The sequence below is a fragment of the Bos taurus genome, chromosome 9, assembly GCF_002263795.3.
Source record: "Bos taurus isolate L1 Dominette 01449 registration number 42190680 breed Hereford chromosome 9, ARS-UCD2.0, whole genome shotgun sequence".
NCBI classification, from domain to species: Eukaryota; Metazoa; Chordata; class Mammalia; order Artiodactyla; family Bovidae; genus Bos; species Bos taurus.
In genome coordinates, this window is record NC_037336.1 from 18068952 (window position 1) to 18513969 (window position 445018).

Genomic DNA, 445018 nt, shown 5'->3' on the forward strand with positions numbered 1-445018 from the left:
GTAGGAAAATTCAGTGGAGAAAAGAGGCTGAGTAGCTTAGTTTACGTGGGAGACCAATAAAACTTCAAGACAAGAAGTTTGCACCACTTACGTAGGCCGCAGGTGTCCTTCCATTCTCCGGAAGGAGAGGAGACCCTGAGGCCTCCCGGGTCGGATCTTAGAAGCCCAGGCAAAATTAGTAAGCTTGGTGGGTTCCACGCTCCAGATGGAGACTCAGCCAGAGTTTGAGAGAGAGAGAGAGACATGGGGAGACCAGTATTTCGAGAAACTGATCCCAATTCTTTATTTTCCATGGTCTAATTTTATACACTGAGATGTTATGCAAAAGTCACACAGGGTCAGCAGTCCTGACTTTTATCAAAGTCAGGTGCTTCATACAAATGTATACAGAGGTCTTAGGGGTGTTACATCATCTTCTGGCCAGGGGGCCTGCTGACAATTTATGACCCTCTCCTTGTGACAGAGGTCAGTCAACCAGGACACTTATTTCTCCAGGGGTGATTATTCTTAAAATAGACACCACCCAAATAAAGTTACATTCCCTATAGGGTGAGGGTGTAGTGGGTTTTAGTTAAGGAAAGAATTTACTTAGCCTAAGGTCTAACATGATTAATATCAAAGGTTAATACTTATTTCTTCTATATATTCATTAATGTGTGTAAGGGCAGGGGATGTGGAGACTTAGCAACAAACATTGGCTCAACAAATGAAAAACCCTTCACCAATACAATTTCTAATCAGCCCACTATACTTATACTAATGGTTTTCTAACTTTTCTAAGGAACCTGTTTTTAGAAGGTTTAAAGCATCTCGTGCCTCTCACAGTTGGGAGGCTGTGAGCAATCACATGTGGCCAGACAAGCCTGTCAGGCAGGCTAGAGAACCTTCAGAGGAGTTTGTAGGTTAAAACACTCTTGTCACGCCCAGGAGTTTTTATTAACTGGAGCTCTAGGTTAACTCCTTCTCCGAAAGAGGTGGTGGGAGACAGCCCCCTGTAAACTCAGAGATGTAGGTGAGAGCACAAAGTAGTAAAGTAGGCAGACTCTGGTTATGGGGGTAGATGCTCGAGGATTTCCAGGGGGACTCCTGAGGCTCGATCCCACCTTTGCATATGTCGAGCCTCCTTCCTCATGACCTTTGCCATGGGCGGAGCGCTTCCCGCTGGCCCCCAACAGGTGGGGGAAGCATATATATTAAGATGACAGTCTTCGTCACAATGACATTTCAGTAATTTTACTAGGTGAAAATATAAGAATCCCATAGATTATTTTCCTTTACCTGCATTATAAACTGTTCAGGGTTTCAGGGGTCAACCTGCAAATACAACAAATGATGATCACAAGTCTTGGTATTCTTCAGCATTGAGGGAGCAGGTAGCCATTCCCTTCTCCAGGGGATCTTACTCCCCAAGGGATCAAAGCCATGTGTGCTGTTTTGCAGACAGAGTCTTTACTGTCTGAGCCACCAGGAAAACCCAGAGAGATATCAGACCACATAATAACAGTAAGAAGGCTGAAGATAGTGGATCTTAGTAAGTAAAACATTTGGGAAATAAGTCAGGCCAGAAATGCCTCAAATATTGAAAGCACTCTACATTTCAGAAACTGATAAACCTAAAGACCATACTATAAACTGAGTCATATCTTGGTACTTATGTTGGTAGCTGCCATCATTGCTTATTGATAGTGTTTCTACACCAAAGTTTTCCACTGGACTGATCCTGCATACTAGTACCATTAAATGCTCAATGAAAAGAAGTTCTAGGTCAAATGTGATTGTGAAATATATCATTCCAAAATTCCCACTGAGGTTTGCGGTGCTTGTTTAGGATGTTAAAAACCTTAAGAGGCCAATCTGATCTAAAAAGCAGTCACCATTAACACTTCCAAAAAGAATAAAATACCTATTAATAAATTTAACCAAGTGTGTGAAAACCCTGTACACTGTAAGACATTATTGAAAGAAATTGAAGAAGAAACAAATAAATGGAAAAATACTTTGTGCTCATGGACTGGAAAAATTAACATTGTAAAAATGGTAATATTCCCTAAAGCAATTTGCAGATTCAATGCAATCCTTACCAAAATCCCAATAATATTTGTCATAGAAATAGAACAAAAGAATCCTAAAATTTGGATGCAGCCACAAAAGACCTTGAAAGCCAAACAGCCTTGAGAAAGAAAAACAAATTTAAAGATATCATACACCTTGATTTCAAACTATACTACAAAGCTACAATAATCAAAGCAGTATAGTATTGCACAAAAACAGACACACCAATCAATGGAAATTATCAAAGAGTCCTTTTAATGGCAATTCAACTGCAGATCCTGAAATCGTCCTGTAACTAGGCTCCAATAACTCTCAGCCAAGGATTAAGGACACTCTTGCAAATAAGGAGTCCACCTGGAGATATGCCTGTCTGTGTCCCCCAAGTAGGCTTGGTGAACTTGTTCTGATTATAGATTTTCCGAAACCTTCTAGTCATGGCCCAAGAGTGGTCCTGTCCACTTTGGACCCAGAAGGATAAATTCCCACTCACACCCCTGGAGGCATTCCACTGGCCTTATTCCAAATATGGACCCTGAAACAAATCTGTGAACCATCCTGACTCAGCTATGGTTCGAAGGCAGTCCTGCCCACTGAGGAACCCAGCAGAAGACATGCCCATCCATGCTTCCATTGGCAGAAATGCAGACCTCAATCACAGCTACAGAACCTGAAGCAGCTTTCTGGGTTACTTCCAGCCACTCTCAGCTATGTTCCAGTGCTGATTCCTTATACTGGGCACCTGTCCACGGACCTGTTAAAAGCCCTCCAGGAATACAAAGGGCACCACACCCATCTGAGCATCTGTTAATAATCTACCACATGGGGACCCTAAAGTGAACTCTTGTTCCAGCACCAACCCTACTGATGCAGATGCTAGAGGTAGTCCTGTCTACACAGGGAGCAGACAGGATTCATCCCATCTAAGCAACAGGCCCACGAACTGTGAACTCCACTGTAGACCTAGCACTGTCACCTGACCCAGCTCCAACCTTGCTCAACTGTGATCCCTAAGATAATATCTGTTAGTAGAAAATCTTTACTGCCAAAATCAGTCTATAAAAAATTGGAAGAGGTGTTTGCTTCTTCAAATGGACAGACATCAATGAAACACTACACATATCATGAAGAATCTGGCAAATATATTAACATCAAGAAAAACTAACAAAGCTCTAGTAATTTATCTCAAAGAAATGGAGATCTATGATATGATATGCCTGATAAAGAATTCAAAACAATCATATGAAAGACACTACACAAGATACAAGAGAATACAGATAGACAACTAAATGAAATCAGGAGCCAATTCATGAATAGAATAAGAAGTTCAATAAAGAAACAGGAACCCACACAAAAGAGCCAAATAGAAATTCTGGAGCTGAAGATTATAACAGAACTAAAATAAATAAATAAATAAGTAAAATAATAAAAAATAAATCAGTAGAAATCTTCCACAACAGACTTGATCATGCAGAATGATCAAAGTGAACTTGAAAACAGGGTATTTTACATTAGTCAGATGAACAAAAAGGGGGGAAATGATAAAGAAGAAACCATATGGGACCTGTAGAACACAAACAAATAAATAAGTATACGCATTATGAGAGTTCCAGAAAGTGAAGAGAGAGAGAGAAGAGGGGAAGAAAGCTTATTTAAAGATATAAAGGTTGAAAATTTCCCAAATCTTAGATGAGATATGGACATCTAGGTATATGAAGCTCAAGGGACCCAAAGAAATATCTACCAAGAGATTTCCCAGAGATAGCTTATATTCAAATTTGTAGAAGTCAAAGGAGAATTTTGAAAACTACAAGAGAAAAGAGATTAATCATATACACAGAAACTCCAATAGGCTATCAGTGTACTCAGGAGAAAACTTAGAAGCCAGGAGGGAATGAACAATGCCTTCAAAGTGCTCAAACAAGAAAATACAACAAATAATACTATATCTGGAAAAGCTGTCCTTCAAAAATTAAGGATAAAACAGACATCCAAGACAAGCAGAAGCTGAAAGTGTTCACAGCACTAGATTAGACTTAGAAGAAATGCTAAAGAGAATTCCTCAAGTTGAGACAAAATGAAGTAACAACATGAAAACATACAAAATTATAAAACTCACTGGTAAATTTAAATATATAGTCAAATTCAAAATATTTTAATACCAAAATTATGGTATGTAAATCATATTTAGCTGTAGTATAAAAGTTAAAAGATGAAAGTATTAGAAATAACTAGAGCCTAAATATATATATGTGTGTGTGTGTGTGTATATATGTATATGTATATATATATATATATATATATATATACATACACCTATATGTTTTCTGTTGGTCAACCTCTAAGTCATGTCTGACTCTTTGCAGCCACATGGACTGTAGCACACTAGGCTCTTCTGTCCTTCAGGATTACCCGGAGTTTGTTAAAATTCATGTCGACTGAGTCAGTGATGCTATCTAACCGTTTCACCCTCTACTGCTGTCTTCTTCTTTGGCCTTCAATTTTTCCCAGGATCAGGGTCTTTCCCAATGAATCAGTTCTTTGCATCAGGTGGCCAAAGTATTGGAGTTTCAGCTTAAGCATCAGTCCTTCCAATGAATATTCAGGACTGATTTCCTTTAGGATTGACTGGTTTGATCTTCTTGCAGTCCAAGGGACTCTCAAGAGTCTTCTCCAGCACCACACTTTGAAAGTATCAGTTCTTTGGTGCTCAGCTTTCTTTATGGTCTAACTCTACCATCCATATATAACTACTGATAAAATATCTCTGACTATACAGAACTTTGTCCGCAAAGTGATGTCTCTGCTTTTTAATATGCTGTCTAGGTTTGTCATAGCTTTTCTTCCAAAGCTCAAGCATCTTTTAGTTTCATAGCTGTGGTCACCATTTGCAGTGATTTTTGAGTCCAGGAAAACAAAAACTGTCACTGCTTCCATTTTTTCCCCTTCTATTTTCCATGAAGTGATGGGACCAGATGTCATGATCTTAGTTCTTTGAATGTTAAGTTTTAAGCCAGATTTTTCACTCTCCTCTTACCTTCATCAAGAGGCTCATTAGTTCCTCTTTGCTTTTTTCCATTAGAGTGGTATCATTTGCATATCTGAAGTTGTTGATATTTCTCCTGGCAATCTTGATTTCAGCCTGTAATTCATCCAGCCTGGCATTTCACATGATATATTCTACATATAAGTTAAATAAGAAGGGTAACATTATGCAGCCTTGTTTTACTCTTTTCCCAATTGTGAAAAAATCAGTTTTTCATGTTTGGTTCCAACTGTTGTTTCTTGATCCGCATACAAGTTTCCCAGGAGACAGGTAAGGTGCTCTGGCATTCCCATCTCTTTAAGAATTTTCCACAGATTTTGTGATCCACACAGTCAAAGGTTTGAGAAAACCCAATGAAGCAGAAGTAAATGTTTTTCTGGAATTTCTTTGTTTTCCCCATGATCCAACAAATGTTGGAAATTTGAACTCTGATTCCTCTGCCTCTTCAAAACCTAGTTAGTACATCTTGGAAGTTCATGCTTCATGTACTGCTGAAGCCTAGCTTGAAGGATTTTAAGCATAACCTTGCTAACATGTGAAATTAGTGCAATTTTACAGTAGTTTGAATATTCTTTGGCATTGACCTTCTTTGGAATTGGAATGAAAACTGACCTTTTCCAATTCTATGGACACTGCTGAGTTTTCCAAATTGACAGACATTGAATACAGCACTTTCATAGCATCATCTTTTAGGATTTTTAATAGCTCAGCTGGAAGTCCACCCTTTCTATTAGCTTCATTCATAGTAATGCTTTCTAAGGCCCACTTGAAGGCTCACAATCCAGGATGTCCCCCTCTAGGTGAGTGACTATACCATCGTGGTTATCTGGGTCATTAAGACCTTTTTTGTACAGTTCTTCTGTGTATTCTTGCCACCTCTTCTTCATCTCTTCTGCTTCTGTTAGGTCCTTGCCATTTCTGTCCTTTATTGTGTTCATCTTTGCATGAAATGTTCCCTTGATATCTCCAATTTTCTTGAACAGATCTCTAATCTTTCCCATTATATTTTCCCCTCTATTTCTTTGCACTGTTCATTTAAAAGTACCTTCTTATTCTGCCTTGCTATTCTCTGGAATTCTGCATTAATTTGGGTATAGCTTTCCCTTTCTCCCTTGTTTGCTTCTCTTCTGTCCATTATTTACAATGCCTCCTTAGGCAACCACTTTGCCTTATTGCATTTCTTTTTCTTTGGGATGGTTTTGGTCACTTCCTCCTGTACAATGTAACCAACTTGTCCATAGTTCTTCAGGTACTCTATCTTCCAGATCTAATGCCTTGAATCCATTCACCACTTGCACTGTATACTCATAAGGGATTTGATTTAAGTCATACCTTAATGGCCTAGTGGTTTTTCATACTTTCTTCAATTTAAGCCAGAATTTTGCAATAAAGAGCTCATGATCTAAGCCATAGTCAGCTCCAGGTCTTATTTTTACTGACTGTATAGAGCTCCTCCCTCTCTGGCTGCAAAGAACATAATCAACCTGATTTTGGTATTGCTCATCTGGTGATGTCCATGTGTAGAGTCAATTCTTGTATCTTTGGGAAAATGTGTTTGGTAAGGTCACCATGTTCTCTTGACAAATTCTGTTAGCTTTTGCCTTGCTTCATTTTGTACTCCAAGGCGACACTTGCCTGTTATTGTGAGTATCTCTTGACTTCTGACTTTTGATTCCCAATCCCCTATGATGAAAAGGACATCTTTTTTTGGTGTTATTTTAGAAGGTGTTTTAGGTCTTCAAAGAACTGGTCGACTTCAGCTTCTCTGGAGTCAATGGTTGAGGCATAAACTTTGATTACTGTGTTGTTGAATAGTCTTCCTTGGAAATGGACCAAGATCATTCTGTTGTTTTTGAGATTGCACCTAAGTACTGCGTTTTAGACTCTTTTGTAGACTATGAAGGCTACTCCATTTATTCTAAGGGATTCTTGCCCACAGCAGTAGATATAATGGTCATCTGAATTGAATTTGCCCATTACCATCCATTTTAGTTCACTGATTCCTAAGATATCAATGTTTACTCTTGCCATCTCTTGTTTGACCACATCCAATTTACTTTGATTCATGGACCTAACATTCCAGTTCCTATGTAATGCTGTTCTTTGCAGCATTGAACTTTACTTTCACCACTAGATATATCCACAGCTGAGCATCATTCCCATTTTGGCCCAGCCACTTCATCCTTACTGGAGCTGTTAGTAATTGTCCTCTGCTTTTCCTCGGTGCCATACTGGATACCTTCCAACCTGGGGAGCTCATCTTTCAGTGTCATATCTTTTTGCCTTTTCATACAATCCATCGAGTGAGTTACCATTTCCTTGTCCCATGAACTATGTTTTCTTAGGACTCTTCACTATGACCCATCCATTTTGGGCGGCCCTTCATGGCATGGCTCATAGCTTTATTGAGTTACACAAGCCCCTTTGCCACAACAAGGCTGTGATCCTTGAAAGGATACTGTATAATGATATAGGAGCTAATTCTTCAAGATGATAAGACAAATGTAAATATACATGCGCACAACATTGGAGCACTAAACATATATAGCATATAGGGAAAAACAGATAGAAATGCAATAATAGTAAGGGATTTTAATACTACTTGCCTCAATGGATCTATTATCCAGACAGAAAATTAATAAGGAAACAGCAGACTTGAATTACACTATAAACCAAATGAACTCAACAGACATATACAAATCAATCCACCCAAAAGCAATAGAATAAACATTTCTCTCAGGTTCTATCCATGATAAATTGTGTATTGGGCCACAAAACAGGTAAATAAATTTTAAAATACTGAAATCAGATCAGGTATATTTTCCAACCACAGTGGTATGAAGCTAGAAATCAACTGCAAGAAGAAAACTGGAAAATTCACAAACATGAAGATTAAACAATATGTTCCTGAACAACCAAAGGGTCAAAAAGGAAATCAAAAGAGAATCAAAAAATATTTTGAGACAAATGAAAATGGAAATACAACATACCACAACTTATGAGATGCAGGAAAAGAAGTTCTAAGAGGGAAGTTCATAGCAATAAACACCTATGTTAAGAAAAAGTTATTTCAAAACCCTGTTTAGAGGGATTTGGTGTTTTTGTTTTCTGGAGCTCACAACTCTTGCTCACTCTTGTGTCTGTGATACTGCAGGTTCTCTGTAGCTGCCTCAAACCACTCTGCTCTCTTCTGTCTTCAGCAGCCAGATTCCATACAGCTCTCCAAGTCAGGCAGGACAGAAACCAATCCCCTAGACAGACCACTGAGAACCTTGAAAGTTTAATGTTTGCACCATTCTTCAATCCCTTTCTGAGTGGGACACTGCCAAGGTATATCATCCACTATAGTAACAGCAAAATATTCAGCCAGCTTTCTTTCTCAGCAGCTCTTAAGCATCTAGATTATGCCAAGTTCCATCAGGATTCCAACACAGGGAGTCATAAACCAGTCCTTTTGGGGTAGCCCCCTCAAAAAACTCCCTGTGTTGGGAAGATCCCCTGGAGAAGGGAAAGGCTACCCACTCCAGTATTCTGGCCTGGAGAATTCCATGGACTGTATAGTCCATGGGGTCACAAAGAGTCGGATACAACTGAGCAACTTTCATTTTCACTTTTGTCAAAAAATTAAAACATTAAATATATGATCCAACACTTTCCCTCCCCAGGGAGAAGCTGCGAGTTTAGAATTTCTTCTACTTGCTCCATGCTGCACTGTGGGAGATGACTATGGCAAGAGAGTGTGTGTTTGTCCAAACCTGTTCTCTGTGACCCAAAATTTGTTGCCCTTTCCTGTCAGCATTTAGATTCAGGCAAAGTAAAAACCAGTCCCTCAGGCAACCCCTTAAAATGTTTGCAAACTTGATGTATATTTCAATCTTCCCCTTCCCTATACAACAAGATGCAAGAAACTGAGACTTTTCTCGTGACCACACTCCATTGAGTGGGGGAGAGGTAGTATGGTAAGCGATTGCGACACATTTTCCTATTGCCTTTGATCTGGCTGGTTTTGCACTCAAATGTGGTGTAGCTGCTGGAGTCTATTTACTGGTATCTGAATTTCTCACAAAAGGAATTGCTCTGTGTATTGCTGGATCCATGCCTTCCTGGGGAACAGAGAGTCTGGAGCCTTCTTGTGGACATCAATACTCTAGTAAATTCTGTTAGTATCTCAACTTTTAGGTGTGTTAACTGAATATAGAAGTCAGGGGACTTTCTACAGGCATCTGGGTTAACTGGTAGAGCAGAAACTAAATCTAGGGCTCTGACTCACAAGCCTTGACTCTCAAACCACTATGAGCCAAAATCACCATGCACAGAGATGTGTAAGAAACAAAGACATGATAATAATTTTTTTTTAATGGTTCAAATCATATCAAGGATGGAAAGGGAGGCAACATCTGAGATTTCTCTAGCCCTCTTTCATGGCTTAGTATCCCCTTACTTAGACTTGCCCCTTACCAAAATTATGATAACTACAGGTCTATATTTTAACCACTTTCCTTGTAAGCACAGCTCCAAGAAAGTAATGTCTTAATATTATTTGCATATTTGAGGTCAAAGGTTATTTTAAGATATCACACATTTTTTTATGTGGACCATTTTTAAAGTTTTTATTGAATTTTTTACAATATTGTTTCTGTTTTATGCTTTGTTTTTGACCACAAGACATGTGGGATCATAGCTCCCCACCTAGGATTGAACTCACACCCCTGCACTGGAAGGCAAAATCTTAACCACTGGACCACCAGGGAGGTAACACTCATATATTCTTAAGAAGGCTTTCTAGATTTGGAGACTTTTTTCTCTTATTCAAATAGTTTTTCAATTTGAACTTATAATATTTCTAATAAAAATAAAGATAAAGCTTATAAAAAGTAGAACAATAAAAAAAGTATGTAAATGCACGGAGTGATAGGAGATGGAACTTCTTTTTTTCTGCATTTGGTCTTTCAGTGAAATAACAAAGTTATTAAGTGAGAGACAGGGAGTAGAAGTGGACTTGGAGATTTGAGGACAGAGGAGAAAGTGTGAATTAATTGTCAAGAAAAGTGGAAAAGTGAGCTGATTAGGGGAAAGTAATAGGATGGATGGGTAGCACTAAGGACCTCTCTACATTTCATCATGAACGTAGGAGTTCATCTGTATGCAACAAGTGATTTTCCCAGTCATGTTGAGCTGTTTATGTGAAGAAACAAAGAATACCAGTTGGAGACAGTCTGACATTGTAGTGATGCAACTATAAGTCAAAGAACTCCAAAGACTGCTGGCCCACACAAGACACTAGGAGAAAGGTCTGGAACCAGTTCTCTCTCAGAAGCCTCAGAATGAACCAACTCTACTGAAATCTTGGTCCTGGACTTCTGGCTTTCAGAAAATTAATTTCTGTTCTTTTAAGCTAGCCAGCTTGTAATACTTTGCTACAGCAGCCTTGGAAAACTAATGAAGATGGTAAGCACAGACACCAGAGAATTCCTCATGTGTTTGGATTGGATCGTTCTCCAAACATATGCATTTTTACTGGCATAAAACATTGTCCATCAGGACTCTGGTGGTCAGTGGCTGAGCCAATGCATGGGACATGGGTTCACTGCCTGGTCTGGGGGGATTTCATATGCCACAGAGCAACTAACCCTGCATGCCACACTACTGAAGTCCATGTGCCTAGAGCCCATGCTCTGCAACAAAAGAAGCCACCCATGCACAACAAAGAGTAGCCCCCACTCACCACAACTAGAGAAAGCCCACGTGCAGCAGTGAAGGCCCAGCCCAGCCAAAAATTAAAAATTAACTAGTTAAAGCCTTTCTCCATCAAATGCTTATCTTATATTCACCCTAGTGTATGCCCCAATCATCTTGAACAGTTATTTACAAATTTAAGTTTTCACTGTGTGCTTTCTCTTTTGGCCCTTTCTATAACAATGTATTATAGAGCATCATTCCCATCCCTGAAGTATCTCACTGCAAACACGTAAATTCTTCTTATCCCAGCTGCATGATTCCTGTCTTTAAATCTGTTCTCTGGACTTGCCTAAGCATTTCTTTACGTGATTTATCAAAAAACCAAAATGATTAAATTAATAAAAATTGTTAGCATTAATGTATACAAGAACATTAAACATCTGTGTGGCACTACCAAGCAATTTATCTGTTATTAAATAAAAGTTACTGAGGCTAATAATCTAATAAGGATTAAAATTTTGTATTAACACCACATAATTCAAACTGATAGTCTAAAATTCAGACTGAAAATTCTAATTAACAACTTGTGGATTTTCCAGACTCATTGACTTATAAAGTTCAGATATCAGCTTCATTCTGTTAAAAATTCATGCTATAAATTTTTGGAGGCAGGATGTCTAAATTCAGATGGATATATCCCCCCATTTTTCTAGAAAATATATATAACACAAAATGAACATACATGAAAGTTTCAGCAGATAACAATTTTCATATTGTAAACAAATGCATTAGAGGCATCACATCTAAAACTTGACTTTGATGACTGTGTTCTATATTTGATATTATTAAAATAAAGGAAGACTGAGCATACACACTAATTATATTCAACACATTGAAAAGAACCCAACTTCTGATATGCTCTGAAGTGAAAGTGAAAGTTGCTCAGAAGCGTCCAGCTCTTTGCAACCCTATGGACTGTATAGTCCATGGAAGTCTCCAGGCCTGAATACTGGAGTGGGCAGCCTTTCCCTTATTCCAGGGGATCTTCCCAATCCAGGGATCAAAGCCAGATCTCCCACATTGCAGGCGAAATCTTTACCAGCTGAGCCACAAGGGAAGCCCAAGAATACTGGAATGGGTAGCCTATCCCTTCTCCAGCAAATCTTGCCACCCCAGGAATCGACTAGAGTCTCCTGCATTGCAGGCAGATTCTTTACCAACTGAGCTATCAGGAAAGCCCCTGATATGCTCTAACGGCCATACTTCAGTAAGTACTATTTTTAGTTTATAAATACTAAGGTCTCTTTTTTTCCTGTCAGTCAGTCAGTCAGTTCAGTCACTCAGTCGTGTCCGACTCTTTGTGACCCCATGAATCGCAGCACGCCAGGCTTCCCTGTCCATCACTAACACCCAGAGTTCACCCAAACTCATGGCCATCGAGTCGGTGATGCCATCCAGCCATCTCATCCTCTGTCGTCCCCTTCTCCTCCTGCCCCCAATCCCTCCGTGCATCGAAGTCTTTTCCAGTGAGTCAACTTTTCGCATCAGGTGGCCAAAGTATTGGAGTTTCAGCTTTAGCATACATCCTTCCAAAGAACACCCAGGACTGATCTCCTTTAGGATGGACTGCTTGGATCTCCTTGCAGTCCAAGGGACTCTCAAGAGTCTTCTCCAACACCACAGTTCAAAAGCATCAATTCTTCGGTACTCAGCTCTCTTCACAGTTCAACTCTCACTTCCATACATGACCACTGGAAAAACCATAGCCTTGACTAGATGGACCTTTGTTAGCAAAGTAATGTCTCTGCTTTTGAATATGCTATCTAGGTTGAACATAACTTTCCTTCCAAGGAGTAAGCGTCTTTTAATTTCATGGCTGCAATGCAGGATTTTACTTATTTTGAGAGGCTAATACTATTCTGTAATAGTTTTATTTGTTTGTTTGTTTTTTGACTTAGTCAATGAACTCTAAGTTAATCATGGGGATTTTTTTTCAAAGGATGAGAAAAGTATCTTAATTTAAATTGAGATTAAGCAGATAATGACAATAAATAACAAAATCTTTCTACATGAAGTGAATATTTGACAACTTAAAATGTTAATTAATATTCACAACAATACATCCTTATCCAGCTTCTATAAAAAGGACTTTACGAGCAGGGGGTCAGAGGTGGAGAGGACAAAGGATTAATTTGAAGATTCATTATTTCAATGAAGAACAGCCCTTGAGCAATTCAAACTAATAACCAGTTAAAATTACTTCTTTAGCTGTATTCAGCAAATGGATGTAACTGAATCCAACATTTCCTTTTATTAAGTTCTTCCTGAAAAATTTATCTTAAACCTTGCTCTCCATACATAATTAGCAAAACAAACACTATTCTGAAAATCTTTCAATACTTTCTATATTATGATCCTGAAAACAATAAAGTGTAAGGTTAGGAATACCTTTCAATAAAGGCATGAATTTTTAGCAAGGGGGCATCTCCACTCCAAGTCCAGAGGGCAGTTTAAGACCATGTATATTCTTGTGCCTCATTGGAGAGTGAAAGTCCAAAAGATTTTACATGACCTTTTAAGATTTTCTTTCATTTTTAATAATCTTCCAATCATTTTTACCTATATTCTCATATGGGGCTTCCCTGGTGGCTCAGACAGTAATAATCTTCCTGCAATGCAGGAGACCTGGGTTCAATCCTTGGGTCAGGAAGATCCCCTGAGGAAGGGAATGTCTACGCAATCCAGTATTCTTGCCTGGAAAGTTGCATGGACAGAGGAGCCTGACAGGCTAGAGTTCATGGAGTCCCAAAGAGTCAGACATGACTGAGCAAGTAACACTTACTTACAGTCTCATATAAAGGACAGATAATGTTTTATCATTTAATAGCTCATTGAACCTGGAGAAGGAAATGGCAACCCACTCCAGTATTCCTGCCTAGAGAATCCTGTGGACAGAGGAGCCTGGTGGGCTGCTGTCCATGGGATCGCACAGAGTCGGACACGACTGAAGCGACTTAGCATGTGTGCATGCATTGGAGAAGGAAATGGCAACCCACTCCAGTATTCTTTCCTGGAGAATTCCAGGGATGGAGGAACCTGGTGGGCAGCCATCTATGGGGTCACACAGAGTTGGACACCACTGAAGTGACTTAGCAGCAGCAGCAGCAGCAGCTCATTGAATGTATAGTTTGAGCATTTAAACTAACCTATGTAAGAAGCAGGGCTTCCCTAGTGGCTCAGCATCAAAGAATCCACCTGCAATGCAGGAGTCACAGAAGATGCAGGTTCTGTCCCTGGGCTGGTAAGATCCCTTGGAGGAGGGCATGGCAACCTACTCCAGGATTCTTGCCTGGAGAATCCCATAGAAAGAGGAGCCTGGCAAGCTACAGTCCATAGGGTCACAGAGATTTGGACACGACTGAAGCAACTTACCACCTACACATGCATGTAAGAAGCATGCCAATCTTCAAAAAAATACAATTAATTATGCCACTTATTTAGGCAAATAACCCTTTCTTTCCAAGCATTTGAAACTTCCCTTGACCTTTTCTCCCCTACCCCCAGCTTTATTGAAATATACTAAAAACTGCATATAATTAATATACTCAATTTGGTGAAAGTGAAAATTGCTCAATTGTGTCCGACTCTTTGCAACCCCATGGACTATAGAGTCCATGGAATTCTCTAGGCCAGAATACTGGAGTGGGTAGCCTTTCCCTTCTCCAGGGGATTCTTTACCCACTGAGCCACAAGGGAAGCTCTTTTGGTGAGTTTGGGCATATAGACAGAGGAGCCTGGTGGGCTACAGTCCATGCGGTCGCTAAGAGTTGGACACGACTGAGCCAACTTCACTTTGACTTTTCACTTTCATGCATTGGAGAAGGAAATGGCAACCCACTCCAGTGTTCTTGCCTGGAGAATCACAGGGATGGGGGAGCCTGATGGGCTGCCATCTATGGGGTCGCACAGAGTCGGACATGACTGAATCGACTTAGCAGCAGCATGCACTTGTGTTACCATAATCAAGGTAACAAACATATGTATCAACTTCAAGTTTCCTCCAAGTTTATTTGTTCTGTTTTAGTAAGGACATTTAAAACAATATCCATCCTCTTAAAAGTTCAACCTTATTGCTAACTACAAGCACTATATTGTACAGCAGATTTCAAGAACTTACTCTCTTGTATCCTATAACTTTACACCCACTGAAAAACAATTCCCCTACCCCTCTCCCTCCATTTTCTGTTAACCACCACTCTATTGTCTATTTCTATAGGTCTGACCATTTTAGATGCCTCCTATAGGCAGAATCATTCAGTACTTGCCCTTCTGTGACTGATTTAATTCATTTAGTAAATGTCTTCCAGGTCAATCCATATTATTATAAATGCCATGATTTCCTTCTCCTTTAAGGTTAAATAAATTCCATTTTCCTTATCCAAGCATTTGTCAATGGACATTTGGATTATTTCCATATCTTGGCCATTGTGAATAATGCTACAATAAACATAGCCTCTTCAAGATCTTGACTTCAATTTTTTTGAGTATATACCCAGAAGTGGCATTGCTGGATCACATGGTAATTTTATTTCTAATTTTTTTTTAGAACCTCCACACTGTTCTTCAGGTGGCTGCACCATTTCACATTCTTATTGATAATGCACAAAAATTCTAACTTCTCTATAACCTCATCAGTATTTCTTTCATTTTGCTTTCTTGATAATAGCTATCTTAACAGGGTGTGAGACGATACCTCACTTGGTCTTGATTTGCATTTCACTGATGTTTAGTGAAAAAGTTGGCTTAAAGCTCAACATTCAGAAAACTAAGATCATGGCATCTGGTCCCACCACTTCATGGCAAATAGATGGGGAAACAGCGGAAACTGTGACAGACGTTATTTTGGGGGGCTCCAAAATCACTGCAGATGATGACTACAGCCATGAAATTAAAAGATGCTTGCTCCTTGGAAGGAAAGTTATGACCATCCTAGACAGCATATTAAAAAGCAGATACATTACTTTGCCAACAAAGGTGTATCTAGTCAAGGCTATGGTTTTTCCAGTGGTCGTGTATGGATGTGAGAGTTGGACTGTGAAGAAGGCTGAGTGCCGAAGAATTAATGCTTTTGAACTGTGGTGTTGGAGAAGACTCTTGAGAGTCCTTTGGACTGCAAGGAGATCCAAGCAATCTATCCTAAAGGAAATCAGTTCTGAATATTCATTGGAAAGACTGATGCTGAAGCTGAAACTCCAATCCTTTGGCCACCTGATGTGAAGAACTGACTCATTTGAAAAGACCCTGATGATGGGAAAGATTGAGGGTGGGAGGAGTAGGGGACGACAGAGAATGAGATGGTTGGATGGCATCACCAACTCGATGGACGTGAGTTTGAGTAAACTCCACAGGTTCATGATGGACAGGGAGGCCCGGTGTGCTGCAGTCCGTGGGGTCACAAAGAGTTGGACACAACTGAGTGACTAAACTGAACTGAACTGAACTGACATTTAGTGATGTTCTCTACTATCTGTGGGTTTGGTATGTCTTCTTTGGAAAAAATATCTATTTAAGTCCTTTTCCTTTTTATTTTAGATCAGGTTATTTGTTTTTTATTTTGTTTTGTTTTGCTTTTGAGCTGCACGAGGTCCTTATGTATTTTGAAAAATAATTCGTAGCCAGTTATATGATTTGCAAATTTATTTCCCCCATTTATAGATTGTCATTTCATGTATTTATTTCTTTTGCTGTGTGGAATCTTTACATCTGAAGTAGTCCTTTTCATCTAGTTTTGCATTGGTGTCATATCCAAGAAACCATTGTTAAGATCAGTATTAAGAAGTTTTCCATGTTTTCTTCAAGGTTTTATGATTTCCAATTTTAAGTCTTTAATCCATTTTGAGTTAATATTTCCTTGACCATTAACCCTTGATCAGAACTTTCAGCTGGACACAAAATAAAATTTTTACTTTTGTTATGGCAATGAAATTAACATTTGCCAAAACACCACAGAGAACATAGAAATCTATTTTTTTCTTTATTCTCTACTTGCTGAATTAACTAGTAAATAGGCAGAATTAGCGATTAAGTTGTATGTTTAATAGCAAAATAAGGTTCTTGTCTTCAGGGTAGATTTGCATCACTTTCATGAATTTTCAAGCTGTCAAACGACCATATCCAGCTTCCAGGGTGATAAAAATATAGTGTTTTCAACTTTTGTTTGTCCTCAAGTTGGTTTATAAACACAGTATGTGTAGAAGACAAATAGTACACAATTTTCTGTGACACTTTAACCAACATTTAACAAGAATACCAATTAGTTGAAATTTGTATTTTCTTGCGTTTACTCCCATTAACTGAGAAATTATACTTGCACATTCAACTAGTCCTTGTACAAACAAATTATGTTAAATGTCGGTTACAGAAACATCATATGGAAATAGAAATTCTAAATTTCATAAATCCTATTTGTAATACATCTTGAAAAATAGTTTAGTGAGCTCACCATGCTCTATTGAACCATATCATTATTGAAATTTGGTAGAATGAAGGTTTAGAACTTGAGTTAGAAAGTTTATATATTTTAAGCCAATAGGATATTTATGTAAAGATTTTTCTCATTCCAGCTGCTAGATTATTTTTATACTCTAGGTATAACTTTGCATTTATGCTTCAGATAAAACCATGCTTTCAAAGCTCATCTCAAAAATTCAGTTATAGTTTTCATTGTAACAAAACTCAGATAATAGTTCTATTGTCTGGGAGAGGAGTATTTACTTGTTGGTTGGGTAGAGGTTGAGAGAGCTGTATGTAAAAACACCAGCATTTATGTTTATTTATGGGAGGAGTTAGAAATAAAACTGGCCATCAAATATCTGTACTCACTGAATATCTCATATCTCATACTTTAAGAGTATTCTCTTAGTACTGCATGTTCGTGAAGGAAACAAAACGGAGAAAATCTGCATGAGGGATCAAGGAAAGCATGCTAATAATGCAGGCAAAGAAGCTAAAGAAGGCATGATGGCTGGATACAAATTCTGACCCTCGTTTTTTACTCATAGGAGACAATTTTTAATTCTAGCCGACCTAAACGATATGAGGTTGAAAAATATTCAATCTAGAATCCTAAAAAGTATTTCAAAAAGAAATAAAGCAGACAGGAAGAAAACTGAAATTTGGGGGAGTAATTATGAAAGCCAAGGAATATACCAAGGACAGGGGGGCATTCAGAAAGAGTTGCTCACATCCTTCTCTTTGTACAAGTCCCAGGACCTTGAGTAGGTGAGCTAAGACCAAGTGGGATTAGAAATATGACATGGAGTGTTGAAGGCAGGATAGGTCAATAGATGTAAATAATCATGCTCATTGACCCACAGTGAACATCAAAATGAGAGGGAGTTCTACAAGCGCATGTGTACATGTGCTAAGTTGTTTCAGTCCTGTCTGACTCTTTGTGACTCTATGGACTGTAGCCCACCAGGCTCCTCTGTCCATGGGATTCTCCATGCAAGACTACTGGAATGGGTTGTCATGCCCTTCTCCAGGGGATCTTCCCAATCCAGGGATCAAACCCATGTCTCTTACGTCTCCTGCATTGGCAAGCAGGTTCTTTACCACTAGTGCCATCTAAGTAGAATCCTTTTATTCTTAGTTCGGACAACTGTATTCTCTAAGGATAACTAAAAAATATAACAAAGGTGATAAACTAAATTTTAGCTTAAATAAACATACAGTAGAAGACTTTGGAAAATGAGACCCACTAAGAAAGCTTTACAAGAAAAAAGGCTGTAGGCTTTTAAAGAAGACTTGAAATTACCAGGGAAATGATTCATTTAAGACAAACATCGCGCAAACACTCCCACATTTTAAGTAAAAATGAAGCCCTGAATGGCACACTGTCAGAGTCATTTTAAAAGATGCCTCAAGTATAACATGACTTCTAGCCAAAGACCATGAAAATTGCCATCTGTTTTGCATTTGTTTTCATCTCTGGGACCAAATTCTGGACTATTGACTCTGATTTCAGATAGAGTTTTGGTTTTCTATGTCTTCAACACTCCCCTGTTGACTCTATGTATCTTAGCTTTCCTGTACAATTTTAGTTCTTTTTTCTTCATTTCTCGCTTCACTGGTTGCCTTGGCTGAGGACTCTCCAATTTAACTCTCAGGCCTAAGAAACTCCAACTTCAGTGTATCTGGCTCCCAGCTTCTGACAAAGAGAAGGAACAGATTTTTAAAACAATACATTTGAAAGAAGACAACACAAGAGATGTGCTTTGGGAAGAGGAGAATTCAGCAAGGGTTCTGTCTTCACCTACTCAGCTACCAATAGAGTGACCATATATATCTTATTACCCAAGCAGGGACACTTTTGAGAAGAAAAAAAAAGAAAAGCACTAACTAAACAGGACTCCAGACAGGACATATATGGAGAGACTTCTAGAAAAAACTGGGAACCTATGGTCACCCGATTTCTAAATGAATTCTAAGACCACACCAATCATTCCAGAAACAAAAGCCAGGTTGGTGGGAAGGAATTGCAGAGAATAACCTACTGCTATTGCCAAGGATTTACATAGAGATCAATATAATCTTGGACTTTAAAACTTCCTTGGTAGAAATAGGGGGTAGGTGGAATGAATTAGGAGATTGGGATTGACATATATACACTGTTGGTACTATGTATAAAATAAAAAACTAATGAGAACCTACTGTAGAGCTCAAGGAACTCTATTCAATGCTTCATGGTGACCAAAATGGGAAAGAAATCCCAAAAAGAGGGGATATATGTATACATATAGCTGGTTAATTTTGCTGTACAGTAGAAACTAATACAACATTGTAAAGAAACTATACTTCAATCAACACTTTAAAAAATGAAATTACAAAAAAACAAAGTTTCTTGGCGATTTGGTCTTCAAATACTTGCAAAGAGAATGTACACAATTGCCAAAAGTTTAGGGCTTAAGTTAAGAGAAATGTAAAAAATCCCAAGAATGGAATCCAAGTCACTTGAGACACAGAGATCTTTGAGACATGAGTTAATCTCTGAATTCAACTGTAGATTACACATAATAAAAATGCATTTTATGACAACATAAGCATATCTCACATGAATCTGCATGTTTCATACAATAAAGCATAAAAGAAAAGTTGCGTTTAGTAGTTATGACAGACATTATTGAAAGTGGAAGACCCTTGTGATATTTCAAAATTTCTCCTTCACTAGTTTTAAATTACTGATGGGCTGTGTCTACTGGCAGCACTGATAAATCATGATGGTTCCTGTAGGCCAGATGTTGAAGTAATACAGAGAAATGGAAATGTCAGTGCTAATTCCTAAAGCTACAATAACGAGAGAAACTCGTTTCTCATGATTTGAGCTTCCTGCCATTGCTGCTAATATCAGTAGACTATTTTTCAGTTTTTTTATGACATTCAGCTAAATCTAAAAACTAGATTATAACACTCCAACAAGAAAGGCTTTTCACATTTTGTCAAATAGCTTTGTTTTTAAGTTTTTCCCCTAAAGCACATATTTAGTGAAACTCAATTTTCATTAAGATAAGCCACATGATATCATTGCATTTAGTAAATATCCATGGCAAGTGGAATTTGTCTTTGCAAGGATATCCAACCAGTCCATCCTAAAAGAGATCAGTCCTGGGTATTCATTGGAAGGATTGATGTTGAAGCTGAAACTCCAATACTTTGGCCACCTGATGTGAAGAGCTGACTCATTGGAAAAGACCCTGATGCTGGGAAAGATTGGGGGCAGGAGGAGAAGGGGATGACAGAGGATGAGATGGCTGGATGGCATCACCGACTCAATGGACATGGGTTTGAGTGCACTCTGGGAGTTGGTGATGGACAGGGAGGCCTGGCGTGCTGCAGTTCATGGGGTCGCAAAGAGTCAGACACGACTGAGTGACTGAACTGAACTGAACTAAATTTTGTCTCCATGAATGTAATTTTGATGTGGTGTCTAAAGCAGGAAAATTTTCCTCTGTCCTGACACTCAGGCTCATTTTTGCTTCCTACATTAAGATTCATTTTGGGCACCACCATTTACATCCCTGGCTTTCCTTCCCCATGTAACAACTAGAGAAGTATACAGCATCACCTTAGTAAAACAAAGGGCTTCCCTTGCAGCTCGGCTGGTGAAGAATCTGCCTGCAATGTGGGAGACCTGGGTTCCACCCCTGGGTTGAGAAGATCCCTTGGAGAAAGAGAGGCTTCCCACTCCAGTATTCTGGCCTGGAGAATCCTATGGACTGTATCGTCCATGGAGTTGCAGAGTTGGACACGTCTGAGCAACTTTCACTTCATTTAGTAAAACTATAGCACATGCAATCAAAGGTCTATATTAAGTATACATTCGGCATTCAGCACTAGGTTCCTACAGTCCTGTGTTTCAGCCTCTATGACATTCTCTTAGTGGCTCAAGTTTGAAGAGTTAGACTCATGATTACCATTCTCTCTCCTTTAGCTTTTATACCTAATGAATCTCCAAGTCTCTTCAAAATAATATTCAAATGTGTTTTCTATCATTTTTTCTCCTCTCTTAATGAAATCCTCCTTGTTCTAAATCACACATCAGAAATGTCTTGTAAATGTAGACATCCTGTTTTCATTCTCTATAAGGAATATAGTACCTTTAGACAGGCACCTGCTCAAATGTGGACTCTATTTGAGTTTCTGACTGAAGCAGAGTATAACAGAGTATAACACCATACTCTACTGTTATAAACAATGGAAGAGTGTTTCTTTGCCTCAGCTAGATTTGAGAAAAGAAGAAAACAGTGGGAAGGAGAAGGGAACAAAGAAGGATTACTCTTACATATGCCCTACTAATCTTGGCCCTATTTTTAGAGGCCAGAGGAAGTAGTCTTCAGTACAAAGTAGTCTTTGCTCATTTATTATCTATAACAGATGGCTAGGAGAACAGAGTAACTCTGGAAATAATTCATCAAACTGCTATTAATGGTGTCTGAAATGTATGTCTTGATTTTCTTCCTCTATGCTTTTCAAGGGATTATATTTTGTCAATTGAATGACAGTTTTTATAAAAGGCATTAAATAGCTATTCTAATGAAGCACTCTTTTTGCAAAACAATGGAAATATTTCATAGATATGTGATACTTCTCCCAAATACCGTTAACTGTCTCATCTTACATTCATCAATCAATAAACACTTGTTGGCCATCTGCTTTGGGTGAGACACTATGTCTGACACTATGTAGATAGTGATATTGGAGAAGGAAATGGCAACCCACTCGATATTCTTGCCTGGGAGATCCCATGGACAGAGGAGCCTGGAGGGTCACTGTCCTTGAGGTTGCAAAGGGTCAGACACTACTTAGCAACTGATCACTCATGCAGGTAGGAATATATGATACAAACACAGATCTTAAGTCTAGGGAGGGAAAGAGTTAATAATCATCTAAGCATGTGAGTACAAACTAAGAAGAATGCTAAATGTAAAATTAGTAAGGGAGAACAGAACAAATGGTACTTTGAGGATGTGATATTTAAAGTCAGCCTGAACTCATGAGAAGTCTTGTGAGGATTTGACGGGAGAGCATACCCGGGAAAAGGAACACTGCGTGCTTCTAAAATGGGAAAGGACGTGTGTGATGAACTGCAATGAGGCCGGTTAAGCTTGTGTACAGTGATCAGGGTAGACAAGGGAGATTAAGTGGAAGAAACACTCAGGATGTTTAGGTCACCCTAAAGGTTAGATATTGTTCTCAGTACAGTGGGAACCAAGGAAGAACTTTAAGCAGGGGTAATATGATCTGATTTCATCTTCAAAGGGCTTCCCTGGTGGATCAGATGGTATTCAATCTGCCTGCAATGCAAGAGACCTGGGTTGGATCCCTGAGTTGGAAGATCCCCTGGAGAAGGGAATGGCAACCTGCTCCAGTATTCTTGCCTGGAGAATCCCATGGACAGAGGGGCCTGGAGGGCTACAGTTACATGGGGTCACAAAGAATAGAACATGACTGAGGCACTAACACTCAGCTTCAAAAGATTACTTAAGCTGCTATTTGGAAAACCGACTTGAGACAGAGAAGTAGGAAACCAACTGGGAGGCTCTATGAGTGTTCCTTATGAGACTAGATGCCTATCTAGTTTTGTGTAGTGGCAGAGACAGAGAAAAATTCCTAGCACTGAGGTAGAATCAAGGAATACCTCTGGCTTCTCACTTGAATAACACAATGGATGACCTTCTGATTCCCCGGATATATAATACTGGAATAGATGTTTGGGGGAGGAAGTGGAAAGATAAGACTTTAATCGTAAGTACTTGTGTGTGAAGTAGCTTTGACAGCAATGGCTTTGAAGTGGTTTTGAAGTTGTCCAGTGCTAAGGTGACCTCAATAATAAAGTTCTGTACTGGAGTTCCAAATTTAGGATACATGAGCCCATGAATATTACTTAGAAGAACTGGGGATAGACAAAATTTACCAGGGAGAGTATATACAGAATAAATAGCAGCTCAAAAAACTGAGGACCAAGGAATTAAGCAACAAAGCACTTTAACACTTAAGTATCAGATGAGAAAAGATAAACTGGCAAAGGGATAAAAAAGGATTTTTAAAGAAAGGAAAAGAAAACCAATATAATATCATGTATGAAATGAGTCGCCAGTCCAGGTTTGATGCACGATACTGGATGCTTGGGGCTGGTGCACTGGGACGACCCAGAGGGATGGTATGAGGAGGGAGGAGGGAGGAGGGTTCAGGATGGGGAACACATGTATACCTGTGGTGGATTCATTTTGATATTTGGCAAAACTAATACAATATTTTAAAGTTTAAAAATAAAATTAAAAAAAAAAGAAAACCAATAGAAAAAGGATGTATTTCAAGGAGAATGAAGTGGTGAACTCTATCAGATGTTGCTAAATAGTCAAGAAAGATGAGGACAGTATGACTTAACTCATATATGAAACATAAAAATGTACAAACAAAAACAGATCAAATGAACACATGAAACAAAAGCCAATTTTCTGTTTAGCTAACAAACAAAAAACTAACAGACACCAATAACAGATTGGTGGTTACCAGAGTGATAATAGAAGAAGCCAAAAGTAGGCAAGTTGAGAAGTGAATTCAGGTTGGCAACTTAGAAATATATGAATAGACAATACTTCCAAGAAGCTTAACTATAAAACTTACTGAAGAAATGGAGGAAAGAGCTGGAGGGTGATGAAGAAGCTGAGATCCTTCTATAAGATGGTATGTATTGATCATACATGTGTAATGAAAATAATCCAGTCAAGAAAATATGATAATTCAAAAGTGAGAGGAAATAGATGAAAGAGAAAAGTATTTTTGAAGGCAGGACTGGATCAGACTGATCCAGGGCATAAATGTAAGGACTAGTATTGGGCAGGAGGAAGGGCTTCCCTGTAATTAGGGGAGCAGAAAGGAGTGGGAGGCACATGACTTGGGGTTTGCTGATAGAATGCCTTTTGAGGTCCCACTGGGTGGGCTCACCTTTCTTAAGGACACTGAAATAGTCATCTCCTGAAGTTGGGGCAAGTGAGAAAGAGTATAAGGAGCAAAGAAAGGTTGTAAAATCACCGTGAAAACCTATGAAGATTGGCCTTTCAACAAAAACAGAAACTAGGAATTCAATAAACTATCCCTGTGCCTCTTGCTGTTTTGAAAAGTAAATAGGTTTAAATAGTAGCTGTGGAAAATTCAGAATGAAGTGTATGATTTTTGTTCAAAATCAATTAAGGGATTCAGAGAGCATTTCTAGAAGCCTACAATGCAAGAGTCAGGCTATCCATCATCCTCAGTCCCTTGGTCAGAGTCAATATTTACCTTAAAGGATCACAGTGAGAATGGAACTGCGCTGCTGCCGTCTCCCCCACCTGCAAGGAGAGTTCAATAGGCAATTCTCTTTCAACATGTCTAAACTGCGCTCATAGAATGTCATTCTTATCTGATTTTTAAGAAGAATTTTACATATTATTAAAACTATAAAAGAATTCATAACTGTTACAACATTTCCATAGATAAAGAAGTTCAAGTCATAAAAAATAAATATTTTTACCTTACTCCAATGTCATTTTCCTGAGAAATCAATATTATCAGCTAGGTATGAAACCATTCACATTATCTTTTATGTTTATCCAAGCATACACAAGTTTCGTTGGTTTGTTTTTATTTTTGAGCTTACAGTAATGCAATCATACTAATTATTGGTTCTACAAGTTTTGTCAATAACCATGTGATCTTTCCAAGTCAATATTTATAAACATAAAATTATTTACAATGATTGTGTAGTATCCTATAGCATATGCCTTCTACATGTTACTTTAACATTGCTTCTTTAGTGGCAAATTAGATTATATAATAAAACAGTCTGCAAAAAATTTGATCAAACCTACATCATTACATACTGGTCCTCCTCTAACATTTGTTGGCATGGGAAAAGAGTACAAGTAGAAGGTCATACATCCTATGTCTAAATATTTAAAGTTATTAATTAAGCTAATATAAAAGCTGCTTGCTCCTTCAAAGTAAAGCATTGACAAACCTAGACAGCATATTAAAAAGTAGAGACATCCATCACTTTGCCAACAAAGGTCCATATATTTCCAGTCGTCATGTACAGATGTGAGAGTTGGACCATAAAAAAGTCTGAGTGCCAAAGAATTGATGCTTTCAAACTGTGATGTTGGAGAAGACTCTTGAGAGTCTCTCAGACAGCAAGGAGATCAAACTTGTCAATCCTAAAGGAAATAAACCCTGAATATTCATTAGAAGGACTACTGTTGAAGCTGAAGCCCTAATACTGTGGCCACCTGATACAAAGATCTGACTCTTTGGAAAAAACCCTGATGCTGGGAAAGATTGAAGGCGGGAGGAGAAGGGGACAACAGGGGATGAGATGGTTGGACGGCATCATCGACTCAATGGACATGAGTTTGAGCAAACTCCGGAAGATAGTGAAGGACAGGGAAGTCTGGTGTGCTGCAGCCCATGCAATCACAAAGAGTCAGACATGACTAAGTGACTGAACAATAAAAATTAAGCTAAGAAATTGTTATATAAGATAAATTCTATCTTCCTACTTTGACAAATATACACTCAAAATGATCTGGAAGTCCAGCCTGAAATTTCCAATTCTTAGATGGAAATTTGCCATCTGGCCATTTGCCCACCACCTGCCCCAGTTCTCAGTCCACTCTGGAGACAGCCCTATAACACAAGACCTACTGTTCCCTGTGGACACTTCTGTCCTAACATCGCACCCCACTTGCACTCTTCTTACAGATTCTCCTCCTGTATACGGTCTCCAGTTGACTACTCCTTGTGCTTAGAAATGCTGAGAGAAAACAAACTGGGGGAAAAGCCCATTCCAAACCTGGGAGCTGACTTGGGTCATTTGGCAGGGAATTCTGAGCTGTGGGAATATGGAACATGATCTAGGCTGGGGGCAAAGGATCAAAGGCTTCCGGACACCATGACTTATTGACCCCAGCAATTTTCTACCCCTTGGGAAAAACAGGGAGGCCTGAGACCTCTGAAGAACAGAACCAGAAAAGGGGGCCCTGTGACCCACACCGAAGGACAATACTGACTACATAGTCATGCACTCATTTCTGTAAGATGGATCCCTAGAAGTAGAATTGATAGATAAAAGAATATGATCATGTTTTATTTGGAAAAAAAACTCTATGTGATGCACCAAATATTGCTATTTGTATTCAACTGAAAATGCCTTTCAACCTCATAAAAGATGCTTTTTTTCCTAACATTTTACTGAATTAATAGTTGAAAAACAACATTTCATTTGCATTCATATTTGCCTGAGCATTGGTGAGATTTATATTTACATTTATAATACTCTCTTTTATAAATTTCCTATTAGTATTCTTTGTCTGTCTTGAGAGAAGTATTTTTATAGTTTAGCCAACAGTACTTACTCTTTCACCTTATATTTGATTAATCCCAGCATTTATCTTTACTGATTCTCCAAAATTTTTTAGTTGTATCAATTCTAGTATCTTCTAGTTTTCTAAGATGACCATTGACTTGTTTCTAAACTTTGTTTTTTAACTAAAGCTTTTTAAAAATATTTTTTAAATTTTAATTGGAGGCTAATTACTTTACAATATTGTGGTGGTTTTGCCATACATTCACATGAATCAGCCATGGGTATACATGTGTTCCCCATCTTGAACCCCCCTCCCACCTCCCCACCATCCCATCCCTCAGGGTCTTCCCAGTACACCAGCCCTGAGCACCCTGCCTCTTGCCTCGAACCTGGACTGGTGATCTATTTCACATATGGTCATATACATGTTTCAATGCTATTCTCTCAAATCATCCCACCCTCGCCTTCTCCCACAGAGTCCAACAATCTGTTCTTTACATCTGTGTCTCTTTTGCTGTCTCGCATATAGGGTCATCATTACCATCTTTCTAAATTCCATATATATGCATTAGTATACTGTACTGGTGTTTCTTTCTGACTTACTTCACTCTGTACAATAGGCTCCAGTTTCATCCACTTCATTAGAACTGATTCAAATGCATTCTTTATAATAGCTGAGTAATACTCCATTGTGTACATGTACCACAACTTTCTTATCCAATCATCTGCCAATGGACATCTAGGTTGCTTCCATGTCCTGGCTATTGTAAACAGTGCTGTGATGAACACTGGGGTACATGTGTCTCTTTTAATTCTGATTTCCTCAGTGTGTATGCCCAGCAGTGGGATTGTTGGGTCATATGGCAGTTCTATTTCCAGCTTTTTAAGGAATCTCCACACTGTTCTCCATAGTGGCTGTACTAGTGTGCATTCCCACCAACAATGTAAGAGGGTTCCTTTTTCTCTGCACCCTCTCCAGCACTTATTGTTTGTAGACTTTTGGATCGCAGCCATTCTGACTGGCGTGACATGGTACGTCATTGTGGTTTTGATTTGCATTTCTCTGATAATGAGTGATGTTGAGCATCTTTTCATGTGTTTGTTAGCCAAACTGTATGTCTTCTTTGGAGAAATGTCTGTTTAGTTCTTTGGCCCATTTTTGATTGAGTCGCTTATTTTTCTGGAATTGAGCTGCAGGAGCTGCTTGTGTATTTTTGAGATTAGTTGTTTGTCAGTTGCTTCATTTGCTATTATTTTCTCACATTTTGAAGGCTGTCTTTTTACCTTGCTTGGCTAAAGCTTTTAAAGTCATATATTTAGTCTGAGTACAAGCTTTAACTGTGTCACACTGGTACTCATCAAATTATTCATATTTTTATATATAAATTTCAGTATAACTTAAAATTCAATGTTCAACTCATTTTTCATTCAGAAATTTAATTTCAAATGGGTTAATCTTTTCTAAACTGTTCACTTTTAATTGAATTATTGTGATAAACTATTGTGACCAGAGACTATAGCTTGCAAAATCTTACTTTTTGGAATTTATCATGATTTTTTGTGTGTGTGACAGAGTCCTTGATAATTTTAGCAAATACTCTACCAACAGAAGATCCAGTGCAGATTATGGATAAGAAATGTATGCTTTTGTGCACAAGATATTAAATGTGTATATAGCATAAAAATGTAGGAAGCTTGTTGTTTCAAGAAAATTCTACTTAAGATGTAAATATAAAAATTGGGTTTGTGACAGAAAAATCAGCTTAAGAAGATAAAGACAGGAACAAATAAGCAGAGATCAAAGCAGCATCTGATTTTAGCATGTAAATCCAGAAGCTTATAGTCAATATTCACAAATAAGCAGCATTCAGGCATTAGAGAGATTGAGCTTAGGGATATAGAATTCTCCCAGTGAGAAAATTAGATTTCAGAGACAGGCAACATAGTTGCCAAAATGCTAGGAGTATGAGCCAGTACAGCTCCAAACAGAAAGACAGACTTGATTCTGAGTTAGTAGCTGGAAACTTCTGATATTGTCCCAATTTATACCATAATTGCTCCCAGAAAAGATAGCAGAAGTAGCATGATCTTATTCACGTTTCCTTGTTTGAAACCATTTTTATCTTTTAAAAGTATTGCTATATTTACTTCTACTCTGATACTTCCAGTATGCTATTTTCCACATTTGTGCAGCATACAACTTGATAGTGAACCTCTTTCACAGAAAATCTGTTAATCTTGAGTTGTGGTTTTAAACTGAGAGATGAAAATAAAGACTTGGAAAATTATTCAATCACTTATATGCAGAGAACACTCCTAAATGAAAGCATTCAAAAATAGACTATAGCAACAGGAATTTCCAAAGTGCATGGTCTTAGTTCCACACAGACCTAGATTTCAACATCATTCTGCCAGTTTGGATGTTTTTGTCTACCCAGAAATCTCCTGTGCATATTTGGCACAGGAGATCATCAGCTATGGCATGGATGAGAAAACACCCTCCCCTCTCCCATTAAAATACACTCCTATTGAATAGTTTCTTAGTTCAATATATCACTTCAATTTAAATCAACAGAGCTTATAAACAGCTATCAGTAGTTCAGAGGTCTTCAGTTTGCTCAACATAATGCTAAAGAAGCCAGAAGGGGACTTTCCAACATTGGCACTAAGAGTGTGGGTTGGGGGCTGACCAGTGCCTTATACAATGTTTAACAGCATCCCTGGTCTCTAATCTCTGATTAGCCCCTCAACACACTTGTGACAACTAAAAATGTCTTCAGTCATCACAAATTGTACTCTGGGTAGTATAAAATTACCCATGTTTGAGAAACACTATCCTAGAGAAAAAACAGAAATGACTCTCCAGTTCTCCTTCATTGATGGAAAAGAATTAAGTTTCTGTGCTATTGGGAAGTAAACACCTTTGAAATATATGTATCAGTGGCTATATGCACAATTAATCTCACTCAGAGAAGAGAGTCTCCTGTATTTTTCCATATATTTTTCACAAAGGAAATTCAAACACACCTTGAATTTGAGAAAGTACAATAAAGAGCAAAATAAGGTATTTTTTTCTAAAATCATCATAGACCACCCAGACAAAATAGTAACTTAAACTTAACCCAAACTTTAATTTCACATGTTTGTTGAAATTCATTCTAATTTCAGAGCTTGAGAGACATACTTTGATTCTTCTTTGAACTACTTGAGATATGCCTTGGTGCCATCTTACCATTGTTGGGAATTGCTATCCTCCTCATCTTACAGTGGCTTCAACAAAAGACACCTGTGTATAGTGAATTAAAAGATAGTTGCTCCTTGGAAGGAAAGCTATGACAAACATAGACAACATATTAAAAAGCCAAGACATCTCTTTGCCAACAAATGTCTGTATAGTCAAAGCTGTGGTTTATACAGTAGTTTATATGTATATATACACATATATACATGTGGTTTATATGGATGTGAGAGCTAAACCATAAAGAAGGCTGAGTGTTTAAGAATTGATGCTTTTGAAATGCGGTGTTGGAGAAGACTCTTGAGAGTCCCTTGGATAGCAAGATCAAACCAGTCAATTCTAAAGGAAGTCAACCCTGAATATTCATTGGGAGTGAAAGTGAAAGTGAAGTTGCTCAGTCATGTCTGATTCTTAGCGACCCCATGGACTGCAGCCTACCAGGCTCCTCCGTGGGATTTTCTAGGCAAGAGTACTGGAGTGGGGTGCCATTGAGCCAATGCTAAAGCTGAAACTCCAATACTTTGGCCACCTAATGTGAAGAGTTGACTCATTGGAAAAGATGCTGATGCTGGGAAAGATTGATATCAAAATAAGACGGGGATGACAGAGCATGACATGTTTAGATAGCATCACTCACTCAATAGACATGAATAAGCAAACTCCAGGAGATCGTGGAGGACCATGGGGTCACAAACAGTCGGACACAACTTAGTGACTGAACAATAAAACAACTATAATGTATACATACTTTGAGGAAATTTAGGGAGAAAATACAGCCAATCCAATCCATTTATGATTCCAGCTAACCCTTCTTTGAGTGCTGTGTGCTTAGTTGCTCAGTGTCCAACTCTCTGCCACCCTTGGACTGTAGCCCACCTGGTACTTTACATCACAGTTAATTTGGAGAGCAAATATCAATGGCACCAAACCAGTTGCTGTTCACTGATACTGAAAATTCAGCTAGAGCTGATGAAATTTCAATCATAAAGAAGCAAATTGAGCTATAATTTGGTATTTTAGTAAGAAGTAAATAAATTAATAAAATTATTTAGTGCTCACTCAATCGTGTCCAGCTCTGCAAACTCATGGACTCTACTTCTCTGTCCATAGGAATATCCTGGCAAGAATACTGGGGTGGGTTGCCATTTCCTCCTCCAGGGGATCTTCCCAACCCAGGAATCAAACCATATCTCCTGTAGCTCCTGAATTAGCAGGTGGATCCTTTACCATTGAGCCTTTACCTAAAAAGTAAAAGAAAAGTTTACATACTGAAATTGCACCAGAAAGTCTAAAAGGGAAGACTTTTATGAAATAAAAGATTAAATTAATCACATTAAGGAATAGAACTGAAAGGCTAAAAGAAACATAACAAACAATTGATGATAGCAGGGTAATGATATCCAACACTGTATGCTTGTGATATTCTATACAAAATCATTAATGTTGCTCTTCAGAGATGACTCAATCTAACAATCTTTCAAACAAGAAAAACTCTTCTCTAAAGAACTGAAGGTATTTAGAGGGTACTTTTTTATAACACATTCTATTCTTTAGATAAAATGTATTCTCTCCTCTCTACGGGATGTTATTACTTCTAATTCAGAAGCTTCGGTAAATGATCACAGCTAGTCCATCATCTCTCATAATGTCAATGTCAAGTCTTATGTGAGAATGGATTAATATTAATAACAAGCCAAAGAGAGGATATGTCAGAACTCTTGTTAACTTAAGAATTATTGTACTTTCTGAATTTGTCATAATGTATAGCTTTGACAGGTCTTTTTAATGCTAGCTATGATGGTAATAGTAAGTGAACTGTACTTGCCTTATTTTAGCACTTCATGAAGGTATACATAATACTTTTAATATAAACTTTAATCAAAATGAAATTTTCTTAAATATTTCTTGATAGTGCATTGCTCTTGATCTCAATTTCTTGAGATAATGTAAAGATCTCAGGTGTATGACAAAATGACATTGAGGGATTGCTGATACATCTCATGAGATAAGCTAAAGGGATAAAATGTCAAAAATATATCAGGACAAAAAAATGTATCAGTATTAAATGTAAGTGAAACAGGAGAATTAAAAGATTGATATGGAAGCAATATAAAATTCAATAGGGCTTTTCAACCAATGGATAAGGGTGTATCTGTGACTTTTATTAGGTTCAGTGGTAGTTCAGAAAATAATATCTTTACAACTGTCTCAATTATTGGTATTTCTCAAATATAATATATATTCTAAGATCAGAACCATAGATTGATACCATGCAAATTGAGAGATTAAGAAGAGACAAATGGAAGCAGAAAGGAACACAGAAAAACAAACAAACAAAAGGCCAGTAAAATAGGATGGCATAATGCTCTGTTAAAAGCATGTTCTATTCTACTCAATAAAAAAATAGAATTTGAGCTGATAAGAGACTGTTGATGCTTCTATACTCCTCCAAATAGAAAGGAAAATGGAATTTCTGAATAAGACTAAGTCACCAAGCATTTACAGTTCATAAAATGTTACTTAAATATCAGTAATGTCATTTCCAATAAAGGCAGACTAGGTCATTGAAATAAATCTGATCAATACAAACTACCTCAACAAAAAGTAGTTAATCTGTTTTTGTATTTTACATCACATCAATAGTATTAAACAGCTATAAAGATATGTAAACAATTTAAATTAATTGAAGAGCTTTTTAAATCTTCTAAAATTTTAATCTGAAGAACTCAAAATTTCAGTAAACTGCTAGAATTACCAGGCTCCTCCATCCATGGGATTTTCTAGGCAAGAGTACTGGAGTGGGTTGCCATTTCCTTCTCCACATATAGCAAGTTTACTGGATACAAAATAAATATTAAAATCAATTACATCTCTGTATACAAATAACAAATGAAAAATATTTTTAAAAGATATTTTAAACTGCATCAAAAATTTAAAGTATATACAAGTAAACTTAACAATATGTTAATCAAAATGTCAACCTCTCTTCTTGAGGACTGGAAAGTGGACTTAAAATTTTATATAAAAATGTAAAGGCCTAAGAACCAAAACACTCCTGAGGTAAAACTAGATAGGGGGTCTTAAGAAAATATCATGATGTATTTTTAAGACAAAACAACTGAGCAGAAATAGGAAAATGTACAAATGGAACCAAATAGAGAACCCAAACAGGTCCATCCGTATATGAACCCAGTGTGGGGCCGTGGTGGTGCAGCAGGGCCGTGGGTAAGAGATAATCCTTCAATAAGTGGTAATGGAGCCCGGGCATCCGTGTGAATGCGAAGCAGTATCTACTGTCTCTCACCTACACTCTCTGTGAACAGAAACCCTCTTGTCAATTTTCTTCCTTTGAGATGCTCCCAGTGAGAAGCACTGAAGGAAACTAGAACTTTCTTTCTTCTTCTGCATCTCCTATCGCAATGACATAAATACAGTGGCAGGAGACCAGGAGATCTGTAGCTGCTGCAGGACTCAGCAGCATCGGAAGGAGGGTGTGTGTGTAGTGTCTTGCGCTATTCCAACATCAGCTGTTGGCAGCATAACCTTCTATTGGCTCACTGATGCTAGACTGGAAGCTTCAGCCGTAAGGGTGTTAGGCAGCTTCCTGATCTTTGGGTAGCAATTCCTCCTCACTTCTGCTTCACTAGAGACTTCCTCCTTCTTCCTTTGGCTCCTTCAGTCCTTCCGCCATTTTTCTAATCGATTCTTGAAGCAATGCTTTACTGAAGTACCTGGAATGATTTCTGTTATCCAGAATGGACACTGACACAATATTCTACAACTGAAATAAAAATCAATTACGGGTGAATTAATTTCCAAAATGTAAAAGGCAAACCTATAAAGCTTTTAGGATGTAATATAGAATAATATTTTACAATCTTTGAGAGAGTAGGATTTTTCAAAAAAGACAGAAAGAGTCTTAACCACAAAGGAAACTACTGCTAAATTCTACCTCGGTTAATTCAGAACTTCCATTTATCAAGATACCAGAAAGGAGATAAAAGGCAGAGTAAGAAAAGAGATTTCCAACACAAAACTAAAATAAAAAGCTGGCATAAGACATTAAGAACTTCTATGTTCCAGTAAGTCGATTTGAAAGGGCAGAATCTCAATAGGAAATGGGCAAATTATTTGGATGGCATTTTATATCTACAAAAAGAAAATCCAAAGTGATACATGAATATATGGAAAGACACTCATTCACAGTTTCTAATCTCTGAGATTTTCTCCTCCTCTTCCTTCTCCCTTCATCCTTTCTCTCACTCTCATCTGGCTCCCCCTTCTTCCTCTTCTCACACCTCAAGTCACTCTCTTTTTCCCTTTGCTCTTCTAAACCTTCTAACTTCTCTGTAATCAATCTCCTATTTGAATTACTGAGAGAGGTTTTGTTCTCAAAATTGTTCTCACAAGTTGAATTGCTTTGAAATGAATTCTAATCATATAGGGGACCAATATTAAACATGTAAGCTTGTTAAATTATAACTTTTTTAAAAAACGATATTTCTGAGAAGGAGTTTGAGATCATGGAGTAGGAGGACACTGAGCCCATTTTCCTCCGTGAACACATCAAAAGTCCAGCTACATATGGAGTAATTCTCAATGAAAACAAAATGGAGACTGGAAGAAAGATTTTCCTACAACCACGCCTGTCAAGAAAGATCTACATGGGATTGAGTAGAAAGGAAGAAGTGGTCATGCTGGGACCCATGCTCCCAGGAGGGGACACGGAAGAGGAGGGTGATATCATGAACTCAGGGATCCTCCTTGGGGAAGGAGGAGTTCACCTACATATTAGGCACCCCAACCCTGGGTCCAGTGCTGAGAACACAAGTCCCCTTAACTGGTTTGAAATCCATGGAACTTACAGAAGGCCTGTAAGGAACCAAGACTACACTCCTGAAGAGAGTGCACATGTGTGCTTACTCCCAGGAATACGGTGGGCTTCCCTGGTGGCTCAGACAGTAAAGAATCTGCCCGCAATGCAGGAGCCCTGTGTTCGATCCCTGGGCCAGGAAGATCGTCTGGAGAAGGGAATGGCTACCCACTCTAGTATTCTTGCCTGGAGAATACCACAGGCTGGCAGGCTAGAGTCCATGGGGTCACAAAGAGTCAGGCGCAACTGTGAGGTGGACGAAACAGGTTGACATTGCCTGGGGCTCTAGCCAATGCCCCATGATTGCCCCACTGTAGACTTGGACCCCCACCGAGCCACAGCTCTGGCCTCTTTGGCTGCAATTCATTTTCTCACTAGGGCAAAAACTACCATGACCAAGGAGAGTGCACCCTTAAGGGATTCAAGCCAGCTCACCTGCAGCATTGCATCTGAACCATCCAGGGGCCTGTCATTGCTGGCATTTGTGGAGATGGTAGGTCAGGAGCCATCTGGAACTCTAGTTTTGAGTTTTGAAAAACTTAGGACACCATGAAGTCTATCTGGATTTAGTTACAGCCCTTGTTCTAATATCAGGTACCCTAAATATCAAATCTTGTATTGGACAAAGTATAATTTTTCTTTGCTAACCTTACATCCCTTTAAGGCGAAAAGCTTTAGCAAATGGATGTTGTCTTTATTGGAGAAGGCTTGAGGAGAGAAAACAAGCAAGTCGTCCACATATTGTAACAAAGTAGAACCTCTAAAGGAACTTTTTAATCACTCAGATCAACGTTTAGAGTTTGAGAAAAATAAGGACCTTCAGTAAAACCCTGATGCATTAGTGCCCAGGAGAATTGTTTTTCTTCCTAAGTGAAGGCAGAAAAGCTTTAGCTAGCTTGAACAGCTGGAATACTAAACAATGTACCACATAAACCAATTACAGTAAAGAATTTACTTCTGGTGGGAATGTATATTAATAACACATGAGAGTTAGGAACAACAGGGTGCTGAGAGATAATAATGCTGTTTGTTGCTCAGATATCCTGGATTTCCCCCCTCAACTCTTAGATTTTCTCACTGGTAAAGGGAAATATTACAGAAGCTGTGCTGTGTGTGTGTGCTCAGTCCAAGTCTGACTTTTTGCAACCCCATGGACTGCAGCCCCTTCATTCTTTCTGGAGCTCTTTCTCCACTCTTCTCCAGTAGCATATTGGGCACCTACCAACCTAGGGAGTTCAACTTTAAGTGTTATACCTTTTTGCTTTTTCATACTGTTCATGGGTTCTCATGGCAAGAATACTGAAGTGGTTTGCCATTTCCTTCTCCAGTGGACTTCCCTGATGGCTCAGATAATAAAAAGTCTGCCTACAATGCAGGAGACCCAGGTTCAATCCCTGGGTCAGAAGATTCCCTGGAGAAGGAAATGGCAACCCACTCCAATATTCTTGTCTGAAAAATCCCATGGAGAGAGGAATCTGGTGGGCTGCAGTCCACAGGGTTGCAAAGAGTTGGGCAAAACTAAGCAAACTTCACTCATTCACTCACTCTCCAGTGAATCACATTTCATCAGAACTTTCCACCATGACCTATCCATCTTGGGTGGCCCTACATGACATGGCTCACAGTTTCACTGAGTTCAACAAGGCTGTGATCCATGTAATCAGTTTGGTTAGTTTTGTGTGATTGTGGTTTTCATTCTGTCTGTCCTCTGATGGATAAGGATAAGAGGCTTGTGGAAACTTCCTGATGGGAGGGACTGGCTACAGGTAAATATGGGTCTTGCTCTGATGGGTGGGGTCATGCTCAGTAAATTTTTAATCCAATTTTCTGTTGATGAGTGGGGCTGTGTTCCCTTCCTGTAGATTTGTCTGGGACTTGATGAAAGTGAAAGAGGAGAGTTAAAAAGTTGGCTTAAAGCTCAACATTCAGAAAACTAAGATCATGGCATCTGGTCCCATCACTCATGGGAAATAGATGGGGAAACAATGGAAACATGTCAGACTTTATTTTGGGGGGCTCCAAAATCACTGCAGATGGTGACTGCAGCCATGAAATTAAAAGACTTTTGCTCCTTGAAAGAAAAGCTATGACAAACATAGACAGCATATTAAAAACTAGTGACATTACTTTGCCAACAAAGTGTCTAGTCAAAGGTATGGTTTTTCCAGTAGTCATGTATGGATGAAAGAGTTGGATCATAAAGAAAGCTGAGTGCTAAAGAATTAATGCTTCTGAACTGTGCTGTTGGAGAAGACTCCTGAGAGTCCCTCAGACAGCAAGGAGATCAAACCAGTCAAACCTGAAAGAAATCACTCCTGGATGTTCATTGGAAGGACTGATGCTGAAGCTGAAGCTCCAATACTTTTGCTACCTCATGCAAAGTACTGACTCATTGGAAAAGACCCTGATGCTGGGAAAGATTGAAGGCGGGAGGAGAAGGGGACAACAGAGGATAAAATGGCTGGATGGCATCATTGACCCAATGGACACGAGTTTAAGCAAGCTCCAGGAGATAGTGATGGACAGGGAAGCCTGGCATGCTGCTGGCCATGGGGTCTCAAAGAGTTGGACATGACTGAGCAACTGAACTGAACTAAACTGGGCCCCACCAGGTCTTCTGTCCTTCGAATTTTGCAAGAATACTGGAGTGGGTTGACATTTCCTTCTCCAGGGTATCTTCCTGACCCAGGGATCGAACCCATGTCTCCTGCATCTCCCACACTGGAGGCATATTCTTTATCACTGCTCCACCTGTGTGCATTACAGAAGCTAGTACATGGATAATAAGGCAATAAACCTTGCATTTTTCTATTATGGGCTTTGTTTCTTAAATGGTTTCTTTACTTATGGGTATTGATTAATTCTGGGAAGAGGCTTTGAGGGATCTATTTGAATTGTAATAAGAGATGTGCTGCAAATTTTGCCAAAATCAGTTGAATATTTTTCCCCTAAGGAAAGTGGTAGCCAAAACAAAAGGGACATATGATCAATGTTCTCAGAATTTGTTCTAGTACCATCATCAAAGACAAAACAAATAAAATATATCTAAGAGTCATTTAATTCTCCTGGTGGTTACTTCGCTGATTACTGTCAAATTCTAGAATTGTTTCCTTTTTTTTTTTTTGAGAGAGAAAGAAAATCTGGCATGATACTCCTCTTAGAATTCTCAAATTAATAAATTGATATTAGTAGAGGAAGAAGAAAAGGATATATATCTCTCAAAGGGCCTAAACAAAAAGGAATATGTTCAGAGAGGATTCTCTTGAGGTTCATTAGGGATCCCACTATTTAAACTATTTGACTACTCTGAGGCAGGAGCTGCTTATAGCAGTGGGACTGAGCACCAAGAGTGTAGCTGCTCTGTCAATTAGGGCTGGATGAGATTCACCTACAATCTGGAGAAATGTGCTCCAAGCCAATTAAGAAGGAGGATTGGAAAGAGCCCCTGTAGTTCTTCAGAACCCCATTATTAAGAATTGGAAGGACATGTGAAAGGCTAGTTAGAGGGTTGAAAGCACTAAAGTGCTTAAATTTGTAACAATCTCTTTTCCAATGTTCTGGATTTTTATAATGATAGCAGAAACTAAGAGAGTTTTTGTTTCATTTATAGCCTTCATTTGTTGAAGATTAAGAATTTAGGTGGTCTTCCTTTGAGGCAACTTATCAAGAGTGTGAGAGAGATGCTTTGCCAGGGAAATCAGGAATGAACCTAGTTTCCCATCTCATCCTGGTCCTTTTTGTCCCTGTTCAGTCCATTAATGGGCCTCCCTGGTGGTCTCGCAGTAAAGAATACACCTGCAACACAGGAGAAGCAGGTTCAATCCCTGGGTTGGGAAGAGCCCCTGGAGGAGGACATGGCTATCCACTCCAGTATTCTCGCCTGGTGAATCCTATGGACAGAGGAGCCTGGTGGGCTACAGTCCATGGGGTCACAAAGAGTTGGACACGACTGAAGTGACTTAGCATGCATGCACACAGACTATTAATAAACACAGACTTAAAGCTACCTGAGTGAAATCAACATCTTAAGAAAGATCAGGATTTTCTTTAAAATCTATCTGAAGTTAAACGTAATAATCATGAACAGGGTCATTAGATTTTTGTGTGCAATCCTGAATTTTGTTCCAGTCAATAGGCTCTGGAAAGGTCCTAGGAATTGCTCAGGGAAGTCACCTAGCAATTTCTTGAGCCTGATCATGTAATAAGTTAGCAGACTGCTCTCCTAGTTATAACTTTAGAAACCTTTTTAGGATTTTCCTAATTAGCAATTTTTATCCAGTGTTGGACCTGGCTGTCACCAACAACATATGAAGTAACTGATATAAGTGAGAGAATCCAAGGTGAAAAGTTTAAAGGACTATATTAAATTCCTCAGCAAATTTGTGAGGATCTTCAGCTACTTTCCTGAGGATTTCCCTGGTGGCTCAGATGGTTAAGCGTCTGTCTACAATGCAGGAGACCGGGGTTCGATCCCTGGGTCAGGAAGATCCCCCGGAGAAGGAAATGGCAATCCACTCCAGTACTATTGCCTGGAAAATCCCGTGGACAGAGGAGCCTGGTAGGCTACAGTCCATGGGGTCGCAAAGAGTCAGACACAACTGAGCAACTTCACTTTGGCTACTTTGGGAAAATCTTTGATTATGGCTTGGAGTTCAGCTTTAGTCTAGCGAATATAAGAAATTAAGGGTTTAGCTTCTGGATCTTCAGACAGCTTGGCTTTAAAGGGACCGTTTCTGAAACTGGGAAGAGTTTCAGAGAAAAAGAGTTTGGCAAGAGAATTAGTATGGGGGATTGACTGTATAGAGGTGGCATAGGCAGCATAGAAGGGAAGGAAGAAGATGGTGCAGGAGGTGAAGTCTGATCATGAGGAGCTGACGGAGAGAGACAAGATGGCGCCAGGGGTGGATCCTGAGACAATGAAGCCAAGGAAGAGGAACCTGAGGCTTTGAGGCCATTCTATCTTTCTTTAATCATCTGTTTGCCTCAGTTAATCTTAAAGCCTTATTTTGCAGAGAGGCAAGTTCAGAATTTTTATAACATTGGGAACCAACTAAAATAAGCATTCCATTCAATTCTGGAAATTTTTCAGCTACTGTTGTCCAATCTAGTTTTCAGAAATTAGGACAGCCTTCAGAATGGGAGAAAATAATAGCAAATGAAGCAACTGACAAAGAACTAATCTAAAAAATATACAAGCAACTCCTGCAGCTCAATTCCAGAAAAATAAACTACCCAATCAAAAAATGAGCCAAAGAACTAAACAGGCATTTCTCCAAAGAAGACATACAGATGGCTAACAAACACATGAAAAGATGCTCAACATCACTCATTATCAGAGAAATGCAAATCAAAACCACAATGAGGCACCATTTCACGACAGTCAGAATGGCTTCGATCCAAAAGTCTACAAGCAATAAATGCTGGAGAGGGTGTGGAGAAAAGGGAACCCTCTTACACTGTCAGTGGGAATGCAAACTAGTACAGCCACTATGGAGAACAGTGTGGAGATTCCTTAAAAAACTGGAAATAGAACTGCCTTATGACCCAGCAATCCCACTGCTGGGCATACACACTGAAGAAACCAGAATTGAAAGAGACACGTGTACCCCAATGTTCATCGCAGCACTGTTTATAATAGCCAGGACATGGAAGCAACCTAGATGTCCATCAGCAGATGAATGGATAAGAAAGTTGTGGTACGTGTACACAATGGAGTATTACTCAGCTATTACAAAGAATGCATTTGAATCAGTTCTAATGAGGTGGATGAAACTGGAGCCTATTATACAGAGTGAAGTAAGCGAGAAAGAAAAACACCAATACAGTATACTAACACATATATATGGAATTTAGAAAGATGGTAACAATAACCCTGTATGCGAGACAGCAAAAGAGACACAGATGTATAGAACAGTCTTTTGGACTCTGTGGGAGAGGGCGAGGGTGGGATGATTTGGGAGAATGGCATTGAAACATGTATAATATCATATATGAAATGAATCGCCAGTCCAGGTTCGATGCATGATACAGGATGCTTGGGGCTGGTGCACTGGGATGACCCAGAGGGATGGTATGGGGAGGGAGGTGGGAAAGGGGTTCAGGATGGGGAACATGTATATACCCATGGCAGATTCACGTTGATGTATGGCAAAACCAATACAACATTGTAAAGTAATTAGCCTCCAATTAAAATAAATAAATTTATAATAAAAAAAAAAAAAAGAAATTAAAATTTTGGAATTTCAGAATTCCCCATAATGGCCACTAATATTCTAAATTGCCTTTAGTCAGTTAGTCCGTTTCATTAGAAACGTGCATAAAGAAAGACTGGTTTTTAAATATAAAATCAGCTAGAGTCCTTGCAGGAGCTGCACCCTCCAAAAACTTAGGTAACTGGGATCCTGTCTCTCAGAGCTTTTTCTCTGGAGTAAAGAACACTTTCAAACAGCTTAAACAACTTTCAGCACAAACTGTTCAGTTCAAACAACTTGCAAGCTAATCCCAGTCAGCCCTGTGGAGACAGCTTGGTCCCAGAAAAGGCCACTCTCCAGAGCTTAGCCTGGAAAGAAATAAACTGAAGGCTGAAAACCTGGCACAGTTTCAAAGAAATAGTCTCTGTTCCCAAAGGAATGAGTTGAAAGTCTGATCCTCAAATCAGACTGAAATGCCAAAGGAGTCCTTGCTCACAAAACAAGGCCTTAACAGGAAAGACAAAACTTTAAAATAGATCCTGAATAAAACCCGGAGAACTTCAAACACAAAGAGGACGTGGATTCAGATTCAGAAAAAAAGATGCACCTTCAAACCTCACGGCCAGCAAGAGAATAGTCAGTGACTTTGGACTCAAGGTGGCTACTGCATCTGTTTCCTCACCAGTTCCAGAACTAGCTCTGGAATCTTCTCTGGCCCCCTTGAAGGCCACCAAAATGTTCACCTAAAACAAAGAGGCTGCCATATATTTCTCCAGCAAAGATGGGTTTATTTGGAATGCACAGAGAATTACAATTCAGGGTCTGCCACTCTGGAGAGTCTCATGCGAGTCCGCTCGCTGCACAGTAAGGGAAGGAGAAGGCTTTTAAGATAGGGAAACACAGGTGGGAGGCCTGCAGAAAACCAAGAGCCCATGGGTTTTCATTGGCTGAGTCCTAGAGTCTCTTTCTTCTTCTTATTGGGCTCTATCATTTCAGAGTGTGGGAGCTCCCCCTTCTGGCCTCTCGAATATTTAATCGGGGTTTTCTGTTTATTAATTTTTACAGATATTATACCTAAAGCACATATGACAAAAAAAAAGAACAAGTAGGACTACATCGAACTAAAAGGCTCTGCAAAGCAAAAGAACCCACAAAGTAAAAAGATAACCTATGGAATGGGGAAAAAGTATTTGCAAACCACGTCTGACAGGGTAATATCCAAAAGATATAAGCAATTCATACAACTCAATAGCTAACACACAAATAGTCCCATTAAAAATGGGCAAACTTCCTGAATAGACATTTTCGCAAAGAAGACATACAAATGGCCTGCAGTCACGTGAGAAGATCCTCAACATCACTTAGTCATTTGGTTGTTGTTGTTCAGTTGCTCTGTCGTATCCAACTCTTTGAACCCCGTGGGATGCAGCACGCCAGGCTTCCCAGTTCTTCACTACCTCCCACAGTTTGCTTAAACTCACGTCCATTGAGCCCATGATGCCATTCAACCATCTCATCCTCTGTCACCCCCTCCTCCTCCTGCCCTCAACCTTTCCCAACACCAGGGTCTTTTCCAATGAGTCAGATCTTTGCATCAGGTGTCAAAATATTAGAGCTTTAGCATCAGTCCTTCCAATGAATATTCTGCATTGATTTCCTTTAGGATTGACTGGTTTGATCTCCTTGCTGTCCAAGGGACTCTCAAGAGTCTTCTCCAGCACCACAGTTTGAAGGCATCAATTCTTTGGTGCTCAGCCTTTTTTATTATCCAGCTCTCATGTCCATACATGACTACTGGAAAAACCACAGGTTTGACTATCCAGAGCTTTGTCAGCAAAGTAATGTCTCTGCTTTTTAATATGCTGTCTAGGTTTGTCATTGCTTTTCTTCCAAGAAGCAAGCATCTTTTAATTTCATGGCTATAGTCACCAACCACAGTGATTTTGGAGCCAAAGAAAATAAAGTCTGTCATTGTATCACCACTCATTAGAGAAATATAATCTACACCACAATAAGATATCACTTCAGATCTGTTAAAATAGGCATCATCAAAATAACAAATGATAGTGAGGATATTGGAGAAAAGGGAAGCCTTGTGTACTGTTGGTGAGATGATAAACTGGTGCAGCTGCTACTGAAAGCAGTAGAAAGGATCCTCAGAAATTACAAATAGATCTACCATATGATCCAGCAATCCCATTGGGAATACATCCAAAGGAAACAAAAAACTAACTTGAAAAGATGTCTCTACCCCGCCCATGCTCACTGCATCATCATGATAGTGAAGACATGAAAACAATCTGAGTGTCCATCGATGAATGAATGGGTAAAGAGGCTGTGGTATATAGTCACACTGGAATATATTCAGCCATAAAAATGAGGAAATCCTGACATTAGAAACAACACAGATAGACCTTGAGGTCTATCTGTGTTAAGTGAAATAAGTCAGACAGTGAGAGACAAATACTGTATGACCTCGTTTATGTATGATATTTTTCAAAAAAAAAAAAAAGCTCATAAAAAAAGAGAACTGATTTTTGGTTACCAGAGCTAAGGGGTGGGGAGAGGGGGAATTGGTAGAAGGTGACCTAAAGGTACAAAGTTCCAGTTATAAGAGAAATAAGTACTAGTGACATAGTGTACAACATGGTAACTATAGTTAATACTGTATGAAATACATGGAAGTTAAGAGAGCAAATACTGCAAGTTCTCATTACAAGAAAAAAATTTTTTTTCTTTTCATTGAATCTATAAGAGATTATGGATGCTAACTCAATATATATTTCACAATATATATGTAATTCAAACCATTATGCTGCACACCTTAAACTTACATAGTGACGTGTCAATTATACCCCTATTAAACTGGAAAAAAGTACTCCGCTGTTTTCCTATCTCTTTATCATATGTGATCCCAATTCTTTTCTATGCTTGGTTGTCTTTATGGTCTTAGATTGACTGCCAAAAGCAAGAGACCACTGATCCTTGCTCAGGTCAAGTAGGCAGAGAGTACTAGAGAAGTCAGTGGACTGATTCCAGGAACCCAAGCAATCCTCTCCTCTCATGTCCCTCTGTATCCTTTCTTTCCTTTCCTCCCTTTCTTCCTTCCTAAATCTATTGTCTTTCCTCCCTTTTTCTCTCCCTCCCGTTCTCCCTTCTTTCTATCCTTCCTTTTCCCCTTGTCTCTTTTTCTATGTGTCCCTCATTTTTCTTTCATTATTTATTGAGTATCTGCCATAGGCATGTCACTGTTCTAAGTTTTAGGGGTACATCAGCGCATAAGACAGTGAACAAAAAAATAAATAAATAACCTCCTGTCTTCATACAGCTTACATTCTAGCGGAGCCAAGCTGCTTCCTCCACTACACAAATCACTGGTCAGAAGAATGAGATCACAATGGTTAGAGACTGCCCCTGTGGGACTGTTACTAGGGTGTCTACTGTTGATACATTCTGCCCAATATATTTCATATATTCTTGAGATCAGTCATAGGTATCAAATCTTCAAGCATCTCCCAGTCTATGGCAAGGAGGAATCCTGCCCTGTTTCTAAATATCTTATGTTTTCCTTCTCAGACAAAAGAAAGCAAAGGAGCTTAAATTTTACTAACAACATATTGTTGTCATTTTAAAATCCCAGACCTTGCATCCATCCTGGTTTATTATAGTTTAATGTAAAAATAATGTAATGTTTGAATCATAGACTACATGATATACTATAATGGTAATCCTTAAATGCCCATTTCATTAAAATTTTATATGTACCCAAGATCTAAAAGTCCCTATTGCTACAGCAAATCATTTCACAACTGTATCTAATAACAATGTCTGGTGGTGATCTTCAATTAAATTAGCCATTTGTAATCAGAGCAAATGGATCTGAGCCAAGGCTGCTGATTTCACTTAGAGTGTGGTTTTACAAATCCTACCAATTCTCACCTCGATTCTCACCAAATTCTAACTCCACTGGGGAAGAATCGGGATGAAACCCTGCTTTTGTTTATTTTATTGTGTAGCTTTAAATTTTGGGAAATTACGTGTAATTTGGGATTCACGTTACTAACTTGATGAGCTATTGAAACTATGGATCCGAGCAGAGGTAACTGATGCAAAGCAGGGGAAGTATGGGTATTTACACCTACACTGATGGAATGCTCAAGAATCCGCATTGTGAATGTATGGGGTTTATGCTTTTGACAAAGTGTCTGGTAAAGCCTTGTATAATAACACTAGGGGCCCCTGGATTTAATATGACTATGGAATTGCATCACAGCAGGGCATATTCCTGCACCAGAATTGCTGTCCTTATAAGCAAACATAGTAAAGTCCTACTATAAAATAAAATAAAGTTATGCATTTCCATCCTAAGAGTCCAACTTATGCTTAGGGGTGAGAGTCATAGCTACTGCAGAAAGTTGGAAATATTTTTTCACTGACCAGGACATTTCAGTTTCAGCAACCAATAAATAATGAATGAATCAATAAGGCATGTATTATTAAAAAGATCATTTACATTAGGACCTTGTTGTTTACCCATTCTTAATGTAATAGCTTGCATCTAGCATCCTCAAACTCCCAGTCCGTCCCTCTCCCTCCCACCCCCACTTGGCAACCACAAGTCGATTCTCTATGTCTATGAGTCTGTTTCTGCTTTGAATTATATTCAGCATCCTGTGATAAACTATAATGTAAAAGAATATTTTGAAAAGAATGTATATATGTGTAGAGCTGAGTCACTTTGCTGTACAGCAGAGGGCAAGGAATCTGCCTGCAGTGCAGGAGACCCAGGTTAGGAAGATCCCCTGGAGAAGAGAATGACAACCTACTCCACTATTCTTGCCTGGAGAATTCCAAGGACAGAGGAGACTGGTGGGCTACAATCCATGGGGTTGCAAAGAGTCGGCCACGACTGAGCGACTAACACACATACACAGAAATTGGCACAATGTTATTAACCAACTCTACTTCAATAAAGAAAAAGATAGTTTATACTTATTTTTCAATCATAAACAAAATCATAACAGAAAGGCTTACTCATGGGGAAAACAATTTAAATGATGCTTCAAATTAGTGAAGTTTTTAAACATAATTTCATAGACATAAGGGAAGAGCAAGTTTTCAAGAAGAAGGTGCTTTGTTTAGTTGCTCAGTCGTGTCCGACTCTCTGAGACCCCATGGACTGCAGCCCACCCCTGCCATGCCCTCCTCCAAGAAGAAGCATATTAGAAGCTATTTCCATTTCAATAGAACCCGTATTCACTGGATGTCGTGGAATTCCACTGTCTTCTGTACAGACCTCACACAGATGCCAGAAGCCAGGACCCTGTCGATGGCCCCACAGGTGTGTGGCTATGTGCCCACAGGAGTCTTACCACTCATGCACCTGTGCGTAGGCTTCACACTACCCATCAGGATAGGCACCTTGACTCTCAGTCCTTGTGGGCATGATCCACAAGAACCATCTTCCTGTCATCTCATCATCACTCTTTTTCCCTATAATGTTCCGATCCTCCCATTTTCTCCTGCAAACACCAGCATCTTACCACTTGTAACAGTCTGCCTTTTCTTACTCATCACCCCTTGCCTAGTTTCCTCTTTAATTCCCCTCTCTATCATCCTCACCAACAGCCTCCAGCCTCAGTGTCTGGACGGTATCTCTTCACCTATTTTGGTAAATTCCTCTTTTTTATTTTTCAAAAAAAAAGTTTTTATTTCTCTTTATTTCCTTAAAATCACTGAACTTAGGACTTGATGGTCCATAACCCCAAGCCCTCTCACACGATAGTTACTTTCTTCAACCCACCCCTCCATTTAGCAGAACTCTACTACCACTGCTGCTGCTGCTGCTGCTAAGTCGCTTCAGTCGTGTCCGACTCTGTGTGACCCCATAGACGGCAGCCCACCAGGCTCCCCCATCCCTGGGATTCTCCAGGCAAGAACACTACAGACCATTAATTCATCATCTGCTTAGTGTCCTAAGCTTCTGCTCATTTTATACATATGAGTGCTTGCATAGTTACTCAGTCATGTCCGAATCTTTGCAGCCCCATGGACTGTAGCCCATCAGGCTCCTCTATCCATGGGATTCTCCCCACAAGAATACTGGAGTGGGTTGCCATTTCCTTCCCAAGGGACTCAAGGATCAAGGATCGAGCCCAAGTCTCCTGCATTGCAGACAGATTCTTTATGAATGGAGCCACCAGGGAAGCCCCATTTTATACAGATATTGTCCCACAGAACTTCACACCTTCTCAGCTAAAGTACCCAGCTCGTGGGCTCCTTTGCAAAGTTCTCTGCCCTCAACAGAGTGATTTCATCAGCCACAGCAGTAACCCCTCAGACTTATTTACTGTCACCAGTCCCAGACATCAGTACTCCTTACTTAACCCAGAAATTACTTATACTATTCTTATATTTAAATATACTTTGACCAAGTTAGGAAGCTTCAAATGTGCATTCATTTTTCTGTTGTTGCTGTGACACAAAACCACAAAATTGGTGCCAACAATGGAAATTTATTCTCTTGCAGCTATGGAGGCCAGAAGTCTGAAATGGCCTCATCGGTACTTGATTCCTTCTGGAGGCAACAGGAAAGAATCCATTCCTTGTCTCTTCCAGCTTCTAGTGGTGGCCACACAGCTTCAATTGCAGATTTTGTCAACACATTGCCTTCTCTTCTGTCATCAAGTCTGTTTCTGCCTTCTTCTTATAACTACACTGGTGATTACGTGTATCTTCCACTCAATCAAATATAAACTCCTTTTCTGAAGATGCTTAACTTAATTACATATACAAAGTCAATCTTGTCATATAAAGTAATATTCACAGGTTCCAAGGATTAAAATGTTCATATCTCTGGAAGCAATTATTCAGCCTACCACAGGCCACCTGATGGGAAGAGCCAACTCATTGGAAAAGATCCTGATGCTGGGAAAGATTGAGGGCAGGAAGAGAAGGGGGTGACTGAGAATGAGATGGTTGAATGGCATCATCAACTCAATGGACATGAGTTTGAGCAAAGTCCAGGAGATAGTGAAGGACAGGGAAGCCTGGCGTGCTGCAGTCCATGGGGTCCCAAACAGTTGGACATGACTTAGTGACTCAACAATGACAACCACAATCTAAGTGCCCCAAGCAAACCATGGTCATTCAGAAGAATCATCATCAAACACCTCCAAAGTCAACAGCAGTAACAGCAAAGTCAGGTGGGCAGCTTCTACATGATGCCAGCATGGTGGGGCATCACTAGGCACCAAAAGGAGGGACCAGGGTCAATGTCAAGGCATTAGCCTTGTCTGACCATCCATGTCATGGTTACTCTATGTGATCTGGTGTGTCCGAGTTCAACACAGGATTAACAATTTTATCTTCTTCAACTTTTCTTTGTCTTGGTGACTGAGAATTATGTGCCCTTCACCCTCCATTCTCAACTTCTGACACTCTCTTTCCTGCATTTCTTCTCTCTACCTGAAACACCTTTTTAAAACCTTTCACCTATTCCTGTGCTAGATACTCAAACTCCCAGCCTTTCTTTGGATCTTTCCCCACCTTTTCCCTTACATGCCAATCTTCCTTCTCTGAATTTAGCTTTTGGAATTATAAACCCACAGTTTAGCCTTTTTTTTAAAACCAGTTTTAATTTTTGCTTTTTTTAATCATATTTCTCTGTTGGATTGTGTCCTTTTCTTTATAGAACCAGGTAGAATGTTGTATACATAAGGGGGATACAACAAATACTGCATCATTCATCGACTGATTCAAATTGCTTATGAAGTTAATTGGAGAAACGTGGAAACTTGTAGAATTCCAGATCCATTCAATATTTGTGGTGAAAGTGGCTGAGCGTCCAGGATAATAAGGCAAGATCCTATGTATGTGGGCTACTGTTATTGTAATATTAGTTGCTCAGTCACATCTATCTTTTTGTGACCCCATGGGCTGTAGCTCACTAGGATCCCCTCTGACCATAAAATTCTCCAGGCAAGAATACTGGAGTGGGTAGCCATTACCTTCTCCAGGGGACTGAACCCTAGTCTCCTGCATTGCAGACAGATTCTTTACCATCTGAGCCACCAAGGAAGTGCGCTATAAATAATAACAGTAATAATGAGAGCAATAACTGCTTTAAAAAGAGTTCCCATTTTAATAAGAGAGGTCAATAAAGAGGCATTTTATATGCTTCTGTTAATATCCATCTTTTCACATAGTAGCTATAACCACCACAAAGGTTTTATACTAATTTAGGACTCAAACTACTTGTTAATGAAAGTAAACATATTACAGAAGCTGAGAAAGCAGTTCCACCAGCAGCCTAATCCATATGGTTCAGAAAGACAGCCTCCGTCCAGAAAGCACCTGACAGCCAAATGCTTGAAGCTGTCTTTGGAGAAATCGTTTCTTTCTGGACCACACAGAGGTTCGGTTATATCCTGAGCCATGAAATTTTATTGTTCTTATCCTAATATTCTAAAACAAGATTTTGTTCTTCTGGGCATGAGCTTCATTTGTTTGGAATAATTATTTCTGCATGAAAACAGCATCATGTACATGTATAGGAACAACACTGCATAACTGCAAAAAGAGATTGCTGAGTGAATATCATTCAACTTTTTACATACTCAGTGGAGACTTTGTCTCAATTACAACTGAATAGTAGTGAATTCCAAATATGAATTTTGTGTCACAATCAAAGCAACTTTCCATTATCTGTGTGAAGTATGTAAAATCCATTCTACAAAGAGACTTTGTTCCTTTATTATAGTACATATAAAAAGAATCCTGGCCATCCCCTCTATGACCCTAACATACAAATAATCACTTATTCTTAATTTTACCACTTTATCTTACGGACATTTCAATAATAATCTTTCCTAAACATAATAAAACTACTTTGTGATTCTTTCTAAAAGAAACTACTTAAGCTTGCATCCATTTTTCTATTTGATATGGTTCCCTCAAATTCAACTTTGGTATAACTATTTAAATTATCTAATACATTTTGAGGAAGGAAATTGAGAATTTTAGCTCTTACCAACGTTTCTATTTGATTCTAAAATAAGGCAATTCTGAAATATTTGAACTATGACTGATAAAAAAATACATAGATGGCAATACCAATGTGTGTATAAATATCAAGAATTGAGAAGATTGTATGATGAACCGGGCGGGGGGGGAAACATTTTGAGATGAAATATTCACAAAATTAGGGGAACACAGATAGAAACGTGATTTGGATACTTATCTTCGTCTCCTCTCCAGTGCACATCTCACAAACTGAGACAAGGAAAACTCTCAAGCCTGAGAACATAAAAAGAAAGTTCTAAAATTTATACCCAGTCTTTTCAGATATAAACAGGAGGATTTATACACAATACATTGCAAGTCAGAATAGAAAATATTACCACAGATATTTAAGAAAGAAGAATTTTAGTGCTAGTCAGAGGAAATGAGCACTTGAAATCAAAAACTAATGATTCAGTATCCAAATTTATTAATATGTGCATTAATGTGGCTTGCTAGGATTTTTCAAGTTATTTAAAACAATTTTAAGTGTTTTTACTTAATCATTTTAGTAGATTAGGAAATAATTCAGTAAGTTAGCTAATAGTTTATATATTTTTATGTTAACCTTCAAACAACAAAATTGGAATACATCCAGTTGTACTCAGTTTTAGTATAATTGTTGAGCCATATATCAATAAAAAGAGGAAACAACTTTAAAAATGCCGCTAACCTATGTTGCCTAGCTGCTTTTCTTATAAACTCCCAGCGCCACAAATGACAGTTGAACATATATCAGAATATTCCCAGATACGAAAGCATATTAATGTTAAGAATTCAAACCTCCTTTTAATATGAGTTTTAAAATCAAACTAATGGAGCCTATTGACCTCCAGATAAAGTTTATTGAGTGAACATATGTGTTATCTTTACTTCCTCCTAAAATTTGATTAAATTTCAGTGAAGAGTCTTTTAAGATATAAACCCATTACAATAAACAGAATAACAGAAGGAAACAGACGAACTATTTTAGAAGCTGGAAGGCAGATGAGAAAATGGTAACTAACTTGGCACATTGAAAAAGCCAAATCTGAAACTCTTGGTATGATAAGTTTAAGAAGCAATCTCATTTAAACAGAGATCCCTAAACACATGAATAGCTTGCAGAAAAAAATATTTTTTGGAAATGAGTTAAATGAGCACTAAAAGCATAAGAACTGGTTGAAAACTTGCTTCAAAATCATTGACTCAGATCTCATCTATTACAGTGTCTTGAAGTTACAAGTTTTCTCTTATGCTGACAGAAAACTATAGTTACATTTTGTGACAGCTTTACTGTGAATTCATATATCACACTACTCACTCACTTAAAGTATATAATTCAATAGTTTATCATATATTCATAAAATTGTGCAACTGTCATCACAATTTTAGAAGATATTCATTACCTCAAAAGACACACCATACCCATTAACTATATCCAACCCCACATTCCTTCCAGCTCTAAGAAATCATTAATCAAATTAATTAAATGTATAAAATGTTAATTAATTAAATTGTAATTAATTAAGCTTTCAGTCCCTATGTTTTTGCCTAATTGTGTGTGTGTGTGTGTGCGCGTGCTGGCATGTCTGACTGTGACCCCATGGACTGTAGCCTCCAAGACTCCTCTGTCTATGGTATTTTCCAGGCAAGACTACTAGAGCAGGTTGACATTTCCTTCTCCAGGGGATCTACCTTACCCAGAGATTAAACCCACATCTCATGTCTCCTGCATTTGCTGGCACGTTCTTTACCAGCTGAGCGACCAGGAAAGGCCAACATTTAATATAAATTGACTAACCCAATATATGCCCTTTTATGAAGATTCTTTCACTTAGCATAGCATTTTTAACTTATCTATGTTGCAGTATGTAGCAGTATTTGTTTTGCAAAATAGCACTCCAGTGTTAATATACACATTTTGTTTACCCATTTTTCCACTGATGGACATTTATTTCCACTTTGGAGCAATTTTGAACACAGAAGTACTGCTGTGAGTATTTGTGTACTTGCTTTTGTGCACGTATATGTTTTATTTCTTTCCTTTTCTTTTATTCTTAATTTATTAATATTTATATATTTTATTTCCTTTAGTTTATTTCTTTTGTGCAAATATATGCTTTATTTATTTTATAAAGAGGAGAGTGAAAAAGCTGGTTTAAAACTCAACATTCAAAAAAGGAAGATCATGGCATCCGCTCCCCTCACTTTATGGCAAATAGATGACAAAACAAAGGAAGCAGTCATAGACGTTCCACTGCAGATGGAGACTGCAGCCATGAAATTAAAAGATGCTTTCTTCTTGGAAGAAAAGCTATGACAAGACTAGACAGCATATTAAAACACAGAGTCATTACTTTGCTGACTAAGGTCCATCTAGGCAAAGCTATGGTTTTCCCAGTAGTCATGTATGGATGTGAGAATTGGACCATAAAGCAAGCTGAGAGCCAAAGAACTGATGCTTTTGAAGTGTGGTGTCGGAAAAGACTCTTGAAAGTCCCTTGGACTGCAGGATCAAACCAGTCAATCCTAAAGGAAATCAATTCTGAAGTTCATTAGAAGTACTGATGCTGAAGCTGAAGCTCCAATACTTTGGCCACCTGATGCAAAGAGATGACTCATTGGAAAAGAACCCTGATGCTGGGAAAGATTGAAGGCAGGAGGAGAAGGGGACAGCAGAGGATGAGATGGTGGAAGGCATCTCCAACTCAATGGACATGAGTTTGAGCAAGCTCTGGGTGTTGGTAATGGACAGGGAAGCCTGGCGTGCTGCAGTCCAAGGGGTCGCAAACAGTTGGATGTGACTGAGCGACTGAACTGAACTCAACTGATGCCTTATTTCCCTTTGGTGTGAAATGCCTATGACATGGTAATTCTATTGCTATCATTTTTAAAAACAGATTATTTTCAAAAGTGGCTGACCATTTTACATCCTACCAGCAATGCATGATATTCCTAACTATTATTCCCATGATATTATCACAAAAACTTGCTATTGTCTGTCTTGTTCATTTAGCCATCCTATGGGTATGAAGTAGTATCTCATTATGGTTTTTATTTGCACTTTAGAGGTATATATTTTTGGAGATAGTATCAAAAATGCCCTCTGAGATTCCACACATACACAGAAATTAAGTTAAAAGCAGTGAACTGAACATGGAAAGCTTTATTCTCTCATTCTGCCCCTAAACTCTAGCAGCTATATAGAGGTGAATGGAAAAAAATCTACAGGCACTCTGAATAGCTCAGGTGGAAGTGTCTGCAATACAGACAGCAAATAATCCTCAGACAAAATCCCATTAAAAAGTTCAAAATTGATAAGCTCCACCTATACAACTCAGAGTTTCCAATCAACTTTTCACTGCTTTAATTTTAAATATAAGCTCTGAGTCAAGGATTACCAGACATTTTTCAAGCCTGTAAAATCAAAGGCAAAGACCAACAAAAACAGGAAAGAAGTAATTAGAGCTAAAAGAAAAACAAGAGCTATGTAAGGAGGAGAAGACTTTGAAAATATAATAAATCTTAACATCACTATTCTGAGAGGATAAGTTATTGCATCCATGAACCCACATCCTATTTACAGAGTGCTATATTAAGAAACTGTAGTGGGTAGCCATTCCCTTCTCCAGGGGAATTTTTCCGACCCAGGGATCAAACCTGGATCTCCCGCATTACATGCAGATTCTTTACCATCTGAGCCACAGGGGAAGCCTGAATAAAGAAACATTCAGAAAACAAAAAGCAATAGCTTTCAGAGTTTACAAAAAGAGTATTAGACATGAAAACCTCAATGGATAGTTTAGAATAAGGAAATCTTCTAGAAAGTATTCCAAAAAACAAAAAAGAAAATGGAAAAAAAGAATAAAGTAAAAAATGCCAGAAAATTTTCAGTATCCAAATAATAAATGTTTCAGAAATAAAAGCTGAGAAAATAGAGGGAAGAAACCAATAAAAGCATTCAAGTCATTTTCAAGATGTAAAAGGACCTGAATTACCAGTTTAAGAGTTCACAAAGTACCATAGTGAAATTATATAAGACTAGAAGCAAAGAGAAACTCTTTCAAACATCTAGAAAAGAATATGCAAAGACAGGCTTCTAAATGCTGTGAAAGGAGTGTAATAAATTTCTAGAGCCATAGGAAATTAATCCACCCCTCTTGAATGCAGTCACCTACTTCCACCCAGGCCACCCAGTCTCACCTCAGTCCTAGAAGACTGTAGTACCTGGCTTAATATCTTACCCACCAACACTGTGCTTCTAATGATTTTTATGATTTCAATGCCCATGAATATTTCACTGACACTTCCCAAATCTTGGCCTCTTAATTCCTTGACCACTTCACCTCCAATAATCCTGCCCTTCCTCCATCTCCTCAAAAACGTCATTTCTTGTCATTACCATTAACTAGACTGTTCTCACCATCCATAATCTTAGTTTCTAGGATCTCTTTCACTGACTGCCAGCTCCTATCTTTCCCTCTCATTCCTGCTCTCTCTCCAACAATCCTACAATCCACCATTACTTCCAATCTGTTAACCCTACCATGTTTCACTGCTGTCAATTTCCTCATGCCCATTCTTCCTCACCTGGTTGGGATTCCAAGACCATTCATTATAATCAGTCTCCCATATACACTCTCAATCCTCTTGCCACATTCTTCCTGAAACATACTTTCTCGGTGTAATTTTTACCTGTTAAATCAAATGTCTAACCAGTCTACAATCTAGGCTGACATATACACAGCTGAATAAAGCTGGAGAAGAGGCATAAAACTTTGCTGACTGCTCTCAATTTAAATGCATAACCACTATCCCCAGGTGGGGCTTTAGAGTTGCCTGCAATTCCAATTTCATTTCCTTTTACTTTAATTACCTGTTTTCCTACATATCTATTTTAATATACTGAAACAAAAATCCTATGAGGGCAGATCTGTTGTTTTGCTTACCAATGTATCCACAGAAATTAAAATGGTGTCTGGTACACAATAGATATATTTATAATTTGTTGATTTAATTGTACATCTTCTTTCTTCTCAAACTCCAACAATTCTACCCTCCTAATTTGCAGATGATGGTTTTGCCTATTTTACAAAAAAAAATAAATGTAATCAGAAAGACCCAAATAAGTGTAATAAATTATTTTTACAAATTGTTTTTTTTAAAGGTATAATGACAATTTAGTGGGAAAAAGGAAATCTTCTAAACAAATGATGCTGGAAAAATTGGACATGCATATGCAAAAAAAAAAAAACCCAACTTATGTCTCACACTATAAAATAATTAACACGAAATGAATCATAGATCTAGTGAAAAGATGAAACAAAAAACTTCTAGAAGAAAATATAGAACAGTGTTTTGACAAATATTTTACATCATCGAAAGCATAATCCATGAATAAAAGTCAATAAGTTGGACTTCTTCAAAATCAATAACCTTGGCTTTGTGAAGATTCTGTTAACAGAATGAAAAGACAAGTCTCAGACTGGGAAAAAATATTTTCAAATCACACATTCCTGACAAAGAACTTGTATCCAGAATATATAAAAAGACTTTTAAAACTCAACAATATTTTCTTTCATGAAACAACCTTTTTTAAAATTGAGCAAAGAAACTAGACACTTTACCAAAAAAAGATGTTTAAACAACAAATAAACATATTAAAAGATGTTTACCATCACTAGACAGTAAACAAATACAATTTAAAACACAATGAGAAATCACTGCATACCTATTTGGATGACAAAAAATGTTGACAATACCAAATGCTTATGAGAACGTGGAGCAACTGAAGTGCTCATACCTTGTTGGTTTTAGTTAAGAAAACAATTTGGCAGTTTCTTATTAAGTTAAACATACATCTACCATAAGGCCCAGCAACTCTATGCTTAGGAATTTATCAAAAAAGGTAAAGAAAATTTGTGTTCATGCTAAAATCTGTATGAGTTGTTTATAATAGCTTTATTTGGAATTGACAAGAAGTAGAACAACCTAGTGGAGAAGGCGATGGCACCCCACTCCAGTGCTCTTGCCTGGAAAATCCCATGGACGGAGGAGCCTGGTGGGCTGCAGTCCGTGGGGTCGCTAAGAGTCGGACATGACTGAGCGACTTCACTTTCACTTTTCACTTTCATGCATTGGAGAAGGAAATGGCAACCCACTCCAGTGTTCTTGCCTGGAGAATCCCAGGGATGGGGGAGCCTGGTGGGCTGCAGTCCGTGGGGTCACTAAGAGTCGGACATGACTGAGCGACTTCACTTTCACTTTTCACTTTCATGCATTGGAGAAGGAAATGGCAACCCACTCAAGTGTTCTTGCCTGGAGAATCCCAGGGATGGGGGAGCCTGGCGGGCTGCCATCCACGAGGTCACACAGAATCGGACATGACTGAAGTAACTTAGCAGCAGCAGCAGCAGCAGAACAAACTAGATGTCCTCCAGTCAATGAAAGGATAAGCAAAATCAGGTACATTCATACAATGAAATACTACTCAGCAATAAAAGGAGCAATGTGGATGAATCTCCTATGCATTTTTCTTTTTTTTTTTTTTATGCATTTTTCAAAGTGCAAGGAGTTGGACCTAAAATGCTACAAACTGTATGCTTCCACTTTTATGACTTCTTGGAAAAGGCGATACTATCGGAATGGAAACCAGATCAGTGACTGCCAGGGACTGGAAATAAGAGAGGCGGTGACTACAAAGGGGCAATACAAGAGAATTTTTGAAGTGTATCAGGATGGCAATGATAGACACAAGACTTTATGTCTTTGTTAAAGCCTTGGAATCGTGCATAACAAGGAGTCAATTTTAGTGAGCGCAAATTTAAAGATAAAAGAAAATGAGAAAAATATTACCTCACGCTCCCACCACTAAACTCAATTACTTATCCACATTAGGATACAAATACTCTCCCTTCTCTGACAATAAAATGAGTGAGCCCTTTCTTTACTGTTTCACTAGTTGAGCTGGAACAACTCATCTCAATAGCTCTTGTCCTTGGATTGAGATTTACGCCACTGTTCCCCTGATTCTCGGGTCTTCAGACAAACTAAATTACACTACTGGCTTTCCTGGATCCAGCTTACAGACAGCAGGTGGTGGGATTTCTCAGTCTCCATAACTACGCTTCAAAATGACTGAGTTTTAGAAAACAAGGGGCAGAATTATGATACCAGCAAATCACTCCTATCCCTCCTGCAATACCTATTTGGCATCCATCTATGGACAAAAGCCTGTGGGAGCTGTAGAATCCAGCCCCAAACACCTAGAAACCCAGGGGAGCCTCATTCACGAATCCATTGGGTAATAGGTATGCAGACCTCGGTCCTGGCTGTGGACCCTGCAGTGGCCCAGGGACCAGCTTCAGCTCCTCTCAGTTGTAGTCCGGGAGCTCCTGAAGAACGCTGTCTCAGACTATCACACAGAGATTGAAGGAGCCTTCGTGAAAGCCCAAGAACCAGGGAAGAAGCTCCAGCTCACCACTGGAGACTAGATACAGCAGACGGGGCAAGAGGAAGAGCTTAATTTTACCAGCATCACCCCGCTCCCAAGGCAGCACAGCTCAGTGCCAAGAGAGACTTTTTGGCCCATGATATCTCCTGCAGGGGACAGTGAGATGTGTGAGTGAGTGCCTGTGCAGGAGACTGCCCTTTCCTCTGACTCCATCCAGGCTGCTGAGTGGGCAGGAGGAGGATGGGAGGGTGACAGATAGGATTCACAGAGGGCATTAAAGGGATATGGGTCATCCTACTAACCAAGTCATGCATGCATGCTAAGTCACTTCAGTCCTGTCCAACTCTTTGCAACCCTATGGACTCTAGCCTGCCAGGTTCCTCTGGAATTCTCCAGGCAAGAATACTGGAATAAGTTGCCATTTCCCCCTCCAGGGGATCTTCCTGACCCAGGGGTTCAATCCATATTCCTTCTTATGTTTCCTGCATTGGCAGGCAAGTTCTTTACCACTCGTGCCACCTAGGAAGCCTTGCTGCTGCTGCTGCTGCTGCTGCTGCTGCTGCTGCTGCTGCTCCTAAGTCACATCAGTCGTGTCTGACTCTGTGGGACCCCATAGACGGCGGCCCACCAGGCTCCTGTTCCTGGGATTCTCCAGGCAAGCCCTGGACACCATCAAAAAGCCTTCCCACAAGCCTCTGGGTCACCTCACCCACAAATCCCCCCTACTGGCCATGGGCACCCCAATATCCTATGCCCTTCACCCACCCATCCCTCCCCCCTGCTCCCTGTGCAGGTTCCCAGTGGCAGCAAGAGAGAGCTTTGGCAAAAGGCTAGTGAGCAAGCAAAGAAAGCTGGCCCAAAACTGCAGGCTAGGAAGAGACAGCAAGCTTGAACTACAGCAGCAGGTACAGTGTACTTGGGAAAAGCAAAATGGAGCTGTCAGCACACATCCTGGTGCACTGCAGGACTGAGAGGAGGAATACCTGCTTAAGAATTCTGCCACGAGAGTGCTATTCTCCGTACTCATCTTATCCAACCTGTGAGCAGCATTTAAGAGTTTATCACAGCCTCCTTCACACTTTCTTCAACTGACCTCCAGGACAATTGCTCTGTTCTCCTCCTAACTTCCCTGGCTACTTTCCCAGTTTACTGGCTTGTCCATTTATTCATTCATTCACCAACTATTTATATGAAAGTGAAAGTCGCTCAGTTGTGTCTGACTCTTTGCAACTGTACGGACTATACAGTCCATGGAATCCTCCAGGTCAGAATACTGGAGTGGGTGGCTGTTCCATTCTCTAGGGGATCTTCCCAACCCAGGTCTCCCACATTGTGGGCAGATTCTTTACCAGCTGAGCCACCAGGGAAGCCCAAGAATACTGGAGTGGGTAGCCTACCCCTTCTCCAGCGGATCTTCCCAACCCAGAAATTGAACCAGGGTCTCCTGCATTGCAGGTGGATTCTTCACCAGTTGAGCTACCAGTGTACCTTGTCTGAATACCAGATACTATCCTAGGTGCTGGAAATACAGCAGTAAATAAAATAGGCAAAATTTTCTGATTTAGGGGAGCCACATGCTCCTGATGGGACTTCTTTGATGACTCAGCAGTAAAGAATTCACCTGCAATGCAGGAGACTCGGGTTTGATCCCTGGGTCAGCAGGATGCCCAGGAGAAGAAAATGGCAACCCACGCTATTACTCTTGCCTGGGAAAACCCATGGACAGAGGAGCCTGGTGCCTATAGTCTATGGGGTAGCAAAGAGTCAGAAAAGACTGAGCAACTAAACCACAACCACTATCATGCTTGCAACATAAAATTAGTTTACAGATAAACAGGGAAAGAATTCCCTCACTTATTTTCTTCCCTCAGTCTTTTCTCAAGTTGATTAAAGTTTCAGAGAAGGCATTTATGATATGAGTGGTTGTCATTATGCAAGTCTCCCACTCTCCCCACCCATGTCTCAATTATTTTTTCTCTCAAGGGTTTATCACCATCTAATGAACTATTTGTTGTTGCTCAGTTGCTAAGTTCATGTCCAACTCTTTGCAACCCCATGAATTACAGCATGCCAGCCTTCCCTTTCACTATCTCCCACAGTTTGCTCATTTGTTGTCCATTGAGTTGGCTGATGAACTATATATTTTACTTATTTATTTACATTTTGCATGTCTCTCTGGAATATAAATACCTCAAGGCCAGGGCCTTTATCTCTTTCATTCATTGCTCCAACCCCAGAATACAAGACCAAAGTAGAAGATCACAAACTACCCATTGAATCCATAATCCTGAGGAGCAGCAATATTACATTTTACAGATGAGATGTTATGCAATTGATCAGAATCACACAGGATGTACTGGCAAAACCCAGAAGCTGAATAAGGAAAGCTTCATCTTTTTTTCACTTTGCCTTTAACCAGCTCTGCAAAAAATTGTCATTGCAAAAGAACAGAGGGAAAATCACATGAACCACTGCCCTTCGGTTGCTTTTAATAATATACAAAGAGCAGAAGATATTGAAAGAACTGGGAATCTTTTCAAATATTAACAGTCTTTGGCCCATTTAAAGTTTATGTTGAGCATCTAAAAGGAAGTTCATACAAAGGCGGAGCCACCCATGCCAACTCATCTGTTTTTTCCCCTTCCCTTTCTTCACATGCCTTGTAGCTTGACTCACTCCAGTGGAAGACTACAAATATCCACTGAGCTATTTGGTGTGGGTAATGAACACCCAACCCATGGAGGCAGTCCGAGGTTGAAAAGTGAAAGGAAATGACTTAGAAGGAACAGGAGTCCAAGAAGCGCCCAGCAAACTGTGAGAATGCACAGAAATAGGAGTAACATTGAGAAGCAAGCCAAAGGTCATGCCAGGAAGTTGCCCTGGAAATCAGTGCTGGTATGGTCCCATTGAGCTGCTATACTGAGGAACACAGACCACTGGCTAAAACTGTAAAAATATCAAAGCTATATCAGTGGGCCTACTTACATGTTTATTTGATTCTATGCTGAAGAATTGATGCTTTTGAACTGTGGTGTTGGAGAAGACTCTTGAGAGTCCCTTGGACTGCAAGGACATCCAACCAGTCCATTCTGAAGGAGATCAGCCCTGGGATTTCTTTGGAGGGAATGGTGCTAAGCTGAAACTCCAGTACTTTGGCCACCTCATGCGAAGAGTTGACTCATTGGAAAAGACTCTGATGCTGGGAGGGATTGGGGGCAGGAGGAGAAGGGGACGACAGAGGATGAGACGGCTGGATGGCATCACTGGCTTGATGGACGTGAGTCTGAGTGAACTCCGGGAGTTGGAGATGGACAGGGAGGCCTGGCATGCTGCAGTTCATGGGGTCACAAAGAGTCGGACACGACTGAGTGACTGAACTGAACTGAACTGACACCATTTTGAATTTTTGTTAACAGTTTAGGTCTCAGAGTTATCCAAAAGAACTTTTATTTCTACAATATTTGCTAAAGAAGTTTTCCATCTGATATAGGAAGGCATTTCTGCACTCATCTATTTTAAATAGTCAATTCCTTAACTGCCAACACAAGCCAAATGAAGAATTAACATAAAGCTTGGAGACTACCGGGATGGTTGTCAACTACTTTATTTTTTTTAACTTTAAAACTTTTTATTTGGAAATAATTTCAAACTTACAAGAGGTTGCAAAAATAAAAATATTATGGTGAACACTCTGTACCCAGACACTGATGCCGGGAAAGACTGAAGGCAGGAGGAGAAGAGGACAATAGAGGATGAGATAGTTGGATGGCATCACTGACTCAATGGACATGAGTTTGAGCAAGCTCTGGGAGTTGGTGATGGAAAGGGAAGCCTGGTGTGCTACAGTCCATGGGGTCGCAGAGTCGGATGCAACTGAATTGAACTGAACCTTTCCTTAACATTTTGCCCCATTTTCTCGGTTTGTTTTTTTCTTGGATATAATTGCTTTATAATGTTGTGTTAGTTTCTGCTGTACAAAGAAGTGAATCAGCTATATGTATACATATATCCACTCCCTCTTGAGCCTCCCTTCCCAGCACATCCCCCACCCCCCAGGTCATCGCGGAGTACCAGGCTGAGCTCCCTGTGTGATACAGCAGCTGCCCACCAGCTATTTAACACATGGTAGTGTGTATATGTCAACTCTAATTTCAGAAATTGTCATGTTGTGCTTCTTCACTTCACTAGAACTCTGAGAGTGCTGACAGGACTGCAAACTTCCTTGTCCCAACTGGATAAATTTCCTTGGACAGTGAAGGGATGGAGAAACAGAGGGAGGGGTTAGATATTTCTCAGTCCTACAAGGGCACAGAGCTCTGAATCATTCCCACTAAAAAATATCCAGAAACCTGAAGAAAATAAGTAATGAAATTCCAGAATAAGCCATCAAATAAAGGAAAGAGTGGAAAAACAAATATAGCCGCATTGCTGGTTGAAGAATAACCTCCATGGCTGGTCTAAGATTCTGTCAACACAGCTTCTGGGGAGCTCTGGGGAAGCAGCCCTGGTTCCCATTCTGGAGCCTCAAGTTCAGGAGTTTATCTGGATGGGGCTTGCTCAGCCAGGAAAAGATGAGTGAAAAATGAGACATGTATTCATGCCCAAGGGTTCTGCTCTCTGCTTTTCAGCAATCACCTTATGTGTTGTCTAAATCTGAGGTTTGTGAGATAAATACACCTGTCTCAGAAGACAGGTCCCCTCAGCACACATCCTGATGACTTAGGTACGGTCTATAGACATGCCCCAGCCTCACACTCACAGTATGTAGAACGCTGACCTTGGGAATGGGGTTGACTGGTGTGCCTCCCGAGATTCTGACAGGCTCTCACTGACTCAGACATTGCCCTCCCCAATGCACTCCCTCAGATGTCTGCCCTGCTGACATCTGGAAGCTAATACCTCCATAAATGTCCTGAGGACAGCTGATGACTGTACCAACTTCCCTCTGTATTATTTGGAAAAGGAATCTTATCTGATTGACCCAACAAGTATATTTGTCTTTCTACTGGTACAAATCTACTGGGACAATAGACAGTTGTCAATACGGAGTTTGTGCATGGAATTCAGCATTTTGCAGTGGGGCTTCAGCTGACAGGAGAGCAAAAGTCCTGTTTTAATATCTTCTACACATGCACACAGTAAATCATACGTAGATATTTATACATTCATACATAAAATAGCATAATATATGTATAAAATTTATACATATATATATTTATGCATATATGTACATTACACATATGCATCAGATCAGATCAGTCGCTCACTCGTGTCCAACTCTTTGCGACCCCATGAATCACAGCACGCCAGGCCTCCCTGTCCATCACCAACTCTCGGAGTTCACTCAGACTCATGTCCATCAAGTCGGTGATGCCATCCAGCCATCTCATCCTCTGTTGTCCCCTTCTCCTCCTGCCCCCAATCCCTCCCAGCATCAGAGTCTTTTCCAATGAGTCAACTCTTCGCATGAGGTGGCCAAAGTACTGGAGTTTCAGCTTCAGCATCATTCCTTCCAAAGAAATCCCAGGGCTGATCTCCTTTAGAATGGACTGCTTGGATCTCCTTGCAGTCCAAGGGACTCTCAACAGTCTTCTCCAACACCACAGTTCAAAAACATCAATTCTTTGGCGCTCAGCCTTCTTCACAGTCCAACTCTCACATCCATACATGACCACAGGAAAAACCATAGCCTTGACTAGACGAACCTTTATTGACAAAGTAATGTCTCTGCTTTTGAATATGCTATCTAGGTTGGTCATAACTTTCCTTCCAAGGAGTAAGCATCTTTTAATTTCATGGCTGCAGTCACCATCTGCAGTGATTTTGGAGCCCAGAAAAATAAAGTCTGACACTGTTTCCACTGTTTCCCCATCTATTTCCCATCAAGTGATGGGAATGGATGCCATGATCTTAGTTTTCTGAATGTTGAGCTTTAAGCCAACTTTTTCACTCTCCACTTTCACCTTCATCAAGAGGCTTTTGAGTTCCTCTTCACTTTCTGCCATAAGGGTGGTGTCATCTGCATATCTGAGGTTATTGATATTTCTCCCGGCAATCTTGATTCCAGCTTGTGTTTCTTCCAGTCCAGCGTTTCTCATGATGTACTCTGCATATAAGTTAAATAAACAGGGTGACAATATACAGCCTTGACGTACTCCTTCTCCTATTTGGAACCAGTCTGTTGTTCCATGTCCAGTTCTAACTGTTGCTTCCTGACCTGCATACAAATTTCTCAAGAGGCAGATCAGGTGGTCTGGTATTCCCCTCTCTTGAAGAATTTTCCACAGTTTCTTGTGATCCACACAGTCAAAGGCTTTGGCATAGTCAATAAGGCAGAAATAGATGCTTTTCTGGAACTCTCTTGCTTTTTCCATGATCTAGCAGATGTTGGCAATTGCTCTCTGTTTCCTCTGCCTTTTCTAAAACCAGCTTGAACATCAGGAAGTTCACGGTTCACATATTGCTGAAGCCTGGCTTGGAGAATTTTGAGCATTACTTTACTAGCGTGTGAGATGAGTGCAATTGTGCGGTAGTTTGAGCATTCTTTGGCATTGCCTTTCTTTGGGATTGGAATGAAAACTGACCTTTTCCAGTCCTGCGGCCACTGCTGAGTTTTCCAAATTTGCTGGCATATTGAGTGCAGCACTTTCACAGCATCATCTTTCAGGATTTGGAATAGCTCAAGTGGAATTCTATCACCTCCACTAGCTTTGTTCGTAGTGATGCTTTCTAAGGCCCACTTGACTTCACATTCCAGGATGTCTGGCTCTAGGTCAGTGATCACACCATCGTGATTATCTGGGTCATGAAGATCTTTTTTGTACAGTTCTTCTGTGTATTCTTGCCATCTCTTCTTAATATCTTCTGCTTCTGTTAGGTCCATACCATTTCTGTCCTTTATCGAGCCTATCTTTGCATGAAATGTTCCTTTGGTATCTCTAATTTTCTTGAAGAGATCTCTAGTCTTTCCCATTCTGTTGTTTTCCTCTGTTATATACATTATAATACATTCAAGGAGGTTTCCTAACTGTTTTTAGAGTGAGACTGGTGTTACAGAAGAAAAGAATTATCGGCTTAAGTAGTCTATTAAACAAAGTTTTTTTTAAAAGAAATATAAACATACATGGTTTGAAGAAATTTGGCTTCATCTTTATAGTAAAAATATTTTCCCAAATTTAGTTACAGATTTTCACATTTTCAAACTCCCCCAGGAAGGCAACAAAGTACAAATTAATACAGCAGATGTAGGCGATGCCCCAACACTGTCTAGAAAGTTTATGTGAAATTGAGTCTGAAACTGAAAGCTTTGACTCCCAAAACCACTAATTTTAGAACTATATTGTCCATTCCCACAAAGACTGTGATTTCCCCCACATCTAACACCAGACTTACTCCGAATGAGATAAAAAACCCCAGTGCTCCTGAATTAGATGAATCCTAGAGAGTTCAGCATCTTTGCCAAAGGAATCATCCTCTCCATTTGGGGTGGTCTTACAGAAGAATACAAGCTGGAATCTTTTAACAGCAAATTAGAATCTTAGAAGTCAAATTATTCTCAAACATCCGCATTAAATCATCAAAAAAGAAACTAGCCATTTTGAAAATATATAGCGAGTAATATTTTTCAGCCACTGAACATAGCAGAAGATTATTTATTAAAAGAATTATAGTTTATAAATGTCATTATGATATTGTAGTATTTAAAAAGGCAGCTGATTACATCAGAAGGATGGAAAAAGCCTCACCAGAAAGCAGCATGTTTTCTAAATAAAACAAAGACCATTAGTTTTGACACTCTTTCTGCTACTGCTGTTGTTGCTAAGTCACTTCTATTGTGTCCAACTCTGTGCAACCCCGTAGACAGCAGCCCACCAGGCTCCGCCATCCCTGGGATTCTCCAGGCAAGAACACTGGAGTGGGTTGCCATTTCCTTCTCCAATGCATGAAAGTGAAAAGAGAAAGTGAAGTCGCTCAGTCGTGTCCAACTCTTAGCAACCCCATGGACTGCAGCCCACCAGGCTCCTCCATCCATGGGATTTTCCAGGCAAGAGTACTGGAGTGGGGTGCCCTTCACCTTCTCTGATCTTTCTGCTAGAGCACTAATTAATGTAGCATTTGCCTAACAGTAAAGAAACACTTCACTTAAAAAAAAAAAAAACTGTATGTATATACATATATATGTTCAGATGCTCAGTTGTGTCCGACTCTTTGCAACATGAATTGTAGCCCTCCAGGCTTCTCTGTCCATGGGATTTTTCAGGCAAGAATACTGGAGGGGTAGCCATTTCTTCCTCCAGGGGATCGTCCCCACTCAGGGATTGAACCCACATCTCTTACATCTCCTGTATTGGCAGATAGATTCTTTACCACGAGCGCCACCTGGAAAGCCCTGTGTGTGTGTGTGTGTGTGTGTGTGTGTGTGTGTATAATAAAATTATAATTGTTTACTCTTTAAATTTTATTAGTAAAACTAGTACTGTAAATAGCCTCTTCTTGGTTTGACAAGCAGTAGTGAAGAATCCCCTGACTTTCCTTCCACACGAATGTAAAAATGTACAAATAAACATTTATCTGTGCTTTTTCTTTTAAACCTTTTTAAGGCCTTTCCTGTTTCATTCCAGGTACTTGCATGTAATCGTAATGAAAGCCTATGAATCAGGCTTTATTATTCTCACTTTATTGATGAGAATAATGAAACTTGCAACATGTAGATAGACAACTTGCTGAAGGTCTCACATCTAGAGAGTTGCAGAACTGAGACCAAACCCAGGTCTTCTGGATCCAAATCCTAAGTTGGTTCCACCTTGCAAGGTTATTCAGTTACATACATGTGTATGTTTTATTTTGTAAAATGGCGTAGGAAGAGAAAATGGTTCCTGGGAAGTCCAAATATCGAGGTAAATTGAGGTGAATGTGTCTTTACTTTTTCCTTCTGTGTCCTTAACTCCCCTTTCTTGGCTACACATTCATTTGGCACTGAAGAATATTAGCACTGCCCAGGAAAATTCAAAAAAGTTGAAGGTGAGCAATGAGGATTCTTCTATATCATTAAATACTTTCACACTCACTGCATTTGACTAGCAGATACAAAGAGGCCTCTCTGTGATATCCATCACCCTGCCCAGGACTGTTCCAGGTTTGGTCTCGGTGACAAATACTTGAAGTTAATCATGCGTTTGTCTCCACATTTACCTTGAAGACATTGATCAAGCTGTGCTGACAGAGTTGTGATGAAATATCAGGCTCTGGGAAATGCTGAGCTGGCTTTGAATCTCCCATGGTTTGAGCACAAGGCCACAGCTCTGGGCGGGGACAGCTGTCAGTTTTCCTTGGCTTTAACTTCTCTCTCTTCAATTTGAGGCCACGTATGTTTTGGTCAAAGTTGCAAATTCTATAACTGTCCCAGATGTTTATCATGAAGTTCATGACTGGCAATGGGAAAAAACAGACTTTCATGCTAAAAATAGTATCATTTAAGTAACTGAAGGTCAAAGAATCATAATATAGCTTGGGGGATAGAATCTCATTTATGCTCTGTTGCCTAAACAATGGAACAGAACTTCTTTAAACTTCTTTATATAATATCTTTAAGAAAAAAAAATGAGAAAGAGAAATAATGAGAAGACATTTGTCTTATGTGGTATTAAACTTATTCTAAAATTTAAAAATAGATATACATACTCAAGGAAAAGGCAATGGCAACCCACTCCAGTACTCTTGCCTGGAAAAATCCCATGGACAGAGGAGCCTGGTAGGCTCCAGTCCATGGGATCGTGAAGAGTCAGACACTACTGAGCAACTTCACTTTCACTTTTCACTTTCATGCATTGGAGAAGGAAATCACAACCCACTCCAGTATTCTTGCCTGGAGAATCCCAGGGCCGGGGGAGCCTGGTGGGCTGCCATCTATGGGGTTGCACAGAGTCGGACACGACTGAAGCAACTTAGCATAGCATACATACTCAAATATACATTTTCTATTTTGTTTCTGTTTTGAAACAAATCATACTTGCTTATGTTACTCAATATTTTTTAGAGGTATTACATTTAAGTTTATAACCCTATACCACTCTTTACATGGTATACAGTTCAATTAATCACCTTTTACAGTAAATTTCATTTAAAAACAAATTTAAAAGTAGCAAGCATGAAAAATTATTATGCTACTATTCTAGATACAAAAACTAAAGTAAAGAATTTTGTCTCTTGTATGGCGATATAATCTCTGTTCAGATCAAGCCTCTGGTTTATGCTGGTAACAAATATATACTTTGGACAAATACAAAAAATTACTCAAGGGTTCTAAAGAATACACAAAGCAGGTATACCGTGAAAGGTAGACAAAACTGGAGAAGCAACCAGACTGTTCTTCCCCTTTTTTATAGCTTTGCCCTGAGGTGGAAGGGATGGTACAGGCAATTAAATTAGGGGGGAAAGTAGTGACATTCACTCTAGGTGCTCACTCTAGACACCTCAGTTCATTTCAGGAGAAATCTTAAGGATGGAAGTGCAAACACACAAGCATATTTCAGCTGATAACTCCCGCACACACATCACCTGCCTTTCTAGTGTTGACTCTAAGCTTGAAATATCCCTGGAATCGTTCCCTCTTTCTGCAGTAGCTTTCCCAATAGTTTTGAGCTATGGTTTTTTCTTCTCTCATTTCTCCAAGAGCCCAAAGGCATCTACTTTTTTTATTTTCAGGAACTTCTACCAAAATCTTATCTGCTGATGGTTTCCTTATTTTAACTTCAGTGCTGCTACAGGTTAATTTTTTTTAATAAATTTTCTGCAAGTTCAAGGATTTTAGGTAAGGAAGAATGCAAACACAGTACTTCAGTCTGTCCTTATTACTAGATACAATTAAATGAGTGATTTTTAAGGTTTATAAGATGTAGTGAAATGTGCATTTATATTCATTATTGTTAGGCATGAAAACAAATGAACATAAATTTTTTACAAACTGTATAGAAATGAGGCATATGAACATGCAATTTTATAATACATATAAATACATTTTAAACATTCATACTTTAAGTATAAACATTAAAGTATATTTTAAATATTCCTAGTATATTTTAAATATTCCTTTATAGGAATCTATACAAAAAAAATCACACCCTTTTGAGAGGCTGTTTACTCAAGCATTATTTATGAAGGCAAAAAAGAAAATAGCACATTTAAGATATCTAACAATAGGTAAATAATGCATAGCACTTCTACATGTTAAAGTACAGTAGGGTACAGAAATAAAAATTTTAATTCAATATTTAATATTATGTGCAAAAGTTCATAATATAACTTACAAAAATCTGAAATGTTATACACAGCACTGTGTCAGTTTTTTATATATTTAGTTATGTGTACACTGCTTTATTGACTATGCCAAAGCCTTTGACTGTGTGGATCACGATAAACTGTGGAAAATTCTGAAAGAAATGGGAATACCAGACCACCTGACCTGCCTCTTGAGAAATCTGTATGCAGGTCAGGAAGCAACAGTTAGAACTGGACATGGAACAACAGACTGGTTCCAAATAGGAAAAGGAGTTCGTCAAGGCTGTATATTATCACCCTGCTTATTTAACTACATGCAGAGTACATCATGAGAAACGCTGGGCTGGAAGAAGCACAAGCTGGAATCAACATTGCCGGGAGAAATATCAATAACCTCAGATATGCAGATGACACCACCCTTATGGCAGAAAGTGAAGAGGAACTAAAAAGCCTCTTGATGAAGGTGAAAGAGGAGAGTGAAAAAGTTGGCTTAAAGCTCAACATTCAGAAACCGAAGATCATGGCATCCATTCCCATCACTTGATGGGAAATAGATGGGGAAACAGTGGAAACGGTGTCAGACTTTATTTTTCTGGGCTCCAAAATCACTGCAGATGGTGACTGCAGCCATGAAATTAAAAGACGCTTACTCCTTGGAAGGAAAGTTATGACCAACCTAGATAGCATATTCAAAAGCAGAGACATTACTTTGCCAACAAAGGTCTGTCTAGTCAAGGCTATGGTTTTTCCTGTGGTCATGTATGGATGTGAGAGTTGGACTGTGAAGAAGGCTGAGCGCCAAAGAATTGATGCTTTTGAACTGTGGTGTTGGAGAAGACTCTTGAGAGTCCCTTGGACTGCAAGGAGATCCAACCAGTCCATTCTGAAGGAGATCAGCCCTGGGATTTCTTTAGAGGGAATGATGCTGAAGCTGAAACTCCAGTACTTTGGCCACCTCATGCAAAGAGTTGACTCTTTGGAAAACACTCTGATGCTGGGAGGGATTGGGGGCAGGAGAAGAAGGGGACGATAGAGGATGAGATGGCTGGATGGCATCACTGACTCAATGGACCTGAGTCTGAGTGAACTCCGGGAGTTGGTGATGGACAGGGAGGCCTGGCGCGCTGCGATTCATGGGGTTGCGAAGAGTCAGACAGGACTGAGCAACTGCACTGAACTGAACACATTCCTGATGGAGAAGGAAATGGCAACCCATAACAATATTCTTGCCCGGGAAATCCCATGGACAGAGGAGTCTGGCAGGCCACGGGGCCACAAAGAGTTAGACCCAACTGAAGCAACTTAGCACACATGCACACATTCTTAAAGGACTTGAAGGAAATATATTAAAATGTAATTGGTACCTAGTTGTTGAATTACTCTAACTTAATCACTAGCTACTATTGTTTCTTCCATGAAACCTAAAATATTTTGTTTTTGTTTTCCAACTTTCCAAAACAAGCACATATTATTATAATCAGAAAAGACATAGGCATAAAAATGTCTTTTTAAAAATGTAAGTTCATTTTTAAATATTTTTAATAATTGGCAAAAATAAATCTGTTCTCCAAGCTTCCAGTTAATCTAGGTCTAGGTTCTATTTATTGTTCTACTTATAATGAAAGCTGTTCAGTCTCCTATGGTCAAAAAATTTTTTTCAAAGTAATTTCTGGTTATTTCTGCATTATCTTGATGATACCTATTATTATCTCTGTATGAAGACTCCTTCAAAATATTTCTAATGCTATCAAGAAGGATTAATTCAAAGCAAATCTGTAAACATAGACTAACAATAACTGAGACCTCTAGAAAAAATAATTTTTCACTTTTCAACTTCCTCCTTTACTAATGAATTTTTGAGCACTTAAAGCTGAAGGTCTTAGAATTGTGGTCTTTTGTGGCTTCTCTTGTCTATCATGAATGATTAAGTGACTTATTAAGACAATTTTTTTAAAAAGACAATTGTGTTTGGACCTCTAACTAATCATTTTCACTGCAACACAATATCCTGTTAGACATCCCCAAATCTTGTGGAGCTTTCCTTATTCAAAGTCTCAGGTAAAAACTATGTTAATGAGAATCAAGAAACGATGGTAATTAATTATCAAGGATCAGCTTATTTAAATCACCATCTCTTTCCTTCTTTCTCCCATCTTATATCTTTCTCATGTCAGAATCTGGATATTGACAAAAGGTTATATAAGAATTAAATTGTCTCTGTTTTAATTTAAGAGAATTAAGTTAAACTTGGTATAGTTTCTGGATAGAAAGACTCCTTCCTCGCCCATGTCCTGCTGGCTAACTTTCTTTCCAACTGGTGTCAGCTTCAATGTCACTCCCAAGAGAAGTCTCAAGCCCACAGTCTGTTATCACAATCACACTTACACAGTCAATTGTTTGACCATGTGCATAATGACTGGCTTCCTCACTAAACCATTGGTTTGATGATAGCGGGAACCCTACTTGCCTTCTACCCCATTGAATCTCTAGTACTTACCTCAGTGATTGACACATGGCAGGCATATGATAAATATTTCATGAATGAGTTAGTTAAAAATCATTTTTTCCTCTCGTACTACACTTTAGTCAAATTTAAGGATTTTTTTAATGCATTTTATTCAATAAATATTTAGCTTCTAGTATCTGGTTTTTTTTTTTTTTTCTTTAATTCTATACACAAGGAAGAGTAAAACAATTGGAAGAGGGATAGTTTAGTGTTTGGAGGCATAACTGCTTGTGCTGGCTGCCATTTCTGAGTTGTGCGACCATAGCTAGTCAATTAAACTCTGAGTCACAGTTTCATAATCTACTGAAAATAATGATAATTTTCACATATCTTTTACACAGTGCTTAAAAGGATCAAGAGAAAATTAAAGTGAAATTACAAACTCTAAAATACAGACAAAAAGTTAGAAGATGTCATGCTAACAGTTTTTACATATGGAGTCTTCTCATTTTTATTAATTGCCTCTCAACATATATACAAAAAAAAATACTTGTAGATGAAAATGAAAACTTTCACAGTACTCTGTTATAGCCCATATCACTATAACGTCATTGAATATACCACTGATCTATCACATAGATAAAAGAATTGATTACAGCAAAAGCATAATAAACAGAGTTTAGACCAAATTTTGAGCAATGTTTCTTAAGCAAAAATGAGAAGTCCCACTGTGCCTTTATGTTTTATATAAAGAATTTTTGTTGCAGTGGTGAATGAGATTGATTCCTTAATTTATCTTTCTGATTTTTCATTGTTAGTATATAGAAATGTAAGTGATTTCTGTGTATTGATTTTGTACCCTGCAACTTTGCTAAATTCACTGATTAGCTCTAGAAATTTTCTGATACTATCTTTAGGGTTTTCTATGTACAGTATCATGTCATCTGCAAACAGTGAGAGTTTTACTTCTTATTTTCCAGTCTTGATTCCTTTTATTTCTTTTTTTCCCCTCTGATTGCTGTAGGTAGGACTTCCAGAACTATGTTGAATAATAGTGTGAAAGTGGACACCCTTGTCTTGTTCCTGATTTTAGGGGGAAGGCTTTCAGTTCCCCACCATTGAGAATAATGTTTGTGTACGCTTATCATATATGTCCTTTATTATGTTGAGGTAGGTTCCTTCTATGCCCATTTTTTGGAAGAGTTTTAATCATAAATGGGTGCTGAATTTTGTCAAAGGCCTTTTCTGCATCTATTTAGATTGTCATATGGTTTTTATCTTTCAATTCGTTTATTACCCACCTCCTAGAGTAACAGAAATAAAAACAAAAGTAAACAAGTGGGACCTGATTAAATTTAAAAGCTTTTGCACACCAAAGGAAATTATAAGTAAGGTGCAAAGACAGCCCTCAGAATGGGAGAAAATACTAGCAAATGAAACAACTGACAAAGGATTAATTTCCAAAATATACAAGCAACTCATACAACTCAATACCAGGAAAACAAACAACCCAATCAAAAAGTGGCAAAAAAGACCTAAACAGGCATTTCTCCAAAGAAGACATACAGATGGCTAAAAAACACATGAAAAGATGCTCAACATAGTTCATTATTTGAGAAGTGCAAATCAAAACCACAGTGAGACATCACCTCACACCGGTCAGAATGGCCATCATCAAAAAGTCTACAAACAATAAATGTTGGAGAGGGTGTGGAGAAAAGGGAAAACTCTTGCACTGTTGGTGGGAATGTAAATTGATACAGCCACTGTGGAAGACAGTATGGATTCCTTTAAAAACTAGGAATAAAACCACCATATGACCCTGCAATTCCACTCCTAGGCATATACCCTGAGGAAACTAGGGTTGAAAAAGACACATGTATCCCATTGTTCACCACAGCACTATGTACAATAGCTAGAACATGGAAGCAACATAGATGCCCATCAACAGATGAATAGATAAAGAAGTTGTGGTATGTAAACACAATGGAATATTACTCAGCCACAAAAAAGGAACACATTTGAGCCAATTCTGATGAGGTGGATGAACCTAGAACCTATTATGCAAAGTGAAGTAAGTCAGAAAGAGAAAGATAAATATCTTATTGTAATGCACATATACAGAATCTAGAAAAATGGTTCTGAAGAATTTACTTACAGGGCAGCAATGGGGAAACAGACATCGAGAAAATAGACTTGTGGCTATGGGGAGAGGGGAGTAGAGGGAGAGATGTATGAAAAGAGAAACATGGAAACTTACATTACCATATGTAAAATAGATAGCTAATGGGAATTTGCTGTACGGCTCAGGAAACTCAAACAGGGGTTCTGTATCAACCTAGAGGGGTGGGATGGGGAGGAAGGTGGGAGGGAGGTTCAAAAGGGAGATGATTCATGTTGAGGTTTGACGGAAAACAACGGAATTCTGTAAAGCAATTATCCTTCAATTAAAAAATTAATTAAAAAAAAGAATTTTCAAAGAAAATGGTGAAATCATTATTGTTGTTCAATGACTAAGTTGTGTCTGACTCTTTGGGACCCTACAGACTTCAGTATGCCAGATTCCTCTATCTTTCACTACCTTCTGGAGTTTGCTCCAGAATTCATGTCCATTGAGCCAGTGATCTCAATGGCTCAATGGACCAGCTCATCCTCTGCTGCCCCTTCTCCTTTTGCCTTCAATCTTTGCCAGCATCAGGGTCTTTTCCATTGAGTTGGCTCTTTAGATCGAGTGGCCAAAGTATTGGAGCTTCAGCATCAACAGTGAAATTGAGCCTCACTAAAAAGCATTCTCTCTTTCTCTATCCTTCTCCTCCTAGACATCTCAGAATTGAATTTATGGTGGTAAAATCATTAAGAAGTGAGTCTTGTCATCAGACATACAAACTAAAAACCAAAATGCCACTCGTAGCTAAACATGACATGATGTGAAAGTCATTCAGTCATGTCCAACTCTTTGTGACCCCATGGACTATACAGTCCATAGAATTCTCCAGGCCAGAGTATTGCAGTGGGTAGCCTTTCCCTTCTCCAGGGGATCTTCCCAACCCAGGGATTGATCCCAGGTCTCCTGCCTTGTGCAGCTAACACTATACTAAATGATTAAAAACTGAAAATTTCATTTTACCAAGAGCAGGAACAAGAGAAGATTCTTAGTCTTACCACTTCTATTTAACATAGTACTGAAAGTCCTAGCCAGAGTAATCAGACTAGAACAAAAAACAAAAAGCTCCAAAATTGGAAGGCAAGAAGTAAAATTGTTTGTTTGCAGATGGCTTTATCTTATACTTAGAAAACCTTAAACTTCATCAAAAAGCTATTATAAATAATAAACCAATTCAATAAAATTGCAGGTCACAAAATTAGCATACAAAATAAGCTTCAACAAACTATCTGAAAAAGAAATAAACATTCCCATTTACCATAGCATCAAACAGAGTGAAACACTTACAAATAAATTTAACCAAGAAGGCAAAAGATATATACACTAAAAAGCACAAAAACACTGTTGAAAGAAATGGAAGAAGCCACAAATAAGTGGCTCGTGTTCATGGATCAGATAAGTTAATATTATGAAAATCACCTTACAATCAAAAGTCATGATATCCCTCTCAAACTCCAATGACATTGTTTATAAAATTAGGAAAAATAAAAGCTTAATATTTGAATGGGACCACAAAACCCTGCATAGCCAAAGCAATCTTACAAAGAAAATAGTTGGTGTCATCACACTTCCTTGTTTCAAACTATACTACAAAGCTATAGTAATCAAAACTTTATAGTAAAAACCATTATGACATAAAAACAAACACACAGACCAGTGGAATAGAATTAAGAACTCAGAAAGAAAAATCCATGAATACAGTCAACTAATATTTGACAAGGGAACCAACAGCCCTCAATGGGGAAAAAACAAGTCTCTTCAAAAATTGGATGTTCGTATACAAAAAGTGAAATTACATGTAAAATTAAATTTATCTTAAACCACTCACAAAAATTAACTCAAAATTGATTAAAGATTTAAAAATAAGACCTGAAGACATAAAAGACCTGAAGCCATAAAACTCATAGAAGAAAACAGGAAAATCCCCTTGACAGTTTTGGCAATGAATTATTAGATATGACACCAAGAGCATGAACAACAAAAGCAAAAATATAATATGGGATTATACCAAATATAGCTTCTGCAAGGCAAAATAAACCATCAGCAAAAAGAAAAGGCAACCTATGAAAAGAAAGAAAATATTTTCAAATCATATCTAATGAATATGCAATGTATGCAAGGGAATTGTACAACTTAATAGCAGAAAAACAAATAATTTTAAAATGTGCAAAGTGTAAGAATAGACATTTTTTTTTCCAAAGATGACTATACAACTGGCCAACACACACACGAAAAAATGCTCACTGACCATCAGAGAAATGCAAATCAAAACTACGAGTCACCTGTTAGGATGACTATTATCAAAAAAATAAGAGATAACAAGTCCTAGTGAGAATGCAGAGAAAAGGGAACCCTTGCATACTGTTGCTTGAAATGTGAATATGTACAGCCTCTATGGAAAACAGTATAGCAGTTCCTTGAAAATTAAAAAAAGAACTACCATATGACCTAGCAATTCCACTTCTGGCTCCATACTCAAAGGAAATGAAATCAGAATCTGAAGAGACAACTGCACTCCCATGTCCATTGCCATTTGTAACAACATAGATGAATCTTGAAGGCATTATGCTAAGTAAAATAAGTCAAACAGAGAAGACCAAATACTGTATGATCTCACTTATATGTGTAATTAAAAAAAAAAAAACACCTTATAGCAATATAGAGTAGATTGGTGGTTCCTAGGGGCAAGGGGAGGGGAAGGGAACATGAGTAAAGGTGATTAAATAGTACAAGCTTCTGGTTATAAGAGGAATAGTCCTGAGGATCTATTGGTGACTGTGATTAACGGCATTACATTCAATACTTGGAAGTTGCTAGAGAAAAAAAATCTTAAAAGTTCTCAGCACACACACACCAAAAGTAGCAACTATTTGAGGTATTAAATGTGTTAACTAACTTTATCATGGTAATCATTTTGCATTATATATATGTCAAATCATCAGTTGTACACACTAAACTTATACAATGTTACATGTCAATTATATCAACAAAGTTGGGGAAAAATATTACATGTCAGCATTAAGTCAACCTATCTTTCAAGGAGTGGATTAAATTAACCTAAAAGAGAACAATGTATAAAATTAGAATTCTAATTTACAATTAGAAATAGGGTTGTCCTATCTCAAACACATCAGCAAAAGAAGTTCTCTCTCCCAAAGGCAGATCTTCAAGGAAAATCAAACTTTAATGGGAAGGGTCCTTAATGAAAATAGAATCACAACAGAAGTGAGTTATAAAATTTAAGTAATTCATGCCTGAAGCATGAATCTCCACAAGAAGTCCATTAGCCAGGATATTCTCTCTGTGTCTAGAATTGACACCATCTATGTCTGCTTCTCTGGGTCACTTTTTCTTGACTTTAGGCTGAATAATGTCTCCATTGATCATTATTTTTCCTTTAGATGTGCTTATGTGTTCAGTCAAGTCTTACACTGACCCTGCCAGTAAATTGGTTTTCTCTTCATTTGACTATATTTCTCTGCTCTGATACTCTATCTATTGATTTTATAATTTATTTCTCAAAGAACAATCTCATTACCTCTATTTACAAGCTCTCAGGGGTACTTCACAGCTGCCCCCAAGTACCAATCTCAATATAAACAAGAAAAAATCATTATCCAGATATAAGCTGAATCGTCTATTGCTCAAAAGACATTGAATTATTAAGCCAGATCTCAAATATAGAAAAAAAATCAATAAAAGTGGCATCTGGTCAAAATTATATTAAAACAAGACAAGGGAAGATCTAAAAAGATTTTTCATGGCCTGTTTTGACAAATGATTTAACAAGTTCTTAGGGAACATAAAATGGTTTTTCATTTAATGCATTAACGTGGGTAATGAAGTAGCAAAAGACATGAAAAATTAACTTCTTATACTTTATTAATTCATGTTAAGAAATTTATTTCCATTTATAATTCATCAGTATTACTCTTTTTCACTGATACCTGACTGTACATTTATAAAGCATCACCCTTGATAAGCAATTAATTTTAATAACAATAGAAAAATATTGAAAATATGCTTGGATTACCAGTCATCTCATGAATGAGACTTTTGATAGAGTAACATAGTGTATAAAAAAAAAAACTTGGGCAATGGTACAATTCATATATCTACAAATTTAATGACTGTGAGAAGATGTCAAAAAGAAGTTCTAGGAGCATTAAACAAGTTTTAATTTTGTCATGAATTTGCATAGATTATACTGTCTTAGTGGGAGGCTAAGATGACAGGCATTAGAATGTCACAGTAATGTATTTTGGGTTATTGCCATGGAAAATAAATTTGATGTGTATATTATAAATTTTTATTTTAGCAAAAAGCGATTATTTTTAATCAATGTCCCCAAAGAGAATAGGATCTTTTTTCAATGAAATATAAAAAAAGAGAAAAACCACAATGATACAGAAAAGATAAATTGATGTCATTCTGCTTCTGTCCTGGGTTATATAGAATTCTAATAACATTTCAATAATTTTTATCCAATACATTGTTGTAATAGGAGCACATGTCCAAGATAATCACCACTATCATGCTTGCCTTGAAGCTGTTTTATTTCAAGCTCATTTTGCTGTTCATTTATGCCGGCTCATCCCTCAAAAGATTTATGTTTGACATTTGTGCCATTTTGAATGTTTCAAAAGAAAGTACACAAACATCCAAAAAATGCACCTTAAAGGAAAACTATTTTGCAGCAACTTTGTAATATAGGTTTTAATCTCAGTGAAGCCAAAACTTTCAAACACTTAAATCTATAAGCTTTATTGGTGGAGAGTGGGCATTTGTATTTATCAAATATAAATTGCTAGTCCCTAGATGTTTTGTCCTTGAAATCAAGCATGTTACTGAACCAGTAACCTTGCTGCTGATGCTGCTGCTGCTAAGTCACTTCAGTCGTGTCCAACTCTGTGCGACCCCATAGACGGAAGCCCACCAAGCTCCCCTGTCCCTGGGATTCTCCAGGCAAGAACACTGGAGTGGGTTGCCATTTCCTTCTCCAATGCATGAAAGTGAAAAGTGGAAGCGAAGTCGCTCAGTCGTGTCGGACTCAGCGACCCCATGGACTGCAGCCTTCCAGGCTCCTCCATCCATGGGATTTTCCAAGCAAGAGTACTGGAGTGGGGTGCCATTGTCTTCTCTGGAACCAGTAACCTTACCACCCCTCAACAACTGATAATAGACTACAACCTCATTTTTTTAGTTATCCAAGTTGTCAGTATCATGGATTAAAAAGTCACATAGGATGATGTCAACATCTTGATAACAGAAGACTCTCCTTTTTCTCTCTCCTCTTCAATGTGCAGCTAGTAAAACACCCATAACTCAGCCAAGTGTCCTCTGTCCAACACACCAGGTTACCAGAGAGATCCATACATCTCCCTGTGTGACAAATGTAACAGTGCCTGTATCAGAACATATAGAAGTGGAACAAGGAGAACAGAGGTAGCTCCCACAGTTCCTGGCCTCCCGCAGTGGTGCTTTGAGCCCACAGCTCCAGAGAACCCAGCAGCAGCAGAGGAGGTGGCACACGTGGCTCTAGCCCAGTTACAGGGCTGCCTATGGCCACAGGGAGCGGGGCAGCAATGTGGGTAGGGCCCATAACCTCACTGCCATGGGGACACCCATGATTCTGCCCCCTCCACCACCCACAGTGACAGCACCATGAGCAAACCTGACAACCCAACAGGCAGAGGTGACCAGGGCCCCTTACACTCCCCTGTGCCCCGCCACAGTCACAGAGACTGCCACTTAGGTCACCCCAGACACATCAGGGGTACCGGATATTGTAGTACCCTGGCCATGATGTCAGTCACAGCAGCAACACCATCAGCACCATGGCACCAGAGACTCCAGAAGCACAGGCAGTAAAGAAGAGGACACTGGCAACACCTCTAGGAGAGGCAGTGCAGGGTAGAAAGTGCCAACATCAAATACAGCCACAGGCATACAGGTAAGAGAGACCCGAACCTTGAGTTAGAGTATCACCTACTGAAAAACAAGAGAATAGCATGGCCTCTAATTACCAACCTATTGAACTGCTAAAATCATGGTTTTAAAAAAAAAACCTTTACCTAAATAAGAAATGTGTTCACTGTCAAACGCAACAGCAGAGGAACAACTGATAAGCACCATGAAAAATCAAGCTAACATTGTATCACCAAAGGGAAAAAATCCTCCAGAAACCAAACTTAAAGCTACAGAAGATTATAGTCTAAGTGGTAAAGAAATCAAAATAGCTACCATGAAGAAACTTAAGCTATAAGAAAATTCAGAAAGGCAATTCAATGAGCTCAGAAATAAAAATTAATGAAGAGAAGAAATATTTTACTGAAGAGGTTGAAATTTTAAAAAAGAACCAACCATAAATTTGGGAGCTGAAGAACTCAATAAATTAGATGAATGCAGTAGAAAGAAGCAGAAAGAAAGTAGACCATATGGAAGAGAGAATTAGTGAGTTTGAAAACAAAAATCTAGAAACAATTCAGGTATAAGACAAGAGAGAACTGAGATTTTAAAAAGTGAAAAAAAAAATTTTTTTGAGAACTAACTGAGTCCATTAGAAAAGACAACATAAAGATAAAGGGATCCCAGAAAGAAAAGAGAGGGAGAAGGAAATAGATGATTTATTTAAAGAATTAATAGATGAGAACTTCCCAAACCTAGGAAAGGAACCAAATATTGAAGCCCGTGAGGCTAAGAGAACACCCAGTTATTTCAATGCAAAAAGACCTTCTTCAAGACACATATTAAAACTGTCAAAGTCAGTGATAAAGAAAGAATTTTAAAGGAAGGCAGCCAAAAATATACAGTAACCTACAAGGTACCAGCCTTATAAGCATATTTCTCAACAGAAACTCTACAGGCCAGGAGAGGGTAAAATGACATATTCAAAGTATTGAAAGATAAAAACTTTCAGCCATGAATATTTTATCCAGCATAGCTATCCTACAAATATGAAGAAGGAATAAAGGCTTTCCCAGACAAATAGAAGCCAAAGGAGTTCATCACCACTAGACATGCCTTACAAGAAATGGTGAAGGGAGTTTTTCTACTGAATTGAAAAGACAAAAGTACACAAAACTTTAAGTAAGGTCATAAATTGACAGACGGAACTAGAAAACTGCTACTCTATATCAGAAAAGGTTGTTAATTACAACATAAAGATTAAAAAGAAAGAAGGCAGGAAAAATAACTATAGCTACTTTGATTTGGCAATGAACCCACAACATGAAAAGGGGTCATTTGAGACAACAAAAACATAAAGCAGAAGAAGAAAAGGACAAAACAAATATAGTAGGCGAATGAAAAAATGAGATTCTATTAGCAGAAAAAGGACTATTTTATCTGAGACATTTTATACAAAACTCCTGGTAACCACAAACCATAAATCTGAAGCAAGGACACATAAAATTTTAAAAAATAGGAAACTGAGAGAACATTATAGGAAACCACTAAACTAAAATAGCACACAGGAACTCAGGGGGAAAACAATGAAGGTATAGAGCAATCAGAAAATAAGAGGTGAAGACAAAACCTAGTTTCTATTGTCAATAGTTATTCTAAATGTAAATGGATTGAATTCACCACTCAAAAGACAGAGTGGATAGAAGGATGAAAAACAAGATCCAACTATACACTGCCTCCAAGAGACTCATCTCATTTCTAAAGACAATACCCAGGAATAAATTTAAGCAAGAAAATGAAAGACCTGTATGCTTAAAACCGTGAGACATTGTTGAAAGAAACTGAAGACAAAAAGAAATAGAAAGATCGTCAGTGCTCATGGATCAGAAGAATTAACATTGTTAAAATGTACATGCTACCTAAAGCAATCTACATTCAAAGCAATCCCTATGAAAACCCCAATGGCATTTTTCAAAGAAACAGAACAAAAAAAATTCCAAACTTTTATGAAACTATAAAAGCCCCAAATAGTCAAAGTAATTCTGAAATTCTGAGAGAAAAGAACAAAGTTGGGGGTATCACACGCCCTGGTTTCAAATTATACAACCAAGTTACCATAATCAAAACACCATAGTATTGACAGAAAAACAGACACATAGATCAATGGAAAGTAATTGTGAACCTATAAATAAATCCACACATATGAAGACAATTGATTCATGACAAAAGAGCAAAGAACATGAAACAGAGAAAGGAGAGTCTCTTCAATTAATAGTGTTTGTGAAACTAGACAGCTACATGCAAAAGGATAAATCTAGACCACTGCTTATCACTATACACAAAAATTAACTCAAAATGGTAATTAAAGACTTGGAATGTAAGATCTGAAACCATAAAACTTCTAAAAGAAAAAATAGGCATTACATTTTTGTCATGGGTCTTACCGATATATTTTTGGATGTGTCTCCTCAGGAAAGCAAATTAAAGCAAATATAAACAAGTAGGACTACATCAAGCTAAAAAGCTTCTGCACGAGAAAGTAAGCCATCACAAAATTAAAAGACAACTACCAAATAGGAGAAAATATTTGCAAATCAAATATCTCATAAAAAGTTAATATATAAAATATATAAAGAATTCATACAATTTGACAGCAAAAAAAAAAAAAAAATACAATCTATGGGGAAGCACAGACGCTTACCTACTCAAGTGGCTATCATACAAAACATGAAGTGGGAGATTAGAATGATGATGATGATTATATAAACAGCATTGGTTGAACACTTTATGACCTAAACACTCCTCTAAAAGGGTTTTATATCACTCGGTCATGTCGGACTCTTTGCAATCCCATGGACTGTAGCCCACCAAGCCCTTCTGGCCATGAGATTCTCCAGGCAAGAATACTGGAGTGGGTTGTCATTTCCTACTCCAGGGGATCTTCTGGAACCAGGGATAGAACCTGGGTCTCCAGCATTGCAGGCAGATTCTTTACCATCTGAGTCACCAGGGAAGCCATTTTATATATGTTGCCTACTAATGAAGTAGATGTTAATAATCTCATCTTCACAGATCAAGGAACTTAAGAAAGATACTGATTTTCAAGAGGCCACACAGTAAGTCTGGCCCTTGAACCTGCTTTCTTTTTCTTTTTCTTTTTTTTTTCCTTTACTACTAAATGGAATACTCCTTTAATAAAAGCAATATGGCATCTAGACAAAGTAGTGATGTCATTGATAGTAATAAATCAGGGAATCCTCATGGAAGAAGCTGGTTTTAGAAAAGGCAGAGGAACCAGAGATCAAATTGCCAACATCCGCTGGATTATGAAAAAAGCAAGAGAGTTCCAGAAAAACATCTATTTCTGCTTTATTGACTATGCCAAAGCCTTTGACTGTGTGGATCACAATAAACAGTGGGAAATTCTGAAAGAGATGGGAATACCAGACCACCTGACCTGCCTCCTGAGAAACCTGTATACAGGTCAGGAAGCAACAGTTAGAACTGGACATGGAACAACAGACTGGTTTCAAATAGGAAAAGGAGTTCAAGGCTGTATATTGTCACCCTGCTTACTTAACTTTTATGCAGAGTACATCATGAGAAACACTGGGCTGGAAGAAGCACAAGCTGGAATCAAGATTGCTGGGAGAAATATCAATAACCTCAGATATGCAGATGACACCACCCTTATGGCAGAAAGTGAAGAAGAACAAAAGAGCCTCCTGATGAAAGTGAAAGAGGAGACTGAAAAAGTAGGCTTAAAGCTCAATATTCAGAAAACTAAGATCATGGCATCCAGTCCCATCACTTCATGGGAAATACATGGGGAAACAGTGGCTGACCATATTTTTCAGGGCTCCAAAATCACTGCAGATGGTGACTGCAGCCATGAAATTAAAAGATGCTTACTCCTTGGAAGGAAAGTTATGACCAACCTAGATAGCATATTCAAAAGCAGAGACATTACTTTGCCAACAAAGGTCTGTCTAGTCTAGGTCATGTATGGATGTGAGAGTTGGACTATAAAAAAGCTGAGTGCCGAAGAATTGATGCTTTTGAACTGTGGTGTTGGAGAAGACTCTTAAGAGTCCCTTGGACTGCAAGGAGATCCAACCAGTCCATCCTGAAGGAGATCAGTCCTGGGTGTTCATTGGAAGGACTGATGTTGAAGCTAAAACTCCAATACTTTGGCTACCTGATGCAAAGTGCTGACTCATTTGAAAAGACCCTGATGCTGGGAGAGATTGAGGGCAAGAGAAGAAGGGGACGATGGAGAATGAGATGGCTGGATGGCATCACGGACTCAATGGACATGGGTTTGGGTGGACTCCGGGAGTTGGTGATGGACAGGGAGGCCTGGCATGCTGCAGTTTATGGGGTCACAAAGAGTCAGACACGACTGAGGGTCTGAACTGACTGACTGACATGGAAGAAGTGATAATCAAATTGGGTTTGGAATAATATGCAATGAAATTTCATGGAGAAACTCTAGGAGAAATACAATAAAAGGAAACACAAGAGTACATGCTCAACTGAAGAAGAATATGGGGTATGTTAAAGACTATTTGTAGAATATGATTGTTGGAGAGTTCAAAAGGAAAGTCTAGAACAAAGAGGAAAAAATAAGCTTGTTTAAAAAAAGCCATTGAAAATTAACTTAAGATCCTGAATACAATGTTAAGTAATATTTATTTTATTTGGTAAGTAATGGAAAACATTTAAGACTCATATTTTGAAGAAAAATACCTCTGGTTTGTATGGAGGGGGTCAGAAATAACGGATTTCAAAGGGAAAACTTTGGAAAGAAGAGGATAATTTAGGAAGATAATGTAAAGATACAAAGTAGTCATCTTAAAAACAGAAGAAAAGAAATGTACATGGGAGATATTTCTAGGGGGACTCCAGGGATCTCAAAGACAGATTTAACAGGGAAGGAGAGAGAAGTCAAGAGTCATTCTGAGCCTTCATGTCCGACATGACCAAGAGAATCATCAACTGAAGGTAGGTAGGAGGAGCTGGCTTGGGAGATGGGAACATGAAAGTCAAGAGAAAAATGGACTTGGTTTTGGCTGTATTGAGTTTGAATTATTAGCAGGATATCCATAAAGAGATGTGTAGTGGTACCTGCAGCCAAGTCAATAGACTGCAGCATTATAAAAATCAAGGGAAGACTTTAAAAGTTTACAATCAACAAGATTTAGTGCTGTAGAGAGAGTCCATATGAAGATGATGGAAAAGAAGCAAATCATGAGGAAATTTTCTTATAATGTCCTAACTGAAACAATGGAATGTATCGTTTCAGTAGGGTAGTAAGGAATGAAGTCAAGCTAGAAAGTCAATGAGATGTGAGAAAACAATGAGTCAACCTCACTTGATCATTCTTCTCCCTGAAATATTCTCAAATAATATCAATTTATGATCAATTTATTGGTCCATTCCAAGGTTTTATTGTCTTCTTAACTCAAGATCCAGTCACTACAATTGTTTAAAGTCATCCTTGAGACTGACCCATTCACCTGATCCCTGTAGCATCTCACCAAATTTTGCCCTTGGTTATCTAAAATCTTGGGAAGAATTTTTTTCTCTACTCCAGCTTCTAGAATGTTTGAAATAAATGGAGAAAATTTATTTTATCATGCAAACTAAACCTTCATGTTTTTAACAAAACTGTGTTTAAAATATTGCTTAAAATCTGTATGATTTGAGAGAATAGCATTGAAACATATATATTATCAAATGTGAAACAAATCACCAGTCCAGGTTTGATGCATAAGACAGGGTGCTCAGGGCCCGTGCACTGGGATGACCCTGAGGGATGGGATGGGGAGGGAGCAGGGAGGGGGGTTCAGGATGGGGGACACATGTACACTCATGGCTGATTCATGTGAATGTATGGCAAACCCACCACAATATTATAAAGTAATGACGAGGCCTTACAAATAGCTGTGAAAAGAAGAGAAGCAAAAAGCAAAGGAGAAAAGAAAAGATATTCCCATTTGAATGCAGAGTTCCAAAGAATAGCAAGGAGAGATAAGAAAACCTTCCTCAGGACCAATGGAAAGAAATAGAGGAAAACAACAGAATGGGAAAGACGAGAGATCTCTTCAAGAAAATTAGAGATACCAAGGGAACATTTCATGCAAAGATGGGCTCAATAAAGGACAGAAATGGTATGGACCTAACAGAAGCAGAAGATATTAAGAAGAGGTGGCAAGAATACACAGAACTGTACAAAAAAGATCTTCACGACCCAGATAATCACAATGGTGTGATCACTCACCTAGAGCCAGACATCCTGGAATGCGAAGTCAAGTGGGATTTAGAAAGCATCATTATGAACAAAGCTAGTAGAGGTGATGGAATTCCAGTTGAGCTATTCCAAATCCTGAAAGATGATGCTGTGAAAGTGCTGCCCTCAATATGCCAGCAAATTTGGAAAACTCAGCAGTGGCCACAGGACTGGAAAAGGTCAGTTTTCATTCCAATCCCAAAGAAAGGCAATGCCAAAGAATGCTCAAACTACCACACACTTGCACTCGTCTCACACGCTAGTAAAGTAATGCTCAAAATTCTCCAAGCCAGGCTTCAGCAATACGTGAACTGTGAACTTCCAGATGTTCAAGCTGGTTTTCAAAAAGGCAGAGGAACCAGAGATCAAATTACCAACATATGCTGGATCATGGAAAAAGCAATAGAGTTCCAGAAAAACATCTATTTCTGCTTTATTGACTATGCCAAAGCCTTTGACAGTATGGATCACAATAAACTGTGGAAAATTCTTCAAGAGATGGGAATACCAGACCACCTGACCTGCCTCTTGAGAAACCTCTATGCAGGTCAGGAAGCAACAGTTAGAACTGGACATGGAACAACAGACTGGTTCCAAATAGGAAAAGGAATTCGTCAAGGCTGTATATTCTCACCCTGCCTATTTAACTTATATGCAGAGTACATCATGAGAAACGCTGGGCTGGAAGAAGCACAAGCTGGAATCAAGATTTCTGGGAGAAATATCAATAACCTCAGATATGCAGATGACACCACCCTTATGGCAGAAAGTGAAGAGGCACTAAAAAGCCTCTTGATGAAAGTGAAAGAGGAGACTGAAAAAGTAGGCTTAAAGCTCAACATTCAGAAAACTAAGATCATGGCATCCAGTCCCATCACTTCATGGGAAATAGATGGGCAAACAGTGGAAACAGTGTCAGACTTTATTTTTGGGGGCTCCATAATCACTGCAGATGGTAATTGCAGCCATGAAATTAAAAGATGCTTACTCCTTGGAAGGAAAGTTATGACTAACCTAGATAGCATATTCAAAAGCAGAGACATTACTTTGCCAACAAAGGTCCGGCTAGTCAAGGCTATGGTTTTTCTTGTGGTCATGTATGGATGTGAGAGTTGGACTGTGAAGAAGGCTGAGCACTGAAGAATTGATGCTTTTGAACTGTGGTGTTGGAGAAGACTCTTGAGAGTCCCATGGACTGCAAGGAGATCCAATCAGTCCATCCTAAAGGAGATTAGTCCTGGGTGTTCATTGGAAGGACTGGTGCTAAAGCTGAAACTGCAGTACTTTGGACCTCATACAAAGAATTGACTCATTGGAAAAGACTCTGATGCTGGGAGGAATTGGGGGCAGGAGGAGAAGGGGACGACAGAGGATGAGATGGCTGGATGGCATTACCAACTTGATGGACATGAGTTTGAGTAGATTCTGGGAGTTGGTGATGGACAGGGTGGCTTGGCGTGCTGCAATTCATGGGGTTGCAAAGAGTCAGACATGACTGAGCAACTGAACTGAACTGAATTAGCCTCCAATTAAAATAAATAAATTAATCAAACAAACAAAAAAAACTGTATACTTATCCATAGCTGAATAAAGATCAACACATGGACAAACTAATTACCAGCTTCCTAACTTCAAATGTATTTTTATGCTCTGGTTTCCTCATTCTAAGCTAGGCCTAGTAATACTTTTCTCTTAGGTTATTGTGAATATTAGACTTAGTATACACAAATTGCTTTGCCTAGTTCAGAACACATAATAGGTACTCAAAAAACTGGAGTTGTAGTGAATAACATGAATATTAGGTAAATTATTTAACAGTGTATGTTCCAGAGATTTTTGTTGTCCTAATGTACTCCTCCTTTGCTTTCATATGAAGGTTTATTGACAATGTCCATTCATTTAAATATCTGTCAACCACAGACACATGGTAGGTATGCATTACGAACAGGACAGACAAGTGTCCTTATCTCATAGATTCTACATACTAAACATGCTGGTGGATATTAAGCAACTAAATAAATACAGCAAAATAATTTTAAGTAGTAGTAAATGTTACAAAGCAAATAATCAGATTGATAGAGTAAGAATGATGGTTGCAGGGGGGAGAATGGATGATTATTAATAGATTCAGTTCAGTTCAGTTCAGTCACTCAGACATGTCCGACTCTTTGCAACCCCATGAACAGCAGCACACCAGGCCTCCCTGTCCATCACCAACTCCTGGGGTTCACCCAAACTCATGTGCATCAAGTCAGTGATGCTATCCAGCCATCTCACCCTCTGTCATCCCCTTCTCCTCCTGCCCCCAATCCCTTCCAGCATCAGGGTCTTTTCCAATGAGTCAACTCTTCGCATGAGGTGGCCAAAGTACTGGAGTTTCAGTTTTAGCATCAGTCCTTCCAAAGAACACCCAGGACTGATCTCCTTCAGGATGGAGTGGTTGGATCTCCTTGCAGTCCAAGGGACTCACAAGAGTCTTCTCCAGCACCACAGCTCAAAAGCATCAATTCTTTGGCACTCTTAACCAGCGTTAAATATAAAATTGTTCAATTCCATTCCTTTACACTTCAATTCTCTTTCTCCACAATCCTTGTTGAATTCATCTATCTCTGTCACCAAGTTTCCCTTATAATCTCTTCTTACACATTTACTTTCTCCTTCCAATAGTTTCTTTCACTGAATCTATGAGTATAATGTTACAGAAATTCCTGTGCATTTATTTTCATAAATTTTCAAAGTTGAAATTCATTCTCTTTTCTTTCATAATATACTAATTATGTTTTAAATATCTAGCAATCTAAACCAACTCTAAAGTTGACCACTTGTAGGAAGGTGTTAAAAATGGAAATATGACACTATCTGCACAAGTAACAAATACAATGAACAAATTAGGAAAATTTTTGAGAAAAAACTTCTGGAATGTACCAACATACCGAATTTGAAAAGCACAGAAAATTAGATGACCTAAACTATCTTCACTTAAAGATAAATGTTTGAGACAGTATAATGCATAGTCAACGGGAAAGTCAACATTCAAGTGGGCCCATCTCTTTATTTATAGGTAGAGACACAACATCCAGCCTCATACCACACCTCACATTGTACATAAATAAGTCATTTACAAACCCAACCTATGAAAAAAAAAAAACATGAAATTTCTTCTAAAAATATAGTCACACACAAAAAATTACAAATTTTCAACACTCAAAACTATTAACTCAGTTTTAACTTTGTGGCCATATTCATGAATACCCTTTAGCTATTTCTCATCTATTCTTCTACTGGCTTATGCCTTCTTGTACACTGTATACTCAGAAAAGTAAACACTAAAACTTAAACTCAGAAAAGTAAACACTAAAACTGCAAGCTGAGCCAGGTGGAAAGATAAGAAAAATTGAGTATAATTGAATAAGTCTTCTGAAGAGGACAACATTCATCCCTATTATTAATCTCTTTAATAGCCTGTTCCTTGAATGATAAAAAGAAGCAAGATTTGTCAGAGGACTCCAAATAACTGTTTAGCTGTTGACTCAGGGAGATTTACTCACATGAACCTCTTAAGTTTTGTTTCTTTACGAGATGGCACTCACTGGCTCAAAACTCACAATTTTGTGAGTGTTAATTTCCTTGCAGTTTTAGGTGAAGGAAAACTTTAGCTGAGCATCAAACATGGTGTACAGGCACCACAGAAGCTTAGACATACTCCAGGTGTTAAACCTGAAGAAAAAAAGAGAGAAGAGAGGGAAAGGAAAACAAGGATGTCGGGAGAGATGTGGAAGGAAAAGAATAAAAAGACTTCAGAATTCTTCCAGCCAGATGATGCCAAGGAATCAAACATAGCTCTGCCTGTTCTGAGGAGCTGGGGCTAGTGCAGGTCTGATACAAGTACCATGTCTCTTAAATGTCTAACTTTTTAAGTGTATGCAAGAAATAATCACTAACAGTTATTAATAATTCTCATATAATCAATTGAAATAGAGACAGTTACTATGTATAGTATTAGCATAGGGAGAACAGTTATTCAGGCTACATACCCATTGCTTTCAGCTTCCTACACTACCAACCAATTTCTTCAAAGTACTGGTATAAAAATACAGTGAAACGGAATAAACGGTTTCTTCTAAGTGATGTTCCCAAGTGGAAAGCTTATTGACAAAAATGTAGTAACTGGTACAATGTACTAAAGAACTGATTTATTTTCCTCTTCATTCAATATGAACTACAGAAGAATACATGCATATAAAAACAGGCTAACGACAGATCTGAGTACAATATTTGACAAAGTAATTGCTAATTTCCTTCTAAAACTATTTCTTTGATATGCAATAAAGTTGCTTGTTGCAACAAATTTTCCTCAACTGCTTCTCAGTATATATGTAGTATATAATTTGTACTCCTGGTTCTAAAGAAACGATGCAGAAATTTTTATGAAAGCATGAAATGTTCTGATAGCTTTGAGAATGTTTTATAATCTAAGTCTTCAAACTTTCCCATGAAGCTTTAATTCTATTTCTACTTGCCCAGGGGAAAACATATTATTCTGATTTTCATTCTGGCTCCTGAGGTTCTCAGTTGGCTTTCCTCATATTCTCCATCCAGCTGGGAGTTTCCCCCTGATTATCTCCCTAATGACTCTACTCTTAGGATCATCTCTTCACCATTCTGTCAATAACCACAGAACTCATTAAAGAGAGAGGATGCCCACAGTTATTTTGGACAAAAGGAATGGGCATTAAGAGTTGTAAACATCTACAAATTTCAGGTAATAGAATTTAAATCGTGGTACCAGTTTTCAAGTTAAAAATAAGAAAATGAGGAAGGAAAACAGAAAAGGAAATAAGTCATGCAGGCAGGCAGGAAGAAAGGATACCTTTCAAGAACTGGAATTCCTTCTTCTGGGTTCCATGTTGTCATTAATCTTCATGCTTTCTCTCATTTTATTAAAGCTTATTCTGCAGTAACTAACGTATATGTATATTAAATCATCACCCTGTACATCTTAAATCACATTGTTCAACCTAGATATGGAAAAATTTGATCTGTCAATCATACACCTTTATAAAGTTGGAGAAAAAAGAGATCGATGACGAATCAATGACATCAATGATGATTGTTTTCATTCTTGAAATATATTTATTCTATATAGATATTTGAATAATAGTTGGGCATACAATTGTAAGTCGAAACTATGCTCCTTTTGAATTTTAAGCTCTCTCTCCATATTATTCTCACTCCAGTGTTGCTTTCAACAATTCTAATTTTATTTTGCTTATTTTGTTTCTGGAGTCTTTGGAGGTAAATGTGCTTCTTTTTTTCTGTTTTAATTCTCTCTTTGGAAAGTTTTGGGAGTCTCTGCTTTTTCTAGATGTTCTGAAAGATCATAAAAATGTGCTTTCATGTGTATCCTTTTTTTCTGGACTCCTGCTGGGTTCTTTTAACTCGAAGACCCTTGTACTCCAGTTCTGGAAATTTTTTTGTGTGTTCTATTTCTTGAGTAATTTTCCACTGTCTGCTTTCTTTGCTCTCATTTTATGCACTATCTATGAGCTGAATGCTGTAACTCCTAGAATGATTATTTAGTTTTCTTACCACTTTTGTCTGAGTTTCCATTTCTTTATCTTTTGATTCCTTTTTCCCAGGGATTCTCTCAACACCTATTTGATTTTTCTAAATGATTTTGTTTTCATTTCCAATAACATGTGCTGATTTTGCTTATTTATATAAGCATCATACTCTTGTTTTTATTTTGGTTTGTAGTGGATGCATTACTTCTTATCATTCTGAGGATTTCAATTACAACCATCACTTTTGTTTAAGTGTTTCCTATTTCTCCTTGCATTGTCTTTGTTTCTTTTTAGTTTTCTTTTAAAAATTTTGTCACACTCATACGTTGCTGTGACTTGTGTACAGATGTTTAGAGCTTTAGAGGTTGGGTTTCCACTGAACATTAATGGAAAGGCTCTTCCTTGGGGGAGAGACACCTAGTATCCAGAATGGAAGGAGACCTGAGGGTCTAACTGCACCTGGTACAGCCCTTCCTCCACTCCAAGAATGCACTACTAACTTGATGAATCATGGAACACCTTAGGAGTGAGTTTTGCAAACTGCGCTGGTTTCCGTGAGGTAGATCTGCTATAACAAGCAACTTCACATACTAGAAACAAAAAATCACATCATTCACAGAGTTTCCTTGACATCTGCCTTGATTTTTTTGCAGTATTTGTGCATATGCGTCACTCTCCCTTTGCTGACCAGACTCCAATTACATTCATTTTCTTTCAAGTGTTCTGGCACTTCAAGTTCATTCTTATGCTTATTTCAGAATTAAGACAACACTTGTGTTTATAAACTGTATACAGCAGATACGGACTAAAGGAGCAACCATCAAAAAATCAGGGACAAATTGAACCCCATGGCTTTAGGAACAGTAAAACTTTATAATGTATCTAATCAAGTAACATAAAGTAAATCAATTCATTGTTGACCATAGGAAATCACACATTTAATATAGCATGCTTAAAAATAGATGTTCTGTAAAGGTATGTTAATTGATGGGAAAAGGACTCACCTTTAGAATTCCTTTCAGTAACCATTTCTAGCACTATAAAGGATTGACTTAAACAATGTTCACAAACTTGATCATTACGTAAAACTAAGGGGCTTCCCTGGTGGCTCAGATGGTAAAGAATCGGCTTGCAATGTGGGAGACCTAGGTTTGATCCCTGGGTTGGGAAGATCCCCTGGAAGAGGGCATGGCAACCCACTCCGGTATTCTTGCCTGGAGAATCTCCACTGTTAGAGGAGCCTGGTGGGGTACAGTCCATAGGGTCACAAAGAGTCGGACATGACTGAGTGACTAAGCATAGTATGGCAAGAATGTAAACTAAATCCAGATTTTTGCAAACCTGAGTAGTGGTGATGATGATGTTTAGTTGCTAAGTCATGTCTGACCCTTGCCAACTTCACGGGCTATATGAAGCCCACCCGGCTTCTCTGTCCATGGGATTTTTCAGGCAAAAATACTAGAGTGAGTTACCATTTCCTTCTCCAGGGGATATTCCAGACCCAGGGAATGAACCCACGCCTCCTTCATCGGCAGGGAGATTGTCACTGAGCCACCTGAGAAGCCACCAAACCTGAGTATTGCAGACTAATATTTCTTTGACAATAGTAGAGAGTTTCTACGATTAAATTATTTTATATTCTTGAGATTTGGGAGTGATTATCCTGTCCAAGATCCCTTCTCTGAGAGCTGCCACCATCTATTCCTGGAGGCATTTGTACTTCCATGGCTATAACCTACTGGGCAGTTTACATAAGGGTTAGTGATGAAAACACTGGGCTAGGCCAGTAAGAGTTTCTCTCCAGGAATTAAGAATTGGACCAAACAGCAGCAGATTCAGTCAATGGTGGTTCTTCTTTGTCACATGATGTAGTTTCTTAGGTCAAAACCCCACTCTGAGGAAGCTGTGATAGAGAACTATGCAAACAGAGGATAGAAAATGATTCTTTTGGAAGAAAAGGACAATAAGAGATGCCTTAAAATGGTCCAGTGTGTTACCAGAAAGAGCTCTGCTCTGGGTCCTGGTGAATTTCAGTTCCAGTTCCTTTCTATCGCCCACTACCTTTCCATTTTGGATCCATGAAGAAATCCTGTACTCTTCTGGTTAAGCCCTCTTTTCTACAAAAACAAAATAAACCACTATACACAAAGCTATGATTATTATTTTACTGATGTCAGGACACACCTGACAACTGCCATATAAATGTTAGAGCTGCCAAATAAATGCTGAATGAAATATTGGAATTACATTGCAAATTAGGTGCCCTTCTACACTTGCTGCTGCTGCTGCTGCTGCTGCTAAGTCCCTTCAGTTGTGTCCGACTCTGTGCGACCCCATAGATGGCAGCCCACCAGGCTCCCCCGTCCCTGGGATTCTCCAGGCAAGAACACTGGAGTGGGTTGCCATTTCCTTCTCCAATGCATGAAAGTGAAAAGTGAAAGTGAAGTTGCTCAGTCGTGTCTGACTCTTCGTGACCCCATGGACTGCAGCCCACCAGCCTCCTCCATCCATGGGATTTTCCAGGCAAGAATATTGGAGTGGATTGCCATTGCCTTCTCTGCCTTCTACACTTAAAAAGAGATAAATTCTGAAATGAACCTTTAGTGGTAACTTATATGTTTTATGTCATCAGACTCATAGTCAAAATCTCTAGGATAAACTAAGTATCCTAAACCAAACTATGTTTTAATTTAATAAATGGGAATGATAATTTGACCTTTTAAAACTGCTTGATAAATTCATGGAGTTTAGAAATGTGAAAGGACCAAATATGTTTGCTTTTTGTGTGTTTCTTCATCCCATATGTCATTTTCAGAATTTATTTTGATATAAATGAGAGCTGTTCTTCTCAAAGGACTAAAAGAAAATCAAAGAGTACAACTTTCTCTTGGAGAATTTCTGGTCCTGGTGAAAGTCCCTTTGAGTTTTGACCTTGGAGTAAAGAAGCTTTCTAAAGCTGAATTTCTGAGTGTGGACAAATATGTCATGGTGTGAATGTGTCTGTGGATGTGTTTAAAACTGCCAAATATAAATCCTGCAGTTAAGAGCCTGCATGAAAATTAAATTACCAAGTTAAAATATAGCTTGAAGAAATAATTATCAATCCAAAGTGCATTTATGCTTAGAAATGTTTAGTCTATTGCAAATGAACCACCAAGGTATTAGATTACCACATGCCTAGAATTAGAGAATGATTTATATGAACTCCTGTGCTAAAAGGAATAAGCACATTAGCACAAAGGAGCATGAAATAGAATTACAGGACTATCTAATAACTGACTGTAGGTAACATACTTTCAGGGAACCACATAGTAACAACAACAATAATAAAAATTAACATATGTATAATACTCTATTATGTTAAAACACCTCTTTAATATAGTTTAACATTACCTTATTGGAACTTCCCAACAATCCTGTGAAATATATATTCACTATTATTTCCTAAAGAAGATCTTGAAATTCAGGTTGTTGAATACTTAATTAACACAGCTAAGAAATGGCTGAATTCAATCTGAATTCAATCTAAATCTAAAATTTCTTATATCAAAATCTGTCAACTAAATTAAAAAAGAATACTACCACCTAAAGAAAAAAAATTTAGCTGGGAGGACACAAATCACTTTAACATTGCATTTTTTTTCCCAGGATGAAGTCACAATCTGTAACATAGCTCAATAGCTAAGCAATCAACACACCAGAAAGCGGAACACTGTGCTCTGCCCTCTGTGCTGTGCAGATGAAGGCCTGTTCTCCATGTCCAAAGACTATGGTGCCTTTCAGGAGTTCTCCCAGGGTCAGTAGCAGGGTGAAGCATGTGGTCAGCTTCAGGCAATTAGTCACTGACAACCAGGATTAGCAAACAGGAAAGCTCCAATAAGCGATAGCCACCGTTCAGTCAAACCAGAGGAGTCCCTCTGTCGCTGTGTAAAGAGGCCCATGGACCATTATAAGGCTAACAGCAGGAGTAATATGAAAGCTAAAAGAACACTTTGAAAATAGGACACACAAACCAGTGAATTACCCTTGTCTTACTTGCCATGACTTTTCCCTGTTCAAAAAATAAATAAATAGACATATGGTCTGTCTTGTCCTCCTTCCCTAACCATTCAAGTGTCTTCCTTTCATATTTTTTCTTTAATAAGAAATAGCAATTCCTACCTCATAAAATTGTTGAGGATAGTTTAAAATAGAATGCATAAGTGCTGAGAACTATGGCTAGCAAGAAAAAGGTTCAATAACTGGGTATTTTTATCATTTTTATGAAGAACCAAAACCACACAGCCCAATATCTACATTAACTTGATTCTACTCTTCCAAAGTACTCTTTCCCAAGAGGATGAAAGTGCAAATAACTATTTTTAACTACAGGAACTTCCTCCAAATCCACATATAAAAACTTTCAACAAGCCCTACTTACCTCCCTTCTCAGGATAGTAGACACTCACTGCCTTATCAAATAACTACTTATACTTCCACTCTTGCCCAGAAATCCTTCTTCCCTGTGACCACTGAATCTAAACTATGATGTCAGAAACTTTGTTAAATCTCAACTAGTTCACGGCATGGAAAGACCTATCTTGAACCACCTCCAAAAATTTCATGAATATCCTGGCTCTCACCTTCCCTCTCAGGATTATTCATAAGATTTCAAGACACTGATGTTTCTTACCAGATTAAGAACAAATGTAGTTTGCCTCTAAGTTAATGCTCATTTTGGTGAGTCAGCAGTTAGCATTATTTTTTTTATCATGCATATCTTTCATCTCTATAATCACGTATTTTCCCAAACGTGGCCCACAGGGCTCTGAGACACTGCAGTGAATTCACAGGATGCACTGGGACATGTGAGATTTTGAGGAAAATACATCAATCCCTGACATCTGTCAGACACTGTGTGGACCATTTTAACATTAGATTGTTATGTTCCTTTGGAGACGTCATATCTTTGTGAAACTGGGTTTTCAGTTGTTGCTATGAGAAAAATCAAGTACTACATGATAGTGTGAAAAGAAAAATGCACAAGAGGATGACATCAAAATTTGAGAAACATTCAAGGGCTGCCCAGGTGGCTCACTGGTAACAGAATCTGCCTGCCAGTGCAAGAGATGCAGAAAACATGAGTTCAATCCCTAGGTTGGGAAGATACCCTGGAAGAGGAAATGGCAACTCAGTCCAGTAATCTTGTCTGAAAAATTCCATAGAGAGAGAAGCCTGGTGGGCTATAGTCTATGGGTCGCATGACTGTAGCAACTGAGCACAGACATGCATGCTCAATAAGCACACATGACCCATTGATAAGTTCAGTTCAGTTGCTCAGTCATGTTCGACTCTGAGACCCATTGGACTGCAGCACTCCAGGCCTCCCTGTCCATCACCAACTCCCAGAGCTTACTCAGATTCATGTCCATTGAGTCAGTGATGCCATCCAACTATCTCATCCTCTGTTGTCCCCTTCTCCTCCTGCCCTCAATCTTTCCCAGCATCACGGTCTTTTCCAATGAGTCAGCTCTTCACATCAGGTAGCCAACATATTGGAGCTTCAGCTTCAGCATCAGTCCTTCCAATGAATATTCAGGACTGATTTCCTTTAGGATGGACTGGTTGGATGTCCTTGCACTCCAAGGGACTCTCAAGAGTCTTCTCCAACACCACAGTTCAAAAGCATCAATTCTTTGGTACTCAAATTTCTTTATAGTCCAACTCTCCCATCCATACATGACTACTGGAAAAACCATAGGTTTGACTATAGGGACTTTTGTTGGCAAAGTAATGTCTCTGCTCTTTAATATTTTGTCAAGGTTTGTCATAGCTTTTCTTCCAAGAAGCAAACATCTTTAATTTCATGGCTGCAGCCACCATCTGCAGTGATTTTGAAGCCCAAGAAAATAAAGCCTCTCACTGTTTCTATTGTTCCCCCATCTATTTGCCATGAAGTGATGAGACAGGATGCCATGATCTTCATTTTTTGAATGTTGAGTTTTTTAGTGGGTTTTTTTTTTTTTGGACATAAGAGTTTTTTTTCCTTTTTTCAAAAATTTATCTTGATAGGAGGCTAATTACTTTACAATATTGTGGTGGTTTTTGCAAAACATTCACATGAATCAGCCATTGGTGTACATGTGTTTCCCATCCTGACCTTTCCTCCCACCTCTCTCCCCATCCCATTCCTCAGGGTCATCCCAGTGCACCAGCCCTGAGCACCCTGTCTCATTTTAAGCCAATTTTTTCACTCTCCTCTTTCACTTTCATCAAGAAGCTCTTTAGTTCTTCTTCACTTTCTGCCATAAGGGTGGTGTCATCTGTGTATCTGAGGTTATTGATATTTCTCCTGGAAATCTTGATTCCAGTTTGTGCTTCATCCAGTCCGGTATTTTGCATGAATAATATACAGCCTTCACATACTCCTTTCCCAATTTGGAACCAGCCCATTGTTCCACGTCCAGTTCTAACTGTTGCTTCTTGTCCTGCATACAGATTTCACAAGAGGCAGGTCAGGTGGTCTGGTATTCCCATCTCTTTAAGGATTTTCCACACTTTGTTGTAATGCACACAAAGTCTTTAGCATAGTCAATGAAGCAGATCTTTTTCTGGAATTCTCTTGCTTTTTTGGATCATAGTTTTTCTATGGATCATAACACCTCTGAACCTGGCCCATAGAAAACACATAGTTTTTCTATGATCCAATGGATGTTAGCAATTTGATCCCTGGTTGCTCTGACTTTTCTTAATCCAGCTTGAACATCTGGAATTTCTCAGTTATTGTACTGTTGAAGCCTAGCTTGGAGGATTTAAGTATTACTTTGCTAGCATGTACTTTGATAGAGATGAGTGCAATTGTGGGGTAGTTTGAACATTCTTTGGCATTGCCTTCCTTTGGGATTGGAATGAAAACTAACTTTTTCCAGTCCTGTGGCCACTGCTGAGTTTTCCAAATTTGCTGGCATATTGTGTGCATCACTTTAACCGCATCATCTTTTAGGATTTGAAATAGCGCAACTGGAATTCCATCACCTCCACTAGCTTTGTTCAAAATGATGCTTCCTAAAGTCCATTGACTTCACACTCCAGGATATCTAGCTCTAGGTGAGTGATAACACCATCGTGGTTATTTGGGTCATGAAGATCTTTTTGTATTGTTCTTCTGTGTATTCTTGCCACCTCTTCTTAATATTTTCTGCTTCTGTTAGGTCCATACCATTTCTGTCATTTATCGTACCCATCATTGCATGAAATGTTCCCTTGGTATATCTAATTTTCTTGAAGAGACCTCTAGTCTTTCCCATTCTATAGTTTTCCTCTATTTCTTTGCATTGATCTCTGAGGAAGGTTTTCTTATCTCTCCTTGCTATTCTCTGGAACTCTGCATTCAGATGGGTATATCTTTCCTTTTCTCTTTTGCCTTTCTCTTCTCTTTTCTCAGCTATTTATAAGGCCTCTTCAGACAACCATTTTGCCTTTTTGATAATATGCGACTTACATTAGTAAGTAGTTCATCTATTTTTCTTTTAAACTATGAGCATTATTTATTCAAATGGCTATTAGGTTGTTAATACATATATGTATTAAGTTCTTTATACTTAATTACTTAAAATGGGACTGTGTTTTTTTTTCTTTTTTTTTTTTTCTAATTTTATTTTATTTTTAAACTTTACATAATTGTATTAGTTTTGCCAAATATCAAAATGAATCCGCCACAGGTATACATGTGTTCCCCATCCCGAACCCTCCTCCCTCCTCCCTCCCCATACCATCCCTCTGGGCCGTCCCAGTGCACCAGCCCCAAGCATCCAGCATCGTGCATCGAACCTGGACTGGCATCTCGTTTCCTACATGATATTTTACATGTTTCATTGCCATTCTCTCAAATCTTCCCACCCTCTCCCTCTCCCACAGAGTCCATAAGACTGTTCTATACATCAGTGTCTCTTTTGCTGTCTCGTACACATGATTATTGTGACCATCTTTCTAAATTCCATATATATCTGTTAGTATACTGTATTTATGTTTTTCCTTCTGGCTTACTTCACTCTGTATAATAGGCTCCAGTTTCATCCACCTCATTAGAACTGATTCAAATGTATTCTTTTTAATGGCTGAGTAATACTCCATTGCTTATATGTACCACAGCTTTCTTATCCATTCATCTGCTGATGGACATCTAGGTTGCTTCCATGTCTTGGCTATTATAAACAGTGCTGCGATGAACATTGGGGTACACGTGTCTCTTTCCCTTCTGGTTTCCTCAGTGTGTATGCCCAGCAGTGGGGTTGCTGGATCATAAGGCAGTTCTATTTCCAGTTTTTTAAGGAATCTCCACACTGTTCTCCATAGTGGCTGTACTAGTTTGCATTCCCACCAACAGTGTAAGAGGGTTCCCTTTTCTCCACACCCTCTCCAGCATTTATTATTTGTAGACTTTTGGATCGCAGCCATTCTGACTGACGTGAAATGGTACCTCATAGTGGTTTTGATTTGCATTTCTCTGATAATGAGTGATGTTGAGCATCTTTTCATGTGTTTGTTAGCCATCTGTATGTCTTCTTTGGAGAAATGTCTATTTAGTTCTTTGGCCCATTTTTTGATTGGGTCGTTTATTTTTCTGGAGTTTAGCTGTAGGAGTTGCTTGTATATTTTTGAGATTAGTTGTTTGTCAGTTGCTTCATTTGCTATTATTTTCTCCCATTCTGAAGGCTGCCTTTTCACCTTGCTAATAGTTTCCTTTGATGTGCAGAAGCTTTTAAGGTTAATTAGGTCCCATTTGTTTATTTTTGCTTTTATTTCCAATATTCTGGGAGGTGGGTCATAGAGGATCCTGCTGTGATGTATGTCAGAGAGTGTTTTGCCTATGTTCTCCTCTAGGAGTTTTATAGTTTCTGGTCTTACGTTTAGATCTTTAATCCATTTTGAGTTTATTTTTGTGTATGGTGTTAGAAAGTGGTCCAGTTTCATTCTTTTACAAGTGGTTGACCAGATTTCCCAGCACCACTTGTTAAAGAGATTGTCTTTAATCCATTGTATATTCTTGCCTCCTTTGTCAAAGATAAGGTGTCCATATGTGCGTGGATTTATCTCTGGGCTTTCTATTTTATTCCATTGATCAATATTTCTGTCTTTGTGCCAGTACCATACTGTCTTGATAACTGTGGCTTTGTAGTAGAGCCTGAAGTCAGGTAGGTTGATTCCTCCAGTTCCATTCTTCTTTCTCAAGATCGCTTTGGCTATTCGAGGTTTTTTGTATTTCCATACAAATTGTGAAATTATTTGTTCTAGCTCTGTGAAGAATACTGTTGGTAGCTTGATAGGGATTGCGTTGAATCTATAAATTGCTTTGGGTAGTATACTCATTTTCACTATATTGATTCTTCCAATCCATGAACATGGTATATTTCTCCATCTATTAGTGTCCTCTTTGATTTCTTTCACCAGTGTTTTATAGTTTTCTATATATAGGTCTTTAGTTTCTTTAGGTAGATATATTCCTAAGTATTTTATTCTTTCCGTTGCAATGGTGAATGGAATTGTTTCCTTAATTTCTCTTAATTTCTTCTTAATTTCTCTTTCTGTTTTCTCATTATTAGTGTATAGGAATGCAAGGGATTTCTGTGTGTTGATTTTATATCCTTTTATATAAAATCAACACACAGAAATCCTTTTCTTTTTGTCTAAGAGTATCATTAAAACAAGCTAACCAACACACTAAAGGCTCTGGGAGCAAAGGAAGTTTAAGAACATCTACTCTAACCTAATCGCTATGCAATTGTGATTGGATAGAGTTAAAGGAAGACTTCCTAACTCCAGAGTAAACTGCCTCTGTGGTTCTCTCCAACCTTCAAACTTACCAGTCTTTCTATGGGTTTCTCCTTTCCTTGAATGTACTCATATGAATTCCCAGAACTTCCCTTATGCCCCAAGGAAACTTTCCATTTTTAAAATTAGGAAGATTAAACTTGTTCACTATAAAGATGGACTTGCCTCTATCAATTTAATTCATTCATTCAACAAATATTTACTGAATAGCAGATAGGAGCTAGGCATTATTCTATACTGAAGATACACTGGTTAGCAAATTTATTGCCTAATAGTTCTAAAGCCCTGGCAGGTCATTTGTAACTGGATAAAGATTTTCAAGCATAAATGCACACCAAAATAATCATAATTTCTATATTAGATATCTAGCCTAAATCAATAGCAGAATTTTCAGCTGAGAAATATAGATATATCACATATTATGCTCACATTAAATTTAGGCCAAGATGGGTATTAGTTATGAAACTTTCTAATATGTTTTTCCAGCTTTAAGAGAAACATGTATGTGAGGGACCAGTCCTATTTTCACTTTTGTGCTTCACTTCATGCATATTCCAAGCATTTTCATCAACATGCGTATTTTTTTCATAGAATCTAAAATCAGCTCTGGATCATTCAGCTCTTCTATCGGGACCAAGTGATGGTCTCTTCTCTAAGTATAGCTAATACTTTCTTGTTGTAGCTCAAATTTATTTTTCCAAAGGCCTCCTGGATACAAGATCAAATTATATTTAATATTAGAGTGTTCTGAATTATCTTCTGAATATGCACTCAATTTTGTTTTTCCCATACAAAAAAAGATCAGGAAATATATATATATATATATATATATATATATATATATATATTTAAATTTCAGTTCAGTTTAGTTGCTCAGTCATGTCCGACTCTTTGTGACCCCATGAATCGCAACACGCCAGGCCTCCCTGTCCATCACTAACTCCCGGAGTTCACTCAAACTCACGTCCATTGAGTCCGTGATGCCATCCAGCCATCTCATCCTCTGTCATCCCCTTCTCCTCCTGCCCTCAATCCCTCCCAGCATCAGTCTTTTCCAGTGAGTCGACTCTTCGCATGAGGTGGCCAAAGTATTGGAGTTTCAGCTTCAGCATCAGTCCTTACAATGAACACCCAGGGCTGATCTCCTTTAGAATAGACTGGTTGTATCTCCTTGCAGTCCAAGGGACTCTAAAAAGTCTTTTCCAACACCACAGTTCAAAAGCATCAATTCTTCAGTGCTCAGCTTTCTTCACAGTCCAACTCTCACATCCATACATGACCACTGCAAAAACCATAGCCTTGACTAAATGGACTTTCGTTGGCAAAGTAATGTCTCTGCTTTTTAATATGCTATCTAGGTTGGTCATAACTTTCCTTCCAAGGAGTAAGTGTCTTTTAATTTTATAGAGAACTATATTTTAGGGCTTCCCTGGTGGCTCAGACAATAAAGAATCTGCCTGCAATGTAAGAAACCCAGGTTTGATCACTGGGTCAAGAAGATCCCCTGGATAAGGGAATGGTTACCCACTCCAGTATTCTTGTATGGAGAATCCCATGGACAGAGGAAAGTGGCAGGATAGTCAAACACAACTTAGTAATTAAACAACAACAAAGATGCAAAAAGTGAAATTTCTTCAGGAGGCTCTTAATTGCTCTATGTATTCTACTTACCTTGTAACAAATTCAGACAAATGGAGCCATGCCTCCAAACTGATGCTTCATTTCCAGAACAAACAAGCATATAAATGACAAACTCAGAGCTTCTGCATGAGGAGCTCCTACTTTGGCTTGACAATGAATGTCTGTCATTTTCAAACCCCAAAAAGCAAAGCAAGACCTCGCAGGAACCATGGAACAAATTCAAATGCACTAAAATACTATTATCATTATCATTTAAAATGAAAAACAGAATAAAGCAATACACATTTCCCTGTGAAAGTCTGAACACACCCTGCTCTCTTTTCACTCCTCTTTGACTATTACTGTCAGGCAAGGTTAAAGGGTGCCCACAAAACCTTTGGCTCTTAAAGCCATGCAAACCAAGAACAAGCTCAGTAATTTTTATGGTCCACCTTTCTTCTTCACACCTAACTGATACAATAAGAGAATGACACAGTGATAGGAAAGGGCATCACCAAACCAGCAATCCATGAAACTAAAAGACACTTGCTCCTTGGAAGAAAAGCTATGACCAACCTAGACAGCATATTAAAAAGCAGAGACATTACTTTGTCAACAAAGTTTGGTCTAGTCAAAGCCATGGTTTTTCCAGTAGTCATGTATGGATGAGAGAGCTGGACTATAAAGAAAGCTGAGCACTGAAGAAATGATGGTTTTGAACTGTGGTGTTGGAGAAGACTCTTGTGAGTCCCTTGGATAGCAAGGAGATCCACCCAGTCAATCCGAAAGGAAATCAGTCCTGAATATTCATTGGAAGGACTGATGCTGAAGCTGAAACTCCAGTACTTTGGCCACCTGATGCAAAGAACTGACTCATTGGAAAAGACCCTGATGCTGGGAAAGATTGAAGGCAGGAGGAGAAGGGGACGACAGAGGATGAGATAGTTGGATGGTTGGATGAGATGAGATTGTTGGATGTCTACCAACTCAATGGACATGAATTTGAGTAAGCTCTGGGAGCTGATGATGGACAGGGAAGCCTGGCGTGCTGCAGTCCATGGGGTAGCCAAGAGTCAGACATGACTGAGCAACTGAACTGAACTGAAGCCAGCAATCCCTTGTGACAATGAATGCTTCTCTGTTTCCTCAGGGGAATTGAGGGACAGAGAGCTTCAGTAAATGGAGCAGTTTTAAGTCCCAAGGTCTGGTGTTTCCTAAGTGAAGGCAGGAAAAACTCACTCTGAAATTCTGCTTAGGGACTTCTCTTGTGGTCCAGTGGTTAAGACTTCACCTTCCAATGCAGGAGGAACAGGTTTGATCCCTGGTCAGGGAACTAATATCCTACATGCCTCATGGTCAATAAAACATAAAACAGAAGCAATATTGTAACAAATTCAATAAGGACTTTTAAAATGGCAAACATCAAAAAAGTATTTTTTTTATCTTTTTTTCCTTTTTATTATTATTATTATTATTTTTACTTTACTATATTGTATTGGTTTTGCCATACATCAACATGCATCCACCACGGGTGTACACGTGTTCCCCATCCTGAACACCCCTCCCAAAAAGTCTTTAAAAAAAAAAGAAATTCTGCCTGAATGAAGCCCCAAAACTATTAGGGACAAATAGTAAGAAAGAACGATAGCGCTAAGTCATGTCTGACTCTTGCTACCCTATGGACTGTATCTTGCCAAGCTCCTCTGTCCATGGGATTCTCCAGGCAACAATACTGGAATGGGTTGCCATTTCCTTCTCCAGCGGATCTTTCCGACCCAGGAATTGAACCCACGTATCCAGCATTGCAGGCAGATTCTTTACCAACTGAGCTACGTGGGGACAAATACACAAAACCACATACCAAGTTTGCCTTGCCTAGCAATGTAGTCTACAACACACACACACAGACACACATGCACACACGCACTGCAAGAAGTGATTCAGATGAGAAAAACTGCTCTTCTCAATTGTTTCCAACATGTTTAGGTCCTCAAAGCTTACTTTAAAAATCATTAATGTCAAAGAAAATTCATAATAATGTGCACACAGAGTTAGCTCTGAGCAGGTTTAAAGTCAGCTGTTTTTACTCCCAGAATTGATGCTTTGAAGAATTTATTTGAAGAATTGATGCTTTTGAACTGCGGTGTTGAAGACTCTTGGGAGGCCCTTGGACTGCAAGGAAATCAAATCAGTCAATTCTAAAAGAAATCAGTCCTGAATATTCACTGGAAGGAATGATGCTGAAGCTGAAACTCCAATACTTTGGCCACCTGATGTAAAGAACTGACTCCTTGGAAAAGATCCTGGTGCTGGAAAAGATTGAAGCCAGGAGAAGGGGACAACAGAGGATGAGATGGTTGAATGGCATAATTGACTCAATGGACTTGAGTTTGAGCATCCCTGGGAGTTGGTGATGGACAGGGAGGCCTGGAGTGCTGCAGTCCATGGGGTTGCAAAGAGTCAGACACAACTGAGCGACTGAACTGAACTGAACTGTTTTTATTTCCAGGGTCCTAAATCTTCCCTTTCCAAGTGTTCCTAGCATGGCCCTCCCCACGTGGACTCAGGGACTCTTGTCCCTTCCTCTGCCCACTGTCTACATGCTCCCATCCAAGCCCTCTCGTCTATACCTTCATAGAAACTCTAGTCACCATACAACTTCTACCATGGATTTGGTGGTTAAATTTTATCTCCAAAAATGTTGTAAATGGTTATAATCCCCACTGAGGAGATGGTGGACATAAATCAAACAGGAGAGAGTTACTGAAATTATCTTTTCTGCCAATGACTTATAAAAAATGCAGGGTTAACAAGGACCTAATGTACAGCACATGGATCTCTGCTCAATGTTATGTGGCAGTTTGGATGGGAGGGGGTTTGGGGGAGAATGAATACATGCAGGTGTGCCTGAGTCCCTTCACCAGTTCACCTGAAATTATCACAGCATTGTTCATGGGCTATGTGTGCTCAGTCACTTCAGTCGTTTCCAACTCTTTGTGACCCCATGGACTGTAGCACACCAGGCTCCTCTGTTCATGGGATTCTCCAGGCAAGAATACTGGAATGGATTGCCATGCCTTCCTCCAGGGAATCTTCCTGACTCAGGGATCAAACCTACCTCTTCTGTGGCTCCTGCATGGCAGGCGATTCTTTACCTCTGAGCCACCAGGGAAGCCTCTAATCGGCTATACCCCAATACAAAATAAGAAGTTTAAAAAATTGCAGGGTCAAAAATTCTTCTCTCTGCTTTTACCCTCAAGGACTTTCTAATGGAGAAACTACTTCTGATAAATTTTCTTACCTTCAATATTTCTGTATCTTAGCTTTTGTACAAACTTCCACATATTTGAAGTTTTCTTTTTAAAAGAATCCTGGCCCCAGCAGGGGCTAGGTTCACTTCAGTCTTACTAGGGGCTGCCTTTTGGTGAGTTACACATGCCCAAAGGGATGCTGGTTACACTGTTTCTGAATTGCAATGTGCAGCTGAGGCTGTGATTGTTAGGTAAGAGTTCTGATTAATTCCATCTGTTTGTAAACCTGCCACAGCACCAGGCATTCATTATGTAAGATTAACAAATAAAGCAATTCAATTTGAAAAATAGATGCTTAGCCTCTACTGTGTACTCAAGACCTCACATATAAACAACTAAAAACGGCTTTTGGTAAAAGGTATGATCCCTCAATAGGCATCACTATTACATACACGCCTCGATTCAGATCATACTGATGCTTCAGTTTTATGACCTCTCAGCCTCAGTACTGTGTTCCCATGGGAGAAAAATTCAACACCAACTTTAGATAAATTAGGGGAGTCAACAACCTCAGATATGCAGATGATACCATTTTTGGTAGAAAGTGAAGAGGAACTAAAGAGCTTCTTGATGAAGGTGAAAGAGGAGAGTGAAAAGGTTGGCTTAAAATTCAACATTCAAAAAACGAAGATTGTGGCATCCAGTCCTGTCACTTCATGGCAAATAGGTGGAGAAAAAGTGGAAAGAGTGTCAGATTTCATTTTCTTGGGCTCCAAAATCCATGTGGATGGTGACTGTCACCATGAAATTAAAAGACACTTACTCTTTGGAAGAAAAGGTATGACAAACTTAACATATTAAAGAGCAGAGACATTACTTTGCCAACAAAGGTCATATAGTCAAAGATATAGTTTTTCCAATAGTCATGTATGGATGTGAGATTTGGACAATAAAGAAGGCTGAGTGCTGAAGAATTGATGCTTTTGAACTGTGATACTGGAGAAGACTCTTGAGAGTTACTTGGACTGCAAGGAGATCAAACCAGTCAACCCTAAAAGATACCAACCCTGAATATTCATTGAAAGGACTGATGCTGAAACCAAAGCTTCAATACTTTGGTCACCTGATGCAAAGAGCCAACTCATTGGAAAAGACCCTGGGGATGGGAAAGATTGAGGGCAAGCAGAAAAGGGGACGACAGAGGATGAGATGGTTGGATGGCATCACCAATTCAATGACTTGAACTTGGGCAAACTCTGGGAGGTGGTGAAGGACAGGAAAGCCTGGCATGCTGCAGTCAATGGGATCACAGAGTCAGACAGGACTTAGTGACTGTACAACAATGGAAAGAGGGATTCATCAAGAAACCATGGATTTCAGTGCTGTGACACTCTCTAGAGTCTCATAGTGGGCAGTCAGTCCTGCTGCACAGAACCCTTTAAGTTTTCCCATGCTTGTGTCCTGCTGGAGAAAAGCCCAGATGTTTGTGTGAAGGACTTTGTTGGATGCATAGCCTATTGAGTGAAGAAAAAGATTCAACTCGGTTGTTCTCCAGAGCTTAGAGAGACAGTGTCATTTCCTTGAAATGCAAGGCATTTGCATGTCCCAGAATGAATGAGTTGATGATTTGACCCTCTTCTGAGCAGTGGGAACAGTAATGGGCATTCAGAGCTCTCGGTGGCGTGGTACATTCATCTGGCACTTCCTTCCTCCACACTACCACACTGAAGGAAGGCTTTCAAACTTCTAGGTATGTATCCAAAATAATTGAGAACAAGGACTGAAACAGATGCTTGTGTGCCAGTGTTTGTAGTAGCATTCTTCACAGTAACCAAAAGGCAGAACAATCCAAATGACCATCAACAGATGAGTGGAAAAACAAACTGGACTGTTATTCAGCCACAAAAAGGACTAAAGTTCCAAAACATGCTACAACATGAATGGATCTTGAAATGTCTGCTTATGTGAAATAGAGGATAATTTCATAGAGGATAATAATCATATATTCTCATAATGATAATAATCATTATCCTCTTAATAGAGGATAAATGTTGTATGATTCCACTTACATGAGATGTTTGGAACAGGCAAATGTATAGAGGACAGAAAGTAGAATAGAGGTTGCTGGGCATCGTGGGGAGAAACAGTAACAGCAAGTTTCAATTTGGGATGACAGAAGAAGTCTGGAAATGGATGGGGTGATGGTTATGCAACATTATGAATATATTCAGGGCAAGTGTGCTGCATACTTAAAAAGGATTATGATGGCAAGCTTCATGTTATGTATATTAACTACAGTAAAAAATAATCTTAAAAAAACAGCGCTTCATAGTTTTAGCGATATCCTTCACAGTTGTTCTACTGAACTAAAGTGAAGTTGAGGCAGCTGAGTGATGTGAAAAATTGGCTGCTAGCCGTGGATGGTTGATGTGCTTTGCTTTTTGTCTGATGTTTATTTTGTTACATAAATCATACTCCACACTCACCATTCTCCAGGGCTTAGTTTAGGCCATAATCATCTCCCACCTGTTCTACAGTGCAAAAACCTCCAATATGTTCCCCTATTCATTCATTACTCATTTTATTTCGTATTTTAAAAAACAGAAGTCAGATCTTACATCTTAACCCTAATCTCTGCTTTAGTCATCCTGCTGCTGCTGCTGCTAAGTCACTTCAGTCGTGTCCAACTCTGTGCGACCCCATAGACGGCAGCCCACCAGGCTCCCGTCCCTGGGATTCTCCAGGCAAGAACAGTGGAGCGGGTTGCCATTTCCTTCTCCAACTCATGAAAGTGAAAAGGGAAAGTGAAGTTGCTCAGTCGTGTCTGACTCTTAGCAACTTGAATAATAACAAATACCTTAAGGCAAGGTCGGAGGAGGCAATGGCACCCCACTCCAGTACTCTTGCCTGGAAAATCCCATGGATGGAGGAGCCTGTTAGGCTGCAATCCGTGGGGTCGCTAAGAGTCGGACACGACTGAGCGACTTCACTTTCACTTTTCACTTTCATGCATTGGAGAAGGAAATGGCAGCCCACTCCAGTGTTCTTGCCTGGAGAATCCCAGGGAAGGGGGAGCCTGGTGAGCTGCCATCTATGGGGTCGCACAAAGTCGGAAACGACTGAAGTGACTTAGCATAAGGCAAGGTATGATTGTCCCCACACACTGAGTCTGTCCCCTGGCCACTTGTACCAGCCTCCTCCTTGTCCCTACTGTGTTCCTGCAGGGCTGGACTTCTTGTTGCCCAGGCCACATTCTCTGTGGTAAAGATCAGCACAGCAACCTGGCTAAGGCAACCTGAAACCACCGTCTCTACATGAAGGATACCCGTGATGCTCAGTCCTGAGAGGTTCACTCCTCTTGCTGTGCAGAAGTTATAAGAGCACCTGCAGGATGGGGGACAGTACTCAGTATTCTCACCATTTCCTTTCTAGTCCAACTCCTCAGCTGCTTCATATCACCTTCCTTCAGTAGGTTATCATCGTCAGTAGGTTTTGGTCATCTGTTCCTCTCCCCCAGGAATAAGTCTGCTTCTGCCTGCCAATGCAGGCAGATGCAAGAGACATGGGTTCAATCCCTGGGTCAGGAAGATCTCCGGAGAGGGAAAGGGCAACCCAGGCTAGTATTCTTGCCTGGGAAATCCTATGGACAGAGTAGCCTGGCGAGCTATAGTCCATGGGGTCTTAAAGAGCTGGACACGACTAAAGACACAGAGCACACACACACACACACACTCCTTAGCCAACTTGTATATTTTTGTCACAGTTCACTGGGTGTTGATTTTTGGTTTCTCTTTCTGAGAGCAACTCTACCCAGTCCTACAAGTCAGCTCACTGTCACACATCTCAGTCTGGGCAACATCCTAGCCATGCAATCTTTAATCAATTTCCCTACACATGTTCTTCTAGGCTATTTGCTCCATGGAACACTGCCAGGTGATTTATTTCCCTATACCCAGGGCCTCTGGGAAATACAGAAACTCTGAACTCAATGTGCTAGTAAGAAATTTATTATCAGAAAAAACTATAAACATATGTAGGGAGAGAGGCAGCTTATTGATTACTACAGACATTGAGCATTAATAGATTCTTTAAAACATAAACTTTACTTCAACCCAAAACAACATATGTACTCATTCAACAAATATTTTACTAAGATTCTACTAGACGTTCTAAATTGGAGGCAATAAAAATAAATATGACATCGCTCCTACCCTCAAGGGAGAAGAAGAAGTAAAGATAAAAGGAAAGACATGCAATTCAGTGTTTTAAGTGTAACATTAGAGTTATTCCCAAAAATAGTGAGAGAGGTGAGGACTGGTTAAAAAAAAAAAAATCCTAGGCCTGGAAATCCATGAGAGTATTCCCAGAGACCTTCATTCATGAATGAATCTTCAAGAATGAATAATGGTGTAATACGAAGAATCCCCATTGAGGCCGAGGATTAATCATAAAGAACTCTAAGAATTTGGGTAGAAGCATTTTACTTATCCCTAGTCTCTGCCCAGGGATCTTATAGAATAGGTATGAAGAGGACTTCATGTTTCCTCCATTTTTAACCAACTGAGTTTTGGGAATTGAAGATTTATTTAATCTCAGCTACTATGACCAACATGGGCTTCCCTGATAGCTCAGTTGGTAAAGAATCTGCCTGCAATGCAAGAGACCCCAATTTGATTCCTAAGTTGGGAAGATCCACTGGAGAAGGGATAGACTACCCACTCCAGTTTATGGGGGCTTCCCTTGTGGCTCAGCTGGCACAAGGCAATGCAAAAGACCTGGGTTTGATCCCTGGGTTGGGAAGATTCCCCAGAGAAGGAAAAGGCTACCCACTCCTATATCTGGCCTGGAGAATTCCATGGACTGTATAGTCCATCAGGTCACAAAGAGTCAGACACAACTGAGTGACTTTCACCACTACCACCATGACCAACATGCAGGAGTATGCATTTCTAGTCTATAAAATATAAGTAATTATCACTCAAATGCCTGGCATAGGACTACCAGAAAATTTTGCCATAGTCTATTTGGAATAGAAAGGGACAAACAATATCTTGGAAAAGATAGGAATAAAATCTTTTCCTACCCATTTTTCGCTAAATGAATTTTCATGATAGTGTGGGGAAGGGTAGCCTTTGGGATAAAACTGAGGAAGCATTCTGATAAAACTTATGTGAATTTTTCTCTGTCTCCATGAGGCTTAAATCCAGACTTTGCTGACATGTGGGCCATTTCATGTAGAATAGCATGTGGCTATTATAATTTTCTCACAAAATCTGCCTAAAAGTGTCATTTGACTTCTTTTGTATTCTTTTAAATTGGTCGTCCCGGTGGCTCAGTGGTAAATAATCCGTCTGCAATGCAGGAGACACAGGAGAGGCAGGTTCAATCCCTGGATCAGAAATATCCCCTGGAGTAGGAAATGGCAACCCAATGCAGTATTCTTGCCTGGAGAATCCCACGGACAGAGGAGCCTGGCGGGCTACATACAGTCCATGGGGTCACAAGAGCATGCAGGCAGAGCAGAGCCACTAAGGGTCACATACCAAAATGTTTAGAGATAGTCCTTAGGAGCCATGACAAACAGGAATCAGCTAGTCATGGAGGTGAAGGGGTGAGAGCATTTCAGACAGAGCAAAGATGGAGGTGTGGAACCATATGGCCAGCCACACACCACACAGCAGTGTCAGCTAGAGAGGAGATGGGACTGGAAATAGGTGGGGGCTGATGGAGGGCCTTTTATCCCACAGTAAGAAAACTGATGCTGTAGACAAATCATATTGAAGTCTTTAAGAAGCATAATGAACATCAATCTGTGTTAAAAGAGTTGTAGTCTGTTAGCTGTTTAGAAAATGGAGTTGAAAGGAAATGAAGATTGAATGCCCAAAGCCCACCTAGGAAGCCTGCAAGAGTTCAAGCAAATGAGATCAGGCGTAACAGAGACAGACAGATGGGGACAGAATTTTGAAGTACTTATGGATTGACTGGATGTGGTTAGTGAGGGAGAAAGAACTCTCAGGAATTGATCCTCACTTTTTGGTTAGAAGAACTAAATGGAAAGTGTTATCATTGGAATAAAAACTAGAAAAGGAACTACTTTACAGAGAAATAAAGAGTTATTTAGGCTGTGCTGAGTTTGAAGGGCAAATAAGACACACAGCTGCAGGTGCAGGATGAAGAATGTGGACATAAGAAGGGTGTGTCAGTAGCATGAGTATGAGTCTTAAAACCCTCAGGTCTGGTGAGATCAGCCTAGGAGAGTAATAGATGGAGGGGGAAATACTGGCTGATAACAGGAAGCAGAGCCTTGGAGAACAGACACAGAAAGGACTGAGAACCCAGAGGAGAAAGAAATTCCTCTAAAGTATCACAGAATTCAAGTTTTGAAAGTGAGACTTTGAAGAGAATAGAGATCAGCAGAATCCAGGTCAACAGAGGAGCCCAACAGTGTGTGTATGGAAAACACCCACGTGGCAAGCACTGACTTTTCTGAAGAATAACTTCTGACTTTTTAAAGAACAATTTCTCTAAAATGGAGGAGGCAGAGGCCAATGTGCATTAGGAATAGAGTACAAGGACAGTGAAGGAACAAAGACAATCTTCTCCTACTAGAACGTGAGGACGTGAGTGGGCCTTCCTTACTTCCGAGTCCAGCACTCAGTACTCTAAGACCCCAGTGCAGAGGCTGAGCGCTCAGTACTCTAAGACCCCAGTGCAGAGGCTGAGCGCTCAGTACTCTAAGACCCCAGTGCAGAGGCTGAGCGCTCAGTACTCTAAGACCCCAGTGCAGAGGCTGAGCGCTCAGTACTCTAAGACCCCAGTGCAGAGGCTGAACGCTCAGTACTCTAAGACCCCAGTGCAGAGGCTGAGCGCTCAGTACTCTAAGACCCCAGTGCAGAGGCTGAGTGGAAACACACGTGGTTGTGGTGCAGGTTGTAGCTGTGGCTGTGGTCTCTTGGTCTCCACTTTTACTCCTCACATCCCCAATAACCTGCACTGCAAGTTCTGTACATCCCACCTCCTGGGAGGCAACACATAACATGTTTTACCAGCCTACAGAGAGGGAAAAAAAAGACCTCTACACAGCCAAAGCCTCTCGGATTTTGCTGGAGAAATTAAAACTCAATCTCTTTCATAATCACTCATAATCGTATCATTTTGTTTTCCTTCTTTCTTATATTTTTTATTATTCAGAGAGAGAGAGACAGCCTGCCTTTGTGTCTCCTTGGTCCCCTGCAGTCCTTCTGACACCCCTCCCCCAGCTCCACTGGAAAGAAGCTCCAGGATTGCAGGGGTAGTGAATATGTTACTCACCAACTGAGAACTGCTCAGTAATGAAGAAATGAATGAATAATGCATCTCTAATACCAGCCTTGCTACACATATTTGCACATCTTTTTCCTTCCAGAGAGCAGGAGCTTTTTCCTCCCAGAGAGCAGGAGCTGTCTTACGTTTTGTAGTATTTTTTGCCCCCAACTGTGAACTAGGTAGTTAAGGAATTTTTATCAGTGTTGAATGAATTCACACAGTAGTATGGAAAGCAACAGAGAGTATTATTCACTGTGAGACAAAAATGTATGGAATAAAGATAGCTTCTGCCCTTGAAGAATTGGAAGAATTAAGCTAACACATGTGAAAAAGTTTGGAGAAAATGTTAACACTGATTCTGCCCATAAAACTATTCATGGAGGGTTAGAGAGCTGTGTATCCTGGAACTGGCAGGAAAAGTATAGTAAAAGAGATTGACATTTTATTTGTCCCTTTGAGAAGGGGTAAGTTTCAAATAAGTGAAGGGAGTATACATTAAATACCTGGTAGGCATTGCCAAATTGCAGGAGGAGCCAGAATTAGTATAGCATACCATGGTGGAGAGGGCAGAGTAGCCTGAAATGAATGGGACAGGAAAAGACTGGCAATGGGATAGAGATGAAACTTTTCTGGAATCTCAGTTCAGTTCAGTCCAGTCACTCAGTCATGTCCAATTCTTTGTGACCCCATGGACTGCAGCACGCCAACCTTCCCTGTCCATCACCAACTCCCAGAACTTGCTCAAACTCACATCCATCGAGTCAGTGATGCCATCCAACCATCTCATTCTCTGTCGTTCCCTTTTCCTCCTGCCCTCAATCTTTCCCAGCATCAGGGTCTTTTCAAATCAGTCAGTTATTCATATTAGGTGGCCAAAGTATTGGAGTTTCACCTTCAGCATCAATCCTTCCAACAAATATTCAGGACTGATCTCGTTTAGGATGGACTGGTTGGATCTCCTTGCTGTCCAATGGACTCTCAAGAGTCTTCGCCATCACCACAGTTCAAAAGCATCAATTCTTCGGTGCTCAGCTTTCTTTACAGTCCAACTCTCACATCCATACATGACTACCGGAAAAACCATAGCCTTGACTAGACAGACCTTTGTTGGCAAAGGAATGTCTCTGCTTTTTAATATGCTGTCTATGTTGATCAAAGTTTTTCTTTCAAGGAGCAGGCGTCTTTTAATTTTATGGCTGCAGTCACCATCTGCAGTGATTTGGGAGCCCAAAAAAATAAAGGGAGGACAAGATGACATACTCTCTGTGACTATTTCAAGCCTGTATTCCTTTCCATTAAACACGCGTAGTGAAAAAACTTTGTACCAACCATTCACCAGTTTGAAATCCCAGTTCTTTCTCAGGGCCATCATGGAGCATTGCAGCTGGCTTGGATGGGGTCACATGACTCTCCCATTCAAAGTGCTGATGCTGGCAGTGAATCTGATAGGCAAGTCTGGGAGAAATATGCAGGAACAGACATTTTTCAGAAACGTTTATTTTCTCCTGGCTCATTAACAATACAACTGATTAAATACACCTGGAAAAGAGAGACGCTAGCAGAGAACCAATGAAATGAAGCTGAGTAAATGGTTGAAAGCATTTAAAGTGAAAACTCTTGCAGTACTGATCATTTCCTATGGACAATAAAATAATATTTATGCAATAACTCTAACATGATTAACTGCACATGAATAAAGAAATCACTAAAAGTCAATGCTCTTTCTCAAGTGTTCTTAAGTAAGAAAAGAAGTCCATTCTGTAGTAATGTAAAAAAAAATTCTTAATGATGCTACTTATGGTGGTGATGTGTGTCTGTTCTATTTTGAAGACTCATCTATGAATTCCATTTTGGAAGTCGGTGACAGTTTTTAATAGATCATTAGACACAAGAAAACACTTTTCACAGGGTTTTAGTTTGCCATTCTCACTGTAGCCAACAAAGACATCACTGTCACTCATTGAACAGTGTTCATTCATAGTGCTTGGCGTATACTAGGTGCTCTATAAATATTTGTTGAGTTCAATTCTTAGGAGATTTATTTGCTTTGCAGCTAAAAATGTAATATAAAATAATTTCTAAAGAAATGTCTTTTTTTCAGATTCTCAAACGCTGCAGTTTAGGATGTGCTTTGTTTGCTATGCTTACAATAACAACAATGAGATATAATCTCCTCTCTACTAGATTATAAAATCCATAAGAACAGAAATCTTGACTGTGTTGTTTTTCTACCTTGCATATAATATATTCTCAACAAATATTTGTTAAGTGAATATACAAAATTGACTTTTGTGACACCTGTGTTTGTATAAGTGAAAGAGAAATTATAACATTAACATATGCAGAGAATCACCTCCAAAACCCTAATTGTCATAATTTATTTGAGAGCCCTCTTCTGACTATCCTGCTTAGAATCACCCAATTACCAGGAATGAACAGAATTAGAATCGATCTAATTCTAGATGGACGCACACAATTCAAAATTTTCAGGAATTGAATGTCAGTTAATTTTAATTTTTTAAGATTTATTGACCATTGAAACTTAACTTGGTTTGTAAATGTTTTGAAGAAATTCCAAATTAAAAAGAAAATTAGCAGCAAGATAAGCATCAGTTCTGATTTGATAACATTCTTATTTGGGCCAAACTTAAATAAGGAGATTATTCTGCTTTATTTTAGCGTAAAAACTTGATTCAAGAACTCTTGAATATACCAAGTGAAACTAAAATTCAAACAATTAAAATAAAGTGTTTTTCTAGAAGTGTTTCATTACGTTTCTCTCAAAAACTTTTCTTGCAGTTGATTTCTAACTTCATAACATTATGATCAGAAAGGACACTTAATGTGATTTCAATTTTATTAAATTTACCAAGGCTTGCTTTGTATCCTAGCATGTGCTTTATCCTGGAGAATGTTCCATGTGCACTTGAAAAGAATGTGTATTCTGCTGCTTTTGGATGGAATGCTCTATAAATATCAATTAAGTCCATCTGATCTAATGTTTCCTTTAAAGCCTGTGTTTCCTGATTGATTTTCTGTCTGGATGATTTGTCCATTGATGTAAATGGGGGTGTTAAAGTCCCTCACTATTATTGTGCTTCTGTTTCTACTTTTGTCTGTTAACATTTGCTTTATATATTGCAGTGCTCCTGTGTTGGGTGCATACATATATTTACTTGTTGACTATCCATTATTTATGGCAGCTTGGAAACTTTTTAAAGTTCAGAACAAATCCTTCAGAGAAAGGGATTTGCAGAGAAACAGTGTGTAAAACAGATTGAGTTGCTTGGATTGAAAGTTGTAGGAAGCCACGGTGATCTAGGGAATCCTGCTGTCCACAGAGAGTTGGAGGTCAGAAAGAGCTGGGTTCTAAGCACACGACTCCACTAACTAGACCTTCCAAGCTTCAAAATTCCACCTATAAAATGGAAAATGCTACCTATCTTGTTGAGTTGTTATGAGAACTAGATAAGCTAACTGATGCTCTCAGTGCAGTAAGTTGCAACAAAAGGTCACTGAACAGTATTATGGTAGAAAATATTGGTACTCTGCCACTTCCCCTAGGATGTTCATTCACCAGTTCAGTCCATGTCACCCACTACCTCCCCTTCATCAGCCTTTACACTTACTTTGGGGAGAACCCAGGCCAGAACAGGTGAAGTGCCTAAATTGTACACCACCAACTCCTTGCATTCCCATGGCCCTCACCTTGTGACCAACTGATGGGTACAGGAGTATTTCACTCTCTTGCCCCCTTCAGGATCAAGCTAAAGCCACCTTTGGAACTTGCCCAAGAAGAGTAGTCCCCTACTTCACATCTCACTCTTCCCTGTTTTGCTGCCCTACTCCCTAACAGGCCTCACAGGTATGCCTCTAACAAATCATCCACACAGAAACTATCTTCTCAGGGCTTGCCCCTGAGCAATCCATCTAATAGAGGTCAATAAATGCTTATGAGAATGATATACAAGGTACTGGATCATAATCCCAATTTCATTTTCAAATACCCAGCCCCATTATTACATCCTCAATATAGTTTCTCTAATTCTGCCCCCAGAGGAGCCATGGGGCTGCCAAGGCACCGTGAATGTGCCTGCCTCCCTCATTTATGTATAGAACACCTTTCCCTATGAGAAACACCACTCATGCTTCAGGACCTAATTCAAACATCCAGTCTTCTGTGATATACCCTGAAATCCCAGCAGAAATACCTGCTCTGTGAGTGTCCTTAAATTTTTCATCTATATCTCTTATAAAATATGCCATACTGTATTATGAGAACAGTGAGCTGATCCTAAGTACCTTTGCATGTCACCCAGTTCCTCTCCAGCCATTCTTCACTGTCACCCTAATCATGTACATGTCCAAAACCCTTTCCCCAAATCCTTAGAACCAGATGAGCTTTGGAACTCAAAACCTCCCAAGTTTGAATATTATTACTGACCATGTACCACACCTTACAGAATACTTTGGGTAGGTTCTGGGGTAACACTCCCAAGCTGAATATAGTGCCATTTCATCCATGAGAGAAATGCATATTCACACAAAATGAGATAAATAACAAATTCATATAGCCTCACATCCATTCCGGTTAGGTTTTGCCACTAAATGAATTCAGCCTTTTTTGAGTTTTTTGAGTCGCAAATTTATAAATAAAAGGTTGTAGACTTTTAATAGAAGTTCAATATGTGTTTATTGAACTGGACTCCAGAAAAACATCCTCTCATTGTGGTTTAATTTTTTTTGTTTAAAACTATTAATATTAGCTTTTTCAAAGTCTCTAGATACAACTGCTTTTTACCAGAAGCCAAGATGAACCGCCCAAATCGCCAGATTTCCTTTCCCAGTTCCTGGAGAAATAGATTATGTTATTTTGCTCCTGATCTAAATGTCAGACCATGTAAAGTCAGGTCTTCTATTATAGATAGATATATAAAAATTGCAGAGCCTGGAATACTACTAATTTGAATACCAAATCTGAGGCTAGCAAATCACTTAAACACAGCTTTCCTTGGTTTGCACTTGGCTATTAATAATCTCACAGACATGAAAACCAAATCCCCCCAAAAGGTGTAATACTATTTGAAGACTGGAAGCATCTTAAAGGGTACCTTTTAACCTTTTCACTTTATAGATGGTGAAATCAAGGCTCAGAGAGGTTAATTGACTTTCTTAGGTTCACACAGTAGGTTAGTAGCAAAACTGAAGATAGAATCAAGATCTCTGGGATGAGTTTTTTTTTTCCTCCATGCTATCTTGCCTTAATAAGAGTTCTTCTAACCCTGATCCTTTAAGCCTGCCATTCTAAAGGCACAGCTATCCCATTCTGTTCTCTGAGTAACTGTATTGCATGCTTAGTGCCCTCCCTGATTCTGCATACCAAGACTGTTGTTTGAAAATTGTGATAACATCAGCTTCCACTTTGCTGAGTCTACCTAATATGTCAAGGCGTGCACTCAGAGCCTAAAAAAAGGAAGATAAAAATGGAAGATAACATTAGTAAAGGTAATTATGGTTCTAATAAACATGCATTAAAAGCTTAAAAAGTTATTTTTAAAAATATTCTTAGATTTTTTCTAAAAAATGTATTTATAGTAAATTAAAATGTATTAGGCTTATTCATCAAATTCTCAATATAAAATGATTCCAGAGTTCAAGACCTTGATAACCACTTTATTGAAATACTGTCACTCATTTAAATGCTACACACGTTTTAATTTGCTGGTTCTGTAGTGTCACTTAAATAGGGATTTTGGATTAAATTCTAATCATGGAATTTAAACACGAAAATATCAGTTCAAGGAAATAGCTATTTGTAATGTGTACAACATGACACTTGAACATGATCTTAAATATTATTACCTTATGTAAAGAGGTACAAGTAATTCCCTCAAGCATCAGGTAGCATTAAACTTCAGAAAGAGGTAGAAATCTTAAGCTAAGTTTCATCTATAGAAAAAACTTAAGTTGAATGAAGAAAAAAAAAAAAAAAAGAACTCTGCATCTCTGTTTCCTTTCACATCACATATCCAGAGAAGATTTCCATCTCCACTGGCTACCCTCTTCCTTTCTACTTCAAGAAAAGTGAAGAGAAAAAGACAGACTACAAAAGTGTACTTGTGAGTCTACACCTGCCCAGAAAATGTGAATACAGAGGAGATGTGAAAATACAGAAATGAAGACTTTAAAACATCAGTTTCCCTCCGACTTAGGCCATTTGAACTACAAAATATAATCTAAAATATTCTCCCATTAGTTCTTTCCTTTAGAAGAAACGACTGGTTCTCTTCAGTGAACTGTGTGAACCCCTCCAAAATGTCAAAGTTACTTTTGATTGGAAGTAAAATCAACAATTAGCCATCCTGAGGCACCCGGTTAAAATATCCTATCACCAAACCACTGATAACAGGTTTAGTACCTCTCAGAACTAATGAAGCAGAGCTACAAATGGATATCATATATACATTTGAAAGAAAATCCTACAAGAATCCAGGAAGTGAGACCCTGCTTCACTGAGCTTCCTGTGGGCAAGAAGGAATCACCACACTGATTCTTCCATGGACCATGCCCAATCTCATCTGGGTTACTTAAGACAGTGGTTTAGCGGCATGTTTCATTTCACTAATGACAAAATTTCCCAACCAATACATTTAGAACAGCCTAGTCACTGAGTACTCTTAATTAATGAGAGATTCAAAGCTAATTCCACCACCACCTAGGTTTAATTTTCTATTCCCCTGTTTCTATTCATTTGAAAGTGTAATATCTCTTTGAAATGTTTGCCCAAAAGTAAGATATTTTATTTAAGTTTTTGTCTTCAAAATAGCAAGTGGCACACAACCCATGGCTGTAAACTACTGTCTACCCACTCACTCACATGTGCACATATACACTTCCAGCATCTCTATAATCACTATGTGAAGTGATTTATTCTATTGATTATAAGAACAAGCAGTGCAAAGTGAGATGTACCTTGAAGTGTCAGGTGGGCAATAAAATATCTTACTTTTGGGCAAGACCATAGAGGCTGAATCTTTGCCACCAGGTACTTCAGCCCAGTTGGCTGGACTCATAGCCCTGACTTGAGCTTTAGAGCTGAGAAACAGAAAAAGAGTAGCCATTTACACTGACTCCAAATATGCCTTTCTGGTGCTACATGCACATGCTTCTATTTGGAAAGAAAAGGGCCAGTTGACCACCTGAGGTTCCCCAATCAAGTATGGTGATCAAATCCTTAGGCTCTTGGAGGTAGTTCATCTGCCCGCTGAGGTATCAGTCTCCCATTGTAAAGGACACCAAAAAGGGAGCATGGAAGTGGCACGAGGGAACCAATCAGCTGACCAAGCAGCTAAGGGAGCTGCATTACATAACAATGATCTAATAGGGGTTGCCACCTTAGTTCCACAGACTAATTTGCCAGAAACTCCTTCATATACTGAAGGTGAAACTCTTGAAGCTAAGAGTGAGGGCTTTTAAAAAGATCATGTGGGGTGGTTCCAAGAGGAGGGACTCCTTTTTCTGCCTGGGACCCTCCAGTTGAAGTTGGTTAACTCCTTACATGTACCGCTCATTTAGGGGAGAAGGCCCTCCAAAGATTACTAGAAGGGTCCTTCAGAGGAACAGGCCTCCAAACGACTATAAGGCAAGTGGTCTCCTCTTGTCCCACTTGCCAATTAAACAACCCCCAAGGAGCTTGAAGACCCCAGCTGGCCCAGCCCAGCCAATGTGTGGGACCTACCCAGGAGAGGACTGGCAGATGGACTTCACCCAGATGCCAATTTCTCAAGGATATTAATACCTACTAGTCATGATAGTTACATTCACAGAATGGATTGAAGACTTTCCCACCCGGACTGAGAAGGCTGAGGAGGTGCTAAAAAAAGCTGCTCCATGAAATCATTCTGATATTTGGTCTGCCCAGGTCATTCCAAAGTGACAAGGGGACATCATTTACTTCTAAGGTCACCCAAGGGGTCTCTAAAGCATTGGACATTCCTTATTATCTCCATTGTGCCTGGAGGCCTCAGTCTTCCATTTCTCTGCCTTTTATTCACCACCATTTTGGACTCCTTTATCCTATTCTAACTATTTAACATTCCCCCCTCAAGAGATGGGAGGCCCAGTTATTTGGGAATAGGGGTGTCGAGGTATCTCTGGTTACTTCCTGCTGAGCTGGAACTGCTGTAAGGTGGCTGAGGATTCTGGGCCCATGGCTGGGGCAGAATGCCACTAAATGTTTGCCTTCTGACACTACTGAGTCCACTCACTCCCTCCGTATGTCACAATAGGAAACAGCAGGAGAGCCCCTCCTTTGCAGTGTCCCTCCAGAGCCCTTTCCATCATGCTCACTGTGAAGAAGAGATGCCTTATCACATGGCACATATGGAAGGGTAAATTTGGAGCTGAAGGGCAATAAATGAATAATGGTACAGATCAATATGTCAAAAAAAATACCACAGTGTGCTTGTTTCCGTGCGTGGGCCAGTTGATGTGTAGAAATATAGCTCCCACTTTTTGAACACAATGCAAACCCATAGAACTGTCTCTCAGAGTAGACATCTCCCTAGAGGTTGCCTGAAGTGAACTCTCAAACTGGAGGCAGTGTGAAACTTATAGCCAAATCAGGTTTGGGAACAGATTTCTCCTGAAATATATCCAGACAGATCCCTAGAACAATCACTTGTCCTAAATAGCAACAAGACCTTTCCAAGTATAATGATTATAGTTGTCAGAGAGAATCAATCCATCTCCATTCACGTGAATGTAACTCTATGCCCATCATGAAACTGTCAAGAAAACATTGTTTTGTGCTTTACTGTCTAAAATTACACAGTATTTCAATAACTTGATTTTGTTTCTCACCGATTAAATTCTCACACATATCGTACCAAACTATTAGTACTTGCTACATCCACTACAGTGAAAAGACCACCACTCTTTGTTGTGACCCTACGTCAAAGATCCTTTGGTTCTCAGACATGTGGCAAGTATACATACCTCCAATGACAAAAAGCATTACACTCGTTTAAGTATTAGCAATAAGAAAGAAACCTTTCAGGTTGTTTTGTGACTGTAGAGACTGTGGGAGAATCTAGAAGGTGATAGTCATAAAACCTATTAAGGGGACTTCCCTGGAAGTCCGGTGGTTGAGACTTCGCCTTCCAATGCAGGGGGTGCAAGCTCAATCTCTGGTTAGGAAGCTAAGACCCCACATGCTTTGTAGCCAAAAAACCAAAGCATAAAACAGAAGCAATATTTTAACAAATTCAATAAAGACTTTAAGAAGGATCCACAGCAAAAAAATCTTTAAAACAAACAAAAAACCTGTTAAATATTGTTATCTGACATGACCTGAGAAAAGAAATCTGATAAAACTTATGGAAATGTTAGAGTATTGGTGAAGTCTTTCTCCCCCAAAAGTGAATAGCATCTTTAAAGAAAATAATTAGTTAATAAAAAGTAGGCTCCCATCTTGAATTTTCTGAACTAATCCTGATTATAGCAATTTCCCTCAAGTATCCCCTTAGTGCATTTTTAAATGTATTTGTTTTAAAATAATTTTCATCTAGATTAGCCACGCATGGTTTGTGGAGGAAGGTTTGAATTCCTCTTGAAAAGAGATTTGATAAATTGCTTTTTACTGCCTAGGGAAGGTATGAAAAAACTTGGTGAAAGTTAATCAATAAACACGGTGAAAGTTAAATTATAGTCTCAGTTTGTAAATTTTTGAAAGGCACTCTAGTGGTAGAAAGTGAAGAGGAACTAAAGACTCTCTTGATAAAGATGAAAGAGGAGAGTGCGGAGAGTGAAAAAGCTGGCTTAACACTCAACATTCGAAAAATTAAGGTTGTGGCATCCAGTCCTATCACTTCATGGCAAATAGAGGGGAAAAAAGTGGAAACAGTGACAGACTTTATTCCTGGGCTCCAAAATCACTGGGGATGGTGACTGCAGCCTTGAAACTAAAAGATGCTTGCTCCTTGGAAGAAAACGTATGACAAACATAGACAATATATTAAAAATTAGAGACATCTGTTTTCCAACAAAGGTCCGTATAGTCAAAGTTATAGTTTTTCCAGTAGTCATGTACAGATGTAAGAGTTGGACCATAAAGAAGGCTGAGTGCCAAAGAACTGATGCTTTTGAATTGTGGTGTTGGAGAAGACTCTTGAGAGTCCCTTGGACAACAAGAAGATCAAACCAGTCAATCCTAAAGGAGATCAGTCCTGAATATTCGTTGGAAGGACTGATGCTGAAACTGAAGCTCCAATACTTTGGCCACCTGATGTGAAGTGCCGACTCACTGGAAGACTCAGATGCTGGGAAAGACCGAGGGCAGGAGGAGAAGGGGGCGACAAAGGATGAGATGGTTGGATGGCATCACTGACTCAATGGACATGAGTTTGAGCAAACTCCGGGAGATAGTGAAGGACAGGGAAGCCTGGCATGCTGCAGTCCATGGGCTCTCAAAAAGTCGGACCATGACTGAGTGACTGAACAACAACAACAGATTTATTAAGCAGTTGCTAGAACTTCCTTTTCCTTATAGCCCCAAGAACCCTTCCTTGTATAAATACCTGCAACTAGCAACAATTAATGAAGCACCAGATGCAAAGAACATATGTTTTGTTTAGCTATGCCATACATTCAGTTCAAACTCTCCAATGATGTAGCTGGAAAAGAGAATGTTGTGTAGAGGCTTAATTTATAGGTATATATGTTCATTTCTCCTATTGAAACTCCAGTCTCTTTTTAATAAATTGATAAAAAGCAGCTGCAGTTTTTTGACACCTATCACATGATTTATGACTAGAAACAGTGAGTGTACATTACTTAAAAATCACATCTTCTGACTTACTCTAAGACTCAAATAAGACAGCTCTTCACAATACCTGTTCTATGGGCAGTGCTCATAGGAGAAAATAAATTCCATTCCAGTTGTGGTGATACTAAACTGTCAGAATTAATACTTACCTGAAATGCACAGTCTTAATTGTTCTGAACCAAAATGGCACAAGGTTAACTGAAAAGTCTCCAACTTTTCAGATTCTTCACATATATCAACGATAATGGTAATGATAGCACACTTTTAACGAGCATTTATTATGGAATAAAGAAAAATAACTATGTAGATATCCCTTTATCAGTCTTCAAGGAACCTTTTGTTGAATAACTTTGTTTTTAAGTCAGTGGCTTAACATGTTGATTTTATTTATTTTACTGGATATGTGCTTCCATGTGGATAATCCAGTTTTATATTATCTTAAAATTTTAACAGAAATTTTATTTTAATTGAAAAAAAGAGGATGAATTTTAGAAAGGTGATATTTTTGTATGTATGCTATCTTGTTAAGGGCTTCCCAGGCAGCTCAGTGGTAAAGAATCCACCTGCCAATGAAGGAGATGTGGAAGATGTGGGTTCGATCCCTGGGTGGGAAAGATCCTATGGAGGAGGAAATTGCAACCCATTCCAGTGCTCTTGCCCAAAAAATTCCATGGACAGAGGAGACTGGCACGCTAGAGTCCACAGGGCAGCAGAGTCGAACGTGACTGAACATGCACACACATCTTGATATATTTCACATATTTATATAAAATGGTAACACAGTGCCTTTTGCCATATATATATATATACATCCTGTATTCCCATCATGATGCTGAGAACAAGAACTCTGTACTTGCCTTACATGATGGCTAACATGAAGAATTCGAGACTTTCATATAAAGAATTGTTGATTTTTTTACCCCATTCATAAAGATTCAGAAGACAAAAAATTAGACCAAAATTGGTAAAAAGAACATTGAGAATGACTAGAAATGTTTCAGTTGATACCTCCTACAGCTAAAGTGCCCACAGCCCTGCTATCACTCCAGATTTCCTTAATATGAAAAAGTGTTCTATAAATGCATACACCAGAGACACAGTGTGAACAAGAAGCAGGATTCCAGGTAGTCCTTTGTTTCCAATAAATGAAGGCTGAGGCCCTCTTGCTGCCAATGCTTTGCCTCAAACAGCTTTGGCAGCACCAAGCACTGTCCCAGAGGCATCCTGGAGTATCTGATCCGGACAGCAGGAGCAGAACCAGAGGACTCCAGAGGCTACCAGGAAGGCTGGCCCATCCACCATGCTCCATCCCAATTCCCTCCTTCCTCTCTGAAACTCAGGGCTGCACTGAGCTCCGCTGGACACAACCCTGAGCACTTGTACCAGAGCTAATACAAGTCCCTCAGTGGCACAGCTCTGGGATCATCCTCAGATGACCAGCACAATTTCTTTCTCCACTCCCAAACCCTGAAGATCTGTAAGACACTCAGTGCAAACAAAGGGAGACTTTCCTTGAGGGAGATGATCTCCATTCCCACAATGCATCTGTCCACCAATGCTACAGCCAAACATCAGCAGGACCAGGGGGTCCTTCACGGTCACCGGCTGCCCAGGAGCGGGGAGGCTCTGAGGTGCCTTTCCATCCTGACTGGGGAACACACCGGAGCTTTTCTTTCTTGGCTTACTTTTAAGCACCTAAATGTGGTTCAGTAAGTACCAGACCTGAGCCGGGTGCCAGATTACAGTGCCTTTCCCAAAGGTCTTCTTCCTGTACGTGCAGAAGTGAGAGTGAGGTTGAGCTGTCAGGTTTGTGTCGACTCCACTGCCGCTGGAGGCATTGGCCTGTCTCGCACAGCCCCGCGACCTTCTTCTGGCTGCCAGACTCTTTTCCTGTCACAGAAGTTTGAAGCACACAACCACATATAAAGGCTAAGTCTCAGAGAGGTACAGAAATGTCAATTTACATTTCAAAGGCATTTTTATCTGTTTCAGGGAGACATATCATCTGTTCATTAAACATATACCTACCACCAGCTCTGAAGCAGAATGGACCCTGATCCACCTCTCACAGATTTCTCGAGAGTTTTAAACCCCTCCCCTCATCTCAGGCTGGTTCACATCTAACTGCTAAGTTTTTCAGCTGAGTATTCAGAAGCAATCACCACTTCATTTGATCATTTAAATAGAGGAATGTATTTTTCCTCTTGATGCCTTTAATCTTTTCCTTATTAACAAAAAAGGCCTTAGGTCAGAAAGTAGGCAGCGGTAAGAAGGGAATTACTAATCTCTTTGGAAAAAACCTCTGTACAAACATAAGGCGTTATTGCATCTGATCCTTCTAAAACTAAGCTTCCTGCCCTTTACAAAACTTTCACCTGTGTTAGGGCTTTATAAACCATTGAAAACACCCAAATTTGTGTCTTCCTGAGTACTTCCTATATGTCTCTTTAGTATTATAAGACTTTATAGTGGAGTGGAAACAGATTGAAAGTGAAAGTGAAAGTCGCTCAATGTGTCCTACCCATGGATGTATAGTCCATGGAATTCTCTAGGCCAGAATACTGGAGTGGGTAGCCTTTCCCTTCTCCAGGGAATCTTCCCAACCCAGGGATTGAACCCAGTGGAAACACTACCTGGGTTCATATGCCAGCGCTGGTAATTTCTAGATGTCTTAACTTTTCTGTGCCTCAGTTTGCTTATCTGTAAAATGGTCAGATCAGATCAGATCAGATCAGTCGCTCAGTCGTGTCCGACTCTTCGCGACCCCATGAATTGCAGCACGCCAGGCCTCCCTGTCCATCACCAACTCCCGGAGTTCACTGAGTATTAGTGCTTTTTCTAATAACACTGTTTGCAGAATGAGTTTAATATATGTAAACTCATATATTGGTGCAGGTTTGGGTTCTATACTGTCAGCTATAATTTCATGAAATAATCTGTCTAAAATGATACACCTTTAAAATTTTTAATGAGGTTAAACTCTGAATTTTCACTCTTGTTACTGACCGGGTACACTTGCCAAAAGTGAAGCAAGCCAAATACTGAGATGCCAAGGACTGTAGCAAAGAAAAAGTTTGTTCAGATGTCAGCCAAGTGAAGAGATGGCAGACCAAGTCTCAGCATCCCTAAAAGCTTAGGGATTAGAATATTTATGAAATAAAAAAGCAGGCCTGAAGAAAGATGCTTGAAAGCAAGAAAAGGGTGAAGTAATGAGCATTCTGAATGGTGTAGCTGAGTTACATGCATCTTCATGTTCAGAAAACGGCAGTGTTAACATGAGCTGAGGCTGGAGTTTTTGGCCCCCTGAAGTCAAAAGGTCAGCCACTGGACACTTGCATGGGCCCAGTTGAATGGTCAGTGGTCTGACCGGTTTGACCAGTCTGACCGGTTTGGGCAAGACCAGCTCCATGTTTCAAAAAAACAAATTAATCTTAGCATCTATATGTCAAAAGTATTATCTCTGGGGGATGGTTAAAGGAGTCTTGTGATATATTGTCTAAGCTACATGAAGCCAGGAGGGTATGAAATTTGCAAGCACAATTAAGGCGAGCTTGATTGGTGAGGGCAGGTTCCAGGATATTATTTATTAAGCAAGTTATGGTTTAAGGAATCTAACTGATGACCGCCCTCGGCTTTTCTCTCTTTGAAGTCATCTGCGATCAGATGTGTCTGCCTCAGCAATAAGCTCAGAGTCTGTCACCTTGAAGAAACACTTTAATGCTTTCTTAAGTTTTTGTGTTTTAGCCTGTAGAATAGAAATAATCATGATGTTTATCTCATAGGATTATTGTCCAGCAAATGAGGCAGACCTGTGTGGTGAGATTCTGAGGCCAAAAGAATAATGCCTGATAAGTGAAGTCAGGTAACGTGGAACAGACACGGTGGCTCTGGGCAAGGCCACAGTATGAATGATCAGGTACACAGGGTCCAGACTGGGATCTCCAAAAGGCAGACACAGGAATGGCTGGGAAATCAAAGTCAACATAGCTCAGAGAGGAATCAAATACAGGAGTAAAAATAATTAACATATTGCAGCTGGGAAAGGAAAATCAGAAAGGTGTTGGTATTGTTAAGAGAGCTCTCTACAACAGAGCTGGAAGGGAAGCAACTGCAGAAGTGGAACTTATGTGTGACTCAGCCTGGATGGAATAAGAACTTGTAACCACTTACTGTCTTAACACAGGCATCCAGAATATCTGCACAGTGTTCCAGAAACTCAAGATACTTATCAGTCCCTTACCCTAGATAACTGGGAACAGCCTGTCTCTTAAAGGCAGATATTTCTTTTTCCACATCAGTGTATAAGTGCTAAGTCACTTCAGTTATGTCTCATTCTTTGCAACCCTATGGACTGTAGCTCATCAGAATCCTCTGTCCATGGGATTCTCCCAGGCAAGAATACTGGAGTGGTTTGCCTTACCCTCTTGCAGGGGATCTTCCCAACCCAGGGATCGAACCTGCATCTCTGAAGTCTCTTGCACTGGCAGGTGGGTTCTTTACCACTAGCACCACTTGCAAGACAACTTTAACAACCTTGCATTGCCTTTATGAGCTCAATTCTCTTCCCTGGAATTCTTTTTCTGGTTTGACCTGAGTCTGTGTCTCCTGAACTGCAATTCCTTAGACGGCAAACAAAGCTCTTTGTTTCTTCTAGTCTCAATACTGATCATTATTCAACAGAGCAAGTAGGGAGAATTTTCCTTTTTTTTTTTTTTTTTTTTTGGTCCCCAAACCAAGCTCCCTCCAACATATGCTTTCCCCTCATCTTTCCAATTATGTGAAATGTGTGACAGAAGGAATAGTTGAATGCTGGCTGAATAAGAGCCAGGCTCTCTAGGGAAGGGAGAAAGATTGAGACATTAGGGCTTCCCATGGGGAGAGGGTGAAGGCGAGGTTTAGTTAGAGAGCAAGATGTCAAGATGAACTGACACTCTTCTGTTTGCATTAATGACAAAAACAACAAAAATTAGAAGAGTTTTTATTTCTTTGTTTATGTAGTTAAATATATATTGGAAGGACTGATGCTGAAGCTGAAACTCCAATTCTTTGGCCAGCTGATGCAAAGAACTGACTCATTGGAAAAGACCCTGATGCTGGGAAAGACTGAAGGCAGGAGGAGAAGGGGATGACAGAGGATGAGATGGTTGGATGGCATCACCAACTCGATGGACATGAGTTTAAGCAAGCTCCAGGAGTTGGTGATGGACAGGGAAGCCTGGCGTGCTACAGTCCATGGTGTTGCAGAGTTGGACACGAGTAAGCAACAGAACTGAACTGAACTGAGCACAAAATTAGTTAAGTTTCTACAGAACAACAATGCGGCTGGCTGAAGACAGGCATTTATTCAGGATTCAAAAGTCAGGTACAAAGCAGGGGGCTGCTCTGCCCTGGTCAGGAGAGCTTCTGGCAGAAGTTTTCTGTTCCAGTGAATCTCTACCTCTCTTACCCGGGGACCTTGCTAGAATAAAGATTCCTAGGGGGAACCCAAGAGTATATATTTCAATGAGCTCTCAGGTTATGCCGCTGTTGGTACTCAGAGGTTCACATTTTGTGGAAAGAGGTCTACTCCTCAGAGAGAAAGGGTTTTGATGGTGGGTGACCAGGATCTGAGAGATTCTCATTTATTATTTTGCTGTATCTCTTTGGAGATCTCTAAACGTTGAAAGGGTTTGCCCAGGTTTGGTCTTTAGGGAGTGGGTAAATTATTCTCATTCTTTCAAGAAGCTGTGTGCTGGAAAATAAGATGTTTGGCTTCCCTGAAGATTTTTCTGAGTAGGCTGCCCACTTAAGACCTAAGAGCACTTTAGGGCATTCTTCCAGGCATATTCGATCCCTGTGCCATCTTTCACAGGTCAGAGATGTCAGATCAGCCCCTGTGGTCTGATCAGCCACCATGTTCGAGCCAAAATACTTAGTTGTCACATAATGGGTGTGACTGGATAATCTCTTAGGACTCATTCTGCTCCATAGTGACCTGATTCCAGGTTCTGGTTTCTCTTGTCAAAGTATGGGGGCTCTTATGTTTTAGTTACTGTTTGTTTTCATCAGATTTAATGAATACTGTGCTGTGCTGTGCTTAGTCACTCAGTTGTGTCCAACTCTTTGCAACCCCATGGACTATAACCCAGCAGGCTCTTCTGTCCATGGGGATTTTTCAGGCAAGAATACCTGAGTGGGTTGCCATGCCCTCCTCTTAATGCACACTACTCGGAAGCAAAGGGGAAACGTCAATACAACCTGCTCATCCAGCGGTGGAGGAGATGGTGCCCCTTCTGAGATGTCGATGATTTTAAGTAATTTAAACAAAGCGTGTGGTTAACCCAGGGGAAAACAACCTCCTGAAAAATCTGTTTTAAAATTTCTGCATAGGTAGGCATATGAATTCACCCATTTTCTATCGCACAGACATAAGTAACTTTTCCTTTTTACCGTGAATACTGGTGTAGGATCCTTTTGAACAAAAAAAGATATGTCTAAACAGCTCATGCTCATCTTCTCCAGGTGTTCACTCTCCTCTTTTTCCAGTAACATCTTTTAACATCCCTCTAACAGACTATGTAATTTAGGGATTTTTTACATTTATATTTTGTTGCCCGTCACCTTACTGCCACCCCACAGGGGTGGGGATCTTTTTTTCTTGTTAACTAAAACAAGATAGTGTTTGGTATATAGGAAAAAAAAAACCCTAAACCATATAAAATCTTCTAAATCCAAACCTCCTGATTCTAGTCTCATGGGAAGAAAGAAAGAAAGATGAATAAGAAGAGGAAAATGAAGCATTTGTGAAAACAGATTAAATTTCTGCATTCTGCATGATATCTGCTGGATGATTAGAATTCTTCAGAGCTTTAGAATAAGCTTTAGTAAGAAACAGTCACGTTAACTAATGTCAATTGCTTCACTGGCAAGATATTTAGCATCCAAGCAGAAGAAATGGCAATATTTGCAGCAAACAGTTTATTATAACTGATTTCTTGATAGAGGAGCAAAGGCAGATGAGGGCAGACCTCTTGTGTGTGTGTGCATTAACTACAGTGTGTGCATGTTAAGTCACTTCAGTCATGTCTGACTCTTTGAGACCCCATAGACTGTAGCTCACCAGGCTCCTCTGTCCAAGGGATTCTCCAGGCAAAATACTGGAGAGGGTTTCCATGCCCTCCTCCAGGGGGTCTTCTCAACTCAGGGGCTGAACCTGCATGTCTTGAGTCTCCTGCACTGGCAGGCGGGTTCTTTACTGCCAATGACATCTGGGAAGCCCATATTAACTACAGACATCTGCTTTATTGTTTGGCAGGCTTTCTCCATCTCTGAAGACAAAAGGATTTCCATAGCCTCCCAAATACTGACAAGGCAAAGTCCAGTGTCCTGAGAGTCCACAAAGAGACAGTGGGGCAGGGGAGAATGGAAGTGAGCTCTGAGCCACGGAAGAAGCTCCAGGAGGAACAAAGGACTGCCACCTGCACCAGGAGAACGGAGCAGGACCGTCACGCCTCTGTTGGCTTCCCCAGTCCATGAAACCTGTGTCAGTCTCCTCATCTCAGGACTGTTTCAATTCCCACTACAAAGCCCTTCATTCGATCGTCCTCCATGCATTAGTGCCTTGGAACAATCCTCTTTCATGCAGAATTCATCAGTTTAGTTAGCTGAAGAAACACTCTTTTTACCACTACATTCATCTCCCAGTAATCCATTTAATAATAATTATTATAATAACATCTTGAATTTATATAGCACCTTTAGCACTACTGTCTCATCAGTCAGCTGCTATTTCTTTGATGGTCTTCCTCTTGATGCTTACATAAAAAATGGAGAGATGGAGAGAACAGAACCCTTGAATTATAAATATTACTTTATAGGATCATTTAGTTGAATACGGCGATGCCCAGAATACATTACTGCAGACTGTGTTGTGATTTATCGCTTATGTGCCAAACTGTTCATGAAATTCAGGCTCAATAAGAGCCAGAAGCCTTTGAGAAGGGATAATCTGCTATAAACCCAGTCCACCAAGAGAATACAGGGCACATTCTCCGTGTAGCGGCCTGGCATGGAAGAGATAGCACTGACTTCAGAGTCATAAAGACCAAAAGTGAAACTGAAATTCTGGCTCTATCCTTACCAGCTTTGTGACCTTGAGCAAGTTTCTTAACTTCTTTAAAAGTTAGTTTTCTCTACAAAAAGTTGCAGTGCAGATTAAATTAGATAATATAAACAATCAGTGGGCAAGCAATAAAAGGTAGTTGGCATTTTTACTCTTCTCTAAGACTCTGATGCTGGGAGGGATTGGGGGCAGGAGGAGAAGGGGACGACAGAGGATGAGATGGCTGGATGGCATCACTGACTCGATGGACGTGAGTCTGAGTGAACTCCGGGAGTTTGTGATGGACAGGGAGGCCTGGCGTGCTGTGATTCATGGGGTCGCAAAGAGTCGGACACGACTGAGCGACTGAACTGAACTGAACTGAAATCTCAAAGATATTAGCTTAACCAGCTTCTATGGCATATTATTATTAAGAAAAAAGTGATTATTACTAATAAACATTTATTGAGCATTAAATATGTGGTAAGTTGTTATTTTCACAAAAACAGAATATATTTTGAGACAAGATATATAATTACTCCATCTTAGAAATACGTGCAATGTGTGCTCAGTCACTCAGTGGTTGTGTCTGACTCTTTGTGGCCCCAAGGACTGTAGCCCACCAGGATCCTCTGTCCATGAGATTTCCCAGGAAAGAATAGTGGGGTGGGTTGCCATTTCCTACTCCAGGGGATCTTCCCAACCCAGGGACTGAACCGGCATCTCTTTTATCTCCTGCATTGGGAGTGGGGTTCTTTACCACCAGCACCACCTGGGAAACCCCATCGTAGAGTTAGTAGTAGTGTTAATAGTGTTAATCACTCAGTCGTGCCCAACTCGTTGTGACCCCATGGACTATAGCCCACCTGGCTCGTCTGTCCATGGGATTCTCCAGGCAAGAATACCAGAGTGGGTTGCCATTCCCTTCTCCAGGGGATCTTCCCAACCCAGGAATCAAACCTAGATCTTGTGCACTGCAGGTGGATTCTTTACCACCTGAGCCACCATAAGTCTAGTATCCTAGAGCTAAGAAGACAATAAATCACAGTCTTTCAGAGTCCTGTCTTGAAGCCTCCAGAGGTTCCCCATTGCACTTGGAATCCAATCCTAAAACTCAGATTCACCAAGTCCAACAAGAGCTGGTCCTTTCCTCCCTCTGTGACTCACCTCGCACCATCCTCATGCTTCATCAGTACCCACACCCCAGGTTTCCCAAACTCAACTAGCTTATTCCCTCTGGGTAGAGTCCCTGCAACTGAGGTCTCCTTACCCCTGTCCCAATTCCCACTTTTGCAGGGCTAGCTCACTGTTAGTTCTCAAAGTAAATGCCATTTCCAGAGAGGCTTTTGTCAGCCAATCAATAGTAGCCACTGGGTCATTCTCTGTGACATTACCTGATGCACAGAGGCTTTTGTCAGCCAATCAATAGTAGCCACTGGGTCATTCTCTGTGACATTACCTGATGCACAGTTCTTATTACTCTCTGATTATCACTCTGGTTTAGATATGTATTCATTTGTTGTCTACACACACACATAAGTGCACACATCAGCCCTGGGACCCTCAGGAACGTTGACAGGTGTGTCCGTGTCTGTGTCTCCTGTTCTTAGAACACTTCCTGGCACCTGTTGGATGTGGATAAATACTGTTCACTGAAAGTGATAGTGAAAGTTGAAAGTTGCTCAGTCGTGTCTGACTCTTTGCGACCCCATGGACTATACAGTCCATCGAATTCTCCAGGCCAGAATACTGTAGTGGGTAGCCTTTCCCTTCTCCAGGGGATCTTCCCAATCCAGGGACCAAACCCAGGTCTGTCCCATTGCAGGTGAATTCTTTACTAGCTGAGCCACCAGAGAAGCCCAAGAATACTGGAGTGGGTAGCCTGTCCCTTCTCCAGGGGATCTTCCTGACCCAGGAAGTGAACCAGAGTCTCCTGCATTGCAGGCGGATTATTTTACCACCTGAGCTCCCAGGTAAATCTGGCACCTATTGGATGCTCATAAATACTGTTGACTGAACAAAGGAATAAATGAACAAGTGACCGTATCACTTTGATATGTAGAGGCTTTCCTTGTGTCTAGGCAAAATTTAAATTTAGTCATTTCCTCTGGTTTACTTGTCTATAGACACAGAGAACAAACAATGCAACTCATGCATCAAACATCCTTTATTTGCTAAAACATAGTTAACTAGCTCACCTCTTAGGCTGTCAAATGCAAAGTACCACCTCAACATAAACACAGCCACCACTTTCTCCTCTCTTGTGACTCAATTAGTTGCAATACATTGATTTCTCTTACATCTTCTCTAGTCTTGGTTTACACAAAGGTACTTTTTAATCTTCAGCTGATGAGATGGTTGGATGGCATCACCAACTCAGTGGATGTGAACTTGGGCAAACCCTGGGAGACAGTGAGGAATAGGGAGGCCTGGCGTGCAGCCATCCATAGGGCGGCAGAGTCGGATATGACTTAACAACTGAACAACAACAAACCCACCATGGACACTGCCAGGTGGCCATTCTGCCCCCTTGAGGCCTGCACAGGGATGACACCCCACACTCACAGAGACCAGGAGACCACCCCAGTTTTTTTGTACTGTTCCTGAACTTTCCAGCTCTAGGTGAAGAGAGTTCATGACCATTTGGTAACATTGGTATAATGTTTCCTCTTGAGATAATATCTATTCTGTTTATTAGAATGAGAATTAAATGAGGTAATGAATGTAAGGTGCCTGTGGACACTAAAAATTGTACCTCATTTTGTATGTGCTTGAGAAGAGAATAATGTCAAGAAAGAGAAAAATATCAGAAATTTCTTAAAGTTGCAAAAAAGCAGAGTTCTCTGGTAGACATAAATTTTCCCTGCCTAGAGTGCTGTAATAAATAATTAACCTTGGAGCTATTTGCTTCTAAGAGAGAAATCCTGTTGGATAATAATAAATTATTGCTATAAGGAACAAAACAGAATATGTTTTGTATTTTTTACAGGTATATGTTTTAGATTTTTTTTCCAAAACAATTCAGATGACTTACAAAGAGACTGTCTTAAATCCCCACATACCAGGAACCCTTCAGAACATACTAGTGACTACAGATAAACTGCATAAGCCTTAAAGGCAAATAGGGTAGTAAAGAGGGCAAGACTGGGGTTATGTATGGACAGCGAGATTCTCTCCAACAGAGCAGCAGAGCTGCTCAAAGTTACAGAGATTTTTTTTTTCAGAATCAATTAAAATTATCACAGGCTGTAGGGCTTTTCCCAGCATACAAAATTAACGACATCCAAGAAGCAGACAAGTAGAAAATAATTCAGAAATAAGCCTCTCTTACTTTATTTCCATGTGCTCTCAGATAGAAGTTAATATAGGTCAACACAGAGATTAGACAATCAACAAAAACCAGAAATAAAAGGACATTCAAGTGATACCTCCAAAAAATTATCCAAATACTTGTTCTTAATTCAATTAAGTTAATGCTTATTTAGCCTCTTCTATATAAAACATTCCCTGGAGAAGGAAATGGCAACCCACTCCAGTATTCTTGCCTGGAGAATCCCATGGACGGAGGAGCCTGGTGGGCTACAGTCCACTGGGTCGAAAAGAGTTGGACATGACTGAGCGACTTCACTTTCACTATATAAAACATTGGGCTTCCCTGGTGGCTCAGTGGTAAAGAACTCTTTGTGACTCTCTGGACTGTAGCCCACCAGGCTCCTCTGTCCATGGAACTTTCCAGACAAGAATACTGGAGTGGGTTGCCATTCCCTACTCCAGGGCATATTTTTGACCTAGGGATGCAGATTCTTTACCACTGCACCACCTGGAAAGATGCTATATAAGATATTGGGCTTCCCAAGTGGTGCTAGTTGTAAAGAACCCAGCTGCCAATGCAGGAGACATGAGAGACCAGAGTTTGATCCCTGGGTTGGAAAAATCACCTGGAGGATGACATGGCAACCCACTCCAGTATTCTCGCCTGGACAGTCCCCAGGGACAGTCAATAGGGTCTCAAAGAATTGGACATGACTGAAGCAACTTAGCACGCACACATGTATAAAATATTATGCCTACTTCTCCATTATGTATATTATGATTCTCAAGACATCTCTCAGTTTAAACTTTCTCATAAAATTTTCTAAGCTTTCAGTGGTACCTTGATAGTTTTCACTCATTGATTTTGGATCTGAACTTAATATTAGATAAACAATGAAACTGGAAAGAAAAAAATCAATGAACCTAATTAAAAATAATGCTCTCTCTTATCCTTTTCCCTTTCTAAAATTGTAATTTGCTCCTGTTGGTTCCAAAACTAGATGATAGTCTCACCAAAAAACCTGCTCTTAGCACAATTAAGATCTATTCATGCACAATACTTTTAAAATTCATTCCAGTTTATATGAAAATGTAAAAGAATCAAAATGACGATTTACTATTCACATTGGAGACCACTTTACAAAAGGATTCATCATAGGGTTTCTTAAAATATAGCACTTCTTTATGTAGTTACTATATTCATTTAATAAAATTGAATTTTCACAATTTTCAGGCATGTATCTATTGTCCAAATTGCAATAAACGGTAATCTGTGAAAATCACTACACTTCATGACAGATTGAATAAAGTAAGCCACACAGATTTCTATTAAACACACACACAAACTTAGCTTGAAGCAGTTTTGTTTGCTTTTCAAGGAAATTCAAGGGTTCATTGCTGCATTTAAGCATCACAAGATGCTCTAAATAACCTAAGAAGGGTGGTCATAGGAATGCTGATCCCCTAAGGAGACATATGGCGGGAAAAGGGAGAATGAAATGAGGGAAAGCAAGGAAAGAATTCCAAGTAATATCAGGATTCAGTGCTCCATGAACACCCCCATGTTTCTGCACAGGCTGCGCATTCTAGTAAAGACTGCTAGCAACCTGGGTTAAAAGATAATTGAACAGTAACCCTATGGAGATGTACAGATAGATATAAGTCCTAACTATCTGTGAAGCCCTTCATTTCCCTTCTGGGCTTTGAAATGAGATCTTCCCCTCCTCTCTTCAGAGAGAAGTTGGTTGTATTCCAAAGCAAAGGTCTCTCTGCATCTGCTGTGGGGAGATTAAGCAGACATGCAGCCACTCTGCACGAGCTCTGAGGTTCATAATTTTGGGGCTCTTCCCCCATCATGCACAGGCAGGGTAATTAGGCCTCCTTCCTTGTGCCCTTCCATGGGGAGACATCAGGGCTGGGGCTTTGGCACTAACAGGCTCTGTGAGAAGTAATTTGTCTATTTTCTGGTCCATAATATGGTGTTCCCTGTCAGGACAAATAAATAAATACAGATATAAGAATCAACAGATGAAAAAGAGCATCTGTGGATAAACAAAAAGAATTAAATTGAAGGCAGATGGAAAACTCTGTAATGTAGACGAGAATTTCTCAATCTTAGTGTTACCGGCATTTTGTATCAGTCAACTCTTTCTTGTGGGGAATGTTCTGTACACTGTGAAATGCTTAGTAGCACCCCCCAGCCTCTACCCACTAGATGTGAGTAGCTCCTTTTCAGTCAAGACAACCAGAAATATCTCAAGATGCTGCCAAATATTTCCTGCAGTGAAAAATTGCCCCTGGTTGAGAACCACTGAAATATACAGACAGAATATCACCAACTATCTCCTCAAATTTATAACAGGTTTCAAATATAACCTCTTAAGTGACCTTAGAGCAACTGCTCTCCTTTCGCTTTAGCAATGCTACCTCAATATTAATTTGAGTCATTAAGTTAAAGCCACCTTATCCCAAAACAATACTTTAAGGGATTATCCTGTTTAGAATGATAGCTCTCCTACAACAAATTGTGGAATAAAGTATGTGATTTACTAGATAGAGCAGTCCAATTAATTGCACAGTATTAGTCCAACTAGGAAACAAAACACTGATACGTGAAGTTGTTCACCATGTACAAAATTTCAAAGTTAGAAGGAATCTAACTGCTCACAGTCTCTGACCACACTTTGAATGTTTTAATATTCTTCACAAGATTCTTCACTGGGTGGTGGTCTGTCCAATTCTTGAACATCTTTGTGTTCACTCCTCTTAAAGAGGTCCATTGATTTCCAGATAATTTGGAATTTTACAATTTTCTTCCTTAAATTGAGGAAATACTATCTTCTCTTAGCTCCCAACCACTGATCCATTGGATCATTCAAACAAATTGAAATCCCTTCCCAAATGAAAAAATATAACATATTTGTATTCAATATCATATTTCTCAATTATCTACCTTCTTCTTACTAAAGAACTGTAAATACCATCTTTTGTAGGGCAGGATTTTAAGTCCTTCCATCACCCTGGCCAGTCTCTGGAATATTTACAGTTTGTTCCTGCAGCTTTTATAATCTGGTTTTCAAAATTGAATGCCGTGCTCCAAGTGTGGTCTGAACATCATACTGTGAGAACAGAACCAGAGGGAATATCATGTCCCCCTTCTAGACACTACATTTCTTTTAATGTAGCCTAAGGTGGCTGCATTTAGCAATGAAGCAAACAAAGAAGGGACAAAAGGATTTCTTGATGCTATAATTCTGGTGAATAATAAAAGGAAATAGATCCCGTTACGCTTCCGTCTTCTCTAACAAGGAAAATTATCTTCGAAAGAAAACTTTAAAAGAGAAACTAACTTCATCTCTTCTGTTGGACAAACCATATTGTTAATTCGTATTGAATTTTTTCAATTTCAACTAGAAAAACTCCCCTTCACATGTGATGCTGCAAAATCCTCTCCTCTACTTATTTGTGAAGCTTGTATTTGGATCCAAATTTAGAATCTTACATTTAATTTCAATTTCATACCAGTAAATCTCTGTAATAATATTTTCTAGATTTATAAGATTAACATTGAACTCCAAGTTTAGAGTTACAAACTCGACATTTTCGTGCTTTTAGAAAAATGCTCCTCTCTTGTAGCACTTCCTACGTTGTTTACATCTTCATATATATTCAGTCTCATTTATAGCATTTTCTATAAATTTTTTTACTAATATGAGTGAGCCACTTCAAGAGAGGGAGATCTTGCCATCAATGGATTTTTTCAAACATAGACTAAATATCAGTTTTTGATCATTCTTTTTCAGAAAATAATTCATTTTGATAGAAAAGACAGAAGCAAAATATCTAGTCTCTTTATTATTAATCAAAATTTTAGCATCAAGTAGTCCAATCTATTCTTTCTCTGTTTGTTCTATTGTCAACATAAGAAACTTGAGTCTCTATTGATATTCTTCCCAGTTTTTCTGAGCCTCAGTTTTTGAACTCCAGTCAAGGTCATGTTTGACCCAAGATGTTTTAGGAGATGTAAGCATGGCTAAACTCTGAGCTTGAAGCATTGTTCAAAATAAGAAAGGTGTCTAAGAAACTAAACAGATACAAACGTCCAGGATTGCACAGATACACTGAATAACTGGCTTTGTCTTCACTTACTATAAAATATAAATTTAAAGTTTTGTACTACTTTACCCAAAATTCTTTAGAAGTCCTCCAGCAAAGAATCAGAATTAAGAGTTTTATTAACAGAAAAAAAATGTTAAATCCTGAAAGCTTTGAAATTCTTAATAATATTATGTTTTCCTCTGCAACTTCATACACACACACACACACACACAAATATCAGACAATGTCTATCACAAAATGCACAGTGACTCTGATAATGCAGTCACTATCTACTTTCTATTCATTTCTGCCCTATACTTTTAAAAGGCAACTTAAAGCCCACAGATACTGTTAAAGTTTTCTTGAACAATGCTGTTATTTGTATACTGTCTTTCTTAAAGTTAATTATTTAGTGTCCTGTCTGGCCTTCCCAATACCCTGTAATCTATTGGAGACAGCAATGCTGTTTGATTTTCCAAAGGTACTCCCATGAAACTAAAAGGAATAGGTAAAATTTGTTGAACTGAGTGCTCCACCAAAAGCTGTACCTAGAATATATGTTTGAAAGATAAAGTTATTTTATGCACCAGTGTTTTTACTTTGTGGTAATAATCTGTCGACTTTAGCAAACAGTATTTTTTCTGATTCATTGCTGTTCCATTTGCTGTCCCTGATAGCCCTTTAATTAGGCTGCTTGTTTGTCAAATGCCAGTTTGCTGTGCTTGTTCTCCTCCACGGATTCAAAAATAATCAGGGCAGGTGTTGTATAAGTTGTATAGGATGACATGCTGTCATGATCAATTGCTAATTAATTTCAGATTATTTCTGCTTCCGTGATGTGGATGCACTCTCTCAAATGAAAAACAATAAACCATCATTATTCGTTTTGTGTTTGTTAAAGCACTTCATAATTAATAGCCAAGATGGGATTAATTTTTAAGCAAGTGTTTTCATCCAAGTGTTAGCAAAGACTCTGTTGGCTAAAAACTGTTGCTGATTTTATTTTTCACTCTGAGAAGTCAGTGACTGTTACTAGGCAACACATGAATATATGGGGGGAGAAATCCATCTTGGATAGAACGCCCATATACTATTGTAGGTAAAACATTTTAAAGAGGAGTCAATAAATGTAAGGGTCCTTCATATTTTTAGCAACATAAATAGTACCCAACAACTACTGAGTTCTTCCTATGTACCAGGTACTTAACATGCCTGATGCCATTTAACCTCTACACCAACTAAATGGTGTTGTTACCACCATGATATACATGGGGAATCTCATCCCAGGTACAAGATGAGTTCCAAACAATCACACAGCACTGGCTAAGCAACAGGCTTTATTGGGGAAAGGGGAAAATGTCAAAAGCCAGAGTAAGCACCTAGAAAGTATGATTCCCATCTGCTCGCTACCTCATAGTGATGCAGGCTGGGCAGGATACTAGGCTGAACTCTCACTGGGACCCCACATTCTTTGCCTTTAACATGGTAGGTCAGACACAGCAGTTGTGTCAGAGAGAAATAATCAAGACTGTGTTTTGGGTGCAGTCTGGTTTGGGTTGCCAGCAGTTTACAAAAGTTGTTTGGAAAGCCAGCTCCCAGATCCTAGGAACCATGAAGCCCATGAGATATCCCAGCCTCTTCTACCAAAGAAACCAATTGTCCCCACTGACGGAAGGAAGACCTGAGTCTCAACAAGCTCTTTGCCCAGGTGACTGGTGTGAACAGCCCTTAGTTATGCTTGGATTATTTTGTTCATTAAACCACAAAAATAAAGTATTAGAGAGATTAAAGTACTTATTCAGGATCAGGAAACTGTTAAATGATGTTATAGGAATGCCAAGAGCAACAGCTGACCCAGAATTTTGAAACCGCAAAACTACTTTTTTGGATTAAGATGGTCAAAAACAAAGCATTTGCTGTCAACAGATCTACATAAAAGTCCTACCAAGTTGTACTCCAAGTAGAAGGAAAAGGACAGCAAAAAGAATTATGAGATGTAAGAGGAAATGATGAGCAAAATACATGGCTAACATGTAGGTAATTCTTGATAAATGCTGTCTGCATTAAGAAATAAAAAGAAAATAATATCTAATTCGTGGGATTAATAAAATAATAAATAATGGACAGCAGTTACACATACTTCAGGAGAAAGTGATTAGAGTTTATATATGCTATGGTTTATGTTTCTTTGGGAGGAGAATTTCAATATAATATTTAGACATAATATTTCAAGAATAACTAGCAAGATAAACATGTACTCTTACAAGATAGATGAAGGAAAATAAAATATGAAAGCAAAGATAGTCTATCAAAAGGTTAAAAAAGCAAGAAAAGAAAAAAAAGAAACAGACTAAAATGGAATATCACAAAGTAATATGATAGAGACAAATGTCAGCAATCAAAATAAATTTTTAAAAAACCTTGCCAAGTAAAATACAGAGAATTTCAAACATTTTTTTCATTCAGTTATATGCAGGGTATAAGAGGCACACTGTCTCAGTCAGCTTAGGGTGCTATAACAGAATACCATAGACCAGGTAGTTTAAACAACAGCCATTTACACAGTTCTGGGAGCTAAATCTAAGATAAAGGCACTGGCAGATCAGTTCCTGGTGAAGGTTCTCTTCCTGGCTTGCAGATGACCACCTTCTCATTATCCTCACATGGCAGAGAGAGAGAGCTTTAGTCTCCCTTCTTATGAGAACACTAATCCCATTTCAGAGGTCCCACCATCGTGACCTTGTGTGTGTGTGCTGGGTCGCTTCAGTCATGCCTGATTCTTTGCCACTCTGTGGACTATAGCCCACTGGGCTCCTCAGTCCATGGGATTTTCCAGGCAAGAACACTGGAGTGAGTTGTCATGTCCTCCTCCAGGGTATCTTCCCAACCCAGGGATGGAACCCATGTCTCTTATAACTCCTTCATGAGCAAGCAGCTTCTTTACCACTATCACCACCTGGGAAGCCCGTAAGAATATGGAAAAGCTGAATATAAAAGGATTGAAGATTTTATATATATATATTTTCTATATTTATATATATACATACATCAGGCTGATACTAGACACAATAAAGCTGTGATCTCTACTTAAATATGAGCTATATTAGCTCATATTTCTGTGAAAGCATCATTAGAAATTGATAGGGATACTACATTATGGAGAGAGATCCAGTTCAACAGGGAGTTATTACAGCTCTAAGTTTCTACTGGCCCAATAGACTACATAAAGCAAAAATGGACAGACATTTGGAAAGAAAAGGGCAAATTTACCATTATAGTGAGTCGTTGTATCTCTTCTCTGACAATTTTTAACACAGGCCCACTTCCTCATTCGCAGATTGTCTGTGGCTCTGGGGCTTATAGGGGCAGAGCTGAGTGGCTGAGACAGAGCTGACATGATACACAAAATCTAAAATATTTACTATTTTGTGTTTTACAGAAAAGGTTAAAGGTTCCTTTTTGCCCTAGAGGAAGATCCTAAGACAAATATTTTAATAAGTAGTTTATTTGCAAAGTACAGAAAACATTGACAGGGTAGACAGGGAAGATGACAGGAAAGAGAAGACAGTCACCAAAGTGTGAGTCAGCCACCTACGACTACAGGCAGCGGATGCTTCGTTCTGTAGGATAACTCTGGGAACTAGCCTAGAACACACACCTCAGGGAAAGAGCCAGGTTGAGGACATCTACCAAGACAGGCAAGAGGGAACAACAGTGGTCCCAGCTTCAGCCCTAACAGATCCAGTGCCATGTACTGAGAACGGAAGATAGATCTAAAGAGCAAAGAAAAAGAGCAGACCCTCATCCTCACCCTAATCCTAACCCATCAAAGAGCACGTTTCCAAGCCAAGTGCAGGTCTGATCTGAGGAAATGGGGAGAATTTTTTTTAATTGGACAAGAAATCAAAATTTAAGATTTGAGTAGACTTTTTGACAACAACATATGAGACAGTTCTAATACCTAAGTGAGATGGGAAATCTATGAGATTTGTCTGAGGAATCTTCTGAGACAGGGCAGGAAGAGCCTACAGAGTTTAGGATTTTGGAGGGATTAAATGAATACTATTTCATAATTGCACCTCACCAAGTCCAGCTCATTTAATTAAACATTAATAAAAGATAGTTCCCAAGATGCTAGGCTCTATGAAGATCAGAAAACAGCAAGCTGTGAAGGAGAGGTTGGGCTAGGAAGGAACATTTATTAGAATGAAGGTTTCTCTTAGTAGGAGGCCTGGGGCACACCGTGCATTGTGCTAGGGATTAAAAACACAGGCATGAAAGACCAAGATTCCACAGAAAGACAGCCACGGGAAAGACTGTCAAAGAGACCCACTGTCATAGGAAACAGTGTCACAAAAACAAAAATACAAAACTGGTATCTAACCAAGCCTGAAACACACGAACAAACCACAAGGAAATCAGTGGTTGTTGAAGGATTTTGAGGAGCACAGTGACATATTAGATCTCTACTTCTTAAATTTTACCATGACAGTAAAACTGCTGACTCAAAGGGCATGAATCTAAGCAAACTCTGGGAGATAGTGAAGGACAAGGAACCCTGGTATGCTGCAGTCCATGGGGTCACAAAGAGTCAGACGTGACTTAGTAACTGAACAACAACAACAAAATGGAAGGTGGACCAGAGGAGCAAGGGCTGGGGGTGGAAAAGGCAGTAAAAACAAGAATATAAAGAACAGGCATTAAGGCATGGAAACATGGTCAACCCAGTCTGGTCATAGTCTGGAGGTAAATATATGATTTCTCAGTTAAATGATGAGTTCCATGATTATCCCAGAAAGAGGAGCATAGAAAACAAACATATCTGGAAAGAAGTTTTCCATAAAAGACCCACTGAAGTATCTCAAATAACTTCACAGGAACCTTCCCATCATCTATTCTTCAAGGCTCATGCCATACACTATTCTTGAGAAACAAATTTTCCCTTCTTGTAATTATTCTCTGTGTTATTCATCTATTGTTGTTCCAAAATGTATGATTTTATTTAGTCCCTTTAATATGACCTTAGAAGTTTGGGATGCATTGAATCAGTTTCTCTTTACACAAAGCTAAAGTAGGCATGCGGAGAAGGCAATGTCACCCTACTCCAGTACTCTTGCCTGGAAAATCCCATGGGCGAAGGAGCCTGGTAGGCTTCAGTCCGTGGGGTCGCGAAGGGTCGGACACGACTGAGCGACTTCACTTTCACTTTTCACTTTTATGTATTGGAGAAGGAAATGGCAACCCACTCCAGTGTTCTTGCCTGGAGAATCCCAGGGACGGGGGAGCCTGGTGGGCTGCCGTCTATGGGGTCACACAGAGTCTGACACAACTGAAGCGACTTAGCAGCAGCAGCAAACTAGGCATGAGACCATACATAATAAGGTACTCAGCAAAAACTGAATAAGTGAATGAATGAATCGATGCATGACTACTTGTCCCTCAAACCAGGTTTACTCAGCAGTCCCCCTGCTGAGAGAGCTGTTTAATTCAAAGGGAGAAGGTAATCTAATCAACTGTTGGGCTTCTCTTATAGCTCAGTTGGTAAAGAACCTGCCTGCAATGCAGGAGACCCAGGTTCAATTCCTGGGTCGGGAAGATCCCTTGGAGAAGGAAATGACAACCCATTCCAGTATTCTTGTCTGGAAAATCCCATGGGCAGAGGAGCCTGGCAGGCTACAGTCCATGGGGTCACAAGAGTCAGAAACGACTTAGCGACTAAATCAACCAACCAAGCACTGAAATGACTGAAAATGATTTCAACCAAGAAGTGAAATGATAATCAGTGCTCCCTCAACTACCATAACAGGAGGCAACACTGAAGTCACAGCATAAAAGAGAAACAGTACTTTTAATAGTAAGTTAGCATGTATTGAGTACTTTCCATTTGCCAGCACAAGACTAAATACATTATATCCATTATCTCATTTCATTCATTCAACAAACATTAGTTGAATGAATGGTCCATGTAATGTTCTAAGCATCAGAGTCACAACAGTGAATAAAACAGATATATTCTCTGCCCTCATAGATATGAGAGTTGTAGATGAACAGGTAACCAGTAATAAATAAGCAAAATTCAGATTGTGCGACTGTAGTGAAGGACATAAGTTGGGAGATATAACAGAAGAACTTGGAGGCAGGGGGCACAGGGTAGGTTGAAAGGCCTCTTTGAGAAGATAACATTTAGGCTAAAATCTGGAGGAAAAGGACATAACCCTATAAAAATCTGACCAAAACTGCCTCAGGCAAAGGAAAGAACAAGTAAAAATATCCTGAGGCAAGAAATACTTTGGTTTGTCTGAGAAGAGAAAGAAGATGAAAGAGACTCAAGCATGAGTAGTCATAAAAAGATGCGTGGGAAGTGGAATGGGAAAGGTAAGGAAGGCCAGGCCTTGGAGGGCCTGGTAGACCGTGGTACAGAAGCTGGTATTACTGAACTTGCAATGGGAAACCACTGAAATGTATTTAAGTAAGAGTAACATGACTGCAAGACCATTCTCTGGCTGCAAGTTAGAAAATAGATTTGAAGGGTGTTTCAAGAATAGACATAGTTGGACCAGTTGGAAGGCGCTCTCCCCAGTGATGTGGAAACAGATAAAGAAAAGCAGATACATGATTGAACTCATTCTTTGGAGGTAGAACATGCACATCTTGCCAGTCAGTTGGGTGGGGTAATGAAAAGCAAACAGCAAGCATAAAAATCTAGGTTTTGGTTTGAGCAACTGAAACATGATGTTGCCACTTACGAACAGAAAATAGAAGAAAATAACTGGGGAGCTGGGGGAGGTAGAGAGGAGGAATCAAGACAACTGATTTGAGCAAGTAAAGCAAGATATATATCTAGGGACTTTCCTGGCAGTCCAGTGGTTAGGACTCCAGGCTTCCACTGCAGGGATCACGGGTTCTATCTCCGGTTGGGGAACTAAGATCCTACATCCATGCAGTACAGCCAAAATATATTGAAATGAAATAGCTATGAGGATATACTATTTAAAAAATAAGTTTATAAAATATATCTAACTTTGAGCAAATAAAGTGACATATACACCTATAGGTATATATCAAGTCAGCAGCTGAACTTATTAACCTGTAGTCAAAGCAAGAGATAAATGTTTGAAGCATATTGGGAAACTGAAGTTATATAAAGAAAGAAAATGGTTTAGATTACCAAAGGTTCACACATTAGGGAGAAGAGGAGGAAGGGGAGAGAAGGGAAAGGAAGGGGGAGATAAAAAGAGGGAAGAGGATGAAACGAAAACTGAAGAAGGCCCATTTTAGCTTCAGGGTGAAAGGTTGTTGTTGAATCACTCAAAGACGCCGCGATTCTTGGCCCCCGGAGGAGAAGAATTCAACCCGGGGCCAGAGACGAGGCTTGATCGCTCAGAGCTTTTGTGTAATAAAGTTTTATTAAAGTATAAAGGAGATAGAGAAAGCTTCTGACATAGGCATCAGAAGTGGGCAGAAAGAGCACCCCCTTGCTAGTCTTCAGCTGGATGTTATATAGTCACTAGCAGTCTGTTAATAAAAGAAAGGAATGTCTTAAAACTCAGAATGGCACCAGGCCCCTCACCCATAAGATGCATTTTGGGATAATCTTGGCACCAAATGGTTCATCCTGGGCCATGAAATGATTAACTTGAATCTTGAAGAAGGGCAGATCACCATACAAATAGTTTCATTTACATAGATTAGGGGAACAATATCTGAGTATAACATACTGGTTTGTCAAGTAGGTTTTGAGCCAACAGGCTGAAGGACTTGAAGACAGAGTTTGGAGTAAATGCGTAGCACATTAGCATAGCTTAAGACAAACATTTCCATAAGAAAAAGGCATTGGTTATCTCTAGGTTTGAGAATAGTTAACTTCAGGCGAAACCAGGTGTCATTATGGCAACACAGTATTTTAAGAGAAATCTCTTTTTAAATTTGTATAGAGAAGGAAAAACATCATTAGTTTGTTTTCCTCCTGCCTCTTAAGAGAGATGAAAATGTCTGACACTTGCAGGCTATTTCCTCCATTTGGAGACCCCTGGCCTTCCTGCCTGTTACCCTCACAAGGGCACAGATAGAGAGACGGGGCTGGATAAATGGAAAGAAAATCAGGAGAGTGGCTTATAGTCAAAGTTAAGGGAAGTGTTATAAGAGGGATATACTATTCCAAATGCGGTTTAGCAGTTGAGTAATGTATGAATAAAGAAATAGCCACAATAAATTTTCACAATAGCCCTGAGGTAATTAGTATTACTATAATGTTGAGAAAACAAGTTTTAGAAAGATATCACTTAAAAAATTAAACTCTGGAAATAGGATTCTAATTGAGGCTATCTGACATTAAAGTTTATCATAAGGAAGTAGATACTGAAAAAGAGCACACAGAAGACCTAATTTGGGAGAGAGAATACTCTAAAGTGATAAGAAATGGGGTTCAGAATACTAGCTTCCTATTCAGGCCAGTGAAACATTGCTCATTTTATTTCAAATTAAGTGATTCACCAGATAACTTCTGAGTGTCCACTCTGCACCATACACTGTTCTAGACTCTGGACATACAGTGGATCCTGAACTCAAGGTGCTTATATGCCAGTGAGAAAAGCTAACAATAAGCGAGAATACAAATATTACAGATTTGTGCTCAGTCGTGTCTGACTCTTTGCAGCCCCATGGATTGTATCCCGCCATTCCTCTGCCAGGGTATTTTCAAGGCAAGAATACTGGCTGCTAAGCTGCTAAGTCACTTCAGTTGTGTCCAACTCTGTGCAACCCATTAGACGGCAGCCCACCAGGCTCCCCAGTCCCTGGGATTCTCCAGGCAAGAACACTGGAGTGGGTTGCCATTTCCTTCTCCAATGAATGAAAGTGAAAAGTGAAAGTGAAGTCACTCAGTCATGTCCGACCCTCAGCGACCCCATGGACTGCAGCCTTCCAGGCTCCTCCGTCCATGGGATTTTCCAGGTAAGAGTACTGGAGTGGGGTGCCATTGCCTTCTCCGAAGAATACTGGAGTGGGCTGCTATTTCCTACTCCAGGGGATCTTCCCAATCCAGAAACTGAACTCAGGTCTCCTGCATTGGTAAATGGATTCTTCACCACTGTGCCACCAGATTCAGGCAATAACTAATGTTAGGAAGGAAAATAAATCAGAATAAGGAGGGCATGATGGAGAAGCAAGGGCTGTTTTAACGAGATGGTCAAGATAAGCCTCACAAAGCAGGTAATATTGGGGCACAGACTTAGAGAAAAAGAGCGAGTTGTCTATAAGTCAGAAAGCAGGTCCACCAATGTAAAGGACCAGGAATTGACTGAAGTTCAGTCTATTTGACAAAAGAGCCAGAAGGTCAGAGTGACTGGAGAAGAAAGAATCAGGAGTGGTTGGGGAAAATAATGTGGGCTACAGGAAGGAAATGGATGGTGTGTGGCCCCATAGGCCATGGCAGGGAGCTTTCATTTTATTCTAATTACAATCACTTAGAGAAATTTTGAGCAGGGTGGAGATTGGTTCTGACTTACATTTTCCAAGTTCATTCTATCTGCTGTGTTGGAAACAGACTCTGAGAACAAAAATGGATGGAGGAAGTTGCCAACTGAGCAATTTGATAGAACTTATCAGGTATAACCCAAAGCTTTAAATTCTCATAGGTCCTCATTATGCTGAGAGTCAAACTGTGCCTGATGTGTGATAGTGAAAAGAAGCTGATTATGAAAAGAAGCTAAGGTCAGAGTGAGGTAAGCTTGTTACCAGGATCACAAGCATTTGAACCCATAATTAACTGCCATGACTTTATAAGCATTTATCCAGACCCAATCTGAGGGCTTTATTAGATCCAGTTTATGTTTCCATAAAGTATAATAGGGTGTTTTATTTTGTCCTTGGAGAGACTTCAATTGTAAAATATTTTTTAAGTTATAAGCATCATTTACATGGCTGCTAAGATACAGCATTATTTACATGTATTAAAGAGAAAAGTGAAATATTATGAACCATTTAAATATTTTTATATAACAAGTGCACTTCAGTATTAAAGGAAAAAATAAGTATTAAGATATATGGAATAGGCAAACATATGTTATAGAATGGGCTTCTCATGTGGTTCAGCAGGTAAAGAATCTGCCTGCAATGCAGGAGCCACAGGTTCGATCCCTGGGCTGGGAAGATCCCCTGGAGGAAGGCATGGCAACTCACTCCAGTATTCTTGCCTGGAGAATCCCATGGACTGAGGAGTCTGGCAGGCTATAGTCCATAAGGTCGCAAAGAGTTAGACACAACTAAAGCAACCGAGCGTACATGCACGCATGTTACAGAATAACCCAACAAAAATCACCTGTATTTCTCAAACTAGGATTTAATTAGTTCCTTTTTATTAGTTTTCCAAGGAGGCATAACAGCCCTCAAGAATATTAGGAAAAAACAGCTACATATAAACAAGCTTCCTTAAAGAAAACTGGAAAATTCTTATGTGCCTGTGTGCCCAGGACTAAGAGTATTAAAACTCCAAATAACTTAACTAAAACTAAATTTACCTTATTTTAAATTCTATCTTACCCTTAGAGATGCTGAATTAAATTTTAGTAAAGAGGATTATTTCTAAATAGGACTATAATGGTATATTTTTATTGATATGGCAATGTTCTTTAAGTTTATACAACTGTTCCCTGCCTTAAGCAGATTCAACATAGTTTCAAATGGCTCAAATGAGTTCAAGGAAATACCATAGATTATTTTCAATGTCCTTTTCACAGAGGATGGGTTTAGAGATAGAGAAAAATTAAATCCTTGTAGGCTGTACTCTCAGTGAATCAAAAAATAGAAGTTGAGAAAAGCCTGAGGAATCATCTACCTCTTTACCAGAGAGTATAGACTCTAGGCCTTCTAGTTTAAGAAAAATTGAATACACCTCAAAGATCATGGGACATATTCCATTAAGTGTTTTTCCCCAGACTTTACAATTATTTTATATTAGCTTGGGAGATGGGATCTGAATTTAATCCTTGTCCCAAAACACACTTGGCTTCCTTATAGTTCAACCATGGCTTTGACAGAACTTCCTACTCAATCATGGGGCAGAGGGTGAGCTCTTAATGAAGATAAGTGGAGGTCTTCTATTCTCAGTTGTCGTAGGTAAAAATCACAGTACTTTCAAGCAAGCTAATCTTAATATTTTCTAATATAGCAGAGGCCTGAAACTAAGCTTTTTCTCCATGGATGAAGGAGCCTGGTAGGCTACCGTCCATGGGGTTGCAAAGAGTGGGACACGACTTAGTGATTTCACTTCACTGGGTAACATGATTTAACCAATAAAATATTTGTATTAACGTGTGTGTGTGTGCACGCATGCTCAGCTGTATCTGACTGCTAGATACCCCATGGACTGTAGCTCACCAGGCTCCTCTGTGCCACCTGGGAAGACCCTTATATTAACAATTCTATGAAAAACTAAAAATTATATGCCTAATTTAAATATACCTTGAACAATCTTTTCTACACTATTAATTTAGAAAGTTGGCATTTTATACATACATAGAACAAAGAAGCAACATATTAAAACAATAGATAACCTTTCTTAGGAGGTCCGTGGGTCCCTGTGAGGAAGTTAACATTCTGAGAGTTAACATCTGAAAAAAGGGGAACAGTGATGCCTAATTCATTATATTTTTGTGAAATTTTTGTGAAATCTAAATGAATTAAGGTTAATTAATTCATATTCATAAAGAAAGCATAACTCTTGGTGTTTAGTAGAACATATACATGAGTTCTTCCACTATTCTGACCAATCATTGCAAAAACATAAATCCAAAAGAAGTAAAATCTGAATTAATGAAGCACTATCTTGTGTAAAATGTTATTGATGAAAATTGACCCAGAGAAGTGACAAGAAGAAAGTTTACATGAAAGTGACAGAAGTGTTTCCTATAAACAGATTAAATGAATATGCTAATGACACAGACTTTGGGAGGGCAGGAAATCAAATTGGTGGAAGCAAAATCTAGAGTACAGTAAAGAGGAAAACTGGAGGGAAGATGAATTCTATATAGTAGTAGAAATGCTCCCACCATAACCTGGAGACTTGAAGAAAGAGAAAAGGAGGATATACCAGATACAACAAAGGGATAACATTTTAAAATACAAAGAACTTTCAGAGATAAACATAAAACCCATGAAATTCATATGGAAAATGTGATGAAGACATGAAAGGACAGCTTAAAGGAAAAGAAATATATGCAGGCATTAAATATATGAATAATTGTTTTGCCTTTACAGGAATTAAGTAGTCTAAGTACTATTTGTTGCCTATCAAAGAAGCAAATTTCTGAAAGTGATGCTCAAAAAAATGACCATCACTAAAACCCATGCTCTCACCAACTGCTGATGTGAATATATGTATACCCCTTGCTGACATCAATTTGGAAATATCTATGGAAAGCTGTCAAAAAGTTTGTATTCTCTAAGTAATTTCACTTCTAAGAAAATACTCAATGCAAAAATTGTATGTAAGGATGTTATTTTCAACACTGATTTACAACACTGAAATTATCCAAATACCACAGACAATAGAGTGAATATAAAAATGGTGTGTAGGCTATGATTAACTATATGGTGGACTATTAGAAAACCAACAAATATATGTTTTTGAATCTTTGAGAAACAAGCATTGCTTTCCTTATCCATGACAATACAAGGTGTAATACTCAGACATAGCTCAGGAGACGTAGAATCTTAAATAGATATTAATATGACACAGTCTTGTTATAACTTTGGTAAGAAAACACTATTTACTTAAGCCTAGATTATGAATATAGGAATAGAGATTTAAGAAAATATATCTCAGTATCAAGAAACAGCATTCCTGAGTTAAAGCTGTCATTTAAATATCCATACTAGATCAATGTATCAGGCTATTTTTTTAACTTATATTGGGATTTTTTTTTCATTCATAAAATATATTGAGAAGCAATGTAACTCTTGAACTTTGAAGTCTATAGAGAACTGGGATGAGGGTCTAGTCTCTTTTCTGATAGTTGATGACTTGGGGTAAGTTATTTAACTCTCCTAAGTCTCAGTTTTCCACTGTAAAAGAAAGACCATCGTACTTGATAAATAGTGTTAGATTGAGATTTGAATTAAAATCAGATTGTATATAAAGTATGTCGCCTAGGTCTCAAAAGATAGTAGTGATTATTAGTGTAGTTTCATTCCATTCTTTATTTCCTAGGCCCCAAAAGAACTTTAATTTAAATGTCTTTGATATACCAATTCCATCCACAATTCCTAAAGCCCACCATCTGTCTGTGCTCAGCTCCATGGATATAAAGATAGAGTCAACCTTTGCTTGCTATGTTAGCTCTATAATGTACTAGACTGTAGGGCAAAGGATGACCATGACCCCTGCCCTTAAAGCTCCATAGAAGAGTATACAATTATAATAAAATATAAAAGCATCAGTAAAGCATAATGTGAAAATCACTTCAGAGGTATAAAGTAAGAAAGGAATAATTACCTTGACAGTGAACAAAACCAGAGATTGAAAGCAAGGTTTGAACTAGAATATTAACTATCATAGACTTTTGTATTCCTCCCTGTGACTGAAAATTGCATGCTCTCACTTAAAAAAAAATAAAATAAAAATTAAGATGAGAAAATTGGTTTCTTTTAAAGGTGTATAGAAAGTAGCAACAGCATTTTAAGTTGTGTCGTGTCCATGAATAAGGAAAAATCTGACATTCAAGAACTGTAAGCATCCCTAAACAAAATTCCATTCAAATTACCAAATATATATAGAAAAAACAGAAGTCAGTGAAAAGGAATAACAAGGACCCACCCAGGTTTGACAAGCATCTGAAATGCTGTTGTTGCAGTAGGGTCTTATACACAATTTCATCTGTATCATTCAGCAAGTTCTCCTGCAATTATCTAGACAGAAAAGCTGCTGGGGAGGGAAGTAGAGAGATATTTAAGTGCTCTGTTCTGTTCCTGCAATTACTTTGCAATAGACAGGGCCCTGGTTTCAAGCGGGGGTGGTGGAAGGAGAGATAAGAGTTAGCGTTAAAGGTATAAGTGAAGGATAAATTTTAACAACAAAGAAAACTTTCAAGCTACAGGCAATCTATTTATGTATCCTTTTAAACCAAATGTCCTTTGCAAGCTTAGAGAATTTGAGCTCCATCTTGGTGAGGAGAGTCATCCATGAGTTCTGATTGGAGGGCGGGGCCCAGCAGCAAGGTGGGCAGAAAGGGGAGTGGTGAGAGGGGAGCTGATCTCTGGGGTAAAGCAGGACTTCAGATGATAGCCACCGTGAAAGCAACTAATTGGGTACTGGCTGTGGGTACAAAAATGGAACTCAACCCATGGAGAGAAACAGTTGGTCAGGGCTGGCAAATTTCTCAGGCTCAAACATGAGGGATGTTATGTAGAATAAGGAATCTTAAGCCAAGTTCACTACTGGAAGTTGCCTATTTAACTCACAACATTATGTGATGAGGGTACTTGCTGACCACTCTCCAGTTCAGGGTCCTCCTATGGAGCTTCTCTGCTCTGAGTTTTCTACCCTTCTCTGTGTTTATGGGTACCCTGGGGCATTATAGGGGGCTGGGTGATGAATGGGGCATGGAAGAGATACATGTGCTGGTGCTCCCTGGGATTGCAGAAAATGCAGATGTGGGTCACAGCATGTGGTGTGTGAGGGGCAAAAAGGAAGCTGAAGCTGGGAAGGTAGATGGGGGGCATGGTTAAAAGGCTGGTGAGTCACCAAGTACAGACTTGAATTGTTCTGTAGGCAATGGTGAGCTACTGCAAGTATTTCGAGGGAGTAATATGTTTCATCTGTACATGTATGCATGCATGTTCAGTTGCTCAGTCATGTATGTTTCATCCAGGAATTTTTAAAAGCATAATTATGGAAGATATTTTGGAAAAAAAAAATCATTTGAGACAAGGAGGCCAGTTAGGAGACTGTGCTCTGTATAAAATGGTTCCACCAGATTCTTTCACATCCTGACTTTGCCCAATGCATATTAGCTAAAGAAAAAAATTAAATGTTGAACCAAGGTAGGGCAGCAGTAATGAGAAGGAGAAAGAAAAGCAGAGAAAAGTTTGGGAAAGAGAGCCTTAAATGTGAGCAAGAGGACTAAGGAGAAAGTGACAATGACTGATGCTTTTAATCTAGGCAAATATGAAGCTAGTTGTGCCATCCATACAGGATGAGGGAAGGATGTTGGAAAAACAATGGCAATGAATTTGGTTTGAGGCATGCCGAGTAAAGAGTAACAAATAATCATTTATGCAAAACAAAAAACAAAGCTTACATTTAAGGACATTTTTAATTCCCATCAAGTAGACGACTAAAGGAAATCTCTAGTTTTGAGATCCAAAAACTAGATGGTGATTTCTCACAATACAAAAGGATTCTTTACTCTGTAATAAATTCTTTATTTTGTTAATAAAGCGGTTCCACTAGATTCTTTCACATCATGACCTTGCTCAATGGATCAAAACCATGATTAATTTTTAAATCTTAAGGTCTAGAGATAAATAAAAAGGAATTACTTTGTGACAGGATCATGTGAATACAAACTAAAATTCTGTAAAGTAAGGATATCAAGAGAGGAACAGAAGGGAAGGAGAAAGCAAAAGTGAGCAGAAAGGCAGAGAAAGCCACAAATGAACATGAATCTAAGGACAAAACCAGCCAGCACAGAATGAGCAAGAGGATGAAGCCTCTATACTTTGTAGAAGGGCAGAGAATCAGACATAAGAATAAAAGAAACACCCTGATGTGAAAGACCAAGGGGATCATCTCTTTCTTAAAGTCCAATACTTAAGTTTGCCTAGTGTCCAATAATGTAGTATATACCATGAAAGTGAAAGTGAAAAGTGTTAGTCGCTCAGTCATGTCCGACTCTTTGGGACCCATGGACTGTAGCCCACCAGGTTCCTATGTCCATGGAATTCTCCAGGCAAGAATACTGGAATGGGTAGTCCTTCCCTTCTCCAGGGGATCTTCCTGACCCAGTGATCGAACCCAGGCCTCCTGCACTGTAGGCAGATGCTTAACCATCTGACTCACCAGGGAAAACCAAGGAGAACATCTCTTTCTCAAAGTCCAATAGTCAGTTTGCCTAGTGTGCAATAATATAGTATAGTATGTGCTGTGCCGTGCTAAGTCACTTCAGTCCTGTCCAACTCTTTGTGATCCTATGGACTGCAGCCCACCAGACTCCTCCATCCATGGGATTCTCCAGGCAAGAATACTGGAATGAGTTGCCATGCCCTCCTCCAGGAGAATAGAAAGCATTAAATAAGTGTCAGTTTTTATTATGAACAAAAAGAGAACTCATAATGGTTTCCAAATAGTTTAATATTTCTCCATTAAGTATCAAATCATCACCCTTTCCATTTGTCTTTTATTACATGAAAGTTCATCCTGGGAAGGGTAAACTAGTCCAGTCACTAACACTGTAGTGTGGGGTCCTTAAACCAATCCCGTCTTCCAAGCAGCAGGAGGAATTCAGGGTAGCATGGTTTGAAAATACTATATGGAATACTAAAGAAAGCCTATGAGAGAAGTGAAGAAAAATGCCATTTTAGAATTTGGTAGGGTCTCCCCCAACATCAAATGTCAGAAAAAAGAAATCTTAAGAAAATCATTGTGTGTAAGAGACATGATTTTTTAAAGATGATTTTAAAATTAGGAGGAACAAAGTAATAGGATTATAAATTTAGCAAGAAGCAACAAAGATGCAGAAGATGTGAGTTTTAAATGAAAATCTGATGTGGCTTTAAGGGTTCTCACTGGTGAGCAAAAATATTGAAGGTGAGTTCGGGTGAAAGTTCCTAGATAAAGCCTAGGTCTAGACACTATAGAGCAAAGAAGAAAAGGACTCAAGACTAGAAAGAGGGTAGAGTTTAATGAAGAGGCCAACCTTCAATAAAACAGGGATACCTGTTGGATTTCCCATCTAGTACTTGTTTACACCTCTTATACAGCAAACTTGTCTCAATATTGCCATGAAATTCTGTAAATTACCTTTGGTAATGCTACCACATTAATCATTCTTCTTCAAATCTCACCCACAATGAAAATCAGTATTGCAATTCCTTTTTAAAAAAATAAACCTTTTTAAAGAGAAGGTAATTTTAAACATGAAGAAAATAAAAGTTAAATAAATAAAATGTTATCATAAATTTCTTACACAAGACATGCCCATTTCTCATCTTAGAGCTGACTGATTTGTGAATTTGTGGAACAAAGAAATCAAGAAAATGATGTCAAGTATCATGTATTTTCTATTGTCACAGTGTCACATTATTCTTTACAGATAAATACATCTCAAATGTAATTTTAAATTCTATTTTCTTATATATACACTCTGTGGTACACTGATTGCACTGCCTGCTGGCCCGGTTTTTTCTCTCTCGGGTGGGTTAAGTGTCAACTATAAGCATCACCATGTGACTTGCTTTGGTCAGTGGACTATGAGCAGACATAAATCCAGTCACAGGCCTGGAAAACCCTTCAGCATTTCCCCTTGCTTGCCCTAGCAAGCATCTCCTTTCTTGCATCTGTATTCTCATAGCTATGAGAGAACATAATTGGTCTATCCTTTTAGAGAATGAGACATGGGAGGAAGAGCTGCATCTTCCCGCATCCTATCTGAAGCATTCTCGATTCTAGTCCCCAGTCAATCCATGGCTTCCTGCAGATACATGAGTGAGTCCAGCCAAGATCAGCCCAACCTGCCAGTCAATCTACAGATTACAGATCTGGGTGTAATAAGCAGTGCATGTTGCTTCACACTACTAGCTTTGGTATGGTTTGTTACTTAGGATCATCATTCCCGTAGCTCATTGATTCACACACACACACATTTACTTGGCTACCTCAACAGAACTATAATTTCACACTTCTTAGTTTCCACCATTGCAATCTATACTCAGAATATAGCTATCAGGTTTTCTAACTGTTGATTAATAGATGAATTATAGAGAATCAAATGTTTAATCTAGTCAAATGTTCTAGTGGTGATTTTTTGTTTGTTTCAGGACTCTTTTTCACATTCAAATATTATTGAGGATCCTAAACAGCTATTGCTTATGTGTATTATATCTATAGATACTACGGTAGAAGAAATTAAAACTGAGAACATTTCAAACACAAGCATCACAAGCACACATGCATTAGCCATTGGAGAGCTGGTGTCATCATAAGCCATGTGGCCTCTGGGAAGCTCTACTATCTGTTCTTGAGAGAATGAAAGTGAAAAAGGTAGATGAACTAATATTTGCAAAAGACTTAAAATGAGTACCTGACAAATAGTGATATTTGATTTCAAATAAATAAGAATATTTCATAGTGATCCTGTGTTTGTTTTCTGAATATCACTACTGTATGTCTTTAAAATGATCACATATAAGATGATCTACAATAATATGTCTGTCAAGGGAGATATTCAATTGTTTTAAGTAGGAAGTACCACAATATTCACATTTCTGCATAATGAAGTATTCTTTCCAACATCAATTTAATTAGGATGTTACTTTTCCACTGAAAAGCAAATCAGTTAAAAATCCCTACATGTCAGAGGCAAAACACAAAGGCAGCTAAGTGAAAAACACACAGACACTGCTCAAAGCCACAGCCTGACACAAATAAAGAAATAAGCTTTCGGTTATAATAACTGATTAGCAGCCTGCATTTTGCAGATTATGTGGAGGGATACAGAGTTCCCATTCACTATCCATTATTCCAGTCCCCCTTAATTATAAAACCCTGGTTTAACTCAGAGGCAATGTTCTCTTTTTTAATTGCCTGCTGCTTGAGATGCAGATGTGAGGATTCTAGCCCCCAAAGCCAACTCAGACCACACAGTAACCTGAAGCATGAAAGCCAGAGCTGAGGATGAAGAGCATTGACGAGGAGCTTGTATTTCTGATGAAAATGAGGATGCATCAGATAATGGTGAACTGCCTGCCTCCAGACTTCTTTTTACATGAGGAAGACTTCTATCTTGTTTAAGCTATTATTTGGGGGTATTCTCTTACTCACTGAGGTGCAGCCAACTTAAACTATATAATATATATGATAACTGTGTGTGTGCTCAGTCACATCTAACTCTTTGTGACCCCTGGGACTATAGCCCACAAGACTCCTCTGTCCATGGTATTTCCCAGGCAAGAATATTGGAGTAAGTTTCCATTTCCCCCTCCAGGGGATCTTCCCCACAGGGATCAAACTCGTCTCCTGCATTGGCAGGAGGATTCTTTACCACTGAGTCACCAAGAAAGCCTCACAATTAATAATAAATGTTTTTAAATTGAATTATAAAACATCATGGGGTTAAAGACATAATTCTAAAAGAAAAACAAAAACAAAACATCTGACTAAAAGTCTTCCATAATTTCAATTTAGATGAATTGGAAATTAATAGCAAAACTTAACCATATATCATCTGGAGTACGTGTTTAAAACTATGTTTTATGTTACCATAAATTAGATATATGTCATAGCTTATTTTCAATTAGCCTAAATTAATTTTGCCATCCCCACAAAAGTTAAGTGTTTACAGAGAAAACTTTTTGCAATGTTTACAGTAAGATTTGAGTCAAATAAAATAACCTGTTAGTTAACTCTCAATCCTGAGTATTGCTAGGTGTTTGCATATGTGTGTGTACCCCTCTATGTATATGTATGTGTGTTATATTTAACAGATTTTATTCAAAGTTTTAAAACTTTCAAAAGCACAGACATATTGAATGAATACTTGGAGCAAAGTAATACTCAATAAGAATCAAACTAAACATCCATCAACAGAGGAATGGATAAAGAAGATATGGTACATATATACAATAGAATATCCAGTTCAGTTGAGTCACTCAGTCGTGTCCGACTCTTTGCGACCCCATGAATTGCAGCACGCCAGGCCTCCCTGTCCATCACCAACTCCCGGAGTTCACTCAGACTCATGTCCATCAAGTCAGTGATGCCATCCAGCCATCTCATCCTCTGTCGTCCCCTTCTCCTCCTGCCCCCAATCCCTCCCAGCATCAGAGTCTTTTCCATTGAGTCAACTCTTCGCATGAGGTGGCCAAAGTACTGCAGTTTCAGCTTTAGCATCAGTCCTTCCAAAGAACACCCAGGACTGATCTCCTTCAGAATGGACTGGTTGGATCTCCTTGCACTCCAAGGGACTCTCAGAGTCTTCTCCAACACCACAGTACAAAAGCATCGATTCTTCGGTGCTCAGCTTTCTTCACAGTCCAACTCTCACATCCATACATGACCGCAGGAAAAACCATAGCCTTGACCTTGTTGGCAAAGCAATGTCTCTGCGTTTCAATATGCTATCTAGGTTGGTCATAACTTTTCTTCCAAGGAGTAAGTGTCTTTTAATTTCATGGCTGCAATCACCATCTGCAGTGATTTTGGAGCCCAAAAAAATAAAGTCTGACACTGTTTCCCCATCTATTTGCCATGAAGTGATGGGACCGGATGCCATGATCTTCGTTTTCTGAATGTTGAGCTTTAAGCCAACTTTTTCACTCTCCTCTTTCTCTTTCATCAAGAGGCTTTTGAATTCCTCTTCACTTTCTGCCATAAGGGTGGTGTCATCTGCATATCTGAGGTTATTGATATTTCTCCCGGCAATCTTGATTCCAGCTGTGCTTCTTCCAGCCCAGTTGGATAAATAAACACACTATTGATACTATGTATAAAATAGATAGGGCTTCCCAGGTGGTGCTAGTGGTAAAGAACTCACTTGCCAATGCAGGAGACATAAGAGATGTGGGTTGATCCCTGGGTCAGGGAGATCCCTTGGAGAAGGGCATGGCAACCCACTCCAGTATTCTTGCTGGAGAATTCCATGTATAGAGGAGCCTGGCGGGCTATGGTCCATAGGGTTGCAAAGAGTCAGACACAACTGCAATGACTTAGCATAGATGGATAATAGATAACTAATGAGAACTTACTGTATAACTCAGTGAACTCTACTCAGTGCTCTATTGTGACCTAAATGAGAAGAAAATGCAAAAAAAGAGGGGATGTATGTATACATACAGCTGATTCACTTTTCTGTACAGCAGAAACTAACACAACATTGTGAAGCAACTATACGCCAATAAATTTTAAATTAAGAAAATCAAAAAACCAGACTCAACTTTGAGAATGCTACTTTAGCAAGGATGTTTTCTGTCCTGGTATGTTAGATCTCCAGTAACTCTATATTATATTGATAAAAATGCCTCAAACACCCTTCCTATCATTAATCATAAATCCTCTCTCTGATCAACTCCCCCAAATTACAAAATTATACAACAGGGATGTAGAGGAACTAGACACTACTATGATTGGGTAACTCCAGAAAGAAGTCCTCCAAAACTGTTAAGCCATAGAACTTCAAAACATCTAGGATTTAACATAATCCATGATTGTTCATCTGAAATGTTGGTTCATGAAGAGCTGTGCTTTGAGAGGACATGTGCAAAAAAAGATGCTCATATTATAGTTCATGTTGTTACTGAGGAAACAGCAAGGCCATATCATATATACAAAGAAAGGCATAAAATGTTCTCCAGAAAATTGTATGATTTCAAGAGTTTGGAGGTCAGAGTATAGGGGGTAGGCCATATATCATGATGTTAATATTTCTAGTTATTGATGAAATCCTTGCCATTTTTTATACAATCTCCTTAAACATCTATGCTTACACAGATATTAACATACAAGAAGGACAGTGAAGAAATTGTTATAAAATTTATCAAAATACCAAGGGGCTAGAGCTAATATCACAGTGATGATTAATAATGACATAACCATATGAAGTTACTATTATTTACCCACTTTAGAGATGAGTAAACTAAGGCTTTACAGGCATTAGGTAACAGGGCCTTCAACATACTTCAATTAATTTGAACCTAGGTTTCTGGAAATCTAAATATTTTTCTGTCTGTTATGCCACACACTGAGCATACTGTCTTTGCCCTCAAGGAACAAGAGTAAACCCTCGGGGAAAGAAAATACCACGTACAAACACAACGGGACAGGTGGCATGACAGCAAATCCCTGGTGGCTCAGACGGTACAGTGTCTGCCTACAATGCAGGAGACCCAGGTTCAATCCCTGGGTTGGGAAGAGCTCCTGGAGAAGGGGATGGTAACCCACTCCAGTATTCTTTGGGGTCTCTCCGGTAGCTCAGACGGTAAAGCGTCTGCCTGCAATGTGGAAGATCTGGGTTCAATCCCTGGGTTGGGAAGATCCCCTGGAGAAGGAAATGGCAACCCACTCCAGTACTGTTGCCTGGAAAATTCCATGGATGGAAAAATTACAGTCCATGGGATCGCAAAGAGTCGAACACGACTGAGCAACTTCACTTCATAGATGGAGAGGAGTCAAATAACACACTCCTGAGGTGGAGGAGGTAACTCTAGAAAGACACAGTGAAAAGAGCATCTGAATAGACTCTTAAAGGACAAATTGTGGGAGATAGAAATGAGAGATATTCCAGGTCTGACAGTATGAATGAACAGAGTAAAAAAATTATAAATGACTTGTACATAACAGTTTCCTGATGCCAATCACTGTCCTAACTGCTTTACATCCACCAGCTCATTCATTTAGTTTTCAGCATAAACCTAGGAGATACCTACTATAGCTATCCTCACTATAAACAAGAAACTGAGGCACAGAGAGGTTAAGTTACTGGCCTAAAGTCACATAGCTAGCAATAAGTAGAAGCAAGATACGAATCCTGGCTATCTGGCTTAAAAGCCTACACTCTTTACTCCTCTCGGTAGTGAAGATATTTCCTAAGAATTGAAAGATAGACAGGGATTGGTAAACTGCAGAAGGAAATAAAGGGTGAAAACACTAAACAGGTAGATGGAGGCCTTGAATGTCATTCTGAGGCTCTTCATTCTCACCCTGTAAGCAGTGCATCTCTCTGAAAGAGCAGGATCACATTCAGGATAAGGTTTGGAAAAATTTCTCAGTTGGTTCTGTGAAGAAAAATAGGCTGAAAACAAAGTAACAGAGGCAGAAGTCTCAGAAAAATTACTGGAAAGGTTCTTTGACAATTCAGTGAAAAATGGAGGACTTGAGCCAATCTCAGTTGGAAGAAAAAGTTTGTATAAAACAAGAAGAATCATCATCAAGACTTCTCACTGAAGTCGCACCTCCCTTTTGGATCTGGAAAAGCACTCTATAGAAGTGCTTTATGTAATCTTGTCAATATTTTTCACAGGATCTTGCTTTTATAGCTATAGATTCAGTTCTGCATCTATGGTCGTTTCTGAAATCCTCCAATGGTTTCCCAAAATGTTCTTTTATGGGTGGCTTTTTTCCACCCCTAAAATCAGAAAAGGACCTAACTCTAATAACAGAGTTGGTTTTTCTCATGAGGAAGTGCATGGGTATAATAAGATGACTTAACAACTGATTGTTCAAAAGCCTGAATGAAAGAATATGTGGAAACTGCTTAGGATAGGGTCTGGCACCTAATGGGCTTTGCAGATGGCTCAGTGGTAAAGAATCCACCTGCCTGCCAATGCAGGAGATGCAGGTTCAATCTTTGGGTTGGGAAGATCTCCTGGAGGAGGGAATGGCAACCCACTCCAGTTTTCTTATCTGGAGAATCCCATGGACAGAGGAGCCTGGAGAGCTACAATCCATAGGGTCACAAAGAGCTGGACACAACTGAATGACTGAGCATGCAGGCACACTGGCAAGTAATAGGCACTTAAAATTTCCTCCCTGTCATATTACCGCTATTATTACTAGAGCTTCACTGGGTCCTGTTTCTTCAGCCGTAACTCTTCAATAACGAGTACTGTGTCTCTTACCAGTCACTTCAGAGGAGGGTGTCACTCAAGGGACTTACAGTCACGGTGACACACTGTAGTTCCTCCTCTTGAAGTGCTTCCGGTGTTGGTCTTGCTGTTTCTACCAGAAGGTCACTCACCTATGTGGTCAGAGTATGTTAGGCGCTCAGTAAGTGCAAAACCCTCTCCCAAATGAAGGAGCGAGGGTATGTCCCTTTCACTCACATACCAGGCAAACAGAAGAAACGGGGAAAGAAACAGAAGCGGAATCTGAAAAATAAATTATTTTAAAAAGAGACTAATGATTATAACTTATACACTGCATGTTTTACATATATATATTATATATGTATAATATATATATATAGCTGTACAAATCTATATAAGAAAGTAATGCAAACTGAGGCAGGTTCTTTGCGGAAGAAAATCTATGAAATCATAGAAAATCTAGATACTGGTTTCTGCCTCTGGTTCCTGGCACAAAGCTCCTAAAACCCTTGCAGTTTCCTAAGTGATAAGAGCATTAGGAGCATTTTTTGGTCAAGTGTTTGGTCTTGGACCTCAGTCTCTGATACAGTTTCTAAATCCCTTAGAATTTCATGGGAGATCAGAGTGTCTTTGTTCTAATGAGGCCCCTCTTAGTGGGCTCCTGGATGGCTTCAGGATGGGGCTGGTCACAAGAGCAAGCCATGATTAGGAGCCAGCTCCTGGTGGCTCAGATGGTAAAGAATCTGCCTGTAATGCAGGAGACCTGGGTTCAGTCCCTGGGTCAGGAAGACCCCCTGGAGAATGGAAGTGCAACCCACTCTAGTATTCTTGCCTGGAGAATTCCATGGACAGAGGAGCCTGGTGGGGCTACAATCCATCAGGTCACAAAAAAGTCGGACATGACTGAGTGTCTAACACTTTCACTTTTCAGGTAGGGAGAAGGACTAGACAGTCACGATTTACTGATAATAGGCAATCATGTCCCTACATGATGACGCCTCCATGAAAATCTGTAATGGGTTTGGAGAGCTTCTGGGTTGGTGAACACACCCACAGGCCCAGAGAGTGGTGCATACCCACTCCACTGGGATAGAAGCTCCTGTGCCTGGCAACCTTCCAGACTTTGCCTTATGTACCTCTTCATCTGGCTGTTTATCTCTATCTTTTCCTATATCCTTTACAATAAACCAGTCAACTTAGGTGTTTTCCTGAGTTCCATGAGTCATCCTAGCAAATTATGGAGCCCAGGAAGGGGAATCCTGATTTATAACTTATTGGTCAGAAGCAGAGGTGACAACCTGAACTTGTCATTGGCATCTGAATCACTGAAGTGAGGGACAGTCTTGCAGGACTGAGTCCCCAAACTGTCAGTCTATGCTAACTCTGGTTAGTGCTAGAATTGAAATAAATTGTCAGACACCCACATGGTGTCGGAAAATAACTTGGTGTGACACATCTGGTCACAGGAGTGTTCTGTGTGAGTAGTAGAGGAGAAACACAGGAATATTTTTCCTTTTAAATGAGAGCTTGTCTGAAAAAGGAAATACGGCTATATATGTATTGGTCTAGGATTTGTCACCAAAAAATGGAGATATTCTTACTAAGCCCTTTTGAAAATCAGATGCAATGAATTACCTTCAGAGTCTATGCCTAGACCCTTAGTAGGGTTTGCAGAAAAGTGTAGTAAGTACAATGTTGTAAAAGGGATTAAAAAACACATCATTTCAATAAAGATGTTACAGTTTACCCAATATTCTATAGACAAAACAACAAATAAGAATAACTTGTATAAAACAAACTATGTTTTTCCAGAATGCTTTCACACAATGAAAAATACAGTCAAGAATTATATTCTACCTAAGAATCGAGTCATATTTGGTTATCAAGGAGACTAACCTACCCAAATTTAATAGTATGGGAAAATGTCTAGGCTCAAATATCAGGTTGATTAATAATTAAGGAAAAAATCTAAATTTGAAGGAAAAAACTAGAGTGGTATAATTTTTAAGAAGGCCAGTATAATTGCTTCTTGCATTATGCATTAAGTCTTTTACAGCCAGCTTATATTTGGATTACATTTCTCCAATTATAATTTTCTTCCTAACTGACCAAGGTGTTTATCTGAGTCTCTCTTTCTTAAATTTTGTTATGATTCATTAGTGACTGCATAATATCTAATTAAGATAATCGTTTAAAATCTTAATATAATCTAACTCATAAGAATGAGTTTAACACTACAGGCAACAAATAATGTTACAGGCACTAAGATAAGACAACAAAAAAGATCAAGTTAACACTGTGTTGTGCTATGTGCTTAATCTCTCAATCGTGTCTGACTCTTTGCAACCCTATGGACTATAGCTCACCAGGCTCCTCTATCCATGGGGTTTCTCCAGGCAAGAATACTGGAATGGGTTGTCATGCCCTCCTCCAGGGGATCTTCACAACCCAGGGATCAAACCCAGGTCTCCCATACTGCAGGCAGACTCTTTACCATCTGAGCCACCAGGGACATTTGAGCTATTCAATTATATATCCAAATATTTTAGATAATTCTCCTTAGCTTTGCAGGGCCATGGGCAGAGCCCTGAAAGCAAACTCGTCCCAATTAGACCATAAAATTGACATTCCCTACATAAATTCTAATGATATATATAAATATATCTTGAAGGCTGCATCATTTGTCACAGAGCTTCTGTTTCACAGTTCAAACCTTTTCTCTAAAATTTAAAAGTATTTAATAGATTTTAAAATATCTAGTAAAATTGCATAGATATTAACATAAACAAATACAAAAGCTCTAATGACAAGCAAAATGTATAACCACCAAACTTTAATACCCAAAAAGCCAATAAATCAACTGGCTCTTACTAAGATCTTACCCTGCCTACAATGCTAGGTGGAAAGATATCATAATACATAATAACTACATTCATTCAAAATTTAATAGTGACGGTTGATGATATAATTTTGAATTTAATATTAACATATACCTAAAAATGTAAAGTATCTGGAGTCATATGGTTTAAGAAATTAGCAGAGAAGGAGGAAACAATGAAAGTTCAGGAGGAAAATTGACAAAATGTAGAATTTTTCAGAAAACCTCAGATATGCAGATGATACCACTCTATTGACAGAAAGTAAAGAGGAACTAAAGAGCCTCTTGATGAGGGTGAAAGAGGAGAGGCTTAAATCTCAACATTCAAAAAACTAAGATCACAGCATCTGGTCCCATCACTTCATAGCAAATAGATACGGAAAAAGTGGAAGCAGTGACGGACTTTATTTTCTTGGGCTCCAAAATCACTGCAGATGATGACTGCAGCCATGAAATTAAAAGACACCTGCTCCTTGGAAGGAAAGCTAAGACAAACACAGAAAACATATTAAAAGGCAAAATATCGCTTTGCAGATGAAAGGCCACATAGTCAAAGCTATGGTTTTTCCAATAGTCATATATGGATGTGAGAGTTGAACCATAAAGAAGGCTGGGCACGAAGAATCGATACCTTCAAATTGTGCTCCTGTAGAAGATTCTTCAGTCTCTTGGACTGCAAGGAGATTAAACTAGTCAATCCTAAAGGAAATCAACCCTGAATATTCATTGGAAGGATTAATGCTGAAGTTGAAGCTCCAATACTTTGGCCCACCTGATGTGAAGAGCCAACTCATTGGAAAAGACCCTGATGCTGAGAAAGATTGAAGGCAAAAGGAAAAGGGGATGGTAGACGATGAGATGGTTAGATAGCATCACTGACTCAACGGACGTGAATCTGAGCAAACTCTGGGCGATAGGGAAGAACAGGGAAGCCTGGCATGCTGCAGTCCACAGGGTCTCACAGAGTCGAACACAGCTGAGCGACTGAACAACAATAACAAGGATTCAGACAGCATCTCCAGAAAGATAGATCTTTTTATCTCTGTAGCAGAGTGCCTGTCAAGCAGCATTTGCTCAATAAATGTTTGTGAAACTAAATTCAGTTGCTCATCATATGAAAAGACATTTCACTGAATCAAAGTACACCATGCACAACTGGAAGAATGAAGGAAGAAGAATCATGTGCAAAGAATTCTAACTCAGAGACAGGTGGCAGTTTGGAGAGGCAAGGTTGAAGAGGTCAACTTTTGATCATTTCTTCCTCCTTTAAATGTTCTCGGCTGCCCACACCTAAGTTTTCTAATGTTTCTTTCTTGAGTGTTTAGTCTACGGAGGCAGTCCTGTGCCAGTCCCAACTATGATAAGAAGCACATCAATAATCCTAGCCCTTCTACCTGATGGAACTTAAAGTTAAGTCATCCTCATAGAAAGTCAGAGCGTCACTCAGTGACACTTGTGTCCAGCTCTTTGCGATCCCATAGATTGTAGCCCGCCGGACTCCTCTGTCCATGGGGATTCTCCAGGCAAGAATACTGGAGTGGGTTGCCATTCCCTTAAACAGACCCAAAACCCAGTGACTTTATTAGCAACTAGAATGTACTACTGCTGCTTTGTCTGTACCAGATTCTAGACCTGCCCTCTAGGCGGAACCCAGTATCTGGTCTGCCCTTTACTCCCTTTGGGAGCATCTCTTGCCTCTTCTTACTTGTGATCAGCTACACCACTCTGTCTTCTGTAGACTAGAACCTGATGTGTTCACAAACTACTAGTGTGAACCAGTGAGTCCTCCTGCCTTACCCCATGCTCCCTTTGTGCATGACTGGCTACTCTACCTGCAGAGCAGCCCCTTAATAAAGGCTCGGTCTCCCACCTTCTGCTGTGCCTGCTGTGTGAATCTGGATTCATGCCTCAACACTCTTCAATCCCGGACTTCTGTGATGTGTGACTACAAGCAAATGTTTTTGTTTTGTCCCTAGGCAGTGAGGCTTGGCAGGAATGCTAAATTGGAATTAGGTTTCAGAGAGTCTTGAATGCCACATGAAAGGAACTGGGAAACGTCTGATAATCAAGGGAGAGTCTTTGAAAAATTTGGAGTGCAGACATGGCACAGAGAACTAGGTTTTTAGCATGATGAATCTGGAAATTAATTATAGGTTAAAAAAAATACCACCTGCAATTGGTACACACAGGCTGGTTGAGCAAGATGAATTCACTTTTCTTCCCGTGACATATGCCATTGTGATGATGGCCATCTTTTTCTGGACTTAATTAAAAGTTCTAAAATACCTAAAAGTAGCTTGACAAACTGCTAAATTGTTATGGAGAAATTTCAATTAAAATACTATTGTTTTGGTTAAAATCAAGAAAAAGCTATATATGGAGAAAATAATCACTAATGAAAATGTGATTGCTTTCGAAGTATCTGGGAATAAAACTCATCTGCATATTTTCTGAAACAGAATATTTTTCGAAGGATAGGTCAGTTAGGGATCATCACAAGGAAGCCTAACATGTTAAGTAATGTAATTCTGTAGCAAGGCTTCAGAATAGATGTATTGTATTCTACCTTCCAGAGAAGGCAATGGCACCCCACTCCAGTACTCTTGCCTGGAAAATCCCATGGATGGAGGAGCCTGGTAGGCTGCAGTCCACGGGGTCGCTAGGAGTCGGACACGACTGAGCGATTTCACTTTCACTTTTCACTTTCATGCATTGGAGAAGGAAATGGCAACCCACTCCAGTGTTCTTGCCTGGAGAATCCCAGGGACGGGGGAGCCTGGTGGGCTGCCGTCTCTGGGGTCGCACAGAGTCGGACACGACTGAAGCGACTTAGCAGCAGCAGCAGCATTCTACCTTCACTGTCATGGCTTCCCTGGTGGCTCAAACGGTAACGCGTCTGCCCGCAACGCGGGAGACCTGGGTTCTATCCCTGGGTTGGAAAGATCCCCTGCAGAAGGAAATGGCAACCCACTCCAGCACCCTTGCCTGGAAAATCCCATGGATGGAGAACCCTGGTGGGCTACAGTCCATAGGGTCCCAAAGAGTCAGACAGGACTGAGCAACTTCGCTTTCACTTTAACTGTCATAAGGTACTCTAAACTTAAAAGTTGGTTGAGAGGACTTCATACCTACTCACATACATGAGTTGGATTTCATGTACGTGCTTTTTATCACAATAATATAAAAATCAAATTGTCTCATACTTTGGGATGAAGTGTGTTAATGTTTTCTTCTGTGAAGAAGAAAAATATAACCTGTATGAGAGAATATTTTTTCTAATCAAATTATGTGACACTGTTTTCTTCTGAAATGGCTTTACTTTGATTTTCAAACTAATAAATATTTTCAGTATATACAACAGTATTTTTAACATTATGATAAAAAATCTAAAACATTAAATTATCAATTTTCTGTTTAAATAAATCGTATGCCATATATTTTTAGACTATTTTAACTGAATATCTGTCCTGTTAAAACAAGACAATTTTAAACACAGGCATAGAAACTTTCAATACTTCAGAAAGCAATGAGTTAGAGGCAGAAAAACCTAATATGTCTGACTCCTAAACAGCAGACTTTGCCAACTGGTTTGTTATTTCAATTCTCCAATTAAAATTGATTCATGTTAGCTATGTTGTTAATTATTAGTAGAAGTGAAAAATGCCTTCATCTTTTCCCTAGATTTATTTAGTCTAGGATTTGAGTACATAAATCCTTTTTTCAGTCTCACCCAACTAAGTTACAACAGACTCCACATAATTATATACCTGAGAAAATTCAGTGTAATTTATGTGAAGGTTAGAGCTAGGGAATTCATGCTAAATAAAAAGGATTTTTCCCAAAACCCCATGTCCTTATTATTTTGGAGTGTTAAAAGTCTAAAGGCAGGACTATTTGATTGATCCTCTTTTCCTAAATAGAAGACCATGGAACCACCTGTGTCACTTTGCTATACACCTAAAACTAATACAACACTGGTAAATCAGCTATACTTCAACAAAATGTTATTTGTTTTGGGGGAAAAAAATTACTTCCATGGGAGATGAGATCTGATCTTTGAGTTTATCACTCCCTATCTTGAGAAATAGATTACATTGTTTTTTTTTAACCTCACTGAAATCTCTATTGATATGCTTTTCTTTGGCTTTGTATGGAATGCCTAGGATATGGTAGATTCTAAATAGTTACTGATTAATTAACAAAACAGAACTAACATTTTTGTGTGACTTCAGGTATTCATTTTGTCAAATAAAGACGTACCTTGGATTTTGTAGTGAGATAGATTAGGATTCCATTCCAGGCTCAACAGCTTACTAGTCATGTGTTCTTGGGCTAATTACTTTCATTCCCTTTCCTGTCAAATGAAGATAATATATTGAGGTTACTGAAGATTGCATTAGATAAAATAAGCATTGAACATGGTGCCCAGTAGATGTGTAAATGAATGAATCCCCCTCAAAACTCTAAGAGGGTAGTGTAGAGAAGGCAGAAAACTAAGGTTCAAAAAGTTGAACAAGTTGCACAGAAAATAAGTAGCAGAGTTGGGACCCACACCCAGCTGTGAGTGCCTGCAATCTGAAGGATGTTTCCACTGTTGTTGCAAGAAATGTTAGTGGCATTCTCCATTCCAATATTTCCTTAAAGGATGTATGTTAGTGAACTCCAATTCATTTGTCATATTCTGCCTCACTGGAAATCTCTTTAGGTTGGAGTTAGTATCATTTATTAACATTTCACACACTGCCCAACACATTTATAATTGGATGGTATGATAAATGATCCTGTACAAGCCAGCATACTAACATCTTTGACCTTCCTCTGACATTTTTTATGCAGAATTCCTTTTAAGTGCCTCGCATACTGTTTGATGTGCCCTCTTTTAAAGCAGATACGAATTGATCTCGACATCTTCATTGTCTAAGCTACCACCTGACTATAAATTAGCACTTCTAGAATCTATTATTTCATTATTTTATTCACATCACTCTTAAAATAGGTACCACATTTGTATCTAATTGTTTGTTTGTTTCTTTTTATTACCCACCTTTTTAGCTTGATTGTGAACTCTCAAAGATTGGAACAACTTTCTCATCTTTTTATATGTAGCAGCTAGCATGGTGGGCTGCCATCTTCAGTCAGACACGACTGAAAGTGACTTAGCAGCAGCAGCAGCAGCAGCAGCATGGTATTTGGCACATAGCTGATGCTCATTAAGTACCTAAATCAACACTACTATCACAGTTTATAATAGTTATGCTTTTATTATTCTTTATTAAGAACCCCAGAGAGTGATAATTATCTATACTTTTATGATCCTGTCAGTTTTATAATCTCTCACCTAGAATTTTGTTTTCCCCATCTCATTATAGAAATATTCAGAATTCTCAAGCAGCTATTACAGAAATTGTTTGGAGTTTAAGCCACATTTCCTTTACCAGGCAAAGGAATATACACAAATTCCCTATATATGTGTAAAGTGTCAATGTTCATAAAACATAATGCTTAATCAAGAAAGCCTCTTTTGGAACTCTTAGTCTTGATGTGATGAGGTAAGGGTGGGTTGGGGCAAGCAGGGTATATGTAGTCAAGAAGAGAGGCACTGATTTCTAGTTATATGATAAGTAATTTCTGGAGATGTAGGTTTGTGACATTGTACAGGAGACAGGGATCAAGACCATTCCCATAGAAAAGAAATGCAAAAAAGCAAAATGGCTATCTGCAGAGACCTTACAAATAGCTGTGAAAAGAAGAGAAGCGAAAAGCAAAGGAGAAAAGGAAAGATATAAACATCTGAATGCAGAGTTCCAAAGAATAGCAAGAAGAGATAAGAAAGCCTTCCTCAGCGATCAATGCAAAGAAACAGAGGAAAACAACAGAATGGGAAAGACTAGGGATCTCTTCAAGAAAATCAGAAATACCAAAGGAACATTTCATGCAAAGATGAGCTTGATAAAGGACAGAAATGGTATGGACCTAACAGAAGCAGAAGATATTAAGAAGAGATGGCAAGAATACACAGAACTGTACAAAAAAGATCTTCATGACCCAGATAATCATGATGATGTGATCACTGACCTAGAGCCAGACATCCTGGAATGTGAAGTCAAGTGGGCCTTAGAAAGCATCACTACGAACAAAGCTAGTGGAGGGGATGGAATTCCAGTTGAGCTATTCCAAATCCTGAAAGATGATGCTGTGAAAGTGTTGCACTCAATATGCCAGCAAATTTGAAAAACTCAGCAGTGGCCACAGGACTGGAAAAGGTCAGTTTTCATTCCAATCCCAAAGAAAGGCAATGCCAAAGAATGCTCAAACTACCGCACAATTGCACTCATCTCACACGCTAGTAAAGTAATGCTCAAAATTCTCCAAGCCAGGCTTCAACAATACGTGAACCGTGAACTTCCTGATGTTCAAGCTGGTTTTAGAAAAGGAAGAGGAACCAGAGATCAAATTGCCAACATACGCTGGATCATAGAAAAAGCAAGAGAGTTCCAGAAAAACATCTATTTCTGCTTTATTGACTATGCCAAAGCCTTTGACTGTGTGGATCACAAGAAACTGTGGAAAATTCTGAAAGTGATGGGAATATCAGACCACCTGATCTGCCTCTTGAGAAATTTGTATGCAGGTCAGGAAGCAACAGTTAGAACTGGACATGGAACAACAGACTAGTTCCAAATATGAAAAGGAGTACGTCAAGGCTGTATATTGTCACCCTGTTTATTTAACTTATATGCAGAGTACATCATGAGAAATGCTGGACTGGAAGAAACACAAACTGGAATCAAGATTGCTGGGAGAAACATCAATAACCTCAGATAACCAGATGACACCACCCTTGTGGCAGAAAGTGAAGAGGAACTCAAAAGCCTCTTGATGAAAGTGAAAGTGGAGAGTAAAAAAGTTGGCTTAAAGCTCAACATTCAGAAAATGAAGATCATGGCATCCGGTCCCACCACTTCTTGGGAAATAGATAGGGAAACAGTGGAAACAGTGTCAGACTTTATTTTTCTGGGCTCCAAAATCACTGCAAGTGGTGACTGCAGCCATGAAATTAAAAGACGCTTACTCCTTGGAAGGAAAGTTATGACCAACCTAGATAGCATATTCAAAAGCAGAGACATTACTTTGCCAACCAAGGTCCGTCTAGTCAAGGCTTTGGTTTTTCCTGTGGTCATGTATGGATGTGAGAGTTGGACTGTGAAGAAGACTGAGTACCGAAGAATTGATGCTTTTGAAGTGTGGTGTTGGAGAAGACTCTTGAGAGTCCCTTGGACTGCAAAGAGATCCAACCAGTCCATTCTGAAGGAGATCAGCCCTGGGATTTCTTTGGAAGGAATGATGCTAAAGCTGAAACTCCAGTACTTTGGCCACTCATGGGAAGAGTTGACTCATTGGAAAAGATTCTGATGCTGGGAGGGATTGGGGGTAGGAGGAGAAGGGGACAACAGAGGATGAGATGGCTGGATGGCATCAGTGACTCGATGGATGTGAGTCTGAGTGAACTCCAGGAGTTGGTGATGGACAGGGAGGCCTGGTGTGCTGCGATTCATGGGGTCGCAAAGAGTCGGACACGACTGAGCGACTGATCTGATCCTAACATACAGCATGGTGACTCTAATTAACAATACTGCATTGCAAATTTGAAAGTTGCTGAGATTCAATCTTCAAAGTTCTCATCACAAGAAAAAAATTGTAACTATGTGAAGTGAAGGATGTTAAGCTGAACATATTGTGGTAACTAATTCACAATATATACATACATAAATATCACTATATTGCACACCTTAAACTAATCCAATTTTATAGTATGTCAATTCTATCTCAATTAAAAATGGTAAAAGAAGAATGAAGATGAAGAGGAGAGAGACAAAGGACTCCCAGCAGTTTTGGGGAACTATGGTGATGGGTTGTGGATGGAACACGTGTCAGCTTTTCTTATCTTTTCTGATGTTCCTTGGGCAATTCTGACCCCATAGTAAAGTCTATATCTTTTGATCCTTCCCCTAACTATACAAAGAATAATTTCCTTAATTGAAAGAAGATGTGTTACTTTACATAGTTTTTAAAGGATAAAAGAAGAAATTTTAAGAGTAAATAAAAACATTTTATCAAAAAAAAAAAAAAAAAGGTAGAGACTAGAAATAAGTAATTTATATAAGGGACCTTCTATAATAAAATTTAGCATTATTATACTTAAGAAATATTACCCAGGAAAATTGTTCCTCTGAGTCCTGTAAAGGAAAATAAACTAAATTAGCTATAAACTATAAAGGCTAAAAATATATAAAGCTAAATATTCTAATTAAGTAAAACAGAATAAAGTTAATGATACATATTTCTTCTGGTAATTGAGAATTAATAATAAAAGATAGGAGATTTCCTATTGTGTTGTTTAGTCACTAAGTCATGTCCAACTCTTTTGTGAACCCATGGACTGTAGCCCACCAGGCTCCTCTGTCCATGGGATTTCTCAAGCAAGAATACTGGAGTGGGTTGCCATTTCCTTCTTCAGGGGATCTTCCTGACCCAGCAACTGAACCCATGTCTCTTATGTCTCCTGCACGGGCAGGTGGATTCTTTACCACCACTTAGGAAGCCCTGAGATTTCCTTTATGAATGTCAAAAATATCCAGCTGTTGTAGGACTTGAATTACCTAAATGTCTCCCCCAAACCCCTCAAACTATACAGATTAAAAACTACTTTGATTCTTCTTGATTGCAGCCTCCAAAAAAAGTAGGGAACCCTCTGTCTTGGTCACCAGCATGCCCGGCACTGGTTCTCATGTGACTGCACTGAACCAGAGACAACACTGCATTCCCCACTATATGTATTTCAATCCTTTAGTAGATATTCAGTTTAGTTAGATTACTTTGATAAAACACGATATTAATGAAAACGATGGGTATGAGGTGAGGTTTTGTTGCTTGTTTTTGACAATCTCTTGAGTGTCAGTGCTTTATACACCAGGTTCTGAGCCCTTTACAGGATTTTCTGCCCCATCCTCCCCAGCCCAGGGGAGTGCTCAGTCTAATTTTCTCTGTCCCCTCCATCCTTTCAGTCTCCCCCATCCTTGCCTCTGGAAGATAGAAGGTCATCATGTATAAGGATGCATCAAAACTATGCTGACAGAGAGATCAGTATCAGTAAAAGAACAGTTGGTTCTTGTTACAGATGTCCCACTGTGATGAAGTGTAAAGATCCGGGGTAATTTAGAAATAAACGAGCTTTGGCTACAGGGGGACAGAATTTAGGTAGAGAGAGGCAAAGAAAGGGGAAACAAAGGTGAGAGAGAGATAGGAGGGCTTCCAGTACCCACCACAGGAAGTGACACTGGCTCTAAGAAATGACCCTGAGGGGACATGTACAAATTGTTTGTACTGTTCTGGACTCTACATATATTTCTAAGTAGCTGCGCTAGAGATCAGGTCTCTCTGGGGGATGAATTGAGGCAATAACTTTTTCCAGCTATTGCCAATATATATATATAGTCTGAACGATTTCACCCACGTAACTCTACGGGTCAGGTCGTTACTTGCACAAAACAGCTAATAAAAGGGAACAAGTCAAGATTTGCACTTCGTGTCTGTATGAATTCCAAGTTTGCAATATTTTCTCTCTATATCTTGCTGAACGTTTTATTTAGGAGGTGGAGAAAGGCAGGAGCAGAGAAAAGAAAGGCCAAAAGGAAGAGATAAAACAAGTAAGAACTAATTTGAGCTTTTTCCAAAAGAGCAGATCTCGGTAGAGTTCAAAGTTACAGTTGTTTGAGAAGAGAGAAGAAAAATTGATCAGTGGGAAGTCAAAGAGCAGAGTGAAAACCCTGTTGTCTAAGAGGAGGGGGATAGCACAAAATTAAAAATACCTTAGTGGCAACTTTTTTTTTGAATTTTCCATAAAGTTGGAGTGTCCCTTAGTGTCCCTTTCAATTCTATTGGCTAAATCCATAGTGAAAGTGAGTGAAAGTGAAGTCACTCAGTCGTGTCTGACTCTTTCCCACCCCATGGACTGTAGCCTACCAGGCCCCTCCGTCTATGGGATTTTCCAGGCAAGAGTACTGGAGTGGGTTGCCATTGCCTTCTCCAGGAGATCTTCCCAACCCAGGGATTGAACCCAGGTCTCCTGCATTGTAGGCAGATGCTTTACCATCTGAGCCACCAGGGAAACCTATAGAGTTTATACCATGTAACTACACTAATTCTGCCCAGCCCACTCCAGCTCCTCTCAGATCACTTTCTCCTCTCTGCCTAAGGGAAGGTTTTCAGAGAGATAGTTAACTTCCTCCTCCCAACAGTACTGGTGATTTTATACAGATGTGATTGATTGAGATTATACCCTTCAGGGTAGTAAAGAACTCAGCAATTAAGATGGTTTATGCTAACATAACGGAGAAGGCGATGGCACCCCACTCCAGTACTCTTGCCTGGAAAATCCCACGGACGGAGGAGCCTGGTGGGCTGCAGTCCATGGGGTCGCTAAGAGTCGGACACGACTGAGCGACTTCACTTTCACTTTTCACTTTCATGCATTGGAGAAGGAAATGGCAACCCACTCCAGTGTTCTTGCCTGGAGAATCCCAGGGACGGGGGAGCCTGGTGGGCTGCTGTCTATGGGGTCGCACAGAGTAGGACACGACTGAAGCGACTTGGCAGCAGTAGCAGCAGCATGCTAATATAAATACTATTTCATGCAAGGCATTGCTCCCAAAAGCAACTATTACTATAAACTTTTGGAGTGTCTGTTCCAAAAACCAAGTTTCATCAGTCCTCTTTCAATTGTGTTTATTACTATCTTCCAATGAAAGAGTCTTTACACAGTCTTGCCCAGTCAATAAACAATAAAGAAAAGCCTAATGATCATTGATGAACATGACAAGGAGATGTGTACCTAATCCAAAAAGAAGCAAAAAGCTACTTTCCCTGAAAGAGGATCTTGGAGGTTTTCTTGCCCTTCTAGAAAAAAAAAAAACAAAACACTTTTTAATTTAGAAGAGAAGGGATTCAGTATTAGTTAACATTCTTTCAGACACCCCATCTTTCACTGGAACAAAGTCTAGACCATCTGGTATAAGTTATTCATTATATTATTTTTATTCAATAAATAAAAAATATTTATTAAATATCTGCAGAATGACATCCTATTGAGAGACTGGGCAAACAAAATAACTAAGCTAAAGAAATCTAGTAATAAGCAGTAGCCAAGAGCTCAAATTCATTATTAAAATAAAGCTATAGTCAACTCTATAATATATAATGGTTCATGCACAGCAAGTTATAAAAGTGAAAGTGAAAGTCACTCAGTAGTATTCAACTCTTTGCAACCCCATGGACTGTATAGTCCATGGAATTCTCTAGGCCAGAATACTGGAGTGGGTAGCCATTCCCTTCTTCAGGGGATCTTCCCAACCTAGGGATCAAACCCAGGTCTCCCACACTGCAGGCAGATTCTTTACCAGCTGAGCCACAAGGGAAGCCCAAGAATACTAGAATGGGTAGCCTATCCCTTCTTGAGCGGATCTTCCCTACCCAGGAATCAAACCAGGGTCTTCTGCATTGCAGGTGATTCTTTACCAACAGCAAGTTATAAGATGGGCTCATTTTCTCATGGATGGTGGTCAATTAATCAGCCATTGATTGCATATTCTCACCAATTACCAATGCCTTATTACTAATTGACCAGTCCCTGCCAGTTAGAGAAATAGATAGATACATAGATACATAGATAGACAGTTATAGGTGACACCATTTTGCTTTGTATTGATCTAATGAACCCACTTAACATGAGCAAAAATGCTTTGAATGAATCCATATGTGTAAGATGAGTACATTCGTAGAAAAAAAGAAAGAAAAAAGAAGAAAAATACATGTATCAGACTTGCATTCTTCAAAGGTAAAGACAGTAAAGACAAAACATGATTTTTGATCACCTGAAGGAATGAATTCAATCTTTTCCATCGTATCTCTTCATAATTACTGGAATCTACTTGGGTACATTTTGCACAGCATCTAATATATCTGTGTTGTTGCTTAAATATAAAACTAACAATAATGGCTTTTGTAATAAGAATCATAACCTTGAATAATTAAGGAAATCATCAGAGTTTTGGTTAGATAACATCATCATAAACCAAACAGATATTTCTTCCTTTAAATCACCAAGTGCCAATGGATCTTACAAAATAAAGTATTATCCTTTTGCTTCTAGTGGACAATATTAAGTACTTCCACAGGAATGGTCTAAATAAAATCTAGCCTTGGGGCCCATTAGTTCACTATTGGGAGCTGATATTGTGTGAGTATATGAGATCCTAGGGAGGTTGTGCAGAACAAGAAAAGGCAAGTGTCAGGCAAATTGAATCCAAATGATATTTGAGTACATGGAACAATTCTCAACTGATCTAACAGCTCAGGTGACATAAGCACAATTGTTTCTACTTCATTCATTCCTTTGGGATGAGTAACTCACTAAAATTTAAATTCCGCAAAACATCTTCCACCATAAAATGAACTGTGGCCATTTTGACCTCTTACAGTAGGATTTAAAGCAATGAGTTAAAAAAGAGAACTATCTATAAAGGAAGTTTCTACAATGCACCTCAGGCACACTGGATTAAAGCAAAATACAACCATTCTCCACTCTTTTTTTCTCTTTACATACAAACTCAGTTATTCTGCTATAAATTCTCTCCTTTTCCTGAGCCAGATGCTTTCTGCTTTTCATCCACTATTTATCAATCCTCAAACAACTAATTCCAATGACTAAAAGAGACACATGGGAGGGGAGGATGGGGAGGCTAATCCAGGAAAGAAAGGTTTAACGTTGTGTTACTTTCACAAAGAAATACTAAGCCTTCCTTACACATAAGGCAAGGGTCTCTTCTATCTGTTGTATTTGGGGAGAAACAAAGAGTGACTCTAAAATTTCTGGATTTTTTTTCTCTCCTTTCCCCCTCTTTTTTTCTAAGAAGACCCATCTGCCCACTTTCAGGTTTGCATATTGACAAAGGAAAAAGCACAATCCTAAACCCCCATGAAAACAAAGTTCTACTCTTGTCGTTTCCTGTATCACATAATTTTTCTTTAACTTACAGTTCCATAATGAAGATCTGCCTTCATGAAGTCTGTCCTGTGGAACTGTAACAATGTATAAGAATATGGGAGTGACTAGGAAAGAGGGCACTGCTATCTATGGGACAGAGGGTGCACGCCTGGACTAGCTGGTCTCCACGAGCCCTAGAGCACAACATAACACTGTACCAAGCACTGGGCACAGAGCTTCTGATTCTAACTAGAATAAGAAAAGTCTTCATGTAAGAAGTCTCTTAGCCCAGCTACCTTGACTGATTCACAAACCGCTTATGATCCTTTTGGATTTATTCTCTAGGATCCAATAAGAGATGGTTCACAAGGTAAGACGTTTTGGAGCATGCTAATAGCTCCAAAAACAAACCAGGTAACAAATCTGGTCCCATGAAGAGCCAGTTTGAAGATCTCAGCCATTACAGTAGACAACAAATGATGGAATTTCCCCTCAGAAACTATTGAAGTTGCTGTTAAAACTCAGGAACCCCAAGATTACATTCCACAACATCACAACACTCTTCCTTCCACCAGTATAAGCATCACAGTGTTTATTATTACTTACCGCAAGGGTAAAAAAAAATTCATTTCTTATATGTTTCTACTTTATTCAAATAGGCTGATCCCTCCTTATTGAAAGTGACTCAAGAGAAGCTGTTAAAACCCTCCATGTATACTATAATGGGCTTCCCAGGAGATGGAGTGGTAAAGAACCTGCCTGCCAGTGCAGGAGACACAAGAGACACGGGTTTGATATTGGGCTGGGAAGATTCCCATGGAGGAGGGCACAGCAACCTACTCCAATATTTTTGCCTGGAGGATACCATGGACAGAGGAGACTGGCAGGCTACAGTCCATAGAGTCGCAGAGTCAGACACAACTGAAGCAACTTAGCACACACACGTGTACTACAATAAATATCTTCCAAGACATCGTATGGTTCCCAAATCTAAGTTTAAATAGCTTTTACAATGAATAATTTCCCCTTTGAAGATAGTAAATTATAACTGAACAATGTAAGTAACTCAAATCCTTAACAATTCTAAAAAATGAAAATTACTCTTATATATAAAAATTCTAAAATAAATTCTGCCACCACATAATTTCTACTCTACTTTATATCATATCATTTCTGTAATAACATTAACCACAAACTTATGTATATCTTCAGTATCTAAAAAAATCAACAGAGCTCTAATGATGAATGTGTGTGGTTTGCACTTATCACCAAATAATTCATTTAGGGACAGTGAGTTAGCTGCATAGTTTAAAGAGGGCTCACTCTCAAGTAGAAATACTCTGTAAGATGCATTACAAAAGACGATGGGTTTTTTGTTTAGCTGTCATTTCCTATGATTTTTTATAACAATGAGTTAACATATTAACAGTTACTATGGCATTGGGTCCCATCCCTTCAGGCAAATAGATGGGGAAAAAATGGAAACAGTGACAGATTTTATTTTCTTGGACTCCAAAACCACTGTGGATGGTGACTGCAGCCATAAAATTAAAAACACTTGCTCCTTGGAAGAAAAGCTATGACAAACCTAGACAGCATATTAAAAAAACAGACATCACTTTGCTGACAAAGGTCCATATAGTCAAAGCTATGGTTTTTCCAGTAGTCATGTATGGATGTGAGAGTTGGACCATAAGGAAGGCTGAACACCAAAAAATTAATGCTTTTGAATTATAGTGCTGTAGAAGACTCTTGAGAGTACCTTGGACAGCAAGGAGATCAAACCAGTCAATCCTAAGGGAAATCAACCCTGAATATTCATTGGAAGGACTGATGCTGAAGCTGAAACTCCAATACTTTGGCCACCTGATGCAAAGAACTGACTCATTAGAAAAGATCCTGATGCTGGGCAATATTGAGGGCAAGAGAAGGGTGTGACAGAGGATAAGATGGTTGGATGGCATCATTGACTCAATGGACGTGAGTTTGAACAAACTCCAGGAGATGGTGAAAGACAGGGAAGCCTGGCGTGCTGCAGTCCATGGGACCACAAAGAGTCGGACACAACTGAGAGACTGAACAACAACTCTGTGGCATGCACCTCAGTGAATTTCAAATGTTCACTCATAAGTATAAGAATATTTGTGAGCGCTTGATAAAAGTGAAGATTTCTAGGCCCTCCCCCTGGGAATCTGACTAGGTAGAAATGCCAGAAAGCTGCCAAAAGACTCAAGATCATTCTTTGCAGCACAGTTATAGAAACCTTGACAACTATGACTTAAGAGTGGCGTGAAGGGGTTTTGTAAGCAGAAGGGTGCTTCCAATCTGAGGCAGAGGCCAAATAAAAGATTGATAGTAACTGTATTAAGAGAGTTAATTGTTTAAATCTTGGCTCCTTTGAAGACAGCCAAGTCTCTCTTGGCTTGGGAAGAGATTCAGTTTTCTGAAGAAGCCCTGGGGAAATCACAGGCTTCTCCGTTGAACTTGGCCTGAATCCCCTTTAGTCCAAGGAGCTGAGCTGAGCAGGGAGACAGGCAGCCCAAAAGCATAGACAGTTTTCATTGTGTGGGTCACTGACCACAGCTGCTGCAGCACTTTCAGAGACAGGAAAAGCAAGTGGGGAAGCAATTCCATAGGCAGCATGGTTGGTCAGCTCACCTTGCGTTATTGACTAGGGCCTCCAGGTTAAAAAGGGTGGCGGGCCTGGCACCTTTTGCAGAAGGAGGGCAACAGCAATCTGGCCACAACCCAAGGTGAGTGATGCCCATGGCCAATGTGGAGCAAGCAAAAACCAACTGCCTGTAGTTGAGTCAAAACTAATCAAAACTAAATATCAGATCACAAATGGGAACCAACTTTGTGGTCTGTGTGTGAGGACAGACTTATTTGTTCCCAGAATTCCTCTTGCTCAGTCCCTGGGGGAACAGGGAGGAGGTGGACAATCTCTCTATTTAAATCATATTATTTATGGCATTCTGTGCCTCGTTAATAACACTGTGCAGTGAGCTCTCCACTGTCATCACTAATGCTACTCAGGCTTATAGACATGTTTGTTAAGGGCATTTAAAAAATAAAACTGCCGCCACCATCTTGCTTTCCTCTAAGGCGGCAGTGACCGAGGCTCAGAACAATCTTGAGCAATGAAACTGTTAACCAGAGCCGGGTCCCTCTCGAGATTTTATTCCCTCAAAGTTGCTCCTAAAGTTAAAGCCACAGCAGCCCCTGCAGGAGTGCCTCCACATCCTCAGGACCTTGAGTTTACCAGGTTACCAAATGGTTTGGTGATTGCTTCTCTCGAAAACTATGCTCCTGCGTCAAGAATTGGTTTGTTCATTAAAGCAGGCAGCAGATATGAGAACTCCAACAATTTAGGAACTTCTCATTTGCTTCGTCTTGCATCCAGTTTGACTACAAAAGGAGCTTCATCTTTCAAGATAACCCGTGGAATTGAAGCAGTTGGTGGTAAATTAAGCATGATGTCAACAAGGGAAAACATGGCCTATACTGTGGAATGCCTGCGGGATGATGTTGATATTCTAATGGAGTTCCTGCTCAATGTCACCACAGCACCAGAATTTCGACGCTGGGAGGTAGCTGCCCTTCAGCCTCAGCTAAGGATTGACAAAGCTGTGGCTCTTCAGAATCCACAGGCTTACGTCATTGAAAATTTGCATGCTGCCGCTTACAGAAATGCCTTGGCTAATTCCTTATATTGTCCTGATTACAGGATTGGAAAAGTGACACCAGTTGAGTTACATGACTATGTACAGAATCATTTTACAAGTGCAAGAATGGCTTTGATTGGACTTGGTGTGAGTCATCCTGTCCTAAAGCAAGTTGCTGAACAGTTTCTGAACATAAGGGGTGGCCTTGGTTTATCTGGTGCAAAAGCCAAGTACCATGGAGGTGAAATTCGGGAACAGAATGGAGACAGTCTCGTCCATGCCGCTCTTGTAGCAGAGAGTGCAGCCATAGGAAGTGCAGAAGCAAACGTGTTCAGTGTTCTCCAGCACGTCCTCGGTGCTGGACCACACGTTAAGAGGGGCAGCAATGCCACCAGCTCTCTGTACCAGGCTGTAGCCAAGGGAGTTCACCAACCATTTGATGTTTCTGCTTTTAATGCCAGTTACTCAGACTCTGGACTCTTTGGGTTCTACACTATCTCACAAGCTGCATCTGCTGGAGACGTTATAAAGGCTGCTTATAACCAAGTAAAAACAATTGCTCAAGGAAACCTTTCTAATCCAGATGTCCAAGCTGCCAAGAACAAGCTGAAAGCTGGGTACCTGATGTCAGTGGAGTCTTCTGAGGGTTTCCTGGATGAAGTTGGGTCCCAGGCTCTAGCTGCTGGTTCATACACACCGCCATCCACAGTCCTTCAGCAGATTGATGCAGTAGCTGATGCTGATGTCATAAATGCTGCAAAGAAGTTTGTTTCTGGCCGGAAGTCAATGGCAGCAAGTGGAAATTTGGGGCATACACCTTTCATTGATGAGTTGTAATACTGAATCCCATATTGCAGGAAAGAACTGAACGTTTTGTGAACCCAGAGCAGCAAATACATGAAAGTGAAAAGTCTCTAATGTAACATTTATCTTTTCTTCCAGTGAGAGGAAATATAAAGCATAAATATAGGTAATTGTTCCCAACTGACCTAAAGTCAATAAAGCATTCTATTTAAAAAAATAGATAAAATAAAATAAAACTAGTAACTGCAGACTTAAAAAAGTATTCACAACTCAAAAGTTGAGAGTTATTATTTTATTCAGTGGGAATTTTTAGGACTCAGTGGGAATTTTTAGGACTTAAGACATAGAGGCAGCATCTCAAGTAACCCTGAGGGAACTGCTGCAAGGAGGAGTCAGGCTACAAAGAATTTTTGCAACAAAGGGCAAGTAGTCTGACATCAAAATACTATTGTTAATTAAAGAAAAGCAGATATCCCCCGTTAAGGAAGTTAGCTCTTTTCTATATATGGGAAGATACAAGAGTCTGGGCTCAGGGAAATCATTTCTTTGATATGCACCTAAGCTGTCTGGGGCCAGTATCCTAAGTTTTCACATCCTGAGTTTCCTCTGGGCTCACCATAGGGAGTGGCTGCATCTGACGGCTTCTAGACTGCACGTATTCTTTCCTTTCTGAGTTCCCTCAGGGCTCACCAGCTCACCATTAGCCATCCTCAGTGGCTATAATTGCTGATGACTGTGACATTCTTTGTTTACTAATATGGCAGGAAATATTCCATTTCTCATAACCACTGTTGTGAAGCTACCAGTGTAAAGAAGAAATAAATAAAACCAAGTGGAAAACACCAAAAGAGTTTGCAAACCATTTACCTAGAAGCAATCTTGTTTGTCCGGTTACATGCTTCATGAGCTAAACCTGTTTCATTAAAATCACTCTTTCTTGAACTTCTTCAGTGAAATGCGTGTCAGTGGCCAGCCTCTCCCCCAGGGACCTGTCATGGCCCAGCACTTCCTTCAACCAGACCCACAGCAAACCCAGACCACTGTCCATCTAACTGAGGTGGGAGCCCTGCCACACCTCCAGTATGACCAGTAAAATGCTGATTTCTGATGAAGGTTGGAAAACATTCTGATAGGTTGACAGATGGAGGAGAGCTCATCTCACTTCTGAGGGGTACCTAGGCTCCCCAGCATGCCACCAGCTGGGGCTGGGCTGCTGGCTTTGCCCCATAGACTGTAATTTAACAGAGTTAGTCAAGAAAACCAGCAAGTTGTCAACTGGGCTTCATAGGTTTTGAAGCACTGAAATTGTTCTATTCCCCGGAAAGTGCAGTGTTCTACATGCATCCCTTCAGTCCAGCCCTCCCACAGGAGAAAGCACAAACAGGAAAAGGGGGACAAATATTTAGAGATGTTTCCCTTTAAGACGAACTTCATTGGAGTCCTACGTAATGAGCAAACAGCTGCTGAGGATGTACCATGTTTCAGATGCCAGAGTGGCAACGGCTTTACAGTGATGTGGGGGTTGGATATGCATGGTCCCTGTCTTTGTGCAACAAACATGCAATAAATAAATAAATACATAGTTACGGATGCTGATAAACTCTCTGCTCATAGAAAAGGGTATAATGCTGTAAGTCCTAAGACCAAACTAACTTCACCTGGGAGAAGGGTAGCTCTCCACGGAAGGTATCAGTTCAGTTCAGTTCAGTCACTCAGTCGTGTCTGACTCTTTGTGACCCCATGAATCACAGCACACCAGGCCTCCCTGTCCATCACCAACTCCTGGAGTTCACTCAAACTCACATCCATCAGGTCAGTGATGCCATCCAGCCATCTCATCCTCTGTCGTCCCCTTCTCCTCCTACCCCCAATCCCTCCCAGCATCAGAGTCTTTTCCAATGAGTCAACTCTTCACATGAGGTGGCTAAAGTACTGGAGTTTCAGCTTTAGCATCATTCCTTCCAAAGAAATCCCAGGGCTGATCTCCTTTAGAATGGACTGGTTGGATCTCTTTGCAGTCCAAGGGACTCTCAAGAGTCTTCTCCAACACCACAGTTCAAAAGCATCAATTCTTTGGTGCTCAGCCTTCTTCACAGTCCAACTCTCACATCCATACATGACCACAGGAAAAACCAAAGCCTTGACTAGATGGACCTTTAATTAGGTTAAAATTGGTTGAGTAATAAACCATAGGAAGCGAGGTAAGGAGCATTCCAGGCCAAATGACTGGCAGTAGAAAAGTCCTGGGAGGGAACAAGCTTGATACATTCAGGGAATTTAAACCAGACCAGCAGGGCTGGAACATAATGAGCGGGCAGGAGAGAGGCAGGGGCTCTTTGGGAGGATGGAAAAGGGCCAGACTGCCCAGGGCTTGTAGGACTTTGGGTTTCATTTGAGCCACAATGGGAGGCACTGCAGGATTTTAGGAAGAGGAATCATATAAGCTGAACTGCATTTTTAAAAGGCCACAGCCTGACTGTGCAGAGGAAGCAAGAAAAGAAGCAAGGAGACAAATACTGAAGGCAGGTAACTATGGCAAATGATGTGGTAGGTCAGAAATGGACAGAGAGAGAGAGGTAGATATTTATAAATTAATGTAATTAAAATCAAAAGCTCCCAAGCCAGAAATCCTCTCCACAAAGCAGTGGAGAAAGAAAACTTCCATTACTGAATGAGCATCAAACCAGAATGCTATGTGCAGCACAGGCCATCTGCACACATTACACGGCTGAGCAGATACGCCCTATTCCACACAAGAGAAACAGTGACTAGTGTCAGGTAAGAAGACGTGACAACTCCATTTGTCACATACAGCTAATCCTAGATTCACCCAGTAACTGGGGTGGCCATTTGTGTTTGCTAATTGGCGTTATCCCACCCCACCCCCTCAAAAAAGAATAAACTTCTCATATCTTTAAGGGGATAGATTTGCAAGCTGCCACGAGGTTGGGGGCTTCCCAGGTGGCGCAGAGGTAAAGAATCCACCTGCCAAGAGACAAAGTTTCGATCCCTGGGTCGGGAATATCCCTCGGAGAAGGAAATGGCCTCCTACTAAAGTATTCTTGCCTGGAGAATAACATGGACAGAGGAGCCTGGTGGGTGACAGTCCATGGGGTCGCAAAGAGTCAGACATGACTGAGCATGCACACACACACACACACACCTCCAAGTCAGATGCCTACTCTCACACAGAGACTGGGAGACAGGGGTGCTATGTCCCTAGATGTTTATGTTTCAAAGAGATGGCTCCCAAGTCTCAGAGAAAAGCGTGACTTGTCATAAAGCTATGAAGAGAATATTTAGCTTTTAAAAGATTTATATATATTTCAAAGAGAGAAATTACAAGTTTTCTAAAGTAAATGCTGCAGGATAAGAGAGAAGGGAGGCCAGTCTCTTCCTTTATTCTCAAAGAGAGAATTAAACCCCGTATTTTTTAAGTTGGATTTGCCCTTAACAATAGTAGATAGATAAATTGATAGAATTAAGATTAGTGTAATTGGATTAGAGGTGAGGATTTAAGAAAAAAGAGAAGGCGCTAAGATGATGATCAGGAGTTTATGTCAACTTACTGAAAACAAAATGTTTCTCTGTTCTAAAAGTCATGGAATGCTCATGTGCAGCCTGAAGAAGCTGTCCCATTTGAATGTGGTGAAAATTATGTTAAGTGTACACAGGATCTCCAGGGAGCTGATTTCACTAAGTTGTCCCCCAATAACCTCAACAGCAAAACACAAGCATGCCTGGCTCAGCAATGACACAGGCAGTCAGCCCCCATACGGAGCAGGCCTGCAGTTGCAGAGATTTGGGTACACCTAGAGGCCTATCCCTGAAGCAGGCAAATGACTTGTTCTGGTTACAAAATAATTTTCTCTCAGTAACAGACCTACTCCTGCACCCTAGGCTCCTGCTAGGCTCTGTGATAAGAGTGCTAGAGAAGGACTGAAGGAGAAAGAACAGCTCTGCTTCCCTCTTGCTTTGCTTCTCAATCCTTTCAAACTGCTTCAGCAATGACCCTTCACCCTGTTCAGTCACTCAGTCATGTCCAACTCTTTGCAACCCCATGGACTGCAGCACACCAGGCTTCCATGTCCATCACCAACTCCCAGAGCTTGCTCAAACTCATGTCCATTGAGTCAGTGATGCCATCCAACCATCTCATCCTCTGTTGTTCCCTTCTCCTCCTGCCTTCAATCTTTCCCAGCAGCAGGGTCTTTCCCAATGAGTCAGTTCTTCATATCTGATGCTGAAGTATTGGAGCTTCAGCATCAATCCTTACAATGAATATTGGAAGTCCTTCACCTTGTTAGGGACTGTTAATTCCCATCTCCAGCTTTTTTCCCCATCTTCCCAAACAGCCTCACTGTGCCCTGCAAGGTATCAGAAGCAACCCTTCCTCAGAGGTCTCAGTCCCAGGACATGGGGGTCCACTTGTTAGCATCTCAATTCTGACAACCCAACTCCTTTCCTTTGATTCCCTAGCCCCAGGGGTGGAGCTGCTGGCTTCAGTTATTATCTCTGTTCCCTCTCTTTGCTTTTCCAGCTATCCAACACTTAAATTTCCTACCTTAATTTTCCCCTGTAAAAATCCCAACCATGAGTTTTGTTTCCCTGACTGACACAGGATACAAGTGGAGAATCCTGCCAATCATAGAAGTGATGGCGTGTCCTTCACCCTGCCTTTAAAAGTTTGGTGGTGATGATCTCATCTTGGAAAAACGAGAGAACAGAATAGTGAATTGATTTTAAAATAAGAGGGATTTTCTAAATACTAAAATGTGAGTTTATTTCTACTGTTGCCTTATTTTGTATTTCTTTAGATGAATTTAAAAGCCATAATCCAAGGAAAATCAAGTTTGTTTCTAAGTCATCCAACTTGGGAAACATGAACCAGTGAGAGAGATTCCCAGGTCCCAGAGGCAGGGCTCCAGGAAAGTAGAACTTGGAGCCAGGGATGTTGGTATACTCAGAGGAAGCTCTGAATACCAAATCTATCCCTCGCCTCCCCATAGAAAAAGATAGCAACTCAGAAACAGACATCCCAAGGTTCAGCAGGAGTTGCCACCATCCCCTCCATCTCTAGCCACAAAGACAGAGAATCCCCTGTGTAGTACAGGGGTAACCAGAGTCAGGAGCTGTATAAAAAGCCATAATACTCTTTTATGCCCAAATGGGGACTCTCTCAGTGAATCCATGTTCATTTGCTTGAATCATTTGGGTGATGGGAGCAGTTTAAGATAACATGCTCCTCTTTTTTAATAAACTTATTTTTTACTGAGTATAGTTGATTTACAATGTGTTAGTTTCAGGTTTACAGCAAAGTGATTCAGTTATATTTTTGCTGTTGTTATTTTGTTGCTATGTCTGACTCTTTTGTGACCCCATGGACTGTAGCTCATCAGGATCTTCTGTCCATTCGCCCAGTTCAGTTTTATATATATATATATATATATATATATATATATATATATATATATATATATATAATATTTGGGCTTCCCAGGTGTTGCTAATGGTAAAGAACCTGCCTGCCAATGCAGGAGACATAAAGGATGTGGGTTCAGTCCCTGGGTCAGGAAGATCCCTTGGAGGAGGACAGGGCAAGCCACTCCAGTATTCTTGCCTGGAGAATTCCAAGAACAGATGAGCCTAGTAGGCTACAGTCCATGGGGTTGCAAAGAGTCAGACACAACTGGAGCAACTTGGCATGCAGGCATATATAAAATTCAGTTATATATTCTTTCTCAGGTTCTTTTCCCATATAGGTTATTGCAAAATACTGGATATAGTTCCCTGTGCCATACAGTATAGAAAAAAAAATTTATGATTACCAAAGGAGAAAGGTAGGGGAAGGGATAAGTTAGGAATTTGGGAGAAACATAAATATATTCCTCTTTGAAAGAAAGTCTTACCTTTCCTTGAGTTCAGCCTCAGCTCTAATGACAGTAATTATAAATAGTAACAGTACTGGTTAACATTTAGTGGCTGCATATTATGCTCTAAACACTTCAGAGATTAGCTCAGTTAAGCCTTACAATGCAATGAGGCAGCAACTCATTTCGCAGATGAGAAAAGTGAGGCATTGAGAGGTGACTTAGTACACAGCAAGGATGTAAGGTCTGGGCTACTGCTAGACTGGTCTACTGGTCTACTGTCTACCACCCAGACAAGGTGGACCTTGTCTGGGGATCTTTAGTTTTCCTGCCTCCAGCAAACAGCTTTCCTTCTGCCTGGGGATTTCTCTAGGTGCTGCTCCCCATGTGCCCCATGGAGTTTCTCTGTCTCCCCTAGAAGAATGAAGTCTTTGTGGCTAGAAATTGCATCTTGTTCACCATGGTCTCTCCTAAGCCTAGGACTATATCTGGCTCATAATAGACATTCAGTAAATATCTGATGAATGAATAAACTTTTATATATTGTTACTCCTTACTTATCTCACCATTTAAGCAATTTATTACTCCTCCATGTTATATAACTATGGTTAATACAAACTTCAAAAGAATTACTTAGGACTCTGTGAAACTCGATTTCTCTCTCCAAGAAGGGAAAATGCAGTACAGGGAGTTAAACAAGACTTAAAAATCACACGTAAGATATTATCTTCCATGTTGCATTTAGAGAATTTTCATGCCTTTAGCTTTCTTCCAGTTAGTTTCTCAGTAGGGATAGTGTGACCATATAATATCACGACTGTTCAAAAGGTAGACAATGTGAGAGACAGAGGAGCCACTTTCTTAACTCCTCAGAGTTGGTTATGGACCAAACAGAGCAATGCTGACTTCTAAAAAAATGAATAACGTGAGGGTTGTGAGTTAAGTTTTATTTGGGGCAAAATGAGGACTATAGCCTGGGAGACAGTACCTCAGATAGCTCTGAGAAACTGCTCCAAAAAGGCAAGGCAGGGAGGACAGTATGTATGTGGTTTTGATGTAGGAGCAGAATGCAGTCAATCACATTATTTTTTTGCAGAAGGTTTCTGCTAGTCATGAGGAGCAGTTATCACCATGAAAGATTTTAGTGCTTTTCTAGATATGAGGAGATATAAGAATTGGGCTCGTAAAATAGGCTCCTGAAAAAAATCTATCTGAAGACCTGTCCTGCTGGTTTTTCCCAGAGCATGGAGTGCTTCCTTTCTGCTCTCCACCCTGATCTTTCAGGGAGTGTTGAAAACCAGCAGCTGCAGTAGCACATGATTTAAGCCTTATGGTGGTAGATGGCAACTGCCCATGGCAAGTGCCAACTTGTAGTTGCCTGGAGCAAGGTATGTGGCACTGTGGCTACACCCAGAGCAGAGGGGGCTGCCTGCTTAGGCTGAACTCCTGACTCAATTCCTCCTACTATGTGCATGACCTCAGTTACTAAACTCTCTGGTCTTAGTTTCTCCAACTCTACAATGGTGATGGACAGGGAGGCCTGGCGTGCTGCGATTCATGGGGTCGCAAAGAGTCGGACATGACTGAGTTAACGAACTGAACTGAACAATAATAGTACATATCTCATAAGCTGTTTATTACATGAGTTAACATATGTAAAGCAATTAGAACACAGTGTTTGGCACATAACTAGTGCTTATTCTTAGTTTTACCTAGAAGAGGTAATAGAATAGCTCATTAGTATCTAATACAAGTATCATTGTGGTACTTCATTGCTAGAGTAGATAGAAATATGTTTTGGAATTTAACCAACTTTTGAGTAATCTAGTAGTTGTGTGATCTCAGGCTGGCTTCTTTAGCTCTCTGAGCCTCTGTTTCTTCACCCATGAAATGTACTTTGACAATTGTTAGCTTGAAGCAAAAGCGAGAGTCCTAGAAATAAACATATAACCAACAAGCCTAGCTTTTAGGAAATGCTGAGTAAGCAGCAGCTATTTTTAGCAAAGATGAATTTCTCTGCAATCTTAGAAGAAGTGTGGGAAAAAAAAAAAGAAGTGTGGGCTCTGGAAAGTAAGATCAGGTCACTGGACAGAGTGAACTGCCAGGATGATAGAGCATAAGATATGGATTGGGCAGGACAGTCAGCACACAATGGGATGAAAGTCATGAAAAAGGAAGTGTGTGAATGGCAGGGCAGAAACCCTGAAAGCCTCAAGAGCACTAACAGTAAACCAGGGCTAAGGAGGAGGATCCTGCAAGGCAGACTGACAGGGAGACAGGAGGGGAAAAGGGACACATGGTCACAGCTGCAGGGGAGACAAGAAAGGGGAGAAGGAGGAAGGAGAGCTTGATGGTGGCTAATGGGGTGGTGAATTTAGGGAGGACAAGCCCTGGGGAGCAACCTGAGTTTTGCAGCAAGTAGGTCTCAGTGACCTTAAGGTGATCAGCTGACCTTAGTCAGCGTCCAGTCAGGACAGGATACAACATTTTCAGGGCTCAGTGCAAAATGAATATGCGAGCTGGCAAGGGTCAGGGAAGTCCATGTCCCCTTTCCAGACCACAACCACAGTGGACCAGCTCCTCTGAGGAACTGCAGTCTCTGTGGGGGACGCCCTAGGGATCTCCATTGAGGGTCACTAAGAGGTACCCCCGCAGATTCCCCCACCCAACTCCCCATGATGCCACCAGTGCCAGTGGCGGGGGGGGGGGGTCAGCTGCTGCTGCCTTACCACCACACCCTCCAAGACACCAGGTGCCCCACCCCGCAGGGCTCTCCCTGTGCTCTTGCCCAGGTGACCACTAGGGGTGGAGGGCAACAGCAAACACATCCCCACTTCTCTCACCAAGCAACCTGGTGCTGCCTGGAGCTGAGAGTGACAGCAATTCCTGGGCAGGGACCTGGAGCCCCTGCTTCCAACCCCTCCTCAGGAGGTGGGACTTCAGGAGGCGACCCCACCCAAGTTGGTTTCAAGCCTGCCAAAACCATCATCCAATAACTCAAGCATCACTACTATCTCATTAGACTTCCAACAAGGCAAGCCTTCAAACACAAAGTTCCAAAGAACCTGAAGACAGCCACTGTGATCACCAAAGCCCCAGTGCGAGGAGCCCTGTGTGACCTGCCCCACTCCCACCCCTGAAGCCTGCCCGGGGTGCAGTGGAGAGGCGGCTGCAGAGCAAAGCAGTCCTCAAACCACCCACCTGGTTGAAACAACTTTGCTGGGAAGGAGAAGCCAGGTAGAGCAGTAGATAGAAGTAGGGTCAAAGAATTATTTTTGAATTTGTTTTGTTGCTATTGTTGTTTTAATCCAAGAAAGATGAAAGTAAACTTAAAGGCTTCTATGCAAAAAAATTTTTTAAAAAGCTTACGGAAGAAAAACAAGGTGAAGGGAGACGGGAAAGTGATGACAACGGGGGAGGTTCCCAACTGTGTCCAGAAGGGAAGGGACCCAGAGCGCAGGTAGGGGTCTCTTCAGTTACAGGCACAGGGACACCTGGTGTAAGTGGCAGTGCAGAAGGTCTTGAGAGCCAAGGGGAAGGGAGACAGTGCCTGAATCCATTTCTGATGAAGACACTCAACCGTGACACACTGAAGTACTGGTAATCCAAAAGTGGTATTTGACAAAAACATCAAGGGAGAAAGTGGCCCTTGACATGACTAGCCAACATTCTGGCTGGAACCACAGTCCCATGGGCATTCAGTCTAATTTAATGTGTCAGTTAAGAAATATTATGACCACGGCAGTAAATTTTATTTCTGTTGCCATTGCTGTTCTCAATGTTCTATTCATAAAAGCCGTTTCAATCTTTTTCCAATAATTTTCCCTGCAACTAACTCCACTGCCTGTCAACTTCTGAAATACAGTTTTTATTTTAATGGAGCAGACACTTTTTCTGCTCCCTAATCTTAAATTGAACATTGTTCATTGCTTCATTTAGAGGCAGGAAATTATAGTGGAGACTGGGTGCACAAGGAAATCAAATGTCAGCTCCTAAATGACTACAGTGTCATTTAAAGGTTACTTCTTATCTTAATGGGATAACTGGGCCTTCTTATAGAAGAGGCCAATCCCTAAACTCCTTCTGTCTGCTCCAACAAATAGCAAACTCTGAGAGTGAACAGCTCTCTTCTGATGCTCCACGTGCAATCCTAGGAGATACTCACTGATGCTGCTACTCAGGTATCCTGGAAAGAAAGGATACCTGGATGCTCACCATCCTCTTCTTCCTGAAAGTTACTCTCCCTCTCCTACTGCCTTTCCTTTTTTCTCTCCTGTTTTCTCCCTTTGTCTTCCCTGTTTCTTATTTTCTGTCTCTCCCACTCTTTCTCTACTAGAAAACCTGAAATGTGTCACCGTTTTGAGCTGTTCCTTGGTTTGTCATCTGAGATGGCTTAAATTTTAAAAAAGAAAACCTTAAATGACTAGAAATAAAGGTAATTATTTATATAATCAAGTAATTACTTAGTAGTAATAATACAAACATTTGTGAAAGCTACTTTCTTTACCTCAAACTGTGAAAATGTAATAGATTTTTGCATTTGGCAGTTTTTCCTTTTTTAAGTTTAGATCCTCCTTCCTTTGAAACGCATGTTGCATTTGTATGTCAGAGCTTGAGACAATTTTTTTGGATCATCTTGCAACAGATAACCCCCAAAATCTATGAGAAAGTTGAGTTGTCTTTTATTGCCAGTCCTAAGATAGGTATCTACAACCTAAACAAACAAAATTCATTCAGCGTCCCTCTCTTCTTCCTCTAATTTAGTTAACTTTTCAGAGACAAAAAAAAAAAAGAACATGTTGCCACTCAGACTTTCATTTCTGAAAAATTCTCAGGTACATATATATATGCAATATTCTGCACACATGTTCAGGGTGTTCTTTTTCAGGTAATGGTTTGATTTGTTTAAGTAGGGAAGACAAAAGTGTGGGTAAACCCAAAAATCAATATTTTTTCAAGACCTAAGAGTGATATTCACTGAACTGTATATTTATCTATACTTCTGCCTGCCCCATTTAGACAGAAAACCTGAAAAAATAATTACCTGAAAATGTTTGCACAGTGTTGCATATATTCATGGATGCACATAAACAATATTGCATGTGTACATATGTATACATAATATTTTATGAGTATTAAGGTATGTACACAGACGTGTATATTACATATATATGCATATATATATATGTACTTATGGTCTATATATAACAGAATAGGGTTGTAGTTGGTTCTCCATAATAACACTAAAAAAAAACAAGTGCATTTAAAGGGGAAATTGAATTAAGTACTACTATCATATTGGAATCTCTTATAAGTTTATGTTGTGTTAACAGTGTGGGAAATACATATGAACTTGAATTGTCTTGCCAGAAATCACACTGCTGTTTTTGAAAAGCCCACATAAAGCCTGAATTCTCCACACATATTTCATATAAGAAAGCAGCGAATTTGCCAACTTGCATATTTTCTATGCACGCACTTAATTTCTTCCCAAGGGCCCAATTTACTAGTCATTTGGTCTCAACGTCAGGGAATGGACATGGAGAAGCAGAGCTGGAGCAAAACGAGGGCTGCACCTGAGCCAGGAAAATCCTCCTCAACAGATGGCACAGAACTCAAAGACAGAAAAATCCTCAATCAGCCTAGCGAGGTGAAAGTAAAAAAAGAGGCAATGTGGTCAAAAATAGCCTCATTCCTGAAAAGTAAGAAATCTTAAGACATTCCCCATTTATTCTTTCTCTCATTTTCCCAGATCTGCTCTATCAAAGCCTAAATAAACTTAACATTATACTTTGGTTTCCTCTTAAACTACCATTTTTGAAGCTAGGTGAATTTAAATTAACATCAGTTATCCATCCGAGACTGACTCTTATTCAAAGGAAGGGAAAGCAATCAGCAAAAGATTGGAACTGTGTTCTAGCTGAAGTTTCACCTCCAAGTAATTGCTCTGTTTCTAATAGCTACAGAAAAGCCTATTATCTTGATTATAGCTCTTAGTAAGTGAAAATATATTTACATTTCACAAATGTTAGGAGTTTCACAAGTCTTAAATTTCAGGGAGTAATATCAAATTATCCATTTATTATTAATAATTAGCACTTTAAAATTTATTTGTATTTGCTTGCTACTAACAAATATTTTTATTTAGTCATTACATATACAAGAAAAATTTTAATGTACCTAAATATCTAAATCAGAGAAGGCAATGGCACCCCAATCCAGTACTCTTGCCTGGAAAATCCCATGGATGAAGGAGCCTGGTAAGCTGCAGTCCATGGGGTCGCTAAGAGTCAGACACGACTGAGCGACTTCACTTTGACTTTTCACTTTCATGCCTTGGAGAAGGAAATGGCAATCCACTCCAGTGTTCTTGCCTGGAGAATCCCAGGGACAGAGGAGCCTGGTAGGAGGCCGTCAATGGGGTTGCACAGAGTCGGACACGACTGAAGCAACTTAGCAGCAAATACCTAAATGCATAGTTGTCTCTATATTTTATTTAGAATTTATGACTCCAACACAGACTCACAAAAATATTCATAGATCCACTGATTGTCATTGGAGGCTATAGCTTAATATAGAGAGACAACTACATCAAAGAAATAAAAAATACACCAGAAAACAAAAAGTGCTGTGAAGGGGACTTCCCCAGTGGTCCAGTGGCGAAGACTCTGTGCTCCCAATGCAGGAGGCCCAGGTTCCACCCTGGTCAGGGAACTAGATCCTACATGCTGCAATGAAGATCGAAGGTCCCATGTGCTGGAACTAAGAACTGCTGCAGCCAAAAAAAAAAAAAAAAAAAAAAGGACTATGAAGAAAATTCACATGAAGTGATGTGAGAATATCTGGGTGGCTCTTTTAGCTGTGTGGAAAACAGAACACCATCAGATGTCACTGAGGAATGTTGAGGAAGTGACTGATCAAATGCCAAGACAGATGTCAGAGGCAATGGTGGAAACCCTGTAAAGAACCACATAAACCAAGACCAGCGCCCTCTAGCATGATTTTAAAGACTGGAATGAGTATGAAAGGGATTAAAGAAGGCTGGCACAATTAAATCATCCCATTTTTTTTTTTTTTTTACTCTGGAATATAGGACTAGTCAGTCAACAGTTCACAAAACTTTATCACTCTTGTCATGGAGGACTCTTTCTTTGAGGAAAGAGCTTGTTGTTACTGCTGTTTAGTCGATAAGAAGTATCTGACTCTTTTGTGACCCCATGGACTATAACCCATCAGGCTCCACTGTTCATGGGATTTCCCAGGCAAGAATACAGGAATGGGCTGCCATTTCCTTCTCCAGTGGATGTTTCTGCCCCAGGGACTGAACTCAGGTCTCCTGCTTTGAGGCAGATTCTGTACCACTGAGCCACTAGGGAAGCCCTTACTAAAAGTAGGATAGTATATAACAACTGCAACTTTACTCTATTTAAAAAGTTGAAAATCCACTACAGCTTTGTAGTCGCTTACTATATATGTATGTATTCAAGGTATTTGTTGTACACCACAATAAAATCAGTCAATTCTATATTTATGAATCTGCATGTTTCTCTGGGTCTTGATTTCTTTTTCTTTTCTTTTTTCTCTTAGCAGAAGGTTAGGGAAAACCTCTGAAGACATTTAATATGATATATGAAAAACCATGCAATGGAAGCAAAGATCATTAAAGATAATTTAAGAAAAAAGAACAACCAGTTAAAAACAACTACTTTGATAAATAAGAACAGTTATCAATTAAATGATACCTCCTTTATCTTTGACTTTTGAATGCAACTTTTTAATTCTGTATTTACAGTTGAAGGGGCATTCTTGGTATGGTTGAAAGCAAGGCATTCTTTTTCTGCTTTTCCATAGTACTTCATACAACATATTCATAAGAAAAACTCTACTTGCTTAACTCTGGGTTTTATAGTAAAACAGATGGTCATACTGCATAATGATTTCCCTCTTTGGTTCTGATTGAGTTAACTTTTCTCAAGTGTCCATGAACAATAAAATGAAATGAAAATGAAATATATATACACACACACACACACACACATAATGAAAGCTTTAAAAATTAGAGATTGAACCTGAAAAGGATTGGGTATTATGTGGACATTTTGATTATGTCAATTTCAAGTCAGTTTTATCTTCAGTCTTCATTTCTACCATCTATTTGTCCTGTCTGGAAAAGAGCTACCACCAAAAGTACCCTATCAAAATCCCTTACATCTTTTTAAAAAGATGTAATTTTCCTCAAATTACAAAACAAAGTAATCTCCATTGAAAAGTAACATGAATTGGGGTTTTGTTTTGTTTTTTAGCAAAACAATAAATATATTCTAATCTGGTCTGAGTGCTCACAGACCATGTTAAAATCAAAAGACTGTTCTGGCTAGGCAAAGATGAATCTGCAAAAGCTGAACTCTAATTCTCCAGGTGATTTGGCTGCTTGCCTTGTTCATGCATGCTAAATCTCTTCAGTCATACCCAACTCTTTGCATCCCTATGGACCATAGCCTGCCAGGCTCTTCTGTCCATGGAATTCTCCAGGCAAGAATACTGGAGCGGGTTACCATGCCCTCCTCCAAGAGATATTCTCAACCCAGGGATTGAAACCTCTCTTACGTCTACCTGCATTGGCAGGTGGGTTCCTTACCACTAGCACCACCTGGAAAGCCCCATTTGCCTTAGACTGGTTCAAAACTGGGAAAGGAGTATGTCAAGGCTGTATATTGTCATCCTGCCTATTTAAATTAAATATAGAGTACATCATGCAAAATGCCAGGCTGGAGGAAGCACAAGCTGGAATAAAGATTGCCAGGAGAAATATCAACAACCTCAGATATGCAGATGTGTGAAACATGAAAGTGCTCAGTCATGTCTGACTCTTTGTGACCCCATGGACTATAGTCCATGGAATTTTTTAGGCCAGAATACTGGAGTGAGTATCCTTTCCCTTCTCCAGGGGATCTTTCCAACCCAGGGATTGAACCCAGGTCTCCCACATTGCAGGCAGATTCTTTATCAGCTGAGCCACAAGGGAAGCCCAAGAACACTGGAGTGAGTAGCCTATCCCTTCTGCAGTGGATCTCCTTGACCCAGGAATCGAACTGGGGTCTCCTATATATGCAGATGATACCACCCTTATGGCACAAAGCAAAGAGGAACTAAAAAGCATCTTGATGAAGGTGAAAAAAGAGTGAAAATGCTGTCTTAAAGCTCAAAATTCAAAAACTAAGATCATGGCATCCAGTCCCATCACTTTATGGCAAATAGATAGGGAAACAATGGAAACAGTGACAGTCTTTATTTTCTTGGGCTCCAACATCACTGTGGACAGGGACTGCAGCCATAAAATTAAAAGATGCTAGCTCCTTGGAAGAAAAGCTATGACAAACCTGAACAGCTTATTAAAAAGCAGAGATGTTATTTTGCTGACAAAGTGCCATATAGTCAAAGCTATGGTTTTTCCAGTAGTCATGTACAGCTGTGAGAGTTGGACCATAAAGAAGGCCGAGTGGCAAAGAACTGATGTTTCCAAACTGTGGTGTTGGAGAAGACTCTTGAGAGTCCCTTGGACACAAAGGAGATCAAACCAGACAATCCTAAAGGAAATCAACTCTGAATATTCATTGGAACGACTGCTGCTGAAGCTGAAGCTCCAGTACTTTGGCAACCTGATGTGAAGAGTCAACTCACTGGAAAAGACTCTGATGCTGGGAAAGATTGAAGGCAGGAGGAGAAGGGGATGACAGAGGATGAGATGTCTGGATGGCACCATTTCCCTGAGCAAGCTCTGGGAAGAACAGGGAAGCCTGTGTGTTACAGTCCAAATAGTTGGACATGAATGAGCAACTGAACAACAACAGTTATATAATGTGGAACATTCTATGAAGCCCTTAGTTTAAAGGGTACTTATTTACATATTTGAAAATCATGGCCAGCTCATACAAAATCTGCCAAACTTTGTTGAACCAAAAATCTTTGCATATTGACTCAATATTTGGAATTCATTCTTCATCTAGTTGTGAAGTCGCTCAGTCGTGTCTGACTCTTTGTGACCCCATGGACTGTAGCCCACCGGGCTCCTCCATCCATGGAATTTTCTAGGCAAGAGTACTGGAGTGGGTTGCCATTTCCATCTCCAATTCTTCATCTAAGAATCTGGCTATTATTTGTAGAGTAATCAACTTGGAATCAGGCTTCCCAGGTGGCTCAGTGGTAAAGAATCCACCTGCCAAGCAAAACATCTAGAGTTTTGTTGTGTAAAGCAGTTAAGCTACTCAGAAAGAGTGTGATACTCTAGAGACTTGCCTTTAAGTGTTTTGAGGTGGGTGCAGCACATGATTAATCTTTACCCCCACTACTTAGGTAATGTTTTTCTGAATATTCCACTCTCCGCCCCATGAGTTATGGGCTTTTCCACTCTGGCAGATGGGAACACAAACTCTTCCCGGGTTTTTGTGATCTCTGTGTACTGCTCCTTTTGGGTGGTTCTATCCACAGTCTCAGAGAGTTTCCTCACATGCAGAAGACTTGCTGGAAGCACCAGAGGACCAGGCGAGCACTCTATCCACAATGCTCTCTACTCGCTAGGGTGTGGATGAGAGAATCTAATTACCGTGGGCCTCCCTTGACTTCCAGCTTTGTGTCCTCAACTCAAGAAGATGGCTGGGCTCCACTGGTTTCTCTCTGCACAGCAGCCAGGAACACTATGAAGGCAGGAGGCTGGAGAGATTGTTCAGTTCAGTTCAGTCGCTTAGTCGGGTCCAACTCTTTGTGACCCCACGAATCACAGCAATCCAGGCCTCCCTGTCCATCACCAACTCCCGGAGTTCACTCAAACTCATGTCCATCGAGTCAGTGATGCCATCCAGCCATCTCATCCTCTGTAGTCCCCTTCTCCTTCTGCCCCCAATCACTCCCAGCATCAGACTCTTTTCCAATGAGTCAACTCTTCGCATGAGGTGGCAAAAGTACTGGAGTTTCAGCTTCAGCATCATTCCTTCCAAAGAAATCCCAGGGCTGATCTCCTTCAGAATGGACTGGTTGGATCTCCTTGCAGTCCAAGGGACTCTCAAGAGTCTTCTCCAACACCACAGTTCAAAAGCATCAATTCTTCGGTGCTCAGCCTTCTTCACAGTCCAACTCTCACATCCATACATGACCACAGGAAAAACCATAGCCTTGACTAGACGGACCTTTGTTGGCAAAGTAATGTCTCTGCTTTTGAATATGCTATCTAGGTTGATCATAACTTTTCTTCCAAGGAGTAAGCGTCTTTTAATTTCATGGCTGCAGTTACCATCTGCAGTGATTTTGGAGTCCAAAAAAATAAAGTCTGACACAGTTTCCACTGTTTCCCCATCTATTTCCCATGAAGTGATAGGACCAGATGCCATGATCTTCGTTTTCTGAATGTTGAGCTTTAAGCCAACTTTTTCACTCTCCTCTTTCACTTTCATCAAGAGGCTTTTCAGTTCTTCTTCACTTTCTGCCATAAGGGTGGTGTCATCTGCATATCTGAGGTTATTGATATTTCTCCCGGCAATCTTGATTCCAGCTTGTGTTTCTTCCAGTCCAGCGTTTCTCATTATGTACTCTGCATATAAGTTAAATAAACAGGGTGACAATATACAGCTTTGACATACTCCTTTTCCTATTTGGAGCCAGTCTGTTGTTCCATGTCCAGTTCTAACTGTTGCTTCTTGACCTGCATACAGATTTCTCAAGAGGCAGATCAGGTGGTCTGGTATTCCCATCTCTTGAAGAATTTTCCACAGTTTCTTGTGATCCACACAGTCAAAGGCTTTGGCATAGTCAATAAAGCAGAAATAGATGTTTTTCTGGAACTCTCTTGCTTTTTCCATGATCCAGCGGATGTTGGCAATTTGATCTCTGGTTCCTCTGCCTTTTCTAAAACCAGCTTGAACATCAGGAAGTTCACAGTTCACATATTGCTGAAGCCTGGCTTGGAGAATTTTGAGCATTACTTTACTAGCATGTGAAATGAGTGCAATTGTGGAGTAGTTTGAGCATTCTTTGGCATTGCCTTTCTTTGGGATTGGAATGAAAACTGACCTTTTCCAGTCCTGTGGCCACTACTGAGTTTTCCAAATTTGCTGGCATATTGAGTGCAGCACTTTCACAGCATCATCTTTCAGGATTTGAAATAGCTCAAATTTCAAATTTCATCACCTGGAATTCCATCACCTCCACTAGCTTTGTTCATAGTGATGCTTTCTAACGCCCACTTGACTTCACATTCCAGGATGTCTGGCCCTAGGTCAGTGATCACACCATCGTGATTATCTGGGTCGTGAAGATCTTTTTTTTATAGTTCTTCTGTGTATTCCTGCCACCTCTTCTTAATATCTTCTGCTTCTGTTAGGTCCATACCATTTCTGTCCTTTATTGAGCCCATCTTTGCATGAAATGTTCCCTTGGTATCTCTAATTTTCTTGAAGAGATCTCTAGTCTTTCCCATTCTGTTGTTTTCCTCTATTTCTTTGCATTGATTGCTGAAGAAGGCTTTCTTATCTCTTCTTGCTATTCTTTGGAACTCTGCATTCAGATCCTTATATCTTTCCTCTTCTCCTTTGCTTTTTGCTTCCTTCTTCTCACAGCTATTTGTAAGGCCTCCCCAGACAGCCATTTTGATTTTTTGCATTTCTTTTCCATGGGGATGGTCTTGATCCCTGTCTCCTGTACAATGTCATGAACCTTATTCCATAGTTCATCAGGCACTCTATCTATCAGATCTAGGCCCTTAAATCTATTTCTCACTTCCACTGCATAATCATAAGGGATTTGATTTAGGTCATACCTGAATTGTATGGGGTACTGTTTCCCTTCTTTCAGGGACCACTGCCCTTCCTTGCCTGAAAACCAGTGTTTTGGAAATTGTTGTATATCTATATAATATTTCATAATATTTTACATATCATATGTATATAAATATATAAATTTTTATAAATTATATGTAATACATATTATAGTTGAAATTTATAATATAATATTTATATTTCATATAAATACATGTATAATATTAATATATATAAAATAAATTATAAATTTATAGATCATAATTTTAAATATATTTATATAGACATAAATTTATATAAATATTGTATATAAATATATATTTACATAAATGCATACTGTATATATTATATTAATATTTATTTTGATATATAATATTTATAATATTTTAAATGTATATATATTTTTTACCTAGATTTTTAGTTCTTTTCAGTACTTTTATTTCTTTAAAATGATTCTTGTTTCTTCATCTTGGCTAGCTAAGTACAGAAGTTGTGATTTTTTTTTAATAATCTACTTCAGTAAGGTGGAAGGAGACAGTATCAGGCTTTCACATGGTCTTAGTTAATATGATGGCTTTGGCTTTGACCCCCAAGTGGACTCAGTGTAAACTTTTCTTCAACTGCCAATATGTCAATCCCAGTTGTGCATCCAGATGTGGGAGATTAACCACAGAGTGAGGCCACAGACCCAGCAGACCCACCGCAAACTAGATGTTGCTGGGGACTCTATGGACCTAGCCCTCCATTTGTCATCTCTCTATTGGAGGATCCATGATGACATTTCAGGTTTCCTGACTTCAAAAGCCCTAGAGATCTCTGAGTATTATCCTTTCCTCACTGCATAATCAGCCAAATGAAAAACTGTGAACCTCTTGGGAAGACCTGGGAGAATCATGATAGTACATACCTGCCATGATATTGTAGGGTTCTACCTCCTGTCGACTGGACCACACCTACAGTCAATGGGTCCTGGGTCTAAATATTGCTTCTTGTCTGGAAATGTAGTAAGACCATGTAATTTTATTGAGCTGATCACTCTCAGCTTCCTGATCAATCATTCTTGCTTTCTTTGCTTTTACTTTTTATTTAGTTTTGACAAATAAGAGTTGCATATATTTATAGTTTTAAAAATACATATGAATTACTTCAGTAGATCATTTTATGCTGAAGAGCTCTGGAGAACTTGCAAGGTGACAAAAGAGCTACAAAGAAAAACTATAGAAAAGGTAAAAGGAAACTACAAACACATGCAGACAAGAAAACGATTTATGAAAGACCAGGATGGCCCTCGATTTTTTCTCTATAATATTTAAAGTGAATAATGATCGTCTGAAAAAACAGGCTTAAAACTTAACATTCAAAAAACTAAGATCATGGTATCCAGTCCCATCACTTCACGGCAAATAGATGGGGAGAAAATGGAAACTGACAGATTTTATTTTCTTGGGCTCCAAAATCACTATGGACGGTGACTGCAGCCATGAAAGTAAACAACATTTGCTCCTTGGAAGAAAAGCTATGACAAAGCAAGACAGAGTTAAAAAGCAGAGGCATAACTTTGCTGACAAAGCTCCATATAGTCAAAGCTATGATTTATCCAGTAGTCATGTACAGATGTGAAAGTTGGACCATAAAGAAGGCTGAAAGTGAAAGTGAAAGTCGTTCAGTCATATCCAACACTTTGCAACTCCATTGACTATACAGTCCATGGAATTCTCTAGGACAGAATACTGGATGGGTAGCGTTTCCATTCTCCAGGGGATCCTCCCAACCCAGGGATTGAACTCAGGTCTCCTGCATGGCAGGTGGATTCTTTACCAACTGAGCTATCAGGGAAGCCCTGAACGCCAAAGAATTGATGTTTCAAACTCTGGTGCTGGTGAAGACTCTTGAGAGTCCCTTGGACAGCAAGGAGATCAAATCAGTCAATCCTAAAGGAAATCAACCCTGAATATTCATTGGAAGGACTGATGCTGAATCCAAAGCTCCAATATATTGGCCACCTGATGCAAAGAGCCAACTCTGGAAAAGACCCTGATGCTTGAAAAGATTAAAGGCAGGAGAAGGGGAGGACAGAGGATTAGATGGTTGGATGGCATCACCAACTCAATGGAAATGAGCTTGGGCAAACTCTGGGAGATGGTGAAGGACAGGGAAGTCTGGCGTGCTACAGTCCATGGGGTCACAAAGTTGGCCATGACTGAGCAACTGAACAACAACAACAAAAGAGACCAGACTGACCAAATCAGTGGAGGTTCCTGATTTAGTCCTTTTAACCGTACCAAAGTGACGTGAAAGTGTCAGTCACTCAGTTGTGTCTGGCTCTTGACGACCCCATGGTCTGTCCATGGAATTCTCCAGGCAAGAATACTGAGTGGGTTGCCATTTCCCTCTCCAGAGGGTCTTCCTGACCCAGGGATCGAACCCAGGTCTCCTGCATTGCAGGCAGATTCTTTACCATCTGATCTACCAGAAAGTTCATTTCAGTTGAGTCACTCAGTTGTGTCTGACTCTTTGCCACCCCATGGACTGCAGCATGCCAGGCTTCCCTGTCAATCACTAACTCCCGGAGCTTGCTCATTATGACCATTATGTCGGTGATGCCATCCAACCATCTCATTCTCTGTTGTTCCCATCTCCTCATGCCTTCAATCTTACCCAGCATCAAGGTCTTTTCAAATGAGTCAGTTCTTTGCATCAGGTGGCCAAAGTATTGGAGTTTTTCAGTTTCAGCATCAGTCCTTTCTATGAATATTCATGACTGACTTCTTTGAGGATTGACAAGTTTGATCTCTTTGCAGCCCATGGGACTGTCAAGAGTCTTCCTCAACACCACAGTTCAAAAGCATCAATTCTTCGGCACTCAGCTTTCTTTATAGTCCAACTCTCACATCTGTACATGACTACTGGAAAAACAATAGCTTTGACTAGACGGACCTTTGTCAGCAAAGTAATGTCTCTGCTTTTTAACATGCTGTCTAGGGTGGTCATAGCTTTTCTTCCAAGGAGCAAGCATCTTTTAATTTCTTGGCTGTAGTCACCATCTGTAGTGATTTTGGAGCCCGAGAAAATAAAGTCTCTCACTGTTTTCATTGTTTCATAAAGTGATGGGACCAGATGCCATGATCTTAGTTTTTTGAATGTTAAGTTTTAAGCCAGCTTTTTCACTCTCCTCTTTCACTTTCATCAAGAGGCTCTTTAGTTATTCTTCACTTTCTGCCATAAGGAGTAGTCCTCATAGTCAACAAGAGAGTCTGAAATGCTGTACTTGTGTGCAATCTCAAAAATGACAGAACGATCTCTGTTCATTTCCAAGACAAACCGTTCAATATCACAGTAATCATAGTCTATGCCTCAAACAGTAATGCTAAAGAAGCTGAAGTTAAACAGTTTTATGAAGACCTACAAGACCTTCTAGAACTAACACCCGAAAAAGATGTCCTTTTCATCTTAGGGGACTGGAATGCAAAAGTAGGAAGACAATAGATACCTAGAGTAACAGGCAAATTTGGCCTTGGAGTACAAAATGAAGAGGGGGCAAAGGCTAACAGAGTTTTGCCAAGAGAACATGCTGGTCATAGCAAACACCCTCTTCCAACAACACAAGAGAAGACTGCACATGGACATCACCACATGGTCAACACCGAAATCAGACTGATTATATTCTTTGCAGCCAAAGATAGAGAAGCTCTATACAAGCTCTATACAATGTCAGCAAAAACAAGACTGGGAGCTGACTATGGCTCAGATCATGAACTCCTTAATGCCAATTTCAGACTTAAATTGAAGAAAGTAGGGAAAACCACTAGACCATTCAGGTACGAACTAAATCACATCCCTTATGGTTATACAGTGGAAGTGAGAAACAGATTTAAGGGACTAGATCTGATAGAGTACCTGATGAACTATGGACAGAGGTTTGTGACATTGTACAGGAGACAGGGATCAAGACCATCCCCATGGAAAAGAAATGCAAAAGAGCAAAACGGCTGTATGAGGGGGCCTTACAAATAGCTATGAAAAGAAGAGAAGCAAAAAGCAAGGGAGAAAAGAAAAGATATAAGCATCTGAATGCAGAGTTCTAAAGAATAGCAAGGAGAGATAAGAAAGCCTTCCTCAATGATCAATGCAAAGAAATAGAGGAAAACAATAGAATGGGAAAGACTAGAGATCTCTTCAAGAAAATTAGAGATACCAAGGGAACATTTCATGCAAAGATGGGCTCAATAAAGGACAGAAATGGTATGGACCTAACAGAAGCAGAAGATATTAAGAAGAGGTGGCAAGAATACACAGAAGAACTATACAAAAAAGATCTTCACGACCCAGATAATCACAATGGTGTGATCACTCACCTAGAGCCAGACATCCTGGAATGTGAAGTCAAGTGGGCCTTAGAAAGCATCACTATGAACAAAGCTAGTGGAGGTGATGGGATTCCAGTTGAGCTATTCCAAATCCTGAAAGATGATGCTGTGAAAGTGCTGCACTCAATATGCCAGCAAATTTGGAAAACTCAGCAGTGGCCACAGGACTGGAAAAGGTCAGTTTTCATTCCAATCCCAAAGAAAGGCAATGCCAAAGAATGCTCAAACTACTGCACAATTGCACTCATTTCACATGCTAGTAAAGTAATGCTCAAAATTCTCCAAGCCAGGCTTCAACACTACATGAACCATGAACTTCCAGATGTTCAAGCTGGATTTAAAAAGCAGAGGAACCAGAGTTCAGAATGAAAAACAGCCGTTGGATCATCACAAAAGCAAGTGAGTTCCAGAAAAAAACATCTACTTCTGCTTTATTGATCTACCATGGAAGCCCATACTAAAATACTGATTTAAGTGTCAGGTCTGCTTACATATTGAGATAAGTATAGTAGAGGGGCCTGGAAGCTGTAAATGTTGATAATCCTGCTTTACCATATGGATCAGGATTTCATTCCCTACACTCAATGAGAGAAGAACGGCATTTCAAAGCTGCATCAGTTACACTGAGGAAAAGCTAATGTTCATTCAGACTGAGAAGATAAATCAAGAAAAAAGAATGATAAATGTTGCTTTATTAGGATTCTCTTTAAGATCCATTTCTTCTTCATAAGTGATTCATTGTCTTCTCTCCTGATTCTTAGGTCGTCTCATAAGCATTTGAAGAACTTTTGCTCAGTGAGGAAAGAAAATAATGCCTGAAATTTTTTCTCTTAAATCATTGTTGACACTTGAAATTGTACTGAAGCCGTTCTCTGTAGCCTCCATGCTTTGGGAAGGAGCAACTGGAGAGATACAGTGAGCTCCTAATGATATCAAAAGAGGCATTTTAACTTTCATGTGTCTCTGTTCCCCATTCCCTTTCTGCACATTGATAACAAAAACACATTCTACTTAACAATTGTTTTGATACTCAACGGAGAAGGCATCTTAGAGACTAACTTCTGTATTTTGCAGATAACTTTTTGGAACTTTCCAGGTGGCTCTAGTGGTAAAGAACGCACCTGCCAGTACAAAAGACTTAAACAACATGGGATCCATCCCTGGGTCAGGAAGATTCCCTGGAGGAGGGCATGACAACCCACTACAGTATTCTTGCCTGGAGAATCTCATAGATGGAGGAGTCTGAGGGGCTACAGTCCATGGGGTCGCAACAAGAGTTGGACACAACTTAGCGACTAGACAAGAACGACAGCAAATGTAAGTTCATGAAAAATGAACTTTTACAGTTAAGTAATGTAAGTTCACTTCATACAAGGAATTGTCCAAAACCACAGACTCAGTCAGTGACAGAGTGAGTATGATGCTAATCATAGAGTCACACTCAATTCAAGATACTTTCTTGGTCCCTCCCCTGGTTGCCCAGTGATTAAGATTCCACCTTGCAATGCAGGGGACATGGGTTCAATCCCTGGTGGGGGAACGAACATCCCACAGGGCTTGGAGCAACAACGCCTGTGCTCTGGGACTACTGAGCCCACGGGTCACAACTAAAGGATCCTTGCAATACAACAGAAGATCCTGCGTGATGCAATAAGATCTCATTTGTTGCAGCTAAGAACAGACACAGTTAAATAAATAAATAAATACAATACTTTTTTAAAAAAAGACACTTGCTTATCTCTATAGTTAAGTTTATGTAGTTTAAGCAATTTACTGCATAGTAATAGCTGCTAATCAATACTGAAAACAGAGGCATATTTCAATACAGCAGTGAGGCAAGTGAATTCATTCAGTCAAGGTAATGACTTCTGCTTTTACTAAAGAATGATGGGACTTGCAGGTTAGAAAGTAGAAGAGTTGTTCAAAAATAAGTTTATCAAGTTAGTCCAGTGTGTATATAACACTACAGCTTTGGTGATGGTATATTTTTAGCTTAATTGGCAATTATCTAGAGTGGCTTTGATGTACCTCTATTTCCAAAGGCCTCATTTAAAAAAATATATATGTTTATGACACAACTCATTCTTTTCTATTGAAAAAATATTTAGTGAAAACTACTGATTCCATGGATTTGAGTGAATGCCTATGTCCTGATTACCAACTCATCAAATGTCAACGGTTTTAGTTACAAACTTCTTCAGGTTTCAAAAAGATTTGACAGCTCACTGAAATTTTTATCACTCTTTATAATAAATGTTATGACAATCCACTGGATGCATTACAGAATAACCACTGACTATGTGATAGGCACAAACTTGAGTAAGAGCTATAGACATGAGAAAGATTTGGTATGACTCATTTAAAGAGGTGCTATTAATAAAATTCTTACCATGAGCAAGCTGGATTTCAGAGATTATCATATGACTTCCCAGGGGCCTTGCTAGTTCATCTGCCACGTAGAAGCAGCTCCTACAATACATTTTAAATTTTTCTTCTTTTCGTTTGTCAGTGCTTCTAGTTTTATAAATCATGAAGCTCATTACAAACATCCCTTTCTAGATTTCAAGGTAAAGACAAGTATAGAAATCTGGAAGGATCAATTTTTTTTCCAAAATGACAAATTCCTATTTTGTTTTGCTTTTTAATAATTCCAAAAATAATGCATAAACTTCTCTTATTTGAGGTCCCACTCTTGTAGGATTTGAACCTATCTTCAGCCTGTTTGCAAGGAGAACTCTAAGGAACAGTTCTGCCCCAGTGTGTATGTGTGCTTAGTCGCTCAGTCTTGTCTGACTCTGCAGCCCATGGACTGTAGCCTGCTAGGCTACTCTGCTCAAGAAATTTTCCAGGCAAGAATACTGGAGTGGCATGCCATTTCCTACTCCAGGGGATCTTCCCAACCCAGGGATCGAACCTGTGTCTCTTGCGTCTCCTGCATTGGCAGGCAGATTCTTTACCATTAGCACCACCTGGGTAGTCCCTAAGTTATGCCTCAGAGTTGTCCCAGATAAGCAAGGTATCCGGAGTAAAATGGGAGCACTAATAATCACACAGAATTCAAGATAATGAATCACAGCCTTCACCCAGGCTTATATCCTTCAGAATTCCAGATGGGCTGCCTGCCCACGCTGTTTCAGATATATGAGCCCTGCCAATAGAAGCCCTGGAAACTGGCATAATTTCAAGTCATCCATCAGGCATTCAGGTGGACTTCTGCACAAATGATCCATTATTACTTAGAACTGAGTAGTTTTGGAACAACCCTAAAACCAGTGGCAACCTCCTCTCTAAAGAGGGAGTTCAAGTCCCCCTCTTCCTCCATCACTTAGTGTCCAGGTTATAGCTGTTCTCAGTGTGAGAGGTAAGGTTTTGAAGATGTTAAATTTCTTACTTGTTTGTGTTCAGGCTGCATTTGAGAGATTCTTCTCATGACCCTTCCTTCAGGATTGTGTCAGTTCAGTTCAGTTCAGTCACTCAGCCGTGTCCAACTCTTCGAGACCCTATGGACCACAGCACACCAGGCCTCCCTGTCCATCATCAACTCCCAGAATTTACTCAAACTCATCTCCATTGAGTCAGTGATGCCATCCAGCCACCTCATCCTCTGTCGTCCCATTCTCCTCCTGCCCTCAATCTTTCCCAGGATCAGGGTCTTTTCAAATGAGTCAGCTTTTCACATCAGGTGGCCAAAGTATTGGGTTTTAGCTTCAACATCAGTCCTTCCAATGAACATTCAGGACTGATCTCCTTTAGGATGGACTGGTTGGATTTCCTTGGAGTCCAGGGGACTCTCAAGAGTCTTCTCTAACACCACAGTTCAAAACCATCAATTCTTCAGTGCTCAGCTTTCTTCACAGTCCAAGTCTAATATCCATACATGACCACAGGAAAAACCATAGCGTTGACTAGACGGACCTTTGTTGACAGAGTAATGTCTCTGCTTTTTAATATGCTGTCTAGGTTGGTCATAACTTTCCTTCCAAGGAGTAAGTGCCTTTTAACTCCATGGCTGCAGTCAACATCTGCAGTGATTTTGGAGCCCAGAAAAATAAAGTCAGCCACTGTTTCCACTCTTTCCCCATCTATTTGCCATGAAGTGATGGGACCAGATGCCATGATCTTAGTTTTTTGAATGTTGAGCTTTAAGCCAACTTTTTCACTCTCCTCTTTTACTTTCATCAAGAAGCTCTTTAGTTCTTCACTTTCTGCCATAAGGGTGGTGTCATCTGCATATCTGAGGTTATTGATATTTTTCCCAGCAATCTTGATTCCAGCTTGTGTTTCCTCCAGCCCAGTGTTTCTCATGATGTACTCTTCATATAAGTTAAATAGGCAGGGTGACAATATACAGCCTTGATGTACTCCTTTTCCTATTTGGAACCAGTCTGTTGTTCCATGTCCAATTCTAACTGTTGCTTCCTGACCTGCATATAGGTTTCTCAAGAGGCAGGTCAGGTGGTCTGGTATTCCCATCTCTTGAAGAATTTTCCACAGTTTATTGTGATCCACACAGTCAAAGGCTTTGGCATAGTCAATAAAGCAGAAATAGATGTTTTTCTGGAACTCTCTTGCTTTTTTGATGATCCAGCAGGTGTTGGCAATTTGATCTCTGGCTCCTCTGCCTTTTCTAAAACCAGTTGGAACATCTGGAAGTTCACAGTTCACATGTTGCTGAAGCCTGGCTTGGAGAATTTTGAGCATTACTTTACTAGCATGTGAGATGAGTGCAATTGTGTGGTAGTTTGAGCATTCTTTGGCCTTACCTTTGTTTGGGATTGGAATGAAAACTGACCTTTTCCAGTTCCAGATATGGGACAAGTACAAATTCACTCTTCACTGATTATAAAATACCACAGTCTTCCATGTCAAAAATTCTATCATTCCCAGAAGAAACCCTCATCTAGAGTTCTTTGCATTGCAAAAGCTAATCTGATTACATTATCCAGCAAAGTTATTGCAGATTTCAACCTGATGTCACCCTTTGATGTCACCTGTAAAATCTGTCCTTTCACAGCATAGTCACTTCTTGCTAATAGATTCTGACAGGACAACTGGCACCCTGACTCTCACTCCTGTACCTGCTTCTGGCTCTGTTTAGCTGTATCAAAAATTATTGAGCTTTCTTTTTTGGACTTAAAAACAACAATAAAAAATCAAGTATACACTCCTACTTAATCCAATGACAAAGCAATGCTCCCAAAAGAAAAAGAGAGTAGAGAGAAATTTCCAAATTCACTGGAATTGGAATTACAAAGTGTCCTTAGCATTAATTAATGAAGCTCTCGGAGTAAATCATTAGGAACTTTGATTATGTTATAATAGCTTTTTCTAATAAAACATGCAAAGGGCAAATAGATTGCTTACTGTATTTATTTGTGTGTTTATAAACAATCATGTCGGGAAAATGGTTAGAATATGGCTCTTCCACCTGAAATCTAACATAAACATCACACCTGGAGGGCTTCCCGAGTGTAGATGTCCAAAAGAGAACCCAAGAGTCTGGTCTGATACTATTCAAAAGATACCAAGTAAATTTATATACATGTAAAATTCCTCTATACATTTATAAATTTAATATTTACTTATATGCTTATAAGTAAATAATTTATAATTTCCTTTTCACCACTTCCATTTAATCAACTGCCCTCTAAGTATGCCAGCACAGAGAGAAATCAAATCCCAGAGATGACTACAATCAGTCTAAAATGATATAAGCTTTCTTTTTTCCTTCTCACACAATCTCTAGCTTATTCTCCTGCTATGTTTTACACACTGGATACCATGGGAATAAAAACAACCATTAGAAACAGACCATGCAGTCAGCAAGTACGGAACAGTGAACAAAACACTTAAGATTATGATTGCTAGGATTGGGTCAAATCTGTTCTTCCCTTGTGGCTTCACTATCTCCTTACATTTATATGTTATCATTTAAAGTTCACATGCCCAGATTTTCATCTAAACTCAACAGCTCAAACATGAATGGCAAAATAAAAATAAAACCACCACAGTCTTTTGAATCACAATCAGATCTGTTTCTCTTAATGCCAAAGATCATAGAGTAGAAATAGCTTCTCCTCTAAGGGTTAACATATATCTGAAAATAGAACTTTGCACCCAGAGGTTTGCAGAAGTTATCTACCACTTCTCAGTTTCTGCTCTCAATGGACCTTCTCCATCACATGCACTGTCCCCCATCATCCTGTCTGCAACCCCTTATATTGGCCAGTGCCATCACCAACCTCCTGAAGACAGACTCCAGACTCACCAAAGGAGTTCCTGAGTCCTTTCTCTCTCAACCTCTGTCTGCTGAAGACCATGCTCCAACATCTCCCTCATCTGAACTACAGTTCAACTTTGCAGTTAGTCTTTTTCTTTTGCCCACAAGGCGTGTGGGATCATAGTTCCCTAACCAGGGATTGAACCCGTTCCACTTGCATTGGAAGCATACAGTCTTAACCACTGGACCACCAGGGAAATCCCTGCAGTTAGTCTTTATGTTTCTAATCTCTCCCTTTCTGATTCATCCTGGGCTTTGCTGCCATCAAGTCCTTAAAACAATGACTTGTAGATACCCTGTTCAAAATGCTTATACAGTTTTCCATTAAATGCAAATGAAATACAACTTCCTCTTCAAAGTTTTGAACCTTGAGTTCAAAGCCTTCTAGGATATGGACTCAGGCTTAACAACTATTTGCCACTAGACACACTGTGCACACACATACACAAATCACACTCCTCTTCAGCCTTTCATCTGGCACTTCACTAACTCTGTGTGGCTTTTATTAAGCTATTATTTCAGCTAGAAGGTTCTTCTTCCTCCTAACCTTTCTCTCCATTCCTCAATGTCCAGTTCAAATGCTACTTTTCCTCACATCTATTATTTCAAATAAATATTTTCTCTGAATTTTTACTGTACTTTACTTGCACTTTTACTTCGATAATGAGCACAGTTTTTTCTATAATACATATGGGTGCATTCATATTATTTTATACATTTTTTTTTGGTTTCTTAAAAGTTAGGGACTATGCCATAGTAATCTTTATCATGGAAAGTTAGCAAAGTTAGTACTTATCTGTTAATTTCTATTTCAGTATAGTTATCAGACACTGCTGCTGCTGCTAAGTCGCTTCAGTTGTGTCTGACTGTGTGCAACCCCCTAGACGGCAGCCCACCAGGCTCCCCCATCCCTGGGATTCTCCAGGCAAGAACAGTAGAGTGGGTTGCCATTTCCTTCTCCAATGCATGAAAGTGAAAAGTGAAAGTGAAGTCGCTCAGTCTTGTCCGACTCTTCGCGACTCCATGGACTGCAGCCGACCAGGCTCCTCCGTCCATGGGATTCTCCAGGCAAGAGTACTAGAGTGGGGTGCCATTGCCTTCTCCGATCAGACACTGATATTTTCCAAATAAGGAAGATGAGAGAAGAACATTATTTTAATTTGTTGATATTTTGACTAATTGACTTATAAAATGCAGATTGGAGTACAACGAGGAGAAGAGGTAAGATGAATGCAACTGTAGAAATACCTAGGGGGAACAAAATGTTTTAAAAGAGAGACGAGCCTAATTACTTGGCTCTTCATGGGGAAAAATATTCTTTTCACTAACATATGAGTCCAGCTATTCTTTCTTTCCATGTAAGGTGGGAATAATATGTCTGATTTAGTTTGCACCAGTCTCCTGACCACTTCTGCAACTTTGACAACATTGCCAGTGAAGAGCATGTCACAATTAAGGACAGAATGGGTCTAAAATCTGACACTGAGAAACTCATGAATTCTTCTTACACTTCTTCTACTCCCCCACCACCAAAAAAAAAGAAAAAAATCCAGACAAACGCGTGAATTCTTCTTACACTTCTTCTACTTTCTTCAGTTTCTTAAAATCATGTGTCTTTAGTTATTAACGGTTCTTGATAGATTTGACTTCATCCAGTATGTTTACATATTGCTCATTCTTCAATTCACAGTCAAAAAGCCAAGTTCAATAAAATTATTTCTGTTTAACCTCCTTCAGATCAAAGCATAAAGCATATTTGATGGAACTAAAAATACAATTTTCTAGAATCAGAAAGCTAGAAACAGACAGATAATAATTTACTACTTTTACTAACTTAAATAATTTACTAATTTTAGAGAATTTTGTCTTTATTCAAAGCATATGTTTCTTGACTGTGATTAATAAGAACAATTTTATTCATTTCAAAATGAAAATCATACAGTGTCAAGAAGAGCAGGGAAAACTTTAAGCATCATTACCACACAATGAATCATCGTAGCACACTCAACCTTAAAACAGTTTCAGAATTTTGAGAACCTAGGTTCCTTGCTTGAGAACAGGGAGAAAATTCAACTTTATCTGTGACTATAACTCAAGATCTGTTTGTGCTATTGTGTCAAATGTGGGCCTCATATTCTGGAGTTCATTTTCTGGGGTTTTTTTTTTTTTTGGTGGTGGGGCAGGGGGCCTGCAATTTGGCTCAAAATTGCATGAGTCAGGCTCTTATAGAATGGCAGTGGACTGTACAGGACTTGCCCCAGCGCAGAGAAAACCAGCCAGTCACTGTGCCGTTGGGAGATATTTTGTCATTTAACAACCTACAATAGAAGTAAACAAGAAAGTAAATTTTTCATGTCTTTTTTTTTCCTTTTAAATATTTCACTGAGAGCTACAAACCATTATATTGTAAATACATCCTTCGGCACATAACCAATATATTTTTTTTCTGTCTCTAACTCCAGTAACTCCTGTCTTTGTTGAGAGGACAGCATGTTACCTATGCCTTCTGGGGTCTACAATTTATCTCTGACATTTTGTGGTGCAGAGATTTGTCTAGCGATCTTTCCTCCAACTGAGCGAAATAAAGGGCATATACGATGTGAATTTCAGCACCTGTTTTTACAAAGGGAATAGAAATGAACATAAAGCCTATAATTTTTTTTTAAATAAGAAACTGAAGTGATTACAAAGTAGGTAGGAAGTTAGATTTATCAATCCATCAAGCTTAAAAGCAATGCAAAAGCAATGATAATCTCAGACATTTGTAACTTGTGTTCTGTCAACTTTTAGCTTTGGGAGGAAATGATTGGAGAGGGCACAAGATTCTATAAAATGAAGCCCCATCTCCCTAAAGGGCTTCCCTTGTGGCTCAGATGGTAAAGAGAATACCTGCAATGCAGGAGACCTGGGTTCAATCCCTGGGTCAGGAAGATCCCCTGGAGAAGGAAATGGCAACCCACTTCAGTACTCTTGCCTGGAAAATCCCATGGATGGAGGAGCCCGGTGGGCTACAGTCCATGGGGTTGTAAAGAGTCAGACATGACTGAGCGACTTCACTTTCAGGATCACCTCCCTAAAAGGGCTGTTGAGAGGACTCAGTGAGATTACATTTCTAAAGCACATATCCTGACACAAGGAAAACACAGGATACATGACAGCTGAAAGAAGCAGTAGCAACAGTTGCCAGTGACCAGGATCTGTGTCATTTCCCTCACGTGATACTAACCTTGACCATGTCATGTAACATGCCTGATCCTCAGAGATAGAAAAAAATTATAATCCCCACTATACAGACCTCCCTCACATTGTTATGAACTCAAAAGGGAAAATCAATGTCATATCCAGTAAAGAATCATTTCTAAAGAAGCTCTGGAGGATAATCATTCAGATCATGTCTGAGTATCAGGATGGTAAATAAGTCACTACTTATAGTTCCAGCCAGCTCAAGGCAGGCAAGGACAAATACCCACAGACATCAAAACACTTGTAATTTCCTTGTCCCTTTTCCTGCTTATATTTCCCTTTTGTCAGTAACCCCAGGACCTACCTGAGTGGATGACCAGTGGTGGCCAGAGTTAGAAAAAGGGCTTGGGGGATGCATTTCAAAATCTCCATTCTTCTCTGTGTCCATTCACAAACAATCAAGAGTTGACTACAATGTATGTAGTCAACATTCAATTCAAGACAAATTACAGGATAGTAAAAGGGAAGAGAAGTCTGTGAACTATTACTGTCTTGTCTTGACTTTAGACAGAATATCTGGGGGAGTTTGGTTGATTCAGGGAATAACTGGTGTTCCATTAGAATTTCTTATTTATTTGGTTATTACATTCTAACTGTCCCTACTGAAAATCATTTATTAATACTTTCTCTTCCAGGTATGTGTGCTTTTGTTAAAGTTGAATACATAATGCTAGCATAAAAATTAGATAGATTATAAAGCCATAAGGAGGCAGAAAGAAAAAAAGAGATAATTGCAAATACTTCTAGAGTCTGCTAATATTGATGGATCTCTAAAAGTTAGTTAAAACATCAGGAAGCTGAGAAATTAGACCAACTCCTCATTTTCTTTGAAGTCTAAGTGGCATATTGATCTGTGAATGGGTTTTCATTTTAAAAGGCACCACACACTGATTAGGACTGTGACAGTGGAATAATTCTTTTATTATCCATTATAGAGCTGCTTATGTCTGAAAGTCAGTGCTGCTCTTCACCTTAAACATGAATAATCATTCTCTATAAGCAAGAAGCACATACCCATATACTACTATTGTGTTATTAAACAGCCACTAAAATGTTGTAGTATTTGACAGCTATATGGCGTAATTACATGCCAGGTAAGAACATTCATTTTACTAAGTGTATAAAAAAACTGGGGGCTTCCCAGGTGGCACGAGTGTCAAAGAACTCACCTGCCAGTGCAGGAAACATAAGAGACATGGGTTCGATCCCTGGATTGGGAAGATCCCCTGGAGGAGGGCATGACAACCCACTCCAGTATTCTTGCCTGGAGAATCCCATGAACAGAGGAGCCTGGAGAGCTACAGTTCATAGGATTACAAAGGTTTGGACACGACTGAAGCGACTGAGCCCCCACGTGCAAACACATGACAAATTCTGTGTGTGTAGGAGGCCTGAGAGCTCCTAACCATGGCCTGACGGGTAGTTCAGCAGCCCAAAGAAGAGCACGTTAACCAGAAAAGGCGGCCGCAGGACCTCGGCTGCAGTAGAATGTTTTCCTACCCTGCCCCCATCAGAGGGCTCTGTTGTGGCCAGTCCTGCTGACACTGGGTCTATTTGCCTTCGCTGGAAAAGTTCAATGAGAAGCAAAAGTCAGCAGCAGAACTAGGAATACCTAGAAATATATGACCAAGCTTTCTATTCTCTCTGGGCTTCTCCTAAATTAGTAAGGTAATATCTCACCTTCAGAGTCAAAAATTAATACAGAAACTTTTATCTCTAGGAGAAGTATGAAAAAGTTGCCTTTAGATTTTAGATTCACACTCCTCATGTTTATTTGTTGTTGATCAACTGTATATCAGGGTTGGCTGCATATGTGTTGGGAGAAATGGAATATTGAAATTAGTAGAATTAAGGCATGAAGTGATGTAACTTTTAAAGACAGTTAGTTAAATTGATCGTTTATGTACAAGATGAAAGTTCCATGTTTATAAAACATTACCTTGCATTCCATTTATATGCACCTCTTTTCCTCCCAAAGTGTACACACACACACACACACACACACACACACACACACACACACACACTCATCCATGTGCATGTTAGAAGAGGAGTGAAGATAATTTGGGGATTCGGGAACAAAATAGATAATTCATAAAAATTAAAATATATACCCTTCTATGGAATTTATATTTATAGGTGGGAAATAGCATATATTTCATAAAAAAGAGATCCGTGACTGAAAACTAAATTCAAAGGCAGGTGATACAGTGAAAGAAACGAGATTAGAAAAATTAGAATTTGACTCTTTTAAGTGTAACCAAGTTCCTTTATACTAGATTATGTCCTCTTTGGAAAGTATTATTTCAAGTTAATGGGACAGTATTTTCAAGTCATAACTCCCTTTATTTAAATAAAACGATGCCCTCTAGTGGCTGCGTTTATAACTGCCTTAAATTAATTTTACAAAGTCATCTTGACTCCAAACTATGAACACCAAAAAGTCTATTTCGATACAGTGGGACAGGAATTATTGAACAACAAGAATCCAATACACTACTGTATTTCAAGAAATAGCGTTATGTGGAGGGAAGAACATTTGTGTGGAGGCCCAAGTCCTTGGCTTGATCTATAGTTGTCACTGAGCTATACTGTGTACGTCCTGCCATGAAATTCAAGAAATAACTATTTGGATTGACAATAAGTAAAATCCATTAGACTTTTATTCAAAAATCCATTGTCTATACTTTTTCACCAACCAATCTTTAATCTTCAATGCTCTTGCCAGTCCTTTCTCTAAATGATAATAAATCTAATACTCTCTGTTTAGTCTACTTGGTCTTCTTTCTGGAGCATTTGATCATGTTAACAATTCTTCCTTTATGTAACCTCTTCCCCAATAAACTCTGCCGTGTTTCCTCTCGCCACTCTCCCTTCACACCAAAACCAATGGCCTGACATTTCTCCTGTGTACCTGAAGCATGTCCATCTCTGAATATCCAAAGTCTACCTGTCACCTAGAACCTATTCTAACATCATCTCTTCATGAGGTTTTCATTGCCCCTCCTAGGCAGTACTTTCTCCCTTCATTTGAATTTCCATAGCACTCTACACATGCCTCTTTTAGAATATTTACAGTTTCCTGCAAACATACACTTACCCCCAAAAGAGTTCTGTACATGACCGCCACCACCAGCACTGGTTGTTTCCATGTACCCTGAGATAAAAATCCAGCCACCAGCCACATCGCCTCTCCTTGCTGGCCCTAATATACAGTATTCCTCCTTTGTATTAGAACTTCTATTCTGCCTTCCAGTTATCATCTCCTGAATCCACTTTGGGACCCTCAAAGTACCTGTTGCCCAATACTTGTTCATCTCCAACTAAGAGAGAATTCTTCAAGCCCCTTTCATATTACACTCAAATGCAGAGCCACCATATTGGTTCTGAGACCCCAAAATCTTACCTAAAGAGCACTACATGCAGCATCCTCATATGGCTTATCTGTGGACATGAGTACATGATGGGCTGAGCCAGAAACTAATCTATGGCACAGTGAAATCACTCCTCCTGCTGGATAACTGAGGCTTCATTACTAGGTGACCTTCCATGTAAAATGAGATCACTTCCAAAAAGCTCCACAGTCACTATTAAAACAGACTTCCAGCACACTCACCACTTTGTCTAATAGGGCTGTATGCATTTACAATGTAGGCTAAAAAACTGAATTTTGCTCTCCCAAACCCACTCTACCTGTGGTAATTTCCAACTGGACCATTGTCAGTTATTTCTCCAATCGCCCTTAGCACAGTGCTTCCCGTATAGCAGGAATGAAATAAAAATCTAAAGCATTAATGATACAATACAACACCAAATTCCTTTTTCATCTGCTTCTCTTTACATGTTTAAAAGGCTGTTCACAAATAAATAAGTTTTCTGTATGTAAATGACATGTAGAGAATACAAATAAGCCATTATGCTAATAATCTTCCCCAAATTTTATCACAGAATGTGTTATTACTGTTACATGAGAAATAGTCCCTATAGCTGATCTCTGTTAAAACCTGAATACATCTAAAGGAAAATGGAAAGCCAGGGGCTTTGCTTTCCAAAGACTTGCTCTGTTTTAATTAAATAGGTGAGAAATTTACGTTTTGGTAAGTAAATGCATATAAGATATTTACATTGAGGTAAATTTTTGTTCCCTATGCTTTGAAGTCTATGTTTTTAGTCTCTGTAAGAATAAGGCAGAAAACAGTATATTTCCAAAGAGTTTTGCTTTGGGGTGAGATATGTCTTGGTTCCACAGAGGGGTAATGTTCTTCTGGTAGATGTTTCCATATTAAATAATCATTCAAAAGTGTTAAAACAAAGTACTTACAAAGTCCAATTTTGGGGAACAAATACAAGTCACAGTGAGGAAAACAATAAATAAGTCTTTATGAGCTAAGATGATTGTATTCTTTTCTCTATTAAACAAAAGTGATAGGGGAAAATTCTGTTGCCTTCTCGGCAAGAGACCAATTTAAGAGTTTGTCTCAGAGCTTTTCTTCATCACAAACTGAAAACATGAAAAGGACAATCAAAATAAACTTCATTATAATTAGTGAAAATACACTATGCATTTCATTACTCCCATAAAGTGTATTTGAACACTCAATAACTGATTACTATAGCCAGTATTCTTAGTTGAGAATCATCATTATATTAACATTCTCATCCTACATCTAAAAATTTGCAGTAAATCAAGCTACTTTTGTAGGCATGGTAGAATCTGCTAGATCTTTTCCAATATCCACTTTCATTTTCTTCCTTAATTGTACCCTAACTTTACTTCAAGATATTTCTCAGTTCAGTTCAGTTCAGTTCAGTCGCTCAGTCATGTCCGACTCTTTGTGACCCCATGAATCACAGCACGCCAGGCCTCCCTGTCCATCACCAACTCCCGGAGTTTACTCAGACTCATGTCCATCAAGTCAGTGATGCCATCCAGCCATCTCATCCTCTGTCGTCCCCTTCTCCTCCTGCCCCCAATCCCTGCCAGCATCAGAGTCTTTTCCAATGAGTCAACTCTTCACATGAGGTGGCCAAAGTACTGGAGTTTCAGCTTTAGCATCAGCCCTTCCAGTGAACACCCAGGACTGATCTCCTTTAGAATGTTGGATCTCCTTGCAGTCCAAGGGACGCTCAAGAGTCTTCTCCAACACCACAGTTCAAAAGCATCAATTCCTTAGTGCTCAGCTTTCTTCACAGTCCAACTCTCACATCCATACATGACCACTGGGAAAACCATAGCCTTGACTAGATGGACCTTGGTTGGCAAAGTAATGTCTCTGCTTTTGAATATGCTATCTAGGTTGGTCATAACTTTCCTTCCAAGGAGTAAGCATCTTTTAATTTCATGGCTGCAGTCACCATCTGCAGTGATTTTGGAGCCCAAAAAAATAAAGTCTGACACTGTTTCCACTGTTTCCCCATCTATTTCCCATGAAGTGATGGGACTGGATGCCATGATCTTTGTTTTCTGAATGTTGAGCTTTAAGCCAACTTTTTCACTCTCCTCTTTCACTTTCATCAAGAGGTTTTTTAGTTCCTCTTCACTTTCTGCCATAAGGGTGGTGTCATCTGCATATCTGAGGTTATTGATATTTCTCCTGGCAATCTTGATTCCAACTTGTGCTTCTTCCAGCCCAGCATTTCTCATGATGTACTCTACATACAAGTTAAATAAGCAGGGTGGTAATATACAGCCTTGACATACTCCTTTTCCTATTTGGAACCTGTCTGTTGTTCCATGTCCAGTTCTAACTGTTGCTTCCTGATCTGCATATAGGTTTCTCAAGAGGCAGGTCAGGTGGTCTGGCATACCCATCTCTTTCAGAATTTTCCACAGTTTATTGTGATCCACACAGTCAAAGGCTTTGGCATAGTCAATAAAACAGAAATAGATGTTTTTCTGAAACTTTCTTCCTTTTTCCATGATCCAGTCGATGTTGGCAATTTGATCTCTGGTTCCTCTGCCTTTTCTAAAACCAGCTTGAACATCTGGAAGTTCACGGTTCACATATTGCTGGAGCCTGGCTTGGAGAATTTTGAGCATTACTTTTCTAGCGTGTGAGATGATTGCAATTGTGCAGTAGTTTGAGCATTCTTTGGCATTGCCTTTCTTTGGGATTGGAATTGCTACTTGACACCAAAACTGTGCTTCCCACTTTGGAACTAGGTGTCCATATTTTGTTCTGTTTCTGTATGCTAAATTTATCACAGTATAAAATTATATTTTTCCAAACCTTCAGACATTTTCTCCTTGACTATTTGATTAAAATGTAATACTACACTATATCCTGGCTTCTTTCAATTTCCAATCCAAGTTTCCAAAACATCTCTGGTGTGGGACTTTGAAGACAGAAAATTTTTTGGTATTTCATATTTTGGCTTGTGTTTAATGTTGTCTGGTTCTTTGCTTTTCTGTTTCACTTTCTTTCTTAATGGCAATTTTGAAGTTCACTATTTTCATGACTAGGAAAGTCTCAATAAATGCTGGAGAAGGTGTTGAGAAAAGGGAATCCTCTTACACTCTTGGTGGGAATGCAAACTAGTACAGCCACTATGGGGAACAGGGCGGAGATTCCTTTAAAAAATGGAAATAGAACTGCTATACGACCCAGCAAACCCACTGCTGGGCATACACATCAAGGAAACCAGAACTGATAGAGACACATGTATCCCAATGTTCATCGCAGCACTATTTACAATAGCTAGGACATGGAAGCAACCTAGATGTCCATTGGCAAACAAATGGATAAGAAAGTTGTGGTACAAATACACAGTGGAATATAACTCAGCTATTAAAAAGTATGCATTTGAGTCAGTTCTAATGAGGTGGATGAAACTGGAGCCTATCATACAGAGTGAAGTAAGTCAGAAGAAAAACACCAATACATTAACATATATATACATGGAATTTAGAAAGATGGTAACAATGACTCTATACTTGAGACAGCAAAAGAGACACAGATATAAAGAACAGCCTTTTGGACCCTGTGGGAGAAGGTGAGGGTGGGATGATTTCAGAGAATAGCATTGAAACATATATCACCATATGTGAAATAGATGACCAGTCCAAGTTCAATGCATGAAACAGGGCACTCAAAGCCAGTGAACTGGGACAACCCAGTGGGATGGGATGAGGAGGCAGTTGGGAGGGAGGTTCAGGATGGGGGACACATGTACACCCATGGCTGACTCATGTCGATGTATGGCAAGTTCAGTTCAGTTCAGTCACTCAGTTGTGTCTGACTCTTTGTGACCCCATGGACTGCAACATGCCAGTCTTCCCTGTACATCACCAACTCCCAGAGTTGACCCAAACTCATATCCATGGAGTCAGTGATACCATCCAACCACCTTATCCTCTGTCATCCCCTTCTCCTCCTGCCCTCAATCTTTCCCAGCATCAGTCTTTTCTAATGAGTCAGCTCTTCACATCAGGTGGCCAAAGTAATGGAGTTTCAGCTTCAACATCAGTCCTTCCAATGAACACTCAGGACTAGTCTCCTTTAGGATGGACTGGTTGGATCTTCTTGCAGTCCAAGGGACTCTCAAGAGTCTCCTCCAACACCACAGTTCAAAAGCATCAATTCTTCAGCGCTCAGCTTTCTTTATGGTCCAACTCTCACATCCATACATGACCACTGGAAAAACCATAGCCTTGATTAGATGGATCTTTGTTGGCAAAGTAATGTCTCTGCTTTTTAATATTCTCTCTAGGTTGGTCATAACTTTCCTTCCAAGGAGTAAGCATCTTTTAATTTCATGGCTGCAGTCACCATCTGCAGTGATTTTGGAGCCCAAAAAAATAGTCTGCCACTGTTTCCACTGTTTCCTCATCTATCTGCCATGAAGTGATAGGACCAGATGCCAAAATGTATGGCAAAAACCACCACAGTATCGTAAAGTAATTATCCTCCAATTACAATTAATTAATTAATTAATTTTAAAAAAGAACGGGAACCCAAGAAATGGGCCCCCTATGAATTCTCCAGTGGGAGTGACACAGAAAGAACTGGGTTTTTTTCCGGATTTACTGAGATTGACATACAGTGTAACTTTAAGATGCACAATGTAATGAGTTGATATATGTATAAATACTGAGAAATGAGTACCACAATAAGGTTACTTAGCACATCCATTGCTCATAGTTACCTTTTTTATGTCAACAGAAATTTTAATACCTATTCGAACAACTTTCAAGTACACACTACACTATTATTAACTATAGTCACCATGTGGTACATTAGATCCCTCAGGACTTACTTATCTTACAACTGGAAATTTGCACCCTTTGACCACACATTTTCCCCATGTTCCTGCCCCTGGTAATCACCAATCTACTCTGTTTCTACTAGTTTAGCTTTTCAGATTCCACAAATAAGTAACATCATACAGTATTTGTCATTCTCTGTCTGACTTATTTCACTTAGCATAATTTTCCTCAAGTTTCATCCATGTTGTCACAAATGGTTTTTGTATGGCTAAGTAATATTTTATAAACATATTTCTTTTACATTTTCTTTATCCAATCATCCATCAATGGACATTTAGGATGTTTCCATGTCTTGACTACTAGAAATAATGCTGCAATAAACCTGGAGGTGAGATAGTTCTTTGAGATAGTGATTCCATTTCCTTCAGATATACACCCAGACATAGGATTTCTGGATGATATGGTAGTTTTATTTTTTTTTTTTTTGTAGGAATCTCATAGTGTTTTCCATAGTGACCGCACCAATTTACAACAGCAACTGGGTACAAAGTTTCCATTTTCTTCACATCCTTGTTACCATTTGTCTTTACCATTCTAACAGGTATGAAATGATATCTCATTGTGTATTGACTCATATTTCCCTGATAACTAATGATGTTGAGTACTTTTTCATGTACCTATGGGTCATTTGTATATCTTCTTTGGAAAAATGTCTAGTCGAGTCCTTTTTCATCCCAATTCCAAAGAAAGGCAATACCAAAGAATGTGCTGTTGGAAGAAGGTGTTTGCTATGACCAGTGTGTCAGCCTCTTCAATAAAAAGCACTGAGAAAACTGGTTAGATACATGCAAAATAATTTTTTCTTCCTTACATCATATGCAAAAATAAAATGTACTAAAGACTTAAATGTACAATCTGAAACCACAAAATTCCTAAAAGAAAATATAGGCACTATGTTCTTTGCCATCTGCCTTAAAAATATTTTTTTTTAACTGTTTCCTCAGGCTAGGGCAATAAAAGCACCAACTAAACAAACAGCACTACCTTAAACTAAAAAGCTTTTACACAGTGAAGGAAATTATCAACAAAACAAAAAGGTGGCCTACTGAACAGGAGAATATATTTGCAAACAATATATCGGATAAAAGGTTTATACCCAAAACATAGAAAGAACTCATGCAACTCAACATCAAAAGAACAAACAATCCAGTTAAAAAATGGTCAGATATCATATAAGAAACGAATCGCCAGTCCAGGTTTGATGCAGGATACAGGAAGCTTGGGGCTGGTGCACTGGGATGACCCAGAGGGATGGTATGGGGAGGGAGGTGGGAGTGAGGTTCAGGATGGGGAACACGTGTACACCCATGGCAGATGCATGTTGATGTATGGCAAAACCAATACAATATTGTAAAGTAAAAAAATAAAATAAAATAAATAATAATAATAAATATGGTGAGATAAACTGAATAGAAATTTTTCCAAAGAAGACATACAGATGGAAAACAGATGCATAGACATATGCTTAACATCACCAAAATGCAAATCAAAATCACAATGAGCTACCACTTCACATCTGTCAAAATGTCTATCATCAAAACAATAGTAAATAACAAGAGTTGGTGAGAATGGAAAGAAAAGTGAAACTTCACACACTGTTATTGAAACTAAGTTGGTGCAGCTACTATGGAAAACAGTACAGAGTTTCTGAAAAATTAAAAGTACAAGTACCATGCTGCTGCTGCTGCTGCTAAGTTGCTTCAGTCGTGTCCGACTCTGTGCAACCCCATAGACAGCAGCCTACCAGGCTCCCCTGTCCCTGGGAGTCTCCAGGCAAGAACACTGGAATGGGTTGCCATTTCCTTCTCCAATGCATGAAAGTGAAAAGTGAAAATAAAGTCGTTCAGTCCTGTCCGACACTTCTCGACCCCATGGACTGCAGCCTACCAGGCTCCTCCACCCATGGGATTTTCCAGACAAGAGTACTGGAGTGGGGTGCCATTGTCTTTTCTGACAACTACCATATGATCCAATAATTTTGCCTCAGGGCATTTATCCAAAGGAATAATCACTGATTTGAAATATATACACAATTTTCATTACAGCATTATTTACAGCAGTTAAGATATGGGGAAACAGTGTCAGACTTTATTTTGGGGGGCTCCAAAATCACTGCAGATGGTGACTGCAGCCATGAAATTAAAAGACGCTTACTCCTTGGAAGGAAAGTTATGACCAACCTAGATAGCATATTCAAAAGCAGAGACATTACTTTGCCAACCAAGGTCCATCTAGTCAAGGCTATGGTTTTTCCAGTGGTCATGTATGGATGTGAGAGTTGGACTGTGATGAAAGCTGAGCACCAAAGAATTGATGCTTTTGAGCTGTGGTATTGGAGAAGACTCTTGAGAGTCCCTTGGAGTGCAAGGAGATCCAACCAGTCCATTCTAAAGGAGATCAGCCCTGGGATTTCTTTGGAAGGACTGATGTTGAAGCTGAAAGTCCAGTACTTTGGCCACCTCATGCGAAGAGTTGACTCATTGTAAAAGACTCTGATGCTGGGAGGGATTGGGAGCAGGAGGAGAAGGGGACAACAGAGGATGAGATGGCTGGATGGCATCACTGACTCGATGGACATGAGTCTGAGTGAACTCTGGGAGTTGGTGATGGACAGGGAAGCCTGGTGTGCTTCAATTCATGGGGTCGCAAAGAGTCAGACACAACTGAGCGACTGAACTGAATTGAAGATATGGGGCTTCCCTGGTGGCTCAGATGGTAAAGAATCTGCGTGCAATGTAGGAAACGTGGGTTCAATCCCTAGGTGGGGAAGATCCCCTGGAAAAGGGAATGGCTACCCACGCCAGCATTTTTGCCTGGAGAATTCCACAGACAGAGGAACCTAGTGGGCTACACTCCATGGGGTCACAAAAAGTCAGAGACAACTGAGCAACTAATACTTTCACTTTTTTCAAGATATGGAAGTAACCTAAGGAGCAGGGGAGGCGATAACTAGAACCATGGTTTGAAAAATGTATAGAAGTTTTCCAGGCAGAAAGTGTACAGAATATCATCTGAGACAGATCAACATCTCTATAAAACAGAATTTTGTTTTTAGAAAATGCAAGGAATTTGTCTTTGAGGTCAAGGAGATATTCGGTTGAAGAAGTAGGCAAATTCATATCCCTAACCTTGAGTCATGTTTGAAAAACTTATGAGAAATAGCATTACTGGTCAAGTTTGAGATTATATATCATCTGTGTTAGCACCATATAAAATGATGAAGCAAAACAGCATTGATTCCATTTCCCCCAAGATGTAGAGTGTGCAAAATAAATGTAATGACAGTCAAAGAGAACTGTGAAAGTTTTAAGTGATAATTTACATTATCGTCCTTCGGGGGCCAATTTTCAAATTCTCTTTTGGATTAAGAATGGAGAAGTGAGTTGAAAATATGGGTGCTTACCAGTAGAAGAGAGAATTTTGACTTTAGAAAAAGAACAGATTTCATGGAAAAGAGGTAGTCCCAATCTGCCTGATAAGCTACAAATTTTCACAGTGTTAGCCTGAATACATTTGGAAGCTCAATCAACAAAATGCCTGGCACAGAGACTGGCATGGTACACAGCTAGAGAAAGACAAAAAATAGCATTAAAAAGTTGCTTTGGAAACCAGAGATAGGCTAAAGTCCAGCTGACTCCTGATAAACAGTTGGTTATTAGTGTACTAAGCACTTTATATTTCATGATGATGACAGGGACTCTGGTAAAGGCTGCTATGGGAAAGATCTAGAAACATTAAAAATATACTTTCTGTTCATAATTTTCTAATTCTGCTATAACTTTAAAATTTCTTTTTCTCTCCTATTCAAATAAGATTTCTCCTGGTAACCTTCCTACCTATCTCTAACCTCTAAAGCACTGGTCCCTAACCTTTCTGGGATAGGCTTCATAAAAGACAATTTTTCCACAGACCCAGACACGGGGAGGGGAATGGTTTCAGGATGATTCAAGAGCATTACATTTATTACACCACCACTGATCTGACAGGAGGCGGAGCTCAGGTGGTAATGCAAGCAATGGGGATATAATACAGCTGTAAATACAGATGAAGCTTTGCTCATCCTCTGCTGTGCGGCCTTGTTCCTAACAGACGGCAGACAAGTATCTGTGGTCCTGGCGTTGGGGACCCCTGCTCTAAAGTATCCACTCCTTGACTTTCCCAAGTTCATTTGCTTTTCTCAGTCAATGACTCTGTAACAGTAACTGCACGGAGACGGCAAGAGTATCTCAGCTATGAAATCTCTCAACCTTCCTCTTTTTTATACCTTAAGACATCTTTACACCTCTATCAACTTTTTCTTCTTTCTCTTCTGTCTTAAGAGATGAAATGTTCTTGTCCATTTCCAATGCTGGCCTTTTTAGTGTGTTACTTTTGATCCCATTTGACTCCTAGAACTCACCTCATATTGTCTTTTTTCATCACCTTCACTCTTGTCTTCCCTATTAGCTTCTTTCTTCATCTACAAATATGATAAAGGTTCTCTTATTCCATATCAGGTGTTCCTCAACTCTACCTGTCTCCTTTTTTGCATGCCTGTGAATACCAATAGGAGTAACTCACCCTACTTAAAAGTCCTGAGAAGTATCACTGCTAAATCCAAAATCCTTGCCTTTTCCCAATCCTGCTTTTATCAAAAGCACTGGACAGTGACTTGCTTGGTGGCCCAGGGGTTAAGAATCTGTCTTCCAATGCCAGGGACATGACTTTGATCCCTTGATGGGTGAACTAAGATCCCACACTCCATGGGGCAACTAAGCTTGCACGTCCCAACTAAAGAGCCCGTGCCGCAACTAATGAGCTCATACACTGTAACCAGAGAAGGCTCAATGAAGAGCCATTTAAATTGAAGACAAATGAAGACCCATCTCAGCCAAATAATAATCTTTTTTAAAGCACCTGACAATACTAAACTGAGGCTCCTTAGTGAGGCTCTCACCTCCTCTCGCTCTAGTGACCTCCAACCTTTCTCCTATTCCTTCTTACTCCTTTCCTAACAAGTACATCACATGTTCCTTAAAGTGTTCATCTTTCCTCATTTCTCTTCTCTATACTGTGCTTTTATTCTCTCACATTGGACCACCGCAGAAATAGCCAAATTGGACTTTGCTGGACTTCGTTCTCACGTCTCTCCAATTCATCCTTTAAACCAGTCCTGGAGAAGGAAATGGCAACCCACTCCAGTGTTCTTGCCTGGAGAATCCCAGGGACGGGGAAGCCTGGTGGGCTGCCATCCCTGGGGTCGCACAGAGTCGGACACAACTGAAGCGACTTAGCAGCAGGATTATTTTACCAAAACAAAGGTCAGGTCATCAGAGCAATAATAATATTTAACTTCTATATAGCATCCTGTAGTTTTCAAAGAACTTTTATAATCACTGGATGGATAATATGTACAATCAATATGACTATCTTTACTTACAGAATTGTATATTAGGACCCTGACAGGGTAAAAGATTTGCTCAAGATCACATAATTTATAAAGAGCTTGGGTGACATTTGAACCTGCGATCTTTGATTCTCCAGTATTACCCAGTTGCCTCCATGCCACATCCCTCCTACCAATCCCCTTAACCTAGAGTCTAGGGTTTGTTGTGTAAGTTGCCTACCTTTCAGCCTCCTCTTCCACTGTACATATCCCGTATATGTAAAGGACTAAGAGTACTTCACAGAAGATAAGCACTGCAAAAAGTTTATTAATTTTTTTATTATTATCTGTCTCAAGCTTCCCTGTTGGCTCAGATGGTAAAGAATCTGCCTGCAATGCAGGAGACCTGGGTTCGATCCCTGAGTCGGGAAGATCCCCTGGAAAAGGGAATGGCAACCTACTCCAGTATTCTTGCCTGGAGAATTTCATGGGCAGAGGAGCCTGGTGGGCTATAGTTCATGGGGTCACAAAGAGTCAGACACAACTGAGGAACTAATACACACACACACACACACACACACACAATTTGCTGTGGGTTTCATAACTTTCTATCCTTGCCCATGCCTTTCCTCTCTTTCCTTCTTCGCTTTCTGAATCCATGTGTAAAACATATTGCTTCTGTAACAGTACTGCTGTGATGTGTGCTCATTCTGCTTGTGACTATGTCTTCCCCAATAAACTCTTCTTTTTTTGCAACAGACTATACATTTTAAATTCTCTTCTCCCTCTTCCTAACCTAAAACACTGCTATTTGCACACTTTATGCGTATAAAAAGTATGTTTGCTGATATAAATGTTATCACAACATTATAGCATAGCATATCCTCATGTCTTTAAATATTTTATAAACACCATTTTTAATACTCTCAGAGCATTGCATCATAGATATATCATATATTTATTTAATCATTTTTCTGGTTTGGTATCTTAAATTACTTTCCACTATTACTAATTCAAATAATGCTGTGATGAGTATCTTTGTACATAAACTTAATTTATGCTTCAGATTAAAGAATTACAAAATCATAAATTGATTCTTTGATTCTTGTCTACAGCTTCACTTGAAATTATTGGCCCTAATTTACTAGAGTATTTAATGAGAAATCTTAATAGTAAAAGCATTTGAGAACATAAAACATTCAGCTAGGCAATTTAGTTTGCTACCAGTTGAAAGATGGTTGAAGAATTTTATAAAACAGATACCATGAAGGTGCCAGGAGGAAAGCATGAGCAACTTGGGTTGAAAGTCCTATTTACATTAGATGTACATGTGTTCTGTACTTTGTCATCATGAAATTCAATGTATCTAGACGGTTTGTTGAGAAAAACTAAACAAACTAAATAGTCTGCTTTTAGATACAAAGATTCTTTGTCATCACTTATGGAATATGCCAACTCATAGTCCTTGAGGCTACAAATACTACAAATCTGGTTTTACATATTTGTTGCAAGAAACTGAATTTACTCATTATATGTTTGTTATAGTGAATTGTATTTATTAGAATATATTTGCTGTAGGAAATTAAATTTACTTCCCTAAGTTGTAACACACACAATAGCACAGTTACGACTGACTAACTCACTATCTACGCCATCACTAATTTTTTATTTATTTATTTAAATTGGAGGCTAATTGCTTTACAATGTTGTGGTGGTTTTTGCCATACATTGACATGAATCAGCCACAGGTATACATGTGTCCCCTATCCTGAACCACCCTCCCATCTCCCTCCCCATCCCACCCCTCAGGGTTGTCCCAGTGCACTGGCTTTGAGTGCCCTGTTTCATGCATCAAACTTGGACTGGTCATCTGTTTCACATATGGTAATATACACATTTCAATGCTATTCTCTCAAATCATCCCACCCTCACCGTCTCCTACAGAGTCTAAAAGTCTGTTCTTTACATCTGTGTCTCTTTTGCTGTCTCACATATATGGTCATCACTACTATCTTTCTAAATGCCATATATATGTGTTAATATACTGTATTGGTATTTTTCTTTCTGACTTACTTCACCCTGTGTAATAGACTCCAGTTTTATCCACCTCTTTAGAACTGATTCAAATGTGTGCTTTTTAGTAGCTGAGTAATATCCTGTTGTGTATATGTACCACAACTTTCTTATCCATCTGTCTGCCGATGGACATCTAGGTTGCTTCCATATCCTAGCTATTGTAAATAGTGCTGCAATGAACATTGGGGTACATGTGTCTCTTTCAATTCTGGTTTCCTCAGTGTGTATGCCCACCAGTGGAGTTGCTGGGTCATATGGCAGTTCTATTTCCAGATTTTTAAGGAATCTCCACACTGTTATCCATAGTGGCTGTACTAGTTTGCATTCCTACCAACAGTGTAAGAGGGTTCCCTTTTCTCCACATCCTCTCCAGCACTTATTGCTTGTAGACTTTTGGATCGCAGCCATTCTGACTGGCATGAGATGGTACATCATTGTGGGTTTGATTTGCATTTCTCTGATAATGAGTGATGTTGAGCATCGTTTCATGTGTTTGTTAGCCATCTGTACGTCTTCTTTGGAGAAATTTCTGTTTATTTCTTTTGCCTATTTTTAATTTTTATTTTTCTGGTATTAAGCTGCATAAGCCACTTGTATATTTTGGAGATTAATTCTTTGCCAGTTGCTTCATTTGCTAATATTTTCTCCCCTTCTGAAGGGAGAAAATATTCCTTTGTTGTGCAAAAGCTTTTAAGTTTAATTAGGTCCCATTTGTTTATTTTTGCTTTTATTTCCATTAATCTGGGAGGTGGGTCATAGAGGATCTTGCTGTGATTTATATCAGAGAGTGTTCTGCCTATGTTTTCCTCTAGGAGTTTTATAGTTTCTAGCCTTATATTTAGATCTTTAACCCATTTTGAGTTTATTTTTGTGTATGGTATTAGAAAGTGTTCTAGTTTCATTCTCTTATAGGTGGTTGACCACTCTTTCCAGCATCAATTGTTAAAAAGGCTGCCTTTTCTCCATTGTATATTTTTGCATCCTTTGTCAAAGATAAGGTGTCTGTAGGTGCATGGATTTATCTTTAGGCTTTCTATTTTGTTCCAGTGATCTGTATTTTTGTCTTGATGCCAGTGCCATACTGTCTTGATGACTGTAGTTTTGTAGTATAGTCTGAAGTCAAGCAGGATGATTCCTCCAGTTCCATTCTTTTTTTCAATATACCTTTGGCTATTCAAGGTTTTTTTGTGTTTCCATACAAATTGTGCAACTATTTGTTCTAGTTCTGTGAAAAATACCATTGGTAGCTTGACAGGGATTGCACTGAATCTATAGATTGCTTTGGGTGGTATACTCATTTTCACTATATTGATTCTTCTGATCCATGAACATGGAATATTTCTCCATCTATTTATGTCATTTTTGATTTTGTTCATCAGTGTTTTATCAGATGATTTTGTCCATCAGTGTTTATCAGTTTATTTATAGGTTCCTCAGACCTATATATAGGTCTTTTGTTTCTTTAGGTAAATTTATTCCGAAGTATTTTATTCTTTTTGTTGCAATGGTGAATGGGATTGTTTCCTTAGTTTCTCTTTTTGTTTTCTCATTGTTAGTGTATAGGAATGCAAGGGATTTCTGTGAATTAAATTTATATCCTGAAACTTTACTATACTCATTGATTAGCTCTAGTAATTTTCTGGTGTTGTCTTCAGGGTTTTCTATGTAGAGGATCATGTCATCTGCAAACAGTGAGAATTTTACTTCTTTTCCAATCTGGATTCTTTTTATTTCTTTTTCTTCTCTGATTGCTGTGGCTAAAACTTCCAAAACTATGTTGAATAGTAGTGGTGAGAGTGAGCACCTTTGTCTTGTTCCTGACTTTAGGGGAAATGCTTTCAATTTTTCACCATTGAAGATAATGTTTGCTGTGGGTTTATCATAAGTGGCTTTTATTATGTTGTGATATGTTCCTTCTATGCCTGCTTTTGGAGAGTTTTTATCATAAATGGATGTTGAATTTTGTCAAAGGCTTTACCTGCATCTACTGAAATAATCATATGGCTTTTATCTTTCAATTTGTTACTGTAGTATATCACATTGATTGATTTGCAAATATTGAAGAATCCTTGTATCCCTGGGTCACTATGTATGATCTTTTTAATATGTTGTTAGATTCTGTTTGTTAGAATTTTGTTGAGGATTTTTGCATCTATGTTCATCAGTGATATTGGCCTGTAGTTTTCTTTTTTTGTGGCATCTTTGTCTGGTTTTGGTATTAGAGGCCATCACTAATTTTATTCTGGAACTTTACCAAATGGCCTGAATTCACTGAGAATTACAATCTTTGGCCTTTGATTTCTCTTACATCTCTAATGAGAAAAATTAATTAGTAATTCCAAGAACTTTAACATACAAAATTTTTTCTTCATCAAGATTCACTCTTAAAAATTAGAATTAATAAAAAAAATCCTATGAAATTTCAAAGTTTTTTTAATACTTTTTTGCTAAATAAATTGTATAAAAGTTTATTTATTAAACAAATTCACACTGAACACAGATTATGCCAGGCACTGTTCTGGTTACTAGGGATAAGGTTACTATGAACAAAATATTTGTCCCAAACCATTCTCTCAATGATAGCCAATGAGAGTGACCCTGGCACTGTGCCTTTGCCATCACTGAGTACCACTGTTTTAAATCTTTATGATTTTATTTACCAAATAAAGCATATTATTTTATTTATTTGCTTATCTATTATTACTACTAATGTTAAAATTCTCCTTGTATCTATTTCCCTTTTCATTCACTCATTTTTCTAATGGAATTTTTAACTTAGTCATAGAAGGAGATTATATATTAATGATTTTTATTCCCTCTCTATATTATTTATGGTAAATATAGACTTAATGTCAAATATATAGATTATATATGTTACACTGAGGAGAACTTTTATTTCCATCTACTGTTTTTTCCTTTCTGTTTTCCATCATTTTATGCTTAGAACTGCTTTTCTCATCCCCAAATCAGACACATATATATTCATATTTTCTTCTATTTCTCTTGATTTTACTCATATTAAATCTTTAATTTCTTAAAAGTAACTTTGGTTTATAGTATAAAATAGAGCCATATTTATTTGTTATTAAATTTCTTACTAGAGTACTACAAATCAACTTATTAATTTTTTTATATCCCACAACAATTATACTACTTTCTCTCTTAACATCTCTAAAAATGTTAATATAGACACAATATAGATATAGATATTTGTGTTATCTAAGGCAAGAAGACCGAGACTTTTAGCTCCATGATGGACTGCATATTAATTTTTAATTTCATTATTGGTCCTTTCCCCCTCACAAAGCAGTCTTGAAGATGACTGCCAATTTCATGTTAGTATTAAGGAATGACTAAAACTCTTTTATTTCTAACTTTGTTTTGCTGCTATATTTTAGCCCTAAGTATGCCTTAGTTAAAAGGATTAAAATAATCACTTTAGACTGAAGAGAGAGTTTCCATGGCCAAATTTTTCTCCCCTATTACCTCACTTTTCAAGGCCTAGCAATTACTTGTATCTAGCCAGGGCAGACAAAGAGAACTATAACTGGTCTCCAAAATGCAAAAGTTATAACTTTCTTTAATTTTAAATAAGAAAATTTAATCTCTATTTAGGGCTTCCAATGCATCAGATAGCAGTAGTCTCAATCAATTCTTTGCCCACCTACCCCCTTTCTCAAAGTATGCTTTTAAGTTATATTTGTGTGTAATTGAAGCATATACAATGGGCTTGGGAGTAGGGAGGTGGTGGAATCTTGCCCTTATTAGTCCATGCTATCATTCTGGTATCAAGCATTTTCCAGTCTAGTAATAATACAGTTCAGTGTGTCTCTTGTTCCCATCCTAAAGGCCCTTAAGTGCAGAGACTCTCTCATATGACTTTGCCATGAATTATTCGGCTCCCTCCATGACTGGCTAGGCTAGGCCACTTGCCCATTCTCCTCCCAAGCCCAACAGTTCATCCTGCTTTCTGCTGTCCTGCAGTCATTCTGGAGTAACAGAATTCTGTGAACCTACCCCAGGTCACCTGCCTGAACAACACAGCACATCCTTAGAGGTGCTATTCACATGAAAGACAGTGTAAACAGCCCCTTCAGCAGCTGTGAGATGTAGTATCTCTGCACACACTATCATGCCACACTTACTCTGGAGTGCTTTCAGATCCACAGGTCTTGACTGCTCTCAATATCCCAAACCTTTATGCAGTCTCAATCATGCCTCAACACACACATATACACACACACAAATAGAACATGGCTAAGGGTGAGGTACCAGAAATCTCATTCTTTGCAAGACTCTACCAACCTCTGTTGACTCAGTCCTTCCTCTCATTTCTCTAGGATTGCCAAATTAAGTCTGATTCAGCAGGAATTCTTACTTCTGAGTTCTTGTAGATAGGATTTTTAACCTCCAAAAGACCTTTCTTTGCTCTTATTGATGTAAAAGTTCTAATTAATTATCTTACTGATGCTTGAGCCTGAGGAGGATCAATGATGGTCATTCATTTCTCTTCATCCTCACTTCCATTCCCTTGTATGTTAAACCCTGTCCAGTCATAAAGAGCAGAATTTTTAAAAATTAATAATATGGCCAACAAAGCATGACAAAGGCCAAGAAGAGGAATTGGTGAAACCCAAAAGACGGTACAGAGGAGAGGGATTTAAGAACCAAAGAGGCAGTGGAATAGGTGCTAAGGAAAAAAGAGTCCTTACAGAGAGGAGAGGCTCCCAAAGAGATCCAGAGATGCTTGACCCTTAGAAATAAGAAGAAAGACCCTTGGGGGAATAGCTACTGAGGAGCAGAAGAGACAAGATCAATACAGTAGAGAAGCATGCCCCACTAAGGGAGATTGTGTGGATTAAAACAGGCAACTTCAGGCTCACATTAAAAACATATTCAATGCTCTGGACTTCGAAATATTCACCTACATAATGGAACATGAAAGGCTTAAAGAGATCAAATGCTTTTAGAAATTATAATAAAAGGATGCCAAGGAATAGGCCTATACTTTTATTGATATCATTAAAAGAATATACAGATAATAATAATTATTATTCCATACTGCACATTTGGTAAAATGGAAGAAGAAAATTTTAATTTTCATTTTTTACTAAATCTTGTGTCAAAAGTATGCTTATATTTCTCTGGTAAGAAAAAAGTTATCCTATTTTATGCTTCTATCTCAGTTTTACAGTTTGTTTTCAGAATTGACATTTTCTAGGAGTCCTATCTGAACTCCATTCACATCTAACCATATGGCTCTGACAATTAAATTTTCTTTCCCTTATCATGAACTTCTCCCTATGGATCAAATTCAAAATTAGTCTCAAACAAAGACATCTATGTCTTCAACTGTTTTTAAAGTACACACCTTTTTTAATCTACATAAACCTAATAATATAATATCTTATAAAACTATATAATTTCCCTTTACTTTATGAAAAAAATCAGTCTTTTGCCTTAATCTAGCTCTGGATTTGTTTTTATTTACATCTCAATATCTTCATTGCTTAAACTGGAGAGCCAGTATCCAATATTAATGTGAACTTAAGTCAGACATATTCAATATGCCAAACTATTCTTGATCTCTAGTTCCTAGAGCAGATGGATTCATCTTTGGGTCAGATGGTAAAGAATCTGCCTGCAATGCAGGAGACCTGGGTTTGATCCCTGGGTTGGGAAGATTCGCTGGAGAAGAGAATGGCAACCCACTCCAGTATTCTTGCCTGGAGAATGCAATGGACAAGGGGAGCCTGGTGGGCTATAGGCCATGGGGTCCAAAGAACTGGACACAACTTAGCAACTAAAACTTCCATTTTTTTTTTTTTTCACTTACCAGAGTGGAGAGGGAATTTACATTCTTTTGCACTGAATATTGCACTGAATATTGCAGTGCACTGAAATGCAGTGAATATTACATTCTTTTGGAATGTAGTCTCCCCTGCTTCTCAATTCCTCCTCCCCATTCTCTCCTAGACTCTACTCTGTACCACAGAGGATAGAAGCCTAGGAAATGCATTTCCCCAACTCCTCTCCTCTCCCTAGTATTCTATATGCAATTACTGTTCTGCCAAAAGGAGGCATTTACTTAAGATTTTGAAAGAGGAAGGGAATCACTCTGGGTTTATTTCCCTTCTCCAACATGAGGCAGACACATGGATTTTTCTGATATAGGCATTCACAGCAGTGTTTGGTTCCCTACCATTCAGTGGCCTTGGAGTCAAGTTGGACTGATTAAGAGCTAAAGGATACTGATGGTTGTTTCATACTTTCAGTTTAAACATCTAGAAACTACTGATTAAAAAATCTGAAAGGATAAAGTTAGAATAGGAAAACAATTTCCCAATTAACTGACTCAAGTCAAAGAGATCAACAGTTCTTAGGAAAAAAAAAAAAAAAGAATGAATTGCCCAGCCAGACAAAAACATAAAATACAGTTTCCAGGATTATTTTCTCCATCTTACAGTTTCTAAAAAGGCAGAATTGCACAAAAAATACAGGAAATATTCTCAGTTATCCTCAGGGATAACTGTTCCCTGGAGCACTGAGGTGACAAGGGATAAGGTCTAAGTCAGAGAATTGCTCATCCTTCAAATCTTACCTTGGGTTAGGTTTCCTAGAAGCAGAGCGCCAAACAGCAATACTTGTATGAGAGATTCTTTAAAAAAAAAATTATTTATTTATTTTTGGTTGCACTGGTTTATTATCTTATTATCTTGTCTTTGTTGCTGTGCACAGGCTTTCTGTAGTTGCAAAGCGTGGGGGCCACTCTTGGTTGCAGTGTATGGGTTTCTCATTGTGTGGCTTCTCTTATTGTGGAGCACAGGCTCCCGGCGCTCAGGCTCAGTAGTTGCGGTGGGCAGCTCGAGGGCCTGCAGGCTACAGTCGTTGTGGCACACAGACTCTAGAGCATGGCTTCAGAAGTTGTGGTACACGGGCTTGGGTGCCTCGCAGCATGTGGAATCTTCCTGGACCAGAGATCAAACCCACAACCCCTGCATTAGCAGGCAGACTCCTATCCACTGTGCCACCCAAGTCTGAGAGATTCTTTCTGAAGAGGGAAATAAGCACTGGACAGTGGTTTTAACTGAAGTCTAGCTTCAAGCTGATCCCCTGAGAAGTGTGGATGGCTCCACAGAGTTTTCCACTGGAAGAAAGGGGGCTGGGCTCTAGGCTGGAAAACACACATAGCAGCTCAAAGATGAGTCCACCTCTCTGGTAATGAGATCTAAGTCAGGCACAAAACCTGCCACAAACCCCGTGGCAGTGCTGTCTTTTGCTCATATGCAGTGTATACCTGTACTCACACCCAGCCAGACCCCAATCCATGTTTATCACAGAAGAAATTCCACGCCTAGAATACTAACATCAGAGAAAAATGAGAACCAGCTAATCACTGATTCTGTTCAACTTTTTAGAAATAAGGTCATTTTAAGAAGTCACTAATATAATTTAAGATGTCTTTTGATATTGCCAAGGAATAAGTGCCACCAGAGTTATATTTTACACAGTTTGCATGCAATCTATCCAAGACCAGGTTAAAGACCACAGTCCATCCTTAAAAAAAAAGGCAAAGAAATATTAAATAGTATCTTCACAATAAAAGTACATAATATTTCTACAAGGCATACTAGTTTGGAGTGGGGAGGGAAGCTGAGAAAATAACATAACCATCTTCTCTATTTCATCTCTCTGCTGCTGCTGCGAAGTCACTTCAGTCGTGTCCGACTCTGTGCGACCCCATAGATGGCAGCCCACCAGGCTCCCCCATCCCTGGGATTCTCCAGGCAAGAACACTGGAGTGGGTTGCCATTGCCTTTTCCGATTATGTCTCTCTAAAAGGTGTTAAAACAAGGTGGAACAAGAAAATAGGAGGGTTGCTGGCTTTAATTGGTACAGATGATCCCTGTTGCAAAATATTTAACTGGTGCTACATAATCTCTGTTTGTTTCCAAGGCAAACCATTCAATATCACAGTAATCCAAGTCTATGCCCCAACCAGTAACGCTGAAGAAGCTGAAGTTGAACGGTTCTATGAAGACCTGCAAGACCTTTTAGAACTAACACCCAAAGATGTCCTTTTCATTATAGGGGACTTATAATGCAAAAGTAGGAAGTCAAGAAATACCTGGAGTAACAGGCAAATTTGGCCTTGGAATACAGAATGAAGCAGGGCAAAGTCTAATAGAGTTTTGCCAAGAAAATGCACTGGTCATAGCAAACACCCTCTTCCAACAACACAAGAGAAGATACTACACATGGACATCACCAAATGGTCAACACCAAAATCAGACTGATTATATTCTTTGCAGCCAAAGATGCAGAAGCTCTATATAGTCAGCAAAAATAAGACCAGGAGCTGACTGTGGCTCAGACCATGAACTCCTTATTGCCAAATTCAGACTGAAATTGAAGAAAGTAGGGAAAACCACTAGACCATTCAGGTATGACCTAAATCAAATCCCTTATGATTATACAGTAGAAGTGAGAAATAGATTTAAGGGACTAGATCTGATAGATAGAGTGCCTGATGAACTATGGACTGAGGTTCATGACATTGTACAGGAGACAGGGATCAAGACCATCCCCATGGAAAAGAAATGCAAAAAAGCAAAATGGCTGTCTGGGGAGGCCTTACAAATAGCTGTGAGAAGAAGAGAAGCAAAAAGCAAAGGAGAAAAGGAAAGATATAAGCATCTGAATGCAGAGTTCCAAAGAATAGCAAGAAGAGATAAGAAAGCCTTCCTTAGCAATCAATGCAAAGAAATGGAGGAAAACAACAGAATGGGAAAGACTAGGGATCTCTTCAAGAAAATTAGAGATACCAAGGGGACATTTCATGCAAAGATGGGCTCGATAAAGGACAGAAATGGTATGGACCTAACAGAAGCAGAAGATATTAAGAAGCGATGGCAAGAATACACAGAAGAATTGTACAAAAAAGATCTTCATGACCCAGATAATCACGATGGTGTAATCACTCACCTAGAGCCAGACATCCTGGAATGTGAAGTCAAGTGGGCATTAGAAAGCATCACTACAAACAAAGCTAGTGGAGGTGATGGAATTCCAGTTGAGCTATTTCAAATCCTGAAAGATGATGCTGTGAAAGTGCTGCACTCAATATGTCAGCAAATTTGGAAAACTCAGCAGTGGCCACAGGACTGGAAAAGGTCGGTTTTCATTCCAATCCCAAAGAAAGGCAATGCCAAAAAATGCTCAAACTACCGCACAATTGCACTCATCTCACACGCTAGTAAAGTAATGCTCAAAATTCTCCAAGCCAGGCTTCAGCAATATGTGAACCGTGAACTTCCTGATGTTCAAGCTGGTTTTAGAAAAGACAGAGGAACCAGAGATCAAATTGCCAACATCAGCTGGATCATGGAGAAAGCAAGAGAGTTCCAGAAAAACATCTATTTCTGCTTTATTGACTATGCCAAAGCCTTTGACTGTGTGGATCACAATAAACTGTGGAAAATTCTTCAAGAGATGGGAATACCAGACCACCTGACCTGCCTCTTGAGAAATCTGTAAGCAGGTCAGGAAGCAACAGTTAGAACTGGCCATGGAACAACAGACTGGTTTCAGATAGGGAAAGGAGTATGTCAAGGCTGTATATTGTCACCCTGCTTATTTAACTTATATGCAGAGTACATCATGAGAAATGCTGGACTGGAGGAAACACAAGCTGAAATCAAGATTGCCGGGAGAAATATCAATAACCTCAAATATGCATATGACACCACCCTTATGGCAGAAAGTGAAGAGGAACTAAAAAGCCTCTTGATGAAAGTAAAAGTGGAGAGTGAAAAAGTTGGCTTAAAGCTCAACATTCAGAAAACGAAGATCATGGCATCCGGTCCCACCACTTCATGGGAAATAGATGGGGAAACAGTGGAAACAGTGTCAGACTTTATTTTGGGGGCTCCAAAATCACTGCAGATGGTGACTGCAGCCATGAAATTAAAAGACACTTACTCCTTGGAAGGAAAGTTATGACCAACCTAGACAGCATATTGAAAAGCAGAGACATTACTTTGCCAACAAAGGTCCATCCTGTCAAGGCTATGGTTTTTCCAGTGGTCATGTATGGATGTGAGAGTTGGACTGTGAAGAAAGCTGAGCGCCAAAGAATTGATGCTTTTGAACTGTGGTGTTGGAGAAGACTCTTGAGAGTCCCTTGGACTGCAAGGACATCCAACCAGTCCATTCTGAAGGAGATCAGCCCTGGGATTTCTTTGGAAGGAATGATGCTAAAGCTGAAACTGCAGTACTTTGGCCACCTCATGTGAAGAGTTGACTCATTGGAAAAGACTCTGATGCTGGGAGGGATTGGGGGCAGGAAAAGAAGGGGATGACAGAGGATGAGATGGCTGGATGGCATCACTGACTCGATGGGCGTGAGTCTGAGTGAACTCCGGGAGTTGGTGATGGACAGGGAGGCCTGGCGTGCTGCGATTCATGGGGTCACAAAGAGTCGGGCACGACTGAGCGACTGAACTGAACTGAACTCAAATCAAATTTGTGAGCATGTTGTTGTGTTATACTGGAAGATATAAACCTGAAAATTGAGATACTGATGTGACTGATTCAATTTAATAATTGAGTATGAAATCTGCTTTCCGTTTTCCTTTCAAGCAGTTGACATGAGTCTCATTACGCTCCTGTAAAGCTTTTAGTTTTCGCCAATAGTTGTGTTATTAATGAAGAAAATCTGAAACTTCTCATTCAATCTTTTTTATATACAATATTTTTAAATAGGAAACTTATTCAAAAATGACATACTTTTTGTCCTCATTTATTGACACCCTAAACATGTCTTAAGCATTCCTAATGGGTGGCCCCACAGGAAGAAAGAGGTATTGGGGCACAGAGGGTCCAGATGCCTTTAAGGGACATGCCCACCCAGCACAGCTGCGGGGTAAGAACATAAAACCTCTCTCCATCATTGGAATAGAGATATGGAAGCACAGGAAGGAGAAGAAAATAAAATCCATGCAGGTAGGCACTGCAGGAAAGCTGTGTGGGCACAATTGAGAATGAGAGTTAAGAGGAGAAGTTTCAGCACAGCTACTGAAGTGTGGGAAAGCTGGCTGAAGAAAAAAGATTTGAATATATGAAGCTATAAGGAAAATATTAAATCCTCTTTAAAATTCTTAGAGGAACAGAAATGAAGTTTGGAATTACATTTAATTCTTCCTCTGCTGAACTGTCTTTCTTTTGAGACAAGATTTTTTTCATGCATTCAGTCAACTTGTCATTTACTCAATAAATGTATATGGATCAACTATCAGGTTCCAGGTCTGTTTTTGGCACTGAAGATACAATGATGAATAAAACAAACAAAGCTCTCCTTGCCTGTGGAGCTAACATCTTAGTGGAGAGAGACAAACACACAAATCACTAACATCATTTAGTATGTCAGATGGTGATTATACTATAATACTATAGAGAAGTACTATACTTTATAGTGGAGCTTCCCCAGTGGTCAGTGGTAAAGAATCCACCTGCAATGCAGGAGACACACAGGAGCCACAGGTTCGATTCCTGGGTTGGGAAGATAGAAGAAAATGGCAACTTACTCCAGTATTCTTGCCTGGAAAATCCCATGGACAGAGGAGCCTGGTGCGACAGTCCTTGGGGTTGCAGAGTTGGACATAACGTAGCGACTAAAAACACAACATGCTTTATGGTATAGTATAGGGTACTGCGTGCTGCACTGTGCTTAGTCCCTCAGTCATGTCTGACTCTTTATGACCCCATGGACTGCAGCCTGCCAGGCTCCTCTGTCCATGGGGATTCTCCAGGAAAGAATACTGGAGTGGGTTCCCATGCCCTCCTCCAGGGGATCTTGCCAACCCAGGGGTCTAACCCAAGTCTCCTGCATTGCAGGCAGATTCTTTACCATCTGAGCCACCAGGGAAACCCAAGAATACCGGAGTGGGTAGCCTATCCCTTCTCCAGGGGATCTTCCTGACTCAGGAATCAAAGCAGGGTCTCCTCTATTATAGGCAGATTCCTTACCAGCTAAGCTACCAGGAAAGTGTTACAGAGGAAAATAAAGCAGGAAGCACTGGGGAGGTTGAAAAGTTAAATAGGATGTTAAGGAAAATCTAATGTAAGCCTTCTTAGGGAAGATACTTTTGAACAAAGACCTGAAGTGAGTTGAGTAACCCAGTAAGCATTTCAAGAAGAAGCAACAACCACTAAGACCCTGGATGAGGATGTGTTAGAGGCAAAATTTTCTTCCTCCATTTGGTTAAGACAAACTTGCATTCTAGATATAGGTATTGACAGATATAAGATAGATCATTATTCTTCAAATTGTGGGTTGCTGCTGCTGCTGCTGCTGCTGCTAAGTCACTTCAGTCGTGTCCGACTCTGCGCGACCCCATAGACAGCAACCCACCAGGCTTCCCCGTCCCTGGGATTCTCCAGGCAAGAACACTGGAGTGGGTTGCCATTTCCTTCCCCAATACATGAAAGTGAAAAGTGAAAGTGAAGTCGCTCAGTCATGTCCGACTCTAGAGACCCCATGGACTGCAGCCTACCAGGCTCCTCCGTCCATGGGATTTTCTAGGCAAAAGTACTGGAGTGAGGTGCCATTGCCTTCTCTGAAATTGTGGGTTACTACTCATTAACAGACAAAATGATTGATTTCATTGATCAATACCACAACTTTTAAAAATACGGTAGAAAAAAATGAGAAGATAACAGAGAACGCCATGGTGTTGTTTTGAATTTAAAATGTTATTCAGTAGTGTGTGTATTTGTGTTTGTATGTGAGAGACAGCAGCTTTGAGTGTAGTGAGTTGTGGTATAAAATATACTGGGTTGATCAAAAAGTTCATTCAGGTTTTTCCATTACGTCTTATGGAAAAACCCAAACAAACTTTTGGTCAACCCAATATTTCTTAGTATGGATCTGTCAAAAAATGTTTCAGAAATATGGAAGTTGCCTGTGCTTCCCTTCTAGGAATTAAAATTCTTAGTTTTATTTCTATCTTCAGAATAGTGATTCTCAATTGAAGTGAACTCTCCCACAAGTAGGAAAAGGAAGACATTTCAGAATCATCTAGGATGTACTACCTCCCACCCAGAAATTCTTATATTTTCTCATTCTGACAAAGAATCACTTTCAAGATCGATCCATCACAAACACTGAAAGCTGTTTGTCTCAACTTCCTGCTAAGCAGAGGCTTAACCATTCTAGATTGTCCTGGCGACTGGCTGGGCTAAATCTAGCCTCCCTGTCACAGACATCATTGCCAATGAGGGCCTGAGCCCACAGACTCAAGGCTGTGATCAGCACTTTCCCAGAGAATGATAAGCATCACTTCAGAAAAGCTGAGATGGAAGGGCTACGGCTGCCTGACCTCTCTGAGTGCACACCTGTGCAGGCACGGTCTTTCATGTATCACAGTCTACATCTGAAGAATAGAGAAGGTCTCAATTCATGTCTAGGTCTCTATTTTGGGGAAAGGAGAAGTATTGAAAATATTCACATGCATATGAAAGACTGAATTTGTTTTACTTCGTGCCGAGTTTATCTTGTGATTTCAATTGCAAGCCCATTTGTTGTTTTTGGAACAATAAACAGCAACTTGTACACATTAAATTGCCCCTTACTCCTTTGCTACGAAACAAAATGTCCATCCTAATGGGCTGAGTACCTGTACTCTTTATGAACCTTTACCTACTACCAGCTTCACAAAGTCTGTATTAACCATTCTACTTTATTTTCTGTCGGTGTATCATTATCATCTTTTGTGCTAAGTTGCTTCAGTCGTGTCCAATTCTTTGCAACCCTATGGACTGTAGCCCTCCAGGCTCCACCATTCATGGGATTCTCCAGGCAAGAATACTGGATTGGGTTGCCATGCTCTCCTCCAGGGGATCTTCCAGACCCAGGGATTGAACCCACATCTCTTGAGTCTCCTGCATTGGCGGGAGAGTTCTTTACCACTAGTGCCACCTGGGAATGGTTACAAATATTCAATGAGTTTCCAGCTCTAAAGTGATACTGTTTAGTATTCCCAAAAGTGAAACTTGGGTGGTATATCTTGTACATACATAAATCACAAGCTCTGGATCAAGATTTTATTTATATTCTGTAGACTTCTTGCAATGTTGTATGTTATCGCCATCTACAGGACCAAAATTTATCTAGTTCCCCATGCTTTTCCAAAAATGTTTTTAAAAATATGAAGTAATAGCTCATATGATATTGTTGTACGATATAAAGAACGGGCTTCCCTGGTGGCTCAGTGGTAAAGAATCTACCTACAATGCAGGAGCCACAGAAGACGTGGGTTTGATCCCTGGTTTGGCAAGAAACCCTAGAGGAGGGCATGGCAATCCACTCCAGTATTCTTGTCTGGAGAATCCCTGGACAGGGGAACCCAGTGGGCTACAGTCCACAGGGCTGCAAAGAATCGGACATGACTGAAGTGACTGAGCATACACACAAGTAAAGACCAAAGTCATAGATCTAATCTCTTGAAAGGATTGTTCCATTCTCAGGTACAATTCCATATGCATTAGCAACCCTGCATCATGACTGACCACACTAGCACCTGAAGAAAAATAACTTCAACATGTGTTCTGCTAAGGTGTCAATAACAGTATCACAGACTACAATTAGCCCTGTGAATAACTATCAGCTAATGTACGCTCACATAGTGGGACTGAGCAGTCCTATTAATTTTAAAGGTTTAATTATGTTCTATTGTGGGTAGCATTAATGGTGTAAGAGCCAAAAATAGATTCATATATAATTTTATAATCTAAATCTGGAAAATAAATATAAGAAACATTACAGATTGAAGGTTCTAATCCTGAAAAACAAATATCAGACACATAGGTAGATCTTTCCCCTATCAGCTAAATAAATTTTGGCTATGAGAAAAAATTAGGAATAAAACCCTATGTAGTAAAATCAATAATACTAAATGTTTGAAGTACACACTAAATCTTACAGTTATGTGGGTGAAGCACTTATGTATTGTTTTATCCATTCAGTGAGTGAAGCAAGCAATAAATGGTTTGGTAAGACTACTATATTACTAAATTAAATAGAGATTTATGTATGAGGATCCATATTTGTACTTAGATTAAAAAATATTTGTGAATACATTTCTCTAATTTTGTACATTCAAGTGTTCACTATTAGAGGCTGTATTTCTAAACAATCAAATGGAATAAAGGAAAAGCTGTACAGTTTCTTGAATTGAAAAACTTTAAAATATGAAATTGCAGCATAAATTTCCCAACAAATGTAACATATTTTATAGAAAAAGTGCATATTTTATCTTCCTGAAATAATTTGCTTCTCATTTTAAATTGATCATGGAAGGATTTCCAGAGTTTCTTGAAAAATAAAATGTAAAAGGACATGGAACAATGGGACATACCTGGTGTATGAAAAATGAAATTATAATACATTTCCATGTACAATGCCTTTGAAATCATGATGTCTGCTTGATATTGTCTCTGCTAGAGACAAAAGTATACAAATTTTCTGTTCTTAAATACCGTCTCCACTTTTGAAAACAAAACCCATCTGGCCTCCTTTGAGAACCATCCTCTCCTCCCAAACCCTCAATGCTTTCATCCAACAAAATTCATATATCTTAATCAGATCCTATAGTGCTATAAACAGCTGGCCTCAGATTATGATACATACTTCAAATTACAAAGAAATAGAGGAAGTTACATATGTATAATCAAAACCCATTGACTCATAAGCAGATTTCCTCCCCCCACAGACATTACCCTAACTCAGAGGAATTCATTATTGTCTCATCAACCAAGTCCTGATGAAACAATCTTCTTACAAAGGCAAATGCGTATTGGCGGGGGTGGGGGACAGGTGTTGTTTGGGGACGTCTTTCCCTTCATCCCACCTGACACTAAGTTGTTCTGGGAAGATAGTCTATCGTATTTGCTTTCGTTAAAGAAATTTTACTGCATTCTTGAAAACATGAAATTTAACTTATTCCTGCCTCTAAGGAGGTAAGGATACCTGAGGGACTGTTAAGATGAAATTAAACTGTGTTCACAAAGATGATATCAATTGATATTGATTCTCAAAGTCCTAGAACACAATAAAATAAAAGAATAAAATACTTCTAAACAAACACAGTCTCTCACTGGTGATTTGGCAAGAAATTCAGTATCTCATTATTCTTGAGAGTCGTTGTTATAAGTATTCTTTTTTTCTCTGCATACTAGAGTAGATATATTAAGTACATATCAAACTAAGTTGATGTGGACTTTATAAAATGTTCTGGAAGTTAGATTTTTAAATAAATCCCTGAGACCAGCTAACTTATTTAATAGTTGATTCTAATTTATTTAAAAGAAAAAAGTACGATTTGGATCTATTCTAGGTCTTGAATTCAAGATAAATGAGAATATGCTAAAATGAAAAGCTTAAAATCAAATATCACCCTTGAAAAAATGTGCTAGGCTGGGTTCAGTCCTCACATCTTCACTTACTAAGTAAGTACACAGCCTTTGGCAAGGCTTTACTCTTCTCAATGTCTTGGTTGTCTGTAAGTTGTGAACAATAGTAACACTCACCTTCTAAGGTCGTTCTGAGGATTAAAACAACTGATGTGATCCTTGATTTCTCATTTTTTATCTCCCTTATGTCCAATTCATCATGGGGTCCTGTTTGTCTTCCTCTAAATATACCTTGAGGCCCTCCACTTCCCTCTGTCTTCTCTGTGCCCCCATCTGTAAATTAACAGATAAGAGTGAATATAAATAACTTGAGGGTATTGCTTTTGCTATTGAAAGAAATTTACCAACTCAATGAATAAACACTATAATAGTGGGTAGCATTCAAATGGATTTTATCACGCAATTATATTCTTTGAGATCTTAGGAAGAAAAGTTTAAATCGATGGAGACATTTGAGTTTCATTTGTAAAAACTGTAGAAATAATAGAATAGTGGATAACAAATCTTCATTCCTTTCTCAGTGCTCTCTACTGAACTCCACAGGTAAACTTCCCACAGATAGGCACAATATTCCCCTTAACACAGAAACACACACACACGTTAACATGCAGCTGAACAAATGGTAGGTGGTCAAATATTTGTTGAATTGAATTGATTTTGATAGAAATATAAGAGACAATATTACAAAGAAAGAAGATTGAAGATTTGTTATCCAAAGCCTCATAAATGATTGCACAATAGCTTGGATCATTAATTAATCAGTGACCCTAAACAGCTAATCCATAGAAATAACTATCTAGAAAAAAAAAAAAACCACAAGTTATTTCGTTGCAGGGGATCTCTCATGTGCTTTTAATATAATGTGAAGCAGTGGAAATGTTCTTGGATGGGCGGGAAAGTTGAAAATGGCAGTGGGGTTGAAAATATTTCTAGACTTGATTAGAGCAAAGAAGAGATTGTCACAACACAGAAAGAAGAAAAATAATAAAGAGAGACTGTGTCAGACAGAAGTAGAATCAAGTGACTAGATTGGACATGTTGGGGTAAAATGCAATTTCAACTACAGAAAAGAAGAAGAGCTCAGGGAAAAGCAGATATTGCAGAAGGCAAACGAGAGGGAAAGAAGTTTGGGGAGTTTGCATCTACAAGTACTCAAAACATCCTACTTATTCCTTCGTAATACAATAGAAAAGAACATGCTTCAGTTTTAAAACTAAATCTTTGATTTTAAGGAGTTAGCAAACTATGCTCTAAAAGTTACAGTTAGAAAAAAAGATTTAAGAGATATATATACTCTCATGGTTATTACAGTATTATTCACAATAGCCAATACATGCAAACAACCTAAATGTCCATGAATGAACAAATGGATAAGGAAGATGTGAGATGGATGGATGGGTAGACAGACAGATAGATAGACAGACAGACAGATAGATGTGCATTTGTGCTCAGTCATGTCCAGCTCTTTGCAACTCCATGGACTGCAGCCCACCAGGTTCCTCTGTCCATGGGATTTTCCAGGCAAGAATACTGGAGTGGGTTGCCATCTCCATCTGTAGGGGATCTTCCCCACAGATCCCCACTTGGGGATCAACCCCAAGTCTCTTGTGTCTCCTGCATTGGCAGGAGGATTCTTAACCACTGATCTATCTGGGAGGCATAGACAGATAGATTGATTGGTGGCAGTGGTTTAGTTGCTAAGGCGTGTCCAACTCTTGCGATCCCATAGACAGAGGAGCCTGGCAGGCTACAGTCCATGGGATTTTCCAGGCAAGAATACTGGAGTGGGTCACCATTTCCTTCTCCAGGGGATCTTCCAAACCCAGGAATCGAACCTAGGTCTCCTGCATTGTAGGAGGACTCTTTACCTACTGAGGAGTATTATTCATCTATGAGAAAGAAGGATATCCTGCCATTTGCAACAATATAGATGCACCTAGAGCACATTATGATAATGAGCTAAGTCAGACAGAGAAAAACAAGTACTTATATGAATCACTTACATGTGGAATCTAAAAAAGCCAAACCTGTAAAAACTGAGTAAAATTGTAGTTACCAGGGAGTTGGAGAGTAAGTTAGATGTTGTTTAAGAGTATAAACTTAAAAGTAGTAAATAAGCCATAGAAATCTAATGCACAGTATAATGAATTTAGACAACAATATTATACTATAATCATCAAACTTACTAACAGACTAGAACTTAATTATTCCAACCACTAAAATGAAAGGATAATTATGTAATATGACAAAGGTGAAAAATATCACAATAACAATCATAATACATAAATTTATCACCAGTTGCATACCTTAAACTTATACAATGTCATACATCAAACTTATTTAATAAAAAATTCACATGCATACCCAATAAGTTATGAAAATAAATCATTTTTAACATTTATATTTGAAAGAAAAAGAGATCTAGATAAACAGCAATTCAGATATCTTAAAGGTAAAGTAAAATGTGCATTTTAGACACAAAAACTTTCAGCAACACCTAAACATCTCTGTGGTTTCTCAGAAATTTTATAGGATAAAATATCCTATATATAGACAGCGTGTATAGAACTGAATAATTTCTAAAAATTCCCACAGTTTTCAGATAGTATCTGTGAAATATTATCTCTATTATTCCAAATAATATCTCTATTAATTTAAAACTTTCTTCTCAGGATGTCTAAGTATATCACTGCATAATAAATTTCATTTGTTATACCTTCTCAAGTGACAACAGATGTTACATCTATTTTGTGGAATGGAAAATTAAGCAGATTTTGTGGGACTTGTCCAATTTAGAGCAGTAACTCAAAACAAGTTATGATCTCAGACCTGAAGACCCAGTTTACCAGGTCTTTCTTCTCTCTCTCTGACTGCAAATAATTAAAATTAATACAATATCCAGCGACCCACTAGAATTTCACCTACTCCTTGTATATACTATTATAAAATAAGCTCCAAAAAGTGAAAAATTAAAAAATAAAGTTCATTTTTTATACACATACATTTTTATACATTTTTTATACATTTTAAATTCATACATTAACTTCAAAAGTGTAACCCATGGGTGTTTCTAGATTAAAATACATAAAAATAGACACACACACTTGGGGGAAATAAGACTCTAAGACTGACTCTCCTCTTTCCTCTTAGGAGTCATCCACTCGGGCTTCTGGCAAAAGTATCAAAAACTTTAGTATTACTGATTTTATCCCCCATAGAACTGCAAGTGCATGCTCAGCCTCTCTGGTACTTCAGATATTGCAAAAGGATTACATGAGAAGCTTGTTAAACATCCAAGCACCTCAAGTGGTTCTGATCCAGGCAGTATTGGGATCCAATTTTGGAAACACTTGATCTTAGAGTTAACAACCCAGTCATAAAACAAGAAAAACACACAACCCAAGAAAATACATATCCATCAGTGCAAGGCAGATGTTTGCTATATAGTAAGTGGTGTGGTCAGTAGAGATAGATGGCAAACATGGTCAGGGCTTGCTCCACGCAGATGGAGTTCTCCAAATTACAACTCTCCTTGAGATTTAAAGGAACCAGGCATAATTAAAAGGATGCAATGTCTGTCTTCCTTCTCCCCATAAAAAAGCCTAAGGAAAGCATCCCTCTGGCTAAAAATGAACTTAGTCTTACGAGTGATTCAGCCAAGGCTTCTACTGGATCATACTGGAAAAAAACTACTTCTAGCCTCAAAATTCATGAGCATTTAGGAAAATATTTCTCCCGTAGTCTTCCTTCGGAATATAGACCAAAAGCTGTTCTTCCCTACGATTCCCCAGTAAGTAGCTCCACACAGCTCTCAAATTCAAATGCAAATTATATTGCAATTATGCTGTAATTATTTGTGAAAATACATGAACAGAGGTACTTCAGAGACTACTGAGAGAATGACCATGGCTGAACACAAAGTGTGATGGGTGAGAAAGTGCTTCCACATCTTAGGGGCAATGAGATAAAAGGGAGAAGGGGTAAAAATGAATAAACAGCCTCCATTTCTTGTATTTTGGATAGACACAACTTAATCATGACTTTGGTGTCTTCAATTGGCAAACAAATATAGGACAAACCAAAATACATGTATTCAGATAGCAAAGAACCAACCTGCAATGCAGGATACCTGGGTTTGATCACTGGGTCAGGAAGATCCCCTGAAGAAGGGAACGGTTACCTACTCTACTATTCTTGCCTGGGAAATCCCATGGATAGAGGAACCCGGAGGGCTACAGTCCATGGGGTCACAAAGAGTCAGACACGATTGTGCAATTAACACTTTCACTTTCAAGATACATGTATTGAACTCAAAGAGGCAGTTTTGCAAACTGCAAATCCTTTCACGTGCCAGGACAGTCTACTCCTGGGAGAAGACATCACTAAAATGAGGCAATATGAGTGTGTGTGAAATTTTCAGAAAATATCATCCTCTCCACTACTAAATCACTTCAAATTAGATAATATCCTGTGGAACACTTGAAAAGCCTGCTTTTTTAGCCTAGAATTTTACAGACGACACTGGCTGTGGACAGAAAGAGGTAGAAGTGAAAAGAGTCTCCTGTGACCCTGATTAAGAATGATGGAGGTTATTCATGGTTGATAGATTCATTTCAGTTCAGTTGCTCAGTCATATCTGACTCTTTGCAACCCCATGAACTGCAGCAGGCCAGGCTTTCCTGTCATTACCAACTCCCAGAGCTTGCTTAAACTCATGTCCATTGAGTAGGTAATGACATCCAACCGTCTCATCCTCTGTTGTCCCTGTCTCCTCCTGCCTTCAATCTTTCCCAGCATCAGGGTCTTTCCAGTTTTTTGCATCAGGTGGCAAAGGTATTGGAGTTCAGCTTCAGCATCAGTCCTTCCAATGAATATTCAGGACTGATACCTTTAGGATTGACTGATTGGATCTCCTTGCAGTCCAAGGGACTCTCAACAGTCTTCTCCAACACCACGGTTCAAATGCATCAATTCTTCAGTGCTCAGCTTTCTTTACAGTCCAACTCTCACATCCATACATGACCACTGGAAAAACCATAGCTTTGACTAGATGGACCTTTGCTGGCAAAGTAATGTTTCTGCTTTTTAATATGCTGTCTAGGTTGGTCATAGCTTTTCTTCCAAGAAGCAAGCATCTTTTAATTTCATGGCTGCAGTCACCATCTGCAGTGATTTTGGAGTCCAAGAAAATAAAGTCTCTCACTGTTTCCTTTGTTTCCCCCATCTATTTGCCATGAAGTGATGGCAGATTCAGTCAAAAGTAAATAAGTACCTCAGAGTGTGAAGCTCTCTGATTCAAAGTTGGCTTTAAATCTTAAGCAAGATACTTGATGGTGTCCCCAAAACAATTCATAAGAAATTTATCATCAATTTAAAAATTCCTTTTAAAAAGGATTTTTTTTTACAAAATATTCCTATTAAGCATTTTTACTATAGTCATTTAACTATATTCAGTTAATTAACTATATTTCTCTCATATGTTAGGAGAATAAGTAAGTATGCAATGTAGGAATTTACCTCTATATATACTGGCAAACTTTGCCTGCCATCTATCTTCTCACAAAGTACAAGGAGGTGGGTCTTTTAGTGACTGTACATCAATATCCATCTCAGTTTGCAAATGTGTCCAGTTTTCATTGCAAGGATTAGTATTAACTGCTGTACTTTAAAAAGTAAATTTGCCTATTCACTTTAGAATATTTTTTTAAGTAGAGCATGCAGGACACACCACAGTGCATGGTGAAAAATTAAATACAGTATATTATGAGAGGTTCTGCCAAAATGTCAGTCTTTTATTTTTTTTTTGATGGCCTCTTAATGTTTAGCAATTTCTTTAAAAGGTATGGTCATTGACTTTATCCTCCTTACTTCCTGATGTTAAAGAGGTACTAAAGTAAGAGATAAGTTCAACAGAGGGTTTTTTTTTTTCCATTTTGAGTGTCAAATTTCTACAAATCTCAATGAATTTCATCTCCATTCAGAAGTTAATGAGGCTAAATTAAATACCACTAAGTCAAGTCATTTCGATTTTTGGTGACATTAAAAAAATAGAGCTGGAAGGAAGGAGTCTTAAAGAACAACAACAACTAGTCCCAATGCTGGGAATTCTCTTCAGCTTTTCTAGTGAATGATCACCATGGCTCTATTGGAACATGAGCAGTCATGGGGAACTTACTCTCTACAGTGGACATGATGATGTGCCACCAGGTGCCCTTCAATGAAGTGCTAACAGTAAACAGCCTTCTCCAGGGATTGCCTCAACTGCACAGAGCTGCCATGCCCAGCACCATGCCTGTTTCAGGATGTCCAGAGTCCATTAAGGGATGGAGGAGTAAGAAAGGCTAGCTATTGTGGCCTACCTGAAGACATTTCTGAAGGACCACTGGGCTTCCATTGAAACTCAACTTCCACTGTAAAATCCTACTTCATTTCCCTGCTTTCCAAAGGGCACTTTTCAAAAAAAATTCCCTGCACATTATACAGTATCTCAGAGGCTGCTTCCAGGGAACTTGACCTGCAAAACTGCTTTTCTGTGCAGCCCCATCCATTGTTTGCTTTTTCTCCTGTTGGGCCCATAAAAATACACCTTCTGCATTTTCACTTAGTAATCCTTCTTCTGTTCTCAGAAACAACACAAACAGGAATTGTATATTCTGCTGTTGTTTGAAATTTTCTTTAAATTTGTTGGGATTTCTTAAAACATGCAGGAAATAATCAATTCTATGACAATAACAAGATCAATATTTATGTCAAAATATAAATTTCAATTCTTCCTCTTTAAGTATTAAAATAGAAAGTCACTATAATGGAATATTATTAGGTCATAAAAAAGAATGAAACCTTGCAATTTGCAACATGAGTAGACCTTAAAGGTGTTACACTGAGTGAAATAAATCACACAAAGAGAGACAGACACCATGTGATCTTCCCTATACGTGGAATCTAAAAGAAAAAAACAAGTCCAAAGATATAAAGAACAGATTGGTGGTTGCCAGGGGTAGGGGTGGAGAGTAGGTAGGCAAAATGGGTGAAGGAGGTCAAAAGGTACAAACTTCTAGTTATAAAATAAATAAATCATGGGGATGTAATGCACAGCATGGCATCTACTTGCATATATGGAAGTTGCTAAGAGAATAAAACTTAAGGTTTTTCATCAGAAGAAAACAATGTTTTACATCTATGTATGGTGACAGATGTCAACTAGACATTGTGGTGATCATTTCATAGTATATACAAATACTGAATCATTATACCTGTATACCTGAAAGAAATGAAATGTTATATGTCAATTACATACATAAGTTAATCAGCTAAATAGAAATTCACCAGAAGTTGTTGAAAAATTAATCAGCATTTTCTAAAGTATTTCTAATATATTTATACTATTGAAAGACCTATTTCATCATTTGGATCCTTCTTTTCCAGATGGATGCCACAAATTACTCAGCCATTAAAAAGAATACATTTGAATCAGTTCTAATGAGATGGATGAAACTGGAACCTATTATACAGAGTGAAGTAAGCCAGAAAGAAAAACACCAATACAGTATACTAACGCATATATATGGAATTTAGAAAGATGGTAACAATAACCCTGTGTATGAGACTGCAAAAGAGACACCGATGTATAGATCAGTCTTATGGACTCTGTGGGAGAGGGAGAGGGCGGGGAGATTTGGGAGAATAGCACTGAAACATGTATAATATCATGTATGAAACGAGTCTCCAGTCCAGGTTCGATGCACGGTACTGGGTGCTTGGGGCTGGTGCACTGGGACGACCCAGAGTGAGGGTAGGGGAGGGAGGAGGGAGGAGGGTTCAGGATAGGGAACACGGGTATACCTGTGGCAGATTCATTTCGATATTTGGCAAAACTAATACAATTTTGTAAAGTTTAAAAATAAAATAAAATTAAAAAAAAAATATTGGGGGGCTTTGCTATTGATTGGTGTTTAAACCCAGGACATAGGAAGAGTAATATCTTGCACTGTCTAATTCCTAACTCAACCTCACCCTGTCTCTGTCTGGAGGTTTCTGATGGTGATTAATGCAACAGCAGCCACCAAATAAGGGGAAAAGTTTAACACTGTCTAAGCCAATGTTTGATAACTCTTAATATACAGCTCTAATTAAAAAAAAAAAAAAAAAACTGGGAGAAGCTTGTATCACTCACCTAGAGCCAGACATCTGGAATGAAAAGTCAAGTGGGCCTTAGGAAGCATCACTATGAACAAAGCTAGTGGAAGTGATGGAATTCCAGCTATTTCAAATCCTAAGAGATGATGCTGTTAAAGTGCTACACTCAATATGCCAGCAAATTTGGAAAACTCAGCAGTGTCCACAGGACTGGAAAATATCAGTTTTCATCCCAATCCTAAAGGAAGGTATGCCAAAGAATGTTCAAACTACCGCACAATTGCACTCATCTCACACACTAGCAAAGTAATGCTCAAAATTCTCCAAGTGAGGGTTTCAACAGTATGTGAACTGAGAACTTCCAGTTGTTCAAGATGTTCAAGCTGGATTTAGAAAACGCAGAGGAACCAGAGATCAAATTGCCAACATTTGTTGGATCATCGAAAAACAAAGAGAGTTGCAGAAAAAAACATCTAATTCTGCATTACTGACTACACCAAAGCCTTTGACTGTGGATAACAACAAACTGTGGAAAATTCCTAAAGAGAGGGGAATACCAGACCAACTGACCTGCCTCCTTGAAGTCTGTATGCAGGTCAAAAGACAACAGTTAGAACTGGACATGGAAAACAGACTGGATTCAAATCGGGAAAGGAGTAGGTCAAGGCTGTATATTGTCGCTGCTTACTTAACTGATATGCAGAGTACATCGTGCGAAATGCCAGGCTGGATGAAGCACAAGCTGGAATCAAGATTGCCAGGAGAAATATCAGTAACTTCAGATATGCAGGTAACACCACCCTTATGGCAGAAAGTGAAGAAGAACTAAAGAGCCTCTTGATGACAGTAAAAGAGGAGAGTGAAAAAGTTGGCTGAAAACTCAACATTCAGAAAACAAAGATCATGGCATCTGGACCCATCACTTCATGGCAAATAGAAGGAGAAACAATGGAAACAGTGAGAGACTTTATTTGGGGGGATTCCAAAATCACTGCAGATGGTGACTGCAGCCATGAAATTAAAAGATGTTCTAATGCTCCTTGGGAGAAAAGCTATGACCAACCTAGACAGCAAATTAAAAAGCAGAGACATTACTTTACTGACAAAGGTCCTTCTAGTCAAAGCTATGGTTTTTCCAGTAGTCATGTATGGATGTGAGTTGGACTATAAAGAAAGCTGAGCAGCAAAGAACTGATGCTTTTGAACTGTGGTTTTGGAGAAGACTCTTGAGAGTCCCTTGGGCTACAAGGATATCCAACCAGTCAACCCTAAAGGAAATCAGTCCTGAATATTCTTTGGAAGGACTGATGCTAAAGCTGAAAATCCAATACTTTGGCCACCTGATGCGAAGAGCTGACTCATTTGAAAAGACCCTGATGCTGGGAAAGATTGAAGGTGGGAGGAGAAGGAGACAACAAAGGATGAGATGGTTGGGTGGCATCACCAACTCGATGGACATGAGTTTGAGTAAGCTTCAGGAGTTACTGGTGATGGATAGGGAGGCCTGGCATGCTGCAGTCCATGGGGTCACAAAGAGTTGGACATGACTGAGCGACTGAACTGAACTGAACTGTGGCTTTAGGTCAAGCTTGACTGAACTGAACTGAACTGTGGCTTTAGGTCAAGCTTAACTGAGGTAGCTTCCCTTCCCACAGGGGCTTCCCAGAGGATTTGGTGGTAAAGACTCCACCTGCCAATGCAGGAAATGCTGTTTGATCCCTGGGTCAGGAAGATTTCCTGGAGGAAGAAATGGCAACTCACTTCAGTATTCTTGACTGAAGAATTCCATAGACAGAGGAGCCTGGGGGCTACAGTCAATGGAGTAGCAGAGTTGGACATGACTGAGTGACTGAGCACACACACACACACTTACCTTCCCTCAAGTATGAATCCAACACTTAGCATCTACTACCTTCTAACTGTTAAAAAGAATAGGAACTAGATGCAAAACCTACATGCCCAATTATGAGCAGCAAGTCAAGAAATAAGTCATCCATTCAAATTTACAGAAGAGAAATAACTACGTATGGATACAAGATTTTTTTAAAGAAACAGTAATCCCACATACTAGTAATCATGGTCTAAATGGTGTCCAGAAAGTTGAGTGATCTAATTGGAGCTTCTTTTATCCTTAAAAGAAAACACTTAGGTAAGGAAGAAATCTGAAAACATTTTCTACTTGTGATTGTCTTCAAATATGAAAATATATACTAAAAAACAAAAAAAAAATTCTCATTTGATTATTTTAATTTCTCCTCTCTAAAATATGTCTTCCAACTTCTCTTCTAAATGCATGTATTTTCTTTTTGTATTAAATAACTTTCCTTAAATTTACAGATATAGGTTTAAAATCTAATGACATACTTACTAGCCATGTGATCCTTGGCAAGTATCTAATGTCTGGGTCTATTTTCTAATCTTAAAAACAGAAATAATAATAACATCTACCCCAAAAGTGTATTTTGAGAATAAGTTTTCACATGTAAACTGACTCAGTGGTTAAGAGCACTTAAGCAGATGTCTATGCATTTGAAATCCAGAAAACTTACTTAACCTTGCAAGGTATCATTTTTCCCATACATGGACTGGAGATAATAACAATATTTTCTTTATAGCTATGTTGTCAGGACGAAGATCATGGCATCCGGTCCCACCACTTCATGGGAAATAGACGGGGAAACAGTGGAAACAGTGTCAGACTTTATTTTTCTGGGCTCCAAAATCACTACAGATGGTGACTGCAGCCATGAAATTAAAAGACGCTTACTCCTTGGAAGGAAAGTTATGACCAACCTAGATAACATACTGAAAAGCAGAGACATTACTTTGCCAACAAAGGTTCGTCTAGTCAAGGCTATGGTTTTTCCTGTGGTCATGTATGGATGTGAGAGTTGGACTGTGAAGAAGGCTGAATGCTGAAGAATTGATGCTTTTGAACTGTGGTGTTGGAGAAGACTCTTGAGAGTCCCTTGGACTGCAAGGAGATCCAACCAGTCCATTCTGAAGGAGATCAGCCCTGGGATTTCTTTGGAAGGAATGATGCTAAAGCTGAAACTCCAGTACTTTGGGCACCTCATGCGAAGAGTTGACTCATTGGAAAAGACTCTGATGCTGGGAGGGATTGGAGGCAAGAGAAGAAGGGGACAACAGAGGATGAGATGGCTGGATGGCATCACTGACTCGATGGGCGTGAGTCTGAGTGAACTCCGGGAGTTGGTGATGGACAGGGAGGCCTGGCGTGCTACGATTCATGGGGTCGCAAAGAGTCGGACACGACTGAGTGACTGATCTGATGTTGTCAGGAAAGAATTTAAATACTCCATAAAAATCATTTTGTATGAAGATGGCTTAACTCTTATAAACTACTATGACTTTTTTAAGCACCTGGAATACAGCAGACACTCGATAATTGTTGGTGTTATCCCTCTCCTCTCTATTCCCAACCATGTTTCTTTCACTTTTAACATAACTTTTGTGTATGGAACGTACATACATCTTTTTATTACCTTTTTTTGCCACAAATGATGGGTAAGAGATACATGTATTTGGTTTTTTGGCAAAGAACTTTTATTAAAAAGACTTTTGGGACTTCCCTAGAGGTCCAGTGGTTAAGAGTCCATGCTTCTAATGCAGAGGGCATGGGTTCCATCCCTGGTTGGGCAACTAAGATTCCCACATGCCGTGTGGTGCAACAAAAAATTTTTTTAAAAAAAGAAAAAGACCTTTGATGCTAGAGTCCATCTTTTGAGGGTCCTTTTGAAAATATTCTGAAGGCTTAATCCAATTCAGGGCACATATTGGTGCTAAATCTGGGACACAAAGCAGAAGGATAGATAAACATATTCCACATTTTTTGCCTTAGGCAACTTTTCATATAAATGGCACATATAATATTTTATTTAGCATAACCTTGAACTATCTCTTTCTATGCAAAGGGTAAGCATGCTTAATAGACATCATTTTTAAGGAAGGCATATAAGCATATTACAAGGCTTCCCAGGTGACACAGTGGTGAAGAATTCGCCTACAATACAGGAGACGTAGGAGACCTAAGTTCAATCCTGAGTCAGAAAGATCCCCTGGAGGAAGAAATGGCAACCTACTGCAGTATTCTTGTCTGGGAAATCCCGTGGAGAGAGGAGCCTACAGTCCAAGGGGCCGCAAAGAGTCAGACACAACTGAGCAACTAATCAACACAATAACCCTATTATATGCACTTTAATGACTCTCAGATATCAGGGATGGGAGAGGGGAGGGAGGGAAGGAAATCTGTGCCACCCAACGTTATCTTTCATAGTTCATCAGAGCTTTTACTAAGTCATTGTCTTTAACTCAGATTCACTAGATTTGCTTTTTTGTTTCTTAATGAACTACTCGTCTACAAAATTACATGACCAGTCATGTACTTTTAAAAAGAATGCTTTCTTATCAAGGCCAAGTTAGCAACAAGGTAATTATTGAGTGTTAGCACTTTTATCCAATGTTGGTGTGACACAAGCACTAAATTTACTTTTAGTCGTAAATGTTGTTATTATTCTTCATGGCAGACCAGTAGGCACTATAAAAATAAATCAAATAACATTTATTTAGTTCCACTTCAATTCAGTAATGCTTTGTCTTCACAAGTTTTCTTTAAAACTAAGAAAGATGATTCTGAATTAAAATAAAAATATTCATTTCCCCATCATGCCAAAATGCTTAAAATTTTCTTGTGGTAAATGACAGAACATTAACTTTAAAAAATCAAATAGCCCATAAACTCCATTATGCTAATACTAATTAAAATTTCTAACAGGTTAAATTCAGATCAATTTGTTCAGAAACAGAAGTGTCTCCTGTTATTCAGCATAACATAATGGAAACAAGACAATCAGAGTTGCATCTATACATGAATAGATTCTTAAATAACTCTAACTTCTATGTGCCTTACTTTCCCACTTCAGTATTAAGCAACAATATTCTCCCTCCTGACAAATTTGCAAGTTTGTACATGAACCATTCCCATCAGTTGTGAAATTAAAATTCTTCAACTAACAAAGCTACAGAAGATAAATCTCATACTATGTATTGGTCACTTGGGAGTCAATAAAATTCACTTTTATCTCGTGCTTGGTGAAAATGCTTTAAATAAAACAAAAATAAAAATCAAGGCCTGCAAAAAGAAATAAACAAGTCCAATATTACATGTGGAAATTTCAACTTTCAACTTAGAGAAATAACTCAGGATGGACTACAGAATTTGATAAAAAAAAAAAAAAAAAGAATCTAACCACATAACAAATGCATCAAGCAACCTTGCTGAAAGAGGTGAGGGAAAAGGTGCTGCCCTAACTAACTTTGGAAATAAGTGGAATCCGTAAAACTAAAGGTAAAAGGAACCACACATAAGCACTGTACTGTAGTTGATAAAGCCGCTTCTGTGATCTCCAAGTTAACAATTCTGATACTGCTATACCTGTACACTGCAACTAGACAATTAGCTAAATGGGAAGCCAGATTTCTCACTACTGGAGTAGACACTCACAGATAAGCAAGGGAGAGGGTTGTAACGATTCATGTGGTAATGTATTAAAGTTGGAGACACCATACTTTACTGGTTACATACAGATGTGTGTGTGTGTGTGCATGCACACGCAAGTCCCAGGTTAATATTGAGAAAGCTGAGAAGCAATGACATCCCAGAAGCAATAAGAGCACCTAAGGCCCAGATCTTGGTGTCTAATAACATTTTACAGTAAAAAGAACTGGAACTCCTTGCAGAAATGGCTGATTCTTGGACTGGAGCAGGACATATACAAAGTCAGCTCTTCTAATGACAGAACGTAACTACTTCAAGACTTACCTGGAAGAAAAAAAGCAAAGCACAATGATAGGGGTATGTCAAACAGATACAGGAGCCAACTGAAAGAGCTCCCCATGGCCAAAGCAGGAACAATTTGAACAAAAATAAGTAAAGTAGCATTGAATTATAACCCAGAATATGAAATAAGTGTCATGAGTCCATACTAATATAAATGCTTAAATGAATTAATAAACTAGGGAGAAGAGACAAATACCCTTGCAGAAGAATCTTAAATACATTTATATAGATATTTTACCCTAAAGGTAGGAGCACATAACTCTTGCTCCTTAAGTGTAAGCTGCCCATAGTGAATTTTCTTACAAAGACTACAGTAGGGAAAGGAGGAGAAAAGAGTAACTTGAAAGTGGAGAAACCCGAAAAATACTATTTCAACCAAGGGATCAAAGTCTACATCAACAATTGTAAATCATGTTGACAGTATGCACTCTTGATATGATGTAATGAAATGACAACACCTCTCTGGTGTCTTCCTCCCCAAGACCCACAATCTCAGGCTAGTTATGAGGAAAACTTCAGAAAAATTCCAACAAAGGGGCATCCTACAATATACCTGGTCAGGACTCCTAAACACTATCAACGTCATCAAAAACAAAGAAAGTCTGAGATGTCACAGCCAAGAGGCACCTAAGAAGACATAACAAATGTAGTCTGGTAACATGGATGGGATCTTAAGATAGAAAAAAAAAAGTCATTTAATAAGAAAAATAGAGAGATGAATAAACTATTGACTTTTGTTAATAATAATGTATCACATTGAGTTATTAAATACAGCAAACATAACACACTAATATAAGTATGTTACTAATTGGGAAATGTAATACAGCTTGGGACATATGGGTACTCTATACTATCTGCTCAATTTTTTCTATAAATCTGAAACTGTTCTAAAAACTAAAGTTTACAAATAAAAAATTTTAAAGACCATTTTTCATGAAGAGCCTTTAGAAATTTCAGAACCTCAGAAAGAAAGAGAAAATTTTAACAAGTTTGCAAAACAGAAAACATGGATGATTTTCAAAGTGATGAGACTCAGGATAGCATAAGACTACTTGTGAACAATATTGGATGCTATAAAAAATCTGAGACAATGCTTTCAGAGTTTTGAGAAAAAATAATTTTGAGACTAGATAAATAAAGGTGAGCCTGCTGCTGCTGCTGCTGCTAAGTCACTTCAGTCGTGTCCGATTCTGTGCGACCCCATAGATGGCAGCCCACCAGGCTCCCCCGTCCCTGGGATTCTCCAGGCAAGAACACTGGAGTGGGTTGCCATTTCCTTCTCCAATGCATGAAAGTGAAAAGTGAAAGTGAAGTCGCTCAGTCGTGTCTGACCCTTAGCGACCCCATGGACTGCAGCCTACCAGGCTCCTCCGTCCATGGGAGTTTTCAGGCAAGAGTACCGGAGTGGGGTGCCATTGCCTTCTCCAAATGTGAGCCTAGCTAAACTATTACTCAAACATACAGGCCTACAACCTGCCCAGTAGTGTCATCATCAAGTTAAAGACCCCCAAAACAGGCCCTGTGCACACAAAAAACAATCATTTATGGAAAGGTGACTTTTAAAAATGGAAGAGTCTCTCTGTACTGAGATCCAAAAATATTTTTCAGGTGCTATTACAGTCCTGGTCTGACCATATAGGGAGGGACAAGTAAACCTCCTTGCCAACCTGGGAGAGGAACTGATGATGGAAATGTGGTGTCTCCTCGGGAAAGACAACAATCTTCTTGCTCTCCCCTCTCTTCTTCTGATTATAAAATGTAACCCACTGAATACTCAGGGCAGCTCAATGCTTGCCTGTCCACTTGTGAACCCTGCAAGCATCTTACTCTAATAAATCCTTCCTATCTTTCACTGTGCCTCCCACTGTGAATTCCTTTCTGAGTTGAGACATAAAGGAATGTGGTGCTGGAGTTCTTTGGAGCCCTGGAAATGACACTTAACAGTTTCACTGTGGCTTCAAAACCCTTCCTGGTTCCTTAGTAAATAATATTTATGTACTCTACAGTTTGAGCTCCTTATGGTAAAGTGTTTGGAATAAATCTGTAGACAGAGCATGAAAGATTTAACTATAATCAAGGATAAAATGTAGATGCTATAAATACAGATAGTTGAAAGTCAAGATACATGTATATATATACATATAAATGTATATATACATGGAGATCAGAGGTTATGGAGGTGAAAAAGTCAGAAGTGGTGAGAAGCACAGAAATGTTGGTTCTTTCATCGTGGACACTGCAGAGTCAACAGATACCGCCTGAGGTTAACTGGTAAAATAGAATTCTATGTATATTGTGTAATGGTTTAAAGGCAAACAATAAAATAACTAAAAATAAGTATGTGACAGATTGAGGCAGTGACAGTTTAGACAGGTTGTTGGAAGCATAAGGAGAAGGTGATGTGATGAGCTATACTCATTTTTCGAAGTATTTGATAGATATTCACTAAAGTTCATAAATTAAGAAATGTAGGTAATTGCACATTAGTAAAAAATATTTAAAATAATGTGTTTATTATTTTGAAGGATTTTTTAATTCAAAATTATAAAAGTAAGTTTTTTTATTTGAAAATGTTAAATGCTTATGCCCAAGTTCTGAAGGATAAATGATACCTAAGTTGCTACTTTTATTACATTTGGAAATCAACAGGCTCATGAAGCAAATTAGAAGAACTTCCCTGGTGGCTCAGATGGTAAAGAATCTGCCTGCAATGTAGGAGACTAGGTTTGATCCCCGGGTCAGGAAGATCCCCTGGAGAAGGAAATGGCTACCCATTCCAGTATTCTTACCTGGATTATCCCATGGAGAGAGGAGCCCAGTGGACTACAGTCCCTGGGGTTGCAAAGAGTTGGCCACGACTGAGTGACTTACAGTTAAGCTGAGCTCAAATATGTATTGAGCTTTAAGCCTTCACTGTTTAACAAAAAAAGCAAGCACAAAAATCAGCCAACTAAATACTCAACTCATAGGAAAAGAAAAACCTATGAATTATAAATATAAGGAAAACAATAGGGGAGAAATATAGTCCTAAATAGAAAAAAAAAAAACAAAAACAAAAAAACCATGAGTAAAAAAAAGGGAAAAAATAGATTTGACAAACTAAATTTTATTTGAAACATAAAGCAGACACACTTCTGGCACGTCAGCTTACTTTAGTTTTCCTTTGAACAGGAACGCATGGTAATACATAAACAAAACAATAAATGGAACATAGATAAAACTGTATTGTTTTTAATTACAACAATAAACTCTGAGGGATTGAGGTGGGAGACAGACGGGCCCCAGGCTAGGCATTCACAACTGGCTTCCTTTTGCATTTCCTGAGACAGGGGCTAAGGGGGCTCCAGGTTAGACACTTATAACCATCTTCCTGTTTGCTCTCCAAAATGGAAGCATAACTAAAGCCAGGCCTTGTCTCTTGTGGACATTGTAAGATAACAGTCATGGCAGGAACAGAGATGGGCTAAACCTTGTTTGAGTAAAGGATCAGGAGGTTATATATGTCCCATCCTTGAGGCAAAGGAGACATTTCACATGCCCAGAAAGCCTCCTTGGGGGTCAAAAAGGAAAAGGCACTGTCCCATAATATGTGATGCTAAGGCAGGAATCCATCTTGGGAAAAAGTCACACACACATGTCGGGGAGGGTCCTAGGGCAGGTCAGGACCTAAAGGAAACCACATAATTGGCCAAAGGTAAACAAAGACCCTGAAGAACTGTCCTATATAGATGACTTAACCGCCTCTTGACTGCACTCCTCCTCACTGGGGAGGACACCCACACCCTTTCTCCCCAGGTTTGCGACTCTGCATTGCTTCTATCTTAACTAGACAAACTTTCTGTGTGCTCCCCCACTTGTTGACTCCTGTCATTTCAGGACTAGGGAAGATTGCAGAGATGATTTTCTGATTCCTCTTCATTTTACACATGACGAATAATGTGTCCTAGACAAGGAAACTCACACGTCTAGACTCCAGATTAACAGTGCAGTTATTACTCCATCACACAGCATCATCTCTTGTTTATTCCAACACAAGACACAAAGTAAGGCTTCATAATTTTCCACTACTTTTCAATTTCCTTATGATATTTTAATTTTTCATATGTCTTGAGCAAACCTACATTTCAGTGGGGTGGGAGGAACAAGGAAAGGGGAAAAGGAAGCATCCTCCAAACTCCACCTGGCTCAACTTCTAAGGCTGCTGCTGAACCCTAAGCACTCAGGCACTTAACACAGAAATACTCTTGGCAAAGTACCGTCCTCTTGGGACATTAGCACATCAGTCCTGATTCTTATTCAAAGTCCTCTGTAATAGAATGTAAATACAATTTTTGCTTTCTGATATAAGATCAAGCCACAATTTAAGGTTCTCTGTAATACTCCTAACATCCTAGTCCCCAGGCCTCTAAGAGCACTTCAGGATGCAAACCTGCCTCGGGCAGTGTTTCGCAGTTCAAACAGGATGGAAGTAGGAAGTAATTCGAAGACTCTGAATAGGTTCTTGATGAAAATATTGGTTAGGAAAATGAAGGTGCCCTCATGCCTATCCAGCACATCTGGTAGGAAAGGACCATCACTTTATTTGCATTCCATGAAAAATTAACAAGTAATCTGCAGTTTGAAACAAACCAATGTGAAACAGCAGTTGACTAAAATCTTCCCCCATGAAAGAGTGCATGAGTGTGTGCTCAGTTCTGTCTGATTCTTTGTGACACCATGGACTGTAGCCCACCAGGCTCTTCTGTCCATGGGGTTTTCCAGGCAAGAATATTGGAGTGGATTGTCATTTCCTCCTCCAGGGGATCTTTCCAACCCAGGGATCAAATCCACGTCTCCTACAGAGGCAGGCAGATTCTTTACCACTGAGCCACCTGGGAAGCCCTCATAAAAGAGTAATACTGATTAAATTAAAGACCTTTTTTTTTTTTTTTTTCTTTAAAACCTTCATTCATTGAGTTCCTTTAAAATTTTTTGATTAATTCTAGTTTGATCTTTACCTTTGCACTCAGTAATTTTGCAGAAGCTGGAGGTGGAGGGGGACGATGCCATAGAGAGGGGTTGAGAGGCCTGAATGGGAAGAGTTTTCAGGAAAGATTGACTGGGCAGAAGGCTCGCCATCAACCCTGGGGGAGGGGAAAGAGAGGGAGAAGGAGGGAGGACAGAGGAAGGTGACAAGACGTGGGACAAACAGAACAGTAAAGATAACATGGGGTGAAAGCAACAGGAGCTCCTCCCATTTCAGAGGAAGGTGAGCAGAGGACGCTTGAAGAGTTCAGACAAATGAGCAAGCAGCGACGGCCACGCCCTCAGTGGGCTTCCTACACTACTAAACAGACTGCAGGTCCTGCGTGACTCGAGGTCAGCTAAGGACTCCTGCTTGTGAATGTGCGCTATCCTTCAGGCTCAGTGTTGAAGGAAGGGGCAACTACAGATTCGGGTTTTGCTGATCTAAGGAGCTACATTTTCCTTAGGCAACTTCTGGTTTAATATTTGACTTCTAATTTCAAAATAAATTTATATTAGGATAATTCCGGGCTTCCCTGGTGGCTCAGAGGGTAAAGCGTCTTCCTGCCATGCGGGAGACCCGGGTTCAATCCCTGGGTTGGGAAGATCCCCTGAAGAAGGAAATGGCAACCCACTGAAGTATTCTTTTCTGGACAATCCCATGGATGGAGGAGCCTGGCAGGCTGCTGAAAAGTGCCTGGAACTCTTTTTCCGATTGTGGGGAAATAGCATGTAATCAAGGTGGCGTCAGTCAGGCTCTCTCGCCCAACACTCTCACACTGTCACACCCTCTCCCCACACCCTGTTAACAATGACCCTGCATGATTATGTACCAGCTGAGTTCACTTACAGCACTGCGCATGCGCATCATGTTGTGCCCGCTCGGCCACGGACCGCTTTTGTTCTAGGGACAGAACTAGCCGCACTGAGAAACCCCTTTGCCCCAGCATCTGACACTGGAGAATAAACATGTCTGGTCTGCAGCTCCTACAGCTCCTCCAGTTTTCTTCCAGTTTCCCGGCTGGTGCCTTGCCTACCCTGAGTTCAGCCAACAGTGTAAACAGAGAGCTACAGGTGTACTCATGTGTTGTAGAATAGGCCAACAATGGCTACATTCTATGACACTAAATATCTGCAGATCAGACACCTGAGTTGAGATAAATTTCTTAGGAACAGGGTTTAACCCTGCAGTAATGAACAGAGTATAACCTGCTGAGTTGCAATGCAGGTTGCGCTCTTGTCGGCAATCCTGGACAAGACACTTTCACTGGATGCAAGACTTCTTTTCTATTCATTAATCTAGGGAGAATAGTTACAAGATCTGTATGCCAATCTACATGCACACCACCCCACCCTCCGCCCCAAACCCTTTTACAGACATTATTAATCAATCACAGTGCTCTCCTGCCTGAGGCAGGATTCAGTCTCATTATAGCATTCAATTGACAAGAGCTGGTAGGAGAGTCAAAGAAAATGGCTTCCCACCTGTGAGTTACCATCTGCATGCCTTACTCAAAAATTAGTAATTAGTCATTGTGCTCAGTCCAAATACTTAGAAATGCAAAAAAAAAAAAAAAAAAAAAATCATAGAACTGGAAACATTTAGAACTACAAAAATGTCTTAAAAATTGCTATGAGAAACAAAATGACTGCTACCAAAAAAAAAAAAAAAAAAAAACAAAGACAGAAAATTGCTATAAAGATTCTCTGAGAAATTCTACCTTAAATTCAGGCCTTCTGTAATAAACATATAATTGTACAGTGTTTTATAAACTTCAAAGACCTTTCAAATACAAATTTGTTTCTCCTCTTCTTAGTTTAGTATTTAATGCTCTCTTTAACCTGCTCTATGTGGGCCAGCCACATCCATAGTTTTTCTTTGTATTTCTCAGTATTTCTGGGGGTAAGAATAAAATTTGTCGACTGAAAAAAATACATGCAACCTAAAAGTTGAGAGTTACGTTTATTCAGTGAAAAGTGTTAGGACGTCAAGCCCAGAAGGCAGCATCTCAAGTAGCCCTGAGAAACTGCTCCAAAGAGGCCAGGGGAGGAGTCAGGTTATATACAAGTCTGCAACAAAGGGCAGAGAGTCGGAACATCAAAATATTATTGTTCATTAAGGAAAACTAGATATCTCGAGGAATTTAGTGCCTTTCAATGTATGAGAAGATGCAAGCGCCTAGGCTCACTGAAATCATTCCTTTCCTATGCATCTCAGCTGTCTCGGGCCAGCATCCTGTCTGCTCACATCCCCCTTGTTTACCAATATGGCAGGAAATACTCCATTTCACAGACTGAAATCACAATTGTTCTAAGATCGGGAGCCAAACTTTGATCTTAGAAACATAAACAAACATCAAATTATTATGCTTAAAGAACACTTCTACTTTTAAACACTTTCTACTATAGAAAAAATGAGACACATTTTTCCTAGATCTAATACGATTGAGTGCAAGTGATCATAAGTACAGGCAATTAAACCAGACCTTTGTTATCACAGATTGACATCAAAGACATCCTTGTACTCCAATTAAAAAAAAAAAAATCATTCTGAGTGGAGAGTTTGAGATCCTTTCAATATTTTAGCCTCCATCTCTACCCTCAGAGTTAGGTAATATAGAGAACATATACCAATTGATCCCACTGGCTTCCTTATAATGTGATTTAATTGCTAATATAGGTTTGTTATTCATATCCACAACTATGATATCTTTTATTATTATGGCTCAGATTACATATGATTAAAAAATAATAATAATAATAAAAGCCCTGACTCAGCATAAGCAAAAACCTATTGTAGAAAATCCCATAGATTCAATCAAATCAATTTAAATTTTTTTTTCAATTTAATTTTAAGATGTACTATACTCTGGATACATAATTTCTTATATTTTATCTAAGACTTCACATAGGATATTTTATTGTGAATTATTGCTAACAAAAAGCTAACATGAAATCCAGCTTACAGAAATGCTAGTTAGGTTAAACAAATTCATCTCATTTCACTCCATATGCCTACCTTATTTTTCTGTGCGTTCCACTTTAGCACCTCTATTTAGATTTGAGAGATTAATAACAAAGTTGGAAATGTAGTTTCTGGGAAATGTTTCCATATCATTGTGTCTTTTATTCCTAACCTGTTCTGGGAAGAAGGAAGACTACAGCCAGCAGGAGGAAGTGACCATGCTGTTGTTCAATCATTAGTAAAAAATGATTCAGGGATGTTTCCTTTTAAATGCTGTTTCACTGAGGAGGGGGGAATGTAGCCAGAGACAGAAGCTGATCCTTGGCAAATTTATCTCACCTGGCACATCAAAACACCCACCGAACTCTAACTTCACAGACTTGACTGCTTTCCAAAATTCTGTTAGCTTTTGAGATGGAACTAAAGAGGAAAAAAAAAGTGTGTTTATTCCTGAAAGTGGATACTTGCTCAGTAAACATCATAAAAATTTAATTGTACTGTTTTCCTCATCAATCTGAGAAAGATTTATTCATTGATTTTGAGAATTAATTCCCTTGTAAGATAAATAAAACAGTATTTTCCAAGACTCATTTATTTGGTTTTTCCAACCACCCTTCTGTGCTGGCAAAACTGAAGAAAATTGAGTTGATAAAAGTACACTCATTTGTTATGAGTTTTTGCGTCCACAAAGCTTAGAGACTTCTGACTTCAACCCTTACTACCTACGTGAGTCCTTTAATATTTCTAAACTTCTAATATTTCTAAAATGAATAATTCTAATATTCTAAAATTCTAAAACTATAAATGGAAATTTTACTCTTTTCTCTTAGAATAGTGCTAAACAAGTACACAGCTGTCCTTTGTCAAAGGTAATCCATGGTAACAGAGGGAAGAAAGTTAGTATAGCAGTAACGGAATCATGTAAAAAAAATTAGATCCCATGGGACTTCTTTGATGGTTCAGTGGTTAAGGATGTGCCTTTTAATGCAGGGGACGTGGGTTCAATCCCTGGTCGAGGAGCTAAGATCCCATCTGCCCCAGGGCAAGTAGAGAGCCCCTGTGTTACCACTAGAGAAGTGTGAGCGCCGCAACTACTGAGCTGGTGAGTTCTGAACCCCATGCTCCACAACTAGAGAAAGCCTGTGCAGTGCAATGAAGACCCAGCACAGCCAAAATTTAAAAATAAAAACATAAAATAAACTAGCATATGATCCCTATTTAAAACACAGATCCCAATTTCAATTTCATCCAATTCAAAATCCTTCTAACAGTATGTCCAAAAGCTACACACCAAGGAATACAAAAGCTATTCACAAGCAAGCCTAGCTGCTCAGAGGAGAGATTAGGAAACAGAGTTTAGGGTGGTAAAAGTGAAATGCAGTGAAAATCAGTGGTTTGTTAGTTTGCCACTTTTGCATAAATTTCCACGCAGATAACTGAAATATCCTCAAGTTCAAATGTATATAATGCATTCATTCATTCTTTAGAGATTCAAAATTCAAGCCACAGCCAGAAGAGATGAGTAACATCTAATCAGATGTCAATGAAAGGATCAGGTTCCTGAGATTGGAGTTGAACCTGAAAGGTTATTATTGTGCTTGATGCCCTTTGTTCTGCGTGCCTGCAGACCTGAGTCCTGAGTGTCAGGATCCTCAAGAACCCACTTCCTGAGGATGATCATCTAACCTGACCACATTACATGGGTGGGCAAGTGACAGGGACCACAACCCTACCTAGTGCCCAGTAGATTTCTGATGGCTTGCTGGTGTAAACAGTCCTGGATAACAGCTTCTACCCTTCAAACTCTGATTCTTTTTTCAATTGATAAAAAAAAAAAAAACAGCATTTGAATAAAACATTTAAGCATATACAACTTAATTTGAGCAGAGCAGTCCCTGGGCTCAAAGACTCAGCCAAGTGATAAGGCAGACAGAGACCAGCCCTTTACTCTGGGCCCCAGAACCCCTCTTAGAAGCAGATGACCCAAAATGGGTATTACTATATCCAGACTTAGTGATTTAAGTCGACTGACAAGAAAACAATGATCCTTGGTGCTCAGTGAGCTTCCAGAGACTTACTACCCAGGACCTAGAGGCAACCATCAGCCCAGCTGCTTTACCATGAGCGAGCGTCTGAGGTTAAAGTGACCATCACAACCCCTCCTGTAGCTGAGATTTCCCATGACCTCTCCCCCTCATTTCCCTCTCAGCAGTATGTTCTTTCCTTCCTGCTCTTGCTCTTTGGCTCTAGCTTCAAGCTATAAAGATGATGGGAAAGGGATTCTTCTTGTCTCTGTCTAATCCTCTTTAGCTGACACAGTAGCATTTAATGTGGTGGGAGAAGAGACAGAAAGTGAATAGTATACCAAGACGCAGTTCTTAGAACACCGCTTTGGAGTCAGACTCTGAGGGTTGACCCTGAAGTCTGCTAGTTTTACCTTGGACAAATTACTTAGCCTCTCTATATCTCATTTTCTTCATCTGTAAAATGGACCTAAATAAGTAAGAAAGAAATGAGACTGTTGACGGTAATCATGTATTGAGAATGATATAATCATTACATAGCCATTAAGTATTAGTTGATACAGTATTATCATTATAGATGGAGAAGGCAATGGCACCCCATTCCAGTACTCTTGCCTGGAAAATCCCACGGACAGAGGAGCCTGGTAGGCTGCAGTCCATGGGGTCGCTGGGAGTCTGGACACGACTGAGCGACTTCACTTTCACTTTTCACTTTCATGCATTGGAGAAGGAAATGGCAACCCACTCCAGTGTTCTTGCCTGGAGAATCCCAGGGACGGGGGAGCCTGGTGGGCTGAAGCGACTTAGCAGCAGCAGCAGCAGCATTATAGAAACATCGAGTGTTGAGCTTAAAAACACTAGATTCTCAAGTGGTAAAATCTAAAAGAAGCTTGAAATACTTACCAAGGAGGACTCTAAGTAGAAAAGTCTTACCTATAAGAAAAGAAAAACATACATTTATTAAACACATATTATTCTCCAGACATTGTTAGTTCCTCATATATTATCTCATTTTATTCTCAAATCAGTCTTGCATTGGTTCCAAGTATTGTGACTCCACACAAACGAAAACAAATTTAAGAGACTTATGCAATTTCACAAAACTACCCAGCTTATTTGAAGCAAAGGAGAGTTTCTAAAATAAGTAGATCCACCCTCAAAACTCATGTGTTTTCATCAAACCAAGATGCCTTCAAAATACATTCAGTGATCACTTTCCACTGCTAATTGTGTCAGTTCTAATGAATCAATATACCCACTGTAAAAACAAATAAGCTTATGAAACATTTTAACAGCTGCAGCAGTTTCAACAAAGAGAATACACAACACTTAACATACCTAAACACCAGGGAGTAAAGAGTAAAATCTAAAACTGTTATTAGACACATCAGCCATCATTCTGACCTTTACTACTTAGAAGAATACCCTTTGCAGGATAGTGTAAAAGGAACATTAAAGAAGCTAACCTTTGTAAAACTTTTTTTTTTTTCACAAGGAGGAAATTTTATAGGTGTCAATAGATTCAGTGATGTGCCTTAACGCATGTGAAAACCAGGCTTGCCAGCTGCTGTTCAGAGGTTAGTATTTCACTTTTATATAGTAACTTTTGCCTTATGAGGGTTTCTAAGAGCTTTATAACTTTATAAACAATCTAATGGGCTTCCCTTGTGGCTCAGATAGTAAAGAATCTGCCTGCAATGTGGGAGACCAGGGTTTGATCCCTGGCCTGGCAAGATCCCCTGGAGGAGGGCACGGCAACCCATGCCAGTATTCTTGCATGGAGAATCCCATGGACAGAGGAACCTGGTGGACTACAGTCTATGGGGTCGCAAAGAATCAGACGCCACTATGCGACTAAGCACAGCAAGTACACAGTAAACAATCAAACAACTCTAAAGTCATTCTTTTCCTAAATGAACATAAATTCTGCTCAGATTCGCCAGGGAAAAGTCACAGTGACTGTTGCATTGCTTCTTTAGCATTGGCTATGCTGGACACAGGACTCCAACTGCACTTTTTAATATAATGGTTATAACTCTTATCACACTGTATTATACCCCTGTGTCATCAAATAGCCTGTGGGCAACCTGATGGCAAAGACCATGTCTTATTCATCTTGGTACAGTTTCTGTTCAATACGTATTTAATGTGCACTTACTCCTGTGCCAGCTATATGGTCAAGCTAATAAGACAAATGAGACACGGCACTGGGCTGGAGAGATGCTGTGAACAAATGAAGGAAGATCATTGCTCATTTCAACACAATATGAGAGAGATGACACAGACACAGCATGAGTACAGGCTGGTGAGAGCATGAGAAGGACCTGGATCCAGCACGCAGGGTTCAAAGAAGACTCCCAGAGCAGGTGGGAATGTAGTTCTGACCTGAGGATGTCTTCTAGTGCAGAAAGGCCTTTTGTTGTTGTTGTTCAGTCACTAAGTCTTGTCCAACTCTTTGCGACCCCATGGACTGCAGCACGCCATGTTTCCCGGTCCTTCACTATCTCCTGGAGTTTGCTCAAATTCACGTCCATTGAGTCGGCCTTGCTAACGACTTTGTATCTTGTTCTACGAGTGATTAGAACTCTTCAGGGGGTCCTTAGCATGGAGTGAGATTGTTTGACTTAATATTTTATAAGAATCCCTTTGACTGTGAAAGTAAGAAAAAGCTGGAAGAGATCAATTAAGCGGGGGCCCAGGTTGAGTGATCTAGGCAAAAGATTAAGATGGTAGAGCCAGAGGAAATGAAAACACTGAATTCAGGATATTTTAATATGAAGGTTAAGAATTTGCTGAAAATTTGGATGTAGTAGATGAAATAAAGAAGTGAAAGATCAGTCCAGGGTTTTACTCTGAAGGACTAGATGCACTGTGCTGTGAGGAAGCCAAGGGACTGACAGAGCAGACTGTCGCAAGGTGCATCTGCATGGATATTTCCATAGAGAAGAAAGCTGACCAGGGTCATCAGGGGAAAAAATGTGGATGGCTCCATCTAGGAGGAGTAGCTGGAGGGATTATGTGGTGTCATCAAGTATTAATAGTTCTTCCCTTTGGTGGTGGTTTTAGCTTATGTAAGACAATTTAGGAAATGTGCATCAGATACTGTTATCTAGGAACTTCAGAGAGGAACTAAAGATTCTGTGACTGCCATGTGGCTGAGAGAGCTGATTCTTAGGTAGGTGATAAGGAGTCTAGGCCTTTGAGGAGGAAAAAGAGGCCTGGGGTTCTCAAAGAGGAGAAAAGGACCGCCGGGATCCAGCCCCAGTGGATCCAGGGAATTCGAAGCAGGGACAGCGTCGGCGAGGATCAGGAAACAACTGCTTAATTAAACGTTAAATAAGGATATAAAAAGTGGTGAAATAAGGATAGCTCAGCGAAGAAATTCAGTGAAGAAAAGAGGCTGAATAAAATTCCAAAGCAGGGAATTTACGTCACCTACAAAGGCCGCAGGCGTCCTCCCGTTCTCCCGAAGGAGAAGAGACACTAAGGCCTCCCTGGTCAGATCTTAGAAGCCCAGGCAAAATTAGTAGGCTTGACGAGCTTCCCCGCCTCAGAGGAAAAAATTCAGCCAGAAGGAGAAAGAAAGAACGACATGCGGAGACCAAGTTTCGGTGAACAAGGCCTGCACTTTATTTTCCAAAGTAGTTTTTATACCTTAAGTTATGCATAGAGGATAATGGGGGAAGGGGTAGAGTCATGCAGTAAGCCAGGCTTTCTTCCTGCAAACTTACCATACGCAAAAGTTTAGGTGATTTGCATCATCTTCTGGCCCGGAGGCCTGTTAACATTTTAAGACCCTTTCTTCAGAAAATTTATTTTTCTCTAAAGGTGACTAGTCAGGCGCCACCCTACAAAAGCATTAGATAAAGTTGCATTCCTAAAGGGCAAAGGTATGGTGGGCTATAACAAGAAAAAGAATTAACTCAAGGGTCCCAGGTTACAAACATTAAAGCTACTATTTACACCAATCATATTAATCAATACACTGCCAGGGACACAGCAGGTAAGGGATATGGAGACTTTGCAGCAAACATTGGCCCAACAAGTGAAAAACTCTTCACCAATACAATTTCTAATCAATCTTTTAACTCCTCAAAGGAATCTGTATTTAGGCAGTTTAGAACACCTCATGCCTCTCACAGTTGGGAGGCTCTGAGCAATCACATGTGGCCAGAAAAACTTATTCAGGCAGGCTAGAAGACTTCCAAAGGAGTTTGTAGGTTGAAACACTGTCACACCCAGGAATTATTAACTGGAGCTGTAAGTTAACTCTTTTTTCAGAGAGAGGTAGTGGGGGACAGCCCCCCGTAAAGTCAGAGGTGTAGGTGAAAGCACAAAGCAGAAAGTAGGCAGACTCTGGTTTTGGGGGTAGATGCTCGAGAATTTCCAGGGGGACTCCTGAGGCTCGATCCCGCCTTTGCATATGCCGAGCCTCCTTCCTCATGACCTTTGTCATGGGTGGAGCTCCTGCTCCCGGCATCCAAAGGTTTTTTTTTCTACATTGCTTTGTCTTAGTCAATATAATAACGTATCTTGCTCAGGCACATATTTCTTCTTAACAAGAACCTTCTGACTAATCTTAAGACTATATTGTGAGAGTGGGTCTGGTAAGACCTTTCTATTGCTAGTTCTAATCTTGTTAATTTAAGATGCATGTTGTGAGAGTGGGTCTGGTCAAAGTATATAAGGCCTCGATAAGACTAGTGAGGGGGACACGCTCTGTCCCCCTCCTGATGTCTGTGTCAGCTTTCTCTGTCCCTTTTTCACTTAAATAAAACTCTGCTACACGAAAGATCTTGAGTGATCAAGCCTGGTCCCTGGTTCTGAAGCTAAATCTTCTATGGAGATCACGAATGCGACATTGTTCACCGTAAGCTATCGATTGTTACCAGTTCTCCTGGTCCAACTACTACTTTCGTCACTACGTTTTCACATCTCTTTCAATCATTAATTCTTGAGCCAGGCTTTTGTGACTCAGGGAAGGTCTTATTTATACAAACAAGAGGCAGGCAGAGGACATGGGGGAGGGGTTTGCCCTGGGAAGAACCCATAGTGTCCTGGTCAGATACACACCCCCAAGTACCCGTGAGCTCCACCAGGCTCAGCTGCTGCTGCTGCTGCATTGCTTCAGTCCTGTTCGACCCTGTGGGACCCCATAGACGGCAGCCCACCAGGCTTCCCCGTCCATGGGATTTTCCAGGCAAGAGTACTGGCGTGGGCTGCCATTTCCTTCTCCACCAGGCTCAGCTACTTGCTGTTTATTACACATGATCTCTCACCACTCTCTGCATGTGCTCTGCCCTCTGACTGGAATTTTCTTCCTCACATTTACCCTTGGAGAGCCCCAACTCAGCTTTTTTATTTAACTCAATAAATCTCTTCACTATGAGATCTTCTCTGACAACTGAGAAAAATTTAGCAAAGAATCTGCTCTGTTTCTCCAACACCTTCCTCATACCTCAGAGTTCTTGTCCTAATCTAGCACTTGTCTGTGTTGACCTCCTTTCTAGCCTAGCATTGTGAATCTTTCTAGAATAGGATTTGTATCCAATTATTTTTGCACCACCAGGACTAGGTACTGACTGCAGAAAATTATGTGCCCAACAAATAACTTTGAAGGTGAATGAACTCGAGAACCTCTAATCTCTACAAGGCAATCATTTCTCAGTTTGTTATAGCCTCTTCTTTCAAAGACAAACTTTGATTAATTGCAGTATCTGTAGCCACAGGCATGTGGACACCTTCCACCAGCTGCAGGCAGCCCATACTGCAGAGAGCTACCTTTTTCCCTCAGTGATTACGGATGCCTTTTTTTTTTTTTTTTTTAACTTAAATCCCTGGCCCTTTCAACTACTGATTGTGTTATCCAGCTGTGCAATCAGCCTGAATGAAAAACTGTCAGCAGTTACTTTTTTAATGTAAATGATTTCTTTATCCACAGGTCTGGGCTATATGTTTTTCAAGGGGTAGTGCAGGATAAGGAATGAAGAGAGTTTTGTAGTGAAGCATATTTTAGAGTTTCATAGATATTCATTTCTGATTTTCCACACAAATATGCATGCATCCTGGAAGTAATTACCACAAATTTTGTTGTTGTTGTTGTTGTTTAGTCTCTAAGTCATGTCCAACCCCTTGGACTATAGCCCACCAAGTTCCTCTTCTGTCCCTAGGATTTCCCAGGCAAGAATACTGGAGTGGGTTACTATTTCCTTCTCCAGGGGATCTTCCCAACCCAGAGAGCAAACCTGTGTCTCCTGAAAGCAGATTCTTTACCATTGAGCCTCCAGGAAGTCCTAATTATCAAAATAGTTCTGACCAAATTATGCTTGAACACAAGGAGCATTTCCCAAATTTGAGTCTAATACACACTGCTAATCTGATTCTGCCATGACATTTCACATTTAAAACCAGCTAACTTCTTTGAGTCTCAGTTTATTCCATTAACAAAATGACTCCCTAGTGGTGATGAGAAAAATGGACAGCTACATGTGAGAAAATGAAATTAGAAAACATCTTAATACCATATACATAAAAATAAACTCAAATGGATTAAAAACCTAAAAGTAAGGCCAGATACTATAAAACTTTTATTAGAGGGAAACACAGGGAGAACACTCTCTAACAGAAATCACAGCAAGATCTTTTTCCATTCACCTCCTAGAGTATTGAAAATGAAAATAAAAATAAACAAATGGGACCTAATTAAAAGCTTTTGCACATCAAAGGAAACTAATAAAACACAACCCTAAGAACAGGAGAAAATATTTGCAAGTGAAATAACCAACAAGGGATTAATCTCCAAAATATACAAACAGCTCATGCAGCTCAATATCAAAAAAGCAAGCAATGCAATAAAAAAAAAAAAAAAAATGGGTGGGAGATCTAAATAGACATTTCTCCAAAGAAGACATACAGATGGCTAAAAAGCACAAGAACATCACTAACTATTAAAGAAAACGCAAATCAAAACTACAATGAAGTATCACCTTACACTGGTCAGAATGGCCATCATTAAAAAGTCTACATACAATAAATGCTAGAGGGGGTGTGGAGGAAAGGGAAACCCTCCTACTTTCCTTCCTGTTTGTAGGAATGCAAACTGGTACAGCCACTATGGAGAACAGTACAGAGGTTCCTTAAAAAACTGAAAATCCAGGTTTTGATCCAGCAATCCCACTTCTGGGCATATATCTGGAGAAAACCATGATTCAAAAAAGTACATGCACACCAATATTCATTGCATTACTATTCACAGTAGACAGGACATGGAAGCAAACTAAATGTCCATCAGCAGAGAAATGGATAAAGAAGATGTGATACACATACATAATGGAATATTCCTCAGCCATAAAAATAACAAAATAACGCCATTTGCAGCAACATGGGTAGACCTAGAGACTGTCATACTAAGAGAAGTAAGTCAGACCAAGAAAGACAAATATCATATGATATTCCTTATTAGTGGAACCTAATCTTTAGGGTAAAGATGAATTTATCTATAAAACCAAAATAGAATTACAGATGTAGAAAATATGGTTACCAGGGGGTAAGGAGGGATGGGAGACAGATAAATTGGAAGAGTGGGACTGACACATACACATTATTATATATAAAATAGATAACTATTAAGGACCTACTGTATAGCACAGGAAGTCTACTTAATACTCTGTAATGGCCTATATGGGAAAAGAATCTAAAAAAGAGTAGATATATGTATTTCTATAACTGATTCACTTTTATGTACACCTGAAACATTGTAAATCAATTATACCCCAATAAAAATTTGAACATTATGAATCAATTATATCCATTTAAAAATAATTTTTTTTTAAGAAAATGGCTCTCTACAACTAGAAAATCAACCCAGGACTGTGGAAGAAGAGAGCAGAGAATCAGGACTTGGACTCTTCACTGCCAGAGTCTCCTGCCTAACCTCGAGATACATCCATAAACCTAAATTAGAAAAATAGTTATCAAGTGCTTGTAAGATAGGAAAATCCAGCTCTAAAGTTTCTGGTCTGGAAGAGAATACATGCAAGACATTTCTTTTTCAGTTAAGGAAAAGCCTCTCTTGTTTATTATCTCATCAATAAGCCTGGAGATGGGATTTGTTATACACAGGGAAGAGAAACTTTCTCTTACAGAGAACATTCAAGTTCAATGCCAGCTAACTATCTGCCTGATAAGAATGAGCACAGAGAAAATGAGCACAGTGCATCAGAAGTAATGCTAAGAAACAACTGACCCTAGATTCCATTAAGGCTCTTAAGTAAGCCTCTACCTGGCACTCAGTGCTCACAACAGATTTTTAATGAATGAATGAATAAATGTATAAGCTGTTCCTGTGTGGGCAAAAGTCAGTTCTGAGTAACCCCACAGCCTTGGTATTAATAGACTATAAAGAGATTAACATTTATTTTGCTATTTAAACTGTCACACACATTCCTGAAAGTAATATATTATTTACTCTAGTTTATAGAAGAGGAAACCAAGATTAAGAAATGCATTCAGGATCATACATTACATAATAAGTGGAAAAATTGGGATTAAACTCAGTTCTGACTATCGTCAAAGAACATGCTCTTCTAATACTCTACTATGATGCTTCTATGAGTTCCCAGTCGCTAAGCATGATTCAGTGCTGAACCTTGGAACAGTATTTCCTCTATGACTCAAGATTCTAAGCAGATAGAGATTTGATTACACTCAGGACGCAAGAACTGAGCATCTGGAGAGGGTGTGGGGCCATCGAGGAGGTCTTCCAGGTTGGTAAATTAAGCCAGTTCTTTAAAATGAGTATTTCTAGCTTTGTGCTGTAACATAATTGGGAATGGTTTGTAAGTAAGTGACTTTAATGACTGGAAATTATTAACACTCTCGCATGCATGCTTAGTTGCTTCAGTCATGTCTGACTCTCTGCGACCCCATGGACCATAGCCTGCCAGGCTCCTCTGTCCATGGGATTTTTCAGGCAAGAATACTGGAGTGGGTTGCCATTTCCCTCTCCAAATCCTTCATGTACTCTCACCAAATATTTCAGGAGTTAGTTGGCAGAAGGAAAAAGGAAAATGAAACAGGCATAAAGCTGCTCTGACCCTCTTCTAAAGACCTGCCTGAATTGAGGCATCAAAGCTCATGAATGGCCATCTATAAGAGTCACTTCCTGGCAGGCTAACAGCTAGAAGGAGACCTCCAAGGCTGTTCAGGTTTCTTTCAGCTGCCTGTTCCCCAGAGCCTATACATGAAGAATATTTAGTACTCAGTCCCAAATTATCACCCCCATATTGGCTGAAATCACAACATGCAAAAATTACTCTTGTTTAATAAGCAAGTGTCCCTGGTAGGTAGGAGATTATCAGGCATTTACAACTTTGAACCAATTTGTTCAAGCAGCTCCCTCCTAATTCCTCGTTGGGATAAATATACTATAAATGTGGTAGTTCTAATAAATGGAGAAGAATGGATAAAAATTTTGGAAATAAGGGTGAAACAGAAAGAAGTGTTAAGGGGGAAGCAGCCAGAGGGCAATGAGAAATTCAGAAAACCGAGGTTCTTTCTCTAACCTTGACAATGGCATCAGCCTTGCAAGAGCGCTAAGGCCGGAATATATTGGGTGTAAGAAGCAAGTACAATGGCACTGCCTAGGGGAGAAGATATACATATTGGGCTACAGCCAAGCTTCCCAATCAATGTGCTGCCAGTACTAAAGCCCTCAGGTCTCATCCTCAGGGCAAGCTGTTGAGGGTATGGGTTGTTGCTGGGACAGCTGGAGCCCAATGTGAAGGATGCTGAAATATGCTGAGTTAGAGCACAGACTTTACAATCAAGAAAATGTAGCTTTACTAGTTTGTCTGCTGTGTGATCTCAGTTGGGCAAGTTACCATCTCTGAACGTTGCAATTCCATGCAGGAAATAAGAATACTTGTCTAGGGCCATAAGTATTGTGCAGTTAAACATGCAGAAGTCTTAGCAGAGTTGCAGACTCATATACATACTTATGGTGAGATAATTGGCTAATTGAAAGTCTTAGAAACATTTACAACTGTAATAAGTTATAAGAAAATGTAAGACTATTCTAGCCCTGTCATGCATTTGTTGCCTTTTTACCACGTAAAATTCTAAGTGAGATCTGGAAACTGCACTAAGAGATAACCTAGAGTGCTGTGAACAGAAAATAAAGATTTCTTGGCTAACAATCTCCAGAGAAAAATGATTTCCACGCCATGTAGATGTGAAGGGCAGTGTACGTGTCAGCTATGCTCCTACAGCCGCTATTCCTGGCAGGGACACGATGTAACTATCTCTTTACTGGATATTACTTAACACCCTGAACGTCTACCAAAGCAGGGTGCCCATAAACGCTCTTGTTGATGGCTACCTTAAAAATCCTTGCCAGCAGTACTTGTGGGGACCCAAGTTCCATCCACCTGGAGTTAACGGAAGAGGTGTAAAAGGTAAAAATGTAGTTTAAATTGTATTCTGGTAAGTACAACACTCTCATTAAAGCTTGAAGACTATGTTTGTCATCTAAATAAAATATGTATGTGTACTAATCATTGCTTGTACTGTGGAGATTCAATTCTTTCCCTTTTTCTGATCTTAATTAAAAAAAAAAATAGAATTCTGAACAGTTTCCTTTAACAGATTCTAAAAATAGTTCTTTAAGCTCTGGTCAGCATTAGCTGCCTAAGAAAGTTGGGAGATAGCTTTCATCATTCCTTCTATGTCTTTTATCCTCAAACCCTATTCATACTGTGCTTGTGGGGTTAGAAGTGCAATTTTCCCCAATTACGGAGGTGCTGGAAGGAGAATGGAAAAGTTGAACTAGGTCTCTTTTAAGAGAGCCATCATAAAATCTTAATTTGAAAATTGCCTAAGAAAAGCCTTCTCAGCCAATGTAAGCACAAGAAAATTCACCTAACTACACAAAATAGTACCAAAACTTCACAAGTACTGTTCCTTATTTCATATATATCATTTCAGCCCTCAGGAAGATTCCACTGTTATTAAAATGATTTTCTTCCTAGAAGCTGATAGCAACTATTCCAGATCTTAGAAAAACAGTTTTCCAGTGCCAGATTTGCATACAGTTGCTTAGAAAATCTCAGAATAAACCAAAGTATTTTCCAGCAACATTTCCTGGAGTGTTTGCTCCTCCATGAGGTTTTAGAAGAGACCTTCTAGAAAGCCTAAATTCTGTCTTAAAAAGTATTCTTACTGGTATAAGAAGCAGCTTTTGCTTCCATAGAAAGTACATTTGAAAAAAAAATTGACACCTTATTTATAAATTCCTAATGGGTTAGTCAAAAATCTTTTAATGACTGCAAGGATATAATTTTAGTTAGTCACACAGTTTGCAGATAAAAACAGAAGTGATATTCTCAGTTTTAATTCTGGAAAGAGTAGAGGAGGTAACTTTTAAATAGCTTAGCTATACAGTGGGCAGAAACAAAAGATGTGCAAAGGAGTGAAATTTCTTTCTGTCTTTCCAAGTGATACAAAAAAAGTGTATTTCAGACCAGACCAATATATTTCTTCACAAAGTAAGTTGATAAAAATGTTGGGAAGCTTCAAAGCATGAGGCCACATGAATCAGAAAGTGTTTAATGGTGTGCAAATTTTTAATTTCTTTAATGTAATTCCCTAAAACCTAGCTAGAAATGTGACTTGAATACTCTCACGTAAAACTAAAGCATTGCAAAAACTTAACCCAGAGTTTCTGCTTTAGCTGAGCACTGGGGTACAGATGCAAAGCCCTGAGCCACATGAAAAACACTCATCCAAAAAGACTAATTCGAAAAGGTATTAGCATGATGGATGTCTAGTAGCCATTGAATAAAGAGAGCCTATTGGGAATGAAAAATAATTCATCCGGTTATAAAGGTTCATCAAAATACAATATATTATAAATTCTCTCCCCCTGAAGCAGTGACAGTGGTCTAATTCTGTTCCTTCCATAAGAAGGCTATTAAACTATTGGAGACATAGCACAATCTATAAAACATGAAAGAGCCTTCAAAATGTGAAGAAATGAAGGAATGAATGCTAAGGACTGGGGTTTCTCTGATTTTCTCCTCCTAAACACCAAAGCTGAGCCACCTCAGAAATTAGCCAGACTGCCTTTAAGATGAACTTGACATTTTAACATATTTAAAGGTGCTGGAGGGGGAGGGGTCCCAGAAAGCAGGAGACATAACGGATTTTAATGTGACTGACAGTGGGAAAGAATAACTTCACCCATTTTGCCTCTAAAATCATCCTGACATAGAAGCTAAAACACTCATTCATAGGGTCATTTCTATGATTTGAGGTTTGGTCTCTGTAAGCCACCTAATGAAATATAAATGCATTCCCTGAAAGAGAATACACGACACCACCCACTGGCAGACTAACTTGTAAATCCTTGTCTCAAATTAACAAAGACATGAGTTGACTAATGAAAAATAGGAACAAGAGTCTTTCGGGGGTTAGGGACCATAGCCTTAAAAACATGGACTGAGAACAGTTGCAAACAAGAGGACAGATAGGACACGTGGAAAGCCAGACCTTGAGATGAGGGTTGAAGAGGGGCAGACAAATGAGAAGAAAGTCGTGGGCAATTTTTGCCCTATTCACCTCCTTTTTCCCTAGGGATAGTCCTAGGTAGTGAGAGTCAGTGTTCTCTCCCTAACTTTCTCTCCAGCCCCACTGTTTTCTCTCTTCACTTTCCTGTCACTATCCCCCCTACACCAAACATGCTATTTTATATTGAACATAATAATCTGTTTCCTACACTGGGTTCTTGCTTTGTGCCAGGAATTGCTCTGTTTTTCATGTTGTATCTTACTTAATGCTCATACGAACCCTCAGAGATGATCGTTTTCAAGAATTAGGTAATAGTATGATTATACTGCTTGACAGAGGAAGAAATTGAAGATATCCCATATCTCACAGGTTTCTTAGGCAGATTGAACAAGATTCTGCACTAAGAAAGGTGCTCAATCAATACCAGGCCCCTCTGTTTTCCTCACCTTCACTCTTGTGTTTGTCCTTTGGTGACTGGGAAATACATGACCAGCTGCTTATCAAGTCAGGCTAACTCTTAGATAGCACAGACTTCTTGTCTCAAACTGGTTCCATTACCTTCCATCACACTCTTCAGGTAAAAATCATTTCACACCTTCAGCTTCACCTCTTGTGACAGTGTGTGCCACTGCTAAAAACTGCTTACTCTGAAGAGGCAAAATCTGACATCTTCTATTATAAAATATCACTGACTCATTTTGTGTTCCAGGGTGCTCTTTGGAATACGAATTATAGTACAGATGGTCTATCACAAGAATGACCAACCACCAGTTGTCCAGTGTTTAGCATAAGTCTGGTATATAGAAGGCATGCAATGAAACATTTTTTATAAATAAAGGAGCTAAGTGATAGTCGCTCAGTCATCTCCGACTCTTTGTGACCCCATGGACCATAGCCCGCCAGGCTCCTCTGTCCGTGGAATTCTCTAGGCAAGAATACTGGAGTGGGTTGCCATTTCCTTCTCCAAAAGGAGCTAAAGGACTTTATTATGTTTTTAAATCAAAGAAAACATTTTAACATTCTTTGTGCCTATAATTCTGTTAACTATCAAGCATTAGGTAGAGTTCAGAGGCAACTCTGGCTAGTTTTCATGTCCACCATCTGTCATATTCATTTTCTGATGAAGAATTTTTAGTGCAGAGGGAAATTTCAGGGAAGACATTTTCATTAAATGAGTTCTAATGATGTCTTACTTGAAGTTGACTATTAGGTGGAAGATAATTTAGCTAAATCAGTGTCTTGAAGGATTGCTCTCAGTGACATGGGCCTTCTAGTTCATTCAGGCCATTCGTTGATTGGGCAGAATAAAGACCTCAGTCACCTCAGTCCTAAAGTGATTTGATTGTGCAGAGACTTATCTCACTTTACATTCGTAGGAGACTGGAAATAAATCTAGGATTTGCTGACTAATTCTTCTGGCAGATATCAACTTTTAACATGCATGAGATATTCCCACTGTTATCTGCCTCAAGGGCATCATAGGGAGGGGGGGAAATGTACTTTCTCAGAGCAAGCTTAGGCCAAGTCCTCATAGAGTCAATAGTATTACATTTTCCTTGGGTTCAAGACACAAGGAATTGTGATGGATACGTAATAGAAAAGGAAAAAAATCCATCACTGTTTCACCATCACATCTCAGTAAACATCAATGTGGAACAGCTCAGATGCAATCAGCAATTTCTTCTAATAGGATTCAATGGCTTCAAAGACACCTCCTGATTGGACAGACTTGGTCTGACAGTGACAGTGCATCCCAGCGCTCTAAGTATAGCCAGTATAAGCACCTGTGACCACGACAGGACTTGAACAATTCACTATTATTCACCTTTTACAAATGGAAACTAGAACCACTGCTTATGTCCACTGGTTGTCATATGAATTAACAACAACAAATCCAAGTCATTTGTTTTCTCTCTAAACTAACTTAACCTAATAGGTAGTCCTTTCTAGCTGTTAGAGAGAAAAGTGGAAGGCAAGGTAAGAAGATAACCTCTTTAAAATTAGCATTGTTGTTACTGTTTAGTCGCTAAGTTGTGACTCTTTTGTGACCTCACTGTAGCCCACCAGGTGCCTCTGTCCATGGGATTCTGCAGTCAAGAATACTGGAGTGGATTGCCATTTCCTTCTCCAGGGGATCTTCCTGACCCAGGGGTCAAATCGTGCATTGGCAGGCAGATTCTTTATCACTGAGCCACCAGGGAAGCACTAACATGAGCATTACCTAACAGAATATAAAAATAGTTACTAATAAAGAAGTGGAGAAAAGGTATACCTCAGGGTCTCCAAAAATTCAATACTGATAAGCTACCAAAACAATGTCAATGATAGCACACTCTGCAAGCAGAAGAGCCCCTCAGCTTTACAGAGAAAAGCAATTCATTCCATTATTCTATGTGGGGCTTCCTGGGAGGTGCTGGTGGTAAAGAACCTGCCTGCCAATGCAGGAGACATAAGGCACACAGGTTCGATCCCTGGGTCAGGAAGATCCCCTGGAGGAGGGCATGGCAACCCACTCCAGTATTCTTGCCTGGAGAATCCGATGGACAGAGGGAGCCCTGCGGGCTACAGTCCACAGGGTCACAAAGAGTCAACTGAAGCAATTTAGCGTGCACTCTCTGTGACTAACATGAAAATAAGCATAAAAAAACTGGAAGAAACAGAGAGAAAACAACAACAACAACAACAACAAAAAACAGAGGTGAGAATAAGACATAGCTGTTGCTGCTGCTGTTGCTAAGTCGCTTCAGTCGTGTCCGACTCTGTGCGACCCCATAGACGGAAGCCTACCAGGCTCCTCTGTCCCTGGGATTCTCCAGGCAAGAAGACTTGAGTGGATTGCCGTTTCCTTCTCCAATGCAGGAAAGTGAAAAGTGAAAGTGAAGTCGCTCAGTCGTGCCGGACTCGTAGAGAACACATGGACTGCAGACCACCAGGCTCCTCCGTCCATGGGATTTTCCAGTCAAGAGTACTGGAGTGGGGTGGCATCACCTTCTCCAAAGACATAGCTAGAGAGAATGAAAAACTAGGAGAGGAAGACAGACAGGGAGACAGGAAGAAAGAAGTATGCACTGAGCAGAAGACAATGTGGTGTAACATAAATCTTGGTTTGTACCCTTTGTCCCCCAATCCTATGGCCTGTGAACATTTAAAACTCATGTTGGAATTTGTGCAAACAGTGGGAGTTGGGGAGAGGGAAAGGCTTCACTGATCCCAACTGTGAATGTCTCCAGTAGAAATCTGAAACCACCCCCAACATTTTATCCTTTTAAGGTAATAATCTTTTTGCTCAAAACATCCTATGTTTCTTCCTCTCTCTCTGAAGTTCTATGGGAAGTAAGAGTAAATATATGGAAGACTGACCACCTGCAGAATGGCCTCCCAAAAAAGTGCTGCCCTCCTACAAACTCCTTGGAATTCAGCCATGAGCAGTGCTATGAAAATAAGTCCTGGTCAATTTCAAGGCTAGGGGCCCAGTGCCCTGATCACACCAGAGTGAAAGCTGTGGTAACTACCTCATTGCGTCACACATACAACTGCAGGGCTTAACCCAAAACCCCGTATTACATCAGGGGTACATCACTGGGGGCTCCCCTAACCATGAATGCTAATCTGGAGGATTAGGGTGGGAGCCAAGATTTTGCTACAATGAGACTATTGATCTTGATCAAATCAGAAGACAACCAGTGCTTCCATAATCATACTACTTACAAGCTCTCCAGTTCAAGTGTTAGAATCCCAATCCTGGAATCTGACATTTAGCCTTGCCACATCTCTGTGCACTGACTTAGAACACAGTCATTTTTCTTGCCTCCCTGAGTTTCCCACCAATAAACATCACCCACCAAGCCTAAAAGGCGTGCTTCAGGGTTATGTGACATGGTTTTCATAATAGCCAGTGATTTTATAAAGTATATTTTATTATGGAAAGGTTACCCTGATTTTAACGTGACAGACTACTAAAGATGTAAAACTATTTGAATTGGTGGCTCAGTGGTAAAGAATCTACTGGACAATTCAGGAGATGTGGGTTCCATGCCTGGGTCTGGAAGATCCCCTGGAGAAGGAAACAGCAACCCACTCCAGTATTCTTGCCTGGGAAATCCCATGAACAGAGGAGCCTGGTGGGCTATTGTCCATGGGGTCTCAAAAGAGTCTGACATGACCTAGTGACTAAACAACAACAACAACAACACTGCTACTCCATTCCCTGCCTCCAAAAAACGTTTTTTAATCACTAGCAATTAACAGTATTAGAATCAACCCAAACTTTAGTTTGAAGCACAGAGCCTCTTCAGTCCTGCTTCCCCCTATCTTGGGGTAAGCAGCCAGTCCACACCTTTTTGAATGACTGCCCTGTGCACTCCGATTCCAGAGCACTTCTCATGGCACCACAGAGAAATGGCTAGAGGAAGGTCATAAGATTGTTACTCATTTGATCTCCAGGTGCCAGGTGGTCATGATCTCTTCCAGACATCAGATTGCTATTTTTACTGCAATCGGTCACAGGTGACAAAAGTAAAAGAACAAGAGAAAAAAACTGACACAACCTAGTAACCCTACAGGAAAAAAGAAAAATGCATGCTGGCGATACTGGATAATCAGCATATATGATCTTTCTATAGAACAATCAGAACGCCAACATCACTGCTTGGGATTAAGAGAGATACTGAGCAATAAAATGGGTTTTCCACCCTGAGGTAGGAATATGAGTTCTGCTTGAGGAAGAAAACACCAATTTTCACAATATTCAAACCCATTACTCTCATAGCTTCTTGTCTTTTAGTTAGAGAGGAGCCTCTCTGGTTGTGATAATGCATCAACACATCAGTAGTCTCTTTGGAGATGAACAATTATTTTAAAATAATAAAAGATGAGATAAAACAGCACTGAGGACCTTTTTAGTCTCTGAAAAAATACAACCTCATGCGAAAATGGATACCTGGCTAATTTCAAAATGCAACTGAAAATTCATTTCTGCATTATTTTGAAAATTTTGATAGTTCTTTGAAATTGCATTTTTAAACTACTTCTTGCTTTGTTCTCAAAAGATTTTTTTTTCCTCCTATTTCTCTCTGAAAGTTTTCCCTCAAACAAAAATTTTATCTGAAGTTCTAAAAACATGCTGCTCTGTCCTCCTTTTTTATTTTGAATTACTTTTCCCTCCTGGCTTGTGTGTGTGTGTGTGTTTTCTCTTCTGATTTGAAAGCAGAGTTGAAAATTCTATGAAATGTGGAAGCTTTGAAAAGTGAAAACCTGTGTAGCCTTCTCTCTATCAGTTAATAAAAATGAAGCCTTTTTTACTAGGTGCTTTTGCTTGCGGAGGCTCACTTACACTGAACTAGTTTCTTTTTTTTCACTGAACAAACACAAAAAAATCTGTCAGCAGGCATTTCTCAGTGTGAGAGGCCTCAAAAAGGCAACAGCAAATCTACCTTCTTTGCTGGAGATATTTCTGCTATGATGTTGATTCCCAGCCTATTTCAAGAAGAACTAGGTGCCCCAGGGGACCGCATATAAGCTGCTGTATCTTGCATGACTAAATAATCAGCATGAATTTGACCCATGTTGGTACCAAATCTATATTCCAGCTGAAGACCTCATAAGCTTCTCTCCCAGGAGACCCTACTAAGAGTCTGTGTGCCTAGAGACTAGAGTACAGGCCTAGGATCCTAGCTCTGCCCCGTATCAGCCCTGCATCCTTGAACAGATTTCTTAATGTCCCTTTGCCTTCGTGTCCCCATTTGTATGTGGAAATGATTCTGATGAAAGCACCTAATAACTCACCTTACGAGAGTCCTTGGCACAAAGGAAGCACTCAAAAGCATCAGTGATTGCTCTGAAATCACATATTCGGAGGGCAATGAATTAAGCTGTCTTGCCACGGTCCCAACAACTTCATTTTTATGAATCTCCTTCTGATATTAATATAATTTTTTGGTAGAAAAATCAGTTATGGAGTAAGAGGAGGTTCCAGGGACATTCTGGAAGGTTCTTGTTTCCCTTCACCTGATGATGGCTCTTTTCAGAGAAGTGCGAAACCAGCCCTGTGAGGCTATGGGTTTGTGAGCTCTTGATCCAAAGGGTCAGTTTCAGAAATTTCCCAGAGTCAGAAGCCCAGAGCCTGAGCTATTAAAGTGAGCAATTCCTTCAGGGCACTTCAGCAATGAAGGGTCCATTCCCTTGACTAAGCCTCACACTCCCTTCCAGTATACTAACACTGGCATGACTAAGTTCTCTCATCCACAACCTCAATCCCTAATTCAACTGAAAAATACAACCTATAAAGATGTTTCCCATTAAGCCAGGCATGTGGTGGTAGACAGTATATTTTCTTAGAGTTTCATGACTCTGTTTTAGGATCCTTCTCTATCTTGAGAGAATTCAGACATACTGCTCACCCTACCTCAGTCTCAGCTTTTATGTACAAAAAAATTGGAATAAGAAAAGCTACCCTGCAGCATTTATCATGGGAATTCAAGGTAAAAATACTTAAAGCTTCCAGTACAGTCCTTAACAAAGAATAAATTTTAAATTCATGGATATTACTTTTATTATTGCTATTATCATTCTGATGGAAAAATAGTACATGTGATTTCTTTATCCATAAGGAACTCTTGAGTGAATCTGATTTTAGTGAAGCTGGGGATAACAAGAAGCAAAATAAGAGAAGAGGTGACACAGTAAAAGCTAAGAAAGAAATTAAGCTGAGAAGACAGATCTGATGAATGTATCTTTTATGTATCTTTACATCAGAGACCCTAGACCTTTTGAGAATCTGATAAAACCTAAGGACTCTCTCCCCAGAAAAACAAATCCACACATGACATTTTATGGCTCTAAGAACTCTAGGATATGAACTACGAAAGTCTAAACCAACATTTTCCAAACTGTACAACTCACTGTGGGTAAAAGCAACCTAATCAGTTTGACTACCTTATTTTAAAGAAATACATATCCTATCTATGTTTATTTGTTATTCAGTCACTCAGTCATGTCCAACTCTTTGTGACCCCATGGACTGTAGCACACCAGGCTTCTCTGTCCTTCACAGTCTCCCAGAGTTTGCTCAGACTCATGTCCATTGAGTCAGTGATGTCATCCAACCATCTCATCCTCTGTCATCCCCTTCTCCTCCTGCCCTCAATCTTTTTCCAAGATCAGGGTCTTTTCCAGTGAGTCACCTCTGCATCAAGTGGCCAAAGTATAGGATCTTCAGCTTCAGCCTCTGTCCTTCCAATGAATATTCAGGGTTGATTTCCTTTTGGATAATTTGATTTCCTTTAGGACTAAGTTGACCTCCTCAAGAGTATTCTCCAGCATCAGGGTCTTTTCCAATATAGAAAGTAATACAATGACAATATTGGGGAGTATTACATATAATAGTATTATTTCATAAAATCTTTGTTTCAAGTGTGTACATGTCTCTGTGTGTGTGTGTGTGTGTGTGATTCTTATATACACCAGATTCTTATATCACAGGGCTAAATGCATTTCTTCCATATTTATGTTCAAAAACATTTACAATACACTGTTTAGCTAGAGTAATCTTACTTACCTCCAATACAAATTTCTCTAACAAGAACACACCCATTAATTCAAACTCTCCTATGATGAACTGCTTAAGAAATACCCAAATCTTCTCATCCCTTAAGTATAATAAGAATACAAACTCAAAGATAACCATGGCTTTTACTAAATAGTAGACATGTTAAAATAAGAAATATAGCAAAAGCTAAGAGATTTCAGCACTGCCAAAACAGCTTTATAACAAATGCTAAACAAACTTCTCTAGGTGGAAAACACAAGAGAAATAAAAGAAATAAAAGACTTACAAAAACAAACCCAAATAATTAAGAAAATGGTAATAGGAACTTACATATTGATAACTGCCTTAATGTAAGTGGATTAAAAGCTTCAACCAAAAGACACTAGCTGAATGGATACAAAACCAAGACCTGTATATGTGCTGTCTTCAAAAGACCCAATTCAGACCTAGGGACAAATACACACAGGAAGTGAGGGGATGGAAAAAGATATTCCACACAAATAGAAATCAAACAAAACTGGAGTACCACTACTCATATCAGACAAAATAGACTTTTAAAATAAAGACAGTTATAAGAGACAAGGAAGGACACTACATATGATCAAGGGATCAATCCAAGAAAAAGGTATAACAATTTTAAATATATATGTACCCAAAATAAGAGCACCTCAATATACAAGGCAACCATACAAGAGGATCTTAATGACCCTGATAATCACAATGGTGTAATCACTCATCTAGAACTAGACATCCTGGAGTGCAAAGTCAAGTGGGCCTTAGGAAGCATCACTACAAAGTTAGTGGAGATGATGGAATTCCAGCTGAATTATTTCAAATCCTAAAAGATGATGCTGTGAAAGTGCTGCACTCAATATGCCAGCAAATTTGGAAAACTCAGCAGTGGCCGCAGGAATGGCAAAGGTCAGTTTTCATTCCAATTCCAAAGAAAGGCAATGCTAAAGAAGGTTCAACTACTGCACAATTGCACTCATCTCACGTGCTAGCAAAGTAATGCTCAAAATTCTCTAAGCCAGGCTTCAACAGTACATGAACCGAGAACTTTCAGATGTTCAAGTTGAATTTAGAAAAGGCAGAGGAACCAGAGATCAAATTGCCAACATCCATTGTATCATCAAAAAACCAAGAGAATTCCAGAAAAAAACATCTATTTCTGCTTTATTGTCTATGCTAAAGCCTCTGACTGTCACAACAAACTGTGGAATATTCTTAAAGAGATGGGAATACCAGACCACCTTACCTGCCCCTCCTGAGAAATCTGTATGCAGGTCAAGAAGCAACAGCTAGAACGTGCCATGGAACAACGACTGGTTCCAAATCTGGAAAGGAGTATGTCAAGGCTGTATATTGTCCCAATTATAAAAGAAAAAAAAAAAAAAGACAACTGTAAAAAACACAAACAAATGGAGGCTAAATCGCATGTTACTAAATAATTAGTGGATCATTGAAGAACTCAAATAGGAAATCATAAAATGTCTAGAGACATATGACAATGAAAAGAAAATGATCTAAAACCTATGAGATGCAGCAAAAGCAGTTCTAAGAGGGAAGTTTATAGCAATACAATCTTAACTCAAGAAAAAAAAATCCTGAACATCCTACTCTTTCTTACACCTAAAATAACTAGAGAAAGAAGAACAAACAAAACCCAAAGTTAGTAGAGGAAACAAGTCATAAAAATTAAGAGTGGTAATGAATGAAATAGAGATGATGAAAACAATAGCAAAGATAAATGAAACTAAAAACTAGTTCTTTGAGAAGATAAACAAAATTGGTAAACATTTAGCTAGACTTCTCAAGAAAAAAGGGAAGAGGATTTAAATCAATAAAATTAAAATGACAAAGAAGTTACACTAGACACCACAGAAATACAAAGGATCATAATAGAGTACTACATGCAACTACACCAATAAAATGGACAATCTAGAAAAAAATGGATAAATTCTAAGATGCAGTACTACATGCAACTACACCAATAAAATGGACAATCTAGAAAAAAATGGATAAATTCTAAGATGCAAGCTTCCAAGACTGAACCAGGAAAAAACGGAAAATATGAACAAACCAATCACAAGTACTTAAATGTTATTTTAAAATCTTCCAACAAAGAAAGAGTCTAGGACCAGATGGCTTCACAGGCAAATTCTCTCAAAATGTAGTGAAGAGGTATCACCTACCCTTCTGAAACTCTTCCAAAGAATTACAGAGAAAGGAACACTCCCAAGCTCATTCTACAAAACTACCAATCACCCTGATACCAAAACCAGACAAAGACAGCACACCAAAAAAAGAAAATTACAGGCCAATATCACTGATAAACATAGATGCAAAAATCCTCAACAAAAGACTAGCAAACCAAATACAACAACACATTAAAAGGATCATATACCATAATCAAGTGAGCTTTATCTCAGGGATGTAAGAATTTTTCAATATCCACAAATCAATCAGTGTGATACACTGAAAAATAAAAACCATATAATCATCTCAAAAGATGCAGAAAAACCATTTGACAAAATTCAACATCCATCTGTGATTTTAAAAAAACCTTTCAGAAAGTGGGCATTGAGGGAACCTACCTTAACATTAAAAAAGGCCATACATGACAAACCCACAGCAAACATCACTCTTGATGGTAAAAAACTGAAAACATTTCCCCTAAGACCAGGAACAAGACAAGGATGTCCACTCTCACCATTATTCAAAAATAGTTTTGAAAGTCCTAGCCACAGCAATCAGAGAAGAAAAGGCAATACAAAGAATCTAAATTGCTAAAGAAGAACTAAAATTGTCACTGTTTGCGGATGACTTAATACTATACATATAAAACCATGAAGATGCTACCAGGAAACCACTAGAGCTCATCAATGAATTTGGTAAAGTTGCAGAAGACAAAATTAAATCACAGAATCTCTTGCACTCTTATATACAAACAATAAAAGATCAGAAAAAGAAATCAAGGGGGAAATCCCATTTAGCATTGCATAAAAAAGAAAAAAAATACCTAGGAATAAACTATAAGACTATAAGATACTGATGAAAGAAATAAAAGATGACACAAACAGATGGAAAGATATACCATGTTCTTGGATTGGAATAATCAATATTGTGAAAATGACTATACTACCCAAAGCAATCTACAGATTCAATGTAATTCCTATCAAATTATCAATGGCATTTTTCACAGAATTAGAGAAAATCATTATATAATTTGTATACAAATCATTATACAATTTGAAAACACAAAAGATTACAAATAGCCAAAGCAATCTTGAGAAAGAAAAAATGGAGCTGAATGAATCAGGCTCCCTGACTTCAGACTATACTCTAAAACTATAGCCATCAAAACAGTATGGTACCAGCACAAAAACAGAAATTCAGTCAAAGAAACAGGATAGAAATCCCAGAAATAAACCCATGCACGTATGGTCACCTAATCTATGACAAAGGAGACAAGAATATACAATGCAGATAAGATGGTCTCCTCAATAAGCAGAGCTGGGAAAACTGGAAAGCTACATGTAAAAGAACGAAATTAGAACACCCCTAACACCATACACAAAAATAAACTCAAAATGGATGAAAGATATAAATATAAGGCTGGATACCATAAAATTCTTAGAGGCAAACACAGGCAGAACACTCTCTGACATAAATCCAAGCAAGATCTTTTTTGATCCACCTCTGAAATTAGTGAAAATAAAAACAAAGTAAATAAATGGGACCCAATTAAACTTCAAACCTTTTGCACAGAAAAGGAAACCATAAACAAAATGAGAAGACATTGATCAGAGTGGGAGAAAATATTTGCAAATGAAGTAACAAGGGATTAATCTCCAAAATTCACAAACATTCATGCAGCTCAATTTCAAAGAAACAAACAACCCAATCAAAAAATGGGTAGAAGGTGTAAATAGATATTTCTCCAGTCTACTGGAGAAGAATAAGACATAAAGATGACTAACAATCACATGAAAAGATGCTCAACATCACTAATTATTAGAGAAATGCAAATCAAAACTAAAATGAGGTATCACCTCACACCAGTCAGAATAGCCATCAAAAAGTCAACAAACAATAAATGCTAGAGAGGGTGTGGAGACAAGGAAATGCTCTTACACTTTTAGGGGGGATGTAAATTGGTATAGCCACATGTGGTATAGCCACATGGAGAACAGTATGGAGGTTCCTTAGAAAACTAAATATAGAGCTACCATATGATCCAGCAATCCCATTCCTGCGTACATATCTGGAGAAAACCATGATTCAAAAAAATGCATGCAGTCCAATATTCACTGCAGCACTATTCACAATAGCCAGGACATGGAAGAAACCTAAATGTCCATCAGCAGAGGAATGGGTAAAGAAGAAGAGGTACATATACACAATGGAATATTCAGTTCAGTTCAGTTCAGTTGCTCAATTGTGTCCGACTCTTTGCAACCCCCTGAATCGCAGCACGCCAGGCCTCCCTGTCCATCACCAACTACAGGAGTTCACTCAGACTCACGTCCGTCGAGTCAGTGATTCCATCCAGGCATCTCATCCTCTGTCGTCCCGTTCTCCTCCTGCCCCCAATCCCTCCCAGCATCAGAGTCTTTTCCAATGAGTCAACTCTTCGCATGAGGTGGCCAAAGTACTGGAGTTTCAGCTTTAGCATCATTCCTTCCAAAGAAATCCCAGGGCTGATCGCCTTCAGAATGGACTGGTTGGATCTCCTTGCAGTCCAAGGGACTCTCAGCCATAAAAAAGAACAAAATAATGCCATGTGTAGCAACATGGATGGACCTAGAAACTGTCATACTGAGTGGAGTAAGTCAGATAAAGACAAATATAATATATTGCTTATATGTCTAAAAAGGATACAAATGAATTTTCTACAAAACAGAAATAGAGTTACAGATGTAGAAAATAAACTTATGGTTACTGGGAGGTAAGATTGTTATTGTTGTTTCTCAGTCTCTAAGTCAGGTCTGACTGTTTGCAATCATGTCAACTGCAGCATGCCAGGCTTCCATGTCCTCCACCATCTACAGGAGTTTGCTCAAACTCACCTATATTGAGTTGGTGATACCATCCAGCCATCTCATCCTCTGTTGCCCCTTTTCTTGCTTGAAATCTTTCCCATCATCAGGTTATTTTCCAATGAGCCAGCTCTTGCATCAGTTGGTCAAAGCACTGGAGCTTCATCATCTGTCCTTCTGATGAATATTCACAGTTGATTTCCTTTAGGATTGACTGGTTTGATCTCCTTGGTATCCACAGAACTCTCAAGGGTCTTATCCAGCACCACAATTTGAAAGCATCAATTCTTTGGTGCTCAGCCTTCTTTATGGTCCAACTCTAACATCTGTACATGACTACTGGAAAGAACATAACCTTGACTATATGGACTTTTGTTGGGAAAGTGATGCCTCTGCTCTTTAATACACTGTCTAGGTTGGTCATAGCTTTTCTTCCAAGGAGCTTCCAAGAGTCTTTTAATTTCATGGCTGTAGTCACCGTCTGCAGTGATTTTGGAGCCCAAGAAAATAAAATCTGTCTCTATTTCCACTTTTCCCCCACCTATTTGCCTCTTTAGTTCCTCTTTGCTTCCTGACATTAAAGTGCTATCATCTGTATATATGAAGCTATTGATATTTTTCCTAGCAATCTTCACTCCAGCTTGTGCTTCATCCAGCCTGGCATTTCTCATGATGTGCTCTGCATATAAGTTAAATAAGCAAGATGACAATATACAGCCTTGAGGTACTCCTTTCCCAATTTGGAGTCAGTCCATTGTCCCAGGTCTGGTTCTAACTGTTGCTTCTTGTCCTACATTCAGGTTTCTCAGGAGGCAGGTAAGGTGGTCTGTCACTCTCATCTCTTTAAGAATTTTCCACAGTTTGTTGTGATCCACACAGTCAAAGGTGTTAGAGTAGTCAAAGCCTTCTGAAGCAGAAGTAGATGCTTTCTGGAATTCCCTTGCTTTTTCTATGATGCAACAGATGTTGGCAATTTGATCTCTGGTTCCTCCTTTTCTAAATCCAGCTTGTACATCTGGAAGTTCTTGGCTCATGTATTGCTGAAGCCTAGCTTGAAGGATTTTGAGCATAATCTTGCTAGCATGTGAAATGAGGAAACATAGGGGAGGGATAAATTGGAAAATTGGGATTGACATATACACACTATAACTAGGGAGGTGGGTGGGGGTTCAGGATGGGGGGAACATATATACTCGTGGCTGATTCATGTTGATGTATGGCAAAAATCATCAAAATGTTGTAAAGTAATTATCCTCCAATTAGAATAAATAAATTAATTTTTTAAAAGACAATGAATAAGGATCTACTGTACAGCACAGGGAACTCTACTCAATACTCTGTAATGTTCTATATGGGAAAATATATTAAAAAGAGTGTGAAAGGAAGTGAAAGTGAAAGTTGCTCAGTCCTGTCCAACTCTTTGCGACCCCATGGACTATACACAGTCCATGGAATTCTCCAGGCCAGAACACTGCAGTGGGTAGCCTTTCCCTTCTCCAGGGGATCTTCCCAAGCCAGGGATCGAACCAAAGTCTTCCGTATTGAAGGCAGATTATTTACCAGCTGAGCCACAAGGAAAGCCCAAGAATTCTGGAGTGGGTAGCCTATGCCTTCTCCAGTGGATCTTCCAGACTCAGGAATCAAACTGGGGTCTCCTGCATTGCAGGTGGATTCTTTACCAACTGAGCTTTCAGGGAAGCCCAAAAAAGAGTCTATGTATATATATATACAACTGATTTCCTTTGCTGTACATCTGAAACTAACACACCATTGTAAATCAATGATACTTCAATAAAAAATTATTGAAATAGAATATTCTCTCACAATTAAGTTCTGAAGGATCTATGACAACAAATACACAGTTTTAAAAGGCAACTAGGATGAAATGGAGTAACACAGAAAGACATTAAAATACATTGATTTTTTTATTAAGTATTTTTTATTATTTTTTTATTAAGCCATTTGAAATATTCCACATTTTATTATTCCAAAAAGGAAAACTTTATTAACAGCTAGACAAAAAAATTAATATACTACTACTATACAAGAGTAATTTGGAACAAATCATACGAACTATAATACTAATACTGCATGGGGCTTTCCAGGTGGCGCTAGTGGTAAAGACCTGCCTGCCAATGCAGGAGACATAAGAGTCGTGGCTTCAACCCCTGAGTCAGGAAGATCCCCTGGAGAAGGAAATGCCAACCCACTCCAGTATTCGTGCCTGGAGAATCCCATGGACAGAAGAGACTGGTGGGCTACAGTCCATGAGCTGCAAAGAATTGGACACGACTGAAAGTGACTTAGCACTAGCACAATACTGTATTAGTATGTAGATATATCCTCCACAAGATATAACCCCAACAGTTACTACATACCTATGAGAAAATTATTGTTCTCATATAAATTTATGAACAACTACAGTGACGCAAAGCATTAAAAAAATTTACTATGCATTTTTAGAAAAGCATATTAAAACAGGATCACAGAACACAGTGTATTCAAAGAAATACAAGTGAATATTTTTATAAGAAGGTATTATTGATCCTCTTCATCAAGACATGACCATCTCTTATATTATTTAGAAATGTATCTTACAATAAATGATTAAACAACTAACAGTAGGAAAAACAAGTAGAACATTCAGTTCAGTACAGTTCAGTCGCTCAGTTGTGTCCAACTCATTGCAACCCTAAGGACTGCAGCACACCAGGCTTCCCTGTCCATCACTACTCTGGGAGCTTGATTAAGCTCAGGTCCATCAAATCTGTGATGCCATCCAACCATCTCATCCTCTGTTATCCCCTTCTCCAGTGGCACTCAATCTTTCTCAGCATCTCATTCCTTTCTGAGTCAGTACTTCGCATCAGGTGGCCAAAATATTGAAACTTCAGCTTCAGTATCAATCCTTCCAATGAATATTCAGGACTGATTTCCTTTAGGATGGACTGGTTGGATCTTCTTGCAGTCCAAGGGACTCTCAAGAGTCTTTTCCAACATCACAGTTCAAAAGCATCAATTCTTCGGTGCTCAGCCTTCTTTGTGGTCCAACTCTCACATCCAAAATGACTACTGGAAAAATCATAGCTTTGACTAGACAGACCTTTGTCGGCAAAGTAATGTCTCTGCTTTTTAATATATTGTCTAGGTTTGTCATAGCGTTTCTTCCAAGGTGCAAGCGTCTTTTAATTTCATGGCTGCAGTCACCATCTGCAATGATTTTGAAGCCCAAAAAAATAAAGTCAGCCACTGTTTCCACTGTTTCTGCATCTATTTGCCACGAAGTGATGGGACCAGATGCCATGATCTTAGTTTTTTGAATGTTGAATTTTAAGCCAGCGTTTTCACTCTCCTCTTTCACTTTCATCAAGAGGCTCTTTTTTTTTTTTTTTTTTTCATTTTTAAATACCTCAGAGTGTGTCTTTATTTTTATTTATTTTTTTAATTTTATTTTTAAACTTTACATAATTGTATTAGTTTTGCCAAATATCAAAATGAATCCGCCACAGGTATACATGTGTTCCCCATCCTGAACCCTCCTCCCTCCTCCCTCCCCACACCATCCCTCTGGGTCGTCCCAGTGCACTAGCCCCAAGCATCCATTATCGTGCATCGAACCTGGACTGGCATCTCATTTCATACATGGTATTTTACATGTTTCAATGCCATTCTCCCAAATCTTCCCACCCTCTCCCTCTCCCATAGAGTCCATAAGACTGTTCTATACATCAGTGTCTCTTTTGCTGTCTCGTACACAGGGTTATTGTTACCATCTTTCTAAATTCCATATATATGCATTATTATACTGTATTGGTGTTTTTCTTTCTGGCTTACTTCACTCTGTATAATAGGCTCCAGTTTCATCCACCTCATTAGAACTGATGCAAATGTTTTCTTTTTAATGGCTGAGTAATACTCCATTGTGTATATGTACCACAGCTTTCTTATCCATTCATCTGCTGATGGGCATCTAGGTTGCTTCCATGTCCTGGCTATTATAAACAGTGCTGCAATGAACATTGGGGTACACGTGTCTCTTTCCCTTCTGGTTTCCTCAGTGTGTATGCCCAGCAGTGGAATTGCTGGATCATAAGGCAGTTCTATTTCCAGTTTTTTAAGGAATCTCCACACTGTTCTCCATAGTGGCTATACTAGTTTGCATTCCCACCAACAGTGTAAGAGGGTTCCCTTTTCTCCACACCCTCTCCAGCATTTATTATTTGTAGACTTTTGGATCGCAGCCATTCTGACTGGTGTGAAATGGTACCTCATAGTGGTTTTGATTTGCATTTCTCTGATAATGAGTGATGTTGAGCATCTTTTCATGTGTTTGTTAGCCATCTGTATGTCTTCTTTGGAGAAATGTCTGTTTAGTTCTTTGGCCCATTTTTTGATTGGGTCATTTATTTTTCTGGAGTTGAGCTGTAGGAATTGCTTGTATATTTTTGAGATTAGTTGTTTGTCAGTTGCTTCATTTGCTATTATTTTCTCCCATTCTGAAGGCTGTCTTTTCACCTTGCTAATAGTTTCCTTTGATGTGCAGAAGCTTTTAAGGTTAATTAGGTCCCATTTGTTTATTTTTGCTCTTATTTCCAATATTCTGGGAGGTGGGTCATAGAGGATCCTGCTGTGATGTATGTCAGAGAGTGTTTTGCCTATGTTCTCCTCTAGGAGTTTTATAGTTTCTGGTCTTATGTTTAGATCTTTAATCCATTTTGAGTTTATTTTTGTGTATGGTGTTAGAAAGTGGTCTAGTTTCATTCTTTTACAAGTGGTTGACCAGATTTCCCAGCACCACTTGTTAAAGAGATTGTCTTTAATCCATTGTATATTCTTGCCTCCTTTGTCAAAGATAAGGTGTCCATATGTGCGTGGATTTATCTCTGGGCTTTCTATTTTGTTCCATTGATCTATATTTCTGTCTTTGTGCCAGTACCATACTGTCTTGATAACTGTGGCTTTGTAGTAGAGCCTGAAGTCAGGTAGGTTGATTCTTCCAGTTCCATTCTTCTTTCTCAAGATCACTTTGGCTATTCGAGGTTTTTTGTATTTCCATACAAATTGTGAAATTATTTGTTCTAGCTCTGTGAAGAATACTGTTGGTAGCTTGATAGGGATTGCATTGAATCTATAAATTGCTTTGGGTAGTATACTCATTTTCACTATATTGATTCTTCCAATCCATGAACATGGTATATTTCTCCATCTATTAATGTCCTCTTTGATTTCTTTCACCAGTGTTTTATAGTTTTCTATATATAGGTCTTTAGTTTCTTTAGGTAGATATATTCCTAAGTATTTTATTCTTTCCGTTGCAATGGTGAATGGAATTGTTTCCTTAATTTCTCTTTCTGTTTTCTCATTATTAGTGTATAGGAATGCAAGGGATTTCTGTGTGTTGATTTTATATCCTGCAACTTTACTATAGTCATTGATTAGTTCTAGTAATTTTCTAGTGGAGTCTTTAGGGTTTTCTATGTAGAGGATCATGTCATCTGCAAATAGTGAGAGTTTTACTTCTTCTTTTCCAATTTGGATTCCTTTTATTTCTTTTTCTGCTCTGATTGCTGTGGCCAAAACTTCCAAAACTATGTTGAATAGTAATGGTGAAAGTGGGCACCCTTGTCTTGTTCCTGACTTTAGAGGAAATGCTTTCAATTTTTCACCATTGAGGATAATGTTTGCTGTGGGTTTGTCATATATAGCTTTTATTATGTTGAGGTATGTTCCTTCTATTCCTGCTTTCTGGAGAGTTTTTATCATAAATGGGTGTTGAATTTTAGTTTCTCTTCACTTTCTGCCATAAGGGTGGTGTCAGCTGCATATCTGAGGTTATTGATATTTCTCCTGGCAATCTTGATTCCAGCTTGTGCTTCATCCAGCCTGGCATTTTGCATGATGTACTCTGCACATAAGTTAAATAAGCAGGGTGGCAATATACAGCCTTGAAGTACTCCTTTCCCAATTTGGAACCAGTCTGTTGTTCCATGTCTGGTTCTAACTGTTGCTTCTTGACTGCATACAGGTTTCTCAGGAGGCAGGTAAGGTGGTCTGTTATTCCCATCTCTAAGAATTTTCCACAGTTTCTTGTGATCCACATAGTCAAGGCTTTAGCACAGTCAATTAAACAGAAGTAAATGTTTTCTGGAATTCTCTTGCCTTTTTGATGATCCAATGGATGTCGGCAATTTGATTCCTCCTGGTTCCTCTGCCTTTTCTAAATCCAGCCTGAAGTTCTCAGTTCATGTACTGTTGAAGCCTGGCTTGGAGAATTTTGAGCATTACTTTGCTAGTGTATGAGATTAGTGCAACTGTGTGGTAGTTTGAACATTCTTAGGCATTGCCTTTCTTTGGGATTGGAATGAAAACTGACCTTTTCCATTCCTGCGGCCAATGCTGAGTTTTCCAAATTTGCTGGCATATGGAGTGCAGCACTTTCACAGCATCATCTTTCAGGATTTGAAATAACTCAGCTGGAATTCCATCACCTCCACTAGCTTTGTTTGTAGTAATGCTTCTAAAGCCCACTTGACTTCGCACATCAGGATGTCTGTCTCTAGGTGAGTGATAACACCATCGTGGGTATCTGGGTCATGAAGATCTTTTTGGTACAGTTCTTCTATGTATTCTTACCACCTCTTCTTAATATCTTCTGCTTCTGTTAGGTTCATACCATTTCTGTCCTTTATTGAGCCCATCTTTGCATGAAATGTTCCCTTGGTATCTCTTAACTTTCTTGAAGAGATCTCTAGTCTTTCCCATTCTACCGTTTTCCTCTATTTCCTTGGAACGATCACTTAGGCTTTCTCATCTCTTCTTGCTCTTCTTTGGAACTCTGCATTCAGATGGATATATATTTCCTTTTCTCCTTTGCCTTTCTCTTCTCTTCTTTTCTCAGCTATTTGTAAGGTCTCCTCAGACAAGCAGTTTGCCTTTGGCATTTCTTTTTCTTGGGGATAGTTTTGATCAGTGCCTCCTGTACAATGTTACAAACCTACATCCATAGTTCTTCAGGCACTCTGTCTATCAGATCTAATCCCTTGAATCTATTTGTCACTTCCACTGTATAATTGTAAGGGATTTGATTTAGGTCATACCTGAATGGCCTAATTGTTTTTCCTATTTTTTTCAATTTAAGTCTGAATTTGGCAATAAGGAGTTTATGATCTGAGCCACAGTCAGCTCCTCGTCCTGTTTTTGCTGACTGTATAGAGTTTCTCCATCTTCAACTGCAAAGAATATAATCAATCTGAAATTGGTATTGACTATCTGGTAATGTCTATGTGTAGAGTCACCTCTTGTGTTGTTGGAAGAGGGTGTTTGCTATGACCAATGCATTCTCTTGACAAAACTCTGGGAGCCTTTGCCTTGCTTCATTTTGTACCCCAAGGCCAAACTTGCCTGTTACTTCAGGTATGTCTTGACTTCCTATGTTTGCATTCCAGTCCCCAGTGATGAAAAGGATATCTTTTTTTTGGTGTTAGTTCTAGACTGTCTTGTAGGTCATCATAGAACCATTCAACTTCAGCTTCTTTGGCATTACTGATTGGGGCATAGACTTGGATTACCATGATATTGAATGGTTTGTTCTGGAAACAAACAGAGATCATTCTGTAATTTTTGAGGTTGTACCCAGGTACTGCATTTTGGATTCTTTTGTTGACTATGAGAGCTACTCCATCTCTTCTAAGGGAATTCTTGCCCACAGTAGTAGATATAATGGTCATCTTAATTAAATTCTCCCATTCCAGTCCTTTTTAGTTCTCTGTTTCTTAAAATGTTGATGTTCACTCTTACCATCTCCTGTTTTACCACTTCCAATTTACCTTGATTCATGGACCTAACACTCCAGGTTCCTATGCAATATTGTTCTTTACAGCATCAGACTTTGCTTCCATCACCAGTCACATCCACAACTGGGCATTGTTTTCACTTTGGTTCAGCCTCTTCATTCTCTCTGGAGCTATTTCTCCACTCCTTCCAGTAGCATATTGGGCACCTACTGACCTGGGGAGTTCATCTTTCACTGTCATATATTTTTGCCTTTTCATACCTTTCATGCAGTTCTCAAGGCAAGAATACTGAAGTGGTTTGCCATTCCCGTCTCCTTTATTTAATAAGAAGTACAGATATAGAGAGTTTAAGCAAGCTCTGGGAGTTGGTGATAGACAGGGAAGCCTGGAGTGCTGCAGTCCATGGGGTCACAAAGAGTCAGACATGACTGAGCTACTGAAGTGAACTGAACAGATATAGAGAGACAAGTATTGGCCTGGAAGTTCAACAATATCACTAAGACCCTTACATGTTCCATCCATCTTATTATCAGCATGTTAATATTTTTACATGATTCTAGGCATCATGACCACATTCAAAGGCAGGAAGAAATTCACAGCCAGGCTACTCTCTCCTTTTTTAGCTTTCTCTGACACACAGTGAATTCCCTTTGTGTATCTCTGAGTAGAACTGGGTCAGATAACCCTCCTAATGAAAAAAGAGTCTGGGAAATTGAGTTTGTGGCAAAGAACATTGCTGTCATGATTGGCTTAGACAATGGCATGCTGCTCCACAACAAATTCAGAATTACATGAGAAGAAACTGTTGTTACATACTGTCTGCCATGCATATATAATTATACAGCCAGTCCTTCACTGAAGTAACAGAAAGCTGAATGTGATGTTTCCACAAAATTTCCTAACTGCTAACAACATAGTTTTCCACACTTTTGTCCATCCATTCAATCAATCCTTTCAAGGTTATGTTGCAAATATAGCCTGGGATATGTATATTATTTCCTGCATCCTGCCTGATTAAATCATTTCAGTTTTCCTAATATTGGTAATTCCCTCAGAAACATTCAGGTGAACAAGTAACTAAAATTCCCTTTCAGGTCTTAGCAAAGAAAGAAAGGTGGCTTTTACTAACAGTATGTTCCATGACTTTATATGAAAGGACAGCACTGAGATAGAAATTAGACCATACCTGTGTGTCATGCAGATAGCAACAATGGTAGTATCAGAGGCTAAGATGGTCCTAAGACTTTCCAGAACTAAAGATGAGTTGTTCCTGCTACCTCCAGAGCTACAGAAAGTTCTTAGCAATCCTAGCAGCATTCAAGGGGATAGAAGCTAATCTGGGCAGTAGCCCCAAAAGCTCAACAGAATAGCAATTTGGGGGCTGCCTCCTTCAACTCTATCAGTCGCGCAGTCGTGTCCGACTCTTTGCAATCCCATGAATCGCAGCACACCAAGCCTCCCTGTCCATCACCAACTCCCGGAGTTCACTCAGACTCACATCCATCGAGTCAGTGATGCCATCCAGCCATCTCATCCTCTGTCGTCCCCTTCTCCTCCTGCCCCCAATCCCTCCCAGCATCAGCCTTTTCCAATGACTCAACTCTTCGCATGAGGTGACCAAAGTACTGGAGTTTCAGCTTTAGTATCATTCCTTCCAAAGAACACCCAGGGCTGATCTCCTTCAGAATGGACTGGTTGGATCTCCTTGCAGTCCAAGGGACTCTCAAGAGTCTTCTCCAACACTACAGTTCAAAAGCATCAATTCTTCGGCGCTCAGCCTTCTTCACAGTCCAACTCTCACATCCATACATGACCACAGGAAAAACCATAGCCTTGACTAGACGGACTTTTGTTGGCAAAATAATGTCTCTGCTTTTGAATATGCTATCTAGGTTGGTCATAACCTTCCTTCTAAGGAGTAAGCGTCTTTTAATTTCATGGCTGCAGTCACCATCTGTAGTGATTTTAGAGCCCCCCAAAAAAAAGTCTGACACTGTTTCCACTGTTTCCCCATCTATTTCCCATGAAGTGATGGGACCAGATGCCATGATCTTCGTTTTCTGAATGTTGAGCTTTAAGCCAACTTTTTCACTCTCCACTTTCACTTTCATCAAGAGGCTTTTGAGTTCCTCTTCACTTTCTGCCATAAGGGTGGTGTCATCTGCATATCTGAGGTTATTGATATTTCTCCCAGCAATCTTGATTCCAGCTTGTGTTTCTTCCAGTCCAGTGTTTCTCATGATGTACTCTGCATATAAGTTAAATAAGTAAGACTTGAAGGGTCCAAGGAAGCGCCAGGACAACTTTAGGCTTCCATGCTTCCTTGAAGAGTCACTGGTTTAAAAGAAACTAACCCATCTCTCATAGTCTGGAGGCACTCCTCCAAAAAGAAGGAGAAGAAGTAAAAGGGTAGGAGAAATGAGAATGTTGAGCAACAGAGGCAAGAGGGGACTCAAGGCAGAAGTTTGTCAACACTGTGAAATATTACAGGGTAGTGTGAAAAAGAGTGATGCCAAAGAAAAAGCTATTTAACAATTCAACTTTTTAGAGGGAAATTTCTATACAGTAGTAGAGGCTGACACAAGGACCTAAGAATGAAGGAGAGAACTTGTGGAGGCTACTTTTTCTAACTCTTCTGGTCAAGACCAGAGAAAATACAGTGGGTATCACTGGCAAGAAGAAGAATATGAAGTGAAGATTTTCCTGGGCTCCAATCACAGAGAGCTCAGCCAGGTGTTTGGTTCTCTTCTAAGTATTTTAAATATATAAATTACCATCAGACATTCATTCTTAGTAACCGTCATCTGGTAAAATACTTTGTAGACAGTTGAACATGACATAAATGATCTTCATTTAATTGCTTACAGGAAATAACATGAAATATCCCTTTTTAGTTTCTCAAAGGAAAAAAAAAAAACATGTATATGAAGCAGAAGTAAAGTAAATATATAGAGATTCCCTAGAGGAAATTAATGGTTCAAAAGTCAGATGACTATATCAGGAGTGATGCTGACTTAAGAGGTGAACAAGAAAACTGTATTAGTGTGGCTTTTCTTTCCTCTGAGCTGCAGTGCTCTATCCCATGAGAACATTAAATGAATTATTACAGCATAAGGGCTTCTCTTGTCCTGAATATTCATTGGAAGGACTGATGCTGAAGCTGAAACTCCAATACTCTGGCTACCTGATGCAAAGAACTGACTCACTGGAAAAGACCCTGATGCTGGGAAAGATTGAAGGCTGGAGGAGAAGGGGACAACAAAGGATGAGATGGTTGGATGGCATCAGCAACTCAACGGACATGAATCTGAGTAAGCTCCGGGAGTTGATGATGGACAGGAAAGCCTGGCGTGCTGCAGTCCATGGGGTCACAAAGAGTCAGACATGATTGAGCAACTGAACTGAACTGAAGGGCTTCTCATTTATTGCAGTACTTCTCCACCATTGTAGAGGCTTTGTTTTGTCTTGTTTTCCAAAATAATGATCTGCCTGCTGTCCATCAAATGATTCAGTGGTTCTTACCAATGTTTAAAGCCAAAGTCTCTGAAGCTACGCAGGGGCCTATAGTATTTCATCTGCTGTAAGCTCATCTTCATCTCAGTCAGTAGGTTCAGAGAACCAGGGCTGCATGGGTTATTTGCCAGGTACCTAAGTCTTAAGTAGCACCTCCAAGTCAAATTCCTCTTTGTTTCCCAGCTTTCTGGACTACCCTTTTTCCTTGGTCTTCAAAAGTATGGAGAAACTACAATCATGCAGATAATGACACTGCATTTCTTTCTTATAAAACACAGCCCAGTCACTAAATGTTACTGGAAAAAATACATTGTTTGCAACCCCTAGTACAGCAAATGCTCAATAAGCAATCACTAAAATAAAACTGCATTGTCAAAGACAAATACACGAAGGCTGTCTCTTCTTCTATGAGCATGTTTCTCTGGATACCCAAAAAGCCTACTGCTGTCTATATCATTTTTTTATGTCTTATTTGGTACCAAAACTCTGATACAGATCTGCAAAAAGGATATCCAGGAATAACTAGCAACAGCCACCAAAACTGCCATGCAGAACCTTAAGCTTTTGGCAAGACATTGTATAACCATCTTTTCTTAGCTTGGCAGATGGTGGTTACATATTGACTGAAGGCAAGCAGCTGGTTGAAAGAGCAAGCTCTAGATTCAGGCTGCCTGAGTTTGTATCACATCTCTACCACTTACTTTGTGGCTTTGGGCAAACTATTTAACATTTACTAGCCTCAGTTTATTCATCTGAAATATGGATAATACCTTCCATAAAAGAATATTATAAAAATTAGATAAGGTCTTAAGGGAATACCTAGCACATAGTAAAGTTTTTAAACTGTTGTTTACTTATTATTAATAGGAAAATACTTTTCTCCCATTATTTTAGTAATTTATTTTTGGCACCTTCCTTTAAGAAGTTAGCCTTTACACTCAGTCCCAATTTAGACTTGCCCTTGAAGGAAATGTTAAAAGTCAAATTTGGCTTCCCTCAACAACAAAAAAACTAATAAAAGGAGAAATTATCAAAAATAGTTCTTTTCTGGTTGGGGCACAGTTTTTCTTTAAATGAACAATAAAGTAAAACATTTGGTCCATGTATTTTGGATCACAATACCCTGGATTTAGTTACCTTTGGGTTACAATAGCAGCAGCAAGTTAGAAATTGGATGAAAAGAAACATTTAAACAAGAGAATATTTCCTTTTTTTTTTGAAACAAGGCACTCAAAGCTGGTATACTGGGACAACCCTGAGGGATGGGATGGGAGGGAGGTGGGAGTGGGGTTCAGGATTGGGGACACATGTACACTCATGGCCAATTCATGTCAATGTATGACAAAAACCACTACAATATTTAAAGTAATTAGCCTCCAATTAAAATAAATTAATTTAATTTTTTTAATAAAATAAATAATTAAGAAAAGAGAGAGAGAATATTTCCTCTTTTCTAAATGCCACTCATAGATATTTGACATTCAGGTTTCATATTAATTCTGATTTGCAGAGCAGTTTGGCATTTTAAAAGCACTTAATTATGCAAGATGTTATTTTTTTTAATACAATCCCTGTGAAACAGAAAATAAACTATCATTTATACTTTTATAGATAAGGAATTTGAGGCCTCTGGAGGGCAAGTTTTCATCCATGGTCATACCATAATTAATGGTTGGACATGGTCTGGAACTGCAGCTTTCTATTCTATTACTGGTGCCCTTTGAAATATTGTGAACTTTCTCCAAAACACAGCAATAAATCAATAATAATAATAATAGATTCACTAATCCTTTAAGTAAAAAATTTTTTGAAATATTGAGGCAGTTAAACAACAGTGACCAAATCAATGGATGCTCTTAGGTAAAATCCTATGCCATTTACTGAAGGAGCCTTGAGTCAGTTTATTGAGGAAATACACACCCCAAAGATGCCTATCACCCTTCTGTGTAGAGTTCAATGTATTAAAGTCACATCCGACTCCTTGCAACCCCATGGACTGTAGACCACCAGGCACCTCTGCCCATGGAATTCTCCAGGCAAGAATACTAGAATGGCCATTCCCTTCTCCAGGGGATCCTCCTGACCCAGGGAATCAAACCCTGGTTTCCTGCATTGCAGGCAGATTCTTTACCATCTGAGCCACCAGGAAAGGCCACATTAAAGAGCACAACCTAATAAGTTAACTTTTGTGAGTACTTACTATGAACCAGAAAAATACAAAAACTAAAGCAGAGTGATTATATCAATTTCTGAAGTTCAAGGGCTAGTAGAAGTAATAGAACCCAGACTGGATCATCACCATCATCATTATCATCATCATTAATAAAAATGTATTTTAGAGATAAGAATAACTCCCCAAGGTCACAGAGCTCAGAAGCAAACCAGCCAGGGTTTCACATAGTACTACTATATTTTCTTCTACTTTCAAATCATAGCAATAGGTCTTATTTTTTTAATATTACCTACAAATGACAAGTACAATTTAGACTATGGTTTCTAAAGAAATTCTCTCTTTTATCTCTTTCAATAAGAATAATAAAAATATCCCACACTGCTAACTCTGAATGGAATTCTATCCTTTAACAGGTCGTTCTTCAAGATGAATTCATGCTAGTGACATATTTTATAATGAAGCATAAGGAATGAAGTCATTATTTTGGTTGATCCTGATGCCCTAACTGTTATCATCCACTTTAGAATGACAGGCTGTAAATTATATAGTCAATAAATCTCATAGGGGTCATTATAATTATAGATTACAGACATCAATGTCTGATTTTGGGCACTTCTGGTGGTTAGCTGAATATCTAGACAGCACCAAACAAGGGAAAACAGCATTTATCTATGAGAGGCCTTTTACTCTGAAGAGCTGTAATTCTCTTTGTTATTGCTTACCAACTCTATCAAAGTCATTAAACATGGCTTCAGCACTAAGGATACAGAAGTGGTTGTCATTGTCCCAGTGGCAAAATAGAAAGCCTATTGCAAAATATGGTGAGCACTCAATAGATATCAACTGATTTTTTTTAAGGAATACTTTGTACCAGAGATTAAGCTGAACACAATCTACACCTACAGTATAAAGTGTAGGTTCCAAGTTAGATGCATGGGGTAGGGATGGGGTTTCAAAACATCACTTTGTCAGTTTCTTAATTTTGTGCTTGTCTCATTCCCAGATATACAATAAACAGAAAACAAAAGAACCAGAGATACCGAAGCAAAAAACTATCCAAAGTGGTCCTATTCACACTAGAAACAGGAAACCATAAAACATAAGAGAATATTCTTAGTCTCATTTTAAGCAAATCTGAATGATCTGAGGAGTGACTTGACTACACATAAACACTGGATGCTCATCTGAGACACCAGATTTCTCTTGACATTTCCAAGATAGAAGTGACACAGCTGTGGATGTGAAATCCATAGTTCTGGAAGTGAAAAACTAGGCAATAACCATGGTGTTTGAGAAAAATAAGTCAGACTCTTTTTTTTTTTTTTTTAACTAAGTCTATTTGATCACTTGTTTGAGCCTCATTGCTTTGCAACTTTTTTGTTTTTCATTTTTTAGTTTAAGAACAAAAGGACGCCTCAAAAAGGCAGCATATCTCTTGGAGTCATGTTGGGACAAGAGGAGGACATAACTGAAGATTGGCAAGTCAGGAGAGGAGGCATTCCAGGGAGTGAGCTGCAAGCCTCAAACTGAGCCAATACAGGGCTTCTAAGTCTTCTAGACTTAGAGACAACACAGCTTGAAGCCTGCTGTTCCTTGACCTGTAAAGGCAGAAGCTGTTTGATCCTTGAAGTCTGAAGGCGAGTGTGTACATGACTGTACTATACTACCAGAGATGCCCAGTACTAAAGAAAGGGAGATGAGCTGCCCATGCAACAAGGCTGGGAACACAGCAAGGGCTCTTGGGGGAAGAAAGTTTTTTTTAAAAAAGATTTTTTAAAAGTTGCATGAAAATGTCAACTGAAAGGGGACTTTGCTTCTTTGGCTCTGTGTGTGATCACCCTCAGCTAATTATGTTAAACATCAGAGATCAAACATCTTCCCTGCATACCCATTAGAGAGGGGTCTGAGAACATAACTGATAGGATGTTTACAAGGCTGAATCTCCAAAGTAGCTTCAAAGGGAATTGTAAGTAAGATGTGTGAACATCAGGAGAAATCAGTGCTGTATGTACAAAGGAAATGTTCAACAGTAGCTCGGTATCTGTTCTTTTGTATATCTTTTCTAACAGGAGATTCATCAAAGCTTAATTGAAACTTACACAGTTACATGAGAGGATATGTTACATAAAAGAGTGGACAACCAGGATTTAGGTAGGATGTCCCAGTGTTCCTTGGTCAGTGACAGCTTGTTCTTAAGAAAAGGAATTTAAAATTCTGCTTATTCTCCTGCTTTTTCTTCTCCCTCCTAATTATTAAACTAAACTCCAAGACACTAAGGTAACATTATTTTGATTAGCTTGGTACTAAACAAGTAGAATACTTAAACATCTCAAAGGAAATTTTTACCCCATAAACACTCTTGTTAACCAAGATCAATCACCAGTTGATAGACAACTCTTCCTTCACTCTCCAAATGGCAGGCATTATTCTTGGGCTTCCCTTGTGGCTCAGCTGGTAAAGAATCTGTCTGCAATGAGGGAGACTTGGGTTCAATCCCTGGGTTGGGAAGATCCCCTGGAGAAGGGAAAGGCTACCCACTACAGTATTCTGGCCTGGAGAATTCCATGGACTGTACAGTCCATGGGGTCGCAAAGAGTCAGACTTGTCTGAGAGGCTTTCACTTCACTTCACTTCACTTCACTTCAGACTAGGGGGACTTTTTGTCAGCGTTCTTCAGAATAAACTGTGCTGCTGACTGTACGTACTAAGCCTAACACTAGCTATGATCAGTACACTGGATTTATACCCTGAATTCCTTCAGGTGCTAATTAATATTTGCAAAATGGAAATTTGCGATTAAATTTTTGTCACAAATGTACTGTAAGAACCAACATTTGTAAAAGATTTTGAGCTTCACTGAAAAATAAGTGAGGTTAATAACATCTCTTTCAGTTCAGTTCAGTCACTCAGTCGTGTCTGACTCTTTACAATCCCATAAATCGCAGCACACCAGGCCTCCCTGTCCATCACCAGCTCCCAGAGTTCATCCAAACTCATGTGCATCAAGTCGGTGATGCCATCCAACCATCTCATCCTCTGTCAACCCCTTCTCCTCCTGCCCCCAATCCCTCCCAGCATCAGGGTCTTTTCCAATGAGTCAACTCTTCACATGAGGTGGCCAAAGTATTGGAGTTTCAGCTTCAACATCAGTCCTTCCAATGAACAACCAGGACTCATCTCCTTTAGGATGGACTGGTTGGATCTCCTTGCAGTCCAAGGGACTCTCAAGAGTCTTCTCCAACACCACAGTTCAAAAGCATCAATTCTTCAGCATCAATTTCTTCAAAGTCCAACTCTCACATCCATACATGACCACAGGAAAAACCATAGCCTTGACCAGACGGACCTTTGTTGGCAAAGTAATGTCTCTGCTTTTGAACATGCTGTCTAGGTTGGTCATAACTTTCCTTCCAAGGAGTAAGCGTCTTTTAATTTCATGGCTGCAATCACCATCTGCAGTGATTTTGGAGCCCAGAAAAATAAAGTCAGCCATTGTTTCCACTGTTTCCCCATCTATTTGCCATGAAGTGGATCCCATGATCTTAGTTTTCTGAATGTTGGGGTTTAAGCCAACTTTTTTACTCTCCTCTTTCACTTTCATCAAGAGGTTCTTTAGTTTTTCTTTACTTTCTGCCATAAGGGTGGTGTCATCTGCATATCTGAGGTTATTGATATTTCTCCTGGCAATCTTGATTCCAGCTTGTGCTTCTTCCATCCCAGCATTTCTCATTATGTACATCTCTTTATCGCCATGTAAAATTTGGGAAAGTTCTAGTCTAATGTAATTATATATTTTTGTAAAATATGTAAAATTAAAGTTTTAATTACTAAGACCAAATAAAAATTCATATATCAAGGACTCTTTTTTTAAAAATGCTAAAAGTAAAGTCTATAATACTGTATCATTATATGTAAAATATTGCATCTGATCTCCCCTTGGAAAGCTAATTTTTTAAGAAAAATAGAAGCTTATAAATATGAAATTTATGTCATAACAATGTAACTCCATAAACATGTTCATTGAAAAATTAGGTATCTTTAAAAAGCCCAGCAGAATGAAACAGGAAATATTACAAGATAAATGAATACCAAAAGAGAACTCAACCTAGCATATTTGTTTTAAATATTCACTTTTAAGTAATAGAAATTTTTAAACAACCTCAAAGGGTGAGAAATTTTACATTGTACCTTGAGCCAATATCTAGGACAATAATCAGGGACCCACTAAGTTATAGTTGTCATCATCATTTCCAGTAGTAACAAGTGTACTTTTCTGTGTCAACTTAACCGGGCCTCTCAGTATCCAGATGCTTGATGTAAACATTATTCTGGCTGTGTCTGTGAGGCATTTCAGATGAGCTTAACATTTGAATTGGAGGACTGAGTAAAGTAGATGACCCTCTGTAATGTTGGTGGCCCTTGTGAAAAGCCTGAACAGAAAAAGAAAGACTGATCCTCCCTCAAATCAGAGGGAATTTTCTCCTGTCTGCCAGATGTTTCAGACATTGGTCTTCTCTTTCCTTTGGTCTCAGACTAAAACATCAGTTTTTCTTGAGTTTCAAGTATGCTGGCTTCTAGACTGGCTTCTAGACTTATACACATTGGCCTTCCTGGGTCTCTAGCCTGCTGATCACAGATTTGGGGACTTCTCAGCCTCCATAATCACCTGAGCCACTTCCTTACTATATATTTTATAGGATATAGGTTCCTTACTATATATTTTATAGGATATAGGTACAGATATGGAGACGGCAATGGCAGCCCACTCCAGTACTCTTGCCTGGAAAATCTCATGGACAGAGGAGCCTGGTGGGCTGTAGTCCATGGGGTCGCTAGGAGTTGGACACAACTGAGCAACTTCACTTTCAATTTTCACTTTCATGCATTGGAGAAGGAAATGGCAACCCACTCCAGTGTTCTTGCCTGGAGAATCCCAGGGACAGGGGAACCTGGTAGGCTGCCATCTATAGGGTCGCACAGAGTCGGACATGACTGAAGCGACTTAGCAGCAGGTATAGATATAGATATATCCTATTGGTTCTGTTTCTCCAGAGAATCTTGACTAATACACTAAGTGTAGCAAACAATGTTGTAATAAAAGAAACTCACTAAACCTCTACATGACCCAAACTTCCTTTTTCTGAATAACTTCAAGGAAGTTAATATTTCTTAAAAACAGAATGGACTCCAATTCCTAATAACCAAATGAAACTATTTTTTTAAATACTGAAAACAAAATTTGTGTCCAAGACCAAAAAAAAAAAAAGTCAGAATTTTTTATTGGTCAATAGAGTCAAAATAAACATGAGAAATGTATAAATGAGTTAACAAGATCTCAAATTCAGTCAATGATGTCTTATATTTAAAGAAAAAAAGCTTCTTAGGTATTTTATCAAAGAATACAGTATTATACTGTTAATTTAAAAAAAAAGAAAAGTGGACTAAAAAGAAGACCAAAAAGAAACAGAAATTTGTCAAAAGAAAAAAAAAAATCTAAAAAGAAAGACAAAAATTCCCATTTGTCTATTTACCATGATCTACAAAAAAACTGAAAGGGGAGCAAAGTTTAACCAAAAGCAACTCAATGCCTTCTTGATATTCTTTCAATATTTGAGGTGTTTATAGAAAACTGGAGCATTTTCTTCTCATTAAATTCATATTCATATCTCAACATCTCTTAAATCACCACCTATTCCAAATTTCCAACAGATTTTTTTCAATTCAAAACATTATAGAAAGTATAGTCACTCAGCATCTGTTAATAGAATTTGTTATAGGCCATTTTATCAAATATTTGTGCATGTGTGCTAAATTGCTACAGTCGTGTTCAACTCTCTGCAACCTTATGGACCATAGCCCACCAGCCTCCTCTGTTCATGGGATTCTCCAGGGAAGAATACTGGAGTGGGTTGTCATTTCCTCTCCCAGGGGATCTTCCTGACCCAGGGATCAAACCCATGTGTCTTACATCTTCTGCAGTGGCAGACAGGTTCTTTACCACTAGCGCCACCTGGGAAGCCATTTGAAGGTTCCTCACTATTGGGAAAAAGACAAGCCATTCAACAGAGTCCTGCCGTATTTGAGGGGAAACAAATTCTGTTAACAAATCTTCAGTTGACTATACTTTGTGGAATATTTTTAATCTAACCCCTATATCTCACATGAAATACAAAATAAATTCCTGATAAACTAAAGAGCAAAATATAGGGGTAGAAAATACAGAAAATTTTTTATAGTCTTCTGATGGACTAGTCAAAACCCCAAGCTAATAAGTCATAAAGAGAAAAACTACTAGGTTAGATTATATAAAATGCCAAATATCTGTGAGGCAAAAACATTTATCTACTATAATAATAAGCTGTAGTCTACAGTCCACATTCCCAACCCAGTTAATTAACATTGACTCTTTGTAGGAGATGTTATCGTTGGAAACATTCTAGAAAATGTCTCAGTACAAGTACAAGATTCAAGCAGTAACATCAATCCTCACCCCATATTCTCAGGCAGTCACTTCTTGCCTTGCTACTTGTTACTGCAGGGGCAGATTCAGGTCTGTGGGCCTCACTGGACATATATATTTATTTATAAATTTATATATAAAATTTCATGAAAAGTAACATCATATTAAAGATATAAAATTAGATACACAAGTTAATCTTTATTGAAAATGAGAAATCACAACTTCAAAATTTTTAAAATTTATATACAATATAAAAATTAATGAAAAAAGAAAAATAATAGTATTTAATTAACTAACTATACAATACTATGGGCTTCCCAGGTGCACTAGAGGTAAACAATCCATCTGCCAATGCAAGAAATATAAGAGAAGTGGGTTTGATCCCTGGGTGGGGAAGATTCCCTGGAGGAGGCCATGGCAACCCACTCTAGTATTCTTGCCTGGAGAATCCCATGGGCAGAGGAACCTGGTGGGCTACAGTCCATGGGGTCACAAAGAGTCAGAAATGACTGAAGCAACTTAGCACACATATCTATACAATACTACATGTTTTCTACATTTTTGCTTCCTAATCTTTGATCATTTTTTAATGATAATTGTGTATTTAATGATAATTGTTGTTCAGTCGCTAAGTTGTGTCTGACTCTTTGTGACCCCATGGACTACAGCAGGCTAGGTCTTCCCTTTTCTCCACTATCTCCCAGAGTTTGCTCAAACTCATTTCCATTGAGTCAATGTTGCCATTCAACCATTTCATCCTCTGTCGACCTCCCTCCTCTTCTCTCCTCTGTCTTTCACAGCATCAAGGTATTTTCCAATGAATCAGTTCTTCACATCAGGTGGCCAAAGTATTAGAGCTTCAGCTTCAGCATCAGTCCTTCCAATGAGTGTACAAGACTGATCTCCTTTAGGGTTGACTGGTTTGATCTCCTTGCAGTTCCAGGGACTCTCAAGAATCTTCTCCAACACCACAGTTCGAAAGCATCAGTTCTTTGGCACTCAGCCTTCTTTATGGTCCAACTGTCACATCCATACAAGACTACTGGAAAAACCATAGCTTTGAATATATGAACCTTTGTCAGCAAAGTGATGTCTCTGCTTTTTGATATACTGTCTAGGTTTTTCACAGCTTTTCTTCCAAGGAGCACGTGTCTTTTAATTTCATGGCTGCAGTCATCATCTTCAGTGATTTTGGAGCCCAAGAAAATAAAATCTGTCACTGTTTCCACTTTTTCCCCATCTGTTTGCTGTGAAGTGATGGGACTGGATGCCATGATCTTAGCTTTTTTAATGTTAAGTCAGATTCTTAACTCTCTTCTTTCACCCTCACCAAGAGGCTCTTTAGTTCCTCTTCACTTTCTGCCATTAGAGTGGTATCATCTGCCTATCTGTGGTTGTTGATATTTCTCCCAGCAGCCTTGATTCCAGCTTGGGATTCTAATTGTGTACTACTATTTTCTAGAAAGGATAAAATGATAGTTCATTCTTAATCTTACAAAAGTTACTGGAAATGTATTTTGTTAGTAGATTTACAAATTTTTTTCTAGCTTCACAACAATAAGCACCATAGAACACATTCACATCCACTTTGGTCATGAATCTGGATGAAGTAGGACTTTCCCTGGAAACCATTCCTATACCAGATGGCCTAACAGTAGCTTAACTATGTATGGAAGTAACTGAGAATCGTCTGCTGCTGCTGCTGCTGCTGCTGCTGCTGCTAAGTCGCTTCAGTTGTGTCCAACTCTGTGCGACCCCATAGATGGCAGCCCACCAGGCTCCTCCGTCCCTGGGATTCTCCAGGCAAGAATACTGGAGTGGGTTCCAGGCTAAATGATGACCCATCTCAATTTCCCCTTAGCCAGATCCAAAAATATCCACAGTAATCCCAAATCCACCTGACACGAGAAGAAATGGGATGGAGGGTAAATTGTGATGGAAAAAACAGAACAGTTTAAATGATTGTAATTAGAGTATCTTACATTGCAAATTTTATAAAAATATATAGCCATATAAATTATATAAAAATATATAGCCATATAAATTATATAAAAATATATAGCCATATAAATTATATAAAAATATATAGCCATATATAGCCACTAGATTCCCTCCCAGAGCCTTCAGAGGTAGCCTTGCCAGGGAGGGCTTGTGAAACTAAGGCTGTATTAGATTAACAGTAAATCCATCTCTAGTTTCTTCCCGTGACAGGCAAGTGAACATGGAGTTGGAAGGATGAGAGGCAAATGAATTGTGGAAGCAGTGAGTTTAAGAAATTCACAAATCAGCATACATCCTGGTCAGTTCTAGGTGGGTGGTAAGTGGAGAGAGGGGCGGTTGTTGGTGTGAAGTACAGAAGGGAATACAACCAAAGTGAAACACATTAGAAGATATCACTCAGTCAGAGTAGGAGCCGTGTGAGCACTGAATGGATTGTATCATGCTGCAGATTCACATGTACAGAACATGTACAAAGAAGAAGTCTACTGAGAGGGAGAAAAGAGAGAGGAGGAGCTTGGCACTGATTAAATACAGACGTGATATCATTTAACTCTAACAACAATCCTGGAGAGTGGGTATTATTATGCCCATGTTCTGAAATAAACATCAGAATTTATCATAATAAAATTACATACCCTTCTCAAGATCACAAACTAATAATTACTAACCACTGATCCCTCACTATCTCTGTGCCCCACTGCCCACCCTCACTAGTAGTAAAGTATCTTTCATGCACCTCAGAAAATAAATGCCAGAACATAGGGACTTTTCAGTACAAAGTCACAGCCATTCAAATGGGCCTATGAAACTGACTAAATTAGCAGTTGGAGAAAATAAATTGAGTGATTTAGTCTATGATCAATCTTGTATAAAGTCATTGAGGACAAATGAGAGAGGATGTTCCAGAAAATTTGGCAGTTCGATAACAAGGCTGTTCTGCAGCTTTCCATCAAACTTTCTTATTAATAAATGCTATTGAAGTAATTATCTGTGCTAGATCACTGGAGACTGTGAGCCTGAAGTAAGAAGGCATTGAGTAAGAAGTGTCCATGTGCCTAACTGGGGGTTTGTCAGCAATTTCTCATAAAGTTCAGGTTCCAAGCTAGAAAAATCCGAAGTGTAATTGGCAGGTGAAAATTAAGTCAATGTAAATAAGAAATGGGCTACATAAGTGAAAATTGGACAAAGTAAACATATAAATGTCATATAGATTAAAATAAATAAATGAGAGATCTGTGAGGTGAGGTTGAGGGGTTAAAATGTCAGCATTTAGAAATCACAAAATTATTATATCATTCCTAATTAGAAAAGAGAGACAGGAATCAATAATGACTCATTTATATCTTAGATAACTTTTGCCTATTTTCTACTTTTTGAAGTAATACTTTCAGTGATATAATTTCTAGAAGTGAGATATACACATGTGTATATATATTAATATCTTTCCAGAGCTTTCTCTTTTGTACATTACCAATACATGGTGATGTTGTAAAAGAGCTAAAAGCCAATATTTTAAAGGCAAATGATGAAGGGGAGAAATTAATGTTAAAATAGAATCCTCAAAAATCAGATACAGAGGTAAATGGTAAATGAAATTATATATTTCACTAATATAGGCATATAAAAGGGGATAGGTTTTGAAAGATTGAATTTCTTCATTCTGGAGAGAAAAAAAATGAAGGTTTTATTATACTTAGATGCTATGAGTGGAGCTAAGTTTAGGAGAACAAAGAACTACCTTTTGACTTTGAGAAGGTCATGTATACACTGCTATATTTAAAATGTATAATCAACAAAAACCTATTGTATAGCACATGGAACTCTGCTCAATGTTATGTGCCAGCCTGGATGAGAGGGGAGTTTAGGGGAGAGAATAGATACATATATGTGTATGGCTGAGTCCCTTCACTGTGCACCTGAAACTATCTCAACATTGTTAATCGGCTATAAAGGGAAAGTTTTAGTTGTTCAGTCATGTCTGACTCTTTGCAACCCCACGGACTGTAGGCCACAAGGCTCCTCTGTCCATGGAATTCTCCAGGCAAGAATACCGGAGTGGGCTGCCATTCCTCCTCCAGGGGATCTCACCCCAGTACAAAATATTCTTATACTATTAAAAAATAATAATAATAAAAATAAAATTTTAAAAACCTACTATTCATTTGCTGTCTCAAGTACTGGACGTGTAACAGATCTCAAGACTGGGCTGCTGAACCTCCTGTAAAGAATATCATATGTTTGGAGGAGGCGGTCCTAAGATGGCAGAGGAATAGGACAGGGAGACCACTTTCTCCCCCACAAATTCATCAAAAGAACATTTGAATGCTGAGTGAATTCCACAGAACAACTTGTGAATGCCTGCAGAGGACATCAGGAACCCAGAAAAACAGCCCATTGTCTTCGAAAGGAGGTAGGGAAAAATATAAAAGATAAAAAGAGAGACAAAAGAGGTATGGACGGAGATCAGTCCGGGGAAGGGAGTCAGTCTTAAAAAAGAAAGAAGTTTCCAAACACCAGGAAACACTCTCACTGCTGAGTCTGTGGTGAGCCTTGGAACCACAGAGGGCAACATAACCAGGAGGAAAAATTAATAAATAATTAAAACCCACAGAGTACATGCCCAACAGTAACTCATCAGCGGAGAAGCAGCGCAGACACCTGCATCCGCCACTAGCAAGCCGGGGCTGGGCAGGAAGGTGCGGGCTGCATTCCTTAGAGTAAGGAACGGGCCTGAATGCCCCGAGGGCAATCTGAGGGAACTAACTTGGGCTAGCAAACCAGACTGTGGGATAGCTACCAGGTGAAAAGCCCTAACCTAAGACACTGCCAGGCCCGCTCAAAGAAAAAAGGACTGACTAGAGCTAGCTGGCTGCGGACGGGCCCATCCCCAGCCGGAGACAGGCAGGCGAGGGCAGCCAGAGCCGAAGGGGCCAATAGTGGCCTCAGAGAGGCATCATCTACCAAACAGCAAGCAGGCCTCGTTGCTAACCAAGACTTCTTGGGATTCTGGACGGTCAACATCTGCCTGAGAAGGTGTGCCAGTTGTACACCCAGAAAACTGAGCAGCAGGGACAGGGGAGGCAATAAGCCACAGAGACCATGCTCGCCAAACACCTGGTCACCTGAGCTGCTCGGACCTGGGAAGGGCACAAAATGCAGGCCCAACTGAGTCTGCGTCTCTGAGGACTACCTGAGTGCCTGAACCTGAGCGGCTTAGACCTGGGAAGTGCATACAACCCAGGGCTGGCCTCAGACAGTTCCCAGCACAGCAACCTAGAGCCTAAGCAGTGTAGACAGGGAAAGTACACACACCGTGAGCGGGGGCAAACCTGGTGTGGCCAAGACACTGCGAGCACATGCCAGTGTTATTTGTTTGCAGCATCCCTCCCTCCCACAGCACGACTGACCTGCTGCTGCTGCTGCTAAGTCGCTTCAGTCATGTCCGACTCTGTGCGACCCCAAGACAGCAGCCCACCAGGCTTCCCATCCCTGGGATTCTCCAGGCAAGAACACTGGAGTGGGTTGCCATTTCCTTCTCCAATGCATGAAAGTGAAAAGTGAAAGGGAAGTCGCTCAGTCGTGTCTGACTCTAGCGACCCCATGGACTGCAGCCCACCAGGCTCCTCCGTCCATGGGATTTTCTAGGCAAAAGTACTGCAGTGGGGTGACTGAACAAGTGAGCCTAAAAAAGTGTCCACCACCGCCCCCTTGTGTCAGGGCGGAAATTAGACATTGAAGAGACCAGCAAACAGAAGCTAAAACAGAGGGAACCTCCTTGGAAGTGACAGGTGCAATAGATTAAAACCCTATAGTTAGTACTGACTACATAGGAAGGGGCATATAGATTTTCAGAAATATAAGCCAGACCAAGGAACTATCCAAAAATGAACTGACCCCACACTGCCCACAACACCAGAGAAAGTCCTAGATATATTTTTACTATTTTCACTATCATTATTTTTTTTTAATTTTTTAAAAAATTTAAGTCCTCTGCTACTGCTAAGTCACTTCAGTCGTGTCCAACTGTGTGTGACCCCATATTCGGCAGCCCACCAGGCTCCCCTGTCCCTGGGATTCTCCAGGCAAGAACACTGGAGTGGGTTGCCATTTCCTTCTCCAATGCATGAAAGTGAAAACTGAAAGTGAAGTCACTCAGTCATGTCTGACCCTCAGTGACCCCATGGGCTGCAGCCTTCAAGGCTCCTCTGTCCATGCGATTTTCCAGGCAGGAGTACTGGAGTGGGTTGCCATGCCTTCCTCCAGGGATCTTCCCAAGCCAAGGATCAAACCCAGGTCTCCCACATTGCAGGCAGATTCTTTACTGTCTGAGCCACCAGGGAAATCCAAGAATACTTGAGTATGTAGCCTATCCCTTCTTCAGGGGAACTTGCCGACCCAGAAATTGAACTAGGGTCTTCTGCATTGCAGGTGGATCCTTTACCAGCTTAGCTATAATAAAATGAAAAATTAAGTGCCATGTAATTTCAGAAAAAAACTATGTGGCATCACAGTTAAAACATGAGCTTGAAGCCAAGCATACAGGAATTAAATCTCCTATTTACTAGCTATGTAATCATATGAAGTTACTTAGATCATCTGAGCCTCAAGATTTTTTTATCTGTGAATCTGAAGTAGCAATATCTACTTTGTAGGCTTTCTAGGAGGATTAAATAAACTAATCTCTCTCACACACACAAGTACTATAATTTACATGTAATAAATGTTATTAACAGTCTCCTTATTTTCTTCTGAGTAGTATAATGCACCTAAGTCTAGCTATAGCAAGTATTTGGCATTTACCAATGATCCATAACATAAAAGACTTTTCCCAATAGATCTACAAAATGTAAATTAATTCTGTCTCCTCTATTAAATTCTCAGTTTTCAAAGAATGTGCTTGTATAGAAGAAGTAAGTACATGAAGCTGTAGACAGGAATTCTGTAAGTCTAAACAAAGTACTTGACTAACATTAAATGACATATGGATGTGAGTCTGAGTGAACTCCAGGAGTTGGTGATGGACAGGGAGGCCTGGCGTGCTGAGATTCATGGGGTCGCAAAGAGTCAGATACAACTGAGCAACTGAACTGAACTGAACTGAGGCAGCACTGACATATAAATTTTGGACTCTGTGGGAGAGGGAGAGGGTGGGATGATATGGGAGAATGGCATTGAAATACGTATAATATCATATATGAAACGAGTCGCCAGTCCAAGTTCGATGCACGACACTGGATGCTTGGGGCTGGTGCACTGGGACGACCCAGAGGGAGGGTATGGGGAGGGAGGAGGGAGGAGGGTTCAGGATGGGGAACACGTGTATACCTGTGGCGGATTCATTTCGATATTTGGCAAAACCAATACAATATTGTAAAGTTTAAAAATAAAATAAAATTAAATAAGCAGGGTGACAATAAAAATAATTTATTGTTGTTGTTCAGTCATGAAGTCGTGTTCAACTCTTTGTGACCCCAAGGAACAGCAGCAAGCCAGGTTTTCCGGTCCTTCACTGTCTCCCAGCATTTGCTCAAATTCCTGTCCATTGAGCCAATGATGCCATCCAACTATCATCCTATGTCATCCCCTTCATTCCCCAGCATCAGGATCTTTTCCAATGAATCAGTTCTTCACATCAGGTGGCCAAATTATTGGAGCTTCAGCTTCAGCATTAGTCCTTCCAACGAATATTCAGGATTGATTTCCTTTAGGATTAATGGGCTGGATCTTCTTGCAGTCCAAGGGATTCTCAAGAGTCTTCTCCAACACCACAGTTCAAAAGCATCAATTCTTCAGTGCTCAGCTTTCTTTATAGTCCAACTTTCACAACCAAAATGACTACTGGTAAAACCATAGCTTTGACTAGACAGACCTTTGCTGGTAAAATAATGTCTCTGCTTTTGAATATGCTGTCTAAGTTGATCATAGCTTTTCTTCCAAGGAACAAGTGTCTTTTAATTTCATGGCTGCAGTCACCATCTGCAGTGATTTTGGAACCCCCCAAAATCAAGTCTGTCACTGTTTCCACTGTTTCATCATCTATTTGCCATGAAGTGATGGGACTGGATGCCATCATCTTAGTTTTCTAAATGTTGAGGTTTAAACCAACTTTTTCACTCTCCTCTTTCACTTTCATCAAGAGGCTCTTTAGTTCTTCTTCACTTTCTGCCATAAGGGTGGTGTCATCTGCATATCTGAGGTTATTGATATTTCTCCCAGCAATCTTGATTCCAGCTTGTTCTTCATCCAGCCTGGTATTTCACGTGATGTACTATGCATATAAGTTAAATAAGCAGGGTAACAATATACAGCCTTGAGGTACTTACTCCTTTCCAATTTTGAACCAGTCTGTTGGTCCATGTCCATATGGCAATATATTATTTGGCTATAAGTTATATGCAGGATATCAGTGAGAACGGAGGAGTAAGGAACTCCAAAATACTGACTCTTCATAAAAGTGATTAAAAAAACTTTCAGTATCATTTTCAAAACTCCAGAACTTAACCAAAGCTGCAACAACCAAGAGAGTGTTTATTCAAGAAATATACATGATTTATTAAAGAAACTATTCTTTTGCTGTTGCACATTCTTGGCTCATTTCTTTTAAATGAATCAACCATGTACATGCGATCATGTACATGTCTGGGCTTTCTATTCTGTTCCATTAATCTGTGTGTCAGTGTTTATGCCAATCAACCATGTACATGTCTGGGCTTTCTATTCTGTTCCATTAATCTGTGTGTCAGTATTTATGCCAAAACCATGCATTTGATTACTATTAAAATAAGGGAGTATGTAACTTCCAGCTTTGCTCTTTCTCAAGATTGTTTTGGCTATTCAGGGTCTTCTGTGGTTACACATAAATTTTAGAATCATTTGTTCTAGTTCCTGGAATAAGTCATTGGAATTCTGATAGAGATTAAAATGAATCTATATATTGTTTCCCTAGTGGCTCAGGAGTAAAGAATCCACCTGTCAGTGCAGGAGATGTGGGTTCAGTCCCTGGGTGATCTTCTGGAGAAGGAAATGGCAACCCACTCCAGTATTCTTGTCTGGAAAATTCCATGGACAGAGGAGCCTGAAGGGCTACAGTCCATGGGTTTGCAAAGAGTCAGACAACACTTGGCGACTGAGACTTTCACTGTGTAAACTCCTACTCTATAGAGTTGCAGCAGTCAAAATCTTCTTGCCTGGCACTTCAGTGCAAATTCATCACCAGGATAACAGTAGCTACCAATTCCATTTCTAGTGTAACAACCAATAAATATATCTTAAGTTTCTCTCAGAACCTATGTAGCATGTAATCAATTCTACATATCTTCACAAATTTTTAAACAAAATATTTTACTCATTCTAATTTTCAAAAAGGCATCATAACTGGAATAACATAGACTTAAATCCAAATGTTGCAAGGTCATATGACAATAACACTTCATTTTATTTAAAAATTTATTCTAAACTAAAAAATTACAGATAAAAGTTGAGAAAGCAACTACCACAGCATAGTGGTACCAGACACCTGGGGTTCAAATCTTGCATCCATCACTTACTGGATGTGTGGCTTCTGCATATTTCTTAATGTCTCTGAGCTTCATTTTATTTGTGCAGAAAATGTGAATAATAGTAAGTACAAGGATGATATGGCTTCATACATAGTAGCTGACACATGTGCATGCACGCTAAGTCGCTTCAGTCACTTCTCACTCTTTGTGACCCTGTGGACTGTAGCCCGCCTGGCTCCTCTGTCAATGGGATTCTCCAGGCAAGAACACTGGAGTGGGTTGCCATGCCCTCCTCCAGGGGATCTTCCCTACCCAGGGATTGAACTCTTGTCTCCTGTAGCTCCTCCATTGCAGGTGGATTCCTTACCACTGAGCCACCAGGGGAAGCCCCATAGTAAGCACTATAAATTGCATTTGTTATTTCTGTAATTACTACTATTGTCAAATAATAAAAGAGACTATCCATGAGCACTTAGGGCTAAAAAAGTGATAAGCATTAGAAGTCAAAATGTATTCATAATGAATTACTTTTCTTTTATCTCATACAACTAATTCAAAAGATGTACAAATTTTGCCCAACTTTCTTTTTTGAAGTTTCAGTTTTTACTAGTGTAAAATAAGCAAAAAGACTACTTCCAAAATTAAAGAGTTTTTTGAAGGGATGTAGGAAGATAAGGTATTAATTCAACAATTAAACAGCCTGAAGCCTTTAACTGTAAAGCACCTTGCTTCTTGCTGACTTATGACATATCATACAAGTTATTAAAGCAGTCAGACCAGCAAGAAAACACCTTCAGCATTTCACAGAGCATAGATCCACCAAGGGCTCAAGGCTCTAAGTGAAGGCTAAGAACAGGCCAGCAATATTACACTGCAATAAATGGCAGTGGTCAACAAAAAGAAAAAAAAAAAATAGAAGGAAGTGGTAGTATCTAAAAGAGGCAATATTTTACTGCCTTGCTTGCTTTACATGTTAGATCTCGTCTTTTAATGTTTTCTGTAGACTCTGGATTTATCCATATGCCAACTGTACATATCCACTGTTGTCTGGATAAAAAAGTGCGTGAAGGTGCTTATGTATGTATGCATTTTAAACAAAACTTATTTTCTTTGACTCCTTAATCCTTTTCCTTAGATCCTCAATAACACTCTTTAGAACAACTCTGGTCTGCAGAAACATGCAAGCATTGTCATCTAATGGCAGCTACCCATTTTAAGGCAGTCAGACAACTGTGGCATTCAAATACCTTTCTAAAGTGAAATCAATATTATACATTCAGGCATCATGGCTCAGGTTCTAAAACCATCCATCACCATTATGCTCTCTTAAAAAATATGTAATCACAAGAAAAACATTCCCTGAAATTCCTCCTGGAACTTCTCTTTAGCCTTGCTTACAGGATCCTAAACTATTCCTATCTTTCTCCTGTCAGTGGCATTCATCTTGGCTGCTATTCGCTTTTACAGCTTCTTTCCGTAAGAATTATTTTAAATATTAAAAAACTCTATGTTTAAAAATATAAAAATGGATTTAAGCTGACACACTAACGTCATCAGTTACTTCTTGGTCTTTAATTAGATGATGAACTTCATATGAATTCTTTCTCATGAATTTGAAGAGAAAAAAAAAAAGCCATTCAATTCAATTTTGTTTATCCCTTCTCATTTCTAGCCACCAACTACCATCCTAACAGAATGATGGCAGAAGCCTGGGGTGACACTGGATTCTAGAACCTTCTAATCATACTCACACACCCTTTTTATAAAAAAGTAAAACAGCCCCAAAGGCATTCATATTTGGCATCTCCTCCACATAATCTTGTTTCTTAATTTCTTCTCCTAAAACCACTGAAGCCCAGTGAAAGATTTAATGTCTCTTCCCTTTCCACTTTCCCCATTTAAGGATTATTTGGCTCTGGACTCACCAATTCAGCAAAAACAATTAATAAACTTAAAGCAAGATTAGACTGTGTTCTATGATATTGTCTCCATCTGTCATAAAAGAAAATTGCAAACCAAACTTACTAGCTATCATTTTCGATTGAGCTGATAAAGAGTAGGCTTTGAAAGTCAGTAAATATTCTTGTGAGCAGAGCTGGCTGCATAATTTGTGAGGTCTAGTGTAAAATGAAAGCACAAGTCCCTTGTTCAAAACACTGGGGATAAAATTGCTGTTGAAGTTACTCGAATATAAAGCTTTCTCCTTTCTTCCATGGTCTGTCTTTTGACTAGTTACAGTGTTTTTATTTGTAACTTAAGGTCATTGTAAGCTAAAAAAATTAAAATCTAAAATTATTATTATAAATTAATAAATTGAATTAAAATTAAATTATATTTTTAAATTATTAAGTTTTACTCCTCGTATTTATATTATGCAATAATAGTTTTTAAATATAAGAGGATTTAACTGCATGCATGCATACTCATTCATGTCCAACTCTTTGCAACTCTTTGTAGCCAGCCAGGCTCCTCCGTCCACAGGATTTCCTAGACAAGAACACTGGCATGGGTTGCTATTTCCTCTTCCAGGGGATCTTTCTGACCCTGGGATAGAACCCATATCTCCTGCCTCTCCTGCACTGGCAGACAGATTCTTTACCACTAAGCCACCTGGGAATCCCCTTAACTGATCAGAGATTCATCAAAATTACATAATCCATGTTTCATAGCTCGTACATGCATATGTATTTCATTCTTAGCAAAAACTAGAAACACTGAATAAAACTAACTCAACTGTTTTTATTTCATTTCTTGGTACCAGCATATTCTACCAACACTCTCTACCTTTGGCTTACTAGTTAGTTAAGTGAAAGTTTAGTTAAGTGAAAGTGAAAGTCACTCAGTCATGTCTGACTCTTTGTGACCCCATGGACTATAGCCTGCCAGGCTACTCTGTCCATGGAATTCTCCAGGCAATTCTACTGGAGTGGGTAGCCGTTCCCTTCTCCAGGAGATCTTCCTAACCCGGGGATCAAACCCAGGTCTCCCTCATTGCAGGTGGATTCTTTACCATCTGAGCCACCAGGGAAGCCCATGAATACTGGAGTGGGTAGCCGATCCATTCTCCAGGGGATCTTCCTGACCCAGGAATTGAACCGGGGTCTCCTGCATTGCAGGCAGATTCTTTACTAGCTGAGCTACCAGGGAAGCCCACTAGGTAGTTAAGGAAGACAGAAAGAAAAATGAACTATCCCTTTCTATATTATCATTTCTTGCATAAGGACTTACCTAACAGAAGGCAGGGAGTCAACTGAGGTTTCCATAGTCATTTTGTATTTCTTAGAATGCCATTGTCTTTTGTATTTCTGCAGTCTATTTTGTATTTCTTAGAATGCCATAGCCTTTTTTTCCCCCTTTGGGAACACTGCATGGCTTGTGGCATCTAGGTTCCCCAATCAGGGATCAAACCCATGCCCCCTGCAGTGGAAGTGCAGAAACTTAACCACTGGATTGCTAGGCAAGTCACAACCATTGTCTGCTTTCTGAATTCTAAACAAATTTTAGCTCAAAAAAATGTGTTCTCGGGGCTACTGTCACCCCAACTTAGACACAGACATAAAATGCATCCTGTGTTTGTGTCTTGCTAAACTCCCATGTATCATGAATTTGCTGGAGTTCTGTGCTCAGAGGACACTGTGAGCACTTCATGGAAGTGGAGTGGCAAGAAAAGGTGGATGCACATATTAAATTTACCTCCTCTGTTCACGCACACGCTCCATTGCCCCACCAGACTTCACTCACACAAGCTCAAAGATAAAAGTATTAATAATTTTAAGAAAGGGACAGTAGAGCATTAAAACAAATGGGCCCTCCTAGGCACAGGGCCCGGTGTGACTGCACAGGATATAAAATTAGCCCTGCTTATAGACTTCTTAGGACAGAAAAGTTTCATTTGCCTTTAAAGAGAGGGAAGAACAGGAACTTTGTTTATTCAGTATTCACTTTATGTTGAGCACTAGGTTAAATCTTTCACATACATAACCTCATTTAATCACCAAACAATACTTTGGGGTAGGTACTTTTACCCTCATTTATAAAAGGGGGAATTGGGGTTAATTGGAGGTTTTAGAAGCTTAGGTGACTTGCCCAATACCTCTCAACTAAAAGGTGCTGGAATAAGGATTTAAACCCTGGTTTGATTGATTACCAAAGCCTGTTATATCCCACCATCTCCTTAAGAGCATTTGTTTTTAGTTATAAATTTATTTTAATTATTTTTTTAAATTGTTACTTATATATAGCCCTTCTCCAGGGGAGCTCCCCAACCCAGGGATCGAACCAAAGTATCTTGTGTCTCCTGTGTTGCAGGTGGATTCTTTACCACTAGTGCCACCTGAGAAGCCCCACTTACATATATATCACATACAATAAACACATATATGCTAACATGCCAATAAGAACAAGTATGAATTAAAGCATGATTCACATGCTATTAAAAAATCTCATTTAGGCTTCCAGCTTTATATGACAGAGTAAGCATACACATACATTTACCTCCTTCTCCCAGTGAAGTTTCATTAACATGATAATAATGCTTTCTTTAAAAGATATAAACTGTTGACTTCAAAGAACAGAGAATGGAAGCTGTTGGTGAAAAAGCAATCACCAAATAAAGAAAAACAATTGATAAAGAGAAACTTGCAGTATAATCCATTTATAAAGTTAAAAAACAGGCAAAGCTAAATAATCAGTGCTTAGGAATACCTATATATAAAAAACTATTTTCAAAAGAAAAGAAATGATTAGCACAGCCCTCAGTGTAGGAACTACCTCTGGAGGGACAAGAATAATAAAGAGAAAACAGGGGCTTCTATGGTGCTGCTGTTTCCTTTCTTACCTGGAGTGACAGGAACAGGTATTCATTTCATTATACATTTAAAATACATAATAATACTCTTGAATGTATAATGTATTTCTTCCAAAATGTTATCTTTATAAAAAGATTCTGCACTTATGAAATAACTACAAGAAAGTATGTACAAGATAGTATTAGATAACAAGAAAACTTTTGGAGATTAAAATTTGATTGCCACATAAAAATTCAGGAGAACAGTTAGACAATAAATCTAAAGAAATCTCCCAGATTCCAATACAAGGAGACTGAAACAAGGGAGAAAAGAGAGATTCAAAGGATTATTTCAAGACATTTTATACCCAAGAATTCCAGGAGCAGAAAAAAAAGGAATGAGGGAAAAATTATCACAGGAGTGCTCATTGATAATGTCCTCACAGATAAAGTCAGTCTTTAGACCAAAAAGACTCATTCTGCACCGAGGACTTAGATACATCCTGGCAAAGAGTCATATGTCTGAGGATAGACAAAAAGCTACCCAGGAGAAAAGACAAGGGAATGAAAATCAAGAACATTAGCCGTCTCATCAGAACCCAGGATGCGGAAAGGCATAGAGCAAGCCTTTCAAAATTCCCAGGAAAAATGACTTTTACTGAAGATTTCTGTTGCTGTACAGTCACTAAGTCATGTCTGACTCTTTGTGACCCTACGGACTGCAGCACACCAGACTTTTCCATCCTTCACTGCCTCTTGGAATTTGCTCAAACTCATGTCTATTGAGTCAGTAATGCCATCCAACCATCTCATCCTTTGTTGCCTCCTTCTCCTGCCCCCTATCAGGTTTCTGTAGCCAACATAATAATCATTCATGAGGTCACAGTAAAAACATTTTCGAACATGCAAGGACTTGGAAGTTGACCTTAAATGCACACTTTCTTAGAAGTGAAAGAATTAATATCCAAAATATACAAGCCCTTCATGTACCTCAATGTCAGAAAAATAACCCAATCAAAACATTGGCAGAAGACCTAAGCAGACATTTTTCCAGAGAAGACATACAGATGGCTAACAAACACGAAAAGATGCTCAACATCATTCATTAATTAGAGAAATGCAAATCAAAACCACAGTGAGGTATCATCTCACATCAGTCAGAATGGCCATCAAACAAGTCTACAAACAATAAATACTGGAAAAGGTGTGGGAAAAAGGGAACCCGCTTAGACTGTTGGTGGGAATGCAAACTGTTACGGCCACTACGGAGAACAGTGTGGAGATTCCTTAAAAAACTAGGAATAAAACTACCATACAGTCCAGCAATCCCACTACTGGGCTGTACCCCAAGGAAATCAGAACTAAAAATGATACATGTACCCCAGTGCTCACTGCAGCACTATTTACAATAGCTAGGACATGGAAGCAACCTAGATGTCCATCAGCAGATGAATAGATAAGGAAGTTGTGGTACATGTACACAATGGAATATTATTCTTCTATAAAAAGGAACAAATTTGAGTAAGTTCTAATGAGGTGGATGAACCTAGAGCCTAATATACAGAGTGAGGTAAGTCAGAAAGACAAATATTGAATATTAATGCATATCTAGTGCAATCTAGAAAGATGGCACTGATGATCCTAAATGCAGGGCAGCAAAGGAGACACAGACATAAAGAACAGATTTGGACTCAGTAGGAGAAGGAGAGGGTGGGATGATTTGAGAGAACAGCACTGAAACACACACATTACCATTTATAAAATAGACAGCCAGTAGCAGTTTGATGTATGATGCAGGGCACCCAAAGCCAGTGCCCTGTGACAACCTGGAGGAATAGGGTGGGGAGGGAGGTGTGAGAGGGGCTCAGGATGGAGAGGTCACGTGTTTGTCTATGGCTGATTCATACTGATGTACGGTTGAAACCATCACAACATTGTAAAGTAATTATCCTCCAAATAAAACAAGTAAGTTTAAAAAAACAGAAAAGTATCCAATCAAAATGAAAAAAGAAGGCTAACCCTGTAACTGGTGGGTTACAGTCCATGGGATCGAAAAGAATCAGACACAATTGATTGACTAACATTGACACTGGCTGCTGCTGCTGCTGCTAAGTCACTTCAGTAGTGTCCAACTCTGTGTGACCCCATAGACGGCAGCCCACCAGGCTCCCCCATCCCTGGGATTCTTCAGGCAAGAATACTGGAGTGGGTTGCCATTTCCTTCTCCAATTCATGAAAGTGAATTCGCTCAGTCATGTCCGACTCTTTGCAACCCCATGGAGTGCAGCCTTCCAGGCTCCTCTGTCCATGGGATTTTCCAGGCAGGAGTACTGGAGTGGGGTGCCATTGCCTTCTCCGATCCAATTACTGCATCAGCTCAAAATCCAGGTTTTGTTGTTTCATTTTGTACTGTTTTTTTTTTCTTTTTCAGTAATATGCCCATGTCCAGATGTAGTCTAGTCATTTACCAAATACAAACCAAAAAAGCAGTTGTCTTACCCAATAAACTCAGCAGGACTCTTGCCTGGAAAATCCCATGGATGGAGGAGCCTGGTGGGCTACAGTCCATGGGGTCGCTAAGAGTCGGACACGACTGAGCGACGTCACTTTCACTTTTCACTCTCATGCATTGGAGAGTGAAATGGCAACCCACTCCAGTGTTCTTGCCTGGAGACTCCCAGGGAAGGGGGAGCCTGGTGGGCTGCCGTCTATGGGGTCGCACAGAGTCAGACACGACTGAAGCGACTTAGCAGCAGCAGCAGTGGAGGTACAGGGTAATCACAATAAAAGCTACATGATTATCAAATATCTTTAGTAATATAAAATACACTTTACATGGAAAACTTCATGAAGTGCACTCACATAGCTTATCTTCTAATTTATGTTTAAATAACATGGTTGTGGTGCTGAGTACCTCTTGGCATCATCAACGGTAACTGAGACTGGTTTTCCTAGTGTCCTAGACTTCTCACTCTTCCTCATGAGGGCAATTATATTCTGCATCGAGCTTTAGTAGAGGAAACAAATGCAGGTTCATGGACCATGATAAAGGATAAACCAGATAGAAAGCATCAAATATAAGTGATGATGTATCTTTAAAATGATTTAATATGGGGCATATTTCATGAGATGGACTTCCCTGCTGGCTCAGACAGTAAAGCGTCTGCCTACAATGCAGGAGACTTGGGTTCGATCCCTGGGTTGGGAAGATCCCCTGGAAAAGGAAATGGCAACCCACTCCAGTACTCTTACCTGGAAAATCCCATGGAGAATCCTGGTAGGCTACAGTCCATGGGGTCGAAAAGAGTCAGACACGACTGAGCGACTCACTTTCACTTTCTTTCTTAGAGGTTAAAAAAAAAATATCACAGGCTTTTCTAAGCCTAACATGTAGATCATTTGTAATAGTATTTCCTGAAAAATTTAGTAGGATTCTAGTCTTACAGTTTTTAAGGGATGAACTCAGCCAAAGATTTCATCAAAAATTGCTTCAAGACTTGAGGACTGACGTTTATCTCACAGCGTCTGTAACTCTGCCTCGAGCACTGGCAGCTACGGGAAGTCAGCTGAGACCTGGGGACAAGGCAACCCTTAATCTCATCTTCACAGCCAGACTGGTTCCCACAGTCTAACAGGGCTGCTTGAAAAGGTTTGCGGCCCTATTCTTATCACCTGCTAAAACTGACAGTTCTATAATTGCCTGAATTTGTATTCCAGAATCAGTTTACTTCTTCAGTCCTGTGAGGCCTCAAATTACCAGAACCCCAGTCATCTGAGATTGCCTCAGGCACAGAGTCCCTCATCAAAATTGCATTTCCCATCTCTACTCGCAAACTAGCTAGTTCTAACCTCAGCTCTCCTTTTCGTTGCAGGGCCTTTTCAAAGAGGTCAGAAGCAGCCAACAGACATTTATTTTTTTCCCACCATTTCCCTGGAGTTTTTGGCTCACCTGGGCCATAATCTGCCCATCCAAGTATCAGAGATTTGTTTTGCCACATCATAAAAAATGTGACCTGTTTATATTCTGCAGTGTCCATATGGTTAAAACTGTCAAATAAATGTGCCTATTTAAGTTTCTGTTGCATGTAGTATTCTACTTTCACAAACCAAATTTTGTTAGGGTATAGATTCAGCTGCATGAAATAGAAACCTGAATTAACATACCTTTAAAAAGACAGAAGATAATTTCTTTCTTCCACATAGCAGCAAGATAGAAGAGGGAGGGATAAACAATACAGCCCCTTCCTTTAAGGACATGTCTTTGGAAGTATCACCTATCATTTTCCCTCACAATTTCCAGGCTAGTACATAATCGTATGGCCATCATTCAGTGACAGTAAAGCTGGGAAATGAATGGCTGTATGCCCTGCTTTAAAAAAAAAACAACGGGTTCTTCTGCTACAGAGAGAGAGAAAAGAAAAATCAGGGACAACTAATCTCCTCTACTACTCTTTCCCAAGTCCCCCTGTTTAATGGAGGATGTCCAAACTAATTCTCCAAAGACAGAATTTTCCCTATAATTCACTTCATCAAGACTGACGATGAATCCTTACTGAATATAAAAAATCAGTACCTCAATGTCCTGACTTTCAAGGCTCCTTAATCACACTTTCTTCAAAATCAACCTCAAATCCCATCTCTTTCATAAAATCTCAGGTTGTTCCAACCTGAACTCTCCATTCTCTGCACTCTCAATGATGCAGTTTACCATTTGATTTTCCCCTACTTTTTAATATGTCTGTTTTCTCTAAAAAGAATGATCTTACACTCATTACAAGAAAGTTCACTGATTTATCATAATTTTTTTTGCCCCATCTAATATATATTAAGGTATTAATAGTCTTCTTCTTATTCGGTCACTCAGTTGTGTCTGACTCTTTGTGACCCCATGGACTGCAGCACACCAAACTTCCCTGTCCATCACCAACTCCCGGAGCTTACTCAAATTCATGTCCACTGAGTCATTGATGCCATCCAACCATCTCATCCTCTGTTGTCCCCTCCTCCTTCTGCCTTCAATCTTTCCCAGCATCAGGGTCTTTTCCCATGAGTCGGCTCTTCACATCAGGTAGCCAAAGTATTGGAGTTTCAGCTTCAGCATCAGTCCTTCCAATGAATATTCAGGACTGATTTCCTTTAGGATTGATTGGTTTGATCTCCTTGCAGTCCAAGGGACTCTCAAGAGTTTTCTCCAAATCCATAGTTCAAAAGCATCAATTCTTCTGGCATTCAGCTTTCTTTATGGTCTAACTCTCACATCCATACATGACCACCTGAAAAACCATAGTTTGACTAATGGACCTTTGTGGGCAAAGTATCTGTGCTTTTTAATACTCTGCTTAGGTTTGTTGTAGCTTTTCTTCCAGGAGCCTTTTAATTTCATGGATCAGAATCCTGTCGAACACACAGGAATTATAGGGGCAGTAACTGAAAAATATAAGGAAGAATCTTTATTTTCTCTGATGCCATGGTTCGGTAAATGTACTGTTTAGGGTTGGGTTCCTCATACAAGTAAATTTCTTAGAGTTCACAAAGACATTCAGTTCAGTTCAGTTGCTCAGTCGTGTCCAACTCTTTGAGACTCCATGAACCGCAGCACACCAGGCCTCCCTGTCCATCACCAACTCCCGGAGTCTACCCAAACCAATGTCCATTGAGTTGCTGATGCCATCCAACCATATTATCCTCTGTCATCCCCTTCTCCTCCTGACCTCAATCTTTCCCAGCATCAGGGTCTTTTCCCATGAGTCAGCTCTTCACATCAGGTGGCCAAAGTACTGGAGTTTCAGCTTCAGCATCAGTCCTTCCAATGAACAGGACTTGGAAGGACTGATTCCTTTAGGATCGACTTGTTAGATCTCCTTGCAGTCCAAGGGACTATGAAGAGTCTTCTCCAAAACCACAGTTCAAAAGCATCAATTCTGCACTCAGCTTTCTTTATAGTCCAACTCTCACATCCATACATGACTACTGGAAAAACCATTGCCTTGACTAGATAGACATTTGTTGGCAAAGTCTCTGCTTTTTAATATGCTGTCTAGGTTGGTCATAACTTTCCTTCCAAAGAGTAATCATTTTTTAATTTCATGGCTGCAATCATCATCTGCAGTGATTTGGGAGCCCAGAAAAATAAAGAAAGCCACTGTTTCCCCATCTATTTGCCATGAAGTGATGGGACTGGATGTCACAATTTAGTTTTCTGAATGTTGGGCTTTAAGCCAACTTTTTCACTCTCCTCTTTCACTTTCATCAAGAGGCTCTTCAGTTCTTCTTCACTTTCTGCCATAAGGGTGGTGTCATCTGCATATCTGAGGTTATTGATATTTCTCCTGGCAATCTTGATTCCAGCTTGTGCTTCCTCCAGCCCAACATTTCTCATGATGTACTCTGCATAGAAGCTGAATAAGCAAGATGACAATATATAGCCTTGACGTACTCCTTTTCCTCTTTGGAACCAGTCTGTTGTTCCATGTCCAGTTCTAACTGTTGCTTCCTGACCTGCATACAGATTTCTCAGGAGGCAGGTCAGGTGGTCTGGTATTCCCATCTCTTTCAGAATTCTCCACAGTTTATTGTGATCCACACAGTCAAAGGCTTTGGCATAGTCAATAAAGCAGAAATAGATGTTTTTCTGGAACTCTCTTGCTTTTTTGATGATCCAACAGATGTTGGCAATTTGGTCTCTGGTTCCTCTGCCTTTTCTTGAACATCTGGAAGTTCATGGTTCACGTATTGTTGAAGCCTGGCTTGGAGAATTTTGGGCATCACTTTACTAGTGTGTGAGATGAGTGCAATTGTACAGTAGTTTGAGCATTCTTGGCATTGCCTTTCTTTGGGATTGGAATGAAAAATGACCTCTTCCAGTCCTGTGGCCACTGCTGAGTTTTCTAAATTTGCTGGCATATGGAGTGCAGCACTTTCACAGCATCATCTTTCAGGATTTGAAATAGCTCAACTGGAATTCCATCACCTCCACTAGCTTTGTTTGTAGTAATGCTTCCTAAGGCCCACTTGACTTCACATTCCAGGATGTCTGGCTCTAGGTGAGTGATCACACCATTGTGATTATCTGGGTCGTGAAGATGTTTTTTGTACAGTTCTTCTGTGTATTCTTGCCACCTCTTCTTAATATCTTCTGCTTCTGTTAGGTCCATACCATTTCTGTCCTTTATCGAGCTCCTCTTTGCATAAAATGTTCCCTTGGTATCTCTAAGTTTCTTGAAGAGATCTCCATTCTATTGTTTTCCTCTATTTCCTTGCACTGATCGCTGAGGAAGGCTTTTTTATCTCTCCTTGCTATTCTTTGGAACTCTACCCACTAAATCAAATGGGTATATCTTTCCTTTTCTCCTTTGCTTCCCTTCTTTTCACAGCTATTTGTAAGGCCTCCTCAGACAGCCATTTTGCTTTTTTGCATTTCTTTTTCTCGAGGACTGTCTTGATCCCTGTCTCCTGTACAATGTCACAAACCTCCATCCATAGTTCATCAGGCACTCTGTCTATCAGATCTAGTCCCTTAAATCTACTTCTCACTTCCACTGTATAGTCATATTTGATTTAGGTCATATTTGATTTGATTTAGGTCATACCTGAATGGTCTAGTGGTTTTCTCCACTTTCTTCAATTTCAGTTTGAAGACATTACTTCTTTTTAAAAACATGTATTTCTACTCTTCTTAATATAAAATATTATAAAAATTAGCAATAAATATTAGAAAATATAAACATGAAAGTAAAAGTATCTATAATTCCTTTAAGAATAGATTATACCTAAAAATACTTTAGTATATACTCTTCAATGAAAGATATGATTTCAAACACATTTCAATGAGAATTACATATACAGTGTTCAAATTGTTAGAAAACTATTAATAGAATTGTCCAAACAGCTTTAATGATCTTTCTTGTTAGTATCTAACAGGACTTCATGAAGCCTGCAAACATTCTTCCTGCTATACTACTCTTACCAAGGCTTATATTTAAGATGATTTTATGTTTCCAGGGTTTACGACAGACAAATGCTTGGCTTTCAGAGGTATAATGACATATCACCTACAATCATAAAACGAATCATATAGTATTTTATGTGTTTCATTTTTCTGCTCTACAGTTTGAAAGCATCAATATATAAATTTTCAAGAAAAAAGAGATACCTACACTATAAACTTATATTTATATGCTTCAATGTATTTTATGGTCTTCACAATTCTTGGTAAGAAACAATGAGCTATATTCTCTTGACTTTCAAATAAAGCATTCCCAAAATACATTTTCCCTTTAGAATATTAATCATTAAGTTATATCTTTCCCTTCTTATCTACATCACAGAGTCATGGTGAAAATAAATGAGAAATAAATTTGAAAAAAATTTGAGCTCTTGGAAGGAATAGTATCATATAAAGGTGAAATATTATGTTATTTACAAATTCAAGATTTATTATGAAGTAGAAGTCACCCTACCATTATCCTACATATAGACAGATATTTCTCAGAATCATTACTTTCCATATCAATAAAAATAAAAGCATTGATTGCTTCACTTTTCTCTATACGGGATTCTCAGATCCAAAGTGTTTCACTGAAATGATCTTTCCTCCATATTGAAAAATAGTGCATCCCACTGAAAATGAAGGACCACCCATTTTTTTCAAAGGGAGAAATTACAGGCATGAAGATTACTCATGAAAAACTCAGAAAGGAATCCATTTATAATGGGCAAATGAATTGCAAAATGAACAGTAGGTGTAGCATAATATCAAGAAGAATTACTATCCTGATAAATAGCTCCATTCTTTTATTTTTGACTTATCAAACTATTATTGCAAACTTAATATTTTCCACATTGGCATTTGGCAGTATTAGAGACCCAGAGAAAAAACTTATGTGAATAATTATTAAATCCATGTGATATCTACATAGATGTTTGATTAATCACTCACTTTTGTGTAGTTTTTTAAACTGTCATAATAAAAAAACTGCTTTATCTCAAGAGTTCAGACACTTCAATTTTACCAACTAATAGCTCCTTGTTGGCCAAATTAGGAACAGCACAGCAATTCAGTTTATCACTTTATGCCTTTTAAAAATGAATTGTCACAGTAGCATCTGATTTTAACTGAATAAGCCAATAGATGTCCAGATAAGGTAAAGCCCTGCCTTCATTATCTCTTTTCCCTGTTGAACTTCTGTTGATCTATTTCAAGAATACATTATACATGCTCATTTGCCCAAGCAGTCTCTGATACTATTTGACAATATCATCTATGTCCAGTTTCCAAAAGATTTCCTGGGTATTTCTGCTTGTAGGTTCATAGATTTTTCTACAAGAATATATCATATTCATGGGAATCAAATTTATTCTTGCCTTATAATAAGATATTTTCTTTTGGTAGTCACATTGAAAAAAAAAGACTGGCAAACTAGAGGCTTTACCGAGTTCAGCTGGCCACTCAAGGAGTAACTTACCCCTCAGATTAAACTTTAAAATACTTTTAAGTGACAAGTAATATTTGTTGAGCCCTGTTCCCCGGTCTTGGGCTAAGCAATTTAGCTCCATTTGCTCATTTAATTCTGATAATAATGACTGTGTGTACTATATCTGGAGAGAAAATCTACTTGTTTCTCAGAAAACTGGCATTTGAGACATGCCAGACATAAATTTCTGGCAAAATTTAGAAATTTACAATGGAGTGGTGTCACTGGGTCTTATTTGAAGTGACTTTCTTGCACATTCAGAGCCTCTTCATTTCCATGTCCCTTTTGAGCCCTGTTTTTCTGGTCCCCATGACTACACTCTCACAACCAGGAACGTGGAATCTGGTGCGGAGGCCTCTGCCTCAGGATATGAAACTGCCTAGGCCTGCAGAATCTATCTCCCCACATTTGTTAAGGCTGCATAATCACCCTCCACAGATTTCTACTGTTTATTTTATCCACTGTGTTCCTCCAAAAATCCTCTGATTAACCCATTCCACCCTGGGCTGCAGCCGTCTACCTTCTGTATACATGGCAAGTGAACACAGACTTCAGTCTCACAGGCATTTCTTCATGGGGTTTCATTGTTGTCAGATTTTTTAATTCATTTTTACCTCTTGATTCTACAGTTTCTCCAAGGTTGATCTGGGGGAAGAAGCCAAACACCTTGGCTCATTCATCTTCTTAAAAACCAGAAAACTTACTTGTTTATTACTAATCTCACACTGATGGACGAAGCTACAATTGGTGTTAAATTCTAAAGTAACGATCAGGACTTATATAACTAATAAACCCAGAGTCAGCTGAGGCCATGTGATGGGAAAAATATCCCCTACAAAACTGTCAACAAGACACATACAACACAATCCTCCCTTGGCCCAGAATGACTTGAAAACAGCATAAAGAGCAACAGATCTGAAGTCACCTGTCTTTTCCACCTACCTCAGACTGGTAGAAATATTCATATCAGTGTTCTAAGCCACTCATGAAACTTGGTTGTAGCGGTAAGTCCTGACTTACAGGCTTTAATAGAATAAGTATCACATAATTTTTCTAGGCTTCAATACCTAAAAGTCTTTTACATTAAAATGGGAAAATCCTTCTCCTGCTTCCTAAGCCTTCTGGGGCCAGTTATCATCGGATGAGGCTGCACTTGGCCCAAATACCCTGCTAAAACCAGAGTCTGTATAGTCCAAACTTAAGCTGTAATAGCTACACACCATTAGGCCCTAGACTCTTACTTTGGTGTAGTCAGAATTTAACAAGTCACCTCCCTTCACCTTACTGCCACCACCCCACCCTCACTCCACCCCCTTGCCACCTCCTTCCATGGTCTTGCAGAGATCTGCATTGAATGTGACCCTTTTCTCTCACAGACCCCTAGCAATCACTGATGTTTTTACTGTCTCCATAGCTTGACTTTTTCCAGAATGTCACATAGTTGCAATCATAGAATACACAGCCTATTCAGATTGACTTCTTTGACTTAGCAATATGCATTTACATTTGCTCCACGCCTTTTCATAGTTTTGTATCACTAAATAATATTCCATTGTATGGATGTACCACAGTTTGGTAATCCATAAATCTTTCGGAGTCCATTTTGCCTGCTTTCAGGTTTGGGCAAAGCTGAAGAAAGCTGCTGTAAACATGCATGTGCAGGTTTGAGAGTAAACACCTAGAAGCACAATTGCTGGATCACATGGTAAGCCATATTTAGCTTTATAAACAACTGCCAAACTGCCTTCCAAAGAGGCTGTGTATTTTGCATTTCCACAAGCAATGAGTGAGTTTTTCTGTTGCTCCATCTCCTTGCCAGTATTTGATGGTTTCCGCGTTTTGAATTTTATCCAGGAATCTATCTTTAAAAGTGAACAAATGAATTCAACAAGACCGTTGGATTCAAGGTCAGTATACAACAAGAAAAACAAAAAATTGATGCTTTCAAACTGTGGTGCTGAGAAAGAATCTTGAGAGTCCCTTGGACAGCAAGGAGATCAAACCAGTCAATCCTAAAGGAAATCAACCCTGACTACTCACTGGAAGGACTGATTCTGAGACTGAAACTCCAATACTTTGGCCACCTGAAGCAAAGAATTGACTCACTGGAAAAGATCCTGATGCTGGGAAAGACTGAAGGCAGTAGGAGAGTGGGACAGAAGATGAGATGGTGGGATGGCATCACCGATTCAACAGACATGAACTTGGGCACACTCCAGGAGATGGTGAGGGACAGGGAGGCCTGGCATGCTGTAACCCACGGAGTTTCAGAGAGTCGGACACAACTTGCCAACTGAACAACAACAACATACAACAATAAGTTGCCTTTACATGTATTAGCAACAAATAATTAGAAAGTATCTTTAAGTACTATTGACAATAGATTAAAAATACTTAAGAATAAATTAAATAAAAGATGTGTAAAACTTCTACATGGGAAACTAAAAACCATTTGCTGAGAGGATTTAAGGAAAATCCAAATAAACAGAGATTTATGTCATGTTTATAGCATAGCAACATTAGTAAGGTATGAACACTTCCCTAACTTAATCTACATATCACATTCATTCCCAATCAAATCCCAAGAGGATTTTTAAAAGAAATTAACAAACTTGTTCTGAAATTTGTACATAAATTCAAAGAGTCTGGAATAGCCGAAACAGTTTTTAAAAAGAACAAAGCTATGAGATTTACATTCACAGATTTCAAGGTTTACTATAGAGTTATAGTAGTCATTACAGTGTGATCTTGGCCTAAGTGTATACAAGTAAATCAGTGGAACAGAATGGAGTTCAGCCATAAACCCATGTGGATACAGTCAATTAATTTCAACAAAGATCCTAAACTAATTCAATGAAGAAAGAAAGGTCGTTTTAATAAATGGTATTGGAAATCACTGCAGATGGTGACTGCAGCCATGAAATTAAAAGATACTTACTCCTTGGAAGAAAAGTTATAACCAACCTAGGCAGCATATTAAAAATCAGAGACATTACTTTGCCAACAAAGGTCTATCTAGTCAAGGCGATGGTTTTTCTAGTAGTCATGTATGGATGTGAGAGTTGGACTATAAAGAAAGCTGAGTGCAGAATTGATGTTTTTGAACTTTGGTGTTGGAGAAGACTCTTGAGAGTTCCTTGGACTGCAAGGAGATCCAACCAGTCCATCCTGGAGAAAATTAGTCCTGAATATTCATTGGAAGGACTGATGCTGAAGCTGAAACTCCAATACTTTGGCCACCTGATGCGAAGAACTGATTCATTTGAAAAGACCCTGATGCTGGGAAAGATTGAAGGCAGGAGGAGAAGGGGACGACAGAGAATGAGATGGTTGGATGGCATCACCAACTCAACGAACATGAGTTTGAGTAAACTCTGGGAGTTGGTGATGAACAGGGAGGCCTGGCATGCTGCAGTCCATAGGGTCGCAAAGAGTCGGACACAACTGAGAGACTGAACTGAACTGAATTGGAACAACTAAATCTCCATTAAAGAAAAAACTTTGACCACTAGCTTATACCATGCTCAAAAAAAGGTAGGATAATATCTTTATGACTTTGAAACAAAGATTTCTTAGACCAGATTTTAAAGAAATCACTGACCAATAAATTTTACTTTACCAAAATTAAAAAAAAAAAAAGTTATCTAAAATACCATTATGAAAATGGAAAGACAATGAGACTGGAGGGGAAAAAAAAAACATATATCTGTCTAAGGACTAGTATTAAGAATATATAAAGGATTCTATATCACTCAGTGTTTGATGTAAGAAACAGAACTCCTAGGAGATATGTACATGTATGTGCATATGTGTGTGTGTGTGTGTGTGTGTGTGTGTGTGAAGAGAGAGAGAGAAAGATAAAGAGGTTTTATCATATGAATTTGACCTCATGAAATTATGGGAGACTGTCTCCGTGAAGCAGTTGCCTCTGCACATGATTTTAGAACCTGAGGTCAGTAAATAAAGCAGTTGAGAAGGAAAGTTAGACGTGAAATAAGAGAAGCAAGGACAAATGAACCTTTAAGCTTGGCTTAGAATACCAAGGACAGATTGGAACTCTTGTCAGTCTCTCACCACCTTCAAACCTCCAACTTTAGTTATTGGAGAGATATAGCAGTTTGTTAGAGTTGCTGGAACAAAGGAATAAAAACTGGATGACTTAGAAATTGTCTTAGTTTTAGAGACTAGAAAGTCAGAGACCAAGAAAGAAAATATCACACAACTTTAGCTTCCCAGCTTCTGCTGGTGTGCTGGCAAACTTCAGTGTTTCTCAGCTTCTGCTGTGCATGCATGTGTGCGAAGTCGCTTCAGTCGTGTCTGCACTCTATGTAACCCAATGGACTGTATGTAGCCTGCCAGTCTGTCCATGGGATTCTCCAGGCAAGAATACTGGAGTGGGTTGCTATGCCCACCTGCAGGGGATCTTCCCAACCCAAGAATCAAACCCAGGTCTCCTGCAGCTCCTGCATTGCAGCCAGATTCTTTACTCTGAGCCACAGGGGAAGCCCCCTTGGCATCTGCTAAACTAATCTCTTCCTTCCTGTTCATCAGCCATTCTCCCTGCCTATGTGTCTGTCTTTGTATCCAAGTTTCCTCTTTTTAGAAGGACACTACTTGTGTTGGTGTCAGGCCCACCCCAATGACCTCATTTTAACTTGATTACTCATGTAAACACCTTATCTCCAAGTAAGGCCATACTCTGGAGTCCTAATAGTTAGGACTCTAATATATCTTTTTTGTGAGGTCATGATTCAACCAATAACAGGAAACAAACATGTACCTAGCCCTGGATTCAGTGCAGTATAAAAAAGAAGTCTGGTTAAACAAAAGGAACTACAACTCAGCTGTTACCTCATGCCAAGAGAGTGACCAGAAAATAAACAGCAATATGTGTGAGCTGCAATAGAGCTACCTGTCTTCCTCCAATCTTGCTTGAATAAAAGGCTGCTGCTTCACATCTGTGAAGCATGAAATTAGATCAGCCATGAAATTAAAAGACGTTTGCTCCTTGGAAGAAAAGCTATGACCAACCTAGACAGCATATTAAAAAGCAGAGGCACTACTTTGCCAACAAAGGTTCATCTAGTCAAAGCTATGGTTTTGCCAGTAGTCATGTAAGGATGTGAGAATTGGACTATAAAGAAAGCTGAGCACCGAAGAATTGATGCTTTTGAACTGTGGTGTTGGAGACGACTCGAGAGTCCCTTGGATAGCAGGAGACCAAATAAGTCCATCCTAAAGGAAATCAGTCCTGAATATTCATTGGAAGGACTGATGGTGAAGCTGAAGCTCCAATACTTTGGCGACCTGATGTAAAGAACTCATCAGGAAAAGGCCCTGATGCTGGGAAATATTGAAGGCAGGAGGAGAAACGGGTGACAGAGGATGAGATGGTTGGATGGCATCACTGACTTGATGGACATGAGTTTGAGCAAGCTCTGGGAGTTGGTGATGGACAAGGAAGCCTGACATGTGGCAGTCCATGGGGTCACAAAGAGTTGGACACGACTGAGCTACTGAACTGAAGTGATAGCTTTGCTCTAGGTTATGCTATGCTATGCTAAGTCACTTCAGTCGTGTCCGACTCTGTGTGACCCCATAGACGGCAGCCCACCAGGCTCCGCCATCCCTGGGATTCTCCAGGCAAGAATACTAGAGTGGGTTGCCATAGGTTTTGGTTTAAGTGAATGTTGTGGCTGATCTTCTATCCAGACCACTAAAACTTTCTCCATTATCAGCAATAAGGCTATTTCACTTTCCTATCACTCAATGGAGTAGTACTTTTTATTTCCCTTAACTTTTCCTTTGCATTCACAACTTGGCTAACTGTGTGACAAGAGACCTAGATTTCAGCCCATTCTGGTTTTCAAATGTCCTCATCACTAGGCTTAATCATTTCTAACTTTTGATTTAAAGTGCAATTCCTCTCTTCACTTGAACACTGAGAGGCCATTGTAGCTTTATAAATTGGCCTAACTTTTGCATCATGTGTCTCAGGGAACAGAGAGGCCCAAGGAGAGGGAGAAATATGGGAGAATAGCTGATCAATGGAGCAGTCAGAACACAAACATTTATCAATTAAGTTTGCTATCTTAGGCATAACTATAAACCTCCAACAAGACAAACATTATTCTCTGTTACAAGTGTTATACCTTTAAAGGTCAAGCCTGGGAGGCAGAGCCTTGAGAATGGGCTATCACGTATATTTTAGGCTATAGCCACCATTCTTTTACAAAAGATGCAAAGTAAGCATGACTAAGCACAGGCAGCAAAGCACAAGGGCTAGAGCTAAAGGAATAGATCCAATATGGAGTCACATTGGTTCCCTATTACAACTTGGGCTACAGAGAAAACTGAATAGCCAAGCAAGTCACAAAATCTATTTCTACATGAATAGGGAATATACAGCCTGCACATCTCAGATTTTATTTTTAAAAAAAAGATGTAAAATCTTTTTTTTAAGCATGAACTTTGATCACTGACAAAATTACAGTCTGAGAGATGACTGCAAATAGTAAGGGATACAAAATGACAAAACAAAAACCCAGTGCAAACATCACACAGCAACTACTATGAGGCACACAGAGGATATCAAAATAACAGATAACACAAGATATGTGTCACCAAGCAGGACCCTATGGGGCCTTCCAAGGACAAACCCCTTCCCCACATCCTCTACTTTAGCTCCTCTCTGAAGGACTTAGATAATACTCTCTGATGCACATTTCCTGAGTTTTTTGTACAGATGCTGAAACACTCACCAAATGGCCTCACCCCAGGCCTACTGGAGCCTAAGGACTGATAATGTGACACTGCCCTATTACTTCACCATCAATTAATCAGAGAATTGTGCATGAGCTGACCACATACCATGACTCCCCCACCTCACCTGGCCTTAAAAAATGCTTTGCTGAAACTCACTGGAGAGTTCACTAATTATTACAGACTCTTTAGCTGGTGCCTTACAATAAATACTGCACTTTCCTTCACCACAACCCAGTATCAGTAAATTGGCTTTACTGCCTGAGGGCAATTGGACCCAGGTTTGGTTCTGTAACATGTGGACAGCAGATCAGAACACAGACCGTTCACTGTGAGAAATGGAATATTTTCCGCCATATCAGCAAACAAGGATGTCACAATCGTCAGCAATTCCAGCCCTCCAGGGCACTCAAGAAGAAGACGACCTGCGTGATCTGGCAGCCATCAGGCTGCAGCCACTCCCTACAGGAGTCTTGAGGAACCCAGGATGTGACAACACAGGATATTGGCCCCAGATAGCTGAGATGTATGTGAAGGGGCTGATTTCAGTGAGCCAAACCATCGCATCTTCCAATACATAGGAAAGTGCTAAATTCCTTAACTTGGGATGTCTGTTTTCAGTTAACAATAATCTCTTGATGTTCAGGCTACCTGCCCTTTGTTGTAAAAAGTCTATATAACCAGGCTCCTCACGTTGCCTCCTTGGAGCACTTCTCTCAGGGTTACTTGAGATGATGCCTCCTGGGCTTAAGTACTAAAAATTTCTGCCAAATAAAACGTAACTCTCAACTTTTAGGTTGTGGCTATTTTTCAAGTCAGCACTTGGGTCACTTCTATCTAGGATGAACTGAAAGATGATATCATGACTGAATAATATTTGTGTTTTTTATTAACATGAATTAATTAAAAAAATAATACATGTTAAAATTAGCTCAAATTAATATTTTTCACTCATTCGGAAGACTAACTGTAAGACAACAAACTTTGGTTGTCTTCATAAAGTTTTTAGTTTATAAATCCCAATATATCTTTAGTATTAAAACATCAGCATAAAGATAGACCTTACCAATGGAAGTCATCACAAGAATGCAAATTGCCTTTGCATTTCAAATGCAAACTTCATCTTCATCTCCAATACGAGAAATGGCTGCTAAATTCAGCACAAGGTAGATTAGAATGTAGAAGCTTTCAAGAAAGTGCTTTTATGTGTGCAAATTTCTGACAGTTAAAAAACTTTAGTAGTTTAAAGTTATGGCACACCCAGAGAAGAGCAACAGAGAGTGATGACTGAAAAATCACATACAAAGGAGCCTCAAGACAAGGCAGGGGGAAGACATACACTCTAAATCATGCACATATTTGAAGTTACTTGGCTCTGTTGGCTGAAGTAAAATAAAAATTCATAAAAGGCATATACAGTCAAACCTGTTTTATAAGGAAATTAAGTAGAAATTCCTGACCTGGAGAAAATTCAATTCATCTAAAGGTGTGTAAAAATTATATGAGACTCAGCATGAGATTTATATGAGTATATAATAGAAAAATAGAGAAAAAGAGCATGAAAAACAAATGACAGATGGAAAATATTCATACTAATGCTGCCATTAAGTAGATGAAAATGTAACCAAATATAAGGCATTGATATAAAACACTTAGTAAAACAAACACATGTATAACATAGGGCTTCAAAATAGAATTATACATGATCAAAGAAGACAGAGCAAAACAACAAAATTAGTTAAAGCTTCCAAAAACAGAAAAGAAATTAGAAGGAAAAAATCAAGCAATTTCAAAAGTTAAAAACACAGGGGTCACGAAAGAAGTTCAGGCTTATGGAGAGGAGGACTGAAAGAACACATTTTAAAAAAAAACACTTGAGTGAAAATGATTAAAGATCAGAAGGAAAATGATTAAAGATCAGAGGGAAAATGATAGCTATGAGAAGCGAAGGAAATTCAACATACATATTCCCAGGAGAATGGAAATAAAAGGAATGGAAAAATATTAAAGTATCATTCAAAAAAGTTCTGCAGAAATAAAATAAGACTTGAATCTACAAACCAAATAACTAAATCATGTCTCTGGGAAAACTAACACAAAATGATCACCTCCAAGGTGTATCTTTGTAAACGTATCTGGCGTCTATCAAGAGACAGAATCTATGCAATAACTTGACCACATAAAAGTTTAATATAAGGAATTATGAACTATTATAGGGGATTGAGGTAATAAGAAATTGACAAGAAATAAAGATAACTCTAAAGAAGCCAGGAATAGCTGTTACAAAGAGCAGGCACCACCTTAGGGCTGACATACGAAGAGGCATCCTCTCTACCCTGCACCAGAACTAAAATCCAGACCTTGTTGGAAAAGACATGAGGATGGTTCATGACTGTTGAAGTCACTGAGAAGTATCACTAGCAGAGCCTGCTGAAAATCCACCCTCTGGAAGACTATCCACAGCAAGAGGCTATGCCCTGGAACTCACTGCAAAGCTTCTGAAGAGAGTGCCAGGAGAAGCCATTCAATAGGGAGGTGTCTTGTTGGTGGCATTACACTGAGAAGTCACCCAAACTGTATCAAGGGAAGTTGCTGGCCACTAGGTTCTGCTGATCAACACACATTACAAGAGCCAAGCACCAAGGAAGAGGTACACGGTCAGAGCCAGGCACCAGAGAAGCCACATGTTATAGGAGCCGGGCAGTAGACCCTGGAGAAGCTGCTGGTGCTGAGCGGCAGGCTGGAGACACTGCATGCTGGAGGCACTGCCCATACTTTAAGAACCAGGCCAGGAGAAGCCACCACACTGCAGGAGCAAGGTGCTGGAGAACTCATTTGCCCCCCAGGAGCATGGCAAAAGAGGCACACTTTCTCCTCCGGTGCCCCTCCAGCATCCCCTACAGACAAAAGTTCAACATCACACCATCTGCCTAAAAAATATTCACAGCTCTCCTGCTCCCCATCCAAGGGCCTGGCAGCCTGCCAATGGAGACTTCTAGGTACTTTAGGATGGGCAGCACTGTTTGCACATCCAATTTTTCTTTTTGGTATTTGGAATGAAATTATCAATATAAAAAAAATTACTTCATGTATTCTGTGGTGTTTTCTTTCTTCAAAGGTAGTAGGACATGAAGAATGTCTAAGAGGATAGAATACAAAAGGATGTCTTTGTTTAAAATGATAAGAAAATTACCTTCCTAACTGTGAAACTGTCTTCTGAACAGCTAGATGGGAAATGAAAATAATGCTTTCATTGCTAACAGTGAAGGTGTTAGTCACTCAGTCATGTCCCACTCTTTGCGACCCCATGGACTGTAGCCCACCAGGCTCCTCTGTCCATGGGATTCGCCAGGCAGGAATACTGGAGTGGGTAGCTATTCCCTTCTCCAGGGGATCATCCCAATCCAGGGATCAAACCCAGGTCTCCAGCATTGCAGATTGATTCTTTACCATCATTGCTAAATTTCTCTGTATTACTGGCCTACAAGGTCATCTCTGTGTGAATTCCCCTTTCAGGCACCTAATTTGCCCCTAAGGCCACTCAGAGAGTTGACTCACACTGAGGAACTCATAACCCAGGGAGAAAGCTCTCATGGGCTTCTGCCTGGGGCTGGGGGCAGACCCAAACTGCCAGCTGCCCTGTCTACCAGCTTACTTTCACTCCTCTGTTTTCTTCTTAAAGAGTGTTGGCATGTGGAATATCAAGAGCCTTCACAGAAATAAAAAGATAACACTAAATTTAAGACCAAAAAAATCTTGCTAGAATTGGTGATTTTATTAATTCTTAACCAAGGGCTTGAGAAGCCAGCAATGTCTGACAATGCTTCTTTCAACTAATAAGATTTTTAAGCATATAGCTGGGATACCAACCCAAGTTTGAACACTGTTTTACATAAATTAATTAGTAGAACTTAAATATTGATAAAAAGCCTTACCCAGATGATAGTCTTATATTTTTGGAGTCTGAGAGTTACAAGAAATTTCAGGGAATAATGTAGAAAGGCATTTTTTTAATGGTTATAGGAAAAACAGCAGGAGAGTTACAAGATACAGCACAGATATAAATCTAATAACCAGTTTCTTTTCCTAAAACTGAATCTGGATTTATTTTCAATCGAATGCTTTAAAGAGTATGCTCAGACTTCAGTTTTATCAGAGGAGATTCTAATTGCTGTACTGCTTAAAAATGAACTATTTGAGCAAATAAGCATTATATCAGAAAAAAGCTTTTTCACTAAGCTTGCTAATCAGAGGTTTACAGTCCCTAGAACTTATTAGCCAGTATTAAAGATATATCTGTATGGCTAATGGAATCAAAGTAAAAACAAAGAATATAATAAGGAATCCTTATTTTTATGCTGAGACATTATGGGGATGTATAATACTGTATATCCACTTCTCTGACCTCCATATCAGCTAGGGACTACCAGAGATCCCAAAGGACTTGGACTAGTTCAGATTCTATCATCTTGTTTAGTACTACTTACACTTTTACTTCTAATAGCTATTTGAACCATTGAGACATTAATATAACATGATTTAATTGATCTTTATAACACTCATTTGTATGTACCATTTGTCTTTTTGGTTGTTGTTCAGTCACTAAGTCGTGTCCAATTCTTTGCAACCCCATAGACTGCAGCACGCCAGTCTCCCCTGTCCTTCACTATCTCCCAGAGTTGGCTCAAACTCATATCCATTGAGTCGGTGATGCCATCCAAACATCTCATCCTTTGTCATCCCCTTCTCCTCCTTCCCTCAATCTTTCCCAGCATCAGGGTCTTTTCCAGTGAGTCAAGTCTTCGCATCAGATGGCCAAAGTATTGGAGCTTCAGCCTCAGTATCAGTCCTTCCAGTGAATATTCAAGGTTGATTTCCTTTAGGACTTACTGGTTTGATCTCCTTGCTGTCCAAGGGACTCTTAAAAGTCTTCTCCAGCACCACAGTTCGAAAACATCAATTATTTGGCACTCAGCCTTCTTTATGGTCTACTCTCACATCCATACATGACTACTGCAAAAACCACAGCTTTGACTATACAGACCTTTGTCAGAAAAGTCATGTCTTTGCTTTTTAATACACTGTCTAGGTTTGTCATACCTTTTCACCCAAGGAATAAGGCCTGTCTTATTGATGCTGTGCTGTGCTTAGTCGTTCAGTCATGTCCAACTCTTTGGAACTCCATGGACTGCAGCCTGAAAGGCTCCTCTGTCTATGGGGATTCTCCAGGCAAGAATACTGGAGTGGGTTGTCATGCCCTTCTCCAGGGGATCTTCCCAACCCAGAAATTAAACCCAGGTCTCCTTCACTGGAGGCAGATTCTTTACCATTTGAGCCACCAGGGAATTCTCCAGGTAAGAACACTGTAGTAGGTAGCCTATCCCTTCTCCAAAGGATCTTCCTGACCCAGGAATCAAACTGGGGTCTCCTGTACTGCAGGTGGATTCTTTACCAGCTGAGCTAACAGGGAAGCCCTGTCTTGTTGGTAGCTGTGCTATTTAATCTCAAAATCTGAAAAAATGAAGGGATCATCAAAAAAGCAAGGGAGTTCCAGAAAAACATCTATTTCTGCTTTATTGACTATGCCAAAGCCTTTGACTGTGTGGATCACAATAAACTGTGGAAAATTCTGAAAGAGATGGGAATACCAGACCACCTGACCTGCCTCTTGAGAAACCTGTATGCAGGTCAGGAAGCAACAGTTGGAACCGGACATGGAACAACAGACTGGTTCCAAAGGAGAAAAGGAGTACATCAAGGCTGTATATTGTCACCCCTTTATTTAACTTTTATGCAGAGTACATCATGAGAAATGCTGGGCTGGAAGAAGCACAAACTAGAATCAAGATTGTCGGGAGAAATATCAATAACCTCAGATATGCAGATGACACCATCCTTATGGCAGAAAGTGAAGAAGAACTAAAGAGCCTCTTGATGAAAGTGAAAGAGGAGAGTGAAAAAGTTGGCTTAAACCCCAACATTCAGAAAACTAAGATCATGGCATCCGGTCCCATCACTTCATGGCAAGTAGATGGGGAAACAGTGGAAACAGTGGCTGACTTTATTTTTTCTGGGCTCCAAAATCGCTGCAGATGGTGATTGCAGCCATGAAATTAAAAGACGCTTACTCCTTGGAAGGAAAGTTATGACCAACCTAGATAGCATATTAAAAAGTGGAGACATTACTTTGTCAACAAACGTCCATCTAGTCAAGGCTATGGTTTTTCTAGTAGTCATGTATGGATGTGAGAGTTGGACTATAAAGAAAGCTGACCACAGAAGAATTGATGCTTTTGAACTGTGGTGTTGGAGAAGACTCTTGAGAGTCCCTTGGACGGCAAGGAGATCCAACCAGTCCATCCTAAAGGAGATCAGTCCTGGGTGTTCATTGGAAGGACTGATACTGAAGCTGAAACTCCAATACTTTGGCCACCTGATGCAAAGAGCGGACTCATTTGAAAAGACCTTGATGCTGGGAAAGATTGAGGGCAGGAGGAGAAGGGGAGGACAGAGGATGAAATGGTTGGATGCCATCACCAACTCAATGGACATGGCTTTGGGTAGACTCCCAGAGTTGGTGATGGTCAGGGAGGCCTGGCATGCTGCAGTTCATGGAGTTACAAAGAGTCGGACACGACTGAGTGACTGAACTGGAACTGGATTATGGATTGAATGTTTGTGTTCTCCCCCAAATTCATATGTTGAAATCTAATCCCCAGTGTATTTGGGGGTGGGGGCCTTTGGTACATAATTAGGTCATTAGGGTGAAGCCCTCATAAGGGGGATTCTTTTAAGGGATTAGTGCCCTTAAAAGAAGAATCCAGAGAAGTAGTTCACACATTTTTTTCCTCCATGTGAGGATGCAACGAGAAGTCAGCAGTCTGCAAACCAGAAGAGAGTTCTTATCAGAATTCCTAGCCTCCAGAACCATGAGAAATAAATTTTTGTTGTTTATAAGTCACCCAGTCTAGGGTACTTTATTATAGCAGAAGGGACAAGCTACCCACTCCGGTATTCTTGGGTTTCCCTTGTGGCTCAGCTGGTAAAGAATACACTTGCAATGTGGGAGACCTGGGTTCGATCCCTGGGAAGATCCCCTGGAAAAGGGAAAGGCTACCCATTCCAGCATTCTGGCCTAGAGAATTCCATGGACTGTATAGTACTTGGGTCACAAAGAGTCAGACACAACTGAGAGACTTTCACTTCACTTCACTTGAAACAGACTAAGACTTGCCCTATTAGGAAGTCTGAATGCCAGCCTTCAAAATTGTGCATGTGGAAATTCTAAGAGCTAAAGCCATTCAAACTCAATAACTGTGTCATTTCACCTCCAGAGCTTTATCTCCTTTTCCAAGCCCATCTCTCCAACCAGTCCAAGCTTCTTGCCACTTCTGAGTACACCCTAAGTTTTCTTATAGTTGTGTCTTTTCTCCACAGAAATATCTGCTGCCCTTAGCTTTGTATGTCCAAATTCATCATATCCTCAGAGTCCCCAGACAGCAGATTCCCCCTCCTCTGAGGAGTGAGGGGTCTGAGCCCCACATTGGGTTTCCCAGCCCAAAGGTCCTGCACCACAAAGACAAGCCTCAAAACATCTGACTTTGAAAACCAGCACAGCTGACATTAGGGAGACCCAGAAAACTGTAGGAAACTAAGACTCTGCTCTTACAGGCAGCACACAAAATCTCACACACTCTGAGTCTCAGCACAGAAGGAGCAGTTTGAAAAGTGCCTGGGTCAGCCCTACTTGCTGATCTTGAAGAGCCTCCTGGAAGGGCAGGAGGCAGCTGGGACTCTCCTGGTGATTAAGAAGCTGGTGGCAGCCGTTTTTGTGATCTTGTTCTACCATGCTAACACCAGCTCTGGAAGGCACCATTTTGGAATCCTCTCTTTAGCTTACTAGTGCCAAGGACCTGCTCCACCAAGCCACACACCTACATCAGTCACACCCCACCAGGCCTCGCAAACAGCTGCATGGGGAGCCTGCCTCACCCAACAGAGCACCCGCAACACCACCAAGCTGCCAGGCCTTACAACTAGCTGTGCTGAGGAGATGACCTGCCCACCAGCAGCCCCACGGGAGTCACACACAGCTGGACTCACAGCCCAGGGGTCCTGCCCCTCCCACCTTGACACTCCCAGCAACCACACAAGGCAGTGCAACAGTCAGCTGGGCCAAGGGCCAGTCCCACCTACCAGCATGCACTCGGTGCTTGCCCCAAATACAACAGAAGGGCACACGCAGCCCACATAGAGGACCCCTGGAGCTTCTTTCTCTGACAGTCAGAAGGAAGCACACTGATGAGCCCCAGAGAACATCTCCTACATTGGGCTACTTCTGCCAAGATCAGGAGAGAAAGGACCTACACAATACACAGAAATAAACAAGAGAATTCAGAAAAATGAGGAGACAGAGGAATATATTCCAAATAAAAGGACAAAACAAAAACCTCAGAAGAAGAGCCATGTAAAATGAAGACAGGAAATCTACCAGATAAAGAGTTCAAGGTAATGATCATAAAGATGCTCACCAAACTCAGAAGAATGGATGAACACAGTGAGAATTTCAATAAAGAGTTAGAAAACATTAAATAAAGTCAATCAAAGCTGAAGAATACAATAACTGAGATGAAAAAATAAACTAGGGAGTATCAACAATATATTAGATGATATAGAAGAATGGATTAGCAATCTAGATGACAGAGTACAGGAAATAACCCAAGGTGAACAGAATAAAGAAGAATCTTTTTAAATAATAAGAGTTTAAGAAATCTCTAGGACAAAATCAAACATACTAACATCTGATTATAGGGGTTCAAAAAGGAGAAGAGAGAGAGAGAAAAGCAGAGAAATATTTGAAGTAATAACTGAAAACTTCCCTAACCTAGGAAAGAAAGTGAATATCCATAAGCAAGAAGCACAGTAAGCATCAAACAATATGAACTCAAAGAAATCCATAACAAACACATGATAATTAAAATGTTAAAATTTTAAAAGGGAGAATCTTAAATACAGCAAGAGAAAAGCAACTAGTTATGTGTAAGGTAACTCCCAGAATACTAACAGCTGCCTTTTCAGCAGAAAATTAGCAGGCCAGTACAGAGTGGTACTATATATCAAAGAGTTGAAAGGAAAAAAGTTTAAACCAAGAATACTCTACCTGGCAAGGTTATAATCCAGAATTGAAGCGGACATAAAGAATTTTCCAGAGAAACAAAAGCTAAAAGAATTTGGCACCACTAAACCCTCAGGTACTGTTGGTGAAACTGTAAACTGGATCGCCCACTATGGAAAACAGTATGGAAGGGAGGAGGTCTCAAAAAATTAATATAGAACTATCGTATGATCCAGCAATTCCATTCCTAGGTACATACCCAAAGAAAATGAAAACACTGATTTGAAAAAACATTTGCAGCCATGTTTATTGCAGCATTATTTAAAATAGCCACAGTATAGTTAAAAATAATGCTAATATCCCTAATAATAATGCTGCTTCATCCAATTGTCTATCGGCTGTAGAATGGATAAATAAACTGGTATAGTCACAACTTTATTTGGAATGTTTTATAACCATGAGAATGAACAACTGCAGCTACATGCAATAATGTGGATGACTCTCAAAAACATTAGGTTGTACGAAAGAAACCAGACATGAGAGGCACATATTATTATGATTCTACTGGGTAGGCCAAAACATTTGTTGTTACATTTTGTGGAAAAAGCCAAATGAACTTTTTGGCCAACCCAGTATTTATTAAAAATTGAAAATAGACCAAACTAATCCTAAACATTGGTTACTCCTGAGGAAGATATCATATCTGGAAAGGGGTAGCTGAGCTATTCTAGGGGGAAGGGGGGTGACAATGTTCTGTCTCTTGATCTGAGTGCTGGTTACATGAATGTACAACTTCGTGAAAATCCACTAAAAATTTTCTGAGTATATGCTATACATCAATAAGAGTTTTGCGAAAATAATAATAATGCTGTTTTCAACATGTCATTGCTTAAATCTATAACTAACCAATTTTTAATGAAGGACACTTAAAAAATGAAGGATTCCAAATATTCTTAGAAATAAAAATACATGTAACTGATTCTACCTCTACCTTTCTGGTAGGATTTTTTTCCTGAGCTATAAATACATATTCATAACTACACAGTTGGAACCTAGATTCTTTCCAGGAATGAACAACTGAAAATGTCTAACACTAAATTTGTTGTATCCCCAAAACCTATATTCCCCTCTCCTATCTTCTATATCTCAATAAATGGCATTCACAGTCAAAAACATCACCTCATCTGACTTTCTACATTTTCCTTACTGCCCAAACCAATAAATACTGGGCATGATTTATAGGACTCTGGCCGATGTCAAGGCTATCACTCAAGGCCAGAGTTACCACAGTAATTCAGTTAACAACTGCAAAGAACTGACAGGAAAAAACTGTTAAGAAAAAGAAGGGCAAGAGTGTACATAGCTGAGAACGTCTTTGAGTTGGAAGTGTCTTTTACTTGAATAGAACTTTTACTCTAGAGATTTAGAAGTCCATCTTTCTTCTTTTACTGGCCTTTCTTCAAGGCCCTAGCCTCAGTATTATTGATAAACCAGACTATTTTCCATTACCCAAACACAGAATGTCCTTTCAAGCCTCCACATTTTTCCTTAGGCTGTTTTCTGTGCCTGAAGACACCTCCTTCTCCTTCAAGGCCAAGTACCCAAATATGATAGTTAAATTTAATCACAGTCTTCTGATTACACTGGTTTTTCCTTTAGTAAAAGTCAAATTAGTGTCCCCACTGAGTTTAGTATAGCAAAGTAAAGAGAAGCTAAAGAGAAAACTGTCTGTCTACAAAGGATCAATATCCTAAGAAAGGACTCCTGTGATCACAATAAAATGGCTCCCAAAGTTACTGCCACGGTGGGTCCCCTTACGTGTGAGTGCTCAGTCATGTTCGACTTTTTGTGGCCCTTTGGACTGTAGACCACCAGGCTCCTCTGTCCATGGAATTTTCCAGGCAAGAATACTGGAGCAGGTTGCCATTTCCTACTCCAAGTAATCTTCACACCCAAGGATCAAACCCAAGTCTCTTACATCTCCTGCATTAGCAGGTGGTTTCTTTACCACTAGTGCCACATGGGTCCCTCTCACAAGGAAAGTGAAATTTCCTTAGTAGAAGACTGAGGAAGCAGTATCCCCAATTCTTCATAGTTCCGACAGCCTGAGGAATTTTCTGCACCTCAGGATCCACATCAAGAACCTGGCATTTAATACCCACTGGGCCATTTCCCCAAACCCACCAACTTATCATTGCCCTTTTCAGATGGAGCATCTTAGTATTACTTACTTCCCAGGCAAACTCTGTGGAAATACCACACTAATCATGTCACATATTTTCAAGGTTGATACCACTGGCTGAGTTTGAGCTTCAGACTTCAAAAAATGGATTTTTAGATTTTTCCACAGTTATATGAAAAATTGCCTTTTTTAAGGCTAGAAAGATGAAAACATAATTAGTTTGCTTAAACTGTCCAATATCAGTGATTTCCTCCAGAATTTATGGAAATAGTTTAAGACTCTGAAGTAAAGGGCAATTTTGATAGATTCCTCCACTATGAAAAGCTGCCCAGAAAAGAACTATAAATGATACTGAAGGATACTCACTGGGAAGCTTGCTGGGGAACTGTGAGTGGAACCATGATGCTCACTGGGGCTGTATGGCTAAGAATTCATACACTGTGGGTATGTCAAATAGAAAAAGACAGGGGTCTGACTGAGGAACTAGGACCACAAGCAGAATAATAATACAGTTTCTTTTAAAAAATAAAAATTTTAAAACCTCCTATTCAAAAATATTTTATTGCTGATTCTTTAACAAAACCTGGTCAAATGTTAATATAATACTATTAAATCAAAAATAAAATTTTGGTGTAACACTATGAAATACTTAAAGAAATATTAAGTAACTGGGGAAATAAAAGATCAAAAAATGTTAATACATACACTTGAAAGGTATTTATAATAAATACATCATTTATTTATAATAACTATACATGCATATATTATATAATATAAATATATAATTTAACATATAATTTTATAATATTAATAAACATGTTATTATTTAATAATAAATAATAACATGTAATGAACAGAAGTAAACTGTATTATATTTTAAAATTAAAAATAAGTTTTATTCAGAAAGCAATAAACATAAAATTATACAATTAAAATTTAAAATAATAACAGCAATGATACCTTATAATTTCATCTTAAATTATGGCTTATAATAGCTGCATATTGACATACTCTAATAACTACCAATTCACAGGTCTCAAAATTCAGTTTGACCACTGTTATTAATAAAATGACAAAACAGAACACTGATACCAAATGCTGACGAGAATGTGGAGCAACCAGGACTCTTATTCATTTCTGGTGGAAATGCAAAACTATACAGTCATTTTGGAAGAGAGTTTGGTGATTTCTTCCAAAATTAAACATACTCTCAACAAATGACCCAGCAATAGCACTCCTTGGCATTTACTCAAAGGAGTTAAAATCTTAAGTCTATACAAAAACCTGCACACAGACGTCTGTAGCAGCTTTATTCATAATTGCCAAAACCTGAAAGCAACAAAGATATCCTTCAGCAGGTAAGTGGAAAAATAAATTGTGGTAAATAAACAGACAATGGAATGTTGTTGCTGTTGTTGTTGTTGTTTAGTCTCTACATCCAGCTCTTTGAGATACTGTGGACTAGATAGCCCACTAGGTTCCTCTGTCCATGGGATCTCCCAGGCAAGAATATTGGAATGGGTTGCCATTTCCTACTCCAGGGGATCTTCCCAACCCAGGGATCATACCTACATCTCCTGTGTCTCCTGCATTGGCAGGAGGATTCATTACTACTGAGCCACCAGGGAAGCCCAGTGGAATATTATTCATTGCTAAAAAAAAAAAAAAAAAAAAAGACCCATCAAGCCATCAAAAGACATGGAGGAAATTTAAATACATTTTACTAGGGTGAGAAAAGTCAATCTGTAAAGCCTACATACTACAGGACTCCAACTCTATGACATTCTGGGAAAGGCAAAACTATGTAGACATTAAAAATATCATTGATTGCCAGGGACTGGGAAATGCTTCCCTGATGGCTCAATGGGTAAAGAATCTGCCTGCCAATGCAGGAGACACAAGAGATGAGGGTTCGATCTCCGGGTTAGGAAGATCCCCCAGAGGAGGAAAATGGCAACTCATTCAAGTATTCTTGCTTGAAAAATGCCATGGACAGAGGAGCAAGAAACCACAGGGTCACAAGAGAGTCGGATGCGACTAAGCACACAGCAAGGGAAGGTGGGAGGGATGACTATGTGGAGCAGAGAGGATTGTTAGGGCAGGGAAGCTACTTTGTATATTACTGCAATGACGTTACCATATTCTTTTGTCAAAACTCATACAGGAAAAAACCCCATAAAACAGCAAGAGTGAATGAATCCTAAAGTAAACTATGAACTTTGGGTTATTCTGACAAGTCAATCAAAGGTTTATCAATCCTATTAAATATGCCACCATGGTGCAGGATGTTGACAGAAGGGGTGGTTGTGTGTGTGAGGTCAGAAGGTAGTGGGAATTCTCTGTACTTTCTACTCAGGTTGGCTGTGAACCTAAGACTGCACTAAGAAAAATAAAGTCTATTTTTAAAATTCCAGCCATCTAACAGGTCTGCAATATGCCTATAATTTCATATATGTTTAATTGCACATTTTATTGGGTTTAGGATACATGATGTGGTAAAACAAAGCTATGCACCTTACTTTATCTCAAGAGATGAAGTCCCAAAATCCCAAATCCTCAGAGTTTATTATTTTGAAAGAAATACCATACCTCATAGTATTCTAGAGAGTTCATATGGAAAACTGAAAGGCAGTTTTCTTAATCTAAAAAGTAATAGCTGAACAAGACTGCATTTGTCATCTGTGAAGTGTTTCTCCCATGGTAACTTGTTCATTGGATTGTGGACCTCAGTTCTCCACAGATGACAACCAATCCACATAAAGATTCTATATAGATAGATTCAATGTTTCCAATCCCAACTTGGCTGACAAATGTGAGTGTTGTCCATGCTCAGATGATCCCCTGGTGCTTATGGACTATCCTCTGGTGCTTATGGATCCCCTGATGCTTCAGTATCATAGGGATACTGAAGTTATTTCAGAAAAGATAAGTGCAAATTTAATATTAGAAAATTTCCCTCCAGTTTTTCTTTACTATTTATCAATATATAATCATCATGGGTCATCTTCACATGTAAGCTTCTCAAATGCAGAGACACAGAGCAATTTATCTTTTTGGGAAGCAGCAACGGACATCAAGTTCATTGTCAGTCTCTTATATCCAACTACATCCTGGAAAACCTAGCTCACCTCAGTGCCGGGAGCCAGCATATTGCATATTGAGTGCATATTGCATATTGCATATTAAGTGCAGCACTTTCCACAGCATCATCTTTCAGGATCTGGAATAGCTCAACTGGAATTCTATCACTGCCAGGAGCCAGCGTGAGGAACTCTGCCCGTGGCAAAGGTCATGAGGAAAGAGGCTTGGCTTACGCAAAGGCGGGATCGAGCCTCAGGAGTCCCCCTGGAAATTCTCGAGCATCTACCCCCAAAACCAGAGTCTGCCTACTTTCTGCTTTGTGCTTTCACCTACACCTCTGACTTTACGGGGGGCTGTCCCCCACTACCTCTCTCTGAAAAAAAGAGTTAACTTACAGCTCCAGTTAATAAAGTTCCTGGGTGTGATAGTGTTTCAACCTACAAACTCCTTTGGAAGTCCTCTAGCCTGCCTGAATAGGTTTTTCCGGCCACATGTGATTGATTGTTCAGAGCCTCCCAACTATGAGAGGCAGGAGATGTTCTAAACTATCTAAATACAGATTCCTTTGAGCAGTTAAAAGATTGATTAGAAATTGTATTGGTGAAGGATTTTTCACTTGTTGGGCCAATGTTTGCTGCCAAGTTTCCATATCCCTTACCTGCTGTGTCCCTGGCAGTGTATTGATTAATATGATTGGTGTAAGTAGTAGTTTTAATGTTTGTAACCTTGGACCCTTGAGTTAATTCTTTTTCTTGTTATAGCCCACCACACCTTTGCCCTATAGGAATGCAACTTTAATGCTTTTGGAGGGTGACGCTTGACTAATCACCTTTAGAGAAAATAAATTTTCTGAAGAAAGGTTCTTAAAATGTTAACAGGCCTCCGGGCCAGAAGATGATGCAAATCACCTAAACTTTTGCAAATGGTAAGTTTGCAGGAAGAAAGCCTGGCTTACTGCATGACTCTACCCCTTCCCCCATTATCCTCTATGCATAACTTAAGGTATAAAAACTACTTTGGAAAATAAAGTGTGGGCCTTGTTCATCGAAACTTGGTCTCCCCATGTCGTTCTTTCTCTCACCTTCTGGCTGAGTTATTCAGCCTCTTTTCTCCACTGAATTTCCTCACTGACCTATCCTTATTTCAGCCTCTTTTCTCCACTGAATTTCCTCACTGAGCTATCCTTATTCTATTACTCTTTATATACTTAATTAACGTTTAATTAAGCAGTTGTTTCTTGATCCTCGCCGACACCGTCCCTGCTTTGAATTCCCTGGATCCACCGGGGCTGGACCCCAGCACCTCAGATTGATTTTTAACATTTAAAATAATTGTATACTCTAAAAAACCATTTTAATCCAGCAACATTTTTAGGAAACACAAAAAGAAAACGGTTAATCTCTGGAAATATATCCTCTTAGTGGGGTTTATAGTGGCCAATAAAATATTCATATATTTCTTTTAATTTTTGACTGTGCTGTGTTCTCATTGCTGGTTTTCTAGCTGCGGTGAGCAGGGCTACTTTGTAGCTGGATTGCAAGAACTTTTCATTTCTGTGGCTTCTCCTGCTGCATAGCACAGACTCTAGGGCACGCAGGCTTCAATAGTTGTGGCGCATGGGCCACATGCATGTGGGATCTTCCTGGACCAGGGACTGAACCCAAGTCCCCTGCATTAGCAAGGAGATTCTTAACCACTGGACACCAGGGAAGTCCTAAAATACTTACATTTTAAGATGCTAAAATGTCCTAAAAAATCTTGATTTACAATAGGAAGTCAGAGCCCCACAAAATCAAGCAAAGGTTTGTTTTTAGAGAGTTAGGTAGAGAAAAGTGATAGTATATAATTCCTTTAAAAATGTATGTGAACTCAAAATTAGAAGCTTTATTCTTTCCATTAAAAAGGGGGATAAAAAGTCAAGGAAAATAATAATTGTAAGAAATCTGGCAAAATAGCTATTATATAATCATGTTTATTATACTTCACCAGCCAATTCATTGCAATGTGCCACTGTGAGAGGTAACATTTATAATCTCCTACTGCCATCTTATGTAATGTCTTGTCACTGCACAAAAGGAGGAATATACATTAAGCAAAAACAAAAGCACTTTCTGGAAGTTGTTATGTTAACCCAAATTTTCCCCATAAAAATAAAATATCTTTTTCCAGTCCTCATCTATTTACAACAGGATTCTTTTTAAGTTCAGTCATTTAGTAAATTATTTATCATTTATTTTCTATTAGTTTCTTAAACTTTCACTTCTGGTCATATTTGTTATCTCATATACAGCTATTGTGATGTAAAATGCTATGTAGCATTATATATTATTCAAATGCATGAGAAATGCAAAAGCTGAAAATTAAAAGGTATAAATGAAGCAGAAACAATGAACAGTTCCACTCTTTAAAGCAACAGAAGTCAACAGATTTTCTTTAACAAGTTTATCCTGAAACCAGCCAGGTCAAAAGCCACCAAGTTGATATAGAAGAATTTTAATTTACTGTGTAATTATAAACATATGCCAAACTTCAACCTAAAAATAGCAATGCAAGTAGGCAAAGTGGTATTGTTTTTCTATAAGTTCTGACAATTCTAATCTGACAAATTTTAATACATTGCTAGTCAATTACTATTCAGAAGACCATATAACCTAATGAAATTTAGAAATCTGTCAGTAAGAGTCTCCCCACTCATATTTGACTATCTAACGCCAATATCCCAACTATTACAGAAATATATCAATTAAAAATGTGTTTATCCACAAGTAACAATAAAAATACCAATTAATTATGGTTTAAGCAACTAAAAGTTTGTCTTGCCTTTCATTCTATTTCTGAACAATGTTATCACTTTCTAAAGTTCTTTCTAGATTTCCATTTCACCATTTTTAGAACATTGACCTTCATTCTCATGCTTACAAAATCATTGCTGTAGCTCCAAACAATAAAGTAGCATCAAGATTGGAAAAAAGTGAAAAAAGAGAGTGCTAAATACATCTGTTCTCCATATTCTCATTATTAGTCTTTTGGCCAGAAGTATGTCACCTGGCCATTTCTAGATGCAAGAGAAGGTGGGGTAGTTTTTAGTTCAGCACAGTCACTGTGAACAAAGTTAGCAAGATACAAGGAAGGTATTTGTAGTGGAAAGAAACAAACAATATCTACCACAAGGAATGAGATTAACATTGGCCTACAATTAAGACTTTGAGTCCAGGTGGTGGGTTAAGCTGAAGGTGAAAGCTTCTCTTTCTTTACATGTATTATTAAATACATAATAATACTAGGTTATAGGAAAAATAACGGAGAAGGCAATGGCACCCCACTCCAGTACTCTTGCCTGGAAAATCCCATGGACGGAGGAGCCTGGTGGGCTGCAGTCCATGGGGTCGCTGAGGGTCGGACACGACTGAATGACTTCACTTTCACTTTTCACTTTCCTGCATTGGAGAAGGAAATGGCAACCCACTCCAGTGTTCTTGCCTGGAGAATCTCAGGGATGGGGGAGTCTGGTGGGCTACCGTCTATGGGGTCACACAGAGTCGGACATGACTGAAGAGACTTAGGAGGAGGAGGAGGAGGAAAAATAAATGAAGCACGTAAGGGAAATTGTCAAATGCCATAGATAAAGAGAACCAATAATAATGCTTTTGAGCATTTCACAGAGGTAACTGGGATGAATATACCCAGGAGACAGATATGAAGATGCAAGACTCAATGCACAGGCAAGAGCCACCATTGACCTGGGAAAAGGCCTGGCCAGGAGAACATCTCCCACCAAGGTTAAGATCCATATAGATATGGGCAGCGAACCCAGGCCCAGGCCAAACCAGAATCTTCTGTAAGAAAGCAGAGCACCTGGCCTGTATTGCATGCAGATGTACAGCCTAAATTCTCACACAACTCTAAAAATCCCAAGGGGAAAACTAGTGGAAATGGTCTAGATCAGGTAAACCTTGTACTGCACTATAACAGGCAACCGTAAAACCTCCTCAAAGGAACACTTCCATAACCCAGAGCACAAAGAAGATTATTGCTGCAAAAGATGAAGTGGCTGGAAAATAAAAGGAAACACACAAAGAAATGCCCTGAGTGGCACAACAAATGGGATAAGTCATGCCCAGAGAGCCACTGACAATACAGCAATCTCAAAAGGTCTTTTCCAAAACCGGTTTTTGTCAGACTCTTTCAGCTTTAATAAATAAGAACCAGAAGCACAATCCATACTAGCTCATGGGAGTTAAGAAAGGGGAACAAGAAAAATATTAAAGAAACAGAAAACTTGACTTGCCCCTTTCCTCCCATGACCCTAAAATGAGCTTACTTGTCCTTCAGAAAAAAACAAATGAAAGACCCAAAGGACACAGAGTCATTTACAAGAACAAATCAATATAAAACCAGCTGAATTTTAGAGCGCTAAGGGATACAGAGTAGAGGTCATACAACTGAATATTACAAAGATAAACTCCCTGGGTCCTGAAGATCTCCAAAACTTACGCACAAAGATGAATGTACTAGACCCCATGAGGACTTCAGCGAAGGAAAGCAAGGTAGATTTTCAGCTGAATTCTGAAAAATCTGTAGGACTGTTGAAGAGACACAAATTACCGGAATACTGCTGACTCATCTTTTTCTATTCACAGGCTTGTTTCCTGTCATAATTTATACTACAAATTTAAATGATTTTTAGAGAAACTGGAAAGATCCAAAAGATGAACAAATTTGCCCAGTAGATGGGAAATACCAGTATTAGGAGCAAAGACTGAATGGATTTGCCTCATTTCACACAGAACATACATGAGTGTTATGTTTAAATTCTTTGAAATTATTTAAGGTGTTTCAAGAGGAAATTAGGCTATTGTTCTCAGTGAGGAAAAACTCAAAATTGGAACAAAAATGATACTAACAAGAAGAATCTATCACTTTCAACAGAATAACCCCTGAAATCAAGCCAGGAACTAACTTCCATTTCTAGACATCTATTAAGAGTCAACCCTAATGGAATGATGGGTGATTTTCATTTTCTTCTCTGTATCTTGCTGGATTGTCAAAGTGGGCATTACCTTTTAAAATAAAACAATATCAAAAAATAAAAATTGAATGCTAACTAACATAGTTCAGATCCTCAGTTGCCAGAAAAAGAGGGTGAAGATGTACAATCCCTCCAGGTCTTTTATCCTATAAGGAAAAACTTCTTCCACAAATTAGGTTCTGTATCAATAACGTTTGTTAGACTGTTAATTATCCTAATGCAAAATCTAGGAATATTAATATATTCAATCAGTTCTTCAACATTCAAGTGATAATTATTAAGATCTTAACTGTTCGACCACTTGATGTTTACTTAACTTTAGCAACAGTTATGGATGGTGGTAGAGAAGGTGGGAGTCACAGATTTTCCCTTCAAAATAAAAATATTCAAAAGAATAAGTGTAATACAGAAAAGATCACATTGTACTAGCTGTTTCAGAAAAAAAGAAAACTAATTGTCCCACAGACTCGCCTTCCGAGTTTTAAGTAATTTCTTTCATATAAAGAAATAAGTATGACAATGAACATACAGGAATATATTCTGAACAGTTTGCTTCATTATACAGTAAAACTATAAAAACTGACCAACAAATTTACAAGGGAACATAAATAACTCTTTCACAAACAGTAATAAATCACATAAAAACTGAACAAAGTTTAATTATAGTGATATAATTAAATAGTGATACTTCTTGCTAAGACAGTGACACATACAGGAACACATATACATAACATCAGTTTTAAGCCTGGTTTCCTAAGAAAAAAGTACCTATACAAATCACTGTTAAATCACCTTTAATTACTTAGTCAATTTAAACCAAATAGGCCTAAAGCCAAACAAGGCTCTCTTAGTTTCCTAGAGCTAGCAATATTTTTACTAAATAAACTGAATCATTCCTCAAATTCTGTTTTGCAGGGATAGCCTGAACTTTCTAAATTGAGTACTCATTCCAGAGGACTAGATTGAGAAAACTCTATTTTGATGCCATCCTTTTTCTAAAGGACTTTTTCCTTACAGAATATTTGACGCTCACAGAGTTAAGGGACGCAGATGTAGGAATTCAGAGATGGAATGTTAATAAATACTGAGCAACAAAGAAAACACATCTTAGGAAATCAGGGCCTCTCAACATGGCTACAAATTTGCATCTCCTAAGGACTCTTTTTTTAAGTACCAGATCAATTAAAGCAGAATCTTTAAAATTTGAGTCCATGATTTAAAAAAAAAAAAAAATCACCAGACGATTCTAATACAGACAAAGAATTTCAAAGCATAGCAATAGATGAAATCAAGCAAACAATATAGACAGATTGAATGCGTTCAAAACAGAGATTTGTATTCCAAACCAAGAGTCAATTTCAAAGGGAATTAGAATATAAGTGATATTTTCTGTAACTCCAGAATACAAAGGTGATAATTTATAATAGCCACGGCACCAAGAAATTATCTGAGGGACTGATCGCTGAAACACTGAAAGAAAATAAAGCAGAAATCCTCCCTGATGCCCTATTCTTCAAGGTCTGCGGGTATAAACATCTAATAAAATCAAGCAGTGGACATATTAAGCTCTTGGTATTTCTGTGCTAGTGAGAATCAGCAGTTTTTAAAAAAGTGCTTCCAGGACTAATACATCTGTTGTATTTGGGGGTTGTTACCAACCTCAAAGTAAAAAGGCTTGAAATCAACTATATGAGCAGTTTTTAAGGCATTCATCCAAATTTGGATCATTTTCATCTAAATCCGTTTGCAAATAAGACATTTTTCAGCTTGAAAAATTAGAGAACTTCAGTGACTTTGAAATTTCACAGAAAGGTTCTTCAACTTTATGATGACCCACAGAATCACCAAACTCAGAATGGATCAACAATACAAAATTAAATTTTAACTACTAAGGGTGGAGATATACAAAATATTTTTCAGATAAACAACAAGGTACAGAGAGTAATAAACACTTGCATATCCATTACCTAGCTTAACTAAAACATCAAAAATACAATTAAAGTCTTCAGCATTCTTCCTCTTCCATTAACTCTCCCATTCTTACCAACCCTCTCAAAATGAATGGAGCTGTCCAAAAATCGTTGCTCATCATTTCCATAAAAGATTTTATAATTTAACCATATATGTATAAATCTCCAAACAATATACATATATGGGTTCTTTTATGTTTAAATTTTATAAAAATAGTATCATAATATATGTATCTTTCTCAGATAAAGATAGTTTTTTTATTTGATACTATATTATTGCAAGGTTTATCCATGTTCATGCAAATAATTCATTTTAACTGCTGTATATTAAACAGCACCACAGTTTGTCCATTGTCACACTACTAACATGCTGAAACATATTCTAATGTATGACTCTTGAATAGCAGAAATTTCTCCAGACAGTGCTTCTCAGACTTTAATGTGCATATAAATCATTTGAGCATCTAGTTAAAATGCAGGTTCTGATTTAGCAGGTCTGAGACTGGGTCTGATAGTTTATATTGTTAACAAGTTCCCTGGATATGCTATAGGCTGCACTGTTCAGCATGACAGTCACTAGCTATATGTGGTTATTTAAATTTAATTCAGTTCAGCTCAGTCCAGTCGCTCAGTCGTGTTCAACACTTTGCAACCCCATGAACTGCAGCACGCCAGGCCTCCCTGATGCTGCTGCTAAGTCGCTTCAGTTGTGTCCGACTCTGTGTGACCCCATAGATGGCAGCCCATCAGGCTCTCCCGTCCCTGGGATTCTCCAGGCAAGAACACTGGAGTGGGTTGCCAGGCCTCCCTGTCCATCACCAACTCCCAGAGTTCACTCAAACCCATGTCCATCGAGTCGGTGATGCCATCCAGCCATCTCATCCTCTGTCGTCCCCTTCTCCTCCTGCCCCCAATCCCTCCCAGCATCAGAGTCTTTTCCAATGAGTCAACTCTTCGCATGAGGTGGCCAAAGTACTGGAGTTTCAGCTTCAGCATCATTCCTTCCAAAGAAATCCCAGGGCTGATCTCCTTCAGAATGGACTGGTTGGATGTCCTTGCAGTCCAAGGGACTCTCAAGAGTCTTCTCCAACACCACAGTTCAAAAGCATCAATTCTTTGGCGCTCAGCTTTCTTCACAGTCCAACTCTCACATCCATACATGACCACTGGAAAAATCACAGCCTTGACTAGATGGACCTTTGTTGGCAAAGTAATGTCTCTGCTTTTCAATATGCTATCTAGGTTGGTCATAACTTTTCTTCCAAGGAGTGTCTTTTAATTTCATGGCTGTAATCACCATATGCAGTGATTTTGGAGCCCAAAAAATAAAGTCTGACACTGTTTCCACTGTTTCTCCATCTATTTCCCATGAAGTGATGGGACCAGATGCCATGATCTTCATTTTCTGAATGTTGAGCTTTAAGCCAACTTTTTCACTCTCCTCTTTCACTTTCATCAAGAGGCTTTTTAGTCCTCTTCACTTTCTGTCATAAGGGTGGTGTCATCTGCATATCTGAGGTTATTGATATTTCTCCCGGCAATCTTGATTCCAGCTTGTGCTTCTTCAATCATATAAATAAAAGTAGTTCTTCACCTGCACTTACCATATTTCAAGTACTCAGTAGTTACTGGACAGCGCAGAGGACATTACCATTATCTCAGAAATCTGGAATATTGAATAGCACTGCTCTGGAATCTTGTCTGATTACTCAAAGTGTTGTCTAAGGACCAGGAGGCAGCTCTTTAGAAACAGAATCTCAGGCTCCCTCTGATGAATCCCAACCTGCACTTTAGCAACATTCCTAATTGATTTGTTTCCTTCTTGAAGTTGCAGAAGCACTGTTTTAGGGTGTTTTAGACCTAAAAGTGGAATTGAGGGGTTGAAGGGCATGCATGTCTACAACTTCACCCAGCAGGCACAACTACTGAGCCGACATGCCGCAACTACTGAAGCCTTCACACCTTAGAGCCCGTGCACCGCAACGAGATACGACCAGGATGAGAAGCCCGTGCACCGCAACTAGAGAGCAGCCCCCACTCACCACAACTAGAGAAACACCCACGCAGCAACAAAGGCCCAGCACAGCCAAAAAATACTTTTTTTTTAATTAGTTTTTTAAAAAACAATTCTTTACTTAGTCTAAATACTACTCATTTGTTTATTATATACACTGTATTTATCTTCTTCCAGTCTGTGGCTTCTCTTTCACTTTGCTTACGCTGTCATATGATATACCTAAGTTTTTAATTTGATCAGTATCATCAGTCTCCATTCAGGTTACAGTGGCAGGACAATCTTCAGGACCACAGGACAACTAGTTTGAAGTATTCTCTTTCAATGTAAATTATTTCTCCCTTCATCTTAACTCAACTAGGAGTAAGGATTCTAATGATCCTATCTTCCACCAATGAAATCTTACCTTTATAAGCAAGCTTGAGGCTTCTATAAGCAACCAAGTAGTCTGACAACTGAAAAATACTGAGGGAATCACCCGACCCCTCTTCCATTCACATCCGTAAGTATTGGCCGTACTTTGAAACAGAGATTCTAGATCTACTGGAGCTTTTCTATAAGGAGAATGAGAAGGACCTCATTTATTATAGCTAATTTGATCCACAAATGTTTGTTTTATATTGTCTTTTTTCCCCCTGGATAAGCCAAAATGGGAAAATGTGCTAAGGCAAAAGGAGTTGGGGCTTCCCTGGTGGTCCAGTGGTTGAGAATCCACTTTGCAATGCAGAGGACACCAGTTCAATCCCTGGTCCGGGAAGATTCCACATGCTTCAGAGCAACTAAGCCCCTGTGCCACAACTACTGAGCCCTCACTCTAGAGCCCTCAAGACGCGACTACTGAAGCCCATGCACCTAGAGCCTGTACTCTGCAACGAGAGAAGCCACCAATGAAAAGCTCTCACATCACAACTAGAGAGTAGGCCCCACTCTCTAAAAACTAGAGAAAGTCCACACAGAACAATGAAGATCCAGGACAGCCAAAAATAATTTTTTAAATAAAGAAATAATTTTTTTTAAATGAGTTTGCTGTCCTCTATTCATTAAATAATGCAATCCATTAGGGAAAAAACCAATAAGTATAAATAGTAAACAAGAAGAAGCAACACAATTCAGATATAATTTTTTTAATTCTGAAACGTGTATATGGAAAAGTTACTGTTATAAAGGGGAAAATATGTTCACTATAAAGGGATTCCTCCTATTATTTATAATGACCTACTGATTAAACTTAGAAAAATATCAGATGTCTGGATCAACAATGGGACATCTTTCTATATTTCTAAATATCATTTGCTTATTCTACAAAATATATAAATATTTTATTTATATATAAATAAAATATATAAAATTATTATATAAAAGTGAAAAAGGTGGCTTAAAACTCAACATTCAGAAAACCAAGATTATGGCATCCAGTTCCATCACTTCATGCAAATAGATGGAGAAACAATGGAAACAGTGAGAGACTTTATTTTTGGGGCTCCAAAATCACCGCAGATGGTGACTGCACACATGAAATTAAAAGAAGCTTGCTCCTTGGAAGAAAAGCTATGACCAACCTAGACAGCGTACTAAAAAGCAGAGACATTACTTTGCCAATAAAGGTCCGTCTAGCCAAAGCTATGGTTTTTGCAGTAGTCATGTATGGATATGAGAGTTGGACTATAAAGAAAGCTGAGCCCCAGAGAATTAATGCTTTTGAACTGTGGTGTTGGAAAAGACTCTGGAGAGTCCCTTGGATTGCAAGGAGATCAAACCAGTCCATCCTAAAAGAAATCAGACCTGAATATTTATTGGAAGCACTGATGCTGAAGCTGAAACTCCAATACTCTGGCTATATGATGCAAAGAATTGACTCATTGGAAAAGACCCTGATGCTGGAAAGACTGAAGGCAGGAGGAGAAGGGGACAACAGAGGATGAGATGGTTGGATGGCATCACCGATGCAATGGACATGAGTTTGAGCAAGCTCCAGGAGGTGGTGATGGACAGGGAAGCCTAGCGTGCTTCAGGCCATGGGGTTGCAAAGAGTCAGACATGACTGAGTGACTGAACTGAACTGAACTGCTTCTATAAAATCAGCTCCAATAGCAACACTAGTATTCATTTATTTCACCCTTCCATTCATTTACTAAAAATATTTATTAACTATTGTAAGCCATAAGCTAGATTTATAAAGCTATGATGACAAATCAAAATGGAAAGTATGTTCTCCAGAATCTTTTAAAAATATTTATCAAGCACTCACTGAATAGTAGGCATAATGCTAAACTTTCTACATTCACTATCTTATTTTGTCTTCTCAAAAACTCAGCAATACTTCATTAAATGTTTATTGAGCACTCACTCTGTTCCAAACACTATTCAAAGCACTGAGGAGTCAGTAGTGGAAAAGGTTCCTGCTCTCATGGAACTTTAGAAAAAAGAAGATACACCACAAATAATTTTTCAAAAAGTATGTGGTACTGTATACACATATAGTATAAATGGTCTAAAAAAATACTACAGAGTAATGGGATGAAGAGTGCAATCTCAAACTTGGAGAGACTAACCTACCCTAGACACAAGGCCAGGGAGCAGCACTGTTTTGACTTCCATTCCATGCCAACTACTTCATCATCTCTTTATATTTTAGTGTTTACTTGCTTCTACATCTCATTTAGCACTGGACAGGATAAGGGAAAGAGGAGAAGGTGCAGAGAACTCCCCAGTGTGGCTCAGACACCAGACCCACAGAGAAGCAACTTAAGACTGTATCACCATCTTTGCCACTACTCCTCGTATCTCCTCCCTACTATTCAAACAAACTTGCCTCACTCTGAGCCTCAAACCAGTTCTTCAGAATTCTGGGTGCTGGTAAGGCAGCAAGATAATAATGATGTCCAGATCATAACAGAAGTTATGAAGAACAGTGTGATACCACAAAACTATGCATAACTGCCAACAGGAAAAATTAATTAAGAGGAATACAAAGTGTAAGTCACTCAGTTACATCCAACTCTTTGAGACCCCATGGACTGTGGTCCACCAGGCTTCTCTGTACATGAAATTTTCCAGGCAACAATACTGGAGAAGGTAGCCATTCCCTTCTCCGGGGGATATTCCCAGCACTGGCATTGAAACTGGGTCTTCTGCACTGCAAGCAGATTCTTTACCAAGTGAGCCAGCACAGAAACCCATCTTTAGAGTCTAAACATGAAGATTCCATTAATTTTCTTTGAAGACTCCAATTTTCCTTGGGATACTGAAGAACATAGCATATTTGAAATGGATATTTTATCTGACAGACATTTAATATTTTAGGTGATTTTTTTCAAAATAACTATCATTAACTAGGTAGTTCACAGTATACATCGTGGCTTCACATAATAGAATACAGTAATTCATTTACACACAAATATGTAAAATAAATATTATAATACAGAGAATATAAAAAGTAAAGCTTGTAAGTATTAAAATGAAAGTCTTTTTGAACAAAGAGCAGCCTTCCCACCCAAATTCTTGTTCTGAAATTCCATTCCTCACTATAAAGAATTCAGTGAAGGAAAAACTGACCAAAAGTATAGAGTAGGGAATGTATAAGATGAGTCTGGACATTTTGTAATAACAGATAGAAAGGAAATGATCAAAAACTCTGAAAAGGGGGACTACTAATCAAAAGAGCTCAGAAACCCAAAGAGAGGCACCAACCAGTCAAATATAGAACAATGTAAGCATCAGTAAAGATACTTACCATAGTAGACTAGGAGACAGCATGCATTGTGCTTAGTCACTCAATCGTGTCTGAGTCTTTGTGACCCCACGGACTGTATAGCACTCCAGGCTTCTCTGTCCATGGGATTCTCCAGGCAGGAATACTGGAGTGCGTAAGCCATTTCCTTCTCCAGGGGATCTTTCCAATCCAGGGATCAAACCCAGGCCTCCTGCATTGCAGGCATATTCTTTACCATCTGAGCTACCAGGGAAGCCCTAAAAGACATCAAATATATTTAAATCATGACTTCATCATGATTTTTAAAAATACTTGGTCACTACTAGAGAAATAAGTGTGGATGAAACTATATGATACCTGGCTTTTGCCTCAAAAGAATATGACAAAGGAAGCTGGTGAAGGTAAAAACAAATAACATTGGCATGAGTTGGTAACTGTTGAAACTGAGTGATGGTACATGGATATACACTATGATAGTCTATCTACTTTGATATATGTCTTAAATTTTCCAAAATAAAAAGTTAAAACAAAAGAATTCCATTTTTACCTTAAAAGTACTTTCAAAATTTCTGAAGAAAAATCTACAGTAAAGAATGCTTGAAAGCAGAAAAAAAAAATAGCATGAATGACAAGAATTCTGGTTACGATGCTATAAGACATAAATCAGAGTTAAATATTTAAATAATCAGAAAGGCAAGGTTATTCAAAACATCAAAATAGGCAGATGCAGACTGAACTATGCAGAGACACTGAGCAGAATTCAAAATAATCAAAACTATATTTTAAAATATTCTTTTTGAAAATTCAGAATTTGTAAATCACTTTGTTACCTAATGGTTTAATGGCAGACTCCAACAAAACTAACATTCTAGTCTGCTGCTGCTGCTGCTGCTGCTAAGTCGCTTCAGTCGTGGCCGACTCTGTGCAACCCCATAGACGGTAGCCCACCAGGCTCCCCCATCCCTGGGATTCTCCAGGGAAGAACACTGGAGTGGGTTGTCATTTCCTTCTCCAATGCATGAAAGTGAAAAGTGAAAGTGAAATCGCTCAGTCGTGTCCGACTCCCAGCAACCCCGTGGACTGCAACCCACCAGGCTCCTCCGTCCATGGGATTTTCCAGGCAAGAGTACCAGAGTGGGGTGCCACTGCCTTCTCTAAACATTCTAGTACAGTTTGTTTACAAACTGTAAATAAAATAAAATTACAAAGAAGATGAAGTTTGTCTTCAGTTCTACCTACCACTTCAACTGCCTTCCATTTACCCTTTAAAGATATCCAGGATCTTCTTCATCTCTTTTTTTTAATTAATTAATTTAATTGGAGGCTAATTACTTTACAATATTGTAGTGGTTTTGCCATACACTGACATGAATCAGCCATGGGTATACATGTGCCCCCCATCCTGAACCCCTCCCACCTCCCTCTCCATCCCATCCCTCAGGGTTGTCCCAACGCCCTGTTTCATGCATTATAAAAATCTTCTTTGAGAGAAGGATGTAATAAGCACATTCACACCAAACTGTAAATGACTCAAATGATTCACCACTGACTCCTGAGTGCCTATCTCACTCTTACACTTAGGTAGCTAAGCAAGCACATCTCTTACATTCATAAGAACCACAACAGTGATTATCACTAAGACATAAGACAGTAGATTCACCTGAAAAAAGAAAATCAGGAAAAAATTAGGAAAATTTTATTTTACTATAAATTCACCTTTCTTACACAATGCGTAACGCATATTTTAACGATTACATATTAAACAATACAACACTGTGACAGAAGAGGCAGTTTTAATAAGAATATATTACAACTCCCTTTTTATATAGCAAACAACTTAATGTAAGAAAAAAACTTGATGTAATAACTTCGATTTTGAAGAGCCAATGCTTCTTCAATCCCCCAAGTAAAATCTAAATTAAAGTACTTAATATTCCTAAGCTACTGCTATTGCTGCTACTGCTAAGTCGCTTCAGTCGTGTCCAACTCTGTGCGACCCCATAGATGGCAGCCCACCAGGTTCCCCCGTCCCTGGGATTCTCCAGGCAAGAACACTGGAGTGGGTTGCCATTTCCTTCTCCAATACAGTAAAGTGAAAAGTGAAAGTGAGGTCGCTCAGGCGTTCCCAACTCTTAGCGACCCCATGGACTGCAGCCTACCAGGCTCCTCCGTCCATGGGATTTTCCAGGCAAGAGTACTGGAGTGGGGTGCCACTGCCTTCTCCAAAGCTAAGCTTCCAGGAAATCAGTTAGTAAAAGGTGAATACAATTTACTGATAAATGTCCAATATCTTCCTTCACTCTTTTATTGATATTTTATTGATAAAACGGAATCAGATGTGACAACTTAGTTGTACTCTGCATACTCTTACTATACAATCCAGTAATGCACTACTTGATATTTACCCAAGGAGTTGAAAACTTAAATCCACACTAAAACCTGTGCAGACATTTACAGTAACTTTTCTATAATTGTCCAAACTTGAAAGCAACCAAGATGTACTTCAATTGGTGAATGGAAAGATAAACTGTGGTCTATTCAGACAGAGGAATATAATTAAGCACTAAAATAAAATGAGCTATCAAGCCAAAAAAAAAAGAAAGACATCTAAATGGGTGTTACTAAGTGAAAGAAGCCAATCTGAATAGGTTTTGTATGATCTCGACTTATGTGATATTCTGGAAAAGGCAAATGTATGGAGACAGGGAAAAGGTCAGTAATTGAGGCGGGGGAGGTAAGAACAGACAGAACAAGAGGATTTTACTAGTTGCTTTATTTTTTAAATGAAATACGTGTATACATATGAAATGAAATAAATGTAATATTTCGGAAAGTATTATTAGCCACTGGTACTGGAGTTCCATTTAGGAAACTGTCTTCATTTAGGAAAATGCTTTGATAAACTGCCATGCATGTGGAAGGTGAGGCCTTGAGAGTGAGGTGTTCAATGAGACTACAGTACAAGGAGAGAATATTATCTCCAATTACTTTAATAAACTTTTTTTTTATCCTGATGAAAATATCTATATAACTACCAGGAAAGCCATGGTAAAAATCATGTACATTCAAGTTATAAAAGATGATCTGAGTCTTTCAGCATTAGTATCCCACTCATAGTAGGTGCTGAATAAATGCTGAATTCGGATTTCCCTGGTGGCACAGGGGTAAGAACCCACCTGCTAATGCAGGGAACATGGTTCAATTCCTGGTCTGGGAAGATTCCACATGCAGCAGAGCAACAAAGCCTGTGCACCACAACTACTGAAGCCCGCGTGCTCTAGGGCCCTCGAGCAACAACTAATGAGTGCCTGTGCCACAACTACTGAAGCCCGCAACCTAGAGCCTACGCTCCAAACAAGAGAAGCCACAGCAATGAGAAGCCCACGCACCACAACTACAGAGTAGCTCCTGCTCTCCGCAACTAGAGAAAGCCCACGTGCAATAATAGAGACCCAGCAGAGCCAAAAATACTCAGGTCTCCTGCACTGTAGGCAGATTCTTTACCATCTAACTCAGCAGGGAAGTCCCAAAAATAATAAATAAATATAAATATGGCAGTGTATTGTTGTTATTGTTGTTGTTCAGTCGCTAAGTTGTGTCTGACTGTTTGTGATCCCATGAACTGCAGCACACCAGGTTTCCCTGTCCTTCACTATCTCCCAGAGTTTGCGCAAACTCATGCCCATTGAGTTGCTATCTAACCATCTCATCCTCTGCTGCCCCGTTTTCCTCCTGCCCTCAATCTTTCCCAGCATCAGGGTCTTTTTCAAAGAGTCAGCCCTTCGCATCAGGTGGTCAAAGTATTGGAGCTTCAGCTTCAGCATCAGTCCTTCCAAAGAATATTCAGAGTTGATTTCCTTTAGGATTGACTAGTTTGATCTCCTTGCAGTCCAAGGGACTCTCAAGAGTCTTCTCCAGCACGACAGTTCAAAAGCATCAATTCTTCAGTCTTCAGCCTGTTTTATGGTCCAATTCTCACATCCATACATGACTACTGGAAAAACCATAGCTTTTTCAGTTTTCAAAAAAACTATAGACTTTTGTCAGGAAAGTGATATTTCTGTTTAATATGCTGTCTAGGTTTGTCATAGTTTTTCTTCCAAGGAGCAACCATCTTTTAATTTCATGGCTACAGTCACTGACTACAGTGATTTTGAAGCCCAAGAAAATAAATCTATCACTGTTTCTACTTTTTCCCCCATCTATTTGCCATGAAGTGATGGGACCAGATGCCATGATCTTAGTTCTTTGAATGCTGAGTTTTAAGCCAGCTTTAGCAGTGTGTACATGTCAAGAAATTTTTTCTAATAAATATTTAATTAATGAATAAAGTAATTGCTGAAAGAACATATAATTTCATTTTTCTTGTTTTTTTGGTTTTCGTTAGTCTAGAAGTGAAATTTATATATGTATTGCTTTACACTTTTTTTGTCATGCTTTTCTGAAAACACAAATAACACACTATTTTATCAAGTGTTTGATGGAGTAGGAAGCCTGTCAATCTGAATTAGAGAGAATATTTGGAGTAATGGAAATCTTATGGTGTGAAACCTTTTGAAGAGTTAATGGACTTTTGCTTCAGGAAGGAAAATAAGCACTTGTCAACTTAGCTCGGATCAAGCATTTCAAGGGTAATGTTCATAGAATGTTTGGTGAGAAAAAAAAAAAAGGAAACAACAGAACAGAATAGTTCTTACAAAAACTATCTCCCTACAACAAGAAATAAACACAATAAATTGCACTATAAAGTAAGTTAGAGGTATACATAAGATGCATGCAATGCAATTTTAGTCCTCAACACTGTCTCTTTGCTTTTCACTAATAAAATAAGCTTGATTATTGAAAGCACTCACCCTTTGATTTTTAAACATTGTGTTCAGAGAGAAGATCATGCTACAGAAGTACCAAAATACGAAGGCATAGAATAAAAGGTAAATGAGGAATCTGAGATGTAAGTAGGGCAGGTGTCTTGGCCAATTTCACAGAGCTAATCAGGAGCAGGGCCAGAGGAAAGAATGCAACAGAACCAAGAATTCTACTTTTTCTTTCCTACAATCCAAATAATCAAAATAGTGTAATACTAGCAGGTCAGCTTTTAGACTTAACCTCAGGAATCTCGTGATTTTAGAAACAAGAATTTTAGTTTGGGACTTAACTGGCAGTCCAACAGTTAAGACTCCACTCTTCCACTGCAGGGGGCACAGGTTCAACACCTGGTTGGGGAACTAAGATTCCACATGCTTCACAGTGTGGCCAAAGAGTTAAAAAAAAAAAAAGATTTTACTTTGTTAAAAAAAAAAAAGTCTCCTGCATAATACTGCCTAAAATTTCTTGAATAAGAAACAGAGCCTTTAATTAACAAAAAAGAAAAGATTAAAAGGCCAGAATAAACACATTCATGTAAATGTTCTCACATGCAAATGAAAAATGAAATCTCTTAATAGAGATAAATGACTAGAAATGTACTAGAAGTGGTGTACATGAAGGGTAAGACTGAGTTCTCTGAAGGAGGAAAGGTTGTTAAAAGGTGACAATGCAGTGACTTCTCAGTTTCTCCCTGCACTAAAATCTGTATAGAATACTGATTAGAAGCATAAACTTGAGAGTGAGAATTTCACACAAATAATACCTAGATATATGACCAAGGCCAATCATTTCTGAGCCTCAGTCTTCTCATTGTTAAAATAAGGACATCAATATCTATTTTAAATGGTTGTATGCCAAAGATGGAGAAGCTCTATACGATCAACAAAAACAAGACCAGGAGCTGACTGTGGCTCAGATCATGAACTCCTTATTACCAAATTCAGACTGAAATTGAAGAAAGTAGGGAAAACCACTAGACCATTCAGGTATGACCTAAATCAAATCCCTTATAATTATACAGTGGAAGTGAGAAATAGACTTAAGGGCCTAGATCTGATAGATAGAGTGCCTGATGAACTATGGACTGAGGTTCGTGACATTGTACAGGAGACAGGGATCAAGACCATCCCCATGGAAAAGAAATACAAAAAAGCAAAATGGCTGTCTGGGGAGGCCTTACAAATAGCTGTGAGAAGAAGAGAAGCAAAAAGCAAAGGAGAAAAGGAAAGATATAAGCAACTGAATGCAGAGTTCCAAAGAACAGCAAGAAGAGATAAGAAAGCCTTCCTCAGTGATCAATGCAAAGAAACAGAGGAAAACAACAGAATGGGAAAGATTAGAGATCTCTTCAAGAAAATTAGAGATACCAAGGGGACATTTCATGCAAAGATGGGCTCGATAAAGGACAGAAATGGTATGGACCTAACAGAAGCAGAAGATATTAAGAAGAGGTGGCAAGAATACACAGAAGAACTGTACAAAAAAGATCTTCATGACCCAGATAATCACGATGGTGTGATCATTGACCTAGAGCCAGGAATCCTGGAATGTGAAGTCCAGTGGGCCTTAGAAAGCATCACTACGAACAAAGCTAGTGGAGATGATGGAATTCCAGTTGAGCTATTCCAAATCCTGAAAGATGATGCTGTGAAAGTGCTGCACTCAATATGCCAGCAAATTTGGAAAACTCAGCAGTGGCAACAGGACTGGAAAAGGTCGGTTTTCATTCCAATCCCAAAGAAAGGCAATGCCAAAGAATGCTCAAACTACTGCACAATTGCGCTCATCTCACATGCTAGTAAAGTAATGCTCAAAATTCTCCAAGCCAGGCTTCAGCAATACGTGAACTGTGAACTTCCTGATGTTCAAGCTGGTTTTAGAAAAGGCAGAGGAACCAGAGATCAAATTGCCAACATCCGCTGGATCATGGAAAAAGCAAGAGAGTTCCAGAAAAACATCTATTTCTGCTTTATTGACTATGCCAAAGCCTTTGACTGTGTGGATCACAGTAAACTGTGGAAAATTCTGAAAGAGATGGGAATACCAGACCACCTGACCTGCCTCTTGAGAAATCTGTATGCAGGTCAGGAAGCAACAGTTAGAACTGGACATGGAACAGACTGGTTCCAAATAGGAAAAGGAGTACGTCAAGGCTGTATATTGTCACCCTGCTTATTTAACTTATATGCAGAGTACATCATGAGAAATGCTGGACTGGAAGAAGCACAAGCTGGAATCAAGATTGCTGGGAGAAATATCAATAACCTCAGATATGCAGATGACATCACCCTTATGGCAGAAAGTGAAGAGGAACTAAAAAGCCTCTTGATGAAAGTGAAAGTGGAGAGTGAAAAAGTTGGCTTAAAGCTCAACATTCAGAAAACAAAGATCATGGCATCCAGTCCCATCACTTCATGGGAAATAGATGGGGAAACAGTAGAAACAGTGTCAGACTTTATTTTGGGGGGCTCTGATATCACCGTAGATGGTGACTGCAGCCATGAAATTAAAAGACGCTTACTCCTTGGAAGGAAAGTTATGACCAACCTAGATAGCATATTCAAAAGCAGAGACATTACTTTACCAACAAAGGTCTAGTCAAGGCTATGGTTTTTCCTGTGGTCATGTATGGATGTGAGAGTTGGACTGTGAAGAAAGCTGAGCACCGAAGAATTGATGCTTTTGAACTGTGGTGTTGGAGAAGACTCTTGAGAGTCCCTTGGACTGCAAGGAGATCCAACCAGTCCATTCTGAAGGAGATCAGCCCTGGGATTTCTTTGGAAGGAATGATGCTAAAGCTGAAACTCCAGTACTTTGGCCACCTCATGCGAAGAGTTGACTCATTGGAAAAGACTCTGATGCTGGGAGGGATTGGAGGCAGGAGGAGAAGGGGACAACAGAGGATGAGATGGCTGGATGGCATCACTGACTCAATGGGCGTGAGTCTCAGTGAACTCCGGGAGTTGGTGACGGACAGGGAGGCCTGGCATGCTGCGATTCATGGGGTCGCAAAGAGTCAGACACAACTGAGCGACTGAACTGAACTGATGGGGATGAAAAGAGTTGGTACATGGAAAGAATCTGGCACAATGCCTGGCATATAATAAACAATTAATACATGTTTGTCATTAATATCAATTCACATACCTCTTGAGCACATTGACTTGTTAGGAGTAAATATATTCAAGTCTCATTCATTAGTGTTCAGCAAAGACTATTGTTTCAGCAGTGGTATTGTAGCCCTTTCAAATTAGATCACAGTATATTTTGATGCCAATAAAAAATATAGTCCCTCAAAGTAAACCTGGACTTCCCTGATAGCTCAGATGGTAAAGAATCCACCTGCCAATGCAGAAGACACAAGAGACATGGGTTAAATCCCTGGATTGGGAAGATCCCCTAGAGAAGGAAATGGCAAGCCATTCCAGTAGCGGTCACAAAGAGTAGGACACGGCTGAGCAACTAACACATAAAAAATAAAGCTGCCTTATTCTTCTTAAAAATTTGCTTCAGTATCCCTGGAGAAGGAAATGGCAAACCACTCCAGTATTCTTGCCTGGAGAATCCCATGGACAGAGGAGCCTGGCAGGCCACAGTCCACAGGATTACAAGAGTCAGACACGACTTATTGACTAAACCACCACCATGAACCACGTGATGTAATGGATGTGTTAATTACTTGGATTGTGGTCATCATTTCACTATACTACATTACATACCTTTAGAAAACTCATATATTGTACAACCTGCATGTGTGTGCGCTAAGTAGTTCAGTCACGTCTGACTCTTTGCAACCCTACAGACTGTAGCCTGCCAAGCTCCTCTGTCCGTAGAATTCTCTAGGCAAGAATACTGGAGTGGGTTGCCATGCCCTCCTCCAGGGGATATTCCTGGCCCAGAGATCGAACCCATGTCTCTTTCATCTCCTGCATTGCCAGGCAGGTTATTTACCACTAGCGCCACCTGGGAAGCCCATGGTACAATCTAAATAAACACAATTTTTATTTGTCAACCATACTTCAGTAAAGTTGAAAAAAATACCTTTAGATTAAAAGTTTCAATCACTAAAAAAAAAAAAAATCTGTTTTATATTGTTAAATTTGATTTTTCTTATCTTTGTACTTCACCCAGATATACTTCAGTTTAACTTTTATGATTACAAAATAAAAAGCATACAAATGAATGCTTTAATTAAATACCTTGGTTTGAGAGCAAATTCAGTGTTAAGTCCCTATCAATAACTTTTTTAGAGTTGTGTCTGCTGGTCAAATGTACCCATATTTGATGTGATATTGGTTAATAAAAAGATTCTTGAGTGGCAAAATCTCTATGAAGAGAAGACAATTTACATTTTAAACACTTTTTAGCATAACAATTATAGGATATTTCTAGATATCTGGACCAGCAACATCGTATCTTGGGGAACTAGTTAGAAATGTACATTTCAGACCCCACCTAAAGCTAATGAATCAGAAATTGAGAACACAAAGACCAACAGTTATGTTTTAATAAGCCCCCCAAGTGATTCTGATGCATGCTGAAATTTGAAAATCACTAGTCTAAACTCTATAGTCAATATGGCTGCATGCTTTAGATACCCCAAGTTGAAGATTCCTAACAGCTCAGAGGCTGCACTTGCAGATGATAGAGAACATAGAATTCTTTTTTTTTACTGGAGTATAATTGCTTTACAATGCTGTGTTAGTTTCTGCTGTACCACAAAGTGAATCAGCTATATATCCCCTCCTTCTTAAATCTCCCTTCCACTGCCCCCATCCCACTCCTCTAGAGACCCTAGAATTCTTGCCCCATGCCTTGTGATTCACGAGAGGAAGCTCCTTACTCCACCACCAATTAACAAAAGCCCATGAAGTATAAAAGGGAAAGATATGGCAAAACTTTAAGTCTTACAATCTCGGATCAAAATTAGACAGCAGAAGGTCTTGAATTTTAGTCCCTATAGGGTATCCTTAGAAGCATCTTCCCAGGTGGCACAGTGGTAAAGAATCTGCCTACCAATGCAGGAGACACAAAAGACATGAGTTCGATCCCTGGATCAGAAAGATCTCCCAGAATAGGAAATGGCAACCCACTCCAGTATTCTTTCCTGGAAAATCCCACAGACAGAGGAGCATGGTGGGCTACAGTCCATGGGGTCACAAAGAGTCAGACATGACTGAGCAACTAAGCAGGCATGCCAGGTAGCCCTAACCAGGGTCAATCCAGCTACAATTAGAGTAAGGAATTCCTTTGCACCATGCCCTGCAGTGAAACTGAATAATGTTGGCCAGTGACAGCAGCAACACAGAGGCCTTCAGGGGAGACTTGACTTGAAAGATCCTTTCAATATTTCAATTCCCTTTTAAGAGAAAAATCAAAATACCTTAAAGGCTTACAGCATTTTGATGAATTTAAATTCTGGGCTTCTAAACTATCAGATTGGAAACTGTAGGCCTCAAAGTTATTTCAAAGGATTATCAGTCTGTAAGCACACTAGTGCTTCCCTGGTGGCTCAGTGGTAAAGAATCCACTTGCAACGCAGGAAACTTGGGCTTGATCCCTGAGTTGGAAAGAGCCCCTGGAGAAGGAAATGGCAACCCACTCCAGTATTCCTGCCTGGGAAATCCCATGGAGAGAGGAGCCAAGTGGGCTAAAGTCCATGGGGTCGCAGAAGAGTTGGACACAACTTAGCGACTCAACGCCAACAACAAGCACAGTAGGCACTGTAAGTAAACGATAAATAACAAAGCAGTCAATATCCATTCATCACTCAGTCTGTGCCAGGAACTGACATGTATTCACTCACTCAAGCTTCCCAACAGCCCAATGTGGTGGGTACTTTAACGGAGACTTAGAAAGTAATTTATCCAAGGTCACATGCCTAGCAGGTAATGTTATTGAAAGCAGTCTGATTAGAGAATAAATACTCTTAACACTATCATTTGGGCTCAGAAATGGACAAGCTATATCTGAGAAACTGAGTCGCTACACTAGAGAAATTTTTACATGAGGTACTAAGGAACAACAGAAGACAGGATGTATTCTAAGAGGCAGAAGAACCAGGCACAATAAGTTCGATCAAGTAACAAAGTCTTAGTTTGCCGAATTTTTATACATTCTGCATAGGTGTCATTCAATCTGCCCCAGCCTAGCTATCTGCAATCATGTCTGTGGCCTTTGAGAAAGAAGACTTTGGTGAAAGCTGAACAGTCATTTTATAAAACCTAGTAAAATTTACTACTGCTAAGGAGACCGCTAATGGAGAGTAACACTAAAAGCAAATGGATGAGGGCATTTTTCTTGGCTTCCCTTTCCCTTCCCTTCCTCCAACCCCGTTCTACATGTAAAAGCAGTATATTAAGTATAGCCAGGCTTCTTGGGAACTAGAAACTGGGAAATCCAGAGCATAGATCCTGTGACTTCCCTGGAAGTTCAGTGGTTGAGACTCTGTGCTTTCACTGCAGGGAGTGCAAGTTTGATCTCTGGTTGGCGAACTAGGATCCCACATGTAGCACAGAGCAGCAGAAAAATAATAATAAAAGAGCATAGATCCTTCTTGCTGTCTCTCAGGAGCTGCCTAGCCGCTCATCTTTTTTTTTTTTTTTTTCTTCCTGCCATGGCTGAGTACACTGATTTTGATAACTATTATAAAATTGAGCTTGAACCTCAATTCTAACCCTTACTATCTAAAAGACCATAGATAAACAGTTTAACCTCTTCAGGCTTCCGTTATTTATAAAATGTAATAATAATTAGTACCTATTTCAAATGTAATGATATGTTACCCTGTAGACAGAATAAGGATGTACTCATTGTACCAGCAAAGCAGGGTTGTCAAGATGAAATGATAAAACATTTTAATGGGTATGAAAAAGCATCAAAATAGTCATTAAAGAAGTAATTCTTGCAACTAATTGTTATTATTTGAAATTATACTTGGTATGTGCTCGCACTAGAGAAGTGATGACAAAGCACCATGATCTTTTCAGGAAGCAGCAGTTAGAACTGGACATGGAACAACAGACTGGTTCCAAAGAGGAAAAGGAGTTTGTCAAGGCTGTATATTGTCACCCTGCTTATTTAACTTATATGCAGAGTACATCATGAGAAACGCTGGACTGGAAGAAATACAAGCTGGAATCAAGATTGCCGGGAGAAATATCAATAATCTCAGATATGCAGATGACACCACCCTTATGGCAGAAAGTGAGGAGGAACTAAAAACCCTCTTGATGAAAGTGAAAGTGGAGAGTGAAAAAGTTGGCTTAAAGCTCAATATTCAGAAAACGAAAATCATGGCATCCGGTCCCATCACTTCATGGGAAATAGATGGGGAAACAGTGGAAACAGTGTCAGACTTTATTTTTCTGGACTCCAAAATCACTGCAGATGGTGACTGCAGCCATGAAATTAAAAGGCGCTTACTCCTTGGAAGGAAAGTTATGACCAACTTAGATAGCATATTCAAAAGCAGAGACATTACTTTGCCAACAAAGGTTCTTCTAGTCAAGGCTATGGTTTTTCCTGTGGTCATGTATGGATGTGAGAGTTGGACTGTGAAGAAGGCTGAGTGCCAAAGAATTGATGCTTTTGAACTGTGGTGTTGGAGAAGACTCTTGAGAGTCCCTTGGACTGCAAGGACATCCAACCAGTCCATTCTGAAGGAGATCAGCCCTGGGATTTCTTTGGAAGGAATGATGCTAAAGCTGAAACTCCAGTACTTTGGCCACCTCATGCGAAGAGTTGAGTCACTGGAAAAGACTCTGATGCTGGGAGGGATTGGGGGCAGGAGGAGAAGGGGACGACAGAGGATGAGATGGCTGGATGGCATCACTGACTCGATGGACGTGAGTCTCAGTGAACTCCGGGAGTTGGTGATGGACAGGGAGGCCTGGCGTGCTGCGATTCATGGGGTCGCAAAGAGTCGGACACGACTGAGCGACTGATCTGATCTGATCTGATTGCAATTGTAAGTCTCAATATGGGCTGTGTTCATAAGCATAGATATGAGGGTCAAAAGAGACAGAATGTGCTTGAAGCAATGTGTGCCCAGAGTGAGCTCTCAGTAAATGCTGTTATCATAATTTGCATACTAGCTTTCACTCATACCGCCTGCAGCCTCGTAACTTTGACTCATAAAGCCACCTCTAACCTTCCTCTTCAACACCTTTCAACTCAAGTCCACCATAACTGAACACAACATTCTATGTCTTTTAGTTCAAATTCTCAAGGGCGAAAAAAAAAAAGAATGGATTGGACCCAAGCAATTGTAGGCTGAAGTGGAGGTTGGTGGAGCAGAGTTGAATTACAGTTACAGACCTCCTAAGCCTCTTCCTTTTTTTCTTTCAACACAGGCTATAATTATAGTCTGAGAAGTCAGTTTTCACTAGTTTCTGCTGTGGTTAGGAAGAAACCCTCAAATCTTGTTGTTTATAAGAATGATGGTTTATCTCTGGCTAACATCACATCATAAACTGGATGGAGACTGACTGTGGTTCTGTCCCACACATATTTCTAGGAGCCAAGCAGAAGGAACATCCCCATCCGTGATGAACACTTCTTGTGAAAAAAAAGAACGATTGACAGCAAGTAACAGTTTTCCTTAGATAATATATATCTACCATTCATGTTCACATTAGCTGAAGAAGAGCACAGGGGCAAGCCAGGGCTGAGAAAGCTAATCCTCCTACAGGAAAAGCCGTGAATAGCTGAGGAAAATAATACAACCTAGCAATATGGAGGATCAAGTCTTTTAAAATATTATCTGTGAAAACAGTAATACTTAAGTACAAAACTTACTAAGTAACATACATTTTGGGGAACTGACACTTTAAAATGTTACACTGAGTTCTCTCAAGCCACTGGACAATCTGAAGAAGTTTCTAGTCAGCATGATGAGATAGAAATTCATGTTTTTCACACATAAACCAGTTAATATCAAAGTGTTTGAGAGACAACAAAGCTATAAACATATGTGTGATGCTGAATTTTAATAGACTGTACATACCTTTCCATACTTGATGCATACATACCTCAAGAGAGCCATTTTTAATTTTTTTAATAAATGAAGAAATCTCATGAACTATTTCCTGCAGCATTAACTTTAAGCACTTGAAGCTTATTAGGATTTTTGGCTTCATTAAAATGTGAATTTAGGAGATTATTTTGGTTAAATTAGTTTTAAATACTATGGGGAGCATCAATACTTAGGTGTCATAAAAATTTAGTAATCATATGTCATATACTTCCAGAACAGTCCAAGGATACTGTAGATGATACTGTATAGTGAAACTATTCTTTTCCAAATTGACCATAATACAGTAAGCCAAAAACGCACAATTCAGGTATCCACAATTAGCAGCAAAAGGCATGATTGCATATTTTATGCTATATGAATAAACATGCTGACTCTAAATTTAAACTTTCAAGAGTTCAATCACTGTCTTCTCTACAGAAATCAAAGTTTTTCATTATTCTCCCTACTCTGTCTCTGACTTGTACAGTCAGCTGCTCCTTGGGTCAAGGGGCCATTATGGCTCTAGCTTCCAAGAAACCTACAGCAAATCCAGGGTAGGAGTCACGCAAAGCAGTGATTGAAGTCTTACAGAGACAAATCAGTATTTTTATCCTACTTCAGTCAAGTATTTATTTGATAATGAAAGTAAAAGAAACTATCTCTCTGAGAAGTCATATTGCTTTATTTTCCACATATCTTTAAGTTAAAGCCAATGATGTAAGATATGAAAAGATTATTTTATGCTAAAATTTTATTACAAGCATTAACTTTTTTGAGTATTATGGATCTTCCTTAAAGGCAAGGCAATTTTATCTATCAGGCACTATAACTACAGTGCTTAAGCCTAAGTTCGTGTGAGTGTGTTTGTGCTCAGTCGCATCCGACTCTTTGTGACCCCATGCACTGTAGCTCACCAGGCTCCTTTGTCCATTGCATTCTCCAGGCAAGAATGCTGGAGTGGGCTGCCAGATCCTCCTCCAGGGGATCTTTCCAACCCAGGGGTTGATCCTGCATCTCCTGAGTCTCTTACATTGCAAGCGGATTATTTTACCCCTGAGCCATTGGGGAAGCCCCAGGCCTAAGTTTACTTAACAAAAAACTTTTTTTTAAACTTTCTTACCCCAAACTTTTTTTTTTTAGTGCCTTCAAACAGACACACACACACACACACACACACAACCAGTTTTGAAAACAGAAAGTCCAATTATCTAAAGCAAAAGTGTAATAATTATAATCAGGGATTTTTTCTTAAGGTCAGAATCATCTAATACATACTGTAGCCTTAAAAATGTCATTAGTATTCTTTTTAATGGCTGAGTAATACTCCATTGTGTATATGTACCACAGCTTTCTTATCCATTCATCTGCTGATGGACATCTAGGTTGCTTCCATGTCCTGGCTATTATAAACAGTGCTGTGATGAACATTGGGGTACACGTGTCTCTTTCCCTTCTGGTTTCCTCAGTGTGTATGCCCAGCAGTGGGATTGCTAGATCATAAGGCAGTTCTATTTCCAGTTTTTTAAGGAGTCTCCACACTGTTCTCCAAGGTGGCTGTACTAGTTTGCATTCCCACCAACAGTGTAAGAGGGTTCCCTTTTCTCCACACCCTCTCCAGCATTTATTGCTTGTAGACTTTTGGATCGTAGCCATTCTGACTGGTGTGAAATGGTACCTCATAGTGGTTTTGATTTGCATTTCTCTGATAATGACTGATGTTGAGCAGTCTTTTGAAATGTCTATTTAGTTCTTTGGCCCATTTAAAAAGAATACATTTGAATCAGTTCTAATGAGGTGGGTGAAACTGGAGCCTATTATACAGAATGAAGTAAGCTAGAAAGAAAAACACCAATACAGTATATTAATGCATATATATGGAATTTAGAAAGATGGTAACAATAACCCTGTGTACGAGACAGCAAAAGAGACACTGATGTATAGAACAGTCTTTTGGACTCTGTGGGAGAGGGAGAGGGTGGGATGATTTGGGAGAATCGCATTGAAATATGTATAATATCATATATGAAATGAGTCGCCAGTCCAGGTTCGATGCAGGATACTGGATGCTTGGGGCTGGTGCACTGGGACGACCCAGAGGGATGGTATGGGGAGGGAGGAGGGAGGAGGGTTCAGGATGGGGAACACATGTAAACCTGTGGCGGATTCATTTTGATATATGGCAAAACCAATACAATATTGTAAAGTTAAAAAATAAAATAAAAGTAAAAAAAAAAGAAGATAAATGAGTTCTGAGGATGTACTATACAACATGACTATAGCTTTTAAAAACATATATTAAATATGACCTTTTCCCATTATCATTTAACAATCTGTATTTAACTTTATTAATTTTTTCCTTATATCATCTGATTCATATACATTACTTTCCCCCTGAATTCCCCCCTAATTTGCCTTATATCTAATCTCCTTTCTATGATGGAAGAGAAAAACAAGGTAACTTTTTTTTTCTTAAAATCCTATCTTTTCTAACCATCAAATGTTATCTCTGGTTTCTCTAGCACAGTATATTAAATTAGTTTTTCATGCTTTGAATATCAAAGACATTAATTCCTTTTCATGAAATGACATCTTAACAAAACCATTTTCTTTCAAACTTGCAACATATTATTTCCTTCCTGGGAATGACTGCCCATCATCTTTAAAGCAAACATATTATTCAAATATCGTTTACTTTGGTAAATTCAATGTCTTTAAATTAAACTCTGTTTTTTGTTTTATACACCAGAAAGTGATTCCTGTGCTTTCACTAAACAAGGATAGATGGGCATTTCAATATACAGTAGTGGATTTCTAAAGTCTATGTTTTATACAAAAAAAGTTAAATTTCCTTTGAAAACTGAGACTAGGAGTAGTTAACTTTTCCTAAGAAAAATTAATATTTTATTACTAACAGACTTTGAAGATCACTGTGTATCAGGCTCTTGTATGGTTTCCCTTAGCACACAAGCTCAAAATGTTAGTTTTCCTATAAAAGTTATAAATATTTTATTACAAATTTATGAATGTTGAAAATATAATTGTATGAACATTGAGCATCATGTTGAAGAGCCTTCTAATACATACAAAGTACCACAGAAAGTTGAGCTGCAAAGAAGTTTCCTGACTTGTATCTCCAGAGAAATGACACCCCGTAAGTAAAATGTCCATCTCCTGAACCTGGTGATGTGAATGTTTGCCCTTCCATGTCTTTTCTCCCAGAACAATAAGAATAATGCTATTCTCCATCTACAAAGAAAATGTAGCACACAATTTACATAGTTTTTCCTAACTGGTGATAGGCCTTTTCATTTGCCCGTTCCTGAGCTGTCTAATGTGGTAGCCATTATACAACTGTGGCTACTGAACACTTGCAATCAGGCTAGTCTAAGTCAAAACATGCTGTTAGGGTTAAATATACACTGATTTCAAAGAATCAGCATGAAAAACAGATTCAAAGGATACTGATTACATGTTAAAATGTTAATGTTGGATATATTAGGTTAGATAATTATTAAAATTAATTTCACTTGGGTTCTCTTTAAACTTTTTTTAATGTGACTACTAGAAAATTTAAAATTATGTTTGTGGCTTACACTGTATTTCTATTGAACAGTACTGGTCTGGTCTCTCTCCCCTGTATCCTAAATGGTACATAATTATAGGTATAAAGAGTGTGACTTAAGTTAGGGGTATCACATATTACAATGACAGAAAATAAAATGAACAGGCCAACAAAAGGACTAGATATGTGATGTCAAAATCTATAACAGGCTGTTGACTAGACATACTATGGTGATTGTTTCCCAATATACACAAATATCAAATCACAACATTATATACCTGAAACTAATATAATGTTATATGCCAACTACAACTTAATTTAAAAATCTATAACTAAAAGAATTAATCATTTATACTTCTAAGGAATCTGAGAAGTACCAATCGGTCTAACTTTAAGAAAAGCAGCAAGAAGTCTAGTCCTGCCGACTCAGATCCTATTGGTCTGATCATTTGGGAGAATCCTGGTATCTGCAGTGCCTGAACGCTCACATGCTTATTTTAGTACATGTAAAGGATGATGATGACATAACTATCACTTACTGAACACATGATTTACGTCAGTCTCGTAAATAAATATTTCTCATGTAATCTTTATCCTAATCTTAAAGGTATATTAGGGGGTAAACTAACTGCTGAAACAAACATCCTCCAAGTGTCAGCGACTTACCAAAATAAATGTTATTTCTTGCTTACATCTCATGAGGTGGCAAAGGAGTGGCAGCAGGCTCTGTTTCAAGCTTCTTCTGTCTTAAAGTTCTTGTTTCTCTTTGGTCTCTAGGGTCCTTTCAAATCAACGGATGAAGAAAATGTAAGAAGAGCACATTTGGGGGATTTTTATAGGTCAAGCAGGAAGTGGCGCATTTTATTTCCAACCAGCATTCCACTGCAAGAATTCAGACCTGGACATACCAGTCTTCAAGAGAGGCCAAAAGTGTTCATTGTGCCCAAGAATAAAAGTAAAACATTAGCAGTCTCTGCAGCAGGTACGTATTATTATCTCTGTTTTACAGATGAGGTAACTCAGTCTCAGAAACATTCAAATAAATTCCCTAAAGTCACAGAACTAGGAAAAATTCAGCCACAGGTCGGTAGGACCACAAAGCCCATGCTCTTTCTAGGTAACACTGCAGAACTCATCGGGAACTGTCATCATCTCAGTATACTTACTTCAGTGGGAGCATTAAGCAAATGGTCAGGAGCTGACAGAGGACTGAACTGTCTATCCTCTCTTACCATTACAAGAGGGCAAGGTTGAGAAAATCCGTTTAGACAGTCAAGACTTCACTTTGCATCATTAAAGAATACATCTATATGACAAGAATCCTCAACAAACAAAAAACATAGAACCAGTAAAGTGGATTATTTATTGACAAAATACCATAGCCAAATACATAAATACCTGTGATATCCCATAATGATTATAGTCTGACAGGATGAGTATGAGAAGACCAAAGAATATTTGTATTTTGAAGGCTAGAAAAATCTATTTATCCAGAATCCAAAACCACTCAGAACACCTGAATAATCAGATTTATTTTGCAGTGCTATTGAATAATGATTCTTGCTTGGATTTGTGAGCCTAAGCCACCCCAAGATTTTGAAGTTTCTTCTGAATTATCAAAGAGAGATTTTATTATATTGCATGCATGCTAAGTTGCTTCAGTTGTGTCCAACTCTTTGATACTCTATGAACTGTAGCCTGTCAGGCTCCTGTCCATGGGATTCTCCAGGCAAGGATACTGGAGTAGGTTGCCGTGCCCTCCTCCAGGGGATCTTCCCAACCCAGGGATAGAACCCACGTCTCCTGTGTCTCCTGCATTATAGGCGGATTCTTTACTGCTGAGCCACCAGGGAAGCCCTTTATTATATTAATCTTATCATTATTATAAAATAATTCATTTGAGGTTGATAATTCATGTAGACTACTTGTAGTAAATCATCCACATTGTTCAAATATTCAGAAACGTTCCATTCCTTCCTATTTCTGAACGAACAAAAACTGACTGCATTTAGGGAAAAGACAGAACATGAAGTGATTAAGAGGAGAGGGGATTATTTTTTTCATAGGCAGATGACTAGTGAGCTGGCTATGAAGTGCAGATAAAATTGCAAGGTATATACAGATAGCAGTACAATCATTTGGCTATAAATGAGATAGAAATCAAAACATATCAAAAGATTACAGACAAAAAGTGTTAGGATAGTGGAAAAAAGGAGCCAATGATGTTAGTCATTGGCTCTTTTGTTTCTCTATTTCTGTATTCATCACACCTTAGGATCACTTCCGTATCATGTTAGTCAGTATTCCTGATTCCACTAAATCTTATGGACATGTTTCTGAGAAAATATAATTTGTTTTCTTTTTCAGTTCATTTGTCATTCTCAGAAGGTAACTTATCTAACCTTCACCCTCCTTGGGACAATCTTTCACTGTTCTCACAACATACAATATATTCTAAGATTAATGTGATTTTACCATATTTCTACAAGTCTGGAGCAAAAAAAAAAAAAGATTACATGTCTTAACTCTGTACTTATATGGACATGACTTGAGTTAAACCTTTTTCTCATTCTGGGTGAATGGCATTTTCAGATGAGCAATTTTCCCCTGTGCTTTGCTTAGTACCATGTAAGTTTTATTGCATCAGAGTTTTATTCTATTTCCTACTACCTTATTCAGAGGTTATCCTCAAAGCCAAAGCTGTCTCAGCTTGAAAAGTGATGCAGGACTGTACAAGGCCATTGGAAGGTGTGTGTTTAATACTATGTGTCAAGCAGCGTGCAGCACACTTTTGGATATCCCCATAGTCATCCTGTGAATCCAGTCATCTGATCTGTCAACTGGAACCTTATCCTCTCTTTGAGAAAGGCTCCCACGAGAAATTCCAAAGCTGTACAAGTCTTCTCTGAATTCTCCTCTATTATTCACTATTATCAGTCAAAAGTCTTAGTTTTAGGATAATATAAAACTCAGCCAACCTACTTATGCATTAAAAAAAGGCAAGGGAGACCTTATGATAAGGACACAGGAATATTTTATAGAGCTCCAGGGTGTGAATGAAGCCAGGTCTAAGAAAAATTATATAAACATAAATTGGAACTTCATTTGTAGTCTTAATCTCATCTCTGTTCCTCTCGCTTTTATTTCCTCTCTCTTTTCTTTCCTTTTCTCTATCCACTGACACATTGACATTGTCTGCTTCTCTACTAGAAACTGCATATGAAAAATGGCAAATCTCTCTCTCTCGAGTACATATATTTCGTGGTTCACCATCTGAGTGGCTGAATTTTTTAAATTGTATGTACATATAGATTTCTATGAATTAAAAAAAAAAAAAAAAAAACAAACCTCTAATTGGCCCAGTGTGAAACAAGTTCCTATTCTGGGTCTAATCAAATACAAAGTCAAGAGGTGTGCTATTCAAGATCGTTGCTAGAGGCTCAGCATTGACTCTAGAGAACTAGGTCACTGTGAGCTGAACTTGCCTATTCTGGGTCTAATCAAGTTGTATAAAGTACAAACTCAAGAGATGTGTTATTCAAGATGGTTGCTAGAGGCTCAGCATTGACTCTAAAGGAGAACTACGTCATTGTGAGCTGAACTAATATACATACTCTATCATCCTCATTCATTTCCCCAGTTCTGAATGAAAATCTTTATTAGCTTTGGTTCATCCTTCTCTTTTATTTACTATATAATTATTTTGCCATGAACTATTTCATTTGTCTTTCAAAATTACTCCTTTATCTATCCCAAATCCATTCCTACTGACTTTATCATTTTCCAAAATGACAGTTCAAAAAAAGGATATTTATTGTAAAATTTGGGCTTCCCTGATAGCTCAGTTGGTAAAGAATCCGCCTGCAATGCAGGAGACCCCGGTTCAATTCTTGGGTAGGGAAGATCTCCTGGAGAAGGGATAGGTTACCCACTCCAGTATTCTTGGGCTTTCCTGGTGGCTCAGCTGGTAAAGAATCTGCCTGCAATGTGGGAGGCCTGGGTTCGATCCCTAGGTTGGGAAGATCCCCTGGAGGAGGGAAAGGCTACTCAGTCCAGTATTCTGGCCTGGAAAATTCCATGGACTACTATACATGGGATCACAAATAGCAGCTAAGTCCTGTCCGACTCTTTGTGACCCCACAGACTGTAGCCTGTTTGGCTCCTCTGTCCATGGAATTCTCCAGGCAAGAATACTGAAGTGGGTTGCCATTCCCTTCTCCAGGGGATTTCAGAACTGGCCTTCTTATAAGAAGAGAAATACCACGGATACTTGTGTACATAAGAAAGGTTACGTGAGGTCACAGTGAGAAGATTGTCTGCAAACCAAGGAGATACCAAGCCTTCATCTTGGATTTCTTAGCCTCCAGAGAAAACAAATTTCTAAGCCACCCACTCCATGGTATTTTATTATGGCAGCTATGAATGATCCAAGGTTTACCTCTGTGAACTTATTCATTTTTCTTTCATTTTTTTCTGGTAAGAGCTCACTAAACATTAAGACTATTAGCTTTTTATACGAATATTTTTTCCCAATTTATTTGCCCCTCACCTTTTTGTTTTGTTTCATATACTGACATTCTTTTAGTGTAATCAAATTTTTCAGACCTTTCCTTATGGTTGCTGCATTTGAAATCATGCCTAGAAAGTCCTTCTCATTCCTATATTTATATTTACCCACTCTCTCTTCTCTTTTTATTTTTTGTCTCATCTGAATTTTATTTTTAGTGCATGTTAAGATACAGATGGTGACTGCAGTCAGGAAATTAAAAGACACTTACTCCTTGGAAGAAAAGTTATGACCAACCTAGATAGCATATTCAAAAGCAGAGACATTACTTTGCCAACAAAGGTCCGTCTAGTCAAGGCTATGGTTTTTCCTGTGGTCATGTATGGATGTGAGAGTTGGACTGTGAAGAAGGCTGAGTGCCAAAGAATTGATGCTTTTGAACTGTGGTGTTGGAGAAGACTCTTGAGAGTCCCTTGGACTGCAAGGACATCCAACCAGTCCATTCTGAAGGAGATCAGCCCTGGGATTTCTTTGGAGGGAATGATGCTAAAGCTGAAACTCCAGTACTTTGGCCACCTCATGCGAAGAGTTGAGTCACTGGAAAAGACTCTGATGCTGGGAGGGATTGGGGGCAGGAGGAGAAGGGGACGACAGAGGATGAGATGGCTGGATGGCATCAGTGACTCGATGGATGTGAGTCTGAGTGAACTCTGGGAGTTGGTGATGGACAGGGAGGCCTGGCGTGCTGCGATTCATGGGATCGCAAAGAGTCGGACACAACTGAGCGACTGAACTGAACTGAACTGAACTGAAGATACAGATCAATACTTTTTTCACATAGCCAACCAATTATCCCTGTACCATTTTCCCAGTTATTTGAAACTTACTTTTATCATGCCCTAAATATTTATATGCACTTAAAACTCCTATTGCTTTTTACCTATGATGTTCATTCATTCAATGGTTCACCTTGAAGATTATATTTTCCCACATTTATCATTAAACAAAAAGAATTCTCCACAAGATTCAGAAACATTATTTTTGGTGACAAATTATTTAAAAAACATAGTGGAAAGGTTTTTAAAATTAAAATATTAATATATAATTGCTTTTATCTAACAATAAACATAAAAATAAATATATACAAAACTATCCATGAACCAATAAAGGGGCTGCGGGTACTGTCTGATTTAGTTGAATCATATTACTCATCAAAAATAAAAGAATACTGATAGAGAAGAAACTACCTAAGGATTGTCGGCTGGCTTTTTCAGGCTCCTTTCAAGAGAATAGTTGTCTTTTAAAAAAAAAGTTACAAAAAAAAATCTTCTTCCTCTGGGACAGGAGGGCTACTTTTATACATCATTACTTATTGGTAGGAAGAAAATCTACTTAATGTGGGTCACTGGGTTAAAGATTGTGATATTTTTCAAGCAAAGGGTAAAGATAAGAACTAAGTAGTGTAAGGCTTTGCCATGTCGATGTTGAATGTGCTTTGATACCACTTGAGTTTCTCTTGTCCTTATTCAAGGCCAGAACCATTCCAGGAATTTTAGACAAAATTCGAGAGATTTGAAAAGCATGCCAAAGCTTTAGCTATTATCATTATCCATTATTTTCTGCTTTCCATATGGCAATTACTTTATGATCCCACTGCAAATGTGGAATGTATTATCAACACGGCTTTAGAGGCAATGAAACTGAGATTCTAGGAATCATAAACTTCAAAGATCAAACTGGTAAAGTTCAATCCAACACAAATTTCTGGCGCTCTATGGTGCCGTGGGGTCCACTGCGCAAGTGGAATAGTAAAGTCAGACAAAAGTAAAAACAAAGTTGGGACAATCGGAGACCCGCAGCAGATTAAGAATAAAAAGAGCCATTCCGGCCTCTGAGGAGACTTCCGAGGTACTCACGGCGCGTCGCCGGCCGAGGCAGACGGACGGCGTGGAAAGGGGAGCTCACTGAGAGGGTGGCCGCATAGAAACCTCCCTCAGGTTTTCCAAGGCCACAAGGTAAGCAAGTTAAAAACCACAGCGCCGCGCTCAGTCAACAACTAGTAAAGGAAACGCGGCAAAATCCTCCGCAAAGCGTATCTCTCCTCCTCCACAGCGGCTCCTGGACCACCAAGCCCATCCCGACATCCTTTGCGCCGCGCCGCACCAGCCTTGAGGCTCTTGGACCCCTTCGGCCGCCGTCGGCTCTGAGTTGCGACGGGCAACCAAGCAGCCATCGCTATGTCGTTGCAACAGACCCCCCAGTCGCGGGTGTTCGTGGAACTGCTTCCCTGGGCTGACAGGGGCCGGGAGAACTATCTGCTCTCGGGTGGAGAGACGCTGCCCGGCCTCCGCCGCCCTCTCTCCTCAGCGCCAGCCCAAACTCCCACCCGCGAGGTGCATGTCAGCGGCACCGCGGAGGTGTCTGCGAGCCCCGACCGGGCGCAGGTGGTCGTGCGGGTGAGCAGCACCAAGGAGGCGGCGGCCGAGGCCAAGAAGAGCGTTTGCCGCCGCCTGGACTACATCACGCAGAGCCTCCGGCAGCAGGGCGTGCAGGTGAGAGCTCCACCGGCCAGGAGCTTCCAGCCCGACCGCGAAAAGCCGGCGGCGGAGGGTAGGGGCGGGGAAGGTTTTGAGCGTCTAGACACCTTTGTGTCTTCGGCGGTGTGAGGGGCCGCGAGGACCTGCCAGAGTGTATCTCTGGCCCATCCTCCTCAGTTCAGTTCAGTCGTTCAGTCGTGTCCGACTCTTTGCAACCCCATGGACTGCGGCACGCCAGGCCTCCCTGTCCATCACCAACTCCCGGAGTTTACTCAAACTCGTATCCATCGAGTCGGTGATGCCATCCAACCATCTCATCCTCTGTCGTCCCCTTCTCCCCTCGCCTTCAATCTTTCCCAGCCCGTCCTTCTAGGGGAAAGTAATTATCAGCCGCAGTGACTTGCAAAACAAAATAATTAAAATTGAGTGGGGTTTTATTTGGTATCACTTGTTGCAGTAATTTGTTTTAACCTTGAAATGACGAACTGTTAAGCTTCAAACAGTAAGATGTAAATGCTTGCATAAGTAGTGTGCTAGATACTGAATCACTTTTTTGTTTTTATTCTGCACCCCTCCTCCCAGCCTGGGAAAGCTTTACATGAAGTGATTCTTTGGTATTTTTCGCAAAAAGTAATATGGGGCTGGGGCGGGATAGGGGGAATATTGTACCCATTTTCGTTTTATAAAGACTCAAAATTTTCTCCGAATTGTTTAGTTTTAGCTTAAAAAAGAAAATTAAGCCAGTATATTGTACATGCCACATATATGAAATACCTCTTCTTACCAGAGATGTTCCTGAAACAAATCCTTAAATAAATCTTGCCCTAAGCCCACTTTAAAAAAAAAAAAAAAAGAATGAGTCTTATTTAATTCGTACAACACCCCTGTTAAGCAGGTTTTAGCATCCCCACTTTCCAGATTTAAGGAAGTTAAATAATGCTTTGAACACCCCGGGTTATATTTGAACTCCTGTATTCTGAAAACCGAAATCTAGATTTTCAACTAGCCTAGGCTCCAGGTAATTAGAATGAAAGAGAATTAGAAAGCACAGACTTCATAGGCTATCTCAGATCCCTCCTATTACAGAGTAGCCTGAAGGCCAGAGCTGTGATTTGTGTTCCTGCAACACTGAGTTCTTAAAAGTGCTCTTGTTAGAAATGACACACCCTGAAAAAGCAAGTCTTTATTTTAAGGAGAAGTTTTATTTGTACTTATAAACATAGATTGCATTTATAAACATAGATTTATTTTAAAAGTCATATTGAAAAGATGTCTCTAAATGATTTTACAATTTAGAAGGATCTGCTGCTAATTATAAATTATGTGAATAAAATGAATTTAATATATAGAAATATATTTTCTCCCCAAAACTGCTGCCAGTGCTGCAGACGTATTTGAATAATATAACTAATTCTTAAGTTTTTTGCTTAAAATGTATACGGAGCTCACATGGCTGCAACTTCAAATATGTAAAACAGGATCAATCACTACATCCAACTTAAAGTAATTACATTAAAGACTTAGTCTTCAAGACATGCAGAGGTCAGTAATCTCCAGATTATCTCTGCTGATGGAGGAAAGCAGTGGTAAATAATTTGTTCAGTAGAAAATGCAAATAAAATCATTTATATTACATTTCAGGGTGAATTTAATGAGTCTTCACAAAATCTTTATTCATTTTAAACTTTAAAATCTGTGTTTATAAACATCACTCCCCTGATTAAAAGGCCCCTCATATTCCAAACTCTTTCGCTTAATAGATGGAGCTTAACTCTGTCATTTCCTGTCATCTCCTGGCCTCATAGACTGACTTCCCTCTTTTTTCCTTTAAAAACCAGCCCAAGTTCACTTCTTGAGCACTTTTTTCCTACACTACTCCCTGTGTGCCATACCCCATTCACCACCCTTAATAAAATGTATCACTTTATAATTACTGCTCTCCTTGTCTCTCCTCCATATTCTAAACCTCTCCAGAGTGGAGATGATTTTGTCTCTTGCTTGCTTTGTATTGATGGGTTATGTTTCATACTCCTCACATAATGTCTACTTAGAAAATGGTTTTTAATAAACTATTCAGCTATCATATAGATCATATATAATTTTATGGTTATATATAGTTTCACCTGTGAAGGCATGACCTCATTTTGAGTGTTTTTATGGAAAAATGTTTTAAAGTTCAAGCAGTATTTACTCATTCAACCATAAAATACTTATTAAACATTCCTGATCACTGCATTTTAAATAATTTCCTGTTTTTCTGTTATCTTCCCTTTTGAAATTTATGAGAATTTTAAAAATTAAGATTATCAGTAACTGTCTCTCATATATTGCAAAAATTTTCCCAATTTAGTATTTGCCATGTAACCTTGTTTGCAGTATTAAACATTAAAAATTTTAAAGATTTATTTAAATTCTCTTACTAGTACAATTTTTCACGATATTTTTGAGTCTTCTAGTAAATCACTTAAACTCTTTGAAGTTTTATTTTCTTCATAAGAAAAGCTTCTCATGAGGAGATTAAAGCTAAATGATAAGAGTTTTTTAAATCCCCAAATTTATAAGAACTAATATAATCTGTTTTTATTGTTTTCTTGTTCTGCTTCATATGTTGGTTAAAGTACTACTGTTTTTATTGTTTTTCATTTCAAATAAACATTTCTCCTGCAAAAAAAAAGTTTTCTGACTTTGGTGTAATGCTTATTGGGTCCTTCGCAAGCCTGAAGCTACATAACTATTAACTAATATTTCCTGGACTTTTTAGGGACCCTTTATAGTACGTTAAATATTTACTACATTTGGAATTTATTTTGGTATAAGGAAAAGGGTTTTGTTTTCTCCTAAATGGGTAAGTTACTGTACTTAAAGCCCTTAAAAATAAAAGTCCCCTTAAAAATAAAAAGTACTGCTTTATTTGATCTTATGGTTGATTCAATAATAAGAAAACAAATAGCTCAATTAAAAAGCACAAAATACCTGAACATATACTTCACCAAAGAATATATACAAATGGCAAGGAAACACATGAAAAGATCCTCCACATTATTTGTGATTAAAGAAATGCAAATTAAACCACAATTTGATACCATTATGCATGTATTGGATTTACTAAAATCCAATATCATTGATGATAGCATATGCTGGCAAAGATGTGGAACAACAGAAATTTTCATTCATTGCTGGTGAGACTGCAAAGAAAGTGGTATGGCCACTTTGAAAGACAGTCTTACAGCTTCTTACAAAGTTAGCCTTACTATAGGAACCATTAACCCACATGAGAATCAAAGACTTACGTTCACATATAAATTTGCACAAGAATATTTATAGCAGGTTTATTCATAACTCACTAAAACTTTAGAACTTGAAACAGCCAAGATGTTTTCAACAGCAGAATGGGTAACTGTTACATCCATGCATTGGAAAATTACTCAGCAATAAAGAGGTGCTATTCACAGAACAACATGGGCAAATCTTAAATATTATAAGTGAAAAAAACAGATTCAAAAGGTTTACATTCTATGATCCATTCATGTGACATTCTGGAAAAGGGAAAACTATAGGGACATAAATCGGTGGACAGGTTGTTTGATGGCAAAGTGGTTAACTATAAAGGAGGTCCACAGAGGAACTTCTCAAGGGGAAAAAATTATTCTGTGTGGTACTGGAGTGGTGAATACATTTGTCAAAACCCATAAAACTAAATCACAAAAAGGGAACGCTAATTATGCAAATTAAAAAAAAAAACAGATCAATTCCAGGACAGAACCCAGACTGTGACAAATGAACCTAACTCTGTTACAAATGAATGACATAATTGCACTGAACGTGGGGACAGAAGGTGAGCAGAGTATCCTAAGTCAGTTTGGAAAATTATATTTTATTAGAAACTAATGATAAAGATGAAAGATATATAAACTCTGTACTCTAGTTAGTAAATGTTTTTTCCAAGGTTTACAGTTCTGAAACTGCTTTATATGTATAGTAGGCTTGAAAAACAGGTGGTTGGTGGCTGAGGGAAATGAGGTTTCTAACTACTGGAGAGGAAATTACAGACAAGAAAAGAAGGTTAGAATGAACTCTCTGGTTCTTAATTAGAGTTAGAAACATCAGTATGAACTCATGTTTAGCTTAGTATATATCAGATGGATAGATGCAGAAACAGTTGTGGATATATGTGTATATGTCACAAAGAGTTGGACAAGACTGAGCGACTGAACTGCAGTGATATGTACCATAGTAATAAAAAAATGATTACTTTTTTTATTACATCAGAAAAACCTGAAACTGAGGTATATGGAACTCTATACTATCTTGGCAACTTTTCTGTAGACTTTAAATTTTTCTAAAGTAGAAGTTATTAACAGTTTACAGAACAGCATGTAGAGTATAATTTCATTTATAAAAAATTCTATACATAGATCTACAAATTTTTATGTGCATGGATAGATGACTTAATTAAATGTTTACTGAAATATTAACATAAGGGGCTTGGAGACTATTCTTTCTCTAGTATTAGATATTCATTAATTAGTGTATATTATTTTTATAAAAACTATAATGTTAAGTGAAACAATAAAAGATACTTTCTTTTCTGCTACCTTTCCTAAAATTATTTCTCTAATAATTTTTCTGTCAGAAGTCTTATGTACATTTATCAAGTGAAGTGAGGAAAAACTGAAAAAAGACATCTAAGAAAATAGAAGATATGTTTACATGTCATAAAAGAATACTAACTGACACGTTTCATGTATCAAGTTTCATGTTTTCAACTTTAAGCAATGTATACAGCATTGGTTTAGTTTATATTTATCAATACTGTAATTTTCTACAATGAATAATTATTACCATGATAAATATTATCACAAAAATGAATTAATATTTTCATTGAAACTGACATCAGAGCTATAATTGGAACTTAAGTTCAGATTTTCAGGTTAAAGCTTTTTAGAATTTTCTAGGTCTATAAATGGCTTGAAATTAGTGTATATCTTAAAATTAATGTGCATCTAAATCCTTTACCAAATAACATAATTAAATGATTGAGAATCATCATCTTTATTTAGCATATATTTTAAAGATACAAACATTTATAAAATATAGGTTCTGCCTGTCCCCAAGAGTGGGAGTAAGTCAAGAATTCATTTCACTAAATTTTAAAACCCTTTTGAAACATAAATAAGTTCAATTTTTTATCAGAATTATATACCCTGTACTTACCCAGAGAATCAAAAAGCATTAATGTTACTTTTCTAAGAATAGGCTGGCTTAGGTCCAATATTTCAGGAAATGTTTATATAATAATGGTATTGCATCTCTGTTTGCTGAGTGCCTTCTGTGTCAAGCATTTTATTCACAACTTTTCATTAAATCCTCAGATCAGTTCAATGTGATCTCAGAGCGAGCAGCAGTCAGTGGCAGCTTGAAGCAAGATCTTAGTTTCCTGCCTGGGAATCAAACCTGTGCTGGCTGGGTGAAAATCAGGAATCCTGACCGCTAGACCACTAGGGGCTACTGACGAGAAGCAGAGCCCTGGCCCTTGACCTCTTTGAAAAAAGAATGTTACTAAGAGACCAAGGTTGTAAAACAAGCAGAGATTATTAGAAGCACCATACGTGTGAAAGAGCACAAAGAAAAGCAGTTTATTTAGGACAGAAGTAAAGAGAGCTACACACTCAGAGAAGAGTCAGGGCATCTTTGCTAAGGAGGCGCGCTAAAGGTGTGGTTTGAATTGCTTAAATAGGGGCCTTCTTCCAGGTCTTTGTTTTCCTCTAGCCAATTATCTTGCTTATTTCCCATATCTGATCTGACTCGGCCCTGTCCAATGTGGGCATGAATCTTTTGGCCAACATGGATTCCAGCACAAGGGTCTCTGAGGGGTTGGCAAAACATATGGGTTAGTACCCCCTTCTTTGTTGACCTCCTAGGAACTTTTCTGCACATGTACAGTCAGGGAGGTCTCCTTTTCCTGAAGATGAAAGACGTGGTCATCTTTTTCCTCCAGCAGGGCTTAGTTCCTCTCTGCTCTTGCCACTATCTTTTTCCCGGAAATGTTGGGGGAGGGAGAGACAAGCTCCAATTGCTCAGCCCGACAAACCAGTGGCTCAGCCTGTGGCCCCTCTACCTGCTACCTCACAGTGTAACACAATTTTATAAGTGTGGAAACTGTGTCTCAAAAAGTTGAGTAACTTGCCCAAAGTTATATACTAGATGTGTTCAGTAAATTAGTATTATTTGTAAGTTAAACATTTTATAAACTCTAACATCCCTACAACATTCAGAATGTTTTATGTACAAATAATGCTTCAGATATATATTACCCTAAGTTCATACTTTTTGAACTAGCTAATGTAAAAATTACAAGTGGAATGACAATTATGAAATATCAGCAAATATTTTTAGGTTTCTGAATTTGTTTTTTTTTTTAGGAAAGTTTTAAAGCATTAGGCAAGCCAGTTCTTTTCACATATTTTGTTATTCTGATTTTAATAAGTACAGGTTTATACTTTATGTTTTAGAGTAATTGCATTTAGTAGCCAAACATTTAGTAATCATATTCTTGTACTTTATGTTTCAGTCAGAAAATGTAACTGTGACAAAGGATTTTAAAAGGCTAGAAAATGCTTATCACATGGAAGCAGAGGTATGTATTATCTTCACAAATACTTGGAAACAGCATGACTTTGTGGGGACAATTTGCATTTAATTTTATTCTTGAAAGTCAAGTACAGGAGAAATACTTCTCATGGTGTTGATAAAAGATCGTTTTTCTCAAAATCATTTTTGGTGTTAACATATCTGGGTGAGATTTAAGGGAAATTGTTTTGAAATGGAATAAAAATAGCAAGAGGGAAGTAGCATTTAATCTGAACAAAATTTTCATAATGTTATCATGTAGTCAACAGGAAGAAACACTACAGAGGAAAAATTTCTTCTCCTCAGATAAATAGCAAATTAATAGTCATAGCATAAAGGATTGAAAGACTTCAACATTCTTTTATTTCACAAGACTATTTTGTGTTAAGATTTATTTAAAAATAAAAACTACTCAACCTTTGCACAAATTGAAAAAATTGTGTATTTTTTTACACACAATTAATGAAAACATTGAGTTCCTACAACTGTTGAGCTTTTTACTTATCTTCAAAGATTTTATGATCAGGACTTTATGAAGTCAGAGTATGTTATAAGTAGTTACAACCAGCTTAAAATACCGCTGTCTCTTTGATTCCAAACTTCTTAGAGTGTGTGCTTAGTCATACCGCCTCCTTGCCACAGGAAACAAACAAGAGTAGATTAAAATGGACTGTTGTTAGTCCAATCAGAGAACCTTTGCCTTTAGAGGTGGAAAATACCTCAAGAAATCACCTGGTCCTACCTTCAGGCAGATAATATATTATTTTTCCTAAATTTAAGGGTGTGGCTTTAGGCTAAGATACCTTAGGCTCAGACTTTTTAAAGATCATATTACAAGAATTAGAATGGAAATTAGAATCCTGGCTTCTTACCTCTTAAGTTAGTAATTATCATAATACACTGTTGTCCCTATATTTACTTGAATAAATTTGTAATTTTTTCACTTAAATATTAACTATCTGAAGGAATTTTAAAAATACTTATAATGATTTTGGGCTTCCCTGTTGGCTCAGCAATAAAGAATCCACCTGCAATGCAGGAGACGTCGTAGCCACCTCAGGTTCAATTCCTGGCTCTGGAAGATGCCCTGGAGAAGGAAATGGTGACCCACTCCAGCATTCTTGCCTGGGAAATCCAATGGCTGCAGTCCACGGGGTCACAGAGAGTCCGCACATGACTTAGTGACTAAACAACAACAGTGATGATGATTTTAGGGATCCACCTGGGAAATGTTGAAGTAAAACCTTGGCTTTGCAATTCCTTTATCTGTCTTTCCACTTCTTATGTTGTTTTCTTGTTACAGTTTCAGTGTTGGAGAGATTTTAAAAACCTGGGACACGATAAGCATTCAATAAAAGTCTATTAAAAAGTCTATAGGAAAAGTAGTATAAACAGTTTTCCCTCTCCTTTTCCTTGCACGTTTCCATGTTTCAGGTATTTTCCATAATATTTCTCATCTAATCTTTTCTCAACTCTTCATTTTTGTTGTGAAATACTTTATACGTGGTTTGTGGTTTTAGTGGTTTTAGTTGCTAAGTCGTGTCCAACTCTTGTGACCCCATGGACTGTGGCCTGCTAGGCTCCTGTCCATGGGATTTTCCAGGCAAGAATACTGGAGTGGGTTGCCATTTCCTTGTCCAATGTATAAATCATACTTATATTTGATTTGTGCATTTAAATCATATTTTTCCTATCTTATATTTCCCCTATATTCAGCAAAAATATTGTTCAAAATCAAAGGCCAATTATAGACTTTTTCAGAAAGCTGAAAAAATTCATTACCATAGACCTTCAATCCAAGGAATGTTAAACAGATTTGGGTAGGTGGAAGAAAATGGTACCAGAAAGGAATAGGACTCTACAGAGAGAAATGAAGAACACTGAAAATGGTAACTACATAGGTAGATTTGATATTTTTCTTATATCTCTATAACTCTACACCTATATAAAAATAATTGTTTAAATAAAAATGATAATGGTGAACTTTAGGGATTATAACATATGTAAAACATACAACAGCAATAGCATGAAGGGAGAAAGAGAAGTATAATATTTAAAGTTTCTTATGTGTGAAATGGTGTATCTCCTGAAGGTAGATTGAGATAAATTAAACATGTATATACTGTAAACTCTAAGGCAGACACTAAAGTAACTACAGGTTACAGTAAAGAAACCAATGAAGGATATCAAATAGAATAAAAAATATACTCTATCTCTTCCCAGAAAGGCAGAAAATGGGGAGAGGGGAACAAAGAAAATATGAGACAAATAGAAAATCAATAGCAAGATCAGAAGTTTAAATATAACCATATCAATAATCACATTAAATAATTTAAGGGGCTTTCCCCATGGCTCAGTAAAGAACCTGCCTGCCAATGCAGGAGACATAAGAGACACAGGTTCGAGTCCTGGGTCAAGAAGATCCCCTGGAGGAGAGCATGCAGGCCACTGCAGTATTCTTGCCTGGAGTATGGACAGAGGAGTCTGGCAGGCTACAGTCCATAGCGTCGCAAAGAGTCGGACGCAACTGAAGCAACTTAGCACGCACGCATGCTGATGTATAAGTGAGATGAATGACAGTAATGATATAAGAGATGGGGTGGAATACTTAGGATTATTTTGTTGTTATAGTTATACAACCCATAAAGTGGTATTCTGCTGCTGCTGCTGCTGCTAAGTCACTTCAGTTGTGTCCAAGTGTTATTTAAAGTAGACTTGGATTTGTTGTAAATATGTATTATGTACTTTAGAGAAATCACTAATAAAAGCTTAAAAAATATAGCTGATATGCTAAGAAAGGAGAAAAAAAAAGAAACCATGAAATGCTCAATTAAAATCACAAAAGGCAGAAGACAGAACTTAGAAAAAAGAACAAAGGAAACAAATAGAAAACAGTAAAGAATATGGTAGATATTAATCCAGCTGTATCAGTAATGCTTTGAACATCAGTGGTCTAAATGCAGCAATTAAAAGACAGATTGTCACAGTGGATCAAAAAACACCACCAAACTATATGTTATCTATGAGAAATCTGTTTTAAATATAAAGACATATATAGATAGCCATGGAAAAAAATTAATCATGCTAACACTAAGCAAAAGAAAGCAAGAGTCACTATTGTAATTTTAGACAGAGCAGGCTTCATAATAGGGAGTTATCAAGGATACAGAAGGGTATTATGTAATGATACAGGGCAGTTTTCCAAGAAACATAATAATCCATGGGGACTTCCCTGGTGGTCCAGTGGTTAAGACTCTGTGCTTCCAGTGCAGGGTTCAATCCCTGGTCAGGGAACTAAGATCCCACATGCCACACAGTGGCACAGCCAAAAAATAATAACAGTCTTTAATATGCATTCTCCTGAGTGTCAGACTACATCAGGCAAAAACTAATAGAACCTCTAGGAGAAATAGATGAGCCCACCATCATAGTTGGAGTCTCCAACTTCCTTTATCAAAAAGGGACAGATTCAGGGACTTCCCTGGTGGTCCAGTGGTTAAGAGTCTACCTGGCAGTGCAGGGGACATGGGTTCAGTCCCTGGTCAGGGAACTAAGATCCCATATGCCATGGAGCAACTAAGCCTGTGGGCCTCAACTAGACAGACTATACACCACACAAAAAATTCCACATGATGCAGTGAAGACCTGTGTACAGCAACTAAGACCTGATGCAGCCAAATAAATAATTTTTTAAAAAAGGAAAGTCACTTTAAAAAGAAGGGGCAGATTCCGCAGGCATAAAATCAGTAAGGACCTAGTTAAATTTAACAATACCATCAATTGACTGGATATAATGGACATCTACGGGGCTTCTCAGGTGGTTCAGTGGTAAAGATCCACCTGCCAAGCAGGAAACATGGGTTCCATCGGCCCCCGGGATCAAGAAGATCTCCTGGAGAAGAAAATGGCAACCCACTCCAGTGTTCTTGTCTAGAAAATCCCATGGACAGAGGAGCCATGGGTTCACAAAGAGTCAGACACAACTTAATGACTAAAAAACAACAACAAAATGGAAATCTATAAATTACTTCCCCCAAAACAGAATTCTTCTCAAGCTCTCATGGAACATTCACCAAGATAGCACACATTTGGAATTTGGGTCTTTCAAGAATAAGCCACCCGTTCTCAATACTTGGCTCTGCAGTAAACCTTTCTCTGCTCCCCTCACCCCTAAAATACATTCTAGGCCAAAACTTATACCTTAACAAATTTAAAAGGATAGATAACATAATGTCTGCTCTCTGATCACAATGGAATTAAACTAGAAATCAGTAACAGAAACATAATTGGAAAATCCCCAAGTATGTGGAGATTAAACAACATACTTCTAAATGACATGTGGATCAATGAAGAAATCCCAAGAGAAATTTTTAAATGTTTAGAACTAAATTAAAATGAAAATAAAATCTATCAAAAACTATGAGATGCAGCGAAAGCAGGGCTTAGAAATTTTAGCATTGAATGCATATAGTAAAAAGAAGAAAAATCTGAAATAAATAATCTAAGCTTCTGCCTTAAGAAACTAGAAAAAAGAGCAAATTAATCCAAAGTAAGTATTGAAACCAGTCAGAACATCAGTCTTCCATGGTTAACATTTATGATGAAAGGCAACTGTTCTGTATTGTATAAGATGACTCTTTGCTACTCCAGCCTGTACTTAAGTATCTGTACATTATTGTTTTACATATTTTACATAAAGTATTATATATTTTACATAAAGTACTTCAGTACCTGTACTTTATTGTTTTACATACTGAGCTTGTATAAAGTTTCCTTAGGAAAAAGGTTTAGTTTTCTTCCATAGAATGTTTAAAGACTACAGTTTTCAAGTATTGCTGAATATATAAGAACTGCTTCCACATAGTTAAAGGCAGATGGCATAATGAAATAGATGAGCTTCTGCATATAGATCTGAAAATAACTATTGGATGAAGAAGCATACCTCACTGACAGCAGTGGAGCATGAAGTTATTACCGCTAATCAGGAAGCTAGCTAATGTCTAAAGAGTCATGAAACATTTATCAGGCTAAGAGAATTTAGCCAAATAATAAAATTGAAGGGGAAGCCCCCCAACTCTGTTTCATAAAAAAGTCCCTGACTGATTTAAAATGAATTTTAAAATGTTCAAGTCAACATTAAACAAATTAAAAAATTCATAAGCAAAAATAAATTCAATAACAAAATTTGGTTATAAGTACCAAGTAGGCCTTTCTTATCTGTTACATACTATAAAATGACCTCACTGTAATGTCTTTATTTTTTTTTAACTCACATGTAGAAAAAAAAATTGAAATCAGAAATGAAAATAATTTCAACTGTTATTTCATTTACAGGTCTGCATTACATTTACTGAATTTGGAAAAATGCAAAATATCTGTAACTTTCTTGTTGAAAAGCTAGATAGCTCTGTTGTCATCAGCCAACCCCAGTTCTATCATATGCCAGGTTCTATTGATAACCTTCGGTAAGTTAAGCACATCTTTCAATGACTTATCAACTAATTAAACAAAACTGTTCCATCCTACAGTTTTTGAATGTCTTACTAATCATCTCTGCATTTAATTCCTAAGACGACAAGCCTGTCTTGCTGCTGTAGAAAACGCACGGCGCAAAGCTCAAGAAGTCTGTAACCTTGTTGGCCAAACTCTAGGAAAACCTTTAATAATCAAAGAAGAAGAAACAAAAGAATGGGAAGGCCAAATAGATGATCCCCAATCATCTAGACTTTCAAGTTCATTAACCGTACAACAAAAAATCAAAAGTGCAACAATACACGCTGCTGCCAAAGTATTTATAACTTTTGAAGTAAAGGGGAGAGAGAAGAAAAAAAAACACATCTGAAATTCTGACCAAAATATATTGTGTTTGTATCTTTTTTTGTCTATTTTTATACTTTTTATAATGTTTGCTTTTGTCCTAAATATATATATTGTATAGTATATAATAAAGTGTTTCACCCCCAAGCCTGTCAATCCTTGAATATAGTTCCACAGAATACTTAACATTTACTTTCTGTTTTCAAAAACTTATTACGGGAAATATTCTGGAAACAAATGTGTTAGATACACTTGTATACGGACAGTCATATAAGTGCATGTGTAAATAATTTTATATTTCTACTCTGGAAAGAAATGTTGACACAGTTATTAACATGATTCTTAACATTCATTCTTAGAACAATGGGCTTCTCTGGTAGCTCAGTAAAGAATCCACCTACAATGCAGGAGACCTGGGTTCGATTTCTGGGTTGGGAAGTTCCCCTGGAGAAGGGTATGGCAACCTGCTCCAGTATTCTTGCCTGGAGAATCCCATGGACAGAGGAGCCTGCTGGGCTACAGTCCATGGGGTTGCAGAGTCAGACACAACTGAGTGACTAACACTTTCACTTTCACACTTGCACAACATTCATTCTTAGAACAATGAGCAATATATAACTTTTGATAAAAGGATAATGATGTATACTAAGAAAATATTCTGATGCCAGAAATAAAAGGTAATATATGGACCAGACTGTCTTCACCAGGACTCCTTTGATTATACCAGCTTTCTGCAGTACAAATATAATGCAATCCATGTATGTAATTTAAAATTTCTTAGTAGGCATATTTTTTAAAAAGTAAAAAACAGTTGAAACTAATTTTAATACTTTAAATAACCTAGCATATCCAAAATATCATTTTAGCATGTAACTATTTTCTAAATAATGGGTATTTTATATTCTTTTTTATCGTGTTTTCAAAATCCAGTGTGTATTTTATATTACAGCACATCTCAATTCATATGCTAAATTTTCATCACAAATACTTGATCTGTATATAATTTTCTTAAAATATAGGCAGAAAAAAATAGGTTCACATACCTGTGTTGTTCCAGACACACTTAAAGATCTAGTAACTGAATCAAGTGTCAGTTTTTAAAATTAAAAAAAAAAAAAACTTTTTTTAACCTTCAGTTCCTTAGTTTCACTAGCCACATTTCAGGGACTTGAAAGCCATAAGTAGGTAGTGGCTACCATGTTGGACAGCGCAGAGCCATACACTGAGATGATCCTTAAGGCCATCAGCAAGTACGTCACTGCTATTGCAATATACACTGTCTAAAGTGTATCTACAGAAAACAAGTCTGTCGTGTTGCACAGGCTTACCATTCCCCACCACACAGCTAGGCCCTTGGGGTTTTTTTTTTCCTGATAATTCTTGACACTCATATGCCAATATTTCTCTCCTATAACATAATCCAGTATGCAGTTTCCATCCCCACCCACTTTCTTAAGTGGCACTAAAAACCACTTCTCCATCTCTTCTGTACTATCCTTAGTGGGAGGGAATATGGAAGCTGAGAAGAAGAACTTTAGAATCTGATACCGCTATTTTAAAATCCTGATTATACCACTTGAGTGTAAGCTTCTTAGAATGGAGATCTTGTCTTTCTCATTCACAACTGCATTCTCGGTCTCTGCATAGTGACAGGGCCAGCACAGAGTAGGTTCTCAAATATCTGCTGAGTATATAAACCGGTTATAAAAACTTGGCAAGTCACTTTAATTAAGCTTCTCTTTCTTCACCAGTGAAATGAGGCTAATATCTATCTTGCAGTGTTACTATAAGGATTAAAGTTGATAAATGTAAGACAATAAAAAATAATGCCTAGTACATAACAGTCATTTGGTAAATGGTAGGCAACCCACTCCAGTGTTCTTGCCTGGGTCGCACAGAGTCGGACATGACTGAAGCAACTTAGCAGCAGCAGCAGCAGCAGGAACCACTCTGTCAACTGCATTCTTTGATTATTGTCAACCCAAGTAAAATCTGCCTTTTCCAAGTCTTCCATTAAGATGAATTTTTAAATAGTCATATTAAAAATAAACATATCAGAAAATCAGTTAAACGTATGTTGAATTTTTATTTCCAAAAAAAGTTAGATTATATCGTAGCATTCATTTATCCACTTGAGTAAAAAAGTACAATTGAGTCTATATCAAGAAAAAATTTGTTCATACTCAATAAAATTTAATCACAGGGAGTGATTTTTCTTAGCCATGGCTGCATTATATTTTTGATTCCATCATATTTGGTAAAGAAGGTTTTCAACTTAGCAAGAAATATCAATACCTAAAAACAAATTTTAAGTTAGCATGCACTTTTTAGGATTCACAGGCATTTTTACAGACATTGCTTCAAAAAACAATCCTACAAAATGGGCAGTCCTACAACTGTATAGAGTATGTAAGAACAGAAATCCTTCAATGATTGGACTGGTTTATGTATGACCTGTACACTTTAAGAGTATCAAGTTTAGTTGTCAGTTAATAGCAATTTTATTAATATGGCAGATACCGGAGTCTCACAATGAATTACTTAGGGGATCTATGCCACAAAGTCTGCTAGAATAACCTATACTGAACTTAATTCTTTACTTCCTTTTAAAGAAAATCTTTCGAGAAATCAAAAAATTATAATTGCTACTTTCTGAAAGAAAATTTCTTTCTAATTAGAATATTTGAAACAGACCTGATGCTGAAGCTGAAACTCCAATACTTTGGCCACCTCATGCGAAGAACTGACTCATTTGAAAAGACTCTGATGCTGGGGAAGATTGAGGGCAGGAGGAGAAGGGGACGACAGAGGATGAGATGGCTGGATGGCATCACTGACTCGATGCACATAAGTCTGAGTAAACCCCGGAAGTTGGTGATGGACAGGGAGGCCTGGCGTGCTGCGATTCATGGGGTCGCAAAGAGTCGGACATGACTGAGCGACTGAACTGAACTGAAACAGACCCACCCACTATGTTCCAAGCTCCTTTTTAGAAGGAAATACTATTAAAATAAGGTTTCTGAATATTACTGATAAAATAGGATTCCATTCAGCTACATACTAAAACTTACATTTTTAAAAATTTAATTGAAGGATAATTGCTTTACAGTATTGTGTTGGTTTCTGCCACACATCAACATGAACCAGCCATAGGTATACATATGTCCCCTCTCTCCTGACTCTCCCTCCTACCTCCCTCCCCACCCTACCCCTCAAAGTTGTTACAGAGCCCCGGTTGTAGCTCCCCGAGTCATACAGCAAATTCCCAGTGACTAAGATTACATTTTTTGGTGGTAGCAATTTACCTTACTTTTATCAGTATTCTTATTTGACAGTTAACTTGAGTTCAATGAAAATAAATAAGACCTACAAAAATATTTTTTAACCCAAGATTCTGTACCTCATATTCCATAAGTAATATTATGTCCTCTTTGGAAATGTAGGTTTAGGATATCCCAATTCTGTCAGACTTGATAAGAATTTGATAGTGAGGAATTTTTCTCACTAGCCTAAAGAAAAAAAAAAAATGAATTATTAGGTCAAAAGTGGGAGTTAACACATTATCTACAGTACAGAATTATTTGGGAGACAAATGCTTCATTATTCATTCCATAAAAAACTACATAAATTAGTTTAATTAAAATAACAAGCATTTATTATTTTATTAATATTATATTTGCAGCCAAATAGTTTCTGATAGCTGTAATCTGTTGTGGCCTAAATCTCTTAATCATATTTGGTTATGTTAAAAGACTAGAATTCACAGTGGCTAATGCAAGTCAAACATTTTTCTCAGGGTGAGATAATAGACACTTTTCAAGAGGGATTATTTGTAGTATTTTATTATAAGAAGAATATTCTTTTATAACCTGTTAAGGAGTTTCTGCTTTATTGACTATGCCAAAGCCTTTGACTATGTGGATCACAATAAACTGTGGAAAATTCTGAAAGAGATGGGAATAACAGACCACCCGACCTGCCTCTTGAGAAACCTGTATGCAGGTCAGGAAGTAACAGTTAGAACTGGACATGGAACAACAGACTGGTTCCAAACAGGAAAAGGAGTACGTCAAGACTGTATACTGTCACCCTGCTTATTTAACATATGCAGAGTACATCATGAGAAATGCTGGGCTGGAAGAAGCACAAGCTGGAATCAAGATTGCTGGGAGAAATATCAATAACCTCAGATATACAGATGACACCACCCTTATGGCAGAAAGTGAAGAGGAACTAAAAAGCCTCTTGATAAAAGTGAAAGAGATGAGTGAAAAAGTAGGCTTAAAGCTCAACATTCAGAAAACGAAGATTATGGCATCTGGTCCCATCACTTCATGGGAAACAGATGGGGAAACAGTAGCTTACTTTATTTTTTTAGGGTCCAAAATCACTGCAGATGGTGATTGCAACCATGCAATTAAAAGATGCTTACTCCTTGGAAGGAAAATCATGACCAACCTAGATAGCATATTGAAAAGCAGAGACATTACTTTGCCAACAAAGGTCCGTCTAGTCAAGGCTATGGTTTTTCCAGTGGTCATGTATGGATGTGAGAGTTGGACTGTGAAGAAAGCTGAGCGCCGAAGAATTGATGCTTTTGAACTGTGGTGTTGGAGAAGACTCTTGAGAGTCCCTTGGACTACAAGGAGATCCAACTAGTCTATTCTAAAGGAGATCAGCCCTGGGTGTTCTTTGGAAGTAAAGATGCTAAAGCTGAAACTCCAGTACTTTGGCCACCTCATGGGAAGAGCTGACTCATTGGAAAAGACTCTGATGCTGGGAGAGATTGGGGGCAAGAGGAGAAGGGGACGACAGAGGATGAGATGGCTGGATGGCATCACCGACTCAATGGACGTGAGTCTGAGTGAACTCCCAATTCATGGGATTGCAAAGAGTCGGACACGACTGAGCGACTGAACTGAACTGAACTGGGAATTCCCTGGTAGCTCAGCTGGTAAAGAATCTGCCTGCAATGCAGGAAGACGCCGGTTCGATTCCTGTGTCAGGAAGATCCCTGGAGAAGGAATAGGCTACCCACTCCAGTATATTCTGGCTTCTCTGGTGGCTCAGACAGTAAAGAATCCACCTGGGAGACCTGGGTTCGATCCCTGAGTTGGGAAGATCCCCTGGAGGAGGGCATGGCGACCCACTCCAGTATTCTGCCCTGGAGATTTCCCATGGACAGAGGAGCCTGGTAGACTGCAGTCCATGAAGTCGGGAAGAGTCAGACAGGACTGAGCACAGCAGAGCACATAACCTACTAGGCAGGGGGGCATTATGTTTGAGTCACTCTCTGGAGCTCTGGCTTCAACGTCCCAACCAACAAGTAGTCCCAGATAGCTATGTTATTTGTGGATGATCACCAGTCCCACCTCAACATGAACAAATGCTGGTTCTGGACTTCAGATGTAAGGTGGTTCTGTTATAACAGTGAAAAGGCAGAAAAGACGAATCAAAAACATATTTGCTACACAGAGTTTAAGACCTATCATCGGGGCTTCATAATGCTTGGTACAATTAATAAGACAAATTAGTGAACCAAAAGCTAACATTAGTTTCCACACTAAAATATTAAAAGCCTAGGTGGCAGAAGAAAGTACAAATCTACCTGAAACAAGGAAGTGATCCCCGAATTAAAAATAAATCCTCCAAATATCATATTATGATCTGGTGGTGGGGCAGGGGTATGCATATATGTGTGTCCCCATTTTTTTAACTATAGAGATTCTCTGCTCCTTCCCTTCTACAAATGATTTTGAACCAAATAGTCAAAAACAAGTAAATAGTTCCAATACTTCACAACATAAAAATTTACACTGATCACATTGAAAGTGAAAGTGAAGTCTCTCAGTCATGTCCGACTCTTTGCGACCCCATGGACTGTAGCCTACCAAGCCTCTCTGTCCATGGGATTTTCCAGCTAAGAGTACTGGAGAGAGTTGCCATTTCCTTCTCCAGGGTATCTTCCCAACCCAGGGATCGAACCCAGGTCTCCTGCATTGCAGACAGGCACTTCACCATCTGAGCCACCAAGGAAGCCCAATTAATTACATCCTAATTTTGCATCTATCTCTACTCAAGACTATGAACTCCTCAGAAGTAGGGTTATGTCTTAAACATCTCTTTTCCTAGTACCTGGCTAATAAAAGGCTGAGAGGAGGAAAAGCTGTGTCAGTTATTCTGTTTTATCCCCAAATGAGAAAGATAGTGTTTATAGCAGAGTACCTGAATGTTGGTACATGTGGAAGTGGGGACGGGAAATGCAGGGCACTGATTCCAGAATCAAATACAAATATGATCTTCTGTAATAGGCTTTGAAAGTTAAATTAACAGTAATGGGAACAAATTCGATTTAAACATGTTTATTAAAAGTTGTAAGTTTTACAGTGGCTGCAGTCAGAATTTCAAAAGCAACTTCCCCTTCACCTGGCATTGTCTTATGGCCTGTTTTGTGGTGGGGGGGGGGGGTGGGCGGAGGTTTCTGTTGTTTTTTGTGGGCTTTTTTTTTTTTTTGGCTTTAGTTCACTTTTTATTTACATAACCACCCCCTAGCAGAGCATAAAGCAAAGATGCCTGATGGTGACCATCCTGTTCAATTTTCTTCTGCGGAGGGTCTTCTCAGTGACCAGTTAACAGATGGAGTTCATTTTGTGTTTGCACATTTTCTAATAGTCATGCTTTTATTTCTCCAAAGTTTAGCTTTCTCGGGGAAGAGGTCTGTGGCTCTGTCACAACATACATTTTGTCATTAAACTGGTCTCCTAAATTGTTTCGGAAACTATATTCATCATAAGCTTACTGGGTCAGCTCTGAGTGGGGACCTTGGCCCTCCCTGCCTGTCACCACTGAGAGTAACGATAGCAATACTTGGCCACACATTGCTCACACACCAGCCATGACAAACTCTCAGGGAAAGTTGCTTTGAAATTCTGACGGCACCCAATCTAAAACTGCATCTAAGAAATTCAATTAATTTACAACTTCTGATAAACAGATTTATCTTGAATGTTTCCTTATCATTAATTTTACTTTCAAAACTTCTTCCAGAAGATTGTATTTGTACTTGATAGCAATAATGAATTTGTACCTCATACAAAAACAATTTTATGCTTTTTTCTTTTACTGAATCAGTCATATTTATTACAATTCCACTTAACATTATGGTAATGATCCAGATAAATCAAGTTTAGCCCCAAGTAAGAAAACAGCATCAAAAGAAGATTTTTCTTAGTTTATGCTACACTAATTATAAAAGGTCTAAAGTATTACATTTTGTGTTAGAGTAGGAGATGAGGTATAATTAACTTAAAGTTGAAAGTCAATAAAATATAAAATTATTTTAATACAGCAAATATTTCCCTAGCTCAATACCTGCAAGGAAAGCACAGATTTTTTTCTTCATTGTATCTGTTCCTAAAATGATAAAAATGCAGTAATACAGATTGATGTGTTCTACAGAGAATATAATTATGAATATATAGCTGAAACCTTTGAAATTTTTATTTGCAAACCACAGAGGTCAACATATATTTGAGAAAGAACTATATTTGTTTCATTCTGTAGGAATGTTGAGAATTCATAGTATCCCCAAATATTACTACTGTTAAACATTAATTCATTTAAAATGTTCAATTGTTTAGTACTTCGTTAGAGTAAGAAATAGAAAATTGATGATATCACTAACATTAAACCCAACACTTTAGAAATGTTTCATGTAAAGGATTAAAATTTAATTGTCCAATATGAACTAATGATTTTTCATATTATTTGGTGACAATCCTGGAAAAATAACCCTGCAATAACCACACGACTGAATAACTATGAGAATACCTACAGCTCTGAGATTTAAGAGAGAGTCTAGCTCTTAGGCCTCCTACAACAGCCCTGATGGCAGGAAAAGGAGAAGTCATAGCAGCATCCGTAGGCCCCCCAACTACTGCTTCACGTGTTCGTTAAGGGAACATGGGAGTTCCCTTGTTCCTTTGTTATTCTTGGAAAGCAACAGGCATGGCCAGGGCTGTGACATCACTCCCAGAAGTATGTGTGGAAGCAGTTCTTTCAGTGCTTACTTTGCAGTTTGCTGTTGGCTACCTGCCCGAGCTTCAAAAGAAAAAGGTAAAGTCTGAATATAAGGAATTTTTTCAGGTCATGATCAGGAAAGTACGTAGTTGTAATGCTACACTTGCAAGCAATATCATTTAAGAAGAAGGGATAAAAGCTAAAATTAAAAGGCTTGGCATTAATACAACATATAAGAAATCAAGTTCAGGCAATATTTGGGGCTTCCCAGGTGAAAGTGGAAGTGTAAGTTGCATCCAACTCTTTGCAACCCCATGAACTGTATCCCGTCAGGCCCCTCTGTCCATGGAATTCTCCAGGCAAGAATACTGGAGAGGGTTGCTATTTCCTTCTCCAGGAGATCTTCAATACACAGGGATTAAACCCAGGTCTCCTGCACTGCAGGCAGATCCTTTACCATCTGAGCCACCAAGGGGCAGTCTCATCATCAAAATTTTGCTTAGATTTTTTTCTTTAAAAAAAAAAAGAATTCTGAATACTCCACTTCCTACCTTGTCTCACATACAAATTGCTATTTCCCATGAATGCTCTCTCTCTCTAGTCATATATGATCAAAACAAACAGCCCAAAATTGTGCACATAAGTGCCTTTGACTAAGTTCACGATATTGCAAATAACGCCAAGGCATCTTTTAATTTCTGCCACTGAGAAGATGAATTATCATGGTTGTTTTGGGAAAAAAGTGGATAATTGTTATAAAAACTGTTTGTTATCAAGTCTTAATAACAGTTATATTAGGGTATTTTTTTGCTACTTGCATCGTAATTCTTTTTTCATACTCTGTCCTAAATATATCCTCCTTTTCAACCAGGCCTAAACTAACCTGGGGCAAATGTTGAAATAAATGTCAAGTTGCTTAATTATCTTTTACAGATTTTTAAAATTCTTTTTCATTAAAAAAAAAAAGTCAGCATGAAAATGTCAAAAATAAACTATTTTTATTTTCAAGGTTTTAAATGAATATTGGATAATCTTCTTACATTTGTAGAATCCCTTAAGCCATCTGTTTACTAGATGTCTATTGTCAGTTATATCCCTAAGCCAATAATTATTTTTAGAACACTTTTGATCCTTAAGAGGTCTTGATGCTTTTAAACTTCTGGAAGTACACTATTATCTGAAAAACCATATAGAGGTTTAGTCACTAAGTCATGTTCAACTCTTGTGACCCCATGGACTGTAGCCCACCAGGCTCCTCTGTCCATTGGATTCTTCAGGCAAGAATACTGGAGTGTGTTGCCATTTCTTTCTACAGGGGATCTTCCTGACCCAGGGATTAAACTCAGGTCCCCTGCATTGCAGGCAGATTATTTACTGACTGAGCCACTGGGGAAGCCATATAAACATTTGTATATATAGATCTAGATACATAGACACATAAATTATCAAAATAAAAGGGATGACTCCTTTGCCACTTTCCCACTATGACTAACACTATAGTTTAAAGAAAATGAATCTGCCTCTTCTTTTTAAACAGGAAGTAATTATCCCTATTCTTAGCTCCCTGGCCTTGAAAATATTTATGCAGGAACAATAGCAGACGGTAAACAATCTGCCTGCGATGCAGGAGACCCAGGTTCAATCCCTGGGTCAGGAAGATCCTCTCGAGAAGGAAATGGCTACTCACTCCAGAATTTTTGCCTGGAGAATTCCATGGACAGAGGAGCCTGGTAGGCTACAGTCTGTAGGGTCACAAAGAGTCCGACAAGACTAAGCAACTAACACTTTCACTTTACTTTTTTGACGTGAAATTAATAAGTTTTAAGTAGATTACTAGACAGAGAAGGCAATGGCACCCCACCCCAGTACTCTTGCCTGGAATATCCCATGGACGGAGGAGCCTGGTAGGCTGCAGTCCATGGGGTCGCTAAGAGTCGGATATGACTGAGCGACTTTCACTTTTCACTTTCATGCATTGGGGAAGGAAATGGCAACCCACTCCAGTGTTCTTGCCTGGAGAATCCCAGGGACGGGGGAGCCTGGTGGGCTGCCGTCTGTGGGGTCACATAGAGTCGGACACGACTGAAGTGAATTAGCTGATTACTAGAAGCTGGAGAATCTTCTGCAGCTGCTGTTGCTAAGTCGCTTCAGTCGTGTCCGACTCTGTGCGACCCCATAGACGGCAGCCCACCAGGCTCCCCGGTCCCTGGGATTCTCCAGGCAAGAACACTAGTGGGTTGCCTTTTCCTTCTCCAATGCATGAAAGTGAAAAGTGAAAGTGAAGTCGCTCAGCCGGGTCCGACTCTTAGCGACCCCATGGACTGCAGCCTACCAGGCTCCTCCGTCCATGGGATTTTCCAGGCAAGAGTACTGGAGTGGGGTGCCATTTCCTTCTCCGGGAGAATCTTCTAGATGGTCAGAAAAGACCATTCCTATCTTCCTTTATTTTCTACACAGTATCTTAGTTCAAAATATATTTCAGAAAATGTGTGTACAAACCAAGAATCAGATTAAGCAAAATTGAAAGCAGATTTATAAATGCCCCTACCTTGTCTTCAATAGGCAGTGCTTCATGTGAGCCATCCATTTTTCACTCTCTGGGATTACCATCTGAAAGACCATTCCAGGACTTCCCTGGGGGCAAAGTAGATAGGAATCAACCTGACATTGCAGGGGAAACAGGTTTAATCCCTGGTCCTGGAAGACCCCACATGCCACAGAGCAGCTAAGCCACAACTACTGCGTCTGCGTGCTGTAACTTCCGAAGCCTGTATGCCTAAAGCCTGTGCTCCTAAACAAGAGAAGCCCCGCTCGCCGCAACTAGTGAAGCCTACATGCAGCAATGAAGACCCTGCGCAACCAAAACATAAAATGAAATAAAAACAAAACTATTCTGACAGTCAGAAAGCCTTAAAAAGAAATAAAATGGTTTTAAAACAACAAATGGCATTATGCACATTAATATGCAGCAGATGCTGCTGCTTGTTACCTGTGTCTAGCTATCATCTCTGAGAGAGGAATTTGACTTTTATCCAACCATGTTGAGTTTATCAGTATAAAAGTTAGAGAAAATAGACCTCTTCCATGAAACAAGAGTATTAAAATACATAAACACTCACACACACACACACTCCAAATGATGACCAGTAAATTTTCTGTTGTATGAGAAGGGTCAGAACTTCACATTATTTTATCTTAAGAATGTAATTTTTTAATCAGAAAAGTATAATCTAGCTACATACTATTTTTCTGCATTTTTATTACAGTTTTATTATTCATTAGAGCCAATTTCTCTTTTCCACAAAGGATCTTTTTCTCACTTTTTTACATGTTTAAAAGGAATACACGTCAGGTAAAATTTATCGGTTAAGAAAAACTTTTATGAGCACACTATTTTTAAAAAGTGACATATACCTTATGAGGCAATTAATCACTGGTAGAATACTATGGAGTTTTTCACCCTGTAGGTTCAAAATTGACCTAATAGTAAAAAAGAATTCTGAAGTCTCATATACCAATATTCAGCATCGATATGTGATTTTATAATAATATTTTACTATAGTTCTCTGATGTCCCAAGAGTTCACAAAACTGCAAAAAAAAAAAAAGCTTCAGGATAAAAATCCAGATTGAGCAAGACCAAAAAACTGATATACCGGGTCTGTCTAAAAGAGTAACTCAGTAATGTCCTTTCCCCAAAGGATAAGGAGAGTATACACCAATAAAAAGGTGAAAGTTTAACCCAGGGTAGTTAAACCAGGGTTTTAAAAAGAGTTAAACCAGGGTAGTTTAACCCTGGAGTATATGGAATGCTGAATATTCTTTTTTTTCCTGAATAACCTGGTTTCTTTTCCATATATATATGGAAATGATACATGAAAGAAAGTGAACAAAAAACAGACTAAGATCATGTTTCCACTACCCTCATTGTCTTGCTTCATTTTCCTTGAGATAAAACTGAAAAGTAAGTATTTTTCAGAAATTACATTTTGTCATCTAAGATTCCTCTGATGGCTCATCAGGTAAAGAATCTGCCTCCAATACAGGAGATGCAGGTGATGCCAGTTCATTCCCTGGGTTGGGAAGATCCCCTGGAGGAGAAAATCGCAACCCACTCCAGTATTTTTGCCTGGAGAATTCCATGGACAGAGGAACCTGGCAGACCACAGTCCATGGGGTTGCAAAGAGTTGGACATGACTGAAGCAACTGAGGCTTCATTGGAAGGACTGATGCTGAAGCTTAAACTCCAATACTTTGGCCACCTCATGTGAAAAGTTGACTCATTGGAAAAGACCCTGATGCTGGAAGGGATTGGGGGCAGGAGGAGAAGGGGACGACAGAGGATGAGATGGCTGGATGGCATCACCGACTCAATGGACGTGAGTCTGAGTGAACTCTGGGAGTTGGTGATGGACAGGGAGGCCTGGCGTGCTGCGATTCATGGGGTCACAAAGAGTCAGACATGACTGAGTGACTGAACTGAACTGAAGCGCCTGAGCATACACATTTGCTTCTTCAGTCTGATCCTAATCAGTTTCTGTCTTGGGCTTCCCTGGTAGCTCAGACAGTAAAGACTGCCTGTAATTCAGGGTGTCTTGGTTCGATCCCTGAGTCAGGAAGATCCCCTGGAAAAGAGAATGGCTACCCACTCCAGTTCTCTTACCTGAGGAATTCCATGGACAGAAGAGCCTAGGGGGCTACAGTCCATGGGATCGCAGAGTCGGACACAACTAAGTGACTAACACTTTTACTTTCAAGTGACTTTATTTTTTTCTAAAATTGTTTTGAGCCCCCATTTGCCCATCATTGCTCTAGCTAGTTTTAAAAAAGATTTTAAGAGGAGTGCTCGCTTAATCTTAAAGTTAATTACAATTTTAAAGTATCTGAATCTACAAAATATTATTGAAAAATATTGTACTAATCTCATTAAGTAGATATAGTATTGTAATTTATTAAGCCACCCTCCTTTGTCCCCCCAAGAAAAAGATAAGGGGAGATTTTATTTCAGAACTTCCACTACAAAAGGAGGTGAATACTGATCTTGTATTAGTTTTTTTCAAATACTTATAGAAGGATGACTATCTCATTGTGCTGTTGTTTAGTCATTAAGTTGTGTCCTACTCTTTTGCAACCCCATGGGCTGTAGCCTACCAAGCTCCTCTGTTCATGGGATTTCCCAGGCAAGAATACTAGAGTGGGCTGCCATTTCCTTCTCCAGGGTATCTTTTGGACCCAGGGATCAAACCTGTGTCTCCTGCATTGGCAGGTGGATTCTTTACCACTGAGCCACCAACGAAGCCTATATCACTGTATTAGGGGATTTCTATTCCTGGAGTTCACTTTTTAATATAAATGGTAAAATGCACACATGCTGTTTAATAGCTTTTATTTGTCAAAAGCTTCTAAATTGATTGGGCTAACCATCTTCTGCCCCCACAATCCCAAAATAATTATTTTAAATAACGTGTAAAGTTCTCCTCTAAAGGATGGTAACTATTTTTTTTAGGGATGAAAAAAAATAAAAGAATTACAATACAGTACAACCCTTTGATTCCTCGAAGATTCTAAGCAGAACCACTGCCATACCTGAGTCAGTAGTTTGTAGAAGAGGTCAGCCTACAGTACACCATCTTCAGGAATCTGCAAAGTGAGAAGTCTTCCAAGCTGCTTCTCTATGCAGTATATCAGGTGATATGTTCATTCATCTTCAATGTGCAAACTCCTTTAGCAAGATTTATATACGGAACAGGGACTCCCAGGTGGCTCAGTGGGTAAAGAATCCGCCTGCAATGCAGGAGACCCGGGTTTGATCCCTGGATGAAGAAGATTTCCTGGAGGAGGGCATGGTAACCCACTTCAGTATTCTTGCCTAGAGAATCTCATGGACAAAAAAGCCTGGCAGGCTACAGTATATAGGGTCACAAAGAGTTGGACACAACTGAAGATACTTAGCACTCACATACATATATGAAACAGCAGATGTTTTCTAATTACTGTGACAGAACTCAATAACTTACTACTTGTTATTTTTTGGTATTGGATTGGACTGAAAGCTAACTAGAAGCACTACCAGGTCATTAAATTTCTTTCCAGCTACAACTATTGTTCTTAAAAGAAATGATAAATAACATAATTAATTTCCTCTAATTCAAGAACCCAACCTTCCACAAAACTCAAGTTCACTTAACAAATTACTTACATTTTGCAAGCCCTGATAAAATCTCACTTGATGATAAAAATAGCTTAAAGAGAAATCTTAGAATGCAAGAAAAGCTTCCTTCAATAGGAAGAGAAAAGCCTTTCTTAAAGGTTAATTGAAATTCCTAAGGCCCATTTAATCCAGAGTTTCTGTGTTTCTGTGGGACTTCCTGGGTAGTTCGAATAGTAAAGAATCTGCCTGCAGTGCTGGAGACCTGGGTTCGATCCCTGGGTTGGGACGATTCCTTGGAGGAGGGCAGGCAACCCATTCCGTATTCTTGCCTGGAGAATCTCATGGACAGAGGAGCTAGGCGAGCTACAGTCCATGGGATCTCAAAGAGTCCAACAGGACTGAGAGACTTTCACTTTCTCTTCTGGGATAAAACGATAACAGGTTCGAAGTTGGCACTGAGAATGTTTATTTTGTGTGGGTGTCCAACACACATATTAATAAAATACTGAGACAGCCTAATTAAATTGGATCTTAAATTGGACCTAATTAAATTGCTGAATTGGGATATTCTCGGGCTGGTATAAAGGGGATCTTTCGGGTATAAAGAAAGCTGAGCGCCGAAGAATTGATGCTTTTGAACTGTGGTGTTGGAGAAGACTCTTGAGAGTTCCTTGGACTGCAAGGAGAGCCAACCAGTCCATCCTAAAGGAGATCAGTCGTGAATATTCATTGGAAGGACTGATACTGAAGCTGAAACCAATACTTCAGCCACCTGATGCGAAGAGCGGACTCATTTGAAAAGACACTGATGCTGGGAAAGATTGTAGGCGGAAGGAGAAGGGGACGACAGAGGATGAGATGGTTGGATGGCATCACTGACTCAATGGGCATGAGTTTGAGTGAGCTCCGGGAGTTGGTGATGGATAGGGAAGCCTGGCGTGCTGCGATTCATGGGGTCGAAAAGAGTCAGACACGACTGAGCGATTGAACTGGGCTAAACAGTCTGGCACAGCACTTGTCGTTGGTTAGTGTAACGTAGGTGCCTACGTAACCACTGCAGTGTGTGTGTGTGTGTGTGTGCTCATCTGTGTCTGACTGGAATTTTCCAGATGAGGTTGCCACTTCCTCCTCCAAGGGATCTTCCCAACCAGGGATCAAACCTGTGCCTCTTGCATTTCCTTCAATGTCAGGCAGATTCTTTACCATTAGCAACCACCAGGGAAGCCCCCAGCTGCAGTGTGTACATCTACCAAAAGAACTCTGGATTTAGACACGGAGTGGGACAGAATCCACGTGCACTAATTTTTTAAGCCATCATCTGCTGACTTTACATCAACAGTGGTCTGACTGGTCTCTCCTCTTCCTTTCAACTTCTTTTGCAGTATCAGTTTTGTTTCTTGATTTACATGCACTATAGAGCCCAAGGACCATAGAAGTCAACACTGAGCCTGCTTTCTGCTGCTGCTGATGCTAAGTCACTTCAGTCGTATCCAACTCTGTGCGACCCCATAGACGGCAGCCCACCAGGCTCCCCCATCCCTGGGATTCTCCAGGCAAGAACACTGGAGTGGGTTGCCATCTCCTTCTCCAATGCAAGAAAGTGAAAAGTGAAAGTGAAGTCGCTCAGTCATGTCTGACTCTTAGCGACCCCACGGACTGCAGCCTACCAGGCTCCTCCGTCCATGGGATTTTCCAGGCAAGACACTGGAGTGGGGTGCCATTGCCTTCTCCGGAGCCTGCTTTCTACCTACACCCAAACTCCTTCTACAGTATCTTTGATGAGTGGTCAGCCAGTCTTTGGCATTAGAGCATTGGAGGAAAATTACAAAGAATGATAGAATGAAGGCCAGTTTGGGGATGAGAAAGAAAATATGAAATGATAAGAGGGAAAAGTGTACATTGAAGAGAAGGAAAATTACTGACTGAAAAAGTGAAATTAGTCAAATAACACACTGGCCTGAAGAGCTGCACATGTCAGCCAGCAATGTAGAGTTTAAACTAGCTTCTCTCAGCAAATCCACTGTGTGTACATGTATATGTTTATAAAGTACATCAAGGATGCCCTTGAATGAGACTTACCTCTTTTTCACTTTCTAATTCCAAACTAAAATGCTGGGCTTTAAAGGCATTAAAAAAAAAAAAGGAAAGAAATTCCACAACTCTAAATCTGAACATTAATAGTGAGTCTATTTCGCTATCTAGGAAAAGGTCCTTAAAAATTAACAATTTACTCCAGTAACAACAGAAAGTGGTCCAGGGGCTGAGATGAAGTCCAGATGGAAGGGGGGAACTTACCATTACTTAATTAAGATACAGTAATCAACTATTTGGAGCTTATTTGGATCCTGATTCAAATGAACTATACAAAAATATAGCAGGAGACATTTGGAAATTTAAATACTGACCAGATGCTTGATGTTATTTCTGTTTGCTCTTTTTCTTAATAGGGTTATTTAAAATGACATCTTCCCATTACTGCATGCTGTTTCCAATAAGAACACAAGAAAAGGGAAGGAAAAGAATGGAAAGACTTGGGTGAGTCACAAAGGATGGACATGCAGAGTCTGAAATGCAGGCTGAAAAGCCAGGTGCCCAAACTTTGACAGTTATCCATAGATACTAAGGACGAGCCTGAGGAGTTTTTCCAAAGAAGGGGTTGCTAGAGAGTCATGAGACAGAGCTGCTAGTTAGGAGGCAGGGCACGTCTGTAAGAAGGGATGAGGGCATGCTGGGGGGCGGGCGGAGCGGGTGGGGAGTGTGTGGGGAGGACGCGGGGCGAGGCAGGTTTTGTCTGCTCAGGCCAGGTCACAAGAGGAGAAGTGAGAGGAGAAGACCGCTTTCTCTCTGCATAAAAACGTGACCGATTATCAGGAATACACTGAAAGTCCGCCACGCACCTACCACACTTCCCGGGGATTATGGGATATTCTAGAAAAAAACACAACCCCCGGAATTTAGCTCAGGAATCAGCATCAGAATATAATCGCCTGAGTCAGCTATTCACGGAGTGAGCGTGGTAATAACACTTGTCCGGAAAAAAAAAAAAAAAAAAAAAACCCACTTCTGGTCAATAGTTACCGTGTGAAGAATCATAAATACACAAATATAAACTGGGGTTGTGCAACAGCTCTCAGATCCCTAAATAAAGTGAAAAATAGAGCAAAGGAGGAAACGACAGCAACCAAAAGAGAGAAAAGTGCAGACGACAAAACAAACCAAAACTAATCTTAACAAACACTTGCCCTCTCCCAGGCTAATAGACGCAAAGCCCCTGCCTTGCCCCAGAATAACTAAACTGACGCAAGGCGAAGGCGAAGGCGAAGGCAGCCGCCCTCGCCCGGATTCCCCGTCAATCGTGTTACCCGCGAGCCGTCCAGGAGCGGAGGCCGCGTCCCGGGCTCTCCATCCACGCGCGGCGGCGCGGGCGCTCCCCCGGGAATGCCGGGACCCGGGCTGGCGCACCGGGCGGGCTTTTCTCCCGGGGACGCCGGGGTCCAGGCCGGCGCACTGGGCGGGCTTCTCCCGGGGACGCCGGGGTCCAGGCTGGCGCACCGGGCGGGCTTCTCGCGAGCTGCGACCCCCATCCCTAGGCCCTGCTTTGTGGGTGCAAAGGTCAGGATGGCCTTCGTGTCCCCCGTCCGCATCCTTCACCCTCCTCATGCTGACAAAGGCTGAAGATTTTAATCTCTTTTTCGACATTTTTCTCAGGCCTTTTACTCCGTTCCTTTTTGCATCTGCCTGGCTTAAGCTGAAACTCCAGAACTTTGGCCACTTCATGCGAAGAGTTGACTCATTGGAAAAGAGTCTGATGCTGGGAGGGATTGGGGGCAGGAGGAGAAGGGGACGACAGAGGATGAGATGGCTAGACGGCATCACTGACTCGATGGACGTGAGTCTGAGTGAACTCCAGGAGCTGGTGATGGACAGGGAGGCCTGGGGTGCTGAGATTCATGGGGTCGCAAAGAGTCGGACACGATTGAACGACTGAACTGAACTGAACTGAGACCAGGCCGTGGTCCCCGATCCTCCCGGTCTCAGAATCGGAGCACCGCAAATCCACGCCGGGATGCAGCGACCCTAGGTCCACGCGACTCTGATCGCCTTCTTCCCAGGGTAGAATCTTTGGGTGGCTCCTGATGGCCGGCAGAGGGGCCACCCCCTTGCGTGGTTTCAAAGCCCCTCAAATTCTGACCCCGGTGCTTCCCCTAATCTCATTCCCCCCTCTCCTCGCAGGCTCCAAGAGAATTCCACGGACTCCCTCCCACGGCCTGCCAGGGCTTGTCTGGCTTATTTACTCATCCGTGAGTTAAAAAGTCGCCTCTGACATCACACCCTCCAGGACGGCCATCCCTGGAGTGGGGTGACCCCCAGGGCCCTTGCGTGCTTCTCTGGGTTGTAGCAAACGTCACTAACTCCAGCTACGCAGTTAATGGATTTTCTCCACCTCACTCCCAACAGTTTATCACCGGGACCTTTGTACCCCGCACAGGGCTAAGCAAGTGTTGTGAATTACTTAATACTTAACAACCGCCCTGCGAAGTAGCTTCTGTTATGGCCATCTTACACATGCGGCATAGACTAAGAGTTTAAGAAACGTGTCTAGTCTGGCATGGCAAGAATGCAGGGCACTCAGACATCCATACTTTTTGAACTTGCACTCTGGGTGAGTCCCTGTGCAGCTTTGGTTGAGAACCTCTGTTTAACCTGTGAGATCTCTTAGGACAAGGGGCCACCTGTGCTTCTGGAGCTGACCCAGTAACCGAGTCACAGTGAGTGTTTGTGGAGGTTTTATTTGATCCTCTACATCAGTCTGGAAGGCAGGCCATTCAGACATCACAGCTACCTTGTTTTCAGATGTGCAAAGGGATCCAGAAAGTTGAGTGACTTTGTGGTTCAGAAATGGCAGTGCATGCTGAAAACCAGGAACAGCTGACTCCCCTGGGCTCTTTTCACCATCGTAGCTTTTTTTCTGGCACAGCCTCCAAAAAGATTTCCTTCTGATTCTTCCTGGAAAAGTTTGTTAAGAGATTCATTTTCACCTCTGATCAGACTGAGGGCATCTGTAATGCCAGAGTGCATGCTTCCATGCTAAGTTGCTTCAGTTGCAGCAGACCCTTTGAGACCCCATGGACTGTAGCCCACCTGGCTCCTCTCTTCATGGGATTATCCAGGCAAGAACACTGGAGTGGGTTGCCATGCCCTCCGCCAGGAGATCTTCCCAACCCAGAAATCGAAACCATGTCTTTTATGTCTCCTGCATTTTCAGGTGAATTCTTTACCACTAGCACCATGTGGGAAGCCCTAGTGCAGATATAGAGAAGGAAAAGGCAGGGCAGGTTCTGATATCAAAATGAAACAGGAGTATCCATCCTCCTGAGCAACACTGCCCTTTGGGTATGTATCCTTAAAATGAATTGCTTCAGTTACTGGGGTTATCTCAAGATCATTCCAGGTCATATGGAATGTTATCCTAGGAGGTTCTGCTAAGCTACCTAGTTGAAATGTTTTCAAGCAAGAGTGACATCATCAGAATTGAGTTTATTGAACATATAGATTCACACGCTCATCACCGGCAATAGTGAGGGGGATGGATTGTCAAGGGACAAAAGCAAACGCAGGAAACGATGTCCATTATAGCAGGTTGTTAATAATAGCAAAGCCTTTGACTGTGTGGATCACAATAAACTGGAAAATTCTGAAAGAGATGGGAATACCAGACCACCTGACCTGCCTCTTGAGAAACCTATATGCTAGTCAGGAAGCAACAGTTAGAACAGGACATGGCACAACAGACTGGCTCCAAATAGGAAAAGGAGTACATCAAGGCTGTATATTGTCACCCTGCTTATTTGACTTGTATGCAGAGTACATCATGAGAAACGCTGGGCTGGAAGAAGCACAAGCTGGAATCAAGATTGCTGGGAGAAATATCAATCACCTCAGATATGCAGATGACACCACCCTTATGGCAGAAAGTCATGAGGAACTAAAAAGCCTCTTGATGAAAGTGAAAGTGGAGAGTGAAAAAGTTGGCTTAAAGCTCAACATTCAGAAAATGAAGATCATGGCATCTGGTCCCATCACTTCATGGGAAATAGATGGGGAAACAGTGGAAACAGTGTCAGACTTTATTTTTTGGGGCTCCAAAATCACTGCAGATGGTGATTGCAGCCATGAAATCAAAAGATGCTTACTCCTTGGAAGGAAAGTTATGACCAACCTAGACAGCATATTGAAAAGCAGAGACATTACTTTGCCAACAAAGGTCCGTCTAGCCAAGGCTATGGTTTTTCCAGTGGTCATGTATGGATGTGAGAGTTGGACTGTGAAGAAAGCTGAGCACCAAAGAACTGATACTTTTGAACTGTGGTGTTGGGAGAAGACTCTTGAGTCCCTTGGACTGCAAGGAGATCCAACCAGTCCATTCTGAAGGAGATCAGTCCTGGGTGTTCATTGGAAGAACTGATGCTAAAGCTGAAACTCCAATACTTTGGCCACCTCATGCGAAGAGTTGACTCATTGGAAAAGACCCTGATGCTGGGAGGGACTGGGGGCAGGAGGAGAAGGGGACGACAAAGGATGAGATGGCTGGATGGCATCACCGACTCAATGCACATGAGTTTGAGTGAACTCTGGGAGTTGGTGATGGACAGGGAGGCCTGGCATGCTGCGATTCATGGGGTTGCAAAGAGTTGGACTTGACTGAGCGACTGAACTGAACTGAACTGAATAATAGCAAAAGGCTGGAAATATCCACTACGTCTACTGATAAACAGAATGGTTCAGTTGTGATGTTCACACAAGAAATACTATATAGCAGTGAAAATGAATGAATTATACCTTGTATAAAACATGAATAAATTTTAGAAATATTACAAAATTATCATTTTATGTAGGGAAAACATGTAGTACTGTAGGAAAAAAAGATACTAGACAGCACTCAGGCTCCTTATTTGTTAAAGAAAAATGTGATATCCATGTATACACTTGTATACAATATATGGAGTTTATTTCACAAACATTTGGATGTGTATACAATATATGGAATTTATTTCACAAACATTTGGATGTTTATAACTCACAAGGCCTCTACTCACACATATATATGCATGTTATATAAACACATTATACAACTGGTATACAATGGACTGTGAAAGCATGTTGATGGCACAAATGTTATTATTGAGGAGATGACTGCATCTTTAAAATAGAATTTAGCAGTATGGAGCTTCCTCAAAAAATTAAAGACAGAACCACGATATGATCCAGAAATCCCTCTTTGGGGTATATATACAAAGGAAATTAAATTATTACCCCAAAGAGACATCTGCACCTCCATGTTAATTGCAGTGCTCAGTTGCTCAGTTGTGTCCAACTCTTTGTGACCCCATGGACTATATAGCCCACCAGGTTCCTCTGTCCATGGGATTTCCCAGGCAAGAATAGTGGAGTGGGTTGACACTTCCTACTCCAGGGGCTTAAAACTGAAGTATTATTCACAATAGCCAAGACATGGAAGCCACCTAACTGCCCATCAACAAATGAATGGATAAAGTTAATATGGTACATATATGCAAGAGGGTATTAATCAGCCACCCAAAAGAAGGAAGTCCTGCTATTTTTGACAACATGGATGAACCTGGAGGACATTATGCTAAATGAAATAAACCAGAAAAAAAAAAAATACTGTATGATCTCCCTCATTATGTGTGTGTGTTAGTTACTCTATTGTGTCTGACTCTTTTGTGACTCCATGAACTATAGCCCACCAGGCTCCTCTGTCCATGGAATTTCTCAGGCAAGAATACCAGAGAGGGTAGCCATTTCCTTCTCCAAGGGATCTTACCAACCCAGGGATCAAACTTGTATCTCCTGTGTCTCCTGTATTGGCAGGCAGATTCTTGACTGCTGAGCTACCAGGGAAGCTCCAATAAGTCTCAGAAAACGTAAAATAGAGTTAAAAATAAATAGAGTTTAAAGATAAAAATTTTGATCTTTATTTTATAAAGATCAAAAAGTGAGGAGAATGACTAACATACATTTAAAATGAGATTTCTACTTCTTTAAGTAATATTTCAACAATTTCTATCAAATGGGTAAAAAAATGGCATTTCTTAGATTTTTGAAAGAAATACAGACATTAGGTAAAACAGTAAGACGAAAAGGGAGAAATAAATAGGAAATGAGCAGATGAAATAACCTTATATCTTTTGACATCGTCTAGAAGGCAATGGCACCCCACTCCAGCACTCTTGCCTGGAAAATCCCATGGACAGAGGAGCTGGGTGGGCTGCAGTCCATGAGGTCGATAAGAGTCGGACAAGACTCAGCGACTTCACTTTCACTTTTCACTTTCACGCATTGGAGAAGGAAATGGCAACCCACTCCAGTGTTCTTCCCTGGAGAATCCCAGGGACCGGGGAGCCTGCTGGGCTGCTGTCTATGGGGTTGCACAGAGTTGGACACGACTGAAGCAACTTAGCAGCAGCAGCAGATGCTCCTTAGTAACCATGCAGTGACAAAATTTTAAATCTATATTTGTAATTACAATAGTATTCAGTTCAGTTCAGTCGCTCAGTCAAGTCCGACTCTTTGCTACCCCATGAATCGCAGCACGCCAGGCCTCCCTGTCCATCACCAGCTCCCGGAGTTCACTCAGACTCATGTCCATCGAGTCAGTGATGCCATCCAGCCATCTCATCCTCTGTCGTCCCCTTCTCCTCCTGCCCCCAATCCCTCCCAGCATCAGACTCTTTTCCAATGAGTCATCTCTTTGCATGAGGTGGCCAAAGTACTGGAGTTTCAGCTTTAGCATCATTCCTTCCAAAGAAATCCCAGGGCTGATCTCCTTCAAAATGGACTGGTTGGATCTCCTTGCAGTCCAAGGGACTCTAAAGAGTCTTCTCCAATACCACAGTTCAAAAGCATCAATTCTTCGGTGCTCAGCTTTCTTCACAGTCCAACTCTCACATCCATACATGACCACTGGAAAAACCATAGCCTTGGCTAGACGGACCTTTGTTGGCAAAGTAATGTCTCTGCTTTTCAATATGCTATCTAAGTTGGTCATAACTTTCTTTCCAGGGAGTAAGCGTCTTTTAATTTCATGGCTGCAATCACCATCTGCAGTGATTTTGGAGCCCCCAAAAATAAAGTCTGACACTGTTTCCACTGTTTCCCCATCTATTTCCCATGAAGTGATGGGACCAGATGCCATGATCTTCATTTTCTGAATGTTGAGCTTTAAGCCAACTTTTTCACTCTCCACTTTCACCTTCATCAAGAGGCTTTTTAGTTCCTCATGACTTTCTGCCATAAGGGTGGTGTCATCTGCATATCTGAGGTGACTGATATTTCTCCCGGCAATCTTGATTCCAGCTTGTGTTTCTTCTAGCCCAGCGTTTCTCATGATGTACTCTGCATATAAGTTAAATAAGCAGGGTGACAATATACAGCCTTGACGTACTCCTTTTCCTATTTGGAACCAGTCTGTTGTTCCATGTCCTGTTCTAACTGTTGCTTCCTGAACTGCATACGAATTTCTCAAGGGGCAGGTCAGGTGGTCTGGTATTCCCATCTCTTTCAGAATTTTCCACAGTTTATTGTGATCCACACATTCAAAGGCTTTGGCATAGTCAATAAAGCTGAAATAGATGTTTTTCTGGAACTCTCTTGCTTTTTCAATGATCTAGCAGATGTTGGCAATTTGGTCTCTGGCTCCTCTGCCTTTTCTAAAACCAGCTTGAACATCTGGAAGTTCACGGTTCACATATTGCTGAAGCCTGGCTTGGAGAATTTTGAGCATTACTTTACTATGCCAAAAGCCTGAGTCATACTAAATGTTCCCAAATAAAATTTCATTTGTAATATAAGCCATCTTAACCTTTCTTCTAAATGAAAAGAAACTTTACTTAATTAGAGGTCTCTAATGAATATATTTGTTGGAGAAGGAAATGGTAACCCACTCCAGTATTCTTGCCTAGAGAATCCCATGGATGGAGAAGCCTGGTGGGCTACAGTCCACGGGGTCACAAAGAGTTGGACACAACTGAGTGACTTCACTTTCACTTTCAACTAATGAATATATTTGTTGACTAACTCCTAGGTAATTTGAATAACATGGAATAAGAAAATAACATTTTCTTCTCAAAATTCAAGGAAAATTGTATCTTTCTTAACTTTCCTCTCAAGTACCAAGAATTATGAATATGGTAACCCAGAGGGTAGCTTCTTTTAAAGTCTTGCCTGAAATGAATGTTCATTTTATAGATAAGCTGTCATCTGAGAACTGGTATCACAATATTCAGTGCATTAAAGTCATTTAACACTTTGTGTTTCCAAAATAAAACATCTGGCTTTTGCACACCAGGACTATTGGTGGACAGGTATCCAAATTGTGAGGGAAAAAAAAAAATGTTTCTCAGGCTAAAAAGTTCTATTTATGAAGTTGGAATCTGACATTTCTGTATTATGTTCATGGAGCCATTTTGCCTAAATTGCCTCTTTGTAGTCTTCTGACCTTCTTTCATGTAAAAAATTAATTCAAAGCAACACTTCTACACAATTTCAAAGTTTTCTGTAAAATATGACATATATAGAACTGCTTTCAAGATTTTCAATGAATCATTCATAACCTATGTGACCATGGAAGACTCCCTTGTCAGGTAATTATGCTAGTTGGTTTAATAAGATGAATATATTTTATTGGTACCAATTAACATTAACAATTTAGTTAAAGCTTTTATAGCTTAGGTATTACTGGCAGAATTGTTATTATGATTCACGTGTATGCTTCTGACCACATCTTATGGATCCTGGTGGACCAGATTTCATATCACGCACTAAATTATAAATAACTGAGATTAGGTAGAGAAAATTATTCAAGGACTGTGAGTCAGCATTCCTAACAATGTAATCCATCAAGAAGTTTGAAGCAATGGCAATCATATAAGCAGAAATGTTACACTGACCTCAAGTCTAAAATAAAGCCCCAAACTCTTAAGCATGTCATAGCGGCCATAGAGAATGGGGCTGGAAGAATTGCATCTACAGGGAGCCTAGACTAGGGGCCCCAGTAACTGCACTCGGAATTCCATCACTGCATCTGTGCTATGAATTCACACCTCTCTAGTCAGCTTTGACTCAAGGACTCCCCACTTGTCCTGCTGACCTTTCTTAGACTACATGGCAATTGGGATGCTATCACCCAACTTTACTTCACTTTCTCCTTCACTGGGGTCAGACTTACACTGCAGTCTGATGGATCTCCCAGCCTTTCCTGGCTCCTTCCCAATTTCTTTCATTGTTCAGTTGCTAAGTTGCATCTGACTCGTGTGACCTCACAGACTACAACACTCTAGGCTCCTCTGTCCTCCACTATGTCACAGAGTTTGCTCAAATTCATGTCCATTGAGTCAGTGATGGTATCTAACCATCTCATCCTCCACTGCCCCCTACTGCTTTTGCCTTTAATCGTTCCCAGTGGGTCTTTGGCAATGAGTTGACTCTTTAATAGCACTTCCTTTATTCAAATCATTTTATGTTTAATCCCATATTCTCACCTACTTCTTGGATGATCTGGATTAATACATATGTCTAGAAATATCTGTTGGGTATTCAATAAAAAGTGTTATAAAGAAGAACCTTTGTATTCTATTACAAGTTAATCACTAAAGGTATGTTGCCTGTATGCTAAAATTACACATAATGGCCCATCTCTGGGAACCCTGCTCCCAGGTCAGCATTTGATGTTGTCGTTCAGTCGCTCAGTCATGTCTGACTCTTTGTGACACCGTGAACTGCAGCACGCCAGGCTTCCCTGTCCTTCACTATCTCCCTGAGTTTGCTCAAACTCATGTCCATTGAGTCGGCGATGCCATCCAACCAACTCATCTTTTGTTGCCCTCTTCTTCTCCTGCCCTCAATCTTCCCCATCATCAGGGGTTTTTCATCAGGCTCTTTACATCAGGTGGTCAAAGTATTGGACCTTCAGCTTCAATATCACTCCTTCCAAAGAAATCCCAGGGCTGATCTCCTTTAGGATTGACAGGTTTGATCTCCTTGCTCTCCAAAGGACTCTCAATAGTCTTCTCCAGCACCACAGTTCAAAAGCATCAATTCTTTGTTGCTCAGCTTTCTTTATTGTCCAACTCTCACATCCATACATGACTACTGGAAAAACCATAGCTTTGACTAGATGGACCTTTGTCAGCGAAGTTATATCTCAGCTTCTTAATGTGCTGTGTATGTTTATCATAGCTTTTCTTCCAAGGAGCAAGTGTCTTTTAGTTTTGTGGCTGCAGTCACTATTCTCAGTGATTTTGGAGACCAAGAAAATAAAATCTGACACTGTTTCTACTTTTTCCCCATCTATTTGCCATGAAGTGATGGGACCAAATGCCACGATCTTCCGTTTTTTGAATGTTGAGTTTTAAGCCAACTTTTTCGCTCTCCTTTTTCACTTTCATCAAGAGTCTCTTTAGGTCCTCTTCGCTCTCTACCATAAGGGTGGTGTCATCTGCATATCTGAGGTTGTCGATACTTCTCCCGGCAATCTTGATTCCAGTTTGTGATTCATCCAGCCTGGCATTTGGCATGATGTATTCTGCATAGAAGTTAAAGAAACAGGGTGACACTATACAGCCTTGATGTACTCCCAATCTGGAACCAGTCTGTTGTTCCATGTTCTGTTCTAACTGTTGCTTCCTGACCTGCATACAGGTTTCTCAGGAGACAGGTAAGATAATGTGGTTTTCCCATTTCTTTAAGAATTTTCCATAGTTTGTTGTGATCCACACAGAGGCAGCAGTGGCAAGAAAAGAGGCTTTGCTAGTATCATGGTAGAGGCAGAGGTGGGAGCAGGATAATGACCGGCACCCCAAGTTGCTAGTGCCATGGGGCAGGAGGCCTAGAAGCACTGCATGTCCACCTCAGGGTGGCAGGGCTTGCTGGGCCTGGACAATAATGCCTAGGAGCCAAAGGAGAGGAAAGGTGGGCCATGGGGGTGGCAGATCAGCCCCAGGGTGGCCAGTAGCAGCAGTGAGGCCAGGGAGCCCTCCGCTCCAGGGGGTCTTCCAACCTTGGCTCCAGTCTTCCCCAGACCCCTTTCCTGGGGACTCCAGCAGGGCCTTTGCTCAGGGCCTGGGTGGCACTTTGACAGGTGAAGGTTTACAGGCTCAGTGAGGACCAGCAGTGGAACAACCAAGGCACTGGGCATGTCTCCTATCTATGTGGAAGATAGGGTATGTCCCTGCTGATTAGGGCCTGAAAAACGCGGTCCACTGGAGAAGGAAATGGCAAACCAGTTCAGTATTCTTGCCTTGAGAACCCCACAAACAAAATGAAAAGGCAAAAAGATGTGACACTGGAAGATGAGCCCCCAGGTCAGTAGGTGTTCCAATATGTTACTGAGGAAGAGCAGAGAAACAGCTCCATAAAGAATGATGAGGTGGGGCTAAAGCAGAAAATTCGCTCAGTTGTGGATGTGTCTGGTGGTGAAAGTCTGATGCTGTACAGAACAATATTGTATAGGAACCTGGAATGTTAGGTCTATGAATCAAGGTAAATTGACGGGGTCAGACAAGAGTAAACATTGACATTTTAGGAATCAGTGAACTAAAATAGACCAGAATAGGAGAATTTAATTCAAACAACCATTATATCTACTACTGTGGGCAAGAATCCCTTAGAAGAAATGGAGCAGCCTTCATAGTCAACAAAAGAGTTTGAAATGCAGTACTTGGGTACAGCCTCAAAAACAACAGAATGATCTCGGTTTGTTTCCAAGACAAACCATTCAACATCACAGTAATCCAAGTCTATGCCCCAACTACTAATGACAAAGAAGCTGAGGTTGAACAATTCTATGAAGATCTACAAGACCTTCTAGAACTAACACTAATCAGCATTAAGCTTTGTTTAGCTCACAGGAAACATCCTGACCAGGCCTATCTGTGAATGACTACAGGAAAGAAGAAGTAAATACATCATATCCAGAGGCTGACTAGAAACAGGAAATGTTTGAATTTATGCCCTCCCCTTTTAGTGTAAAAGAAGCATGAATTTTAATTTACACAAGAAGATTCTTAGGGACATGAGTCCACCATCTTGAGTCTGCTGGCTTTCAGAATAAAGTTGCCATTCCTTGCCCCGACAATTCATCTCTTGATATGGGCCTGTCCTGCAGCAAGCAGTACTGGCCTGAACTTGGTAACAAATGTTGGTGAAGCCAGCCAGAAGCCTTGGTGTTCAGGGCCAGCCGGCCCCGGTTGGAGAATTTTTGAGTAAGGCCCCAGCAACTGCCAGGACCACTTGTCCTATGGATCTTCCCTTCAAACTTCCCCTGTTCCAGCACTTGGCAGTCTGGGAGCTGATGAGTTCCACACAGTAGGGTAAGTTGCTCCCATGAATAAGGCCAAAATTTTGTTTCCTCTCTGTTTGGGGTTTTTCTGTCCAGAATAAGCCACTTATTTCCCCCTGATTTCAGCAAGGTAAACTGTTACAGAGAGGAAACAGTTGCTGGACTTTTACCCAATTTATATACCAGTTTGTTTATTTCTTTGGATGCTAGCATTTGTGTGTGCCATTTTTGTTTTGTTCATCTTATATTTCTGTCTTTAAAAAATGCAGAATGTTTCACAATCCCTGAAGAAAGTCCTCTAGGCCCATTTTGGATAAGTGATCTGATTACAGCTATGAACTCATGAGTGATAAGGGTTTAGGTTGGGTTATCTTGGGAGCCCCTGCACCATATACTGTCAGTCTTGCTGTGTGAATTATGTTGTTTGTGGTCTCCTGCGTCATTGGCATATATAAAACTCCCAAGAAACAACTTGAGGGTTTATTTAGGGTTTTCAGTTTCTCCTTTGGGGATTTTGTTTCATTTTGTTTTGTGCCCTTTCTCCATTTACAGCCAAGTCAATTTGATGATGTTAAAAACTTCTACTGACGTCAAATGGAGGAAAGAAACATGGAAAAAAAAAAAACAACTGTCCTTGTCTGTTTCTTTTCCCAAGGGAGAAAGGAAAGATCCCCCTTGACTCCTAAAATTACCAAAAGCCCCATCCCAGAATTCAGCCTGGTGGGTTGATTCCAGGGCAAAGAGGCACGCTTTTAATGGTTCAGTGCAGTTCAGTTCAGTTCAGTTGCTCATTCGTGTCCGACTCTCTGTGACCCCATGAATCACAGCACGCCAGGCCTCCCTGTCCATCGCCAACTCCCGGAGTTCACTCAAACTCATGCGCATTGATTCAGTGATGCCATCCAGCCGTCTCACCCTCTGTCATCCCCATTCTCCTCCTGTCCCTAATCCCTCCCAGCATCAGGGTTTTTTCCAATAAGTCAACACTTCGCATGAGGTGGCCGAAGTATTGGAGTTTCAGCCTCAGCATCAGTCCTTCCAAAGAAATCCCAGGGCTGATCTCCTTTAGGATGGACTGGTTGGATCTCCTTGCAGTCCAAGGAACTCTCAAGAGTATTCTCCTGTGGGGAGCTGCCCGTGAGAATGGGGTCCTTTGTCCGAAGGACACAGCTCTGGGAGCTGCCTCAGTCCTTGAGGGTTTGCTTGCAAACATAGCTCTCTGTCCCGCCACCCCAGAGATTAGGCGCTTATTTACTGCAGGCACCTGGAGTTTTGTGCAAACTTCTCACGCACAGGGAAAAGTTATCTGGTTTAAGAAATAATAACAGGGAGCCATTCCCATGCTCTCAAGATTTCTTATGACTGTTTGTAAGATGTATAGGCCAACCAAGAAAAAAGTCAACTGTCTTGTCTTTCTCACGCTCTTCTGTGTAAATATGAGATGCTGAATAAAGTTGGTGTCAGACTGCGTCCCTTCGCGGAGACGTGTCTGAACCTCTCGACCCCATCTTTGTTGTAGTCTCTTGCTTTAGTTTCTTTCTTAGCCCTGCCGTGCACGTTCTTGGGACCTGATCGACTTTGCCGGCTGGCCCCGGCATTCTCCAACACCACAGTTCAAAAGCATCAATTCTTCGGCGCTCAGTTTTCTTCACAGTCCAACTCTCATATCCATACATGACCACCGGAAAAACCATAGCCTTGACTAGACAGACCTTTGTTGGCAAAGTAATGTCTCTGCTTTTCAATAGGCTATCTAGGTTGGTCATAACTTTCCTTCCAAGGAGTAAGCATCTTTTGATTTCATGGCTGCAATCACCATCTGCAGTGATTTTGGAGCCCAAAAAAATAAAGTCTGACACCGTTTCCACTGTTTCCCCATCTACTTCCCATCAAGTGATGGGACCAGATGCCATGATCTTCGTTTTCTGAATGTTGAGCTTTAAGCCAACTTTTTCACTCTCCACTTTCACTTTCATCAAGAGGCTTTTTAGTTTTTCACTTTCTGCCATAAGGGTGGTGTCATCTGCATATCTGAGGTTATTGGTATTTCTCCCGGCAATCTTGATTCCAGCTTGTGTTTCTTCCAGCCCAGCGTTTCTCATGATGTACTCTGCTTGAGATTGTCAATGGCTACTTACAGTTTTATGGTGGCTTTTGAATGGCTCTGTAGCTATTCTGCAAAGAGGCGGGAAAGAATGATGAAATCCTTTACATACAAGCATTTGTGCTATTACTTCAAGAGAAATAAGACAGTGAGGATACGTTGTTTCAGACCTTAACTCCTCCAGAGATCTGGATGCCTCAGCTTCCCTGGCCACCATGCCACTATATACACCCCTTCCACCACTTCCCCTTCCTATCCAAGCCCTATTCCTGACACTGGGGCTCGGAACTCCACCTTCTTCTAGGAAGCAAGAAGAAAAGCCTGTTAGTTTCTGGGGCACAGGGACCTGATCTGGCATTGCCATCTGAGACCCAACCCGACAGGGCGCCCAATTTGGGTCAGAGCCACTCCCAAGGTGGACAGTTTCCATTACACTGTTACCTTGTAGGGGTCCTAAATGTAAACAGCCAGTGGGCTGGGTTTCTTAGGCTTTTTAAATTGGAAAAGTTGCAACCTCCTTATAGAGAGGATGTTCTACATCTGAAGCCCACTTGGAAGTACCCATAGCTGAACCAAACTGGGGCCCCAAGGAGGGAAGAAGTCCCTTATTAGAGTTCTACTTGTTAGAACATCTTGGCAGAGCTTTGAAAAGGGGAACCAAAGAAAGTGTTTGAAAAAAAATCCAAGCAACACAGAAAATTTAAAAAAAAAAAAAAAAATGAAGTCCCCTCTGGATTTATCAGGCCTACAGACATATGAGTGCAGATCCCAAGGCTCCTGAACATACTAGAATGGTAAATTTGACCTTTGGCGGGGGGGGGGGGGGTAAATTTGATAATCTCAGATTATCAGTAGAAAGTTGCAACAATTAGATGGTGCATTTGGAATGAACACTTTATCAGTTGGTAGATGTTGCTTTTAAGATGTTGCTTTCAAGAGGGAACAGCAACAGAATAAAGATGCTAAACCAAAAGACACTTTTCTGGAAGCATCATTGACTTCTCAGAAGCAAGTAACCCAAAAGACAAGTTAGTCACCATTGAGGAGGGGAGGAAAGTCATCAGAAAAAAGATTGCTCTAGGCTAAAACTTAAGAAGAAACAAAAGGAGAAAGCCAAGAGCCTCTCACAGGGAAGAACGAGAGGAAGACTGATGAATGAACAGGCCCAGGGGCCCCCTTGGATTTGAGGTACCCAATTCTAATTTCCCCATAGGAGCCCTGGGTACAACTGACAGTCGGGAATGAGCTGATTAACTTTCTGATAGACCTCACTCTGAAATATAGTTTCTCATACATGCCAAAATGTCCAACTACTCTTTCTGGCCAAGACCTCTTTTGTATAGTAAATGCTAAGTGATAGAATACACAGGTTCTTCCGTATTACAATTCCCCACTGTCAGTGATCCATCCACAGTCCTGTGGAAAAGGGATGAAGACCCCACCTGGCTGCTTCTGCTTCCTTGTCCTTCACTATTGTCTTGTTGCTCGCATGGTTCACTGAACCTGGGGTAGATAAGGCACGACCAGGGAAGCTGGAAGAAGACTCGAAGAGCCCTGGGGACTGCAGACGTGTTTATTCTCTCCAGGCAGCAGCTGCTGGGAGTCCTCAGGTATTACAGATACACTAAGACAGAGCAAAAGTAGCCCATGGCCAAGCGGGCACACAGGCGCAGTGCTATAGCTGTTGCATAACCATGCAAGGTCAGCAATATTGTTGTTTACTGAACACAAGGTAAGAGGGGGTGAGGGAGTAGGGAGAGCCTGACTGATGTCACGTTGTCTAGACTTTTTCCCCACAACTATCTCCCGGATTTGCTCAAACTCATGTCCATTGAGTCAGTGATGCTGCCATACAGCCATCTCATTCTCTGTCGCCCCCTTCTCCTCCTGCCCTTTTCAGTCTATGTCCCAGCCACTAATACTGAAGAAGCTGAAGTTGAACAGTTCTATGAAGACCTACAAGAACTTCTAGAATTAACACCAAAAAAGATGGCCTTTTCATCACAGGGAACTGGAATGCAAAAGTCGGAAGTCAAGAGATACCTGGAGTAACAGGCAAGTTTGGCTTTGCAGGGCAGAGGTTAACAAAGTTTTGCCAAGAGAACACGCTGGTCATAGCAAGCACCTTCTTCCAACAGTGCAAGAGATGAATCTTCACGTGGATATCACCAGACGGTCAACACCGAAATCAGACTGGTTCTTTTCTTTGCAGCTGAAGATGAAGTTCTATACAGTCTGCAAAAACAAGACCCGGAGCTGACTGTGGCTCAGTACGAGCTCCTTATTGCAAAACTCAGGCTTAAATTGAAGAAAGTAGGGAAAACTAGTGGACCATTCAGGTATGACCTAAATCAAATCCCTTATAATTATACAGTGCAGTTGACAATAGATTCAAGGG

General features: G+C 39.3%; 1 protein-coding gene, 3 long non-coding RNA genes and 1 pseudogene across 10 annotated transcripts; 2 read left to right on the forward strand and 3 right to left on the reverse strand.

The window, feature by feature from the left end:
- Positions 1-29782: 29782 nt before the first annotated feature.
- On the reverse strand, positions 29783-40043 carry LOC132346199 (uncharacterized). The gene is made up of 2 exons (XR_009495959.1): positions 30973-40043; positions 29783-29961 (listed from the first exon to the last, which is right to left on the reverse strand). It is a non-coding gene; the product is annotated as an uncharacterized lncRNA (long non-coding RNA).
- Positions 40044-124681: 84638 nt separating this feature from the next.
- Positions 124682-399145, reverse strand: LOC101903114 (uncharacterized). Of its 7 annotated transcripts, XR_009495965.1 has the most exons (8): positions 398920-399145; positions 398251-398281; positions 393163-393277; positions 375074-375309; positions 273241-273270; positions 248466-248621; positions 170355-170448; positions 124682-125823 (listed from the first exon to the last, which is right to left on the reverse strand). It is a non-coding gene; the product is annotated as an uncharacterized lncRNA (long non-coding RNA). The 7 variants fall into 7 exon arrangements; XR_009495960.1 differs by lacking the exon at positions 398251-398281; XR_003036281.2 differs by having other exon boundaries at positions 398251-399145.
- On the forward strand, positions 182221-183822 carry LOC613316 (cytochrome b-c1 complex subunit 2, mitochondrial pseudogene; annotated as a pseudogene).
- A 63-nt stretch (positions 399146-399208) lies between the features above and the next one.
- IRAK1BP1 (interleukin 1 receptor associated kinase 1 binding protein 1) lies at positions 399209-412134 on the forward strand. The gene is made up of 4 exons (NM_001110093.2): positions 399209-399555; positions 406112-406177; positions 411505-411635; positions 411742-412134. Exons 1-4 carry the CDS (start codon positions 399241-399243, stop codon positions 412010-412012), a joined length of 783 nt encoding a protein of 260 aa, NP_001103563.2. The 5' UTR covers positions 399209-399240; the 3' UTR covers positions 412013-412134.
- A 1748-nt stretch (positions 412135-413882) lies between these two features.
- LOC132346200 (uncharacterized) lies at positions 413883-426167 on the reverse strand. The gene is made up of 4 exons (XR_009495966.1): positions 425593-426167; positions 422555-422640; positions 415388-415496; positions 413883-414282 (listed from the first exon to the last, which is right to left on the reverse strand). It is a non-coding gene; the product is annotated as an uncharacterized lncRNA (long non-coding RNA).
- Positions 426168-445018: the final 18851 nt, after the last annotated feature.

Bases quoted from the DNA above. Each gene is read 5' to 3' on its own strand.
- IRAK1BP1 (NM_001110093.2), top strand. From the start codon at position 399,241: ATGTCGTTGCAACAGACCCCCCAGTCGCGGGTGTTCGTGGAACTGCTT. The intron at 399,556-406,111 runs GTGAGAGCTCCA...TTTATGTTTCAG, and splicing joins TCCGGCAGCAGGGCGTGCAG to TCAGAAAATGTAACTGTGAC. The intron at 411,636-411,741 runs GTAAGTTAAGCA...TTAATTCCTAAG, and splicing joins GGTTCTATTGATAACCTTCG to ACGACAAGCCTGTCTTGCTG.